This window comes from Sus scrofa, chromosome 2, assembly GCF_054392235.1.
Source record: "Sus scrofa isolate SSC_HxYL_T2T_F1_AM1 chromosome 2, Sscrofa_HxYL_maternal_Yorkshire_Landrace_v2.0, whole genome shotgun sequence".
Taxonomy (NCBI): Eukaryota; Metazoa; Chordata; class Mammalia; order Artiodactyla; family Suidae; genus Sus; species Sus scrofa.
In genome coordinates this window covers 158,918,315-159,495,030 of record NC_139384.1, presented here as the reverse complement: position 1 = coordinate 159,495,030, position 576,716 = coordinate 158,918,315, and the positions used below count along the sequence as shown (strand labels likewise).

The window sequence follows — 576,716 nt, the reverse complement described above, 5'->3', positions numbered from 1 at the left end:
TCTGGGGGCGGGGTTGGGGGTGGGGGCGGGCAGGACCCCGTGCTGACGTTCTGGGAACAGGACAAAGGTGCTGGAGCTCAGCGTTGGGTCCCGAGGAATGATGCCTTTTCTCCACAGTTGTTCACGCCCCTGAATTTCAGGCCACGAGTCAGGCTGATCGAGGTAAAATGTGACCGCTTCCACCAGGGAGGTCGTCATTCCACAGGGCCCAGTGCCGATCTGCAGCCATTTGTCTTTGGCTGCAGCTCCTCCTCGTAGCCTTGAAATCCAGACAGCGCCAGCCAGCCAGGTCTGGCGCACCCTCCCGGCCCCTGCAGCCATAGCTATGGTCCTCGGCCTTGGCTGCTTGCCCTTGCAGGTGTCCCCAGGAGGGGCTTTTCCTCCTTCTGAGAGAACAGAGAGGACCTGTACCAGGTGGCCCTTCTCATAAGCCCCCTCATCTGGTCACCTGGTCTATGGCCTTTATCAACAGCTTGGTTGAAAAATAAAACACTTAAAAGAGATAGCCAGGAGTTCCTGTTGAGGCTCAGTGGTTAACGAAGCCGACTAGGAACCATGAGGTTGTGGGTTCGATCCCTGGCCTTGCTCAGTGGGTTAAGGATCCGGCGTTGCCAGGACCTGTGGTGTAGGCTGCAGACGCGGCTTGGATCCCACGTTGCTGTGGCCCTGGCGTAGGCCGTCAGCTACAGCTCCGATTCAACTCCTAGCCTGGGAATCTCCATATGCCGAGGGAGCGGCCCAAGAAATGGCAAAAAGACAAAAAGAAAGAAAGAAAGAAAGAAAGAAAGAAAGAAAGAAAGAAAGATAGCCAGCATTGAAAGGCCTTGTCTCTTTCCATGAAATTTAGGAGATAGAGTTTTAATGGTAATACATAAATGCCTAATTACACATATCTTTTGCAAAAGAAGCATCGGCTAAAGGCAGCGCTATGAACCCTGACACCGAGCACTGTGGCAGGAGTCCTTCCTCCTTCAGCACCTCCCTGGTATGTACAAGTTCAGCTTCTCCAGTGCAGAATGAGAGTGACAACGGGTGGGCCAAAGGGCTAGGAACCCGGGAAGGGAGGACTGAATTCTACCTGGAGACACAGAAAGGCTTCATACAAGAGGTGTTTCTAAGCAAGATAAGCAAAATTCCATAGGAACTTAATAGGTTAAAAGTGGGGAAAAAGGAGTTCCCATCGTGGCACAGGGGAAATGAATTCAAGTAGGAACCATGAGGTTTCGGGTTCGACCCCTGGCCTTGCTCAGTGGGCTAAGGATCTGGCATTGCTGTGAGCTATGGTGTAGGTGGCAGACACGGCTCGGATCCCGCATTGCTGTGGTTGTGGTGTAGGCCAGCAACTGTAGCTCTGATTCAACCCCTAGCCTGGGAACCTCCACATGCTGTCGGTGTGGACCTAAAAAGCGAAAGAAAAAGCAAAAGAATGAAAGAAAGATGAAAAAGCTAAGCACTGGGATGGAAGCCAACTTCATGAAAGACAAGGTTATGCAAAATGCTGAAAATTCTAAAATTGCAGGAGTTCAAGGCTTTCCCAAAAAAGGATGAGTGAGAAAGAGAGCTAGCCAAGGACCGGATTTTCTTTTCTTTTTGCAAAATTATCATGTATACATGATTTGAATGCTATGAAAATATGTCTTATTTATCCTTGGAACACTTATTCATGTAAATAAGAGCAAGTGCAACTAAGTTATTTTGTCTTTTTCATCTTCCCAAATTAAAACTTGTACCCACAACAATGCCCCCCTTTCCTCCTTCTCCCAGGGCCTGGCCATCACCAGTCTCCCTTCTGTCTCTATGAATTTGACTGCTATAGGTTCAAATAAATGGACCCCTACAAGAGTTGTCCTCTTGTGACTGGTTTATTTCACCTAGTTTCATGTCGTCAAGCTTCATCCATGTTTTAGCATGTGTCAGAATTTCCTTCCGTTTTAAGGCGGAATAATATTCTGTTGCAATTATACACCACTTTTTGCTTATTCACACATTTTCAGTGGGTGTTTAGGTTGTTTCAGTCCTTCTGCGGTTGTGACTAATGCTGCTGTGATTCTTGAGTGTACCAGTATCTGTGAGTGCCCGTGTTTCGTTCTTACGGGTATATGCCCAGAAGCAGGGTTGCTGTACCATATGGTACTTCTGTGTGTTTAACTGTGTGAAGAGCCTTCGTACTGTTTTTCACGGAGTCTGTACCAGGTTACATTCCCACCAGCAATGAGCAAAGGTAGCAGTCTTTCCACATCTTGGCCAATAGTGGTTCTTTTCTTTCTTTTCATTTTCTTTTTCTTTTTTAAATAACGGCCCTGCTGTTGGGTATGAAACCTGGCTTTCCTTTTTTGTCTCTCAGGTGTCTTCAACACTCCTATGTACAGAGCAGAGTGGGAAGGCTCAAAGCCAACACTGCCGTCTCCATCGTCATAATCATTCTTACGGATCAGGTTTTGTCATTCACACAGTTCTTTTGCTCAACTATAATGTGTATATACATATTTGAAATAGGTAAATAGTTTCATGTAATATCCACAAAATACAGGAATGTGGAAAGCATTAAAGTCTCTATTACACAGAAAAAGAAAGAGGTTTGGGTTTATTTGAAATGGTCCCAGGGTCATACCATGAGCTGGTAGTTGGGATTAGAATCCAGATGATCTGCATCTCAGTCCAAGTCTCTTCCTGCTACTCATTAGGCAAAATTCAGGGCTAATCCCGAAGCTGTTTTTCTGGTGGTCTGTGACCGTCCTCAAATCAGAGTGACCTCCACAGACGGAGGTGTTGGATCAGATTTGTCGAATCAAAGTGACATCCAGGGAGGTACCCACGGTCCTGCCCCAGCCTTGTAAATAACCAGGGCTGTCTCCACCCTCTCTTCCAGGGAAAACAAAAGGTCATGAGGTCCCAAATAACTAGGAAGAAGACAGAACTACATTCTCCTGCCTCCTGGCCCCAGCTCACTCAGCAACTAGAAAAATGATCTTATAATTACGTATCAGTGAGAGACTCAGAGGAAGCCCCTCATACACAACAGAGATTCTTAACGTATAATCCCCAGAAAACATGAACGGCCTCTCCTGGAACCTTGTCAACACATTCTCTGGTTGCTCTTAAACCCACTCCATCAGAAACTCCAGGCTGAAGCCCCACAGCATGTGGTTTAATAAGCCCTCCCAGGAATCCTGATGCAGGCTTCAGTCTGAGAACTTCAGAAACAGAAGAAAGAACACTTGCTTTCTAGTCAACACATGTCAACAATGCTGGCTTTAGGCCACGTCACTAAAATTGCTTTTTTTCCTTTAAAATTGGAAAAGTAGAGCCTCACACTGTTGGTGAGTGCTACCTAAGTCATCTATCTTTGAGGACATTCTGTCTTTATTTTTTTCATTTTTATTTTTGTCTTTTTAGGGCTGTACCTGCAGCATATGGAAGTTCCCAGGCTAGGGGTCCAATTGGAGCTGCAGCTGCCGGCCTACACCACACACTCAGCAGCGCTGGATCCAAGCCATGTCTTTGACCTACACCACAGCTCACAGCAATGCCAGATCCTTAACCCACTGAGCGAGGCCAGAGATTGAATCTGAGTCCGCGGGCGCACGCACACACACCCACCCACACACACTGAGCCAGGCCAGAATTTGCATTTGAGAAGCATGAAAGTGTTAATACAAGAAAATGAAGTAGTGGATGGTAGAAGCTGAAACTACTCTGAATCAAGAGGGATCGTGGCAAGGTGAAATTATAAGGAAGTAGACATTTTAAGAAAGATAAAAGATACAGAGACGGTGCTATCAAGAAAGTAGAGCAGATAGAAAGCAGAATTGCCTTAAAGATGGCAAATTTGTGATCCACGGGGTGGGACGGGGGGAGCTGATGGCTGAAACGACCTCAGCTTCTGATGGCTTTCTAGCACCAATTTGAATTCCTTCTAGTAATGACCTTTTCCCTTGAGGAGGTTCCTGTTTCTTTAAAGCCAAAGAGTCCCAGTTCAACACATCTTCATTTAGACTATAGAAAAGACCCAGCCTGGCAAGGGGGTGGGGAGTGGGTCGTTTGCCTTTGGTTACGTGATGGACTATCATTAAGAAGAGCTCTCGGACTCGGATCAAACATCTCCAAGAGCCTGAGTCAGAACAAACAGAAGTTACACAATCCGTGAGGGCTTCAAAAGGAGACTTTCCTAAGAACACAATTTCCTTTTTATACGGTTTCTCTTTAACCACTTTTCCATCAGGAGCAGGTTTTATGGTATAAAATTAAAACTTGTTTTTAAAAATATTTTTAAACACTGGACTCTTCCTGTAAACTTCAGAAAAAAAAGCATTTTCTTTGGTGAACAGTGTATCAGCAGGCAGGGTTTGATAAAATTCAGCGGGGGAGCCGAGGATGCCAAGACTCCGAAGTGGCCGGTCTCTCCCCTGAACTGAGCGGATGTGAGCGCTCCAAGTCCAGTCTAAGAGGCAATCTACTCTTCTTTAGCTGTGTCCTCCTTCGTCCCTTCGAGGACCAAAAACGAACAATTTGCTCACATGTTTAAAGTGCAACCTACCTTCCAGAGGCACACACAGTATTTCATCTGCACCAACTTCTTTAATGGAGCGTGGAGGTTTAAAAGTCAGTTTCTAGTGCTTAAGAAGGTGATTGTGCATCTAGTAGGATTTGCTTTCAAGTGCCGCTTTTAACAGGGTGGCCTCACGTGTGGCAAGCGGGATTCCAAGCCTACGCAACCTTGGTTTTCTAATCTGTTCAATGAGGATAATAACAGCCCCTCATGAGTTTTGTAGCATCAATTAAGTTCTAAAGTATACGGCATAGTGGTTGCTAAACAAGAAGTTCTTTCCATTATTTATTTCTATTATTGCTAATAGATTTTTATTGCTACTGGTGCTTTTATTAATAATTATTTTTGGTTTTGCTCTTATGATTGACCAAAGAAAAGTTACTTTTGCCTTCTAAAGAATTACCAGCAATGCAAGCTCCCTTTTCAACCCACTACCTACTAACCACATACCTACAGAGGCAGATATTTTCATAAACCCACTATGTGCAATGATTTAATTTTTATAACATCTCAATAAGGTACTCTAGCAGCTTCAGAGACAACCAGTGCCTAAAGACAGTTCTTCCCTCAACTCCAATAAAGCTCAACTTTAGGGGAGAAGCCAAATGAGAATGGAGGTTGAGCACATATCTAATCAAAAAGAAGCTCCAACATCTTTCAAAATTTGCATTTCTCGGTACCTCCCTTTCTCTACCAGGGGTAATATCTTATTGGATAGAAGCTTAAGACCTTAATCCAATGTCCCATCCACATCCCTGTAAAATTATTTCTGTTCTTTGGCCACTCTCCCTTCCCAAACACCTCAGGCAGTCTTACAAATACGTACAGTATTGATCACTGACAAGAGCTTTTAAATATTTGCCCAGTAATCTGCCTTCTTTTACTTATTGCTCTTACTTCTACCTTCGAGTGGCACAAAGGCAAATAAACGGCTTCAATAACCTTCAGATATATCTTATATCCCCTCATATCATTCTTGCATGTCTTAAATTGTTACTTATTTATTCGATTCATTCAGAAAAAAAATATACTCGGTACTTTTCAGAAGCTGTATTTGGCACTAGAGGAGTTCAGCAGGAGCAATAATGATGTAGGCAGTCCTTAACCTCTTGACGCTTCGGTTACCAAAGTCCTTTGCTAAGGTCAAAATTTCTCATAATAGTTTTGTTTCCAACTTAATAGCAAAAAACAAACTCCACAATTTAAAAATGGGCAAAGTGAGTTCCTGTTGTGGCTCAACGGGTTAAGAACAGTGTCTGTGAGGATGTGGGTTCAACCCCGTGGCCTCGCTCAGTGGGTTAAGGATCCAGCGTTACCGCGAGCTGCAGCATAGGTTATAGATGTGGCTCCAGTTCTACATGGCTGTGGTGTAGGTTGGCAGCTGCTGCTCTGATTTGACCCCTAGACTGGGAATTTCCATGTACCGCAGGTGAGGCCCTAAAAAAAAAATAAAAAAAACAAAAAATAAAAAAAAATGGGCAAAGGATCTGAACAGACATTTTTCCAAAGAAGACATTCAAATGTCCAACATGTGCATGAAGAAGTCACCAACACGGGGAGTTTCCCTTGTGGCTCAGCGGAAACAAATCAGACTAGTATCCATGAGGATGCAGGTTTGATCCTTGGCCAAGCTTAGTAGGTCAAAGATGTAGCTCAGATACTGAATTGCAGTGGCTGTGACACAGGCCAGCAGCTACAGCTCTGATTCAACCCCTAGCCTGGGAACTTCCATATGACGCAGGTGCAGCCCTAAAAATAAATGCCAAAAAAAGTAAAAGTGCCCAACATTAATAATCATCAAGGCAACACTAACCTTTGTCACTAAAGGAGCAGTATTGTTTCACAGCGACTTTTGATTCTATTGGACCCCAAGTGTTTTAAAACTTTTAGATATTTTTGCTAAAATTCCTTAAATCAAATTCTAACTGAAGTTCTTTTGACTTCTAGCTAACTTTGACATGTTTCAGAGGGCCCCTGAAATATCTCAGAGAGGTTAAACCAATTAGGCTTATTTAGGATATTAAATTACATTGTCAAATAAGTGGTGATAAACATTCTTAGGTTATATGGTATGAATACATGTCATTGATATAAAGGTTCTAGAAGTCATATGGAATTTTTTTTTCTTTTTCTTTCTTTTTTTTTTTTTTTTTTTTTTTCTTTTTCTGCTTCATTTCTGTGGTGGCACAACAGGAACTCCCTAAGACCATTTTTTTTATTACAGCTGATTTACAATGTTCTGTCAACTGGCTTTGCTGGGGAGGTGCCCCTATGGCACAGCCAGCTAAGGATCTGGTGTTATCTGAGTTCAATCCCTGGCCCAGCACGGTGGGTTAAGGATCCAACGTTGCTGCAGCTGAGGCCCAAGTCACAGTTGTGGCTTGGATTGGATCCCTGGCCTGGGAAACTCCCTATGCCACAGGTGTAGTCTAAACAAACAAACAAACAAACAAACAATTTGGCTTTGCTGGAACTTTTCACAAAGAAACTCATGAACTTTTAAAAGATCTCTCAAGGCCTAGAGAGCCATGATAAGGATTTGTCAGGAGAGTTTACCTGCAATATCAACAGGCTTGGGTGGGTTCCTCTCTTCTAGGGATTCCCAAGATATTTTGAGGTTCCTGTACCTGACAGAAAGTGACCTTTCTTACTTACCTGGCAGGGTTTCTGGGACCCCTGTAAACAAGGTATCAGGGGGTTCTCCCAAGGGGCTTTATGGCTCCATCAAGTCTACATTAGTCATTTAAAGTTGTCTGGTCTTATCTGATCCTATGCACGTTCTCAAATGTGACATTCCAGTCAAAGCCACAGTAATATAACCTAAGTTTCCAATTATGTCCTATTACAAAAGAATTCTTATAACAGGATTCTCATTAAACTTATGAAAGTAATTACATTGCCATGAAAATAAGAATACTCACTAAGAGTTTCTAGATTGTGGGAGAATCTGGTAGAAAGAAAATATAAATGCTTCAATTTTGCTTACAGAGGTCTAATCTATAAGCCATAATTAGCTTACAGGGGTCTAATCTATAAGCCATAATTATCTTAAGGGGAAAGGTTTCTTTTTATCTGAAAAATAAAGATTAAAACCAGTCATATTTCAGGAAAAAGTCATAAAAGATTATCATTCAGCCCTATGTAACTAATTCTTGTTAATCTTAATTTTCTGTTTACTGTTTTATGAAGCCATAAGCTTTTTCTATTTGAATTCTTCTATTTATTACCCAGTTCAGTGGTATGATCTGTAAGTTATCTGAAACCTGTACTTGCCAAAAAGTCCTGTCTATGGTTCTTCTGGAAGATGAAGCATTTTTACGAAAGCATCAGAATAAAATAATAACTGTCTATAAATGACAAAAGACTTAAAAAGTCATGGTTAAATGTCTGATTACAATGCATTTGTCAAAGAAACGTGGTTATATTTGTGACATACGGTATTAAACTATTAACTAGAATTATGACTGATAAAATTACACCAGGACACACTCAATTATTAGAAAATCCATATGGCTTCTAGGGATTTCCTGTCGTGGCACGTGGCTCAGAGGAAATGAATCTGACTAGTATCTATGGAGATGTGGGTCTGATCTCTGGCCATGCTCAGAGAGCTGTGAGCTGTGGTGTAGGTCGCAGACACGGCTCAGACCCTGCGTTGCTGTGGCTTTGATGCAGGGCAGCAGCTGTAGCTCTGATTCGACCCCTAGCCTGGTAACTTCCATATGCTGCACCTGTGGCCCTAAAAAGAAAAAAAAAGTTTTTAAAAAGAGCATGTATAATCAATTACACTTATGTAAATAATCATGTGAAGATTATTAAAAGCCAGCCTTTTTTGCAAAAAAAAAAAAAGTCTCATTTGCCTATCTATATTTGGTAGAAATGAAGGTAATTTTAGAGAGAAAATGTTTCAGTGGATATTAAATTCTAGTTTAATTGTTGTTGAGGTTTTGTGTTTAGCCTAAGTCTACTTCCTAGATGGCTCCTTGTTACTATGTAGCATCATTGTACAGTTTAATTGAATTATTAAAATACCATTCACAGCTTGATCCTGAAGTTTATCACAATGATCTGTTTTTGAATTGGAATCAGATGCTCCATGACCAGGAGATGATTTACATCGGAAAAGGCATCTTTAAAGCATCAGCTTCCACCTAGATAAAAGGACTATTTATCAGGTACTCTTACCCAGCTCATGAGCAACCACGCTGAAGGGGATTCACTCTTGGATTCATATTTTTCACTTAAGTTTGATTTAAGAAAATTTAGCAAAGATATCTAAAGGTTTTAAAACACTTGATCAAATTGTCAAAGAAATTTGGTTATGTTTGTGACATGCCATATTATAACATTAACTACAAAGGGCCCTTGATTGGACTGGTCTAAAGAAAAGACGGCTGACCTTGAAGCCACCTTAAAACAACTCTCAAACAGAGGAGAAATGATACCCACACCAGAACAAGACGACAGCCTTCGAAGCATGCAGCTATCCCAAGATCCAATCTGCATGATCATTTAGTGTTTTCTTGATTTCATGGACTTTGGTATATGAACCGAACATTTATCATGAGCACAATCCTATGAAAATTTTAGAAATCATTCCAGTTGTAGTCAGTTACCCACACCCCGTGTTTCTGTCCTACCTTGATGGATTTCTTCTCTCCAAAGCTCTGATTGGATGGCCCTTAGGAAATTTATTTTGGAAGAAAGATATTGCAGTTCTGTTCAGGCTGCTATTGATACTGCTAAATGGGATCCTCTCACTTGGCCAGTCAACCATACTTGCTCTGCCCCTGGCCATAAATATTGTTTTTTTAAAGTTGGTCCAGCTCAAACAGAGGAGGGAGTGAAATTTGAGTCAAAGAAAATTACTGACCAATTAGTAGAAGGGACCCTCTCTCGGTGATGGGATGGATTTATGTGCAAGTTATGGTCATTTAAGTTTAACCCTCCTCTATGTTGAGAACAATGCAATCATAAGAGAACGACATGGAACAGATTGGGTCAGGCAACCAGGAATATAGTGGGTCACACCTAATGGAATTCCATGGCTTTTCAGCATCAGTTGTGGCCCTGGCTTTTCCTCCAGGATGGACCGAAAGATGTACCCTAGGAATCCCCTGTTCTCAAGGCCACATGCATGCCAGTTTAGACATGACTCTAGCAAATTTACATCAGAACTAGCCTGATGGACAAAGAGATCTGTTACGTACTGGCATGACCACTTAACCCCATCTCTGTGCCTTCGGTAAGATTGGAAGGTGTAATTGGCCACGTTGAAGCCTTAACAAAATTCACCCAACAGGCCTTAGACAATAATAATCAGGCTATTAACCTACCGAATTCTGAGGTCTCTTTGATGAGAAAAGTCCTATTACAAAACCACACAGCCCTCAATCTCCTTCCAGGATCCCAAGGAGGCACCTGCACCATAAATCACACTGAATGCTGCATTTTTACACCAGATGCATCCTCTAATATGAAACATTTAATGACCCTCATGAAAAGTTAGATTTCGCCCTTAAGTGATCCACTTCCCAGGATTGGTCATCTTCTAAAAAGCTGGCTTAGTTCTGGAAGCTCATGGCTTACATCTCTACTTAGGACCTCAGTCATGCAATTAGCTCTTTTACTCACCTCCCATCTATAAGATTGGGGGGGTCTGCATGTGTAATCAGGTCTCTGAAAAAAAATTAAAGAGGGCTAAACATCTTAAGGCAATTGATTACATCTGTAGTTCTACCTAAATTAACTGCATAGAGCAACTCTAGATATGAGAAAAGAAAGAAGGGGAAATTTCTCTGGATTGTAGTGGACCAGTGAGACAACCAATTCAGAGAAATGATGGGTTATTAACAGCCTGCTCTACATACAGCCCATGAATGGCCTCTGAAAAAAATCTTTACCTGAATGTCTTAGTACCCTGGGACAAGGTAGTCGCACAATTTCCCAACCCTTGGTTGAATTTATGGCCCAAAGGGAGCGAGCTGTAAACAAAAGGAACAAGGAATGTCCTTATCGTCTCTTTATATGAAAGGTATTTGTGACATACGGTATTAAACTATTAACTAGAATTATGACTGATAAAATTACACCAGGACACACTCAATTATTAGAAAATCCATATGGCTGCCGCAGTCACCCTCCGAAAGCACGCTCCGAGGGGAAGTGGGGATGGAAAAACTCCAGGAAGCCCTCTGTGCTTTGGGTGTAGGGGTTCCTAGAAAGTCAAGACACGTATCTAAGAACGAATTTCCAGGACCTCGGATTCTTGCGTTTTCCCGTATGTCGAAAGGCGCTACAAATCATTAACTCGAGATGTCGGTTTTTAGATTAGTGGTAATCATTCGATGTTCACCATTTTTTTTCCAGCAAGCACTCCTATATACCTTGGCTCCCCCCTCACCTCTTTGGAACTGTTTCTCCTCAGACCTGTCCGAGAAGCTGTCTCTCGGGCTCTATCAAGTGAGGTTTCCTCCTTCCTCTGTTAGTCCAGGTCTTAGGCTTCTTTCAAGGCTCATCTTAAGAATTCTTTTAATGTTTCCAACAACACCAACAACCACCACCCTCTGGCAAGTATTAATTTCCACACTGTTCTGAACACGCGCACAAGTTAGTAACTTTTATGCGACACAAGTCTTCATTTTCTTCTAACTTCTATCACTTTCTGTGTCGTGTGTCTAAGTCATATGTGGCTTTATCCATGAATAAAGGGACCCATGAAGAGGCTTCCACAGCAGGTGGTTTTAGGCTTTTTCCAACACAGCCCCTCAGCCCACCTTTGATTTCAGGATGAACGGCATCAAGCACCAGTTTCGTCTCAGCCTAGAACCCTGTTGAGTCTCTCGGCCCTTCGACCTCAGAGTCTTGCTCCCTCCTCCAAGGAGCTCAAGAGCAAATGCAGGAATTAACATGGTCAACCAATTAATTATATGCCAGTGGTTTAAAAAACTTACAAAAGCAAATGCAGGGACATTCACCCTCTGGAGGATGGCCATTAAGCAGTGGGGGTCGGTTTTCAGAGAGGAGTATTTGGCTTCCAATTTCATACGTGTCCTCAAGGATGCTCCGGGGGGGTTGAGCCCAATTGCTCACAAAGGTAATCAAGCCAATAACACTTCCGTTTTCTACGTGTATGTATATGTGTGTGTGTGTACATTTGGTCTTACACATCCAGTTCCCTTCCTCCTGCTTCCCTCCAAGTAAATGCCTTGTCTTTGAATCTGCACGGGGGTGGGAGTGCCTCATGGAGGTTCGTTTGCTCACTCCTCAACTCTTTTGTAACATAACTTGGGTCTGTACGTCGATTAAAACTCACAAAGAATTTTCGCAAACTTCACTTCATCCACTGAATAACCTGTAAGGAGCCACCACGCCTATTTTTCAAACGAGGGCTCTGGTTAGTTGCCCTTGTAAAGATGACAAGATGACTCGTTCCACACAGTTTATTCGCAGCCTACTACCAGACAGTCACAACACCAGGGACACACAGGGAGCGGCTTTCTAAACCCAGGTGTGGGGAGTGGGGAATCGAAAAGTGGCTTCCCAGAAGAAGTGCAATCTAAACTTGAAACTGACGGCATTAGCGGTCTGAACCTATCCGGAACCCAGACTGGGACTTGAACCCACATTTTAAATTAGCACTCACCCGATGTCTGGACTCACCGAGGCTCAGGTTCTTCATGTCTCCACACAGAAGGAATTCTGCGAGAGACAGAGTGATAGGCAAGAAGCAGATTTATTAGGAGAGGACGCTGGTGAGAGATGCAGGCAGGCAGGCACGGAAGCTCTGCCCCGAGGACCCTGAGGGCTACAGTTTTATCATCAGGGGCAGTGGGGCTGGAAAGGCCCGCCTCTTCCTTTCTGGGAGTAGTAGCTCCTCCTTAGCATCCCCTAAGGTGTGTATTCAAATCAGCTGAAGTGCGGTCCTCAAACCCTTGCCCTTGGTCCAAATCTGAATGCAGGCCTCATCCCACCCTCCACCCAACGACCTGAGGCAGTTCTTGCACCTCCACTAGTCCAGCAAACCTGCCTTTTCTGGAACTTACGGGGGTCTCCCAGCATCCCCCAGGTGTCCCTCTTTGTCTGTGATCCCCTGTTGGGACTTCCACAACCACCTGGGCCTACTCCATCCCTATCAAACTGAGATGCAGGGAAATTGGTTCATGCAAATGGAATGAATCTTAAAGGATCAATCATGCCCTGTGATGGAATTTTCCTTTTATCATAATTGTAAAAGAGGAGTCAATGAAAATTTCGAATTAAGGGAGTACGTTATCACACAGCTTCCCAGTGAAGACCAGATGAGGTGAGGGCATTAAAAAAAACTGGCAAGAGAAAAACATCCGATTCTACGGCTGAGGCAGGGAAAATACAAGATGAGTTGCAAGCATCTCGTCATGACTAAAATTAAGGAAATGCTCAAAACAATAAAAGCAAAAGAGCATGCATATAGCTGCAGGAGCCAGGCTGAAATCATTCCCAATGGCAAAAGCTGGAGAGATTGGACCCCAAAAATAAATAATATTAAATTATAAAAAAATATACAATAAATATTCATAAGAGTTTGTACTTCCTTATGTCAGTACCCAGACTGCTGAGGCTCAGGGCAGGGCATCACACTGATTATATTGAATTAAAGTTACTTAAGAAATGGCAAGTGCCAGAGGAACAGTTTGACCCTTCTTTCTGTCCCGCTGAAAGCAGGAAATAAATCCCTTGTGAAAGGTACAATCCCAACCTCTGGAGAAGGACACCCTTATCACCAGAGATAGGGAATTTGGGCCAAGAAACCTATATAAATAAACCTAATTACTTCTTTGATTTACTACCCAAAGTCCAAACTCTGTTTAGTTTCTTCACAAATCAAGCATCCAAAACTCAAGTTTCTTCGTCTTGCCAATTACTCACAAGTTTAATGCTTCTTTGTCTAAAGAGTATAAAAACTTCTTGCTTTGGCCGTCTTTCAGGTTCCATTTCTATGAGAACTTCATGCACACAATTTAAAATTTGTTTTCTTTTTCTCCTGTTAATGTGCCTTTTGTCCATTTTATTACTGGCCCAGCCACAAGAACCCAAGAGGGTGGAAATCTCTCTGTCTTGCTGTGTTTGTTCCATCTCAGCCTTGTATTTCCTTCTTTGATAAGTGGTTAGTTCTATATTGCTCTTTTGCCCCAAAGCACATGCTTCTTCTACCTTTGGCTATAGTTGTAGGGTTTTTTTTGTTTGTTTGTTTCTTTCTTTCTTTTTTTGGTTTCCAAAAACATAGCCAAAAACATTTTGTCTTCTTCCAATAAGCATTTACATGTCTCAACTGGAATGAGCACTTAGTTAATCAAGGTTGGAAAGGAATCAGTGCCAGGCTGGGAAAAGAGCGAAGCTGCTAGAAAGTGAGATACGGGCTTTATCGATGAGGAAACGCTGGTGGGAGTTGTCACAACCATCGTGGGTCCAGAGGAGCTGGTCTCCAACACTGACGGCTCACCCTTTTTTCAGAACATTCGTGTGAGAGCTGTTTGGAAGTTTCCTATAAGTTGAATGTAAAATAGAGGAAAATCTTACCAAGTAGAAAAAAGAGAAAGGGCAGGAAGTGGACCCCAAGTCTATCACAAGCTGTAGTGCAGCAGCAATAGCAGTAGTAACCACTTATTTAGCTTTCAGTGTCCTGGTCTGAGCCACCAGCCTTGCATGTGTTATCCTCTTTATTTCTCACGACAGCTCCATGAAGTAGGGATGGGTCCACAGTCCCTAATTCCTAGTCTCGAACCATACAGAGTTCTGAGAATCAGAAGTTTTTGTTTTGCTTTATTCTGTGACTCATTTGAGAGCAAAATCCGCCAAGAGATGATTTAAGACTATTTTTCCTTTTTTTTTTTTTTTTTGCTTTTTGCTTTTTCAGGCCTCACCCGAAGCATATGGAAGTTCCCGGGCTAGGGGTAGAATGAGAGCTACAGCTTCTGACCTACACCACAGCCACAGCAACACAGGATCTGAGCCAGGACTGTGACCTATACCACAGCTCAGGGCAATGCTGGATCCCCAACCCATGGAGCAAGGCCAGGGATCAAACCCACATCCTCATGGATACTGGTCAGATGCATTTCCACTGCGCCACAGCGGTAACTCCTGTTTTCTTTATTTGGTGTTTTGCTGCAGAAGTACTAGTGTGCTTTTCTAGAGGGTTCTGCCCTAGACACCACTCATCTTTGCATAGTGAATAACACAGACATCACATGATTTTTCTAAAATTAAATAAAACTTTTGAATGCTAAAACTCATCTGGCAACCAGGGGTTTGGGAAAGAAGACTGTGAAAACTGAGGGTGACAAATGCGAATTTTAGCTCAAAGTCACACAGGCAGAGATTTAAAATGAGGTCCATCATTCTTCAAAGACTATGATTTCAATCATTACAGAATGTTATTATTTTAAGAACCGGCACCAGAATTTATCCCGGGGGAAAGAATTTGTTGGGTATGATATCTTAGAAACCTAGGTGTCCTTTGGTCCTGCTTTACACAAGGAAAGAAGCCGGCTGTTTTGTTCTTGAATACAGTGGGTGGACCAGAGGAAGAGAAGGAACAGCTCAACATTGGTGGGTCTGGCTTCTCTTTGGGGGGAAATGGCCAAGAGACACTCCCAGGTAAGACTAGTTTCAAAGGCCTGGGTGTTTTTTTAATAGTATTTTGCTGTTTGGTGTGTAATAGGATTTCCTGCACAATTCCCTTGCAAACTGGACACCTACCATGCCCACAAAGGCTTAGAGGGAATAACTTTGCCCATCTTATCAGATGCCTCTGGACTGAACAGTGTGCTTGTCTCGGGGATCAAATTTTTTAAAAAGTCATGACCTCCAGGAGTCTAGCCCACTAGGAGAGAGGAGAAAAATGAAAAGTTAGAATTCGCAGTTGAAGGCTCTGTAATGGAAGCATGCGTCAGGGCAGGCTTTACACACATACGTGAGCGGGTCCTGCTGCTTAGCAGAGTGCCATTATTCTAGGTGTGTATCCACAGGGGCAGGCCACGCTCACCTGACCCTGAAAGGTGCTTATTTAATAGCTGTTATTGGAAATCTACTACTAGGGCTGCCCATTCTGGGAGAACGTTCCCTATGGAGACCCCCGGGTACTTTTTGATCTCCCTAGGAAGTCCTTTACTCAAAAATATGATTGTCTGGAACGTTCCTAAGAGAGTAAATCTTAAAAGTTCTTATTACAAAGGGAAAAAATGTGCAACTTTGTGCGGTGGCCTTTGGTAACCAGACTCACCACGGTGATCATTTTGCAGTGTAGGCACATGTGAAATGCTTGTGTTGTACACCTGAAGCTCATATGATGTTGTGTGTCAGTTATACTTCAATGGAAAAACATTGTTTCCATTGCTTTTTTTTTTCCTTTATTACCCCAACAGTTAAGTACTTATCGCTTGTCTTTCATGTGCTGGATACGGGAAGGCTCTATACAGGGTTTATCACATTATTTCTTACTACGCTGGTAAATCATTAAAGCAACCAGGCATTTTGAGTTGGCAAAAGAGAGTGTTTAAGAAACAGACTCACAGATGTAGAAAACAAACCTGTGGTTACCAAAGAGGATATCGGGGTGGGAAGAGGGAGAGAGAAAGCAGAAATGTGTGTGAACAGAGACACACTGTTATATGCAATATAGATAAACAAGGACCTACCGTAGAGCACAGGAAACTATATTCAATATTTTATAATGATCTACAATGAAAAGTCATTGGAAAAAAGAATATACTTTGAATCATTTTTCTGTACGCTTAAAACTAACACAACATTGTAAATTAACAATACTTCAATTTAAAAAAAATGAGTGTTTAGAATGAGCCCAGTAGCTGTCTTCATAAATCTATCTTTGAAGTACATCACTTCCAGTCTTTTTTTTTCTGGATCTTTTTTTTTTTAATAATGATTTCTTTTCCATCATAGCTGGTTTACAGTGTTCTGTCAATTTTCTACTACACAGCACAGAATGGTGACCCAGTTACACATACATGTATGCATTCTTTTTTCTCACATTACCATATTCCATCATAAGTAACCAGACATAGTTCCCTCCTACACAGCAGGATCTCATTGCTAACCCAATCTTAAACCCTTTTTCATCCCATTCCCACTTTCAGGAACAGCCCCTATTTCCTACTGAGTGTCAAAAAAATGACAGATTTTTTTAGAGAAATTTAGCAGCACCTCATGGGGAAAAAATGATGGAGGCAAATTTTGTGTGGTAAAATAAGTAAAAGTATACCTTTGAGTTGGAAGATAATAAGATTTTAGACATCATTATTAGACTTGAGTGCTTGGAGTGAGAGAGGGGTAACAGTCCTATAACCCACTGCACTGGTTAAACCATCCTGGAGTAGCCTTCTGGGAAATTCCTTTTAAAAACCACAAAGACAAAATGGAGCCATTCTGAGCAAGAACAACTTGAAGCAATACACCAAACGAGAAGGCGTCTACGGACTTGGTTATCTCATGGAAAAGGAAGTTTCAAGTGGCCTGACTATAGTCGTTATTAACAAATATTTGAAGGAGATCCTGGGGATAATCAAGCAGCGCTGACCCGAGGTCAAGAGGAGGCTCAAGAGATGGGCATTCCAGAACAGCAGGTTTCAGCTCCGTAGAAGGAACTGCCCATTCCCATCTATCGCCTGAAGCAGTTGAGCGCCAGCTCGATGCCCACTGGCAGACAGATGAGATTTAAACATCAGATTGAGAGTTGGAACGGATGCTTCTTCTCCCCCCTAACCCCACGGAACAGAGTTACTCTCGAGAACTGGAAAGGCGTGCTGAGACGGCCAGCTGACATTTACTTTGCCTTAAAACCGAGGTGTTAAAAACAGTATTCAGGTTCCCTAAGTTTAACCAGGAGACTTTTGGGATGGGGAGGATGATGGTGATAGTCGCAGTTCTCGGGGGGGTGTGAGCTCAGTCTCGCACCGACACCTGCACCCCAAGGGTTTGTCACCAAACTCTTTGACCGTAAAAAAGCAAGCCTAAGAAAGAGAAGAAGAGCATTTCAACTCCAGCTAGATTTTTAGTGGTATCAGTTAAAGACCTAGTTCAATGAGACCAAAGTGGCTTGAGTCAGGGTGGATTTTCCATGGCCACAGGATGGACCTTTACAAAGTCGTGAAACACTCGCCAACAGCAAAGCCATCACCGAGGGGCAGGCTGCCCATCTACGACGCCTAACAGTAAACAACAGCGTGCACCTGTGAGGGGCAAGTAGGTGTTATGGAGAGAGACAGACACATTAGACTTTTAAAAAATCCACTATGGTAGCTAAGCAAGGACAGACAGAAGAGAACAGGACCCACAGTGGTTTCTGGACAACAATTTCTGACAGACATGACCCTGCACTGTGTTGGGGAAAATGGTTGTTTCAATAGTTGAAAATGAGGTGATTATCCAAAATCTCATGTTGAAAAGAGACTCAATCTTGACACCTCTTTACGTCATCCAGCGAAATTAACTGCAACGATGGCAGAGCTTCTAGAATCAAAAGCATATACCCTCATCACCTTGCAGCAGGCACTAATGATAAAGGAAAAGATGCTAAACTGGACTCCAGCAAAATTAAGGAACAGTGTTCATCGAAAGATATTATTGGAAGGATAACAAGGTAAGCTACTCAATAGAAGGAGGTACTTGGAATGCATATGTCTACAGGAAACAGAAGCTCCCAGGGTGGATACCTTGCAAAACATCAGGCAAGTTGTCAGTGGTAAAAAGAAATTAGAAACCCCGGGCTCCTAAAGTTGAAGCAGGTGCTCTCACGATGTCCTGAAGCTCACAAGCTTAGGTCACTGCTCCAAAGTAAAAAGTGGTGGGAACATAAAAACGTGCATTAGGAAGACAAACAAGAGATGCGAAGTCAAGAATCAGATACATATTACATCTACACACATACAGATATAGGCATGTATAGAGAGAGAGACATAGAGATACGTGTGTTCACATGTATACAGACATATATGTACACACACATATATGCATATCAACATAAACACGTGCATGAGTATTTGATGTCTGTGACCAGAAACACGACAACTGAAATCTGCCTCAGTTGCCTTAATTGTAAAATGGGAATAATAAGCTGTAGGGATTTTTAATGGTGGAAATAAAGTGCCACAGGGCTGCCTGACACAAACGCTGTGAAATTCATCAGCCACAGTGGTTACAATCACAGTAACAATGATAGTGTAATTTGTGATATTATTAAGTGACAGGCTTATGAACTGCTTTGAGAGATGAAGAGCAGGGGGATTTACTAACTGAATTAGTAAGACATTTAGCCAAGCTTTGGAGGACGGGTACAATCAAAATCATCTGAACGTGTTTGGAGAATAAGCAGTAGAAACAACAGAAATGATCATTTAAGAAAAGTCATGAAGGCCCATGAATAATGGAAAAAAAACAAGATTTAAGATGAAGCTAAGTCAAATAACTCTTCAAACGTCAGGTTAAATACATTAGGCTCGGTATCTCCAGTTTCTATCACTTTTCACACTAGTCACACTTTGGGCACAGCATGTGAAAATCAACAGGTGCTCAACCAATATCCCCATTCCAGCCGATATTATCAGCACCCATTCGAAGAGCTCTCTTACAGTTTGCCATCATTCTTTATTCAGGTAAATAATTCGTCCTTGAAACAAAGGGGAGTAGCTCATAAAACAGTTGCTTGGGTTCCCGATAATGTACACACATGGATGTGTACACGCAGAGGCAAAATGAAGGAGGGAGACACTTACCCAAGGCTGGGCCATGTAAACCCATTAAACATGACCAGCAGTCTAGCACAGCAGCAGAGTCGTTCCAGCCAACGCCCGTCCCATCCCCTAGGGCTAATGGTCTTTATTCTGTCAAGACATTGATCATAGGAAGCCTAAGTGTATTTTCCATTATTCCAATCCATGGAAGGAAGAGCAATATTATTACCAGTCAGCAATTATTATTCCAGGGGAAATGGAAGATACCATTTTTGCACAATAGTTATTTTCTAGGTGTATTCTCACTCTAAACAAATAGACTATGATGTGCATTTTTATAGCGGAAGAAAATGACTTGCCCAGAATCTCATCACAGTTGAAACGGCAGGCTTGTAAGTAGAGCCAGGTTTGTTTGTTTGTGCCCTCTTCAGCTTGCTGCCTCCAAAGAGCCATTTCCCATCATGATTTTAGGGCTAGTTTCTAAGTGGAATCTTATCCAAATGTCACAGTGATAAAGAAAGCAAGACTGCATGGGGTCCAGGGAGTATCACTGTGGTGAAATCTTTTTCAAACTGCAAGTCAGGCGTGGTGAACTGAGACAGGACAGAATAAAAAGCATCAAGTATCAAGACTCATCACGTGTAATCAAACTATGTTTTATTTCTTAGCAATCTTGTTTGTCTATGCGTATGTATATGTTTGTATAATATGTGTGCATATGTGTGTATGCCTATATACATGAATGCATATGTGTAGACAAATAAGATTGTTAAGAAATAAAACATAACCTTATTATATGTGATGATCTTGGTACTTTTTTTAGGGCCACAAGGTGCCCTAAAAAAAGTACAAGGTGTGCCCCCCCCAAAAAGCAAAAAACACCCCGCAAGTATGAGGAAACATACAGGACTATGGAGGGATGAAATCCAGGGAAAGAGATTAGATTGAGTTTGATCAGGTATGAAGAATTAGAGGCTGCATGCTCTGAAAAACTGCCTGTGGAATTAGACTGTCTGAGCTGGGGACCTACACCAGAACAAGTTCAGCGGCAGTGGGGATGGAGGAAGCTGAATGGCGAAGGCTGAGGCATGAACGGAAGCTGAGAGGATGCATCATGCACACAAGCAGTTTCTGTGCGGTGCAGGGGGTTCCAGTCAAGTGTGTTCCAAGCACCGTGGAGACGCAGAAGGAGCTGAGGAAGTTTTCCAATAAGAAACAGCAATCAAAGTGAACCTTAAAGGCTTAGGAAGAATTCCTTGATGTGTAAGGGTAAAAAAGGAGCCTTCTGGTTAGATGGGACAGCATTTTAAATGCCAAAAAAAATAACAATAAAAATAAGAGTGGTGGAGAGTATTTCTAAACATTTATTTACCACGTGCCAGAGAACGCCTAAAATCTTTACATGTATTCATTCACCTAAACTCCAGGATCAACCTCTTCCTTCCACCTTCATCATCGTCTCTTTCTTGGACTATTGCAATAGCCTAGGACTAGGGTTTTTTTTTTTTTTTTTTTTTTTTTTGGTGGCTGTACTTGCTCTTCAGTTTATTTTCATAGGCCACAGTGACCTTTTAGAAGGTCATAAGTCTTTCCTCTGCCATAACCCTCCAGTGGCTTTCCTTGGGTTAAAACCCAAAGCCCTCCCTATGGCCTAGGGGCTCCTTCATTATCTAAGCTGCCACTGCTTCCTTTATCTCCTGGCCTGTGTGTGTCTCTCTCTGTCACTTTGCTGCTGCCAGGCAGCCATCCTGGATGCTTTTCAAACACATCAAGCAAGCTTCTGCCGCAGAGCCTCAGCGTTTTCTGTTTCCTCTGCCTGGAGTGCGTGTTCTGGGCTATTTGTGTGGTTCCATTCCTGCGTATCTCTGTTCACGTGTCACTTAATCAGCAAGGCATCCTCTGACCAGTCCACAAGAACTACCTCCCAAATCCTCTAGCGGGCTTATCCTCTCTGTTCTTTTTCTCCGTCATATTTACCATAATCCAATATACTTTCTAATTATCTGATTACTTTTCTATCGCCTGTCTCCTCCAACTAAAATGCAATGGAAGCTCCATCAGGTAAAAGGGCTGTTATTTTTCCTCACTGATATATCCCCATGGATGAGTCCAGTTCTTGACATACATCAACACATGCGAGCGTCTAAGAGTCTACACTTCTTGGAAGCCGACGTGTTAGCCTGCCACAGTTAAAGGGATGCTGGCAGAAGACACTGGCTCCTGACTCAGAGAAAAGAGATGTAATCCTTTAATATCGACAGCCAGAATACCAGCACGGCTCTGGTTCTCCAGGCGCACCTCCACAGGGAGACAGGAAGAGGGCCAACAGTACCCGCAAAGAAAGTCCACTGTGTTCCAAAGGAAAGATGGTAAGTTTTCAAAAATCCCTAATCTATTAAAAAGGGCTCTATGCCCGCCTAAACTTTGCCCTGGTGGGAGATATTATCTTATTATACCCAGTGGCAAACCTTTATGCCAGAGAGAAACACTATTTCACTTAGCAAGGCTGTTTGGTATGCAAACCCTCTTGAAAAGTGTTTGAAACACAGGCATTCAGCGTCTCTACCCACAAAACATGCAGAAACATGAGAGAGAATGGAGAATTGTCGCCCAAAACAACACATGGCAGACAGAATGCGTGTTTTTGAGCAAAAGATCCACACTTGGAGGTAGGTACTCTTATTACGTCCATTCTCAGATGAAGAAATTAAGACTCAGCTAAAGTAAACTACCTGTCCAGGGACATAGAGCTGGACCCCACTCTAGCCCAGAGCACACACATCTTAGGGACCAAGTCCTCGCCATCTCCAACCTGTCCCTCTGACGGCTGTGAGTGGGTGACAGAGAAAGAGGGAAAGAATTAAAAGGGGGAAAGAATGGACAGGGCTTTGCAGATACCCACACCTGTTCATACACCCAGAATACAGAGTACATCTCACAGGTAAGACCGTCTTACAAGGCTTGAGGAAGAAAGGGGCTCTCCAAGGTCCCAAAGGAGGTTAGGGAGAGAATCAGCTAACTAACCGCTAGTCATCTCTTCCTGACAGTATTTCCCTTGCACATTTCAGGCACAGGTGTTCCTCTCCCCTTCCTTCCACAGCTGCCCTGCCCCGAACTTGGGTGCCAGGCTAAGCTAGGGAGTTAATCAATAACCAGGGAGTCTGTGACACAGGGCAGCAGGGGGGGACTGGGATCTCACCTGCCTATATGAACCTTCCAGTCCTAGGGTTTTGGAGAGAAGGAGGGAGAGATTCAGTGCCATTTTCAACTGAGCTCTGGACACAGAACTTCGGCCATGAAGGTTGCAAGCATCTTTCTTCTCAGTGCCTTGGCTCTGTTGAGTCTATCAGGTAGGTGTCTTTGCATATTTTTTCTGATTTGAGTAAAACCTCTTTGATCTGTTGCTTTATTGGGCATATTATCTTCTAGGCTGAGTCTCGTCTTAGGTGGATCTTTTGGTCCCAGCACGATGAAATAAGATCAGTGTATGAGAATTACATATAGAAAGAGGGATTTTAGGGAGTTCCCATTGTGGCTCAGCGGGTTATGAACCCGACTAGTATCCATGAGGAAGCAGATTTGATCCCTGGCCTCCATCAGTGGGTTACGAATCGGTGTTGCCATGAGCTGTGGTGTAGGTCACAGACATGGCTCAGATCTGGCGTTGCTGTGGCTGTGGCGTAGGTCAGCAGCTGCAGCTCCATTTCAACCCCCAGCCTGGGAACTTCCATATGCTGCAGATGTGGCCCTAAAAAGCAAAAAAAGATAATAAAAAAAAGACTGAAAAAAGAAAGAGGGATTTTAGCATAACACAAAGAACGTAATTTTACTGTGAAGAAATGCTTTCTCTAGGGGATGAGACAGACCCTTTGCCAGAGATATAGGAGAAAAAGAAGGGATTATTCAACCTCAAGTACGCTTCTAATTCTGTAAATGTCTAAGGTCAACTTACAAATTTTAAGTTTCCATGGAATTGCATAAAAAGATAACAATGGTTTCTAGTTATTCAATGCAAAAGGCAGAATTTGATTTAAATTTTTTTTTGTCTTTTTAGGGCAGCACCTACGGCATATGGAAGTTCTCTTACTAAGGGTCGAATCAGAGCTACAGCTGCCAGCCTATGCCACAGCCACAGCAACACCAGATCCAAGCCACATCTGTGCCCTACACCACAGCTCACGACAACACCAGACCTTAACCCACCGAGCGAGGCCAGGAATTGAACCCATGTCCTCAAAGATGCTAGTCGGGTTTGTTAACCACTGAGCCATGAAGGGAACTCCTAAGAGCTCCACTTTTTAACATCACTTTTAAAAAAAGACTTACATGTAAATGCAAAAGTTAGTTTTGCATCCGAAGACCTGGTTAACGCTAGTACTAACGGTTTCACAGCTAGTTACAGAACTCTCCACGCCTTTCCCTATAAACTGAGATAAAGATAATTATACCTCCTATAGCACCAACTGTGAGCTCAACAGTTTGGTAAATGGTCCCGACCAGAATGTCAGCGAGCATTCAGAAGGCATTTGCTCAAGGCCTGAAGCGTTCCAAGCAGTAAGCACATTATTTCTGTTTTCAAGGAAATGGGTCAAGTTGTCTTAACTATCAAATTGAGAAACTTCGGTCGTAATCAGATTTGCACGTAATTTTTTGAGGTTTCAGCAGGCAGGGAGTGAATGGACACCAATGAGATGTCCTTGAAAAAATGGAAATGAGAAGGGGTGAGTCATGGCAGAGACCAACGGAGAAGTCACAGACGTAAACAGAAGCAGAAAATTCTGAATCCGAACACACCTGGCTTCTCCCATTCATGGCCCAACTTCACGTGTCTGATTTATGTTTTCTAGGTTACACTAGAGCCACCTCCCCGCAAAGAGAGGTAAAGACAGTTTTGTAATTTCTTATCTCTGGGGCTAAGACGGGTTGTCTAATTGTCACCTTGCAGTGTAGCCTGAAGTTAACACAAGGAGTGTGAATGCCATCGAGACTCGACCAATTAAATGTGGACAGTAACTGCGGCTCCCCCAGAGGCATTTGGGGCTTTGTTTGCTTATTTCCTTTTGTTTTTTAGGGCCGCATTCGCAGCATAGGGGGGTTCCCAGGCTAGGGGTCAAATGACAGCTACAACGGCTGGCCTACACCACAGCCACAGCAACGCCAGATCCAAGCCGCATCGGCAGCCTACACCACAGCTCACAGCAACACTGGATCCTTAAGCCACTGAGTGAGGCCAGGGATCGAACCTGCATCCTCACTAGTCGGGTTCATTCCTGCTGAGCCACAATGGGAACCCCATCCCACAGGCACTTGCGTTGAAGGACAAATTCACTGACTTACAGGCAATTTCTGTGTTGTCCTATAATGCTCGCTGTGAAGGGGCTTTTATCCACACTAGGCTTACTGATAGGGCAAGGATTTTAAGCAGAAACCTTAACATCGGTCCGAGGAGCCCTTCCTGCTCACAGCCCCTTGGGCCAAGTTGGCATAAAGTTCTCAGAAGTTACCAGAAAAGGGGAACTCTAATTTCTAATGATTGCAAAACAATAATCACCTAGATTCTTCTTCTAGAAAAATATTTTCTGTCTCATTTTTCCATTTTTTTTTTCTTGGATTCATAATGTAAATTTCAGGACATTGGGAGACCAGAGGAAGATAGCATCCCTCTTCTCATTCCACTTATATATAGTGGGAAGGCAGATGGCCAGCCAAATAAATTATTCCATGTGTGATGTGTTATCAAGAAGTGCTGGCACCCTCAGAAACCCAGCCGAGTCAGATCAGGGAAGGTGCCCCAGGTCAGCGAGATTTATTTTCTGCCCCGAAGGAGAAATGAGTGTTCGCAACATGTAACTAGGCGGGGAGGCAGGAGAGAGAATGGGTCAAGAGCTCAAGCTCAGGACCTAGGCGGACGAGGTTTGAATCCTGGATTCGGTCATTATTAGGGGCGTGGCCTGGGTGACTCAGTCTCTCTGGGCCGCACTGTCTTCCCGAGCAGCCAGTATAATCAAAAGGTCACAGGGTTGTAGTGCATTTAAATACAATAACACAGAGAAAGCGCTCAGGACAGGGTCTGGACTCCAGCAGTGATGGGCTAATTGCTAGTTCTTGCTGTTGGTAGAGGAGAGAGGCGCAACTCCAAGGGGAGAAGGCGCTTGTGTCTTTAGGGACATGCAGAAGGCCAGTGTGCAGGGCTACTGTGTGCAAGGAAAAGCTTGCCCCAAGGCGTGGCGACCTGAGAGGAGCCGGCACCTGCAGTGACCGTGAACTTGAACCTCACCTCACCTTGATCAGTCCTCATGGCACCGTTAGGAGACAGATGAAGTGACTGCGGTTCAGAGACATGGAGAGATTAACCACCGTCACACAACCTGTCACCAGCAGAGAGAGCCTTACTACGTCAATGCAAGCTTTCCCACTCTGTTTGGCATTCTCTCGCTTGGAACACGTGGTATCACTCGCTCAGGCGCCCTCGTGCCTCCACCTTGAAGCTGACCAATCAAGGGAGACTTCAGAGGTTTTGCTGTAAATTCAAAGAATGAAAATGATGGGAAATGATTCTGTTTCACCCCATTTTTAGGCTACATGTACCAGTGAAGTGAGTGGTTGTCCCAAGATCTACAACCCTGTCTGCGGGACGGATGGAATTACTTATTCTAATGAGTGCGTGTTATGTTCTGAAAATAAGTGAGTACAAACTTGAATTTCTTTTAAAACATATATTTTAAGCTAGATGGATTCAAACTTTTACATATATTATCCCTCTAAGCCCCAGTGAATAGACCAATAACTTTAATCTTACCATGAGAAAAACAAAATACCCAGTTTTCCCCCAAACGATTCTCTCCTTTTCCCCTTACTATACATTTGTTATGATTATATGTAGAAGGTGTGTGTGTGTGTGTGTTATGATAGAAAATAGTATTTATTGTGATAGGCATCGTGGAAGGCACTTAATTTCACACTGACTCCGTGAGGTAAGCAATACTAAGCTTACTACGCACATGAAGAAACTGAGATTCTTAGTTTAAATAACTGGCTCTAAGCTCACCCAGCGCCGAGCAGCAGATCTGGAACGGGGTCCTTGCTCTTCCCACCACACTTTAAAGTCAGGTACCCAACTAAATATCTGTGAGATCTGAAGAAAACCCAACCTGGTTTGTCTCCCACTTGCCTTATACTGGACGCCAACAAGGTGTAGTCAATGGTGGCAGAACAAATTGCTCTGGGAGCACAAAATTAAAAAGAACTGGTTACCCCTGCTGGGATTTGGAGACGTTTGGAGGCTTCCTCTAGAACATAAAGAAGGAGAGAGAGGCTTTCCAGTAGGAAATAAAAAAGTAAACACAGTGAGAAGGAAATGAATAATACGGTGCAAAAGAAAAAGTGTTGAAGGAAGGACAAGCAAACAGAGGAGGGACCATGTTTGAACGGTTCCTTCAATTAATTTAAAAAGAAAACCACTTCTCTGATAAACACCCAAACAATAGATAGTCTGGAATGTTTGTAAGCCCGTACACTCAAAATACCTTTACGCTTAAAAATCTTCTTGGTAGCAGCAATGACTGTGTTTGCTAAAGCCCTAAAGTACACATACATGAATTATATAGATTCGGTGACCAAAACTGTATCCTCCTAACACTTTTATTTATGATATGAGAGCCAGTCTCAGTGGAGTCGCTGAACTTGCTGCAGGGGGCTCGATGATGGGAATCAGGCTCAGGTGCTCAGAGAAAGATTGGCCACAAGTGTCCTACCTTCCTCAGCTACTGGACACAGGTGCGCGTCTCCACTGCTCTCCTTGTGGATAAAACCAAGAGACCACAGGACACATAAGAGAGTGTCATGGAACTTGGGACAAATGCCTCCAAAGGAGCTGTGAGCAACGGGCTACAGGAGTGAGGGGGAGACACAGATGGGCCAAAGGGTCAGGCAAATATTCATGAAAAGCATGTCATTTATACGGGGCTCTGGATTTGGATATCATTACAAAAACATTCCGGGTTAAATAAAGGTACAGGATGATCAAAACAAAAACAAACCCATAAGCGGCCCGGAACACTCTGTTACTCTGGAACTGATGGGTATGGAGACTTCTCCTTGGGCTCAAATGACTGCGTCCCCATCGCCATTACTCCACGGCTTAAATGCCCTACATCATGAGCGCTCTTTTCAGTCGGCTTTAAAGCAATGGAGAAAATTCTCAGTATTTCACAAGGATTGTGGAAACAGGCCCCCAAAGAGAAAGATCGAATACCCTGAAGTTTTAGACCCCACACTTTAGATGTTTTGCTTTTTCACATTCCCTTTGTACATTTGTACAAGGAACTTGAAAACCACTTGTTAATTTTCTCATGACCCATGTTTTTTTGACATTAACGTCAAACCTCATATTTCCAGCCAAGGGGAGGAAAAAGCAACAGAACAGCCTTGAGACATGGGCCCTTTCCAAGTGCCAAGATCAAAAGGCCCAATATTTAGAGTAAAACATTGGGAACACATCAGCACAGTGCCAGGACACCCTGTTTCTGTAGGCTTCAGAACCAACCCGTCCTACCTGCTCTGCGTATTCTTTCAAAAATATGTAAACATGGGAAACACATTTTTATGCCAGAAAATGTAAATTCTCTTCCTATAAGTCGCTGATAAAACCAGTCTGGATAGACAATGCAGCTTTTACAAATGCGACATATTTTCCAATGCACCAAAGTGCCTTGCTCTCTCCTGCCCATTAAAAACCCCAAACAGGAGTTCTCTTGCAGCTCATTGGGTGAAGGATCCATTGTGGTCACTGCTGTGGCTCGGGTTGCTGCTCTGGTGTGGGTTCAATCCCTGGCCTGGGAACTTTTGCATGCCACAGGCATGGCCAAAAAGAAAACAAATATCCCCAAACAAACACACTGTATGGTTACCTACAGCCAGACTCCAACCATAGTTGTTGGATTTTGAGGTGGGTGGATGAGCAAGGATTGCATCTCCTCCAGGAGCTGGTCAGCAGAGATCCTCAGGGCAGGCTTTTCTTCTAATTCTTTCACATCTTCTTAGGGAATCTATGCTGGCAAATTATTTTCTCTAGACTAGCAATCTCCCAAAGAACTTTCTGCAATGACGGAATGGCTGTTCAATGTGGAAGCCTTTCAACATGGTGCTAGAACTTAAAACATGGCTACTGTAACTGCCAAGCTGGATTTTTTTTTTTTAATGATTTTTATTTTTTCCATTCTAGTTGGTTTACAGGGTTCTATCCATCTTCCACTGTTCAGCACAGTGACCCAGTCACATATACATAGATACATTCTTGCTCTCACCATCTTCTACCATGCTCCATCAGAGGTAACCAGATAGATACAGTTCCCAGGGCAGAGCTGGATTTTTGATATTACTGAACCTGATTTAAATTTAGATGACTATATACATGGTGTCAGCTATCATGGACAACACAGCTGTGGAAAACAAGCCAGCCCTTGCACTGTGTTTAGGTGCTAACTCAACAGTTTTCATATGGGACAGAGATGGGATTTCCTTGTGCGAGATTTCATAGCTGTGGATCCCTAGAGTTCTGCGACAAGAGAGCCGTCACTGAGAGTGTCCTGAGGCAGCCCGGGCTCCAGCTAAAGTGCAAATCTGGTGACAAGGACAGTGACAGCAGGAGCAAAGGCAGTAAAAATGGATTAAATTCCAGAGGTTCATTATAACGCCTCTTTGGGTCTGTAACCTCTGTAAGGACACACATTTTCCCTTCTGTTGAATCCCCAGCATATATCATGGTTCTCAATCAATATTTGATGAATGAATGAATAAGAAAAAGAGTAAATGAACAAAAAAAATAGAAATGGACATTAATTTCAAACTTCTCTATCTTCAGTAAAGCTAATCTTTTTCTCCTCATTTTTCTCCTAGAGTCACATTTTGTCAGCAGCGTTTAAACTGATTTTTTCCTCCCAATCTCTTCTATAGGAAGCGCCAGACTCCTGTCCTCATTCAAAAATCTGGGCCTTGCTGAGAACCAAGGTTCTGAAATCCTGTAAGAACACTAGGACACATGTCTGGCCTGACTGTTGAATAAAATGCATCTAAATACTTCTGTGGTTCCCACGCGCTTTTTTCCTCAAAGGCACGTTCGATTATCGTGGAGACAGAGGATGGAGGCAAACTCGGAATAAACCAAGTTTTACCAAATAGAGCAAACCTGTCGTTTTGGACAGGGATTCCTTTGTGGGGGCTTCTTCCTTCCCCATCTTCCACGCATTCTGAGGGACTCTGTCTCAGGAAATGGGACTGCAGATATCAGGTGACAGGACACAGCCGATTGTGAAAACGTGTAATTGCATGAGGATTCGACTAGCATTTCAGGAAAACAGTTGAAAAGCTCAGCCCAGAAACACGCCCGTCACCTTTCACCGACTGAAATAATTCCTTTAGGTTTTCTTGGGACTTAGTTGAGCATCTGCCATGCCTGGCACGGGTCTAGGTACCGAGACAGGGGATTTCGAAATGCCGCCCGTCTAGTGGAGTAGAGTTCAGTTTTAAGATTTTTCCATGGCAGCCAATTAAGCCGACCATGCTCTCCTCTCCATGGGAGCCAGGTGTGCAACAGCTGCAAACAGCAGCCTCCTCAGCAGCATGTGCAGCCTGCTGCCTGTATAGGTTGCCCTAGGGACAACCCTTTCCCGTGGACATTCATCAGTGGCATGCTGTCCCCATTCCAGCCTCCAGACAGGTAGGTGCGGTGCCTCTGGAAAGCCCCAGGGCACGGTGGCCAGGGTCCACACTGGCAAAGTCATCGTGTCCATCCACACAAACTGCAGAGCAAGGAGCATGGGACTGAGGCCCTGCGCAGGGCCAAGTTCAAGTTCCCTGGCCACCAGACAATCCACATCTCCAAGAAGTGGGATCTGCTAAATTCAACATGGATGGATTTGAAAACATGGTGGCAGAGAAATGGCTCATCCTGGATGGACGTGGGGTCAAATACATCCCTCATCGCGGCCCCCGGACAAACGGCAGGCCCTGCTCTCATGAGAGCCTTGGCTGGCCCTGTCCCCTCCTTACACCCACCAATAAATCCTACCTGCCTGTCAAAAAATATATATGCATTCCCTGTATCTCAGAATGTAGATTTCAAGTGAGATGCGATTTTCTCAGAGTCTCTGAATCATGGAGGAAACCCCAAAGTGAAACTTTGTCACCATGCTGAGGAGAAGCCTCTGCCTTTAGCCTGAATTCTCCCCCAGGGGGGCCCCTCCCCATTGGTTCCTGGGGTGAGAGCAGTGATGAGAGATTCCCCACTTTCCCTGGTGGCCTGAGCACTCCATCTCGGGCTCGACCTGAAAATCTGCTTCTCCAGGCCTGATGGATTCAGGCTGAGACATCAAGGAGGAGCAGCAACCTGACTCCGAATTAATTTTTACCACCAAGCCATGCCCAAGAGATGATCTGCCACAGAAGGAAGGGACGACAGGCCAGACAAACTGATCCTGAGGCCACTGTGCAGTCCACTTTGCTGTATATACGAGCCACGAGCCATGACGACTTTGCAGAGTTATCTTTCTCTTGCGAGTAAACCGAGGCTTTTGATTTAGGCTTTATTCCAAATCGAATGCTTCTCAGTCCAAACCACAATCACTCTGAGTGGTCCTCCATTTCTTCCACAGGAATTTTAGGGTAACATCCTCATATTAAAAGGCCTAGGGTTTATAGCCAGGGACAGCAAATAAGAGATAAGGAAGGGCGTCAGAGGAAACTAGCATCTAGAACAACCACTAATGAAGAGAAGGAAGAGCAGCTTGAATTCCTAAGTTCATACAAAGCAGAAACCCAGAAGGGAGACGTGGGTAGAGGGGTAAATGACCCTGAGAAGCGTCAGGTACCCTGATAAATAGTGTAGAATACATCAACCATGGCACCAAAAGTTTCCAATGAAATCTGGCTCGCGCGTGCAACAACACAATTGCCTGACACTCTTCAGATTCCTGTTAATTTCTGGGGCTATTCGGAATATACAGGTCTGTGAGGTTTAAATCTGACCACTAGAGGATGCTGTGGTCCACCAAGTGACTGCCAAAGTCACACCTCACAGCTCACCAGGTAAGCTATGGATGCAAGATGGCTTCCAGCTGTGATGCTAGAGGACATTTGAAGGGCATCCCTAAGCTTAAGGAACTTTGCCACAAGAAATGGATTTAAGCATTAGATGCCATGACCTGTCATGTCTAACTGGACCATTTTACAGGTCTGGAGAGAAGAGGTTTGGAAAGTACAGTCAGAGTCAATACATAAACCCAGATTCTTTGCCTTTAATGGTTTTGCTCTGTTTCTGATCTGTTAAAAGATAAACTCCAGCAAACCCACATTTCTACCTGGACATATTTTTTGGGGCCTGCAATGTGACTGTTGCCAAGCCAAATTCTCAGGACACGAAATAATCAAGAAGGCAATTGCTGTCCCCGGGAGAGAGAGGATGGACAAACAATGCTACCTGACAGCAAAGTCACGAGTCACAGTTCCAGGATCTGAAAGCAAGCAGGACCCTTTGGGGCCTCTCCTGTACAAATCCTTTCCCTGCCTTGTTTCTTTCTTTTTTTTTTTTTTTTTTCTTTTTTCTTTTTTGATCCATACCTGCAGCATACGGAAGTTCTTGGGCTAGTGACTGAATTGGAGTTGCAGCTGCTGGCCTACATCACAGCCATAGCCATGCCAGATACAAGCCGCATCTGTGACCTATGCTGCTGCTTGTGACAACACCAGATCTCGAATCCACTGAGTGAAGCCAGGAATGGAACCTGCATCCTCCTGCCTACTAGTCAGGTTCTTAATCCACTGAGCTACAACAGGAACTCCTCCCTGTCCCATTTCTTGTTTGCAGGAAAAAGGCTTCGGCCTCCTTCCATGAGTTCCAAAAAGTAAATGATTTAAAAAAAAAAAAAAAAAAAAAGCAGATTCAAACAGTTGCTAATCAGGGAAGTAAGGGAAAAGCCAAAACAAAGTAGGAGCGACAGGAAACTACATGCAGAGGTTAAAGCTGGGTCCTGCTTCCTCCTCCAGGGACATGTCCATAAGTAACAGCGTCCAAGTCCCTCTGCAGGAACTAAGATGCCCCAGGTGGACGATGGTAACTTCAGGCTGTGCGCTGGATCCCTGCAACACCTCCCTGTTCCCTGGATTCCCTGCAACACCTCCCTGTTCCCTGGATTCCCTGCAACACCTCCCTGTTCCCTGGATTCCCTGCAACACCTCCCTGTTCCCTGGATCCCTGCAACACCTCCCTGTTCCCTGGATCCCTGCAACACCTCCCTGTTCCCTGGATCCCTGCAACACCTCCCTGTTCCCTGGATCCCTGCAACACCTCCCTGTTCCCTGGATCCCTGCAACACCTCCCTGTTCCCTGGATTCCCTGCAACACCTCCCTGTTCCCTGGATCCCTGCAACACCTCCCTGTTCCCTGGATCCCTGCAACACCTCCCTGTTCCCTGGATTCCCTGCAACACCTCCCTGTTCCCTGGATTCCCTGCAACACCTCCCTGTTCCCTGGATTCCTGCAACACCTCCCTGTTCCCTGGATCCCTGCAACACCTCCCTGTTCCCTCACCACCAACTCATCAGAAGAAAGTCACACACTTGGCAGCCCCACCCCAAATTGTGCCCATTAAAACGTCTCCACCCAAAGCACCAAGGAGTTCAGAGCTTTTGAGCATAAGCCACGTGATCCCCTTGCTCGGCCCTGCAATAAACACTTCTCTGCTGCAAAAGCCACCGTTTCTGTTTGGTTTTACCAGTGCCTCGGGCATACAAATGCATGCTGGGTAACATCAGATGCTTACAAGCTTTTCTTTTTCCTGCCAATCTCAATTTGGAAAGTAAGGGGCAACATGAAATTTTACCTTGCTCTTCCCACCAGGCAGCACAGTCAGAGACGGAGATAGGCCAGCTGACTTGGGGAGTATCCTTATCTTCGGCCGGCTCCTGACAGATTTCCAGGATCCTGTCTGCAGGCTCCAGGGAGAGTGGGCTGTCCCCGAGAGTCTTGCCCTGGTCACCAGATGCTCAAGGGAAGGAGAAAGGAGTTTCCCTCTACCTTTTAGGATGAGTGCGTGGCTGAGACCCTGTCTTCTTCAGGGCATCTCATACACGGATGAGCTTTACCGAGGTTAAAATTCTCCACTGCGGCCACTGCAATTCACCATTTTCTTTGGTAAACTGGCCTGCTTTCTTCAGCCTTCAAACAAGACTGTGTCCGCCCGAGGCCTCCCTCTGGACCCACTCCAGCCCAAGTCGACCCAGTCTGATCCTGGACTCCGGAGAAGGCCGGACTCAGGGGCTCTGCAGGTACCGTCACTGCTGCTCCTCGTTACCTGAGGGCTGCCGGGGGCTGCTTGGGGTCCCTCTTCTGTCACCAGACCTGCGAAAAGATAAACCGAGGCATATTAAAAAGTTTAAGAGTTTGAGCAAAAAATGATTTGAATTGGGCAGCATCCAAACTAGCAGACAGGGAGGCGCTCCGAGGAGCCATAAAGGAAAGGGACAAGGAAGTTACGCTGGACAAAAAGCAGACTGGTGACTGCAAGGTCACTTCCCTTTAGCGGGCGGCAGGGGTCTATCAGGCAGATGCCTTTACTAATGCTGATTAAGTGACTTCTGATCACCTAGTTTAAGATTCCATTTCTGGGAGAGCTAAAACTAGAATTCGGTTAAGCCTTGGTTTGGTGGTATATGGCGCTTAGCTTAAGTGACTACATTTCAGGTCTGTTGTCTCTTTTTTATTTTTTATTTTTTTTTTGCTTTCTAGGGCCATGCCCAAGGCATATGGAAGTTTCCAGGCCAGGGGTCACATGCGAGCTACCACAGCCATAGCAACGCCAGATCCTTAACCCACTGAGCAAGGCCAGGAATCAAACCCACATCCTCACGGACCCTCGTTGGATTCATTATCACTGAGCTGCAATGGGAATTCCTGTTGTCTTACTTTTAAGCAGACCATTAGAAAGCAGGTGGATTACTGTGTTCGTGTCTGGTGGGTATATTTTTCAAAAGATATTTGCAAACCGGAACGTGTTTAGAGGACAGGGACTACCATGACAGATAGGCATTTGAAACTTTGTCCTATGATGGAGGTTGAAAGAAGTAGGAAATGTTTGTCTGAAGGAAGGAAAACGCTTAGAAATCTGCTGAGTCTTTCCAAACAACTTAAGGGAGAGAACGTTAGCACCAGGAACTCAGAAACTCTGTTTTTTGTGGGGTTTTTTTTCTGTTTTTATTTTATTTTATTTTTTGTCCTTTTTTTTTTTTTTTTTTTTTTTGTCTTTTTAGGGCCACACGTGCCACATATGGAGGTTTCCAGGCTGGGGTCAAATCAGAGCTACAGCTGCAGGCCCACACACCATCACAGCAACGTGGGATCTGAGCTGCATCTGTGACCTGCACCACAGCTCACGGCAATTCCAGGTCCTTAACCCACTGGGCGAGGCCAGGGATTGAACCTGCATCTTCACAGATGCTAGGCAGATTCGTTTCTGCTGAGCCCCAACAGGAACTCTAGAAATTGTGTTCTTCTATCACTGCTGTTAGAGGCTGGAAGACAGCATCTGACATCTAGGAGGTGCTGACTTAACATACTTCATGTTATGTAGGTGAAGAAGGAAGAGGAATGTGTTTTTGTTGGCCCCGAAAGGTAGAAGTTACCTTGAATTGGGTAGAGATTAAAGGGAGATTGATTTGGGTTCAGTAGGAAAGCACATAGTATGATGGTTACTATGGGGGGCTCTGATTTAGAGGGCCTGGGCGCCAGGCCTGCCCTAGAGCAGTGCTCAAGAAGTATTAACTAGGATTGTGGCTCCCATTGTTAGTACCTCCTAATCCCTTGAGCTCACTCAAAAGGTCTCCTTCTTCACTTATGTAACAAATGTGAATGGTCTTTCCATCTTTTTCAGGGCCTTATTTTCACTTATAATAGGTTTACTCCGATTCTTGCTTCTCCCAGTAGACCCCCACCAAAGAGGGAAATTACAGCAGCCTAATTTCCCAGAAGTTGCCTGGATCTCTAGATAAGTTGTAAATTCTGCACACACTAGGAGGGGAGAAAGGGCCACTGTCCACGGAAAAAGACAGCAAGACCTTCAAAGAGGTAGACCGAGGGGTTGGGGGTTGCTGCCTCCGCCCTCCCTTCCTGCTTTCCGTGTAGACGGAAATGAGAATGAGTCTTCTCAGGGCTGAGAGGAGAGGAACGAGTGGGGCAAGGGGAGCCCTCCCTAAGCCTCAAGGCAGCTGATCGCCAAGGAAGAGACTCTCGCTGCTCTCAAGGATAACACCCCGTTCTGTTCTGTCACTTGCTTCCCAGCCCTGCTACCAACACGCCTCCAAATCCCGCTCCGGTGTAACTTAGACTCTTTCTTCTCGCCTATCTGCCATCTCTGTTCCTTCCCTTACCCGTCTATCTTTATTTACCGCATTTAGCTAAAGTTCTAGTACAAGACAGCGAAGCCTATCGCCCCTACAAATGGTGTCTACGAGAACATCATTGAGTATTTTGCACACCTCACTAGAAGCAGGAGGCTTATTAATGGATGATTTTGGAAACTGAGACAGAGGTTTCCTCTCAGACCTTCAAAAAGTCAAAGCCAGAGGTTACTTAACCTGATACGAAATACTTTTAATCAAATATAATTGAGAGAGACTGATACCAATGATATTAAGTTCTTTTCTAAAAAATTTGTGATCACTCCTCACTTTTTTAATTTTTTTTAAATTGTTATTTCCCCAATACAATTTTTTTTTTCTACTGTACAGCATGGGGACCCAGTGCCACATACATGTACATGTTTTATTTTCACACATTATCAGGCTCCATCATAAGTGACTAGACACAGTTCCCAGGGCTACACAGCTGGATCTCATTGCTAATCCATTCCAAAGGCAATAGTTTGCATCTATTAATCCCAAGCTCCCCAACCACCCTGCTCCCTCCCCTCCCCCTTGGCAACCACAAGTCTATTCTCCAAGTTCAGGATTTTCTTTTCTGTGGAAAGGTTCATTTGTGCCTTATATTAGATTCCAGATACAAGTGATATCATATAGTATTTGTTTTTCTCTTTCTGACTTACTTCACTCAGGATGAGAGTCTCTAGTTCCACCCATGGTGCTGCAAATGGCATTATTTCGTTCTTTTTAATGGCTGAGTAGTATTCCACCGTGTAATTGATGTTAAATTCTGAAAGAGCAAAAGAAGACAACGAGGCTTATTCCAAGACACCTGCATGAAATACTCCATTTGAGTGTCTCTGGAGCAGAAAGACCAAGGATGGGACAGTGAGCAAAGTCCCCAACACCCAGGCAGCATCTGTTTCTTCTAGGTAACTTCGGCTGTAAGTCAGTGTCAGGTGGAAGGCGAGGAACTGCCTAAGAGAGAAAATCCACTACTGTAACAGGATCCTTTTAGCAGTGAGAAGTCTGTGTTTGGTCCCAGGAGAGGAAATTGTGAACTTCCCTAGAAGAGATATGAGGAGAAAGCAGTAGCCTCTCCACTCTGACCTGCGTGTCCTCGACTGTCCCATAGCCCCTGACACCAAGTTCCTCTTAGAGCCCAGAATACCCAGGTGGGAAGACCTGCTGCTGTTTATAACCCCCGCGTGGCCTTGACATCTGCCCGTGATTGACTATCCACCTGTCCTTTGAAATGAAGGGAACGGCAGAGGTCACCTGTTTGTCATTCTCTGAAGAGGAAAACAGCAGGTTGGACATCAGAAACATCTGCACTCCTCAACGTCTGATGTCCACCCTTCAATTGTCCCCAAATTCCCACCTGTGTAATGCCCTTAAAAACCAAAGAGAGAGGGATACATTTCAGTTTCGCCTTCGTGGTGCATCCATTCATGTTACAGAAACCACTGAAGCTCGCTCCAAGGCAATGGTATGCAATTAGCTTTGAGCCGACAAGTTTTGCAAGCGTCCGTTCTTCCCCACAAACTGGGAGAGGAAACATTAAATGTGAGAGTGGGAGAAACCCAGTTGGAAGGGACATTAAGGAAAAGATTGGCCAAAACAGGTCAAGTGAGGACGAGAGCCAAACTAGGTCAAGCGCTAGCACATGAGTCCCCAGGGCTCAGGTCACGCCCAGATCTTGTCCATATCAAGTGGGTTTTTATTTTTTTCTTTTTTATTTGTCTTTTTGCCTTTTCTAGGGCCGCTCCTGTGGCATACGGAGGTTCCCAGGCTAGGGGTCGAATTGGAGCTGTAGCCGCCAGCCTACACCACAGCCACAGCCACACAGGATCTGAGCCGCATCTGCAACCTGCACCACAGCTCATGGCAGCGCCGGATCCTTAACCCACTGAGCAAGGCCAGGGATCAAACCTGCAACCTCATGGTTACTAGTCGGATTCATTAACCACTGAGCCACGAAGGGAACTCCCATATCAAACGGTTTTTAGGGGAGTTCCCTTCATGGCTTAGCGGTTAACAAACTCGACAAGGATCCATGAGGATGCGGGTTCGATCCCTGGCCTCGCTTATCGGGTTACATATTTGGCATTGCTGTGAGCTATGGTGTAGGCTGCAGACGCAGCTCAGATCCCATACGGCTGTGACTGTGGTGTAGGCTGGCGGTTACAGCTCTGATTCAGACCCTAGCCCGGGGACCTCCATGTGCCCTAAAATAAAATGACCAACCCCCTCCAAAAAAAACGGCTTTTAGGGTTCCTTTGCTTTCATCCCAGCTAGTCTCTCCAAGCCTTTCTGCCAAGTCCAAGTAGACCTGGGCCATCACCTGACCCAGCTTCTACATCTTATCTTTACCTGTTTATCCTGCTGTCCTCTGGATGCACCTGCTGCCCCACGCGGGCTGTGTGTAGGATATCCATTCGTCTCCAGGGTTCAACGTAATTTAAATGGGCATATTTTCCTTGCTGCAAACAAGGGGGGTTTTATTGATGTTTCAGGAAAACTGGGATGGAGCCATTCTCCTAGGATAGTGCACTGCATTTATTTACCCAAAGCCACTGGGGAAGAATGACTGATGGGCCAAGGCTTGCATTTGGCATGTCACAGAAGGAGTCTGCATGCAGCGTTGTGGTGTCCCTCACGACGGAGTCCATGGAAAGCATATTTGATTGGAGCAAGAGTGAGCTTTATAAGGGACCTCCTTTATTTTAGGGTTAATGTTAGATCACAAATGAATCAGGTCTACTGCAGAAAAACTGGTATTTTAAAAGCCATTAAGTAAATATAAAATTACTACCTTTCAGCACTTGAACCAAGACCGATCTATGTACTGAAACACATGAGAATTTTTCAAGTCTGATGTACCGACGCACTGGCCGCTGAGACTAGTCTGCACGCGGAAGGGAGATCCCAGCTAAAAGACTTCTTTCTAAGAGTTTGTATGGCATCTTCTGCATGGCTACTGGGATCCTGCAGTGAACTTGCCCTCCTGGGGAGCTGGTATGGGAACCTTGACCTCCTGATTAGTTTTGCCCCCTTTCCCCTGGGGTCTCCTTCCCAAATCTCTGATTCCAGAGAGCCCGCTCCTGTTCCAGAGAACATATTTCTCATGCTCTTTCCTGCACCATATATGAGGCAGGTCCTTTTATCATGGACGGCAGAGTCACATCAATGCTAGTGCAGGAACATTTGTGAGCGAGGAGGATGGAAAAGGCAGCGTCTGGCTGTTTTAAACTCCTTTACATAAGCAGCTTCTACCTCTTCTAGCTTCAGATTTTCTCATTGGCTCTAAACTAGGTGTGATTTCCTTTATTCAGTCATTTCGTGACGGGCCTCGTTGTCTTGGCAGAGTCAATCAACTAGAGGAAAGAAACGGTGAAGGAGAAGGGACATTCCATTGATATTTAGCTCTTTCATCCCGAGCCTTGAGGCAAAGAAAAGAGCTTTCCTAATCATACCAAAAATCTTGGCAGAGTTAAGCAAGATAGTCCTATGTAAAGCCTTCAGCCACCTCCATATTTAAAAGTAATCCACTCTCTAAGAAGAGAAGGGGAGAATAGATGCCTATAAGGTACCTACTGTTTAAAAGCTTGGTGATTTCAGGAGTTCCCAATGTGGTGCAGTGATTGACGAATCCTACTAGGAACCATGAGGTTGCAGGTTCGATCCCTGGCCTTGCTCAGTAGGTTAAGGATCTGTCATTGCCATGAGCTGGGGTGTAGGTCACAGACGCGGCTCGGATCCCGAGTTGCTGTGGCTGTGGTGTAGGCTGGCGGCTGCAGCTCCAATTAGACCCCTAGCCTGGGAACCTTCATATGCCGCAGGAGCAGCCCTAGAAAAGGCAAAAAGAAAAAAAAAAAAAAAGTTTGGTGATTTCAGTGTCAATAGAGTGTATTCCTCAGTACAGCCAGGAACAGTGGTAGAAATTGGGGGGCATGGTGGGGGGAAGCCACTCACCTTAGGGCACAGAGTTAAATCCAAATAGTCCACTGGGATTGAGAAGGAAATAGGATTTACACTGTGTCTCAAACTTTAAGACATGTGTTAGAATACTAGGGGCCAGAGACGACGAGAGAGGGGAAGAAGTACCTTGTCATGTCATGATGGAAATTAAATGAATGATAAATGCCTGGGTTCAGAAATACATTATGAGAAGACAGTTTTCTAAGAGAGGCAGACTGGAAGGAAATGCAACTTAAGTATGTTTTTAATATCAGCACAGGGATTCTCCTTAATGCAGGAAGCCTATTCAGGGCAGCTCTTGGGAAGAGGGGGATTTGATTTACTTAGGAGGACTGCCTGGAGGCAGAGGCCCACCTGCTGGGAGAGTCCTTACCTCCAGGCCTTTTTGTGCAGAGGGTGCTTCAAGTAGCTCAGCTGTGAAGACTGAGGAGGAACAAAGAGAACGAATGACTGCAGCTGATTAGAGGGACTCCGCGTGAATTTTTGGTGTATATTGTTTGTTTTGTCTTACAGCTCCATTTCCTGATGCATAGTAGGCCCTCCCTAAATTAATGAAGCACCAACTATGAGATGTGTTCCTGGAAGGAACACTAAAGAAGTATCCAGACATGGGCATAGAAATGAGGCGGCCCCTCGGACTCAAGTCCCATCATCAGCCTTGATCTCTTAGGTTCTAGGATCCAGAGACAACACCTAGGGAGCACTGGGAGCGCCACAGAGGCTGCATGAAGCATCTCCTCTCCTGGACCGTCTAGGCTGACCCACACCAAGTCCCTACCACAAAAAGGGTCTGAAATGAAACCTAGCCTTCTGCTGTACCTCTCTGCCTCCATCCGTGCCGAGACTGAGAGCTATGGGAGAATGGGAACAGGTGATGGAGATGCCCAGGAAACTGCTGCCTTCTGCCTCTGCTGGAGCTGATCTGTTGCCCATGGGAGGCTATGGCCTGCAGAGCTGTCCAGTAGTCGAGGGTCTTAGGAGAGACGGCAGAGCAAAGGACCTACTCTGGCGCAAGCCAACGAAGACCACTTTTCAGAATTTTTTTTTTTTTTCTGGGTCATGAAGATAATTCTTGGGGAATAAGAAAAGGCTGCTTGAAACTTTCCTTTCAATAGCATCGCCGCAAGCCTACCTGTGGTCCTTTGCCATGAAAACAAAGACTAGGAAACTCTGGGAGAGAGAAGCATCCTTCCCTTGTCGCTTTCTTGTTCACCATGTGCCATCACTGGATCCCGAGGGGAGTAGTCTGGGAGAATGCAGACTAGTTTAGGAGACATAGCATGAATCTTCATTTCTCCTGCTTTCAGTTTATCTCTTCCCATCTCTCGGACTGTTAAAGCATCTGGTTTTCACTGGGAAGACTTTGCTTTCATGCTAAGAAGTTAGAACGAGAAGTTCTCTTGTGGTGCAGCAGGTTAAGGATCTGGCATTGTCACGGCAGCAGCTTGGGTTGCTGCGATGACACGGGTTCTATCCTTGGCCCAGAAACTCCCATGTGCTATAGGTGTGACAAAAAATAAATAAATAAATAAAAGGAAGTTAGAACTAGCCCATCCAGAAAGAAGGGATAGAATTTGATACACCCTAAGTGTCCTTGTGTAACTTAGGAGGCCCTGACTTGCCATGGCCCCTCACACCAGAGTGACGACACTTGAAAGAAAATTTGGCAGATAATGACAACCACGGTGATGGTGCAAGGGGCTCAGAATCTGGCGAGATAATTCGCATTCTTTAACTTAGCAGGGGAAAACCTTGACATACATAGCTTCCTTTTGAAATTTTTTTCTGTATTTGATTTGCAATGTTCTGTCAATTTCCGCCGTACAGCAAAGTAACCCAGTTATACATGTACATATATTCGTTATTTCACATTATCCTCCATCATGTTCCACCACTAGTGACTGGATATAGTTCCCTGTGCTATAGAGCAGGATCCCATTGCCCATCCATTCCAAATACAAGAGTTTTCATCTACCAACCCCAGACTCCTAATCCACCCCACTCCCTCCCTCCCCCGTCCCCCCCCCGCCCCCCCGGCAAACACAAGTCTGTCCTCCACGTCCATGATCTTTTCTGTTTTGTAGAGAGATCATTTGCGCCAGTATGAGAGTCTCTAGTTCCATCCATGTTGCTGCAAATGGCATTATTTTGTCCTTTTTTATGGCTCAGTAGTATTCCGTTGTGTATATGTACCACATCTTCTTAATCCATTCATCTGTCAATGGACATTTAGGTCGTTTCCATGTCTTGGCTATTGCGAATAGTGCTGCAAAGAACATAGAGGTGCATGTATCTTTTTTCAATAAAAGTTTTGCTGGGTCATACGATAGTTCTATATTTTTTTTTCTTGAGGTATTTCTATTCTGTTTTCCATAGTGGTTGCACAAATTTACATTCCCACCAACAGTGCAGGAGGGTTCTCTTTTCTCCACACCCTCTCCAGCATTTGTTGTTTGCTGATTTGTTAAGGTACTAATTGGGGTGAGGTAGTACCCGATTGTCGTTTTTATTTGCATTTCTCTAACAATTAGTGATGTTGAGCATTTTTCCGGTGCCTCTGGCCATTGGTATGTCTTCTTTGGCGAAATGTCTATTTAGGTTTGCTGCCCATTTTTCAGTTGAGATGCTTGTTTCTTGGTTGTTGAGTTATATAAATCATTTGTATACTTTGGAGATTAAACCTTTGCTGGTTGAGTCATTTGCAAAATTTTTCTCCCATTCTGTGGGTTGTGTTTTCATTGTTTTAACGGTTTCCTTTGCTGTGCAGAAGCTTTTGAGGTTCATTAGGTCCCATTGCATAGCTTCTTACAGTATTCTTTACAGACTGGGTGGCTCAATGCTAAGAACCCGATGGTGAAGACCCTCTTATACAGCTCTGACGGACTTAGAGGAGGTTTCAAGAAGCAAGCCCTTATCCAGTGTCTCCTGACTCTGCATTTCTCTGGCATTAACCCTGAGAGTAAGGTACATAAGAATCTCAGGGAATGGGGACATTATCTGAGGCACAGAATCCTGTTTTTTCTTTCCAGAATTCTCTAGATGTTAGGGCGTAAAACGATAGGGGGAAACCTGAGAATGTAGGGAGCACAATAGAAGATGCAGTGTGAGGCTTTATTCTTCCTAATTCTGCATCACTGAATTTGTTACCAAACCCACCCCTGGTTCCTATGGTACTAAACGGAAAGCACAGTTCACTAATCTACAACTTGTTAATATTCTTCCAAAGGTATATTTTTAAAATAAGTAAACATAGCCCTGGAAGTCAAATTTAGAGAGCTCTAGTTTTGCTCTTGGGAGGGAGAGACTCTCAGTGTGCAATGGAGACATCTTACACGGCAGAACAGCTGAGGGAGAGAGGCAGATTATTTCTAAATGTTCCTCCCTGGAGGAGGAGCTCAGGATAACTGATTCTCAACGAAGGTCCTAACACTAGTGAAAAACTTGCCGACCACGAGAATAAAGCGTATAGCTTACCTTCTATGGAAGAAAAGTGTCCCCTTTAAGAAAATGACACCAGGAGATGTGGGCACTTATAGGTCAGAATCTCGCCTTCATAACAAGCAACAAGAAGTTTCCTCTCCAAGGCTGAGTCTCTTATGCTGAAGTATGTCATGAAGGCATCTCCTAGAAGGTGCTGAAGGACTAAAAGACAAGGAATCATTGTTTTTCAGCTTCACTTTGACCCTTCAATACTTTGACTTGTGATGTTAGGGCAGGAACTTTGCAAATCCCGTTGCTGCTTGGCCATTCAGCCAACCAATAGCAGGTGCCAGAGGGAGACCAGAGACAGTAGGAGGCAGAAGACACTGGTTCTTTTCCATCTGCATCCTGTGTGCTTGAGGTGGCTGTGAGCATCACTGCTGCAACACCAGGAGGAGGAGGAGGGCAAGGGAGAAAGAAAGCAGAGAGGGAAAGAGGGGGAGACAAGAGACAACTTACCGAGGAAAACCCAGACAGTACGTTCTTTCCCCTGCACACTTCTGGAAACAAGGAAAATTTCCTTCACAACAAGAACTCGTTGATCAAAATCAGGAAATTAACACTGATGTAACTCTAATCTATATACCTTATTCAAATATTGCTAATTATCCTATTAGGTTCCTTCACCGCAAGTTGTTTTATTTGGATTTGCTTCCCCAGGATCCAGTCCAAGATTCCAAAGCACTTAATAATCATGTCTCCAGGCTTCTTTAATGTAGAAGACTTTCTCAGTCCTCCTGTGTCTCTGATTACCTTGACCTTGTTGAAAAGCAGGTATTTTGTAGGACATCCTTCCATGTGGGTTTATCAGCTCTTTCCTCGCGGATCAGAAGTGCCATATAATGCACTTGGCAGAGATGCCTCCGAAGGATTGTTGCGTTCTTCTCGGTACATCGTGTTAAGGGGGCACATGAGTTCTATTTGTCCTACTGTTTGGCGGTTGACTTTCATCACTTGATTAAAGCGATGTCAACTAACCTTCCTCACTATAAAGTTAGCATCTTTTTCCTTTGTAATTAACAGGGATCTTGTGGGGAGATCTTTGAGGCTCTATGAATGTCCTCTTCCTCCTCAAACTTGTACTCGTTACTTTTATCATCCACTGATGATTCATGCCTAAAAATACCACTGTGATGTTGGTTAAATGACAGTTTGCCAAATGATGGATCCTTCCTTTTACAGTTATTAATTGGCATTCTACTGTAAAGGGAACTTTCCCTTCTCCCCTGCTTAGTCCATTTTATCTATTTGGTTATTTGTGATGGTATGGACCCATGAGATTCTAATTTTATTTTATATATTATATCCCTTGACTACAATTCTTTTTTAAATTTTTTTATTAAAAATTATTGTAGTTGATTTTGTTACTACAAATTATTCATTTTGATACTCAAACTTGCCCAGGCTTTGCTTGTGGGAGTCCTCTGAAGCTGGCTCCTTTGACTTTTGAAGTGTCCCCATCATTCTTGGATTCCTTCTTTACTTTCTGGCATGGCAAGATATTCCAGGCTCATCTTTACGGTGCTTGACTGCCCCAGCCCTGGTTTCAGCCGTTTCTCCAAGGAGCTCTTGTCTCTTTTCTTTTAATCAAGCACGGTATTTGGAATTCAGGATCTGGATGCTGGTGTGTCACAGCTGCTGGGCCCTCTCAGCAGATACAGCCAACAGAGGTAAGCATTCTCTTCTCTCTCCTCCGTCTCATCACCAGTTTGCACTCACATACGTCATCTATGAGCGCATCTGATTCTCCAGGACCTCATCAACAGAAGCGGTTTTCTGTGTAATCTGATTTCCTAAGACAGTTTCCAGTGGTCTTCAAGGCCACATTCGCAGGGATCTGGGCGGGGCAAGGCTCACTGTTCCACTTGAAAGTGTGTGCCCATCGCAGCCTGGAGGCACAGGTGGTTAGATGTCAGCCAAGGGCTCCCCTTGGTGGGGCTGATGATGATTGAAGTCCTGCCTGCAACTCTCAGGAGAAGGCACACTCGGTAGTTCACAGTGATTGCTGTCCACCTTCTTCCTTGTGTTTGGGAGACACACAGAAAGCTCTGACACAAAGGCTGGCTCCTGACATTAAGACTTTGGCTAATTTTGGAGTCCTCAGCAATATCTTACTGAGAAAAAAAAAATCCCCTCTTTCAACTTTAAAGACTACACATAAAAACCTGGCCACAAAGGCAATTAAAAGTAGCAAGGAATGTTAGGGAGATGGGTCTGAGACATTAAGCAAAGCATTCCATTGCTGCTCTTTGGCTTCTGCCTTCAGCGCCAATTCTTGGCCATAGTAGAGAGTGACTGAAAGCAGACATAGGATGAAAGAGTTGGCATCGAGCACTATCCCACTTGATTCTGCCATAGCAAGTTTGTTCGCCAAAGTCTGTCTGTGAAAACCACTCCCAGGATGGTTAACAGCATAAGACATAGGATATACCCATGACGGCCCCACCGTTCAGATGAGGTCCTGCCAGAAAGCACGACTGCAAAGATCCTGGTTAGATGCCACAAGTTCTTGGAATGGTCTTGGGATGGGTGAGATTTGATGTTCCATTGATGAATTTGTAGTCGAGCCGAGACAAAGAGTTAATCGAGATTATACGAGAGAGGATTTTCACCGGAGAAAGAAAGTGCAGTTCTGGTTTCCGTCGTAGGTCCCGTGCATAGTTAGCAACGACTGAGGGTTTTGCAGGGACATTCACGGCATCACTCCTCTACTGAGGGCAGAGGCGGAGGGGAGGTGTCCACACTAAAGGACACTAGGGACGCTGGTGACAGCACGCATGTGTTTTAAAGGACATGGAAGGAGACAACATCAGGATTCCTTTTCAAGTCTGAATCCCTCAGACTAGGCTCTGAACCAAGAAATTGCCAACATGGTCTTGGAATTGCTGGTCTCAGTCAACTTCATTTCCTCCTCCTCTGTTTTATACCTGATCCGTCTCACCTGAAAATAGGGTGCTGAAGGGAGGAAAGACTGAAGCTTGAGAACACGGCTTCATTCCATTTGATGCTCTATTAGCTAAAGCTTAGGTAAAGGAATCTAGAAAGCCCAGGAGATGTCAGACACCAAAGCCAAAAGCTCCTGCTCCTTTGTCTCATTCCACCTGCTTCTAAAATCCTATTTGTAAAGCTTTACCCAGGTTGATTTGTGAAACCAAGGCTCAAAAACTAAATGTAATATCTATTCCGAGCCTTGGTTCAAAAGATAGAAAAGATTGTCCTCATGACCTAGGAAAGACCAGGGCTGTGACTTAGTCTAATTTAGGTCACAGAAGCCATGATGAGGCGTAAAGGTTCTTTCTGGGCTTCGTATTTCATACTGAGGTCTGGGATAGGAAGACTTCTCCTTCACGGAATGCATGTGAAATAAATCTACTACGTTAGGTCAAACCTAGGTCATTCTCCAGCAAATTCTGGGGAGTTAGGACCTTGCATGGTACACAGCAGGTTGTTCTTCCGCTTTGACACCTGGTGCTATTGTGTCTTAGAGCCAAGACAGAAACATTGGGGAATGGAAGCTTCCTCTCCTCTGATTCAGTGGAGGTTGTTTAATCCTAATCATTATACATTAAAGCCAGACAGCCATTTGCCATTTCATGCTATCAAAACAATAAAAAGATCTACTCTCTATCACGAAGGGCAAACAAATCCTAAGAATGACAGAAGAATTGCATGAAGCACAATACCTACATTCCTCTTGCTCTTTTAAAAAAAAAATTGTTGCTGGTTCTATGGACTTGCTAGGAACCTAGGGGACTTAATCATGAAGCAGCGTGACCTACTCCTCCTGTCTGGGTCTCCAGTTATGCAGTGACTAAAGATAAAATACAGAAACCTTGGAAACTGGGTTGTTTGCAGAGGTAGAAAGAACAGGCATTTTTCTCACTTAGTGTTAATTCGCTCCTGATGCCGTGACGTTCAATGCCTCACCTAGGACAATAGGGTAGCCTAAAAGGAGAGGTTCAACTCACCGCTCATGGTATCTCAAACATCAGGGCTTTCAGGTCAGGGATGATCCTGAATTCTCCCACTGCTCCTCTGCTCTCACAGTAAAGGCACAACATCCGCAGCTCTGGAGAAGTCCCTGCCCCACTTTTCCAAGGTATCCCATAAAAGCTAAACCTGCCTGGTGTTGGGATGATGTAAGTGACTCCTCAGGAGAGCCCTGCGGTGCAAAATTCATTGACTCTCCGCATGGCCCAGCAGCACAGCTATAATAACTCTCCAGGGAACTGTGGCTCCACAGCGTTAAGCTTTCTAAGAGGAGCTTTCCCTTGAAGAGGACACTAAAGAAGTAGGGTCCCAAGAGTTTATGGTTCTATTAAACAGGAATGGCATGAAGTCCATTTTCCAGGCTGGATTTCTCCTACTACTCTGGGCTAGGGAGGCCTCTGCCAGACACTCCAGATAAATCAAGGGAAATGCCTGACACAAAATTTCCTCTCTTCCTGTGACTTCAAGAAACTCTCTTTTATGAAGACAAACAGAGAGATTAGCAGGAAATGTGGACATGAGCGAACTACAATCAAAGTGTCCATTTTCTACCGTGGCCCTGCTGTCCTCTCGTGTGGAGGCAGTGAAGCATAAGACGTCCGACCCATGATAGGGATGGAGGTTGGGGCTGCTCTGCATTTCTGTAGCTCCCTCTCAGGTTCCCCGACTGAGAAAGAGATAAGAGAGGCTGGAGAAGGAACAGAAAACTAACTGTTGGGTGTACAACCAAAATATCCTGACCCCTGATCTGCCCGGGTGAATGAAAGTGCCTCCACCTACTCACACGGAAAGGTCACATTCCTGCCAAATACCCCTCGGCCCTCCCCGTCCTCTGCTTCCCTAGCTCTTGAAAAGCCCAAGGCGAGTTATTAGACGAGCTCGAGAAGCAGTGCAGCAGCCTTGGGTCTTTGCTTCTCAGGACCAGGCCTTCATCAGAGCCAGTAGACATGCAGAGCCTGCTGAGTTCAGATGCACACACGCTCTCTTGTGCTCTGGCCACCTGCACGCCTTCTCTTCCTGCGTGCACACAGGTAGACCCGTTCGCCCTGCCCACTGATGCCCTGGATCCTTGTCAGGCAGGAGTGCTCAGGACATTTTCAGGTAAGGAAAATTCACTCTTGCCTCCGGCTTTTAGGAAAGGAGTGAGCTTCCCCTTTAGGCAAAGCTTTTTCAGTGAGGAAAGAACAATTCTCTGCCTTTGATCAAAGGAGTTGTCCACGCAGGACTCCTTGGGCCCCAGGGTGTGAAAGTGTTGAGTAGGACAGATCTTTAAGTTTCCATACAGAGCACAGCACCTCTGATGCCCTCTCCAGCGTGGTGGGTCAGGATTAATTCCAGAGCCCGCGTCACCTTCTGCCTGACTATATAGTTTATATCCATTCTGGGTGTGTGTGTGCGTGTGTGTGCGTGTGTGTGTGTGTGTGTGTGTGTGTGTGTGTGTGTGTGCATCTTCTATTTTTCAGTTATTTATCTCTCTGCCACAAATATAGTTGCAAAATGGGAGGACATCGTGAGAGACAAAGACACGCAGGAAATGAGAAGCCCCCAGTTTAACTCTGGATATGTTGTGACTCAATGGATGAAGTAAAAAAAAAATTATCTGGCAAGACCATGAAAGGTTGGGAGAAAGAATATGAAATTCCACTTCTCTAACTTCAGCTCAGACCATTGTGTCCTCACCATCCTTCTCCCAGGAATAAGAGACGAGGTCAGTATTCATTCCATCTGCGGATTCAGGCGATCGAAGGGCCGGCTACCATGATCTACGAAAGATGAATCAGTAGCCTCGTTTAGCAGGGTCATAAACATCAAGACCGTGCTTGAAGCTCAAGGCTTGAGGCTCCAGCTGGTTGCTTAAGAAAAACCACTCTTACTCTTTCAAGTGTGCATGGCCAATAGGTACCTCGCTTCTCAAATGCTCTTTGGGCCAATTTTAGCATATTCCAGGACCTCTGATGAAATAAATAAATGATGTACAAATAAAATTATTGACATGCACAGTTTGCATTTGCCTAAGCGTTCTGATTTTACCATTTTTAAAATTACACCTCAGCAAGAGTTGAGTTTACTGATTCCTTTGAGAGATGGATGGGGTTTTGTTAAAATTTGAGGAATTTATTGGGAGAAAAATAGATGTGAGAAAAGAGAAGGAATGTGCACTGAGGGTAAAAAGGAAAGAGGCTGAATAGAGTTACAAAGAGGAAAGTTGCTTTCTTGAACTTGAACTCACCTCTCTGGGTTTGGTCCTGCCGTCCTTGCATCGTCCCCAGATTCAGAATCAAACCCACTCTGTCTCCAGCAGTGGTCTCTGACTTCTCAGGAAAGGCCCTTCAGCTTGTAACAGGAGCTAGAGCCAAGGACACGTTAAGCTGGCATGTCCTGCAAGTAGGCAGATGCCAGAGGGGTCAAAGCTTTCCTTGCAAAATCTCCTTGTCTTTGGCGGAGGGAGAAAAACACCACGCCTCTCAAATGTCTTCACTGTGCCTTTCTCTAGTGTGGAAGTGCAAAAAGCAAGCTCCAGGCTTCCAATTTCACACTTCGGATCACCTCTGAGAGACACATCAAACAGTAATAAAATGTCAATGCAGGGTGTAAATATTGAAAGAAACTTGGCTCATATGTATGTGAGGCAGACTGTGAAATCTCTTAAGTTCCACTTTTAGACAATGCTTCTCTCCTTTCAGCCCCTCTGTACCTGGTCAGAGGAACATAAGTACTCTGCCACTGGAAGGATCTAAGTAAGAATTTGGGTGCCTTGAGGTGGGAAGTATTCGAGAAATTGTCCAAAGATTAGGGAGGCTAGAAGGGAAAGACTGGGGCTTTAAAGGCTTTTAGTGTGGAAGGTTCAGGTGCAGGGGGAAGAGATTATATAAGCGAACAGGCAGACCTCCTGGAGGTCCTTCCACAGGCCAGGCGTGGGCTAGAGATTTTACAACCGTAATTCATTTAGACCTAGTCTACTGAGTAAGCAAAGGCATTTTCGCCCTGGCCTCATAGATGAGGCAGTGGGGCCAAAGGAGAAATGGTTTCTAGGTCTCAGGGTTAGAAGGTGGCCGAATCAGGACTGTAACCCAGCAAGGAGTCGAGGACTTGTGGAAGGGGACCCGGCTTAGAATGTTTTGGAGGCTCCGAGAAGACGAAGGCCGTTTCTTGCGGGCAATCCACGTCTCAAGGCTGGGGGAGCTTCTGAGTCAAAATCTCAGGATTCTTCCAGGCCTCCTCTGTCCCTTCCCAGCCAAGTCACTTGCACTGCAGTTGCATAAGCTCAGGGATGCTTGGCCCAATGCACTAACTGGTGGTTAATACTCAATTCTCAACAGCGCAAGGCCTGGGGAGGGAGGGAGGAAGGCCCCCCCCCCCCCCCGCACCAGCTGGGCTCCACACTTTTTCAGAGTCAAAGCTGAGGCCTTGCCCCATCACAGAAGGTAAAAACCGTTTCTTTAAAAGGCAGTGTCGGTTGTCTATTTATAAGGGATTCTTGAGATTTACCTCTTCCTGCTCAGCTTCCGGTCCATCAGCAAGCGCTCACAGCACCACCTCAAAACGTTTTTCCCTTGACATAGTCCAGTTTTCTCTGTGTCACTGCCACCACCTTAAGCGAAGCAGTATCACCTCTAGCCTAGGTGACCACAGCATCCTAACTATGTCTCATTTTGTCCACCAAGATTCCTTTCCCACAGTCCTTCAAACCAAGTGTAAATTCTTCAATGACTTCATTGCTTTTAAGAAAAACTCCAACCGCCTGACGGTGGCTGCTGCAGGTACTGCAGACTTGGGTCCCTGCCTACCTTCCCAGGTTCCCCTCATGCCATTTGCCCCCATGGACACTGGATCCAGCTGTACTAACCTTCAAATATATTCTTCTCCCTGGCCCTTCCTCTTCCCAGAGCTCATTTTTCCACTGGAAACTCTCTTTTCTTAGCTCTTACAGGACTGGCATAACCCGTACTTCTCTTCTCAGTTCAACGTCACCTCTGTTCTGCATCTTTCTCCCAGGCATGCGCTGCTGCTTCGTAGCACTTTGGAAATTTTGCTACTGTTTCAGTGGCTTGTTTCCTCTGGCTGCCCCACCCCCTAGGATCTAAGCTCCTCCAGGACAGGAACTAGGTTTGCTTTTGTCCACTGTGGGATGTGTGTCCTTAGGCACTGCCTGGCTCACATCCTCTACTCCTAGTGCCTAAACATTGTAAAAATTATGACAATTAGGGTGACTCCCTTAGTGAAAACTATAGAAAAATTAAAACTTGCACACATACTGAAATTAAAATAGATTAAAATTATTTGTAGATTTTCTTTTCTTTTTTTCTTTTGTTAGGGTGGCACTTGTGACCTATGCAAGTTCCCAAGCTGGGGGTCGAATCAGAGCAGCAGCTGCCAGCCTACCACATAGCCACAGCAACGCAGGATCCAAGGCAAGTCTACAACCTATGCTGCAGTTCATGGAAGCACTGGATCCTTAACCCAAGCGGGGCCAGGGATCAAACCCAAGTCCTCATGGACCCTAGTTGGGTTCATTACTGCTGAGCCACAGTGGGAACTCCTGGAGACTTCCTGATTACAACATTTTGGAAAAATTCACTGAGGAGAAAATTTTCCCATTTCTTTGCTGTGGTCACATATGCCCCTGTGCCGTGTGCCTCTGGGTAATATACCACCGCCCAGGACCTGAAAGGAAAAAAACTGTTTCTCGTTTCAACATCAGAGCAAAGGTTGTCCTATCATGTAAATCTTACCTAATGAGTCTGTAATGGAGCAGTGGTCACTCTTAGCATTACCCCCCTCTTTCTATCGTAGGAACAACAATGAATCTTTTGGCCTCTCCTCGGGCTTTCTCATCCCACACAGCCTGTCCACTCCTTAGCTAATGATGAACTCGAATCCCTCAAATACATCAACAGGAGGAAAACACAGAGGAATGAACTTGTACATTTACGTGTGTTAGGAGAGAAAGGAGGCAGATTCTTTCAACAAGCACGCCGCACAGGGTGGGCACAGCTACTGCGCTGGGTACGAGCATTAAACAAAAACGGAGTGGCATGCTGGGTTCCACACCGCAGGGCATCTCCTTCCCTTTGTCTGAAGACACCTGCTCCCACCCTACTCCACACTTTCTCCAGGAGTATCTTCCTGGGCTCCCGCTCGGGATATTCTCTCTTTATATGCACTCAGAAATTCCTCCACTTCTCTGCTGTAGCCTTCAACATCATTTATTTTAATTACATGGTCTCTCTTTCCTTTTCGAATAGAAGCTTTATGAGGGGAGCACTCATGTTACCTTCGTCACAGCTGTGTCCCGGGTACCTAGCACAGCCCACAGTAGCAGCTAGCAATAAATATTTGTTACATATTAATGTATCAGTAAATGAACGAATGAACAGTATCCGTGACCTCAACCTGCTTACAGTCAAATGGGAGAGAAAGACAAGGAAGAAAACAGTTAATCACTACGACTGTGCATAGTTATTATTAAACTGTTCAGCATCACGAGGGCAGTGATGAAGATGTGGCCAGAGGCACTGGGGATATCAGTGATAAAGCTAATCTGATGCTAATCTTGCTATCAGTGAAGGGTCCGTGGAGGAGGTGATGGATAAATCTTGAAGACTGAAGCTCTGGGGCAGGGAAGGGACTTCCAGAGGATACGGGGCGAGCAGAGGCAGAAGCCTCCACCTGCTCTTAGGGAGTTATCTATTTGATGATTGGCCACAGGAGCGCAGAGTTCACGGGAGAGTTCTTCTAATGGGTTTGCTTCCTAATAGTGTTGATAAAGGTCATGCAGTTGGGTCAGCAGGGCATCCTTATCCTTACTGACCTCCAGAATGTCCTGACTGCTGACAGTTATTATTCTCTGTAAACAGGCAATATGGTAATAACCTCTTATAGAGTAGATAGGCAGGAAAAAAACAATAGTCATTTCTGACTACGACTCCTAGCTTTTTGCTAGGGAAACACTGGCCTATCTCTGAGACAAGTATCTCCAGAAGTTCTCAGAGTTTGCTGGTAGCTGGACTGCGGTCATAAAACCGAGTTCTTAGAATACCCCAGGGTAATCTGAGTGTTCTGTACACATCCAGAAAAATGCGTTATGCATAATCATAGTTATTAAAAATTATATTAACAGCATTATTAGCTAACGTTACTTGTTTAGAGACTTGTTGGCTCTTTGCACACCGGAACTTTGATCTTCCAAAGAAACTGAGGTACAGAGAAATTAAGCAACTTGCCTAAGGTCACTCAAAAAATAAATAAATAAATAAAAAGGGGAAGCATGGACTCAATCCAGGTAGTCTGTCTCCAGAGCCCACACTTTGCAGCTTCCTCCCATTATGCTGTGGTTTCTCCTGAAAATTTAATGTTGCTTTTGGAGCCAAGACCCACCCACACCCTGTACTTTTTCAGACATCTTGTCGAATTCAGAAGTCAGAGCTGGAGAGGTCGACAGTCTGGTCCTTCTGGAGAAGATGCTCTTAGAACACAAGCAGTGCTTCCTCCAGACTTCCGGTTATATGCTAGATGACTCAATGTGCTTGGGCAAACATTTCCATTTTAATAGCTATATACTTTAAAAATACATATTAGATGCATATTAGGCTAATATGAATATATGATAAAAAAACTATTATAATTACTTTTTCAAAAATCTTTTTAGGGCTACACCTGTGGGCTATGGAGTTTCCCAGGCTAGGAGTTGAATTGGAGCTGTAGGCACTGGCCTACGCCACAGCCACGGTAGCACAGGATCTGAGCCAAGTCTGCAACCTACATCACAGCTCATGGCGACACTGGATACTTAACCCACGGAGTGAGGCCAGGGATTGAACCTGGGCCCTCTGGATGCTAGTCAGATTTGTTTCCGCTAAGCCACAACAGGAACTCCTATAATTACTTTTTAATTTTTAAAATATCAAAAATAAAGAACTGAGCAAATAGTGTTCTAATAAGAATTTATTGAGCCATGATTCAAGGCAGAAATCATTGATATCTTATGTATTTACTGGTTTGTTCATTCAATGAATATTTATGGAGCATCTAATTCTGTTTCTGGGAACATTCTCTTTACCGTGCCCAATTCTACTCATTTCTGCTGAAGCTCGAGACCCATTTCCTTTTAAAGTGAATAAATAACAAATGGTTAAAGTAAATAAAAAGAAATACTACATAATTGAAATCAGTATCTAAAGAGAACTACGATTAAAGAAGGGTAACAGTGCTGCATGGATGTGGAAAAAAAAAAAAGCACGAGTGCCCTCTGAATGGTTTAATCAGGCAATTGTTTAAATAGGGACCACCACTCATCCTCAAGCCTCCTGTCGACTCTGGGTTGACAGGGGGAGAGAAAACTAGAGCCACTCACCGCAGCCAAGACGGCTCTTGGTGCTCAAGCTAAGATGCTTCCTCACAAGGCCAGTGGGGAGGACTCTGCCACCTAAATACGTCTGAGTTCCTACAATCGGCAGCTTTCTTCTCTGCTAACTTACATGATTTTGGAGGAGATGGCAGAAGATGAAACACAGGAGGTTAGACCTGTCACAAGCCACTCCTTTAGGTTACACGATGACACCTGCATACGCAGACCGCGTGACTGGGAAATGTACTTACCTACTTTCAGATTTACAATGCCCTTAATTGGCACATTTTTGAGAACTTTGTTTTTCCCTGTTTACAGCCACACCTGAGGCACATGGAAGTTCCCAGGATAGGGGTCGAATTGGAGGTGCAGCTGGGAATTTTGCCACAGCTCACAGCAACTCTGGATCCTTAAGCCACTGAGCAAGGCATCCTGCATCCTGATCCAACCTGCATCCTCACAGAGATACCACAGGGTCCTTGACGCTCTGAGCCACTGCAGGAACCCCCCTCATTTTAGAGAATTTTAATCCCATGGGGCCTCGCTGTTTTTTTGTCATCGTTGTCTTTGTCGCCATCATCATCATCACAGCTGTCATGAATCGTTTTCTCACTTTAATTTTTTCCCGTGCCTGAAACTGCTATTCCTTCAATCCCTTGGCTTAAGAACTGGCCACAACGTTCTACCACCACTACTAATAATGGTAATAAAAGTAAGTATTTATTGTTCGCTTCCTACATGCCAAGTACTTTTAGTGCATTATCTCATTCGATCTTTACAACTAAGGCCTGAGATAAATACTAGTGTCATCTATAATTTATAGTTAAAAACAGAACTCATCTAGAACCCAACTCCACTGATTTCACAAGCCTTTTTTCCTCCCCACCGCCCAGACTACCAGCTGGGTTGGGACTTCCAAAGGGCAGGGAATTTCCTGCAGGAAATCGAACACCCCAGGAGTTTGACACTAAAAAGCTTCCGAGCTTTCCACCAGTTAGAGCTACTGAGACCTGTGGTTGCTCAAGAAATTTCTTTCCTCTGTTCCGAATTCCTTTTCCACCGGGCAGTGCCAAACAACCCCGGGTCCTCTTCAGAGGGAGAGTTGGAAAAGCTGTGAGACCAAATGACCCACCTGAGAAGAACAAGCCGCGAGTACAGCCAAAGAATCACGCAGACTGTTTTCAATCGCCAAGTCCGGACACTCCTTTTCCTTGTTAACCACCTTGAATGGCTTTCAAGTACAAGATGCTATAAAGGACAAACGTATTTGGAGTGATAGCAATTTCCTATTCCGTGACCTAACTTTCTCATTATTCGCTGTTTTTTTCTGATTGCCAATTTAATATATTTTATTTGGAAACCATAAACAATGAAAAAATAGTTCAGCGATCCTATATGATTCAGTCTAGATTTCAACTGAATTGAAATTATTCTCTTCCCGGGGCTCTACACCCTTGCCCCATTTTAAAAAACCTGGATCCGGGGTAGGAGAGGCCAAGACCATCCCCGGGGCCAGCTGCACAAATGCACTCCCCTCCCGCCCCTGCAGCTCCGTGCTCCCATCTCCCCTCCCCCTTCGTCTGGTGGCTTGCCATTGGTCATTGCCATGGCAACCGGCAGCTGCCGGCCGGCGGCCTCTACCGCAGCAGGGGTGGGGCTTTGGAGGAGGGGGCAGGAGAGGAGGAGCCAGAGGAGGCGTCTGCTGCAAGTTCCTGGCTGCTTCCGAGCTCACCCCATCCTCCGAGAGGGTGGAGGCCAAGTGGTGATGCTGCTGCTTCTGCCGCCTCGACTGCTGATGCTCTAGTGAGGCTGGAAGGGTGGTTCCTATTCGCACCGTCGCCAACCAGAGAGGGAGAGAAAAAAAAATCCCAGCAGCCGCTGCTGATGTTGGGATCGGAGGCTGCAGCCGACTCGGTCACAAGGAATATGGATTCAGTTGGCATCTTCCTCTCCTTTCAGCAGCTTCTCCGGGTCTCAGCATGGTAAGTAGCAGAGAGCGGGGTTACCTTGTTGGTTTAGCTGGCTGTTAAATGACCTGTGTGTACATTTGTGGCCTGCACTGGAACAATGAGTCCCTCGGAGAGGGAGAGGAGGCTGTGGAGACGGTGATGGGGATGAGAGAGGGGAAGGGAGCCAGGAAGAGAGAAGTGAGAAGGCATTTGCTTGTGCTGCAAGATAATGGTGTTCTGATTTGATCTCGAGCTGGCTCGGAAGGCAGCCGGAGCCCCTGGGTTCCTCTCCTTCCAAGCTTCGCAGCAGAATCAGGGGTGGAAAAGAGCTCACCAGAAATGGGTGTTATTGAAAGGAATCGTTTCATTTGCGCCGGGCCTTCCTCAAAAACACATTTGGTGCCTCCTAAGCTTCCCGGCCTAATTGTAAGGTGATTTTACTTATTTCCTTCATTGGTAAAAAAAGGAGGAATTTAGCATTCTATTTCCTATTCGAACGTACCTTTGCTAAGACACCGTTTGCCAGATAGTTTATTTTTCTGTACATAGACTTGATTGTGAACAGACGCTCCCCTATGGATGTGCATATCATATTACCATGTTACATAGCATTTAGGAAACATATTTATATGCAGAGTGTACTCTGCAATCATTGTTATGGGTTATAAATGCCCTTGCATGTGTGGAGGTAATTGAGTGTTTTTGAAACTATGCTTCTGGGGTGTCTTCTTATTCATTGGCTTCATTTGGATTAATGTGAGATGTATTCTTATTATTGTCCCTTAGTTTCATTGTGACCAAGTAGGACAAGCTGTATCATAGCACAGGAGGTGAATTCATAGGCTGCCTCTTTATTTTGAATTGAGTTTGTGGGGGGTGATTTGAGAGCCTTGAATTTACAATGATGGGAAAGGGAGGTGGCTTGTGGTGTGATTTTGTGTCCAGCATCTTGCCAGATGAATGTGGAAGCAAATCAGTGGTGCTTGAAATTCTACCCCAACCCTTTCACGGTTGTGCCTTGTGTCCCAGGGAGCACAGACAGCTGGAAGGTGAAATGCATTCATTTTATTTAATAGTGCTGCTATTTGCTGTTCATTCCTTCAGTATCGAGGCTCCATTTTACAGTTCCCCCAAATGTTGGGTGATGAGTCCACTTCCTTAGATGCTTAAGTCGGAAAGTGGGATTGTTTTGAAAATCTAGGTGTCCCCAAGTACCCAAGCCGTTTCCAAATTAGCCTGCTTATACAATGAAATGAAACAGGCGAGTGAGCAGAGCTCAGTGGGAGAGTGTGGCTTGTCGGCAAAATGGGGGGCTATTGTCGTTTACAGATGCTTAGTGGGATCTGCGTGACCTTATATTATGTCCTGGCTTTAAGGCAGCTCAGGATGCTAAAGACGCCTGAGATGAGTGAGTACAGGTCAGGCCTCCATTACCATCCAGGATAATGGATTTCGTTGAATGACAGCCAGAAAAAGCCTTGCAGGTAAAACTGTGTTAGTAATATCACATTCATCATACGGACTATTTTTATCCATCTTTTTTCTTCTCTAAGAATATTATCGTCAGTGCAAACATTTCCTACAATGTCAAAACATTGATTTTAATCCTGCATTTTATGTTATACACTGCTCCCCTTCGTTTACAATTTTTACATGTATTTGACTCAGGTTTATAGTTTAATTTCTCTGAACAGAAATGTCCTGTTTGCTTGCTATACGGAAAGACTCTTTAGCAACTTAAATGGAAAGAGCGGATTTAATATGCTCATGGTATGTCCTGTATTATATAGAGTCACAACTCTATCAAGTCCTGGTACCCTGTGCCTTATTGTCACAACCCCATAAAGTAGAGCAGGAAAAGAGGTACTGGGCTTGTATGTCACCCCCAAAATTTTATAACATGCTATGTCCTAAATCTTTAATGATACCTTTGGACGTGCAGGAATTAAAATTTCAGCTCTATCTACCGTGAGATTTAAAAAATGAAGACATGTTATGCTTGACCCTGTTTGATGCAGTGAAAACAGGTATCTCAGGCTTTGTTTTATTTCCTTTGTGCTGAGTTTTCATTGGGATGTGGTTTTATAGGTGAAGTTAATACAGTTGGAAGCAGAGGCACATGCTGAAAGTCATGGACATAGAACTTTTTATCTCTCTGGTCAGACCCTGATGGGAATACGGGTCGACTTTTTGATCCCACGACCTAAGGTGATTATGTGACCTTTGCTGAGGGGCCACAGAAAAGCGGACAATGTTTAAAGGACTCCGAGTTGAACTCTCTCAAAAGGATAAGGACACTACGATTATTTCATTTGGGAAATAAGGCAAAAGTAAGAGACGATGGTCATTGGCTTTTAAGAGCTGAGGATTTTTACGGAGGGCATTGATTGTTGCTGTTTTTTTGGAACCTGAAATATCCTCAGTGGGCTTCAACTTTATTAGAAAGAATGATTCGAAATACAAAGTGTAGCAAATGTGAGCTGTCAACTGGATAACCAGTAAGCAATGCGTCCTTCTTCAAAACCTCCAAAAGTATGGCGCAGACATGCATTTATTTGGAATGAACTAGATTCTTTCTTAAGAGTGTGCTTTAGTTATTTAACATCGGGTACTTTTAGACCTGTAACAGTAAGACTCCATTTTGTAACGGGCTTCTAAATTACAGAACCTGAATTTTTTTAAAGAAATCAATTCCCTGTCTCCTTGCAGGAATTTACATGTTATCTTGTCAGGAGGCAGGGAACTGAACATTGTCCTCTTCATAAGGGTCCTTTTTCAGCAACTTTGTGGAATGTGATGCCCAACAGCCCTATTAGAAACATTCCCTTTTGTTTGGCAGACAAACAAAAAAATTATGTGTTAGTTTCTGGTGTATAGCAAAGTCGTGCAGATGTATATTCTTTTTCAGATTCTTTTCCGTTATAGTTCATTACAAGATATGGGCTATAGTTCCCTTTGCTATATGGTAGCACCTTCTTCTTTATCTATTTTATACATAGTAGCTACATCTGTCATCCTAAACTCCTAATTCCTCCCTCCCCCACTACTTTCCGCTTTGGTAACTGTTTGTTTTTTCTGTCTCTGAGTCTGTTTCTGTTTTATAGGTAAGTTCATTTGTACCCTTTTTTTAGATTCCACATATAAATGATATCATGTGATATTTGTCTTCTTTGCTGGACTTAACGTCACTTACTATGATAATCTCTAGGTCCATCCATGGTGCCGCATATGCCATTATTTTATTCTTTTTTATGACCAAGTAGTATTCCATTACATGTATATATCTTGTTAATCCATTCATTCATGGATGGATGGATGTTTAGTTTCTTTCATGTCTTGGCTGTTGTAAATAGTGCTGCTTGTGAGCAGCGGCGTGCATCTATCTTTTCTTGTATTCTCTGGATGTGTGCCCAGGAGTGGGCTTGTTAGATCATATGGTAAATCCACTTAGTTTTTTAAGCATGCATGGCTGACTTTGAAAAATGAAGTGGGGTTTAGATACAAAATAATTCAAGAGCCATCAATTTGATGTCAGAAAAAAGAAAATGTACAGAAGAAACATACATGGTATTATTTAAATGTGCTATTTAACAGTAAACAAATTTAATTACCTTTTTCACACATAATATCTGGTTGGAGTATTAAATACTTTGACTCGTATTTAAACTCGAGTAAAACTTGTTGTAATTGGGGTAAAAAACATTATCGAATTTCTTACTTTGTGGTAGGATGTTCCTTATTTCTTCAAGTGACCTCAAAACATATTTCCGTTTCACCTACAGACTTCAAGTCTCCACCAGGGTGTCTTAGAAAATACCTGGAAAGTCAAAACTATTTTCTGCAATTCTCATTGGTTCCCAAAAAGATTAATGCCTTGTTTTCCATAGTTGGAACCTAAAAGAAAAATGTATCTTGGACGCCTTAGCATAAATTACCCAATTGGTTTTTCCTGAAATACACTTGATTTATCCTTGGCTGTTCCTCTAAGAGATCAGTTAAAATTCCCCATGTTTGCGCATCCCAGCTCTTAACCTACCAAGTGAAAATGTATTTTTAAACGGGACGGATTAATCAATTGAAAATCGGTTTGTAGAATTTCTATGTGACTAGCACAATTTGCATCTCCTAGCAGCATAGAATTTCCTCGGGGGTGGTAAGTGAGAGATACACATGTGAACTAGTTAATGATGGTTACATGTGGTTACAATAGACTCGTAATTAGCACCATCACTAGACCTTAATAAAATCTTTTGTAGTTCTCAAAGGCTTTTTGCATTCTTTGTCACCTCTTATTCCCCAGTAAAGCCAGTGTCAGAATTATTTTAAACAAGTGGAAAGAGGCTCAGAGAGGTTAGATTTCTTCAAGTTTGGGATTGGTGAATAGTCTGAAGTGGGCCTGAATTCCAAATCTTATGAGCCCAAATCTGCTGTATAGAAAATGTAACAAATTATCTTGCCAATTTGAATTTTGAAATATCAAATAGAGTAAAATCTGCATTAAATATTGCTCATTTTAATTTTGATTTTTAATTGAGTATTTCAGGTGCCATGATTTATTCTTTGGTCATATTGGACTGCCAAATAATGCATTCTTTAGGTATCAGCAAAAAAAAAAAAAAAAAAAAAACAGACACAAAAGTTATTTTGGGGGGAGTTCCCATCATGGCGCAGTGGTTAATGAATCTGACTAGGAACCATGAGGTTGTGGGTTTGATTCCTGGCCTCGCTCAGTGGGTTAATGATCCGGTGTTGCTGTGGCTGGGGTGTAGCCTGGCAGCTACAGCTCCGATTCTCCCCCTAGCCTGGAAACCTCCATATGCCGTGGGTGAGGCCCTAGAAAAGGCAAAAAAAAAAAAAAAAAAAAAAGTTAGTTTGGAGAAAATCTGGGATTCATGATATTTCATAAAAGCATAGAAACATTTCTCTGGGAAAAACGAGAACTTGATTATGCGGACGTGCACCTATTTTATGGCTAAGTATTATTTTTATTTTTAATTATATGCAAGTTGGAAGGTCACAGTTTTTTTCTGTGCTTAGGACCAAATTAATTTCTATATATCTTGGACTTTGAAGAAAATTAGCCATACCTTGTATATATCCTAAGCATCTTTCTACCTACATGTTCTTAAAACTTAAAATGGTTTTGGGAGTTCCTGTTGTGGCTTAGTGGTAACGAACCCAACTAGCATCCATGAGGATGTGGCTTTGATCCCTGGCCTCGTTCAGTGGGTTAAAGGACTCAGTGTTGCTGTGTCTGTGGTGTAGGCCAGCAGCTACAGCTCCAATTCGACCCCTAGCCTGGAAACCTCCATATGCTGCGGATGTGGCCCTCAAAGGACAAAAAAAAAAAAAAAAGAGAGATACTGAATCATAAATGATCGTACATCAGTTTAACAATTTTCTGCCTGGACAGATACTTTTATACTTTTCTTACATGTCAGAAATCAAATACTTTTCTCCAAAATATTCTAATTTTTTGGTGTCTCCCTTTCTTTGCTAACGCTGTAGGCACATACTTTGTCTGACTGTGTGGTAATTCGAAGCTGGCCAAAGAGCAAATTATGCCATCTGAACTATTATGCTACACTTGTGAAGTGTCATTTATAATTAATTAGCTTGCAGAACAAGTGAGATTTGTTACGCTAAAGACATTCTGCTTTACACCGATATACACCAATGCAATTACATTTTCTTTTAAAGCCTTTTTTTTTTTTTTTTTTACATGTAAAGAATATATCTTCATTGTTAGGGGGAAAAAAAGGTAATGCAGAAATGTATAAAAAGAAAATCACCCAAACACCTTCAATAAATAATTACTGTTAGCATTTTGGACTCTTTCCTTCTATATTTTTAAAATATAAGCCAGTATAAACATTCTCAGATAGACAGTTTCATAAATGGGACCATGCTGTAAGCATTGTTTTATTAGAGTTCTTTTACTTTTTTATTAGGTGACTGTCTTTTCATGTCAATGGAATCGGACTCTACTAAGTTTTTCGTCTCCACGGGCATCTTTCTTGATGATTCAAGATATTTTCCTCCCTTTGGGGTCTTTACTCTTTGCTTTTAAATACTCCTTACGATATCGGTAGCTCTTACTTGATTTACAGCAGCTATAAGTCAAGTATTATTTTCAGGAAATGTGAGATCTGTTATTCTGACCTGCCCCCCTGCATCTCACAGTGGGTATTAAATTAATCTCAGCCACCTCTTATCTGCTGCTAATGAATGAGTTTTCAGCCCAAGTCAATGAAATCCCTGCTTGAATCACTGGGAATTTCACCAGGTGTATGTATGCCTGAGCGGCAATTAAAACAAAAATAAAAACAAAAACACCTCCCTTCCAGATTCTTGTTAGTTGTCCTCCATGTGGCAGTGGCATCCTGTGGCCTTAACCTCAGTGATCAACTTAAATCTTTGATAAAAACATTTGAACAACATGCATTAGCTGCCACGTGACTTCTCAGACTACCCGAAGATCTTTTTCTGCCGTCTGTGGGTTTCTTAGGCCTGTGTATAGTTTGCAAGTGCATGCCCGGTCATCTGAGTCTTCCTCTTTCAAAATCTGAATGGTTGGATTCTTCTTAGGCTTTACGCTCGAGGTTTAAGTAGAACTCCTTGGAGGAGTTTCCTTGGGTGTGTGTCTCCACTGTACCTCTGCACCCTCGGTGTTTCCTTTATAGCATCTGTCACGGTTGTAATTACAGGGCCATTTACTTGCCTGCTTGATTTTCCCTAAGCCTCACTAGATTGTCAGCTCGGTGAGGGCAGACAATGAAACTGTTCGGTAACAACGAAAGCTTTGGCACAACACGGATGCTCAGTCCGCAGTGCCGACGGGATGAGTTACTGGATGGTTCTCTGAAGGACCTCCGGCCGAAGAGAGCAGACAAGCGTCCACGAGTGCATCTTCGGACTGGGATTCTCCTGCTTTGATTTTGGCTGTGCAAACGATGGTATTCATATATATGATATGCTCAGGATTTGGGGGTGTCGGTTAAAGGAAAACCAAATTCTTAAAGGTAACACATCACAGCATTTAAAAACCTCTCGTTAACAATTGTTCACCGCGTGCTGTGGCAGGAGTCAGGAAAGCTGTGAACATTGCTGTGGCTCCTCTTCCTCCCTTTCAGAACTGAATTGGCAGTCAGGAGTGGCACCATGGTGGGAATACCTTGGGTTCACTGCAATTAATTGAAAGCAATTAGTAATTTAATTGTTATTAGCCTCACCTTCTATGATACATACTCCTGACTATTTTGCTATTCTAGAAGTCCTCTCTACTAAATTCACTAAAGACAAACATTCCTTCACGTCTACATCCAAAATCAAGCTGAAACAGAAACGGTGGCAGCACCCTTACTGAAAGATTTATTAAGACAAAAGCTTGCTTTCATGAAAGTGTTGAAATCGGATGTAAAAAGAATGACCTGGAGGAGAAAGGACAAATACAGAGAAAGGTCTTCAAATCACTGGGAACAAACAGCCATCTCTGGAGATGCCTGATCTGCTGAGACAGTGAAACTCAAGTGTGAGCAAAAAGGCTTAGTTCCCCTTCTCTGGCATCTCAGGTAAGATCATTGACTGCGGTGCGTGGACGTCTGGAGCCCACTGCAGTTAAAATATAGATGGAAAACCACAGCCGACTAAGTTTAGTTGGCACTGGTCAGGAAACAATCCATTGGTATTATTTTCAAGAAGGGAATTTTGCTGATTTCATTATGACTCTAAAAAAGCCTCTTGAGCATGTGCTTAACGAAAAGAGGCTGATACTGTCATTAGGCCTCTGATCCAAACTGGAAATGTTTCCCCTGGAAAATGCTTCCCAGCAAAACCACAGAGCACATGGAAAAACCAAACCAGAGTTTCTCACCCACACTCCTTCTCTGGCTCTTCCTTGTGTAGCATTTTATGGAGAGGTACCTTCCAAAAATAAACACCTTCTGTAGTCCTTACTGATTCATATTTAAGGTCTATAAATGATTCCTAGATTGGATACACCTACTTTGAACATATTTTCCAAAACCGAAAAGAAATTTCTTGAATGCAAGGATACTGATGGAAACAGCTAGATAGAATATTTTAAATGAGTACCATTCTGTACAGTCTAGGCTCTTGTGGTGGTCTCCTGGCAAGCTATTTAAAAGAATAGCAAGACAGTACTTTTTATAGAATAATAACCAGTCTGGAGCGGTTATATCAAAAATCAACCCTCTGAATTCACAAGATGGTAATTCTACTAATTGGCACTAACGAGACAAACGAGGGGACTAGGTGTCGTGAAGATACCGTAGATCCCAAACCTGCCTTCTGAGGAATTTCCTGGAGAGTTCAGATTGTGAAAATGGGACCGAGCTTCCCCATCTTCTGCTCTACTCGGGTTACCTAGACCCTGAGCAAAGAATTCCTGCGACCTGACTGGCTTCATCTTTGTCTCTTAAGGAGGAATTTGGGTGGTCGTTAATTAACCATCAAGTGGGATTTGTATTTCAGAGAACATGTGATTTATGTTGTGTTAAAGCAGGCGTTTGAATCATGACTGGCTTTTACTTTTGAAGCCCTTCTTTTAAGAAGAGCACCTAGAGAATTTAGGGCATTTTTGAGCCAGTTGCCTGAAACATCAGCAATCATTAAAAATAAACCCCAGCTTTGAAAAAGTGAATTAACAAGGGCCCCTGACGCCTAGTTAATTTTACACGGAAGGAGCGGTTTAGCCATCCCGCTCTCTTCTTAGCTGGATTGTTCACATTTGAGGCTCCACAGGGTACAGTGCCGCACTCTGAAGCAAGAGAAAGGAAAGTATCAGCCTGCAGCGAGGGAAATGGATTCTTCCACCGCTGTGCGACCTTCAGGATTTTATCCTCTGTAGATTGAAAAGAGCCCAGGCTCTAAACACCTGCTTAAACATGCCTGATTCACACGCATGCTCTTATCTGGACAGGGGTGAGCTGCCCACATTGTCCCATCTCTTTTAAGGGTGGTGTCTGATTTTATATTTTTCTCTTGGTACTCTCTTGACAGTTTCTGAAATCAAACCTAAATGGCTTAGCCAGGACCCCTGGCAGGTAGTAAAGAGACAAGATGAATATTTCTGGCCAGGTGCATACTCCGCGTTCACTAACGTGTGTATAGGTGGAAAGCATGAACAGGCTAAATTTATTTCATATGGTCCTCTTGCTTCGAAATATCAATCTTTGGCTATAGGGTCGACTGTAATCTAAGCAGAATTGATTCCAGCTCACATGGTGCTATCTCATTCTCGATGTCCTCAAATGTTTGTCTCATGAAAAAATGACAGAGTCGCTGATGAAATCAGGGAAAAGTGTTTTGTTCAGGAGACAGTTATTTTGCAAAAAAAAAGCACTCTCCCTTGGGTCCACTGGAAAAGGTTTTCAGACTTGATGCTGACTCATCTCTATTCTTGAGAAGAATTGAAGGCATCCATAGTTTTGAATTTCCTTTATCATTCAAGTAAACCAATTTATTCCAACAACAGATAGGACAGCCCTGATCCTCTTAAGAGCAAGAATATAACAAGTACAAAAAGAAAACTTTTTTTAAAACTTACTTTTTACAACATGCTTTTCTAAGTTATCCAGAAAAAGAGAGAAAAAAAAAAAAAGCTACGTTCTTGGAGTACCTCTTATGTAGTGATTATACTATTTTCATCCGTGTCCATTTTTACAATCCTCACAAACAGAGGCATTGTTTTCCCGCTTTGCAAGAGGCACATGGAGCTTGGATAGCTTAAAATCTAAGCCAAAGCCATTCAGTTAGTGATTTGAGCTAAAACTGAACTAAGAGCTCTCTGATTTTATAACCCCACGATGGTTAAAAAAACCAGAGTCTTGTAGACTGGACCCGGCTCGGGGAAGCGTTTTAAACACAGGTACAGTGTTTGTAAGCAACCATGTACGCTTCCAGCACAGTATTTTAAAAAGGGTGCTTTTATCCAAAATCTTATAATTTTGACATTTCAAAAAATACCTGAGTATCTCCCTCCTCTTAGAAAATAACAAAACCTGTGCTCAAGGCAGACATCTGGAGCCGAGTGACTGATACTCCCCTGGGGGGGGCATTGTGCTCTGCAGCAAGTGCTCTGTAGGTGCCCCCAAGCCCCCCTGCCCCCCAGCTGATCCAGTTAACTGTTTGGCCCTCGAGACGGTGGGGCTTCGACCCTGCTTGGCCCATTTTCATTCCTCAACACCATGCTACTTCCCCATTAAGCAGGGCTTTTGTTCTTTAGAGAAATATTTAGGCTTCATAAATATGGACACTGAGGTGCATTTAACCCAGCAGATAAGCATTTGATAAAAGTGAATTATCTGTTTGAAACGTAATGCTGCTGATCTGGTTTGGGGGCAGTCACAATGCCATTGCAGCTGGGTAATGTGCAGCTTCAAGTGTTGCCTCGTATACCCCATCAACGATTTGTTTTATCTCTTTTAGAATTAGTAAGCAATGGCATTTTATGCAGTAATTAAGATGTGCTTATTATTTTACCAGTTACAGAGGACTGGTAGAGAAGAATTATATATATTATGTTGTGTTGTATTATGTTATGTTATGTTGTGTCAGCTATAATCATCCTCAGGTTAAAGTTCAGAGCGCCTGTCTACCTGCATTACCTAAGCACTATGTGAAAAGTGTGGGGCTCGGATCCAGATTTCTCTGCTTCAGAATTTTTTCTGTTCCATGAGATGCAGCCCCGCACAACCAAAGGATTCATCAGGGATGAGAGTCAGGGCCAAAGAGCTTATGACATGATCTGACCCGGACTCTTAAGTCCTAACTTGGGCTCTAAGGTAACTTAGGTGGTCGGGTACCCTTACCAAATCCTTTTTTTTTTTTTTTTGTCTTTTTGAGGGCCACACCTGTAGCATAGGGAGGTTCCCAGGCTAGGGGTCTAACCGGAGCTACAGCTGCGGCCACAGCCACGTCAGATCCGAGCCACATCTGTGACCTACACCACAGGTCCTGGCAACGCCGGATCCTTAACCCACTGAGCGAGGCCAGGGATCGAACCCGAGTCCTCATGGTTCCTAGTCGGATTTGTTTCCACTGCGCCAGGATGGGAACTCCCCCAAGTCCTTTTCACACACAATTGGTGGGTGTGTATTGTATGCAGAAACAGCTAAGCAAACCAAGAACTTTCGGCAGGGCTGTAGGAGGAAGGGGATGAATAAGTGGGTCACACTTCTGTATCGTTATCATCACCGGCGCCATAAAAGCTTAACTGAAGGGCCTCAAAACACAGAGCGTTGATAGGCTCCCACTGTTACCCCTGGTCCCTGTACAAAAGGAACTTCTGTTTTTACGAGGAAAGGGTGCCCAAATTTAAATAGGATATTAACAGATGGAGTGCTGAGATGGAGTCCATAAATAGCATCACAGTTTTCAGCAGGAGCCTTTGTTTTTGTGACATGACCGTGATGGCTTGTAGCTAATTGGCCTAAACTCTTCGCACACATGTGGAAGTCGATGGTTTTGAATGAGTGTTCAGTCCTGTCTTTCTTCTCTGAAGATAGATTTTTCATGTGATGAGCCAGTGTAATCATGTTTACATTAATAATAGACATCATGAGGCATATCAGTCTACTTTTTGAACTAAATTCAGGTTAGGCAGTTTCTAAGAAATTTCTTTCAAAGCCTTTTTGACATTCATGTTGGTTGTTGTGGCAGTGTTGGCTTGTGTCTTTTTTTAACTAGCCTTCCTAGATGCCAAGCATTACCCTGAAGTTGTGTACATGCGCCAACACGCGTTGAAGGAGGTAATAGCATCCTTATTTTATGCATAACTCAACTAAGTTTTGTTGAGGTAAAGCAATTTAATACTGAGATTATCTAACTAATAACTGATAGAACCATATTCTTCTTTTTTTTTCTTTTGTCTTTTTAGGGTCACACCAACAGCATATGGAGGTTCCCAGGCTGGGGTCGAATCGGGGCTATAGCTGCCGGCCTACACCACAGCCACAGCAATGCAGGATCCTTAATCGACTGAGTGAGGCCAGGGATTGAACTCACAACCTCATGGTTCCTAGACGGATTCATTTGTGCTGAGCCATGATGGAGAACTCCTGATAGAACCCTATTCTAAACTCAAGTCAGCCTGACTCCAAAGTCATCTTAACTAATGAGCTAAACCACTTCCCTCTTACAGTGAAAACCTGATTGTGCGCCTGAAAATTCAAGCAAATGAAAAAAAGGCAAAGATATTTTTAATGTTAGTATTATTGTTAAAATTAACCAAGACCCATTTCTGGCTAGGTGAAGTTTAGCAGCACTGTTAAAATTGACATTCAGGGGAGTTCCCGTTGTGGCGCAGTGGAAACGAATATGACCAGGAACCATGAGATTGCAGGTTCGATCCCTGGCCTCGCTCAGTGGGTTAAGGATCCAGCGTTGCTGTGAGCTGTGGTGTAGGTCACAGATGCGGCTGCTTGGATCTGATGTTGCTGTGGCTCTGGTGTAGGTCGGCAGCTGCAGCTCCGACTGGACTTGTAGCTTGGGAACTTCCATGTGCTGCAGGTGTGGCCCTAAAAAGACAAAAAAAAAAAAAAAAAAAGAAAGAAAAAAGACATTCAGGAACCAAGTCCACATAATTGTAGTTTCCTCGATGAGGAAAGAAAGTAGGGGGCTGAATGTACCCAGTCGTAAAATCAGCTTTGGAGATTCTGTGTTTAAATAACTATTAGGAGAGCATTTGTGAGTTTTGTGTATTTGTACAATGTAATCTGAGATTCTCTTTTTAAAACACAATTTTGAATAAGTTTTCATGTATTTTATTAAAAGAAAATACCTAGTTTCCTTCCCACTTTTTAGAAGCAATGAAAAAACCCCAGAAAACACATAATGCTGTGTTTTCCACAATTCTGTAAACTGTGAACATTTTCTCTTTTTCTGAAGAGACTCTTTTTCTCTAAAGAGACTCAGCAGTTTTATAGGAATTTCATTTCTGGAAAAAAAGTCCTCAATTGCAAAACAGACTGAGCAGCAGGAATCCCCAAACTTAATGCTCTGAACTGTACAGTTTCTGTACTCTCAAAGTTTCCATGGTTCTAAATTCATGCAACCTCACACTTTTTCTTCCAATTTGTTGCTTATAATGAGTAGCAGGCGTTTTGACAAGAGTAGGTTTGGGTGAGAAAAGGCTGTCTATTCTGTATACAGGGGAGGTGTGTGTGATTAATTGTGAACTCGGCCAACTGTGGAATATATTGAAGCTCTCTGAACGGTAGGTTGTAGAAACGGTTCAGTGACACAGAATACGTAAATGTGTCTTTTTTATAATTTTTAATTTTAAGGATATGCCTTTTAAGTTTGAAAAAAGGTCAAAAGTCAAAAATGGAATTTAATTCAAATTTTGTGAAAAGGGAAAAATTATATATACACACATGTACACAGACACACATGCACACACACACATATATATTTTCTAAAGGACCAAAAAGTATAATTCAAAATATTAACAGGAATTAATTCTGGGTAGTAACTTTATGAGAAATTTCCTTATTGAGGTTTTTATGGTTTCCAGATTTACTAAAATAAACTTTACTTATTAGCAAGATGTGGTGAATGGTTTTAAGTGAAGGACTTGGTTATCAAAATTTCCAAGTCATCCACAAATCCAAATGCCTACCTATCCAAAGGGATGCTGCAGAGCTTCTGGAAGATGGAAGTTTTGCTCTGTTTGAATCAGAGCTTCCAGTCTGGTTTCCATAGACAACCACAGTGTTCCTGGTTGGCCATAGAGAGAAGGGACAGGCTGGGAGGAGAATAGGATGCAGGTTCTTTCTCTCTCTGTACACACACACACACACACACACACACAAAACCCCCATTGGATCGCCTCCTAAAATTCTGAGAAAAAAATCCTTTCACAGCATTGTTTGAAAAACCCCAGGATATAACTGATGTAATTGATACTCTGTGTGCAAAAATACCTAGTTTCTTAAAAAACTGAAATTTTCTCTTGATATTCCTCATCTTATTTTCACCAGCGTTGAGTGGTTTGAGTTCACAGGGTTTATTAGAATCGGTGTCAATAAGACAAAACTCCAAGCTGATCACCGTGTGATTCTGTCATAATACGTCTTCACTGGAGACCTTTACAAGGATTATAGGATTTCAGATTCCTTCTAATCCTGACCCTTTTCCCTTTGGAAGGAGACACGTTATCTTTGTCCTGAAGGACCTGCTCACTATCCCTGTGCCGCGCTCTCTAGTTTAGAGCAGGTGAAATCTTTTTCTCAGGCTTAGTAATAAGGGTGGCGGGGGTAACAGTGGGGGTACTGATGGCAGTTCACACTTGGAGGGTGGGCTCTGGGGTTGCACAGCCTCGGGGGGACTGCGGATGGCACCTCCCAGAGCTGTGCAGTGGAGCCGTCCTGAATGCACCTGCTGTGTGCCCTGGGAAGGTCTGAGCCCTTGGCAAACATAACTCCTCGGAGGCAGGATCGGAGGCAGGACTGTTGTACCCGCTTCTTACTCCTTTAGTTGAGGAAACTAAGACGGAGAAATGTTCCACCAGCTGACAGATAATGATGCCGAAGTACTTGTCTTTAGACTAGGAATACGCGATATAGATCAGGGCTCTAATCTCAAAAGGCTTATAAAGTAGTAAAGGCAGTAGGCATGGCAGGCATTGTAATGGTATGGCTTTTCCATACAGCTACCAAAGGGCAAGACCTCAGAAAAAGCAAAACAAAAGGAATACGTTAACATTTGCCATCAAGATACAGAGTCTTATTTTGGTTGAATTGTATCTGATCTCTACTGAAGAAGTAAAAACAGAGAGTGAATGACTTTTTGGTGACAATTTCTTATTATATTGCACTCTGTAATACTGCACATTCGATCATATATTTAATACTGTAACCAAACCCGTCTAGTTGATGAGATGTAAGCAAACGCAGATATTTTATTCCTTATGTGAAGTACGGACTGAAGATTCGATTTGTCTTTTGTGACAGCGCCTGGCGAACCGCCTCAGTTAGAAGCTAGGGATAGACTTGAACTTTTTGAATTAAAACAGAACTTTAATATATTCTTCAAGCCAATTTCAAGTGAGTAGTCTTTGCATTGGTAGTCTTTAGTTTACTACAGAGGAAAATTATGTTTAAAAATGATTCTGACACCTACGGGGTGTTCTTCCAAGGTGTATGGGTGGAGGAGTAGAGTGGGGGTCATACAAAGATGAGCAAGACGCAAGCCCAAAAGAACAGGAAGCAGTAAGCATTTGGGCACTAAAATTAAGATACGGAAGGCTTTATCAGAAATAAGCACATTTGAGAAGTTGCTGTCATGGCGCAGCAGAAACGAAACTGACGAGCATCCATGGGGATGCAGGTTGGATCCCTGGCCTCGCTTTGTGTGTTAAGGATCTGGTGTTGCTGTGAGCTGTGGTGTGGGTCGCACATGTGACTCAGATCCCTCATGGCTGTGGCTGTGGTGTAGGCCAGCAGCTACAGCTCCAATTCGACCCCTAACCTGGGAACCTCCATACGCCACGGGTATGGCCCTAAAAAGACAAAAAAAAAAAAAAAAAGAACATTTGATAATTGAGTATCAAATATGAAAATCTGCACAAGAAAACTGAAGACCATCAATCAAGGGACGTAAAGAAAAAGAGTAAATTCATGAAGGTTGAAGATTGGGTTTACGCACCTGAAAACAGGGGAGGGGCGTTGCAACCTGCCTCGCCTTGAAGTTATTTTATTTTTTTTGTCTTTCTGCCATTTCTTGGGCCGCTCCGATAGCATATGGAGGTTTCCAGGCTCAGGGTCGAATCGGAGCTGTTGCTGCCACCCTACGCCAGAGCCACAGCAACGCAGGATCTGAGCCGCGTCTGTGACCTACACCACAGCTCACGGCAACGCCGGATCCTTAACCCACTGAGCAAGGTCAGGTATCGAACCCACAACCTCATGGTTCCTAGTCGGATTCGTTAACCACTGAGCCATGACGGGAACTCCGGCCTTGAAGTTAAAAAGGAACGTTGCAGTGACATGGAATCAAGCTACCAATGTCCCCCTTTTTCGTGGAATAATGCTGAATATGGATTTTTAGGATAAAGCAAAACAGAGCCATACAAACAAATCGCTTTGCAGCATCCAGAGTTTGCTGTACTCTGAATTTCAGTTTCCTTGAAGCTTTATCTCTTGGGATGCAGTAGAAAACAGACTGTAAGACCAAAGCAAAGAATGGGTGTTAAATCCTGAAGAGAAAATTATGAATGGCTTCCTACAGTTTTTTTCCCTTCGAACCTTCCCTGGCGTGGGACTGTCATGCGGTCGCCGGCACAGTATTGTAACACGTGTTAGATACATTGATTCCAGTTACAATCAAGGGACTCTTTGATGATTATTTTTTCTGTGTTTAATACAGAAGGAATATCCCCGCATGTGAGGGAAAATGTAAATCCAGAGGGGAAACGATAATTGAGTATTTACGAGAGTATTGATCGGATCCGCCTGCCTTGGCTTTGGTGTGTCTCCTTCTTTGAGCTGGGATTCTCAGCACTCCAAACTCTCCATTCATCTGGGAACTCTCATTCCATGTGTGTCCGAGGCAGCTGAGGCAGAAACCTGTGAAAGCCTAGCAGATCTCTTAAACCCTTTATTTCCTTTTAAGTACAAGGAAAGTCTTGCGTTGGTTCATCTGTCAGAAGGTCCCTCCAGCTGTAAATGTGTTTATGACTCTGACTCTCCATCCGTTTCCATCAGTCCTGTGTCAAGATAAATGCTCCGCTAATCAAGCAGTATTGGCTTTTTGTCACTTTTCTCTTTCACTGTGTCTAAGTGTGTGTGTGTGTGTGTATGTGTGTGTGTGTGTATTTATGTGATGTTGCCATTCAGTTTAGCAAAAAGGTCATTAAATCCAAGCCATACATCTACAAAGGCACCTAATGGGGTTTGCTGCAGGGCTAATTATTCCGTCCAGTGAATCAAAGTACTGACTTTGTTTTTCCTTGGCTTCCCCCCACATCCTGTGTCCTCCGTAAGGGCTTATGTTCAGGCACAAGGTGAATGCTTCGTTGACAGAGGGATTATGAGGAGGTTCCCTGGCTTATTAAAGGGGTTATATTAGATGATATCCAAGGACTCTTTCCACTCAACACCACGAACGCGTGGAAGAAGACCCCCAAGGCAGGAGCAGTCTCTGGTCTACGAAAGATTCGCTCTCGTGCATTCCACAAGTCACTTTCTAGATTTCCCTTTGGGAAAGCCAGCTTGCCACATGGTGGCATGTAGCTCTGCTTGATAGAAAAACGCCAAGTGAAAGGATCCAGGCTTGTGCTTTTCCTTCTTTCCAACTTCTCAGGACAGGTTTGGCTGTTGTCTATCAGGTCAGTAGAATTTCTTTTAATGTCAGAGAATCCCTTGACCCGACAGGTACTTTTCCCCACATCTTTGTCTTGGTACCAAGTCCACTTATTGCAGCTGTAAGTTTTTTTAGGGTGAGCCAGTGTGACATAGTGTGACAGCACAAAACTGGGGTTCAGAAATCCTAGGTTTAATCTTTGGCCACCAACCAGCTGGATGACATGAGTAGACATCCTGTCTTTTTTTAGGCTTTTTAGGGCCGTGCTAGGGGTCCCATTGGAGCTACAGCTGCCAGCCTACACCACAGCCACAGCAACGCTAGATCCTTAATCCACTGAGCGAGGCCAGAGATGGAACCCTCAATCTCGTGGTTCCTAGTGGGATTCATTTCTGCTGTGCCATGGCGGGAACTCCATCCTGTCCATTCTTGATTTTTGGTTTTTTTCCGACACTAAAAAGAGAGGAAAAGAGAGTACCTCCTTTTCCCCTCACTGCTCCCTTTGAAAGAAAAACAAATAAACGTTTCCAGAAAGATCTTTCCAATCTTTTGCCTTCAGGCATATTTGAAACTGATGGAGGAAGTTCGCTCTGAAATCCAGAGTCCTTTGATTTGCCGATGGCAGTGACTATGAGTATTTACGGACCTGGCTGATTTCTGCTCTTAGCCTACAGCCTCCGCAAAGGCAGGGAGAGAGACTGAGAAAAGGACAGGAGAGCCACAATCTGAGGAGTGGACCCAAGTCCAGGAAAGGCCGAGGGAATCGCACGTGGCTCAAAAATTCATATGAAATTAACCTTTAAATTTATAATCTGTAGCTATAAGAAGTAAAACTGCATAAAATAGCCTTGGAAGTTAAAATATAGAAAAGGTATGGTGACAGAACATTGAGGAAGGCTATAAATGCCTTAGATGATATTACAGATTTAAAAAAATTGAGTGATATGAGAAGACAGAATATATTTAGTGCAAATCTAAGTTTAAAAATGCTGTGTCTGTTGAAAATATGTTCATTTATGCATAGGAAAAAAAACTTGAAGGAAATAGATATAAGAAGTGTTTAAGTGGTAGAAATAAGACGAATTTTATTTTTCATTAAGAAATTTTATTGTTGAGGTCTCTTAGGTTTTTTCCAGTGATCATATATTACTTGGTTAATAAGATAAGAAGCAAACCAAAAAGAACTTTTTCGCTTTGTTTTTGTTTTCATTGGTTTGATTTTGCCCCCCCCCCCCAGTTTCCTAATGTGAAAGCCTAAGTTATTGATTCTCTCTTTTTTGTCGAACTAGAGTTGATTACAATATTGTATTCGTTTCAGATGCATAGCAAGGTGATTCGGCTTCATATAAATATATTAGATTATTTTCCATTATGAGGTATTACGAGGGTGGAATAGAGTTTTCGACATACACAGTAAATCCTTGTTGCTTATTTATTTTGTGTATATTAGTTTGTATCTGTCAATCCCTGGTGTGTCCCTTCCCTCTCTTTTCCCTTTTGGTAACCAAGTTTGTTTTCTGTGGGTCTGTTTTTGTTTTGTATGTAAATTCATTTGTATTATTTTTTAGATTTCACATATAAGTGATGTCTGTAATATTTTTCTTTCTCTGTCTGATTTACTTCACTAAGTATAATCTCCAGATCTGTCCATGATGCTGCAAATGGCAGTATTTCATTTTTTTTATGCCTAATATTCCTGTGTGTGTGTATACGCATATATACTATGCCACATCTTCTTAAGCCAGTCATCTGTTGATGGGCACTTGGGTTGTTTCCGTGTTTTGGCTGTTGTAAATCGTGCTGCTGGGAACATTGGGATGCGGGGATCTTTTCAAATTAAAGTTCGTCTTTTCTGGATATATACCTAGGAGGGGGTTGCTGGATCATATGGAAATTCTGTTTTTAGTTTTATGAGGAAACTCCATACTGTTGTCCATAGTGGCTGAACCAGTTTACATTCCCACCAACAGTGTAAGAGGGTTCCCTTTTCCCCACACTTATTTATTATTTGTAGACTTTTTGATGATGGCCATTCTGACCAGTGTGACATGATACCTCATTGTGGTTTTGATTTGCATTTCTCTGATAATTAGCAATGTGGAGCATTTTTTTAATGTGCCTGTTGGCCATCTGTGCGTTCTTTGGGGAAATGTCTATATAAGCTTTCTGCCTATTTTTTGATTGGGTTGTTTGGTTTTTTGTTACTGAGTTGTATGAGCTATATGTGTCTTTTGGATACTAATCCCTTGTAAGTTGCCTTATTTGCCCTTATTTTCTCCCAATCCATAGGTTGTCTTTTTGTTTTGCTGATGGTTTCTTTTGCTATATAAAAGCTTTTAAGTTTGGATTAGGTCTGGTTTGTTTATTTTTGCCTTGGGAAACTGATCTAAGAAAATATTGCTATGATTTACATCACAGAATGTTTTGTCTATATTCTCTTCTAGGCGTTTTATGGTGTCGTCTTATATTTAGGTGTTTATACCGTTTTGAGTTTGTGTATATGGTGTGAGGGAATGTTTTAACTTCATTGATTTACATGTAGCTTTCCAGCTTTCCAAATACCACTTGCTGGAGACACTATCTTTTGTCCACTGTATATTCATCGATTAATTGATCATAGATTAAGTAAAGTATGGATTTACTTCTGGGCTCTCAATTCTGTCCCATTGATCCATATGTCTGTTTTTGTGCCAATCCCATGCTGTTTTGATTACTGTAGCTTTACAGTATAGTCTGAAGTCTAGAAGGGTTATGCCTCCAGCTTTGTTCGTACAGAAAGGACTTTTAAAACTGCCTTTACCTAGACATTTTAGAAAGCTTCTGATGGATATTAGGGCAGGAAAAGAGTGCCTCATATTCTTTCACCATTAAGATAAATTATTTCATTGTTCTCTTGTTTTCAAAAAGATATGAATTAAAATAATGATCAATGATAAGTCCATTTAGGAAATGAAAACCGTAGGATTTAGACAAGAAATGAAGATTTAGACAAATGAAGATCAGCAGTGCTCTCCTGACAGTTTTAAGGTGTTACAATACCGATGGAAAAACCGTGAGATCAAGTCAAGCAAACTAGAGTGATTACATCTTCTCTGTTCATAGAAAAAAGTGAGCCTTCTTGGTATTATATCTACTAATAGTTTTGAAAATTAATATTGGGTTCATTTTTGGGGGGAAAATATGACCAATTTTATTTATTTATTTATTTATTTTGTCTTTTTGCTATTTCTTTGGGCCGCTCCCTCGGCATATGGAGGTTCCCAGGCTAGGGGTCGAATCGGAGCTGTAGCCACCGGCCTACGCCAGAGCCACAGCAACGCGGGATCCGAGCCGCGTCTGTAACCCACACCACAGCTCACGGCAACACCAGATCCTTAACCCACTGAGCAAGGGCAGGGACCGAACCCGCAACCTCATGGTTCCTAGTCGGATTCGTTAACCACTGTGCCACGATGGGAACTCCCCGTTTTTTTTTTTTTTTAAATGTGGTTAAAAACACCCAACAAACAAAAGTCCAGGAGCAGACAAATTCTATCAAACATTTAGAGAAGAGTTAACACCTATCCTTCTAAAACTCTTGCAGAAAATTGCAGAAAGAACACTCCCAAACTCATTCTGAGACCACCATCACTCTGATACCAAAACCAGACAAAAATACCCCCAAAAAAGAAAATTACAGGCCAGTATCACTGATGAACTTAGATGCAAAAATCCTCAACAAAATACTAGCAAACCAAATCCAGCAGTACATTAAAGGGACCATACACTACGATCAAGTGGGATTTATCCCAGGGATCCAAGAATTTTTCCATATCCGCAGATCCATCAGTGTGATGCACCACATTGACCAGTTGGTTTTTATGCATGAATCTTTTTCTTAATTTACAGATGAATTATGATAAACCACTATTGTCGTCTATTAGTATTTATTCAGCACACATTTCTGCTGTAATCCTTCTCGATCATTCTAGTCATTTTAAACATTTTTCTACGATGAGTGTGAATTGCTTTTTCAGTGAACTACAGACTTGTTGATCACTTTTGCTTAATTTTAATCAATGCCCATTTATTTGTGTCTGCTTGAGCCACCCCTTCTTCACCCAGCGCCTATCACCACCCCGTTTCCTCGGTTTGCTTCTCTGTTGCTTATCCCAGACACCCAGTGTGAGACCCAACAATTAGAGGAACCTTTCGTTGGCAGAGTAGTCCTGTGCACTCAGTTCTCCCTTTGTCTGAATTCCTATCGTGCTTGTGATCACTGCCACACTGTTCACTGCATAATTGCTCTCCTTGTTTCGAATGTTCTCGTTGTGTCTCCATGTCTGGATGGAAAGGCTCTTGTAGAAGTTACAGTTCTCCTCCTCTTCCCCGAAGTGGAAGGAAACCTCTGGTTGATGAGTGCATCCTGTTTGCCATGTGCAATGCTGGGTGTTTTGCTTATTATCTCATTTAGGCCTGTTAACGCTTCTGTCAAGCTGTATCGAGAGCCTCTGAAGTCACAGAAGGAGACTAAGCTCAGAGAGGTTGCATGCTTTCCTGACGGCACACAGCTGCTGAGTGTCTTCGCTGTCTGCCTCTGGGTCTCTAAACGTTTTCCATTCCACGGTACTGTCTGCCTGGTTGATGATAGGGTATTTGCACATGGTAGTCATTTATAACTTTATTTAATTCTCTACGTTTTTATACTCCTGCTTTTTGCGTTTCATAGAATTTAGGTAAAATGTCCTGGTAAAAACATTAAACATAATCAATTGGCTATTTGCTTTTAAATGGCCTTCCATGTTCCTGCCAAGTTTTCCTTCCTCTCTTGGTATCTCCCCATGATATTTCATCCACTCGCCAAAACTACAGTAAACCGCAAAGTGCCCAACTCATTAAACTGCTCCTCTGTTCCACAAACAATATGAAGGATCAGCTCTCTCTTTTTCCTGCATGAAAGAACCTACCTGCTCTCTATTTTGAGATTCTGCGTCCCTAAATTAAAGGATTCTCCCAATTGTGGAGACAGCACTTGAGACAAAATGAAGAGGAAGCAGTGGTTCTGGACCTAATTGTCTGCAGTGCCTTCAGGATGTCGAGAAGCCTGTAGTCATCTGACCCCCACAGGAGGCAGCAGGTTGGAATATTTACGGAGAGAATGCCGCAGAGGGGAAGGCTCCCTTTCAACAGTTTTAACCCACAGGAAGCTAGAGAAGACGGCCACATCGCCTCCCCCGATGAACCAGCTCCTGTCCACACGTCTCCTGTCCCACCCTGTTCCTGCTTGTCAGAGAGGGTCTGGGCTCTACCTTCTCAATGCAAAAATATGAAGAACGAAGGGGGAGCAGTTGGAACCACAGGCGGCAAAGATGCTAAAGGAAACTCTGAATGGTCAGCCCAGGCTCTCTGAACTCTTTGCCTTCCTCATGCGTTCTCTCCAGAATTCAGATGGGACTCAAACTGTCAGAATCTGGGGCCACTCACCCTCTGTCCTAGACAGTCAGGCTATGACAATGGCCTGAGCTGAGATTTTGTTGAGAGTTAGAGAATATTACCCGTGTGTGGTGTTCTTTAGAATGGTTGTGTTTTCATTCGCATAGTCAACGGGCCGAAGTTCAAAGGAAAAAACACTTCCAGAAAACAACTTGAAAATTCATACCAAAAGCCTTTGATCTAGCAATTATGCTATTAGGATTATATCCTAGGGAAATGGTTGGATAAAAACCACTCTATCATTGATCATCTATATGACATACATAGTGCTATGCAAAATTGGGTACAACTGTGCTATGGCCTGAATTTGGCCCCCACCCGTCATATGGTGAAGCTCTAACCCCCAGTGTGCCTGTAGTGGGAGACAGGGCCTCTAAAGGGTAACTGAAGGTTAAAGGAAGTCCTAAGAGCGGTACCCTAATCACTGTGATGGGTGTCCTTATAAGACGAAGAATGCCCAGGAAAGTGCCCACACAGAGAAAAGGCCGTGTGAAGACACAGCGAGGAGGCGGTTACCTGCCATGCAAGAAGGAAGGCCTTGCTGGAAGCCAGATTTGCTGGCACCTCGATCTTGGACTTGCAGCCTTCAGAACTGGGAGAAAATAAACTTGTGCTGTTTAAGCCACCCAGGCTCTGGTGTTTTGATGGAACCCTAAGCAAACCAGCACACAACCTAATCACCCAATCATAGAAGAAAATTACGTGCGTTAGAGTACAATCCAACAATGGAATATATTGCAATCATAAAAATAATTATTTATGTCATGCTTATTGATATAGATGGTACTCCCCATATGCTTTTAGTGAGAAAAGGAAACTGAGAAGCACGTGCACCACGATCCCACTTCTATGAACAGGTATTTATCTGTATGTGAGTGTGTGTGTGTGTGTGTGTTTGTGTGTGTACAAGGTCTAGAATTATATGCAACAAGCTCTCACATCCTTTTCAGACACGCTTTTATTCCTCCTTCCCTCTCATCCTCTTTTCTTTTTGCTCATCTGTAAAGCCTGTTTTTTCCAGCAAATGTGAATTATTTTTAGAAATATGTATTTCCCTCTATAATTAAACATATATTGCTTATCACATATTTTAAAAAGGGCTTGAGTCTGGAATAAAATATGTTTGGATTGCAAATTTTTTTTTCTTTGCTTTTTAGGGCCGCAACCACGGCATATGGAAGTTCCCAAGGATCAAATCGGAGCTGTAGCCACTGGCCTACGCCACAGCCACAGCAATGCCAGATCTGAGCCACGTGCTACCTACACCACAGCTTGCAGCAACACTGGATCCTTAACCCACTGAGCAAGGCCAGGGATCAAACCTACATCCTCATGGATGCTAGTCAGATTCGTTTCCACTGAGCCATGATGGGAACTCCAACTGTAAATTTTTGAGCTCAGCAACTCTTTCTCTCTTATAAACCTATGCATATATTATCATTAAATATTTAACCATCTTTTCATCATTTAACTTAATCTGTTTTTATTCCCATAGTCAAAAAAATTGCCTTTCTATATTTATTCAGAATTTTTGAGTGATGGACATGCAAACTTTTTGCATTTCTGTTTCCAAAACGTCATATAGTGTGAAGTGCCGAGAGAAAGATTCAGATATGAATGCTGGTCCAGCCGCTTGAACAATATAATCTTGAGAAAGTTATTTAACCTTTCAAGTCTCACTTTTCTTAGCTGTTACGTATGGAATAACCATGTACTGTTCTTCAAAGGTTGTTGTTGAAGTGGAAAGAAATCACATCTGCAAAAGCATAGCCCAGAGGTTCAGGGCAAGGATTCTGACACCAGAGGGTTGAGGTTTGAATCTCAGGTCCCTGACCTGTTAGCTCTGTGATTCTAGACAAGTTCATTGGCGTCTGTGCCTCAGGCTTCTCATATGGGAATAATGCTACCTACATAATTGCTGTTATGTCAAGTATTAGATGTGTTGATATTTATAAAATTCTTATAACAGTAGGGCACAGAGGGAGACTGGACAGGCCTTTATTAACTCTAGGAAGCATCAGCACAGGGCTAGTATATAGTATTAACCATCAGAAGTACCACAGTGTCAAACTACAATAGCCCAGGTGTTTTTTATACATCAAAACAAGGGTGTATTTGTCAGCTCTCTTCTTGCTGTGTAACTTGTAAGGATCCCTTGATTTAGGAGCTTTTTTGGGAATGTGTTACTTTAAAACACCCCACTGTAAAGCAGATATCACAGGATGCTGGAAGGAGGAAGATTCCCCCTAGCATCCTTCTTCAGCACTTCCGACTCTCATGTTTCCCTCCAGCCTGGCTACCGCGTACACAAGGACGAAGTTCTGGTTCGAACGTACGTGTGTGTGTGTGTGTGTGTGTGTGTGTGTGTGTGTGTGTGTGTGTGTGTGTGTGTACCTCATACCTTCCTCCCTGGAAGAGACTCCAGGCACCATCAAGGCCAGCGAGGAGCCTGTGAGTTTGGATCCCTCTGCTCGCCCCATCTCGGGGTCTTTTTCCTGCAGTTGTGTTCTCGTTCTCCTGACCATGCATTTCTTCCTCTCAACTCACTTCTCACGGCAGCGTGTCACGTGCCCTTGTGTCGCAAATCTTAAAAAAAGGCCTCTAGGACATTGACGTCCTCTTTCATCAGGACCCCATTTGTGTTCTGCCCTTCGCAGCAAGAGCTGTTTAAAAAGCTGTTTTTCAGTGTTGCTGACACCTGTCACCAACACCTTCTCCTTAACCTGTGTTCACCTCTGTGGCCGGGGTTCGATCCCTGGTTTGGCAACAGAGATCCCAAGGGGTTAAAAAAAAAAAAGAATGCTCTAAAAATGGTGCAGATTGATATTAAGTCTCACAAATAAGTGCATTATCACCCTAGGACTTAAAAGAAAATGAAAAAATGCTATCAGCATAAACTAATATGTACTGCCTTCTGACTAGGTGCCTGGCACTGTGCTGAATGTCCACACGTCTTATTTCATGCTGACATTTGCGCTGTGCAGTAGATAGTAGAAATATTATCCGTACCGCTCATTGCAGAGAAAAGGAAGCCAGGGTTCTGAGATGATCGAAACAGGCCCCAGGTAGGTGGCAGAAGCTGGATTCACCCCAGTCCCCTCTGACTCCAGAGCCGCAGGGATGCTGTGCCCGACTTGCTCTGAGTAGCTCTCTTGACTTGTGAGAGCTGTAGCATTTCAGAGGCCTTCTCTAGACTTTCTTTTTCAGTGTAAGGACCAGGGTTAATCATGTGGGTGGAAGGAAAGCGATGTCTCCTAAAGCTGCGTCACCATCTCCTGCTGCCAAAGTCAAAAACTCAGGCAACGACTTCACTTGTGAAGGGTCTCCGCTAGAGGAGAGGCCTGTGGATAACCTGTGCTCTTGGTCTCAGTGGCTTCTTCTGTCCCTTGTCCCTTGGATTCTTCGTTTTATAATTTTTTGGCTACACCCAGGGCTTGTGGGAGTTTCCAGGCCAGGGGTCAGACCTGCGCCATAGCTGTCACCAGAGCCGCAGCCGTGACAGGCCAGGCCTTTAACCCACTGAGCCACCAGGGAGCTCCGGGTTCTTCATTTTTCGGTGGTAATGTTAAATGTTAGGAGACTGATCCCACCTGGTGAGCATGCAGGCTGACCTTGACCCACAGCCCCAGGCCAGCTCTTTCCCCCCTGCCTCCATGCTCTCAGTTTGCTGACGTCACGGTCCGCAGTTTTAATTCACAGGGCTTCTCCTTTTTCCTCTAAAAGTCACAGTTTCCTTTAATCAGATCCACTGTGTGTCTCCATGTGGGCATCGCATACACTACATGGAAGAGGAGAGGCTGAGTATTTATTGAGCGCCTACTGTAAACGTGACAGCGCCTAGAACTTTCCTCAACCCCGACAGCCCTCTGGACGTGTGCCTTTTTCTTGTCTTCCTTCCTTTACCTCCTGCTCTCGGCCCTTCTGCTGTTTTGTTCGCTGTTGCTCACCTGTGTAGCAGGTGACAACAGCCGCTCCCACCAGGGCAGGGTCGAGCCCTGGCTGTTTGTTCCGACCAGGCCCATCAGAGGGCACATGGTGCAGCCCTGACCTCCTGGGTGCCTTGAGATGCTCCTGAGTGCCTGTCTGCCCTCGGCATCTGCTCTCGGCCTCCCTTCTCCGTTGACCTGCCCCCCAGCCTCCTTTGAGTGGGGAAGGATGTTCCTGCCAGCCACTGTCTTAAAGAGATTTATTAGATCTTGTTGGTGACGCTTTCTCAACGCCTCCGACAGAAAGGAAATGTAACACAGCACCTCGCCTTGAACAAGGTTGTTTTTGTTTGATGTTTTATAACCATGAGAACTTCTCAGGGACAAAGGCCTTCCAAGGCTGAATGGTTAGACTGTTCTCATCTCAGGGTGGGGAGGGGGCCAGGAGCCTCGCTGTTGGACTCTGTTGACCTTCGCTGGCCAATTATTTCTCCTGTAAAGACAGCACAAACGCTGATGGTCCTTGATAGAAGGCTTCGCTCTGAAGCTTTCATCACTACGTAAAAATAAAAGGTGCTTGGAAATGTGTTTCTTTTCAAGTGCTGTACTTTCATTTAGTCCCCTCCAGTCGGGGCATCGGTAGTCACGGTGGCTGTTCCTTCTTTAAAAAGATTTAAATATTTATGTTGGGCTTTTCTCTTTGTACTGATAGGCTCATGTGTTTATGATACTTTTATATGAATATTCGTGAGTAAGCTTTGCTCCTTTCTATGAAAGCAACGTCGGGTATACACATCTAGTGGCCATCACGATGGCTCCCCAACTGGAATATGTTTAGCTCACTGATGTCCTAGTGTTAGTGAATGCCCAGGCCTTGCGTCCATGAAATACTTTGAGACGGACTCGTTGGAAAACAAGAAAAATTACCTTGGTTAATTTCGAACAGTGAACGAAAACAAATTACAAAGGCACTGAGAAGAATTGCGCTCAGTATCAGATGAAGCCTTATGGTTAAAATCCTCGTATAACTCTTGTCGGTGTTGCTCCTGTGTCTTTTGATTTTTCATTTCCTCTCATTCCCACACTTTTCCAGCGTGTCCATGATCTTCTCCTGTTTTTTTTGTGGCTCTTAAATCTATATTTTCAAGACGGATTTCGATTATTACCATTATTTCTTGGCCTCATCAACTTGAGCGTCACAGACCTTTCCCAAATGTCACATCAGCACCTACTCAGTTGTCCAAGCCAGAATCCCCAGCATCACTCGTGACATCCCTCCTTCATTGCTCCCGTAAATCCGTTTGGAGTCATGTTGATTTTTCCTCCGCAACATCTTTTTGCATCCTTATCTTTTTTGTCCTCACTGCGAGCACCGGAGTTTAGACATCATCATGTTTTTTATCTGGATTATTTCAATACATATCCCCAGCTTTGTTAGCAAACTGCTGCAAAGCGCCAGGATGTATCTGATGAGCTCATTCTTGATCATGTTACTCTGATTCTTACAAGCATCCAAAGAGTCCTTGCCGCCTGTGGAGTAAGACTTCAACTCTGCAGTCATAATATCTGGGCCAGTTTACAGCTCTTATGTTGAAACAGAGCTTCTCCCTGCCTGTACCCGCCATTGCAACACACATCAGTGGAAGTTACCTCCTGCTCAGAATGGGCTCATCTCTGATCCTCAGACCAAAATATTTTATATCTGTATGTGCCGCTTATCCTACCTAGTGATGGTATAGTGTTTATCATCCAGATTTTTTTTTTTTTTTTTTTTTTGGTCTTTTTTGCTATTTCTTGGGCTGCTCCCGCGGCATATGGAGGTTCCCAGGCTAGGGGTTGAATCGGAGCTGTAGCCACCGGCCTACACCAGAGCCACAGCAACTCGGGATCCGAGCTGCGTCTGCAACCTACACCACAGCTCACGGCAACGCCGGATCGTTAACCCACTGAGCAAGGGCAGGGACCGAACCCGCAACCTCATGGTTCCTAGTCGGATTTGTTAACCACTGCGCCACGACGGGAACTCCCATCATCCAGATTTTTAAGTCACACAGACCTCGAATAAAATACAGCTTTTGTGAATGACCAGCTGGGAGGCCCTGGCTAAATGACTATACTTTTCTGGGCCACTATTTCTTAATCTGAAAATGGGCACTTAAAACAAGTTAACTCATTGGGTTGTCGTGAAGTTTGGGGTATAAGTGCTCAGCACAGCATCTTATTCAGGGTAAACTTTGGATAGAGGACAGCTTGTATTCCCCAGAGTGTACCTCTTCTTACCCCTGTGTTCTGAAAATCCAGCCATCCTTTTTTTCTTTTTTTTTTTTTTTTTCTGTCCTTTTGCCTTTTCTAGGGCTGCTCTTTTTTTTTTTTTTTTTTTTTTGCCTTTTCTAGGGCATATGGAAGTTCCCAGGCTAGGGGTTGAATCGGAGCTGTAGCCACCGGCCTACGCCAGAGCCACAGCAACGCAGGATCTGAACTGCGTCTGCAGCCTACACCACAGCTCACGGCAATGCTGGATCCTTAACCCACTGAGCAAGGGCAGGGACGAACCCTCAACCTCATGGTTCCTAGTCGGATTCGTTAACCACTGCGCCACGACGGGAACTCCAGTCATCCTTAACGTTAGAGCTGAGCTGTAACCTTTCCTGTATAACTTCCTTTGACCTAGACGTCTCCCAGCTCTGCCTACTGAAGTCGTTATTAATCCTTTTATCTGAGTTCCCAGAGCATTTTGTAATCCTTCTGTGATAGGGTGGGTCTCCGTCTCTTATTATTTGTGACCTGTTTCCTCCACTGGAAGGAAGCTAACCTAAGTGAGTGTGGGGCAGTGGCTTGTTCCTTTTGTGTCCTGGGACCTAGGACAGATCCTGGCATATACTAGACACACAGTAATTATGCACCAAATTCAATGTGTTAGGTACTAGAAACATCCTACTTACCTCCTCGTTACACTGTTTAGGGGTGGTCCTGCTTAAAATGGAAAAGATAAGCCAGTTATAGCATTTTATGATCTCCCATTTTTATGAAATTCATTTAAATTAGAACCATTGCTATCTGGTCCCTAAAAGTCAGATTTAGTCAAGGGAAACGAATCTTTTTCTTTTTTTTTTTCCAAAAAGGTAGCCCTTGAAGTCTTTAGTTCTAAAACTGCAGGGCTTGTTGGTGCAGTGACGTCAGCGAAGTTGCATCATTGCATTGCAAGGAAGCTACCCGAATTCATTAGCCACTCCGTGTGATTGGGGGTTTCACTCTAGGCATCAGGCAGATGTTCAAATATCAGAGAATGGCTACAGTGTTCCAGACACAAAAGGCGAGTGCCTAGTGCAACCCCGAGCCGCTATAAGAAACATCTTCAACAAAAAGTACATTTGACTGAGCACACAGGGAGAGCATCTTACACCAGATTCACCAGTAATGCTTGCAAAGAATGGATGCGCTTTTCTCCCCACGAGAAAGGCGGTTAGTTAGTGCACAGGGGAAAGCATGAGAGGTGCCTGTCAGAACTGGATTTTCTACTGCTTGCTCTGGGACAATGCCTTTTTTTTTTAAATTGAAAGTTAGCACATTTTATTTTAAAAAAAACCCTAGATTTTCAGTTTCTCTTGAAAAATCAGACCTGAAAATATTAGGTAGCTGCTTTTCATAAACTGAGCAGGCTTCAGTGGCAGCTGAGAAGCAGCTGCCCACTTGCAGCAGGAAGGCTGTTGTCCCCCAGGACACCCGACTAGGACCTCCTACTAGTCTGTACCTGCTTCCCTGTTACCCACTTCTGTCTCCTGACTCAGCACGTGTGTAAGACAGGCATTCGTGCTTTTAATCCTGTGCTCTAAGCTTCAGTTTCCCATCTGTGTAACCGGTATAGCAGCAACTAGCTTGCGGGACTTTTGTAAGGATTAAATGTAATTTATATACAGTGCCTCCCTGAGTTCCTGACATCAGAATGAGTTCTCCCTGAGTGGTTACTGACTAATTCTCCAGTTCACCTTAAAAAACCTTATCTATGGCGCTTCTGTGTGCCAGGCACTGGGCTGGGCGTGGAGGTACAGTCATGTGCAATGCAGGCCTGGCCCCTGCCTGCAGCGTGTTTATAGTTTAGCATCCGAGGCATGTCAGTTATCATCTCCTGGCCACGTGGATCTTGTTTGTGTTGGGCAACAAGGATGAGATGTCATTGGGTTACTTTGGGAATCACTGCACTGGACTGAGGAAAATTTGAAAAAGCAACAGAGAAGCTTTAGCAAATGCTGTGTCAAGCTGGGACATTCCCCAGCAGCTCTTCATTCTTACTGTCCTTTCTCAGAAACGTCCTTTCTCCATACCTGACCTTGTCATTGACACGGTGGTTCAGGCCAAAACTCGGGAAAGAGCCGGAGTCCCCTCCTCTGCCCTCTACCGTCTTTAATTCTTTAGCACATTCTGCCAGCTCTTCCTGCAAAGCATATGCCCTAGACCTGCTGGCATCTGAACTGCTCCCAGCCACTGGGGTCCAAGCCACCATCCCCTCTCCCCTGGACAACTGCATGGCCCCCAACGATTCCCCCCGTTTCCCTTCCAGCAAACTCTGTCCATAAAGGGCCAGTTAGTGAAGAGTGCAGGTTCTGGACGCCACACAGTCTGTGTCACAGGTGCTCGGTTCTGCCCTTGTTGCCCCAAAGCAGCCAAAGACAGTAATTAAACGACTGGGCTTGACTGTGCTCCAGTCAAACTCTACTTACAAAAATAGGCTGCAGGCTGGATTTGGCCTGCAGGCCATTGTTTGCAATTAGACTCACGTAGCTGAAACCCTTGCAGTGGTGTGTCAAGGCACTAAGAATTCCAAATTCTCCTACTTGTGTTTGGCATGGCCCTCTTGATCTAGTGCCCCTTTACCCCGTAGAATATGTTTATCCTTCGTCCTGATTTTCAGACACACCACGCCGGTGCCCGCCACAGGGCCTTTGCACCAGCTGCCCTGAAATCTTCGCCCCCAAGTTAGCATGGCCCGACCATAGTTCAGACCTCTGTAAGTAGCCATTTAGTCATCCATTACTCTCTTACGATCTTTTCAGCCCTTCCCATCGTCAGAAAATGTCTTTATTGGTGAGTTGCATATGGTGATCTATAATCACATACTAACCTGAAGCCGGTGGCAAAGACAAAGGCTGTTTGTTGTTTTGCTGCTCAGTCCCAGAGCCTTGCTCAGTCCCTGTCACAGAGCAGGCCTCCGAAAATATTTTTTTGGAAGAAAACTAGGTAAATCAATACTCTGAATCAGTGTAAACCACAAAACTGCTTTTAGCCTCCAGAACCTTATCAGTCAGTGCTGGCCATGGTTTATCCTGCCCTCTTGACCAACAATTGCCAAGCATGGCTGGCCGAGAAAGAGGATTCTAACAGCCCCTTCCACTGGAAAGCATGTAAATTTTAGAAGGACAAAGAGTGAAATCCGTGCAACAAAGAGCCTGTATCTCTGCTGAGTTTACCCTGATTGCTGCTGTGTGGCTGGCCTCTGTCTCCCTATGGCCCCTTTGCTGCGCTCGATGTCCGGAGGGAAGTCCTTAAAGTAGAGCCTCCTAATACGGAGCTGCTTTACAGAGCACGTGTTATATGTGAGGGGGTTAATATTTTTTCTTTTTGTCTGAAGCGTGAAAGCCAGAAGATCCAAACTACATTTCCCAAAGGGACTCCTTGACTTGAAAGAGACACAGAAGTCCTTTGTCCAATGAACCATCCTGATTTTTTTTTGGAAAAAAATAGCCATATTGTTATAGGAGAACAGGCCATCACTTAATACAAACAGTAGTGTATTAGCTTGTTCCAGCTGTCACAGTGGAATTCCATAAACGGGGAGGCTCATTCACCTGAGACTCACTTTCTTCTGGTTCTGGAGGCTGGAATTCCAAGTCAGGCTGCCAGCAGAGTTGGTTTCTGATGAAGCCTTTCTTCTGGCTTGTAAAAGGCCACCTGTCGCCCGGTCCCCACGTTGTCTTTGCTCTGTGCGTGTGCAGCTCTGGTGTCTTCTCTCCAGGGAAGGACATGGGTCCTCTCAGATTAAGGCTGCATGCTTAGGACTTCCTTTAACCTTAGCTGCCTCCTCCCAGGCCTTATTTCCAAATATGGGACCGTCACATGGGGGTTAGAGTTTGAACATAGGAATGGGTGGGACACAGTTCAGTGGGTGATAGTCTGGAACCTTCAAATGTAGGTTCATTTAATATAGATTTCTTTATTGATTAATTGGGATGCGTGTATGTGTGTGTGTGTGTGTGTGGGTATGTGTATGTGTGTGGGGGGTGTTTATGTGTTTGCGTGTGGGTGTGTGGGGTGTGTGTGTATATGTTTGTATAAGTGCACGTGTGTATATGTGTGTGTGTAAGTGTATGTGTGTGTTTATTTGTGTATGTGTATGTGTGTGGGGGAGTGTTTATGTGTTTGCGTGTGGGTGTGTGGGGTGTGTGTATGTGTATGTGTGTGTGGGGGGGTGTTTATGTGTTTGCGTGTGGGTGTGTGGGGTGTGTGTAAGTGTATGTGTGTATATGTGTTTGTGTGTAAGTGTATGTGTGTGTTTATTTGTGTATGTGTGTTTATGTGTGTGTACACGTGTGTATGTGTGTGTAACTGTGTGTGTGTGACTGTGTGTGTGTGTGCATGTATGTGTGTTTGTGTGTATATGTGTGCAGGTATGTGTGCATGTTTGTATGTGTGAGGTGTGTGTGTGTGTAAATGTGTGTTTGTGTGGGGGCGTGTGTATGTGCGTGTATGTGTGTATGTTTTTGTGTGTGTGTGGGTGTGCGTGAGTGTGTGTGTGTGTGTGTGTTTATATGTGTGTGTGGGGGTGTATAAATAGTATTTGCTGGAAACGTGAGTGATCTCTGCCTTGGGAAATCTTCGTGCTTACTCTATTGTATCAGCTCTAAAATTTACACCCAGCAATTCCTAATACCCTGGAAATCCGAGTTTCAAAATAAATGAGTTCTCTGTGTGAACCTGACTCGGTGAGACTGCAGAACAAAGGAGAACCCTCACTGTGGCACCTGCGTCGCACATCCCAGGGACACAAAGACATCCAGTGGGGTTTACATCCCTTGGGTTCAGAATGAAGCTGTTTACGACAAAATGGTCCCCCTTCCTGCCGTTTCCCACGTGCTTGGCCCTTTCAGGGCACCTTCCCCAGAGAGTTATTTATTTTCTGTTCAGTCTTCTTCACTCAAAATTTATTGCACAATATGTGGGGTCTTCCCTCAGGAAGATTTTAAATCTGGACAAGAGCAGTTGCTTGAATAATCAAGGGGCTTTTCTTTAATTATTTGACTTTTTACAGTAGGTAAGTTTTCATTTAGGAAGAAAATGTTGCTGAATACGTACCATGTATGAGTCACAACGCTACGTAGCTTTATGAATCTTATCCAGAACTGTAAGAGGGAATATTATTCTTCTCTTTGCTTTATAGATGAGAAGATTGAGGTTTACAATGGTTAAATAAAACAAACACAAAGTGAGGAAAGGTGGGGTTTGATCCCCCATCAGTCCCGTTTCAAGGCTGAGTGTCTTCACTAAAGGGAAGGTTGTTTCTCATTCACTCGCCATTCTTCCAAGAACTACCCTCAAGCCCTTTGTCATTAGAACTAAAGCGTCAGCGTATATGCAAAACATTTTCCGGGCATCATGTGAGCCTTCGTGATCCAACTTCCAACATGAAGTTCCATTCGGTCCGGGATTTACTAGGCGTCTAATACTCAGAAGACACTGTAAGGCAGGCAGTGTGACTAGGACAGGCTTCTCCTTTTCTGGTGATTGACAGGTTGGCAGTAGTGTCTCAGAGAAGCACAGGTAATGAAGTGCCCAGTGACACAGAAATAGATTTCACTAAGAGAATTGAAGGAACAGAGGCATAAGGGTATAATTTCAGCTACAAGTAAGGCAGGCTATCATTTCAGATAAGAATCTGGGTTGGAGCCCTTGCCCTGTCATTTATTAGCTGTGGACTGAATACTTTTCTCTCCAGCAGTTTCCTCCCCTGTAAAATGAGGCTAAAGATGGTCTCCGGCTGTGAAGTCTGTCCTGGGAAATAATGTGATCATGCAAGGTTCATGTTCCGGACCCTGCCTGGCACATAGTAAGCATTCGATAAATATTAGCAAATATTGTCATTGATTTTATTGTTCACCCTCAGGCACATCCCTAGGTGGCAAACAAAGACAACCAGTCTGCCCCTATTGCAGAAATAAGGTTACAGATGTCTAGTTGACAGGTGTGTGTGTGTTCTGGGTCTGTCACATAGTATCTCCGTAATTGGGGACATGTATACATTTTCAACTTTTCTAAGCCTTTGTTCATCTCTTACATGGAAATAATGATGACACTGACCTTGTAGCACATGGTGAAGGTCAATAGCAGCAGCAGCTGCTCTTTAAATTGTAATTCCAAGGTGCCAGGAGTCCGTCTAAGGGCTTTGCATGTACGACGTCACTTAATCCCTGGAATAAGCCATCAGGTCTTAGCTGTGTTGTAACTGTGCCCATTTTACACATGATGGCACCGAACGTAAATAAGGTCTCCAGTTCAGCAGATGGGGGTAGAGCCGTGCTTTGATCCCTGGCATTCCATACTCTTCAACACTCTGTTACACGTTTCCCACACGTTGCACGCGTGAGAAACCTTGAGCAGAGTGCCCAAGACACGTAACTGTTCAACACCTGTTCCCAGTTATTGTTATAAATAATGACACCTGGGAAAGTGGTTCCTTAGACGCAGCAGCGTAAGAGATGCACTTTGGAAGCATCTATGTCAGCAGGTATGTTGTTAGGGAAACCCAGGCGTTGAGAGCATTTTTGCATTTAGACACTCTAGGCAGAGTTAATAACACATGCAGAGGTACAAAGGCAGGAGGACACAGCATGTATGCCGAGGACAGTGAGAGAAAGCTTTGCTTGGCTCATGGGGTGAGGGAGGAGGTCTCGGACAATGAGCCTGGCAAAGGTCGGCTGGGGTCAGACTTGGGAGTGGTTTAAATGCAGTGAAAGAGATCTGATTGTTTTGAGTAGAAAGAGACACCCTCAGGCCAATACCCTGATGGCACCTTGAAGACAGGGTGTGGGAAGGGGAAAAGGGGAGACTCGTTGATGGCTCCTGAATTAGGTCCCCTGTAGTGGGATGTCCTCAGGTGGACCTGGAGGCCATGAAACGTTATCAGAGCAGAAAGCTCCCTTCTGTCTGTTTATTGACAGCTTTGGTTATTACCCATTTTTGTTGCTAGAATTGTCATGTTTGTAAGTCAGTTGTGTCCAGGGTCGTGGATTTTGTTCTTCAGCTTGTTTTATTGACCCACAGAGCAGCAACTCTTGGTGGCTAGGCAGAAGGGTGTTTTAAGCAGTGTTTCGTGCAGGGACATTTATAGGTATCATGATTTCAGCCTGTTTCCCCAACAGAGAAATGGAGAGCCGCTCACTTTCCTGTGTTTAATTGCACAGCCTCCTCTGGTTGTACCACGGCGTCACCAGCATTCACAAGAGCCTTGTTTTTTATTTTTATTTTTTATTTTTCTATTTTTTGTATTTTCTAGGGCCGCACACGGCATATAGAGGTTCCTAGGCTAGGGGTCAAATTGGAACTGTAGCTGCTGGCCTTCGTCAGAGCCACAGCAACTCGGGATCCGAGCCATGTCTGCAACCTACACCACAGCTCATGGCAACGCCAGATCCTTAACCCACTGAGCAAGGCCAGGGATCGAACCTACAACCTCATGGTTCCTAGTCAGATTCGTTAATCACTGAGTCACGACGGGAACTCCAAGAGCTTTGTTTTTTAAAAGAGCGCCTGAGATCTCTACTGGGTGAAAAATGTAGGCACTGTGGCCTGTGAGGAAGTTGGGGGCATGTGCGTTTACATGGAGTCTTTTTCACATCCTCTGAATTGGGGTGCTGCCTAATCATTAACAAGCAGTGGAAATAGAGAGTTTTTGCTGCAGGCGAGGTTGGTGCCGGAGGAGAATACCAGGAGAAAAATTCAGTCTCCTGCCTTAAAGCACAAACTTGTAGGCACTGGCTCATCTGGTGACTTCATTTTATTAGCAGAATAAGTGGCTTATAAATGTTCAAAGACGTAGGAATTATGAAACAGACCATGCTGAAGCAAACCACTGGACTGCCAGGTGACCAGTTATTAATAACGGTACTATTTCAAACATATATAAATGAGAATTTCTGAGTGAAAATCATTTTTAGGAAACCAAATACATATATACACTTATATATGCATATGATTTAAGTTTTTTCTTGCATGTTTGGCAATTTTTTAACATAAATTTTATTGGAGTAGAGTTGACTTACAAAGTTGCGTGTTAGTTTCAGGTGTGCAGCAAAGTAAATCGGTCATACGTATACATGCATCCATTACAGAAAATGTGTATTTTTATGCTAATGGACAAATAACAAAGTGTGTATAAAAATGGAGAAAAATACAAAGTCATATAATTGGCTGATACTTTGCCAGGCATTTAACTCTGCAGTAATGGACTAGCCACTGTTTCTTGAATACTTTACATGTTTCAAGCTCCTTGGTGAATGCTTTGCATGTATATAGTATATAGTATATATATATATATATATATATATATAAAATCACATAAAATAAACTTTATAAATTATATAATTTTATTTCATATATTTATTATTTGTATTTCCTCTATATTTTCTACTTACGCATATTCCAATATTTATGAATAGTACGTAAGGTATAAGCACACCTAAACTCTCAGGAGAGCAGATGGCCCAGAAGATTCTTCTTCTGACAGATTGGAAGTCCATACCCATGGTATATGGAAGTTCCCAGGTTAGGGGTCGAATTGGAGCTGCAGCTGCCAGCCTACACCACAGCCACAGCCACAGCCACACGAGATCTGAGCCAGATCTGTGACCTACACTTCAACTCCCACTGAGTGAGGCCAGGGATCGAACCTGCATCATCATGGATACTAGGTTCCGTTGTTTCTGCTGCACCACAGTGGGAACTCTTATTACTATTTTTTAATGCATCCATACAACGTGGGTCCTCAGGCTTTTTCTGAAGGGAGGGTGAGATGAGGAAAGACCATGAAGCAGCTCTTGGAGTTTGGTGAATCCTTGCTATCTGAGCTTGCTTGGATGCCCCAGAGAATCCTGAGGTGACTCTTCCCTCTGGCTGAGTCTCATGCCGGCAAAAGTCCGCTTCTTTCTAGCCACGTATTTATTTTGATTTTCACTGCTTGGATTCCATACTCTCCGAATTTCAAAATTGCGTTCTGTCTCCCCAGAACTGATCTTTCTGGAATCCTCAACTGTCTTTAACACAATTAATAATCAGAAACAATAACTATAAATGCCTGTCTATGTTATTTAAGTACACGACACATTTTTATTCCACTTTGTAGCTATATTAATCCTGCCCAAAATTCTATGCACAATTTTATGGACGATGAGTCTGAGGCTCAGCACTTTTCGGAATAAGCAAAAGAACAAAAATAAACTCCCAAATGTTCAGGTACTAAAGTTCACAGCTTGTATCTTGAATTCATAATAACATCACCCCAAGGCTATGTTTTTCTTTTTGCTTTTACACACAGCTGATGATGTTAGTTCTTTAATCTTTAAACTCTTAGGAAAAAAAAAAAAGTACACCTTAGAGGAGAGTGTGTTATCTGCAGGCTCAATAACAGATGTGAGAAATACAATCGCTAGCAGTAAAAGGGCCACAAAAATCAAAGATAAGGAGTGATGAGGGCGGGAGTGTATTCTTGTCCTCCTGGGTGGATGCGGAGGGGGTACCTTGGCCACAGGCAGAGAGAATCACTAATCGTTGTCATGATGACGCGGAGACTACAAGCCAAGACTTTGTGAATCCTGGGAGTCTCTTTCATAAAGCAAGCAGACTCTAACAAAATCCAAAACTTTGGAGATCTAAAAGAATAGGGCTTGAATTGTCCAAATCAATCACTGCGAAGCAGTTTTAGTCTTCGTTTTGCTACACTGGTAAGTGTTTTGCTGGATGAGCTATCCTCACGTCACTGGTGTTTGTTAGTAAGGCTGAGTTTCCTCTCCCAGGGTTTGTCTGTCTCTGTTTTGCCATAGCGTTTGGTATTCAGGGAGCACTCAGGGCATCTGTAATGGGGGCTGTGGGCAGACCTCGTTTCCAAAGAGGGCCTCACATGTAAACGTGGATGCTGTGTCCACACGAAGGTCTGTGTGCAGTCACAGAGCCCCTTGGATAGGATAGAAAAACGTCCATCCTAAAATCTGGACTTGTTGTCCACTGCAAGACTTTGCAGCCTTGAGTGAACTATGATTAACTTTATATAATAAATGCTGCAATTATTATTTTTATTATTATTATTATTATTTTTTGCTATTTCTTGGGCCGCTCCCGCGGCATACGGAGATTCCCAGGCTAGGGGTCGATTCGGAGCTGTAGCCACCGGCCTACACCAGAGCCACAGCAACGTGGGATCCGAGCTGCGTCTGTGACCTACACCACAGCTCACGGCAGTGGTGGATCCTTAACCTGCTGAGCGAGGTCAGGGATCAAACCTGCATCCTCATGGTTCCTAGTCAGATTCATTTCAACTGAGCCACCATGGGGAGTCCATGACTTGCATTTAAAAAATTAAAAAGAAAAGAACAAGAAAGGAAGGCAGGCAGGCAAGAGAAAGGAAGGAAGAAAGGAAGAGAGGGAAGGAGGAAGAAAACGAGGGAGAAGAGCTGGGTGGTGCAGGGAAGGGATGTTTACCTCGGTTTTTGATTAACGTTGGCCAAATGCCAGCCTCCGCAGAGGCGCATAATTTTCAGTTCTATGTTGCAAGGCTGAGCCTTTTAGAAAACACCAGTAAGGGCTAAGGGCTTCAGGGGCCTTCTGGTAGCTCTGGAGAATTCACAAGGAAATCAGAGCCAACTCAGAGTCACACCCTAGACCCCAGACAGGAGCAGCACAACGAATCCTCCGGAAAGACTCCCCACATGCAATAGGGTAGTAGGGACGCGAGAACACTGGACGGTGCAGTCAGGTAGCTCAACACCTTGTGTTTTCTTATGTATTCAGCAAGTTACATCTGTTCATTTGAGAAGATTTAGAAAACAAAGTAATGAAATTTAAAGCATGAGACACATAATAAATGCCACCTGCAATTATACATCCCAAGAAATGGCAATTTGGCCATCGCATTCTGAGGCTGGATGAAGTATGTTTTTTTGAAAAGTGTATATCTGATAAGCTTTTTGCAATGCAGTTATCATAAGATTTTTTTTTTTTTTTGTCTCTTTAGAGCCACACTCATGGCATATGGAGGTTCCCAGGCTAGGGGGGTCCCATCAGAGCTGTAGCCACCAGCCTACACCAGAGCCACAGCAAGAGCAGGATCCAATCCATATCTTTGACCTACATCACAGCTCACGGCAATGCTGGATCCTTAACCCACTGAGCGAGACCAGGGATCGAACCCAAGTCCTCATGGATGCTAGTCGGGTTCATTAACCACGGAGCCACGACGGGAACTCCAGAATTATTTTAAACATACTCTGCGTAAATGATTTCAGTTTATATTTGGAGAAATGCTGAAATACTTTCATATTTAGGTAAGGTAAAAAAATTTTTTTCAGTCGCTATCCAGACAATTGAGCTTACCAAGTTTGTGTTTTAGTTGGTTAGGTATTTTTGCAGCAGGACATGTCTGGAATGTGCTTCCAGGCCTGAATGGACAGTGTCCTGAACTCATCAACTCCATCATCCCAGGAAGTCAGGCCCTTAGGGAGAATTAGGTGTACAGGGTACCGTGAAGGGCCACGATGAAGCTCTCACTGGGCCTTCCAGCCAGAGCAGCGTGCGGTTCCACGGCGCCCGCACATAACAGGAGCTCACGGCTGCTTTCGGAGGCAGTGTTCGTCTTTGCACTTCATAGGGAGCTCTGCTCTTTAAGATGGGTTGACGTCACGAGACGCTCTTCCTTTTCCAGCCGTCATTTGCTGAGCACATCCCAAGTGTCAGTGGCTGTGCTAAGCTCTGGCCGTGGAGAAGAAGCCTAGTACCATTTTGCCCCGTGGTTCCTGGAAGATGAGAGAAGAAACTGCAAGACAAGATTTGAGGACCATTGCAACCATCGGTACCGATTCTCAGTTGTGCAAGGTTTTTGGAAATGCAGATAAGCCGAGCTTCGATGGGGAGAGACCAGGCGTACAAGGGAAGGGAGAAACTAGAATCGCCCCCGGGTTCGAGCCTGGGAATGGCTCTCCATCGACTGGCAGGCAGGAAAGAGAAATTTCGTGAAAGTGGCCTGTCCTTTGGAAACAAGACTGTGGCCAGACCTACTTGTCACAGTAAATGTATATATTTACGTGTGCAGTGGCACGCGTCCTTCCTTCTCTGTATCTGCGTGATTAATGTGTGTTTTCCAGTCTGATGCTATAATTAGGCCTGGGATCTCAGTCGTACCCACACTTCCCTTGCTTTTTATGTGCCCTTGTGTGACCTGGTGCCGGAGTCTGTGTAACAAAACGCTTTCTCCATGGTGGCACCTGGGCACAGCCACCACGGCCGGTTGCGCGTGGGACTCTAGTGAAAGTGCCATGTGATGGGGTGGTAAGGGCCTGGTGTCCAGTAAATAAGCTTTTCCTGATGTTCAAAAGAAAGAGAGAGCTGTGCACATCCATGCTCAGCTGTCGTTTCAACAAGCACAACTCATGGAACACGTTCAAAATGCTTTATTTGTATTTTCCATTGCCTCCTTTCAAACATATTCTAGGCACAGTCTTTCCATGACCCTGTGTGGAAAGTGGGCAGGGCTGTGACTTTTCTGGTCAGTCTTAGGTAACAGAAAGTCCTATGATCTCTTTACATCACACATAGTCTTATTTTGGAAATTAGGCTCTCTAGCCCCAGAGGAAGATCACAGCTCTGAACCTGATGTGGTGTTAGGGTTTCTCTGACCAGCACTGGAAGCTGGCCTCCTGCAGTGTGAGCAGGGGGTGGGGTGGGGGTGTGTATTGGGTGTGTATGTATGGGATTTATGGGATTTATGTATATGGGATTTATGTATGTGGGGGTGTATGTATGGGATTTGTGTGTATGGGTGTGTGTATGGGATTTGTGTGTATGCGGGTGTGTGTATGGGGTTGCATACGGGGGTGTGTGTTTGCGGGTGTGTGTATGGGGGGTGTGTATGAGGGGTGTGTGTGTATAGGGTGTATGTGTGTGTGTGAATGAGGTGTGTGTATATGGAGAGTGTGTGTATGGGGTGTGTGTGTATGGGGTGTGTGTATATGGGGATGTGTGTGTGGGGTGTGTATATGGAGTGTGTGTGTATGAGGGGTGTGTGGGGGGGTGTGTATGTATAGGGTGTGTGTATGGGGTGTGTATATGGAAGGTGTGTGTTTGGGGGAGTGTATGGGGTGTGTGTGAATGGGGTGACCTTGTCTTTTTCTCGCCCTCTGTGGCGGTTGGTGCCTTGGAAAAGGGAAGGGCGAAGGAGCAGGCGGGGGTTCTTTTGACTTGAACTCGCACTGTTGCAGGATGGTTCCTGGCTCTCTTCCCGTGGAGACCTTTTTTCTTTTCCTCTCTAAGAGAAACGAGTCCAAGGCTGACGCTTACCTTGTGGGCATTTTCCAGGGCTCTTCAGAGGCTATTCCATGGGCCCTGGAGCTCTTACACTTGTGAACCAGGCAGTGCTGCTGCTCTGGCTGCCACCCACGCCACTGCCAGTTGTCGGGGGGGCAGCACTCCACAGGGACTGTCAGGGTTATAATCCCGTCGCCTCTTCTGGGTGGCCCTCTGGAGCATAAGCGAAAGCACTCCTATGCCAGCTTTTCCTTTCTTGTGGCTTAGATTTGAGAGTAAACGCTCATGTATTTTTTGATCTTCTATTAGAGGGAATACGGTTGCAGCAGGAATTCCCTCCACTGTCCCAGTAAAGCAACTTACCAGCCTCTCTGCCGCCTTCCAGATTTCTTTGGTGGGAGCCAGACTTGGTCCGTTGCCTTTAAGGATCGGAGAGACCACATCAAGCTCTCCCCCCGGAAGCATGAAAGCCCCTCACGAGGCTTCGTTGGTGAAGACAGGCACCCCTCCCACATCCCTTCCTCTTGGGGAGGGTCAGGGGGCAGGTGTGACGCACTGTCCTCTGAAGCCTTTTTTCCAAAGTTAGCTAAACCAAACGCTCCTCTTTTCCCCCTCGCAACCATTTTATACCCTGCACCTTCTGTTCAGATCCTTGCATGAAGACCCAAGGGTCATGCAGCTGGCGTCTCTCTTTGGCTGTGCAATATCTATGGTGTCTTCACCCTGCGTTACTTGTTATCAGTAATATTCTTTCCGCCTGATCATCTCGTGAGCTTATTCAATCCTAGTAACAGTGGTGCGAGGTGGCTGATCGTCTTATCACTCTTTTTCTTCCGATAAAAAGATAAAAGCTAAAAAAAACCCCATTGGGTCAAGGTCACACACCTGGTAAGTGGCAGAGCCAGTAATTGATCCTAAGTTTTTCTCACTACACAGCCGAGCTGTTAACCATCAGCTTCATAATTATTAACACGCATTATCCATCTCACAGTTCTATGAAGGAAGTGCTAAAATAGTGTCCATACTAAGTAATCACTTGACCTATATATACATCGGATTTCCATACAGTGAATATTCTTGTAAAACACACAGCCTAAAATTCTCTTGTCTCCAAGGCACTGCGACTTAGACCCATCATATGAACATTTTGAAGAAGTGTGTGTGTGTGTACACACGTGTCGATGGAAGAGATAGATATTTCATCAACACTTATGTTGACTGAGACATCTAAGTCACTCAAGTTCATCAAGAAGAATTCTGGGGATTCCCATTGTGGTTCTGTGGAAACAAATCTGACTAATATCCATGAGGATGTGGGTTCGACCCCTGGCCTTGCTCAGTGGGTTAAGGATCTGGTGTTGCTGTGAGCGGTGGTGTAGGTGGCGGATGCGGCATGGATCTGATGTGGCTGTGGCTGTGGGGTAGGCTGGCAGCTGCAGCTCTGATTGGACCCCTAGCCTGGGAACCTCCATATACCACGGGTGCAGTCCTAAAAATAAATAAATAAATAAATAGGAAAGAAAGAAAAGACTCCTGACTACCTTTGATGAGAATGTTATTTTCCGGTAGAAGAATGAGCATCGTCCATGAGCTGCATCTTAAAATCGATGAGCAGCTGTTGGAACCAATCCCTGTGTAATTTTTCGATAGCTAAAACTAGAGCTCTCTCACAGCTCAAATGCCTTCTTGGCTGGAATGTGTACCTTCAAGATGACAAAAGTAGGAGAATTGTGGGAGGAGCCTGTCCAAGTGACGTTTCCACCCTTTGAGGGCTTCTTAAGACTCCGTTAAGGGAAATTAAAATCTCAGTGCTGTTTTTTAGTGAGTATGTCTCCCTGTCTCGGGAAAAATGCCTGAATGTCTTGATCTAAAAACAAGACAAAAAGTTACAACCTTCTTTATATATAGTCCTGATTTATAACACCCAAAGAGCAGAATTCCAGCGAGGCCGGAAGAGGGCACACAGAAGGAACTCTGTGATAATCACATGCTCAGCTCTATAATTAATTTTATTAGGAGATGTTTTGACATGGAAGGGGGAAGTGTTTTCATTTTGCAAAATCAGGCACTGCTTCCATCTAAGAAATTAAAACGAAACACAGCATTCCTGATGTCTCTTGTTACAGTAAAGATTTCTGGAAATATCCTGGCCTTTTCTCTAAAGGTGTGTTCTTTAGTGGAGATCACTGGGCCTGACGTCAGGTGTTAAGCAGAGAGCTTATCTAAAAGGACAGATGCCGGAGCTCCTGCCGTGGCTCAGCCGCAACGAACCTGACTGGCGTCCATGAGGACGCGGGTTTGATCCCTGGCCTCGCTCAGTGGGTTAAAGAACCAGCGTTGCCATGAGCTGTGGTGTAGGTCGCAAATGAGACTTGGATCTGATGTGACCCCTAGCCTGGGAACTTCCCTATGCCTCGGGTTCAGCCCTAAAAAGACAAAAAAGAAAAGACAAATGCCCATCCCAGTAGTAAGAGAGGTCAATGAACACGTCTAACGTCTTAGAAATCTTGTCTCTCTCGTGATAATAGTGACCACACACACATCAAGTCTCTACCTGGCTTGGTGTCTCTTCTGTCTCTTGGGGTCAATCTCTCCCTTCCCTTGGGAACTCAGCCGGGAGATACGAACACCCAGCAGGTGTGTGTGAAGAATAGGCCTCAGTTCACTAAACTTCTGCCGGTTTCCTGAATATCTCCAGTATTTGACCGTTGAAACCATGCAGGGCTTCCATAAGATCTGTGTAAAAGATTCATGGATATACTCAGCATCAATAACCTTTACAATCCAGGGTTTTGATGAATTGAACTTTAAGATACCCCTTCGTAGCTAATATTCTTGACATCAAGTGGATTAATCTTCCTGGAAAATTCTTAGTAGTAATTGAAATACAATCTTAATTTTAATTAATGGGGATATGAAATGAACTCGAAAACCCCGTCTCTTGAGAATTGCACATGAGAAGCATCTGTTAAGAAGTAAGGTGGGGAAAGGACATTAGATGGTAGGAATTTCCTTATTTAACCCGCCCTGTGGGTCAGGCAGGAGAATGGCGTGCCCACAGTGGCGATAAGTTGCATGGGAAACTCACACCAGAACCATCAGACTCCTGAGCTCAACCAGGGCTCATTCTAGGCCACTGTGCTGATGTTGCTGTTTCACAGAAGTAGTACCTGACTGATCTACCATCAGCAGGGTTGGCTGGAAATTACAGTGGCTAGAAACATTTAGAACCATGCCTAGCGACTGGAATTTTGAGATGGCCAGTGATGAATTAAGGCTCATCATTGACAAATACGAGAAATCAGTTGGTAGAAGCACTTTAAAGATGATTCCTATTATAATACCAAGCAGCTCTTAAAGTGAGCTTTACTGTTTGAAAATCACTGTTAGGAGTTCCCGCCGTGGTGCAGCTGGTTAAGGACGCTGGGTTGTCTCTGCTACGGTGTGGGCTCGATCCCTGGCCAGGAGCAGTGGGTTGAGGGTCTGACATTCCCACAACTGTGGGTCGGATGCGATTCCCCAGCCCAGGAAATTCCACATGCGGTCAAAAGAGAAAAGAAAAAGAAAAGCACTTTCATATTTTGTAAGTTATTGCTTTGAGTTTTGTACCACCCTTTTTTCTTCGAACAAGGGAACTAAGACAGTTCTGATAGTTTGACCAAGGTAACACTGCTGGCAGAACTGGCACTCAGACTGAGGCGTGGCAGGTGAAAAACAAGATGAAACAGAGACACCTGCCTAGCAAGGATCTCCCGGGCGCAGATCCACCAGAGTTCATTTTCAGGGGACTCCCACTCTGCCCCTCCACGGGGAACCTTGTGACATTTGTAGGAAGTCTGCCTGCGAGAAGGCTGTTTGCTGTTTTGTTGCAATGTGGCATTTCCTTCTCCTGCAGATGTCTGCAGGGGCCCTTGGGGTGCCCCCCCCCCCGGTCCCCCATCTTCTTTTACACAGAGGATAAATCAGATTCTGTGTTCACGCTCATTAGAAACAGAAAGCAGTTTATTAGCCCTTTGTTATGATCTGCATGGCGTTTGTAAATCTCACCCCCAAATCCATTTCTCTCGTTCTTCTGGGAAAGCAATCTGTTTTGTCAATAACCTCACGGACAAAGACGCTGAAACAGCAACAGCAAACGGAAGGATGGAAAGTATATCAAGAGTAAATAGGGAAACAAAAGGGCTTGGGGAGCACGAGGCAAAATGCCAGCCCAAAAGGGTGATCCTTAGGAAAGGCGAGAATAAGGCAGTGGGGTAACTGCATCAGCGGAAGGGTCTTTCTTTGTTCCTTCCTTCCTTTGTCAAACACAGAGCCCGGCAGGGCTGAGAGTGCCCACTTCAGTTTTTTGATACAGAGCTGCTCTCACAAAGTGAGTGATATTATCACGAGTAAAGTTTTTTTTTTTTTTTTTTTTTTAATTCTCATTTATTCAGTAAGCATTACCTGGTGACAACTACCTGTCACCTAAGGTGCTCATGGTGGGGGGGGGAAGGGGGATGAGATGATTGGTAGCATCTCTCCCCAGAAGGACCTTAGCGTTTAATGGATTAAAAAAAATCCTCACCGGAGTTCCCGTCGTGGCGCAGTGGTTAACAAGTCTGACTAGGAACCATGAGGTTGCGGGTTCGGTCCCTGCCCTTGCTCAGTGGGTTAACGATCCGGCGTTGCCGTGAGCTGTGGTGTAGGTCGCAGACGTGGCTCGGATCCCGCGTTGCTGTGGCTCTGGCGTAGGCCGGTGGCTACAGCTCCGATTAGATCCCTAGCCTGGGAACCTCCATATGCCGCGGGAGTGGCCCAAGAAATGGCAACAACAACAACAACAAAGGACAAAAGAAAAAAAAAAATCCTCACCTAAACCATGATTTAATTTTGAGTAACAGTTGTGCACCAGCAGTCTCTTATCGATTTTAAGTTCCATAAGCATCCGAAAGATTTTAATTTCAGATATTTCCTTGAAGGTGCTGGGGAGACAGAAGAATGTAACATTGTAAGATCAAGCGGCAGGACGGTGTTAGGCATGTCAGGTTCATACTGGGAAAGACAAATATCAGGGAGTGGGATGAAGAGCAAATTCTCAAGCCAGACAGATCTGGGGTCAGATCCCCATCTCGTGAAAACACACCAGCGGTGTGACACTGGCCAGTTGCTTCAACTCGCTGAGGCTTAGTTTCCTTACTCAAACAATTGCACTGCTAGTACTTACCTCGCTGGGGTTTTGTGAGGATTTTGTGGCATGATTGCAAGGAAGATCTTCAGCATCTAGGAGTTCCCGTCGTGGCGCAGTGGTTAACGAATCCGACTAGGAACCATGAGGTTGTGGGTTCGATACCTGACCTTGATCAGTGGGTTAAGGAACCGGCGTTGACGTGAGCTGTGGTGTAGGTTGCAGACTCGGCTCAGATACCGCATTGCTGTGGCTCTGGCGTAGGCCGGTGGCTACAGCTCCGATTCGACCCCTAGCCTGGGAACCTCCAGATGCTGCGGGAGCGGCCCAAGAAATGGCAAAAAGACACACACACCAAAAAAAATCTTCAGCATCTAGACAATGTTCAATGTACAGTTGTTTCTTATTATTAGTAGTAGTAGCATCACTCATTGTTATTATCTGAAAGATAACTATAAACCCTGTGTTTTCTCCTATATCCGCCATCCAGGGAGATAGGGCAAAATAGCCATATTTAAATTCTGACACACTCCACCTTCTACAAGAGATGGAGCTGTCTCTTTTTTCTGTGTTGGTAATAGCAGCTGTGAATAGAACTCTGGAAGCCTCACAAACCCATGATAAAGGAGAAGGGCGTTAAGAATTACTCCAGCAAGGTGGGGGAAGGGCATAAAAACAGCAGTGATTCCAAATGAAGCCACTCATCTTTTTTATCGTTATGTTGGGTGTTATGGGAAATGCATGGAGTCACATGACCTGGTTTTCTTAGCTGCCATTTAATCAAAGCGTTATGCATAGTCAATTAAAGTGCAGAAAATAATTTACTAAAGGTGGACCGAAAACCATAAGGTGGTAGGAATTTGGAAATGCAAATCAGAAGTCTGTATCCATCACCTTTCAGAGAAGAACAGCTCAGGGACCGGGAAAGAGAGCACCCAGGCAGAGTGTAATTTAACTTGGAACTGCTCAGCAGTATTTAGTTTTTAAAACCCACATATTCCAACATGTTCCAAGATTTTCTGTAGTGACGCTTGGTATGCACAACACACTGATCCTAATTGAAATGCTGAGGCGTTTGCTTCTCCGAGGTTCAAATTCTTGATACATCTTCTGAATATCAAATACCCAGAACAATGCTGAACCCTGGCAGATGTGCAAATAAAAGTGTTATGTCAGGTTTCCGCCATGATACCAAGAACAGCTCATTTCAAAACCATCCTCAGCCCCAGATGGCTTGAAACAAAATAGTTTTGAAATCTAGGTGACCTATTTTTCGAAACCATTGTTGCAATTATCTTGGAGCAAAAGAAGGTGGATGAAAAGAAGAGGAGCCTTGCTGTGTTCTCTGGGACTCTCAATCTGAGGCTCTTTTTCCTGGGTTAACGGGACCGTGGACCTAAGGGATGCAGCAAAACCTCTAAACGGCAGCACACAGGAATCCCAGAATCTGCTCCTTTCATGACGCCTGTGAAAATCTCGTCCAGAATGCCTCCAGATGAGCCTCCTCTGTTGTCAGGCCTCCAGAGTAGGAGCGGCTGTGTGTAGTTCCTTGCCAGAGCTGGAGTCTTCTGGAGCCCTGGCAGTCACACCAGAGAGCAGGTGTGAAGCAAGGTGGTCCCCAGCGAACTGGAGCGTTACGTGGCTTCACTCAGAGGCTGAAAGTAGCTCACACCCCAGAGGACTTCTTTGAGCCTTAATGACAACTTTCCCTAAAAATTGCAGGCAGTACCTTTATTGCCCAACTAGATCTTGAGGTGCTCGTTACCGCTCTGCCCTGGACCATGCCAGCCAGAACTGCCATGATTTTTGTTTCAGCATCATCTTGTCCTGTGCATCTGGCCTGAAACCCTCACCTTCCATCCCTGCGCATGCGCTTTGTCTAACACACACACACCTCCTCGCACCTCCGTCGGCTTGCATTCTCTGTTACCTTAAAATGGCCTGAAATCACTCGGGCTTGGCCCACAGTAAAAGAACAAACACAGCCCGTTGGTGGGTAAATCCCACAGCATACCACTCTGCAGAGACCATTAACTGAGTGTATTCTACCTGCCAGGCTCAGCACTATGCCATGCATTTCACATCCATTACTTGTGTTTAATTTTTGCAACCGTATTTTCGGATAGCTGTTGTGATAGCTATTTTATGGACAGGAAAGTGGGGCTTAGAGAACTTCAACAACTTTTAAGATCTTGGAGATGAGGCAGTGGCCATGCCCATTTCAGACCAGACACAGCTGACTGCCAGGGCCCCGTCCCCAACCCCTGAATTTGCTGCTGCCCCTTTGGGGACAAACTCCTCATGTTTCTGTCTCTGCTGGGAAAGTTTTTCAGGGAATAAACATTTCAGAGAACAAAGCTTTTTGTTTGACAGCATCCAACCCTACTTTAGTCTTTCGAAATGATAACACTTTAGAGGGGTAAAGCCTGGTGATTTTTCTCTCCTTTATTCCCACCTCCCATCCAGGTGTTATAGGTGATGCTTGAGCATGATCCTTTGGTTTCCAAAGTGCTATCTCAAACATCTTCTTTATCTTCCTGAAAATGAAGAGGCAAGCTAGACAAGGATGGACTTAAGATTTTATAGATGAGAAAGCAAACATGGAACCGTTATATATGTTGGTCAAGGCCATGCCTCTGTGACTCAAACTGATGTTGGCCACCTCTAACTCAGGGATCCCCTGACATCATAGAGCATCTATCTATCCATCCATCCATCCATCCATCCATCCATCCATCTGTCCATCCATCCATCCATCCATTGATGTATCTGTCGGGATAGTGATTAAAAAGGGAAACTACTGCTCTGACTCTTTTAAAAATCATTTTAAGCTGCCCCAACTTGTGAAGACATCATGAAGGTGGAGTGGGTACCGGAAAATCTTCCTTCTGTGTCACCATTCCAGGCGGCAGACCTGAGTTTGAGTTTGAGCTGAGCTTCTGATTAGTCTGGTTAACTCAAAGAATTTAGTTAATCCCTCTGAATCTCATTTCTTCTCATTACATTAAAAGGATGAGAGCTTTTCCTTGATAGAGTTTTTCGGATGGATTTAAAGCCATGACACCTGTAAAGCACATAGCGCGATGCCGGGCCCACAGTAAGGACACAGCATGTTAGAGGACTTTCTTTTTATTGTTGTTATTGTTACTGAAGGGCAAGAAAGACATTAAAAGATACTTTTTTACAACACCGTGTCTCATTATCTCAAGCTGCAGGCGTGATAACAAATAAGAGGAAGATGACAAAAATAACGGTGCTAGAAAATACATGTTTGGCCTGTTTCTATGGATCCTGTATTTATGAGTGTATGGTACATTAGATGGTAAAAGAAAACTTCTTTGCATTGTATGTGCTCTAGAATAAAAAACCGAATTGAGGTCACATGTCTTGTATCCCTAGGACTGAGCTCAGTGCTTGGCAAATGGTGTTTTTTTTTTTTTTAATGCAGAATTATGAATAAAGGAATAATTTGTTTCATTAACTTCTTATTTGACGTCTTACTTGCCTTTAGCCCTATCATCTTGGAGTGTGCCTGCCACAAAATCAGGTTTTAAATAAGCATCTGGTTAAGTGAATTGTTCTTTATAAGCAATAGCGTCTTCTAGATATTGGATTGAATTTGACTAAAGCCTCTTTGGAGAAGGGAAAATGCCTTCACGCAGGTAGTTGTAAATGATAAGATCATTTTAACACAGTGCCTTCCATGTATGTTGTGCATCTCTTCTTTGTGGTTTTAGACCATTCGTTATAATTTTTAAACAGTTAATGGTTTGAGATTGTTATTCCCTGGCTGCCATGAAGAGACCACTGCACAGCCGTAACTGGTGGGTAACATAGAATGGGCACTTTTTAAGCCACGTGCTGTTCTCTCCTGTCATGTCTAACGGTGGTTTATGCAGACTGCATAATGAATGAGACACAGGCAGACCTGTAATTGCTGAAAATAAGGACGGCAAAAAGCACAGAAGAGTAACCGAGACTCACCTTGTGACTATTCTGAGGAGTATCAGCTTCTTACTCTATTTGGATCAGTGACCTGTTTCTAAAATTTTCTATGATTGAACACTCAGCCTTGAGAGAAAACAAGTTTGTTTTTTTCTTCCTGAAAACTGTGACCAAACTTCACCCCATGGCATTGCCCACAATTAACATTAACAGCCCCAAAGGGGCGATTGTAAGAGAACCCACCTCTTAGAATGTACACTTGTTATACTAAACTCTTCCCCTACCCTGTTGGAATAATTTTTCAAAAATCACACAAATGTTTCCTGTTTTTGCAAAGTTATTTTACATGGTCTCCACATGCCCGTTCTCATATGTGGGTGGCTGCTAATGTGTTGAGTTTAGTTGCATTTTAGTCACTAAAGATGAAATCTCTCATAGACTACGTGCAAAAATGGAACTGTGTTTTGTTTCTTGAAGATTAATGCATGCTAGAAAGTGGGTATTAAAATCCCAGTCTTTTATGCTGGTTTATAAAATGTCCAGGTGGGAGACTCATGTAATTTGACCTAGTTACAGAATACACCTGCTTCTGGATTGTGTGTATCTGATTATGTGGGATGCATGACATTTTTTTTCTCTGTCTGATATTAAAATGAGAGTAACATCATAAAGGCTGTGGAGGGTGTGAAGAAGAAAAGAGAACTTTGCTACGCTCTTGGTGGGAGTGCAGACAGGTGCAGCCACTGTGGACAACAGTATGGACGTTCGTTACGGAACTAAAATAGAGTAACTGAGTGATCCAGCAATCCACTCCCGGGCATATAGCCAGAGAAAATGAATTTGAAAGGAGGCATGCATCCCACAGTTCATAGCACTATTTAAAAATGGCCAAGGAGTTCCCTTCATGGCTCAGTGGTTAATGAACCTGACCAGGATACATTAGGATGCAGGTTCGATCCCTGGGCTTGCTCAGTGGGTTGGGGATCCGGTGTTGCCATGAGCTGTGGTGCAGATGCAGCTCAGATCCCTCGTTGCTGTGACTGTGGCTTAGGCCTGCTGCTATAGCTCCAATTCGATTCCAACCCATATGCCGCAGCTGCAGCCCTAAAAATCCATCCATCAATCAGTCAATTGAAATGGCCACGACTGGGAAGCAACCTAAATGTTCATCAACAGATGAATGGATAAAAGAACATGTGATACACACACCCTAAAGTACTACTCAGCCATAAAAAAGAATGAAATCATGCCATTTGCAGTTACATGAGTGGACCTAGATATTATCATACTAAATGAAGTAAGTCAGAGAAAGACAAATACCACATGATATCACTTATATGTGGAGTTTAAAAAATGGTAAAATGAACGTATTTGTAAAACAGAAACAGACTCACAGACTTTGAAAACAGATGTATGGTCACCGAAGGGGAAGGGCCGGGTGGAGAGGGGTGGACTGGGGTTTGGGAATGGCAAATGCCATTGGAATATGAAACGAGTGGGCATTGGGGACCTGCTGTACAGCACGGGGAGATGTATTCAGGGTTCAGTGAGAGCCCGTATGGGAATGGATATGTGTGTATGTTCGGCTGAATCGCTTGGCTGTATGGCAGAAATTCGCACAATGTAAATCACCTCTTCTTCAGTAAGAATAAAATGGGAGTAACAAGGCACAAAGCTCAAGGAGCTTAGAAAGGCCAGCTCTATTGAAATGTAAAATTTATGGATTATATTCTAAAATTCCCGCTATTCCCTTTAGATTCAATACTGTGCTAAAGAGGCATGGTTACATTTCTTAAAATTCTAAATGTAGTCGTTCCCCTTGCAGCGCAGCAGAAACGAATCCAACTAGGATCCATGAGGATGTGGGTTTGATCCCTGGTCTTGCTCAGTGGGTTGCGGATCCAGCGTTGCCATGAGCTGTGGTGTAGGTCGCAGATACGGCTTGGATCCGGCGTTGCTGTGGCTGTGGTGTAGGCTGGTGGCAGCAGCTCCGATTCAACCCCTAGCCTGGGAACCTCCATATGCTGTGACTGTGGCCCTGAAAAGCAAAAAATAAAAATAAAAATAAATTTCAAAATGTAACGAATGACATGCCATTCACGTTTTTCCTCTCCCAGAAATGCTTTGCTGTGTAACTGACCACACCAAGGTTGTGGAAGCAACGCTTTCTCTCCTGCAATAACAACGGGAAATGAGGTTGCAGGAGAAAGGGAAGAGAAGGATCCAAATAGAAGTGAACTGTATTTTCTACTTCTGATTTTTCAAAGGAGCTAATTCTTTGAGAAAATTAGTCCCTGTGGCATTAAAAGAACAGAAAATTACACATAGATTTGGTTTGTTAGACAAAACAAACTTGACGTCTTTAGCATCCGATGATTTCATTTCTTCATTTCACTTCTAATATAACCCCAGTATTGTCACCATTCTCCTATTACCAGCATGGTCCCATGTTATCCTTTCATTAGCTAGACTTTGTTGGGGCTGGTCATGTACTTTTTTAAAAAAAAAATCTCAGGCCAAATTTTCTTCACTCTACAAGATAAAAAAGAAATGGGGAGTTCCCATCGTGGCGAAGTGGTTAGCGAATCCGACTAGGAACCATGAGGTTGCGGGTTCGGTCCCTGCCCTTGCTCAGTGGGTTAACGATCCGGCGTTGCCGTGAGCTGTGGTGTAGGTTGCAGACGCGGCTCGGATCCCGCGTTGCTGTGGCTCTGGCGTAGGCCGGTGGCTACAGCTCTGATTAGACCGCTAGCCTGGGAATCTCCATATGCCGCGGGAGCAGCCCAAGAAATTGCAAAAAGACAAAAAAAAAAAAAAAAAAAAAAAGAAATGGGAAATTTCTGTGGATGTTGTTCTGGACTCATGAGTGCAAATCTGCAAAGATTTAGACCTTTAGGAATCACGGGGAGGCATGTTGAAGAGAAGAGCCACTCCTTCCTCAAGACCATGTGCAAAGTTTATAACCAAAAACCAGTGAAAACATAAAAGGGGCAGAGGAGGGTGGAAAGGAGAGAGAAGGGAGGAAGGGAAGGAATGGAAGAAGAAGAGAGGATGGGTAAAAAGAGCAAGGAGGTGACCCTGAAAGGTGTGACAGCAAGTTAAAACAGCATCCTTAGAAGATCGCGCGGGTATTTATAACAGCATCAGTGTGGTGACTGTGGCAGGCAGCCCCATCCTAAGATTAGTCATTTGCAGCAAAGCTAGGTAGAGAATACAAAGGGCAATTAACAATTAAAATGTTAGCCTACGGAGGACCCTTTAGAAATCATTCCGTTCAGTGGCTTTAAAATGTTGCAGCTTTAGTATCTGGCGTTCCCGCTGTGGATCAGTGGTAACAAACCCGACTAGTATCCATGAGGATGCAGGTTCGATCCCTGGCCTCACTCAGTGGATTAAGGATCTGGCATTGCTGTCAGCTGAGGTGTAGGTCACTGTGGCTGTGGGGTAGGCTGGCACCTGCAGCTCCAATTTACCCCCTAGCCTGGGAACAGCCATATGCTGCATGTGTGGCCCAAAAAGCAAATAAATAAATAAATATAATGTTGTGTGTCACTTATGCCTCAATAAAAAAGGAAGAATTGGGAAAAGAAGAAAGAAGCTTTGAGAGGCTTGCTTTTCCTTTTTAGGGCCGCACCCACGGCATATGGAAGTTCCAAGTCTAGGGGTCAGAGCTACAGCTGCTGGTCTACACCACAGCCACAGCAATGCAGGATCCGAGCTGCATCTGCAAACTACAGCACAGCTCACAGCAATGCTGAATCCCTGATCCACTGAGCAAGACCAGGGATTGAACCGGCATCCTCATGGATTCTAGTCACTACTACTGAGCCACAACAGGAACTCCAGCCTATGCTCATTCTAAATCTGATTTTGTAGATTTGCATATTCAAATAAATCTAAATCCTTTCCAACTTTAAAAACTCACTGTCTCTGTGAGTATGTGAGTTGGCACCCTGGCCTCGCTCAGTGGGTTAAGTATCTGGCATTGCTGCAGCCTGTGGCATAGATCGCAGATGTGGTTTGGATTCAGTGTAGCTGAGGTTGTGGCGTAGACCACAGCTGCAGCTCCATTTTGATCCCTAGCCTGGAAACTTCCATATGCTGCAGGTACAGCCTTAAAAGAAAGACAAAAAAAAAAAAAAAGTTGTGCCTTCAAGTACTTCTGTTTGGTGAACTATTTGTGAATACCTGGGACCAATTGGACTTGTCGAAGCAAAGGGTGGTATCCTGTAATGATATTTGATCACTTACTGTCTCTGGGGTGAATCCTTTGCAAGAGGTTCTAAGCCTTGGGGAAAAAATAAGGAAAGTGACATCCATTTCCTCCCACACTTTAGTATGGAAGAAATATGATTTTAAAATGATAACGTCATGAGATGTCTTGAAGGGCTGTCTTTTACTTAGAGAGGAGTGTTTTTATAAAACAGAAACAGAAACCTCCCACTATGGTTATAGATTTAACCTTTTCGCTTTACACTTTAGTCAGCTTTTGCTTTGTGTTTTTTGAGGCTATGTTGACAGACACATACAAATTTGAAGTTGTTAAATCTTTGTGGGGAATTTGAATTTTATCATGAAAAAGTTACCCTACTTGTCCCCAGTAAAATTTCTTCTGGTGTCAGTGTAACCATCACAACTTTATAATTTGTTTTTGTGTTACATAAAATAAATTCGCTCGGAGATATGTATTTTAAATCATTTTATAACCTTGTATTTTAGATAGGACTCTTTAAATTAGCATATGATAATTGTCTTTTTTGTTTGTCCCATTTTATCTTTTAACTGTTACATTTTATCCACCCAAATTTAATATGATCACCGATACTTGGATTTGCATCTGCTCATTCATTAAATATTTTCTCTTTTTCCTTGTTTTGGATTGATAGGAAATTTTGCATTCATTGAATTTCTTCCTTTTATTAATTTATAAGTTATAGATTGTTTTTTCTATTCTTTCAGTGTTAACCCTAGTAATTATACAGATTCCTGACTTATTAATGTCTAACTCTAATCCATTTATCTTCCTTCTCATCTCTACAACTATTGGCTTTTCTTAAATTATAAAATTATATGCTTTTATTTTTGTGAATTATAGTTATATAGATGTATCACAAGAAATATTAATATTCTAAAATAGCAATGTTCCCTTAGAATTGACTTAAATTTTTATCACTTTTTTTTCCTCCTTATTCCTTCCTGTATCATTTTCCTTCTGCCCATGGAATACTCTGGAGTTTTCTTTAGTATGCATCTAAAATGTCTTTATTTTACCTTTATTCTTAAAGGATATTTTCAGTGGACACAGGGTTCTCATTTGGCAGTTACTTTCTTTCAGCTTCTGAAAATATCATTGTACTGTCTTCTGCTTCTCATCCTACTGTTGAGAAGTTAGCTGTCAGTATAACTGTTCCTTTCTAGGCCAATTATCTCTTTTTTTCTGATTGCGTTTAAATTCCCTCTTGTTCTTTGATTTTTGCTTTGATCGAGTCTGTGGGTGTATGCGTTTCACCAGTTCTGGAGAGAATTTAGCCATTGTCTCTTTAGCACTGCCTCTGCCCCATGCTTTCTTTTGGATCCTTCCTCGGCTCTGTTGAATGAGTGTATGCCAGACTTTTCCTCTGTCTTCTCTTGACTCTTGAGTCATTTTCCATCTTCTGACCTCTCCCGGCTTTTGACCTATCTTTCGTTCACTGATTCTCTTCTCACTTGTACCTAAAATGTCAATGAACCCATCTACTAATTTCACAATTTTGGTTGCCCCCCCCCCTTTTTTTCAATTTAATACTTTCCATTTTGTTCTTTTGCAAATCTCCCCTGTCACTTTTTCTATTTTCAGGTTGCCTTTCAAAAATTTTGAGCTTGGGTTTTATCTCTTTGAATTAGGTAGCATAGTTGTTGGGGGTTTGTTTGTTTTAGTTTTGTTTTGTTTTGTTTTTGGGGGGGTTTTTGTTTTGCTTTTTTTTGGGGGGGGTGCTGCATCTGCAGCATATGGAAGTTCCCAGGTTAGGGGTCGAAACAGAGCTACAGCTGCCAGCCTACACCACAGCCACAGCAACGCCAGATCCAAGCTGCGTCTGCAACCTGCACCACAGCTCAGTGCAATGCTGGATCTTTAGCCCACTGAGCAAGGCCAGGGATTGAACCCAAGACCCCATTCCACAGGGGGAACTCCCAAGTAGCATAGTTGTTTTACCAGCCCTTTCAAGCCTTCCTCTGTTCCTGGTGCCTCTTGGTTCTGCTGGCTCTTAGACATGCTATCTTGTCTCCTTAGATATTTGGTCACCTGTGATTGTATGCTGAGCGAGCCATTTCAGTAATTGTTAGCAAAAATCATTTGAACTAGCCCAGTCAATTTCCTTTTGCCTTTTCCAGGCCCCCACGGGTAGTAGCAACTTGGGTTTACCTTAACCTATATTTGGAGTTTGAAATTTTCTGGGTCATCCAGATGACTCACGGGTACCCTGGAGTCACTATAAATATGCATTTACTTACATTTCATCTTTGCTTTTCGTATGCAGCATCTGAGGTCCCAGCCCCAAACAAGGACAGTTTACGTGGCTTCTAACTTTTTTCCTCCTGACCTCTTAGTCTACCTAAAACTCAGTTCAGCCTCTTGGCCATTCTCTCTTGGATCAGCAAGTACCATTAGATCAGCAGCCCCAGGGTGCTCCGTATTCTTGGCCCTGGGTTCCTGTTTCTTCCAAGATCACAGACTGGTAATTCTCTACAATCTTGTTTGCTCTTTAATGCTTTCTAAAATTTGAGATTTTTTTTTTTTAACCCAGCCTTTTAATTTGTCTTTATTGGTTGAGGGTTGATTAGAATTATCCAGTCTACTGTTAAATGAAGTAGAATCCCCAATGTAATTAAAAATTTACCATTTTTCCTACTATCAATTTCCTCATGAGTAAAAAAAGGATTACCTGCCTCTTTAGACTGTTTTAAATGCACTGAGGCATGTAAAAGCCCCAGGAATAGTAAATGGTACTTAGTGAATGGTCATAAAGTGTAGCTTATATTGTTTTTCCTAACGTTATTGCTGTTTGTTAAAGATATCGCATGTAAAAGATAGAAAATAAATGTTAAAGAAGACTCGCATTTGCAAAGACTTCTTAGTTTGTAAGCTGTCAAAATAACGAAACAAATATTAAACACTTCTTATTAGTATAATAAAGATGTACTAATTCTACCACATACAGTCCATGATGTTTAAACAAATTGAAGTCACCTGCATTATATCATTGCTGGCTAGAAAGATCAGCTGTCAAATGTAACAGATTAAGTTTATACCGTGGATTATTAATATTCAGGATGTGGTTTAATTTTGGAGATTGCCAGTTTTGATCGTCTCCTCTGCTCTCGCTTTGCTCCCCTCCTGGCAAGACTAAATGGTGAGCTGCAGTCCTTAAAGGAACCCTGCCTAACTAGAATCCCTTGGATTCATGAGCTCAGCATAACAAAGAATGTTTGTTTCACTCCTTAGCTTTCTCAAAAGGGCTACTGCTTAAGCTTTGACTTGAGAAGGAGAATGGGAAGTGTCTGTGCTTGAAGCTGGAATGTTTGCCTTCCATTTTTGCTTTTAAACGTGGATGGACATGCCTGTTATTCCCATCAGAGCAGAAGGGGGTGGGTGCTAGGTGTAGTGTGGCCGTGGCGTCTAAATTAAGACCGATGAGGGAGCGACCGAGTGAAACATCCAGTTCCTCATTTTAACATGTCCCCTCCCCTCCTCCAGTAACTGGTATTGGCAAAGCAGCTTTACAGTGTGAGAAAGCCACACAAAGAGATGAGAATCCAGCCAGCTCTGTGTAAGTATGATTCGTGGAAAGATTGCAACATTTACTCCCTGGCTTGGGTGTTCTACTATCTCAACAGATTTCATAGGATTTTACAAAGGGCTCTATAGCAAAATAGGATCATTTTCCCACCAAAATAAAAAAGAGAAACAGGAATTTATAAAACGATAGCTAGCTAATCAAATCTTGTCATTTAACAACATGCAAAATTTGGCCTGTTACAATAAAAATTTGTATTAGGGAGCACGGTCTGGTTTATTACCAAGAAAAGTGGCCAAATAGCTTCCTCAGGATGGGGCAAACCAGGTGAGACTCTTGACCCCCTGCGTCCTTCAGTTACTGTCTGTGTAGGTGGAAACCATGGCTTCTGCAGAGGGGTGTGAGCCAGGAAGGGAGGACCACCCCAGGAGGAGCAGTTGCATCGCAGGGCTCACGGTGGGCGTGCAGTGGGAGACCTGAGCCAAAGCCAAAGGCCAGAACTCAGAAGCTTGGTTCGGAAAACCAAGTTCAGAATGCACCATGGCATACGTCTTAGAGGTCTAAATTGTGAATGAAGCAAGCAGGGTTCCTTGTAGAATGTTCTCACATGACATGAAAACAGCCAGAATGTATACATGTATGTGTGGCTGGGTCACCTTCCTGGGCAGTAGAAAATTGATGGAACACTGTAAACCAGCTGTAATGGAAAAAATAAAAATCCTTATAAAAACATAAAAATACATGCCACTCAAGAACAGTCTATGCAACCATTTAAAAGTTGTAGGGCTGGTTAAGGTATCCTTATCCATGCCTTCAAGCCTACCGTTCAGTAGGAATTTACTGTGTATGGTGCACAGTGATGCACACCCATCACTCCTTCTAGTCTTCGAAATACACTAGACATCAGGGATTCCATTTTTATCCATGGGGAAATGGAGGCTTAATAAAATGAGGTTGCCCCAGTTCCCATAAATATCTGTCTCTTGAAGCTGTCTGCCTTCTCACCAGTACGCTGCCCTGGTCTGTGTTCCCTAACTGATGGACACGTCTGGGAAGGAAAGAAATCTATCCTTTTCTCTTACTGCTCAGTCTCCACTTCCAAGCACAGGACCCAGTGCAAAATAAATGCCTGTTGAATGAATAATGAGCAGATGAGTAGAATAAATGTTGTTTATTCCCTGTGGACTGGAAACTGCCTCCTTATGACGCTAGGATATTGAAGGCCCTGGGTTTGATGGATGCGTCCCCGGATTGGGCAGAGCATCTGTTTCTTGGCAGGAATAGTCAGAGTCTCTTTTGCCATCAAGCCCATGTTTTCAAAGTCCCTCTGAAAAGAAAACGAAGAAATGTTATTTTTAAAGGTAGATCCAGTTATGTCGCTGCTCTCACAGAATGTTGTCATTGCACATGTTATCTTTTCAACATTGGTGAACCATTTTCAGAACGATTTAAGAGCCTCATTAAGACTTTGAAAGGGAGTTCCCATCGTGGCGCAGTGGTTAACGAATCCGACTAGGAACCATGAGGTTGTTGGTTCGGTCCCTGCCCTTGCTCAGTGGGTTAAGGATCCGGCGTTGCCGTGAGCTGTGGTGTAGGCTGCAGATTCGGCTCGGATCCCACGTTGCTGTGGCTCTGGCGTAGGCCGGTGGCTACAGCTCCAATTCGACCCCTAGCCTGGGAACCTCCATATGCCGCAGGAGCGGCCCAAGAAATAGCAAAAAGACAAAAAAAAAAAAAGACTTTGAAAGAAATGGTGTAAAGACTTCTGTTCCGATTAATTTGTTACTTAGACATTGACTCCTTGGAACGTGTCCCCATGACTGGTTCAGAAATCCGCATCAAGATATAGAATGATAGCCTTACCTTATGTTTGCATAATGGAATTAAGTTTTCAGAGCTGCGTCCCATCACATGTATCGTTTTGTTTTACACTTCTCTTTAGCGGAGGCTTGGTGCGTTTTGAATTCATCGTGCCATCATAATACACAGCTGCACATTATGAAAGCATTGGTGGGGAGGGATAAGCCCCAGCCTCTCTTTGTATAGCGCCATGTAAACTGCATTCTCCTACGTTACACGAATGACCCTCACGACAGCCCTAAGAATGAGGCAAACTGATACCATAATCTTTATTTTACGGACCAGGAAATGGGCACTCAGCTAGTAGGTGATAAAATCCAAACTCGATTCCAGGATTTCTGACTTTTAAGTGAAATATGCTATTTGCAGAACAACACATATTGTGTTTTTTACTTCTCGACACGCTACTGTATGTATGATGTATACCTGTTGGTTTTCGATTTTTTTAAAAATCTTTTTAGGGCTGCACCTACAGCTTATGGAGGCCCAGCCAAGGCGTTGAATAACCAGATCCCTAACCCGCTGAGCGAGGCCAGGGATTGAACCTGAGTCCTCATGGATGCTAGTCAGATTTGTTTCCCCTGAGCCATGATGGGACCTCCTAGATATTTTATTTGAATTTTCATTTGGTGATGGCTAATATATTTAATGGAAGATCAAGTTGTGTGTCACAGCAGAATCGGTCTCCATAGTGTATGGAGCACTCGTAATATTTTTTGAAATTTTTTAAAATGCATGAAAGAAAGAGATCTCCAAGATCCCTTGGAGGCAAACTAAACCAATCCTGTAATCGTAAGGATGAGTAAACTGGATTCCAGGGAAATTTAGTGCTTTGCTCAAGTTCAGGAAGGGAATTAATAAAAGAGCTCAGAACGGAGCACATGTTTCCTGCCTCATCTGCTCACTGAGTATGCCTCCCGATTTGAATAAGCCTCTCTTATATGCTCATCACTCTGTTAGGCCCTGAAAGATGCAGTCGTCGAGGTGGTGCTGGGCTTCACTGCTTCAGCAGAGTCCCTTCACTGTGGGGAGGGGCTGCCTTGGGACCTCGGCTCGTGACCCAGGTTCGCTCCCCAGCGTCATCTCAGCTGTCCACTGCTTTCGGGGTATGCACAGTTCAACCCCAGGAATCCACAATATTACAAATGCCTCCTGGTGTGGACCTTTGAGGTCACTGCCAATGGTATATGTCTTTCAGACACAGTTCACTGTATTATGTAACAGCGATTTGCTAACATCTTTCCTTAAGAAAAAAAAAAGTCCATTGTAAGAAGCCTCTCGGTTTCAGGAACATGGTAGTGTGAGGGCAGGGAGTTCACATCAGAAGGAACAAGAATTAAAACTGAATGAGGAGGTCCCGTTGTGGCGCAGCCGAAGTGAATCCAACTAGTGTCCATGAGGAGGCGGGTTCGATCCCTGACCTGACTCAGTGGGTTAAGGATCCAGCATTGCCGTGAGCTGTGGTGTAGGTCACAGACACAGCTCGGATCCTGCGTTGCTGTGGCTGTGGTGTAGGTCGCAGACGTGGCTCGGATCCTGCGTTGCTGTGGCTGTGGTGTAGGCCAGTCGCTGTAGCTCCGATTGAACCCCTAGCCTGGGAACCTCCATATACCGCAGGTGCGGCCTTAAACAAAGGCAGGGGGAAAAAACCTGAATGAAAAATAAGTTTAAAGAGGTATGTGTTCTGCAGATTGATTGCTCAACTAACCCCAAGTACGCTCCGAGTTGGTAAGCGTAACTCCAGCATATGCCCCACTTCCCGCATGATGCTCTGGCAGCTGAGTCAGAGCTCTGGGGTGTGTGGGGTGCACCAGATTCACCTGGGCGCTCGCTGAGGCCACCATCCTCCTCCTCACCCCTAAGCTGCTCACGCGGAATCTGCAGACCTGGAGCCGCGCAGCAGGCTTACAGCCCCACGGTGATACCCATTCTCTTCCAGGGTCGCCAGTTCCATCTGAAACCCCGTGTGGCGGGAAATGCAGGTCTTTCTTTGTTCTCCATTATCTTTTAATTTGATTTTGTTTTGCTTTTGTTTTATTGGTTTTACGCTGACGCTATGCTTCCATTGTCACTTGAACCTTCTTTATTGCTGGGGCCCACGTGCTGGATACACCTGTCATTGGGGGGATTATTTATTTTCTCATCAGCAAATTCTACCACACATTTATTTTTTTCCCCTTTTGTTTCTTTTTTTAATTGAAGTATAGTTGATTTACGATGTTGTGTTAGTTTCAGGTACAGAGCAAAGCAATTCGGTTATGCATATATACGTGTGTGTGTGCATGTGTGTATACATATATTCTGTTTGAAATTCTTTTCCCGTATAGGTTGTTACAAGATATGGCATATAGTTCCCTGTGCTCTACAGTAGGTCCTTGTTGGTTACCTACTTTATATATTGTAGTATATATACGTTAATCCCAGGCTCCTAATTTCTCCATCTCTCTGCCCTCTGCCATGTATTTAAATGTGGAAACTATTTTCCTGCTTTTTTTGTTTGTTTTTTTTGTTTGTTTTATTTTGTTTTTGTCTTTTTGCCTTTTCTAGGGCCACTCTCTTGGCACATGGAGGTTCCCAGGCTAGGGGTCTAATCGGAGCTGTAGCCACCGGCCTACACCAGAGCCACAGCAATGCAGGATCCGAGCCGCATCTGTGACCTACACCAGAGCTCACGGCAACACCGGATCCTTAACCCACTGAGCAAGGCCAGGGATCGAACCCACAACCTCATGGTTCCTAGTCAGATTCGTTAACCACTGAGCCACGGGAACTCCCTATTTTCCTGCTTTTTGACTCAATAATTACACACTTCTCAGAATGTCTCCTAAGAAATATTTGTTGATATGTATATAATATACATTTAAATCTCCCTTCTCGCTGACTTGTGGTCTTGGGAACCCTTACTCAGAAATCTTCCTCAGCCTAAGCTTTTTTTCTGATGCTCCTCGGACCAGGCAGTATAGCCTACCTCAAAACAGTCCAAGTTCTGTTGTGTGGAAGCATTTGGTTCAGATCGTGGCTCCTTGCCAGCAACATCTCGTGACAATTCCATTTTTCTTAAGAAGATTCTTGACTTACTATTTCTGACCTGATTTACATACCAAACACTGACTCATCAGCAACACAGCATCACACACCCACTGGTCCACATTGCATCTGCCGTCTGAGTTGAACCTAGGAGGGAGCATGTGTGATGAAACAGGTCTACGTCTGTCCCTTTGGGAGTGGGATATGTCTCCAGGAGGGTTCACCAATGCCAGCCAATCTCTGGTAGCTATGCACAGCATTTCTGTGAGCAAGAGTGGCATGAAGCGAGTGAGAGACTCTCACCGGGCATGGGAAGGGCACTGTCACTGCCACAGGCGGGCATTAACCTGGTATTTCCGAAAGTGTATTGCTAGATGGGACATGCACTGATTTTTTTCTTCTCATAGCAAAATATTTATTGTAGCATCTACTAGAAAAAGATTACTGGCTTATCACACCTTTGGTTTTATTTTGATTGAGGCTAAAATGGATAGACTTTATGGGAAAAATGAATTGATTTAAAGAAAAAATAATATTCTAGTTGGTGTGTAGGAATAGTGACAGTTGTGAGGGAGGGGAGAAACTGATGTTTGGGGAGCACCGCATCATCAGTACTGATGGCACGGCTAACATGGACCACCCGTGTCCCTGCGGGCACATGTCCATTTCTGGCCTTGCCAAGACTCTACAGCTGGAATGCACCTGCCAAGGACATAGCCCATAGATTAATGGGAGTTCAATCACAGTGCCTTGGATAAAATGTTTAACTTCCTTTGCCCTCAAAGAAGGCCTGGGAGTACAGCACACAGGTAAACACACGTAAGCCTTCATAGCAGAGAGAATGAAGTACCAGTCTCGGCCCCTTACTGACTCTCACTCTCGGAGTAAATTGTCAAGCTTCTCGGAGGCTGAGTTTTCTCCTCTGACCAAAGGAGATAGTATTTAGGTAGATTGCCGTGTTTTGGATAAATGGCAGGATCTACATAAATTTCTAGTCACCCTGCATGGCACTATACTACATACTCAGTATTATAATTGTCCTTGTGTTCTTTTTAAAAAAGAGGTGTTTATTTGACCAGATGGCTCTAACGTGTTAAGAAAAGGAGTTGCTGAGTATTTATGACCAAGCATTATCCCACAGGCATTACTGGCACATAAGCTATAAGAAGGCATCCTGCAGCCATGAGAAGAGGGATAAGACACGGAAGACACTGGAGTGGATGCTTCAGGCACGGTCCCCAGACCCCATCCTTGCCAGTGTGGACTGAAAAGCATTGCTGGTTAGTTCTTCTTTGGAACTAGACCCACTTCTGACACCCACATCTTGAGGAAGATAAAAAAGCTGGCATCACTTTTCCGCTTTTCTTTAACTCAGGGAGCTCAAGCCATTACCTTCTGCAGGTCTTCCCTTATTAACATTTTACGATTTTTCTGTCAGATCTACTTTTTATTTATAATGACTGTATGCTATTCCACTGCAGAGTTTTTCTCATAGACATCGAGATGTAGGTTGTTTCTAGTGTTTCACTTCTACAAACAGTGGGATAATAACAAGACACATGTAATTTCACGTGTGTGCAAGTATACATGCAGCACAAATTCTTACAGAATATCAAAATCAAAGGGTGTTTGCGTTTTCAGTTATTAATGATGGTGTCATCTTGCCCGGCGGAAAGGAGTTGGTTGACACTCTCACCGTAGATGAGTGTTTCCCCGCATCCATGCTCAAAGGCTGCGTTTTAAAAGGTTTTCTTCTGCTAGGAAAAAAAATGGAGTTGTCCTTTCCTGGATGCGAGTCAGATTCATTTCTGCTGAGCTACACCGGGAATTCCTGCAACTGTCCTTTCGAATCGCAAGTGCTTAGGTTGCAGAAAGGTGAGCTGTTGGCTCCTTTTCAATGCTTTGGGACAAACTGGGTGGCTAGCCCCCCACCATGCACTTTATCTGGAGGTTACAGTCAGAGCTTTTCTGCATTAGAATTGGTGGTAGATTTCCCTGAGTCCAGCTCCCCCACTTTGCAGGTCTGAGCGTCGAGGCTCAATGCACAGAGGGTCTTGCCAGCTGCCATGCAGAACCGCAAATATATTTATACTGAACAAGTGACCATTCATTAATAGTCTCTGAACTAAATGCTCTTTGAATTCCCTTCCAGCTCCAAAAATCCACTGCTTAAGTTGCAGTAAAGATAAGTCACATAGAGTGAACTCAAGGGTCAAACCCAGCTCGAGCAAGATACAGTTTTCTGTACATTCACAATGGGTTTCTCTGATGCAAAACTCACTCCCAGGAATCAAGAAATCAGAGGACCATTATCTTTTAGGGCCAAGAATATTCTCTCTCGCAGCACCAATGAGATTTCACTCACGCATCTCGGGTAGAGCAGATGATGAGATAAAATTATCCCAGCCGATGGGTGTGTGTGCAGAGGTTTGCTTGTACCTTGCTCTTGACACTCTGCTGTGTTGTTAGCGCTAGTTTCTCTCCCTGGTTCTATCCAATAAATGCTGCATGTTTGGGGAGAAGGGAACAGAGCTCCAGGGAGCCTCTGACTGTCTCCACACACTGTCACACTGCAAGGGCTGCTCTTTCAGAGACGCTTTCTCATGCTACCACACAGCCTTTCTTCAAAGTGAGCGATATCAGCAAGGTCAAGTACAAATGGTTCTTGACAGCCAAAGATGTTTAGAAGTTAAGGACGCCTAAGCTCTATGAGACTTCTCTACTGAGAAATGGCCATCGTAGGTATCACAGAAAATCCAGTTGATTTTCCATGAAGAAGCCGATCGATTACCGATGGATAGTTTAGTCCCCACGAAGAGTGAATCCTTCCTCCTTGTCTGTCTTTCCTCTTTCTTTGCTCCACCTCCAATGTTGGGGCCTTCTCCTCTTGTCCTCCTTCAGTGCCGGAAGCCCCAGTGCAGGGTGGCGAGGAGAGAGGGGGAAGCTCAACCCCGTCTCTTCTTAACAAAGTATGGGAGACCTGGATTTTAGTTGCGGGGCTACCGTGAACTATGGAACTTAGAACAACTCGAAACATTTCGCTGAGTACCTCTGAGGTTCTATTCTATCTGGAAATTCTAGGATTGGCTTTTTTATGCCTTGTGAAGCTCCCGTTTTTTTGCGAATGCATTCTATCCATGTCAAGTTTTGCCATGCGCCTTTGTTTTGAGTTATTCTTCTGCAAGCAGCAGAATCACAACTCCAGCTGATGTAAGCAGCAAAGATGATTTCTGATGTTGTGTAAAGAGAGAGCCATGCTCAAGCATGTCCTTAGGCTGTTTTCTGTCTCAGTGTTCTGTCTTGCGGACTCTCAGTCTTCCTCCCTCTCAGGTTCTATTGCGCTCTCTCTGTTAGCTCCTCTCTTGTGCTGGCAAGGTACCCACTTCCAGATCCACACCAACATGCCAGCAACGCAAGCAAAATAACTCCATCAAAACCCCTGGAATTGAATTTCGCTATTTAAAAAACTGTGTTCATCCTAGAACCAGTTGCTGTGGGCAGTTCTAGATCATGTACCCACCCTTTGCCAGGCAAGGAAGGTGGTACAGGGAAAAACAGTTGACACTACTGAACTCATACGAACTGAGAATGGAGAAGGGTTGTTTCCCAGAAGGTTCTATTATCAGAAGAAAGTAGAGACGCTGGGTGAGCAAAATGAGTGGGCAGTAGGTTTTAGAATCACTGAAGCTTCACTTTTGCTAACAAGGAGATTCTCTCCTTACTTTTCCAGTAGACTGCTTTTTATCTTACTTGAACGATGAGGATGATGATAAAGAATTAGCATTCTCTTTATCTTTAAAATATTCTGCCTTTGGAGTTCCCTTGTGGCTCAGCAGGTTAAGGATCTGGCATTGTCACTGCTGTGGCTCTGGTGGCTTGGGTTTGATCCCTAGCCTGGGAACTTCCTCATGCCACAGGCACAGCCAAAAAAAAAAAAAAAAAAAAAAAACCCTACTCTGCCTTTACCCCTCAGCCACAAATGAGTGTCTGATGGCAAAGTGAATTAATTTATTTCAGTCTTTGGATTCAAGCTTTCTTCTTCAATCTAACACCCAGATACCACCCCCCACCCCAGAATCATGTTCCTTCTCTGTATCTTGTCTCTCTCCTTAGAGACTTTTTCATTGATCTCTTTGGTCCTTATCATATTTTGTCCACAAAGTCCTTGGAAAACCAAATCCTTAACTATATAAGGTTCTACATGTTCTCGTTCCCAGCTACCAACTTTTCTTCTTTAGCCACAATAGGCCCTTCATAAATGCTCTAACCAGTTGAATTTGCTTAAATATCAAAGAAGCCTCCCTGTATTTCCACTTCCTGCAAGAACAGGTTTATACTTCCGCCAAAAATAACTAGAAAAGCCAGACATGTTACACAAGTCACATTTTAACGGCATTTGAGGGCTGCAGAAGTAAGGAAAACTAAGAGGGACTAAAATTCCACAGAGGTAAGAAACTTTCAGATGAGATCATCAGAAGATCTTCAGGAGTTCCCGTCGTGGCGCAGTGGTTAACGAATCCGACTAGGAACCAGGAGGTTGCGGGTTCGGTCCCTGCCCTTGCTCAGTGGGTTAAGGATCCGGCGTTGCCGTGAGCTGTGGAGTAGGTCGCAGATGCGGCTCGGATCCCGCATTGCTGTGGCTCTGGCATAGGCTGGTGGCTACAGCTCCGATTCAACCCCTAGCCTGGGAACCTCCAGATGCTGCTGGAGCAGCCCAAGTAATGGCAAAAAGACAAACAAACAAACAAATAAACGAACAAACCAAAAAAGAAGATCTTCAGTTGCCTTTTTTCCCTTGGAGAATTGCCAGTTCACGGTTCTGGCCACAGGCTAAGAATCTGGGCTTGGTCCTGATCAGAGCTTTTAGTAGTGACACAATGAGGAAACTCAGACACAGCTGAGTTTCCCTCATAAGACACTTGCTAAATTCTAAAGCTTCCACTATGTCTTCAAATATTACTTCTCCCCAGATTTGCCTATCCCACTCCACCCCAAGATATCATAAGATATACATTAGACTTTCTTGCTTTGGTTTCCCGTTGAAAGCTTCCTTCAGCTCTGTCTTCCAAGTCACTAAATGTTTCTTCATCTTTATCTAACCTAATATTCACCACTCATTTAATTTTCAATTAATTTTCATATTATTATTATTATTATTATTATTACTATTATTATTTTGCCTAAAGGTTGAATTGAGTTGTTTTCATTTATAAAAGTTGTTTGGGTTATTTTTATAAACTATTTTCATTATCTTATTAAATTTTTCTGTTTTTGTAACAGCAGTTACATTTTAATCCCTTAGCATATATAATTTACACCCTATGCTTAATCATTTCAGTATTTGAATCTTTGTCTAATTTTGTTCTCTTCTCCTCTCCCCTCAGTAAACTTTCTACCTTGGAATTTATCTGGGGTAATTTGTCGAGGTCTGTGTTAAAGGTATGTTTCGCCAAAGTGGTTTTGAGTTTGCTTCTCCCTGCTTGCTTAGATCACTGGCTTTTCAACCCGCATATTAATACGAGTACTTACACAGGTAGCATGCACTTGGGCCACCTCCTCACGAAGGATGACTTGTGGTTCCATCTCAGCGAAGTGTTTCCCCACTTCTTCACACATCCGCAAAGTCCAAATAGGCATTTTGCCTTTGTGTCCTTCTGATGGAGCAGGTTGATTTTTTGTTCTCTTCGGAAATTGTACACAGGATCCTTCATAAAAAGTAAGGCCGTATTCATGGTAAACATGGAGTTTATTTCTTGTCCCCAGCTCCTGAGAACCGTCACATTTTGGCAGATGCTGCTAGGGTAAAACCGTCTGCGGTGTTTGTGTTTCTGGCATCCTATTTTCATTCCATTATTGGCTCTGCTCTTATTGTTAACCTATAAATTTTAGGTAATGTGTTTAGGTGGGTAAAATGTTCAAGGAAACGAGTTCACTGCATGGATGTAAAGGAAATCCTCCCTAATTCCTCTTTATCGCCCAGGCCACTCAGCCCCACTCCCACTCATTTAATCATGATTTTATTCTACTACTCTCTTTAATCATGATTTTATTCTACTACTCTCTTTAATCATGATTTTATTCTTCAAAGACTCCTTCTCTAATTTTTTTTTTTTTTACTAATTTAGACAACTCCCCAGAATGTGTCTGTCAATTATCTTTTCTTACCCTGGAAATCTCTCTACGTCTGTGCTTCTCCATATCCACTGAGGCTAGATCCTAATTCTGTCTCGCGATAATTTTCTTCCTGTAACCCATTTGTCTTACTAATACACACCTCTGCTCAGGTCATGCAGCTTTTCGAAACATCCACAAACCCTGGGCCTACCAAATAAGGCCTTTATCTGGCCCAAATTACCTTTCCAGCTGTATTTGATTTCAATGTCCTTTACCAACAGCACAAACTTGGTGTCCCTTAGTGTTTTTCCTACGTATGTAATCATTGCCTATTATCTGCTCTATTAGATCGTGGTCACAGCACAGGCAGTAGGGTAGCAAAGTAGAGGCTAGTTACAACCAAAGGTGGTTAGCAAACAGATCCTTTATCGCCAAATTTTAGATTACACAGATTGTGATAAATGAGGTTTGGGTCAGATTGCAAAGAGCTTTCATTTTTTTATTTTTATTTTTATTTTTGCTGTTTAGGGCTGCACCTGCATGGCATATGGAGATTCCCAGGCCAGCGGTCTAATCGAAGCTGTAGATGCCAGCCTACATCACAGCCATAGCAATGCAGGATCCAAGCGGCCAGGCCCTTGACCCACTGAGCAAGGTCAGGGATTGAACCTGAGTCCTCATGGATGTTAGTCAGATTGGTTAACCACTGAGCCTTGACGGGAACGCCGCAGAGAGCTTTTAATGCTGAAATGTAGTCATCTTTCTGTGGGCCACAGGGCACCAGAAAGACCATATTGTGTGTACTTTTGTATCACGACTGCACACAGCACCACAGAGCACACACGTGGGTGGCCTTCCCCGAAGCCGTGCTGCATGTCAGTCTCAATGCACCTCATGCCATATAGAAAAATCTTAAGCCTGGCTGGAATTCATTACCTACCTACTAAATATTATCCAGCCTCCACAGGGATTTGTCTAAACACTCTTGCTGTAATTACTTAAACTTCATTGGGATCAAAAAAGTTAACATAGGGGTAGCAGCCTATGTATTGTGAAGCTCTCTCCATAGAATATTATTTTTCTCTCTCCTTTAAAACAGAGGCAGATAACATAATGCACTCAGCTTGCAGATACCGGATCCACTGTGGCTTTAAAATGTAAAATGTAATAGAACTGTGTATTATTCACTGTAACTTTGTCAGAAAAATGTTTTGATGTATGTAAATTACGTCTCAGTCTAAGTCAAGTTAGTCCTCAATTCCTATGAATCAGTATGCAATAAATGACTACAAATGAAGAAGAAAGTCCCTGAGCTATCTCTCTCCCCACCCCGGCTCCTCCCCACCCAACACCCCCAGGATACACCCTCCACTTTTGTAATTTTAGGGGAAGAGAGAAGCAAGCCTTGCTTTTGTACATCGGAAGCTAGGGAAGAGAATGAGTCTCTGGGCCCAGGGCACAGGCTAGAACGGCTGCAGTTGGTTAGGCAGTGCCATGAGAAGGACTCTTATTCATCTAGCTCTTCCTAGAGAGCAAACATGGGAACTGGTGTGGCCAAACTGGAGACGAAGAGAAACCATCATGAGTTTTGCCTGCCTTGAATCTTAGGGGAAAAGCCTCCATCCTTGAGAGTCTTCTCCCTTGTGGGGTGAGTCTTACTGGATGGGGGTCCAACTGCTCACCTCTTACAAAATCAGTTACATGCAAATGTCTGTAGAAAGGAAAAGTGCCTTTAAGTAGAATTCTGGGCATCTGGGAAGATGGTGGACTTGTCGTTCAACCACAACCACCTCCAAAGGTTCTGCTTTGCCCTGAAAGCTCTTCAAGGGAGACAGGGAAGGAATCTTGGTTAATCATTAAGACAGGGAGTCAGAATCATCATCACCCCCCTCTGTGTGCGGGCACACCTGATCATCTGTTAATGACTTTTCCTTTATTTCTTTATTTATTTTTTCTCAATATGACTTTTTATTTATTTATTTATTTTAATTACTCAAATGAATTTATCATATCTGTAGTTGTATAATGATCATAACAATCTGATTTCACAGGACTTCCATCCCACAGCCCAAGCACTTTCCCCCACCCCCCAAACTGTCTCCTCCGGAGACCATAAATTTTTCAATGTCTGTGAGTCAGCATCTGGTATGCAAAGAAGTTCCATCTGTCCTTTTTTCAGATTCCACATGTCAGTGAAAGCATTTGATGTTGTTATTTCATTGTATGGTTGACTTCACTTAGCATGATAGTTTCTAGGTCTATCCATGTTGCTAAGAATGCCAGTATTTTGTTCTTTTTAATGGCTGAGTAATATTCCATTGTGTATATGTACCACATCTTCTGGATCCACTCCTCTGTCGATGGACATTTAGGTTGTTTCCATGTTTTGGCTATTGTAAATAGTGCTGCAATGAACACTGGAGTACATGTGTCTTTACGAGTCATGGTTTTCTCTGGGTAGATGCCCAGGAGTGGGATTGCTGGATCAAATGGTAGTTCTATGTTTAGTTTTCTGAGGAATCTCCATACTGTTTTCCACAGTGGTTGCACCAATTTACAATCCCACCAACAGTGTACTAGTGTTCCTTTTTCTCCACACCCTCTCCAGCACTTACTGTTTGTAGACTTTTGGATGATGGCCATTCTGGCTGGTGTAAGGTGGTACCTCAGAGTGGTTTTGATTTGCATCTCTCTAATAATGAGTGGTGTTGAACATCCTTTCATGTGTTTCCCAGCCATCTGTATGTCTTTTTTGGAGAACTGTCTGTTTAGATCTCCTGCCCATTTTTTGATGGGGTTGGTTTTTTTTTTTTTTGGTATGGAGCTGCAGAAGGTGTTTATAAATTTTGGAGATTAATCCCTTGTCAGTCAATTCACTGGCAAAGATCTTCTCCCATTCTGTGGGTTGTCTTTTTGTGTTGTTTAGGGTTTCCTTTGCTGTGCAGAAACTTTGAAGTTTGATTAGGTCCCATTTGTTTATTTCTGTTTTTGTTGTCAATACAGAAGAGTTGGATCTGAGAATATGTTGCAGCTGTTTATGTCCGAGAGTGTTTGGCCTATGTTTTCCTCTAAGAGTTTTATAGTGTCTGGTCTTCTATCTAGGTCTTTAATCCATTTTGAGTTTATTTTTGTGTATGGTGTTAGGGAGTATTCTAATTTCATTCTTTTCCATGTGGCTGTCTAGTTTTCCCAACACCACTTATTGAACAAGCTGTCCTTTCTCCATTGTATATTCTTGCCTCCTTTGTCATAGATTAATTGACTATAGGTGTGTGGATTTAATTCTGGGCTTTCTATCCTGTTCCACTGATCTATACATCTATCTTTGTGCCAGTACCATGTGGTTTTGATGATTGTTGCTTTGTAGTGTAGTCTGAAGTCCGGGAGCCTGATTCCTCCAGCTCCATTTTTCTTTTTCAGGATGTCTTTGGCTATTCTGGGTCTTCTGTGCTTCCAAACAAACTTTAAAGTATTTTGTTTGAGTTCTGCGAAAAATGTCCTTGGTAGTTTGATAGGGATTGCATTGAATCTGTAGATTGCCTTAGGTAGAATAGTCATTTTGATAATATTAACTCTTCCAATCCACGAGCATGGTATATCTTCCCATCTATTTGTGTCATCTTGGATTTCTTTCATCAGTGGTTTATAGTTTTCAGAGTACAGGTCTTTTGTCTCTTTAGGTAGGTTTACTCCTAGGTATTTTATTCTTTTGGATGCGATGGTAAACGGGATTGCTTCCCTAATTTCCTTTTCTGCTCTTTCATTGTTAGTGTATAGAAATGCCATTGATTTCTGTGTATTGATTTTGTATCCTGCGACTTTGCCAAATTCGTGGATGAGCTCTAACAGTTTTCTGGTAGCGTCTTTAGGATTCTCTAGGTATAGTATCATGTCATCTGCAAATAGGGATAGTTTTACTTCTTCCTTTCCAATTTGGATTCCTTTTATTTCTTTTACTTCTCTGATTGCTGTGGCTAGGACTTCCAGAACTATGTTGAAGAGTAGTGGCGAGAGCCAACATCCTTGTCTTGTTCCTGATCTCAGCGGGAGTTCTTTCAGCTTTTCACCATTGGGAATGATGTTCGCTGTGGGTTTGTCATATATGGCCTTTATCATGTTGAGGTAGGTTCCCATTATGCCCACTTTCTGAAGGGTTTTTATCAGGAATGGGTGTTGGATTTTGTCAAAGGCTTTTTCCGCATCTCTTGAGAGGATCATATGGTTTTGATTCTTCATTTTGTTAATGTGGTGTATCACACTGATGGATTTGCAGATATTGAAGAACCCTTGCCTCCCTGGGATAAATCCCACTTGATCATGATGTATAATCCTTTTAATGTATTGTTGGATGCAATTTGCTAAATATTTTGTTGAGGATTTTTGCATCGATGTTCATCAGTGAAATTAGCCTGCAGTTTTCTTTTTTTTTGTGGAATCTTTGTCTGATTTTGGTACCAGGGTGATGGTGGCCTCATAGAATAAGTTTGGGAGTATCCCTTCCTGTGCAATTTTTTGAAATAGTTTCAGAAGGAGAGGTGTTAGCTCTTCTCTAAATGTTTGATAGAATTCACCTGTGAAGCCATCTGGTCCTGGACTTTTGTTTGTTGGAAGTTTTTAAATCACAGTTTCAATTTCAGTTCTTGTGATCGGTCCATTCATCTTTTCTATTTCATCTTGGTTTAGTCTTGGAAGATTGTATTTTTCTAAGAATTTGTCCATTTCTTCTAGGTTTTCCATTTTATTGGCATATAGTTGCATGTAGTAGTCTCTTATGATTCTTTGTATTTCTGTGATGTCTGTTGTTACTTCTCCTTTTTCATTTCTAATTTTATTGATTTAAGTCCTCTTTTTTGCTTGATAAGTCTGGTTAGGGGTTTATCAATTTTGTTGATCTTTTCAAAGAACCAGCTTTTCGTTTCACTCATCTTTTCTATGGTTTTCTTTGTTTCTGTTTCACTGATTTCTCCTCTGATCTGTATGATTTCTTTCCTTCTACTAACTTTAGGTCTTGTCTGTTCTCTCTCGAGCTGCTTTAGATGTAAAGTTAGCTTGTTTATTTGAGCTTTTTCTTGTTTCCTGAGGTGGGCTTGTATTGCTATAAACGTTCCTCTTAGAATGGCTTTTGCTGCATCCCATAGGTTTTGGAGTGTCGTATCTTCATTGTCATTTGCTGCCAGGTATTTTTTAATTTCCCCTTTGATTTCTTCAGTGATCCATTGGTTGTTTAGTAGCATGTTGTTTAGTCTCCACATGTTTGTGTTTTTTGCAGTTTTTTTCTTGTTGTTGATTTCCAGTCATATAGCATTGTGGTCGGAAAAGACACTTGATGTGATTTCAATTCTCATAAAGTTACCGAGGTTGGATTTGTAGCCCAGGATATGATCAATCTTAGAGAATGTTCCATGTGCACTTGAGAAGAATGTGTATTGTGTTGCTTTTGGATGAAATGTCCTATAAATATCTACTAAGTCCATCTGGTTTAATGCGTCATTCAGGGCCTGTGTTTCCTTATTGATTTTCTGTCTGGTTGATCTGTCCATTGCTGTAAGTGGGTTGTTAAAGTCCCCCACTATGATTGTGTTATTGTCGATTTCTCCTTTTAAGGTTGTTAGCGTTTGCGTTATATGTTGTGGTGAACCTGTGTTGGGTGCGTAGATATTTAAAATTGTTATAACATCTTCTTGGATTGATCCTTTGATCATTACATAATGTCCTTCTTTGGGAACTCGTATTTTATAATAACTTTACATGGAATATAATATATAAAAATATCAAATGACTCTGTTGTCCATCTGAAACTGATTAATTTTGTAAATCAACTCTGTTCAGATAAAACGTGTCGCAAGGGTTCATAGCTATCACATCTTCAGCTGGGTGTGAGTCTGACTTGATCGCTAATACTCATCCTCAATCTACATTTGAAATGAGGGGAGGAGATCCTTCTGCTCCCGTATGGAAGAATGGCCATAGAGTAAAATGAATTGGCTTGCTTGCATGTGCTTCTGTTTTACTCTGTGTCTTCAGGTTGCTCAGCATCCATTGTAGAGCCTTAAACAAACACATTTGTCACAATTTGATAAGCTCTGAGCCACATATATATATGTGCATCACTTTGGTCAAAAGGCCGAGAGGATATAAAATAAACTTCAGTGCCTATCAAAACTGTTTTGTTCTCTCTGTTTTATTTTCTTTCATTTAACATTTGTTTCCATCTACTATATTTTTTTCCAAGTTGAACTCTGACTCTCAGCAACAAAGAATGAATCTCAACAATACCAAGAGAGAAGAAAAGCTTTCGAAAGATGCAGTCTCAGAGGGAGAGCTAACACGTTCAGGGAGGCAGGAGAGGCCAAATTAGACACAGACTGCAAAAGCTGAGGATGGCAGTTGTGAGCCACAGAGAGGGAGTGGGGAGAAGGACAGACAGCAGCTTCGACAAGCATAGTCTGTCCATTTCCTAGACAGTGGTGGGATCTGTAGGGGTGTCTCATTTTCCTGCCTGGCCCCTCCATCTCTTAGGAAGTCTGATCTAGGGTAGTGGCTACTTGGGCTGTAGACAGCCCACCAAGGAGTCCTGTTTCTATCTTAGCTGTCCATATTCTGAATCCCAAAATTAACTGCAAAGGCAAGGTAGGAAATGCCCCCAAAGGTAATAAGCTGCTCACCTCCCTTTCAAATGAGCTTTATCTTCTCTAGCCAAAATGGAACTTGAAAGAATTTTTTTTTTTGTCTTTCTTTTTTTTTTTTTTTTTTTTTTTTTTTTTTGCCTTTTTCTAGGGCTGCTTCCAGGCTAGGGGTCTAAACAGAGCTGTAGCCGCCAGCCTACGCCAGAGCCACAGCAACGCAGGATCCAAGCTTCGTCTTCGACCTACACCACAGCTCACGGCAACACCGGATCCTTAACCCACTAAGCAAGGGCAGGGATCGAACCCACAACCTCATGGTCCCTAGTCGGATTCGTTAACCACTGCACCACGACAGGAACTCCCAAAGAATTTTTTTTTAACTTCAGTGTCTTCCCAGTGTAAGTAGTAGCAACTGCCAGCAGACAAGTCAACATTAAATCTGAGGTTGAATGGGAGCAATCCTATTTGACTCCAAGAGAAGAGGTAAGTTCTCTTGTGGCTGTTCTGATCATCAGTTTAAATATATTAATTAATTGGCCACAAAATTCTCGAGCAGATAAAACATGGAAAATGTTGTCAAAAGGATTTCTTTGAGAAGGAACAAATACCACAGATATGTTTAATGGGTTTGATTTTTCTACTGAAATCTGGTTTGTGTGATCAGAAGTTCAGCCCCCAAAGTGTTTGTCATTCTGAGTCTTTAAACCATATACATGATTTGGTTAATCTGCACTTTTAACAATCCTTTGAAATTCTGACTTGACAGGACTAAGACTAGAGTGGAAAAATTTGAACTTAATTACCATAGAATACATTAATGGCTTGAAAAGGATGGAAATAGGGCATAGTAATTTTAATTCCATTTTTTGACATCTTATGCCCCCTATTTGCCAAAATAAAAAGATTAATTAAGCTTTCAGCAATTTCTATTACAAAGAAATGTGTTTGCAAAATCCCTCTGTCCTCCCTCACCCCACACGTCATTCAGTTTATTTTGTTCAGTGCTTTTTCATTCTGAAAGATGAACGAGGAAAATGATTTGTAATTTGTAGCTGTGACATAAATAAATGAGATTATCTCAAGGACAGCTTACCATGGTCTCATCAAATGCCAGATGTCTAATAGTAATAATAATCCTAAAATGTATTGAGTTTTACCAGTTGCCAGTTATTTTGCTATATATTTTCATATCTTAGCTTATTGCATCCGTACAACAATGCTGTGAAATTAAAAGCTGGGCAGAGAGGAGTTCCCTGGTAGCTCTGTGGGTTAAGGATCTGGCATTGTCACTGCTATGGCTCAGGTTGCTGGAACTTCTGCATGCCTCACGTGCCCCCCGCTCCCCCAAAAAAAAGAGCTGGGCAAAAAAGGCTTAAGTAATATATGCCAGCTCACACCCTGAGTGTTGCAGCTCATCTTTAAGGCCGGGGTCTGGCTCCAGGGTTCTTGCCCTTCACCGTTAAGCAGCATCATTTTTCTGTACTTTTTAAGATAAATGAGTATGTGATTATGCTCCTAAATAGCTAACACTAAAGATAGGAAAAAATATATGTGACTTCTGTTCCCACTAAATAAAAATTGTCTATCATTTTGGATTATAGACAAAATTGATGATACAAATAATTATTATTGCGCCGTTTTATGAAGAGTGAGAAAAGCAGCCCCTTTCACTTATGGAGAGAAATCATTTGTTTTCCGTTGTTCCCAGTTTTACAGTATTTATCATCGGCGTCGGGGTTGACAGTTTTCCCCGCTCTCATGAGTGGGTTTATCAGTCTTATCAGTCCCCACAGACACTTCAACAGACAAATGTTCTGAAGCTAACTTGACAGAAGCAAGAAGTCAGAGCGACAGGGATGGAGAGAGTCGAGAGGCACAGTTCGGGAAAGAGACACAGACCTCGTTTTGGTTTCAGGTGGATGCTTTCCGCATCCTCCCCGGCCAGAATCCCAAGTGCCATTCTCCCTTCCTGCCAGTTGTCGGTCTGTTCATTCATTCACTCACTCTTTCGTTCGTTTAGGGACTATTCATTGCATTCTGTACTGTTTTATGCTAGTCCCTGTGGGTTTTTTCACTCTCTAGAGTGAGCAAAACCTAACATTCTCCATTTTCATAGGGCTCCCATTTTTGTGCAGGGATAAATACTGATCAAAAAAATCAAACAAATATAGGCGTTCCCGTCGTGTCTCAGTGGTTAACGAACCCGACCAGGAACCATGAGGTTGCGGGTTCGGTCCCTGGCCTTGCTCAGTGGGTTGGGGATCCAGCGTTACCATGAGCTGTGGTGTAGGTCGCAGACGCAGCTCGGATCCCGCGTTGCTGTGGCTCTGGTGTAGGTCGGCAGCTACAGCTCCGATTCGACCCCCGGCCTGGGAACCTCCATATGCCATGAGAGCAGCCCTAGAAAAGGCAAAAAGACCAAGAAAAAAAAAATCAAATATATAACCGTAAGCCACAGTATAATGCTCTTTAGAAAAAAATAGCTGATGCTACGAAGAGATGCACTAGAATGACCTGGCTTGTTCTGGAAAAGCCAGAAAATCTTCTGTTTGGGCTTCCTAGGGCGGTCGTAGTGACCACAAACCTGGTGGAAAAAGGGACAGAAACATAACATGTTGTCTTTCAGTTCTGGAGGCTGGACATCTGAAATCCAGTTATCAGCAGAGTTGGCTCCTCTGGAGGCTCTGAGGAGACCTCTTGGTGCCTCTCTCTCGCTCCTGTGGCTGCTGCCAGTCCTGGGTCTGCCTTTAGCTTGTCGACCTGTCACTCTCGTCTCTGCTCCCATCATCCGGGCGTCCTTTCCGCTGTGTGTGTTTGTGTATACATTGTCCTTTTTGTCCGAGGACACCCATCCTTGGATAAGGGCTCACCCTGACCCTGTGTGACCTCATCGTCCCTCGATTGCATCTGCAGTGACCTTCCTAAATACGGTCACATTCGTAGGTTCCAGTCTTAGGGACTTGACTGTCTCCTTATTAGGGAGCCCAACCCCCAACCTACAGCAGCTTGCTTGAGTGAGTTCCGTTTGAGCTGAGATCATCAGACCCTAAGAAGAGAGGCCCTTACGGAGAGACTGGGATGCGGCAAGACCCCGAGGCAGGAAAGGACATTCTCTTTGATAACTGGAAAGATGGATGCAGAAACAGCCGCAGGTGCAGAGGGAGACACAGGCATGAAGAAGCTCAAGGACGTGCCGACTCCGGAGGCCCAGGTGCAGCACAGAGGGCTCCCGGGGTGTCCCCGCACACAGGTGTGGACAGTCACGAGCCTCGCCGCCCTCCCCCCAGTTCCTTCCTCTGCACCCCACGGATCAACCCGCACCCTCTGTGCCCTTGGGCAGAAAGAGGGGAAGACACTCCACTCCTCTGCGTGAGGCTGCAGCAGGGCAGGTCTGTGTGGCCACACCTGGGTTGTGATGCGTGGACAGGGAATCTGGCACAAGACAGCTTAGATCACATCCTTGTGGTGTGACACCTTGGCGAAGTGGCTTCCTGCTTCCGAGCCCCAGTTTTCTCGTCTACGAAGGGAAGAGCGTGGCCGATGCCCTGAAGACGGTCCCCAAGGCTCACCGTGAATGTTAAATGACACAAAACACGTCGGAGCCTTTTGTCAGCTTATAAACGTGCTTCGAAAAGAGGAGAAAGAAGGTGAAACAGTACGAGACACAGGGAAGATTAAAATTCCTTGGCCTTCGAAGCCTAGCGCACTTCCTGCAAGCATCTTCCCAGTGGCAGAAGGCGTGGGGCTGGGGGAGAGAGGACTATTCATAGCATTTCCCGATCTGCACTCCGTGGAGGAGGTGAGAAGGTTCAGACTAACAATAACATTTAGTCTGTGTACAGTGGAGAAGGTGGCAGAGTTCGTAGTAATCACTTGAATAACTGAATTTATGGGCAGCGGCTTACGGGTTGCACTCGTTTTCTTGTATAAGAATCTCCTGCAATGCTTGTGTCTCCTAAACCCCTTTTTAAAATGAAACTCACGCATCAGGGGGATGGGAGAGTCTGTAAACACGAATCTTATCTGCTCGCGGGTTGGCAGGAGTGGTTTATCACCTTTACTGATCTTGGAGAGGCTGAATGGGGGGACGAACTGGGCCAGGAGATGGTGACCAAGGATGGGGAGAAAGAGGCCAGAACGCGGCTCCAGTCACCCCAAACCCTCCCCCCCCCAGAATCTTCAGAATCTTCCGGGGAGACAGGAAAGAAACAGAAGGCATCTTATTCTCACCCAGGGCCGACCTGTCCACTCGAAGGGTCTCGCTCTTCCAGACACAGATGCAAGTAGGTCATTGTCAGCACTGTCGTCAGGGTGGGGCTTGTCACACAGAGACTGACCGTGCACCTGCAGAGGCCACACCGCCACACAGCTCTGGACAGTGATCTGCAGACTGACCCACCGCTGGGAAGGGAGGGGATGGAGCCGCCTTCCACTGAGGGTTGGCAGCAGATGATGCGAAGCACGTAGGAAGCTTTTTGACCCTGAAGGCGGGGAGCCCTTCCCCTGTTTCTTTCTAAAATATGTTGTGGCTTCATGTGTGTGTAGGTGCACATGGACGTGTGTGTGTGTGTGGATGGTAAAAATTGCTCTTGGTGTTTCACTCATCATCTTGCTCTTCGGATTCACTAACACGTCCTGAAGTGCAACTAGTTTCCATGGCTCATTACTCCACTTACGTATCTTTTCACTATTGCGAACGAATGTGTGGACTGCACATAGCACTTAATAAAGCCAGTTTCTCTCCCATTGTTCTTAAGTTTTCCCTGTTACAATGTTGCGTGGGTGTGGGTTTGACCTTCATGGAGGCCCTTGTCGTTCCTTTTCACTCTGCTATGTAATTTACACATTTCTCTTGGTCATTTTTTGTCTCACTCTTCGAGAATATAAACTCCATGACAGCACGGATTTTCTTTTCTCTTCTTTCCTTTTTTTGTCTCTTGAGGGCCACACCCACGGCATATGGAGATTGCCAGCCTAGGGGTCAAATCGGAGCTGTGGCTGCCAGCCTACACCCCTGCCCCAGCAATACCAGATCCAAGCCTCATCTGCGACCTACACCTCACGGCATCACTGGATTCTTAACCCACTGAGCGAGGCCAGAGATCATACCTACATCGTCCTGAACGCTAGTGGGGTTCGTTACCCCTGAGCCACGACGGGAACTCCCATGGCAGGGATTCCTCTTTTCTGTTCATGGCTCTATCGCCAGCACCTAGCCCTGCAGCCAGTAAATATTCATGGAAGAAGGCATAGAGCCACCTTCTGCCTCCCTGGTTAGCTGTGGTATTTTGTCCTCTTACTAGATTTAAGCTCTCAGAGGGGTGAAGATAGTTACCCACGTCCTTTTCATCTGCAGTGCCTGGCATCACGCCTTTCTTGGACTGGACTTAATAAGTTTCAGAGACAAACACTCCAGCACGCTGTCTACTGCTTCAGTCGGGCTGATGTGACTTTGCCCCTCAGCTCAGTAATTGACTGGTTGCAGTTTTGGTCCAAGACCCACTTAAAAAGGATTTCACAGCAACTGTTACAAGGTCTCCGTCACCACCTCCACAGCTCCCACCCTGGCCAAGCCACCCCCGTCTCTAAGCTGGATGTTCGCAGTGGCTTCCAAGCCCGCCTCCTGATGTCCACACTTCTGCAAATTCGTCTCTTACCACTGCGGTCAGTGAGATGCTCCAACCTAAGCCAGATCCAAGCGTCCCTCCTGCCAGACCCTCCCGGGGAACCTCACTCTGAGTAGAAGCCCAGGTCAATGGAGAATGGCCTGAAAAAGCGTAGTGTGGTCTGCACGCAATGCCCCCCATTAATGTCCGCCCTCGCCTTGGCCACTGTCCTGCTTGCTCACGCCCCCAGCCTGGCTGGCTTCCTGCAGTTCCTGGAACTTGGATGTCTGTGTCCACTGCGGCCCCTTGTACTTGGCTGCTCTCCTACAATGCTCTCCTCAAGCACAGCTCACTGGCTTCTAGCCCTTAGCCAAATAGCACCTGCTGAGTTAGGCTTTCGTGATCTAAAATCACAGCCCACCTGGACTCTCCCCATCACCTTCTGTACCTCCATCCCCCTGTAGAACCCTGTCATAATTTAGCAGAGCACGTGTTTACTTATCACACCTATTGTGCGATTCTCCCAACTATCATGTTCCTTCCACGAGCGAGAGGTGTTTGTCTGTTTTCACTTATTTACTCAGTGCCAAGAACAGTGCTTGGCAGCTATTAGGTGTTCCCAGGCATTTGGCAAATACATTGATTTTAAAACGAGCTCTTGGGAGTTCCAGTCATGGTGCAGCGGAAACGAATCCAGCTAGGAACCATGCGGTTGCGGGTTTGATCCCTGGCCTCGCTCAGTGGGTTAAGGATCCGGCATTGCCGTGAGCTATGGCGTAGGTCACAGATGCGGCTCGGATCCTGCGTTGCTGTGGCTTCGGTGTAGGCCACCACCTGTAGCTCCGATTCAACCCCTAGCCTGGGGTACAGCCCAAAAAAGGCAAAAAAAAAAAAAAAAAAACCAAACCAGAATTTCGTATGCGATGCATACTTTGCTAATCCCTTCACCTGCATTGTTTGGTGGCGTTTTACCACCACCCCGAGGGAGGCACTGAGAGATGTAAAGAAAACCAAGGGCTTGACTGTCAAAACCAGCGTGGATTAAATCCTCACGCCGGGCAGGATTTACCAGCTCTGGGCTGAAGCTCAGTTATTTATCCTCATTAAATCGCCACTACACCGTCTTAATGAATTCAAGGGGAATATTACTGATGAGTCTTTATTGCATTTTGGTTGTATTTTGTCAGACTCTGTCTGAAGCAACAAAGCCAACCCTCCAAGAAGGTTTGCCACCACAGCCCTGCATTCAGGCTTAGCTCCCATCTTATTTAATTATCTATCTCATGTGATCATTTAAGACTTAATAGCTGTTTTGTGTGCCCTGTTTTACAGGCGTAGAGTACTCCCTTGTCTTACCCTATTTCACATAGGAAAAATGTTAACTGCTAGGTTATAACTGCCCTGAAAAATGGGATTTACCAGTAAAATGCCCTACGTGGTTAATTCATTCTGGGCTCAAAGCATTACTACAATAATGATACGCAGCCTTGTGTTACACCTTTGGATGCTCTGGATGAGAAATGCATTCACAGCCTTACATTTTGATTTCTTCAGAGCAGGGCTTGTGTTTAAGTCATCTGAGAATTTTAAAGCTAATAGTAGATATAAAAAAGGAAAAAAAAATGGGTATTCTAGTTCTGATTCTAAAGGAGAGGCAAGTGCAATGTACTGGTTAGAATGAATGTTTTTGCATCATTTTAAATTTTGACAGACACCTAACAGGCCCTCACACAACAGCTAAGTCAATGAATAGCTCATAGACACACAAGTTGTGTAATGCTGGAAAAATTTAATATTTTTACCACCTTCTCCTGTGGAATAAGAAAATGGTATGCACATCAGGAGTGTGTTTTAGAGAGAGACTACATCTTGCAGTGCTAAGTACTATGCTTGACATTAGAAAGATTTCAACAGACTTACTAAACAATTTTTAATCTACAGTTCAGCACAAGGAACCCTCCTTCCCCAGCCTGAAGGTTTTGCGTGAGGTGTAAGAACAGAGATGAGCTTGGTATCAGGTATAAAAACAAGCCCTTTCCAAATTCTCTCTTCTCCCTTCGCCTTCCTCCCTCCAAATCCTACTAAGTGATGGTCCAGATACATCCATCATTCTTACCAGATCTTCTTGTATAGCATTTATCCACTTCTTCCTTATTTCCTCAACTACACGACAAAAACTCTCGCATCTTTCAAGACTCAGCTCAGCCATCCCTTGCGTTAGAAGCAGTCCTGGTCCAGAGTTCCCATTGTGGCTCCATGGTAATGAATCCAACGAGTATCCATGAGAACACAGGTTCGATCCCTGGCCTCAGTCAGTGGATTAAGGATCCAGTGTTGCTGTGAACTACGGTGTAGGTGGCAGATGAGGTTCGGACCCTGCATTGCTGTGGCTGTGGTGTAGGCCAACAGCTGCAGCTGGCATTCGACCTCTAGCCTGGGAACTTCCATGTGCCGTGAGTGTGGCCTAAAAAGCAAAAAAAAAAAAAAAAAAAAAAAAAAAAAAGAGAGAGAGAGAGAGAGAGAGAGAGAGAAAGAAAGCAAAAAAGAAGCAGTCCTGGTCCTCTCCAGGGAACTGGATCTCCTCTGTACCCCAGTGGTGCCTGGTTTGCCTCTCTGTTGCATTGCTCATTGCATCTTCAAGCCTGGTGTTCATCGGGTTTGCATGGCAGTCTTCCCAGTGGGGGCGTTGTCGATGCGTAAGGCATACATTTGAGGCGGGACTTGATGATGTGCACACCCATCTTAGAGCATTAAAAAGATAATGCATGCAAACAGCTCAGCACAGTGGCCAGCAGGAGTCAGTGGTCAGCACTGATAATGGCGATGGTGATTAGCAGCCGCAGTGGTCGTAGTCGTCCGTCACAGGATGAGCTGAGTAATGATCTGAACAAAAGCTCTGATGATCTAGAATATCATGGACCAGCATGCCCGGGCTTTGGACTATCAAAGGTCATTTACTATACAAAGAGGAAATACTGCATCTCAAATCTTCCTTGTGGGTCTGTGTGGAGGGAAGAAAAAATAAATAAATCGAGGTTTTGAATTTGCGGAACCAAATTGTCTGTAGGAGTGGTTTAAAATCTTAAATGAGAAATTGTACTTCCTAGTTTCTGGGCCACGAGGTAGGTGATAAGTCAAAGAAAATCCTGGGGAAAGAATATGTTTCTCAGATGTAAATGCTTGCATTTGAAATTCTATTCCTTAAATTCTTAGTACTTAGATACTGTTACTATACTTCAGAGTTTAATATGGGATAAAACTAAGATTGTGATTAGCTCAGTGGTAAATTACACCTCCTCTTGTAATCGCCCATATCATGGGAGAACAGCGTTAAGGTCCTGTGGGTTTAAGGAGCGCTTTTGTCTTGCCAGTGAAAAGGTCACCTGGGCTCCAATCACTTACTTCAGCAGCATTTTGCTCTTGAATCTCTGCAGTCAGGCGCTGTGCTAAGCACTGGTAAAGTGGGGAGGCCCAGAGAAATCCCTGACTCTGTGGAGGAAAAAGGGGGAGAAGTTATTTCATAAGTAATGCAGTTTATTTCTCTGAGTGATCAGGACTCTTGAGTCTGTGATAGGCTCTTGGGAGAGACTGGCAGGCAGTAACGGCTTCCCTAAGCAAGGTGGGTTTGACAGGAGACAGTGTCTCACCACCCCCACACCCCACCCGTGATTTCTAAAAAATGACCTATTCAAACTCCAGGCTAATGGACTACACAATTCCTTCATACGAAGAGGCCCGATACTTTAAACATTTGATTGATTTACAATGTTGTAAATACAGTTGAGGTATAGTTGATTTACAATGTTGTATTAATTTGAAGTATATAGCAAAGTGATTCAGTTATATGTATCTATTCTTTTTTTTTTTAATTAAAGTGTAGTTGATTTCCAGTGTTTCTTCAATTTGTGACCCAATCACACACCGTCCCCTGTGCCTTACAGTAAGACCCCATTGCCCATCCACTGCAAAGGTAACAGTTTGCATCCACCAACCCCAAGCTCCCCGTCCACCCCACTCCCTCTCCCCTCCCCCGGCAACCACAAGTCTGCTCTCCATGGCCATGATCTGTTTCTGTTTTGGAGGTAGGATCATTTGTGCCATATTTTAGATTCCAGATATAAGTGATGACATGTGGTATTTGTCTTTCTCTTTCTGACTTACTTCACTGAGTATGAGAGTCTCTAGTTCCATCCATGTTGCTGCAAGTGGCATTATTTCATTCTTTTTTTTTTTTTTTTGTCTTTTTGTTGTTGTTGTTTTGTTGTTGTTGTTGTTGCTATTTCTTGGGCCGCTCCCGCGGCATATGGAGGTTCCCAGGCTAGGGATTGAATCGGAGCTGTAGCCACCGGCCTACGCCAGAGCCACAGCAACGCGGGATCCGAGCCGCGTCTGCAACCTACACCACAGCTCACGGCAACGCCAGATCGTTAACCCACTGAGCAAGGGCAGGGACCGAACCCGCAACCTCATGGTTCCTAGTCGGATTCGTTAACCACTGTGCCACGACGGGAACTCCTCATTCTTTTTTTATGGGTAGTATTCCATTGTGTATATATACCACATCTTCTTAATCCAATCATCTGTCGATGGACATTTGGGTTGTTTCCATGTCTTGGCTATTGTGAATAGTGCTGCAATGAACATGCAGGTGCATGTGTCTTTTTCAAGGAAAATGTTGTCGGATATATGCCCAAGAGTGGGATTGCTGGGTCATATGGTAGTTCTATGTATAGTTTTCTAAGGTACCTCCATACTGTTCTCCATAGTGTCTGTACCAGCTTTCATTCCCACCACCAGTGCAGGAGGGTTCCCTTTTCTCCACACCCCCTCCAGGATTTGTTATTTGTGGACTTATGAATGATGGCCATTCTGACTGGTGTGAGGTGGTACCTCATTGTTGCTTAGATTTGCATTTCTCTAATAATCAGGGATGTTGAGCATTGTTTTATGTGCTTGTTGGCCATCTGTATATCTTCCTTGGAAAAAAGTCTACTCAGGTCTTTTGCCCATTTTTCAGCTGGGTCATTGGCGTTTTTGCTGTTGAGTTGTATAAGTTGTTTGTATATTTTAGAGATTAAGCCCTTGTCCGTTGCATCATTTGAAACTATTTTCTCCCATTCTGTAAGTTGTCTTTGTGTTTTCTTTTTGGTTTCATTTGCTGTGCAAACGCTTGTCAGTTTGATTAGGCCCCATTGGTTTATTTTTGCTTTTATTTCTATTGCTTTGGGAGACTGACCTAAGAAGACATTTGTAAGGCTGATGTCAGAGAGAATGTTTTGCCTATGTTCTCTTCCAGGAGTTTGATGGTGTCCTGTTGTATATTTAAGTCTTTCAGCCATTTTGAGTTTATTTTCGTGCATGTTGTGTGGGTATGTTCTAGTTTCATTGATTTGCATGCAGCTGTCCAGGTTTCCCAGCAATACTTGCTGAAAAGACTCTCTTTTCGCCATTTTATGCTCTTGCCTCCTTATGTCAAAGATTAACTGACCATAGGTGTCTAGGTTGATTTCTGGGTTCTCTATTCTGTTCCATTGGTCTGTCTGTCTGTTTTGGTACCAGTACCACACTGTCTTGATGACTGTCGCTTTGTAATAGTGCCTGAAGTCTGGGAGAGTTATGCCTCCTGCTTGGTTTTTATTCCTCAGTATTGCTTTGGCGATTCGGGGTCTTTTATGGTTCCATATAAATTTTTGGATTTTTTTGTTCTAGTTCTGTGAAAAATGTCCTGGGTAATTTGATAGGGATTGCATTGAATCTGTAGATTGCTTTGGGTAGTATGGCCATTTTTACAATATTAATTTTTCCAACCCAGGAGCATGGAATATCTTTCCATTTCTTTACATCTTCCTGAATTTCCTTGATGAATGTTTTATAGTTCTCAGCATATAAGTCTTTTACCTCCTTGGTCAGGTGTATTCCCATGTATTTGATTTTTTGGGGTGCAATTTTAAAAGGTATCATATTTTTGTATTCCTTTTCTAATATTTCATTGTTAGTATACAGAAATGTGACTGATTTCTGAATGTTAATCTTATATCCTGCCACCTTGCTGAATTTGTTGGTCAGTTCAAGCGGTTTTTAGGTTGAGTCCTTAGGGTTTTCTATATATAGTATCATGCCATCTGCAGACAGTGACCGTTTTACCTTTTCTCTTCCTATTTGGATGCCTTTTATTTCTTGTTTGTCTCATTGCTGTGGCCAGGACTTCCAGCACTATGTTGAATAGCAGTGGTGAGAGTGGGCATCCTTGTCGTGTTCCAGACTTTGGTGGGAAGGCTCTCAGCTTTTCTCCATTGAGTATTATATTGGCTGTGGGTTTGTCATAAATGGCTTTGATTATGTTGAGGTATGTTTCCTCTATACCCACTTTGGTAAGAGCTTTTATCATGAAGTGATGTTGGACTTTGTCAATTGCTTTTTCTGCATCGATTGAGATGATCATGTGGTTTTTGACTTTTCTTTTGTCAATGTGGTGGATGACGTTGATTGATTTGCATACGTTGAACCATCCTTGTGCACCTGGGATGAATCCCACCTGGTTGTGGTGTATGATCTTCTTATATGCTGTTGGATTCGGTTGGCTAAAATTTCGTTGAGAATTTTTGCGTTTTTGTGTCTATACTCATCAAAGATATTGGCCTACAGTTTGCTGTTTTGGTGGCATCTTTGTCTGGTTTTGGAATTTATACCACATCTTCTGAATCCATTCATCTGTCGTTGGACATTTAGGTTGTTTCCATGTCTTGGCTATTGTGAATAGTGCAGCTATGAACACTCTCTAACACCATACACAAAAATAAACTCAAAATGGATTAAAGGCCTAAATATAAGGCCAGATCCTATAAAACTCTTAGAGGAAAACATAGGCAGAATGTTTTTCCACATAAATCACAGCAACATCTTGTTCGATCCACCTCCAAGAATAATATCAATAAAAAAATAAACCAATGGGACCTAATTAAACTCAAAAGCTTTTGGACAGCAAAGGAAACCACTTAAAAAATGAAAAGACAACCAGCATGATAGGAGAAAATCTTTGCAAATGAGGCGACAGACAAGATTAATCTCCAAAATATATAAACAACTCATATAACTCAACAACAACAAAAAGCAAACAACCCATTTGAAAAATGGGCAGAAGACCTAAACTGACATTTCTCCAAAGAAATGGATGGCCAACAGGCACATGAAAAAATGCTCAACAGCATTAATTTTTAGAAAAAAGCCCATCAAAACTACAATGAGTACCACCTCGCATTGGTCAGAATGGCCATCATTAACAAGTCAACAAACAACAAATGCTGGAGAGGATGTCGAGAAAAGGGAACCCTCCTTCGCTGTTGGTGGGAACCTAAATTGCACAACCACGTGGAAAACAGTATGGAGGTTCCTCAGAACACTAAATATAGACCTACCATATGATCCAGCAGTCCCACTCCTGGGCATATTTCTGGGCAAAACATTCATTCAAAAAGATATATGCACCCCCATGTTCATACATTATCTACTCTTTTTCAGATTCCTTTGCCTTGTAGGCTCCTGTAAGATATTAAGTGTAGTTCCCTGCGCTATACAGTACGTCCTGGTTGGTTATCTATTTTATAGATAGTAGTGTGTCTGTGTCTATCCCAGACTCCGAATGTACCCCACCCCACCCCCCTCTACCCACCGAAGCAGTTCCCATCCTGTTCATTTCCATGGTCAGGATTTGCAAGGGGGACCCTTGTGCCGTGACTCAGTGGTCCTGATGGCTGGTTCTCTCTCCGATGGTCAGAAGCGCCGTTCAGAGTCCAAAGCATTTCAGATTTAGGAACAAGTTACCTCCCGTTTTTCATGATGTCCAAAGGACTGTGTATTCCAGCTTCACCTCCAGCTTCAGCTACCCTTAATTTCTCTGTGCTCCACTTTCCTCGCTGAATTCTTCATGTTTCCCCTCAGAGCCAGTATATCCTTCAGATGATAGAGATTCTATGATAATTACTACAGCAATCTTGGGGACAGGGAAGAAAACCCTTAGTAAGTTTAAATGAAGCTCTCTTGCCATGCAACACTCAAGGAAATCTGTTGCTCTTTGAACACCTATCTTTATATGTGTGTGCATAGCTACTATTTACCTAAACTATAGCTGTTTGAACACCTGTCGTTACGTATGTGTACACAGGTACCAGTTACTTCATTGTAAATGCCGTAAGTCGTATTTTGTTGAAGTCTGTTTTTTTTCTATAACGTGTTAGAAATTGTTTTCAAGTAAGTTGTGGAGTAAATTTTTTTAAATAGGTAAATCGATCAACCGATCAATAATAAAAAGATGATACTCTTGCCATTCAAATATGAGTTATCTAAAAACAAATTGGCGTGTTTCTGGTACAGCAGCATCACTGGAGATGGAAACGCTGGAGGAAGCCTGTCCATGTTATAGCCTAACTTTACTATTTACTACCCATATAATAGTGCACAATTCACATTTCGTTTTTGAGCTTTATTTACTATTTTTTTTTTTTTGTCTTTTTTAGGGCCGCACCCACGGCATATGGAAGTTCTCAGCCTAAGCGTCAAATCAGAGCTGCGGCTGCTGGCCTACACCACAGCCACAGCAACTCGGGATCCGAGCCATGTCTGTGACTTGCATCCCAGCTCATGGCAGTGCTGAGTTAGGCCAGGGATGGATCCTGCGTGCTCATGGATCCTAGTCGGGTCCATTGCTGCTCAGCCACAGTGGGAACTGCTTTGTCGAGCTTCCTTTTCCTCACCTGTAATACTTATAATGTTGTGGGTTAAAATGAAAACATGAATATCTATCATTTAGCATAGTGCCTGGCGTATATGGAACACCTGAAAATACTAGCTCTTGCTGTCTCTAAGCACATGGATGACTCCTTCCCTCTAGGGAGTTTGTTGGTGGGAGCCACGAGCTTCCAGTGTCCCATCCACAAGGACTGGGTGTCGTCGGTCTCTCACTGCTTCCCAACCATCAGCACGTGTGGACTCTTCACACATCGCAGGTCGACTGGAGAGAAGGGCAGTGGTTTGAGTCCTCTGAGAAGCCTCAGGCCCACACCCATCTTGGCTCTGTCACCTGCCTGGCTCTGTGACTTGAAAGGACTGGCCTATCCACTCCTTTTTCTCATCCGTAAAGAAGGAATCATAACTGCATCTGTCTCATACCCTTCAGTCTGAAATGGGGGATGCAGTTAAAATGCTGCCTCGGCACACACTCAGTGCCCTGTGCAGAGAAGACGCTGTGTGATGATGATGAAAAAGGATGACGTGAGATGAATAAGAGTCCCCTTTGATTAGGAAAGAAAAAGGTACCTCTGCTCTGTCCCACTCCAGACTTCATGTCTTTATATTTGAACGTTGGTAATGGATTCCTATCTGGACCTCTCACCACTAGTTTCTGTTTCTTTCTACCTTGCATGGAACGTCAAGATTCATCTTCCTTTAAACAATTGCGTCATGCCTCTTCTCTTAAAATTGTTTGTCAGACTCTCAGTCAGATTTAAGCAAAATGTGAAATCAGTATCTAGGCAGTCAAGACATTCTCAACTCACCCTGCCCTATTTTTCTGTCTGTGTGTTTATCGGTTTCCCAGAATGAACCTTCCCCATCAGACAGTGGGATCTGCGGTTTCTTCCTCACACTCCCCATCCACCTGTCCTACCTTTCCGCCTCTCCTTCATCCTCCTGTTCATCCGCCACGTTCCAGCCCTAAGCACAAGGTCGTCTATTTTGGTGAAGTCCTTTATTTATCCAGAAATATTTATTCAGAGCCTATTTTGTTGCTGGGCACTGTGTTAGGTACCAAGATTCAACAAGGAGCCAGAGAGACATCTTCTTACCTTTGTGCTACAATTTCTCTTGTTCTCCGGCGTGTGTGTGTGTGTGTGTGTGTGTGTGTGTGTGTGTGTGTGTGTGCGCACGCGCGCGCACTCACTCCGTTGGCCCGTGGCATAGGCAGCTTTGTTCGGCAGATGCAGGTTGTATCTTCAACTTTAACATAATACCTTGCACGTGATTATGGTTCAAGAAAGAGTTGCTGATTTGTGTTTTTGCAGTGATTTTCCAATAACATGTGGTCCACACTGAAAAGTAGTCAACCTCAGGCTTGCTTCCAAGAGCCCATCAGTTGAAAAAAAAAAAAAAAAGATAGTTAAACACTGGCCTCTGGGACAAAACTCAAAGCAGAAATCTAAAAGTGATAATAATCTTTATCATTCTGTTATTTATTATACTACATGATACCGTGTTAGAACCTAGGGAAGGTATTGAGAGCCAGTTTCTCTGGTAGAGCACTGTAAGTGAAAAGCAAATCTTTATAATAGAATTATGTTGTACATCCGAAAGTTATTTAAGCTTTAGGTACTTTTACTTGAGTAATATCAATCTGTATAAATCCTAACACAGACATTTTCCTGCCATTTTCAAATAGCAGGTACATATTATTCACCTCTTATATATAGAAACTTCTGCTCATGTTTGACACTTTGAAAAGGTGCTTTTAGTTTTTTTTTTAATTCAAAGTCTTTAAAAGCAGTCGCCAAGGAAACGTTAGCATAAGTTATATGTGTTTCACTTATACCTAAAATAGAAAGGCTTGCTATCGCTTATAAATACACTTCTCTGAAGCCCACTCCCTCCAGAGATCTGGGCAGTTTTCTTTAATTTTGCACACGAGTTTGGTTTTTTGCAATAGTGTATATATGAAGCCAGTGCCTCCTTTGGGCCGGGGCTCAGGTGCATGTTTCTTGCTCTGTCTGACCTTGAATATACAGTCTTCCAGCTGGTTTGAGATTTCCTCCCCATGTCTAGTGAAGTTGGCGTTCCTCACTCCACCTTGGCTGTAAAATACTTTCAGTCCAGAAAGGGAGGACACTGCAGATGGAATGCAGGGCACTGGGTGACTGAACTTGGCCAGCCCCGTCCTCGGGAACGCCTCCTGGATCCAGACAGAAGGTGATGTCCTCTGTGCGACGTGAAATTGAACCTGGGAGCACAATGAATAGCAGCAAAGAGCGTAAAATCTAAGAATATGGCTTCAATAAAAATGTGTGTAACTTTATTGTGTGTCTAACTGTTACACCGGGCTTTAACTTGTGCCTGGAATCAAAACAGCCATGCAGGGGCTTCCACAAAGTCAAAGGAAGTTCCCGTAAGAAACCTTATTAGCAGTCAGCTTTGTTGAAAGGGTGAAGTCTCTTCCTCCTTCTCAGGATTTTCCTTGGATCTGGACCAGTGTTAATGAAATTGAACTCTGTGGTGGCTGGGTGACAGGGACGCTGGGTACAGAGATGTGAATGAGATGCAGTTTGACCTTCAAAGGGAGCTCAGTCACCTAAAGAGTAACCACGATCTAAATGAATCGTGGTAGGAGTTCCCGTCGTGGCGCAGTGGTTAACGAATCCGACTAGGAACCATGAGGTTGCGGGTTCGGTCCCTGGCCTTGCTCAGTGGGTTACCGATCCGGCGTTGCCGTGAGCTGTGGTGTAGGTTGCAGACGCAGCTCGGATCCCGCGTTGCTGTGGCTCTGGCGTAGGCCGGTGGCTACGGCTCCGATTTGACCCCTAGCCTGGGAAACCTCCACATGCCGCAGGGGCGGCCCAAGAAATGGCAAAAAAAAAAAAAAAAAAAAAATTGAATCGTGGTCATTGTCTTCGGACTCTTCTTTCTGCATCTCTGCTCAGCCCTTTATTCCACGGGACTGTTACTAAAACCAACATGCGATCATGTCACCTGCTCCCTGAAGCTGGGGTGACTCCACGCTGCCTGGCGGCCGATGTCCATGCCCTTTAATGTCGTTTAATTCTTCTCCACCGGCTCCGTGCCTACCTCTCCCAGCGCATCTCCTAAAGCTTTCCCATCTATTCATCAAGAACTTGCCTGTGTTTTTCTCCACAGCATCATTTTCATTCTTTATTAAAAACTCCCTGGACCTTCCTACACAGTCCTCCCTCTAATCTAGAATGTTCTGTTTTCCTACTCTAGCCCCCCTCTTGCTGACTCTTTCTCATCTTACAGATCTTCGGTCTCTCTCACTTTTCCTAAGAAGTCTTTCAACCCACCGAAATGCCCGTGGCTCCTGTCACATGTGCAGTTACCACACTGTGTGACCTTGCTGAGTCCTCCCGGGTGAAGGACGGGGACCTGCCTCTCTTGCTCACACAGACAGCCCTCCTGCAGATGTTTCACATATGTTCGTGAACTGATGGATCAAATTAAGGAACAAGTGACAAGTCCTATATAACGGGTCTTTAAAGTGAAAACAGAAGCCAGAGAATAATTTATTCCTCGCTGGGAATGGCAAAGAGGTGGAAGGAAAGTGATAGAGATGACCCTAGACCTGGCTTCTAAAATTTGGCCAGGAAGTTTCCTGAAGAGATGAGGAAGGCAACGAAAAGCCAGAAGGAAATGCAGGGGCAAAGCCGGCAGCGTAGATGAGTTCTGGGTGAGCCCTGCCTGCTTTGGGTCTCACTTTAGGCTTCACTTCTGCCACGTCTACCATGCCTTCCTGACACCCCCCTGAAAGAAGTTAGACGTCTCTTGGATGTGTGCTGAGAGCTCTTTTACTGCACCCTTCATGAAGCGTATTTCTTTTTCTTTTTCTTTTTTTCCCTCTTTAGGGCCTCATCCGTGGCCCACGGAGGTTCCCAGGCTAGGGGCTGAATCAGAGCTGTAGCCACCGGCCTATACCCCAGCCACAGCCACGCCAGATCTGAGCCGCATCTGTGACCTACACCACAGCTCACGGCAACGCCGGATCCTCAACCCACTGAGTGAGGCCAGGGATCGAACCTGCATCCTCATGGATACTAGTCAGATTTGCCACCTCTGAGCCATGACGGGAACTCCCATAAAGTGTATTTCTTTTTGTGTGTGTGTGTGTAATTTTTAAAATTTTTATTGGACTATAGTTGCTTTACAATGTTAGTTTCAGGTGTACAGCAAAGGGATTCAGTGATGCATATACATATATTCATTCTTTTTCATGTTCTTTTCCTATATTTCTAATATGAAGCTTTAAACCTGACATTGAGAAAGCACAACTATCAGTAACAACGAATTTTGGTTTTATTTATATAACATCCTTTTATATATAAAAAAACTTAACATGTTGACTAAATAATTTGTAATAAAAAATAGTTGCTGGTATTATTATGTGATAAAGAAGGCACTTCAGTGGAAGAATAGGAGAGGGGAAAACTAACATAAAGAACCACATGAGGAGTTCCCATTGTGGCTCAGTGGCTTGAGAACCCTACATAATCTCCAAGAGGATGTAAGTTCGATCCCTGGCCTTGCTCAGTGGGCTAAGGATCCGGCATTGCTGTGAGCTGTGGCCTAGGTAGCAGATGAGGCTGGGATCCAGTGTTGCCATGGCTGTGATGCAGGCCTCAGCTGCAACTCCAATTCAGCTCCAATCCTGGGAACTTCCATATGCTGCAGATGCAGCCGTAAAACGAAAAAAAAAAAAAAAAAAAAAAAAAGAACCGCACCGCACAAGCCCCAAACTTACAATCCTAAAGGTGTATAGTTGCTGTATGTTGAATGTTAGCATTTCAGATTCATTTTCTTCTCACAGGTGTGTAAAGGGTTAAAAGCCTTTGTCCCCAGAGCCACACCACCACATTGCCTGTATATGGGGACACTAGAACTCCAGGGTCGGACTGGCTTAAATAGCAACATCCCTCCTTTATAGGAAACTGCTGTGTCAGGTTCATGAATGCACAGTGAGACTTTTTTTTTCCCCTGCATAAAGAAGGGTTTATTTATCAGGTCTCTGGAGATCACCAGGAATAAATTAAATAAGTTTAATTCATTCGTTTCAGACACTAACCACATGTGACTCTAGAGCATCATCTTTGGAAGAGAAGTGGTGCAAGGGTTTAGACAAGCCGGCAAGGCTTCAGTGGAGTGCAGGTACCCAAATGTTAATTGTGGAGACGTGTTGCAGAATTTAGCTTCCTACACTTGAACTCCTGCTGTTTTATATTACAGTTGCTTCTCAAATCGTAACTCAGAGGCAACAGCCCCATTGGAAAGTCTTAAGATTAATAACGTCTTTATACTGCTTATAGCTTAGGGCAGAACCAGCTACAAAGCTGAGACTCCTGGGAATACAGACTCTGCCAATGTAGGATCCATTTGGCCAAAAGCATAAGCATGAACTCCTTTAGTCTTTTCAGGGATTTCTGTGCTTTTCCTGGTATGTCTTTTAAACACAAATGAGTAGTAAATTGTTCCTTCTTCCCTTAAAATCTTAGCTGGCTTTTTGTGGATAGTTTGCTCCTGGAAAAATAACACTGATCATGATAGTGCAAATTTCTAATCATGTCACACGTTTCAGTTCATTTGCTCCTTGCAAGCGCTCTGTGAGGTAAATGTATTTCTTTCCCCATTTTATGGTCATAGAACAGAAGTTCAGGGGCTTAACGAATTTCTCAGGTATATACCTCTAGAAAGTTTGATTCAAAACCACTTTTTTTTTTCTAATTTCCAATCCCAAGCTGCTAACCACTGCATCCCATGATTCTATTTTGTAAAAAGCCCCCAGTTGTCATTTTCATGCCTTTACCATCTCTTTAGCCTAACCCACAACCAGAGCTCCATCTTGCCCTTTCTTCAGTAAGTGTTCAAGCAAAAGCTTGGGAGACTGACAGATGTGTCTTTGAGTTGCAGCTCTGCCATGTCATAGCTGTGTCATTCTCTTTCCAACTTAATTAACGTCTCTGAGCCTCAGTTTCCTTATCTACAAAAGTAATGAGTAAATATCTGAAGAGGTTCATTGTGTTCGTTAATCAGGGTCAGTTTGTACCTAAAGTGAGTGCTCCTTGGCACAGTGTCGGGACGAAGTGAGAACTCAGTAAAGCTGGCGCCGTGGTTCAGCATGAGCATCCTTCAGGCCAAGCTCACACGCCAGCTTCTCTGTTGCCTTCCTGCCTCCTCAGTCCCATCTCAGATACGCGCACAGCACTGAGCAGCTCTCTTCCTTCATTGCTTTCTAGAATTTGTTTTCTCTCTGCAGCTATTTGTCTCCTCTTACAGGCTGCAAGTCATGGAGGATAGGAGTCATGCCCACACTTTTTAACATCTATCAAGAGCCAAGAACAGTGCTTGATAAATAGTGGCTATATTTTTGTGGCCAAATAAATGGCCACATTTCTGGTAAAGAATTACGTGGTATTTTAGGATGTAAGAGGCAGTAGAAGATGTGGTTGGACATCATATGAGGATTTCCAGGATATTTTACTTTGCTGGACAGACTGTGCAACAGGGTTATAATCGAAGGTCTATTAATAGCGTAGATTCACCATATTTAAATACTGATAAATTGATTTCATAGATGCTTCTAATGTCTTATTTTAATCTTGATGTGTGTGTCTTAAAAAAAAGGAATGGGGAGTTCCCATCGTGGCACAGCACAAACAAATCTAACGAGGAACCATGAGGTTGCAGGTTTGATCCCTGGTTTTGCTCAGTAGGTTAAGGATCTGGCGTTGCCATGAGCTGTGGTGTAGGTCATCAGATGTGGCTCGAATCTGGCATTGCTGTGGCTGTGGCGTATGCCAGTGGCAACAGCTCCGATTAGACCCCTAGTCTGGGAACCCCCATATGCCGCAGGTGCGGCCCTCAAAAAGACAAAAAAAAAAGAGTGATGATGAATGGAAATGTTTAAACATGATTGTTTTATTATAAAAAAAATAGATGCTGAAGTTCCCTAAATTCTGAAAGACATAAAAGAGCTATAGTTGGGAGTAGATGACCCCAGGATTATTTCAAAAGCAGCACCCTACTTCTAGACTCTGGGATTGGTACCCAAGGAGAGACCATTATGGGGGAGGAAAAAAGCATCATCAGTTCTTGTTAATATCACTGCCCCCTCTCTGTGGTTTCTCTCTCAGGGGTTTTGTGCCAATGCCTAAACAAGTCTGTTGAGAACCAAGGACAAGAACATTTTTTTTGTTGTTTTTTAATATTTGAGCCTTTCTACATGTGTGGCACTAGAATTATCATCATTTTTGTGTATTCCCTTACTTAATTTAAGCATCTCGAGGACAGCACCCATAGGCTACTTTGTTTACACAACCTTAGCCAATAGTTGAAGTTGAAAGCCCTCAATAAATGGCAACTCATATCATGAGCTGCATGATAGCATCACTTACATTCTTTCATGTAATTTTCAAATAGTCCTACACTGTAGTCCTGTATATACCCATTCCTCTCACCCATGTTTTAGAGATGAGGAAAATTGAGACGTAGAGAATTAATGATTTATCCAAGGTCCACATCTCCTAAACAGGTAGGTAGAATTTAAACTCAGGTCTGACTCCATAGCCCATACTTTTAACCAGGAGTTCCCAAAGCTGCATCAGAATCACTAGGCAGCTATTCTATCAAATCTCCAGAATGGAGTGCCAACCACTCAAGCTCTCCAATAGATTTAATACAGGCCATAGAAATGTCAGACCTTTTAAAATTATACACTTTAAATGTGTGCAGCTTATTGTATGTGAGTTATACCTTATTAAAGCTATACCTTCCTAAAGTTATACCTTATTAAAGCTATAATAAAGTTATACCTTATTAAACAAAACAAAAAAAAAAAAGACAAAAGCAAAAACAAAACACAGCCAGACCAAAGATTTTGGAAGCTCTACCCTCAAATGCTATACTGTATTTCTTCCTCAATAAATGTCTATTGAACGAATGAATGAATGATGGCTATAACTCTTCCATTAATATATTCCTGCATTAAGGATTGCTCTCAAACAGTGATCCTTATTTGAAAATGCAAGTACTCCTGAGAAGCCATCTCTCAAGTTCTGATATCTGTATCAGAGACCTGTTACAGCAACACTCAGCTCGGTGGCTATGGGAGGACCTGATTAAGGATAGGGTGGGACCAGAAAGATGAGCTAAAATTCACATCTTTGGTACCTCACAATGTTTCCTGGAGCTAGCACTGCTGTCATTGTAGTTAAGAGCTGGAAACCTAGGGCTCACTTAAAATTCCTTCAAGGATTTTAAAGTTGTGAAGCCTTCTCCTCCAACCCCCTCACCAGGATTGGCCATTAGTTGAATAAGCCTTCTGTCTCTGCTCCAGATCACCTGCTGTGCCAGACATTATCAGTGACCAGGGCTCTGAGGGTGTCCAGAAACATTCCATCTGTGTGCAGTGACCCCTTCCAGTGCTCCTTTATGCTCTGGAGCACACTCCTTTGAGAGGTGGTGTCCCTCTGCATGGCTGACCTCAAACTGCTTAAGCAAAGGCAGCACCACTGTCCAGCAGTTGATGAAGGGATAAAGAAAATTCAGCTTTAGCCATATGATGGAATAGTATTCAGCAATAAAGAGAAATGAAATATTGATGTATGCTACAAAATGGAGGAACCTATTAAAGTAGAAGAAGCCAGTTACCAAAAAAAAAGTCCATATAGTATATGATTCCATTTATACAAAATATTCAAAATAGACAAATCTGTAGAGCAAGCAAGTAGATTAGTAATTACCTGGGAGAGTTTGGTGGCAAATGGGAGATGACTACTAGTAGGTGGGAGTTTTCTCTTTGATGAAAAGTTTTAACATTGATTGGGGTAATGGTTGTGCAACCGTGTGAATATGTTTTAAAAAATCAAAATTGTACACTTTAAATTGTGAATTTTATGATACGTGAATTGCATCTCAGGAAAGCTGTCCAGAGGGGGAAAGGCAGCATAAGGCAACAGAAGCATTTTAGTGAAATGATGTATGAGAATCATGAACTTTCTAGGCACTCCTCACAACTGGAGAAGACTTTGGAAAATTGCCTTCCAACAGAGGGATATATGGGGCCATATTTATGGCCAGCTACTTGCCTTAAGGTATCTGTAAAGTGGTTGCATCCTTAACTCCCTGTGATGGCTTTTTCTTCTGCTGAACGTATGTGTCATTTATCAATCCTGTTCTTTTCTTCCGCCCTTATGGGACTAAGTTCACAGTAATTCCAAGACCCATATTAATTACCATAGTAATTCCAAGCCAGGCCCATATTTTATGTTTTTTGAAAAGGATCATAAATTAAAATGTAAAATATGGCAGTTACTTTGCACCCCTTCTGCTGCAAGCAGTGACAGAGAGCTGGTACTCATTATTTACAATGGGAGAGGAGAATGTAATAAAGTTGAAAAGTAGGACATGACTCCATCAAAGTCTCTATGTGTCACAGGTGCCACCTCCTTTTTTTAACGGCTGCACCTGTGACATATGGAAATGCCTGGGCTAGAAGTTGAATCAGAGCTGCAGCTGCAGCCTATATACCACAACCATAGGAACATAGGATCTGAGCTGCATCTGACCTGTACTGCAGCTTGCAGCAACACCAGACCCTTAACACATTGAGTGGGGCCAGGGCTCAAGCCTGCATGCTCACAGAGACAGTGTAGGGTCTCTAACCTGCTGAGCCACAGGGGGAACTCCCATCACCTCCTCTTTCATCCCCATGGCTGTAGCCCCGTTCAGAGCCATCATTCCTGAGAGGGTTCCATCTCTTGCCTGGACCATTGAAGCTGACTCACTGATTTCCTGCCTCCTGTTTCTCCCTCTTTAATAACTCATCTTCCATCACACTGCCAGAGCTACTTTTCTAAAAGCAAATACGTGGCAGTGCAGCCCATGGTATACAGCTTGGGTCTCGGTTTCCAATTGCCCGGATTTGAATCTGGGCCTTACCACCCCTCCACTCAGTCACTTTAGGCAAGTAACTTCATCTTTCCATGAATCCCTTTATTTCCCTCTACTTTTGGTGTGGGTTAGATGAGAGCCGTGTAAGTGCTGAATCCAGTGGCGGGCTCATAGCCGTGAATTGCTATGAGCTTTATTAATATTACACGTATATTCAAATGCCACCACGTCTCTCCATCTCTCCATGATGGACTCTAATTATTATAAAGGAAATGTGATCGTCCATCGTGCAGGAGCCTGGGAAATTTAACCCCAGCCTGTCTTCCTGGTTCCTAACCTCCTTTACACACCTCAAATGTCTGGTTCAAAGTTTTTCTGAAGCTCCTCCCTCTGCCATTTGAGTATCTGCAATTAGAAAAGGCCATTCTTCATTTGAGATGACAGTATGCCTGCGAGGTCACTGGGAAGCTTTTCCCACACTGTCCCTCCCTCTGTATTGGGACCGCACCGTACGGACTGGAAAGAAGTCAACCAGAGTGGGTTACCTGTCATGGGTAAAACAAACAGGACTTCCTAGCGAACTGGAGAAGGGAAAAGGGGTGAAAATAAAAGGAAGGACGACTTCTCAGCTTTGATCAGGAACAACTGGGCACATGTGCTGGTGCCGTTTATTGATAGGGGAGAACCTAAGGAGAATAAGGGTTTTGAGGGTAAGGTCTTTTGGGTTTAGAATACCAATCGGACATCCAAGCGGATGTCGTAAGGAAGCAGTTAAAGGTGCGTGTCTGGGGTTTGGGGAGTGGTCAGGGCTGTGGCTGTAACACTGGGACTCATCCCCCGGTTGGTGGGGCCACTCGTAGGTGGGGCCAGTGGAGACAACCTGCAAGAACCCCTGGGACCAGCACCCTCTAAGCATCAGCTAGAGAAGAGAAGCCTGTTCACTGCACCCGTGAGAGTTTACTCACCCAGCACCTACTTGGGGTTAATTACTGTCTTACTTCTCTTTGTGCCTAGTGGAGTTCATCATACAAATTTTCAATAAATTCTCCTTGAATTCACTTCACTTCTCGAAGGAAAGAATGGTAACCACTGAGAAGTCTCCCAGCCGTGCACTTTAATGATTTGGCCACATTTGCAAAACAAGCACGAGAGACAACTCCAGTGTCTAGTCTGGGTAGAATATGGTGGAAGGTTCCATGACTGCTGGAGACAGGCTGCCTCCCTCCTTCCCCTTTCCCTAGGACACGCTCCAAAGAGCATGGCCCCACTGCTGATGGGGAAATGGCAGAAGGCCCAGGATCCCCGCCTGGTCCTCGAGGCTGAATACCAGGGGTCTTGATAGAACAGCACCTGCTGGAACATAGGCGTCATCAGCAGGACTTTCCCTTCGTTCTGGACCAAAGCACCTAGGTGCTCCCAACACCCAGTCTCTCTAGTATCTTCTTTACCTAGTTGTGCTTTTTGCATTGACCTTAACAGTTGAGCATTCATAGTTTCTTTTCTTTTTTTTGTTATAAAAACTGTCTCGAAACAATTTTATTAGATGTTCTGCAACCATATGAAAGTAAAACATGTCTCTGAGATGAATAAGTAGTACTTACCTTGCACAAATAATCACGTCAATATGCATTATTTTTAATATGGGCAAAGACAATTAAATATAAAATGTATATAACTTTGAGGTATGATAAACATAATAAATCATGAAAAAAACCCAGAATTTAGGTATTTAGAAGCAATTTCAAAAAAGTATTTGTTTACTCTGAAGTCATTAGCTCAGTCATTTAAAGGTACATTTTTATGGAAAATGTATTTAGTGTTTCTGGTATTTACATAGATATCTGAAACTCTAATTCCCATAGCAACCTGGCAGCAAGAATTAATTACGTGAACTGGAGTGGACTGTATTGGGCTGGAGAGTACACATCAGAAGTTGATGACTTTTGCTTTAAAGAAAGATGAAAATCTTTCCCGTATATACCAGTTTCTTTCCCATTTGCAGTAAGCTTTTATTATTCCTTGCAGTCTGAGACAAACAGTAACTAGCACATAACCAAGCGCTATATAATATGAATCAAAGATTTAAAAGTATTACTGCAAATGGGGAAAAAGTTGGTATATATGGGAAAGATTTTCATCTTTCTTTTTGTTTTGTTTTTGTTTTTGTTTTTTTGTAGGCCGCACTTGTGGCATATGGAGGTTCCCAGGCTAGGGGTCGAATCAGAGCTGTAGCCGCCAGCCTACGCCAGGGCCACAGCAACACGGGATCTGAGCTGTGTCTGCAACCTACAACACAGCTCACGGCAACGCCGGATCCTTAACCCTCTGAGCGAGCCCAGGGCTCGAACCTGCAACCTCACGGTTCCTAGTCGGATTCGTTAACCACTGAGCCATGACGGGAACTCCGATTTTCATCTTTCTTTAAAGGATTCATCTTTTCTTATTACCTCCTTGTTCCTATGACACATTTAAGAATTTGTAAATCAAGACATATCTTTTTTTCTCTCTCTTCTCTTGCTCCTGTTCTGGTTAGGCCTTCATCCTCCTTCACCCAAGCCACTTCAGCAGCCTTCTATCTGGTCTCCCTGCCTCCATTCTCTCCCCACTCTGCCATCAGAGTAACCACGCCAAAGCCCTGCTCTGTTAGAGCATCCACCTGCCAAAGACTTCAACAGCTTCCTTGTTACTTAATGAAAAAGAAAAAAAAAACAAAAGATTCCAAGATCCTAAGATGGCATAGCAGTTCTCCCATAATCGGTCATTTCCAGGCAACCTTTTCAGCATCACTGCCCATCACCCATATCCTGGATTGTAAGTAATCAGGCCCCCATTCCCCCCAGAGTAGTCACTCTGCTTTCTCTTTCTGCACCTCAGCCATTTCTTTCACCCAAGGTGTGGCACCTGTTCTCCACCTGTTACCGTCCTACTTACTCCTCAACTTCCAGGCCATTGCCACTGTCTTCAGGGAGCAGTCCTTACCCCACAGGAAGGAGAAGTTCTTGTCTGTATTTTTGAAACATCGAGTGTTTATATCCTTAAGGGCAGTTATCATATAGACTATGGTGATGATGAGACAGACAGACAGTCAGACAGACAGACAGATAGAAAGGGTTGTTGTTTTTGCCTTGGAGCTGTAACGTATTCCCTTTGAACATACTGTACTTAGCACACATATAGAAGGAATTCTAACAATATTGACTAAATGGATAAGTGAGTGGCCCAGTTGAGCCAGTGTATTAAGCCCCACTTCTCACAGTGCATCCACTGTAGAATTCCAGGTCTTTCCATACCAGGTTTTCTTAGAGTTGGGGCTTTCTGTGGGGTGACCATGGATCTTCCCATGGATGACTTCTTTCCACAAATGCTGATTAAGTCCCTGGCATGTCCTAGGCCTCATGGTGGATTCTTGTGTTTTGTTTAGTTTTTAGGGCCGCCCCTGCAGCATATGGAAGTTCCCGGGCTAGGGATGAAATCAGAGCTGCAGCCGCCAGCCTACACCACAAGCACATCAGCACTGGATCTGAGCTGCCTCTGCAACCAGTGCAGCAGCTTGTGGCAACACCGGATCCTTAACCCACTGAGCGAGGCCAGGGACCGAACCTGCATCCTCACAGATACTCTGTTGGATTTTGAACCCGCTGAGCCACAAGGGGAACTCCTCTGGGGTGGATTCTGAGAAACAAGCTGTAAATATGAACGGCACATTCCTGCCCCCACAGACCTCACAGATTCATGGGATTGTAGTACCTTTGATAACAAGGGCATGTGATGACCTGAGGTGGGGGAGGTTATCAAGGAGGAATGATAGGCCAGCCGAGACCTGGCGGAGTCCTAACGGTCAGTCGGACTAACTGTGTGTGTGGCTGCATGTGAGAGTGAGGATCTGGGGGACCGTGTGAGGCGGCTGAGCAGACGATGGAGAAAAACGAGCCCAGTCGGAAACGCCCTTGTGGGCAGAGAGACAGCGTCCGACGAAGAAAAGGCATTCCTTCCCCCAGGATGTGAGCGGGAAGAGGAAGAGGTAAGGCTGGGAGACTGAGCAGGTGCATAGAGCAGGTGCAGAGATGTGAGCGCTGGCCTCAGGGGCACTCATAGGTCCTGAAGCATGTTGGGGACCAGGCCAGCCTTGGGCAAGGCGGCCCAGGGCCTGGGCCAAGCAGGGGCAGCCCTCAGGAGAAGGCTCTGGAGGCAGCTCAGGCTGGGGGCCTGACGGCGCGTGGCCGGGTCTTGGTCAGAGCAGTAAGTGCCGCCTCTGCCTCTCCTAGGGCTTCCAGGACAGCGGCTGAGGAGACCTTGCCAAGGGCCACCACGCAGTAGACGCTGAGCCGTCGCTCCGGGAGAAGCAGCAGTAACATGGCCGCCCCCGCTTGAAAGGAACCCACACCGCAGACCCCGGCGAGAGAGGAACCATGTCCAAGAAAGGGCGGAATAAGGGCGAGAAGCCCGAGGCGCTCATCGTCGCCCTCCAAGCCGCCAACGAAGACCTCAGGACCAAGCTCACGGACATCCAGATAGAGCTGCACCAGGAGAAGTCCAAGGTGAGTGGGCCCCGAGCTGGGCCTGGGAGCTCAGGCCCGCCTCGGCCCCTGGGTGGACGTGGGGCATGCCTGCGGGTGTGGCAGGAGAGAGCGGCGTCCAGGGGACACAGAAAATGAGAAGGATCTGCTCCTGAGGCCACGCTCGGCCTCCCTGGGAAGCCAGGTGTGACATCTGAGACCCTGCCCCCACGACCACCACCTCGGGACACTTGGCATGTGTATGGCCCTGCCGTCCGCCGTCACCCCCGGTGGCCTTTCTGAAACATGTCGCTTGTGTCACTGCACTGCTCACAGCCCTGCAAAGGCTTCCAGCCTCCCCCAGCTGCAGGACACTCCCTAGGGCTCTGCCTCTGGCTCATCCCCTGCTCTCCCCTGGATCCCTCTGCTCCGGCCTCTTCCCTGCACCAGGAGAGACGCGCCCATCAGCACCCATCAGCGCCCATCCGTTTGGGCCTTTGCCTTTGTTCTTCCACAGGGGGGCGCTGTTACGCTCCTTCCACACCTCCTTCGGGGTCAGCCCCAGGACCTCGCAGCTGACCCCCATCCCCGAAACAGAGCACGTCCCCAGCCCCCCTACTCCCTAGGGCCTGACTCTTGATTCATCTTGGAGCAATTTATGATTATTTATTTACTGCTTAGGGCTCCTCTCTCCCCAGTCAGGTGAAGGCTGAGTCTGACTTCTGCATCCCTAGAGCCTAAATAATTAGGCAGAACTGAAAAACTCAACATCTCTTTGTTAGGTGTGTAGAGGACTAACGGAAAAGTGGGTTTGTCCTTACACCTGTTTCTTCATCGGTGACATAGTGGGATCCTGTAGAGCTGTGATGAGTTTCAATTAGACAAGCGCATAAAGGAATTAGAAGGAGTGAGGAGAAAACTCTTATCAGACACTCAGAGAGCTGCCGGGCACACAGTAAACTCTAAAAAGAATTATTCATAGTAGGAGCCCTTCTAAAATGCTGTACCCTCTGGAGTTCCCTTCGTGGCTCAGAGGTTAATGAACCCAACTAGGATCCTTGAGGCTGCGGGTTCAATCCCTGGCCTCGCTCAGTGGGTTAAGGATCCAGCGATGATGTCAACTGTGGTGTAGGTCGCAGACGCGGCTCAGATCTGGCTTTGCTGTGGCTCCCATGTAGGCCGGCAGCTGCAGCTCCAATTCGACCCCTAGCCTGGAACTTCCATGTGCCACAGGTGCGGCCCTAAAAAGACAAAAAATAAAATAGAATGGAATGGAATGGAATGGAATGGAATGGAATGGAATGGAATAGAATAGAATAGAATAGAATAGAATAGAATAGAATAGAATAGAATAGAATAGAATAGAATAGAATAGAATAGAATAGAATAGAATAGAATAGAATAGAATAGAAAATGCTGTTCCCTCGAGTCAGATGCTAACTCGACTTAGGAAAGTCTCTTTACTTCTCTGAGTCCCAGCACTTGAGTGAATACGTTAAATGACACTTATCTTACTAGAGGGCATGGATATCAAATAGGAGCACAGACAGGAGAGCATTTTGAAATATCAGACAGGCAGGACGCATTTCTACAAACCAGAGACAACCGTGTCACCATAAAGTTGCCTTGAAGAGAGAACTTTTTTTAAATTTTTTTTTGAAGAGGTAACTCTCTGTACAGTAAGGCGGTGTTCTTGCTCAGGCCGCAAACCGACAGATAATCTTTTTAATCGACCTCTTTGTCATTGACGTTACTATTACATATAAGTTATTTTCTCCCAAATCTCTCTCTCCGGGTTTCAGCAATAATAGAGCTTGAACGGGCCAGAGTTCCTGGCCTCCTGTCTCAGCTCACCCTTGACCTTGGATAGCCAGACCCCCATGTCAAGTGTGGGAGGGGAATGTTTTCATTTCCAGGACGTTGAAATGACTGTGATGTCCTAAAAATGAAAAAACCAAAAGCTTGTGTGTGAGCATCGGAAAACCAGACTGTTGCCTTTACCTCTGCTCGGGGACAGATTTCATGGCCTCAGTTTCTCCATCTGTAATGCAGATGACTGATGCTGTTTCTTCACATCTGTGTCTCTCCAGCATCGCTGTGCTTTTGAATAACCTCAGGGAACGTATTGAAAATGGAGATTCCCCGGGGCCCACCGCCAAGGGGTTCTGACAATGGGGCGGGTGGAGGACCAGGACTGCAGTTCGCCAAGGTTCTCATGGGGGGGGGCTCTCTTCCTCCATGGTGACAAGCACTGCTCGGCGCAGTTCCTTCCAGGTCTCACTGGTTTTCGCTTTCCCCAGGGCAACGTAGCATTTGCGGGGAGGCAGACTCCTTGAATTGCAGTAACAACCGAGTGACAAACTGCATTCATGAGGCTGCCAGTCTGGCCACGGAGGACCCTAACCTGCCCCTGACATACAGAGGGCGAACTCAGCAGAGTTTAAAGGGGCCGAGGCCCTGCAGACCCCGCCACTGCCAATTCCCACCCATTCAAGCCTTGGAGAAGGGTCAGTCTCAACTGTGGACAGAGCTGCCTGTCTATCCAGGGCCTGGCACTGCTGTTCAAGCCAGCAGATCAGGAGAAATCCCCTCTTCCTCTCACAAGAGACGAGAAGCCAGACTCTGGAATAAAAGCACTGCCTTATTGTCCCTGCTGATGCCCCCACCCCGGCCTCCCTCTCCCTCTCATTTAATTGCCATCTCCGTACAGGGGCTACAGCCAAGCTTCGCTGCCTGTCAGCAGCCTTCCCCAAAGAGCAAAGGGAATTTAGAAGGCAAACAAGTCATAAAGCAGTTTTATTAAAATAAATACAGTTATGTTTCCAGAGGCCCAGGCTTCAAGAGAGAGAATAGGAACAATGCCAACATATGAATTCACTCTCTCGGTCTGGGTACAAGGCTATGATGCTAAAACGACAGTTTAGCCACCGGGTCGGGGAATGGGCTAGTTAAAGAGTGAGCCCTTCAGAGCGATGGGGCATTTCTCATTTTTCCAGAAAGACAGTTCCTCCCAGTGATGCTTGCTGAACCTGTTGCAGGTATAGGGCAGAGTCACCAATGCTAGCCGTCTCTGTCACCCACTGTCAGCGCCTTTCCTCCTGACCTAAATCACCCAGCTCTTTCCCTTCGCACCCGAGTAACCCTGAGCGGGCGATGAAGTCCCTGGGTCTTCCTTCCCTGTCTGTCAGGCGAGATCAGAGTCGTGGCCGCTTCCTATGTACATGTGTATTGTTTTGAGCAGTTTGTTTGGGTCAGACGTTGTTAAGAGTCACCATTCAGGCATCTCCTTTCGTCCTCACCACCGCCCTCTGCGATGGGCAGGGTTATTTTCCACATCTTACGGAGGAGGAGACGGAGGGTTGGTGAGATAAAGCAGTTTACCCAGAGTCACCAGCTAGTCGGTGGCAGAGCTGGGTCCCCAGCTCCCCTTCTCTCTCCTCTCAGGTCTGTGCTCTTTTAAAAATATGTTTTTCCCCCAGGTGGACAGATAGAATTGTTTTATTGAGATAGATGTGACATATAACATTGTATTTGTTGTAGGTGCCCAACCTACCAATTTGATATGTGTGTCAATATCAAGCAATCACCAGGATAAGCTCCAGCTTGAGTCCAAATCCATCTCTCACAAAGTTTTATTTCCTCGCGATGAGAACGCTTAAGATGCACTCCCTGCGCAAGCTTTGCTGTGAACGGGATTATCACCTGCAGCCACCGGGCTGTGCGTTACAGCCTCGCAACTAATTTATTGTATAACTGGAAGCGTCTTCCTTTTGACCATTCTCACCCTTTCCTTGCATCTCCTGCATCCTGCCTCTGTCACCCAGCAACCCACTCTCTGCATCTACGAGCTCGCTCTCTTTTTTGATTCCGCATATGTGTGATCATACAGGATTTGTCTTTACGTGGCATTTCACTTGGCATCATGTTGCACATGACAGAATTTCCCTGCTTTTATGGCTGAATGATATTTCTCCGTGTGTGTGTGTGTGTGCGCGCGCGCGTGTGTTTGATATCACATTTTCTTTACCCATGTATCTGTCACTGGACCCTCAGGTTGTTTCCATGTCTTGCAAAGCCTGTGCTCTTAAAATATGTGAAGGTCGGGAAAATGCCGAACACCTGAGGCAGAGGAAGAGCGACAGAACTTCTCTTTACACTGTTAGGCACATTTCAAGTGGAGAAGCCAAACGGGAGAGCGGTGGGAACATAGGCACATCCTTGTCCTGTAGAGGCTTGTGCTTCCACTGCAGGGGAATGAAACACAAATATTGGACACAGCCCACTTGGGGGAGTAGAAATTATCCAAAAGATTGGCGAGATTATCTAAGAGACTCTCGATGGGCTGAACCTACAGATAAGTAGGCCATTGTGACTGGACCTCAGGCGTGAGGGCTATGAGGGTGAAGCACCTGCAGTGGGAGGCAAGAACAGAGGAGGGTGTTTCTGCCGGATGACTGACATTGGTGTCTCTGGGGCTGCATTTGTGCACCTGTAAAATGAGCAGACTGGGGGCTAGATAAAAGAGCGAAGGGTCTCAGAAGGGTGAGGACTAGTCAGGAAAGGGAACCCTCTGCTCCGGCTCTTCGGGACTGTTCCCTGACCACCGAGGTCGTAACACTGTTCCCTGGTTCCGTGTTCGCTGCCACGTGACCCTGTAATAATTTACTCACCCAACTCTGAACTGTCTGAAGTCATCTTCTTTGTTGATTTGCTTCTTTTTTGCCCGTTGCCCCGCCGCAGTGAAATGTATGCTTCCACGGGTAAGAGATCATGCCTGCTAAGTAAGGGGTCCCCAGTGCTTGCAGCGCTGCCGGGCATGTGGGAGCCCCATCCTGTTTGTTGAATGGATGTTCATGATTCTTTTTAAAGCATTCCCAACAAGCCCATGGCATAAGTACCTTATAGCATTTATTTAGGCAGAAAAAAAAAATGTATTTATTTAGCAGCTCGGGTGGAGAAAGCATTTCCTCCCAGGTCTGTTTTTTTTTTTTTGGACCAGCACTCCGAGCCATTAAGCCGGGGTACTTTTCTGTTTGTCGCCTCTGTGGACATGGTGAGGCCGAGATCCACTGCTCAGGTTGTGTGCGTCGACCAGGGGTTGCTGTGAGATGTGAAATCCACCCATCCTCTCCCTCAGAAGCCCCCTGCAGCGGCGGTGACTCCCACAAGCACAGAAGGGGTGGAGGCACAGGAGCAGCAGACAGGGCTCCTGGGGTGCAGGCAGCGAGTCAGGGGCCGAGAGGCGTCGGCTCCAGACCCAATTTCCACCCTTGGAACAGCAGCCCTTCAGTCTGCAAGGCACCTTCACAGCCCTCACAGAGATCCTGGGCCAAAGGCCTGCTAAGACTACCCTTCTGATGTCCCTGAGAAAAGAAACGAGTTCCAGCCGTGTAACTCATTTGCTGCCAGTGACGGAGCCAGGATGGGAATTCCCATCTTCTCGAAGGTCAAGGTCACTCCATCCTGCTCCAGGGCGCTCCCTTGTCCCCGGCCAACCTTCTCTCTCCCCCAGGACATGTGCTCCGGAGCGTCCAGGTTCACGGCCACGTCGGGCATCCGGTATTTCCTGCTGTCTGTGGGTTTAGTTTTGTGTTCAGGACGTCTGAGTGGCGAAAAGCAAGAAGTGAAAAGAGAAGCTTTGGTACTTGCCCTGTTGATAGAGTCTCCCTTACACACAACCTTCCTGGGGGGGCTGCCTTCCCGTCCTTCGCATCTCCTGTTTGAAAAAAGAGGCACGTGGTGCCCATGAAGATCCTGGCAGCCCCCTGGCAGTTTATAGCTCTGCAGCAGCCCACGCAGATAATCCAAGCTGAACCTTTTGCCAGCTTATCTTGTCTTGATAACCTCGAAACCCTCCTTACCTGGATCAGGCTGTCCGATGTTTAATGCTAGGTTTCTAGCATCACCTTGAAGTTCAAGCATTGCCCTCTTTATCTTGGCAGAATTTACGGTGGCATTTTTCAAAGGCCAGACCAGAGGGAGGACGGAAGAGGGAAATACAATGTGAGGCCAGTGGGGGCGAGTCGTGAGTTTTCTTCCATCTGTCGTATGGAGGCTTTCCCCAGCAGGATTAACCTTTCCTAATGCTCTTTGTTTCCTGAAAAACCTCTGGGAAAAAAGGCGCCTGGGACGGGTAACCTTCAGATCCCTGCTCAGGGCTCACCCTGTGGCCGTGTCCCACCTCAGCCGCCAGTCCTTCTGTGTTCACGTCATCCAGGTGTCTCCTAAGCTAAGATGTCCCTCAAGGCGTCTGGAGGAAACCCAGTTTTATCTTCGAACCTCCCTTTTTGTCATGCTCTTCCCAGGGTGATCACATCAGCATTCACAAGGACAATAACACGCGTCCTTGTGTTGTTGGTGACGTGGGGACAGCATGACATGGTATCATGTGAACATATGCAGCCCTGTGCGTCAGAACTCAGAGGGTCACACCTACCATGTCTTAGTAAGGCTGATCTCCCATGGGTCCCCGCCTTTCCAAAGGACTTTGCATACCTCGTGGGAGCCAGTCCTCACAACCACCGCATGAGAAGCTTAGATCATCCGTCCTGATTTACGCATGGGGAAACCAAGGCTGAGACGGGCGCCCCAGCTTGTTGCTTTTCCAGAGAGAACAAGGAGATTTGGGGTGTCCCCTGACCTGGCTCCTGGTCCACCCTGGCTCCGATCGGCCCTCTTTATGTTATAGGCTTGTAGGGAGCCTGTTCCCCACTTTTCTCATCTGAAATTCAGGTTCTGCAAATACTGCTTCATCATAGAGCTACCGAGGAGGTCAAATGTCCTGACAGGTAGAAAGCCTTTAAAAAGGGCCTAACTCAGACGTAATGGGTTCAGCCCTCGATGAAAGCCAATTATGATGTGATGGGGTGAGTTTCCTCTCCATAGGACATTTCCAGCCATCAAAATTGATTCTCTCTTCAACAAAATCATTTTCTTCCATTTCAAAGTATTGTCATCTTCACATTTTTTCACTGTTACTCAGGAATAGTTCTTTATTTTTTGTACACTCATCCTCATGATTTGCTTTAAGATTTTCAAATCTGTTTCCTTGGTGGTACAATCTAGGCTGTCAATAATTTTCAAAAGATGACTTTACTACAGAATTTTTATTGGTTCTTCTCTTCTCCCAGAGGTCAGTCTCATCCTTTGCACCTGCTTCGTAGTAGCGCTCTTCTCCCAAGCTTCAAAAAAAGAGAAAAAAATCACACCTAGAAATACTGCCAAAAATGACAGTTCCCATGACAACCCAAATGAGTGGACATAAGTGCCAAAAGTAATTCAGTACCTTTACATGTTCTCTGAATTCTGTGGATTCCTTTAATTGATGGGCAGAGAAAGGGGACGGGAATGATCTGGCCTGTGGGCTGTCGTTTGCCCCCTCATGATCTAAAAGATGCCAGTTCATTGTAGAAAAATGGAAAGTAAGATTTACCTTGTCCTTACTGAAGCTCTGAGAGAAACGTCTTGCAGAGGACAGGCAGATAGTATATATTAAGAGTGTTTTGTTTTATTGTTTTTTTCCCAGGGAAGGGATGCACGAGGGCTGCTCTGCCTACAGTATAAGCCTGTGTTCTTTCACCTGTGCGACAGGATATTTTATTCTGGACTCTGTTTACAGAGCTAGCCAGGGAAACACACGTCTTCCTTTCTTTAATTCCACACACAAGCTTTGTCTCTGTATCATGTGTTGTGCCGGCAGCCATTGGGTGGACAAAGACGAGCAAGGCTCATTGGCAGCTTTCTAGGAGTTTCCTCTCTGAGGCGGCATAAGAGAAGAGGTGGTGAGGGCAGGCAAGTAAACCAGCAAACAGCAAAGCCACAGCAGAAAGAACCATGGGAAGGGACCGGTAAGGAGCCATGAACAGAATACACAGAGAAGACACATGCCAGAGAAACGAGTTTGGTCCTGGGTGGTCCAGGTGTCGTGACCAAAGAGGGTGGCATCTAGCTGGGCCGAGGGGACTGAGAAGACCCCAAAAGAAGCTGGGAGAAGGGCAGGTCAGAAAGAGGAAGCTGTCAGCGGACAGGTACAAAGACGCAGGGCATGTGCTGAAAACAGAATAACCCCTTGTTATTCTGTGCCTGGAGAGGTAGAGTGAGACGTTGAAAAGGAAGCTGGAATTCCAGCCAGAGCTTCTGAGCTGAGAGAGGCAGCCGAAGGGCTGGGGTTGTATGCCCCAGCACAAAGCAGCACTGGGTAGTTTTTGAGCAGGCACATAAATCAGAAAATACAAGACGTTACTAAAAAAATGTAACAGTGGTATGAAGACAGCTCGCTTCATTAAATGAACCTCCAAGAACTCTGAAACGGTGCTGTCCAGAAGAAAAATAACATGAGCCACAAATGCAAGCCACGTATGGGGTTTTAAAATTTCTTATAACAGCAATTTCAAAAAGTAAAAAAGAAATAATTTCAATAATATACTTTATTTAACCTAATTTCCCCCCAATTTTATAGTTTTAACATGTAATCAATTGAAAAATTATTAATGGGGTAGAATTATCAACGTTAACCTCACACTAAGTCTGGAAATTGAGTTTGTATTTTACACGTAGGGCAAGGCTCCATTCAGACATGCAGTATTGCATGCACTCTGTGTGGCTAGTGGCCCTTATCGGACAGCGCAGCTCTAGAGCCTGTGTGCTAACAGGCATCTGAGAAGGGCCTGGGCTGATCTGAGCACAGTCATTTGAGGATCTGGCTGCTTATTGCACCAAGTTTCCTGGTGCGCTGAGTTCTTCTCGAAAAACCAACCCGGGAACAATTGCGGTACCTTTAAGATAAAATATTGATAAAATGCCGTGTGGACTTAGAACATCCTTTGTTCTAGCGAAAGGTAGGTCAACGGTTAAGGTAAGTAAAATCTCAGGCACTTGACATTATCACAGTGCGTTGCAATGAGGAGTTTGGATCTTAGCATTTTTCAGCTGGAAAGGCTCTTAATGGTTATTTTATGAAAACTTCTAGTTGTACAAATGGCAGAGACTCAGTTCAATCAACTAGATATTCCCCTGGGGCTGCCCAGTTCTTGCCTTTTCCCAGGTCCGTGTGCATGCGTGTGCGTGCGTGTGTGTGTGTGTGCACACGCGCGCACACACGCGCATGCATGCATGTGTGTGTGCCTGCATGTGTGTTACTGAAACTCGGCCTCTGTTTACCAGTGCCGAATAGAAATGCAGAAACAGAGTTTTGGATGAGATAGCAAAGAATAACTTTGTTGCTTTGCCAGGCGAAGGGGGGCTATGGCGGGCTAGTGCCTTCAGAACTCTGTCCCCCACCCCCGAGGGGCGTGAGGAGTCCTACAGTGTCAAGAGCAGGGCATGAGTGGCTCCTGGACCTTCTTCTGATTGGTTAGTGGTGAGGTCATTGAGAGTCTGTATCATCAGCCTTCTGTTGCAAACCGCCGGGGGTCTGCGTGCCTGTGGGCAGCGTAGGGTTAACGTCTCCCACCTGGTGGGGATTTCGGTATGTACACAACAGCTCAAGAACCATGGCTCATACCTTTATTATCTGTAGTCCTTGAGGAAAAACTACAGGTCCTTGACTTTGTTGAGTGGCTAAATGATGATTATTCTGTCTTGCGACTGTTTCCTTTTCTTTCTGCATTTTCTCTCTTCTCTAATCAAATTGCACTTTACAGTTTTTCTACAGACAAAAGGCAGGTAAAGAAATGGGTGAGGGACTATTCTGGGAAGGCCCTATAGAATCCGGCTCAGTTGTGTGTGTGTGTGTGTGTGTGTTCGCTTGTCCACACGACAGAGAAAAAAGACAGCAGCAGAGATGAGGACGGGGGAGGAGGACTGTAGAACAAGAGCCCAGTGAGGCATTCTCGAGCTACAGATGCCATCCTGATCCACTATAGCACAGGCAGACTCGCAACCAAATTAAGGTCATGCCTTTGCTAATGTATAAAGAGATCTGTGTTATCCTCGGAAGTATTTTTACCAGGAGAAGGTTTTGGAGGTTTTGGGTTTTTCTTGGTTTTTTTTTTGGTTTGTTTGTTTGGGCCACACCTGTGGCATATGGAGGTTCCCAGGCTAGGGGTCCAATCAGAGCTACAGCTGCCTGCCTCCCCACAGCCACAGCCACAGCCATGCAAGATCCGAGCAACATTTGCAACCTACACCACAGCTCACGGCAACGCCAGATCCTTAACCCACTGCGTGAGGCCAGGGATCGAACCTGCATCCTCATGGAGGCGAGTCAGATTTCTTAACCGCTGAGCCACGAAGGGAGCTCCCAGGAGAAGTTTTTTAGCCAGAATACCTGACAGGTAAAAAGATGAGAAGGAATGCTTGATTGAAGTACTTGGTGTGTTGGCTTAGGTCCAGAGAGAGGGAGATAAGAGTGGGGTTTGTGAAGGGTGCAGACAGACACCCATGGAGCAGAAACAGCAGCAGCCACTGACTTCCCTTAACACAGAGGGCCCTGCACTGCAGGAGGTTTTAAGAAAGGTGAGGTTGAGGACCTATCAACTGTTGTCACTCCTTACCTCCCACTTAGCAGTAGTTATCTTCTCCCCAAAAAAAAGAAAAGGGGGGAAAAAAAGGAAAATAATATGCCATGACTTTAGGCTCTCATTTATTAGTCCGCATATAACATTGAATGGTGAACTATCCTGGCCGTCCTAGGACAGCCACAGTTTATCCTTTGGACCCAGCTAGGGGCATGCAGTCTAGAAAGCTCTCCAGGTGGTCTATTTGAATGCTTCCCTTACCAAGGTGAAAACTATTTATGGCACCACTTCCTAATTTTACTGTGTGGACCAGCCACCTGGGGGTTGTTAAAATGCAGGCTCTGACTCTTAGGCCCTGCATTGCTGAGCGGAGGGAGAGGCACCCGCTGCCTGTCTGCAGCCCACACATGGAATAGTAAGGCCCAGAACATCAAATCTCTGTCAAAACAAAGTAACGTGAGCCTCCTCGGGGATTGCTCTCTTCCAGTTGGAAGGCCTGTGGTTTGCAACACAGGGGCCTGGAATTTGAAAAGCGATGAGGGGTGTGGCTCAGTCCTAACAACCCGACTGGCATCTATGAGGACAGGATGCAGGCTGGATCCCTGGCCTGTTCAGTGGGTTAAGGATTCCGTGTTGCTGTGAGCTGTAGTGTCGGTCAAAGTTGCTGCTCGGCTCTGGCGTTGCTGTGGCTCTGGTGCAGGCTGGCAGCCGCAGCTCTGATTTGACCCCTAGCCTGCGAACTTCCATATGCCAGGGATGCAGCTCTAAAAGGACCCCAGAAAAGAGAAAAGAGATGAGGCCTTCACAGGTCCCAGGGGTCTGAGCTGCCGCTTCCGGCCTGGGAGCATCTCTTTCTGATGAGGCTCACTTCTTTTCATCCTTCCGCCCCTCTGCCTTCAGGTGTCGAAGCTCGAAAGGGAGAAGACTCAAGAAGCCAAGCGGATCCGGGAGCTGGAGCAGCGCAAGCACACGGTCCTGGTGACGGAACTCAAAGCCAAGCTCCACGAGGAGAAGATGAAGGAGCTGCAGGCGGTGCGCGAGAATCTCATCAAGCAGCACGAGCAGGAAATGGCCAGGACAGTGAAAGTGCGGGATGGGGAGATCCAGAGGCTCAAGTCGGCGCTGTGCGCGCTCCGGGATGGCAGCAGCGACAAAGTAAGGACAGCGCTCACCATCGAGGCCCGTGAGGAGGCCCGGAAACTGTTTGACGCAGAGCGCCTTAAGCTCTTACAGGAGATCACGGACCTGAAAACGGCCAAAAAGCAGGTGGATGAAGCGCTAAGCAATATGATCCAAGCGGATAAAATCAAGGCTGGGGACCTCCGGAGTGAGCACCAGTCCCACCAGGAAGCCATCTCCAAGATCAAGTGGGAGTCGGAGCGGGATATTCGGAGGCTGGTTAGTAAATTCGGGGCAGAACCTTCTCTTTCCAGGCTTCTGAGCGTCCTGGGGCTGGCTTCTCCGCTGTTTTTCCTGAGTGGGTGATCCCCAGGGCCCTCCTCCTCCTCTCTCGAGAGCACTCTGTCCAAAAGTGCGGCCCGGCCAAAATTGGCCTTGTAAAAAGTAAAAAATTTTTGGAGTCACCTGTATCATTCTGCCAGCCCCACAGGTATGGAGAGATCTGTCTTCAGTGACCCTTAATTTCTTGGATGTCTATAAAAATATGCTGAATTATGAACCCTTCCAAAATGGGCATGTTTTGTAGGCTTTCCATTTGTAAAATGTCTTGGGGCTTTTGATGAGGGTAGGGAACTGTCTGTGGCTTTCAGGGTGTCTGAAAAGGGCAGCCACTGGGGACATCCCGAGTGACTCACTTGTCTTAGCCCCAGGAACCGTGTCTAAAAGCAAAAACATAGAGCTGTGCAATCCCTAGGCATTTTAAAAATAGACCTTCTTTCCCAGGATAAAGAGGGGCCATTTGAAATAAGGGTCATTATAGTTCTTAAGTTGAATGTCATTCCTCAGTAGTTTCTTTGCTGTCACCAATTTGCACGACTGACTTCAGCACCTGCAGAGTTGAGTCTTTCTTTGTAATATGACCAAAGCCACACGAGTCCCTCACTTTGCCTAAAAGTAAGACAAATACTTAGTTACTATGTGAAAGCTGTCATGTCGCTGTCTTCGAAGAAATGTTAATATGCATCTGTATGCAGAATGTTTCGCTTTAGTTATATCTTTGCTGTATCTTATCAGATTAACTCTCCCTTATTAGAGTGTACTTTATTCTTCTCTAAAAATACTTTCTTAGGAAAAACTATACTTTCCTTCTTGTATCTGTCGATTCTAAGCATTTATACTCTGAGAACCCCAGTTATATTCCTTGGAGGATATCTCTAGGATTTCAAATTTATGTAAAAAGTGGTTATCATAGAACATTTTAGAAAACTAAACATGTAATTTTCTTTGTACTGCAATACAGTATGACTGTAAAATGTTGCGTTTGCCACTCTTTCCAAATTCTTTATCTGAATTTCATACTGCTGCGTTGGTTGACAGTACAGACCAAACACAGTGCAGAAATATTGGTCTCTGCCCTGCCTTTGGTTTTTAAAAACAACAATAGCTGATGAAGAGTCAGGATTGTCAGTGACCTCTGAAGTCGGCAGGTAGGTAAATAAAAAGGAAGCTTTATATGAAGTATTTTTGTTTGTTGATGGTTTTCAGTGTAAAAATCTACAAACATATCCACTTGTTGATCTGTAATTTTTTCCATGACTTCCCTTCACCAGTATGTTGCCAAAGGACATGCAAAATCCCTCATAATAACAATGTAAGAAGAATGGTTCAAAAATTGGGTGCAAACAGAAAAGCAGGGGGAGCTTTTTCAGTAATGCAGATGCACTTGTCTTCATTTTTTCCTTTTTCTTATCCTGTTCTTACCCCAAAATCCAGTTCTGTCTTTGGAACCAGAAGGGAGGGAAATGGGAGCCATTCTGCCCAGAAAATTTTCCTACAGAATTCTTGTATGTACCCCCCTCCCCATCTAAGAACTAGAACTTTGGAAGATTGTCAGTGTTCTGAAAGCAGAGTCCATGCTTATAACCAGGATTCAATAGAGACTCCTCCCCTGGAGTTACTAGAACTTCTACAGAAAACCATTGGGAACTGCTGGATGGATAACCTTGGCATCAGTAGGGCACAGAGCCTAGTGGAATGGACTCTAGAGTCAGAGACTGTATTTTAAATCAGGCTTCATCACTTATTAACCATATGACCACGACCAAGTTTTTAAACCTCTGGGCTTGCAGTCATCGCCTGTAAAATGGCGATGTGAGAACCTACATAATAGGATTCTTATACAATGAATTAAGGTACATAAGACTCCGAGTACCTTGACTAGTAAAAGATCAATACCTTTCAGTTATGAGGATGAGAATGATTCTGTGGGCATAATGGGGCGATTTCCCAGCAAGTGCAGTTATGGAGAGTACATCAGGACCACCTAGGAGCGTGCAGATAATGGAGCCGTGGTGAATGCAGAAAAGACCGTGGATGACAGATCTAGCAAACGAATGTGCCCTTAGATAAGAATCACCCTAAGTGCACGTCTCCTGCAAGGACATAGAAATAAAGACAGTGCTCTTACTCCCAAATTAGTAAGATGGTGTTTGATACTTACCAGGCCATCAGATTGTATCAGAGGATCATGCCTCTCAAAATTGATCTAAAATTTAGTCATGCAACTTGGAGGCAGTAGCTCACAGATAGTTCCACATGGGAAAATGTGACAACACATTTTATAGAACACAATAGCAATTTCTGTGTGTGTGTGTGTGTGTGTGTGTGTGTTGGTTTTAGGAGCAAGCAACACTGATACAAAGTGATTTGTATAAAGTGTCGTTTTTAGCAATAGAATAGTCTAACAGAGTGTATGTATTAAGTGTATCTATTTCTGTTTTGAATATTCTCCTGAAATATAATGAAATGAGAAGAAAGGTTTCGCCCAGTGGCTGTGCTTTCTTCAAAGATTGTTCACTAGCCCTCACCCAGGGATGGCAAAAGGTTTTCAGTCCAAGGGAACTCGGATTGCTTTTGGAATCAAGTGCATTTGGCCATTACTTTGAGAAATATTTCTGCAGCCATGGCCAGACTTAACCAAAAACAAGTCTTGGGATCAATAAAGAGGTCCCACAGATAGGGGTGGGAAAGTAGTGGCTACGATTACCAGGTAGAGTCCATTCCTATTTTTGTCCCAACCATGATTTTCTGACAGTAGTGGCAAATGGTTGCTCAGAACCGGCTGCTCTGAAAGTTGAAAAAGAAGGGAAGAACCTTATGACAGACCCAAGGAAAGACCTCACTCTCAATTCACCACCTGAATGCAAACAGCCTGGTCTTAGGAACCAGGGGGCTGCCGGAAGTCTGCAGCTTCTGCAGTTACCAATGACTTGTTCCTCGGTGCTACCGCTATTTAAACGGAACTCTAAACTCATTCCCCCAAACAGGAGGTCCTATCACAAATGGTCGTGGAAAACATTGCAGTAGAATATTTAGCATCTGTCTTTCTTAACACTGATGACCCATTTTTAAGTTGACTTTTGCTTTCCATAGCCAACAAGCCCAGACTGTGTCAAACAGTGTACTGAGTCACAGAATCTACATAGGATCTGCCAGAGAGAAAAAAGTTACTCTCCCTGGCACCCAATTAGTCTAGGATGGCCCATCATTACACAGTCCTGCCTTGTCTCATTCGTGAAGTCTCTATACACGCCATCGCCATGACTTTCTTTCCTGTCTCAGTAGAAAGCAGTTAAGCTCGTCATTGTAAAAATGCCTTTCTTTGCAGTGTTGCTAAATAAGATGTCCTGGGTGTCATTTCATTCAGATGGATGAAATCAAAGCCAAGGACAGGATCATCTTCTCTCTGGAAAAGGAACTGGAGACACAGACGGGCTATGTACAGAAGCTCCAGCTGCAGAAGGAGGCTTTGGATGAACAGCTCTTTCTGGTCAAGGAGGCTGAGTGTAACATGAGCAGTCCGAAACGAGAGATCCCAGGGCGGGCAGGGGATGGCTCTGAACACTGCAGCAGTCCTGTAAGTCTCTTCAAGTTGAAGAAGTCGGGAGTCCCCTTCTATTTAGCTCCCAAGTCTTACTTTTCACTTAAGCTCTTTTCCTGTTGACTAGAGAGAAGTCAATTCCACCTCCTACTATAAAATCATCTTGGGAGTAGGGTTTTCTAAACTCATAGACAACAAAATCATCTGCACTGCATTAGCTAATCACAAGAGAATTACAGATCTTTTAAAATCCCTCATAGAATTTTTTCTGGCCAGATGATACCTGTCCAAACAGCAGCCTATTATAAGAATCATAAATAAATAAAAATACTTTGCCTCTTGCTGGCAGTGTTCCCTTGTAATGAACAATTAGGTTGGAAATTGGTAAAAAATGGTTATCAGCTGCAGGGATCAAAATGTGTGACTGTGTAAAAGACTAAGCCGTTTCTAATGATCACTTGAAAACTTCAAGTCTGATTGCATTTGACACTTCCTTCCCTGGGTTTCCATCATTTTATGAGAAATTATTTTCAGAAGGTCAGTGATAGAAATAAGCTTATATAGAGTTTTCTTTCATATCTTAGACCTCTCATATTATTTAGCTACCAAAGGAATGAAAATGTATTATGTAGGACCAGAAAGAGGTTCTAAAGTAGTACTTAGAACTGAGGAGCTGAGTAATGAATAATGTATGGATCGCTCTTCAGGGATATACAGATGTGGCAGAAAGAGTACTAAACTAGAATCGAGCAGGTGTGAGTGAGTTTTGGTTCTATCACCGACACTTACCTGCTGTGTAGCAAAATTTTCAAGAGAATGGGTCTAGAGTCAGACCTGTCAGTTTAAATGCTGGATCTGCCGTTTATGGTGTGACCTTAGGCCAAGCATTTGACTGACTCCTCAGTTTCCTCATCTGTAAAAGAGAGGCAGTGCTGATGCTCCATGAGCCGGTCCTCGGTTTAGAAGAGAAGGTATGTAAGAAGCTGAGTACGGTGTGTGGCACACCATTAGCATTCAAACATCTTAGTTACTGATCTGTTGATAGCAGTCACAGGACTTTGAAGGAGTCACAACCGCCCTGAACCTTACGGGCCTGATGAATCCTCTAGGATACTGTGGGTCCAGGGATATGATGCGTATGAAATGGCTTTGTCAACAGTGCATCACTATCAAAACGTAAGATGATGGTGGAATCGTAAATGTATATGGCCCCGTGGACTCTAGAACACAGAATTGATCCATGACTGCTGTGTGTAAAGTGATTCTATGACTATTATATCAAGTGGGGAAGCCAGTTAATCTGGGCAGAATCTACCAGCAAAGTCCATCCTGTAGTCTGCTGCCTTTTATACATGAAGGTAGTGCACCAACTTTCTCATTTTGACCTTTCTCTCCGGGAGTATGCAGGAATTTACAATGCCCAGCCCCACCCCCTTTTCTGTCCTCTCTGTGGCTAAGCGTATTCATGGCAGGACGTCTGTCTAGGCTGTGGGAAGCCATGTGCAGCCATGACACAAGGGGTGCTCCTTGAACCTCATGTAATCACAGGAGAACCTTGGCCTCCCAGCTCACAGATCTCGTAGGCTGATCCGACCATCTACCACCCCCTTTGCCAGGAGCCGGCTCCAGAGAGTATCTGTCGCCAGGAATTCACTTGTAATTTCCACCAGGCATGGTCCTGAAACCAAGCAGTGAATATTGGGGTTGGGATAGGATAAAAATGGACTCTTCTCTGAGTAAGAGAACATTTAACTCTCACCTCATGAGCCGGGTGAGAGGAACTCAGCCTCGTACTTTTATGAGCAGTATTCTTAAACTTTGTGAAAAGTGTTATTGAGGAAACACTCATCTTAATTTTCATGGGTAGGATTTGCGAAGAAATCAAAAGAGAATAGCTGAGTTGAACGCCACTATAAGAAAATTAGAAGACAGGAATACCTTGCTTGGAGATGAACGAAATGAATTGGTGAGTTCTGATCTGATTTTTTTAATCGCATTATTTTATAAGCATTTTGTTCTCAACGTACATATGATGTTATGGAAGTGTTATTTAATAAGCAGAAATGCGCAAATAATAAAGGTACCAGCTTAATAAACATGCCCAACGTGATGTACCCGTATAACCCCTACCCAGGGGAGTAAGTGGGAGATTAGCAGCGTCCTCCTCTTCGGACCTCTCTCCATCACATCTTTCTAAAGTTAACCACTGTACAGCTTCCATCCCTGGACATGCCTTACCACCATTTTAAAAATGTGCCATCAATGGAATCATACAATGATGACTCATTTGTGTCTGGCTTTTTTTGCGGTGGGGAGAGTGTTCCATTGTGTTGCATGTAGAATGCATTCATGTCTGTCCTCTATCATATTCAATTATGTATGATATATACTTACTACATGCATATATACACGCCACAGGACAATATATACGATATGCAACATGATACAGCTATACACACATATGGTAAATGTGTATGTTTATTCTATCGTTAATGGACATTTATGTCATTTTGTAACAGTTTCAAGCTGTTAATGATGCTGCTACATGTCATGGTGAAACAATGTGTTCTTGTCTGGGGGGACCACACCAAGGAGCAGAATTGCTGGCTCCCAGAGTATGCGTGTAGTCGGCTTCAGCAGTTCCTACCCACAGTTTTTCAGTTACTCTTACAAGTACCTTCCCTCCAACAATGTAGGAGAGTTGTAGTTTCTCCACGTCTTCCTCAACATGCCAAGATGATTGATCGTTTTAGCCGTTTTGGTGCATGTGAGGTATATTCTTGTAGGAATTTCATTTTTATTTTTCTTCTCATTAATGAGATGAAGTAACTTTTCAAATAGCTAGTGGCCTTTTGGGTATCCTGTGTGATTTGCCATTTGTCTTATGCCCATTTTCTTTTGTACTGCTTTTATTTTCTTATTAGTATTACGAATTTTTTACACCCTTTTGGGACCCTTGCATTTAAAATACTCTGCTCTGTGCCTCATACTTTGCATGCTTTATGGTGGCTGTTGGTAAAAGGAAGTTATTTTCCGCCTCTAATCCCAAGGGACATGTTGTCTTCTGTCTTCCCAGTTAAAACGCGTGCGGGAAACGGAAAAACAATGCAAACCTCTTCTGGAAAGGAACAAGTGCCTCGCCAAGAGAAATGATGAACTGATGGTATCTTTGCAGCGCATGGAAGAGAAACTAAAAGCTGTTACCAAGGAAAATTCAGAAATGGTGTGTATCCCAGACTCTGTAATACCATAGCTTCCTTTATATCACACCACTAGCCTGACTTAATGGTTTTCCCCAGTTTATTTTTAAAATACAGTGCTATTGATGGCAGTTTAGACTTTCCCTTATGTAAGCAAGAAACCTTGAAGGAGGAAAGCAAGAGGAAGTTGCTGGCTCTGAATTTTCTGGGCTTTGTAATTTTGCAGAATGAGAGGCTTGCCTCTAGGAACCCACACAGTCTCCAAAAGCTCCGAGACAGAGAAGCTGACTCTCGGCCCAGCTCCTCAGCCACAGAAACTTTCTTCCAACAGTTTCACTACCATGCTCTTTGGAGAGCCGTGCAGTGCATACCCCTCACCTCCCAAGGTCTTGGTAATAGCTGGGAATAGGTGCCGTCATTTGCATTATGTATGGTCAGTGATGTGCTAATGCAGTCTTTCATAGACTTCCAACCCAGCCGTAGAGATCTTCAGGCATCCCCAATAGTTTCTACCTATTACAGCAGACAGAGTGTATTAGTTGGTGTGTGTGTGTGTGTATTGAAGCTGGGCACTTTTCAAATTTAGCTGGAATCCCTCAGAGCTTCTACAAATATATTAGGTTAACCACAAAAGTTTAGAATTATTAAAGTCGCCAGCTGCTCTTTTTTTCCCAATCCAGAGAGAAAAAATTACATCCCATCCACCCTTGAAGAAATTAAAATCTCTGAATGACCTCGATCAAGCTAATGAAGAACAAGAGACAGAGTTTCTGAAACTTCAGGTCATTGAGCAGCAGAACATTATTGATGAGCTCACAAGGGTGAGTCTTGCTTAATCTCTAAACTGTTCCCAAGGACAAGTAGCCAAGAAATCAGCATGCACTAGAAGCACTTAATAATTTTGGGTTAGTGCCAGAGGCCCAAGCTCATATGTTTAAAATATAAATAGGTTCAGGAGACTTTATCCTAAAAATATTTTATCTTATTTAACTGTTTTATACTTTCCCAGTTATAATCCTTTGGTTAAAAATTTGGTAACACAAATAGCTGCAAAGCATATTAAAACAACTTTCAAGTGCATTGTACAGTGAATAGGTGGATTGGGTGGGTATATCTTATAATTACCTTCCAGTGTCAAGATCCTGGGGTGCAGAGATTAAATCTTTTGCCTTCAGTCATAGGACCATTGGTCTCTTGTTTCCCAACACCTAATTCAGTGTGAGGCACACAGTGGAAGTTTAATACCTGTTTGTCAAGTGAACAGCAATATCACAACAACCCGACAGCTGAAATTCCAATCCCGATCTGACCGCGACTTCCCTACCTGCCCAAGTCGGAAAGGCTGTTGTTAGCCCAGCTGCCTCTGGCTGAGGTCTGTGTTACTGACAGCCTGAGACTGAGCCCTGCAGCTGCATCTGGTCTTTATTCTGTGAATGACCGCGGGCCCGCTTGCACTTCAGCACCAGACCAAGGCCTCCCTGGTTGAACCAGGGATGTGATGCTGGGGAGTTGCAGGCAATGGTTTGCAGGCTAGGGTGAGCCAGATGAGTTACTGCCACTGACGAAGAAGAGCTTATAAATCCTGTTTATAATTATTTGTGGTTCAGCCTTTTTAAGATTTTCTGTGTTGAGTCTATGTTTTACTACATATGCTACATTAGGAGGGTCGTCTGAGTATACATTGTAAAACTTTTGGATGTATTGAGAGTGCATGATCAAATCACTTTTATTTCTAAAGGTGGACAATCAAAAAGGTTAACACCACTGGCTTAAAGCAAATTTCTTCCTTCCTTCCTTCCTTCCTTCCTTCCTTCCTTCCTTTCTTTCCCTTCCTTCCTCCCTCCCTCCCTCCCTCCCTCTCTCTCTCTCTCTTTCTTTCTTTCTTTCTTTTGCTTTTTAAGACCTCACCAGAGGCATTTGGAGGTTCCCAGATGAGGGGTCAAATCAGAGCTACAGCCCCTGGCCTACACCACAGCAACAGGGGATCCAAGCTGTGTCCGTGACCTATACCACATGGCAATGCTGGATCCTTATCCCCCTGATAGAGGCTGGGGATTAAACCTGCATCCTCGGGGATCCTAGTCGGGTTCGTTACTGCTGAGCCACGAAGAGAACTCCCAGCAGATTATTTCTTAAACGTGGCCTTGGAAGCTCTGTACCCCTCCATTCCCTTCTACTTTCTTAATAACTCAGTACTTAAATTTAAAGTAATCTGGGGCCTGAGAAAATTGAACACTTGTGCTTTGCGAGAACACGAATGACTATTTTGTATTAGATCTTTGAGTATAAAACAAAGGATACCAGGGACACAGTGTATTTCGTGATTGTGAGGCTCTTAGATCGACATCATTTTCAGGGAAAGTTGTAGAGTATTCTTCCTTTGCAAATAATTAAGTATCAAGGCCAAAAGTTGCCAAAATTTGCAAAACGTATCTTAATTTACATAGAAATATGTCATGCCTCAGGAAAGACATGTACCCACTCGGGGTCTGAAATATGTACCCACTCGGGGTCTGAAAAGTCTTTCCTCTGTTTTCCAGGACCGGGAAAAGCTCATTCGTAGGAGAAAGCACAGGAGAAGTTCCAAGCCCATTAAGGTAATGAGAAAAGTAGGTTATCAGGCTCTGGCTGTACCCACACAGCCAGAGAAGTGAGGCTTTGCCAGGGAGTCTGCCTGCAAAGATGGAATAAATCACATGTTCCTGAACTGCAGGGGTTTGCTTGCCAGAAGGAAGTCTCTTCTCTTGACACTTTCAGAAACCCCAAAGTGATGACGTTGTGGATTTTAACCTGAAAAGATTTGCTTTAATATGACTTCGTCGGAGAGAAGCCACTCTCTCCGACGATGGAGGCGTAGAAAGAGTCCCCTGACTTGGGGGCCTCTTGGGATCACACTGCAGGTGTGATCACATCAGGAGACCCAGATGAGTGGCTCTCGCCCCTAAAAATATTAGCATCTATACCCATCCTGTCGTTGATTAATGCATTTTCATTCTTCACTTGGGCAGTGTTCTTGATAATGATTCTCCCAACCCACCAGTATCTGTATAGCCTCTTATAATCCACAGTTGTGTTATTTCATTTGTCTATTTGTTTGATTTTTGTTCTTAACCATTACATCACTTGATTTGGATGTGAAATTCGATGATAGGACTTGATCTCCCCTTCACGGAGATGCCTGGATGTTTTGTTTTGTTTTTTTGTTTGGTTGGGTTTGGGGGGGGGTGGTTTGGTTTTTGTTTTTTGGTTTTTTTGCTGCACTCTTGGCATGTGAACGTTTCCAAGCCAGGGATAGAACCCATACCATGGCAGTGACCCAAGCCACAGCATTGACACTGCTGGATCTTTAACTGCTAGGCCACCAGGAAACTCCCCCTTGATTATATTTTAAACACTGGACAGAACAAATCACATGAACTTATCATAGTATAATATGTGGTATAAAGAAAGATCCCATGTTCCCAGGAAGGGAGCCAAATATTAATGAGTCTTCCTCAGAATATCAGAGGGGAAATAGCAGGGTCAACCACTTATTGGAATTACTGTGTTCACGCCTAATATGTTTATTTCATCAAAGAAGCATTAAAGGATCCATATCATCTCTGTTTGCATGGTGACCGTTGACAGTGTTTCAGTAATATGTTGACTTTCTCCACTTTTAGTTTTTTGGGTAAATGTGTCCTCTCCCTCCATTAGAGGCCTGTTTTGGACCCATTTATTGGCTATGACGAAGACTCCATGGATTCAGAGACGTCATCCATGGCCTCGTTCAGAACAGACCGCACACCAGCTACTCCTGACGATGACTTGGACGAGGTGAGCTGTTTCACTGCTCTCCTCTTGTGTGTTATTGTCGCCGAGTCTGTCCTTTGAAAGGGGAGAAAAAGCATTTCACTCTTTACCTCCTTTATAATCTTATGATAGTGACCAGTTTCGAAACCGTTGCCTGCCTTTGTCACCTCTTGGAAACTAGCTTCACCTAGGTCCTGCAGCTCTTGTAGAGACTTCTCTGAAGCTCCACTCTGCAACGCAAAGACGTCTTTCAAAATTAAAACTTACTCTCCCAGGTTCTTCATCCAGAGAAGGAGTGAAACAAAGAACTAGCTTAGAGGAACAAGCTTTTAAATAGAGTGTAAGACGGTGTTGAGCCAAGTGTGCTGTGTAGACCATTTTCATCAGAGTTGTCTAGGAGGTTCCGTTAGAGTGAAAGTTCCTGGACTCTCCTCCCAGCTCCTGTCTCAGCATCCTCGGGGTAGAACCCCCAAATCCGCACTTTTCACAAAACTCCCTGATAATTGTATTATGCTCTGAAGTGTGAGACCTCAAAAGCTGTAAAACTTTGTGTTTATCATTGATCTGGGGAAGAAGCAGTTGGATATGAATGTATTGGAAAGAACTGAGACTAAAACCCTGATTGTCATCTCCTCAAATTTGGATCCAAAATCATCGGTAATCCAAGCCCAAGTGGGTAATAACCAAAAATGGACACATAAGCAAACACTTCTTTTTAGAGTATCTGCAACATCTGTCTCAAAAGCATTATGGTATTTGTGCCCATATATGTACGTGAAAATTAAGAAGAAAATCACATAGAATCCAAATAAATATTTGTCTTTAGAAAGTGGACAGATGTTACTATTTCACATTGAACACGGGACCCGACCGTCATTATTTTTTGGCTTTCTTTTTTTTTAACCTCAAGAGTTTAGCAGCTGAAGAATCTGAACTACGATTCCGACAATTAACGAAAGAATACCAGGCTCTCCAGAGAGCCTACGCCCTCCTGCAGGAGCAGACCGGAGGCGTCATTGATGCTGAAAGAGAAGCCAAGGTGAGTGTCCATCTGGGAGAGTGCCCCGCACTGGCTTACGACGGTCACAGCAAAAAAGTACTGCGGACATGAAAGTATCAGTAGGATGGCTTTCCTGCACCCTTCTCTCTACTGCAGCTTTTGAACTGTTCTATCTTTTATGTCAACAAACCTTGGATCTCGAGATATTAGGACCTGCTTAGATCCATGGCTTTATTCTTTTAAAGATAGTTGAGTACATAGTTCTTATTTTTGCTATTTGAAAACCTTGCATTTTCAAAGCTGGACAATGCTGCATTTTGATAATCCATTCTTTTAGTTTTGGGCTTAAAAAAAAAAAAACTTTTATCTTTCAAAAGCCATGGTGAGCCAATTCCTTTTCTTCGTTAATAAGTGCCCAGCGTAACATGGCCAGCTTACTGAGAATTGTCAGAGACAAGATCTCATTTAACCCTTGTGGCCAGCCCCCTGCAGTAGTTATTTTATAAAAGAAGATTTTGAGGCTCAGAGAGGTTAATTGAATTGCCCAAGATCACACAGCTCATAATCCCAGTTGCAAAACTGGGATTCCCACTCACAGCTTACTGAGTCAGTTATTCTTTCCGTTATGTCAAAACTGCCTCTAAGTCTATTTCAAGAAAGAAATACATACAGCACTGATAGTTAGCATTTATTGAGTCCTTGCTGCGTTTTAAGCATTGTGCTGAGTACTTTCTGCACATTATGTTTTGCCATCCTAAAACAACCCTATGAGTTAGATGCTATTTTTACCTCCTTTTTACAGGAGAGGACATTAGAGCTTAGTAGGAGTTAAATGCAGCTTAGGTTAAAACCAAGATGTGTAGCTTAGATTGAAGCTAGGATAGGAGCATAGCCCTTCTGAGTTCACTCATAACCCCCATATGCCATAACTGCCTCGTAGATGAGTTGACATGGGATGAGAAAGAATGTGACCACACAGTGATTTTATCCTACTTCCTAATTAGAGGATACTGAGAGGTCTTGTAGGAACTACGGTTAGTTTTTTACTGGGAAAGGCTATTATAATTATATATTTTAAATGGCAGCATACATACATACATACTTGCCCATGAATACACATCTTTTAAAAAGCCACTATGGGGGTTCCCATTGTGGCTCAGTGGTAACGAACCCAAGCAGTATCCATGAGGACACGGGTTCGATCCCTGGCCTCGCTCAGTGGGTTAGGGATTCAGCGTTGCTGTGAGCTGTGGTGTAGGTCGCAGGCATGGCTCAGATCCTGCATTGCTATGGCTCTGGCGTAGGCTGTAGCTGCGGCTCTGATTCAACCCCTAGCCTGGGAACTTCCATAGGCTGCAGGTGTGGCCCTAAAAGAAGACACAAAAAAGAAATAAATAAAAAGCCACCGTGATTTGAAATAGACAGGCAATCCTTAGGAAGGGATGCATTTGTGCTTTCATGTCTGTGCCCCAATACTGTTAAGAGCTGTGGTTTCCATGATCAGTTTCGAGTGTGCGTTCTTACCAACAAAGGATTGGTCCATGAAGCTCATAGCACATCCGCTTTTTTTGGAGAGGCGATGATACAGAAACCAGTCGTCTTTCTCTAGTCTCACCCTCCCATCAAAATACAGGGTTAACGTTATTTATGGCCATCATAGTGAGAAAACTTCCTATTCGGCGCAAAAGAGTCTGAAACAAATCAAGATGATAGAAAAAGGTGTGTTAGAAAATCGATTTTTTCTTACTCACCGAGTCCTAATCCAGGAACATGAGGGCAAGAAAAATGCTGAATTACCGTTTTATTCCCTGAGTTTTGGTATTTCGATTTCCCTAGGCTCAAGAACAGCTCCAGGCAGAGGTGCTAAGGTATAAAGCCAAAATTGAAGATCTGGAAGCAACTCTGGCTCAGAAGGGGCAGGTAGGCATTTGCTTACTCGCACTTCTGCAGAGGCAGGCGATTCTGCCTGACCTCCCGGTAGAACCCCTTTGCACGGACCCATCCAGGACACGGCTCGGCTCTCCACAGTGACCCTTCTCAGACTGTGTCAGGACATTCCACTCTGTTCCCGTCCCTGGTGTTTTGCTGGCCAGAGCGTGAACCCAGCTACCGCAGCGAATGAGGTTGGGCACGAGAGCGAATGCAGAGGAAGAAGAGCCCTGTCCATTTAGCCCAGAGTGGTCGTGACCTGCAAAGGCAAAGGCCTACCCTCCAGCTGCATTCGTTGCCTCTATGCTGCATTGACGGTTCTGCATTTTAATGTTTTCCATCCATACGTATCTAGCCTGTGTGCACTGTGGCCCTTTTCACTTTTTGCCTGTGTGGTCACTTCTGAGTCCCCAGAAGGCTGGTCCTGGATTATTCAGACGGAAAAAGATAGGGAGAGCGAGGGACAGTAATGAAAAGAGGGTTCAATTTTCCCAGCGCCTTTGGCCCCAGTGTCTTGGAATAAGGAGCTGGTCAGGGCAGGTGTCGCTGACCAGCCGTCGGCAGGCAAACCAACCGGGTGGAGAGAACACGGCTCTGGCAAAGCGGTTTGACGACACGTGCTCTTTCGTGCCCCCTGAAATGCTGACTGCGCGATATTCTTTGTCAAACAGGATTCGCACTGGGTAGAAGATAAGCAACTTTTCATTAAGAGAAACCAGGAGCTTTTAGAAAAGGTATGTGGGGTACCACACCCTAGTGGGGCAGAGGAGAAAATGATGAGAGATCCAGGAGCAGCAGGGGGTCCTCTCAGGAGTGGCACAGGGGCTAGGGGACGGGAGGCTTTTCCGGCGCTGTGCTCCCCTCTGCTGCGTGCCCAACTGCATCTCTGTCACCGCCATCACCATCAGTTAAGTGGCACGTGGTGTGCATGGCTCTGCGCTGGGCATTTGCCAACCGGAAGGGATCCCTGAAACCTGTCAATTTGTTACCTCTATATAAATATATATATATGCTGCATATGGACTGTACGTATATATATATATATACACACACACACACCCACACGTGCACACATCCTGTATGGTTGTCCATTTATAAGACCACCTATAAATAGGACTTGTTATTTTGTGCAGGGTGGCGACTCCTAGACCATGCTGCAATCTAGCATAGACTGCGTTCTCACTTAGAATTTTTTGCTCATCTTGGGGACTGACTTATTTACTTTCTTTTGAAAGAATATCTCAAAAGATGCACCCAAAGCACAAAAGAGCACGTCCGGGAGTTTGTTCAACCAACCAAGCTGCCGAAGGCATGGTTTCGGCTCCATACATAGAATTACTTTGGGTTCTCTGAACGTAGGCTTTGGGTCTGGGGCAGTGAAATGCAACAGAGACCGTTTGAAGTTCAGATGCAGTTCCCTTGGGTACGGACCTTTCTTGATGCGAAAAGAGTACAACATTGTCTTCTTCTTGATAAAAGGAGAATTTGGAAGCCCATTTGAATGAGGGAAGTCATCCTGTAGGGTAACCCAGAGTTGTACAGAAATTACTTTAGAATTGTTTCTGTCAAAGTCACTACCCTTGACAAGTAGTAAAAATTAACCGTAACACCCCAGGAAGCATGGAAGGGAAAAGAAGATGCTAGCCCTCCCCGCACTTTGATCTGGCAGCGTGAGACCATCTAGTCTCACATTTTGCGTGATGAGCAACTGCTGGTGTGTAGAAGGTGGCAGGTGTTCCAGGACTGAGGACTGCTGTTCTTAGAAAAGCTAAGGGTCCCTCTAAAGAAACCTCATGGCCATTGGCCCTGGTGTGTAACTGCAACCACCTGTGAACCCCTGATGTACCTGCCAATGCCAACCAGAATCTCCCCAAATATCCATCTCTGATCTCAACTCAAAATTCTAGGAAATAGAATCCCTGTGGTGACCCAAATCAACTTCTGAAAACTTTGGAAAGTTTACTAGACCACAGAACTCCAGGGCAAAACGCTTGAGTTGACTACATTAATTAATATCACGTAGCATCTCACTCTTTCTCCATCTTTATTTTCCTATAATTTTTCTGTATCAGGAGGCTATGCGAAAAAGAGGATTTTTACTAGTCTCCAACTCCTAGTAATGTGTTACTACACTTTTTTTTATCATCTGAAGAAATAGCTCCCATTATGTCTTCTGTCTGATTTTCTTTGATCTTGATTTTTCTGGGCTCAACGGGACATTTTTGAGGTCAGGCTTCTAGGAGTGAAAAAAAAAAAAAAAATGAAGTGACCTTGAAGTTAAACATTCTTACCTCAAGTGTATATACTTGAGAAAGTAAGATTCACCCTTTGTTACAAGGCCCCTGGGTTTTCATTTCTAAATTCTAGATTTTAAACAGTGACTGTGCAGAAGGCCCGCCCACACAGTTCATATCAGAATCTACTGTAGATCCTGAGAATGTTCTCACACCTTGTGGACATGGGCGCCCTCTACAGGGCAAGGAGGGTTTGTGCACAACTAACTTCCAGGCTTCATGGGGTCATACTAGATTTCCCTCCTAGAGGAAAGCCCTACAGACACACAGAAGGGAGCGGTGTCTCACTGGATTGAGGAGTCAGGGGAAGCCTCTGATGATGGGCAATGTCAAGAAAGTGTAGGATTTCCCCGTGTAGAAAAGCAAATGAGGGGAGCCCCTTTGAGACACAAATGAGCACAGACGGAGCTCCTGGAGTAATCAGACCATAGGATGGGTCCAAGTGTAGCTTGTGTGTGTGCTCACGTGTGGATATGTGCGTGTGTAGACATGACAGTGTCCCCTAAAGCTGGTAAGCTGATTATTACGGCTTTGCAATTCCATATTGAGGAGTTTGGCTTTATTCTCTAGGGCATTGGAATTCAACAGTTTTGTGTCGGATCCGACTATTTTTAAAAAATTATTTCTCCCACAACTTGTAACTTTAGAAATGATGTGTCAGTCTCCATTATTTAGGCCATTACATCTAGTTTTTCGACTGTCCCTGACAGCAAGGGCATACATAGTGGGTGCTGTCAGATTCACCATCACGGGCCCCTAAACTTTATCTCAGTGAGTGCGGGTATCCTCCACTCTTTTCCTCTGACCCCAAAAACTCAACAGAGGGTTAACTCGGAGGAAAGCCAAAGGCTTCCTTTATGCACGTCCACTTGGGAGTCTTTTTCTCATGTCTAGATGATTCATTCACCGAGTAAATGAATGCTGCCCATGCTTGCTTTGCAAAGTTGTAGCTGTTCTTCGCAATGCCCACCTAACTTGAGGATTTACTTTACTAGATAGAAAAACAAGAGGCAGAAAATCACCGGCTCCAACAGGAACTGCAGGATGCCAGAGACCAGAATGAGCTGCTGGAGTTTCGAAACCTAGAGCTAGAAGTAAGGACACGGTGATAATAATGATAATAAAACATAATTGTAACAATGAACACGAAGCAACCACACCCTGTGGGTGAGGTGCTGAGTTAAGCCATTCCAGTGCACATGCTCCTGGGACCCCACAACCACAACCAAGCTTTTGTAGAGGAGGCAACTGGGGTTACATGACTTGCCCAAGTCCTGTGACCAGTAAGTGGTGAAGCATGGGTGCAACTCAGAAGTGTCTGCTGAGACAATACTTTGCAACACTCTTGCCTCCGTGAACAAGACTAATGAATACTCCTTAAATAATTTAAACACTAGATTTCAAACTTGATCCATATTTCATTGCTTTTGAATAATAATTTCCATCCTTCATTGAATTCTGACTCAAAAATGGTACTTCAGGGATTATATTTCAAAAGGTACTACATATAAAATATTTTATTGTTCAACCGTTGACTTTGTTAAGTAAACGTTTTAGTCTTATTCTTAATACATTTATGCCAGGACTAATAGGCAAAGTGATTTGTTTTACCAAATATTTTGTTTCCTCTTACTAAGTTTCAGAGTCTTTTTTTCTTTTAAGCAAAACGTGTCACACCAGATGCTGATGCTATCATTCAGAATCTGGCTGAATTGATAGGGTGTGGTTGAACATAGGCTGATATGTGCAGGATAAGAAAGTTGCCCACTTGATTTCTCTGTGATTTTGCCAGCAATTTCTTCTTGAGGTTATTGCACATTCAGTTGGGGGAAAGTTAGCCGTTGGTGTGCTTCAGTGAAGAAGAGTTAAGGCATCTTTGGTGGACCCCATTTCTTACTCGTAAAGCTGGAGCAGACTGAATATGGAAGAGGCTGTGAGCTGCCATAAAACTTCATGGTCAGAAGACCATTCTCTGTGACACCTGAAAGCTGTTAATGTTCATGCAGTTTAAAACCGAACCCCACTCAGAGTTCCCGTCGTGGCTCAGTGGTTAACGAATCCGACTAGAAACCATGAGGTTGCAGGTTCGGTCCCTGGCCTTGCTCAGTGGGTTAAGGATCCGGTGTTGCCATGAGCTGGGGTGTAAGTCACACACACGGCTCGGATCCCGCGTTGCTGTGGCTCTGGTGTAGGCCAGCAGCTACAGCTCCGATTAGACCCCTAGCCTGGGAACCTCCATATGCCGTGGGAGTGGCCCAAGAAATGGCAAAAAGACAAAAATATAACAAAATAAAACAGAACCCCACTTCCTGCATTTCCCTGATGAAAACATTTGCAAGACTGCATGACACCATCGGTAAATTCTTCTCCTACACCTCTTAGTTGACTCATCAGTTCTTTTCCATTAAATTCAAGCATGAACCTCTTGAGTTTGATTTTTATTTTTTGTGGTTTTTTATTATTTTTTATTTTTGTAATTTTTTATTTTTTGCCAAATGACGTAGTGATAAACTGCTGAAATAGCATAGAGAGCACACACAGCTGGTTTAGTGATTAATTAGTTGTTGCTCTTTTTTTTTTTTTTTCAATTCCCATATATTCTTCACTGTATTTCAAGGAAAGAGAGAGACGCTCCCCTCCGTTTAATCTGCAGATTCACCCATTCTCAGATGGTGTGAGTGCCCTACAGATCTACTGTATGAAAGAAGGAGTCAAGGTAGGCAGCGGTTTCCTCATGTATGTTGCAGACAGTCGAAAACCTGGGAATTGGAAAAGGGGAGGTTGCTGGCGACTGTTTGGCGTTTGGTCACTGTATGTCCTTTTGATACCAATGTAAGAACTGCTCACATCTGTGGGAAGATTGACAGAACAGAGACAAAGTCATGTGTGACAGATGTACAAATGGTAACTGCAAAAAGCCCAACAAAACAGCAAGCCATGGATATTCAGAACAGAGCAATGTAAAGAGGGATACAGAGTCAAAGCATTTATTAAGACAATTGGCCTTAAAGATCTAGAGGAAATAGCAAATAAATTCAGTACTTCAAGAAACGTATTTCAAGGATGCCAGATAAAAAAAAAGTATGTGTTGAGTCCCTATGTTGTGCTGTTCTGAGTTCTGCGGAATTCAGAATCTTAGAATTCTAGTATTAGAAGAAACCTTGAAATCATCTCACCTGTTGTCTCTTTTGTTATGGGTGATGTAGAGATGTCCCTTCTGGAAGGCCTTGGGGATTAGAGCATGTTGCTCACCTAGACAACATAGAATTTTATCTTTAGTGATATTGGAATATATTTTAAATATTGAGGTCGAAGGGAGGTGGTTCCATCTCCTGGAAAACACCTTGTCCATCAGTGTAATGAAATCACACAGTGACTGTCCGGGGGTAAGGCTGGAAAGCCTCCCTCTCTTCCCCGTCTCCCCTCGACCTTCTGCATGGTCCTTCCTGCTCCCCCTCCGAGCTGCCTCGTACACCTGCTTTTAGTTGCCTTCTCTCTACCTGTGAGGCTGAGCTAGACTTTTGTGTCCCTGGCAGTAGGGATCTGCTCTATTGCTGTCTGACCATGAGTGAGAAGAGAAGATGGTACCAGCGGGTTGGGGGGTAGGGGGTACCTTGGGAGAAAACTGTGTATCCTTGCCTTCCATCATAACCACTCTCATGCTGTTTAAACGTCTAGCCTTCCAAGGCTGTGTGAAACTTTGGAAACCAAAGATGTTTTTTGATTCAGCTCTACTTAAATGACAAGAGTCTTAATTTGTCTTTTCCTTAGATTTTTTTTTTTTTTAGATAAATCACAAACCTAGTCCAGTGCATGCAATTTATATTCGAGGGGAACTCTTTTTGATAGAGTTCAGCTGCTTCAAACTGACTCAAACAACATCATAAAAATCAGCTATTTTCCATAAGTTGCAGTTAATGCTCAACACCTCAAAAATGGAACTGCTCTGTCATTTTCTGTGGGGCGGTCAAAATCTCAACCAGGTCAGAATTCCATTCATTAAAATGAAGCTGGCTGGTTATTTGTATTTATTACTTGTTACATTTTGTGTACCTGAAATCTGTCATGATAGTTTTTTGACAATTATAAGGAGAGACGTTAACAAGCACATTCCAATTCTTTAACCTCCTAGAGGCTCTCATATTCAGTCTCTTGAGCCTCACCACCAGCCCAGGAAGGAAGTATTATCATCTCCATTTTGCAATGGGCAAAATTGGAAAGGCCCTGTGAAGTAGTTTTCCCAGGTTGCCAGAGCTCCGAAGCCGCAGAGTGGAAACAAAAACCAGCGGTGCCTGATGAAAACGACCTAAGGACACACAGGTCTTCAAGGGCCCTTCTTAGCGTGAGGCTCGGCACCCAGAGAGCGGTCGCCCCCTTCTGCATCTTTGAATGTATCTCCTTGGTTTTGCAGGATGTGAACATCCCTGATCTCATAAAACAACTTGATATCTTGGGCGATAACGGGGTAAGTAATGAATTGAGGAAGTGAAATAAAGATGGGAATTTGCCTAAAGAGAAGCAAGAGGTACCTGCCAGTGCATCATATGTAAAATAATAGCAAGGGAAGGGATGATACTTGATATTTCATAAGCACCTATAAGGGAAAAGAATCTGAAAAAGAATATATGTATATATATGCATATTTGTATATGCATATACATACACACATACATGTGTGTATTATATATGTATGAATGAAACACTTTGCCATATGCCTGAAATGAACTCAACACTGTAAATCAACTATACATCAATAAAAAAGAAAAAGAAAAAACTTAAAAAAATAATAGCAAGTGAGACACCACATTCACTTCAGCATGTGATTTTCTTTTTTCTTTTTTTTTTTTTTTTTTTCTTTTTGCCATTTCTTGGGCCGCTCTCGTAGCATATGAAGGTTCCCAGGCTAGGGGCTGAATCGGAGCTATAGCTGCCGGCCTACACCAACCAGAGCCACAGCAATGCGGGATCCAAGCCGCGTCTGCAACCTACACCACAGCTCACGGCAGTGCTGGATCCTTAACCCACTGAGCAAGGCCAGGAATCGAACCTGCAGGCTCATGGTTCCTAATCAGATTCGCTAACCACTGAGCCACGACAGGAACTCCAGCATGTGACTTTCTGAAGAGAATCAGCCGAGTGGGGATGGTGGCAGTGGCGGCTGCTGTGGGCCGGCTACAGCGGCTCCTCGTGGCCCAGGTCACGGGACACTGGCATCGGCTGCATGGCACAGGGCTGCCGCCAGGCTTCCTGCGCACACCTTGGCCAACGGCGATGCAGCCCAGAAGCAGCAGGTGGCTCACTTCACCTTCCAGCCGGACCCGGAGCCCCGGGACACGGCAGGCGCTGGGCTGAGAAGTTTACAGTCATCGTCACATTGGATGCCCAGGACAGCCTTAAGAGGGCACCAACAAGGGCCTTGGATAACTCAGTGGCCAAAGATCCTACTGCAGTCACATTTGGTGAGAATGTGGCCTTTGGTGGAGTCTGATGTACCATTGGCTTGCGAGCCACATATGGTAAAGATGGAGTTTCTGATGCCCCATCCATCGTGTGAACAAGGAGTTGCTGGATTGGAGTTTCGGTCACCGGGGCTACGGCCACTGCGGAAACTCGGCTTGCAGATTATATTTTCCTGCTCTTGATCAGATTGTTATTGAAGCTGCAAAGCGTCCTGGCCGCTCTGGGGAGTTCTTCAATTGTGGAAGCCTCACCGTCCAGTCCCCTCAGAGCTGAGTCCACCATGGGGCTCTCTGTCATCCCCAGAGTCCTGAAATTTTTTTGCCTACTGCCCAGGAGTCAAGGAGGTTGTACCCAGAAGCCCTTTCCAGGTTGAGGGACTTCTTTTGTCATGCACTGAAGATAAAAATCCTTGGATATTTTTTGAACCTAAGATACTTGACAGAGCAGCAGTGGAACAGGGTTCCCACCAAGCCACCGTACAGCATTCTTCTGCCCCAGGCTGAAGTCACCCAAGAAGGAGGTGATGTCACTCCTGCTGCCTGGGGCACGTGGCCTGGGGTTGCTTCCGTGGCTCAGGAGGGGACTGGAGTGGCCTGTGAGGCCACTGATCTGAGGGCTCTCATACCATGAGAAGCAGACACAGTTTGCAAGTCTGATCAAATCAGGGTGGCTGCCGATGAGTCATGCGGCTCCCTGACGGGTGGCTTCACCTCGGCGATCCGCTCAGCAGTTCAGGAAAAATGTTTTCTGAACCTTGAGGCTCCCGTATCCAGCGCTGTGGGTATGACCACTGGTCCCCCACTGTTGTGAGTCATTCTATATCCCAGACAAATGGAATTGCTATGACACCCTTTGAAAAATGATCAACTCGTGACCGCAGAGAGAAACTGGAAAATGGCGACTAGACACGGAAATATTTTTCTGAATTTTTTTTGTTATCTCCTCTTCTTGAAAATAGAGATTTTGTGAAATGAATCTTGGATATTGGCTGAAAATTATGAATTATTAATACATGTGAATCGATCATTTCCATTAAGAGTATTTCACATGGTAGGCTTACAAATTCCACTTAATTGTATCTGTAAATACTAATCAGATTGTAACAAAAGAAAAAGAAATTATCAGGAGTTCCCATTGCGGTGCAGCAGAAACAAATCTGACTAGGATCCATGAGGATGCAGGTTCGATCCTGGCCTTGCTCAGTGGGTTAAGGAGCCGGCATTCCCGTGAGCTGTGGTGTAGGTCGCAGATGTGGCTTGGATCCCACATTGCTGTGGCTGTGGTGTAGGCCAGCAGGTACAGCTCCAATTCAACCCCTAGCCTGGGAACCTCCCTATGCCGCTGGTGCCACCCTAAAAAAAAAAAAAGAAAAACAAAAAGGAGGGAAGAAAGAAATTATCAGGCCACTGGGCCAAGGGATTTGAAGGGTCTCTGGAAGGTAGTGGCAGAAGCTAGACTGGTAGGTGCTCACTTTGGGCAGGTTTCAGGTTGTCATGCCGACCACATCTGCGTGATTGAAGCTCATTACCTTCTGACTATGGCTGGGAGGCATCCGGTGCGAAATTAATCAGCCGTGCAGCTGCGAATGCTGCTAAGGAGTAGGTTGGTGGCAGCTCCATAAATATGGACGCGGAAACTATAATCCCTATTCTTTCTAAAAACCCCTTCCAGGCAGGGTCAAGGCATATTAATTCAGTGGGAGGACCATTCACTGAGACACTCGATGAGGGGTGCCTGGAGGCTGAAATACTCATGCTATTTTGTTGTCTTGAAAAATGAGCAGTGGGGAGAACAGAGTCAAGTCCCATCCAGCTGCTGTGGAGGGATTACGCTTCATCCTGGTTTTCTCCTTTTCTCATGACTGTTAACGGAGTTCGCTCACAGTGAAACAGAAAATTGAGTCAGTACTAGAGAGAGATGGAAAACCACTGAACTTTTTACGGATTCTGAGTGAACTCTTTGTTAGAATTGCTACTAAATAGAATCGCCTGTTTGTGAAGGTTCCACACATAGGCACGTGCGGAGGGCCAGTTAGGCAGTGCTTTCTCAGAGTCTAAATGTCACATGTGGCTTCAGTTTCTTTTCCTTCTTTTTATTCCCCCACAGAATTTAAGAAACGAAGAGCAAGTGGCTATAATTCAGGCCAGTACTGTGCTGTCCTTGGCAGAAAAGGTAATAAATTGTACTAACATTCATATCCTCTCAGGTGTCTGCCCTAACACCTAAGGCTGAAAGACATTCCCTTTGCAGGTGATTTTGCATTATTGAATGCCTGAGAAACATTTTATTCTCCAGGGCGATAAAACCCAGGAACGCTCAAAAGAAGCGTCTACACTGACTTAGGGTGGGTAGATAATTCTTGCTTTGGAGTCCCTTAAAAATACAATTCTTGAAATATGGAAAACCTGGCTTACATTATTTCATTCACCCTTACCAAGCTGGGAAGCCAGTGAGGAAGGGTTTTGTTGAGCGGTGGGAAATTGGAGCATGGCCCTTTTTGTGGGCTTTTCCTTGAGTGTGCACCTACCGATTGTGCCAAGTGATTCTGTGGCTTGGTGCTGCCTCAGTACAGCCTCATTCTGAAAGCCCAACCTGGGACGGTGAGAAGAGCAACCCTGAGCATTCGCTCGCCCCCTGGTGTCTAAACCTGGTAAATGAGGGGGGGAGGGGGAGAGCGGGAGAGGGGGAGGGGGAGAGGGAGAGGGGGAGAGGTAGAGAGAGAAAAGGAAAGTGCCAAAGGAAGAAGCCTGGTAACTGGCTGTATTCAGGGCACCTTGATAACCAGCACATAGTTGACAGTCATGTGTACGTGGTTGGATAAGATGAGGGCTATACTATAAGTCTCTTGGGATGTTTTCTTAATTCCTAAATGCATTAAAAGCTTGTTATAAATTAAACCATGAGCAAGCATTCACCTTATTCCAATCTGAAATGAAGGCATTCTGCAAGCCAAGTGACCCATTAAAGTTATTCAAACAAAACAAGAACATAAAGAAAAAATGGCAGAGGGAGAGAGGATTGCTGTAAAATAAAAAGATACTTAAGAAATACTGAGGAGTTCCCAGTGTGGTGCAGCAGAAATGAAACCGACTAGGAACCATGAGGTGGCGGGTTTGATCCCTGGCCTCCCTCAGTGGGTTAAGGATCTGGCATTGCCATGAGCTGTGGTGTAGGTCACAGATGTGGCTTGGATCTGGCATTGCTATGGCGCTGGCGTAGGCTGGCAGCAACAGTTCCTATTAGACCCGTAGCCTGGGAACCTCCATAGGCCACAGTTGTGGCCCTAAAAAGACCGAAAAAAAAAAAAAAAAAAAAAAAAGAACTACTGAAATGAGAGTTCCCTTCGTGGCTCAGTGGGTTAAGAACCCGACATAGTGTCCCTGAGGATACGGGTTGGATCCCAGTGTGTTAAGGACCCAACATTGTTGTAAGCTGTGGTGTAGGTTGTGGATGCATCTCGGATCCGGCGTTGCTGTGGCTGTGGCGTAGGCCGACAGCTGTAGCTCTGATTCAACCCCTGGCCTGGGAACCCCCATATGGCAGAGGTGTGGCTTTAAAATATATATATATATATTGAAATGATCCTTTTTTACACCCTGATTCCAGCAAACCGAGTGTGGGAAAAAAAAGACTCTTTTGCTGGCAACTGGGGAAATCGTAATACAGACCAGGTATCAAATGACAGAAGGAATTACTGTTAATTTTGCAAAGTGTCGAAATGGGCTTGCGATTTTAAGACCTTGAGTGTTGGGCACGCATACTGAAGTATTTACGTGTAAAATACCTGGGATTTCCCTTTTGAAACATTTTTTTAGAAATTTCCTTCCTTTATGATTTCATAACAGACCTTAGCATTTTCCCCTCCTCTTCCCAACAAATCAGGAGGCCCACGCTGTCCCTAACATATTTCCAGAGTCCAGAGTTTGGGAAGAGGGGCGCCCTGGGAGCTGGCCCTTGCTTCCTTCTCCAGCACCCCGCTTCCATCCTTGGCCACCAGCCAAGGTCCAACCCTGCACAAATCCTTTAGGGGGCCCCAATCTCTCCCTCTCTCTCTCTGTCTCTCTGTCTCTCCCCGCCTTCACGTTTTCATCCCTTGGTCCTTTACACTGTTTCCTGTGCCTTAAAGTTTTTCCTTGCTTCCCTTTCTACCTTTGTCTGGTTATGTCTTAATCCTCAGCCCCTCGCCTGTGTGGAGAAGCCTTCTTACTCGCCAGTTAGATGTTCCCCCGGACCTGTGCTTCTGCTACCAGTGGCTTTGGACAACTGTAATACAACCGCCTTGGTTTTGTTTTTGTTTTTTTGTTTTTTTGTTTTTTTTTATTTTCCCACTGTACAGCAAGGGGGTCAGGTTATCCTTACATGTATACATTGCAATTACAGTTTTTTCCCCCACCCTTTCTTCTGTTGCAACATGAGTATCTAGACATAGTTTTTGTTTTTGTTTTTGTTTGCGTTTGTTCGCTAGACCCTAAGCCCCACGAGAGCAAGTCTGTAATCTGCTTTCCCCTCTTCGTTTTCCTAGTTCTCCACACCCGTCTAGCGTATTTAGTAGAGGATCAACCAGTGGGTCCTGAGGGAGTGAATTTGTGAATGTCGCTGTTCTAGGGACACAACAGTGAGGAGAACACAGCCTTCCCAGCAGCTGTGCCACATTTCCTTGGCAGTGGCGGCCAGAGCCTCTGATTCAGTTGGAGTCGTGAAGCGCTGTGATTCTTTTAGGGCAAGAAAATTCACCTTGTGAAACGCGTCACTAAGTTGAGGGATGCAGAGAAACTTAGGCCGGTTTCTTGGAAGGGCAAGGACTGGAGAGATGGAGAAAAAGGAAAAATAGGCTCGCGTGCCTCATGTTTACTCAGATTGAGGGATGAAAATCTTTGAGTCCCTCCCTGCCCTGCAGGTGAGGGGAGCAGCTTGAGCTGAGAGTCACAGGTGCTCACACTGGCATAGCGCTTCTTTAAGCGTGGCGCCGCTCTCATTGCCAAAGGCTTGGTCCTCGCCACTCTCATTGCCAAAGGCTTGGTCCTGCTGTTCTCTGCATTCCACACATGCGGACTCTGAAGCCCAGCGAAGGTAGGCGACTGCCCAGGGCACGTGGCTGGGAGTGATGGAGTCAGTGTTCACGCGCAGTCTGGAAATCCCGACTCTTCCCAGCAGCACCAGGCCCCTCCTCAAGCATCCTTCTAAAAACGGGAGGCAGCTGATAGCCCAGAGAAGCCGCTCTCTTAGAGCTTTGGCAGATTAGCTCGTGCCTCCCCATACCTCCTTTGCAAGACAGGTGTGAGGGGTCTGGGTTAAACAATCACGAGGTGATACCTGTGTGCTTAGTTGTGACAAGGCAGCTGACAAAGACACAAGCCTGTCCTTGAAATGCTCTTGGTCTGGGTCGTTCGTTACCTTAGGTGACAATCTTTGCAATTTGTAAACAAAGCCCCCCCTCCATCTTTGGGATGCACAGATAAATGTATCTACTTCTAAGAAGTTGTAAATATCAACTTTAGACCTCCTGAGACTACCCATTTAAATAACACGTCCCATCTGGGAGTGCGACCTTTAGCCAGAGGTTGAGCCTGGACAAATTTACAACAAGCAAATCCTACTGTGACGTTGCATTAAAAGTAACAAGACGGAGTTCCCATTGTGGCTCAGTGGTTAACGAATCCGACTAGGAACAATGAGGTTGCAGGTTCGATCCCTGGCCTCGCTCAGTGGGTTAAGGATCTGGTGTTGCCATGGTGGTGTAGGTTGCAGACGCGGCTCGGATCCCGCGTTGCTGTGGCTCTGGTGTAGGCCGCTGGCTACAGCTCTGATTAGACCCCTAGCCTGGGAACCTCCACATGCTGCCGGAATCTCCACATGCTGCAGGAATGGCCCAAGAAATGGCAAAAAGACAAAAAAAAAAAAGGTGCTAAGAGCGGTGATCTGATGTGAGGACGTGTTATGGGCCAGGTTCTGCTCTCCATGCCACCCGTGCATCATCTCATTGTTCTTTACAACCATCCTATGTGCTTCCATGGTTTCCGTTTTGTCCATGAAGAAGCTGCCGCACGAGCTGTTCATCACCCACCCCACATCACCCATGGAGTGAGGGTCAGGAGCCAACATACACATCTGCATCGAAAGCCCACGACTGAACTGCTTCAATTCACAGCTCACTTAAAAACATGATGTCAGGAGTTCCTGCTGTGACCCAGCGGGTTAAGAACCCAACGAGTATCCATGAAGATTCAGGTTTGATCCCTGGCCTCACTCAGTGGGTTAGGGATCCAGTATTGCCACAAGCTGTGGCATTGGTGGCACATGTGGCCCAGATCTGGCTGGCATTGCTATGGCTGTGACATAGGCTTCAGCTGCATTTCTGATTCGACCTCTGGCCCAGGAACTTCCATGCCACCTGTGTGAATATAAAAAGAAAAAGAAAAAACCCAACGTGAGTTGAAGAGGATTTGTTTCTTGGTAAATAGGCAGCAAGTGAGAGGAGTCAGGTTTTTTTCTTTTTTTAGGGCTGCACCCGTGATATATTGAAGTTCCCAGGCTAGGGGTTAAATCGGAGCTGCAGCTGAGGCCTATACCACAGCCACAGCAATGCCAGATCTGAGCCGCATCTACTGCCTATGTTGCAGCTTGCAGGAATGCCAAATCCTTAACCCACTGAGCGGGGGCAGGGATTGAACCCACTTCCTCATGGATACTGGTTGGATTTGTTACCTCTAAGCCACAGCGGAACTCCGGGAGCAAGTGTTTTAATAAAGCTTGGCAGTATACAGTTGCACTATGAGGCTCTACAAGAATCCCATGACTTTCAACTGAAATTTGTTTCGTGGGGGAAGCCCAGTACAAGGCTGGGAGCTTAATCCCTCTCCCATCTCCTTGTTCTTTATAGCCAAGAAGCTGATAGAAATGGTGGCCCTTTATGAATATCGAGGCTTTGGTATATAGAAGAATGCTCAGTGTACCACATAATTTATCATAGACAAACTAAAAAGAAATAGCTAGTAGTGAGGCAAATATCTAACAGCGTAGAAGTAGAAAAATGAATGTTAACCCCACACTAGAATATAGTAGGCACCTCATACATGGACTACGCTGTCAGTAGTGCCTTAGGTTAATTAAATCCTTCCATCTTCACATTATTACTAATCCCATTTCACAGAGAAGAAAGTTGAGGCTTAAAGGATCCAGATAATGTTTCGAGGCCACCCTTGAAAAGCTAGGACTGGGATCAGACCCAAGGTAGTTGGCCTCTGTACTCACTCGATTGTTTTACCCAGTTGCCTTCCTGAGGGATAAGCTGGTTTTGAACCTGGTAGGGACCCATTATAACAATTTATTCTCTTAATATGTAGTAGGCTCATACCATATTACGTGAAGTCTAAATTCATTCAGGTATTGATGAGACTATCATCAATGCCATCTAACATGTTGGGAAAGGTAAGTTCTATATGATTTGAAGTATCTTCACTCAACAAACATGATTCTTCAACATTTAGCCCTAATCTGGTTCATACTGAAAAACTGTCATTTCTCCAGTCCCACCTGGCCTTCCTTCTTCTATCTTGCTCCCGCTAATCGTGGAGAATCAGACAGACCTTCCTCTTGAAACTTGCCCCTCATTTTTGCCTCATCATCCCTGACTCGTTCTTTACACTTCAGTGCTGGGGTCATTTCCAAGAAAGCCTCCCTCGGTGTCCTCCAATGAGGGCAAAAGATGTGTTGGCCTAATTGGTCATCATAGCCTGGTGCCTAGCACACTGCCTGACACAGGGAAGATAACAGTGAAAGCATGTACTGAATGAATGAATGAGTAGAAAATGACAGTCGTGTTTGTGAACTCAGAGATAAAATGCACCAGGTTTTTCTGTCAGTTCCTGGACTGTTTCCTGAGATGTAAGGGGACAAGACCAGGCATCTCAGAAGACAGCTCCATGCACATCGCTTCGGGCAGTCCCCTCAGACACCTGTGTCTTCTTTACTCCTTAGTGGATCCAGCAGATCGAAGGAGCAGAGGCTGCCCTGCACCAGAAAATGATGGAGTTGGAAAGTGACATGGTGAGTAAAGATGAGATATCATAAAAACCAAGGAGAGTTGACAAGGTAAATGGAAAATGACTGTTTTCCAGCAGTTTGATCTGGCATGGATGAAAGTATATAGACGTCATTGTTTTGTGTCATTATAGACTGTAGAGCAAAATTCCCAGAAGTATTCAACAATTTCAAGTTATAGTCTCCAGAAATATCATGTTGTAGTTTGGTTGTATTTCCAAAACTAGTGCTGAGGAAAATCTAATTAGGTATTTTCTTTCTTAGGCTGGATAACTTTTCCACCATATATAATTATGGTGAAAATTACAGAAATGATAGGTGAAACTTTGATATTAAAAATCTCCAAGCCTCACTCCCATTTAGATGACTACCATAATAATAATAATAATAGTAAAACAGAAAATAACAAGCGATGAGGAAGATATAGAGAAATTGGAACCTTGGGCAGTGCTGGCAGGAATGTAAAATGGTTGAGCTGTTGTGGAAAACAGTATGGTTGATAGTTGCTCAAAAAATTCAAAATTGAATTACCATATGATATATCAATACCACTTCTGGGTATATACCCAACGTAGTTGAAAGTGGGCTCTTGATGAGATATTTGTACGCTCATGTTCAGAGCAGCATCATTCACTCTAGCTTCACGTGGAAGCAACCAAGTGTCTATCAATGGGTGCGTGGAAAAGCAAAATGACTGACACATTCAGTGGGACGTTGTTCAGCCTTTAAAGAGGAAGGAAATTCTGCCACACGCTACAACATGGATGAACCTCGAGGACATCATGCTAAGTGAAATAAGACAGCCACAAAAAGATAAATACTGTGTGATTCTAACTTACGAAAGGTACCTCGTGTCGTCAGGCTCGTAGAAACAGAGAGCAGATGATAGTGGCCAAGAGCGAAGAGGAGGAAATAGGGAGTTGTTTAATAGACTCAGAGTTCAGGGTTGCAAGGTGAAAAAAATTCTAGAGCCTGGTTGCATAACCACGCGAATAGACGTAACACTACTGAACTGTGCACTTAAAATGGTTATGGTCATGAGTCTTAGGCTGTGTGTATTTTGCCACAGGTTTTTCAATCCACAAGCATGGGCATTGGTCATTATTAACGTACAGCAATACAGAGAATTTTCTAACAGTACTTTCGTCAGTGTTACCATTGTTACTAAAAATCCGGCAGGGATTCCCATCAGGTTGGGGATCCTGTAAGAACAGCAAGGTGGATTTATGTAACATGTGGCAGCTTACAAAATCATTTGCTTATATTTTATGCAGGGCTTACATTTTACTAACAGATGAGGCTCTAAAGGCAAAACATGTAACAAGAACTGTTTATATTCACTATACCCTTGACAGCTTTTTAAATGCCCACATGTTAATGAAGCAATCAGCCTGTTCCAGGCACCGTCGTGGGTGCTGGAGCTCAGAGGTGACCAGGAGAGTCACCAGCAAAACTGAATGCAGACACATCCTCTCTCAAAAGTCAATGCCTACCCTATACAAAATAGAGGAACAGCAGGACCTACCGCACAGCACAGGGAACTGTATTCAGTAACCTATAGTGGAAAAGAATCTGAAAAAGACAGTATACACACACACGTAACTGAATCGCTTTGCCATACACCTGAAACATTGTCCATCAACTCCAATAAAAAATAACAATTTTTGAGCTCTTGTGGTTCAGCAGTAGCAAACCTGGCTAGTATCCAAAATGATGCAGGTTTGATCCCTGGCCGCACTCAGTGGCTTAAGGATCTGGTGTTGCTGTGAGCTGTGGTATAGGTTGCAGATGAGGCTTGGATCTGGCATGGCTGTGGTGTAGGCCAGCAGCTGCGGCTCCAATTCAGCATCTAGCCTGGGAACTTCCATATGCTATGGATGCAGCCCTGAGAAGAAAAATAATAATAATAATTTTAAAATTAAAGAAAAATTTTTAATTCTGTGCAATCAAGTTTTCCTTCAGTGTTGGACAAGGTCCACATCCTTCAGTTAAGCAGGCGAAGGAAGAACTGCCTTGTGCCAGGGGCTGTGTTCTACACACAGATACGTTTTTAAATCTGATGGCAAAATGCTGGCAGTGTGGGAAGCACACAGAAGCTGAGGACAAGCAAGGGAAAGTCAGGTTCACATCTCCCAGCTCACCCTGGCTTTGCAGCAAGAGCAGACGCTCACTCATTAAGTGGCCTTGTGGGTGGCATCGCCCCCACTCTAAGCTGTTATCTATCTTTGGCTTTGCTAATGATACGCAGATGAGTTTGAATAAATTGAGTTTTTCATTATACAACCCTGCTCTGTTGCATTTCATAACATCCTCAGAAAGAGGTACTCTCACAGTAAACCTAGATGGATATACTGGCGAGTTAGCATCTAGAGCATTAATCTTGTCAAAATCTATCTTTAATGACAGACTCTTGAATTGGTATAAAAAAATCCTTCAAGAGCTTCCATGTGCAATGTTTATTACATATTTATGCTTCTTCCCATTGATTTTTACATTCCCTGTGTGAAACTGTGAACGTTGAACTACTTTCCTAAGAGACAAAATCTATGACCCTACAAATACTAGCCATTTGTCTTAGGAAAGAACTAGAGAAAACCTCAATCAATACAATTGATATATCACTTTCTGGTTTGCTAGAGGCTGCCTCTGTTTCACATGGTCCTTTTTTGTAGGAACAATTCTGCAAAATCAAAGGCTATCTGGAGGAAGAACTAGACTACAGGAAACAAGCTCTCGACCAAGCGTATATGGTAGGTACAGCAAGCCGTTGAGATACTTTGAGTTCTTACACCTGTTTGCTCTGGGGTGAAGCCTCCTGTCATTTGTCATGCCGTGAACTTGAATAGACCCCAACATGCAGCCCATTTATTCCGTGATTTCCAGTTCTCACTTCAGAACAAATAGATCCCTAGCTCTTTGCTGTTAAAATATTCTTATAATAGTTAATAAAGATTTCATTATACTCATTTTTAAACAAATTGAATTGTGTTGTTAATAACATTTAAACGGAAGACAGATTGGTTGGCAGTGTGGATTAGAGAGACATTTTATTAAAACTGATGGTTGGGTAGAACAATACCGTATTTAATGTTATATATGTTTTTAATTCATTTATTTCTCACAACACCCCTACGAGGTATAGGGAGTATTATTATTCCTGTGTTACGTAGAAGGAAATGAAGTCTTAGGGAGAGAATGAACTTGACCCAGATCAGTAAGTAAATAGTGTTTCAATCTGACTGCAGGCACTGTGGGCTCACGTGCTGTAATCCAGCCCCAGTGGGTCAGAATATATGGGTGAATGGCTGTGCCTTTTTCTCTCGCACAGAAGAGGGTGCTGACTGAGGGGCCCTTTGGATCCGTTCCCCTGTACCAAACTCTCAATGTGTAATTCCCACTGTTGGACCACAGCCTGCATTTTTTCTGTGTGGACAGCACCCTGCTCCCCCGTAATACGCAGCAATGACTCGAGAGAAGAGGCCCTGAAAAGAGGAGCATTGCCAGGAGTTGCTAAGTGAGGTTTTTATAATGTTTTCCTGGCAGCAGCCTGGGTCGTTTTTGGGAAAAGAGTGGAGCCCTTAGCCCCTGCTGGTAGCAAAGATGAATTAGTGCCCTGCTGCCCTGCCCCAGGCAAGATGACCCAGAGAGCCCAGCTGTCTGCTGGGGAAAGGGAGCAGGAGAGAGGCCGCTGGGACGAGAGAAGGAAGAAGAAAGGGAGTTTTCCCTCCTTCCTACGTTTTTAGCATTGCCTTCTCTACCTACACATGATCAGATTGAGTTGCGTGTGTGTGTGTGTGTGTGTGTGTGTGTGTGTGTGTGTCCCAGCACTGAGGACTAAATCAGCCAGCTGTATTTAATTTGTAAAAGATGAAATCTGCTTAGTCCAGGACAGGAGCTTAGAGAACATTCCTCATCAGGGCACGTCCCTTCGCCTCCATCAGAGTCACTGGGGATGAGATTGTAGATTTTGGTACCTATCTCAAGCAGGTGAAAGGAAAAAACTAGGCTATAAGGAGCAGTAGACTCTTCATCTAAAAAAGAAAAGACTTGAGGCAGTGTATGGCTAGAACAACCCTTAATCTCAGTATTAAAAAACAGACCAATTCCAGAGAGTCTAGGCTGTATTTCCCAATTTTTATTTATTTATTTTTAATCTTTTTGCCTTTTCTAGGGCCGTTCCTGTGGCATATGGAGGTTCCCAGGCTAGGGGTCGAGTCGGAGCTGTAGCCGCCGGCCTACACCAGAGCCACAGCGACATGGGATCCAAGCCGCGTGTGCAGCCTACACCACAGCTCATGGCAATGCCGGATCCTTAACCCACTGGGCAAGGCCAGGGATTGAACCCGCAACCTCATGGTTCCTCGTCGGATTTGTTAACCACTGAGCCACGACGGGAACTCCCCAACTTTTATTTTAAGAAAGAAAAATGGAGATTATAAAAGCCATCTTCAAGCTCAGAGGTGTATCATGTGGAAGAGAGTTGGCATTTTGTGCATGAACTCTATCTCCCATTTCAAGCATTTTATTCCAACTTAGATGCTTTTCAATACTTATTTCTAAAAGTAGGGCTACCATGACAGATGTCTTTAAATACATGTCAAGTGGAAGAGAGAACAGACTTACTCTCAGCTACACTGGAGACTAAATGGATACACAGTTATTATAGCAAAGTAAGGACTTTGAAATGAAAAGTAGGTGAAATGGACAGGATCCCAAGAAAAAGAACAAATTCCCCATCGTCATCCTCAGAGAAGTTCATGTGTTGGTTAGACGAGCCTTATGGAATCTTAGAAGGAGGGTCATTGAAAGGAGACTGAAGCTGGATAAGCTTTGGTATTTATCTTGCCGCCGTGATCCCAGGGGACTAAAACGGGACCTCCACACGCACGCGCCTGTTCCCACCTCACACATCAGATGCTAAAGGCCAAAGTCAGACTTGTCTGTCTCTATTTGCCAGAGAATCCAGGAGCTAGAAGCGACTTTGTACAATGCTCTGCAGCAAGAAACGGTTATCAAGTTCGGTGAATTGTTAAGTGAAAAACAGCAAGAGGAGCTGAGGACAGCGGTGGAAAAGTTACGGCGGCAGATGCTGAGGAAGAGCCGGGAGTACGACTGTCAGATTCTTCAGGAGAGGATGGAGCTCTTACAGCAGGCCCACCAGGTGAGGATCCAGTCCCCCCATCTGCGTCCGGTGACGCTGAGCAAACGGGGCGTGGTGCTTTGTCCGTGGTGTTGAGTCTGGGTATGAGGAGGCCTGGGAGCTATAAAGCATTCTCGGAGAGTAAACTAAATAACCATTGTTTTCTGCCTACACTCAGAAACAGGGTGATGCGTTGGCAGTGAATTAACCTGAAGAAAATGAGCACTTCAGAAGCACTGTGTAATGCTACTATTTTTTGCGACTGCGTTGTCATGCCTACCCTTTGAATCTCTTGGAGCCTGGCTATGTCCCTTAGCCTGGGAAGCAGGGCTGTCTCCAGGACAGAAATGATGCTTCTCCTTCCTCATTACCTGGCCTGATCCAATAACCTGAAATAGGACGAAAGAGAACGAGGGCCCAGAATAAACAGTAACACCAGCAGCCTTTGGTAACAAAGATGACGCTGCCTCTTGCTGGCCTTGGCTGTATGTCAGCTACTAAACTAGGCTCTACTTACATCATTTCATTTAATCTTCACAATAGCCCACTACTGTAAGGATTCTTCTTATCTCAACTTAAGATAAAATGATACGATAAGAAGGCTTAGGTGATTTGCTCAAGGTGACAGGTAGTGAGCAGCAGCGTCAGAATTAAACCCACATCGGCCTGACTCCAAGACCAGTGTACATAAACTTTGCACTGTACTGTCTTATGCAGGTTGGGTCATCTATAATTTACATGATTTATCTAGACCAGAAAGGCTCAAAATCAACACCTGACCTTAACTTATAGCCAAAATTCTTCATTCTGACTCTTTGTTCGCGCCCTAGCTTGATAGGCAACGACTAGGGTCCAGGTCAAAAAGTGGATTCTGTAATAATTCCAGAATTGAAAGTTCTAGGCTGTAGTGTTTGATACTTACAAGCTGTAATAAAGCAACTGGTACAAACTCCACGTGGGATATATATAAGAAGTAAGCATCACGTGGTCACTGCAGCTCAAAATGAGTAGAAAAGGAGCAGGGGTTGTTATATGACACCGGTCATAAGAATAATTTATAGGAAATGTGACACGTAGCAAACTTAGATGTAGCCAGGAGCTTTGTAGATCTCTAAGGCCAACAGATCGCCCAGGTAACAGGGAACCCTGAAGATGATAAACACATGCCTGTTTGTTTGAGTGCCTCTTGAGGGTCCATGATAAAGTCTGGAAATGACCCTGGGAGGAGTTTTCAAAGGCTTTAATAATAGACTCTGTAGTGTGATTATGTTACTGCAGGCACCCTTCCCTTCATGAGGGAATGAAAGTGTCCTTTGCATAAATTTCTTAGTCTGCAATAGCATTTAATTAATTTCAGTAAATCGGGGATGTCACGGAATCCCAGAAGGGTTTATTCTTAAGGTGGAAGCATAGTTATCTACATTTATTTATAATTAAACTTTTGTCGTTTTGTAAAAACATTTTTATTGACCTCTAGTTGCCTTACAGTGTTGTGTTGTCATAGTTTTTGAGTCTCTCTTCCATCAGCTAAGGTACTTCACCCCCAAAATGATGGTTTTGTCTGTCTGAGCTGTTAGGTGCATTGTTTATAAGCCTCAGGCGGTTCCATTGACATTTTTCTCTGCCAAACACATGTTCCCTAGACTCTGTCCTTCCAGTGCTTCTTACCATTCTTTTCTTTTAATCAGAAGCTTTGATTGGAGAGAATTATTCCAGGAGGCACTGGCCAGGCTTTGTCATGGACAAATTCTAGAGCTTATCACGAACGTTTACTGACAGTGTGTTTGGATGTTTCAGAGTGAAACATAGGATGTGCACCCAAACACATTCTTACCCTTTCTCGAGCCTTCTCTCTGTATCGCCCATCTCGGTCAATGGAATTAGCGTATCTGAAGGCGCTCGGGCAGGAAGCCCTGAGCTCGCCTTTGTCCTCCTCCCCTTTTCTTGTGGTCCTTCTTCCTCGGAAGCCTCCGTCATCCCTCTTTCCAGCTGGGTCCAGTCATTTCAGTCTCTCTGGGTCCTTCATCAACAGGCTACCTCTCCCCTCAAAACCTGAGGGCAGCCCTTCCTCCCTGTTCTTGCCAAGTCTTCCTGGCGCCCTTTGGGCCATGACGTCCCCCCTCGAAGCCGTTGCTTGTCTGTTTGCTTGCCCTAGAATGCCCTTCGGGGTCTGCTGCCTTCGTCCAGACGTTCTCATTTTCCCAGTCCCGGTCTCAGATCCACCTCCTGCACGATGGTCTTTCCGATGAAGACTGCGGTCCACATACTGCTGAAAAGATGCCCCATCCATCCCTGACTGTGCACTCGTGCAGAGTCCACATGGCCAGCGTGTGCCGGTGATGGGGAGGTCGTGGTGGACAAAGACGTAAAGGTCATAGCTCTCATCTGTCCTTCAGATGCAGGGGGACAAAGCAAGAACACAAGTGAGCAGGGGCCGAGGCAGTTGCAGGAAGTGGCAGGAAGTGCTAGGAAGAAAAGTATACTCTGTGTGTGTGTGTGTGTGTGTGTGTGTGTGTGTGTGTGTGTGTGTCAGAGAGAGAAGGAGGGGGAGACTCTGTTGCAGGGATGTTTGCAGTGTTCAGGGACCAGAGAGAAGGCCAGTACGGCCAGAGCACACAGAGGCATGGAGAGGTTGCTAGGAGAAGAGTCTGGAGACCTGAGACCAGACTAGGTCATGCTGGGCTTTGAAGGAGTTTGGGTTTTATTCTGAGAGCAGCTCGGCGAACACTTCCTTCTGTGCCTCACCTCCCTTGAAACTCAAAAAACTCCTTTTGAACTATAATCTCTACCTTGTTTTATGAGAACTTGTCTGTTTTGTGAGGAAATTCCACCCTGAAATAGAGTTGAAATAAGGTGGGGGGGAAAAGGTAAAAAAAGAAAACAAAAGGATAGTTGTATTTGTGTGAGCCAGGTTTAGCTATTTATTTATTTATTCATTCTTTTTATGGCCTCACCCGCAGCATTTGGAGGTTCCTAGACTAGGGGTCTAAGTGGAGCCACAGCTGCCAGCCTACATCACAGCCACAGCCACACAGGATCCGAGCTGTGTCTGCAACCTACATCATGGCTCATGGCAACACCAGATGCTCAGTCCACTGAGTAAAACCAGGGATCCAACCTGCATCCTCTTGGAGATATCAGGTCCTTAAACCACTGAGCCACAATGGGAACTCCTTTAGCTATTTTTTAAACGAGGGAATATACAACCAACAAGCTCAGTCCAGCTGGTTTCCATCAAATTTCGTTTCTCGCTCCCTGGTCCTGGGACACACAGCTGTCTCTACAAGGATGGGGAGACATCCCATATCTCACTCCAGCTCCCATTCCACGGGCAGAATGAGTCTCAAGACCAGGTATAAGGTCAGTGGGGTGAGACCCATGCCTCCCCAACAGGGAAGGGCACCTGCACGGATCAAGTAAGCGACCCAGAAGAAAGGGATGCCGAATATTTTGAACATACAATCAGTGACAGTGATTTTCACTGCAAATACAGGTAGTTTTGAAAACATGCAGCAACCCTCTAGGTATAGAAAACCCTGTATGCGATGTTTCCAGGTATTAATTTTTTTTTTTTTGTCTCTTTTTGCCTTTTCTAGGGCTGCTCCCTCGGCATATGGAGGTTCCCAGGCTAGGGGTCTAATCGGAGCTGTTGCTGCTGGCCTACACCTCAGACACAGCAACGTGGGATCCGAGCCGCATCTGCAATCTACACCACAGCTCACGGCAATGCTGGATCCTTAACCCACTGAGCAAGGCCAGGGATTGAACCTGCAAACTCCTGGTTCCTCATCGGATTTGTTAACCACTGCGCCACAACGGGAACTCCAGATATTAATGTTTTTATAGAAAGTGAACAATCTTCTTACTTAACCTAATGCCTGTAAAACTTTCTCCTCCTGCCCTTTTTTTCAGAGAATTCGTGACTTAGAAGATAAAACAGACATCCAGAAAAGACAGATAAAGGACTTAGAAGAAAAGGTATGTGTTAAGTTCAATATGTGTCTCAGCCTCTGTGTTTTAGATCCGATAATAAGAGCAGTGTCACTCACTGTGTTTCCTTTCTTCTCAGCTGTGTATCTTGGGTGGGCAGGTGCAGTTAGAGTCAACTCAGCCTCTAGGAAAGGCACCAGGACTCCCGCAAAGCTTCTGCCTTCAGTTACATTTTTGCCTTTTGTGTTGATTCCCTGTTCTTTTCTGTAAGTGTTTCCTTTCCTCACTTTTTCCATCCCTGTCTTCATTGCCTTTCCAGAAGTTTCTTATGAGTTTTGTTACTCTATTTTGTTTAAAAAAAAAAATCTGTTTAGTACCTTTAAAATTTTTTTCCCATTATTCATAAAAAGCCCCTTTGTGCTGCAGTTTTACTTCAATGACACATTCAGAAGTTGCGAGTGACCCATGAAAATTATGCCCTGATGTCACCTCCCCTTGGTCTGAGAGAGGAACTGCTTCTCTCAAGTCAGCCAACACTTTCAGGGGTGGGGAGGTAAAGCGGGCGTCTGGAAACGTGTGTGTTTTGGGAGAAGGGAGAGAGAGAACACACTCCTAGCTGCAGTGAGCTCAGCAGTCTTTTAAGACAAAGAGTGACCCTCCCTGGGACGCAGGAGCACCTCACCCAGGAACCCACAGGGGTGGCAAGAGGTAGTCTCTGGAGTTCCAGTCTCATTGACTGGAAGTTGCTGCCTGAATCCCTGGGTTGTTTTACAGTCGCTTTGCAGTTTCTTCCAGGAGCTCCCAAGAAGCACATAGCAAACCTCCTGCCATTGCTGAGATACTGATGAAAATTTGGTTCACTCCGAATTGCTTTTATAGTTGTCCTTATATGTGAGCTCAGAGGAAGCTGGTTGGGTCCAATAGCCAGAGCATCAGCTGTCTAGATTCCTGTGTAGGCGGGGTCTTCACAGGACCTTAGGTTTGACCTTGGGTGAGCGACTTTACCCCTGTGTCTAAGCCATATCTATAAAACAGGGGTAGTAACCCTCACCCTCGCCCCTCTTATGGATTCCATGAGGGACACATGAGGTCACTTAGATGAAAATCTGGCAATGCTAAGGAAGTATAAGCCAAATTAAAGTATTATTTTAAAACATTTCCAAATGTGAAGTCTATGTCTTATGCAAATGTTTCAATCTGAATTTTCATGTGTCAAAGTGAGCTGTTCTGTAGGATTAAAGGAGATGCAGGTGGAAGTGCAGTAAGCCAAAAACTGAGTCTAATTCCCAGCGTTTGGCAGGAAGACCCACAAAAGGCAAGGACTGTTCCACAGCTTCCCTGGTTCTCAAAGCACATCTCATGTCTCCCATCTTCCACGTTTTTGAATGGCTCCCCCTGGTCCCAGGCTTTCTCTCTGCTAATTCTCAAATCACCCTGGAGCTGGCTCAGGGAGGAAGTTGCAGTAAAGACCATTCTGTCCCAGAAATTTTGTTCAGTTCAGTCCCCATTCAACTGAAGAAAGACAAACGAAGGACTTGTTTTAGTATCTAGCCATGTCCCCACCCTGGCCATTCTCTGAATAAACCCCATGGAAATTTGGAGAAGGCTGGTATTAAGATTCTACTCACTATCAGAATTAAGTGTGAACTTTTCATTTTATGGGTCCGAACTTGCTCCACATCTATGATAGGAGATTAATTACTTAACAGAAAATAAAGATTAGTTAGCTGCAAAAGCAGCATTTTTATAGTACCAAACTGTGCCACTTCCGAAACAACCCAGTTGGTTTCTGATTAGAGAGATATTTTTTTCTGGCCGCTCGCAGAGCATGCGGAAGTTCCCAGGCCAAGGACTGAATCCTTGCCACTGCAGTAACCAGAGGCACTGCAGTGACAACACTGGGTCCTTAACCCGCTGAGCCACAGGGGAACTCCTCTGATGAGAGATTTGATGAGGTTTATACAGCACATTCTGTTCACTTGACCTCAGTCCTCCTCGTCCACAGGGTAGTAAAAAGTGTAAAGATCACTTATGTCAGGATTAGGCTTCACTCTTTCCCCTGGGGTATTTGAACACCCACTCAGGGGACACGCATTATTCCTTCTTTGTTTCTAACTCCCAAGCACACAGTTAGTATAAATCAGGTGATAACAACAGACATAGCAAAACTGCCTCCCACGAACAGCTTTCACTATGTTCCCACCTTCATCATCTCGTGGGATTCTCCTAATGATTCTGAGACAGACACAGGAGGCATCATGTCCCTCTTTTATGTAGATAATACAAACAATGGCTCACAGAGATTCGTCAGCTTTCCCCAGATCATATAACCAATCTGTGGCAAATCAAGACCAGAGGTCAGGTGTCTGACTCCAGGTGCCACAGCTTGCCCGCCACGTGGCATGGAGTTAAGACTCTCACTGCAGAGTAAGTGATGAGCTTCTGCTGATGCCCAGAGCGGCATCCCTGACGCCTGACCTTCTCATGGGAACAGTGGAACCTTCCATTCCTCTCCTCCATCCACTCCCACTGCAGGTGCCCATCTTCAAGGAGTGAAAAAAAAAGGGCAGAGCTTCTGCTTCTCATCCTACTATAAACCAGTCACCAAAAGATGGCTCTTCACACTACCACACTACCATAATTTGTCCCTATTGCTTTGCCACAGTAAAGCAAGAGCCTTTTAAGCAGTGGCATTAAAGGAAATATGCATATAATATGGCCCATAGGAGAATGACATGCTGGACCCTATTCAAAGATGTCATGGCCAACAGAAGGCTCCTCAAGTGTGACAACGAGGCAAAAGACCTCATGAGTCTATAAGAGTAAGTCTCCGAGGAAGTCAGTATTCGGAAAAACTGATCTGACCTGTGACATTTTATTGTTAGTGTACAGTTAGTTGTATCCCAGTGCCACACAAGCATGTATTCCATCCAGGTATCTATCTGCCTCTGTGGCGCAGGTTCTTGGTGAAGAGAGGCTGGAGTGGCAGCATCCTTTAGGAGCAGAAGTGAGCACAGATGCATAAGCATGCTTCATACCAGGACAACCGCAGATCCACGCCACCCAGGACAGACCCACTTTACACCTGTTGCCCTGATGTAATTACTGATACTATTCCATGTCCCTCTCAGGAGCAATCCACTCTGGATAAGTTACCATGTGTTTACCCCACAGATTATTACTCTTCCTGCTGTGCCTTAGTCCTGAAACCCAACACATTCATCAAGCAGTGGTAATATTGAGTGCTTAAAGGTCTACTCTGATCATTTTTTAATTTTTTAATTACCCTCTTACACATTAGAAGTAGAGACAGTGACATGTATAGAGTAGGACTCCGGAGGTCTAAGCTCTGGGCTTCACTCTACCATCAAAGGTATGAAATAAGTCCATTCATTCCCTTCTCTGGCTGAATGATCTCCCTCATAAAAGTAGGAGCTTAGACCAGTTACCTGTAAGATCGCCCCTTGGAGTTCTAAAATGTATGAGTCGATGTTAGTTGAACACCTGTTAGTCGTTGGGTTGCTTTGCCAGTGGAGAAATAACAGGTATGGTTTTTTGAATCAAAAGGTACTTGATGTGTGTGTGACAAGTGGTCAGCTTTGGGCAAAATGTGGAAAAGCTGAGGTTTTGTGCTACCTGCTAGCACTACAGAAATCCAGATTTACATAATCTTCTTCTTTTTCTTCTACAGTTTCTGTTTCTATTCTTGTTCTTCTCTCTTGCCTTTATTCTATGGCCTTGATGTCAAGGTGCCTCTTACAGGTAAGAGTCCATTTAATTCTCAAAATGTGCTTCTAAGAGGTATTTGATAAAAGGGATGCTGCATATAGTTCTATGCCCATGTTTAAGAAACAAAATAACAAAAAACTACTACACTTGGTATTTAAATGCCAAACCTTTTTGGTTTGGTTTGGTTTTTGTTTTTAGGGCCACACCCACAGCATGTGGAATCCCCACTCTAGGGGTTGAATCAGCTATAGCTGCTGGCCTACACCACAGCCACAGCATCGCAGATCCGAGCCATATCTGCAACCTATACCACAGCTCACTGCAATGTCGGATCCCCAACCTACTGAGCAAGACCAGGGATCAAACCCGTGTCCTCATGGATACCAGTCAGATACGTTTCCACTGTGCCACAATGGGAACTCCTTAAATATCAGTCTGAAGTGTTGTAAAATGAGAAATAGATCCATTCCATTTGTGCAATTATTAAAGAAATAAAACCGCCGTGAAGCATGGAAATGAAGAATTTTTTTCTCGTGAACTGTCTTGCTTTGGGAAGTCATGGTGTCTGTGGATCTCTGTATTCTCATTCTGGGCTCTCATTACACAGAAAAAGTCACTTCAGTTCTGCAAAATGAAGACGTATGAGTACGTTTTTAGTATCTCTCCCAGCTTGAAAATTCTGCTTCTGTAAATCTAACAAGTTAAAAATGACTGACTTTTTTTAACCCGTTCTCTCAATTCCTCTTCCTCGGAACTCAGGAAAACAGGCTATTTAGTGAAATTGGATCTTGTTTTAAAATAAGATCGTTTTCAATGCCAATTTAGGGGGGAAAAATGAAGACTCACCTTTATATTATCAAGTACATTTCTTATGAATAAAAGTATAAATAATCTTAGACAATGATTCCCAGTGCTGTTAAAAATGCATACCCCAAAGCCTTACCTCTGATTTAATGAAGCAGATCACTGAACATGGGGTGAGACAGAGGGTGAGACAGGTGGAGAGCAAGGATTGAGCTGTGTTTTTAATAAGCATACCAGGTGATTCTGATGTCTGCCTAGGTACAGAAACCACAAACCTTGACACCATTATTTTCTTTTTTTAAAATTTTTTTTCAAGTACAATTTTCCCTCTATTCCTTTTTTTTTTAATTTCCCCAATACATTATTATTTTTTTTCTACTGTACACCATGGTGACCCAGTTACACATACATGTATACCTTCTTTTTCCTCACATTATCAGGCTCCATCATAAGTGGCTAGACATAGTTCTCAGTGCTACACAGCAGGATCTCATTGCTAATCCATTCCACAGGAAATAGTCTGCATATAAAAACAAAAACAAAATAATGCCATTTGCAGCAACATGGATGGAACTAGAGACTCTCATACTGAGTAAAATAAGTCAGAAAGAGAAAGAGTCCATATGATATCACATATCTGGAATCTAATATATGGCACAAATGAACCTTTCCACAGAAAAGAAAATCATGGACTTGGAGAATAGACTTGTGTGTGCCACAGGGGAGGGGGGAGGAGTGGGATGTACTGGGAGCTTGGGGTTAATAGATGCAGACACCAATATTTTTAAATGAAGAAGGGCTATCTGTGTCAACTCTGATTATCCTATTAAGTTGTGTGGTGCAGGGATCTTTCCTGGACCTCATGGTACTCATTGTCTGTATCGAGTTGAAAAGTGGAAGAGAGACACTTCCTGTGTCGTGGGTCCCGACTCTGTTACCTGGATGCGGAACAGACAAGCAGAAGTGCTTGGGTGTGACCTGAAACAAGGAAGGGAAAAGCAGGGATGCCCAGAAGGTTGTAGGCTCACTCAGCCAACTCTGTGGCTTTACTCCTTCCTCCAGAAGGCTTTCTTTTCAGACTGAAAGTGATGCCTTGTCTGGCGAGAAGGGTGGGAAGCCTTGCAGCACGGAAAGAGGAGGACTTAGTCTTTTAAACCAAATGCGAACATCTGCAGAGAATTAGGGGAGATTCTCTAGGAAAGGATCAAAATGGCCAGAGCATCAGAAAACAAACAGCCTCCCCCTAAATAAATAAATAAATAAATAAAACAAGTTCAATGAGACACAAGCCCCACATGGTGGTGTAGGGAAGAAAAATCAACCCTTTAAATACTGGCTAGAAAACAAGTAGGTTTGAACGGCGACATCAGTAACGATGAACATTTATGTACGGGTGCCAGTCTAAGCAAGAGACTTGGTTTTTGTCTTTGTCTTTTTGAGATGTGTTCATCCTCACAAAACTCCCTAGAAGGTAGATGTTGCTTTTCTTCATTTTCTTACAGTTGGAAAAGCGGCAGCGTGTGACGTTCCCAAGACTATACAGCTACCATGGGCAGGACTAGGACTTGTACCCAAGCATCCTCACGCGCGAGTCCACTTTCCACCACTATTTCCTGTCTCTCACGCTCCGAGCATCACTTATGTTCGTATATATCAGCAGTCAGAGGCGTCATCTGCGATCTGTGTGGTGCTACGTGGCTCGTGAGCTTTGAAATTGCCATGTGCACAACGCCACACCGTTGCCCATTTTTTGTGACTCCTTGGGGGATATACAAAAATGTGCGGAGTAGCACATCATTGACACTTAGGAATGGTCATGTGAAAAAACATAATTATAGTTAATAAAATAGTAAATTAATGTGACTGAATCTGAGTCGTTTAAAATATGTACAGGAAAAAGGCTGAATCCTTTAGAGGTACAGCTTTCAAGTTAAATACACTGTTTACGTTTGGGATTTTGAGCACGAGCTACCCATTCTCCTTACTTGGCGCTGTAATAACCCTTTCTCTTCTCCAAACCCTTCTCTCCCCCTCAAAAAAGTTTGAATCCTGCCATTTCCTAGCTATGTCATCGTAGGTTTGGCCCAAGATTGGGTCTCTTATTCCGTAACAAGGCTCTAAGTATATTAACTACAGTATGGTATTATGTCGACAGAATTAAACAAGATGATGCATGTAAAGGACTTACCACATTGATTGTCATATGGTTCAGTAATCAGCAACTCTCAGAGGCTACTATTTTTTTAAAAAAAGGTGGCTGTCACATTTACTAAATTTGCACATAAACAAACTGAAATTGCACATACCCTGGTACTGCTAAGTAGCTTACCACCTAAGCGAAAATTAGTAGTTACCTTCTCATGTCTTCCTTTCAGAAAATAATCTGCATTCAACTAACACAAGAGACCAAGACATTACAGTAAAGTGATCAATGCTACTTGTATCTCCAAAGGCAAGAGAGAGATAGGAAGAAGGAAGGAAGAAAAATGCTTGGCTTTTTGGCAGGAAGTAAAAGCATACTGCAAACAGCCATAAAAATACTTTTCCTACTAAGTTAATGATTTATATTCTGCTCTAAACCAAAGACTAACAAGTTATATATAAAGATACCCTCCTTAAAATGGAGTGACTCGTGCTTCTTTTTTTTTTTAGCAATTACCTGAGTCATTTTGGTCAGTGGTGATCTAGAAGCTGCTGAAGGCTCCCACGAAGGCACCCTTTCTGCGTCCCTTGGTTGCTGGAGTTAGTTCCATGTGTTGCGGTGGGACTTTTACCTGAAGCAGGGGGACCCCACGTAGTTTCATGAGATCCCATCTGCCCATGCATTCATTTTTTCCCTCCAGTTTTGTTGAGATTTAATTGACATACAGCTCTGTATAAGCCTAATGTGTACTGCATAGTAATTTGACTTAAATGAAATGATTATCACAGTAAATTTAGGGAACATCTTTCTATAGGTACAGAGTTAAAGAAATAGAGAGTTCCCTGGTAGCTCAGTGAGCTAAGGATCCAACACTGTCATTGCTGTGGCTCTGGTCACTGCTCTGGCACAGGTTTGATCCTTGGCCTGGGAACTTGCATCTACTTTGGCAGCCAAAAAAAATGCAATAGAATTAAAGAAATGAAAAAGAAATTTTTCTTATGATAAGAACCCTTAGGATTTACTCTCTTTGCACCTTTAATATATAACATACAATCACGTTATTTATATTCATCATATTTACATAACATTTTAATATTTACACCTGGAAGTTTGTACCTTCTGACTGTCTTCATCCAGTACCCCTTCCTCCGACCCCCGCCCCTGGTAACCACAAATCTGATCACTTTCTGTGAGTTTGGTTGATTGATCGGTTGGTTTTGAGGTATCAAGGACCAACAACGTTCTATTTGTTCCTGTAACGTGACCTGGTGATTCCATATTTCTATCCATTCAAAATGATCACCACGGCAAGTCTCGTTAGTGTCTGTCCCTGTACAAAGATACTCATGGCTGTTGACCGTATTCCCCACACGGTACATTTCATACCCATGACTAGTTTGTTTTGTGGCTGGAAGTCTGGGCTCATAGTCGCCTTCACATGTTTCTTTCCTCCAGGCGTATATGTTTATTCTACTCGGTCGTGTACCATTAATTCTCCCACAGTAGACGTTTACATAGGAAGGCAGAGGAAAGAAAATGAGAGGAGTACACAACCAGCTATCACCAGGTTGATATATCCAGGTGACAATGACCCGTGGAAACCCCTCCTCTTCTGAGGAGAGACGGATTAGAGAAGGATGTGACAGAACCAGCCCTGCCCATTTTGAAGTTAGGAGGCCAGACAGAAAAGAGGTGAACCTGATTCTTCATCCATGATTCTACACTATCTACTGTAGTGTGTTGCTTTGTTTGGTTTTGGTCTCCCCTTCAGCATACGAAGTTCCCTGGCCAGGGACTGAATCTGAACCACAGCTGCGACCGACACCACAGCCTTGAACCCATTGGGCTGGGCTGGAAATCAAACCCATGCCACTGCAGTGACCCGAGCCACGGCAGCTGGATTCCTAACCCATTGTGACACAGCAAGAACTCCTGTAGTTCTTTTTTCACAAATTTTTAAAAATTTAATTTCTTTTTTCTCAATCCTTTTTTTACAATTTTTAATGTAGTTGATTTACAATGTTCTGTCCATTTCTGCAGCACAGCATAGTGACCCAGCCAGACATCCATATACATTCTTTTTTTCACATTATCCTCCATCATGTTCCATCACAGCTGATCATATATAGTCCCTTGTGCTACACAGCAGAATCTCATTGCTTATCCACTCCAAATGCAATAGTTTACCTCTACTAACCTCAAACTCCCGGTCCCTCCCCCTTCCTCTTGGCAACCATAAGTCTCTTCTCCAAGTCCATGAGTTTGTTTCTTTTCTCTAGATAGATTCTTTTGTGGTGTATATTAGATTTCAGATATAAATGATATCATATGGTATTTGTCTTTCTCCTTCTGACTTACTTCACTTAGTATGAGAGTCTCTAGTTCCAACCATGTTGCTGCAAATGGCATTAGTTTGTTCTTTTTTGTGGCTGAGTAGTATTCCATTGTGTATATGTACCACATCTTCTTAATCCATTCATCTGTTGATGGATGTTGAGGTTGTTTCCATGTCTTGGCTATTGTGAATAGTGCTGCAGTGAACATACAGGTGCATGTATCTTTTTCAAGGGAAGTTTTGTCTGGATATATGCCCAGGAGTGGGACTGCTGGACCATATGGTAGCTCTATATTTAGTTTTCTGAGGAACCTCCATACTGTTTTCCATAGTGGTTGTGCCTGTTTACATTCCCACCAACACTGCAGGAGGGTTCCCTCTTCTCCACACCCTCTCCAGCATTTGGTATTCATAGACTTACTAATGATGGCCATTCTGACTGGTGTGAGGTGGTACCTCGATGTAGTTTTGATTTGCATTTCTCTAATAATCAGTGATTTTGAGCATTTTTTCATGTTCCTGTTGGCCATCTGTATGTCTGTTTAGGTCTTCTGTCCATTTTTCAATTGGGCTGTTTGTTTTTTTTGCTGTTGAGTGGTATGAGTTGTTTATATATTTTGGAGATTAAGCCCTTTTCAGTTGCATCATTTGAAATTACTTTCTCCCATTCCATAGATTCTTTTTTTTTTTTTTTCCTTTGCTGTGCAAAAGCTTTTAAATTTGATTAGGTTCCATTAGTTTAATTTTGTTTTCATTTCTATTGCTTTGGGAGACTGACATAAGAAAACATTGGTGTGGTTTATGTCAGAGAATGTTTTGCCTATGTTCTCTTCTAGGAGTTTTATAGTATCTTGTCTTATGTTTAAATCTTTAAGCAATTTTGAGTTTATTCTTGTGCATGGTGGGAGGGTGTGTTCTAGTTTCACTGATTTACATGCAGCTGCCCAGTTTTCCCAGCACCACTTGCTGAAGAGATTGTCTTTTTCCTATTTTATATTCTTGCCTCCTTTGTCAAAGATTAATTGACCGCAGGTGTCTGGGTTTATTCTGGGATCTCCCTTCTGTTCCACTGGTCTGTATGTCTGTTTTTGAACCAGTACCACACTTGCTTTGTTGCTGAAGCTTTGTAGTGTTGTCTGAAGTCTGGGGGAGTTATGATTTACAACGTTTTGTCTACTTCTACTGTACAGCAGAGTGACCCAGTTACGCATATTCATTTAATATTCACTCTTTTTCTCATAATATCTTCCGTCATGTTCTATCTCAAGAGATTGGATGTAGTTCCCTGTGCGATATGGCAGGATCTCATTGCTCCTATGGTTAATTTTTAATGAAACCTCTCTAGCGTCAACCCTGAATTCTAGAACTTGATGGCTCGATATTGGCACTTCTTGTCCAGTAATATAAATCATGATAACAGAGCGTAATAATGTATTGTTCTGATCCTAAAAAAAAATTAACAAGACATGCTGTATTAGAAAAACTACCACAGTTGGTTAGTTTCACATTCTCCATTGAAATATGCAAATATTTATTTCTTACTACATTTACATTTTTAAAAACCATGCTTGGATTTTGGTAGTGGGTCCTGGAACCTATCCCCTGAAGACACGGAGAAACAACTATACTTTCTCTCCTCCTTTATCTAGTCAACACCTGCTCACTCATCCTTCAGATCCCATCTTGCTTGTGATTCCTTTAGGGAAATCTTCTTAGATGTCCCTCTTAGTCAAATTTTATATGCATGGGGGGAGCTTTTTTGTTTTTAAATGACTGTTTCTCTCCTTTATTGTATATAAAGTTCGTGAGGGCAGAGACCATAATATTTTCTTTATTCTTGTATCCTAAATACCTTGACAGTCTCTAGCACATAGTTGAAGATCAATAAATACTTTTTTAATAGTAGTGATGATATTATAATAAGGAAGAGGATATCTTGTTTTACAGTTCAAGAATTACATTTGACATCCATCATTTTATGTAATATTTAGGACAGCCTTGCAAAATAGATACTCTTACACCTCTCCAAACATTAATATCCTAATACAAAAAATTAGCAAGCAATAGCATCTACTATTAGAAAATATTTTCTAAGTAAAGAGTGCAGTACCTGGTGCCCTACAGTGTAGTCCCATAGAAAGGATCATTAAAAGCCAAGTTCTCAGATGTGCTGCCCTCTTCCTGGACCACATTTCCCACAGTACCATCGACTCGGTCACGTCCGTTTGTCCTTCCCATCTCAGTTTAAAATGAGAGACTCAGGAAAGCCTCTCCTGATCCTCTGGCTCTGGTTAAGTTTTATTCAGTATTACTTGTCTTCTTCACTAGGATTCTTAGAGACCCATTATCTCATCTATACCATGGGAGTGGTAATAATAACTATCATTTATCAGAGACTTTACGATAAGTTGTATGTAAGGGTTGGCAGATTGAAAGCTGTTGGGAATGGCCCTTAGGATCCCAGATGCTGTAGCTGGTTGGATGCAGTGCCCTTGACCAAGAAAGGCGTATATGGAAATCAGGACTAACCAGAGTGGCTCCCTGGTGATTTTAATAACTAGGGAATAGAATTTAGCTACAGTTTTGCTAATCAGTATGCCTCTAGTTATGTGGTGCGTTAAGGATCTAAACCACCGTCTAGGAGACAGGAAACCCTAAAGAACAGCGAACGTAAGTAGCCTGTCCGTGATCTCGACGCATGTGTGCTAAGTGTCTTCCGTGAGCCAGACACGCTGGGGCAGGTGTGTGGATACTAGAGTCGGAAGCGGCATCACTGTGTTCATGGACTTGGTGTCTGGTGGCCTGTAGCGGAGTCTCAGAAGTGATGGCTCTGATCCCTGTGTTACAGAGGAGGGAACCGAACCTCAGTGCTGATCAGCAGCCAGTTCAAATGAACGCCTGAGCTTCTGTAATATCCAAAAGGCCCTTCCGAATCAAAGATGAATTATATTATATACAGCTTTTTTTTTTTTTTTTTAATCTTCAGTCTTTTTATGGCTGCACCCACAGCACATGGAGGTTCCCAGGCCAGGGGTCGAATTGGAGCTATAGCGGCCGGCTTACCCCACAGCCATAGCAGGATCTGAGCTGCATCTACAACCTACACCACAGCTCATGGCAACACCGGATCCCTAATCCACTGAGCGAGGCCAGGGATCGAACCCGCGTCCTCATGGATCCTAGTCGGGTTTGTTAACCACTGAGCCATGACGGGAAGTCTGTATGTACAGTTTTCAAGTGTACTGACATTGAGGTCATTGAAAATTGGTCATCTGTGGTGGCCCATGGGATAATGCCTCCGTTACTCAGAATGCTAATTTGGATAAATCTAGCTCTGCTGTAGAAACCATAGCTTCTTTTACAACACTCAATCTGCAGTAATTTAACATTCTGGGAGACTGCCCATAAGTCTATTTACTTTTTAAAACCAACATGGTTTTACTCAAATAATGGGCTTTACATCATTCCTGACAGGCAGAAATGATGCGTATGTGCTTTGAAACAGAATCTAGGATTTGTCTCTGACATGCTATAAATTGAAAGTTTGCAAGTAAAACCCTTTTTATGTTTACCTATTTATATATAAACACACACTATATGTATATGTGTTTGTGTGTGTGTCACACACACATGCAATTTAAGGCATCTTTTTTTTATATAATTTTTTTTCATTATAGCTGGTTTGCTGTGTTCTGTCAATTTTCTCCTGTACAGCGTGGTGGCCCAGTTACGCATACATGTACAGATTCTTTTTTCTCACATTATCATGCTCCATCATAAGTGACTAGATATGGTTCCCAGTGCTACACAGCAGGATCTCTTTTTTAGTTTTGTAACATCAGTTTTCTTCAATACCAGGGATTATGGGAGTATTTCAGTTGTAACTAATCATCTCAGTGAGGTACACACCTGAATATGGTCCATTTTTACCAAAACAGGGCTTTCACTTATTTCCCTCTCTTATCCTGTGGTTAAATCTTAGGTTGGTTCCCCACTTTTTTTTTTTAGTCACTTCCAGTTCTTGAAAGTCTTGTCTACTTTAGAGATTCAGTCTCAGATTCTGCTTCATCTCCTTCCTCTCTTACCCCCGGTGGTGAAAGAGGTTTGCAGTCTGGCTCTAAGACGTCTCTCTCCTGCCCTCTCCAAGGTCCAGCTCTTCTGGAGGGCAGGGAAGAGGAAGAGGGAGAGTGACCTGTGCCTTTCACCCCAAGGGCAGTGGTAGCCCTCTCTCTGGTGGCTGGTACTGCTTTCCTGGCTATAACTAACCAGCTCTTGATGGGTTTTCTATGAGAGATGATGAAAACTTGGCCACTTGGGGGGATGTATGTGTGGGTTCTTCAGAAGCGGTGCAGGTCTTGCCCACTGCTGCCTGGCTGGGGCCCAGACTCTTCCGCTGACACACTGGATCGCCTCATTGGTGGTACCAGCCTCCGCTTCTGGCCGGGAAGGAAGTTCCTGCCCCAGATTCTGCCATGACATTCCTCTGCAGTGTTCTGCCCAGATTGACAAAGGAGGACGAGCAGTAGGTGAGCAATGGAATGTGACTCTCTCTGAGCCAGCGCCACCAGTCTCTCTGCTTTTTGGTACCTTCTCTGCCTTCCCAGCAAGAAGCTGAGGGTGGTACTCTCCTCCCAACCACCGCACATCCTTCTTACTGGTTCTCTTCTGTGATGCAGTTACATTTCATCTCAGTCGAATCTAGTCTTTGGGAGCAAAGTGGCTCTGCAAATATGAAGTCCAGCTCTCTCTGACTTGCATCTATGGCAGGAATTTCTTGAAATCTCTTGTTTGTCTCTGTGTCTTGGACTGGAAGCATCCTTAAGGGACCATGTGCCTCCTCTTCCACCACTTTGGATCTTGGTGCCCAGTCCTGGGGTGCCCAGCAAAATCCAGAAGTAGTATCTTTACATTATAGAAGGGGAAATTGACTTGAAGAAGCTAAATGACTTGTCCCCGGGCATACAGTAAGACAGTGGAGAGGCCCTTTACTCCATCCATGTCATTCAGACTCTAAAGGCTGTGTCCCTAGGCAGCACATGATCACATGTCCTCTGTGCCAGTCTCCAGCTTTTATTGGAAAGTGTTTTATGTCCTAAACTTCTACCCAAATGAAAACCCAGACAAGTGGACCTAAAGAGATATAGTTCTAGGAGTCATGACTGGCACAGCCCAGGGAAATGCCTTTTCAGGGTATGTCTGGGGCCAAACAGGGAAGCTGAGTGTCAGAATTCCCAGGGAATATCCTCAGGTTGAGACCTTGGGGGTAGACTGCCATTAACTACAGTTGTTGGAATCATGACATAAAACTAAGTCACTGACAGGCATAGACAGATCTGCTTTTTTTTTTTTTTTTTTTTTTTTTTTTTTTTTTTTTTTTAAGGGCAACACCCATGGCGTATGGAGGTTCCCAGGCTAGGGGTCGAATCAGAGCTGCAGCTGCCAGCCTACACCACAGCCACAGCAATGCTAGATCCGAGCCACATCTGTGACCTACACCACAACTCATGGCAGTGCCTGATCCTTAACCCACTGAGCGAGGCCAGAGTTTGGACCTGCATCGTCATGGATCCTAGTCAGGTTTGTTACCTCTGAGCCATGGTGGGAACTCCTTTTTTTTGGCCACACCTGTGGCATGCAGAAGTTCCCAAGCCCCAGGGATCCTGTGCCACAGCAGCAACACCCGAGACATTACAGTGACAATGCTGGATCCCCTGAGCCATGTGGGAACTCTCAGCCCTGCTTTTAAAAATGTATCTTAAATTGCTATCTGGGGACATGCTGATTCACTTGAGCTTCTGAAGCCATTGCCTTAGGAGGCCCCAGAAAAATGGCAGGAATAAATAATAGCTAATATTTCAGGCGACTTAGCACAAGACAGGAACTGCTACTCTTTTACATGTATTACATTGCAACAACCTTTAAAACCTTGTCTAATTTGGAAATTCAGTCTCAGACTCTGCTTCTAATTTCTCATATTATTATTGTTATTATTATTTTGCCTTTTTGTCTTTTTAGGGCAACACCCATGGCATATGGAGGTTCCCAGGCAAGGGGTCGAATCAGAACTGCAGCCACCAGCCTGCACTAGAGTCACAGCCACAGCAACAGCAATGCAGGATCTGAGCCGCATCTGCGACCTATACCACAGCTCATGGAAGCGCTGGATCCTTAACCCAGTGAGCGGGGCCAGGGATCAAACCCGTGTCCTCATGGATGCTAGTTGGGTTCGTTAACTTCTGAGCCACACCGGGACCGCGTAACTTCTCATTTTAAATGAAAGAAATTAAGCGCAGAGATTTTCTTTATATAACTTACACAAGATGATACAACTCAAAGAGGTGGTAAAGAATAAAAAATACCTTTTCTTTAAAAAGAAGAGTTTGTGTTTTACTCTGTTTCAGCTGTTGACAGAAATGATGATTAAAGAATTTCTCCTTGTGTTTTACAGACTAACCGAAAACACGGATAAGACCCCAGAAAAGCAAATGCTTCTAAACCTTCAAGATGGCAGAAATGTTTACAGCAGAGGAAGGGAGATCAAAAGCTGAGAACTACCCTGTAGCCAGGACTACAACCGTGTATTTTAAAGCCATTTTTCAAGGTTTCTTACTTGACAGTTCCTACATGACCCTGTTGAAAATCTACAATATATGCTGCATTTAATGAAACATGTATATGTCAAACCAGAAGGAGAAGAACTATAAACATGTATTGTGTAAAGAAAACAATTCAGCAATGGAAACACTTTCAGCAGATCAAGCAAAGATGTGTCTAGGGCATGGAACCAAAGTTACAAAGAAACATTCTACCCCTGCTGTGCAGGGGGGGTCATTTTAATGTAACACCACACCCCATGAAAACACTAGACCTGAAATAAACATCATTTTAAAAAAATCAAAACAACAACAACAGCAACAGGAAAAATGAGGGTGGGTGGGCTTGAAGCACGAGGAATACCTATGAGGAGCTATTTACAATAAAATGTTTCCTTTGAAAAGTCTGGTTTCTTACTACAGGGATTTGCTTTTCTGTCTTTATTATTGTTTAAAACTCAGGAACAGAGACATCTGCAATGAGAGGGAGAAGAAAAGCAGCGTCCGCTTTGGTTTTCTGCCAGCGGTGGAGCTTGTGGAAGGCGGTCCACACCGGACAGTTGCGAAGTGGATCACGGGGGACCCTGACTAAACTGGCACCCGAGGAAGGACCCAGGCGCACGGAACGTAAGAAGCAAAAGCAGACGCGGCTGCTTTCTTGGCCTTTTGTCGCATCTGAGGTCCTCCAGGAACAGCGCCCTGCTCATTCATAGCGAAAACTAAGAAGATCCGTGCTCTTGACCTCCGAGTCCCAGACTTAGTTGGAATGCCGACAACTGCAGGGCCAGAGAGCGCCTCTGAATCTTTCCACCTCCCAAATCCTGGTCTTCACATGGCTGTTAAAGATTGCCGGCAAATACCGTTATATAATTTGATACACAGTAGAGGTGATATGTAGACTTCGTACCAACCGTTGAGTTGGCCACAGATGTGAATATTAAAGGAAATTACCATTATTTTTAGAAGTATCTTGATATGCTTAAAGCACTCTGACCTCTTGTCATTTAGAGACTGAGAACTTTTTTTTTTCCCCCAGAGATCTGACAGCAACAAGGTAGCTTTACTTTTTTATATAAAAGTAATATTGTGTTACTGAAAAGGTCATTTTCTACCAGAGACATTAGAAGACTGGTACTTTTCCTAAGTTATGTAATACTGAGTCTCAGATTCAGCTCTGAGAGTGAATAAATGTTCCTGAAAAGCTAATTTTAGCCTCATTTACTGTAGATAACAAAACAGCCTCAATTTTTCAAATTGCCAAGGTTTTATTTATAGGGCTAACATTCCCATGCATTATGAATGTGTGTAGGGAGCCAGAAACCCTTTCTACGAAATGCTACACAAATCCTTCCATATGTGGGTTCAGTGTCGTCTTCAATTTTAGCGCTGGCATTTTCAAAGCCAGAATGGTAACGAGAATATACAAGAAAAGCTACACTGCAGGTGTCTCAGTTTTCGTTCTTCTGTTTACTACTGACCCAGGTATCTTTGGCCCAGTCACTGAACCTCTCTCTGTGCCTCAGTTTCCTCAACTGCAAAATGAGGTTAAAATGCTTTTTCATAGTTTGTGTTTTTTTTTTCTTTCAATTCTGGAACAAGAGGTGCTTAAATAGCACAAAGTGCTTTGTAATTATAATGACTGCTCTCTCTGACTTTCTTGCATTGTTGAAAAAGAGAGTCCCCTGGGTAATACACTTGTGCTTCAGTTTGGTTCAGTCTAAGCGCTGCATCGCTGAAGCTTTCCCTTCAGACTTCCCGGGGCGTTACTAGCAATAAACATTGAGGAATCCAGAACCAGGAACCAGGATCTCTAATCACCTAAGGTAAACAGGTCATCTCATGCTGTTACTCGGGATAGAAGAATGTGTCCTTTCAGTGATGAGTATCTCCTAGCTCTTCTTACTGCATCTGCATGCCATGAGACAAAACTCCACTTTTATCACAGGGGAGCTAGCTGTGAAATGAAGACTTGGAGTGAACTGACAGTGTCATGTAATTGGTCTGATTATCCCTTTCATTGGGGGGGGGAGAGGTCTGGTGAGATGTCCTATGGAGCATATCCAAAATAACCATCCTTCTGCTGGATTCTTTGCTCAACTGGGTAGAGTCCATACTATATATGAATAGTACATTCTTTGCGCAGGCCACGTGACAGAGGGCACCACTGCAGTTTGTGACCCAACCCTTTTAAATCCGAGTCCAAACAAGATGGAAGAGAATGAATTACTCTCCCGTGTCTTAGACTACATTTCTCTTCCACCAGCCATCCCAGGGTGCAGCAGAGCAAAGGAAAACCCTCTCTGCTCCACCAAACCAACTTTCCTCTCCGTCTCCCTTTCTCCACCAGGAACTTGTTGGCTTCCTTCTACATCCAAGCACTGAGTATGGTTTGAATGATCAGACATCTTTATTAAAATAATGTACTTTAATCAGGTACCTTATCTTCTATAAATCTGATTTTATCATGTATGTACAAAACCATACAAAAGCAATGCTCTGAGGATGACCATCTAAGCAGCTTAAGGTGTGTTTAGGGAAAATGTGGGAAAGAGGTGGGGGGAGTCTTTCTTGTTGCTTAAGATCCAGGAGATTAGCAAATCCTCTAAAATTTTAGGCTAAAAGACGGTATTTGTACCATATCACACTCATGGTCCTCAAAACGAACACATCTTTGGACAAAGCTCAGTATGTTGATAGGTACATCTCTGTTACTCATTTCCACAATTACAAAAAATAGCAAAATTGCACATGTATGTTCCAACCATGCATGGGTCTGTGGAAATGGACCTTATCTAAATGAAGGCTCCCTTTGCATATTATGTTCAGCAAGAGGAGAATGCCCCCAAAATGGAGAGATTGACTGTGGCTCCACTTCTTACAGAGATCAGACCCAAGTAACTCTGATCTCTAACTTCTGCTTTAATTTCTTTATCTTGACTATTCTGACATATTCGGCCAGTTAAGCTAGTAGCAATCAGAACAGCATTCATTTTCTTTTGCTTAACAAAGTATTCATCTTTTGGAAAATCAGCGTAACTGACAATATTAAAAAATAGTTTGAAATAAAATTAGCACTGCTATTCAGGACAGGAAAATTTTCATGGAAAAGGAAAAAAAATGAAGACTATAAAACTCGAAAGCATCTATTGCTAAAGTGACTTTTTAAAAAATGCCATCCACGTTTTGTTTTAGGTAACACTAGAATTTGCTAAAAATAACTATCAAATCCCTTTTGTGTCGTATAAAATTTTGCCAATAGTGAGGTTTTAGGGATGAACAAATTAATTTTGCTCTGATTTTTCTTCCATTCATTAAAAAACTACTTAACATAGATGGTATGGTTCTTCAGGATGGAAGAGGTGGGGTAGAGGGGCTCATGGATTATCCGTAGAAAGAGGACAGATGCTCTTCCAGGAGGAATAGAAGAGTTAAAGTTTTGCCAAATCATTTTTTGCTACCGTTATTTCATTTCCACCTACTGTGGTCATTTTCAGTTTAAAATCAGTCTTTGGCACACTTGTTCCTTTTTGCCTCTTTATTGTCAACTTTTACTCTAAACCCGTTAAGTAATTCACACGTTCAATGTCTTCAGTGTCATTCATAAGTTTGTTTTAACATGAAGCATGTCTTTTTCACCTGACCGGGACTTCATGGAAACTGTAAAATAGTATTTACCAGTTTTGTGTTGATGTTTCAGTAACTGGATCGTATGTGTCATATTACATCAAAGTGCATGGGCAGCATCGACATTTTGTCTTTAAAATAATTGCATTTTTTGATCTGTCAAGAGCGGTGCAGTATATACGAAGACACATATGACTCCGTCTATGTATATATTTGCCATATGGAAAAACTCACCTTGAGAGATGAGTAATCAAAGCAAACCTTAGGTGATCGTTTGTGTCGTGGATGGCCTGAGGCTCCCCTTAAGAGAACACCCACCTTCTAAGGGGTAAGCGGTCACAAGGTCTTGAGGGACCAAAGCTTCTCTTCTGTTCACCTCCCTTGTCATTTCTGTATTTTAGGTCGTCCTGAGACGGAATCTCAGGCAGAGTGACGGGAGGATGCAAACATAACAGAAGCGGGTGTTGATCCCCTGTGATCCCAGTTCAGTCCTGGGCAGAGCACGTTCCCATTCCTCTGCTGCCTTTAGATCGACAGTTTAGTTCTTCCTAAATAAATCTGTTGTTGAGAGTCCAAGGCCAATGTTTAATCAAAATTACTGATGATGTACTTCAAGGGGCAATGCGGCCAAAACAGAAGGCTTATAATTTGCTGTATTCAACCCAGAATATCACACTCAGAGGGACAGGTGGTTGATGGAGTGAAGTTCCCAGTTTTTATTTTTGGGCTTCTGCATCGAGGTCTTTGTCCCCATGCTTCTATTTCCATCTTCTGGAGGGCCGGTGTGGTGTAGATAAACAACTCTGAGTCCAAATTTGCCTGCAGTCCAGCCTCCGCAGGCTGACTGTCGTGTGGATGATGCAGTTTCCCAGAAGCAGATCCCAGCCTCCATTGATAACGGCAACCCCTTATACCCAATGGATGACTCACGAAATGTGCCTATTTCCCCCATTAACCACAATAACGTCCCACCATGAGGCAGATCAAAATCCACACGCTTTTATAAATATGTGATGTAGGGATATCCACATATACTCTGTGTATACGATGCTGGTGTGAGCACTCACTGAGTGTGTACTTCTGTCCTAGGACTGAGGACTTAGGGGTTTCTGATGCTGCTGGGTACGTCATGTTTTGTCTCACCTCTGCTATCTGTGCTCTTCCACACCTTGCCCACCTCTTCTCCCTTTTCTCCACCACCTGTCCCTTACTAGTTTTGCTGTTGACCGAGGCAAGATTTACTCATTGGCTTCCCAATTACCCAGACTCTAGGGATGCCAAGGATTTTCTGGCAAGAGCAATAGAATCCAGCACCATCTACAGTATAAATATTCATTTACCCAAAGTCCCATTTTTATCAGCTAAAAATTCCCATTCCAAAGACAGTTTATGCCTGTTCCAACCTTCAAGCTCCAACTCTGTGAGGACTCAAGAATAGACCAGTACACGGGAATATGCACAATTCCCCAGATGTCTTCTGTACTCAAGCAGCCAGGGGGTCAGTTTCTCAGAGCTTTTATTCAATCAACTGCTTCGGTTGGACTCCTTTCTCTTCATCTCACTAGCATGACTCCATATATTGCTTCAGTGTTTGTTTATTAATGGAAGAAAAATATAAATGAACTGCTTTTCACCAGAATGATCCTCCGAAGTACACCAAACATGTACACGTACTGTACGCATCACTGTAGAGACTGGAATCGGTTTATTGTATGTAAAGTTTTATGAATGGTTATTTTATAATTTATGTATTTAATATAGGAATCAATGAGCTCTGGTGTTTTAGTTTATATAAAAATAAAACAAACTGCATTTTGTAAAACTTTATCTTGCCTTGTCCGTAGGTTATTGTTTTGTTTGAACCCTTAATCCACTTTGGAAAAATAGGGCAAGGGGGAGGAAGGTTTTCCATATAATGTCAGGGAACAAACTCTACATCAAGGATGATATGCAGGTTTCTCCTTGTCTCTCCGTTCTGAATTTTTTATTGTACCTGCCAGTAAAGTGGTGAGGAGTCCAAAGCAGAACTTGCGCTCATGGGGACAGAACCATGGTCTGCTCCAAACAGAGTTTGGGGAAGAATCTTGCCAGCTATTTGCTGTTCTTATTCTAGCTGTGACTTCGTTTCTTCTGTCCACCCACCTTTTTCTCTACCTTTCCACCCACTAGATGTAACAAGTTAACAAGCATGTGTTACATGAGCACCCACTATGTACCCATCTCTATACTAACTTTGGTATGTATGAGTTTACCCTTAAAGAGCTTTCAGTCAAGGGCAGGAAACAACCCCCGTACACGTGAAACAAATAAGAACCAATGGGGCACAATGTGAGGTATAATTTTGTCACTATGGAGAACAATAAAAAATAATATTAGCCTTTGGGGGTGGGCTTGAAAAATCCATGCTAAGACGGGTTCTTTCAGTGGCAGCCTCTTTAAGTAGCAAAAGGTATCACTCATCAGTTGAAGACAATGATCTGTTGCCCCCCGTTTCTAGGAGCCGGGTATCCTGTGCCAAGTCAGGTCCCGAAAACAGAGGATAAGTCACATCCCCAGCCCTCAAGACATCACACCTGTGTCACCGGATGAAGATGTAACAGCCGACTGAGTCTTCTTTGAGAGAGGTACCAAGCCCATGGGCATGCTGCGAAGTAGGCAGTTACTGCTATAGATTCTGTTTAATGTTACAGATGGAAATCTCTGATTTGATGAACTCCAGTTCTGGTGTAAAACTCCCATCTGCTAGCATGTCAACAGCTCAGCTACCTCCTTCCAGTCCCAGAAGAAAGCTCCCCAGTGTCTTTTGGAGACACGAATGGAGGTAGGAAACGCTTCCTTCCCACAGGGCCAACGAGACAAGTACACCTCTGCTAGGTTCACACAAAGTCCACATAAAGGGACTCCTCCCATGCGCTGTGATCCATGCGTGAGCAGCTGTCCTAGCGGTGCTTACGCACCCCAAGGGGAAAGATTTGTGTCCAATGGCTGATGAAGAATGCTTATTGTATTGACGCCACTTTGTGGTTACAGATGGGATATGAGAGTGAATAATAAAGGCCTTTTTCTTCTCACTGAAAATGCTCCATATAAAAATGTTTTTAACAAATACATTTTTGCATGAAGTTGCCCTTATAAATATGAAATCATTGATCAATAAGTTCCATTACTAAGAGGCACTGGGAATCTGTGCGGGTAATTACTGTTAAAATATTGAGAGCAAGTGCCACTGCATCTGTATCAACTACGGGAAGCTCTGTATGACGCTCCTCAGAATTTAGAAGGAACAGGAGAGATGACAAAATGACAGCCAATTCAGGAAGTGGATCTGTCTTCCTTTATAATGAGATAAATAATTTATCGTGTGCATTATTGTGCCCCAACTGCCTAGAAATGCTTGAACAAATCTAAAATTTCATAATGAAATCTTTTATCAATTATTTCTATTTTCTTTTAATTCATTGATTTTACTGTTTTGCCTTTAATTTACTTTCGTTTTGTCTTTAATTTACATCACCTCAAATGTATTTTTGTACAGCCGCAGGGTATAAATTCAGTATTTCAAAGTGCACATTAAATACCCTTAGAGCTACTCTAGGAAAGTATGTAGAAAAACAGTCAAGGCTTGGAAATAAGGCAAAACAATGAGTATTTTGTCTTTATAATTTCATTTCAGTGTGCTTTCTAATTTTTTAATTTTTTTCTTTCTTTTTTTTTTTTTTTTTTTTTTTTTTTGGTCTTTTTAGGGCCACACCCGTGGCATATGGAGGTTGCTAGGCTAGGGGTTGAATCGGAGCTACAGCTGCTGGCCTACACCACAGCCACAGCAACACCAGATCAGAGCTGAGTCTGCGACCTACACCACAGCTCATGGTAAGTCCAGATCCTTAACCCACTTAGCAAGGCCAGGGATCAAACCCGCATCCTCAGAGATCTTAGTTGCTTTCGTTCATCACTGAGCCATGATGGCAACTCCTCAGTGTGCTTTCTAATATGGCAATTGAAATGTCTTTTGACTGGGGAATGCCACAGCTGATGAGCGCCCGGATGGTTTTGCAGCCCAAAAGGGGGCCAACTTACAGAAAAGTGATAAGGTGTGACTTTTTTCCCCTTGATCGAAAAAGAAAACTATGAAGATTAGGGTTTAGTCCTAGACACAAATTAACCACTTTGGTTCCTAACAGACTGCCTTCATTTCAGCATGCTTTGCCCCATTCTTTGAGTCCTCCTTGAATCAGTTCACTCTACTGGTTCCTTGAATTAATGAAGTACGTAAAACTTTGACACAGGCTTATGAATTTTTATGAGAATGACTTTTTTTAAACAATTTGAAAAGAATGCTTTTTCCAGAAGGCATTCCATGGGACAAGATACGTTCCTTGCTTTCAATGAACTTCTAGGAAAATAAGATGATTAAGTCTCAGAAATAGTGAAACAGAAGTCGATGCAGGATGCCTAAAAGCCTTAGGAATACCACAAACCACTAAGTATCCTGAGTTAATCTTTCACTCCAGACCTGCTCCCTCTCCTGGTTCTCTCAACTCAGTAAGAGATATTCCGTAGAATTATGATAACTTCCTGGGCTTCATTCTGTCCTGCTTTTCTCCGCCCCTCCAGAGCCAATCCCTCACAAGTTCGATTGATTTGAGGTCTCCAACCTGTCTTCTCTTCTCTGTCACTTCTATTAAGAGTGTCTCACCTGAACCCCTGCAGTACTTCCTAGTTACATTAACTGCTACCAGTTGTGTCCTCTGTAAATAATCCCTGCTTTTGTTTCCAGGTTGATGTAATGTCCAATCACAGCAGCTTGTTCTCTTCGTTCAAATCCCTCCTTGCTTTCCCATGACTCCGTGGGCTTCACTCGCAAACGCTTATGGAAATAAGCACATAACATAAACATGGGATTTGGGACAAAGTAAGACACTGCAGCCGACCCAAGGCTTCAGCTCTGTCTAAGCCACCTGTAGAAAATACAGCTCACACTCTCTTCTTGGTCCAGCCATTAAGTCCTGAATAAATACTGAAGATTCCGCTTATCCCGTGTCTTCCTCAAGAGTTGGACACCATGTCCTTTGTTGCCCCAAAGCTTTCTGCGTGTACCCATCTTGTCACTGACCAGGTAGGTAAAATTACTTGTTCTATTCACCCCAACTTATATCCCCACTGGATCTGAGCTGAGAGCAGAGAATGTGTTTTTCAGTTTTCGATCTTAGGCATCTAATACATTTTCTGATACCTAACAAGTCTCACTAAATCATCCTAGTTCTATTGTTTATATATTGGGCTCTTGGAGGGAGTCCTTTTTGCATTTCTTAACTGAAGTTGAGTCAATTTACAATATTAGTTTCAGATGTACAACATAGAGATTCAGTATTTTTATACCTTACGCTCCATTTAAAGTTATTACAAAATATTGGCTACATTCCCTGTGCTGTGCATGATATTCTCGCATTTATTTATTTTATACCTCGGGGCTTATACCTCTCAATCCCTTCCCCTCTGGTCCCCTCCCCCACTCCCCTCCCCCTGCTGGTAACCACTAGTTTGTATCTGTGAGGCTGCTTCTGCTTTGTTGTAGTCATTACTTTGTTTTACTTTTTAGAGACGCCTCATTTCGCACTTGGTTGACAAAAGAAGGCTCTGTGACCACGGACATAGGTAACTTGGCCATTTTCTGGAAAGTGGTTTTATTGTTGTTTCTGGGGGTTTGTTGGCTGGTTTCGCTCTTACGCAAGAGTTTGGTGATCTCTTCCTTCATTATTTTATTTTTAAAACAATAATTTTGGCCCATAAACAAAAAGCTCTTTAGAAAACAGACAAACAACAACAACAACAACAAACAACGCAAAACACATTCTCTTCCTGCTTTTATTCTCCCGGTTGAAGTGCTCTATTCCCTGTATTCTACTCTCTGACCACAGGAGGGAGCATTTGCCTAGAAGTCCAGGAAGAAGCGCCCGCTCAAAGGAAATCTGAAGCTCATTTTATGGGGCACTTTGTGTCCCTTGGGTTTCCTGCGTCTCTTCCGCACATGCCTAGGAAAGCAGTAATCTCAACAGAAACACTGCTTTGTCTACTTGGCTGGCACGGCATTTCACCATCTTGGGTTTTTCAGCCTCTGTTCACTTCAGGGAAGCTGGGCTGTTGTCTTCCTGCAGGCAGCAAACTCATTTGCAAACACCAAAGGCTTAGGGACCAATTACTCAGTCTCCAAGTATTCCAGACTCCCTAAAACGCCAAACAAAAAGGGTCAAGGCAGCTCATCAGATTCGCTCCCCCATCCTCCACCCCCAAAGCAAGTCCTCCCCGGAGAACAGCCAAGGGAAGGCATGTCATTGTGTCCAGTTTCTCTCTGTGAATGTACTTGATTTTTTTTTTTTTTAAATCACAGTTTAGGTTTTAAAATACCTTTGCCAAAACATACTATGTTTCCTAGCGGAATTTTTAAAGAGAAAAATAGGGATTTGCCCTTAGAAAACATTTACCTCCCAAGAAGTGCAGGAATGAAAAACAGCAACCATTTCTTGTTGTTTGCACAAAACATTGGCTAGATAAGCTTTTATTCCATTAGCCTGCCATCCTCAACCATAAACGGCATTTTATACATGGCTCTGTAATTGACAAAGGATCCCTGCTTCTTAGTGCTGGCGTCTCCCCAGTTCTATGGGGGCTGCTGTGGGAAAGCACAGTTCAAAACAAGCCAGGTGCTTCAGTTTTATTTTAACTGCTGATGGAAGTAAAGCAGAATCCCAATTATGCTGTTGCTCTTTCCATCCTGGTTTTCTTTCTACTCGGAGAGGTCGCGTGTGTGCAGAAGACAGACAGACTGGGCCCTGGTTCTAGGTCTGCCACTAGGTATGTGTCACTGAGTAACTACTTGACACCTTTGCTTCATTTTTGTGAAATGGGATAAATAAGATAATTCCCCTTGGCGGGCTGTTGTGAGAATTAAATGGGATCCATAGCAGAATTCGTACCAAAAGTTTTCATGTGTGGCTCAGTTAAAAGGGCTGGATCGACAGCAGTCTTCAAATATCACATTTAAAAAAAAATGTTGTTGGTTTTTCAGATCATTTATAAGGATAAAGGATATAGCAGCAAAGGTTAATAGAAGATTTTAGCTCTGAAAGAACAGCATTTGCTGTTTCCTCCAGACATCCTTGTTTTCCCAGGCCTCCGGGACTCTGACAAAGCCAAACAGCAGGTATTGTGCCAGAGCACTGCAGTGTTAAGTGAATAAGCGGGCATTTAGGTAAAGGACTAAGCCAAAGTGTTACTGCTCAGCTAGGGTTAATAGGGAGCAGAGGAGGAGCAAACGAGGGGCGGGGCAAGTCCTGGGCAAAGTCCATCAGGCTTTCCTGGAAGCCTTGCAATGCCCCCTTTCCACCACAGGGGGCCGCTATAAGGAACCACTGTGGTCTGGAGTACCTTGGCTTCTGACAATTTCCTTTTCCTTCGAGAACTACCTGTTTAATTTTTCATGTGTGTACACCAAAACAAGAGGCATTTTTTAAGACCCGAAAGAGACCTTGACCATTTACTCATTCATTTGTTTATGTCTTCCTTTTTCAACAAATATTTATTGACCAGTTACCATGTCCTGCTCACGGCTGTGTATGACAAAGAATTACCTGCGTAACTGACTTGTCTATTGGCAGACCTCGTAAACAGCAGAGCCCAAATGAACGTCGGATCATCTGACTCCGAGTTCAGTTAACTTTCCACTTAAAATATATGTGCATATATATTCATATAATTAATGCATTGTATAGTGTATAATCCTATATATATCATGATAGATATTAATATAATTATGAATAGAGCTAACATACAATTAATTATATATTAAATGAATAACAACAGAACAATGACTGAGCCCCTACAAGTGTCAGAATTTTTTAATACATTTTTTCATAGGCTATATGGCCTCCAGAGTAGTCTTTTGAGTCCTAGTCTGTTCCCCATTCATTCTATGACCTAAATCAAGTTAAAGAAAGTTTCTGAGCCTCGATTTTCCCATCCATAAAATGGAGCTAATACAACCTGCCTGGCCGGGTTATGGTAAGGATCAAATTTAAATATAGTAAAATGAAACACTGTAAAAATAGGCATGAAATGCAAGGTGCAGGGTAGGGGCCCAGGTATTTTCATTCATGCTTTAAACAACTTCACGTTTCCTAACGAAGAAACCAACACGTAAAGGTTGCTAACTTGACCAAATTTGTTCGGCTAATAAGTGGCCAAGCTAGAATTTAGAATCAGAACTCGGATCTAACTTGAAAGCATGAGCTCTTTCCACTATATCGTGTTGCCAGTGTGCTTTTTGTCCGGAGTTAGTGGCTCGTTGAGGTGAAAGAACGTTTAATGCTTGCTCACAGTGCCTCGATTAGGCTTCCAGGTCCACACAAATCTGTTAAACAAGCACCGTCCTTAGACAAGGGGAGAAGAGAGAAGAGCAAAGCTGTGTTTTCATTTTTACCCTTTCTGTCGACAGGGAATGTCCTTAGGGTAACAGCACACTTGTTTGTGAACAAGGAAAGGATACGGCCCTTCACCTTATAAAAACCTGTGAATCCACTGCGATCGGCCAAGAGGCCTTTTTTCTTTTGACCTCTTTTCAAGTTGAAAGCAAGATTCTCTTCCCAGTTTCCATCCCCTGCCTCAACAGAAGGGAGCACTGACATCCCGCAGCCCAAACAGGAAGAGGTGGGACTGGGGGAAGACAAGGCAGTGCCCATCCTGATGTGGGGGAGTGGACACTGCCAGCTTGGTGGGAGCAGACAGGCACTCAGCCCCTCCCACTCCCAACATTTCCTCTTCTGCCCCCAAATGTTGTCTTGGAGTTAAAAATAAATACAGGAGTTCCCAGTGGCTCAGTGTGTCGGGAACCTGTTGTTGTCACTGCTATGTCTCAGGTTTGATCCCTGGCTCAGAAATGTCTGCATGCCATGGGCGTGGCTGGAAAAAAAATTTAAATAAAAAAATGAAAATAAATACGTATTCCAGAAAGGCCCTGGGCAAAAATGTAAGTAAATGAAGGTATTAGAAGCCATTAACAGAAAATCAATTTTTATTAGACTGTCTAGCTGCCCTGATCTATTGCCCTGAAGGAAAAACATCGTGAATAACAAGGAAAGGTCCTCCTTGGGGAATAAGGTTTTCCTGAGACCCAGTTGAGGAGGGCTGCATGGGGAACCAGGATCAACAGAGACACGCTGTGTGTGCTGGGCACACAGTGGTGCTGCTGAGCCGGCTCCAGGAAGAGCGAGCGAGCCTTGGTTGATGCTGCAGATTTCTCTGACCGAAGCGCTTCCTCTGTGGCCGATTTCAAGCCACTGATGACAAATTTCCTGAGTATTTAACAGTTGGCCTTCAGGGCTGGTACAAGCCAGCTCAAGTACATCCTTACCAGTAATTTGGGGAGGACGAAGCCACTTCCTGCCCATTTGTTACCGTATGAGTGATAATGTGCCGTTTCTAAGTAGGTATGTGTTTATCCCTATAAAGCCCTGTGTGCTGTGCACCCCACCACACCCCTATAATAGCAGAGCGCACAGAGGAGAAAATAGAGCTAAGATGAACTGTCAGCACAAATCAGCGCATGTAACAACTGGTACAATCTGAATCAATCTGTCTTTTTTAAAAAAGGTTTTGGAGTATAATTGACTTACAATGTTGTGTTGGGTTCGGGTGTACAGCAAGGCAAATCAGTTGTTTCCCACATAGGTTATTACAAACTATCGAGTAGATGTTCCTGTGCTACACAGTAGGGTCCTGTTAATTACCTGTTTTATGCAATAGTGTGTGTGTTACTCCCATCCTCCTAATTCCTCCCTCCCACCCCGACTCTGTTCCCCCCATGGTAACCGTAGGTCAGCTTTGGAATCTGCGAGTTTGTTTCTATCTTGTAAAGAAGTTCTTTTGTATCACTTTTTATTAGAGTCGACATGTAAGTGATATCATGTGACATTTGTCTTTGTCTGACTTCACTCAGTATGATGATCTCTAGGTCCACCCATGTGGCTGCAAATGGCATTAGTTCATTCTTTTTCGTGGCTGAGTAGTATTCCGTCATATCAATATACCACATCTTCTTTATCTACTCCTCTGTTGATGGACATTGAGGTTGCTTCCATGTTTTGGCTATTATAAATAGTGGTGCAAGTATCTTTTTGAGTTATGGATTGATGGGTCCTATGGTAGTTCTATATTTAGTTTTTGAGGAGGCTCTACACTGTTTTCCATAGTGGTTTATAGTCCCACCACCAGTGTAGGAGGGTTCCCTTTTCTCGACAGCCTCTCCAGCATTTGTTGTTTGTGAATTTGTTAATGATGGCCATTCTGACTGGTGTGAGGTGAAACCCGTTGTAGTTTTGATGTGCAGTTCTCTAATACTTAGCAATGTTGAGCATCTTTTCATGTGTTTTTTGGCCCTCTATCTGTCCTCTTTGGATAAATGTGTATTTAGATCTTCTGCCCATTTTTTGATTGGGTTGTATTTTTTTAATACAAAGCTACATGAGATGTTTGTGTATTTTGGAGATTAATCCCTTGTGGGTTGCTTTGTAAGTCTGTCATTTGTGTTGCACCAGTGTCAGTTTCTTGGCTTGGCCTGTGCTAGATTCATACATGTTGCCATAGGGAGAAGATAAAAGGGACGACAGTTTTCTCAATTTTGTGTTTATAATTATTTTTAAATAAAAAGGGGGGAAACCTAAAAAATACAGGAAAGTACAACAATGACAGTAAAATATCCCCTAAAATTATACTGCACAGAATTAATTATCAGTGTTGTTAGGTGGCCGTCATCTTAGACATCTTTCTTTGTAAATATTGAAGTGGAAGAATAGGGGTTGAGGCTACTTTTAGGGAGAGAGAGTCTTAGTAGATCCTATTTTTAAATGCATTTACATAATTTAATTGTACTTGAATTTATCGAAAGAACCTGGTGTTAAACTGTAAGAATCAGTGAATTTCACACAAATCGCGCGCGCACACACACACACACACACACACACTGGAGTATCAGATTTCCTAAATGACCAGACCAAAGCCTGTGGGACCATTACTTTGGCTCTAAAATTAAGGCCCTTAAATTATAAGTTGAGTTCATCTACTTCCTGTTCCCAAAGATCATATCACTAAGAAAGGAAGCATTGAGAGAGCCAGCCCACTAAGATTTCAGAAAAGAATGCAAAAACACTGAGCATTAACCCTTCAAAACATCTTAGAGCCTTGATAGACAGCAGTGTTCTCTGCATTTGACTCCCTGCTTTGTTTCATAGCTTAAGCTTTTGACCTTACTATTCTCTTTGTATCTCTTAAGGCCACTGACACAGGAGTACAATACTAATGAAAAAAATAACAAAACATTTTGCATTGATATTTTGCCAAAGAGTGCACTTGGTTGTGGATTTCAATGAAATAAAAAAATCATCTCACAGATGGAGCACACTTAAATTTTAAAGCTCTGTACACTTTTTACCTCCTTGGAATGTCAGAGCAGCTCTGTACAAGAGTCCATGCGGATAGTTTACCCCATTTTTCAAGTGATGAGAGTGAAGCTCACCTAAGGTGAACCATCTGCCTGGAGTCACAGGGAGTAAGTGGAAGGGCCACGAGGTGTTACAGATTCCTGGAACTGTCCCCTTTTGATCACATGTGAAGAGAAGCTTAGTATCACTTTGGAACTTTTAAACCTCCCCACCCACCCTGCCCGCCCCCAATAGTAAAGGTAATTTAAGACAGCTCATAATACACTCAGGAAATTTTAAGGATACGAGAAATTGAAATCTTCTCTATTCCCTCTGAAGAAAACTGCGTCAAATCTACTACGAGGTTAGTAGGATTTTTGGAAGTCACATTGGTAGATTAGCCCATCTTATAGAACAGGAGCCAAGGGACTAGAACCGAGAACAGATAAGGTTTTATCTATAATCATAGATACTATTTTAATATGCCATGGCAGTGCTGTGTATTTATTTGCATTATTATCTAATACTCAAACAATCCATGGAGGCAGACATAATGGTTATCCGAATTTTGCAAAAGAAGAAAGTGACGTATGCAGAGAGCCAACGGGTAGGCAGGAACAGAGGATCTGGGATTTGATTCTGCGTTTATCTGATGCAACATCTTGCATTTTTAACCAGTGTGAGGCTCCACTGTACTCTGGAGAAGAGAGGGAGGCTATGCAAACAAACCAAACCCAAGACTAGTTAAAGGTACAACTGAAAAAAAAACCAAGAAGTCAAGTTGATTGTTGGGTTTGTCATGTATTCTTGGGTCCTCTCTCCAACCCTCTTCTTCCTGCAGTTTCCCAAAGCCACTGGGTGTTTCTTCTCATCCAAACCTGGACTCTGTAAAAAGTGTCAGGGTCTCACTGAATGAAAGGGACAAGGGGTTCTTCACAGCTTTAAAAACCCTTGTTTCTGAAGCTTTAGATCAAGTGTTCGCTAATCCTTGGGAAGCTTAAATGGCTTGTTCTTGGGAACTGGAGTTTGGGGATAGAAAAAAACAAGTCTAAAAGATATGGCTTGCAGTCAGTTGATTTTAATAAGAGTGCCAAGGCAATTAAATGGAGGGGAAATAGTCCCTGTAACAAATGACGCTGGGACAGCTGGATCTCTACCTGTAAAATAATGAATTTGGTCTCCTACCTCACATCATATACAAAAATTAACTCAAAATGTGTTATAGACTTAAATGTAAGAGCCAAAAGTATGAAAAATCTTAGAAGAAAGGCGTAAATCTTCATGCACTTAGATGCAGCAGTGTTTTCTTAGATGCAAAACTCCAAAAGTACAAGCAACCAAAGAAAAAATAGTGAAACTGGACATGATCAAAATTAACAACTCAGGTGCTTCGAAAGACAGTCTCAAGAAAGCAAAAAGACAACCCATAGAATAAGAGAAAAATCAGAAAATTATAAATCTAAGGGACATGAATTTAAAATATACCAAGATATCTTCGTGTTCAGTAGTAAAAAGCAAATAACCAATTAAAAAGTGGGCAAAGTATCAAAATCCTTCACTAAAGAAGATACACAAAGGGCCAATAAAAACAGATGATCACCGTCACTAGACGCCAGGGGAATGCAAATCTCAGTGAGAGCCGCTTCACATCCAGATGACACTAATCAACCAGAAAGATAATCCTGGATGAGGATGTGGAGAAACTGGAACCCTTAGCCTGGTGGGGATGTAAGTGGCGCAGCCATTGTAGTAAACGGCTGGCACTTGGTTGAATGGTTAAATATAGACTTGGTTTCCGTGGGACCTAGTGATTCCACTCCTTGCTGTATATGCCAAGGAGAAGGGATGACATGGTTACAGTAAGCTCTACATGTAACAAAGTGACAGAACTATACATACTTTGTATCAATGTCAATTTCCAGCTTTTGATATTGGACTATACTTTGGTAAGATGTAATCATTGGAGAAAACTGGGTGAAGTGTAGACAGGAATCTCTCTAGACTATCTTTGCAACTTCCTATAGATCTATTTTTATTTTCAAATTAGTTAAATGTATGTATGTATTGTTTCAATCTACCTATCTCGATAGACATAAGTGCTTTGCCGTAAATATAAAATTTACCTATGACAATGCAGCTGCCAGACACTCAGTAACTATTAGCTAAGCCATTTCTTTAGGAGATATGTATAAATGTACAGGAAATGAAAGAAAATTTATTAAAATTCTGCACACTACTCCTTACGCCTCTCAGACAATGCCCAAGATAAAAGCCAAGAGAAATGAGTCATCCTTGGGAGACGTTATAACACTTTACATATCTTATCTATATTGAAAATGTGTGCAAATAAATGATAAGTAAACACAACACTCCCTAAATTTTTCCAGCTTCCAAACATACGTCACAATAGTGGATTTTCGTTTCTCAGAGTAAGTCAGGGCTCTGATCCCCCAGTCTGGAGAAAATGCTGTATTTCAAGAGCTGTGACTTCATTTCCCTCCAGAGCAAGTTTCCCCTTTCAGGTTCTTGCACATATGAGATTTCCTCATCTCTCACTCCGTGGAACAGCTGGTTCCTAGCCTGGGAGTTGATTCAAACGTTGTGGTTCAGAATATGCCAGCAGCTGCCAGAAAGATCCTGATCTCTCAGCTCTTGGACCATTGTGAGAAAGGGGTTTTGGCCAAGGTAATCAGAGGCTGACTCCACTTCTCAACACAAGCCGGGCTGATGGGGTGGAGGGTGTCCCCTGGGGAGCCTGGCTCAGCTTCTTATCTACGCAAACTCCTTTCACAGGGCCTCAGTGGCATGAACCTCATCCCCACCAGTCCTCTCCCTTTCCAGCAGGAAGGGAACAAAGCTCTGGGAACTTGGTGGCCACACACAGCAAACTAGTGTTCCATTTCTAAGGCCTCCAGGGCCCTCCACAGAGCTGCCCTCACCACGCTGGAACCCGCCTCTGCTTATCTTTCATCTCGAATTATAATCCCTCAAGCTTTCCACCCAACTCTTATCCCACCACCCAAACTTCCAGCTATACCTCCCATCACTATAGATATTTTCTCATGTCCTACAAAGTCTCATGCAACTCACATCACAAAGCAATTCTTACTGTTCGCGTTATTACTGACAGTCACCGTTTCACAAACGCTTATTAGGTATAGTATTTATACTTTATATATAGTATTTATACTTGTACAGGGCTTTATATATAGTATTTCATTTAGTCATGACAATGAGCATCAATGTTAGACAATCATGTTCTCAATCTTCAAAAAAACAAAAACTAAAAACAACATTAGCAAGAGCTGAGGTCCATGTGTTTTCGAAGTTCTTGCTTTTCATGTGGCTACCATAGGTCTCTCTGCAGTACCGAAGGACTTGTCCTTCCTTTGTCCCTGCTGTGCCTTTCAGACTGCACGTGGGCTTGAACCCTATTAACTGATTCTTGATCAGTAGCCATCTGAGCCCACTGCCTCATCTGTGAGAACTGAAGATGGAAATTATGCCTGCCTCCCTGTGCTGTTGCCTGAATTAAATGAGATCATAACAAATGTAAAGATTCAGCACAATACCTGACAGACAGTGGACCCCCCCCTCCCCGTGCCCCGTGAATATCTCTCAAGGGAATTCAAGAATGCGCCTGTAGCAATTAACATGAATAGGGGAGAAAGGAGACAGACAATGGCAAGACTCACAGGAGATCAGGAAGATTTGGCTTTGTGACAGTGGCCAGAGACACTTGGATAAGGAAGCCCCATGGCTCTCTTCCCATTCTATTGGCTATTGCTTTCCGTAGAAGTTCATTGCTAAACAGGCTGCACCATGCCTTTGGGAGTGATACACTTTGGTTCTAGAGGCACCGGTAACATCTCTAAGGCAGCCATTCAAAAACACCATTTTCTTTTTTTTTAATTGAAGCATAGTTGATTTACAATGTTGTGTTTCTGGTATACAGCAAGGAAGGAATATACACACATACACATATATATAGTATTATTTTCTCTTACAGTTTATCACAAGGTATTAAATATAGTTCCTTGTGCTATACAGTAGGATCTTGTTTATCTGTTTTATATATGGTAGTTTGTATCTGATAGTCCCAAACTCCTAATTTACCCCTCCCCTACCCCTTTTCCCCTTTGGTAACTATAAGTTTGTTTTCTATGTCTGTGAGTCTGTTTCTATGTCATAAATAAGTTCATTTGTGTCATATTTAAGATTCCACATATAAGTGATAACATATGGCACTTGTCTTTCACTATCTAACTTATAATCTCTAGTTTTATCCATGTTACTGCAAATGCCAAATTTTCATTCTTTCTTATGGCTGAGTAGTATTCTGTTATATATGTGTGTGTGTGTGTATGACAACTTCTTTATACAATCATATGATACACACTTAGGTTGCATCTATGTTTTGGCTATTGTAAATAGTGGTGCTATGAGCATTGGGGTACATGTGTCTTTTATAATTAAGGTTTTCTCCAAATATATGCCCAGAAGTGGGATTGCTGGATCCTATGGCAACTCTATTTTTAAGTTTTGGAGGAACCTCTAAACTGTTTTCCATAGTGACTGCACCAATTTATATTCCTACCACAGTGCAGGAATTTGCTATTTGTACACTTTGTAATGGTGTCCATTCTGACCTGTATGAGGCAATACCTCATTGCAGTTTTGATTCCTCTAATAATTAGCAATGTTGAGCATCTCTTCATGTGCCTGTTGGCCATCTGTATGTTTTCTTTGGAAAAATGGCTATTCATGTCTTCTGCCAATTTTTTTATTGGATTTTTTTTTTTTTTTGTTACTGAGTTGTACGAGCTGTTTGGCTGTTTGCATATTTTGAAAATTAATCCCTTGTCAATGGCAATATTTGCAAATGATTTCTTCTAGTCTGTAGATTGTCTTTTTGTTTTGTTTATGGGTTCTTTTGCTGTGTAAATGCTTATAAGTTTGATTAGGTCCCATTTCTTTATTTTTGCTTTTATTTCTTTTGCCTTGGGAGACTGATCTAAGAAGACATTGGTATGATTTATGTCAGAATACTTTGCCTACATTCTCTTCTAGGAATTTTATGATGTCATGTCTTATATTTAAGTCTTTAAGCCATTTTGAGTTTATTTTGTGTATGGTGTGAGGGTGTGTTCTAACTTCTCTAATTTACATGCAACTGCCCAGCTTTCCCAACACCATTTGCTGAAGAGACTGTCTTTTCCTCACCATATATTCTTGCCTTCTTTGTTGAAGATTAATTGACCATAGGTGCATGGGTTTATTTCTGGTCTCTCTATTCTGTTCCATTGATCCATATGTCTGCTTTTGGGCCAGTATCACCCTGTTTTAATTGCTGTAGCTTTGTAGTGTTCCCTGATATCTGGGAGGGTTATGCTTCCAGTTTTGTTCTTCTTCCTCAGGATTGCTTTGGCAATTCTAGCTCTTTTATCATTTTGTATACATTTTAGGATTATTTGTTCTAGCTGTGTGAAAAATGTCATAAGTAATTTGACAGTGATCACATTAAGTCTGTAGATTGCTCTGGGTAGTATGGCTATTTTTTTAAAGATATTTTTTCAGGAGCCAAATGGGGAACACTTTTATTTATTTATTTAGTCTTTTTAGGGCTGCACATGTGGCATATGGAGGTTCCCAGGCTAGGGGTTTAATCAGAGCTGCTGCTGCCACAGCAATGCCAGATCCAAACCACATCTGCCACGTACATCACAGCTCACGGCAATGCCAGATCCTTAACCCACTGAGCAAGGCCAGGGATCGAACCCACAATCTCATGGTTCCTAGTCAGATTCATTTCTGTTGCACCATGATGGGAACTCCAGGGATTATGTTTTTACTTTCCCTTTCTGGTATTTCATTGTTAGTTAAAGAAATGCTAAAGATTTCTGTATGTTAATCTTGTATCCTGCCACATTGATGAAATTTGTTTATCAGTTCTAGTAGTTCTTTCGTGGAGTCTTTAGAATTCTGTCTATATAGTATCATGTCATCTGCATATAATGACAATTTTCCTCCCACTTTCCAATTTGGATACATTTTCTTTCTTTTTCTTGTCTGATTGCTGTGGCTAGGACTTCCAATACTACATTGAATAGAAGTAGTGAGAGTGGGTATCCTTGTCTTATTCCAGATTTTGTCAGCTTTTCACCATTGACAGAAACACTGTTTTTGAGAAGGATTCATCCAAAAAATGTTATATCTGAAGTTATCTTTCTCTCCCTACTTCTAGGAAGAGGAATAACTTTATACAAAAGCAAAATTCATGGGAATACTGATTCATATCTGTGTTGGATCCAAGGATTTATCAACTCATTTGTTCTGAGACCTTGAGACTTTTCCTACTAGTAAAAATAAATAAATAAATAAAAAGAGGGAGATAGAAACCTCAAAAATGTATTTTGTAAAATAAAGAAGATATCAAATCATGAGTAGAAAGGACTTATCTTCATTTTAAAATTTAATTAACATTCATCACAGTGATTTTATTTTTCTTATTATACTATATATCCATGAAAACGTTGTCTGTAACTAACCTCAATATATGGACAGATATTTAGGAATGACTGCAGTATATTATTTGCGTCATTAAAAAAATCCAGAAACACGGTTATTATTCTCAGTTTACAGAGGAAAAAACTAAGGAATACTTAAAGAGATTTCTGAAAGACACAGTGCATTAGACTGAATGGCTGGGCTCAGACCCAGCTCAGAGCTGGGAAGTATTCAAGACACAGTGCCAGCAACCTATGCAATGCTAAGTAATTCTCAGAAGTGTAGTCACAGCAAAATTTAGGCTCTGTTACATAGCTGTAAATATATAAAAGAAAGTTGGAATTGTCATCACTTATCTTTAGGGTTTTTCCACTCCCCAAAACCAAAGCCTATACCTAGGTAATCTAAAATTATGGTTACTGATTATGATAATAAAATTCTTACATATTAATCTATATGTTATTAACATAATATTAATCTATCTATATATATACTTTATATATCAAGAGGTCGGAGCTTCATTATTCTCTCTTTCTCTGTCTTCCTCTCTGCCTTTCTTCTTTTCCAAAACCTCACATTTACTCCGCTACATTCTCAGGGCTACCAATGCCTTGACCTTTTATACACTGTGTACACTAGAGTAGGGAAGTGTTGAGGTGAGTGAAGTGTTTATTTATTTTTAGAAACAACTTGATAAGGAAAACATCTTTGGAACCTGCCTAATTAAGAGCCACCCAAACTTTGCTGCAAGATCCCAATATCACCATAAAATAGGCACCCAAGATAAGGTTGCCTGCTTCAACCTGTTAAGACTTCTCAGCTCCTGAGTCTTCAAAACCACTGCCTTGAGCCCCACTAATTTAGAGCAATGCCTGATGTCACCCTTGTTGTGGCAAAGAACATTTTTCTGATGGACTAGACACCTTGCATGCAAACACTTGAGCTGACAGCACTCATCTCAGTGAGCCAGCTTACAGCTGGCTCCATTCTTAGGACTAATCCACAAAGCTCCCGACCAGGTGTCATGACCTCCATCTTTTAGGGTGTCAGTATGGGGACCTTTCTGCTTCCTCATTCCAACAACAGCAGCAGCAGTAGAGACAACAAATGCTTCATATTCAGACTTATTTGGTTAGTGCTGAATTAGGTTACTTCCATATAGAACTGCTCAGAGCCTTTATCCTAATATTTACTCTGAATTTCCAAATAGGCTGAGTTTTTCAAATATCTTTGACCAAAATCCCCATCTTTATAGGATTCAAGGAGGTAACTTAAAAAAAAAAATCCCTGGGCAATCATGTTGAGGCATCAATGTGTTAAACCAGTGGAGCTTTCTTAAAGTTTTTTTCAGATTTGTGCAACGTTTCACTAACTTTGTACCCTAGAGTGAAAAGATAGATTGCAGATGCCTTTATTCTCCAAAATCCATGAATCCCTGGACTTGGGCCTGAAAGATTCTATGGTTTTTCTCCTTTCCAAATCCCAAGGCCACCTCCCATCATAAATCTATCCTCAGCTATAATTATAAAAGTGAGAGTTTAATAAAAGAACAAAATGCTGCAATAACCATGCTACATGCAATACTTCATTTAATACTTTGGTTAACATTGTGAAGTAACTATAATTACTGTTCCCATTTATAGATGAGGGATATACGTCTTCCTAGATGAAAGCATTTTTGAGATCACTTGGGTAATTATTGAAGCCGAAGCCTAGTGTCTGTAGAGGCAGCATCTTTCAATACCTAGTCAGCCTCCACTCTCTAAGTCCTAGCACTTTTATGAATTCTTTATTTTACTTGACCTCGTAAAAAACGTGCACATGACTCTGTCCACTTCTGTGGCCCTCAGTGCCTTTACAGTGTGCTGGGTGTTTCATCAGCACTTTAGTATTTGAATAGAAACGGAAAATAGCCCAAAGGATCAAGACATCTGCAGAGGGGCAAAGGGGACTGCCTGGCTGTCCCTTTCCAGACAAAGGCTGTGTCCATCTTATTCCTTTGTGAGCTTTTCCACACTTGAGGGATCCTTAGGGAGCACAAAAGACTTGAGAAAAGGGAAGAGCAGTCCAGCTGACTGATAAAAAGCCTTCTCTGTGTCCTGTCCCTCTCACTTGGACCCCAGTGAATACCATTTGTTTAGTAATGATGAGAACATAATAGATACAATGAGGTTGCCAAGAGCCCATCCATTCAGCCTCTGTTTGGCTAAGGGGAAAACACACAAACACACACACACACACACACACACACACACACACAAAGGAGAAAGAAAGAAAAAAAAAAAAAACACCCTAGTGTGGCTATGATGGTTCATTGGGCTCAGATTTCTTCCGAACTGAAGTTTGAACTGGAATCCCAAGATCTATGACTTCTAAGGAATAAAGGAGTTGGCAGGCTAACAGGACCTCCCTCCCCCTATGACAAAAGTGGGGGGAGAGGACTGGTGACTGCTTAGGAGTAACTGTCAGAGCATCAGACCCCAGTGTCATTCCCTTCCTGTCACGGATGGGGTTGGGGGTGGGGTGGGTAATGAGGGATGGGTCTGTGATGGCAGAAGGGGGAAGGTACCTGTGCAGTGTACCTTTGGGGTTATTAATCGAGCTTGGAGGACTAGCCCTTTCCAGTTCAGATGAGGTGCTCTCAATTGAGTTAATAATACTTCCCTGAGATTTGGTTTCCTTCACTGGAAGAAATGGAGAAAATACAGCCACCCAGTTTTGTGAAAATTCCATGATCTGCCGTGCCTAACATGGAAATGGAAAGATTTTGCCCCTCATTAGAAGCAGAATACCCACCATGGAGACCGTAGGTGGTTCATTACTCTCTTCCTATTTCCACTGTACCCAAGAGCCCTGAACTCCCCCCGTTTTAGCCGCATGTCATAAAATTTTTAAAAGGAGCATCTAGTGCCTAAAATCCACTACAGGAGATGATAAAAAAAGAGAGACCCTGATGAAGCCAGTATGTTTTGAGCTCTCTGTGGGGATTAATCACCTTCCGGGAAGAAAAAGGGTGATTATTACAGCTTATCAAGCACCAGTGTTCACCACTTTCCTTGTTGTACCCTGAAGCCCGACATCCCAACTTACAGAGGCATCAGCATACTCTCCTGGCCTCCGGCAGAGGGAACTCAGACCTGCCCACGGAAGAATGGCCACTAAATAATGTTCTTGCCGGCAGAGACTGTTGTGACCCAGACTTCTCTGGGCGTTGGTGCTGTACCAAACCAGCAAAATCTGCGTCTCCTGGGTTACCAGTTGTCCTTTCCTTAATCCACCTCTCTGTGTAACCAAGGGGAGGTACCAGGTGGTGGCAACAAACGTGCCCATTAATTGGGCCCCAATCACTATCTTAGCTGAAGAGTGACTTAAGATATGTTACTATCTCCACGGTCAGTGTTACTGTGCTCACGCTCAGCTGCCCGAGAGGCACTTTTTGGTTGAAAGGAAAGTCACTTGCAGTCAGAACGCTGGTAATCTGGGGAGATGGTGGACTCAGTGCCCCCTAGAAACCATCTCCCGAGATTCTGCTGAGCCATCAAAGTGCTGAAAGGGAAAAAGAGATGTAATCTGAGTTCACCATTGAGCGAGGGGTCAGAGTCATTGCCACATCCCACTGTGTGCAGGCTCGTCACCTTCTTGTGATCGTTTTCTTAGATGCTGTCCTGTTGACACAGTTTATTATGAGCTTACTGGGGGGGGGGGCTGGGGGAAGAGATCTGGTCATCTGTCAATTCCTTAGTCTTCGTTTCTTTCTCTTTGATCTATGGAACGAACCAATATGTTAGGCAAGGCATTATGTGATCAAAAGATTTGAAAGGTGTCCGTGCGTTGGAGATGAGTAGAGCATGGGTGTGCCTGATGTAAACGTTAGTTGCTGGATTTCCCGTTGTGGCTCAGAGGTAAGTAATGAACCCAACTAGTATCCATGAGGATGTGGGTTTTGATCCCTGGCACAGTTTGTGAAGGATCTGACATTACCGTGGCTGTGGCATAGGCCAGCAGCGACAGCTCTGATTCCACCCCTATCCTGGGAATTTCTATATACAGGCAGGTGCAGCCCTAAAAATAAAAGAAAGAAAAGTTAGTTACTATGTAGTTTTGCTTAAATTGGCCAATAAAGGTGTTTCCTGCTCAGGGTGATTTTGTGCAAAGAGCTGCTTGCAAATGTACTCAGTAAATGCAACCCACTTTATAAGGTAAGATACAACCAGCAGGGTGAGAAGCTTCTTTCCAAAAGAGCAAGAATTTATAACCGTGTACAGATTATCCTCAAGGTGAGTTTGGAATATTGTCTTCACAATGCCCAGAAATATCATCTAATCTCTGTCAGTTTTGGCCAGACTTTTATTTTCTTTAAAATCAATCTCCTTAAACTGGGTTCCTAATTGACTTGTTATTCTCCAAATTATCTTCTTTGTCAGCTTCTCCCCCATTGTTCCTGTAGGGGAGGAAAAATATTTTTCCCTCTACTCTTCTAGGTTCTTGGCTGAAACTCCCCCACAATAAGAGACAAATTAACTAGAGAAAACCAAACAGAAGTTTAATAATACGTACACCCGCTATATATATGGCAGATACCCAGGAAAACTCAGTCCCTCCCCCAGTGGCCCAAGCTACCACCTTAAATACCTTCAGTGAAAGACAGAAGAACGTTGTTTGGGGGCGGGAGGGGCACACATATGGAAAGTTCTAAGGCAAAGCACAGGAAACAAGGGTATGCTCTTATGCCAAGGCTTCCCCACTGATAAGCGTCTCTAGAGATTTAGCCATTCTCCTCTTCCTGGCACACAGAGGGAGACACCCTTACACATAGAGGTTTCTCTTATAACTATAAATTTCTATATTTTATAATTTTTATAAAAGGGTAATTTCTACTTGGTTTTCAAAATCATCAACCCCAAATAATCAATATGCCACACAGGCATATTTTGAGATGGTATGTTTTTCTCCTTTTCACAAACTTCTCTTTTTACTCTTGGATTACCTCCCTCCGTGTAAGTGAGCTCTACCTACTTACAAAAAAAGAAAAAAGAAAACAGGATGCCCAAATTATTCTAAAAAGGATTTGCGTAATCTCATACGTATTTAAGCGAATCCTACTCTCCCCTCTCAACATGCACACATACACCTACAAAAAATGCTTACATAAAATCGGGGGTCTGGGGGGGAAAGTGACCAGGTCACACAAGGAAACCAGCCTCCTCTGCCCTCCCCCCGCTGCTGGGGGTTTGCCCAGAAGGATTTGCAATCCTCATACTGAGAAGCTGAAGACAGCGTTAGGCTCCAGGGGAATAAACAAGCAAACAGCAGTGAACTGAGTTAGACATGACCACTTGAAAGAGCCAAGAGCAGCATTTGCTCATTTAGTATCCAGACATGTAAGCCTCAGAAATTTTATCTTGGCCTGATTTGGTCAATTAGTTAAACTATTTTAATTCACTCTTTCTCTTGGCCGAGATATAACTCTCTCTCTTCAAGCCAAGCCCACCCAGGAAGGTATTTCAAGACCACATAATTCCCCAGTTTTGATCTCAGGGTGAGGTGTTCAGAACTTAATCACTGGAGTCCAGCATCAAACAGCACTTAAGGGTTCGTTCTTGCAGGTTTACATACAGAGAACGTCCTGGGACCCAGGCGGGCGTCCTTCTGACTCAGCCTGGCATCTACACCCCACACCGCCCTGATCCTCAGGAAACTGGGCCAACCCCCCTTCAAGGGTCTCCAGTGAAGGTGGAACAAAGCATTTTTCCCAGGCCAGTCGTGGCTCCCTCTGTTCCAAACTTTGTAAGGGAAGCGGCCATGAGCGATGAAGGATCTGCCTTGTTTGAAAAGTGGTTATCAAGTTTTACAAGACGATGTAATGGGCAAGTTCCTCAGCTGAAAAGAGAAACACTAAAGTCTAATTCTCTACTCTGTTTTTGAATGACAGAAAAAAAAAATCAGATGATAATGATTATGCAAGAAAACCCCGAGGTCCCACCAGGCTCCTAGAAAGGCATACGAAAATGCCAACGAGAGATGCCAAGACCTTCCCAAGGTGAAGGGTCCAGAGGAGAAGATCTTGGAGGGAAAAGAAGTTGAGGTCAGCAGGATGGGGAGGCCATGGAAACAGAGGTTTGGAAAAGAGAAATAACATGTCTGGCACCTGGACAGAAAACATAGAAAAAGAACAGAAATAGCAAAAGTGGATTTTACAAAGTTTGGGCATATATTTGAGATGTTAGTATCTTTAGAAAAGAAATGAATCAACCTTACAGCTATGGGTGAGCAGAGGCTGCCAGGGGATCTGATCTCCTTTGACTTGTAGATGCCTTTTTTTTTTGTTGAATTCATCGAAAGGGCAAAAATGGATCTACATATATACATGGAGGACTGGGTCGCTTTGCTGTACAGTAAACATTGACAGAACACTGTAAATCAACTCTGATGGAAAAAATAAAAGCCATTTAAAAACTGAGCAGGGAAAATAGTACAGAAACCTAAATAAATAAATGAATAATAAATGAATTCATTGCCTAGCACTTCTGGGAGTGTGGAAGCCATTTAATGATCATTCTTTTCTATTCTGATAGCGGATTTTATTCTTTTGACGAAGTGGGAGGGGGGTCTAGGGCACATGAGATAAGATTTCTACTTCTCCCCTCAGCTAGCTCTTCTATGACCATCTGATTCCAATCAGGTAAACTTCCGTGTCGTCATATGCATATAACGCTTCCACACGGCTGGAAAGCCATAGCTGGTGCTAAGCACCTACAGATTTGTATGCCCTCTTCTTTATGTAAAAGAAATAAAGAAGTTTAGAAACTGAGCCAGCATCCCTGGCCAAGATTTGAAGACGTGTTTTAGACTCCTGGATTGGAATTCTTTCCACCCCGCGTGCGTGGTTCTCAGTGTCCACAGACCGGCAACGTCCGCATCCCTGGGAGGGAGCAGGTTAGAAATGCAGAATCTCAAGTGCTGCCCCAGGCCTCCTGTATCAGAATCTGCATTTTTAAGTGATTTTTATTGTTTCCATTAAAGTTGCTTTGCAGTGCTCTGTCAATGTGCTGCTGTGTAGAAAAGTGACCCTGTCACACACACACACGTCTACACTGTTGTTCTCACATTATTCTCCAACATGCTCCACCACAAGTGACTAGATAGAGTTCCCTGTGCTGTACAGCAGGAGCTCATTGCTCATCCACTCCAAAGGCAATAGTTTGCATCTATTAACCCAAGCTCCCAGTCCATCCCACCCCTCCTCCTCCCCTTGGCAACCACACGCCTGTTCTCCACGTCCACGAGTTTCTTTTCAGAATTTGCATTTGAACAAGGTCACCAGGTGATCTCCACATGCTTCTGTGTGAGCAGCTGGCATCCACCTACCACCTCTTCCACCTGGAGGGTGTTCCTTTGAAGCCATGGCTTTACTCTGGATATAAGAGAGCTGAGAAAAGTTCAGTGTGAACTTAGAAAAATCTGTGCCACTAAGACACCACATGGAATTAAAATGAAAGCTACCCAGCAGTGTGTATAGAATAATGTCGTTTTAAAATACATTTTATGTAAGTAGGCATGCATGTCTACACAGAGAATAGACTGGAAAGATTTAGTTGAAAATGTTCTCTCTGTTGATGGAATTATGGGCAATTGTTTTCTTCTTTTTTAAGCTTTCTATAAGAAACACCGATTAAATTTAAAAAGTTAGTTTTTGGTAATCTTCTCTGACTCTAGCCAGCTAAGGGAGGAGAACAATGAGGCACAGAAAAACCATGAGTTGGCATCAAAGAGCCAAGTACACTGTCACTGCTGAAGTTTTCTGGGGGTAAACCCACCAAACACAGAGGCACCAAGTATTTGAACACATCAGCCTTCTGCAGCCCCTCGGCTCCCCTCCAAGAAGGGGCTCATTCTTCTGGCCCCCAGAGGGCATCCCTGCGCAGGCTTACAAGAGCCTGCTCTCCCCCCCCACAGTGTGAAGAATCAGGCATCCTGTTAGGCGTAGCTCTTCTAAAACCCGGGGTATGAAAGATTCTGGGCACATGAACAACATCAACAAACACTCTAGGCACAGAGAGATCATATTTTATAAACAGAGGCAGAACCCCAAATAAACAGAACAAAAACAACACACACCATGCACATTGCTCAGCCCTGCACCAAGGAGTCTCCAGCTACCAAGGTTGGTAGAGGATGGGGAAGGAGCGCGGGAAGCATGCGTACGAGGACGTAGACTCAGATTGCCTGAGGAGAAGTCAAGTTCTGTTCCTACTAGCTGCTTAACCTCGGGCAAGTGCCTTGACTTCTGTTCCTCGATTTCCTGCCATTGTCAGTTTCTCAGTCCTCAGCTTTGAGGATTGAAGCAGTGCTTCAGTAACTGCCCCTGTGTGAGTTTCCCTGTCGTGCTGGTCTAAGGAAAACCACACTCCTGTGTGTCTCCTCTCCTCTCCCTCCCCTTCTAGAATGCTCTTCCATTTCCGACACCAGACCTGGGAGTGTTTCCAAAAACCAAGCAATTCGGCAACACCTCCTGGGTGTCCGACAAATTCGATTCTGACACTCTCTACCTGGAGAGAGGGTCAGAGCCCACAGGTTAAGGGCTCAGTGCCACAAGCAGCGCTCCCCTGCCCTCACTGCCAATTTGAATTTAATGTCCCAGATTCCCCCCTGTATTTCTGACCTAGAGGTCATGAGTCTGAGGTTCCCACAACCCCCTCTTGGGGTTCAAGTGTTTTGCCAAGCAGCTCACAGAACTCAGGAAAGCATCCGCTTACCAGCTTCTGATGAAGGATTAACTCAGGATCAGAGAGGTGGAAGAGGTGCATGAAGCAAGTTGCACGGGCAGGGCTGTGGAGCTGCCGTGCATCTTCTAGGCGCACCACCGCCCCATCACCTCCAAGTGTTTGCCAACCCAGAAACTCATCAGATTTTGCTGTTCTAGAATTTGTATAGAACTTCAGTCTCCAGCCCTCCTCTGCTTCCCAGAGCTCGATGGGTGGGATTCAAAGTTCCAACTAATTGCTTTCTGGTGACCAGCCCCATCCTGAGGTTTTGGTGGGACCTTGCTCTAAATTACCTCCTTAGCACAAAGTGATGTGTGATTGAGAGGACTTGTCATGAATGACAAAAAATAATCTTATCCCAAAGGAAATTGCAAGGGTTTTAGGAGTGTAGCGCCAAGAACTCAGAACAAAGACCAAGTGTATTTCTTATTATACCCTAGCTGGTTATTCAACATTTGCCCCACTAGGTCCTGCCTCCACCCTTCTCTGAACTAGTCTGTGCCTTGAGACACTGATGTCTTTGGACTGTAATGTCCAGATTCCCTTGCGCACTGGCCTCTGTTGGGTTTGGCCAAGGGGAGGAACAGTGAGAGAGCAGAGAGAGGAGGCCGTACAGGTGGAGGTGATGGTGTTTCCTCCCTGCTACAGGACACCTGGGTCAGCTTACAGACTCCTCAGGTGCATGAGGGCCATCTTCTCTCCTCTGCGGTCCTGAGGCTGGAAGCCCTTCTCAAGGTTCTGGAGGGGTTTTGCGCTCATCATTGAGTAGTAAGTCGTCTTCTTCCCCTCGCTGCCTAAGGCTGCATATATAAACCTCAGGACTTTGGAAGAGGGAGAAGTTGGGGATATGAATGAGCCCCAGAGCTCCCAGACTGTGAGTGACAGTCTGCTGGTCTCCAGGGAGCTGTGGAGAAGGTCACCAGATGTGCATGCTTGTCTACAGCCTTGTCTGCAGGTGGGAAAAATCACGTGTCACATGCAGAAACCCAGTGATTTTTCCAAATGTGTGTAGATAGAGTCCCGATGAAAGACACAACCTTGTGAAGGCTGAATTCTGAGGGTCTTGAAGACTATCGCTTTCTCAATGCAATTAAAAGTATAGTCACTATCCTGGAGACCCGTTTGTTAATATCAGTATTTTGGAAATAATTCATCTATGCTCACTTGCAATGAATTCATTCTTCTCATTGTTTATCGTTATAGGTAAATTATTTTCTCTTCCAATGATTCATTCAACAAAAGCTCGCTGAACCCTAGGTGAATGTTCAATGTTGAAATTAACATTTGGATTCTCTGGAAAAGTGAGCAAACCTCATCCCCCGAACCTTATGTTCTAGGGCAGAAGATGCTCATTAACAAATTGTTACCCAAGTAATTAAACCACGTCTGTGACAATGCTGTGAATGAAAGTTACAGGGTGAGAGTAGCTGTCCCAGGGGACACTGCACAGTCTAAAGTGGCAGAGGAACTCCCCCTGAAGAAGAGGCGTTGAAGCTGAGGGTTGTTAAAACCCTTGAAGGAGGTCACTTTGCCCACCTTGCCCTTCACTAAGGCAGTGGCCACCACGGGGGACTTCTCTGTCAAGCACATCTGACAGCTGGCACTGTGCAAACTCTGAAGGCATTCCCCCAACCCAGTGTCGTGTTCTGGCACCCGGGCTGGAAGGAACTTTAAAATGAGGACTCTTTGTTTTTCAATTATTGTGGTACAGTCTCATGTAAGTTTGAGGTGCACAGCATAGTGATTCACAAGCTTTAAAGGTTACATTCCATTTGTAGTTTTTATAAAATATTGGCTATATTCCCCGTGTTGTCTATAAGCATTGTTGCGGGTTACGTATTTTATATATAGACGTTTGTGCCCATTAATCTACCGCCCCGGTTTCGCTCTTCCCCCCTCCCCTCGCCTCACTGGTAACCACTAGTTGACCTGTGAGTCTATTTCTTTACATCTATTATTCTTTACATTTATTAGTTTGTTGTCACTTTTAGATTCCGTATATAAGTGATAGCACACAGTATTTGTCTGTCTGACTTATTTCATGTAGCATGATACCCTCCAAGTCCATCCATGTTGCTGCAAGTGGCAAAATTCCATTCTTTTTTAGGGCTGAGTAGTATTCCTGTGTGTGTGTGTGTGTGTGTGTGTGTGTGTGTGTGTACCACATCTTCTTCATCCATTCTTCTGTTGATAAAATAAGTGCAAGAAATTGTCAATATATTCCTTTGCACTCTTGTTACCGGTGGGCAGATTCTCCTTCTGGCCCTGCATGTATTTTGAAGACACTCGCTTAAGGGCCTTCATGCTAGACAGTGAAAGAGGAAGTAGAATCTTATTGTTGTGATTTGCAGCATTTTTCTGCACTGTTGGGAAACCAACCCAGAGCAGATGGCATGTGTGAGAATATTTCTTTAATGTATCTTAAAAATGCTTCTGGGCTACACTGAATCGGTGTATTAGCCTTCACTTCTCAAACCAGTTGCTTCAGATTTTAAGTGACTGTACGCCGTGTTGGTCCAAAGTCTTGTACTCTCATGTGGGTATTGTGGGTTTTAAAGTCATCACACACTGGAAGAAAAAGAGTGCTCGCATTCTGTGAAACACGGGATTGGCAAAGCTGTGTGGTTTGAGCTTAACTTTGCGCTGGGCTTTGAACTCCTCTTGAGGTCCTCTCATGCTTGAGCAAGAGAACACTGTCTGTGTATCAAGCCGTCTAGTCCCAGCTATGTCAGAATGCCAGTGGCCTTTCTGGCTATTGCTCAAATCACCGCACTCGTAACGCCAGGGCAATGAATGGGCCTAACACCAGTGAAGCCCCAGCTTCCTCATCTGCGACACTAGGGAATGCTAGTATTTCCTATGATTGTGGGGAGGTTTAAGTGAGGCCATGCGTGGAACAGACTCACACAACGGCTGCACACGGCAGAGATGCAGCAGTGCTGCTGTCACTATCAGCGCAGTTATGGCGGTGGATGGGGAAGGCCGTAACCTCATCACTCTACTCTTAAACCCCGACAGTGTCTGGCAGAATTGGTGGAATGAATAGACATTATTAAAAATCCAGGATGCCCAGAGTCTAGAATTCAGACAGATGACAGGTCCCTTTTTGTTTTTTTACCACTCACATCAAAAAGTCCAGTTAGCAAACACAATCTCACTGTGATGCCGAGACAAATGAAAAATTCAGTGGTTTTGTCCTAAGCCACAACAGAAACAATGTGTTTCTGATTAAGGGGAAAAATACCTTGACCGCCAGCTTCCAAACACTGACTTCCTGAAAGAAAGCGGAAAAATCCAAATCTAAATAAAAATCTGCAGCTTCTCCGAGACCCATGCTCAGGACCGTCTCCACCAGAACCCGGGAGGGAGTCGTTTTCTATCCGCCAGTGAAACCAGCGTCGCTCTTCCTGTTGCAAATCCCCTTTTATAGGCAGAATTCCTTTTCGATTTCCTTGCGGTTTTATGTCCCTCTGTGGGCTGCTTGCAATATTCTGGTTTGAGGGAGCAAAACCAGAATATGGAGAAGAGCAGGCAAAATGCAGGGCGAGTTCCTCCAAATGTCAGGCTGGGTGGTGCCAAGACAGCTGGGCCTGAAACCCTGCCGCCGAGGAGGGGCACTGCTGTGGCGGAGAAGGATGTGAGCTCAGCCTCATCTGGTTTCTTTTAATGCTCGCAGCAAAGGGCCTGAGTTATTGCATTCCTTCTCGATGTCTTACATAAAATCAGATTATTAAGTACAGAGACAGTCAACTGTTCTCTGTCCTCCTGGCTCGCCTTTGAACATCGCCATAGCAACATCAATAAACAGAGAAGTAAATTAACCTCTGATGAAGAAGTCCACTGGCTTTACTGCCCCAGTTGCTCCCATTCTCCCTGCTTCAACACACACACACATGCACGCACACACGCATGCACGCTCTGGCCGTGATTGTTGTTTTTCTGGCTAAATGTCTGCACTTTGGCGACCCAGTGGTGACAAGCCCAAGGGTGCAGCTTGGTTCCTGTGACCCTTTTGTCTAAAAAGAACCTCAGTGACTCCCCACTGCCCTAATTTTGTAGGTCTGATTTTTTTTGCACAGCGGTCCTGCTTCTTGATCTCTCTCAAAGCCACAGCTCCATCATTATTTGCCAATGGCCGCCCTTAAGCTGTTCAAGGAGAAAAGGGCCTGACTTCCTTATAAGACTTTCTTGCCTGATTTGACCCTTCTGCATGTCTCCAGCACACATCTCGGTGCCACCAAAGAGATTGTCATGTCCACTTCCAGCCCTGAAACCTCAACTCCCTTCCTCTCTGTTTCCACTGCCGCCAGCCTGGACCAAGCCCGCCTCAAGCCCAACCTGGCCGACACCTGCAGCAGCCCCTGGGCTCAGCCCTTCTGCCCTGGTCCTGTGTGGCCTCTTTTTGACACAGGAGTCAGGATGCTCTGCTCACCTACACATCGTGTGCATTCACTGCCCTGATGAATACCCTCCAGTGCCCTTCCTGGCCTCACTGGGTGGATTGCCCAAGGAGTTCTGGGTGACCTGGCTGGTGCCTATCCATTTGCCCTCATGTCAGAGCTTTCTTCCACCCCTGGGCTCTTACCGATCTCTTAAGGACCACTGGCCTTATTTCCATTATTTAAACATTCAAGCCCTTCCCCTGCTGCCGGTTCTTGCATTCTCTCTTAGTCTAGAACAGTTTCCTCTGGTCTTTACAGAGTTGCTGCTTTCTTATCACCATTGAGATCTTGGCTGGCATGCTTGCTCGTTGCACAAGTTCTTGAGCAGCCCATCCCCCGGCACCGCCACCCCCATCCCACTCTCTCTATCAAAGTGTCATGTTTTCTCTCACTGATAGCACTTATCACCATCTTATGTTATCTTGCTTAATAACATGATAAATGAATTGATAAATCATTGTCTGCATCTTTCTTCTAGAGTCAAAGTAGAGCAGGGACCATTTTGGTTTGCTCACCACAAAATCCCTAGCTCCTGGTTCAGTGCCTGGTGCATAAAAGACCATCAGTAAATATTTTGGAGTTCCCTTTGTGGCGCAGTGGTTAACGAATCTGACCAGGAACCATGAGGTTGCGGGTTCGATCCCTGCCCTTGCTCAGTGGGTTAAGGACCTGGCGTTGCCTTGAGCTATGGTTAGGTTGCAGACGCGGCTGGGATCCTGTGTTGCTGTGGCCCTGGTGTAGGCCAGTGGCTACGGCTCCGATTAGACCCCTAGCCTGAGAACCTCCATATGCCACGGAAGCGGCCCAAGAAATAGCAAAAAGACAAAAAAAAAAAAAAAAGACCATCAGTAAATATTTTTTGAATAAAAATTATTTTTCGAGACCCGATTTATACGTGACTCTCGGGAAAGCGTTACTACCCATTACTAGAAACCTCCTCTGCCCCCCATAGGTATCTCCTATGTGACATCAATCACTTGTTTTATTACATTAATATAAATATATAAAAGTACAGATATCACTATGTATAAATAGACATTTTTATTCTTTCCCATTATGGGTTATTATAAGACATTGAGCATAGTTCGCCATGCTATGCAGTGAATCCTTTTTGTTGCTCTATTTTATAGGTGGTAGTGTGCATCTGTTAATCCTCTACTCCTAATTTATCCCTCCCCCACCCCAACCCTTTGGTAACCATAAGTTTATTTGCTGTGTCTGTGTATGTTTTGTAAATAAGTTCGGTTGTACTCTTTTTTAGATTTCACACGTAAGTGATGTCATACAACATTTGTCTTTGATTTACTTCACTTAGTGTGATAATGTCTAGGTCATCCATGTTGCCACAAATGGCTGAGTAATATCCCATTGTTTATGGCTGAGTAATATTCCATTGTATATACATACGTCTCTTTATCCATTCATCTGCTCACGGACATTTAGGTGGTTTCCTTGTCTTGGCTATTGTGAATAGTGCTGCTATGAACATCGGGGTGCATGTATGGTTTCAAATTACAGCTTTTGTCTTTTCTGGATGGATGCCCAGGAGTGAGATTGCTGGATCATCTCTTCCTTTCTTTTCAAGGAATGATTTGTCTGGCTGCTGTGTCTTTGCTATGAAACTACAGCTTCTTAAGGATCATCTGATTTGTTTTTACAACCTACCATGCACATCCTTATACACTGGAGGTGCTCAATAAATGCATATAAGGGTTTTTCTTCTTACCCCTGCAATAACCCAGAGGCAGAGGCGTGGTCCTCGGCTCAATCTTGAAGCAGGTGATGTTTTTTTCTTGGATGCTAATTAATACTGACACTTTCAATGACCCACAGCACATTCCTCAGCTCACGGGAGATGTGTGAGCTGTTGAAGACAGGTCTTTACAAGCTGAAGCATTAGGGCCAAGTCTCCAGCTGGGTACCACACATAGGAGCCTTCTTCAAAGTCCAGCAGGCTATGCCACCTGCACAGGCACCCTTTGGAGTTGCTGGAGAGCTACCGCCCCACTAACCAGTGGAGACAGAAACCAGGAATACGGGCCTCATTCTCCTGTTCTTCATGTGGGCCATTTTGGAAGACAGTCTGCATAGCTGCCAGATGTCCTGGCAGGACCAAGCCTCTGTCATTTACGGCAGCAGCCTCCATAATATACTTTTGTACTGAATTTTTATCCTTCCTCATGTCAATCTTCCTTTTCCCTCATGCCTGCTTCTTGAGATCACTTTCCAAATAAACTCTCTGTAAATAAGTTCTTGCCATAGGCTCTGCTGCAATGGAACTCAAAATAAAACATTAACTTTCCCTTTAAAAATTTTTTTTTGCTTTCAATAATGGTTTTGAAAAAACTGGGTACCCACCTGCAAAACAGTGAAGTTGCACCCTTACCTTACAGCGTGCAAAAATTAACTCAAAATGGATCAAAATCCTAAACCTAAGAATTAAAACTGTAACACTCCAAGAAGAAGTGATATTGGTTGTAGAAGTGATTTCTTGGATATGCCACCAAAAATACAAGCAATAAAAGAAAAGTAGATAAGATGCAAATATTTTAAAATTTCTTGCATCAAAGGACTATATTAACAGAGGAAATAGTTCACCCATGGAGGTGGAGAAAATACTTGTAAGTGGTATATCTGATAAGTGTTAGTATCTAGAATATATATAAAGATTCGACCAACTCAGCAACAGCAAAAACCAAATAATTCAATTCAAAAATGGGCAGAGGATTTGATAGTCATTTCTCCAAAGTGGACAAATGGCCCATGAGCACATGAAACCATGGTCCTCATCACGTAAACGAGGGACGTGCAAGTCAAAACCCTCCCACCCAGTAGGGTGGCTGTTATCAAACAAACAGACAGACAGACAACAGAATGTAACAGGTGTTAGCAAGGATACGGGGAAACTGGAACCCCTGCGCATTGCTGGTGGGAATGTGAGCTGGTGCAGGCTTTACGGAAACCAGCACAGCCGTTCCTCAGAAAACTAAACAGAGAGGCATCATCCAGCCACTCCACTGATGGGCCTCTACCAAAAAGAAGAAAAGAAAGAAAGCAGGATCTCAGATATCTGTCCACCCAAGGCCAGAGCAGCATTATTAACAACAGCCAAAAGGTGAAAGAAAACCAAGTGTCTGTGAACACATCACTGAACAAACAAAACGTGAGGCAAACATCCAATGAAATATTATTCCACCTTAAAAAGAGAAATTCTGGTAAGTGATACAACACGGATAAATTTTGAAGCCATTATGCTCAGTGAAATCAGCCAGTCCTGGAAGAAAACCATCCTGTTCAATCCCACCCGTATGATGCATCTAGAGTCATCAAGGTTGTGGAGGCGAAAAATGGAACAGTGGTAGCCAGGGGCTGGAGTAGGGAGGAGAGTTAGTATTTCATGCGTACAGGGTGTCAGTGTGGGAAGAGGGAAAATTCTGGAGCTGGATGGTCAGGATGGGCCAACGGTGTGACTGTGCTTAATGTTACTGAGCTGTACACTTAAAAATGGTTAAAATGGTAAAAAACACAAAGAAAAAAAAATGACCAAGAAAAACAAAACGAAAACAAAAAGACCTCCAAACTCCTTTGCTGCAAATTATAGGGACAGAATGTAGATGATTGGTTGCCTAAGGCAGCATGGGGTTGGGGAAAGAGGAGTGCCTACTAATGCATCATTGTTTTCTTTGGGGGATATTGAAAATGTTATAAAACTTATTGTGGCAATGGTTGCACAACTCTGCAAAATACTAAAAGCTGTTGGGTTGTACACTGGAAATGGATGAACTCTGTGATACATGAATTATATCTCAATAAACTTGTTATATTTAAAAAGAGAGAGAGAGAGAGAAACCACCTTTGCCTTTTGAAAACCCCTCTATTTAGACCCCCAATAATGATTTTGGCTGTTCATTGCATTCTTCCTCAAGAACATCCAAAAATTAGAAATTTTATTCTTCTCCATCAGAAGTAACTATGCCCTGTTTCTGTTTCATTCTGCTGTCTAAAAACAAATATATGTGTCCATGTTTTTAAAGAGGCCTGATGAGTTCCTATGAATAAACACGTTTGATAAAGTACCTCTGAGACTTACAGGATTGAGCTAATGTGGAAAGTCCGGGAAACCTGGCAGACCAAGGTTTATATTTAGAAAGGTGTCACAGCAAACACACTCAAAACTGCCTATGATCTCTTCTCTTTTCGCTGCCAAGGGGGATAGAATCTATCAGTCACAGGGCTAAGCTTTCACTTTCCAGAAAGGAAAAAGAGAGAAATGGAGCAGAGCTTCCCAGGAGCCTGAGTCACTGGCCTCGGCATTGCAGTCATGTTCCAGATTACTGTTGGTCCCCAGGAGATAAAATCCTCAGGTTCAAGAAGAGCTTGTGATTAGAAAGGGCAGCCTGAGTTCTAGGGCAGCCCTGGTCTGCATCAAAGATAAGCCAGACACTAGCTAAAGTGGTCAGGACTGATCTTAGTAATATCCTACTGCAGTTTGAAAACAGTCCAGTGTGAACTGAACTCAACTTTGCTTTGTACAGACCTGCCTGGGTGTTTTACAGGGAGGATGAGGGAACAAGCAGGGGTGAGGAGTGTGGTGGAGGCTGAGTAGACAGAGCCAGTGAAGTGAAACATTACAAAGACAAGGGCTGGTTCATGTGAAGCCTGCTAGTATTTTGGGGGGTTTTGGTTTTTTTTTTTTTTTTTTTTTTTGGCCACACTCATGGTATATGGAAATTCTTGAGCCAGGGATCGAATCTGAGTCATGTCTGCAGCCTACGCCACAGCTGGGGCAGTGCTGGATCCTTAATGTACTGCACCACAGCGGGAACTCTAAACCTACCATTTTTTAAAAAAATTAATTCAACTTTTATTTTATATTAGAATACAGTTGATTTATAATGGTGTGGTCATTTCAGGTGTACAGCAAACTGACTCAGTTATACATATACATATATCCATTCTTTTTCAGACGTTTTCCCCATATGGGTTATTACAGAATATTGAGTAGAGTTCCTTGTGCTATACAGTAGATCCTTGTTGCTTATCTGTTTTATATATAGTAGTGTGTATATTTTAATCCCAAACTCCTAATTTATCCCCCTCATCATTACTCTTTGGTAGCTATAAATTTATTTCCTATGCCTGTAAGTTTGTTTCTGTCTTGCAAATAAGTTCATTTGTGTCATATTTTAAATTCCACATACAAGTGATATCATAAGGTATTTGTCTTCCTCTCTCTGATGTACTTCACTTAGTATGATCATCTCTAGATCCATCCATGTTGCTGCAAATGGCATTATTTCATCTTTTTTATGGCTGAGTAGTTTTCCGTTGTATATATGCACCATATCTTTATCCATTCCTCTGTTGATGGACATTGAGGTTGTTTCCATGTCTTGGATATTGTGAATAGTGTTGCTATAAACTTAGAGTTGCATGCATCTTTTCAAGTTATGATTTTTTGCCAGGGATATGCCCACAGTGGGATTGCTGGATTATATGGTAGTTCTATCTTTAGTACATTATGGAAGTTAGGCTCCTCCCTTCCTTCTGAGGCTGGGAGACTTGGGTCCTATCTTCAGGTGCTGGTGGAGCAAACAATACATTTTTTGACATTCTTGAGTTTTCCCAGGTGGCCACTTTAAGGGGGTAGGGTCATCCTAGGATGTGGCCTTGTGCTGAAAGAAAGGCTGTTAGCATTTTGTTCACGTCTTTATAGGCCAAGGTTGAGACTTAGATGAGAAGAGAGCTTGGAGGGCCTGGTTGGAGCTTGGTCACGGAAAGAACCTCTGTCATCCATCCCATACGACCTGTGTGATTTGGGGTGTTTCACGCATCATCTCTGACCTCTGGTTGTCAAGATCACAGTCAAATTCTTCCAAGTCCAGTACCTTCACCAACACCCCACCCCGACCATAAATCTTTCTGCACTGAGAGGGAGGGGCTCTTTTCATACTTGTTAGCTTACAACTTGGACAGGCCGTGTCGTCAGTGTTCATACTCTTGGAAGGACGACAGGGGACCTTTGCAAAGACGGGGATCTACGGCTGCTGCTTCATTCCATGTCCTTAAACATGTGCACGTAATGCTACTTGAGGCGTCCACTATTTTGTGTGGTAAAGTGGAAAAGTTTAAGTACTAAAATGTCCTTAGGTAGAGGAACAAGGAAGCTCAGGTTCTTCTCCAGAATCCCTGAGTTCATGGCATCAACCTGTTTGAAATCCCCATTTCCCTTATCTGTGAAATCACATCTTTTGTACAATTACAAAGTATTGATTCTTTGTTGAGTGCTTTGAATAGGAAGGATTTATAAATAGAAGGCATGACAAAATAAAGGAATACCCTGGGGCCAGCGATGCCGGAAGATTGCTCTTCTTTTCCCTTGTTTCTCTCTCTGGTCCCTGTGAACGTTGACCTCCTGCTTCTCCTCCTCCTCCAGTCCCATTGCATTTGAAGCCACCCCAAACCTATTTTGTAGGCACGTTACCTAGTCCACGTTTAAGCAGAGCTCGGAAATGCACAGGATGGGGTTGGAATGTGTAGATGGGAGAAATGAAAGGAAAATGCTAGAGAGAGGATGAAATGGAGCAACGAGATGGCAGCAGAAAGAGGAGCTGCAGAGGAAATGGCCAGTGATGGTTGCTAGTGGTCGGGCTGGCAATAGGACATGAGGAACGTGAAAGTCTTGCATTAAATTTTATTTTATTTTATTTTATTTTATTTTATTTTATTTTATTTTATTTTTTGTCTTTTTGTCTTTTTAGGGCCACACCTGTGGCATATGGAGGTTCCCAGGCTTCAGGTCAAATCAGAGCTGTAGCTGCCAGCCTACCCCACAGCCACAACAATGCAGGATCCAAGACTTGTCTGAGACCTACACCACAGCTCACAGCAACACCAGATCCTTAACCCACTGAGCAATGCCAGGGATTGAACCTGCGTCCTCATGGATGCTAGTCAGGTTCATTAACTGCTGAACCATGACAGCAACTCCTAAAATTTACATCCTTAGCTTTGTTATAGGAAATAACTCTCTTTAATTGATACAGTGCATTTCCCTGTACTGGAACATTTTAAGAATATCAAGCAAAATATGCTATAGGTATGTCTGGGTCACACCCAGTGTGCAGGAGAGTAGGCTAGGTGGATGGATGGATAGATAAATATATCAATCGATCAATCGATCGATAGATAGGATTGATAGTAAAAACTCATCAAAATCCAGCTATATGAGAAAGAAGTGAATAGGAAAGAAATGTAAACCTCCAAGAACTTTTGAGGTTAATGGGAGGAGGCTGAATTTTCTCCCCTGTGGACATGTAGTCATTCTTTAGCACCTGCTCTGAAGTTGGATTGCCTCTGATTTAACCCAGCTATCGTCAGTTACAACTGTGCGTCTTTGGATAGGTTCATTTCCTTCTCTGGGCCTTAGTTCTGGGCCCTATAAAAAGTGCACAGTACTAGAACCTATCTCCCAGTGGTGTTATGGGGAATAAATTAATTACATGATTTTAAGAGGAATAAATAAACAGTATCTGGCATACAGTAAGCCTTGAAGATGTTTTATCTATCATTATTATTACTATTTTTACTCTTATATCTGGAAGATAATGTAGTGGGGCCAGGAACTGGTGAATACCAAAGCTTTTAGATTATGTAGTTTTAAGAAGTGATTTATGACAAAGTAACATTTATGATCAATTATTATACGTGATTGTAAAATTAGTTGACAAAGAAAAAAATGACTTCCCAAAGACATATTATTATCAAAATGAGGTTATTTCCTGCCAAAATGGCTAACATTAGAAAGATTGACCATTCTTGGAATTCTTTTGTGGCTCAATAGGTTAAAGATCTGGTGCTGTCACTGCAGTGGCTTGGGTCACTGTTGTGGCACAGGTGTGATCCCTGGCCTGGGGAGCTTCCACATACCACAGGTGTGGACAGAAAAAAAAAAAAAGATGGACCATTCTAGATTTCAAACTGGAATTTTTATATAGCGCCAGTAGGAATAAAAATGGGTACAACCATGTTGCAGGATAGTTTAGTGTTTCCTGTTAAATGTACACAAAACTATGGCCCAACAATTCACTCTTAGATATATTCCCAGTAGAAATTCATGTCTCTGTTTACTAAAAACTCTATAAAATGATGTTGATCCAAGCATTGTTCTTGATATTCCCAAACTGGAAACAAACCCAATGTCCATCAAGAGTAGAATGGGTAAATACAGAGTTCCTGTCTTGGTGCAGTGGAAACGAATCTGATTAGGAACCATGAGGTTGCGGGTTCGATCCCTGGCCTCGTTCAGTGGGTGAAGGATCCAGCGTTGCCGTGAGCTGTGGTGTAGGTTGCAGACACAGCTCGGGTCTGGCATTGCTGTGGCTCTAGTGTAGGCTGATGGCTACAGCTCCGATTGGAACTCTAGCCTGGGAACCTCCATATGCTGCAGGTGCAGCCCTAAAAAGACAAAAAAAGACCACAAAAAAAAAAGAAAAAGAATGGGCAAATATATAAAGTCATACCATAGAGTACTACATAGCAATAATAATAATAAGTGAACTCTTGCTGCTTATAAAACCATGGGCAAGTCGCATGAATATAATGTTGAGAGGAAAAAAGTCAGATACAAGGATTAGGTATCTTGAATGAAGGAATGGCTTGAAATGAATTGTTAATTTCCATGCTGTGAATATATAGTATTATGAGTGTATTGTGAACATACAGTCTGAATGCTGAGTAGTGAGATGAATGTATGTGTTAGATGTCAGGGTGGAACGACCTTGAAAAGGCAGGTGTAACGACTGGGAAGGGTGACAGGCAGGATGGAACGTTCTAGTTTTGTTCTGTGGGAAACGGCTGCACAGTTATGTTTACTTTGCCATAACTGTGCAAATGACACACTTATAATTTGTGCCCTGTTGTACTTCAGTGAGAAGTTTTATATAAAGAGGTCCCTTGATGAGTTTGGATTCAGGGTTAGCCTGCACCGGAACCAAGGGGATGCTTGCTTTCTACCCCAGCCTCATGCATTTTCAGTCTCCATCACTGCTCAGAAATGAAACCGTAGAAGACTCTGCCTTATCATAGAATAACCTAAAAACAGTGACATTTCTTAGAGGAGCTAAGCAGCAAACCACGTATTAAGGTCAGTTCCCCACAAGCTAATAATTGCATTCAAATTGTTCCCCGGCTTAGAGAAATGAGGAACATTCTTCCCTTTCCACAAACTTCTTTGTCTTAACCATTTCCATTGCTCTGCACAGCAGGAATTTTCTTCCTTTCTTTCTTTAAATTAGCTTTTGTTTTTCCTTTATTTTTAGGGCTGCAGGTGTGGCTCATGGAAGTTCCCAGGCTAGGGGTTGAATCAGAGCCACAGCTGCCAGCCTACACCACAGTCATAGCAACATGGGATCGGAACCACCTCTGTGACCTACACCACAGCTCACGGCAACACCGGAACCTTAACCCACTGAGTGAGGCCAGGGATCAATCCCTCATCCTCATGGATCCTAGCTGAGTTCGTTTCTGCTGAGCCACACTGGGAACTCCCTAAATTAGCTATTTTAGATTCAGTATGAAATGCATTTGAATAGATTCTTAAAAAAACAAATAGTGATTTGTGGGTTTTTCTGTCAAAAAAATTCAAGTTCAGACACCCAATTTTTATATTTGGTGATGCCATTTTGCCCCCAAAATATTACATCATAAATTTAATAATCAGAACTTACTACCCCAAATGCTCATTTTCATCATTACTTACACTTGTGGTTAGATATTTACTGTATGTTTGCTGCTTTAATTTCTGTCTCACACCTAAGACCATGATATCTATTAGGGCAGGAATTAAATCTTTGTCAGTTCTCTTGTTATATATCCAGTTCCTAGAAGATATATGAATAAAATAAATGACTAAATATTTTTATAAATTACCATGCCAATATTTTCAAACACCTTTAAGGGAGCAGTAACAAATACAATCTTATGGAGATCCCTGATATGTCAATTATACAAAAGTGGGGGTTATGGTGTGAGATTTTCTCCATATAAACCTTAAGAGATTCATAGCAGACTATGAAGACTATATGACCACCTAGGTAATTACATAGTTCTCTGAACTGGGTACCCCTCTTCATATATTCAGCCAGCAGGAAATTTTCTGGATGCATCTAGCAGACCTGGGCTACACACGAGCAAAGCAGAGCAGAGACTGGACCGCTGTGAAACCATCATCCCCATCCTCATTAGTCCGCCCAACTCTCTTATTTTCTGTGGCCGCTTCCTTTACACCTGTCAGCCATTTGTTCAAACCTGTGAAGCTGTCAGGTGGAAGAGTAAAAAGAAAACTGTATCTTTGTTTAATTACTCTGTGCTTGTGCCGTGCTAAGTACTGCTAACATTGTTGTATGCAAGCCTACTTATTACCACTTTGTAGCTGAAAGAAGTTGAAGCTAGGATCTCCCGTTATGGCGCATCGGAAGTGAGTCTGACTTTCATGAGAATGTGGGTTTGATCCCTGGCCTCCTTCAGTGGGTTAAGGATCCTGCATTTCTATGAGCTGTGGTGTAGGTCACAGATGCAGCTCAGATCCCGTGTTGCTGTGGCTGTGGCATAGGCTGGCAGCCGTAGCTCTGATTAGACCCCTAGCCTGGGAACTTCCATTTGCCATGGGTGCGGCCCTAAAAAGAAAAAAAAAAAAAAAAAAAAGAAGTTGAAGCCAGAAGAAATTTAAAAACTGGACACAGGATTTCCTGCTGTAGTGAAGTGGGCTAATGATCCAGCTTTATCTCTGCAATGTCTTGAATTTCTGCTGAGGTGCAGGTTTAGTCCTTAGCCTGGGTGCACTGCTGAGGTGCAGGTTTAGTCCCCAGCCTGGGTGCAGTGAGTTAAGGATCATCCAGAGTTGCTGCAGCTGTGGCATAGGTCTTGCAGCTGCAGCTCAGACTTGACCCGTCCCCCGGGAACTTCCATGTACCATAGGTGTGGCCAAAAAAATTGAACAGGGCACTGTATCTAGCCACTTGTGATGGAACATGATGGAGGATATTGTGAGAAAATGAGTATATATGTATGTATGACTGGTTTACTTTGCTGTACAGTAGAAATTGACAAAATACTGTAAATCAACTATAATGGAAAATATTGAAAAGTTAACAAGAAAAAATAAATTTAAAAATTAAATAATTTTTAAAAATATTTTTTCTTTTTTTATCATTTTTTTATATATATTTTTTCTACTGTACAGCACGGTGACCCAGTTACACATACATGCATACATAATTTTTTCTCACATTATGTGTTCCATCATGAGTGACTAAACAGGGTTCCCAGAGCTACACAGCAGGATCCCATTGCTAATCCATCCTGAAGCCTACATTCTGCATCTATTTACCCCAAGCTCCCAGTCCCTCCCTCTCATCCCCCTCCCCCACCCCAGGCAACCACAAGTCTATTCTCCAAGTCCATGATTTTCTTTTCTTTGGAAAGATTCCTTTGTGCTGTATATTAGATTCCAGATATAAGCGATATCATATGGTATTTGCCTTTCTCTTTCTGACTTACTTCACTCGGGATGAGAGTCTAGTTCCATCCATGTTGCTGCAAATGGCATTAAATTAAACTAGGCACACATTGAACATCTGCTAAACTTGGATTTGAATCAGAATCATTGGTTCACTTATTGAGTCAACGAATACATATTTTGAGTGTCTGCTCCTATTTACGTCTAAACAACTTTACCACATCACCCCAACTAAGTACATTGTGTCGACCCATCAAGGCCCTGCTGCACTCCCAAATGCATTTTTCCGTCATCCTTTTTACCAGTAGTGAGAAGACTTTTAGCTAACTATTTAAAAAATTATTGTTGATATTTTCCTCCGAGAGAGAATCAGTACCAGTCAGAGGAAGACGCGTTTGTCTCGTATGTGGCGCATCCTAATTCACTCTTGAGAGGGTCCAGAGTGGAGCCAGCACCATTTGTCCAGGACAGAGCAGGAACGACAGTCCCTCTGATCATGGCCGTGACCACAAACCAAAAGGTGATTCAGGGAGAAATTTCAAGACTGTTTTCCATTGTATCATCTACATCCCTCGTGTTCTCATCTTCAGCTTAGTGTCCCACTGTTCCCATTCTCATCTTAGATTGTACTCACACTGCTATTCAGAGCACGTTGTCCTCAGAAAATCTCCACGTCCTTTTCTCCAGAACCAGATGGAAAAAGCAAGACAATGTAAAAGGAAGAGATTAGATCATCCAATTCTTGCAGAAACTATTGAGAACCCTGCTCCAAACAAACAAGGGTTTCTTTCCTTTTGGGACATATGATACGTTAATTAGGAAATAGGACATTTCTGTTATTTTGTTCTTTGACTCAAAGAATTCACAGATATACAGAGTGGAGGCAGAGTGGCGTTTGGGACCTGCACTACGTTACAGGGTAAAATTAGTCCAGAGAGATAATTTCAAGGCTTCCGAAGACCACACTGGAATAGTGACCTCAATAGGGAAATTTGGCTTATTCCGCAAATGTAGCTTTAACCTCAGAAGAAGTGGATGAGTGAATGAGCAAGCAAAGTCTAAAAGCTAAGAACAGTAGGACACTCACATTGGTTCCCAATACACTTCTGAGTCTACACAGGGACATCAGTGGTTGTGTGGGCTGTTCCTTCTTGCAGTTTGTATAAAGCATGTGATGAAAAGTGCATGCAGTTTCTGCTTTTTTTGTATGTGATACTGATCTGAACATTGTGAGATATTTACTCGGGATCACTAGAGGTGATAGTGTACTGTGCAGAACTTCAGTATAAAAAACATGAAAGAGAGCTTCACTGTAAAATTAGTTATTTCCATCTGCACGCTCCTCTGAATTCATTCATTCATTCACTCAGTAAAGTCAACAGATATTTACTGGGTCCCTATGCCTGTGCCCAGCCCTGTTTAAGGCACTGGGGTTATGACACTAATATTTAAACAGGACAAAAAAAGTATACCTTTCTGGAGAAAAGAGAAATAAAATAAATGAGGAGTTCCCGTCGTGGCACAGTGGTTAACGAATCCGACTAGGAACCATGAGGTTTCGGGTTCTATCCCTGGCCTTGCTCAGTGGGTTAATGATCCGGTGTTGCCGTGAGCTGTGGTGTAGGTTGCAGATGTGGCTCGGATCCCGCATTGCTGTGGCTCTGGCGTAGGCCGGTGGCTACGTCTCCGATTCGACCCCTAGCCTGGGAACCTCCATATGCCATGGGAGCGGCCCAAGAAATAGCAAAAAAGACCAAAAAAAAAAAAAAAAAGAAAGAAAGAAAGAAAATAAATGAGTGTATTAAATTATATGAGAGAAGAAACTAAGTACTCCAAAGCAAGATAAAGAGGAATGGGAACAGCAGGTAAAGTGGGAATGGTATTACCTTAACTAGGGAGGTCAGAGAAAAGCACATCAAGAATAACTGTGTTAGTCAGGATTCTTCAGGGAAACACAACCAATGGGATGTACACAGATAGATATGTAGAAAGGGATGTATTAGGAAAGGTTGCCCCATATACTTGTGGAGGCTGAAAAGTCCCCATATCTGCCATCTCTCAGCTGCAGGTCCAGGAGAGTTGGTGGCCTGAGAGCCTGAGAGCCAGGAGTAGCAAAGTCCTAAGACAGGAGAAGATGGATGTCCCAGGCAAAGCAGAGAGGAAATGCATCCTTCTTCTGCCTTTGTCTCCCTCAGGCTCTCAACAGATTGGCCAAGGTCATCTTTTCACTCAGTCCGCTGATTAAAATGCTAGTCTTTTCCAGAAACATCCTGACAGACACACCCAGAAATCTGAGACTCCCTTAGCCAATCAAGTTGACACATAAAGTAACCATCACAATGACTTTCGAAAAGGCGCAAAGAAGTTGAGCGATGAAACCACAAATGCAACTGGAAAAGAGAACTCCAGGCTGAGCCAATGTCACGTTCAAAGCCTTGATATAGAAGAGTTCTTGGTGCCCTGGAAAGGACAGAAGGCCAGCATGGCTACAACAGAGTGAGCAATGCAGAGCATCAGAGGAAGTAAAGTCAGAAAAATAATAAGAAGTCATGGAGTTTCCATTCCATTGTTGGCTTCCATTAAGAACCCAGCATAGTGCCCATGAGGAAGCAGGTTTGATTCTTGGCCTCGCTCAGTGTGTTAAGGATACGGCAGGTCACAGATGCAGCTCAGATCCAGCGTTGGTGTGGCTGTGGTGTAGGCTGGCAGTTGCAGCTCTGATTTGACCCCTAGCCTGGGAACTTCCATATGTGCAGGTGCAGCCATAAAAAAGGAAAAAAGTAAAAGAAACCACATAATTTGCAGACAGTTGGGCCAGATGAAGCAGAAATAAATTTAAATAATCAGAACTGGAATTCCTGTCATGACTCAGTGGAAATGAAACCAACTAGTATCCATGAGGATACAGGTTCCGTTCCTGGCCTTGCTTAGTGGGTCAGGGGTCTGGTGTAGCTGTGGTGTATGTTGCAGACGTGGCTTGGATCCCATGTCTGCAACCCACTTTGGATCCCACATTGCTGTGGCTGTGGTGTATGTAGGCTGGCAGCTGTAGCTCTGATTTGATCCCTAGCCTGGGAACTTCCATGTGCTGTGGGTGTGGCTCTAAAAAGACCAAATAAACTAAAATAATCAGAATTGAGCCATATACATATCCAAGGCTATTTGCTTAGATCAGATACCCGAACATAGGAATTGATATTATGTGATTAATAAGAAAACAGTAATTTTTAAAAATTAAAGATCCACTCCTTGCAAAAATATTCATGAGCTGAGATTTGATGGAGGGAATATGTTTATGAATTAGTTTATGACAATATAGAACATCAGGCAAAACACAGAAAATTAAATGTAGACTGATTACACCAAAGCCATAGATGTATCTCTGTATCGTAGAACCAAAATCTTGATGAAAGCATGTCTCAGAGAGGAATCTGTATTGTAGTCAAAAGGCAATTCAAACTGGATTAACTAACAAAGGAGGTGTCTTGCCTTGCATGACTAGAAGGTTCAGAGTAAACTGGATTAACTAACAAAGGAGGTGTCTTGCCTTGCATAACTAGAAGGTTCAGAGTTAGCAAAGGCTTCAGGATGGATTTGACTCAGCAACTCAGCAATGACCCAGGTTTTCATCACTGAGCTCTGCCTTCCATGCAGACAGCTTCATCCTGAGGAAAGCTACCTACCCTCATGAAGAAATGGCTGCAGGGGCACCAGATTTCACGTCCTCATGCCATACTATCCAGAAGGTGAGAAAAGATGTTTTTTAGAAACTCTCGCAGAAGAATGAGGGAGTTCCAAAATTACCCATTGATTTCATTGACCAAAAATAGGTCCCAAGTACATTCCTGACGTATACCCTTAGCTGGTGAATTCCATGCACTGACGTCAAAGGGCTGGCTTGTAATGATTTATCCATTCATTCACTCATTCAGTAAATAGTTATTTAGTGCCTGTTATGTGCCAGGCATTGCTCTAAGCATTTAGCATATTGTGGTAAACAAAATAATGGCCCATGTAATCATGCAGGGGAGACAGACATTAATATAATAAAAAAGTATGTAGTAGTTTAGAAGGTGATAAATGCTCTGGAACAGACGGAAGGAAGCAGAATTTTAATATAAGTTGAAAGAGCGTTTGAGTTGAAATGAGGTCTTTGACATAGGATTCATTAGGAAGATTACATTTTAACAAAGCTTTCAGGAAGAAGAGGGAGTTAGCCATCAGATTATCTTTAGGAAAAGCATTCCAGGCAAAGACTCTAAGGAATGAGCTTGTATGGCACCTTGAAAGAACTGCAGTGAGACCAGGGTGGTGTGAGGGAGAGATCAAAAGCAAGATGAGGTCAGAGACAGTGGAACCAGATCGCTTGTGAGCATCTGTAAAGGCTTGACTGGCTTGACTCTTATTTGGAGTCAGAAAGAGAGCACTGCAGTCTTTTCAGATGAAAGTTACACAGTCTGACTTGTTTTAAAAGGAACAATCCAGGAGCTCCCGTTGTGGCACAGTGGAAATGAATCTGACTAGGATCCACAGGGGACGCAGGATTAAGGATCCAGCGTTGCTGTGGCTGTGGTGTAGGCTGGTGGCTGTAGTTCAGATTTGACCCCTAGCCTTGGAACCTCCATTTTTAGGGTGAGGTCCTAAGAAGCAAATAACTAGACAAACAAATAAATAAATGGAACAATCTAGCTGATGAATTCTGAATGGACTATGGGGTCGGGGGACAAGACTTGAAATAGAAGGTCCAGTTTAGAGTTTGTTAAAGTACAGGTAAGAAAAGACAGCTGCTCATGCTAGGGTGGGAGCGGGAAGTTGTGAAAAGTAGTCAGATTCAGGTTATGTTTGAAGGCTGAAAGAAAGGCATGGGTTAGGGATGATGCTAAGATTTTTGGTCTCAGCAACTGGAGAAGCAGTGTTACAAGTGAATGAAGGAGAGGCAGCTATGGGAGGAGCAAGATTTCAGGGAAAGATCAAGAATTCAGTTTTGACAGCACTTGGTGAAGAGGAGAGGGTGGTCGAATATAGGCGTCTATAGTTTGTAAGAGTGGACAGAACTATATTAAATATTTGGGAGTCGTCAGCCTGTAGATATTGTTTAAGATCATCTAAGATGTTAGACATCCTGCTGGGGAGTCAGGTAAGATTACAACTGAGAATAGAGCGTTGGATTTAAAATTATGGATAGTCTTGGGGATCGTGACAAGAGGAATTTCAACGCAGTGACTGAGAGGAAAAGATGTGGTAGAAATTTCACAAAGTCTCCACCCTTTCTTTCCTCCTTGTATGTGAATTTTATGCCTCACATCAAAAGTGAAGTCTAATAATCCTCCCTTTGAATTTTCATAATTCTTTAACCAATAAAAGTAATGTTCTGGGAAGTAACAATATACCCCAGGCCTCGTCAATACTTATGTTCGGAATGTTCCCACTTGGAACCCAGTGACCACGGTGATAAAAACCCAAGCCACATGGAGAAGCCATGTCTAGACATTCCAGTATTTCCAATAAACAGTCAGGAGCAACTGCTAACTATGCGAGTGAGGCATAGATGTCCAGCCCAGCCACACCGTTAGATGACTCCAGCCACAGCCACCATCTGAGGACCACCGTGTTGTGGTCTGGGTTCCCCAGGAAGTAGATTCTGAGACAGAGGAGTTCCACGTGGGAGTGCCTTGGGGACAAATGCCTGTGAATTGTATGTAAGGAAGGGTGGACAGTAGGACTGACAGAGAGAGAAGCCAAGATGCTAAGCAATGCCATCAGAACCTCAGCCGATGCTTTTAGGGAGTTCTGAGGATGGTGTGGTCCCTGATGTCTGTCTCAAGTTGGGAAGAATTGTGCTTTATATCTCCTATATTAACCAGCCCTTGGAGACAGGCTCCCCTTGGAAGGGTGTGAGGCCTCAGACCATGAACTGAGGCTTTCCCTGAAAAAGATTGACAGGTGAGGGCTGCCAGCCACACTCCCAGCAACTTCTGTAATAAGTTCCTCATTTATGAAGCAGGATCTGATTGACACCTCACAGTTGTCACCACAAACTTCATGACAGATCCCAAGACAGAACTACCCAGTTGAGCCCAGTCAAACCACAGAATCATGAGAGGTGACAACAAATGGTTGTTCCAAACAGTTGAGGGTTTGGGGACAAGAGTTTGTTAAGCATTTATGGACAACTAGAAGAGAAGGCAGAAGAAGCAGTGTGCTTTGAAGCATCTTGACATTAGGGCAGAGAGGAGGAGCCTGCGGAAAGGAATTAGCAGTAAAGCAGGAGATAAAGCAGTGTGTTGTGGCAGGTTTGGCCCCACGGACCCTCATTCATCCCTCCACGACCTCCTCCTCCTCCTCCTGGGTCTGTATGGCGGTGGAATTGACCCCTGTGAGCTGTTTTTCCAAGTTGGTTTCCTTAGTTAGTTCCTGACCTTAGTTGGTTTCCAGCTGGGATTAGTTTCTGAAGGGCACTGCTGGGAAGTTGGGGGAAAGGAGAAAATCAGAAACCAGAGACTTCTCCTCTGAGCTGGTGTCTCTGGCTGAGGCCATGTCTTTTCTCTGGCTTCTGCAAGACAAACCCTCCATGACACTGGCTTCAGGTGGGTCCTTCAAGCCCACGGGCATCCCCTCTCCTCTTTGTTCCTGGCTACTGTGGCTACAGTGTTTCTGCTCTTGCCAATTTCTGGTTTCCTCACTTTCTCCTGTTTTGACTTTTTGACTCTTTTGTGACCTGTGTCATCAAGCTCCTGAATTAAACTTCCTCTTGTCAAATACTAAGAAGAGTTTCTTGGTGAGATCCTGACTTGATTTGGTGCTGAAAACCACGTGAGGAAAATACGTCAAAAAGGAAAGAGTAATTAATGATGCTACATGCTTCTGAGAGGTCAAGCAAGATGAGGGCTGAAAACTGGTTATAGATTTAACAGGATAGAGGTCGGTGATAACATGACCAGGATAATTTCAGTCATGTGGTGAGTAAAGCAAAGAACAATTAGGTTAAATCAGGGACCACCTCTGCAGCTGGTAGAGCCAGTCCCCCAAATGATTGACAAGGGGAAGATACAGAACGGATGTGGGGAAATAACCATGGTATCCACTCGCACCGAGAGAGAGGCAGAGATTGAGGCCACAGGAGGGAGTTTATCTAGGTGCAAGGAGCCAGCAATCCACGTCAGAACCTTCCAGTGAATAAACTCTAGGACTTAAGTTCATGGTGGAAACACAGGCCAAAGCAGGAAAGTCAAGTCATAGAAGGAAAATTCAGAAACTCTGGCTAAGGCACCAGAAAAATTTAGACTCCCTTTGGAGAACAGTGAGTTTCTGCTTTCCAAACTTCTTCCTCTTCTTCTTCTTCTTCTTTTTTTTTTTTTTTTTTTGAATTGGACAAACCAATGAACAGTGTATTGTGGGTGAATTTATTATAGGAAGTTGGTGTATACGCTGATAAAATATGTTTATGTGCAATAAACTTCAGATGACAACATTTCTCAGTAGTGATTCCTCTTGAAGGGGGCTAATCCAAAGAAATAATCCTAAAAATGGAAAACGTTGAGGCATAAAGATGAATACTGAACTAACATTTACTAGACTAGAAAAATTGGAGACATACTAGTTGTTTAGGAGTCTGGGCATACGTAGTTAAACTCTAGAGCATCCACTCAGAAGACTAGTATGAAAACTAATAAAAGTTATGGTTCTATACATAAAAATACAGTATTCAGTTTTTAAAATGAAGGATGCAGCATTTGTATGCAGACTGTAACTATAACTAAGAGGAAGTATGCCAACGTTTAAGTAGAAGGATAAGGGTGATAAGACCCCAGGAAATCTTTCCTTTTTGCTAGCTTTTATTCATTGATCTTATACAATTTTTTCATAGTAGAAAGAATAAACTCTTTAAGAGGAAAAAAAAAATTCAGGTGATAGAAGACAGATTATTTCCAATTGGAAAAGTCTGTATTTAGAAAGAGACGCAATAGAGGTGGTCTCTTTTAGGATAGAATAGCTTAGCTAATCAAAGTCTTAATCTGAATTCTGATTTCTTTGGGTGCTTGCGATTAGCACAATATTTAACTTGTGTCAAAGCTGCCTCCCTTGCAGTCTTTCTTATCCCATTACCAACATATTGAATTCACGTGTCCTATCATAATGCTTGAACTGACAAAATTGCTTAGATGCAAATGTCACAGCCAACTGCTGCAAGTTTCTGGGATCCTAATTATATAGATGGAAGCTTGTGGTGCATGCAAATGGATTGAAAACCTTCACAGAGAGAGGAATAAGAAAAAAATGTGCTATAATAAAAATATCTTTAACACAGTCTCTAGGAGCAAAAAACATGGGGATTGAGTCTGAGAAGAAGTGATACTGTTCAAATACACCACCCGTTCTCAGTCTCAGGTTGGAAAGGTTCTGTCCACAGATCTCCCCATCCAGAACCAACACCCTTTTCAAAGCACTCTGTTATTTCAGAACCAAAATGGATAGCTTACCATGTTATGCTTTCTTTGTATCGTTGGCGAGTGTATGCTAGCAGAAGATGAGGGAGCTCTCAGACATTAAGCTCAGAAGAATGTCAGTGTCAACCAGTACAGTTCTTCCAACAAAACGCAAGAACAAAGAAATATTTGGGATTCCATTGGAAATGAGGAGAATCCGATGGTTCTTTTGGCTTCTTCTTAAGGTTAACCAAGAAGCATCAGCTAATATTATCTGCTTGGCTTTGATCATCACAACGAGACATTCCAGATCTGTTATGCAGACAAGAAGTTGAGGACTAAACTTCCATTTCCCTTACATTCCTCCCGTTATTCTAAAAGACGAGTAAACAGTGGATATGTTGCTTTGGTAACCCGAGAGATTCTAATCAGGTATATAAATGTTTTCTCCAAAATTTAGCATTCCTCCATCCCTCAGTTCAGACACTACATTTTTTCCTACTTGTTGGAGTTCGGATTCCTCTTCCTGCACTTATAGGTTAAGGGCAAGCCTAATCCATTCACGTTTGAATGTACCTTTGGTCAATGTCAGGGAATGGTAGGGGACAATGGATACAGCACAGTTTTAAAAGCCTTGGGTCAAGGTCCCTGGATTCAGATCTTGCCTTCACCACTTCCCAGCTAAGAGACCTTAGGCAAGGGCTCAAGCTCTTTGAGAAGCATGACTTCATTCCTGAAATAAGGAGAACAGCATCTTCCTCCAAGGAGAATGGTGCGACTAAATGAATGAACACATAGGAAGTACTCAGAGTGGAGCGTGGTACATTGTGTGTACTTCATAAAGCTTCGCTGTAATTATAATCAGCAACCTTTGTGTCCGGCTGCAGGAAATTCTTTGGAGATGATCGTACCCACCCTTCAAGATAATGTGGTAGGACTGATAATTAATCTCTCCAGCTCATTTAAGTGAACATCTGGTAAAGTTTTCATTCCAAACAGCTCGGCCAGACCATGACTAAATAAGGCAAACATTCTCTCATTCTACTGTATTGCTGACCGAAAATGTTTCCCCCCCTGCTTAGAGCCAGAGACAAGGTTAGGGCATGGTGGTAATTTGTTTTATTTTACAGACAAGGGAGTGGTTCTGCTAAGTACTTGGGTTTTAACTGCAAATATCTGGGTAAAATATTTTTTTTACGAACTGACTCTTACAATTCATTCTTATTCTCTGGGAATGTAACCATGGAATCTTGGTTATTTTGTATGATAATTTCTCTTTTCTAGAGAGAAAAACTGGAGGCAACAGACTGATTTACAAATAGCAATCTTCAACAAAGTTGCATGCTGCTTTGTAAAATGTAATATCTTCTTGTCTCTAAAACCTTGATACCCCAAGGGTTCTAAAAATAGCCAAGACCTCCTTACTCCAGGAGAATAATAGAGATGCAGAGATCTTTGAGGTTGTCTTTTTTTTTTTTCACTTTTAAAAATTGAAGTATTAGTGATTTATAAAGTGTTAGTTTCAGATATTTAGACAGGGAGTAATTTAAGAGTGAAGCAGAGAACTAACTTATTTAAGGCCATGTGGCAAGTTTAGGACACATCTGGGACCAGGATCAGATCACCTAAGTCCTAAGGTGGTGCTTTTCACACCTTTTTACCACGATTCCCCAAACTCCACAGCCTGCAATTACAGATAACAGGGTCCTGGCACCTTAAATTCCAGAGAGATATCAGGCTAGATTTCCTCCGTCTATCTTCTTTTTTGTCAATTGAAACCTAAGTTCTTTTCCATCCTGACCACCTGGACTCCATATGCATGTCACCTTTTGGTTCTTTAGGTTGTGGGTGTGCCAAAAAATTCTAGTAAGTGATCCATACCCATTATACCTGGGATGAGTCTAACTGTCTATTACGGAAGATGCAAAGTGGACCAGGTCCTGGGCTAAATGCTTCCTACAGGTGGCTTGATTTACTGCTAATGAGAACCTATGACACAGTTAACATTATTCCCACTCTGACAGATGAGAAGATGGAGCCTTAGTGAAGGTAAGGCAGTTAAAGTCGCATAGGTGTTGAAGCATCAGAATCTAGTCCTGCACTTGGATGATGTTACCCTCAAGCTTGTAAGTTTGTTTTTTTCCTCTTTGAGGATGGTCACTCCCTTCCACAGATCTATCCCTGTCTGATTGCTCAATTTCTTGCTTTAGAGTTCACACACTTTGTTGCCCTGATGCTGTTTTTTTCCAGTATTTTATTGATCTAATAAAATCTTATCCAATAGTTAAGGGCCGTTGTCCTAAATATATGACATATATATTTCCTTCCTCTTTGCCACAACTCAAATGAGGTCGGTAAATTTAGGGCACTAATCTTGTTCTGATTTTACCGAACTCTTTGGGTTCAGTATGTGACTTCCCTGAGGTCACGTGGCTGGTAAATGACAGGCTCCGCCTTGAAAGTTGCATCATTTAATGTTACACTTTTTTCTCTTCCCCTTTTTTTTTTTTTTTTTGAGAGCATATTTTAAAAAGAAAATTTAAAGGAGAAATGTTTTAGTAGAAGGAAGAGGGGGTTGTCCCAGATTTTTCCTCATCTGTCATTCCATGGTCATCTTTGACGTGTACCGAGGACCAGCATTTGAAACCACTGCTTTAGAATATGCTTAAATAATCTTTTTCTTCCTCAGTGATTTCACGTAATTGTTATCTATTTTCAATCCTAAAGAACTGTGTTGCCATGAGCTATAACTTGCGGAGGGTTACACAACCCCTTAAAAGCTGATCATTGTAACGGCTGTGTGATAACACGGCAAAGTGACTAAACTGTAATGCGACACGGAGAAAAAGGAACACAGAGCTGCGTGCATTGTATGATCACGGCTGTGTGAAAATCTCCATGTCTGTACACCTTTGAGTGGCTGTGTTAGAGCAGTGGAATTACGGGTGATTTCTCTCTTTCTAAAATTTCATCTGAAGCTCTTCTAGTATCTAAGTGAAAAAGAACCCCAACAGAATGGCAAAATTAAGGAATATTCCTGAGCAGGGACCTGGTCTTTCACCTGAATGTAGGTAAACTCCCAGGATAGTGACTCTTCTTCAGATTATGTTTGGGGATATCTGTCTTGTAACGGTCTACTAGCATGTGGGATCATGTTTAGGACTTCGCTCTGGGAGTTCCCACGGTGGTGCATTGTTGCTGTGAAGGTACTAGTCTGATACCCGGCCAGGCAGCAGTGGGTTAAGTATCCAGCGGTGCTGCAGCTGTGGTGTAGATCACAGCTGGCTTCACTCCCTTGCCAGGGAACTTCCATGCGCTGTGGGTGTGCCTGGAAAAAAAACAAAAAGAAACGGGTATTGCTCTGGAGAGTTAACCAAATCCTGATAAATTGAATTATATGCATCTTCTCATGTAGAATATATCCATTAAAGAAGTAAACATACTCTTTATGGCAAGTACGTTGTGCTCTAGGAACATGTCTGGATTACATAAAAAGCAACATACTGTTTAAAAGGAAAGAAAAAACATGGCATTTATAGTACGTGACAGTTATAATACAACTCACAGGAAGACTCAGAAAAGAAATACACCAGGATATTGAGTTGGAGAGAAGGCAGGGGGAACACTTCTCACCCCTTCTTTTATGTTTTCTATGTTTTGTCAAATGTTTTACAATAAACACAAATTCTATTACGATGCAAAGCTCTAAACCACAGGTTTTAAGATGAATTAGAACCCGAAGTAAAAAGCAGAGAAGTCAGCATCTTATTGGAGGATGCAGAGAGGAGCAGAGAGTGTTCCAGCTTCTGTCTCCCATCCCTCCGTCCAAGACGGATGGCAGACCGAAGGGAACAGAAGATCATTCAGACTAAATGGAGCCCACAGGCTTCTCAAAACCACGTGGGGAGCTGGTGTTCCAGACCCTGGGGCCTGGCACAAGAGTCAAGTTTCTAAAGGGTATACACCTTGTGAAATTTCAAGACTATAGCAGGCCGTCTTCTCCAAGTAGCTATTTGTTTTTGTTTTTAAATACAGCTCAACATCAAAGATATTACAAAAATCAGGGTGAGAAAATATTGTATTGATTGCATTTTCTTTTTTTTTCATTTATAATGATTTTTATTTTTCCCATTATAGCTGGTTTATAGTGTTCTGTCAATTTTCTACTGTACAGCATGGTGACCCAGTTACACATACATGTATACATTCTTTTTCTCACATTATCGTGCTCCATCATAAGTGACTAGACATAGTTCCCAGTGCTATACAGCAGGATCTCATTGCTTATTCATCCCAAAGGCAATAGTTTGCATCTATTAACCCCCAATTCCCCATCCATCCCACTCCCTCCCCCTGCCCCTCAGCAACCTGATTGCATTTACCATTTGAGACCAATAGAAACAATTCTTTTTAGAATCTCAGAAACTCCCAAACCTGGCTGGTTCTCAGAACATGGGAAACATTGAAAAATAATAGGTGATTGGGCTCATGGGAGTCCAGCTGGGCTCAGTACACAGGGGATGGGGGTTCTCCCTGGTTTGTTGAAGCAAAGACTTGTAACTAAGCCAAAAAAAAAAAATTACCATCTTTGGGCGACCAACCACGTTCTGATTTTCTCAGGTGTGCTCTGATTGTAGTGCTGAACATCCTGCATCCCAGGAAAGTCCTTGATGCTGGACACAGGACCAGTGGATCATCCTGAACCATCTTTGCAGGCTCCTAACCAGGACACACGTGTGACTCACTTTTTTTTTTTCTTTTTTTTGTCCTCTCTAGGGCTGCACCTGCGGCATATGAAGGTTCCCAGGCTAGGGGTCTAATTGGAGCTGTAGCTGCCGGCCTACACCACAGCCACAGCCATGCAGGATCCAAGCAGCATCTCTGACCTACACCAGAGCTCACCGCAACGCCAGATCCTTAATCCACTGAGCAAGGTCAGGCATCAAACCCGCAACCTCATGGTTCCTAGTCCGATGCAGGAACCACTGAGCCAGGACGGGAACTCCCATGTGACTTACTCTTAGTCATTGTGCAAACCCAGTGAGAAACAGAAGAATGGAAAGAATGGAGAGAAATCTGTGAAAAAGCCTAAGTCATCTTTCTCAGACCACTGAAGCCAGCAAAATGGTCACATTAAAAAAAATGAGAGTTCCATTCGTGGCTCAGCAGGTTAAGAACCTGACATAGTCTCCGTGAGGATGCAGGTTTGATCCCTGGCCTCACCCAGTGGGTTAAGGATCTAACGTAGGTCACATGCTGTGGCTGTGGCGTAGGCCTGCGAACTTCCACACGCTGCAGGTGTGACCCTAAAAATGAAAAAAAGGGTTTTTAATCTTCTAACTTCCTGAATGTTTCTCCTTTCCAATGACTGTTTTAGTTAAGAGAATCTAATAGGGATTTTTAGCTATTATGTCTCCATTTAAAAATGCCTCTTAGGAATAGGCCAAAAAAAATGACAATTTAATCCAAAATATAGGTCCACGCCTCATCCTGGGTAAACATTGTCTTTATTTTTGTTTCTTTTCTTTCTTTCTTTCTTTTTTTTTTTTTTTTTAATGTTCCAATGGTGAGATAATGAACTCTAACTAAAAGGCTTTCTTTTCAAAGTCTGGACTGGAATTAAAGTGTTTGGGTCACTTGTTCCATGTGTTGAAGTTGGAATGGGAAGCGTATGAATTCTTGCACTGTGTCACCCTCGTCAGTCTTTGTTCAATAACAATAGAGTTGGAGGTGTGATTAAGAACTTTTGAACTTCTCCAAGGGGAGGGCTGCTGTGTGTTATTATTAGAGATTTATTCTATCAGGAGGAGCACACACTGAACCCTGAGAAATGACCCAACTTTAAGCAAGCCTCTAATGCATGTAGGGGAGAATGACTTTTGCTTTTTCTGCATCAAATCATGGTGTGGAGGCCAAAACTGACCAGTCCTTTTTCAGCCATTGTCCCAATAAAGATACATTGTTTTCCCAGGACAAACAAATCACTGTTGTTTTCACCTTTCCCAACTCTGCATTAAGGAGAAAGAAATTATACAGAAGTTCTAAAAGATTTGATTTCCTAACAAGTCCTTATGACACTGCTCCCCAGTGTAGAGTCTTGGGGAACGTTGGCTTATAAAATTGTAATAGTTTTGGCTCTGCTTCCCAAGTGTCTTATTTACTTTAACAACAGGCTTCCTAACCAGGATCACAGAGCAAGAAATCTATTGCTGAATCAGCCTGTCGTCTAGCTGTGGCCAAGGAAAAGCTGAGGAATGGCAATGCTTGGGAGAAGCCGAGGTACCAGTGTGCCATCCGCAGGCAGGGCTGTGTGTGCTTAGCATTTGGGCTCTGGACGCAAAGTGGTTGGGTTCAATCCAGGCTTTCCCTCTTTCTAGCTCTGCAACCCCAAGCAGGGCATGTCAACTTTAATCCTCAGTTCCCATGTGTAAAGGGGAGTAAAAATACTGACCCCAGAGAGTTTTTTTGCGGCTTGAATGATGGAAGCAAAGCATCTCGCCCAGTGTGGGAAGTGAGGTGTGTGCTCTGATGTAATTTTTCTCCTTCATTTTATGTTCCAGCTGCACAGGGAAGATTAACTCCCACAATGAACAGTAATGTTCAGTTTCACACGTAGACCTTCACAGATGCCCTGGCACCTGCAGGAAGTTCCCTAGCCCTTCAACTTATTAATCTCATCCTTCCAGCCTCAGTTATTGGGGAAGCCTTCTCCACTCCCCTAAACCATAGGCTGGTCCTAGCATCTTGAGTTTTCCCTTTATTTCTCAGATCTGGCACATAATAAACTCTTCACAAATGATAATTACACTAACATCATTCTTATTTAGGAACTTAAATTCTAATATTCTTATTGTCAGAAGTCAAATATGTGGGGGTAAAGATAGCTTCGCAAAATAATGGATCCTCCCACCTCTTGTTACTGTAACCAGGTCAGAAGCAGGAGGCATCCTGGAAGAGGTGCCAACCTTCAATAATTCCTAGACTAACGTCACAGTTTTGCCATCTCTCTGCGCTTCCCATACTCTGCCCAGAATTTTCTTTGTATTGGTTCACTTGTTTGTTATTAATTTGTGTTGAGGAAATGATCCGTAACCACCCTTAATAAGAAAGCAGTCTTTGGGAGTCACTAATCCACTCCCTCGGTCTCCTTTTCTGTATCAGGAGACTGAAGTGTGGAGAAGGGGAGGAACTTGCCTGCAGTCACTTACGGAGTCTGTATCAAGGACATCTCCATGGTGACGAGTCAGATTTCCCACCTCGAAGCCTTCATCCTCAACAGCGGTCCTCACTGCTTCCTGTGAGCTTTATTCCAGAAAGTTCCCGTTTAATTTGGTTGACATCTTTGGAAGGGATTGACAGAATAATCCATACTTCTTTTTGATAATTTATCAAGTTAACTGCTACCACCCATGTGGTTCCTTAGTTTCTAAGATGAAAGAATGCCCTGGTCCAAAGGAATAATGTATGTCTCAGAAACCCTGTCTCTTAAGATGCATTCCAGTAGCTTCCACCCTACTTTACCCACATGTAAAGACAATAAAGTTAATTAGAACAAATTTCATCACTATGGTAGTAGTATTATAATGGAAAAGCACTGCTTCTTTATTAAAAACTATATAGATTAATTCACATTTTCTACAATTATAGTGTTCACTATTTTTAGTACCGTCACAGGGTTATGCAACCATCACCACGATGTAATTTTAGACATGTTTCTCCTGTAAAAGAACCCAGTATCCATCACCAGACAATCCCCTTCACCCTCCTTTTCACTCCCCAGTCTCCTCGTCACCAAGTAATCACTAATCTACCTAAGGTACATCCCATCTCCATGGATTTGCCTATTTCAGTGTTATCACAGAATATGCACTGCCAGATCCTCAACCCACTGAGTGAGACCAGGGATCAAACCTGCATCCTCATTGATACTAGTTGGATTCATTACCACTGAGCCACCACGGGCACTCCCATATTTGTAGGTTTTTTAATGATGGCCATTCTGATTGGCGTGATGTAGTTTTGATTTTCATTTCTCTAATAATTAGTGATGATGAGTATCTTTTCATATGGTTATCAGCCAACTGTATGTTTTCTTTGGAGAAATGGCTATTTAGGTCTTCTGCCCATTCGATTGCCTTCTTTTTTTGTTGTTGAGTTGTATGAGCAGTTTGTGTATTTTGGAAATTAAGCCCTTGTCAGTCTCATTATTTGCAAATATTTTTCCCAGTTCATTGGTCTTTTTACTTTGTTTATTGTTTCCTTTGCTGTGCAAAAGCTTATAAATTTGATGAGGTCCCATTTGTTTATTTTTGATTTTATTTCTACTGCCTTGGGAGACTGGCCTAAGAATACACTGGTATGATTTATGTTAGAGATTTCTTTTGAGGAGTTTTCTAGAAGAGTAAAAACTCTTCCAGGAGTTTTCCACTGCCATGTCTTATATTTATCTTTAAGTCATTTTGAGTTTATTTTCTGTGAGTGATTTGAGGGTGTGTTCTATCTTCATTGATTTACTCATGGCTGTCCAACTTTTTCAACACCACTTGTTGAAGAGATGTCTTTCCCCACTATATATTCTTGCCTCCTTTGATGAAGATAGATTGACTCTAGGTGAAAGGGTTGGTTTTGGGATCTCTATTCTGTTCCATTGATCCATGTGTTTGTTTTTGTGCCAATACTATGCTGTGGTGGGTGTTTTTTTGTTTTTTTTTTTTTAATGATTTTTATTTTTGCCATCATAGCTGGTTCACAGAATACCATGCTGTTTCGATTATTGTAACTTTGTAGTATTGTCTAAAGTCTGGGAGGGTTATGCCTCTAGCTTTATTCTTTTTCCTCAGGCTGCTTTGGCAATTCTCAGTATTTCATGGTTCCATATAAATTTTAGGATTATTTGTTTTAGTTCTGTGAAAAATGTCATGGGCGATTTGATAGGGATTACATTGAATCTGTAGATTTTCTTTGGGCAGTATGATCATTTTATTACTCTTAACTCTTCCAATCCAAGAGCATTAGATACCTTTCTATTTCTTTGAATCATCTTCAGTTTCCTTTATCAATGCTTCATAGTTCTCAGAATATAAGTTTGTCACCTCCTTGGTGAGGTTTATTCTTAAGGATTTTATTTTATTTTATTGGATGCAATTTTAAAAGGGATTCCCTTTCTGATATTTCATTTCTAATGTAAAGAAATACAACTAATTTCAGAGTTCTCATCGTGGCTCAGTGGTTAACAAATCCAACTAGGAATGATGAGGTTGTGGGTTTGATCCCTGGCCTTGCTCAGTGGGTTAAGGATCTGGTGTTGCTGTGAGCTGTGGTGTAGTTTGCAGACATGGCTTGGATCTGGCATCGCTATGTATGGTATCATGTCATCTGCATTTGTGACAATTTTACCTCTTCCCTACAAATTTGAATACATTTTATTTATTTTTCTTCTGTGGTTGCTATGGCTAGGACTTCCAATACTATATTGAAGAGAAATGGTAAGAGGGGGCATTCTTGTCTTGCCCCAGATGTTAGCAGGAAAGCTTTCAGTTTTTCACTGTTGAGTATTATATTGTCCATAGGTTTGTCATGAATAGGTTTTATGTTGAGATATGTTCCCTCTATACCCATTTTGTTAAAGTTTATATCATGAATGGGTGTTGAATTTTATCAAAAGGTTTTTTTCTGCATCTGTTGAGATGATTGTGTGGTTTTTATCTTTTGTTGATGTGACATATCCCATTGACTGATTTGAGTATGTTGAACCTTCCTTGTGATCCTGGGATGCATCCAGCTTGGTCATGGTGTATAATTTATTTTATGTAATGTTGGATTTGGTTTGCTAATACTTTGTTGAGATTTTCTCATCTATATTCATCAGAGATATTGACCTGTGGTTTTGTTTTTTGGTAGTATCTTTGTCTAATTTGGGCATCAGGGTGATGGTGGCTTCATAGAAGCCTTTGAGAGTCTTCCCTATATTTGGGGGATTGTTCCCTCCTCTTCAGTCTTTTGGAAGAGTTTGAGGAGGATTTGTATGTGTTCTCTGTTGGATAGAATTTGTGAAGCCATCTTGCCCTGGACTTTTGTTTGCAGGAAGTTTTTTTTAAAAAAAATTATTACAGATTCTGGAGTTCTCATCGTGGTGAAGCAGAAACAAATCCAACTAGGAACCATAAGGTTGCAGGTTTGATCCCTGGCCTTGCTCAGTGAGTTAAGGATCTAGCATTGCTGTGAGCTGTGGTGTAGGTTGCAGATGCAGCTCAGATCTGGCATTGCTGTGGCTGTGGTGTAGACTGGCGGCTATAGCTCTGATTCAACCCCTAGCCTGCGAATCTCCATGTGCTGCAGGTGTGGCCCTAAAAAGACAAAAGACAAAACAAAAATTATTACAGAGTCTATTTCACTTCTAGTGATCAGTCTATTCAAGTTATCTGTTTCTTCTTGATTCAGTTTTGGTGGGCTCTATGTTTCTGGACAGTCGACCATTTTTTTCTAGGTTGTTGAATTTGTTGGCATATAATTGTTCACAGTATTCCTAGGGTTTTTTGTTTTTGTTTTTGTTTTGTTTTGTTTTGTTTTTGTATTTCTGCAGTATCTGTGCTTTTTCCTCTTTCACTTCTTATTTTGTTTATTTGGGTGTTCTCTCTTTTCTTTTTGGTGAGCCTGGCCAGAGGTTTATTAATTTTGATTACTCTTTCAAAGAACCAGCTCTTGGTTTTATTGCCTTTTTTTTTTCTTTTTAAGGCTGAACCTGTGGCATATGGAAGTCCTTAGGCTAGGATTTGAATCGGAGCTGCAGCTGTCAGCCTACACCACAGCCACAGCAATGCCAGATATGAGCCATATCTCTGATCTATGTCGCAGCTTGCAGCAATGCCAGACCCTTAATCCACTGGGTGAGGTCAGGGATGAACCTCATAGAAATTATGTCAGGTTCTTAACCTGCTGATTCACAACAGGAACTCTTGATTTTCTATTTTTTAGTCTTTGTTTTATTTATTTCCTCTCTGATCTTTATTGTCTCCTTCCTACCACTGACTTTAGGTTTTGCTTGTGCTTCTTTTTCTAATTCTTTTAGGTGATGGATTAAGCTGTTTATTTGAGATCTTTCTTGATTCTTAAAGAAAGCATGTAGCTCCATGATCTTCCCTCTAAGAACTGCTTTTGCTGTATCCCTTAGATTTTGTCTGGTTGTATACATGCCTATTTCTTATCCCAAGCTAGTCTTTCTGTTGATGCTATAATTTAATCAACTCAAATCACACCTCCCACCCCAGTCCATTATCTAAGAGGGAGAGGAAAAACACTCATTATATGCCCTGATCTCCCAAATAAGAAATTCAAGCAAGTCCCTCAGTTCACTCTGCAACCCAAAGACAAAGCTGCTTATAACAGATCTACCAGCAATAGTTTCTTCTTTCTTGGTCAAGTTATAATCAGAGGGTTGCACAGCACTCTGGTCCCTACTCTTTCATGTACAGAAGGAGGAGTCAGTTAAAACGATTAAAGATTCCCTTGCTTTCATCCTGTATTAAACCACAAACCCATAGGAGGGTTCTTCACATCCAGAGATTAGGTCCTGAACTCTTCTTTCCAGCTGCGAAAGGTAAAATGCACAGGACAATTAAAGAGATGATTTTATCCAGGCTCTTGCAATAAGGAAAATGTTCATTAATGTAGAACATTTCAAAGGAAAGAGCAGGGACCTGGGGTTTATAGAGGAATGCCGACAAGGAATCCCGAGGCAGAGTGGAGGCAGGCTTTAACTGAGTCATAGGGGAAGGGTCCTTTGTGGTTAGCTCTCTCCTAAAACAGTCAAGCTAGAGGAGCAAGTTTAGTCATTTAGTCAAAGAAAGTGTAGTCATTTCTTTCCTTCCCTCCCCCTCTTCCTTTCTGACTTCATTTTTCTTCTTTCCTTCCTTTCCCCTTTCTTCACTCTTCCTTCCTTGCCTTCCTTCATTTTTTTCTTCCTTCCTTCTCTTCCTTTTTGCTCTCTTCCTTCACTCCTTCTTCCTTCCATATTTTCATTTGCTCAGAAATATATACCTATCAAGCATCTACTTTTTATGCTGGGACCAGAGCTCTGGGCTGAAGATGGAGGATCCTGCAGTCAGGTCCCTGGAAGAGGAACCAGAGCTTCATAGGTATCTTGACCTGCAGAGGCTGTGGGAGCACTGGGTTTGAGGCACACTGTTTTCCTCTTTCTGCCTCTTTCTTACCATTCCCCTTCCCATGGCCCCTCCTCTCATAATTCCTGCGCCTTGGATCAAGATGCCCCTATTTCTGGATAGCACATCTACCTTTTCTTACTACCCCTCAGGTCTATCTAAATGCCTTTTACACGAAGGAATTTTTCTGGATTTCACGTGAAGCACGTGAGATGGTTTTAATGGTTCCTACCAAACCCCAAGGAATTCTTTAGCTGAGATGATCTACGTTTGCTCAGTTCGGTGTAAAGTGGTGTCTAAAAGCAGCTTCAGGATGGACTCTAGTCCCATCATTCCCCTAGATGCCCCTCCTAAATGCCTCACATAGCAGTTCTGATAGGTTCCCAGGGCTGAATGAATCTCTCCTTCCCTTGTTTATATTTTTTAACAATCTGCCCCCTTGAAATTTTTTGTATCTGCTCCAGGGACCTGTAAGTCATCTTTTATTCAAATGTCTATCTCCAAAAATGCCTTTTACACCTGTCAGCTGTCAATCTTCCTGGGTTTGAGAAATAAGCATAAAACATATATATCATAAAACTGACTCTAATGCAAAACATAAAAACCATTTTTTAAAAAAGTATATACTATAAGGAAAACTGTACTTCAGTGGAAAACTCTTCATTGTCTACAGCACATCTTTCCAGTGTTACGTTGCTCTCACTCCCTCCATGGGCATTCCAATTCTGTAAGCTGTAAATAACTGATAGCAAGGTAGTACAAGTCTTGTCTATAGACATGCAAACTCTCTCTAGTGAGGGAGGGCTGGGTCCCTTGGTGGAAGAGGCCTGTTGTGCCTCCATTTCACTCTTCTAATCTACAAATGTCTCTTTTTAAAGTGGTGCTTTTAACATATCTCTAGCTTCTTCATTAATGAGTTAACAAAGTCTTTGACACGTGTTCCTGTTTATAACTATGACAGTCTTAATTTTACCTTTTTTTTTTTTTGAAAGTTGTGCTTGACCAAGATTGAATTACATTTAATTTCTCAGCTCATCAAGGCGCACTGAGGAAATGAGCTGAGGGGATTCTCATAAGTTCAGGGGAAACAGAGGGTAGTAGTTAAGAGTATAGGATTTGCAGTTAGACTTCCCTGGGTTCAAGATTCCCAGATCTTCCACTTTTTCCCCTTAACTCTAGGACCTTAGGCATCGTCTTGGTGCCTCAGCAGAGATAACAGTACTTATTTCATATGGTTGTAAGAATGACATGAGCTCCTCAAAGTGCAACACATAGTAAGGGCTCGTAAATACCAGCCATTGATTTTATTACTTAATAAGGAGACAAGCTGGAGTTTCCATTGTGGCTCAGTGGTTAACGAATCCGACTAGGAACCATGAGGTTGCGGGTTCAATCCCTGGCCTTGCTCAGTGGGTTAAGGATCCGACATTGCCATGAGCTATGGTGTAGATTGCAGATGTGGCTCGGATCCGGAGTTGCTGTGGCTCTGACGTAGGCCAGTGGCTACAGCTCCGATTGGACCCCTAGCCTGGGAATCTCCATATGCCGTGGGAGCGGCCCCAAAAAATCACAAAAAAAGGACAAAAAATAAAAATAAAAATAAGGAGACATGTAAGTAGATTCTGGGCCCCAGTACTTCTTAATAAGTTAGAGACAGAAGGCAAAACTTTTCTCATCACGTGTTTCAGGTACCCATAGTCACCGTTCCATGTAGAGCAGGACAAATTGAAATGACAAAAAGAGGTAGACCCAAACTCATTGAAGATATTATTCTGCAGTCTTGTCCCGCTTTGCAAATAAAGCATTAAAATGTTAGCCCTGAAATTTTCAGAACGAATCCTCTTAGCTGACAGAGAAGAGACGCTTCTCGTTTCCCCCTCCCACTTTTAGACCTTCTCCCGTGCCCAACTCTCGTAGGACTTCCTACAAATCTCTCCTCTGACTCAACATAGAAGAGGGGCCGAGGCACAACTAGCAGGGACCCATTTTCCAGGTACCAGTTTGGAAACCCATTCTAGCCAAGTCTTGCTAATGCGTTTCTGAGACAGTTTTGGGTCCTTCGTGACCTGAGGTTTGTTTCACCATCTCTCTTTCTGGGCCGGCCGGTAACAAAGCTCCTTCATGCGTCTCTCTGATTGGATGTCAGGAAAACAAAGATTAAAAAGAAGAGAAAGAACCCAGGAATGGTATGGTAGAGAAAGGAAGTGTTAGACTGAACTGGAAAGCCAGACGGGGAGAAGCGGCTTTTATCTGCACACACACGGCAGTTTGTGAACTACACGCAGGAGGAAGAAGTTATGCTTGGGCTGGTCTTTTTTTTTGGGGGGGGGGAGGGAATGTTTTGTTTGTTTGTGTTTGGTTTGTTTTGTTGTCTTAGCTGATTTTATTTTATCTGTATCAGAATTTTTGTGTGTGTCTTTTTAGCGTACCCTCAGCATATGAAGTTCCCAGGCTAGGTGTCGAATCAGAGCTGTAGAGCCTACACCACAGCCACAGCAACACCAGATTGGACCCATGTCTGTGACCTCCACCACAGCTTGTGGCAACTCCAGATCCTTAACTCACTCAGCCAGGCCAGGGGTTGAACCCAAATCCTCATGGATACTAGACGACAGACTCTTAACCCAATGAGCCACAACGGGAACTCAAACAAACAACAACAAACAACAAACTAAACTTGTTTCGGCTTGAATTGTCTGGTTTTCTGCTATGTGCTCATCTCTGTAGGTAAAACATGAAAGCCACATCTATTTTTTTTTTCTTAAAGTGTCAAGATTCTTAATTACGAATTCATGGACCCTTAAGAGGTCAAGATAGGTTAACAGTCGAAGCATATATACTGTAATAAATTCTTTTGAGGGCCTTGCTTTTATTAGCTACTTTAAAGAGCCGAGGATTAACAGAAGTGTAAGACTCGCTGCATTAGAGAATTTTAGAAGAGTGGAATAATTTTCTCATTCCTTCCAGTGAGTAGGCTATAGGGACTTGTAAGTGAAGAAGAGATTCTGACTCAGCCTTTGTTCCATCTCTCCTCCAAGGCCAGTCCTTGGCTGAGTGCGTGTAATTCTGGGAGGGAGAGACGAATTGCAAGAAGCCACAGGGTGTGTGATCATTGCAATTTCACAGACTAGCCAGAGACCGCTTTTCAAAATTCTTGTCTATGCTGTGCCATAAAAAAGAGTCAAGGGAAATGGGTTCATTTTTCATTTGAAGAAGTGAGCCTTCAGGTCAACTGGTTCAGTGATGTGGACCAAGTTTATCTGAGTGTTAGACGAGGCTCTGATCATTTAGAATGTTTGGAGGGACTTGTTCTCCGATGAGACTGAAAAGTCACCACATTAAGCCTATTGACGACTCATCACAAAGGTCGGGGGAGGGAGGAAAACTCTTCCCTGCCCCCAGTACCGCATGAATGGTTGAATTCATTCTCCCAGCTTTTAAACCTGCGTCTGAAATGCCCTGAACGGGAGAAAGTAGAGGGGCAAGGGGGGAGGCGGGAGTCCATTGATGGTTCACTATGGTTTCTCAGACGACAGCATGGCCATATTTAAATTTTTCTTTTTTTTTAAATCGTGTATTTAGACTTTAAAAAGGAGGTTGCTTTTGACCAGGGAATTTCCTATTTCGGAACTGCTTACCTCTGAAAAATCATAGCGTCTCTAGAAGTAAACCCTGACCAGCATGAGCTTTAAAAAGTTCTCCACGTGATTCTCACGTGATGTCAGAACTGAGGATCATTGGTTAGAGTCAGAAAAATCTGGATTTTTGACACCATTGTGCAATCAATCACTTCAAAGACTCTTATCTATAAAGTGGGGACAGGCAATAAATATTACATTAGACGCCATGAATATGGAAAAAGGAGGAAAAAAAGGGCGCACTCTTAAAATTATATGTTAATCCTTTTCCATCCTACAATAGACACTCTCCCCCCCCAAAGAGTTGTAAAAGTGACAAATGTCTCATTACCATATTCAAATGTAATGAATTTAAAATAACTGGGTTTTTTTTTTTAAGGTGATTAATTCTGACCCAGCACTTTTTCCTCTTTGCTGAGTGAATGATAATAATTAATTTACAGAAAGCAGGCGATTCACATTCTGCTCACACTCAGGAGATTTCCTGGCTAGAACCAGGGTGGAAATCAAGCCTTCTTGGCTGGCTGCCTATTCATCCAGGGGCAACAGACCCAGCCACCGCAAGATGAATTTATGCCCAGCTGAGACAGTTGTTCTCGTCATCATGCATCTTCTGGCCTGCCACATGTCCTTTGCCTTCCTTTGTCATGATTCGAGCAACCCGTTTGGAGGGCTCTCTCGGTGCCCGTGAATTTGGGGGGATTATTTTAGGTAAATGGTGCTGCCCTTGACCTCACACCCGCTTTGTGAATGAAGGATATTATCTCCATTTTGCAGATGAGGAAATAGGCTTAGAGAGGTTCAAAACTCACCCACGGGCACACAGCTAAGATTTAATACCTGGATTTGAATTCAAGTCTGTCTGGCTCTTAAGCATTATGCTAAAGCCCTTCTCGGCCCTGCCAGACCCTGCCCTTTGTTCCAGGGCAGAGCAGAGAACAAATAAAGCATCCATCTCAGAAAACCTCTACTTACAGTTTTTACTGCTCTGATAACTAACATTTTTGAGGGCTCACCAGGCATCAGACACTGTGTATGCCTTCCTCTTGGCTTTCGGCGGTCTCTGCTAGACTATCTACGTGTATTTTTTAATTTTTAAACTACTCATTTTAACACATTGACAGCTACGTCTATGTCCTTAAACGCATGTGTCTCCTCACTCGATTTCCCACTCGTGTCCCACCCCCTCTGCTCATAGGATGCTACGTGCAGTTCCAAGTACCAGCCACACTGTCTCTTGCTTCTAGGCTTTTGCACACAGTCTTGGACAGTGTGTTCTTTTAAGTGCATTTTCCTTCTCCCTGCTCATGCTTTAGAACACAGTTTCTCAGACCCCTCAAAGATGGCTTTTTGTGTCCCATGCCTGAGTGTCTGAGCTGATCTCTTTGGTAGCATTTATGCCTTATTTTTATCTTGTTTATTTGAAATTTGTCTCCTCCATGATTTGGGAGCTCCTATATCACAGTGATTCATGCATCAGCCGTTTATGGCAAAGTGCCTACTTATGGAAGACCCTTGGAATTTCTTTTTAAATACAGAATCATTTCAATTTCTGTAATCCACTCTAAACCACCTGGGCAGCACGGCATGCACCGTATTTCACATCCCTGCATTGCCAGTCTTGGTGAGACGGAACCAAATGCTACTGGTTCCATAATAGCAGGAACACATCAAAGTATTTTACTTTTTTTTGTTGTTTGTCTTTTTGCCATTTCTTGGGCCACTCCCCCGGCATATGGAGGTTTCCAAGCTAGGGGTCGAATCAGAGCTGTAGCCACCGGCCTACACCAGAGCCACAGCAATTCGGGATCCGAGCCACGTCTGCAACCTACACCACAGCTCACGGCAACGCCGGATCCTTAACCCACTGAGCAAGGGCAGGGACCGAACCCACAACCTCATGGTTCCTAGTCGGATTTGCTAACCACTGCGCCACGACGGGAGCTCCAGAACTATTTTACTTGATCAATGACTTTCTCTGTTCTTTTTCAGTTATTAGCTTTTCCTGGGTCATTCTCAAACTTTGCATTTTGACAGACATGGAAACATTAGCTAAAATCAGTTTGTTGCAGATTTGGAAACAGGAACGAGGAAGCCATAGATTCATTACATCGCCAACCTCAGTCCAGGTTTCTTAGCCTTCTTGGCACATGGAACACAAGTTCAAGTCTTTGGAGTTAATGTTACAGTTGAAAGCAGTGTTTTGGCTTTAAGAAAACAACGAAGACAAAAGAGGACAGTGGGCTATAAGGTGAAAGATCTTTTTCCTATGAAACTATTAGTCCTTGCCTAACCAAGAGAAGGTCAAAAAGCCCTTTTCGAACAAACAAACAAACAAACAAACGAAATCTAGAACCAGTCAGAGCGTTTTAGTGTAATTAGGAAAAATCCCAACATGTGTGATTTGCAATGAATGTAAGCTATTGCCATTTAATATAGAAAATCCTGGGAGTTCTGAGGATTTGCCCTTTGAAGGATCCATCAGTCCCCAAACTTCACTCAGGTGGGTGAACTGCCTTTCAAAGGACCTGTGGGTGCTGGTGCTGAAAGAACAGTTCCTGGGGAAAATTTTTCCACCTCCACCAGGAAGCTGACCTGGAAGTGTGACCTGGACATCATCTCCAAGTTAGGGAGCTTCGGCAACACGAAACAGAGAAAGAGTTTCAATAGAGATGATCTCTCATTAGACATAAGAGAAGACACCGTCTCTCAGAACGTGCCCTGACTGAGGACCACCTGCCGCAGAAACCCCTGTGAGATGCGTGCAGGTTTCTTGAATAGATTCAGGCACTGGTTTATCTGGTGCCAAACTGTCTTTGAAAGATGCTGCCCCTACAAACACTCCCCATAATGATAACACATTTTGCCATACATTTACCAGCCCGAACCCGCTGTAGAAAAAGGGTTGGCAAACTCTTGCTGTAAAGGGCTGGAAAACAACTCTTTTCAGTTTTGTGAACTGTGAAGCCTCTGTTGCAGTTTTTCACCTCTGCAGTTGCAGTGCCAAAGCCACCCTAGGCTGTAGGTTAACGAAGGAGTACGACTGTTTTTCAGTAAAACCATGACATTGAAAACGGAGTCGTATAGTTTGCACATGTTATAAAGTATTTTCTGACTGTTGCAGCTTATTTTTTTTATTGAGATAAAAAAACACGTAACATAAAATTCACAATTTTAACCATTTTAAAGTGTATAATATCCTGAGTTTTAGTATGTTCACAATGGTGTGTCACCATGACTGTTCTGTAATTCTTTTTTTAAAAAAAAATTGAGGTATAGGGAGTTCCCTGGTAGCCTAGCAGTTAAGGATTCAGTGTTGTTCCTGCTGTGGCTCTGGTTTGATCCCTGGCCCAGGAACTTCCACATGCCATGGGCATGGCCAAAAAGAATAAAAATTGAGGTATTATTAACAAACAACATATTTTATTAACATATATGTTAACAAACATGTTTGTTTGATTAACAAACATTATATTGGAGTTCTCTTCGTGGCTCCGCAGATACGAGCCTGACTAGTATCCATGAGGATGAAGTTCGATCCCTGGCCTCGCTCAGTGGGTTAAGAATCTGGCGTTGCTGTGAGCTGTGGTGTAGGTCACAGACATGGCTTGGATCTGGCGTTGCTGTGGCTCTGGTGTAGGCCAGTGGCTACAGTTCCAATTCAACCCCTAACCCTGGGACCCTCCATATGCTGTGGGTGTGGCCCTAAAAAAGACACACACACACACAAAAGCCCAGAAAAAAAATTATGTTAATTTCAGATACATATCGTAATGATCTGATATCTGTATGCCTTGCAAAGTGATCACCACAATTCTCATGATTAGTATCTGTCAGCATACAGAGTGAACAATTTTTTCTTTTCTTACTTGTGTTGGGGACGATTAAGATCCACTCTCTTAGTTTTTTTCAACTATTTAAAAACTAGAAAACATTTCTTAGTTTGTGTGCCACAGAAAAGGAGGCATTGAGCTTGGATTTGGCCCCTAGACTATAGTTTGCTCACCACCGGGATAGAGGCCACCAAGCCAGCTGTCGTTGTCATTACAGAAATGACTTCTGGATCTGCATGTAACTTTCACGACATGTACAAAAGGTAAAACTCCAGAATCTTTCTTCCCCTAGGCACCTCCACTATTCCCTTTTAAAAGATACAGGAAGAGCGGAAACTTTTTTTTTCTGCTCACTAGAAATGGCCCTGCAGGCCATCCCCTGCAGAGATGTACATAAATTAAGTTCTCAAGTCTCCAGTTTTGGACCAGTTCTCAGCCTCATCTTCAGAACATCAGAGGCCACCTAGAGTTGAAGGGGGCTGCTGAGGCCTCAGTGGGAGCAGTTGAAGAAGGCTGCATAGGCAAGAGTCTGCTACTGACCTGACTCACAGGATTTGGTTTCTCTGGCTTAAGTATTTGGGGTTGAGGGGTCTTACTCAACTAATAATTCATCAAGATTTTGCCTAAAAATGTCTCCCTAAATTTCATATAAATTTCCACATTATATATCCATCTTGCTGGACCCTTATAGCAACTTTGCAAGATAGGTAAGTCTGTTAGGTTTATTGTCCCATCGTGTGAATTGTAAAGATCAGAGGACTGGCCTGGTCTGCCCAAGAGCCCTCTGCTAGTAACTGATTCTGCCTGAAATAGAATCCAGACCCTACTGTACTCCCCCCACAAGGACTCTCAAAAAATCCCATTCAACAAAAGGACAAAGCATCTGACTTAATTCAGAATCTATTTTATTGCATATTACCAGGCAGTGTAATATCATTTTGTTCCTTTGTGCTAATATCCTGAATATTATATAGTAATATTCTCTTATTAAAATATAATTTTGAATCATCTGATCATACCCATATCCATGTAACCATCCCCAACTATTATTATAAATGTAGATATTTTGACAATAGTGTAGTCTCAAGCACTAAGTGATAAGCGGTGGAAGGAATTGTCTAAATGTTTAAGACATGGCTGGGCTGGCCCACTTTGCCACAAATGTCCCAATGGAATAAGACATTATCACCTATTAAAATTCTGGCATATGGCTCTTTGTGACAAGCCCAAGTTTAATGTGGCCCCCAACCCTGGTTGTATACACTTCTCCTCGTAATTCAAACATTAATCTAACCTAATTGCTGCTCTGAAAAGATTTTGTAGATGTTCTTAAGGATATTAAGTAATTGCTTTTAAGTTAAAGAGCTTATCCTTGGTGAGTCTTGCCTAAACAGGTGATTCTGAAAGGAAGTCAAAGAAAGCAGCAGAGATTCTCATGCTGGCCTTGAAGTAGCAAACAGTCATGTTGCGAACTGCCTAGGAAGGGGAATCACATGGCAAGGACATGCAGGTGGCCTCTAGGAACTGGGTGTGGTCTCTGGATGACAATCCGCCAGAACGCGGCTGATGGCTTTGCAGCTGCAAAGAGCTAAATTCTGCCACCAACCGATGCGCTTGGAAGAGGACCCTAAGACTGAGAGGAGAGTGCAGCCTTGTCTCACGCCTTGAGTTCTGCTTGGTGAGACCCGAGCAGAGGACGCAGCCAGCCCGTCCCTAAATTCCTGACCCTTGAAAACTGTAGGATAACAAATGCATGTTGCTTAAGCTGCTAAATTTGTGGTAATTTGTGACAGAGCAATAGAAAAGTAAGACACTCTCCTACATGGACAATTAAAACCCTTCTTCAAGGGCCATAGGTCTTATTTACCCTCCTATTTTACCTCCTACCTTGCCCCCCAGGAAGTCAGAGGTGTGCTCATCTGAAACACAGTGCTAAGCTTTCAGCTCTGCTCTAGAATCACTGGCTTTCCCACAAATGTTTTCTTTTCTGGACCAAAAAAAAAAAAAAAAAAAAGTTCAAGTCTCTTTTAAAACACTACAGACTCATTTAAGGACTCCCCCCTTTCCGTGGTGAAGACTTGCCTCCCAGTTCTAAACCTTTCTCCAAACACGCCTTGCCTACACACATAGGAGACGTGGTTGCTGCCTTCTCTTCTTCCTCCCAAAGCCTCTCAGCAATGGACTGGGAAAAGCTCTATACCCGACGGTGGGAGTTAATCCCAGCAGGAGAGCTTCATGCTTTTCTACAAAAGCGCTGAAGTCTCCAGTATAGAACGGAGCCCCTAGAAATGACTTTCAGAAGACAATATGAAAACAGGAGAAATCTGGGCAGATGACAGATGCAGACATGACCGTGACATCAGACATCAACCCCAGGAACTCACGACTATAGTAACGTTAATATTGCAAAGCGGGTTGGACCCATTAGATACTTACTTTTCTAGTCAAAAGGTTTCTTGCCTCCGAGTTCCCCTTGTGGCTCAGCAGGTTAAGGGCCTGATATTGTCTCTGTGCAGATGCAGGTTCAATCCCTGGCCTTGCCCTGTGTGTTAAGGATCCAGCATTGCTGCAAGCTGTGGCCTAGGTGGTGGACGCGGCTGGGATCTGGCGTTGCGGTAGCTGTGGGGTAGGCTCCAGCTGCAGCTCCAATGCAACCCCTCGCCCAGGAACTTCCATTTGCTTCGGGTTCGGCCCTTAAAAAAAAATTCTTGCCTCTCATTCCGGGTCATCACATTCAAGCCCTACCCAGTCTTCCTGGCCTTACCCATTACTAAGCTGCAAGCCCTGTGCTCTCCAGCCAAGCAGGACTGCCCATTGTTCTTCCCTCTTTATCGCTCTGCTAGGAATGACCTCACCCATCTTCCTCTGTCACAATCCCACTCCCGCTTTGTAACTGGTGGTTTGCTTTTCAGAAGGTTTTTGCTGATCCGTAGTCCTCCTTTCCTCTTGTGAAACTTACTACACTCTGTGCAGCGTTACATTTGAAACACCGGTCTTCTCCCTTGTGGTATAAACTCCCCACACACCTTGAATATTCCCTGGCAGAAAATAAGTACTCAGTAAATACATAAGGAATCGAATTGATGAAACAGACGGCTTCCCTTTTGTCCAGAGAGTTCTCTCCCCTGAGCTGAGGGCGAGTGCCCTTGGCTCGGATAGTGTCTCCTCTGCATTTGAATTATTTTAGGACAACAAACAGAACTAGTCTTTGATTTTTAAAAAAGAAGATGACTGAATAGCCTAATTCAAAAATTCACATTTTTTTTTAACAAGGACAAATTTCAAAGAGGTTGCTTAGACATTATTCAATGTCTTCAAAGGTTAAAAAAAAAAGCAAGCTCAATTTCTGTATCATTTGGTACACTAGAATTTGAGAAAGAGGACTTAAAGAGCTGCAGAAAGTTTCTAATACAATGAAACCTACTTTCTCCATGGGGAGTTTTCATTTATGTTTTGTTCTCAGTGGAAGAGTTCGGGAGTTCCCGTGGTGGCTCAGTGGTTAACGAACCCGGCTAGTATCCAAGAGGATGCAGGTTGGCTCCCTGGCCTTGCTAGGGGGTTAAGGATTGAGCATTGCCGTGAGCTTCGGTGTAGGTTGCAGATGCAGCTCAGATCCCACATGGCTGTGGCTGTGGTGTAGGCCAGCAGCTACAGTTCCAATTTGACCCCTCGTCTGGGAACCTCCATATGCTGCAGGTACAGCCCTAAAAAGACAAGAGACGAAAAAAATAGAAGACTTCTCAGGATCCAGATGGAAAAAACGCTGGCAAAAATCCAAACTGTGAAATTAATCATCATCCAATGACTTAAGATTATTTTGAAATGACTAATCAGTGAATTTTTAAGTAATTATGGATTTGCCAGCAAATGTCAAAAATTATATCCATAACAAAAACGAATAATCCAGATAATAATATTGCACCCTTACTGTATTTTGTTACAAGGGTAACTGCCAAAATCTACATCCACTGGGCGTATCACAATACTACAGACATTTTATAATTCCCATCCAAATTTTGAGTCACTCCTTTTTTTTTTAGTTCTATAATTAATTTTTAGTTAAAATTAAGCCATAAAATAAATCATTGTAGTAAAGATGAAACACTTCACTAGGTAATCTACCATCATAATTTTTGCGTGGCATTTAACTATCCTCAGAGTTTCTTTTGAAAACCTTCCTAATTTATGTACTCAATAAATGTATGGTTTTGAGAATTTTAGATTAGTTGATCTTGATATACTCTAGTTATTCCTAGGACAAATCAGTCAATCTTATTCCAAAAGATGGCAATATGTATTTTTGCAGGTATAAATTTTAAAGCCAAAAAATTTTTTCAGATACAGCTGATAATTTTGTTGTGTATTCTTTGAGTGTATGGTCATACTGAATTTTTTTGAAAAGAAATACATACTTTAGCAAGTTGACATTGTATTTTAGTTGTCACAGTGCCTAGAACCAGCCTACACTAAGATTTGGTAAATAAATTGTTAGACAAGACACAGTCAAAACCGAATATATTTTAATATGAGCTCTGCTTTAAAATAACCGTCTTGGGAGTTCCTGTTGTGGCGCCGTGGAAACAAATTTGACTAGAATCCATGAGGATGCGGATTTGATCCCTGGCCTTGCTTAGTGGGTCCGGGATCCAGGGTTGCCCTGAGCTGTGGTGTAGGTCACAGATACGGCTTGGATTCCACATTGCTGTGGCTGTGGTATAGACCAGCAGCTACAGCTCCTATTCAGCCCCTAGCCTGGGAACTCCATATGCCATGGGTGTGGCCCTTAAAAGCAAATAAAAAATGAATAAAATAAAATAACAATCTTAAAAAAACTTCTATCTGTATCTTTTTGTTTTTAGTGTATTTTTATATGCATTTCACCTATACATCTGACTATATTTTTGGTCTAGGATACCTTTGGGGACAAATGCATAAGAACTTTAGGGAGTTCCTGTCGTGGTGCAGCAGAAACGAATCCAACTAGGAACCATGAGGTTGCAGGTTCGATCCCTGGCCTCACTCAGTGGGTTAAGGATCCGGTGTTACTGTAATCTGACTTGGTTTTGCAAATATTTTTACTTTGGTCATGACTCAGACTGATTAGTGATTAATTATTAGTTATATACTCTATACAGTCCTATCTATGACTTAAAAATAATTCCAGATACTCTTAATTCACCATGTGTTTATTATTTATCTATGGAATTACAGAAGCTGACACCAGGCACTGAAGAAAATCAAATGATATTTATAGAGAATCGTTACAGCTTGGTGTATGCCACATCTCACTTTTTTTTTTTTCAACATCATATCTTTGTGTTCCCATTTTATTAAAGAGAGCACATAAATAGAGAGCTTATGCAAGTCCCCCAAATTCACAAACCCAGTGATGGACCCACAGTTAAATGGGGGTTCTACGATTAAGCGCATTATCTCTTTCCATTTTTTCCTTCATGTTTTCCATAGAAATCCCTACAAAAACTTGCAACATTGAAGGGATCCTGTTTTCTATCCATTCATCTTAATTTTGAAAGATCTGGAGGCATAAGGTCTTCCAGGGCGGCGCCTAAACAGGGAGTTATTTATGAACAGAACAATGAAGTCTGACAAAGCCCAGGGATAAGAAGCCATTGCCAATGCCTTCATGTTTTCTGAATCTGTACATAGCTATAAAATTCTCAATGAAAGACTTACTCACCATGCTTCCGTCTTTTTTCTCCCATATCTCTTAGTACCTGTCGTTCATAGCCTTGCCTGTCAGCGATTTGTGTTGGAGCCAGGATGCTCTCTAGTCTCGTGGAGCCAGCAAGTTTCTGTCTGGAATGAAAGGAGCTTCTCTTTTTAGGTTGTTACTTTTTTTTCTTCCCTTTGGTCTACCTTTCTTTGTGCATTATTTAGTATAGGCTCAAGGGAAAACGGAAATAAAGTCATCTTTTAAAATGTTAGGTGTACATTTCATGTCTGGGTCTTTGAGCCTCTCAAGTTGCGATAACAGCAATATTTTCTTTTCTTTCCTTGTTTCTCTTTTTCTGCTGCACCCACAGCATATGGATGTTCCCAGGCCAGGGATCCAATCTGAGCCACAGCCGCGACCTATGCCACAGCTGCGACAATGCCAGATCCTCAACCCACTGCTCCACAGCAGGAACTCCCAACAGCAGTATTTTCCGTAAGACAAAAATCGTTGCTTTTTGAGCATGTCTCTAGTGGCACTATTATCGATCGATTCATAAACACAGCCTTCTAAAGACACACACCTTCTGTTAGAGTTTGAGTTGAACTCATTCTACCCTTATTTATGAGTCCAAATCATCTTTATTCTGCAGGCCTTGGCTTTCTAGGAGCGAGAGGCTTTGGTCTATCATCCCAGACCAATGGTTATTTTTAAAAGCAAGTAATTAAACTAGGACAGTAGTTTATTTGGTAAGAAAAGGAGTTTTAAAAAATCTTAATTAAAGGATCAAGTTTCAAAAGATAGCAGCCCCTGTGGGAATATGAGAGATTAACATAAAGTAGTGGTTCTTTTCCTTTGAAGGACTAGAGAAGGGCCAAGTAAGGGATGCACAGGGCACATTAACTGTCATGTTTTATTGCTTGAAATATATGTAGTTAAAATAGAATGGAGGAGTTCCCGTCGTGGCTCAGTGGTTAACGAATCTGACAAGGAACCACGAGGTTGTGGGTTCAATCCCTGGCCTTGCTCAGTGGGTTAAGGATCCAGCATTGCCATGAGCTGTGGTGTAGATGGCAGACACGGCTTGGATCCCGTGTTGCTGTGGCTGTGGCGTTAGGCCGGTGGCAACAGCTTCAATTAGACCCCTAGCCTGGGAACCTCCATATACCGTGGGAGTGGCCCAAGAAAATGGCAAAAAGACAAAAAAAAAAAAAAAAAAGGATGGAAAGTTAACATTGATAAATTCTACACAGGCATTTGTTAAAACACCCTCTGCTTCTCTGTAATTCTCTGTAGTTTTGCAAATTTCATTGAGAAGGAAGGAAGGAAGGGAGGGAGAGATAAAGGAAGGATTCATTACTGTTAGATTTTTCTCTAAATGGCAAAAAGTAAGAGAACAATTTTTATTCTAAATAAGCAGAGGAAGCTTGCCACAGCAGTAAAGTAAAAACCAAGAGAGGTATTTGTCAATGAGCAAGAAAAAAAATCCAGGAAGAGTAACGGAAAGACAACAAAATAAGTACATTTTTGTAAAACCTTGGAAACCTATTATGAACCATTGAGACTTGTAACGAGGTTGGACAGGTTACAAGTTCTGTTTGTTTTTTCCGTTTCATCCTTTAACTCGATTTGTGTCTGGGCCTTACTTAGAGATTTTCCTTGAGGAGATTAAGTTGCACCTGTGGGCCAGCATCAAGGAAACTAGAGCAGGAGAGCTTTCCAAGCATCTGTTTTATCATTTTCGTCAGCAACAATTTCAACATTTGTCTCCTTCCCACTTAAGGCAAAAGAAGGTTCTGTGAATGGAAATGGCTTTCAAACATTTGAGAAGCGTCACATCAAAGCGAGATGCTTTGTGTATAAAACGGGGAAGGGAACCCCAACATCTCCCCACTTCAGAAGGTGATTATGTCTTATCTTATTAACTAATCCTTTGGTGGAAAGGGTTTGCCTCAAGGACGGTATATAAGCCCTCATTTCACACCCTTACCATAAGGTTCATTTTCTCACTCAGCTGTCCAACTGCTGAGAAGCTGCTCCTGAGATGACAACTGGACTCTGATGAGCCTAATTTTCCTTGATTTTTCATTTTAGATAATAAGTCTTCAGAACAGAGACCTGCCGTCTTCACTCACTAATTCTCCATCAGCAATTTTCAGCAGGCTCAATAAATGTATTTGTATCTAAAATAACATCCTGGACACACCTTTAAAAATCACAAAATTCCAAAGGCAATAGTCTGCATCTATTAACCCCAAGCGCTGTGTAGCACTGGGAACTATGTCTCGTCACTTATGCTGGAGCCTGATAATGTGAGAAAAAAGAATGTATCCATGTATGTGTAAGTGGGTCACCTTGCTGTACAGCAGAAAAAAAAAATGTATTGGGGAAATAACAATTGATTACAATTAAGACTACTTGAAAAAAAGAAAGTAACTATATTAAAATCCTGCTCTGCTCTATATAGCAAAAAAAAAATCACAGTTTATAATGAATTATCAAAAGTTAACTCCTTTATTATAGAGATTTTTGAGATTTCAGAAAATATAGAAATGCTTGAACGAAGAAACTAAAAGTTACTTGTAATCCTACAACTCACCTTCTGTTAATATTTTAATATATGTTATAGTTTTCCCCCTACAGGTGTATATTCATGAAATATCAGAAATCTTTTTCTGTGTATTGGGATTATTAAAAATATTTTATAAGCTGGCTTTAACATGGTGCATGTGTTTGAAAAACAACCTGTTTTTAGGTTTCTAATAAACACTTCGGTCACCAAATTATTGAGCTGAAACAGAGTGATGGCCTGGCAGGAAAACTCTTAGTGTGTGATGGAGGGTTATTGAAAAGAGCAGACATTTTTAAACACATGTACCAAATACTATTATGGTGTCAACTGGCTCCATGAAACTCTGCAAAGCTAAAGTTTCAGAACATGGTCAAATTCATGTTTATAAACTGCATCATCTTAATGACATATATGTGAATATGCTCTGAGATGTTTACTGAGCACCTACTGTGTGTCAGGCACAGTGCTGAATATTCTGCAAAGACTGTCTTAGTCATTTATGGCATTTATAGGGTAAAAAGGGAGGAGGGTTTAACATCTGTACTCAAAGTGGGAAAGAGGTGATGTCAGTTCAAATTCCTGCAATTCAAGGAAGGAAAGAAAGGATGGATTTTATTTTGGTTTTGGTTGGTTTGTTTTTGGCCGACAGCATGAAGAAATTTCCCGGCCAGGGATTGAGCCGTAATAGTGACAATGTGAGATCCTTACCCACTAGGCAACCAGGGAACTCCCAGAGGGTGGCTTTTGATCAGAGATATTTAAATTCACTGGTGAATCAAGGTAAAAATTTAATTCCTCTCTTTTCTCCGTGTTTTGAGTGTGGAGGCGTAAGCTTCCTGAGTAGTAAAATTTTATCTTCTGTTGGGTAGATTTTTGCCTTGTAAGAATGCAGTGCGATTCATTTTGCATAATATATACTCCGGGCACTGCCTTAGGGGGATTGCTCTGCGCAGGCCACTGCTTACTGTCCCCGATCTGATCTGTAGGTAATCGAATACGCCTCCGGAATACGTTTCCCTGAAGTTGCAACCAGATATACAATGGGCTGCATCACAAGCCATCTCCGTGCACAAGGGCAAATCATTTACTGCAGAATTACAGGAAATGCAAATTTGACCTCGTGTGTGACAGGGCAAAAGCTCTATTTTGTGGTCCATGTTATAGAATTAGCTTGCTGTGTGCACATTTGGGGACAACTGTTTCATTGGAAAGTGATACAAGGTGGCCAGCGACACGTGGTGCTCTAATATGTGTGACTGCCCTAGGAAATGGCTCTTCCCCCGGATAGGGAAGGACGGGGCAAAATCACTGTGTGCTCATGGGGCCTTTCTTAGGGGGGCATCAGTAGGATATTTCTTTCTTTCTTTTTTTTTTTTTTTAGGGCTGCACCAGTGGCATAGGGAGGTTCCCAGGCTAGGAGTCGAATCGGAGCTACAGCTGCCAGCCTACCCCACAGCAACACAAGATCCGAGCTGCGTCTGTGACCTACACCACAGCTCACGGCACCACGAGATACCCAGATTCTTAACCCACTGAGGGAGGTCAGGGATTGAACCTATGTCCTCCTGGATACTAGTCGGGTTCGTTAACCACTGAGCCACGACAGGAGCTCCTGAGGATATGTGCTTGTCTTAATTAAGGTTAACCTCTGCCCTAGAACAGCTGAGGACACTCAGAATTATTACCTTTCCTTTTCTTTTTTTTTTGGTCTTTAGGGCCGCACCTGCGGCATATGGAGCTTCCCAGGCTAGGGGTCGAATTGGAGTTGAAGCCGCTGGCCTACACCACAGCCATAGCCACGCGGGATCTGAGCCGAGTCTGCAACCGACACCATAGCTGATGGCACTGCCAGATCCTCCACCCGCTGAGCGAGGCCAGGGATTGAACCCGTGTCCTCATGGATGCTGGTTGGGTTCGCTAACTGCTGAGCCAGGACGGGAACGCCTCAGAATTATGTTCTTTGCTAACGTCTTACTTTTGGTCTTCCCTTTCATTATCTCTTTGCCTCCTCACGACCAGACTCTGTCATGGGGCAGTTTTTAAGAGGCCAGGCTCCGAATTAGCTGGCAGAGAAGTTGAATTCTAGCTTGAGGTGCTTGCTTTGTGATACTTTGGGCGGGGAACTTAACGTGTCGAGGCCTTCTTCTCTCCACTGGTGAAATGAGGAGAGACTTCACACCACATTTATAGGGTTGTTACAAAAGTTAAGGCAGTGCACAAGCAATTCTCTTACTCAAGGACTGAAGTCCTTAATAATCCTAAGTGGGAGAGGCAAACTCAGAGGAGAAAGACATCTAGAAGTTAAGCAAGACGCTTGGCCTAAGGCCCTGTAGCTACAGAACCGGAGTCAGAATAGCTTTTCCCATTTCAGTCTTCGTTTCAAGACTGCTTGGGCTTTCTTAATTCAACACATGTGTGTGTATGCAGCTGTCGACTCTTACAGGGGATGTTTCGGCAACAAATGTAATTATGCAGCAGATACGTTGCAATAGGCACAGCCGTGAGGCAATGGCGCTCCTGCGATGGGGCCCAGCTATGCCCACATGCGGGAATACACACAAGCATGCATCTTCGTTCCGAACATGCTCCTCTCAGAGGAAATCTTGGACTCTTTGCATGTATCCTGCTTTCGGTTGCAACTCTGGCGTGACTTGGGCCTTTACTCAGAGCCTCAGCTTCTTCACTAGTAAAATAAGGGCACTTGACTCGCCGTGTTATTAAGATGAATTAAGACGCTCTATGGAAATTCTTAGCCCTGAGCCTGGCACAGAATAAATTCCTAATAAATGTTAGTTATTATGTTTATTGTTGCCTGTGCGGATGGTGGAGGTGCCAGAGGTGTCTGCAGAGAGTCAGAGAGGGAAGACGTCAAGTTTTTTCTGACCAGCCGATGAAAAAGCTGCCCAGCTTATTTTCTTCTCGGCTCTTGAGATTATCTGACCCGATCTTACTTACCATGAGTTTCCCCCCATTCGAATTCTGTTCCACAGAGCAGGGAACCCAGGACAGCGCTGGACCCATAACAAGGGCCCCCCCTAACAGTCCCTAAATGAATAAATGAGGGGAGGAGAGGTTGAGATCAGTGGGAAAGGGAGGGAAATAAACTATGAGAGCAAAGCGGGAGGGAATGGCTGGTTTGACTGATTTCTCAAACGAATTTCTGGGTCCATTCCCAACCAGCATTTCTCAAAAAGGAGCAGCTATCCAGAGGAAGCCGGCTTAAGAAATGAGGCATAATTTTGATAGTACACAGACAGTTTTGCAAATGCCTTTCTACTCCCTGGGGTAAGCATAACTGCTGTCAACTTACTTGTCTTTGATCTGAGTTCACAGCACCTTCCACCCCTCAAATCTTCAAGGATGTCGCAGGCCTGTCACTGGGGCCGCATTTTCCAATATTCTAATTTCCCCCTAAATTGGAGTTCAGAGTTTCATTTCATCCGCTTCATGGCAGGTGCTTTCAACGCTTGTGTCTGTGCACAAAGCCTCTGAGAGGAGCTGCCACTGTGGCACAGGGGGTTAAGGACCTGGCATTGTTGCAGCTGTGGCTGGGATTCTGTCCCTGGCCCAGGAACTTCCATATGCTGTAGGTGCAGCCATTAAAAAAAAAAAAAAAAATCTATGAGATACTTATGGGCATTAAATGAATCAATACACATATGCAAAACAATTACACTAATGAGTGGCACACAGCAACCGTGCCATAAATGCTCCTTATTGTTGTTGTTATTATTATCCACTCATTCCAAAGGGATTCATGGAGTACCTTAGGTGCCTATAGATATTCTAGACTCAAGATATTCAAAGGTAAACTAAACAGACCAGTTTTCTGCCTTCATGGCGCTTATAATACAGTGGAGAATTCAGGAAATGAAGTTGAACATGTTGGGCAGACTGTCAAGGACTGAGCTACCCAGATGGAGGGTGTAGACCACACTCTGGGTGGGGACAGGCCCCCATCTGCCTGTTTAACACCCTCAGGCTGCTGTCTTCTAAAGAGCATAGGAGGCCCTCAGTTCTGATGGATGACTAAATAAAGTCACAGGGGTGACTTTCCAAGAGGGGGCCCAGTTTCGGGTGGGCATTACAGGTTCTGGGTTTGGGCTGGGTGTGCAGATGCCACGCAAGCTCTGCAGTTCCTGGACTCTGTGTTAATGTGGCAAAGTTTGGCTTAGAGGGTCCCTGGGTGGACGCGGGGGAGGGGATGACGTGGGGAAAGCATGTACCAGAGTAACACTGTGTGCGCGCCAGGGAACAAGAACCTCCAAGTCTCTGGTTGTACATTCTGGAGCTAAGTCTGGACTTGGGGGAGGGCCGGGTGGAGGGCTCTGACCTCAGTGTGTGAGGTATTATCCGCCAGGGGGTTGTGGTCCCAGAATAGGGAGGGTATTAAGAGTATTTTGCAAGGCATGTCCGTGATCTGTCATGTGACGGTGTGTAAGACAAATTAAGAGGGGATAAAAAGCAAAATCTAAAGGGGTGCCCATCAAGGAAGAAGGGGTTTAAGAGTGGGATGCAATGACAGGCTTTTGTGATTATCCATGACGCCCCTCCCCAACCCCCCACGAGGAAAACCTGTAAATTCGGGAGCTCCTTGCGTGAGGGTGCAGGTTGGTGAGGCAGATTCTAGACCTGGGAGCAATTGGGAGGCCATTCTAAGAGCAGGATGCGGCCAATCTGGGACTATAGGTAAACAAAGTCCAAGCTTGGGAGTCTGGTAAACCTGAGTTTCTATGTGTGTCGACTTCGCTTTGAAATCCAACCGCCTGAGCGGGACAGAGAGGTTTGTGCTTGTAAGGCCAACTGGGGAGTTAGTGGGGCTAAAGCACGGCTTGTGCGCACGTGTTGAGTGCAGTAAGTTCTTGAGTGTGAATCTGGGGGTTGTTGGGCAGCGGGGAGTGTGCGTGTGCGTGTGAGCGCGCGCGCGCGCCAAGTTGCATTTCTCCTGGGATGGGCGGCTGGGACGCGTGATCGCCAGAGGCCACGTTAGGGTCCCCAGCGCGGAGGAGGTGCGGCCGGCGGGGCGGGCGGGCGGGCGAGCGCAACGCGCAGCAGCTCCGGCCCCCGCGCCGCGCTCGCTGGCTCGGGGCTCGCTGGGGACTGGCAGGAACCGGAGCAGCACTGCCGCCTCTGGCGCGAAGGCTCAGGCGCCTCCTCCCGCCCCAGTCACTGTGGCTCCGCGCACGCTGCCGGCAGCTGCCCTTTCCGCCTCTCGGGAAGAGGACCCGCGGGCCGCCGTCGCGATCCAACCATGGCCTCGGGCCGCAGAGGCTGGGACAGCTCCCACGAGGACGATCTGCCCGTGTACCTGGCCAGGCCGGGCACCACCGACCAGGTCCCGCGGCAGAAGTACGGCGGTATGTTCTGCAACGTGGAGGGCGCCTTCGAGAGCAAGACGCTGGATTTCGATGCCCTGAGCGTGGGGCAGCGGGGCGCCAAGACTCCCCGGAGCAGCCAGGGCAGCGGCCGCGGCTCGGCGAGCCGCCCCGGCGCCGAGGGGGACACCCCGCGCCGGGGCCAAGGCCGGGAGGAGAGCCGGGAGCCCGCGCCCGCGTCGCCCGCGCCCGCCGGGGTGGAGATCCGGAGCGCCACCGGCAAGGAGGTTTTGCAGAACCTCGGCCCCAAGGACAAGGTAAGGGGGGCCCGGGTCTCCTCTCCGCCTGCCCGCGTTCCCTTCCCAGCCCCGGGGCGCCAGGGCCCGGACACAACTTTCTCCCGCTCACTTTGCACGGGAATGGAGGACGAGGGGGAGGAAGCGGGCATCCTCCGCTGGGGGCAGCGAGACCTCCCAGCCGGGATCTGAATGATCGGCGCGTCCTCAACCGCAACGTCTTCGTGCGCGCGGGACGGAGGCGCGTGGGTCCCCCCCGCCTGGCTGCCGCGTCCCCGGGCCATCGGTTCTGAGTGGGTGTGTCAGTCCGGCCAGCCCGGAAGGCTGAGTGGTTTCCAGCCCTTCTCTCGGTCTGAGTACCCAGCAGCACGATTGTCTTGGTGTCCCCGCTGACGCTAGATTAGATCTCAAGGGTCACCAGGGCGGCGGGCAACGCGGTCTTGGGAAAACAGGGGGTCGTCGCCATAGTACCCGGATGAAAGTAGGGGATGGGCGGTACCCCCCCGCCCCCTTCAAACATCAGCCCTGTCCCTGAAACTTTTGGGTGTGGAGCGACCAGACTAAACACCCGAATCCCCATGCCTCTTTTCAGTCCTGGATTGGCATTTCCCATCTGTGCTTGTAAAGTGTATATTTGTGTGGGTAGTTTGGCACAAGCCTGGGGACCCAGCTTTCTGGCGAAGAGTATTATTGTGTTTTTGAAAATCAGCCAGAGTATGAAGGGTGCACGTTAAAGTAGCACCAGCTGCAGGTTCGTTGCTGCTCTTCCATGTGCCAAAGCCAGTTTCTTCTGTGTGTGTGTGTGTGTGTGTGTGTGTGTGTGTGTGTGTTTGAGACACTCAGGTCACCCTGAGCTGACTTAAGATATGGCCCTGAAATCCAGCTTGCCCTCATTTATTTGTTTATTTCATAGGCAATCAGGACCACAGTTCAGAAAATTCAGGGCCTGGACAGGGTTGGAGGACTGGGAGTTCAAGCTGCTTTTGAGGTGGGGAACAATAGTAACCAGATACCTCACCCTGGTTTTGAGAATGGCTGCAGAATCCCGCTGCATATATTATATCACTAATACGCTCTTATGAAAAATAACCTGAAATGGAAATGTGTGCCTCTGAGCAGTGACAGTTAACGCTACCCCAAGTTTTAGATGTTTTTCCATTAAAATCCAGCGAGCCAGGGAAGGAGAGGCCAATCTGTGCACTCTTGGATTTTTGCAAGTTTAAAAAACAACAAAGCTTTAACTATTGATTACAGGGAAAGAAAGTACTGAAATGAGTACTGTTTAAAGGCGCCTTTGGGGAGCAGAGCGGTGCGTTTGTAATCACTCATTTAGTTTGTGCTTTTCATCTGTGGTTTAGAATAGGGAATTCCTCTAGGCCCTGCTCAAATCCCCTTTTAGGGTAAACTTCTGGTCTTGTGGCGAGGGTTTGGCTGATTTCTAAACTGAAGAATGGCCCTAGGGAAAGGTTCCTGCCTCCCTTCAGGTCTGACTTTGATCACTATTGAAAGAGTCCCTTCCTGACTCCAAGGGGCGGGAGAAGTGATGGGAAAATCGGTCACAATTGCTGTGAGTCAGGGCTGTTCCCTCTGCTGCAACACCCCTGATGTAAGCCAGATAATATGCCTGGTTTGCAAGATTGAAGAATGGTGACTAGAGGAAGGAAAAATGTTAAACCCACCAATTCTTTCGTTTCCCTTCCTTTCGCCAACCCTATACTTTTGGCTCCTAATTAAAAAATAATCGTACAACCTAAGTATCAGCCGGGTTTCTAGTGCTACTTGGTTATTTCTAAGCTCAGGCTTGCTGTCAGCTTCATCCAGGCCATGCTATTATCTCTAATTGGGTTGAATCACACTGTTCAAAGAGGCAGCAGAGGTTATCTGCTTCTGAGCTGGGCGACTATTTCCTTGAGGATAGGGATTGTGTCTTTGGATTTATCTTTGTGGCGGCGATGCCTGGAACATTGGAGGTGCTGGGTGAACGATTGATACATTGAACCTCCTTAATGAAGCGGCCTCTTTTGCTATACAGAGGCACAGCCATCATCTGGCCTCTGTTTGAATGCTCCTATTTTCAGGGAGCTCACTACCTCATGAAGCAATTTTGGATGACTTTACATGAAAAAAATTAAATTAAGCCCAAGTCTGCCTGCGTGTAGCTTCTGCACAGTAACTATTCTGAGTTGTGATCCCTAGAAATATAAGAATAGCTATGCTTCTTTATTCTGAGTTATTCTAATGATTTTAAGCATGTAGGGCTCATGTGTCTGTCAGAAAAAAAATGGGGTAATGTCATGTAACAAATAGTCCCCAAATCTCAGTGGCTTAATCAAACCATAATGGTTTGTTTTCTCCCTCCTTCTACTCGTCTGTCATGGTTCTGCAGGGCAGCTCTGTTATCCTTGCCCCTCGGAGACCTAGACTGATGGAGGTCCCAGGGCCTCACGTCCATGGTGGGAAAAGCATGTGGCATATTGCTCACAGATTCTCCAGTTCCCACACTGCAGTCATAAACATGACTTACACTCATACTTCATGGGCCAGAGCAGATCATTCATCCAGGTCTCACTTCCAAAGAACCAGGAAGGTGCACTCTTACCAGGATCCTATAAGAGAGAGGTTAGATGTATTTGGGAAATGGCTTTGATACTCTCCCAGATTGGGGGGTGGGTTACTGGGATGAAAGGTGGCTCACCCCTTACAGATGATGTGAGCATAAATGCTTAACTTACCCTCTGTTGCTCAGTTTTCTTTCTTTCTTTCTTTTTCTTTCTTTCTTTCTTTCTTTCTTTCTTTCTTTCTTTCTTTCTTTCTTTCTTTCTTTCTTTCTTTCTTTCTTTCTTTCTTCCTTCCTTCCTTCCTTCCTTCCTTCCTTCCTTCCTTCCTTCCTTCCTTCCTTTCTGGTAGCAGTGATACTTTGCACCTGGTACTCAATACCAGGTACTCTTCGTTACTCTTAATTACACTTTGATTTTTTTTTTTTTTTTTACTGCCTTTTCTATCTTTGAGGGCAACTATCACATTCTCCTTAATGTTCTCTTTTTTTAGCCTTATTATTTTCACTTTCTTCAGCTCTTCCTTGTAGGAGCCTTTCACCATTTGAATTTCCTTTGCAGATTACACTATATTTTATAAATACTCTTTGAAAATATAGTGCCCAGAGCTGAACACATTGTTCTAGATGGGACGTGGCTGTAGCCAAATGCATGAGGCGAGTTACTTCCCCTGATTTACCCATGACATATGCTTCTGTAGTAGAGATTACATGCAACAATTCAATAAACAACGTCCTACTGTTTACAATGTCTCTGTAATAAACTCCATGACATTCAGGCCTTCAGAAACCGTTCCACTTAAGCCAGGTGGGAGACTGCAGACTGTGCAGGTACAGTTGAACCTAAAACAAAAACAAAAGGAAAAAAGATATATTTTTACTAGGATTTTTCTCCCCCTATGTAATATAGTCATCACTATCCTAGCTCATCTTTCCATTATCAGGATAATTTTGAAGTTTAATTCTATGGTATAGCGTCTCTTACTGCAGCTTTGACTAGCTGCAGATTTGATAAGTATCTCTTTTTGAGCTCCTTCTGTGTTCCTGACATAAATATATAAAAGTATCTCTTTTTGAGCTCCTTCTGTGTACCCAACATAAATGTATATATGTATATATATATATATTTTTTTTTTCTTTTGCAGGCAGTTGAAACCCAGAGGAACTAAGTGTTTAGCCCCAAGTTAACACAGATAATAAGTGAAGAGGCAGAATTCAAGCTGATATTTGGGATTCCAGAGTCCCCCCTCTTTCCAGACTAGGGTTCCTCTTCTTTATTTTAATTCAGTGAGCCTCACTTTTGCATCTGTTCCTGACATGTTACTGTCACGCAGGGCAAGGACAGAGCTTCCCACCTCATGGCAGAAGCTGTCCCCTCTGCCCCTGCCGGCCAGCAGGATGCTTGGAGCTCAGATGCGCAGTCTTTGAGAATACCTGCTGCGAAATCCTTATTCTTCCAAACTGATGCTGAAGCTATTGAAAGACAGGTTTTTTTTTTAATACCATGATAAAATTAAAATGTGCTTTGGCTCTAGCACAGCTCATTATTAATTCCCACCTTAAGGAAGTGAGTGTACAGGAGTTCCCGTACTCATTAATAAATGAGTACGAGTTCCCATCGTCGTTCAGTGGTAATGAACCTGACTAGTATCCATGAGGGTGCGGGTTTGATCCCTGGCCTTGCTCATTGGGTTAAAGATCTGGTGTTGCTGTGAGCTGTGGTGTAGGTTACAGACTCGACTTGGATCTGGCGTTGCTGTGGCTGTGGTATAGACCAGCAGCTACAGCTCCTATTCAGCCCCTAGCCTGGGAACTTCCATATGCCACAGGTGTGGCCCTGGGGGGTGAGGGGAGGGAAGGATAGGAGCAAACAAACAAAACAAAAAATAAATGAGTATGTTGAGAAGGGGTTAAATAACAGACGTGTTTGGTAGGATGAAAATGTAATGAATGTCACTGGGTTATACTCCAAATGCCAAGTTCCAGGTTCAAATTTTCCCTGGGTGTTTATGTTTGTGGTTCTGGACCTATTGGTAAACACCTTATTAAATTATGTATTCATATTTTTCTCATGATGGGCATTCACATTGCTCAAATCCTCTGCACAAACTTCTTGCTTACACTTTTTGATGGTGCAGAACAAAAGCAGTTTCTAAGTGAGAAGTAAATATTTTTTTCACGATTTTCGTCAAGATGCTTTCCATGCATGCAGATTTTTTTCAGCAGTGAAGAAATTACCGAAGGGAAGAGAATTATGATATATGCTCTGCCAAGAGCAAATGATTTTGCAAATACTCATCCAGTGAAAACAAAGTAATAAAATTGTGATTACATGAGTCTACTGATAGCCCCCTTTAGGGAGCTGGGGGGTCACTTCTGGTTCCTTGCACATGGGCCATTTTTGTGCAAGATATTTCCTTGGGACGTCAGCAGGATTTCTGGGCGTAGGAGGGGAGAATTGAAACAAAAGAGATGTGGTTCTTATTTACCATTTGCCTTTTTTGTCCTGGGTGATGGTTTTCAAAATGATTCCGAAAAATTAAAGTTTTCCTCCTTACCCTACACAAGCAAAGACAGCTAGCAATTGAATGCTGGGTTTATAAAGGCCTCTCGAGTCATCCAAATCCCAACCCTGTAGAGTAACTAACTGAATTTTACAAGGCTGCTCTGACCAACTGAAATTTGCACTCAGGCTGGGGGAGAAGCTCTTATTTACCTGGCCCTCAGGCCACAGTTGAATCTGGGCATATATTTACTTAGCCAAACTTGGATTTGTTTGAAACCCTTCAGAACTTTCGTTGACTTTGACAGTAGGCATTTGAGGAACATAAAAATGGTGCCTTCTAAGTAATGCTGCGATTGGCAGAGTTCCCTCAAAGTAATGGCCCCTGGAGACAGGGTTTTGCTGATGGCTCTTGTAAGTAATGTTTTAGAAGGCCAGTGTGCTGTCTGGGATGCTTTCTGTGAGTGATTTCTGTAGCTGATTTTCTTTATGATTAGTTTCCACTGGGTATTATCCTTACAAATAATGTTCCTGTGAGACAGTGGATAAAGCTCCCTACGAAGAGGAAATCTGGCCAAGGAGAATGCAACCCGTGACTGCAAGTTAAGCCCTCTGTTTGCAAGAAGAGGCAGCAGGTCCATTTGGGTGTGGAAGCACTTTGAAAGATTAAACTTCTAGGAAAATATAATGTTAAAATTTATCTGCACTCTCTCTTTTTTTTTTTTTAATGGCTGCACCCATGGCCTATGGAAGTTCTCTTTAACCCACTACACCAGGCTGGGGATCGAACCCAGCCCTCTGAAGCATCCCAAGCTGCTGCAGTCGGATTCTTAACCCACAGAGAAAACTCCTATACTCTTAACATGGACTCATGTGGCATTCAAAAAACAGTTCTACTCCATCAAAAAGCAATGAGATGAGACAAAAAGAAAGACAACTGGATAATGCATTAGCTTTTCACCACCTAGCTATCCAGTTTAGGCACGTTACTTCCCTTCTCTCTGAGTTTTAATTTCCTTCTTTCTGAAATGAAGGGGTTGGAGCAGAGGGTCCCTACCTACCACAAGGGTCTATAAACTTTTCTGATGATGCTCCTTGATGCAAACATTTTTGAACATACTCTTTCTCTATGTATATATATGTAAACATACATATGTATGCACACACATGTGTATATATGTAAATTACCTATACAGTAATGTACTGCTATCTCATGATATTATACAATGCAAAGAAAAGGAATAGATGGAATCATAAATACAAATATAAATCCCGATATTTTTTCCTTGCCCACCCAGTCGGATAAGTGCTTCTAAGTCCATGGTCTTTGGAACAAAGCCATGCCTGTCAGTGGTTCTAATATTATTAGTGAGTTCATTGCCAGTCTGAGCCCTTCAGGGTCATATCTTCTTTCATGGACCTGTATCTAAGAGTAAAGTTTAAAGCCATTGAAGGCTTGTGATGAGGCTCAAAACTGGGTGGCAGGAAGGGTTCAGTGTACTTTTTATAGATAGATGTGTGGGGTGGGGCCAGTGGGGTGTGGATAACGAGGGGTCCCCAAATCTCCCTTCACCCACTGATTTTCTCTTTTCTCCTTTATTTGAAAAAGTTGCTGAGCACCAGCTTTGTAGGTGTACAGTCAAAACCTAATGTTGGAGAAGAAACCAAGGTGAATCAAATAGCTCAACACCGGGAAAACATAAACTGCCTCCCTTCCTCATAATATCCCAGAGAAAATTGCCACTAACCCAAGAGCCATTTTCTTTACTCCAAAATAAAAGTACGAATATGTGGCATTATCTGTTTTTCACTGATTTTTCACCACTTTTTATGTTTTATTTCTTGATTTTAACCACTTTGTAAGACATGTAATCAGCTTGATGGCTGAGAGCCGTCTTAGGTTCACAGCAAAACCGAGTGGAAAGTACAGAGATTTCCCATATTTCTCCTGCCCCCTGCCCCCACTCTTGCCTAGCCCCTCCATTACCTCCGTCCCCAAGAGGGGTACCTTTGTTACAGTGGTCGAACCTCTTGACACAGCATCACCATCCCAAGTGCGTAGTTTACATCTGGGTTCACTCTGGGTGTTGTGCATTCTGTGGATTTTGACAAATGCATAATGCATGCATAATTATAGTATCAAGTGGAGTTGTTTTCACTGCCCTAAAAATCCTGTAAAATCATAGGATATCTAATCTTTTCAGGTTGCTTTCTTTACTTAGTAAAACGCATTTAAGCATCTGTTCATGGCTTGATAGCTCATTTCTTTTTAGCACTGAATATTCCTTGGTCTAGATTTACTCCGGTTTATTTATTCATTCACGTACTGAAGGACGTTTCGGTTGTGTCCAAGTTTTGGCAGTTAGGGCTAAAGCTGTTGTAAACATTCATTGGCAGCTTTTTGTGTGGACGAAGCTTTTCAATTCATTTGCGCAAGTTGAGTGTGATTGCTGCGTCGCCTGGTAAGAGTATATTTGGTTTTGCAAGAAATCGCCAAACTGTCTTCCAAAGTAGTTGCACCCTTTTGCTTTCCCTCCAGCAGTGAATGAGAGTTCTGGTTGCTCCACATCCCTGAGCAGCATTTGGTGTAACCCCTGTTTTGGATTTTAGCCGTTCTAGCAGAGGCGTAGTTGTATCTCACTTGTCGCTTTAATTTGCAATTCCCTGATGACGATACGCTATTGAGCATGTTTTTATATGCTTACTTGTCATCTCTATGTCTTCTTGTGAAGCATTTGTTCAGTTCTTTTGCTCATTTTTAATTTGGGTTGCTCATTTTATTAGCGTTTATTGTTTTAAGAGTTCTTTGTATATTGTGGATAACAATCCTTTATCACCTGTGTCTCTTGAGTACTTTTTCCTGGTCTGTGTCTTGTCTTCCGATTCTCTTCACATTTTCTTTTGTGAGGCACAAGATCGTTGTTGTTGTTATTGTTGTTTTCTTTTGGCCATGCCTGTGGCAGGTGCAAGTTCTGGGGCCAGGGATTGAACCTGTGGCACAGCAGCAGCCAAAGTTACAGCAGCAACAACTCTGGATCCTTACCCTTCTGTGCCAACAGGGGAACTCCAAGTTTTAAATTCTAATCAAGTTAAGCTTACCCATTACTTCTTTTGATGTTGTATCTAAAACGTTGCCATACCCAAGGTCATCTAGATTTTCTTCTATCTTATCTCCTAAGGGTTTAGAGTTTGCCATTTTCCGTTTAGGTTTGTGATCCCTTTTGAATTAAATTTTGTGAGGAATGTAAGATTTGTGTCTAGATTCATTTGATTGCCGGTGGATGTCCCAATGGTCCAGCACCATTTGTTGAAAAAGACTGTCTTTGCCTCATTGTGTTGCCTCTGCACCTTTGTCAAAGATCAGTTGCCTATATTTATATGGGTCTATTTCTAGGCATTCTGTTCCGTTCTTTTTAAGTTTGATTAAAGTATAGTTGATTTACAGTGTTCTTTCAATTTTTGCTATATAGGCTCTCTATTTTTATTCATTAATCTATTTATGCACTTGCCAAAACCACCCTGTCTTAGATGTTACCAGTTCCTTGGAGTTTCTTACCATTAAGTATTCAGATTGTGCATTTCTTCTTGTTTGAGTTTTAGTGGATTGTGTTTTTCAAGGAATTAGTCTATTTCATTTGGGTTATCAAATTTATGGGCAGAGAGATTTTCATAGTATTTCTTTTTTTTTTCATGGCTGCACCTGCGGCATATGGAAGTTCCTAGGCTAGGGGTCGAGTTGGAGCTGTACCTGAGGCCTATGCAACAGATGCAGCAATACTGGTTTGAAGCCACATCTGCAAGCTGTACGTGGCAATGCCAGATCCTTAAACCCACTGAGTGAGGCCAGAGATCAAACCCGCATTCTCACAGAGACTATGCTGGGTTCTTAACTGGCTGAGCCCAATGAAAGTCCCTTTATAGTATTTTTTTATTATTCTTATTTTTAAACATATAATGATTTTAATTTTTTTCCCATTATAGCTGGTTTATAGTGTTCTGTCAGTTTTCCACTGTACAGCATGGTGACCCAGTTACACATACATGTGTACATTCTTTTTTCTCACATTATCAAGCTCCATCATAAGTGACTAGACATAGTTTCCAGGGCTACAAAGCAGGATCTCATTGCTAATCCATTCCAAAGGCAATAGTCTGTGTCTGTTAACCCCAAGTTCCCTTTATTATTCTTTGAATGTACATAGGATCTATAGTGATGTCCACTCTTTTTTTTCTAGTATTTATGTATATATATATATGTATTTATTTCTTTTACCTTCTAATATATGTCTTCTCTTATGTCTTCTCTTTTTTTTCTTAGTTATCCTGCCTAGATGCTTATCGATTTTATTGAACTTTTTGAAAAGCGAGCTTTTGGCTTAATTTTATTTGTTGCCTTTTTGTTTTCAATTTAATTGATTTATGTTCTATTTTTTAATTCCTTCTTTTCTTCTGCTTACTTTGGATCTGATTTGTCTTCCTGTTCTAGTTTCTTAAGACGGAGGCTTAGACTATTGATTTTTCTAAGATATGCATTCAGTGTTTCCCTCTAAGCACTTCTTTAATTGTATCCCACGGATTTTATATATTATATTTTCACTTTAGCTCAAAATATTTTACAATTTCTTTTGAGATTTTTTTCTTTGACCCAAGTGTTATTTAGCAGAGTGTTGTCTAATCTCCAAGTATGTAGGGGATTTTCCATCTCTCTCTCTTTTTATTTCTAATTTAATTCTGTTGTGGTCTGAGAATAGATATTATGTGCTCTCTGTTCTTTTAAATTTGTTAAAGTATGTTTCATAGCCCAGAATGTGGCCTGTCTTGGTGAAAGTTCTAGCGAACTTGAGAAGAATGTGTAGTCTGCTGTTGGACAGAAACGTTTGTAAATTTCAGTTATATCCGGGTCATTGATAGTCCTGTGGTGTTCAACTCTGTCTTTACTGATTTTCTGCCTGCTGGATTTGTTCATTTTCGGTAGAAGGGTCTTAAAATCTCCAAGTATAACAGTGGATTTATTTATTTCTCCTGCAATTCTACCGCTTTTTCCCTCACTAGTTTTGATGCTCTGTGTTTAGGCGTATGTACTTAAAAATTGTTTGGCTTTCCTGAAGAATTGACCTTTTATCATTATGTAGGGCCCTTCTTTAAACCTGATAACTTTTTTACTTTGAAGTCTGCCTTACCTGAAATTAGTATAGCTACTTCTGCTTTGTTTTAATTAATGTTTGCACGGTATGTTTTTCCCCCATCCATCTACTTTTAGTTTATATGTGTCCTTATGTCTAAAGCTGGTTTCTTGTAGACAAAGTGTAGCTGGGTTGTGTTTTTTATTTTTTATTTTTTTATTTTTAGGGGCGCACCTGCAGCATATGGAAATTCCCAGGCTAGGGGTCAAATTAGAACCACAGCTGCCGGTCTATGCCTCAGCCATAGCAATGCCAGATCTGAGCCATCTCTGTGACCTACACCACAGCTCACAGCAACACTGGATACTTAACCCACTGAGCTAGGCCACGTATTGAACTCATGCCACAGTGGGAACTCCTGGGTTGTATTTTTGATCAGCTCTGACAATCTCTGTTTTTTAACTGGTGTATTTAAACCATTGATATTCCAAGTGATTATTGATATAGTTGGATTAATATTTACTGTTTTGTGAGTGTTTTCTTCTTGTTTTCTGTTCTTACTTTTGTTTTCCATTCTTTTTCTGCCTTTTGCGATTTTTAAATGAGCATTTTATTTTTATTTTTATTTATTTTTTGTCTCTGTCTTCTCAGGGCCGCACTCACAGCACATGGAGGTTCCCAGTCTAGGGGTCTAATTGGAGCTGTTGCCACCGGCCTATGCCACAGCCACAGCAACGTGGGATCCGAGTCATGTCTACAACCTACACCACAGCTCACGGCAATGCTGGATCCTTAACCCACTGAGCGAGGCCAGGGATCGAACCCACAACCTCATGGTTCCTGGTCGGATTTGTTTTGGTTGTGCCAGGATGGGAACTCCATAATGAGCATTTTATATCTTTCCATTTTTTTTCCTTTCTTAGTGTATCAGTTATACATTTTTTAAAAAACTTTTTAAACTGGTTTCCCTAGAGTTTGCAATATACCTTTACAACTAATTCGATTCAATTTCAAATAACACTCACTAACAAAATAATCCCAGTTGCACCCTCCTGTCTCTTGTATCTTTGCTGTTACTCATTTCACTTATATGTAAGCATAAGTAAACAAAGAACTGAATATAGTTTTGCTGTTATTATTTTAAATAAACTTACATATTAGCTCAGTTAGAAATCAGAAAAAGGAAGGTTTTTATTTTCTCTCTGCGCGTCCTGTCTCCAGCCCACGTCCCTTCTTGATGCAGGTCCACATGTCCGACCTCTGTCATTTTCCTTCTCTCTGAAGAGCTTCTTTCACCAGGTCTTGCGAGGCAGCCCTGCTGCCAACGAATGTCCCCAGTTTCCATTTGTCTGAGAACATCTTTATTTCTCCTTCGGTTTTGAAAGGTATTTCGCAAGATCAGAATTTTAGTCTGTTTTTTGTCTCTCAACCCTGGAAGTATCTCACTCCCTCCTCTTCTGGCTGGCATCACTTCTGAGACGTCAAATGTAGCTCTTACCTTTGCTCCTCTATAGGTAAGGTATCCATACCGCCACCCATCCCTGGCTTTTTTCAAGATTTTTTTTTTTAGCTCTGACTTTCTGGCATTTGAATATGATATGCTTAGGTGTAGTTTTTTTGTCTTTTGTGGTTTTTTTTGACTTAGCATCCTGTGAGCTTCCTGGATCTGTGGTTTGGTGTCTGACATTAATTGGGGGGAAATTATCAGGCATTATTGCTGTAAGTATTGCTTCTGATTTCTTCTAGTATCCCTATTATTTACCTGTTACACCTTCTGTAAGTTCTCCAAAGTGCTTGGGTATTCTGGGGTTTTTTTTCCCCCCAATCTTTTTCCTTTGTCCTCAGTTTTGTAAGTTTCTATTTTATTTATTTATTTATTTATTTGGTCTTTTGAGGGCCACACCCATGGCATATGCAAGTTCCCAGGCTAGGGGTCTAATTGGAGCTTTAGCTGCTGGCCTACACCACAGCCACAGCAACGCCAGATCTGAGCCACCTCTTCGACCTACGCCATAGCTCATGGCAACGCCGGATCGTTAACCCACTGAGCGAGGCCAGGGATCAAACCTGTGTCCTCGTGGATGCTAGTCAGATGGTTCCCAGTGAGCCATGATGGGAACTCTGTAAGTTTCTATCATAATAACCTCAAGTTAAGAGATTCTTTCTTCCATTGTATCGGGTCTACTAATGAGCCCATCAAAGGCTTTCTTCATTTCTTACAGTGTTTTGATCTCGAGCATTTTTTCTGATCCTTTGTTGGAATTCCTCTCTCTCTGCTTACATTGTCGTCTTCTTCCATTGAAACCTTTAGCACACGAGTCACAGTTTTTCTAAATTCCTAGGCAGATAATTCCAACTTTTCTGCCGTGTAGGACTCCGTTTCTGATGCTTGTTCCGTCTCTTCAAACTGTGATCTTTGCCTTTTAGAACGCCCCGTTATTTTTGTTGACAGCCGCACACACCGTATTGGGTAAAAGGAGTGACAGTGAGTAGACCTTTGCTGACGCGGTGGTGACAGGCGGGTGGAGGAAAGTGCTCGGTGAGGTCTCCGTCTTTTGGGGACCCCGTGCCTCTGAACCGAGGACTTCACCCCCTTCTCATTCCTTCCCTGGCTGGCCGGAGGGGGCTGGAGGTGTGTGTTTTTCCTCTCCACGTGGAAGGCTGGAGGTGGTGACGTCCCCCCCACCCCAGGTAGGTTAGGCTTAGGTGGAATGGTTTCTTCTGAAGGCCACTTGTAAAGCCCCGAGTGCTGGGTGTATTTCACAGTGTCCCCCCACCCCCACCCCGCAGAAGCATCAGGGATTTTTCTCCGTTCTTCGCTGTGGGGAGCAGGTGGAGCTCTCAGAGACGGCCGTCACGGAACTCTGAGGACACCCTGACACTGGGTAACTGGGTCCCCCTCCAGCTTTTCCCTGTTGGAGCCACCCCCACTGAGCCCCCCGCAATTCATCATTCCCCGTTTAGCTTTTCCTACTTCAGCCCTGGTTCCCTTGGGAGTGTGTGCTTCTGACTTTCTGTTCAGGCAAGTTGTGAATTTCTGTGTTTGCCTGTCTGTGTCTCCACTTTGGAGGGCAGTGGTTTTCCCTGTGTCCTCACCTTTCTGCTGGATTGAAGAGTTGTTGGTTAGTTAGTTTGCTTAGCTTTTTTTTACTTGTCGTTAGGATGGAGTGGTGACTTTTCAGCTTCTTATGTGCTGGATCTGAAACCCTAAACTATTTTTTAAAAACTTAAGGGAGTTCTCGTCGTGGCGCAGTGGTTAATAAATCCGACGAGGAACCATGAGGTTGCGGGCTCGATCCCTGGCCTTGTTCAGTGGGTTAAGGATCTGGCGTTGCCTTAACCTATGGTGCAGGTTGCAGACACAGCTCGGATCCCGAGTTGCTGTGGCTCTGGCATAGGCTGGCAACTACAGCTCTGATTAGACCCCTAGCGTGGGAACCTCCCTATGCCGCGGGAGCGGCCCAAGAAATGGCAAAAAGACAAAAACAAACAAACAAAAAAAACTTAAGTTATTATGGCATCTTTATAGAGCATCAAAGATTTTCCAAAATATAATTTACAATAGTACTCTGTCGTGAGGTATCACATATTTAATAACTTATTCCTTTTAATTGGACATTTATGGTTTTATTTTCAGTTTTGACTTCACTTTTACTTTCTCTTCTTTTGCCACTATAAATAAGGAAGGATGGACCTCCTTCTAGCTAAATCCTTTTTTTTTGGCTGCACCTATGGCATATGAAAGTTCCCAGGCCAGAGACTGAATCCAAGTTGCAGATGCAACCTACCCCCCAGCTATGGTAATGCTGCATCCCACTGTGCCATACTGGGAACCAAACCCACACTTGCCACAGAGACAACCCTGGATCTTTCACCTGCTACACCACAGTGGGAACTCTGGAGCTAAAGCTTAATGCGTATTCATTTCCTTTCCATTTGTCAGTGGAAAATTCCTAGCAATGCCCGACTGTGGTGTGGTCATTTTCATGCTGCAGGAACATTGATCATGGCTTGGGTCTTTCCTATGTGAAAGTTTATGGCAGGAAATGTAAATGGGGAAAAGATGAAAGAAGATTTTAAATCTTAGCTGGAGATAAAAACATAGACAGTTAAATTTGTAAAAGAAGATGCTTTAAAAAAAAAAAACAGAATTCTTCTCTATCAAAGTAGTTCATGTTGTAATCCCTTGTAATTTTGCTTTTCTTTGGATTTAGGGCACAAATGTGAGATTTAAGGTGTGTTCTAATGAAAAGATCCATTTAAGGAATACCAATTTATGCAAAGTATTGCTATCTCTAAACCTCACAGTAATTCCACAAAATGGGTATTAATAGCTACACAGTTTAGGAGAGAAACTCAATCTCAGAGAGGTTACTTGATTTCCTGTAGCCGTACAACTAGAAATGGACAAATTCAGGATTCAAGCTCTTGGACTGTCTTCTCTCTGGTTGCTTTTTTATTTTTCTTTCTTGGGCTGCACCTGCATCATATGGAAATTCTCAGGCTAGGGTTGAATTGGAGCTGTAGCTGCAGTCATACACTGCAGCCAAAGCAACACCAGATCTGAATCCCATCTTCGACCTATGCTGCAGCTATGGCCATGGTGGATCCTTAACCCACGGAGCAAGGCCAGGGATAGAACCCACATCCGCATGGATACCATGTTGAGTTCGTAACCCATCAAGCCACAATGGGAACTCCCTGATTGCTTTTTATATGTCACTTTGCTATTCTCCTAATATTTGGTAGCACTTAAGAATTAGTATTGAATGGGGTCCACCACCTAGAACTGGCTTGACTAAGAGAATCATTCAAAATAAAATATCTACTGGTGGGTCTTTTCGGAAAGTGAGAGGGTGGACTCCCAGAGCTGAATAGGAAAGCTAAGTTTGGTCAAGTCCAAAGGATGAACTCAGTAGCCAAAACAGAGAAATACTGGCAGCTAAGAGGCCGTAGGAGGAGACCGGGAGATGGAGCAAGGAGAGGAAGAAGTGGAGAGGGACTCAGATAGCTGTCATGAAAGGCGCAAAATGCCTCCTAATGATTCTTATTGGGTTCTGTGACTTGCTGGTTGCTTGACCTGATTTAAAGGCACCTGCTAAGTATTCAAAGGATGGTGGCAGAGAGGGAGCTCAGATCCCGGTCTGCAGAACCGGGGAGCCCCCACACCACTGTCATAGATAGGCTCTATTGAGGGCAGACTCACTTGGTTTATTTCCAAGGAGTTAGACTGGGTCCATGGAGAAATGATGCTGCATGTACATGGAATTGGAAGTTGGCTGGGGAGGAGTTGTTTCCCTCGGACTTCATCCTGTCACTTAGAAGTCAGTAGAGCCAGTGAAGTGGACAGTTGTGTGACGAATGGGTCGTGAGGGAGAAGGAAGAGAAGACAGGTGTTGAATGAGAGTATCCCACTCAATTGGTAGGGAGAGAAAACCTTTCCAGAGGTGTGGTTTTCTCCTACACACCCCTGAGGGAGTCAGGAAGCCAGTGAGATGACAGGAGTTTGCAATGAGCATGGGGGATTTGAAGTCATAGCCGTGTTTGGCAGTGCTTGCTTTCAGCTAACAGTTTGCAAACAAAAGATGCAGGGGTCACTCACTTATCTCAACAGGAGCCTTTCCAGGCTGTGAAGTATCTTTCCCAGCTACTAGCCTCCCTAGCACCGGCCTAGGTAGCCAATATGTAAGGGAGTGGGTGTGGCTGTGTGCCAACAGAACCTCATTTGTGATAACAGGTGGTGCCCTGGATTTGACCCAAGAGCAATAGTTTGCCAGCCTTGTTTTGAATACAGGAAGAAGGGCACAGGTGTGGGTGTGTGCCTTTGCATGTGTGTGGCAGAGATGGCGGCTTCAAAACTGAGTGCTCAGAAGCGGGGAACCGGGCTTGGGTCAGGTCACAGGAAGAAGAGAGCAGAAAATGGATATTCACCCCAAGATTTCTTCATCGCAAGACAGATTCCTCAGAGGAGCCTGGAGAATCTCAGAGCTAGAAGCCGTTTCAAGGATCATTTTTCTCCCTTTCACCTTATAAAGAAGAGAATTGAGACCTCAAGAGGGGAATAAGGATGAAAAACAAAACTTGTGTGCTTACTGCATGTCAGACATTGTTTTTTTTTTTTTTTTAAACAGTAGTAAAACACATCACATAAAATTGACCAATTTTGACCATTTTGAAGTACCCTTAGGGTGTTGTACAGTCATCGCCGTCTCGTTCCAGAATTTTTCATCGCCCTAAAAGGAAACGCTACCCCCATGAAGGAAGGCGTCCATCCCCACTGCCCCCTTCCCTCCAGCCCCTGGCAGCCACTGGCCTGCTTTCTGTCTTTGTGGGTTTGCTTATTCTGGACATTTCCTGTAAATGGAGCCCCGCAATAGGAGGCCCTTCCGTGTCTGGCTTCTTCCACTTAAGCTGAATGTTCTCAGGGCTCGTGCATGTTGTGGCGTCTGTTTATATCCTTCTGTAGCGGATCATGTTCCATCGTGCGGATAGGCTGTGTCTTGTTTTTCTCTCCACCAGCTGATGGACATCTGGGTGGTTTCTCCTTTCTGGCTCCTGTGCATGGTGCCATGCTGGACACTTTTTAAAGCGTCTTATGTTTATGAACTGAATTCTGTTCACAGACAGCTCGCCTGGAGGTTCTCTAATGAGAAGGGGGAGGTTAGGTCACCTCTTAGCAGAAGGGAGTTGGGAGGGTGGTGCTAAGACCCAGATGTCCTGTTTTCCCGCCAGCTTCTCTTTGCCCTCTGCCCACCTGCTCCGCTCTGGAAAGTCAGCACACACAGGGCCCTCCTTGCCTCTTCTTCCCCAAGGTCCACCCTGGCACGTGTGCTCGGTGCAAACCAGGTGAATCAGCCCCTCCCCTGAATAACACGGAGGAAGCCAGGGAAGGGCTGGAGATCATTTGTAAGAAGTCACTAATTTTATTTTATTTTATTTTATTTTATTTTATTTTATTTTATTTTATTTTATTTTATTTTATTTTATTTTTTTGGCTTTTTGCCTTTTCTTGAGCCACTCCTGCAGCATATGGAGTTCCCAGGCTAGGGTCTAATTGGAGCTGTAGCCACCGGTCTATGCCAGAGCCACAGCAACGCGGGATCCAAGCCGCGTCTGCAACCTACACCACCGCTCACAGCAACACCAGATCCTTAACCCACTGAGCAAGGTCAGGGATCGAACCCGCAACCTCATGGTTCCCAGTGGGATTCGTTAACCACTGCGCCACTACGGGAACTTATATATATATATATATATTTTTTTTTTTTTTCACTCTTTAACAGCAAATGCATAGAACCTCCAATTCAGAGGCCAGGACATTGTCCATAGCATGTGGCCTAGTCAAAGGACAGAATACCTTCGACCCATTGCAAACAATGCCACCACGGAAGCATCACGGCCTGAGAAGGTGTTCCCGCTTGCCTTGGTCCCTCAGGCCCCTGGAGGAAGCCCCCTCCACTCCTTGAACAGGAGACTGAGGGCCGGAGCCTGGGCGGCGTCAGAGCCAGAGTTCCGTGAGTCCCCTAACCCACGTGCTCGGCCACAGGAAAGAGTCCAACAGAAATTTAACACCGTCCTAGCAGTGGGGTGATGGATTAAGTTGGGTTTTCTTCGCTTTCTTCAGAACCTCCCTCACCTCTTTTGCAGTGGTCTTGCATTGCTTTTGGAATTGAATGAGCGCATCGCATTTCCATTTGCAAAGAAAACAGCCCTTCGCAGATGACTATCCACAGGCAGTTGACTGAAAAACAAATATCAAACATGAGCCCTCTGACAGAGGAAAATATGGGCCACAAGAAAAGTAAGGCGCGCAACCCTGAACGGAGGTCCAGGTTTACAGTGGCTTTCATCGTTTTGACATTTGGGAACTATTCATGGGCGCTGACCACCGCTTTCCCCTAAATAAGCCTTTCTGTTTCCCAGTTCCTCGCAGAGTTCGTCTGATGATTTGAGAGAGCAGTTAACAAACCTGAATCCTGTGCCCCTGTAGCCTGGTCCTGTGCGCCACGGTGGAAACTGGAAGCACTCAGTGACTTCAGGGACACGTCTCAATTCTCTGACCTCTGTCTAAAATTTTACCTTGGCCTCATTTCTTTTTTTGTCCTTTTAGGGCCGCACCTGCGGCATATGGAGGGTCACAGGCTGGAGTGGAATTGGAGCTACAGCCACCAGCCTACACCAGAGCCACAGCAACGCAGGATCCGAGCCTTGTCTGCGACCTACACCACAGCTCACGGCAACGCCGGATCCTTAACCCGCTAAGCGAGGCCAGGGATCGAACCCGCATGGTTACTCGTCGGGCTTGTTACTGCGGAGCTACCATGAACTCCTGCCTTGCTCTCATTTCGTTTTCTGTTTCAGAATTTTTTTGTTTCTTGCCATGAGGACTTTCACGATCTGCGGCCTCAGCCCCCTTCAGACAGGAGTCCCGTCCTGTGAGCTGTGGGACCTGACATCCATGGCTTATTCCGTTCATAACTGGACGTTTGTGTCTTCTGACCCCCTTCATCCATTTTGCTCCCCCCACCACCACCCTGCCTCTGGCAATAACCACCCAAATTCTGTCTCTACGAGCATTTTCTTTTGTATTATTCTTTTTAGGTTTGTTGTTTTCAGAGTCCGCGTGTCAGTGAGACTCTCGCTTCTGGCTGCCGCAGCAAGCACTTGCTTGTGGCCTGATGTTTCTCTTCCCTGTGTAATCTGCACAAAGGACTGGAGAAAGCATCCCTCTTCACGTCGTTATTAGGAGAACAATACGAGTTCGTTATTGTCTGGTCCCGTGGCTCGGCGCCCCGTTAGCAAGAACTCGTCATTGTCTCTAAGGACTTAGGTGCTTGCTGCTCAGTTCCAGATTCCCCCTTTCAGCCCCGTCTCTGCATCCAGTCAGCGGTGAGGTGGCTCCACAACAGCCCTAATATTGTCATAATTTCCATAGAAACCGTCTGTGAACCTGCAAACACAGGATTCCGCCCTGCCTGCAGGCCGAGGCAGGAAGGCCAGATGGGCTCTGAAGGGGAAAAGGCCTCCATGGGACATAAATCACTTGATGGGGTGGCGGGGGTGGGGAGGACAATGGGCAGGAGGTGGGGAGGAAGCCGCTTTGAGAGGAAAACTGGGGCGGTCTTTGCCACGGGGTGGAATTCCCAGAGGGAGTGGCCGGTTGTGCAGGCTCGTCGGTGCAGGCTCGTTGCCAAGGCCGGAGTCTGAGCCTGGCGACCTGCTTGGACCCTGATGCTGAGGAAGCTGGAGACAGAGGGTTCTTCCCGGGTGGGCTACCGACTGCCTTGGTCACCAGCCAGAGACAGACGGGCAGACGCCAGTAGCAGGTCCTTGGCGGTGCCTGTGTCTGAAGACAGGGACACAAGTACCATGTCATGCAGTGCCAGCCCTGTGGGCCAGGCTGGCCCCTTCATGGGTGTCTCCTTGGACGGCGTAGCCTGCCTGAGGCACATCATTATTCGCATTTTACAGACGAGGCGACCTCCCCTTCTGATCTTGGCTTTATCTTGAGTGTTTCCAGCGACCTCCCCCCGGGCCCTCAAGGTAGATGAGATGCCCCTGGGTACTCACTAATGCACTTTGCTTTTTTTTTTTTTTTTTTTTTTTTTGGTCTTTTTAGGGCCCTACTCACGGCATGTGGAATTTCCCAGGCCAGGGATTGAATCAGAGCTGTAGCTCACAGCCTACACCACAGCCACAGCAACTCGGGGTCCATGCTGCGCCTGCGACCTCCACCACAGCTCACGGCAACACACTAATCGAGGCCAGAGATCGAACTTGCATCCTCATGGATACTCGTCGGGTTCACTCCCACTGCGCCATGGTGGGGACTCCCCCTCATGCACTTTGATTTGAGACTTATCATTCTGTCTTATAAATTCTCCTTTCTCTCTTTCCTGCTAGCCTAGAACTCTTAGAGGGCAAGGTCCTTACGCAGTGGTTGACTCATAGTTGCTGCTCAGTATATGTTTTTGAATGAATGAATAAGAAAGCCTCAGTAGCTTAATCAAAATGTATCTTCTTCATGGTCGTATACTTGGTAGTTAGCGGAGTCCCCGGTATATGGTGACACCTCATGATGCACTTGGGTGGACTGGTGAACAAAGGAACATCAGCTGGCCCATTGCACCGTGTCTCAGGGAGTCACGCAGGATCTTCTGACCTCAGGCACCGTGTGGCGTGAGCTGGGAGAAAGGTCATTGTCATGTTTGGCCAGGCAATTCGAAGTGCATGGCTTCCTAGCAGTGGCTTCTGGAAGCATGTGTCATTCTAGAACAGTGCTTGCACGTATCCAAGGCCGGCCCCAGCCTGGAAGGAACATTTGTCTGACAGCCAGGAGAGGAAGGGTTAGACATGGTTCTACTACTTACTGTGTAAATTGGGCCAAATCCCTTGGCCTTTGGGGGTCTTAGTTTCTCTGCTTTTAGAATAGAATTTCAGTTGAGTTAAATTTGAAATTTGCCAGGAGCAGACCTCGGCTTGAAAACAAATCAAAGGAGTCTTATCCATAAGCCCCATAAGGGCAGCTGTTCAGACAAGGGCCTTCCTCCACATCTCTTTGCGTGGCCCACCGCCGCTCTTGGGAGCCTCTGAGGAAGCTCAGCAGACACCTGGGTCTCTGGTGAACACAGTTGGGGACCCACAGGAATAGATTTCATTTATGGCTCCTCTGATGCTAAAGTTCAGGAATCCTAGAAACATGGACACTGAGCCCCACAGTCTGAATATCCAGGCCAGGGTGGGTGGTGTGCCCCTCTGCTATGACTGATGGTGCTGGAGGGGCATGGACGTGCGGTTCAGGGGTCTTGAATTCCGAATATCGGACCCATAACCACCACTTCCCCAAAGGCTATTACCATTGTGCGTGTCATTTCACGTCTCCAAGCCGGCTCCCTCAACCATAAATTGGGGGTAACAGTGTGTCTGGTCACCTGTGATGGAGCCTGATAATGTGAGAAAAAAGAATGTATACATGTATGTGTGACTGGGTCACCATGCTGCACAGTAGAAAATTGACAGAACACTGTAAACCAGCTATAATGGAAAAAAATAACTATCATTATATTAAAAACAAAACAAACAAACCCCCCCCCAAAAAAACAAAAACGAATAAATAAATTGGGGCAAGTATTCCTTCACGATTGGGTTTTATGAGGCTTATCGTGACAGCTACCATTTACTTTGTGATTAGGGGTCCACTCTGGGCCCTGAGTATCCCCCCTTGTTCTTGCTGGTGGTCCCCCAGATGCGAGGCCCTGAAGGCTGTCTACCTCGAGCATCCCCCGTGGTTACATTTTTAGTGAGCGAGCTTGAGCGATGAGGTGACATTGCCCCAGAAAGAGTGCTCTTGCTTCAGCTTCTGGAAAAGTGGTGAGCCCCCAAGCACAGTTTTCTCCCACGGCACAACCCACTGTGTGGGCAGGCCTCCATCATGGGCCATTTGCAGCATCTCTGTGAGATTCGGGAGGCGTGAGCATCGGTGAAAATGCCGTGAAGGTGCTCGTGCTTTTGCTATGAGTGGTCACAGTGTTTGTCTCTGACCCAGGGGTCTCCTGTCTTCTGCTGGCATGCAGGAGGTCATTAACAGGCTGTAAGCAAGATACCATCTCAGCCCCTATACAGTTCTTGACATGTTTTATATATATAATATATTATATACTCGAGTAACCATATTTCATAGATAACAAACCTAAGTTTCATGACAAGTTTCAGTGACTTTCTGGTGATCGCACAGCTACTATAATGCAGAACCAAGATTAAGCTAATAAGCTATCTTATTCCAAACGTTATACCTTTAACTATAGGAGATTTCCTTTCTGAATCACATGACGCAGTGGCTTCGATATCCCTGCCAAACTCCAAAGCATTACGCACATGTTACTATTATTAATGAGATATAATGTGAGCACTAAGGAACTGATTTATTTCAGCACATGTGTACAGATTGCCTGCTATGGCCCCAGCTCCCCACGGCAGATGAAGCTGCCGGTTTGAACTTCTTTGGAGAGCCTGGGCTTAGGCATCACCGTGGTGCTTACTCACTAGCTGTGTGACATTGGATAGATAGGCAACATCTTTGTGTCATTCCAAGTTCAGCCATAAAAATAGAACCATAATAGCTACTTCAGAAAGAAGAAATTTCATATAGAGTTGGGTACACATGAGCCGGAAGCCGCCAAAGCAAAAAAGGGCCATAGTGGTTAATTCAGAGATAACTAGAGGAAATACCAACCACCCAAGGCTGAGGGAACAGACAGGGCTGTCAGAATGGAGGTGCTCGGAGGTGTTGCCCTGTAGGTTGGTACCCAGATTTCTGAGGGGAGACCTCCCCCTGGCTGTTCCTGCTGCCCTTGAGAGGGTGCGGCAAACATACTACTGTATATAAAATAGCCAGACAACAAAGACCTGCTTTATAGCACAGGAAACTCTATTCAGTATCTTTTTTTTTTTTATGGCCCTACTTGCAACATATGGAAATCCCCAGGCTGGGGGGTCCAATCAGAGCTGCAGACTTAGGCCACAGCTTGTGGCAACGTGGGATCCTTAACCCACTGAGTGAGCCAGGGGTCGAATCCATGTTGTCAGGTTTTTAACCCACTGAGCCACAATGGGAATTCCTATATTCAGTTTCTTGTAATAACTTACCATGAGAAGCATCTGGAAAGTATACACATCTATGTACAACTGAATCACTTTGCTGTATACCCGAAACACTGGAAATCAACTATACTTCAATACAAAACTTCGGAACAACCAAACGAAACCTGGCAGTGGCCGTATGGAGGGACGCTGGAGGCTGGAGGTGGCTGCAGTGAAGGAGCCTTGCTGTAGGCCCAGGGGAGTTCTTTGGCTTTCTTTTCTCCACCGTCTACCTTCTGTTCGCTGAGCTTAATAAGAAACTAGCTGGTTCAGAGTCCCAAGTGATGTAGCTCAGAGTTCTGGCCACGTCGAGATTAGACAGTCTGGAATGGGGAAGGATGGTCTCGAAGATGAGAAACAGGAGGCAAGTAACAGACACACGTGCTGTTCCTTTGTCCCCTGTCTGTAAAGTGGGGATACTATCTGTCTCATTATATTCTTTTGGAGGATAAAATGAAAGAACCCCTCCATTGCTTGAGACTAACTGCAATTGCGTAATAAACCTAAGCTTTTATTACTCTTACCATGCCAAGCTTGCTTTCAGAATAATCTTCTGCCCTTGCCTGTGTTCCAGGGGGACTTGGGTGTTATGTTTGCATCTGAGATTAGCAGGCCAGCTGGGAAGCTGGTTTTGCTAAGCCCCATGTGGAGAACAGGCTTCAGAACTCAGCACTTGCCCTTGCAGGTCAAGATGGGAGCCCTCTCCCCAGAGATAATTAATTAGCTGGTTGTCAGGATGGTGTTGATATATGAAATGCCTGTCTGAGATTGGATCTGTGGTTGCTCTGATCTGGATATTCTCAGTTTCCTTCATTTGTCATTCCTCTTCCTCTCCTTTGCCAACATAAAGGCCCCTTAGCCTTTCACTTCTCTCTCTTTTCCTTCTCTCTTCAGAGAAGATAAAATGTCCTTTACTGAGACAGCAAGATTTGCATTGCTACCCAGCTCCTCAGTGCTCCAGAGCTTCCTGACGGAGCATCCTCTCAGAATATACAGCCAGCTTAAGTTTCAGCAACATAGCCTGGTATTAAGGATTTAGGTTTTGGAGTAGAAACAACTGGAGTTCACATCTGTGCACCATGTTTTGTTAACTCTGTGACCTTAGGCACATCACCTCTGAGCCTCAGTTTTCTCATCTGTGAAATGAGCACGGGAATTGGGAGGCATATAGGATTGTTGGAAATGTCAAAGAAGTTAATGCAGGTAGAGCCTTAAACCCAGAATGCCTCATATGTCATAAACCCTCAATATATGATAACTATTATGACTGCCTCTCTGCACTACTTTTTCCTTTTATGAACTCCTCAAACACTCAGAATTGAATTTATTAATTCATTTAATCCAGAAATGTTTATTGGTCACCTGCTAGGGGCCAGATATTGTTCAAATAATTGGTGAGCCAAAAAGGAGCAAAATGCAAACCTGGCTTGTAGAAATAGAACAGAGGTCCTGCCTTTAAGGTGCTAACAGTTTGGGAAGTGGTGAGAAGGAGGTTGGTGGCAGTCATGACCCGCGGTGTGGTGTGGTCCTTGTTACAATAAAGGTATGGACAAGGGGCTGAGAGACAGATGGGAGACTGAATTGGGGTTTGGGGCATGGGGTAGGCTTCCCAGGGCAAAACATGCATATGTGATAATGGTGATAGAAATTTATGCTGGGGAGTGTGTGTGTGTGTTGGAGGGGTGTTGGGGGTGTGGAAAGCAGTGTTTCCAGGCTGGTGATCTGTGAAAAAGAAAGCATGGCATGCTTAAGAACTTGAAATCCTGTAGATAGTGAGGGTATAAATTGGGCAAAAGTCAGTGTCAGAGAGGTCAACCAGGGCCACACTCTGCAGAGTCTTACAGAACATGTGCAGGACCACAAACCCTGGGAGACTTCTTGCATCCTTTTGTCTGCCTTCTTCTTTCTGAAGATTCCATCTGTGTCCCAGACCACTCTTACACCTTATGGCCTTTGTCTAACCAATACTCAGTTGTCTCCTTTCTCACTAAGGCAGCCCTGATTTTGTTGAGGGAGGTGGTGTGTCCAGCTTGAAAAACTCCATTTTCCAGCCTTCCTCTCAGATGGAGATATTCAGAGCTGAATGCTAGCCCTCACTGACACTGATGTGGAAAAAAAAAATCAGAGTGTGTATTAATAAGATCTATGACCCTCTTCTAATGGACCTGTAATTACAAAAGAAACATTTGAAGCCTTGAGAGATGTGTTCTCTTATGTAGCAGCTAACCCAGGATAAATCTTTTATTGTAAAACATTTTTTATAAGAGCAATAATTAAAGAGAGAGCTAAAAAGGGTAAGACACAAGAGACATGAATTCTGGTCCTAGCTCTGAAAAATCTAATTGTGATTCTGAATCAGCCATTAGCTATCAAATCATACAATTCCCTGGAAAGATGGAAATGAATGAGGTCTCCACTGCAACACTATTGTGAAGATCAAAAGAAGTATGGCAATGATAACATACTAGCTAATATTCATTGAGTGTTTCCTGTGTCCCAGTCAGTATTTTAAGCATTTCATGTGTATCATTCATTTAAAACACAAAACATTATAATAATCTATGAATGCTCTTATTTTATAGCTACCTGAAATGAGACAGGGAGACTGAATCATTTGCCCAAAGTCAGAGAGCTTCTAGTGGGAGGAGTCAGGGTTAGAATCTCTGCTATCTGACTCCAGAGCCTTAGATCACATTCTTAAGATGAATCTCATATAGTAGAGAGTTTGAAAAACCGTATACAACATGCAAAGGGAAGATGGTTATCATTTTCACACACATGCATCACTGAGAATCAGAATAGATAAAATATGCTAAAACACTCATCTTGTACCTGGGTGCTATTCAATATTTAAAGGTGCCAGGAGTCTTTCAAAATCTGATATGGTTTCAGAATCAAAGCTCCTTTGTAGACCATCTTTCCTTTTTGCAGACCTACTTGTCTTAAGTATCTTTGAGTTCTGCCATTTTAGTAAAGTTTTTTCTTCTCTGGACACCACATTCTTTTTGAATCTGAGGATTCATGTCTTTCAATAATGCTGGCAAAGTCTTAGCCATTACCTGTAGAGAATATGCTCACTCCATTTCTTCTTCTTTCCTTTCTGGAATGCCTATTAATTATGGTGAACCATCTCACTAATGTCTAAGTCTCTTAACCTCTCTGTTGTATTTTCTGTTTTGGTCACATTTATGGTGCATCTCACAAACTTTCTCTTTAGATGTATATAATCTGCTGTCTAACTGTCTGTTAAGTGTTTAAGTTCACTGGCTTTTTTTTCCTTCATTTCCAGAATATATATTCCATTTCCCCCATTTTAAATCTGCATTTTGTATTTTGATACTATCTGATTCTGTTCCTGTACCTAAATATTATTTTTACTGGAAATATCATTAACTTAAACAGATTGAATTTATTGTATGTGATTTTCTATTATGTGAAGTTTTCAGGGGACTTAATACACTTACTGTGTCTGCTAAATCTTGTTCATGGTAGATTATTTTCTTATGTGTTTTATAATTTTGCATTGTGAGTTCATGTTACGTAATGCTTTTTCTGAGAGAGTCTAATGAACCTGGTTCCAGGATGTCTCTTTTGAGTAGTTTTGCTTTTGTCGGATCATTACTGGTTTTGCTTTCTTTGCCACGATCTTTATTTTCTTTGCTTTTTAGGGCTGCACACAGGGCATATGGAAGTTCCCAGGCTAGGGGTCTAATTGGAGCTACAGCTGCCTGCATCCGACACAGCGACAGCACCACTGGATCCAAGCCACATCTGCAACCTACACCACAACTCAACGGCAACACTAGATCCCAAATCCATTGATCAAGGCCTGCAACCTCATGAATCCTAGTCGGGTTCGTTATCACTGAGCCTCGATGGAAACTTCTTTGCCATGACAATTTAATTAATTAATTAATTTATTTATTTATTGTCTTTTTGTCTTTCTCTAGGGCCACGCCCACGACATATGGAGGTTCCCAGGCTAGGGGTCCAGTCGGAGCTGTAGCCACCAGCCTACGCCAGAGCCACAACAACACAGGATCCAAGCCACATCTGCGACCTACACCACAGCTCACGGCAATGCCGGATCCTCAACCCACTGAGCGAGGCCAGGGATCGAACCCACAATCCCATGGTTCCTAGTCGGATTTGTTAACCACTGAGCCACGACGGGAACTCCTGCCATGATCGTTTTAAATGTTAATACCCCGCTTAAAAATTCCCTGGTTTAGAATAAAATCTAACACTGTGTGAGGTCCTCCCATTGTTACAAATTCCGAGGAGAGTCGCCTATAGTACCCCGTCAAGAGCATGTCCCAAGGCCCCAAACCGCCACATCACCATCCTGTTAAATAAGATTTGTCTCATTTACTTTTTTCAGGAAGGACTGAACTTTATGTGAGGGACTCAGTTCTGCTCTCTCACTCTTTGGTGAGGACCAAACAGCTTTGTTCTTATCCTCCCAGAGCCTTAAACCCAGATCCTTGGTGACCAGGATGGGTGAATGCCTATAAGGCAGCTGAAGGGTCAGCTCTTTTGTTTGCTTCTGTTTTCAGTGCTAGTGTTTCTGACCCTAACTATGCATTTATACATTTTGTGTTTGAAGAGTTAGGTTATCTTATTTACTATGTTGCTGTCCTCATCATCCTAATTTCATTTGCATAGTCATAAAAAACTGTCCTCTGATTGGGCCCTGGATAACTGAAAGTTTATGTTAGTTCTAATAAAATCAATTTGTTTCTTCCTTTGTTAAGTGATGGAGGGACTAATTGGTATTAGGAGTTAATTTTCCCTGCTAAAATTATAGATTCATTCGTATGCTTTATTTAATTTTGAATTTCACAATGGAATGTATGCTGTTTGTAGCTCGATCAAGTCCAGCCTCTGCACCACCACTTACTGTTGCTATATGAACTTGGTCAAGTAACATACACCCATTAATGTCTGTCCATTACGTGTTTAATTTCATGGATTTTTTTTTTTTATAATGACAGTTCTCTCATTGCAAACAGGCCATTACAGTGTCAGTCTCAGCAAGTTGTTATGAGAATTATATAACAGAGGTAAAATATTTAGAAAAGTTCCTGGGCATAAAGCATATCCCAATTGTATTTCTTGCATTATTATTACTGTTATTATCTGTACGAGTGCTATAATAATCAAATACTCATTTCTGAGGGTGAGTTCATTGGTGCTACTTTGTGTCCAGATTACTTTGTGTTCATAGTTTTGATCCAACTAAATTCACTTCATATTTTTTTCACTATAATTTTCCTGTTTAAAATCTTTCAGAGTGTTTTTACGAGTTTGAGTTGTTTCCTTGTTCTGTTAACATTTGATGTGGGATTTCTTCTGTAGTTTCTGATTATTTAGATCTTTCCATCTTCCTAAGGAATCTTTTTACTTAGTCTTTAATTTATCTTGTATTTAGGAACTAGCTTTGAGGCTCTGCTTTCACTCGTTTGTTCCAGGTGTTCTTTCCATTCTGTTGAGTAATACTCTATTTTGAGCAATTTGTTCTGTGATGTAGATCTTTCTGTCAGGTCTTTAACAATGATGACCAAGCTATATCCATCCTAATAGCTGTCAGCTTTCAGGTCTGGGTATCTTCTTTAAAACTCATTTTGCCCTTCTTTTTGAAATGGCATTATTTTCAGTTTTTATCTTGAAATGATTATAGGTTCATAGGAAGTTGCAAAAATGGTACAAAGAATTCTTTGAACACTTCTCAGCTTTCATTAGTGGTCATATCTTATATAACAGAAGTACAGGGCCAAAACCAGAAAACTAACATTGGTACAATAATGTTCCCTAGATGGTAGGGCGTTATTCAGATTTCAGTGTGTGTTTTTGTGTGTGTATAATTCTATACAGTTTTGTTCCATGCATATTCATTTAACCATTATGATGCAAAATGCAGAATTGTCCCGTCTCTACAAAGGAACTGCCTCATGCTACCACTTCATTATGTACCTACCTCATCCCTGTTCCCTGGCAACCACTAAGCTGTTTTCCATCTCTATAGTCTGGGTCATTTTGAGGGTGTTATGTAAGTGGAATCACATAGTGTGTCACTTTGTGAAATGATTTTTGTCCGTTAATCACTTAGTGTGCTTAAGTTCCATCCCAGGTTTCATCCATCATAAATTTGACACTTTCTGCTCATGTGTCGTATTGCATCCTGTGGCTGTACCAGATGTTATTTATCCATTCACCTGCTGAAGGACGTTTGGATTGCTTCCACTTTTTAGCTACTAGGAATGGGACTGCTATGAACAGTCCCATGCAAATTTCTGTGGGAATGTAAGTTTTTGTTTCTTTGGCATAAATGCCCAAAAGTACAGTTGCTAGGTTGAATAGTTCATGCATGTTTAGTCTTTTTTGAAAGTTGAAATGTAGCTGACATACAATATTATGTTAATACATACTTAGTCTTATAGAAAGCAGCCAAGTTATCTGCACTTTCCAGCCAACAATGTATGAGAAAACTGCCATTTTTAATACGACCGTATTTTCTCCTTTGAGAAATCGCTGAAAGTCCAGATTTTTTAAAAATAAAGGACTTTCCTGGTGATGTAAACAGTTTCCACTTAGATTATGGTGATGGTTGTGCAACTCTGAACATATGAAAAAAGCATCGAATTGGATGCCTTAAATGGTGATCTTTATGGTCTCTCAAGTATATCTCAATAAAGATAATAAAAAAAAATAAAATGGTGTTACAAGGAGGGATTACCAAAAAATGTATTTCTTCCCTAAATTTCTAGTATTTAATAGCAATTGACCATGTGGTAGGCATTACATGTAATGTTTTACCGTAATTGCATCAACTCCTGACCCACCATACAGTGAGCATGGCATTTAACCATTCTCAACATCTGCATCCTTTTCGTTAGTCGAATTACTTCCCTTTCTGGGGGTGAAATGAAATAAAGCATATAAAAGCATTTACAAGGCTGCCTGCATTGTATCATCATCCTTATTATTAAGTTCATGAAGAGACATTTTCCTCTTGGCTGTTCATGACTGCCTGATAATAGTGTTATGAGACCGTCATGAGCCACGTGTATTTATCAAAAATGATGTATTTTCCCATTGTGTATAAAGGAGGAGGAGGGAAGCAGCTGATATTCACTGGTCACCTGCTATGCACCAGGCACTATATTTACCAGCCACTAGTCTGTTCATTGAATCCAAATATTGTTCCACGACCGGAGTGTTATCCCCACATAGTAGAAGAGGAAACAAACGCAAAAAGCTGAAGAAAATCTCCCAGTTTCATAAAGCAAGACTTTGATGTAAGTAGGGTAGAAATCCAGGGCTGTTGTTCTCTTGTGGCGCAGCGGGTTAAGGATCCTGCATTGTCACTGCCGTGGCTCTGGTCGCTGCTGTGGCAGGTGTTCGATCCCTGGCCCAGGAACTTCCACATTCCATGGGTGTGGCCAAAAAAAGAAAAAAAAATAGGGCTGTGTCCCAAGTTCATGTTGTTCTGCTTTCACAGACGAAAGGAATGAATATAAATTAGACTTTTCTTCTCTTAGGGTCTTTAGGTCCTTGTAGCTTTTCTCTCCTCTTTACTCAGAGACTAAAATTTAGCATGTCTAGGGTTGTTGGTGTTTAAAATATTTTTAATATATTTTTGAAGACGTTTGGAGATCCTTATGGGCCTTCAGAATGAGCGCCATGGTTTTGCTCCTTCTGGATTTTTAACTGTTTGGAGCTTGAATCAAAGTTAAGTGCAAAAAACAAAACCACTGGTGGGAAAGCCTGTGGCCAGAAGCTCCCAGGAAGAAGTGTGGATTGTGGAGATTTGAAGAAGGCAAAGCACCTTGTGCCAAATGCAATTAAAAACTAAGACAAAACCGAAAAATGAATTCCAGGCTAAAAAGGAAGAAAATTCTTTGCAATAACACGGCATTAAGACCATTGCTCGTGTTTATTCCCCATGGCTTAGCCTTTGGGTCTTTTCCTTTCTTCTCCAAAGCCCGTTCTCTTTAGAAACTGCCGAGTGTAATGCTGCAAGGATGGGTCTAAGGTCAGCCAGTTTATTGGGGAACAACAACAAACAGAAGCTGCTTCTTTGTAGGGAGCCTCAAAGATCATGCCTCCCATGATTTATGGAGGAACGTGGCTGCAGGTTTCCACTGGAAAGAAACAACAAGAATTTGGAATTCCACTCGGAAAACTTGGGTCTTCCTGACTTCTGGATGAACACAGGGACAGAATCCGAATCCCAGGGAGCACCGTGCTGGTGTCAGACGGAAGATCTTTGGATTGGAGCCCGTGAACTGATTCTCGGGGCTTTAGGTGCCCGGCTCATGTGTTGGCATGTTAGACCTTATTTTCTTTTCTTTTACTTTATTTTATTGTCAGCAGGCAAAACAAGGTCTGGTTCCTGAGTGATGAAAAAACCAAAACCAAAATCGGTCTTGGGTTGGGTGAGGAAGTTCTCTGAACCATGAGAAATGACCTCAACACTGGCTAAAAAACCCAACATGAATGAAAAATGGCAGGCAGCCCTTTCCAGAAGGTTGCTGGTGACATTGCCTTCAGACGCATTTCCTTTTGCATTGTTGTTAATGGCTTGGAAAGAGGCTGGGAACTTATTACAGCAATTATATCTGCAGATGAGGGTAAAAGGATGGTGCTGGAGACACTAGTGAGGAAGAGACATAGGACAGAGCCACCGAGAGCGATTAGAAATATGGGCAGGAAATGAACAAATGAGATCGGCCTGGAAGAGGAGAAACGTGCATCTGGAGAATTACATAATTTGAAAAGCAGAGAAGTACTTAAGGGAAGGGTCATACTTCAAAAGCAACGATGGTACATAGGCTTTTGAGCGGATATCCGTCTGGGATGCATTTGTGACATGGTGGAAAAATAACGCTGAGACCTGGTGTTCAGAGAGCCTTTTGGAGGGCGTTTATTGTTTCTCCAACAAGGGCATTTCTATTATCTCATTTGATCATCGGCCCAAAGAGGCTGGAAACCAAACATTTATTCTCCACTCATGAGATAAGGAGAGGTTAAGTGTGTTGCTTAAGATCAGTTTGTTCATCAAATAGACTTGGCTAAAACTTGGGTCTCCTGACTCTTTTTTTTTTTTTTTTTTTCTCTTTTCACAACACCACCTTGTCATTATGTCTTGGATCTCAGAGGAGTAATTGTTTCTGGTTCAGCATTTACCCATCTCTTTCTGATACTGTGAACAGGTTTATTTCATCGGAGATGGAGCTTAGGGTTGCTGAAGCTTTGAAGGGGGCATGAAGCCTGCCCTCCCCCACACCCCCCTATTTCCAGGATGGAGGGAGGCAGGATGAAATGGATGGTGGGTCTCTGGATCAGGAGGCACAAGCCTATGCTCTGGTGTCACTAACTTCGGGGTGAAGGGTGGGCAAGCCACATGCCTCCTCTAGTCTCCTGCATCTCAGCTGCAGGGCTGAGTGTTTCTGGCCTCATGGAATTGATCTCTTTGAAGATCTAAAGCAAGAATGAAGCTGGTGCAACCAGACCAGCAAAGACGGAGATCAAGAAGCCTGAGTGGCGGCGGGGGGTTGGGGAGCGATCTCAGCTCAGACAACGTGTGACACCCGGACCGTGAACGCTTGTTAGCATCTGGCGAGCAGGCAGACTTGGGTTTTCAAGGACCACCACTGCAAAGCTTATCTTGAGTGCTTCTCTCGGGCTCTCGTTAGAGAATGCCCAGCTTAAAGTTGACTCATCCTTTTTTCTTTTCCCTAGAAATGATGTATCAATTTCGGTGCACCTTTTGTGTGGACTGTAGGTAGGAATCACTAGATGGCTTCGGGGGTTCTGCCAAGGTCGTCGTGGCCTTTTGCTCTGAGCAAGGGCTCCGTGTCCACATGGACAGGCTCCTCGAGGCCATGTTTCTCCTGCGATTCCTCCCTCCCATCTGCAGAGGTGATTAGATTTAGGGACACACTGGGCTCAAGCAGGGCCAGTTCCTTCCAGTTGGGAGTTGGAACCAAGAGATACTCCTTTTATTCTCTGTGATTAGAACAAAGAAATGTGGAGTGACCGAATGTTTAGTGAAAAAATGTAGCTAATGTAAATAGTCTAGTGAATGACTGTGAGGCCTCAGAAGGCAACAGAGGTGGCTGACAGGTCCTGATTCCAGCCTGGGTGGATACTTGACTTGAATCTTTTTAATGCAGTCCTCCTGCGCCTTTTTAAATTGTTTTACTGAGATTAACTTTTTATTTATTCATTTTTTTTTAATGGCTGCACCTATGACATATGGCAGTTACTGGGCCAGGGGATGAACCGAAGCCATGGCAATGTAGGATCCAAGCCACACCTGTGACCTACTCCACAGCTGTGGCAACCCCGGATCCTTGACCCACTGAGGCCAGGCATCAAACCCACATCCTCACAGAGACAACATCAAGTCCTTAACTTGCTGAGCCACCATAGAAACTCCAAAATTAACTTTTTAATAAGATATTTTCACTAAGAGTCAACCGAGTTGATATCCTGTTAACACACAAGTAAGTCCATCCAAAACTTTCTCCACCTTTAGGATTCTGCTCCAAGTAGGGTTTCCATTTGGTTTGTGTTTGTATGTGTGTGTGCATGTTTGTATGTGTGTACATGTTTGTATCTGTGCACATTTATGTATGTGTGTTCATGTATGTATGTTGATATCTGTTCATCCAAGTGAGTCATTTAACACCCATCTCGTAAGTGTCTTTATCTACTTGCCAGGCGCTAAGCTGCACTGGGGTTACAGTCATGGATAAACAGAGCCCTGTCCTCAAGGAGCCCGGGGAAGATGGCCAGCAAAACTGACAATCATCACACCCTCCAAGCACAGTGCTGGGAGTTGGCAGAGGCTCAGGGAGACACCAGAGCTCACTGGAGAGGCATCAGCGTGAGCTTTGTGGAAGGGATATTGCCCGAGCTGAGCTTTAGAGTTGTTTGAAGAGTCCCAAGTTAGGACAAGGCATGATGGGTGCAGGCAGAAGGCATGGCCTGGGCAAGCACTTGGAGGCAGGAAACAGCATGATGTGAGAGGAACTCCTAGTTCCTGAGGTTACTGGAACATAAAATACTGTGAAGAGTGAAAAGAGCTGAAGCCACAGAGATGAGCAGAGGCCCAGTCTGGGGAGTTTCGTTCATCAGGTTGAGAAGCTTAGACTTTAACCTGAGCCCACTAGGGAGCGATCAGGTACTCCCATACAGGCAAATGAGGCGATGAGCTTTAGGATGAGACTAGCTTGAGAAGAAGGACCCAAACTGGTTGAGGTTGATCCAGACAGAGGGAGCAGACAGTATGACAGCATCAGGGACCAAGGCTCAGGTTTCCGGTTAAAGACCAGGTGAAGCAAGGTACCACCAGCAGAGCTTCAAAGCATTGGAGAAAGTGCAGAAGATTTGGGAACCCACTTGAGATATGCCGTGGGTTCTGGTTTTCCCAGGAATCAGATCCTAAAATAGAGCAACATGCAGGGGGTTTTCTATGGCATGTTCTTGAGGTCAACACCAGTGGATGGGAAGGCAGGGGATGGAAAGGCAGCTGAACCGAGGAGGAGGAGAAGGCAGCTGTAGAAACCGGAGTGGACCCTCCCTGGAGATGCACCTTCAGCTCTGACCGGAGCTGGGCTAAGAGGGCCAGGTCTCAGGTCCTCATTGGTATCATTGGATTTGCCCCTTTCTCCCCCAAGCAGCATCATCTTGGGCAAGGTGGACCTCCTTAGGCAAAGCAACATGCAAAGGTGGCGGACAAATGAGAGCATCTGCCGGTGGCACTGCAGTAGCTGGGATCGTGAGCCCTTTATTCCCGAAGGGGGCTCTGGGTGGTGCACCACAGGATCCACAGCTGTGGAGAGGAGGTGCCGGTGGTCAGCCACTTGATATTGCCCCCCAGCCCCGTGCTTTGAAGCCGAGAGAAGAAGGCTGGCTGGCTGGTGACAAGGACTGGGCTGCTGTATCACATCAGGGATGAGAATGCTTGACCTTCAGGAGGTCGTGTACCCTTTTGAGAATCCACTCAAAGAGGCTCACTCTCCCCAGTGCCAAAATATATACCCACAGAATTTTTTAGCTTTCTTTGCACTAGTTTCACTTAGTAACAGTCTGCACCCTGGGCAACATCATGCAGCCTTTTAATGAATCAATCCAATTTCTAGGCGCATTCTCAGAACATCAGGTACTGTCTGTTATTTCACCTAATCCTCATACCCTGTCAGTTAACCATATCACCCCATTTTATGGAGAAGGAAACTGAATTTAAATGGACTTGTCCAGGGGCCCCATCGTTAGAGGGCACCACATGGCTTGGAATTGCAGTTCATGTGACTGGCGGAGTTGGCGTCCAATTGAGCTCCATGCCGGACTCTTTGGGCACCCACTTGGGCATCCCTGGGGTAACAGTGAATTCTTGCCACATGGGGAGGAAGCCAGCAGCCCTGGGGACCAGTCACACAGGTTTATGTGCACTGCCCTCCAGCAGCCATCAGGGTGCAGAGACCTGCGTTGCCGGGGAGGGAGAAGGTATCCCTGGCACCAGGCAGATGGCGCGAGTGCAGGGGAGGGGCTGCGGGCCAAGGCGCCCAGGGTGTTGTTAGCTTGAGGGTGGCCCATGGTCACCAGAGTTCTGGTGGGGAAAGAGGACCAGCTGGTCTCTTGCCCTGTCCCTGGCAATATTTTTCTCTTGCAGGGATGTTGTCATGGAAAGTAGAGAGCCCGCCTTGTGTTCTCAAGCCCGCTCGTAGTTACTTTCCCTTTTACTTGAGAAGAAGAAGAAGAAAACAAAAAAGTCATGTGAATGTCATTAGCTCTGTCCTTACTTCCAAGAGCCTTGACTATCTTTTTATACAAGTTAATGAGAAACCAGTTAGCAAGACCACAGTAAATTTGCCATCACAGAGTGACGGAGTCAAGTCAGGCTTCTGGGGCAAATATTAGGATCTTTTACAACAAACTTTATGATAGTTTTCTGTGAGGACCCCTCACAGTCCTAAGGTTTTAAGTGAGGAGAACGTGCAGTAAAACATTACAGACGCTTAAGAGATGTACAGAGAAACTCAACTCCAGGGTGACAAAATAGACTGGCAGTTCCCATCGTGGCTCAGTGGTAATGAACCCAACTAGTATCCATGAGGATGCGGGTTCAATCCCTGGCCTCGCTCGGTGGGTTAAGGATCTGGCACAGCCATGAGCTGTGGTGTGGGTGACAGACGCAGCTCGGATCCTGCGTTGCTGTGGCTGTGATGTAGGCCAGCAGCTGTAGCTCCAGTTCGACCCCTAGCCTGGGAGCCCCCATAGGCTGCAGCTGTGGCCCCCCAACAAACAAAAATAAAACAAAACCAAAATAGACTAAATATAGATTTACCTTAATTTTAAAAGTAAATATAAATATTTAGTAACCTTTTCCCTTAAAGCTACTTCTGTAAAGTGGTACCCAGGGCTCCTGCTTGGAAAAAGAAGGTGGCCCCAATCTTAACTTTAATTTTAATTAAAGCCGAGTCGAAGATATGTGGGTGTTTACAGTAACTGTTTTCCACAGTGGCGTTGGCTTCAAACCCTCATTACAACAGAACCATTGTTCTTCTGAGCAGCATCTTGGTTGTGTGTTACGTTCCCTCATGCAACAGCAAATCCCTGAAATATATAAACTAGATGAGATCAATAACAAGATGTGTTTGTCTCTGTTGTCAGCAATACTTTGGGGTTTTGGAGGCCATTGGGAATGAATTGTGGCTATGAAGTTATGAAAACAGCACTTGGTTGCTTTTAAAAATGTGTTAATTAATTATGCAGACTTTTTTTTTGAAGATGCTTAGTATGTTGCACTCTAAGTCCAGATGGTCCTTATCCACTTTGGTTATGATTAAACAGCGAGGCAAGATCAGAATTTGACTAGGTTGAGGTTGGTCAGGGGTTCTCTATTTTTTTTATCCACTCACTGTCATGGGGACTCCAGAACCTGTTCTTTTGATCACTTGTGCCATCATGATACACAGTAGCAACTCCTTTAAATGAATCAACTCATCTTTTTGTTTCTTAGGACCTGTCCTTTCATGTCTGTGTCAGTATATCCACTCAGTTATTCTACTGACCCATTTTACAGATGTGGCAAGCGGAGAAGGTTTTCACGCTAATTCCAAAGTCAGCTATTGTTTGACACCATTTTGGAAAATCTAAGGGTTTTTTTCTATTTCAGTCTCTCGTTCCTGCTTCTTTGTTTACCATCTACAATTTAAAAATGAGTACTGGACCTTCAAAAGTGACCAAGTACTGTGCCTGGGGCCAGGTCGGCCTCAGACACTGGGCGTCTTGAGGTGGGAAGTCCAGGGTTTCACTTGGGATCGATGCCCACAGGTGACACGCTCATCCAATGACATACCAGTGATGTGTGAGAGATGCCTGCTTTTCATTCCACTGCTCCTTTGGGAATTTGCTCAGAGAAGCCAATGACCGGACCTCCAGGCACCTGTGTCTGCCATTCCTATTTCTCTGAGAAGATAGGGAGCCAAAGGCTGATCAGGCTCTTCGGCCCTGGAGCATTTGCTACAACCGAGTACAGAAAACGGAGGGGGGAAAAAAAATAAGACATGAAGCCAAAGTCCCTTCCTGGAGACGGATGGGAAACCTGGAAAATATAAACTGGGTTGCAGCCTTGCACTTGGGGGTTGGCTTGCTTTTTCGAGCCTCTGTCCAAGAATGAATGTCACATCCCTCATCTGTGGGGGAGCTGTTGTGCTGAACCAGAGTTTCCAATAGCATGTGTTTCCATTCAGCCCCAAGGTGAAACTGATTGCACTGAACCATCGATCCAGCGGCTCCAGCCCAGGCTGCCAAACTGGCTTTTAGCAGAGGTTTTGGCAGGTCCAGGATTCGGTCTTGTGGCTGAGGGCCCAGTGGGGGGGTGGGGGCTCTGGGGAGAACATGGTTCCGGCAGAGAACTCACTGGTCCCCCCGTTCTAGGCAGGCACGAAGTCAGCTTCAGGAAAGAGCAGCTCTCACCTCTGAGACACAGACTTCCTCTTCCTTAGTGCCTCGTAACACGCAGTCTCCAAGTGGTCTGATCCTGGAAATTGGAGTGACTTTAAGCCAGGCAGGTGGCTTAAAAACATGGAAGCCAGCTCCACAAAGAGCCCGAGGTGCCCTGTACCAGCTGTAACTTACTGTTCGGCAGGGCTCTTGCTGTGCCCCCGGTAGAAGCCTTTGCTCTTTGGGGAAAAGCCACTAAATAACCCAGAGCTGCAGGAATGGGAAATACATTTCCCAGCTGGGTCCCTGGGGGTGAAGGTAAACAGCTCACTCCAGCTTCTTCCCCTGGGTTCTAGGGTCCACGCTCTTCCTCTGGGCACACGGCACTGTATAAAGGGTGTTGGTTGGAGGAAGTGTCACTCTCTGTTGCTGGCAGGGGGGGTGTTCGACAGCACCAGGCACTGGATCAGTGCTGCAGAGGGGCTGTTGGTCACGTGTTGTGTCTACTCCCTCCCCGTGCCCATATGCCAGCAACGGGGTGGTTGGTGACGGACGGTGCCTGATGTCGACTGACTGAGTCATTTGGTTCTTCTCTTTGTTTAGGGCCTCTTTTGTGATGGATCCATCTTTTGTGGTGGATCCTCTCTGGAGGGCATTAAGATAGAGTATATCTGTCTGTTTTCCCCAGGCCCACTCCCGTGGGTCTACCGTGTGTTCCTAGCTAAGGCCTCTTTTTCTTTGATCTTTCATTTTTCCCTTTATTGCCTAGAAACGTTTCAATGCCATGTATAATCTTGAGCCACTTTTCTTTCCGAAGTGGATGGCTGGGTGCACTGTCTCAAGCTCTGGTCATTTGGGAGAGATGTGTCTTCACTGTTGTCTTTCAGGGTCACCCCTGAGTGAGACTTTCTAGTGGCGGTGGTCTGTTTTCACCTTGAACCCACTGGGAAGCCAGCCAGGTTCAGGGGTGCTCCTCCTTCATCAGCTGACCATAAGCGCCATAGGTGTGTGCTAACAGAAAGGTACTGGATGGCCTGGGAGACTGGGCCACCTGCTCAGGTCATTTACTCGTGTGCCCTTCAGCCCTTCTCGTGGTCAGTTGATGCTTGGCCAACCTGATCTTCTGACTGGTGGTTCTGATGGACTCCAGCTTATGGATGGACATTTCTGGCTGCGTGGCCACCTCATGACCCTGGTCAGGCCTTCCATCACTACCAGGGTCCAGTAGCCCTCAAGGACCTATTGTTTAAACAGTACATAATTCTCTTGCTCCAGAGTCCTAGGAGTGTAAATTGTGACACTCCTATGGGGAATTCAGTACCTTCACATGGTGACATTTCCCACCACAAACACCTACAAGGCTGCAAAATTTATTGGGTCCTGTGGCAAAAGTGGCAGAGCTGTTTGTGCTGCATCCTGGATCTGCCACACAGCCCTTTCCTGCTGCAGGTGCTGCTCAAAACCGACAGCCTTTGATGCATATGTGCTGTCAAAGTATTTCCAGACAGGCACGTTGTTTCCAAACCCTGAAGAGTCCTCCCAGCCTTTATGCTTCCTTCTTTGCAAGAAATTTTCCCAGAGCAATAATCTCTTCTTTACTCTGGAGCAGGAGTTGACGCCTGCCCTCCTCCACTGGGCTCCTAAAATTTTACTGAGGCTTCAGGCCCCTGGATCTTTGTAGACTTTCTTTCCCACTTTTATTAGGTTCATGTGTCCTTCGTGAATGCTCTAGGGTTCATGGTCTTGCCAAAGCCTTCAGTATTCTTATCACTTCATGCTCATTTAGTCAGATTTGCATGATTTCACCCAAAGAATGTGTTAGTGTGATGTTCTCAGGACGTCCAGACAGCCTAGATCTTTTGAGATTATATTGTGGTGGAAGGAAGGATAATGACCATAGCCTTGGGGTCAAGGCTATTCATGTGTTCTGTCCTCTGTTCCCAGGTTATGCAAACTGCTTTTGATCTCCTTTTCTGATAGCGATGGAACAGCTCATTTCACTAAATCAGTAGCTATATAACATGGACTTGATAGTCTGCTCCAGAAAACTTCCACGGCAGCTGCAATTTGGGCCAATACTTGATGGAGATATGCTCTAGGATTTGTCTGACTTTTGTCGTATCCCGGCCATGTGATGGGGGCTACCAGCCCGGCATCCTTCAGGTTTTTCAGAGTGTCACTAACCTGTGTGAGTCCCTTAGGATGCAAAACGTTTTTTTTTTTTTTGAGTTATTGTCTGGAGGTAATATCTGGGAGTAGGGCTGGGGGTCAGTCTTAGAACCTTCTGCTTGGTCTTCCCTGTGTGAAAGCTCTCACCCCACGGGCTAAGAAACCAGTGCTAATTGCCACATTCGTCTATTCAGTTACTCAATAGAGGTCCATGAAAATGACCACTGAACCCAATGGACCAAATGTAAGCCAGATCTAGACCAGGCGTCCATTAATACATGGGCTGGTCTTCACACGTCTCCATGCAAACTGAGGAGCTATGTGATGCCCCGTCTCTGGGTATCAGTCAGAACTGGGAACTTGTATTCACTGGTCCTCGGGATGTTTAGGTAACTCCTTTCCTGGTCCACAGTGGCATTAGTGTATGTCCCTAGGACTCCGTGGGGAAGAGCATACACACGAGGTGTGGCATGTGGGCTCCTGCCTTCTGATGATCTAGCTTTTCCTTCAGTTAAAGCTTTGCAAAAGCCTGAAGACTAGGTCAGACCCAGAACTTGGGTGAGGGATCAGGGCTTTTCAGTGGAGTAACCACGCTCAGCCTCCTGATCATCAATTCTTTATTTTTTATTTTTATTTTTTGTCTTTTTGCCGTTTCTTGGGCCGCTCCCATGGCATATGGAGGTTCCCAGGCTAGGGGTCTAATCAGAGCTGTAGCTGCCAACCTACGCCAGAGCCACAGCAACGCAGAATCCGAGCCATGTCTGCGACCTACACCACAGCTCACGGCAACAACGGATCGTGAACCCACTGAGCAAGGGCAGGGATCGAACCTGCAACCCTATGGTTCCTAGTCGGATTCGTTAACCACTGCGCCACGATGGGAACTCCCTGATCATCAATTCTTGATTCACTTTGCTTACTGCCTATTTTTAGCTTTTTAAAAAAAATTACCATATACTTAGAAGCTTAAAATAGTACAGAGTTAATCTCTTGGAGTTCTAGAAATCCAAAGTCTCAAATGAGTCTTGGGGGTTAAAATCAAGGTGTCAGCAGAGCTGCAGTCCCTCTGGGAGAATCACCTTTTCCAGCTTCTTGGCATTCCTTGGCTCCCGGGCACATCACTCTGACCTTTGCTTCCATCAGCGCATCTCCCTTTGTCTCTCTGACCCTTCTGCCTCCCTCTTATAAGGACCTCTATGATTACACTGGGCCCACCTGGAAAATTCAGAATAATTTCTGATAACACTTTAATCACAAAGTCCCTGGGAGTTTCCATTGCGGCTCAGCGGGTTACAAACCTGACAAGTATCCACGAGGATGTGGGTTCGATGTGATCCCTGGCCTCACTCCGTGGGTTAAGGATCAGGGGATGTCTCAAGCTGTGGTGTAGGTTGCAGATGTGGCTTGGATCTGGGGTCACTGTGGCTGTAGTGTGGGCTAGCAGCTGCAACTCTGATTAGACCTCTAGCTTGGGAACCTCCATATGCCACAGGCGCCGCCCTAAAAAAGGCAAAAAACAAAAACCCCCAAATCCCCTTGTCCTGTATACCGTTTTCACAGATCCTGGAGATTGGGATGGGCATTTGGGGAGGACATTATTGTGCCTACCACAGTGTCTTTCTGGGCAACGTCATCTCTCTCGCCTGCAGGGACACCAACCCTCTGTCAACCATCCTCATAACTTTCAGGCCAGGCCTTCCTGGCTACCTCTCTGACCTTGATGCTCGTGATAATTGCACCCACCTGGTTTCTGACAGTTAAGTGCTGCCACCTGCCTCTCAGTGGGCCTTGTTCTATGACTCATTTTCTACCATCCGTCCTCACCTAAAAGGAAATTAAATATTTGCTAAATGTACACATACATCGGTGAATAATACAGGAATGAAATAAAATTCCATCATCTGTGAGTTTATATTAAGTCCCCAATTCAGTCCTTACCACGCCTCAGAATCATCCTGCACCAGCTCCCTGGTTTCCTTTAATGAGAATTTCGACTGAAAGGCATGTACAAAGGTCATTTTAGCAGGAAAGGAAGCTAGTCCTCCAGCGACTAGAGTGTTCATGAGCCTATATTTGCGACTGACCCTAGATACTGCACATCAGAATGCTATGCCCCGGACTTGCCTTCCTTCCCAATTTCAGGCACATACATAGCGGCAGGAACCGGGGATTGATTGCGGAAAAGCAGCACAGAGCAAGGACTTGGGGAAGGCAAAGTCCTCTAAAAATTTCTGAAGTTTAAAGAAATTAGTCAGGGGGTTCCCACTGTGGCACGGTGGGTTAAGGATCCTGCCTTGTCTCTGTGATAGTGTGGGTTTGATCCCTGGTCCAGGAACTTCACTACGCTGTGGGTGCGGCCATAGAAACAATTAACTGATTAATCAGTGAGATCGTAGTGTCTCCCCTCTGCTCTGCAAGGCAAAATGGTCAAGATGTCTTTTAATGCTTGTGAATGTAACCCCACATGTGTGTCTCACATCCAGTGGGGAGAGGGAGGCGAGCCTTGTGGTTCCCCCTTCCTCCGTCCTTCCCCTGGACGCCTCGCCAGCCTGGCGTTTCTGGTACTTGGAGATGAGCTGCCATCAAAGCTTCTGAACAAGCCAGAGACCTGCAGAATCAGCCTCTACAGAGGAAATGGATGTGAAACTCCATCCAGGGAGATGCAGCTTTGCACACTCCGTTGCTCAAGCTGATAGCAGCTTGGTTTTTAGAATAAGCCCATGGGAATACCTTTCTGTGGCTATCCTGCTTTTGTTTTGTTTTTGCTTTTTTTCTTTTTTTGCCTACTGTGTTTCAAGGGTAGGGTTGTTTGTCAGGTTGTTTCTGTGTATTTAATATGGAAACATCTAATAATAGCAGGTGAGTCACCGCTTTGATTTCCATTCTGTGACACTGGAAGTACATGGCTGAGATTTCCTTTGTTTGAAATGTAGGTAAAATTAATGCACCCGGATGACTTAATGGACGGTTCTGAGATTAAACGTTTGTTTGTTCACATTAGAATAGCCCAAGCATTTCACAAAGACCTGGTGTGTGCCTTTTGACCCTTCAAAAGTCTTCTGTATTTGTTTTGGGACAATGTTTTTCTTCATATCAGGACAGGGGAAATGTCTGCTGATATTAATATAGTAAAATATAAGTTTGTTTTTAACATGTAGAAAGTTCAATGGTCAGAACCGTGCATGTCACTAAGCACTGATTTTAGGTGCCTTGGAGATTGAAAGGAGGACAGAATATTCTTGACTTGCTTCTCTCTTCAGAAGATTCTCTTGCTTCTCTCTTCATTGATTCTACTCTGTTCCAAACGTTATAAAAGCACTAGAGACCCACCAAGATACATAAGACATTGTCCCTGACACAAAGGAGTTCAGCAAATAAAAATCAGAACACTAAAAATAATGGTAGGAGGGGGGTTCCCGTCGTCGTCCATCAGTGGAAATGAATCTGACTAGCGTCCATGAGGACACAGGTTCGATCCCTGGTCTTGCTCAGTGGGTTAAGGATCTGGCATTGCTGTGAGCTGTGGTGTAGGTCACAGACCCGCATTGCAGTGGCTGTGGCATAGGCCAGCAGCTATAGCTGCAATGCGACCCCTAGCCTGGGAACCTCCATAACTTGTGGCCCTAAAAAGACAAAAAATAATAATAATAATGGTGGGAAGAGTGGCCATTTAATTAACGTACTTTGCGCTAGGACTCGCCTTGTGTGAACAATGTTATTTAATCCACTGTCCTTTATTCTCGTGTACACTTGTGCCCTCCCTCCCTCTTAACCAGCTTGGGGCCCTGACTTTGTCCTCAATTCCTTTGTGTTTCTTTCTCCCTACTCAGCACTCATGTAGCAAAACCCTTGTGAAATTCCACACCCTGCCTCCTCTGTGCCTGCATATCTACGGCTGTGGGTGACTGGAGGAGTAGCCTCAACCGTGCTGGGTGTCTCTTTAAATTTATGGCCACTCCCTGAAGGTCATGTAGCTGGGTGTTGGCACCTTACTTCCCTAAGCACTTTATTCTCCTAAATAATGATTTCATCCCAGCTCCTCTTTCCTCTAACTTCCCATACCTTCTCTCTTCTTCATCTTCTCTTAGCTGATGGCAGAGAAAATAGACACGGTCAGAAGAGAACGGCCGTAAACTCCCTCCATGAACTTGACCCATTGGCCTGTCTCTGTGCCGCCCTACTCGCCCCCATAGTTACTTGTGGAGAGATGGGCCTTGCTCCTCCCTAAGGGCAAGCCCTCCGTTTGAACACTAGATGTCACCTGTGTTATCCCATTTCTCTTCTGCATCCTGAAATTTCTTCTTCATACCCCATCAGCCCCATTGCTATTTCTCTTTTATTAGATTCTACTGTCTATGCTCCTTACTGCTCATAGCCTTGTCTCTGTTTACTCTTCAGTCCCTTGAAAGAGTTGCTTATATTACGTGTTTCCATTTTCCACTTTTTTTTTTTTCTTTTTCTGCTGCACCTGCAGCAGGTGGGAGTTCCCGGGTCAGAGATTGAATCCAAGCCAGAGCCGTGACCTACACCACAGCTGCAGCAACACCGGGTCCTTAACTCACTATGTCAGGCTGAGGGTGGAACTCGTGCTACCGCAGAAACAGTGCCAGATCCTTAACCTTCTGCGCCATGGTGGTGGGAACTCCCTAATTTGCACTTTGATTTTTCAGCTTCATTGAGACTGCTCTGGCACACATACGCACATAGGATGTTCTCAGGGACTATTATTTGAATAATTCAATACTTGCTCACAAAAATCCACCACTAGGAGGTGGGCTTGAAGGTGCTCATTTTATAGGTGCTCTGGTCAAGGTTTTCGGGGACTTCACGCACCAATGAGCCACTCAGTTGCTATTGTCTTGGACCTCTCAATGGCCTGTAGCAAAGTGATGCACTTTCTCTTTGAAATTGCTTTGTTTCTTGACCTGCACAGCACTGGGCTCTCAGGGTATCCCCGCCTTCTCATTGCCCTCAGACTCTGCTGCTTTTCCGACTTGTCATTTGCCCTTAGGATGCTTCCTTAGCTCAGAGCTGTCTCCACTCACTTCCTTGGTCGGCACACCCAGCACTGTTACTTTACCTCATACCTGGAGGCTGGCTGCTCCCAAAGTAGTGTGTCTGGCCCAGCTCTTCCCTAGACTCCTAATGCAAGTAGCTACATGCCTGCTCAGCGTTTCCCCTGGAGGTTTAATACGAATGTCCACAGATGCCCTCTTGACTTTCCCACCAACCCCATTTCCCCTACAGTTTTCCTGATCTTATCTTCTTTTGAGTTGCTGAGGCCAACAAATTGAGTGTAATCTTTGATTCCTCTTTTTCTCATATCCCAGTCAAATCCATCAGCAAGAACTGTTGGCTTTACCTTGAATTATATCCAATATCTGACCACTTCTTGTTGCCATTTGGTACAAGCAACCACCATCTCACCTGACCTTCTGTGACCCCCGATATGGCAAATTCCAGCCCATCCTTGAGACACTGGAACGACCTTCACTTCCCGATCCCTGCTTTATCCCCAGTGCACTTGCCACCATTTTAAACACTATATGATTTTTTTAAACACTAATTTTTTACTCTTGATTTATGCCCCCCCCCAGAGTAGAAGCTTCAAGAGGCCAGGGATTTTGTCTCTTTTATTCAAATATTTGTATACCTGATGCCTAAATACCCATAGTAGGTACTCAGTAAATATTAGTTGAATTAATTAATAAATGAGCACAAAAACACGACCAAGGTAGTAAAAAGATGCTCATTTTAGAGATGAGGTAATCAAGGCTTAGGAAGTTGAAATAATCTACAGAAGGTCACAGAAGTAGAAACTGGAGGAGTTGGAATATGGACTCTGTTCTTAAGTCCAGATCCTAGATTCACCATTCTGGGTTCTAGTGCATGGTTTCCCTTCTGAACTCAATATCATTTTTCAAAAAGAATTTTCTAAGTTAATACAAGGCTTTGGATCTTCTCTGAGGCTTTGATGGAGGCTCCTTTCAAAGTCACGGCTCTCTACTCCCTGCTCGGCTACCACATCTATTCTACAGAGCCCTTCTTTGGCCAATGTGTGGCCTTGAGCATCTCTAACTATCGTATAGGGGAGCCCTTCCTCACCATCTTGAATCCACTTGCTCTGAACCTCCATTCAGGAAGCTCTAAGGAACCGCAGAGAAGCAAAAATAGATGCTCTTAAATCCGGATTCTGAGCGCATGCCCTTTAACTACAGGCGCGCCCTTACTCCAAATTTTTACCCTTTCTTCAGACAGCATATAAAACATTCTTACATTTGCTTGCCTAATAAGCAATGAGCAATTTCTCTGGGCAGGACCCTCTTTCACACCCTCAGGACGGAGCAGTCAATAACACAGATGTATTTCCATCCTCGTGATGAGAAGGCGGATGACACTTCACCATGTCACATGGTGAAAAGTACCCTGAAAATAAATAAAGCATAGAAGGGGGCTACTAACTGACAGATAGTACTCTCCTGAATAAGGGCATAAAGTCAACTTCCTGAGATCTGGGATGATATTATTATTCTTCACATCTGTAGAACCACGACCTTGGGAGAATAACTATTACGCACAGAGTAGATAATGTATGAATATTGTGAGAATGACTGAATGAATGAATGAATAAAGGAGAAGCAAGAGCCCAGTTAGGAGGGTACTGCTTTGCAGTTGGAGAGAAGAGGACCCGGTGTGGATATATTTAAAAGACAGAACCGAGAGTACTTCCGGACAGCTTGGACGTAGAGTGCAAACTGGATTAGACTGGAGGGGAGAAGTCAAGTTTCCAATAATGACAAACGTTTGGGCTGAGCAAGTAGAAGACAGCAGCCTTGATTGAAGTGTGGAAGTCGATGGATGTGGTAGATTTGGTGGCCAAAATTAAGTTTCTTTGGGACCATAAATTAAGTCACTCTGTGTCTCCCTCTCCTTCTCTCATAGTTTCCTGAGATATTTCAAGCCAAGTACTGCCGGGTATCCAAGGAAAACCATTCAGAGTCATTCTCCTGTGGAAAACATCCACACTGGGTCCACTCCTCGGTCTCTTGGCCAGACACAGAGGCATCCTGTGTTGATTGCTGCCTTTCTTCTTGTTCCTTGAATAAGCAAGGCTCAGCCAAGGAAGGCTTTTCCCTTCAGACTCATCTTAGACACTTGATTTTGATTTAAGAAAGAGAAAGATGATTGAAGGGGATGAAAGAGGGGAAAAAACAGTGTTTGTTGTATATTTCTGCTGATGGCAACAGCTTGAACCGATTAGCTGGTTATTAGGCATTCCTGTGCCTGGCTTTTCACAGCAGTCTGATGCAGAGAAGCACATCACAAGTCTTACTTTGCTTGGTTTCTTGTGTGCAAACCTGACCTCAAAGAGATTAACCCAGTCTTGTAATTTGAAACAACAGACATCGCACAAAATCATCAAGTGATCAAAAATATGGTATAAATCTATTTAGTAGAGAGTGTTCTGGATTATAATGACAGCAATAGAGGAGATAATTAGGATGTAAGAAAGGAAAAAAAAAAACCCTGACAAACCCACAGAATTGAAAAAAAAAAAAAAGGCAGCGGTATTTCTTTAGGATTGTAAATGTCCCCTACATATTTTTGCTTTTCCTGAGGAGAACTTGCAAATTCCCTTCACTTGAGTTTGGGGTGGTAACATCTATGAGAAAGACTCTGAGAGACCTCTGCAGGGTTGCCTAGTATGTAGTTAATTCTCTTTTTACTCTGTTCTAAATATAATCCTGCTCATTTGCATGCCAATCCCCAAAATGCTTTGTAATTTCACAACTCTTGGCTACTGGTCTCAGCCCTTAAGCTTTATGAACAAAGCAAAATGTTTAGGGCGTGCCTTTGGCTTTAGCCTCCCCCCACCCCCACTCCCACCCGCTGCTTTTGCAGAAGAGTAGGGGAGGTGACCTTTGCTTTGCACTCATCCTCCAAGCCAGAGTATCACAGAAAGCTGTGGACTTTCCCTGTGAAGACTGCATTCAGTCTAGTTACCCATGAGTAACTGGCTGCTGCCTGGATTAACTCACTTGAGAAGGAGTGTTTCGGGGGAGGGGGCAGCTGCTTGCTCTGCCCTTTGATTATGTGTTCAGGCTGGTTCATTTCGGGTTTACGGGAAGCTCAGGCTGGAGTATTCTGGAGCCTTTTTCTGTGGATGCTTTATATGGTGTCTCTGTTGCAGCAGAAGCCTTCGAGTTAATGAAGAGGTGTCCCAGAGTGTGGTCAGTGGCTCTGTGCCATCTACAGGCTTTCTGTTTAGGGGGCCCTTAGGTTCCGCAAGAGGGTGGGGTGGTGACAGGAGACTCGTCTTGAGAAGGTTTTGAGATTTTTGGAGAGCAAGCCGTTTTTGTTGTTATCAAACGGTGTATTTGGCATTATTTTTTTCAGGAGAGCTGAGAAAGCTCCCCCATCCGACTGCCCCTCACCCCCCAGGGTGGGGATGTGGCGCCAACCACAGCGGCTCCTGCAAGCATGCCTCCCTTGGCGGTTGAATCCTCAAGCCATGCCTCCCTTGGCGGTTGAATCGAAGCGGGTAGCAAAAAGATATTACGTTGCAGCCTTGAAAGGTCACGGTTTTGGTCCTAAGAGCACAGCGACCTTTGTCTATCAGCCCTGCCTGTAATAGAGGAAACTCCGGATCGTGAGCAGCGCCCATCGGACCGCGCACACATCCACGGCTGCGCAGTAACGTGGCAGGGCTGCTGCCTTCTCACTACAGGTGTTTTCTACTCTTCACTCTCCGTGCAGCATTAATGCTCTTTCTTGGATTCTGAGCCAGGCAGTGGAGTTTAAAGCACATTATTTTGAGAATGATTTTTACGTTACAGAGCTAGCTGACACGGTGCACCCTTGCAGCGCCCTGAGAGTGAGTGGTTGCTTCATCGTTTTGGGGTCTGTATTTTCAAGGTCTTGGGATAGCAGCGGCCGGCCAGGCTGCACCAAGTCTGACCGGGCTCGGCTTTCTAAGGGATCGCGCGGCGGGTGTACACACCCAGCGGCCAGGGAGGCGGCGCCCGGCCTCCGCGGTAACAAAGGCAGCCGCCGCCGCTTCCAGCGGGGGTGGTGGCGGAGAAGGGGTTCCGGGAGGCACATCCGGAGCAGTCTCCTTTCTGAAAAGAGGGTAGGGAAGGCGGGAAATCGGACCACCGGCTGATCGGAGGAATGGGTGTTTTCCCGGGCTTGGCCGGTGGGGCTAGGAGGGCGATGCTGGTGCCTTTCTCCCGACACTCAGGGCTGCAGCATCCCCGCCCCGAACAGTCCCTCGCGCCCCCTGGTGGTGGCGGAGCTGGCTGAACCGCCGCTCCTGCAAGTCACCAAAAAAAAAAAAAAAAAAAAAAAGGAAGAAAAAGAAAAAGTGGGTGAGGCAGATGCAAAGAGGAAAATCAATAGGGATAAGAGAGAAAAGGGAGGAGTCGCAGATCAGCCATTCTTGTCTTACGGGGTCCCAGCTGGCACCGCCAAAGGAAAGAAGAAAAAAAAAAAAAAAAAAAAAAAGCCCGGGCGTGAACGCGAGTGGAGGAGGGTGTGTGTGGCGGGGGGGTCGGGGGTGAAAGGGGGACCAGGGAGATTTACTATTGTCTCTGGCAGCCGCCGCGGGAGCCGGGGAGAGGGGCGGAGGCGAGAGGAGGCGGCGGCCGCGGCCAGCGCACCATTCGCTCCACCTGATCTCGGAGCGCTGTGCGCTGAGGAAGGCGCAGGCGAGCAGGAGCAGAAGGAGGGAGGGAGGCAGCTGCTGCAGCCACCGCCGCCGCCACCATGTCCTACCAAGGCAAGAAGAACATCCCGCGGATCACGGTGAGTCGGGCGCCGCCGCCTCCGTGGCTCGCTCGCTGGCCGCTGGCTGCACCGCGGGCGCGGGCGGCTTGGATCTCGGCGGCTTCCCTGCACGGGTCCCCGGGGAGGGACGGGGGACCCAGGGTCCGGGGAGTGGAGAGCAGCGGTCAGTCCAGCCGGCGCGGCGGGGCGCCACCCAGACGGATCGACCCTGGGGTTTGGGGAAAAACTAAACAAAGAGGAAACCCAAACAGTGGCGCGGGGGAATTTTGGATTATTTAGCATTTTTTCTCACTACGCGGCATTTATAACGTCTGCACGGCCCTTCCTGGACCCCCGCGCCACCTCGGGTGTCCGTCTGTGCTGCCCCAGGCGAGGTTTGTTTTTTGTAGAAGGTTCCTTTTGGCGAGGCGGGGTATAGAGAGGTGACACCTTTCTCTAGGGATACTTGGTAGCCCGCTGACACCCTCTTCCAGCTCCAGCCCTTGGCTTTGCCTCCCGTGCCGCGAGGGTGATGGGGTGGCCGGACTGTCAGCTCTCACCTTGGTCCCTTCTTGCGTCCATTCACCCCAATTCGTATTTCAGTGCTCGGGACTGGACAGCTAACGTGGCTGTAGCGGTAATGACCAACTTTTTTTTTTTTTTGCCCTCGGTGCGTGTTATATTTTCCCGTCATTCTCCCCCCCGCTCCCCCAAGAAAAAGGCTGAGTTTTTAGAGCAGATTTTAGTTTGAGGTGGCAGGCACGCGCTGTGTGCAAGCCTTGTCCGACTGTCATTGTGTGCACAACCGAGCCCCCTGGGGCCGGTGGGTGTCGGAAGCACTGGGCGAGCGCCTGGGGCGGGCGAGGTGGAGAAGGGACGTGCCTTTATCAGGTACGGAAGCCACCTCTTGTTCAGCGGCCAGCATGCCGCTCTGGCGCAAAATACCGCGCCCCAGTCTGGGATTCCTCCAGGGTGCATTGAAATGATGCTCTCAATGGAAGGGGCCTGCAGCTTTTTTTTTTTTTTTCTTTTCTTTCTTTCTTTAAGGACAAGACACAAACAACAGAAAACCACTAGCATTTGTTAGTTCAGCACGAAGCAGTGAGGTTGTGCTTTGTCTAGTGAATAGGGTGTGTGTGCCCACGTGTGTGTGCATGTGTGTACTGGGGGAATGGGTGGCTACTCCATCTTTGCAAGAGGAACAAAGGAAGTGATCAGCTGGCCCCTGGAGGCTCTGCAGCTGCCCTAGGGCAGTGCTGTCTATACCTGCTATGGGGAATTCATTTGCTTTGGATCCACTAGGTTCTCCCGTGCCCAAGAGTCTCTTCGCACTTGTTCCATTAGGCTTGGAACAACCCGATTGCCCTGGAGGACCTTCCCCCGGTAGACAGGAGGAGGCTGTTCCTGCCTCTAGTGCACTTGATTGTCAAGTGGTTTATTTCTGTCCCAGCATCCCTTCTTTTTCATGTATGGGAGCTTCACCCTACAGAAGTGTGGCTCCACCCCTACCTGCTGTCCACCTGGTCCCAGGGAACAAGCAGTCCCCAGGGGGATGAAGTTGGGATGGGTGGGGGTCCTTCTGCCAGGTGGAGGCATTGGGTTTAAACTCCCCTCCTTTTCTCCTACCTGATACCATTGATCTCACATGATTGTGAATACATAGCGAGCTTTCTATACTTCACAGTGTTTTCTCAATGCCAATTCATTGTCTGTGCAAAGAGCTGTAGATGGTATTTAAAAAAAAAAAAAACTGATTGGGACCAAAACTCATTTTTTTATACTTATTTCTCTAACGCAGGAGAGATGAATGTCAGCTCTCATCCTATGACACATGAAAGTTTTGTTGCATCGATGCCACTTGCTCTATATCTGCTGTGCATTTGCTAATTCTCCTGGTTGAAATAAGCAGGGAACAGGTTATATTTTTCTTCCCAGTTTGCAGATTGCAAGGGTTCATCTTAGGGATTCAGCTCATGCTCTCTTGCTAAGGGCCACGCCCATTCTTCTAGCCATTGCTTAAGCCACCTTTAAGGGAAGATACAGAAATATAGCCCTTGTGATAACAGCCTTAGAAGCCCGCATCCGTGTGGCTGTGCCCTAATCGCAGGGCCAGGTTCCCTTTTGTTCCCGCTTGAATGCTCTTTGCTGGGGTGCATCCTTCATTTTCACTGGGGCTTCTTCCATCCTTTCTCTGCATGTGGGGCGTGGTGCTGCAGAGCAGCTTCTGCCTTGAAGCTGGGTCTGTGCCTCGGGCAGCTGTGACAAGCATGGACAGTGAATTTCTTGGAGCCAGCCCGCCTTGTATTCATTGTTGAGAGGGGCATGGGGGTGGGGGGAGGCAGAGAGGCTTGGCAGGAAGGGGGCGTTGGCCTTGGGCGGCAAGGAATCCGTTTGGTGATTTTTCTCATGTGTTGTGTTCATCTTACCTTGAACAAGGATTCTATTTTAGATCCAAACATTGTGATTTTTTCAGGTTTGCTTGTCTGTAGATGATTATGGCTCTCTAAATACTAGATAACCATACCATCTTCAAAGACACCTTCCTAGATGTAGCGAGAAACATACAAATATGGACAAAGACCCGCATATACAGAAAGATTAAAGATCCAAATATGACATATATCCCCTACTGTCATTCCTAGTACCATTTTTAAAATGGTAAGATGGTAGAATTTGAGTTAAGTGTCCTATCCTCTGTATTCCTTTCTGTGACGGCTGCCCCACCCAGTAGCTAAAATGTCACTGTAGTCTGAGGACCGATGGGGGGCAGTCTTTCTTGCTGAGTACCTCTGCCTCCACAGGCACCACCCTCAGCCACAATTTGGGGGACACGGTAAGGCTGTGTTTGCTTCATTTTTGCTTTTCCTTCCACCTCTTTTTTGCTGCCTTCCTCCCGCCCTGGGTTTTTTGGTTTTCCCGGAAAGGGGTTGTTTCTCTGCCACTGATCGAATTGGCTGGTGCTTCCCCTTTGAGCAGCTCAGGCCTTAGATCTCATTGTTCTTCTCCGGTACCCACTTGGCATGATCTGCATGTCCTGCGCCAACACTAGCCCTTGTTGCTGAAGGTCAGAGATGGCAGTTTGGGTGGTCCAGCCAGTCGGAGCCGTGCCCGGGTATTGCCATCCAGCTCTGTCTCTCATGGTGCCTGGCACATAGATAGATGCCTAATGATGAACAGTTACAACAATAAATGAATTAAAAATTATTCCTAATAAGAACAGCTCACACCTACTGAGTGTTTATTTGGGGTCAAGTACTGTGCCTTCCATGCCTTGTCTCACTTCGCCCTCCAATCGACACCATCCAGAGGTACTAGAGTTCTTAGAGATTTTTCACTGTTCAGGGTCAGAGATGCAATAAGTGACAGAGGCAGAACTCGAACCTCCAACCTGCCTGAAACCCAAATGCCTGTCCGTCGAGGCCTCGCCACTCTCGGTGGCTCTGCTTCTACATCTCCATCACGGGGTGTTTGGGCAAGTGGTTGAGATTCTGTCCATGGCCTCTCTTAGTCTTTACCTTGAAGAGATGTAGCTAACAGTGTTGGGGGGTGGTAGCTGGCCGTCTCAGTCCTGCAGAGAGAAAGTTTGGCTGTTTATACTCATTGCTTTCCTCCGAGAAAAGTTAAGCTCTAACCCAAAGCCGACCACAGAATGGGAAAGATCCAACGCTTGGGCTCCAGCACTTTATGTGTGCTCTCTTATCCGGGTCTCTGCAAAAACCCACTTTAGAGTTAAGGGAACCGAGGCCTAGGTGGGTGAAGTCAGTTCTGCAATGACACACCGAGGAAGTGAGGCAAAGCTGGAAATCCCACCGTGTCCTGTGTACCTTCACTCGCTCAGCTGTGTCCCAGAGGCACCTGCACTGGAGATTTGGAAAGCTGTGGGTGAAAAGCTCCAGAATTTTCTCTAGGAGACAAATCACAGAGACCTGGCTTTTGCCAATACTAATGGGATTTCTGTAAATACTGTCTGGCAGCTAATGCATTTCCAGTGCAGTGGAGGTTGAGTGTGTGTGTGATGTTTGGGAATTGCCGCAAGACACATCCTCCGACCAGAACATGACCTGAGAGTTCTGTCTAGGCACGTAGTCAGGGTGCTGTGATCCCACCTGAGGGGTGTGATTGTGAGCATGGTGGGTGCTATGGAAGATTTTTTATTTGGGAGGGGAAGGAAAGGAACTGTACGAACTGGGGAAAGTCCACATGTCTGCAGGAATTCAGCTGGGGGCCTTGAGCTAGAACCTGGGGAGGGGACAGGTGCAGCTCCATCCCGGGATCTGTGCCTGCCTCTTGCTTCAATAGGTGTAGCTTTGGATTGGGAACAAATATGAGGAGCTGGAGGGCCAGACTTTGGGAAAAGATGTCATCTAAAGCCTCCTCTGGCCATGTAAGGCATCGTGGAAGGCATCTTCCAAAAAAAAAAGACAGAGGACAAATATCAAAGGTTTAGGAATGGGAGGCATCTAAGGTATCAGATCATGGAAATCTCAGCTCAAGCCTATGTGGGGTGTTCTTTTGTTCCTTTGTATTTTGAACAGGCATATGGTGACCCGCAGCTGAACTACTCCCTTTTCTCAAACACTAGCAACACTAGCAATGCCTCAGGTGGATAAAGAGAGCTCTGACTCTCGGTAGCTGTGATGCCTGGAGCCAGCTGGGCCCTTGGGGGAATTCTGGAGAAGTAGGTTTCCTGGGAGAATTCAAGTCTATGGAGTAGAACTGGCAGTTTATAAATAAAAAATCCTCCCGCCTCTGTCACTGGGCTGTTGAAAGGCTCAAATGAAGTAGGGACTGTGGACGGTGTCACTGAAACCCTGATGTATTCATGCTGGGAAACACTGATTTATTTATAAAATCTTAACGACTTTGGGATGTGGAAATTACTACAGGAAGACTTGAAAAAGGTCTGGAGTAGGAAGAGGCTGCTTGGGAATCAGCGTTTCAATACCAGATTTCAAAAACAAAAAATAACACAAACTTTATCGAAAACTCTTTTTCCCCCTGCTTTCGTTACGCTGCAGTGGTCCTCGGAATTAACATCCCCATTTGTTCTGCCAAGCTCCCAGAGGCCATTAGACTGCCTGTGGTCTTTGATTCAAAGGCTCTTCCTTAACCTAAATAAAGGACATTTTCCTTATTTAGTTGAACTGTATTGCTTTCCCTCCTAATCAGCTTCTAGTCTAGACTGAGGCAGGTTATAAATACCCTTTCTAGCAATTTCTTCATAACTCCCTGTTGAAAGGCTTTTTCCTCTGTCCTTTCTCCTCAGTTGGAGATAAAAATTGAATTTGAAAAAGTACCAAGAAACACATCATCTCCTAAATGGCCCTCTGTTCTTTCCCCATTGACATATTTGCTAGGACTATTTATGTCTGCTTATTATCTTGGAAATATCACACACAGTTTACAACAGAAGGAATGTCTCTCTAGGAGGTGATTGTGCCTCTCGTGTGGTTAAGTCAATGCTTCTGCCCCCAAGGGGCCTGGAGATGCGAATGTGCCATCTGCGTGGGGATAGATGCTGCCAGGAGCACTGGGCTGCTCCCTGGCCACTCCCTCCTCCAAGCAAGGCTCTTCTTTACTTTTTCTCCCGTTTTCTGATGGCCGGGGAGGAACAACTGAGAAGGACCTTGAACAACTCAGAGACAAAGGCTCCCTGGTCTCAGCCCTTTCTGCTATGAAATCCTTTTTTTCTCCAATTTAATATGTACCTATTTCACTATATGAAATAGACCAAAAAAAAAAAATAGCTGGGAATTGGATGAGCCCCTCAACTTGGCCTCTTCTGTGGCCCCAGTTTGGACGTGGAGTCCAGTATCAAGACTAAAATCTAGGAGGAGCGTTCCTCCTGTTAACTGGATTACAGAGGACTCAGCGCTTAGAGAGATGGGACCAAACCTGGTAGAGCTATTATTTATCAGCACCGTTTATGGAGAGCCTGAGCACAAACCACCTGGATTATCTCATGTGACCCACAGCAGCTCCTGTAGCTGCAGTGCTTACCCATTCTTTTCTGCCCCGGATGGAGACTCAGATCAAGGAACTTGACTAAAGTCACAGCTGCAAAGGCAAGGTCCTGGGGTTGATCCGTCCAGAGATGAGTTCATCTCGTAGGCGGGAAGGCAGTCATTCCGTATCCACAGGTGACTGTCCCCACCCCCGAGGCGCCAGCGAGGCACACCTGTTCGCTCACAAAGGGGGCCAGTGTTCACAGGGTGCGAGAGGGTGGGGATGGTTAGGCCAGACCTCTCACGTCACCCCTAGAACAGCTGAGTGCATGGTCTCCTAGGAGTGGTTTGTGCATCGCTCTGCCAGCTGTCTGAGGTCGCTTCTGGCTTTTCCCCAAGAGCCTGTGCGAGGGCAGGGTGGACACCAGATGCTCTTGTTCTGCCTTTTGCATAAGTGCAGATCTGAGCCTGAGGCCACTTCTCACTCTCTGTCCCTGTCCTTTTCCCAGGCGTGGAAGCAGCCAAGCTGTCTGTTCTCTGTCAGCCAGACACAGGAACACAGGACACGCCCAGCGCTGTAAGCCAGATGTGGGAGCTTTGCTGGACGATGGTCTAGAACCTGCGGGCACAGCTGGAAGTCCAGGGCACTTTTCTCGTGACTAAATTAGCCTTTTCTCTAAGCACTGGATAGTGAGTTCTGAAGGATAAAATGAGATTTTATTTTTTGAGAGAGGGGTTCCTCTGATGGGTAGAGCAAAGGAGGGAGCCCTCTTGTCTTAGGACTCCGGGAAAGGAAGAGAGGCTTGGATGGAGTGCAGGCACAGCGTGGTCCAGGCCTGCCCTTGCCTCTCCTTTCTGTGGGACTCTGGGCAAACCCTTGTGATCCCTCTCAGATTCTGCATCAGCCCGATGAGGGCATTGAACTAGATGACCCCCGCGTCCCTGCCAGTGACCCTGCGAGCCTTTATTTTGTCTTGCGTTTTCTCCTGAGCATGGTCAGCCCTTTGCACTGTGCCTCAAATTCTCCGAGACAAGTTCTGATCCCTGTCTGTGAAGGAAGCGAGCGCAGGGAGAACGTGGTGGTGGTGGTGACGGTGGGGGTCGTTGTTGGCTTAAATTCCGAGGGACCAGCCAGCAGCTGTGTTGGAGATAAGGGTATTTGGTTCTTTTTGACCCTTAAAATCCCAGCCTTTTTCTCATTCAGAGAGGGGGCTTGGTTCATAGTCTCCCTGCCAGAGAGCAGTGGAATAATGATCTCCACGGGTCCTTTCCATAGCAGACCTTTAGTATTAATTCAAATGCGTATTATTAAAAGGATAGCCTGATTCATTTGCCGGCACAGACAGTGTTTCTTCGGGATAAGGCTGCCATTGATGAGGGCACAAAGGGCACAGTTGCCCCCCATCTAGACTGGTCAAACAAGCATACCAACCGGGAACAGCTCCGAGTCTGTAATATGCTCCCCAAACTCTCCTCTTGCCAGGATTTTAAATGCGATGGCTCCCATCCAGTGGAAATAACCTCCCTCAAAGGCCAAATAATACCACGGTCATTCCATGAGCTAGGGATGGTTTTTGGTTTTGTTGCCACCGAATCTCCAGCACTTAGCCTTTGGCTGGCACATAGTAAACCTTCCGTAAACTTTTGTGAAATGAACGGATACATTTATTTCATGCTGACTTTGCAGGAATAACTTGAGGCAAGAAGATGATCAGAACCTGTATACGTTTGTGCTTCTGCCTTATCCTCCCTTTCACCGAAAACTTTCTAGAGCATTTACTTTTAGGAGATAAGTCCTGGCTAATGAACCTATCTACAGAAGAAAAACAAACTCATGGACTTGGAGAACAGACTTGTGGTGGCCAAGAGGGAGGGGGAGGGAGTGGGATGGGCTGGGAGTTTGAGGTTAGTAGATGCAGAACATTGCATTTGGAGTGGATTAGCAATGAGGGCCTGCTGGGTAGCACAGGAAACTACATCTAATCACTTGCGATGGAACGTGATGGAGGATAATGTGAGAGACGTGTGTGTGTGTGTGTGTGTGTGTGTGTGTGTGTATAACTGGGTCACTTTGCTGTGTAGCAGGAATTGATGGAACTTTGCAAATCAACTATAATATAAAAAAATAAAAAACAGAACAAAACAAAAAGAAGCCAGCCCAGGATCACTGGGCAGAGAGAAACCGGACAGTACTTTCACAGGGAGCCCATCCATCGTTTGTATTTCTTTCTTCTCTGGCCTCCTACCTCTCCTTCTTCCAAATTCTGCATCTGGACTCATTTTCAGCCTGCCTTCAGGGGCCCACCTGGGTCTTCTTGCTTGCAAACAGGTCCTCGTTTCTCTTACTGCAAATGATTTCAGAGAATTAACACAGACCTTTATGTCTTCTTCTAAATAGAGAAAATTTACATGACTCTTTGAACCGGGATCTAACAGAGATTTTAACTGAGGCCTCTTTCTGCCTTTGCATGGAAACCACAAGTCATTCCAGTTGTTAGCAGCCGTGCATAGGTCGGGCTGCATTTGCTGTGCAGCAAACTCCGCCTTTCACAGCGCTTGGCTGGGGAGCAGCCTGTAGTGCTTTCTCATTTCTCAGGTGGGCTTGGCTGTTTTTCGATGGAATGTTTTCATACTTGTCTGTGAGTTTGCCCAAAGATTTCCAGTCCCTCACCCTACTGCATCTGTCAACTTTCTCCGGGCTTAGGTTTGGAGCTATTCCTATTATTAGTTCTTAGTTTAAAATTCATTCTATGGTTTGAGGGATGGGGACAGTTAAAGCACATTTTGCCAGGCTTGTCTCTGGCTGTAAACCACACAGTTGATGGTCTCAGGAATCCAAGTGTGAAAATAATCGGTAAATCCTTTTGGAGCAGCATTTGTAAGGGAAGGCAGGAGGGGAGAATTAAGGCATAGTCATGGTATGAGATCGCTTACATGTGGAATCTAATAAAAATGATACCAAAGAATCTATTTATGAAACAGAAACAAACTGACAGATTTCGAAGTCACACTCACTGTGACCAAAGGGGAAATCCTGCGGGAGGTGGTGGGAGGAGTGGCAGGGATGAATTGGAGGGGGTGGGGCTGGCATATACCCACTGCTGTGTACAGAGTGGATAACTGGCAAGGACCTGCTGCACAGCACCGGGAAATCTGCTCAATATTCCCTAATAACCCATGTGGGAAAAAGAATGGAGATTACACATGTATATATCTGATTCTTATATCTATACACCTGCAACTGAGACAGCATTGTGAACCCAATATACTCCAATAAAATAAAAAAAATAAAAATGAAGTGTATTCATGGAACGTAAAGTATTGCATTTGAAGTACTACCTGTATTAGCATATGTCATATGTAATATAATCAGGTACAATAGCGTTTTGAATTTTTTGATCGAATAAATATTTTATTGACCGTCATCCCTTTGCCTCACAATATGATGCTTACCACAGAAGCATGTAAAATAAGAAGAATTAACATTTATTTATCCTGTGCTGAGTGCTTTTTATTACTTATCTCCTGCGGTCCTTGAAACCACTCAGGTAGGTGGATGGCTTTCCAACTAGGTCTTCCATTTTACTGATGAGGAAACTTAGCGAGAGCAGGAAATTGGCCTAAGATCCCGCCAGCCTTTCCATGGTGGAACCAAACTTGAGACCGGCTCAGAGCCACAGTCCTAACCCCACTCTGCGGTGCTGCCTTCAATTCGACCTTCTTTTTTCCTCTTGCAGCTCTGGGGTCATGAAACATTGGTCCACATGGGAGGTGACTTCAGTCCAGGGTGGGTCCTTCTCAACTCCCATTTCGTGGGAGGTGTGAGGAGGGGAGGTTGTGGGAGACACAAGAGCCGGCTCTGCATGGGGTGGCCTTGGAGGCAGCCGGTCCTGAAAGCTCTCCAGCCTCTCCCCTCCCTCAGCAGCATTGCGTCCAGGCAGGTCAGGGGCAGCACTACACTGTGGTACCTGCACAGCCAACGTGCCTGGGCAGTGGCCACCATGCTCAGCACCTTGAATTAGCAGAAAACCTGATGAGGCGTTTGAATGCCACCTTCTCATTCTATACCCCGTGGTGCCCTCCCCAGCTTCTTGAATACATCCTAAGCAAGTTTTGAGGTAATTCAGCTCTGTGAAGCTCATAGACTCAGAACATCCTTAGAGAATTTTTAGTCTAGTCTCCCCCTACAGATGAGGAGACTGAACCTCAAGTGTCGATTTGAGACTGACTGAATAAGAACTTTTTCTACGGTCAGGTGCACTGGAATTAAAAAAGTGAGTAGGAATTTTTTTTCAATTACCAAAAAAAAAAAAAAAAAAGCTTCTTGTAGAAAAATTTACCAAAACAAAAAAGCGGGGCGGAGGGGAACGATAAAAATAATCTACAATGAAATTCTTCAGTGATAGGCATTGCAGAGTTTGCGTATACTCATCTAGAGTGGTTTTTTCCTTTTTTTGTTTTACTCACGTATAGTTGACATTCAGTGTTGTATTAATTTCTGCTGGGCAGCAGAGAGATTCAGTCGTACATATACATACATTCTTTTCATTCTCTTTTCCGTTATGGTTTAACCCAGGATGTCAAATGTAGTTCTGTGTGCTATATGGTAGGCCTTTGTTATTTATCCATTCTCTACATAACAGTTTGCATCTGTTAACCTCAAACTCCCAGTCCGTCCCACTCCCTCCTCACTCCTCCTTGTCAACCAAAAGTCTGTCCCATCGACAGTTTTTCTTGCTACTAAACCTACTGTGTGTTAGAATTCTGTACCACATACGGTTCGTGCTGTTTTATGTCCTTTTCCATGTCCTGTCGCAATGCATGATGACATCTTTCCCTGTTTTAAGTATCCTTTGATAACGTATTTTTAAATACCTACATCTTATCCCTGTGCGCCAGTTAACTTCCATTTTGCTTGAATTTGGGGGTTGTTCCCAGGATCTTGGTATTAACCGCAAAAATGAAATGGTGGATTTGTTCTCAGTTGCTGCTTTTTTTAGCGGAAGTTAAATTGAAAAAGCCACCCCACGGTCAGAAGTTGAGTAACTGGTCCCAAACTGCTCAACTTAGGAGAGTCAGACTCTGCTTTGGGTCCCGTCTCTTTAACTGTAGCCGTATATTCTTGTCATCACGCACCTTGCTCCAGTAGTTTTGCCATTTTGGGGGGACAGCCCTGCGTTCCCCTTCTGCTCCATCGTGAGCACATTTATCCCCCCTTGAGCCACCCTTGCTTGGGTCCCTGTCCTTCGGAGGCTGCTGACACCTCTAAAGGTGCTTCGTGTCCTAGGACCAGAAGCTACCCAGCTGGAGGGGACATAGGGTGCCTACTCCTTACCCCTTCCCTCTCCTTAATGGCTCATAAGACCTATAAGCTTGGAAGCTGGTTTTAATTTTACATTTGCTGTGTGTATGTGTGTGGGTTTTTTTTTAAAATTCCCCCTTAATTCTTTCAAGGAGACTTTTTATTTGAAATCATCCACTCTTTGCCTCCAAGCCCATCTGTGCCCAGTATCTTGATGAGATTACACGGTTTGGGGATGTTGATAAATTCAGGTTGTCCAACTAAATTGGTTTAAATGATGGTCTTGCAGAGAGAAAGGTCTGTACGCAGCTTGAAAACTTTTAAAGGAGTTGAATACAGTTCTCTGCTTCTAGAAGATTCACCCTGGGTTTCTTCCACAGCGAAGGTCTGTTTTTGTTTTGTTGGGTGTTGTTTTGATTCTCGTCCCCTCGCTGCCTGCTCCACCTCAGATTCTTTGCTGTGAGGAACTGTGGGGAAACCTTAGCTCTGCCCAGTTCAGAGCAGGAGGAGAAACAGGGCATCCATGATCCCAGGCCTCTCATTTTAATGATTAAGAAAATATGGACCGAAGAAGGAAGATCATTTGCCAAAGTTCACACGCAGCAAAAGAGTTCTTAAAAAAATGAGGCCAAGGACCTGTTTCCCTTGCGGTGGTTCAGTGCTCTTCTCACACCTTTTTTTTTGAGGGGGAACCTGTGTGGGGGGGAGTGTCACCTGCAGATTGAAATCCACTCGCAATTTACCGTTTGAAGTCTTAACCCCCACCCAGTACCTCAGCCTGAGACTGTTTTGGAGCTGGGGACCTTGAAGGGGGAATGGAGTTAAGCGAGGCCATTAGTGTGGGCGCTGATCCCGTGTGACGAGTGTCTCATGAGGAGACTGGGACACAGCACACCCACAGAGGAGGGGCCGCGTGGGGACACAGGGAGCTGGAGACGGCCGTCTGTGAGTCAGGGAGAGGCCTTGGAGGGAACCAGCCCTGCCAACACCTCCGTCTTGGACTGCTGGCCTCCATAACTGGGAGAAAACTCATTTATTTTTAAAAATTTTTTAAATTTATTTTTTTTTTCCACTGTACAGCACGGGGACCAAGTTACACATACATGTATACATACTTTTTCCTCCCATTGTCGGGTTGCGGTATAAGTATCTAGACCAAGCTCCCAGTGCTACACTGCAGGATCTCATTGCTAATCCATTCCCAGAGCAATAGTTTGCATCTATGAACCCCAAGCTCCCGATCCCTCCCACTCCCCCTCTTCCCCCCCCCACCCCGGCAGCCACAAGTCTTTCCCCCAAGTCCGTGATTTTCTTTTCTGTGGAAACGGAGAAAACACGTTTCTATTGGTTAAGACCACAGCCTGTGACACTTTGTTCGGGCGGCCTTAGAAAACCCAAAGGGGGAGTTAAGAACAAAGACATTTAACGTGCAGGACTTCAAACTTGGGACGTTCTCAGCGGACAGAGAAGGGAAACCCAGGTAATCAGACTTTCTCAGAAGTAACGCCATGCCGAAGCCCCTCCCAACCTGATTGTCCATCGCACCTGTACGTATGGCGTCTCGTCATGATCATCACATGCCCCAAGTATAGTTCTTATCAGCTCCATTTTACAGATAAGGAAACTGAGGCTCAGAGAGTTAGCCTTTCTAGGGAGTTCCCGTCAGGGCTCAGTGAGACAGTGGGGAATGAGACAGGCCATATTGCCATGGGGCAGAGAGATCAGCAGGCTTCTGATAAGCCTGTTTCCTTGACTCCCACTCTCTCCAGATGGCTTACACAGAGGGAAAGCACAGGAAAGTAAAGAAGAGGCCTGCCTTTCCCTTCATTTACTTATCTCTCTACTCATTGCTTCATAGAACATCTGTAAATGCTTCCTATTCACAGCACCAGGGACCCGAGAGTCAACAAAACAAACTCCCTGCCACTAGACCTGTTGGAGTTGAAACAGCAAAGAAATAAGTAGTGTAATTTCAACAGTGACGAGTGACATTCAGGCAGAGGGTGAAGGGGCGGTGGAGGCTTACAAGGTCTGCGATGGCTCGGTTTTCAAAGAAGCCACGACCAGAAAGCTGCCAGCTGAACTGAGCTCCGCAAGTGAAAGACGAGAAAAGACTGCTCCCCACTCTACGGGTGCAGCATGTCCGGGAGCTCTGAGCTGGAGGTCAACACGCCAGGTTCAAGGGAGAGCGAGAAGGGAGGATGGCTGATGCCACGTCACTGGGGGCAGAGGCGGGACCGGAGTCCAGAGAGAGGGTCTGGGCCAGGCCACATGGGTCCGTAGACACCGTGACCAGGGTTTCATTCCAAGGGCAAGAGATTTTTGAGCTAGGGACTGACTTGATCTGACTTGATCTTTTCTAGTTTCGAAAGATCACTCCACTTACACATGGAGAAGTGACCTAACAGTTGGCAAAGTGGAAGCACTGAGACATGGCAGGGTTCCCACAGTCAAGTGATGGAGGCTCAAGCTAGGCTGGTGGTGGCAGGGATGAAAAATGGTGACAAGTGGCTGGATGAGGAGTCTACGCTAAAGGTAGAGCCCACAGAGTGACACAGCTCATCTGTAGCTGAGCTGGGTCTTAACCCCAGTATCTGCTGAAAACAAACCCAGCCACCTCTTACCTTGACTGTGTCTCCTCACCAACAAAGTCCAAGTAAGTTTAACCCTCACATTTAAGCAATGACAGACCCCACAACCTTCAAACAGGGAGGCTGCGGCTACATGAGGCATCTGTAGTTGATGCTTAAATCACCTCCTATTTCCTGTATCAACAAGTGGTTTTACCAGCAGCTCAAGTTCATTTGATTTTTTTTTTTTTGACTGACTGCATAATTATCAGGTCTTGTTATTGCAATCACTTCTAAAATACATGATTGTAAAACTTTGGTGCCGACGAAGGTCCCCACGTGGGTTACAGACGCATGGGTCTGGTTTCCTGCTTTAGCAAACGTGAGCCAGCATGAGTAACTGACTCTCCTGATGGGTCAGCTTTCCTTAGGGCCCCGGGTGCATGATGCACATGAATTCTTCATCACCTGTACTGTCTCTTTAACGTGGGGAGGGATGAGCCACTGAGGAGACCTGCCGTGAAACCCAAATGCCTTGATCATCTTTCCAAATTTCCCCGACGTCCATTTTTATCCTAAAATTGAGGACCAGATATTTCCTGTTTAGTCAATTAAGTGGATTCCAGGTGACAGAGACTTTGTACTTTTGTTTTTTGTTTTTCTTTTTTTTTATTGCAGTTGATTTATAATATTGGGTCGAGTGTCTGGTGTACAGCAAAGTGACTCAGTTACATATATTCATGTATGTATTCTTTTCACTCATGATGTGTCCCAGGATATTGAATATCCTTCCCGGGCGGTAGAGCAGGATCTTATTGCTCAGCCATTCTCTATAGACAATAGTTTGCGTCTGCTCATCCCAAACTCCAAATCCATCTCTGCCTCACACCCGCCCCCCACGCCCTTGCCAAGCACCTCACTGAGACTCTGAAGGACACTGTTTCTTCTCCTAACTTTACACAGCTTGATACCAATGGCTACTCAACAGCTGGAGTTGGCCTGAGCTCGTGAGTGAGGTTGATAATCAGAGGAGGAGGTGATATTGAATCTAACTCCACTACTTAGTTAATAAATAGGTTCTTTAGAAAGGCTAACTTTATTTTTAACTTTTGTTTTAGGGCCATGCCCACTGCATATGGAGGTCCCCAGGCTAGGGGTCAAATCCAAGCTGCAGCTGCTGGCCTACCCCACAGCCACAGCAACGCAGGATCCAAGCTGCAGGTTGACCTACACCCCAGCTCATGGCCACGCTGGATCCTTAACCCACCCGTGTCCTCATGGATACTGGTCAGATGCATTACCACTGAACCACGATGGGAGCTCCCTAGAAGGGAGCTGGCTCAGTCTCATCTCAAGTAAATGAAATGATTGGTGAAAGATGAAAGGACTGGGGATAACGGATAAAAGTGATAACACATAGATGAAAAACGGCTTCATCTGAGATGACTTGAAGAGATTTGCACAGGTTCTAACTTGTCTGCTATTTTTCTTACATGTTTAAAAATTATAGGTAATTTGCAGTGCTGTGTCCATTTCTGTTGTGCAGTGAAGTGACCCAGTCGTGTATATGTATATGTATGAGTGTGTGTGCATACATCATGCTCTATCCCAAGAGACTGGATATAGGTCCCTGTGCTATTATAAAGTAGGACCTCATCGCTTATCCACTCCGAATGTAGTAGTTTGCATCAACCAACCCCAAACTCCCTGTCCAGCCCCCTCCCTCCCCCCAGCCAGATGATCCTTGGCTGTTTCTAAGACATCGTTGAATACAAATCCCAGTGCACTTCTTACTCTGTTATGCAGAAAACACCTGCAACCTTCAATTTCAGGAGCCCCAGAACTTTTTGAAACACTCTGAGCAGAGACATGTCATAAAAAAAAAAAAAAAAAAAAAAAACAGGCTGTTTTAGAAGTGTTCCAAAAGATCGTTCTCCTGGTGTTAGAATCACTGAATGTGAAGTTGTGATCGCTGGAAAGACAAAGTGTCAGCTCATGGCTTTGCAGGTAGGGTAAGTCTGTGGGTCTTTAGGCACAAGGAATCGATTCCTGTAAAGTCAGCATGGCATTTGCAAACAGAAAGCTGTCTTGAATATTCCAGGAGGTGTCCGTCGGGCGAAGCCTTGGATCCCTGTTGAGGGGTGAAGAACCCTACCCTGAGAGGATTAAATACCCAGTAGTCTCATTTTGGAGTTCTGGTCATTTTCAAGTGGCGCCTCAATTATGTTTGTTTCAAGGGTTCATTTCATGCATGTCTGCCTGGTCTCTTGGAGTCCTTATTCTCAGAGCATCTGCAGTTTTCTCTGTTAGAGCAACTTGGAGAAGTTGGGGGGCCCAGCGTCACAGCCAGTGCTTTAATCACCACCTGTCAATCAAATGGAAGCCGAGCCGTGTAGGAATGCAGGCTCCCAGGCTTCTGGAAGGCTGTGACCCAGAGAACCAGTCATCACCATTGCCTGCTTCTTGTGTCAAGAAAGAGCCAGAAAAAGGAGTGAATTTCCCCTATCACCTGTTTCCCATACTCCTTCTGAGGCAGGATGTTGGGTTCTTATAGGAAGGTGGTTGAGGCAGGTGTGTAAACTAAGATGAAGTAAAAAATCAAGTTACTTTTCAAAGGCAGAGGTGAGAGTAGGCAGGCATCCAGGTGCAAGGCATTGGCGTGAGAGTTGAGTCAACTTTTGAAGAAACAAGCACATTTCTTGAGCACCTGTCATGCACCAGGATTTGGACTTGCTCCTGACCGTAGTTCTTTGGGAGAAGATTCCTCATTTTCCAGCCAGGACTGGGGCTCCAAAGCCCTTCTCTTTTTATCATTCCATTGAGCTGTCCTGGCACTGGCTCCCCACTTGGGTCGTGGAGCTGGGAAGTGACTGATGCAGCCCCTTTGCTCTCCTGGACAGACCCAGTCTCTGAAGTCTGGACTCCATGCAGAGCAAGTTGGCAGCATCTCTGATCTTCGAAACTGTCCCTCCTTCCCACGCTTTCTTCCCAAGGGGCTTCCTCGGTGACGTGATATGAGCTGCAGCATGGTCCCTGTCCCTTCTCCACGCATCCGCCACATGCTAGTTTTAGGCAGCTGCAGAAGCCAGTGGCTGTGTGTCTGCAACCCAGCCCCTTGGGGCCCTGTCCGTTTTAACAGTATAACTTCAGACTCGGGGAAGAATCCCTGGGGTCTTCAGCAGTAGGTGGGGAGCAATTGCCTGTTATTTGAAGGTGCTGCTCTCCCATCTCAAGGCCCAAGTCCCAACTCCGCCTCTGGGAATTGCATCTTGGCTGGCTTTCAGATTTAGTGAAAGAGTTTCTTGTTTCTGAGAATCAAGAGGGTGGGGATTCGTGAGGCTTCCCTAGCACTCAAGAGGCCCCGTCACACATGATCCCAGAGGAGAGCTGCTTCTAAAAGAGGGAGGTGGGTCCCCTTCAGTGGACAGCAGCCCCCTGAGGCAAAGCGACTCACTTGGGGTCACCGTCGTGACCAGGATCCGGGTCCTGCCTCCAAGGAGTGTCCTCTCTCCTTCCTTGGCCCTCAGTTGGTACATCCGTCTCGGTGTGGCGGGAACTCGCTCCATCCATCAGCATCTGACAATCCTCCTGAATCACAGGGCCCCGTCTCTACCTGTGTGGTGCATGGCTGAGCATCACCTCAGAGTTGTTTTTCATGCTTTCCACCCTACTTTGTCTGTCCTTTCTGTTCTCCATCTCTGTGAATGGGTCCTTCCTGGCTAACCTTTGGCACCTCGCTTTCTTTTTATTGATTGGTTGATTGAAATATAGTTGATATACAATGTGGTATGAGTTTCACATGTACAGCAAAGGGATTCAGTGTGTGTGCGTATTCTTTTTCAGATGCTTTTTGCATTATAGGTTATTACAAGGTATTGAACGTAGTTCCCTAGGCTGTACCGTAAACACTTGTTGATTGTCTGTTTGACACACAGCAGTGTGTATCTGTTAATCCCAAACTCCTAATTTACTCCTCCCCCCTTTCCCCTTTGGTAACCTTAAGATTGTTTTCTGTGTTTGTGAGTCTGTTTCTGTTGCGTGGATATGTTCACTTGTTTTGTGTTTTAGATTTCACATATTCGTGATCTCATAGGATGTTTGTCTTTCTCTGTCTGACTTCACTTAGTATGATAATCTCTAGGTCCATCCATGTTGCTGCAAATGACATGATTTCATTCTTCTTTATGGCTGAGTAGTATTCCATTGTATAAATGTACAGCATCTTTCTTATCCATCCTCTGTGGATGGACACTTAGGTTGCTTCCATGTCTTGGCTATTGTGAATAATATCACTTTCTCTTTGCCTTCATGCTAGGCAGATCCCAGCTTTCCTCTGCAGTGTGCCATGCATGTTCTAATCTACCGTCTTGCTGTCACCTGGACCATAGCCATCTCCTTGTTCTTTTTCTCTTTTATAATTCTTTATTAAACCTCTTTTAAAAGTTATAAAATATGCAGCTAGCAAAATATTGTACATAAATAAACAGAGGAGAAAGAGGAAAAGAAAAAGTCAAGCTTCTCATACCACCTCGCTCTGTGTCCCTTCCTCCTGCTGCACCTAATGTTGATAATCTCAGGTAGCTTCTTCCAGACCTTTCTCCTGTTCACACAAAAACATAATAAACGTATTTACGTATGTATTTTTTGTTGGCTTTTGCAAGAGCAGTTCCATGTTTTGCACATTGATCTGCAGCTTACTTATTTTAGATACTTCAAGATATGTAGATTTAACCTGCTTAAAAGGTAGCTGCTTCCTAATCCAGTGTGGCTGTTTGGCAGTTTATTAAATTATATCCCATGGGACCTGGGCTGGGCTGGATGCTTCCAGTTTGCTGCTCCAGCCGACCTGTGGGTGTCCTTCTGCCCTGCTCCATGCCCTGGACCTGTCTGCTCCACCTCAGCGGGTCCTTTGCCCTTGGATGCCTGGCTGGATTAAGTTCATGTGGCACCATGAGGGGTGGCAGGAAGGGTGGACAGTGAGGTCAGGGCATTTCCCCCAGGTTCCTTCCTACTGGGTTAGCTACAAGTAGCTCCCAGCCTCTGCTGGAGGCCACGGCTCCCGCAGGCGCCCTGTCTGCACAGCTGCCCTCTTCAGCTCCTGTAGCCACTCCTCCAGCCTCCCTGGGTCTGTGATGGTAACGCTCTCTGCTGTTGGTGGGTCCTGGATGCTGCCCATCCATTTAATCTCCCTTAACGCTGCTCACGCTTTGTTCAATAGTCCTTTTGTTAAACGCCCTTTAATATCCCAGTCTGAGTATTCCATCTGTTTTCCGGCACCCTGAACGATAAAGTTTGTTTCTTTTTCTTCCATTTTTTCCTCCTGCCGCTTGCTACTACTTTCTCTTTCCTTCCTTTACTGTGGGCATTCAACTTGTAGTTTTTAATAAATTCTGCTATTGTATTTCATTCAATTTCTCAAAGTCCTTCCAGAGCTCCCCAGGGCCCATGGGATAAAAGTCAAACCCCACAGCCAGCCGTAGTTTGCATCCGCCGTTCCAGGATCCTAGGCACCAGGGACCCCGGCATTTACGGATTCCCCCTGCCCTGCAGTTCTTGCATTGGGACGTTTGGTTCTCCTGGTGATTGGCCATGTGACACCAGACCCTGCCCCAAACCCCCTAAGCGTCCATGTTTTCATCAGTTCAGTGGGGAGAACAGCCACAGAGGATTCATTTTCTTGGAATGTACCTAGAGCTTCTAAGAGTTTGGCTTTACCTGTCTGTCCACATCAGCCATTTTCCCAAGAACCCCCCTCACCCCCCAGCATGCCTCTGTGGACCCATCCGTGATTTCCACAGGAGGATTTTTCTTCCATCTCTCTCTCTTTCTCTTATTTAAGAGACTCTGCTCTTGAGATCACTTTGAGGTTTACAGAAAAGTGGAGCAGGAAGTCCAGAGTCTCATGTAGTCCGTCTCGCTCCGCCCACCCGCAGGTTTCCCCTTTTGTTGGCACGTTGCTTGGGAGGGCAAGCCTCATTACAACAAGCCTTGACATGTTACTGACAGAGGTCCATAGTTGTACATTAAGAGTCTCTGTTTTTGTTCAGTATGGATTTGGACAAGTGCTTAATGCCTTGTATCCACCATTAAAGTGGATTAGGAAATAGTTTAACTGCCCTGAAAACCCTCAGTGCTCCGTCCATTCACCTGTTCACTCCTCCCCCTCACTCCCAGCCTCCCCAGATCACTGGCAGCCACTGATCATTTTACTCTCTCTATAGTTTTGTGCTCTCCATTCCATTCCATTCCATTCCATTCCATTCCATTCCATTCCATTCCATTCCATTCCATTCTATTCTATTCTATTCTATTCTATTCTATTCTATTCTATTGTCTTTTTGTTTTTTTAGTGTCGCACCCACGGTACATGGAGGTTTCCAGGCCAGGGGTCAAATGGGAGCTGTAGCTGCCTGCCTACACCACAGCCACAGCAACACGGGATCCAAGCCTCCTCTGCAACCTATACCACAGCTCCCGGAAACACCAGATCCTTAACCCACTGAGCGAGTACAGGGACTGAACCTGCAACCTCCTGGTTTCTAGCGGGTGTGTTACCACTGAGCCATGACGGAAACTCCTGCTCTCTCCTTTTACTTCCCATTATCATACGTGGTCTTGACGTATTTTTCCTGCTGTTTCCCCTTTGCTTCCCAAACACCACACAGAACATCTTCACAGCCGGTGGTCACACAAGTGTACGTTTCGGGAATGAATTATTAAAGGCGTTTATCCCTAGAATCAATGCCTGGTTGAAATTTCAGGCACTCCTTCCAGATGAAGTAGGCGTTTGGCTTTTGCACAGGCTGTTGGGCTAACGACACAGGGTCCCATTTGGACATAGCTGGCCCCCGGCTTCCTGGTCTGTATCTGGATAGAAAGTGTTCACCCACAGCACAGGGAGGGGAGGCCTAAAAGGAACAAGGCACAGCAAAGCAAAAACAACAACAAAAAAATAAACAAAATACAGCACTCTCACATGAGTCCAGAGCAAACGTGGCCATGAATGACAGACATCTCTGAAGCGCTGACTTCTCTTCAATCTGTGTTCTACTTTCCATGTGAGTCCCGAACAGCACATTTCTCAGGCATTTATGTTCAGTAAGAATAGCCGCCTCACGTGGGTACTGTCATTTGGATTGGCCTTTCATCGTACGTCTCCAGGATCAGAGCACTAATGCAGAAGGGGTAGCACCGTCGTGGAATTAGTAGTAGTCGTGGAATTTGCAAGGCGGACCACTTACGGAGCTTCTTCTAAGAGCCCGACCCTGCATCCTGATGTTGAATTCTCACAGAGCCCTGGAAGGTGGACATTGTTGTCTGTACTCTGCAGCTCACTAAGCGGGCCTTTTGAGAGAACGGCACCTGCACTCGGCTGAGGTTGCTGAGGATCAAGTCACGGGCTTAAAGTTGCACCGAAGTCCCTAGCGGAGATGCCAGTGCAGCTCAGACTTCCAGACTCCCTTGGCTGCTACCTAAATGCTGAGTGGCTTTGCAAACCGCCGTCAGGGCTGGTTTCCATCCAGACAGCCACTGTCCTATTCTTCCCTCCCCAAAGCCCAGCTGAAGAGGGACCACGTTTTTGTCTTTGACCCGGATGTGGCACCTCCTACCTTCTGATGAGGTGTGTTTGTTCTCACGGTACATCTCCCTGCCCCTGCCCTCTCCCTCGTCCTCATGAACCTCCCGACCCAGTGATCCTTCGTAATCGCCAGGAACCCCGTCCCTCCGCTGCGCTGCCCAGCACCTGCTGGCCCCTGTGACGCAGCCTCGAGCCCTGCTCTTCCTTCTCACAAGCCTGCATCAGCAGTGTTGGTCCGTGTTGGCCCATGTTTCAAGAGCAGGGATGGTAATCCTGCACTTACATGAGATGGTTTCGGTGATTCTGGAAGCGGGCATTCAATAACATCAAACCCCATGGAGAGAAAGTGCATCCCTTTCCTAATTCTTTTTCTAACCTTCTGAACAGATCAAGGGAAGTTTTAGGGTGGGGCTGGTTTGTCTTGAACACCCCCCTCCACCCCCTGACATGGAGTAGTCTTCCTTTTGACAAAGATAGCAGATCTGAGCTCATCCTTCAGAACCCTTTTGAGGGCAACAGAATGTAGCTAGAATTTCATGATGTTTTTATTGTAGTCATTCCTAGATTTACTATTTTTGGTAAATGATACTGGCTTAGAATTTATGGGAGTCAGGCAGTGTTGACTTTTAAAATACACTTATTTAAGGATAATATTAAGTCAATAACAGAACAGTTTGTACCAGGGTAGGTCCAATATCATGAAAATAGCACAGCAGTGACTGGGGTCTGGGCTTCACAGGCCCAACCAACCTTCCTGCTTGGGGGGTGGGCGGGGGTTATGGTCCTTCTGTCCATCCCCAGGTCATCCCTCCCCCCACCCCATCCCCTGGGTATCTACTTGGGCTTATCCGTGTCTGGAAACCTGTTCAAGACTGGGAGACTGTTATCAAGGGCTGGGATTAAGATGCCATCCACACTTCACTCCCCCACTCCAGGGCGGCCCACATAACCCGTCTGGCCCTTGAAGTTCTAGTTCAGAAGACTGAGCGGCCACCCCGCCCTGATTAATTCTGCCCTTGGCACCTGTTTCCTCTGCGTCACTGCTTCTCCTGCCTTGTGTTCTGTCCCTCCACGGCCAACCAGATCCCCTAAGGAAGGTGAAGACAGCGCCCACTGTTAGGCATTCTGCTTCGTGGGCTGTGTTTTCAGAGAGTGACCCGGTGAACCTCCGTGGGGCTCGCTTGGCCCTGAGTATGTCCGGGTGGTTAGAGGGGAGGCCGATGTTTCTGAGGCCCGTGTGTAGCAGCTCTGAGGGTTGGAATAGCCACCCCTATAAAACTGTGCCCAGTTTCAGTAAAGACTCAGAGCCAAGAAACAGTCTTCCCTTCAAGGTGTCTTATTTTCTCCCTGACCTCACTCTGTCTCTCCCTCTCAACGGCATCTCAAGGTCAATGGCATCTCATGTCAGTGAGGGGTCTAGAAAGAGACCCATGCGTTGAGCAGGGAGAGTGGGTTTGGGGCAGGTTGAAGCCTTCACCACCTGCTCCTCCTTCCTGCGGGAAGAGGGCGTGTGGATTGTCACCGCCTCACCGAGGCTTGTTTCCAGGGGAAGTTTGACCTGGAGGGGCTGTGGGAACTGGCCTTGTGGGGTGGGCTTAAAAGGAGAAGTCTTGGCTGACCTTGGCTGCCAGGGGCAGGAGCTGTGAGCAGTTGCCGGGGCTTGCCTGGTGTCTCTGGGATCCCATTCATGACGAGATCTGTTAGATTTTGATACCGAAGTGTTAGTGCAGTTCTTGAGGAGTGGTGAGAGGGTCGTTGTACAGTGGCCAGTGATGACTGTGAGGACGGATACTCGTGATGGTAGCTCACATGACCTGGGCATCTACAGCAAAGGCCAAGCGGAGACCAGCCCCTTACACATAGGAACCCCCGTAATCCTAACCAGCATCCCAAGAGAAAGATGTCATTGGCCCCCATGTCACAGAGGAAGTGGCTGAAGCCCAGAGAAGTCACTTATCTAAACACAGCTAGTGTTCGTTCAAGAATTCAGACTCGTGTCTGTGTGTCCTACTCAAGGTTGCACATTTATTGATTGATTTTGAACACTGTAAATCAGCTTGAATGGAAAAAAATAAAAGCCATTAAAAAAAAAAAGCAAATGAAAAATCTTTCGAAAACTAAAAGCAGAAAAAAGAATTATTTTTGTTTTAATTAAAGAATTTTTTTCCCTCTTATTTTATCTTTGGCTGCCCATAGCACATGGAGTTCCCCTGGCCAGGAATCAGATCTGAGCCACAGTTGTGACCTGTGCTGCAGCTTCAGCCTGATCTTTAACCCACTGTGCTGGGGCCGTGATAAGACCTGTGTCCCAGTGCTCCAGAGATGCTGCCAATCCCATTGAGCCACAGCGGGAACTCCCAAGGTTGCATGTTTAATAAAGCAGAGGTGGGTGGGAATTCTGGTTTCCTAAGAGCCTACCGAGCCTTTTCCTCAATACCATGTTGAATCAACTGGGACTGTCTTCGAAAGCCTCGTCTTTCCCCCAAATGATGCTTTGGGGAAGAAAAACAAGATTTCATCCATGGAGTCTACCCATCCTAATGTATTCTTTAAGAGTGGGAGTGTTTTTGGGGAGTCAGCTCTAATTACCCAGATGGGAATTTATTTTAAATAACCACCTGCGCCTTCAGCTGGACGGACTTTAAAAGGATCTCGAGTCCCCACTGAGACTCCGAGTCTGTGCTTTGTGATTTGAACACAGGCAATGAAAGATTTGATTGTGGAAGACTCTTCCCTCCAGGCTAGGTCCTCCTTTTTTCTCTTCCTAGGATTATAGTTTTTATTCGGGGCCACTGGAATGTCTGCAGAGTAGAGGACAGGTGTGTTCTAAGTACCGTTCTGGGGCTCACTTTATTGACTGGGGAGAAATTCGCAGAGGGCTGTGGTTTCTCTGGGAGCCGCATCCTCATTAGCTCACATAGATGGAGGTGGTAATTCAAGTTCTCTGGGTTGACGACTAGGTGAGGAAAGCTCGAATGGGAACCAGCATCTTCAGCTGGCTCGAGTTCAAGATCCTGTCCTTTCTTTCTTTCTCTGTTCGAGTTTGAATCTCCGCCGTTCTTCACAGCATCCTTTCTGCTAAGATTTCCTCCTCCTTTCTCTCTCCTGCTCCCTCGCGCCTTCCTCCCTCCCACCTCCATCCTTTCTCATTGCCCTCCTTCTTTCCTTTGTTTCACGGTCTTTCTTCTCTCCCTTTTTCTTACAAAAATCCTATTTTTTTTTTTTTTTTTTACAGCCGTGCCCACAACATGTAGACGTTCCCTAGCCAGGGATCGAATCTGAGCTGCACCTATGACCTGAGCCACAGCTGTAGCGACGCTGGATTGTAACCTACTGTGCTGGGCCAGGGATTGAACCCGTGCCTCAGTGGCGACCTGAGTTGCTGCAGAGACAGCACTAGATCCTTAACCCAATGGGCCCTCCACAAAATCCCGATTGTTAAGAGGTGATTTTTCTAATCATTGTCCCCTAGTGAAGGAAGAAAAGTTGGACTTTATCAAACTTCAAGGGCCTCGGCCACCCTGGATGGTAAATCAGCTCCCTTTCTAAGATGCATTAACACATTCGGGCCGTAAGGGGCAGATCTAATGCACCGATTTCATAAGCAGTAGCTTACGAGTGGTTAGATTCCTGCAGTTTCCCCCTGCCGAGAGCTGGTCCGTGATTTTCAGCTCTGGGACTGTCAGAATCAATGTCCAACAGAGAGGAGTACCTGGCAGAAAGAGCCACCTGGCATAAGGTTTAGGGACCACGGGTGCAGTGGCCTCAGGCAGAAAGCAGTCTGATGTCAAGAGGTAGAAGACGTGGATTTACTTCCAGCTGGAACTAATCAACTCTGTCCCTTAGGGAAAGTCACCTGCCTCCCCGTGCATTTGGAAAAATGGGGACAATAGTCCCTCCCTAATTAATTTAAGGCTTTTTACAAAAATTTAAAGTACTGTAAATAATGAGTGAAATAAATGTAACTAATATTTGGGTATTTACTGCATGTTAGTGTGTTAGATATTTTTATATATGTGTACACACACACACACACACACACACACACACACTTTTCTCCCTTCATCACATATATCTGTTCCCGGCAGCTACCATGTGAGGTGAGCTATGTGTTCCAATCCACTCTGAGCGCATGAAAAACCTGAGGTTCTGAGAGGTGAGGTTCTCACTGAAGCTCACATACCTGTTACGTGGTCGGCCTGATGCTCCCAACAGTGGGAGAACCCAGCTGAGCTGAAACTCGCCAGCTGGCACGCCTGGCACCCCGCTGGGCTGCAGAACTGGGCTGCCCCCAGCCCTGGTGGCTGTGCAGGGCTTCAGACAGCCAGAGTCCGTGGCCTGGTGCTTCATCTCAGGTTCCCCATGCCCTCAGATTGCCCCCGTGTGCCCCAGAAATACCGTCACTCTTCATAGGTATCAATGTGTGAGAAACTTTGGGTGGTGCCTTTCTGACCACTTTACCTGCTCCGGCCTCAAAGCAAAGACCCACAGAGCCACACGCACCGACCTTGCTGACACCGTCGAGGCTGACTTTTAGCTGGAGCTGTCAGAGGGTGCATCATGAGTGGTTCATGCCTGTTCTTGGCCCCAGCATGCACTGGCTGGTTCATGACTTGGCACACAAGCACTTCCCTAGACAAGGAGGTGGACCAGGATTTGCTTGAGCTCCATGGGTTGTGGCTCGGGTGTTTCTGTGCCGCGTGATGATGACGAATAGTCATCCTCGTTACACTATGGTCCGTGGACTAAGAGTCTTGTTACTCTCATCTCTGAGACCTGCACCAGGCCTGTAATTCGTCTTTGTGCTCTGTTTAGAGTCCTGATGATTGAGCCCATGACGCTTATTTAATTAGCTCTTGGACAGGTTTTAATGACGTCATCTCAGTGATGCTAATTCCACTTGGGTCACCTCTTACTGTCCTCCTGATGCACAAGGGGCCCGAGATAGCCCTTGTCCCTTTGTTGACATCTGAGGCTTAGTGAAGGAACAGTGATCCACAGGGACTCAGGGCTGAATGTCCCCAGGCGGGAGGACAGTCGTACTTCATGGCTGGGCTCAACTCAGGCCGTAAGTGACTGGCCCCTTTCCCCAAACCAGCTTATTTCTTAGCTCTTTGCTAGAAAGACAGAGAACATCCGAGAAGCCCTGAGCTATGAGAGGGACCTCTTGTAGTTACCAAGATTATCCTTATCATCAAGCTCCTGCCAGAGAAGTTTTTGTCACTTTCACAGACACACGAACAGTGTCTGGGGCAGTGGTTCCTGGTGCTGGTCTGTGACCTGGTGCTGGGCGGTCTGATGGCCGCCTAAGAGCCATTTATAGAGCTTGTAATAAAACACAGACTTGTTGCCCTAGAGCAGGGCCTGGGAGTGAGTCTGTTTTTCTGATGCACACCCTAGTTTGGGAAGCATAGTCCCAGGACTGCCTTGTATAATTTTGCAATTACTATTTAAATGCTAGATCATAATCACCTTCAATTAAGTTTTTTTTTTTTCTGAAAAGCCCAATTTCCTGATCACCTCATGTAGTTTTCTCACTCAGATGGACTTTCCATCATACCAGTATAATACAGCCGCCCATGAACCACCCTTCACCCATTCATCTGACCTCTGTTTAACGGCTGTCTAGGATGGAACCTAGGATATGAGGTTAAAAAGGCTGAAGGACACATGGTTCTAAGACTCAAGGGGTCTTCGGTCTAGCAAGAGACAGGTGACCAGTAAACCAGCTATGGTAGAACAGTATCCTTGTTTCAACTACACTGCAGTGGGGATAGGTAGAATTTTCTGGAAAGTCAAGTAAGGCTTATGAGGGGAGAAACCCTTTGATTGAAGCTTGACAAAGGGGAGGATGGTTGTTGAGGCCAAGAAGCCAGAGGAGAAGGCAGAGAGAGCATCTTTGCAAAAGCTTAGTGGCTGGAGAGCCTAATACGAGGCGAGAACTACGTGATTCTTAGTTTTGCCCCCAAATGCAATGCAGGGCAACATGTGATAGAAACGGAGGTGGCCAGGCTGGCAGAGGCCAGCCTGAGAGGGGCTAGGAGATCTCGTGTGGTGGAGTTGGCTTTTGACCTCATTAGTGCATCTTCTCTGCCATGGACGCAGGTTTTTTCTCAACACCTAGGTGATCTGTTTCTTTGAAAATCCACCCCCCTCCCCCCGATGATGCAGCATGATGAAATTTTCTACTCTCACTCAATACCTTGGAAGCAGGAGAGATTAAGTGGTAATTGGCTGTATCCCTGGTAGAGACCCAGCTGGAATTCTCATTTTCTGGCCCTGTTCACACTCTCTGATCCCTTCCTTCCTTCCCTTTTTTTTTCCTTTCTTTTTTTGGCTTCACCTGTAGCATATGGAGGTTCCCAGGCTAGGAGGTCAAATCAGAGCTGTAGCTGAGGGTCTACGCCACAGCCCCAACAACTTGGGATCCCATCTGCATCTGCAACCTTCATACAGCTCACGGCAACCCCAGATCCTTAACCCACTGAGCGAGGCCAGGGATCGAACCCCTGTCCTCATGGATCCTGGTTGGGTTCATTACCACTGAGCCACAATGCAAACGTCACACCCTTTGATTTCTAAAGCCTACTTGTGAGGCTTCCTCCCATACAAGCTGTGTCCCTTGGAAGCCAGTGCCTGCCCTGCAGCCTCACCTCATGCCACTTCCCCCAGGACCCCTGAGCTCCTCCACACTGATCTTTCTGAGGTTTACAAAGAAAACAGCTTCTTCCTACCTCTGGGCCTCTTTTTACTGTTCCCTCTGCTTGCTCTTCCCCAGCTAAACTGATCTTCCTGGCAAAGGCCTTTTCCAGCTACTCTTTGAACAAGCCCTACTCCCCCATATTTTGTGGTACCTAATACACTTTTATGTTGTTTTAACTATTTTGATGACTTTATATTTCTTTATAGTTAGATTTCCCCTCTAAGCTCCAGCAAGGCAGTGACCTGGTGTGGCTCGTTCAAAATGGCATCCTTCCCACCTTTTTATTAATGAATATTAAATAATTACTTGCTGAGGGAGTGGATTAATGAATAATGAATGGATGGATGGATGGATGGATGAAGGAATGGATGGATGGATTGGTGGGTGGGTGGATGGGTGGATGGATGGAGTTGAAGTCTACATGTTGAATTCTTAACAAACTGTAGCCTGCCATGCTTTTTCAGGCTATAATCCCAGTCAACCGGGCTCCTAAGAATTCTCTTCTGCTCCATGAACCCAACAAAGCTGCATCCGTTCTTCATACTCTGGCCTATGCTCTGTTCACTTAACGAAATCTGTGATCTCTAAAGCTAGCACCGATTTCTCTCTCTCCTGATTTATACATAAAATATATATTTATGTTTCATCAGCAGCTTCAGAGTATGTGTGCCTTGTTTCCAGCTGGATCCCTTATCCAAACTTTGTCTGAGTTATAATGTTTAAAAAGACTCTTCTCATAAGAAAAGCAATTTTTTTTTACTGTCTCTAAGTTATGTAAATTATAGCTGGGGCTGGGGAAGGCACAGGGGCACTGGGACCTGGATTTGGTTTTCTAAATAAAGTTGGAAAAGCAAGAAAAGGTAGTTTTTCATAGTAAAGGCAATAAAGACATGTATTTCACAGAATGTGAGAAATACTGAGTATAATGAGGCAGACATAAATCCTGCGTACTTTTCTCCATCTTGAGTTAAATACTATAGTATAGTTCCTTCTTTTTCCTGTCAGGTGGTTTTCTTACACATTCCACGACTTTGTGTGCACGTGTCCATACGTGTAAGTCTCCTGAATTGTATATAACATGATCCCTCTGACATATAAAGGCTGATGAGGGCTGTTTCACTGTATGCCCGATCCTAAGTTCTGTTTTGAGGATCACTCTTGAGTGCCAGCAGAATACCAGACCAGGCAGGGCTCTAGGCACTGAGGTGGAGGTTATCTCACTTCGTGTATTTAGTGCTTTCTGAAACTCCAGAATAATTTGAATTCAGGGCGAACAAGAAAGACAGGACCCCAACAGCTACACCTAGCTCAAAAACAGAGTGCCTTGAACCCAGAGACGTCTTAAGAGAATGGTTCCTGCTAAACCTGTGAAGTGATGACCAGGAGACATCGCGGTGGACCATGCTTTGCAATCCTGGCTGTGACAATGACTCCTGTTTGCTTTCTTTTCTAGAGTGACCGTCTTCTGATCAAAGGAGGCAGAATTGTCAACGATGATCAGTCCTTTTATGCTGATATTTACATGGAAGATGGCTTAATTAAGTACGTATATAGAACCTTTCTCTGTATTTATCTTGTTGAGCTCTCTTCCTTAGAAGCTCAGAAAGAGACCTGCTTCGCTTTTGCTTTCTAGACCACTGCCGTATGTTTCCTTTCTCCTTCTTTTTAAAGATGAGACTTTATTTTAGCTCTCCAGTCTGGCTGCACATAGCACCTTAACATGGGAGCTAGCCTTCATCCACTTGGGTTGCATGAATGAAGTGAAAAACCTGAATTCAGGCACCGGAATGACACTGAGGGCCCTGCTGGGCAGGCTCCTGTGGTCGGCCCTCTCTGTGTCCTGGAGAAGTGGGAGCTGTGACTGCTGTCCTTAAGGTTACTGAAAAAGTCCACCAGTTACAGCACTCTCAAAATAGAAGGCCTAGCGTGATACATCCCAAAGGAGTTCTGATGAGAATACGTAACTTAGATGTGCCAAGAGAGGAGAAATCCCTGCCTGGAAGGTTTTGGGGTGGAAAGGGCGTTTAAACTGAACTTGGCTGAGGGCAGATTCAGATGGGCAGAGCACCGACAGTACATACATTTCCGATTTCCAATTAGATTTAGGGGTCTACAATTACTTTACAAAATGATTTGCTCTTGGTCGCCTGTAAGGGGCATAGCCAGGTCCCCTTTATGTGCAGTTCCCGTGCATAGACACTTTTAAAAAAGGGTTTGATTTACACATAGTCTTTCATCACGCAAAGCAGGGTACTTCCTCACACTGATAAGATATTATATTCAACTGGTATAGCCAACCCACCCTATGAATTATCCCTGGCCTCGTTCAGTTTTATTTTTATTTATTTTATTTTTTAATTTGTTATTATTATTATTTTTTGGTCTTTTTAGGGCCACACCTGTGGCATATGGAAGTTCTCAGGCTAGGGGTGGAATCAGAGCTGCAGCTGCTGGCCTACACCACAGCCATAGCAACGTGGGATCTGAGCCATGTCTGCAGCCTAGACCACAGCTCACAGCAACGCCAGATCCTTAACCCAGTGCGCGAGGCCAGGGATCAATTTTGTTTTTATATTATTTAACTTCATTGGCTAGCTTAAGATTCTGGTAATAGAGTGCTTACTTATGTTGGAGACCTTGGCTTAGAGAGAACTTTCTGTGGACACACCTTCCTGAGCAGCCCCCCACATCTAGGCCATCTGTGATTTTATCAGGCATAGCAGTTCTGACCCTGTTAGGCCCCCTTGAGAGCAGGGACCACGCCCTGTTCTTCTCTGCATCTGCACCACCTAACCCAGCACTTAGCACATAAAGGCTTGGTATGTGCCAGGCACTGTGTTAAATGGTTTACAAGCCTTATCTCTTTTAATCCACCAGCAGTCCTATGAAGTACTTTTACTGCCCTCTTTTCAGAGAAGGATACAGGAAAAGAGGGGCAGAGAGAAGAAATAACTTGCTGAAGATCAACATATTAACCAGTGCATTGAATGAATGGGTGAATGGGTGAATAGATGAGTGAATAAATAAACAAATGCAAGAATGAAGATAATCATGTTTCGTTGCCTTGCCAGTTGGCGTAAATACTTTTTCATATTTGAAAAAGGAAAAATGGAATTATTAGACCAGCCAACCAATGTAAAACAATACTTGCTTCCAAATATAAGCTACAATTAATTTTGTGTGTTTTTTCTTATTAAAAAATTATTGTCTCTAGTCCACTCTCCCTGGAGGAAGTGTGTTCCCTTATTTAGCGATTTTCAGGGTTGGAAAAACATTTAGTACCTCATGCTCCTTCCTCCTCTGGAGCTGATGGCAAACATCACTAATCGATTGCCGAACTTTTTGCAGTTGAGCCTTAAGTTCAGCCTCAGATCCATCTTCACACAGCGGTTCAGGCATCTCTTACTGTAGCTGAATATGTAAACTGAATCCTCTTCACCGTCTCTATGGACATAGACTGGAAGGTCGCTTGCCAAGGATGTGATAGAAGGAATTTAAGCATCAGATGTGTGTTGGGGGTGGAGAGCGGGTGTACCAACGTGATCTTCATCCCGTAATTCGATGTAGCTCCAACCACATTCTTAACTCATGGAGCGTAAAACAGAAATAATTTCCTCCAAGCCAAAAAAAAAAAAAAAATTTTTTTTTTCTCCTGTTTTTACAGAGTTGTTTGCCTGTGAAGATGTATGGAGTGCCTGCTGTGTGCAAAGCTATTGTCTCAGACACTGGACAAATACTGTGTCATATGCTGTCACTGGGCCCCAAATCACTGTGCTGTCTTTCCCCGGGGACCTGCAGTCTTTTAGGGGAACTGACATATCTGTGCATGCAGAGCACATGGCATTACCGGATAATGTCAATATCAAGTATTAAAGTAGTAGAATAGATGAGGTCCAGAGGAAGGAGAGGACTGTGTGAGACTAGGATGGTTATTAATTATCACAGCGGATACTTATGGAATTTTTATGTGTCTGACAGTTGTATGGGCTTAACACATATTAACATTTAATCTACACAACAAACCTATGGAGGAGGTATTTTTTAAGCTTTTTAGTTTTCCTATTATAGTTGATTTACAATGTTCTGTCAATTTCTGCTGCACAGCAAAGTGACCAACCATATATATATATATATATATATATATATATATATCCTTTTTTTCCACATATCCTCCATGTTCCATCACAATTGATTAGATATAGTTCCCTGTTCTATACGGCAGGATGTCATTGTTTATCCAGTCCAAATGCAATAGTTTGCATCTTTTAACCCCAAATTCCCAGGTCCTCCCACTCCCTCCCCCTTCCTCATGGCAACCGCAAGTCTGTTCTCCAAGTCCATGAGTTTCTTTTCTGTGGAAAGGTTCATCTGTACCATATATTAGATTCTAGATATAAGTGATATCATGTGGTATTTGTCCTTCTCTTTCTGGCTTCACTCAGTATGAGAGTCTCTAGTTCCATCCATGTTGCTGCAAATGGCATTATTGTGTTCTTTTTATGGCTGACTAGTATTCCATTGTGTATATATACCACATCTTCCTAATCCAATCATCTGCTGATGGACATTTGGGTTGTTTCCATGTCTTGGCTATTATGAATAGTGCTGCAGTGAACATGCCGGTACATGTATCTTTTTGAATGAAAGTTTTGTCCGGATGTTCACAGGAGTGGGGTTGCTGGGTCATGTGGTAGTTCAATATTTAGTTTTCTGAGGTGTCTGCATACTGTTTTCCATAGTGGTTGTGTGAATTTACATTTGGAGGAGGCACCTTTAATATGTTATTACAGATGAAGGAACTGAGCCATGGTGAGGTGAAGTAAGTTGGCCAATGTCATAAAGTAAGTGTTAACAGAGTCAAGACTGTGAATCCAGATAGCCCGCATCCAGGGCAGAGCCGTACTCTTAATGATTAGATCTGGCTGTCACTAGGAACCTGACCAAAGAGGTGGGATGGAAGCTACACCTTCAAGGATTAATGCGACCTCCGTTGATTCAGCGGAGAGACAGGGGAGGCATTTCTGTTTCAGCGTGGATGTTATGTCACTCATCAAAAGTGGGTGGAAACATACCTGCATAGACTCACACAAGCCGGGCAACCCTTCCAGCCCTTGGTCCTCATTTTCCCTCAGAGATAGATCGGCGAGAGAGGAAAATGGGAGCACACTGGCCAGAATCTGGACTAGAAGGGAGTTACAGTCACGGCTGCGTTTTTCCACAGTGTGTTTTGAATTGTGGTGGCTCTGGAACGGCCCCGTGGTGAGGTGGTAAGGGCGAGCCCTTAGAGATGTCAGAAAGACTTCATTTTAGTTGTAGAACTTAGATTTCTGTCAGGCCAGGGCTGGACTTCTTCCCCCAAGAGGGTGTCTTTCTTGGTTGGCTTTGAACGAAAGGTGAAGGTATTCATGCTCCTGGCAGTGGGGCACACCCAGCCCCAAGGGGGAAGATGCTTCCTGATACTGCAGAGCCTTGTGAGTCATCAGTCTACCTGGAATGCACTGGATGTTTAAATAAGGAATGGGGACTGAGAAGCACCGGATGGCCCTGAGGTTATGCTGGGCAAGGAGTAGCTGTCTTTGTCATTTGTCTTGTGTGGGGTGCCGTTGGCTTCCTCCCCACCCAGGTCTCCCCCTCGCTTCCCTGCTGGGATGCTCTGGACCTTCTTGGGTGAAGCTGAGTCTGGTGAAAGTTATCCTAATCACCTTCCTTGGCTTGAAGCTTCGACTGAGATGCTGATGACACCAAAGCAGCTGGTGTAGGCATCTGTATCTTTAACGTCCTCTTTGAGAATCTGCCCTTGGCTGTGATTGACAGATACATTGGCAGGGAAAGGTGGAACGGGGAGGGAAGACTGGGGTGCCAAAAAAAGATTCCTTTTGTTGTTAAGAGCACAGGTGAACCTACTTGGTAGATAGCAAAGTCCACACACCCATTCATGACCTCTCGCAATCTCTCCTTAGAGTCCATTATTTCACTCTTCCAGTCCTATGGCAAGTCTTCTTTCTTACCCTTAAAGGACAAAATGAGGAAGATAATAAAAGCACTTACTAAAAAGTATTTATTATACGTCCTATATCCTAGACACAGGCTAACCACAGGGGTCAAGTACTAAGCTCGGAGTGTTTTGTCTGTATGAAAATTGCATTCTGCATACGGACTGAGAGATAATTATACTAAGTGAAGTAAGTCAGAGAAAGAGAAACATCACAGGATATGCTTACATGTGGAATCTAAAAAAATGATACAAATGAACCTATTTGCAAAACAGAAACAGATTCACAGACAGAAAACAAACTTAGAGTTACCAAAAGGGAAAGAGGGGAGGGATAAATGAGGAATTTGGGGTTAACAGACACTCTCTAAAATACATAAAATAGGTACACGACAAGATCCTGCTGTGCAGCACAGGGAACTATATTCAATATGTTATCATAACAAGTTGGTTTCTGTGATGTGTACCCGCCTTTGTTTCCAGATGGCTAAGCTTGGGACTCACTTGAAAGACGACTTTGATGAACATAAATTATAACGTCTAAAACCTCATCATGCTCTTCGCGTCTTTCAATTGCCGGCTGTCCCCTGTCTCACCAGGCAAATTGGAGACAATCTGATTGTCCCTGGAGGAGTGAAGACCATCGAAGCCAATGGGAAGATGGTGCTCCCCGGGGGCATAGACGTCCACACCCACTTCCAGATGCCCTACAAGGGGATGACCACGGTGGACGACTTCTTCCAAGGGACCAAGGCGGCCTTGGCGGGGGGCACCACCATGATCAGTAAGTCCCCCAACTTGACACACCCGTGGAACGTGTGCGAGGGGCTCCGGGGAGTGGAAGAGTGGCGATCCATGCGGCTCATGACCTTGCAAGCAGCTGTTCGGTCTTGTCTGCCGTAGGCAGGGTGTGGGTGGGGCATGGGCCCTTCTCTCTGGGCCAGTCCCTGGGGAAAGTGGCCTGAAAAAGTTTTGGATGGCAGGCAAAAAGGACTTTGACAACTTCTACCTAGGGTTGGAAGCACGAGCGGTGGAGGGTCCAGGCAGAGCCGTGCCAGTGGGTCTGAGAAGCACCCGCTGAGGATGTTAAGGAGGCAGGCAGTGCTTGAGAGCTTGGGAGGCTTCAGTGGTGGTGGTCACTGGTGTCTGGTCTGTTCTTTCCTGCTTTGTTTTGTTTTTCTGGGCACTTTGGCAATTCCAAAGAAACCTAGGGAGTTGCCTGCCATTGGATTACTGAGCCGATGGCATGCTGGAGGAGTCCTTCTGGCCCCAGAGGAATCCCAGTGAATTGGCTCCCGCCCCCAGCTTGGTCAGCAAGAGCACTGTTTACCCCCATAAACAGCCACGCAGGAGCTCAAAACAGCCTGGGCCGTCTTTGGCTTCCTTTTGCCAGGAGCAGTGGCAGGGTTCAGCTTCAGCTATGTGGGTGTGGAAACCCAGGAAAATGGCATCAGTGCCATAAAAGGTGCAATTCTGGGAGACCAGAGCCTTTCTCTGGCCAAGCGGAGGGAGCCAGCTGACTTCTCGGCAGCTGCCTGCCAACAAGAGCCCTGGGGCAGCTCCAGGCATCAGGAACGTAACTCAAGCCTTTGCTTTCCGGCAGTGCACGGGGCTGCATGTGCTAGAAGGCTGAGGACGTGAGGTCTCTTGCCCTGGCTTTCTGCCCTGTGGCTGAGGAGCTGGACCTGTGCAGAACCCTGGGCACGTGCATCAGCTTGGGCTTGGGCATCAGGGCAGGTGCTGGAGGAAAGTCAGAGTTCCACTGACAAGAGAGGAGAGCATGCAAAGAACCACACAAGTGTACCTATCCTTCATGGGTAATTTTTTTTGGCTGCACCCACAGCATGTGGAAGTTCCTGGGCCAGGGGTTGAACCCTCGACACAGTGGCGACCCAAGCCCCTGCAGTGACAGCTCTGGGTCCTTTACCCGCTGAGAACTCCATTCTTAGGTAATTTAGCAAACTCCGTTCTTAGATAATTTAAAAGCCCTAGGGGGAGTTCCTGTTGTGGCGCAGAGGAGATGAATCCGACTAGTATCCATGAGGATGTGGGTTCCATCCTTGGTCTCACTTAGCAGGTTAAGGATCTGGCATTGCCATGAGCTGTGGTGTAGGTCGCAGACATGGCTTGGATCCTGTGTTGCTGTGGCTGTGGCTGTGGCCAGCAGCTGCAGCTCCAATTCGACCCTTAGCCTGGGAACTTACATATACCATGGGTGTGGCCCTAAAAAGCAAAAAAAAAAAAAAAAAAAGAAAGAAAGAAAGAAAGAAAAAAAAGCCCTAGATATGCCAGAAGCAAAGAAAGCCCATAAATCACACTTCACAGATACACTTTGGCTATGTGTTCTTTTTTATGTATTCTTTTTTATTTACCAAAAATAGGTTTATAATAAACATACTGAGCTTTAGCTTTCCATTTTCACTGCTTAATATGTCACAGATGTCTTTCCATTCATTTATTTTTATTCTACTAGATTTTAAATGGACTTGTAACATTGTTTTATGAAGGTGCCACAATTTATGTCTTTAACCAGACTTCCATATTGCAAGAAACCTTGTTTCCAGTTTTTCACTTACTTAAATATATAAATAGTGGCAAACATCTTGAGAACTGAGATTTTACATACAGCTGTGTTTATTTCCTTAGGGCTAATTCTTAGGCACAGGAAAAATTGTCAAGGCAAGGCATGATAAATGTCAAGGTTTTTGATAGACATCTCAAAATTGTTCTTAGGAAAATTGTACCAATTCATACTTTTTCTCTCAACTGCATGGGGAGCGGTGAAAGTCACTTTTGCCTTTGTTGTTGCTGTAGATGTTATTCTTTTAAGAAAATATTGTCCACCATTGCAGGTACTGCAACAGTGGGTTTGGGCTGCAAAAAAAAAAAAAAACAAAAAACAAAAAACCTTGGCACAGAGTTTAGGTGGAAATAAGATCTACAAGTGCAGTGTCCGATTCACTTAATTGACACCAGCTCTTCGCTGGGGCAGTAAACACAGCAATGTCTCTCTCTCATGGTCTAACGTTAAAGCCCTTCTTCTGCCCATGGAACGGATTCTGGCTCTGACCACCAGCAGTGGCTTCTGTAGTACCGGTAATAAGGGCACACAGTAGGCCCTCATTAATTGAGAGCTACCATTTATTGAGCACTTACTGTGTGCCAGGCATCAAGTGAAGCTTTCCATGCCTTTTCCAATTTGATCCCTTAAACCAGGAGGGGAGGCACTATGACCCCCCATCCTCCCACTCCATCTGGTACCTGTTTTAAGGATGAGACAATGGAGCTTTAGAGAAGCTAGTCATTTGCCCAGGATCTCATAGCTGAGTGACAGGTGACTCACCAGCAACCTTGAAACCACCCAGGAACACTCTCTCGGGTTAATCTATGTTCAGGCATTAGGGGTTTTGCTGCCATAGCTAAGCAAGCAGGAACAGACCTGTGCAGAGGGGACCCCAGGTTGTGTCAGTGAGTCACTGGTGTGGGGCCTCTGTCCTTCAGTTGACCACGTGGTGCCTGAGCCTGAGTCCAGCCTGACGGAGGCCTATGAGAAGTGGCGGGAGTGGGCGGATGGCAAGAGCTGCTGTGACTACTCCCTGCACGTGGACATCACCCACTGGAGTGACAGCGTCAAGCAGGAGGTGCAGGGCCTCATCAAGGACAAAGGTGAGCCTGGACATGCCCTACTGCCTTCCCCCTCGCCTTTCTCCCCTCCCAGGGGTCACTTCTTCATGCCGGGACCCTGGAACCTTGAGCCTGGATGCTGGGTGTAGGTACCCCTGGGATCTAGGCCCTTTACCTCTGTTTATACCATCCTTCTTGGTCCTTCCAGGAGCCCCATGGGGCAGGGATTACTAGCCTTACTTTGCAGTTGGAGACCCTGAGGCTCAGAATAAGTAGCCCATAGACGAGTAAGCAGTAGATCACCCAAAGTCTCTGCTCTGCATCTCCGAGCACAGCTGCCCATTGTACAGAGAAAGAAACTGAGGTCAGGAGAGGTCGACGTGTGCCATCAGGTCACACAGCTGGTACCTGTGAGGTTAGGGGTTTTTAACCTCTCTCATTTTCACTTCGAAGACCAGCCATTCCTGTTATCTAAGAGTGGCGTCCTCGAGAAAGGCTAAGACAGTGCTGGGAGCAGAGATGTGTTCAGACTGCAACTAGGCGCTTAGGACCTGAAAACGTGTGTGTGTGGGTGGGGAGTGAGTGTGTGTGTGGGTGGGGGCCCAGATGCCCTCGGGGCTCTGGGGGCAAAAGAATGGGCACCCTGGCTGTATCGGGTCCTGATAAGTCCTCTTCCGTCTCCTGCAGGGGTGAATTCCTTCATGGTTTACATGGCCTATAAGGATTTGTATCAAGTGTCCAACACCGAGGTAATGACCCATCCCGTGTGGCTGGGGTTTCCGGGGGACTGTCCTACCTTGCCAGTGACCTTGGCTCTTTGCGCATGAGTCACTGTGGTTGGTGTGGGAGACTCGGGGCGGGAATGCTTCTGGAGGTCCTTGCCATCCACGCTGCTTTAAATAAGCGAACGGGCAGGGTGCCCGGGGCAGGGCGGACGGGGAGCTAGAATTTCCACTGGCAGCAGCCTTCTGCAAAGGACAAGAGGAAGATGATCTGAGACAAAGAATGTGTATGTATGTGTGACAGGGTCACCTTGCTGTACAGCAGAAATTGACACAACGTTGCAGATCAACTATGCTTTAATAAAAAAGCAAATAAATAATAGAAAAGGACAGGAAGAAGGGCATGTCTAAATCTCCATCTGCCAAACAAACGCCACGCGCCCGAGGAGCTCAGGGAAGGTGTGGCTGCCCAGCCTTGTAGGGTTAAGGCAGGTCCTCTGCCGGGGCTCTCTTCCTACAAAAGGCCTGGGGTGTGTTGGTTGCAAAGCTCAGCTGTCCAGAAGAAATACCCAGCATGAATCCCCAGACCTCCTGGCCGGGAGATGGAGGGCCCCCTGCCCCTGACAGGCTAAGCGATGGAGGTTTCTGCTTTTTTAGCACTGGGCCAGGCTGCAGTGCCTTTCGGGAGTGTTAAGAAGGATTCTGAAGCTCTCTTTGAGCTCAGTGGGAAAGGATTCCACTTAAGGTGTGTGAAGGGAAGCAGAGTAGAGCCACCGGGAGCCCTTTGTCAGAGGTGTGCCCTGTCTGCCTAGGAGACAGATAGCTGCCTTCCACGGACAGTTTCCACAAGTTCCTTCGGATTAGCACTCCTCTTTGGTGGTGCTTGCTTTAGTCTGTATTTCTGCCCTTGTCACTTATTTCCTCCGGTCGGTCCCATTTATTTTGGCCGTGGCTCTCGTGGTTGGTCCTTGCATGAGGTTGCTCAAAGCCTCTTGCCTTGCGAAGGTGACAAAGACGCATTTCTGTTGCAGCTGTACGAGATTTTCACCTGTTTGGGAGAGCTGGGGGCCATCGCTCAGGTGCACGCTGAGAATGGGGACATCATTGCCCAGGTAAGACGGCGCAGCTCCCAGGAGGTCACTTTTTGCTGCAGCGAGGCTCTGCATCCCATTTATTTTCTCATTTCCTCAGTGTCGTCTGAGCTCTCAGCACGTGCAAGGCACCCCTCACCCCAAGTACCTTGCTTAGGACAGAAGCTGCCCTGGAGTTCCCGTCATGGTGCAGTGGTTAACGAACCTGACTAGGAACCATGAGGTTGCAGGTTCGCTCCCTGGCCTTGCTCAGTGGGTTAACGATCCAGCGTGGCTCTAAACTGTGGTGTAGGTCGCAGATGCGGCTCGGATCCCGTGTTGCTGTAGCTCTGGCATAGGCTGGTGGCTACAGCTCCGATTGGACCCCTAGCCTGGGAACTCCATGTGCCACAAGAGCGGCCCTAGAAAAAGCAAAAAGACCAAAAAAAAAAAAAAAAAAAAGAAGCTGACCTCAAGCGTCCCCCAGTCTAAGAAGAGGAAACAGGAGGGCAATATACAGGCGAAGAGAAAAGAGAAGATCCCCAGGGCCCTGCCGGGGTACAGAAAAGCCATCCTGGAAGAGGAGGTTTTTCAGGTCGGGCCATTTAGTGGGAAAGCATCGTGATTCTGTTTTGAAAATGAGTGCAAGCTACGTGCCCTTCTCCAGCCTAAAGAACAGACAGCTCAAAGACAGCTTTTCCCAGAAGCTGGAAATCTGATCTAGGACTGTGAACTCACATCCTTAGATAATAAAGAATTCAGGTCTTGTGGGGATCCGACGTCCCACTGGTTTCCTAGAAATCATATTGAGAAATGTGAGGAAAGAGTGATGAAAGCGAGGGGCCCGAGGCCCCGACGGACCATCTGTAGGGAAGCAGAAAGCACTTCTCCCTCGTCTCCCGGGTGGCTTAATGGGCTCGATGCACAGATGTGTCTTCGTCAGGGTTTTGTTTATCTCAGAAGTGCTGGGCTTGGCTCCCACTGGGAGGAAGCAGCCAGCAAAGAGCGTCAGCTCTCTCAGGCCAGTTGATAACAGTAACAGCAAGAAACCATCCTTCCTTCTTGCGAAGACTATTTCCTGAGTGCTTTGTGCCAGGCGCCAGGCTGTAGAGGGGAGCCGAAGTGGATGCTTTCCAGAGTTCTCGAGTCCCCAGGCTGTGCTCGGAGTTGTCCGGGACGTGGGGAATGCAGTCGGCAGGGCTGTGGGGAAGCGTGCTGCTGTGTGCCGGCCGCTGGGCAGGACTCTCGTGGGCTCCCATCTAATCGTCACCAGCCTTTTCTAGATGGCGCCCGTGCTCCTCCCATTTCTGCAGAATGAGACCATTGAGGCTCTGAAGGACCAGGTCTCCAGCCCAGGGATGGCAGCCGGCGACTGGGAGAACACAGTCTTATGTTGTCGGATGATGCGCCTGTGGGAGCATCTTTCCGCAGAGACGGAGCCTCAGGGACTCTGTCCACCAGCCCAGCTGCAGGCCGCCTGAGAGCTCCAGCTGGGGGGATGTCAGCCCCTGACTGCTGTCTCACTAGTGGAGGACATAAGCTCAGGGTCCTCTTGCCCCTCGCTTAGGACCCAGGAGGGTAATGACTCAGGCCCCCGCCCACCCAGGTGATAAAATCACTTTTCAGAGAAGGCCCCCATGCCTTGCTCCCACGGGAGGCATCCTGGTGGGGTTGGAGCTGCCCTTCCTCCCCTTTCGCCAAGGTTTCAGAGCAGCAGCAGATGCCCCAACCCTCCCTCCAGGTGCCCCAGCAACCAGACTCCCTGCTTCTCCATCCTACACTCTACGGGGGAGGGAGGGGCGAATGGGCTCCAGGGACAGAGCTCCCTCTCCAGCTTCCTCTTGTGGCTCCTGAGCACAGAAGTGTCTCTGGTTTTCTCACCGCCCCCCTTCCCTAGCTTGGGATAATCTCTTCTCAGTCAGGAAAAGAATAAGGGCATGTTTCCATTTGGATGAATTCCTTGTGTGTGTGTTTATTAAATTTAGCTCCAGCTGAAAGATTTTATCACATTGTTTAAATGAAGGCAGCTGCTGTACTGGGAGGGTCTTGCCACGCTTTATGCAAAGTGACTAAAGAGGGAGAAAAAAATATTTCCTCTGGGTATCAACAAGGGGCTTTTCAAAGGTCTGAAGCTGGCAGGGCAATCTGAGAGTACCGCATCTTCAGCTCTTCATCGAACAGATATATTCCGAGCGTCTTCTATGTACCAGACCTTGGAGGGGGAAGGTGAAAAGGACAGGGTCCCTTTTCTCATGGAGCCTCGGAAGCTGTGGTGTCATTTCAGCAGCCGTCATTGCCTCAGAGGGCTTGCACCTCCCCAGCTCATGTCAGGTGGCACCCACAGGTCTTCATGGGCCATTCTTAACCTTCCAGTGGTCAGGACACCATGGCCTTGAGAACAGACCTTCCCAATGTGCTCAGATCACCAGATTCACTCTTGGAGCTTAAAGAAGGATCCTTTGGATTATCCACGTTCCAGAAATACTGACTCAGGAGGTCAAGGGAAACAGTACGGAGGTTCCTCAACAAACTGAAAACAGAACTACCAGATGATCCAGTGATACCACTCCTGGGCATCTATCCACAGAAAACCATAATTCGAAAAGATACATGCACCCCAATGTTCACTGCAGCACTATTTACAATAGCCAAGACATAGGAGCAACTTAACTATGTCCATCAACAGAGGAATGGATAAAGATATTGTACATATATGCAATGGAATACTACTCAGCCATAAAAAGGATGTACTCATGCCATTTGCAGCAACATGGATGGACTTAGAGATTATTATAATAAGTGAGGTTAGACACACAGTGGAAGACACACATCATATGCTCTCACTTACATGTGGAATCTAAAAAAGGATACAAATGAAATGTTCTCCTTTGCAGAACAGAAACAGACTCATGGACTGTGAAAAACTTATGGTTACCAACGGGGACCGGTTTGCCGGGGGGTGGGGGGTGTGCTGGGGGTTTGGGTTGGCATGTGCACACTGAGTATATGGAGTGATTGGCCAGTGGGAACCTGCGTCTAGCGCAGGGAACTCTATCCAATATTCTGTGATCATCTCTGTGGGAAAAGAACCTGAGAGAGGATGGTTGTGTGTCCATGCATACCTGAATCACTTTGCGGTATGTCAGCAATGATCGCAACATTGTCAATCACCTATACATCAATAAGCTTTATAACAAGGAGAAAATAAGGATGATTTTGGAAACGGTGCCCTGGTGATTGGCGTGTGCTCGGAGACCACTGCTCGAGCGAGACGCATCCTGTGTGTCATCCCAGCGCTTTTGGATGAGAGGAGCGCGAGCACCGAGTGGGACAGAAGACGCTTTAGCTGGATGCCTCCACCCTTGCGTGGCTTTGCTCACCCGTGTTTGGAAAAAACTGTGTCCAACCCAGGCTTTGCTCCATGGAACAGGAAGCATGAGACACTCACATACTTTGCTGGAAATAGCTCTGGAGAGCAAGAGGCAGTGGTTGTTTCCCTTCTCGTGGTTGCTTATGTGTCGCCCTTCTTTTTTAAAAAATTTGTAATGATCAGAAACAGAAAACCACAAAGAAGAGAGTGCTTTTCCAGGGTGGAAGAATGCCTTCCTTTTGGAACATCTCCTCGATTCCCTCGTGAGACAAAAGCCTTATTCAGCTCACTTGCTCCTTTATCGCCAGCTTGAGGTTCCTGGGAACTGGCCTCGGAGCTTGAGCGTGAGCCTGCAAGACTGCGGATCTGGTGCCGAGGATTTGTGCCAGCTCCAATTAGCCTATGTGTGTGTTCACAGCCAGCCCAGCCACCTGCTTCTTCCGGAAAGCTGGCCAGATCTGAGGAATTGAGCTGTCAGCCTGCCACTCTGCCACGTCCACAACCTAGTTAAATAGAATTTGGCCAAAAGGCGAAGGCAGGTAATGCTGCTGAGAGGCGTCACTTAGTCCGGTCACATTCTGAACTGCTTACTAAAGCCATATACTTAGAGCATGAAAAAGTCGGAGGGGCTTATTAAAATGCGGAATCCTGGAATTTGACTTCACATATTCTGATTTAATAGGCTTGGGTAGGGCCCGACCTCTGCACGTTTGCAAAAGTAACCCAGGCAAGTCTGATGCAGGTCGTGGGGGGTCAGACTTGGAGAAACAGCAGTAAACTGTAAGCTGCATGAGGTCAGCGGTCTCCTTGCTCTAATTCAAGTACTTCACCCAGAGTCTGCCATGACGAGGTGCCCCATAGCTTTGGCTCCATGAATGGGTTTTGAAATGCGTGAATGGATAAATGAATTAAGCACGCACTACGTTAGAAGTGTCTGTATCTGAAAGAGATGAAGAATGAGGGGGCTGGTACAACTTTTGATGCATAATGTAGGAAAAAATGGGTACTCTGGCAGCCTGTCATCCTTTTAATAAAATAATCCACCCGTAAGTGCTTTTTTCTCCTTGCAGTTAAGACTCGACCCTGTTCTGCAACTCCAGATAGAGTTCGCAAATTGGTTCACCATCTGCATTTTATTCCTTTTCACCCTTGAACGCATCTTTAGAATGACTGGCCTCACTTCTCCAAACCTCGGCTGAGCTCCTCTAAAAACTTCTCTCTCTTCTCATTCTAGGAGCAAACCCGGATGTTGGAAATGGGAATCACTGGCCCAGAAGGCCATGTGCTGAGCCGACCAGAGGAGGTAAATTTCAGGAGAATGGGGTGCGGGGCGGGGGGAGGGGAGGGGCTCTCTTTTCTAGCAGCATCTCGTGGGAGACTCCTGTTCTCAGCCCGGGAGTGACCTGCTGCCCATGTTGCATTGTGGTGTTTGTCTTCATTTCCCCCCCACACACACCCACACTCACGGTGTATGAACACACATCTCTGAAGGCAGTGGGACTCTGAATGGCAGACGGAAACGGGAACGTTTCTTCCAAAGACCACACCTGCTTGATGCACCTCAAGGCCCCTGAGATAGTTGGAAAGGAATGGAAGGGAAATGCTTCCTGCTGACCCCTGATAGCTCTAAAGATAACGCAGGTCGAGGACACTCCACGTTACTCAGTAGGAGTGGTAAATATCAAAATCCTTTTTTGGAATTCCCGTTGTGGCTCAATCGAACCTAACTAGTATCCATGAGGATGCAGGTTCATTCCCTGGCCTCATGGATGCAGGTTCGATCCCTGGCCTTGCTCAGTGGCTTAAGGATCGGGCGTTGCTGTGAGCTGTGGTGTAGGTTGCAGACATGGCTCAGATCCCACGTTGCTGTGGCTGTGGTGTAGGCTGGCAGCTACTGCTCCGATTAGACCCCTAGCCTGGGAACCTCCATGTGCTGCAGGTGCGGCTCTAAAAAGACAAAAAGAAAAAAGGAGTCATTTGTTCATGAGTGTGAACCCCAGAGATGCTCTCTTACCCACATGGTATTTTGAGCCCTGCACAGTATCAGCCATGCGGATGGGAGCTGACGGGGTTTGTCATAGGCGCTGTGTCTGGTGACTTGTGCCCCGTGATGAGGACATCGTGTCAGATGGATCCTGATTAGCGTCTGTGCTCAGCCGCCGAAGAGTGAATGGTTGGTCACGCGTGGCTGGCCCCTTGTGTCTGGGATGTCAGCGACTTCAGCTGCTGGCATGGCCCAGAGTTGGGAAGTGGCCACCGTGCACCTGAGCATTCACTGGCTTTGGGAGACCAGCTTGGGCCTGGCACCTGGAACAAATTCCATGTTTTCCGAGTCCTGGAAGCAAACGCTCTTATTCTCTCCTCCCAAACCCCATACCCTACAACAGGTGGAAGGCGCCAGAACCATAAATGATGGTGTTCCTGTGGTCTGTCTCTCTTAGGCTCTTTTCATAAGGAAAATGGAACACACACGGCGTAGTGTGCCCATCATAAAGGCACAATGGATGGACCCAAAATGAACTCGCTTGTGTAACTAGCACACAGTTGTGGAGAAACAGACTGTTTACCAGCACCCTAAAATTTCTCTTGTGCCTAATGATATTTTTGTGGCTGGTTGAAATAATTTATAATTTTGCGATGGAGGATACAGTCACAGCAAAGCCACACAAAAGTCTGGCTCCTTAACACGCGGACCCTTCTCTGGAATCCTTGCTCATACCCAGTCCTGTGCTCATTGCATTTAGAGGAGATAAGCATTATCCTTGCCCTGCTCTGGGTGGTGGGTATTTTTCCCTGAAGGAGCTGAAGCTCAGAGAGGTTAAGGCACCAGCTGATCACCTTTGAAGGGCTGGAGGATTGTTTACCAGCATGCGTGGACCAGGGCGGTCAGCCCTGTTTGTGAGACTCCTTCCACGCTGGTCAGTGTGCAGATGTGCTGGCGAGACAGCGATCCCCCGCTGCAGCCAGGGGATTTCTGAGCAAAGGCTATTTTTGTTCCTTGGTTTGTTTTTCCAACCCCCTCACCCCTGGTTCCCGTCTCCTTTTTAGTAAAAAAGCCTCTCAGATGCAGATCTCGACAACCCTGGAAGCCCTTTTGGGTGAGGTTGGAGGGTGATGTAACCTTCCAAAGATAGCCATGCTGTCAAGGTGCTTGAGTCCCTACGATGCTGGTGGAGGGGTGGTGGTGGTGAGATCACAGCAGCCAGGACTGCGGTCTTTGGGGAGCTGGAGTGGTCAGTATAGGTGTGAAGAGGGAGGCGTGGGCATTGCAGAAGCAGCCCCTCCTCAGTTCAGAGCCCACCCAGGTAGCATCTTGAGTGATGCTATTCAGAGAGCTGAAGTCAGGGTATGGGGACAGCTGCCTCTGAGTGCTTCAGGATGGTGGTGAATTCACCTGTGCCCAGGGGTCCAGGGTCTTACCACGTGTGACCCTGGACCGAGTGTGGCTCGGGAGATGCCCGCCGGACCCGCCAAGGGCTTAGAGTCTGTCTGCTAAGCCATGCCACCAAGGGCAGTGACCAGTTTGCATTACGCAAACATCAGGCTTCTGTCTGCAAGCTATTTTTGGTATTTTTGAAAAGCATGGGGCTGCATGGCTAACCAGAGTGTCACATCCATCCAAAAAGGAACTGTGGCTGATTGAAAGGAAAAGTGCCAGCCTGTCTGCACTGGGCTGAACTGGGCTTATTTGGGCTTTGGGGAGTCACGAAGGCCCTCTGCCACTGGTCGGAAGCTGTCATCAGCAGGAGGACCAATAGCAGCCTTCCAGGAGTACTTGCCTTGGTCCAGGAGTGGGCTGATTGCCTTACAAGAATAAACTCTCTCGGTCCTCTCACCAGCCCTGTGTATCAGGCCCTGTTATCATCCCCACTTGACAGACAGGGCAGCTGAGCCTTTGGGGGCTTGTGTGACATCCCCAATGCCACCCAGTGTCTCAGTGACAGAACCAGAATGCAGACCCAGCTCATGAGAGCGGCTGAGCTCTAAGGTCCTGCTTTGATGAGGGAAGACTCATCATTCCTTATCTATTCAATTCAGCCCGGTTGGTTGGCCTGTTTGACAAGGTGAATTCTATGTTAGGGTGGGCTGGAGGGGATCAATAATTAAAGAAATCTTTGTGCTAAGAACCCTGGGGATTATTGATATAAGAAATGCCTGCGGGAACTAACCCATCACCAACTGTCCATTGCTGCAGGAAAGGATTTAATGCCTAATTGCCTTTACTGGTTATTTTTATACCCATTGGTGCTGGGATTGTGTTTTGCTAGAGATTCAGCCGTGAGCAGATTGGGGAGCCAAGGCTTCCATGGCAGGTAGCCTTTGTGATAACCCCAGGGAGAGGGGAGGAGAGGCCCAGAGAAGACCAGCTAGACTGACCCAGTGCCCACTCTGGCCAGGCAGTGCCTTCACTCACACCACCACCCCGCCACGCTCCCCTGACCTCCGCTTCCCAGGTGCGGGTGGAGGCACTGAGAATCCCAGTGGAATCATAGGGCTGGAGAGCCGTAGACCTGACTTCTGGATCCAGGGCGTCTGGCTGCAGATCCCCTGGGCTTCGAACCTCTGTGCGGTGCTGCATCCTCTGTGAAGGCAAAGGGGTGGTTGAGCAGTCCATGCTTCCTTTGACTTATGGGGACTTTTTTTTTTTTTTTTGCAGCTGGAAGCGGAGGCTGTGTTCCGTGCCATCACCATTGCCAGCCAGACCAACTGTCCACTCTACGTCACGAAGGTCATGAGCAAGAGTGCCGCCGACCTTATCTCGCAAGCCAGGAAAAAAGGTGATTTGTGCTCTGAAGATCTCTGAGCTCCTAACATGCCGCGTGGTCCTTCCGTCCACTCTCCTGTATAAATGGTGCCTGTTCTGCTCGCTGTCTTGCTCTCTGGCAAGCCCCTTATCCTTGTTAGCCCATTGGATTCTTTTTGCATCCCATGTGGATGCTGGGATCCCGGGATTTCTTCTACTTGGCTGACAAGTAAACCGAGGCTTAGGGAGGGTAAGCAGTCTGCTTGAGATGAAGCAGCTTGCATCCACTCTTAAGACTCTTATGCGTCTTTTTTTCCCTTTTTTTCTGTGATCTTTCACCATTAGTTCACGTTATCCAAGCTTTATAAATGGACATGTTAGCCAAGATCATATTGGGTGCAGCTGTCAAAGACCCAACTCAAATGGACTTAAGTAAATTATCGACTGAAGGTGTTTCAGGCATGGCTGGATCAAGGGGTTTAAACAATGCTATTAGGGCTCTACCACTCTTATTCCTTTCTGGACTCTGCTTTCCTTTCTGTTGGCTTTATTTTCAGTCTGGACAGGTGACAAGAATAAATGCTAAGAGCTCCCGTTGTCTTCCAAGCTGGGTGGGGGTGTCATGGGGGTCAAGAACGTTGTTGCCAGCAGCTCAAGCAAAAGTCCCCAGGAGGCTGCAGTGGCTTTGGCTTGGCTCACCGGCTCATCTCTCAACCAGTTGCTTCTCCAAGGATGTGAGATCTATGGGCCACACTGAGGGCAAAGTGTAGGGACAAGGTCCCACCCCCTGAGCCGCTCAGGTTGTTTCAGAAAAGGCCCTGACTGGGGCTCCAGAGGACATCTAGCAGCTCGGCCTTTGTGACCCGGGTCTCTGTCCCCATGGCCTTCTGACGTCTGCTTCTTTTCTCCATGGCTGGTCACTCTGGCTTCCTTTGCTCACCTGTGCTAAGCTAAAGTTGACCCTCCTTTCAAAGCTTGCTTTCCTGCCTTCTGTTCTTGTCCTCCGTGGCATAGTTGCGGGTTCCCTTGTGAACAGAGTGTGACACAGGAGGCGGTGGGGTCTGTGTTTGGTTAGGAAGGAGGATTTCCTAGGTCCAGCTGTACAACCGTGACCTCTGTGTGCCGGCGGAGAGACCCATGGTGAGTTTCTCAGCTTCCACGCTCAGCACTGGGCTGTGAAACCCCACGTATGCTTGACTGGGTGGCTAAAAATAGCCCCAGCTGATGATGGCTGATGATGGCCACTGTCCAACTGCCCAGCCTTCTGGCAAAGGGGACCCTTTTCTGCGGGAGGGGAAGCTTCCTAATGGCCAGGGCAGTCTGTCCAGCTGGCGGGATCGGGGGCCCCACCTGGCTTCCCTATGGCAGTGAGCTCGCTTCTAGGTGTCTCCACATGACCTGACGCGATGGCTCCACTGGGTGGGAGTCGTCGGGACCAAAGCAGGCCAGCAGCCCAGTGCTCCTCACCCGTTCATGGAGAAGGGGACAAAGAAAGAAAAAAGGAAAAGGACACCCCCACCCTCTCCCCATGGCCGCCATCCACGCCTCCTCGTGCCTTCTGCTGATGGCTGCATCCCAGCTGGGACCCATTCTCAGCTGGGTCTTATTTTAAACGTATTTTAGATTTCATGCAGAAAAATTCTTCACCTGTAGGCTTCTGGCTCATGACAAGAGCTGGCAAGAGTACAGCTGTGTCTCCAGAGTGGAAGGGGAGGCATTATGCCAGAGATTTAAAAAAAAGCGGCCGCTGAGGTTAAAGCCCATAAACATGGCGTGATGTGTCATTCTTAGGAAAGAGGCAAGATCGTTCAGAGCGAGCTGAGCAGGAGGACAGAGTATTGCAGGGCTCACACCTACCCCAGACCAGCAGACGACTTAAGCCCCGGGGTGTTTAATGCCCCAGTGTCCTCAGCACCTCTGCCTGGCTGCCTGGGATCAACATCTGGAACGACAATTGAATGAGGAACAGCTGCACACCTGGCACTGCGGGAAAGGCTTTGCCTGTGTTTTCCTGTGGAGTTTACAAAGACCCCTGAGAATCTGGCAGTTGTTATGACTGTGTCTCAGATGAGGACGCTGAAGCACATCTTGTCCAGGAATCTCTCAGCGGGAAGAGCTTGTCTTCAGCTCCAAGGGCAGTAAAATTACAGTCTTTGCTCTTCCTAGTCTTCCATCCAAAGAGAGTCCCACGGGAGGGACCTCCACTTGTAAGGTTGCCCTTTCCCTTACTAGCACTTGAGTGTTTGCCTTGCTTCATTTCTCTGTGGTCCTGTGTGCCTTAGTGTGGCAAATAGTTTTGGAGAGCCCTTGAAATCCGCATCAGTCGGTCACATGGGGACCCTTTTGGCGGCCGCCCCAAAGAGCAGGGCTGTCGTATTCATATCATCATCATTGCTTCCTTCTTTTGCCCATGGCAGACCTCACTCCTCAATCATGGTCTCTAATGAGACCAGGAGGCATATTTAGAATTCTTTCTGATACAGAAATCCAGGCGACCCAAACCCACTAATTGGAGTCGAAGCAAGGCAAAACCTGTAATCCTGCGTGTGGAACCTTCTTAAATTTCCACCTCGCGGGGAACTTGACTATGGATGGGGGGGGACCATACATGCAGAAGCCCAAGATTCTGGCACAGGGAGACTTGGTACCAACCCACCTTCTATGAGACAGCGTTTGCATCTGTATCACTGTCCCTTCTTCTTTGAGAAGCTCAGCTTAGGTCGGTGTATTTCCCAGTTTCCTTCCTCCCCTCTCCTTGGTTTGGACATTTAAGCTCCTCTTTCTGGACACGAGGTCTGCGAAGCGAGTCTCATCTTTGCCGTATCCTGGGTTGTTGGGTGTCCTTGAGCAAATCCCTCACTGGCTCAGGTGAAAGAGTAACACACGTGCTGGAAAAGCTCATGAGGCCTGTCGTCCGTGGAAGTGGGTTTTCCTTTGTGGAACCAGGGCATGTCCTTGCATCAGCAGCTGGATGGTGGGCACATATGGGGCTTTGGGCTTCCATGGGGGAAGGAGTAGGAGGTATAAAGAAATCACTTGCTTAGCATCTCAATGTGGCAGACACTGTGTGTGTGAAATTATTTCATTTTCACAGGGTTGCAAAGTAAACATCATCTTATTTCACCAATTCCAGGACTAATTTCTTCCACATTGTAATGTTTTTGAAATGAGGATGAATCTTATAATCATTGTGTATATATATATATTTTTTTTTTCTTTCGCCTCAATTTTTCTTCTGCCTCAAAATTTGATAGTTGATGCTACGCCTTGCCTCCAGTGGCTTCTATGGAATACAAAATTGTTCCCATTTAGCAGATAGAAAATCGGAGGCTTAGAAAAGGTGGGACCATGGACTTGAACGCAGGCCTTCCTGACTCCAGAGCCACAGCTTTGCATAAGCTTTGGGGTCATGACCATCTCAGCCGGGTAGACCCATTGCCTCTCTCCCACCTCTTCCAGGAAACGTGGTCTTTGGCGAGCCCATCACCGCCAGCCTCGGCACGGATGGGACCCATTACTGGAGCAAGAACTGGGCCAAGGCGGCTGCATTTGTGACCTCCCCACCTCTGAGTCCGGACCCGACCACTCCTGACTACATCAACTCCCTGCTGGCCAGGTTGGTGCCGAATGCCGAGGAGTGGTCATTACGTGGAGGCCTGTTGGGTCCTGTGGGATGGAGACTGGCGCGAGACTAGAGTCTGCAAAGGAAAACACATCCAGGACTCCCCTGCCGTGTGGCGCACAGGCAAAAGACTCTTCTCCATCACAGAAAGATGCTACAGCAGTTGTGTTAGTAGTAACGGGAATAGCGGTTAAGGCCTACTGTGTGCCAAGCACCAGGCTGAGTCTTTACCCCGGACCTCGCTGTTTCTCGGAATCGTGCTGAGAGCCTCTGAGTGAGGAACTGTCAGCACCAGTTTACAGGCTGAGCAACTGCGGGTCAGAGACAAAATCACTTGCCTGCTTGCCTCATGCTTTTTTAAAAAAATTAATTTGTCTAGTCACTTATGATGGAGCGTGATAATGTGTGAAAATAGAATGTGTACATGTGTGTGTAACTGGGTCACCATGCTGTACAGTAGGAAAAAAATTGTATTGGGGAAAGAACTATTAAAAAAATATTGGCAAAAAAAAAATATAGTTGATTTACAGTATTGAGTCAGTTTTTGCTGAATAGCATGGTGACCCAGTCATATATATGTGTGTGTGTATATACACCTTCTTTTTCTCATGGTATTTTGCATCATGTTCTATCCCAAGTGATTGGATACAGTTCCCTGTGCTGTGCAGCGGGACCTCATTGCTTATCTGTTCCAAATGTGTAGTTTGCAACTACTAACCACAAACTCCCCATCCATCCCACTCCCCCGTCTGGCAACCCCATGTCTGTGAGTCTGTGTCTGTGACGGCTGGTGGTGGTGACCCCATCACCAAAATGACAGGAGGTCTCATTTGCTGCTGCCCTCGGTGGACAAGTCCCATCATGCATTTGGGTCCCTTTTGTGGCACAAAGGTGACCTCATTCCATCCCCTGATTTTCCAGATGGGGTGACGCCACCCCAGAGAGGCAGGAAATTCACCCAAGTTCACATAGTTGGCCAGAGGGCGGGGAAGGGATCCCAACTCAAGCCAGGGCTCTCCACACGCTGACACTAGACCCTGGGTTCTGGGCCCCGCGGTGCCTGCAGCCTCCCGGTTCACACGGAGCTTTTCTCCCTTGCCAGTGGGGACCTGCAGCTCTCTGGGAGTGCCCACTGCACCTTCAGCACCGCCCAGAAAGCCATCGGGAAGGACAACTTCACAGCCATTCCCGAGGGCACCAACGGCGTGGAGGAGCGGATGTGTGTTATCTGGGACAAGGCTGTGGTAAGAAAGGGCCTCGGTCATGGGGGGCCAGCCCAGGGCCATCAGAGCCTCCTGCCCCTGCTCCTCAGGGCCGGGGCTGCTGCAGGTGCCAGTGAGGCCTCATACCTGCCAAGGTGGCTCAGGAGCCAGGGGGCTCCAGTGTTTGGGAATCTTGCTTCTAGAGTGATGATCCCGAGGTCTGGGGTTCCGAGGAAGCCTCCACTAGACTGTTAAGGTCTAGGAACCAGCCACACGGATCCTTCACTGGATGATGTCAGTGATGTGTGCTCAACAGAATATGAATTAAAATTCTTTTTGTTTCGAGGCTTTTACCACCTCTTTTAAAAGGGGTGGCTAGAGCCCTATGAAATGATAAGCAAGGGGTCTGTGGTTAAGGCTCGAGTCATCTTGCCCACTAAGGATGCCCTGCTCTGGGGTGTGTGGTCAACCAGGCTGAACAAGGGATGGTCGAGCAATGTCTTCTGGCAAAGCGACCTGGTGTTATCTTCTTCGTTCACATCACTGAAGCTGACCAAGGGGGAAGAACAAAAAAGAGCCGGGCAAATGAATTCTTTCCCAAAGATTAGAGTAAAATGAACAACAAACTCATTACTAAGCTGATCATTTCCCTCCATTTTATTTTCAAAACCCTAAAGACAGCCAGTTCAGAGCCAAACGGAATACACATCTACACAGTGTAATCAGCCAAGTTCCCCTTTTCTTCTTGGCTCCCAGGAAGCTCAAAACTAGATTTTAAACTAAAGTCTTCTTTCTTTACCCAAGATTTCTATTTGGAGAAGGGGAAAAGCATAAATATTTTTGTCTCTTCTCTTACAGATTTTTTTTTGTCTTTTTTTACACTGATATGTGTTTATAAATATGTGCATGTATTTATCTTGGCACTGTCTGGAACTGTTAAAATTATACATATTTTAAAATTTCCAACATGATTCATGGTCAGTAAAGAACACTTGGAACCACAGAGAAGCACACACATGAAAGAAGACAAGAATCACTCATAATCCCACAACTCAGGGCTAAGCACTGCTACCATTTGGGCGAGGTTCTTCCATATTTATCCTGTGCCTCTGCAAACGCAAACATAGTAGCTAAAAGATAGGCTCATAATCACCCTGGTTTTTCCTGTGAACTCGTTATAGTCCTTTTTGGAGTTAGGAGGGATGAATAAGTAAATGTATGTACATGTCATGAAAAAAATGCATCCTTGTCCAGTGCAGTGAATTTCATCTGCAGCCACGTGTTTAACCATCTGCCCGGGGCCGTCACCGCATCCCTGCTGATTCTGTAGCTGGCTGGGTGGAGTTTGGTGCTCAACCACCTCAGAGGTCACTGTATTTGGGGCCTCTGTGCTCATCCGAAGCCGTAGGATGACAGGTGTGTGTGTGTGTGTGTGTGTGTGTGTGTGTGTGTGTGTGTGTGTGTGTGTGTGTATTTCAACAGGCCACGGGGAAAATGGATGAAAACCAGTTTGTGGCCGTGACAAGCACAAACGCTGCCAAGATCTTTAACCTGTACCCCCGCAAGGGAAGAATATCTGTGGGTTCCGACAGCGACCTGGTCATCTGGGATCCGGATGCTGTCAAGATTGTCTCTGCCAAGAACCACCAGTCGGTAAGGCCTGAGCAGGAGTGGAGCAGAGGGGGCTGTGGGTAAGGCCGTCGTCGTCAGGAGAGATGTGCGTGTGTGGTGAACTGGGGCTTCAGGCGGGGACATGCAGCAGGCACAAACCATCCCCAATTCCCAGGGACTTAAGAAGGCAGCAGTGCCTGTGCCGCTCCCGCGTTCCATAGTGGGTCTGCAGAGGAGAGGGGCCCTGCCCACCACAGTCCCTCGGGGATGGGAGCTGCCGGGTGAGAAGGCGCACCGTGTCTCCACGTGCTCTGAGAGCTGAGGCTGGGACCAGGATGTGGTGAGGGTGCACCAGCTCCGAGAGCTTCCCAGTGATGTCACCTCCTCTTGGCCTGCGTTGGCCAGAGCCAGCCCTGTGGCCATGTCTCCCTCCGGTCAGCAGGAAGAACCTGGTTACCTGGTGCTGAGGTGGAGAGAGGATGGGAAAAAAAATGTGAACAGCTCAGACGACTTCCTCAGGCGTATAGGGGCTTAATACTTGCTCATAAAAATAGTGTTTCTCAAGCACCTCGGCCGTGGGCACTGTGCTTCTCATTCACTGAGTCTTCGCAATAGCTGTCTCCAGGTATAGGAACTATTATTGTCCCTGCTTTATAGATTGGGAAATGGAGTTGCAGAGAGATTAGATCATTGATGCCGCAAATAAAGGGTGACGTTGGGATTCTAACCCAGACAACTGGATTCCAATCTGACGCCCTTAAGCACTCTGCAGCCATGCCTTTTGCACCTAGTGCGTAAACGAAGGCGGTAGGAGGAAGCCCATTGTGGGGATAATGGCCTTTGCTTAAACAGGGTGTCATATCATGTTATTTATTTATTTTTTGAATTTTTACTTTTGCGTATTCTTTATTAAAGTGTGGTGGATTCACAGTGTCGTGCCAGTTTCTGCTGTGCTCAGTGACCCAGGCGCACCGTATACACACATTCTTTTTCTCCCATTATCTACATCATGGTCTATCCCAGGAGGTTGGATATAGTTCCCTATGGTGTGCAGCAGGACCTCGTGGCTTATCCACTCTGATGTCATAGTTTGCATCTCCCAGCCCCACACTCCCCTTCCATCCCGCTCCCCCCTTTCCCCCTTGGGAACCACAAGTCTGTTCTCCGGGTCTGTGAGTCTGTTTTGTAGGGAGGATCATTTGTGCCGTATTTTAGGTTCCACATAGAAGTGATATCATCTCATAGTATTTCATTTCAAGCTAGGGGGACTCGAGGGTCATATAACCCACCTACCCAGTTCAAGACCACAAACTCACCATCCCTGGTAGTTATCCACCTCTTTGAACACCACCAGTGGCAAAAACTCACGTCCACGGGAGGACCCTGCTAAGGAGTGAAGGCTTCTCTCCACTGGGAAGCCCACTCGTAGGAAGTGTCTGTCTCCCGAGGCTGCCAAAAGCCTGCAGGTGCTCTAAGCCTTCCCTGGGTTACCCGGTCAGACAGATGCTAGTGATGCTGAAGGCAGGATCCCGAGCAGGGGAGGACCGCGGTCCTCCTTCGCTCCTTGCTACGCATGCGCGTAACCAAGGCTTTGTCTCCAGGCCGCCGAGTACAACATCTTTGAAGGGATGGAGCTGCGCGGGGCTCCTCTGGTGGTCATCTGCCAGGGCAAGATCATGCTGGAAGACGGCAACCTGCACGTGACCCAGGGCGCCGGCCGCTTCATCCCCTGCAGCCCCTTCTCGGACTATGTCTACAAGCGCATTAAAGCCCGGAGGAAGGTGAGCAGCTCCCTGAGCCCAGGGTGGGGGCGGGGCCTGTGTCCCTTCTGCACAGCACGGGTCACCTTGACCTAGGGAGGGTCTCGGGCGCTCTAGATCTTCCCAGAGACATTCACAGCAACCATCTCTTCCCAAAGGATAGGGCACAGATTTAATGGACTGCGCAAGGGAGTTTCAAAAACTTTTTTGGCTAAAGAAATCTTTTTGAAAAATGATTTCCCGGAGTTCCCGTCGTGGCGCAGTGGTTAACGAATCCGACTAGGAACCATGAGGTTGCGGGTTCGGTCCCTGCCCTTGCTCAGTGGGTTAACGATCTGGCGTTGCCGTGAGCTGTGGTGTAGGTTGCAGACTCGGCTCGGATCCTGCGTTGCTGTGGCTCTGGCGTAGGCTGGTGGCTACAGCTCCGATTCAACCCCTAGCCTGGGAACCTCCATATGCCGAGGGAGCGGCCCAAGAAATAGCAACAACAACAACAAAAAGACAAAGGCCAAAAAAAAAAAAAAAAAAAAGAAAAATGATTTCCCCATTTCTAGCGTGCTTTCCAAAAATCAATTCAATATTTTAACATTTCAAAGTAATGACTCTGTATTTCTTAAAAATAAATGACTCTTTAAGGCTCACAAGGAGAACCAGTGGTCCACACCCACCCCTCTCTGTCCCATCCCTTTTCTGTTGGTGTGACTGCCTCTGGGCAAACATTTCTAACTCTTGTAGCTAGTTTGGTGATTCAGACAAAAATCTAATTTATGTCCCTGATTTGGCAGATTGGTAGAAGTGCACCTGTGTGGGCACACACGTCCAAGACAGAGTAGCTCTAGCTGATTGGGGGGGAAGGCCCAGATCTCTGTCTTTTCAGCTTCCCTTCCTACCCCCGCACCAACCTCAAGGTCACCTTCCTGTACGGAAGCCTTAGGGCTCCTCACAGCCCGATGTAACCAGCTCAGGAGTGTGGGGTTTGAGCCCTGGTCCTGACCAGTCTATTAGAAGGATAAAGTCATCCGTGCATGTGGGATGGGGGAGCTGGGGTGGGGGTCCCTTTATAAGGCCCCAGGGCCAGGCTGGAGGAAACAGCCCTGCCCACCTCGGTGCCTGGACCCATCGCAGGAGTCTCCACCTCTCTGCAGAGCACTGTTCCTGTGAAACAGGCTCCGAGGGAGCTCGCCAAGCAGCAGGTTTCGTGGGTATTGCTTTCAGGATCTCCCCTTGTGACCACATGAAGGAAGCAGGACAGGGCCGAGGGAGAGGTTGGCAGGGATGCGGTTGTAAGCAAGGCCTCCTCAGCTGGGCTGGTCCTTGAAAGGGCGCTGGGCTCCCTCTGCCTGGACTTCCACCCTATAAAGCAGCTTTTGGGTGTGGGCTGCCCCCAGGCAGAGGGTGGGGTCTTCTTCATCTGAGGGCAGTTCTTGAGTGGGCTCCCATGAGACCTTCCTGCTGCCAACAGGCCCAGCCTCTGGGAGAGGGAGTCTTCAGTGGTGGGTGGGGTTCAGGCTTGGGGACAGGAAGTGGGTGCCCGCTGCAGTGTCCCTTTGAGCTCAGCATCCCTCTGAGAAGCCCAATCGGTAGGTGTCCTACCCAATTCCCAGACAGACACCAGGGAGCCCATCAGTAGGTGGGTGGGTGTTTGCAACAGAGTGGCCTTCCCCGTCTCATGAGGCAGCTGCCCAGCCCTGCCTGAGAGAACAAACTTTTTTTTGGCCCGTTTTTGTTTTCTAATGTATTGTTTTATTGGGAAGTGAACAGGTAATCCAATCAGCTTTCCAAGCAAAAATAGAGGGATTCTAGAATTATGATGGAGATGGAAGCGTAAATTGAAATAAGCTTTTCAAAATTCTGGGACGCTAGATCCTTTTGTGCACATGGCCCCTGCGTGATCTTGGTTGTCCAGTTGTGGACCTTGGATTGGGAAAGTCCCTTATAATTTTACATGTAGGGTTTCCGAGGCAGTTGATGATGAGAAGCCAGAGAGAATCCATTTCCTCTAAAGCCCAGGGGGAGGCAGCCGCCATGTCCGTGGCCTCTAGGGGAGAACATACTTGCTTCTGCTGGGCTCACGTCTACCTCCCTGAAGCCAACCGGGCAGCTCATTTCTGCTCCAGGCACCTGCGCAGAACGAGCTCAGCCCATCTCTGAGCATCAGTGCGTTCTCACAGGCATCTCTTCTTTGGCCTCACAGTCGCTGCAGCCTCCCGCGCTCCCTTCGTGACAATACTGTAAACCCCTTCCCCATTCTTCTCTCTTTATGAGCGATCACGTTAAATGTAGGCGGTGTGGAGTAAAATCCACCCTCCAGCTGTGGTCTGATAGAGGAGAGCGTGAAACTCAAGGGTCCTACGTATCTGTTTGTCTTTCCGTCACGTGACACCGACAAGTGCTGATGGGATAGTTCTTGGTCAAGGTCTGGGGAGAGCGCCCATATAGGCATCATCTCACCTGAGTCCTCAGCATCTGCAGATTTGATGAGCTCCGCCCCTGAGTCTGCACCTGAGTCCCTGACAGAGAAGGAAGGCTCTGCGGCCACCCATCCTTTGGGTCTTAGCAGGCAGCCATCCTGTGCTGTCCTCTGGCCGTCGTACCCTGTGCCGCCCATACTGCTGCCCTGTGTGGTCCTGCAGGGTTTGTGTCATGGGCTGTGAGCCCCTTAGCAGAGGCAGTCTGTTTCCTGTGGACGTAAGCTCCCGTCACGCCAAGCCTGGCACAGAGCCTGTGCTTGGGTGATGTTGCTGGCAGGCTCCACGGTCCCAGGGCTAGTGTGTGGCCATAGCCAGAGGCGGGTGGGCCAGAGCCACTGAATGAGGACACTCGTTTCTGATCTGTGCTGAGGAGTTTGAGGATGGAGCTCCCGCGAGATCGCATCCTTGCCAGCACGTGACCTCCCCTCAAACTGCGCCCCTTCCCACCGGCCCCGCCCTGGCCACACAGGGGGTTCTTCCCGTTGGCTCATGTTCCCACTCCCTTTCCTCTGCCGGGAACTCTGCCATCCAGGCCACTCCTCTGCCTCCCCCAGCCTCCTCCCTGCTTAGCTCCACCCCGGCTCCACCAGCAGGCTCCTTTGATCCTTCAGATGGAAGCTCATCTGTTTAGAGAGCCCTTCACTCGCCATTCCAGGGTCACTCTGTCACAACACCCCCACTTTATGTTATACTGCGTCTCTTTGCCTTAAAATCATCTTATTTTTCCAGTGTTACTCAGACAGAATGGACACACAGCATCATCTGACTTACATCACGGACGGGTACCACAATAAGCTTAGGGAACAGCCATCATCTCACAGAGATACACCATTCAATAGAAAAAAATTCCATTTTCCTTGTGATGAGAGCTCCCAGGATTTATACTCTTAACTTTTTTTTTTGGTCCTTTTTTTTTTTTTTTAAGGACCGCACCTGCGGCATATGGAGGTTCCCAGGCTAGGGGTTGAGTTGGAGCTACAGCTGCCAGCCGACGCCACAGCCACAGCAATGTCAGATCCACTGAGTGCGGCCAGGGATGGAACCCCTGTCTTCATGGATACCAGTCTGATTCATTAACCACTGAGCCATGATGGGAACGCCCCCTCCTAACAGCTTTGATATATAACATACAGGAGTGTTAATTACCTTCATCGTGTTGGGAAGCACATCCTTAGTAAAAAATAACGTGATTGTTATTTTCTGGCTCCCACTACACGCTTTGCTCACGGCCACCCCTGTACTGCCTAGAACAGACCCTTAGCTGTTGAAGAAATAAATGGTGACCACTTTCTCTGCCGCAGATGGCGGACCTGCACGCGGTGCCCAGGGGCATGTATGATGGGCCAGTGTTTGACCTGACCACCACGCCCAAGGGGGGCACCCCCGCCGGCTCCACCCGGGGCTCTCCCACGCGGCCCAACCCTCCCGTGAGGAACCTCCATCAGTCGGGATTTAGCCTGTCAGGTGAGTGGGACAAGGTGATGCGAAAAGGGGCCAGAGGAGGGAGGGGAAGAGGTGAGCAGTGATCCCTAGAGCTACTAACCCATCACTTTTCAGGGAGCAGGCCACTGGGGCAGCCAGCAGGAAGATTTGCCCCACCAAAGAGGGGCCCTGCTGGGAAGTAAGCCAAGGCTCAGTCAGGTTAAAGATGAGGTTTAAATAATGGCCAGTGCTGCTTGGAGGTCACACCTGGCGGGCCGGGGTGGGGGTGGTCTCTGGCACCGGGCGGGAACCCGGGCGGGAACCCGGATGGGATCTTGGCCTGTGAAAGCCCTGCAGTACGTTTCCTTTCCTCCGTTTGCTCAGGTGGATGGAGAGCTCAAGTTATTTTTCTGCTCCAATTGCAGTAGCTTCTTCTCACTCAGAATTTTAAATATAATCTCCCTTCCTTTTAGTAAGGATGCTGGCAATAGCTGCCATTGACTGAACCCTGACCGCGGTTTAGTGCCACCAGTAGTCTCAAAGGTCTCGTATTCATAGAAAATATTCAATGGCTCCCTAACCAGTCGTCTTAAAATGGGGGAAAATAAGCATAGATTTGTACCTCTATGATGAGCATTTTTGTTTTATTTATTTATTTTTTTGCCTTTTGTCTTTTTAGGGCTGCACCCGCAGCATATGGAGGTTCCCAGGCTAGGGGGTCTCATCAGAGCTGCATCTGCAATTACAACACAGCTCACGGCAATCCTGGATCCTTAACCCACTGAGCGAGGCCAGGAATCGAACCCACAACCTCATGGTTCCTTGTTGCATGTGTTTCCACTGTGCCACATTGGGAAGTCCTATGATGAGCATTTTAAAGCGAGAGAAGCAAGATAAGAAGGGGATGAAATGCATAGAGAGACAGCAGCTGTGTGTGGGGGGGAGAGGGAATGGGAGAAACAGGAAAATAGGAAAAACAAGGGGGCGCAGAGGAGGAAGACGACTGGAAGAGGGTGTCGTCAGAGACCCTGTGTTGCAGTTGCCAGAAACTGTTCAGTGATGTGTCATTTTTCACGGCTCCCCGGCGACCATCACCCCTAAACTTTTGGAGGCCCCTTTCTAAAAGGTCATGAATGCCTATTAGTGTTTCCTTTTTGCCATGGCCGGGGAGGGGTGGAACGTCACTACTGCAAGTTGTGAGACCCTGGGCAAGTTGCCTCACCTCCCGCAACCTCAGTCACCTCCTCCGTAAGGTGGGCTAAGAACGACCTCCTCAAGGGGTAGTGGTGAGAGCGGAGTCAGGCGACCTGAGAAGCCCTGCACACGCTGCTTGCCCCAAGGAATGTGGGCAGCTGCTTTTCATGTCCTTCCCATTGCTCTTTTTATTATCACCGCTGTGATGCTGAGGGGCTGGTGACCCCCGCTAAGAGCCTAGCTTCTCCTGGCAAAGGGCTCTTTTCAGGAGGGTGGGTCCGAAAAGTCTGGAACACGTGACAGACGGGCAGCTTCTTGGGAGATGAGGAAGGCGTTTATTACAGCACCTTCTTCAACGTAACGCAATTTCTCTCTTGTCCACACCCCCGCTCCCTTTCTATTCGCTGGGAACTTACTGCCACCCGTAGGCACCCAAGTGGATGAGGGGGTCCGCTCCGCCAGCAAGCGCATCGTGGCGCCCCCTGGAGGCCGTTCGAACATCACATCCCTGAGTTAAGCCACCCTTCCCGGAAGAGAGGGGCAGAAGCAAGAAGAGATTCTTTTGAAGCCAAAATGGTACACCACTATTTAAGAAGGAAAGCGAATCCAAACAGTTTCGAGCTAAAGAATCAATAAGCCTCAAGCCTTATGTTTCTCCAATGTTACGCTCGCTTGCCTAGCTTTACGAATATCGCTTTGTTTTCGGTTTATGCTTAGCCTAATGGGGGTTGGAACCCCCTCCCCCCACTTTCATGCATGCAATCAGGCCACTAAGGTAAAAGTCTGCTATATAGTGTTGAGAGCGTGTGTAGTGCTGCATCTTAAGACAAGGGGACAGACAAAGCTGGGACGTCAGGAAAATGAACACAAGGGATGCTGGTTATTTGGGGTCCGTGGGTGGTGGGAGCCCAGAGCAAGGCCGAGGGCTCAGAGGGCTGGGATAGGGTGTGTACGGGGGGAGGGGCGGCGGGGGGTGAGCTTAAGGGGTCCTATGTATTGTGTTGAGGAAGTACCTTTATTTCCACGGAAGATGGCCACCTCGGGGCAGCCGGGTCATTCCCGCACCGTCTGCGGGGTCTGCTGAGAAGGCAGGCGGTCTGGGGTTCCAGACTTTGTTACGTTCCCTCCTAGTAGATTTTATTCCTTGAACCATTTTGTTACAACACCCCCCTCCCCAACCCGCCCCAATCCAACTAGCGCGTCCCCCTGCTGGGTCGTGCCAGGGTTTGGACGGACCTCTTTCTTGGTGGGGTTTTCCACGTCTTCTCTTCTTTCCTGGGGTTGGGCAGGAAAGGGGAGAGAGGAAAAGCCCTCTCTCTTTCTCTTGCCCTCCCTGGCTCTTTGGTGCTCTTAAAAGGCGGCAGCTGAGAGCACGGCACAGGCGCTGGGGGGGCGGGGGGCGCAGCCGCTTAAATGAGCCTCCCGCTAAACACCTGCTGGTGGTCGCCTCCCTTCTCCTTGCAAACGGAGGCGAGCGGGCAGCTCCTGGCAGGACCGAGTTAGGACTGGAGCCTCGTGTGCCAGCGGTGAGTGACGCTCTTGATCTCCCGAGACCCAGGCACATCCTTGATTGAATAGGATTTTGTGGGGAGAGTGTTTTCGCCGGTGTCCCTAACTCCTCTTGGGGAATCTCAGCGGCTATGGGAGTCCAGCAGGGATGTGGAAAAGCCCACGGGGAGCAGAGGGAGCCCTGCCTGTGGTCGTGGTTCTGTTCGTTGGCTCTGTCGCCTTCTGTTAGCTTCTCCTTGGGGAAGACTTGTTTCAGTCTTGGAATCCCTGGACGAGTGGAAGTGACATTCGGCCTTCCTGACATGACGCTTAAAGGAAATTAGCATCCAGTGTTAGCTCCCACCTTGTCTGTCAGCCCTGCATGTCCAGTTTTTTGAAGCAAGTTCTTTGAGGGCGATGAGGATTTGTAGAACCAAGCCGCCATGTGCAGGAAAAACATATTCAACCTGGGACCAGCCTTCTGTGCGTGGGGGTGGGGGGTGGGGGAGAGATCCAGCTGGTAGATCCCAGACCTTTCAAGAAAAGAGCAGGCCTCAGACACCTTTCAAGCGCTTAGGAGAAGCTATTATCTCTGCAGGTGTTAGTAAGCTGAAGACCAGAGAAAAGGGTTGAAAAGGAATTGGGAAACAGCCAAGGAAGAGGATTTCTCTAGCAAGCTAATTTCTGTTCTAGTCATTACAAAAAAAAAAAAAAAAAAAAAATTATGTCCCCTCACACACGGAGTCTTGCTATTTCTAAGGCTTTTTCATGGTGCCTTTATTTTAAGGGAAACTTAACTGAAGGAGAGGATGTAGCTCTTGATTTATAACTCAGAGACTGGGGAGCCTTTGGCAGAAATCACTACTATGACAGTTTTGCAGGCAGAGGGAGCGGATCAGCTGCAGCCTCTTTATATACCTCATTGGCTGGGCTGTGCGGCAGGATGCGTTGCAGTGCCAGCCACAACCACCAGATGGAGGAAGAGACGCTTAAATAACGCTAGTCCGAGCATCCACTTGTACGCGTGCCGTCCGCTGCTGCTCTTACCCAGACCCTGCGTCCAGCTCCTCCTCCCATGACCTCTCTGTGCCATGAAAATAGATGGTCCGTGGCCAGATGGGTTGCACTTGGGGCTTCTGAATGAAACCTTCAACCCGAACTTTATATTCCACACAAGGTTTCCATGCTGTGGGAACCCCCTCTTCATGCCTTCGCGGCAGGCAACGTCCCTCATCTGAGAAAGTCTCCCTTTCTTCACTTAGTAACTTTCCGAGCATAGACATTCCTGAGAGTTCCAAGAAAACTCCCACGATTTTCGGGACTTTGATTTCTAGTTCCTTATTACTTAAGTTGAAATTTATATTCAAATGGACCCTCTTGCAAGAGACCCAATCAAAGAGCCGGGTCCACAGGGTTTAGGCAGAGAACCTGCGGAGGGGGTGGGGGCGGGGGTGGGGCACAGCCCTCTGGGTTCCCTGGCGTCTCCTCCGAGTGCGAAGGGCGTGCTGGATCTTCCACCTCCCCCCACCCCAGCTTGCTTTTGCTGTCTCATCTCTTGGCCCCGCCCCTCTCTTTCCCCTCCACCCCCGCCCTCGGCCTTCTCGCATTACTCCAAACCCAGATGGAGCCACCTTCGGGGTTTCTTTCTGGCACGGCCACTGTCTTGGGGAGTGGAGAAGGTATTCGTAGAACTGTTAAATCAGCCACCCCACTGGGAAGATTCCTTCTCTGAGTTTTCTAAAGCTGGCGGGTTGTAGTTAGGCAGAAAATCGGTTCATGCAAGTCTAGTCACCCTGTGGCCCTTTTCTGCATGACTACACACAGAAAGTCATGCTCTGCTCCCAAGGCCTGCCTCCCAAGCCTGGACGTGCACCCCCTCTCCCCTCGCAGAAGCCGTCCCCAGCAGCTTCATGTCACAAGCTTCCCAGGCTGTGCCCCCTGGAAAACTCCAGCTCAAGTCCCTGCGTCCCCGTGGGCGGTGCTGGGCAGCCAGCATTCCTGGAAGTTCCCCCTTTGGCAACGGTGTGTGGGTGTTCGGTTCTGTGTCTGGTGACTATGGACAGACAGTAAATCTCCCTGTGACCCGTGGTAGCTGTGAGGCGGCTCTGGAACGCCAAGAGCTGTTTGCTTTGAACCGTGAAGAAAACTGTGTTTTGAGTTTAGCTGAGATTAAGAAAAAAGTTCCTCCAGTGACTGTTAATGTAAACCTGGTTATTAAAATAACTGTAAAACCACCGTGTCGTTGTCTAGCCTTCTTCTGCCTTGCGCCCTTCCACCTGCAGCGTGAGCACCGCCCAGCGGAGCAGACAGGGTTAGCAAGACGGGCGCATCTGATGCACACCGTCACCGTGAGAAAATGTGGGGAGTTTGTCTTTGCAGTTGAGCTTGATTTTTTGTTTTGGCCACAGAGTTAGAGGACCATTATTGGAACTTGGGGGTAGTAGCTAAAGATTTTTTTAAGGAGTCATCAGATTTAGTATGCTTGTAAAAGCCATTGCCATTTGAGATTAAGCTAATTGAGTTCAGAAGAGATCCTGAAAGGGTCTTTGGGGTTTGTTTTTGTCTTCTCCTTAAAGCGTTTTCTGCTTCTTCCTAAAAGTCTAAACTTTGAGAAAATGCAAACAAAGCATGTTCCAAAGCATATTTTTTAGGAAACTGTTCCCAAGGAGTCCAGGGAGTATGGGAATGGATCATTTACCATGTCTACTCTTGGGAGACTCGAAGTATGTATCACCACGCGGAAGGATCTGAGAAGTTTTATGAGTCTTTCAAAATCTGTCCAACTCATGCTTCTCCAACATGTTTTTGACTCTGGAACGTTTGCGCACCCTTCAACATTCCACCGAACCTGTTACACTAAAACCTTTCAGGGAAATACTCCTGGATCCAGTGAGATTTTATGTAGGACATCTTTCGTTGCAAATGTTAGGCTTCTATGGGCAAAGAAAACCTTTCTGAAAAGGTTTTTTTTTTTTTTTTTTTGAAGTCTGATGTAACTGAAAACTTCAGGGATAGATGTGGATAGTTTGAAGCAGATGGGATCTAGGATGTCTCATTCCACCTGTTCACCCCACCTGCTGAAGTAGTGCTTCTTTCCATGTAGGAGCAAAACGGGCCCTTGACACCTTCAGGTTTGCATTTTGCTGCTTCCTAACTTCAGGGGGAGGGAGCATCTCTGCATTGGGCCGACTAAGGAGGTGGATTCTGATTGGTCCTGCTGGGTCACGTGCTCACCATTGACCCAGTCACTGTGTCCCAGATACTGAGAACGATTGGCCACACCTGGTCACATGCCTGGCCCCTGAACCACATGGACCCTAAATAACTCAAAGAAAATCGATCTGTGATCCTAGAAGAGGGTGGTGTGCACCTCAGGCAGGTAAGCAGCAGGTGGCCACTGGCACTGTTGTCAAGCCTGCAGAGCAGGAATGTGTTGCTCAGCACAGTACCTGTGGTCAAGGCTGGGGCAGGTGGGAAGGGGATGAGGGGATGGAATTGCTTTGATGTGTGATGAGCCTCTCTTGGTTTGGCAGAAAAATGCCATCAGTCCAGAAACCTGGGGTGATGATACCTATGCTACAGCTCACAGCACTGCCGGATCCTTAACCCACTGAGCGAGGCCAGGGATTGAATCTGTATCCACATGGATACCAGTTGCGGTGCCACAAGGGGAAATCCTGATGTTACATTTTAACACAGACACTCAGAAACCACGTCAGAAGCTGCTCTGAACGTATAAAGAATTCTTTCAGTTTGACGTTCGGAGTTTGATGGTGAATAAGCTTTGGCCTGTAGTCCCATCTTGTGGCTTGAACTCAGGATGAGTGAAGCACCTCTTCTTGCTTTTGTCTGTGGCAGCAACTGAGCTCTGCTTAGGATTTGTGTGGGTATAAAGGCCATGCTCAGAGCTTAAAATGAGGCCAGCCTGCAGGGCTTTTGTGTTTTGCTAAGTTCGTGGAATTCTCACACTTAGCCACACCTCTGGGGGCTGGAGGTATTCAGGGCTGAGTCACATCAGCGGGGGAGGGGGGGAATGAGAACCCTGAGTAGGAATAACAAGGTCCCTCTGGTTTCAGTGAACTTTCTGGACTCACCTGTGCTCCCACCACCCAGCCATCACAAGGGGAACACCAGCTATGAGCAGGCAATGGCATGCATAGGCCAAAGCAACCAGCAGAAGTGAGATCTCATCCTTAAGGCTGGCGTTCCTCAGAATGGCAGGGGGTCTAGCTCCTCCTCTGTGCTCAGAGGGTGCTGAGAACAGGACCTGGACAACAGCCCCTAGTTTGCAGGATTGGAGCCCACCAGACTGACGAGAACTGATCCTGAAAACCAGCTAAGCTGCTGACTGTCAAGCTGTTGTGGGTCCAAGAGGTAGCTGCATGTTCCCTCAGTTGTCCCCAAGGGCAGAGGTTGCTTCTGGCTGCAAGAGGTCAGAGTTGTCTGTTCCCTTCCTGTCCTGAGTCAAGGGCCTTGGACCGTGCACCTGCTGCTTGGGTGTGTGGAACAGGATGAAGATGTTGAGGGGTGGGAGGGTAGCGTGGAAAAAGATGTGTGGGCTGTCCTTCAGGTCATAGTGAAAGACAGAGTCCAGAATTCTGGGCTGTGCTTCCTTTCTGTTTTGTGGATCAGCGAGACTGTGTTGCTTCCCATGGTTCTAGAACAGGGTGTCTGACACCAGCTGTCCCTGGCGAAGGATGTCCCTCACAGCAGGAAGTGGAAATAAGAACAAGTGACTCCAGGAACCCACACCCCTCCCTCTTGGGGGAACAATTATTCACCCCCCAACACACACGGCTGACAAAGAAGGGTCAGTTGCTTAGGGTGTAGAGAAGACACTTTAATTCACACAGGCACAATGACGGTACAAACGCTAAGCTCAGCAGAAGCATGGATTTCCCACCCAAGGGCCGTCCGTTCCCAACAGCGCAGATAACTGGGGTTTGGGTTTTTTACTATTGATGTGTCTGATATGACACTGAATGGAGGAGACAGTGATCACAGACAGACAGAGTTTCTAGGAAACAGGAATCTGTGTTGACAGGACGTGGGGACGACTGGATACGGAAAAGCCTGTTTTTCATGCCTTTTCGTTTGGTTTTGGAAGAATGCAAGCCTGGGCATTGCTGTGTCAGCCAAAAGCAGGAACACTGGTCCCTGCTACTGGGCTAACCCACTCGTTCTCCCTAGATGTTTCGCAATCCCTCCAGTCTAGAAGAGCTACGATGACTTAACGTCTAGTCGTTTCCGGTTAAAATTTTCCTATCACAAGCAGCATAACCACAAACTATTAAATTACCCAGATTAACTGAGCGGTGCTCCATGTAGCTGGACATTGACTCCTGCCCTAGCAATGCCCTCAGCCGAAAGCAGTGTTGCCCTTTGGGATGTGAGCCATTAGCAAGCATTTCCTCCCTTGGAGTTGGGACCATGGCCAAGGTCACAGGGCCACCCCTCCCCACCACGAACTGTCCCTGTGGACACAGTGGGCTGGGCGGCCCAGAGTCTTAGAACCAGGATCCTCCCAGTCTTGGGCACCTGCTCAGACTTTGCAGATGTTCCAGGTAAGGAAGGAAGCTGCGAGGAGAAAAAGCTTCCAGAAACACCAGACAAAAGGGTCAAAGAGTCACCCTGTTTTCTAAAATTCTTAGCCCTGAGCCTTGGTGGTCACAAACGTAAATGAGACATGTTCCACCGGAAGGGAGACGGTTTTAGCCCAAGTTAGAGAGTCAAACCAAAGGGGCCTGATTTCAACAACTAGCAATCACAGGAATTTAGCCATCCTTTTATTTTTTGAAAAAAGATTTTGTCCTAAGGCTCCAAATGTCCAGTGGTGCGAGGTCCTTAGAATCAGCTGTTCTGTGCAGTGATGGAGGCAATGCTTTTTCTTTTCCAACTTACACTGTGGATCTGTCACCTGGTTAGGACTAGAAATCCATCTCACCTCCCGGAGGCTGTGGTCTCCAGTCAGTGGGTCCCTGGTTCCTGACAGCCCATGAAGGTGCTGTAGGCACAGATGCAGGTCACTGGGAGTAAAAACTAGGGGTTCAACCTACAGAGGTTGGGCGGGGTTCCTGTTTCCATTTAAACTGTATAGACAAGAAATGGCACAAACAATTCCCATCCCAGTGGAGATCCGACCAAACCCATTGCACTTGGGTACGTGTTTGCCCAAATCTCTCCCTTGGGCTGATCTATACAAGGTCACAGAAAAAGGAGGGACCAGGCGACTGCAGAGATGAGGTGACAGCACATCAGGGCTTGAATCCAAACAGATGACAACAGTTGGTAAAGAAGCAAGTGGCCCTGGACCCTGCTCGTTTCCAACCTGGAACAGAATCTGGCCACCTTCTTTTAGTGCTTGTTAACCCATCCACTTTCTTGGTGAAAGTGAGTCAGAATTGATAGTGTTTGGAGGAAATCAAAATAGCACAGGCAGATAATTTCGGGGACATGTAAAGGAAAGGAATCAAACAGAACACAAGAGCTGGCTCTTAATTCTTCACAAAAATACGGCTACTCTTAAAGTAGAGAGGCACTGTTTCAGGCTTTCAAGGCCAGAAGCTCTGGGCCTCTTAGCTTTGTGAGGAGAAAACCATAAATTGAGAGTTGAAGTTTACCACTGGTTTCCTCCCTATGTTTAGTCAGCCCAGTGTGAGCTTCTGGAAAAGTCCTATGTAGCTGGCAGCAGTATCCATGACTTCTGCACCTTTCCACCTGTCTGGTTTCCTAACTGGTCTCTCTTGTTGCCCCCTTGTCCATAAGTAAGGACAAGGTTTAGGTGATCTGACTGGCCAAGAGTTGAAACAATTTCCCCAACCCTGGTCATTCCTGACTCTACCCACTGGCATCTGTGAGTTGCCAAAAACAGTTCCTCTGCAAAGATCTTTTGTGTATCAGGAGAGTGGAGTTCTATCAGAACTTAGGTGAATTAAATTTGGTGCTTGGCAGATAAATACAATACAAAGAAAGGAAAACATCAATGCTATTTTAAATAGGCAGTTCTGCTCACCATTCTTGCAGTAAGCACAAGTAGGCATTGCTGTTCCCTTAGTCAGCCTCTGTGACCTTGGACCTCTCAGTTCTAAGCGTGAGCATCCCACAGTTCTAAGTGTCATTCAGACTATAAAGGCACATCTAATCTGTTGAACATTTTAGTGCATCTGGTATTAGTCAAAAATAAGGCTCTCTCTCTCACACACACATACAGAACCAAAAAAGATGACTCGTTTCATTAGTGAAGGATCCTGTGATAATGGGATTCTTTAAGAAAAGATAAACACCATGTGTCATAAAATTACAGGGATTTTTCAAGGGTAAATTTTGCTATCTTCCAGAGTCACCTTATGTTCTAACTTAGACTATAACTCCTGTATAAGATACAACTTCAATGTACTATCGGTGAATGTGCTTTCAACGGGACAATATTCTTTTCTGATCCTCTCCAGACACAGGTCTTGGGTAGTCTTAAGGGGACAATTTTCCCACAAGCAACAAGCTTGAAGAAGAAGGCCAGTTGTATGCTAATAAATATTCCACAACTGGCTTGCTGGGAGGGGGGACAAAAACCTGATTTATAGCATCTGCCAATTTCTATGGTGTAAATACTTCCATCCTCACCAACTACAACCTCCCAACTTCATGTCACTGTACAGGGCGTTGGGACAGATGTGCACAGGAGCTGTTCTGACTTCAGCGCACCATGCAAAGCCCCTCATAAATCTGTGTCCCTTCTAATATGGTCCCGCCCATTTCTTCCAGAATGAGTTCCTTACTGTTAGTCACTCAGGCATGGAGATTCCCATCACTTTTGGGGATCTAACCACTTTTTTCCTAGCCAAAGAGCCTCACTCTGTCTCCCACTTATGTTCGTTTGTCCATTCATCACAGTGTAATTAGAAGGAGTGGAAAAATAAATCTACATCCACATATGCCTTTTTAAATAAAAATAGGCTGTTGAGGATACAGGATGGTGGTGGGAAAGGCAGTGAAGAGCTCATCTAGTATTACCTTCTCATTTTAGATGAATAAACGGAAGCTGAGAAAGTGGTGAAGTGACTTGCTTAAGGTCACACCCGTTGGTAGTGAAAAGAGTTCCCAGGAGCCCAGGGACCATCACTGATTCATGCTGCCTCCTTCCAAAGGTGTCCTTCACATTCTCTAAGGTGTGTGAGGTGACAAGAGGTGCGAATTCCCGTCAGTCTTCCTGACGTGCTAATGTGCCAAGGAGATGCTGAAGCCTTCAGAGGTGGTTATTCTGGCCATCCTCTTCTTGTGAGTCTTTGGTTTGTTCCGAGGCTAGATTTGCTTTTCTTTTATTAAAGTCCCTTTTGACTCTTAAAAGAAGAAAAGAAAGAGAATTTATTCACTGAAATAAAAAAGAAAAGATAGAGCTTAAAAGCTTTTGAAATGACAGCATCAAGCCCAACCATTTGTAAAGCAGCATGAGCCAGGGTAAATGGCTTAAAACCATCATTGATTTTAAGTGTTTAGATTCCAATTTTTCTCCCCTTCCCATCAACAGAAATCTGATACTAAGCTAAGATACCTATTACAATTTTTGAAATCTCCTGTAGGAGGAAAAAAAAAAGGTTTCTGAATGTTCACTATTTTCTGTTAGGGATATGCATCATTTTGTAAGTAGAAAGAAAAAAGGTTAAAAAAATATATTAAAGCGTTGCAAATCAGGTCTGGCTGAAACACTCCCATCATTCCCTGAACTGCTGTTCTTCCAGGAGTTACTCACTTTTCTCTGTTGAAAATTATGAACTCCTTTTGGACAGATTCAAGGTGCTCTTGAAGAAGGCACTTCTTCAGGGAAACAAGTGGGGAAAAAATAGAGGTATAGTTAGCAAACCAATGAAGATCCTCAAAGAACTGAAAATCCATTGAATGTCTGTTCAGTGAGTGGCCCAAAGCATGGAAGACCACCGTCTCTTCTAGATGCACATGATCGCAAGTGCGTAGCAGGAGCCACACCCCAGCCAGATTAAGAGAGGAGCAAATAAAAAAGAAACAGGAAAAGCATGTCAGCTCTCTGCTCCCCACAATGAGGGAGCAAGGAAGACCTGTTATGGGTTATGAGCTTGATATCTTTCAGCCATTTAGCCGAGAGGAAACGTGGCTTCAAGGCAGGTGGGGACAAGGGTTTATTGAGCTGGTCACCTACTTCCTTTTCATGTCCTGGCCCTTATGTAAAAGGGTTGGAGGTTCTGAAAGTGAGTCCCTCTAAAACAGAATTTCCTGGTCAAGTTTAGGATTAACCTCTCTGTCCAAAGTTGTATTCCCTTTCTTGTCCTGCCCTTGTTCCCCTCGGGATTGAGGAATATCAGAGAAAAGTGGGGGAGTGGAACCAGGCAGAACCCTGTCGGGCCTTCCTGGGTATGAAGTCCCTCTGTGTCCCCTGCTCCTTGTTTTCAGGAAAGAAGGGATTCTGTCTCCTAGGCCTTCCCCAGCTCCTAAGAGGAGGCTCCGGCAGTTAACGATCAGAACAGAGAGTCATAGGACTCAGTTCCTCCTGAAGGATATAGACCACAACTTGCTGCACACCTTTGAGTTGTCTGGTAGAGACTCAAACCTTTTCCCCGGTGGAGGATGGTGGCCACAGGCACGTAGACCCCAGACTGGTTGGAACTGGAAGGCTGAGATTCCAGAAACATCACCCTGCTACCTCTCCACCAACCAGTCCATGAGCTGATCAGGCACCCTATGATCCACTCCCCTAACACTGTCTTTAAAAACCCCTGTCCAGAGTTCCCATCGTATCTCAGCAGGTCAAGAACCCAAAATAGTGTCTGTGAGGATGTGGCCTCAATCCCTGGCCTCGCTCAGTGGGTTAAGGATCTGGCAGCATAGTTTGCAGATGTGGCTCGGATCTGGCATTGCGGTGGCTGTGGTGTAGGCCTGCAGCTGCAGCTCTGATTCAACCGGTAGCCTGGAAATTTCCATATGCCCAGGTGTGGCCATAAAAAGAAAAACAAAAACCAAAACCCTTGCCTGAAAGCCACTGGGGAGTTTGGGTCTTTTGAGCCCAAGCTACCTGTTTTTCTTGCTTGGCCCTGCAATAAATCTGACTCTGCTCTAAACTCAACAGTTTGGTTGACTGACATCAGCATGCATCTGGCACACAAAACTGGGTTCTACTTGGACTCAATGAGCAGCTCAGAAACATCTCTTTGCACTGAATTCTAATGAAACGTTCCTCTTAACTGCACTGGGGTTGATGGGCTATACTTCAGTTGTGGTGAGCAGCCTTCATGACTTTCTCACAGATTTGCCAAGCATTTGCTTTGCCACTCCACTGTCTGGCTGTCTATATCTCATGATGACTTTTCTGCATGTAATAAGAAAATTTAACCTCAAAGAAAGGATAATCATCAGGCTCAGGACAGTGTCAGCCTCAGGTCAAGTGCTTTAAAAGTCTGTAACAGAATACTTCCAAATTACTTCCGATGAAAAATATTCTTCTCCAAGGAAAAAAATCACTGATTCATTTTGTTTTTAAATCTAGTAATTAGAAAATACTAAGTCTTCAAGTAATGAAGGGTGCTTTTTTTCTTTCCTGAACAAATATTTAAGTGATAGAAAAGTAAACTATAAAAGGGAAATAAATTTTCAGAAAAGAGGGGAGGGAAGCAAAACAAAGGCAAGAAGAAGTCTCCATTGCAGGTCACTCTTATCCTCAAACTAGGGTGTGTGTAACATGAAGGCTTCCAGTATCAGTCTTGGGGGACATGAAGCTACAGAATGAATAAGGTCTGATAGAGCTCCTTGGAGCTACAGCTTTACCCCAGGATTTTAGAAAACATTTTTTTTTTTTTTGCTTATTTTTTTTAGGGCCACAGGTAGGGCATATGGAAATTCCTAACCTAGTGGTTGAATTGGAGCTACTGCTGCCAGCCTATGCCACAGCCGTGGCAACACCAGATCTGAGCCATGTCTGAGACCTACACCACAGCTCACAGCAGCACGGATCCTTAACCCACTCAGTGAGAACCCAGGGATCGAACACGGGTCTTCCAAGATACTAGTGGGGTTTGTTTCCACTGAGTCACAATGAAAACTCCTAAAAAATATTTTTAACATTAAAATATTACATAAAGATATAAATAAACAATATTACATAATGTTTGAACATGTTTATATAATTTATGTTTGTATATATTTTATACATATGCATAATTTATGTACATATGTGTATGTATTTTTATACATTTAACAGGCAAAATATATAATATAAACAAATACATAAACAAAATTTTATATAAAAGCTCTGAAAATATTTACAAGATTAACATTTTAAAATATTTTAACATTAAAAATCAGGATTGTAATCAAATGCAGCAATGCACTTGAGTTTTTTTCTCTGTCACGTAACTCTTATTTAAATGAAGACATAAAATGCACACTCCAAGGGGAGTGTGTGCTGTGTCACTGAAGACCCTATGAGACCCCCCCCTCAACTAAGGGCTCCCATGCAACCTGTCCTCTGTCCTCCGCTTTGGTTGGAAAGGTTTAAGAAGGGCAGCAACATGGTCAGGTCAGTAGGGGTAGCCAGAAAGAGAGATGGAGGGAAAGCAGTTGGGGCTTTTGTGCTTGAGAAGAGAATTATTGGTTAAAAACCTTAGCGTGTGCTTCTCAGGGATTTGACTGGTGTGGGGGTGGCAGCAGAGGTAGCTGAAGGGTTTGGGCAGGTGGAAATCTCAGCGGGTAGGAAAGGGGATTTAGGTCATTTGCTTCCATAGCAGGCAGCCTGGAAGGTTCTTAAAAGGGATTGATAAGCAGAGAGGGATTGAGTGCAGAGTATTCTGGAAACACAGAAGCAGCAGGGGCTTCTGCCGAGAGCATGAACCAGAGCCAGGAAAAGAAGGATGTTAGAACTCAGGAATGGGGAAGTAAAACATAGCAGTGGCTAACATTTCGGCAGACATGTGCTCACTGACTCAGAGCAGTCTATGAAGTAGCTACCAAGACTAACTCCATTTCATTTTTTATTTTTTGCCTTTTTTGGGCTGCACCCGAGGCATATGGAGGTTCCCAGGCTGGGGGTCGAATCGGAGCTATAGCTGCCAACCTACACCACAGCCACAGCAATGCGGGATCCGAGCTGTGTCTGCGACCTACACCACAGCTCACGGCAATGAGCAAGGCCAGGGATCGAACCTGAATCCTCATGGATGCTAGTCAGATTCATTTCCACAGAGCCACGATGGGAACTCCCTAACTCCATTTTATAAATGAGGAAACTGAGACATGGGGGAAAAGGAAAACTTTAGTGTTTTCACTCAACCTGATCACATCCCGGATTCTGCAGCTGTAGACAGTAATCGCAGCTGCATACCTGAATCACCCGAGGAACTTAAAAAGGCCCGGATGCCCAGGTCACGCCCCCCGATTCAGATGAATGAACACGCAAAAACGATGATAACACAATGAGCTGCTAAGACTGAGCCTCACGTTTTAAAATCCTCGGGTAGAGACACAGTGCTATTTTGAGATTCACCATCTTCCCGATTCTTCTTTGGGGGAAGACTACTCTTTGTTTTGAAGCAAAATCCTTCTTATTTTTCAACCGGGGCTATAAGATCAGGAGAAACCAGAGCGAATTGGTGACACAAGTTCCTACCCTCAACAGAAACCTAAGCAGCAGCAGGAACCGTCAGGGTTAACATCAGAAAGAAGCCATAGAAAAAGAAATACAAACGTGTAAGTACAATATTTATAAGCCATGTTAGTGTCATAAAGGAGGCAAAGACAGGGGCTGAGAAAGAAAATGATGGTGAGCATATCTCATCTTGGATGAAGTGGCATTTAGGGCAGGAAGGAAGGAAAGACGTCCACTAAGGGAGAGACCAGGAGGAGGCATCCCAGGGAAGGGAAGAGCCAGGGCCAAACAAGAGCAAAACTTGCAGCTCTGAGGGTTAGACGCTTGCAGGGCCTATCGTGGTTGGAGTATTTTTTTTTCCCCCTGGGAATGTGGAATGGAGCTGTAGAGGGTTTGGAGGGAGGTGAAGAATAGCAGAGGACAAGGTTTGGGGAGGTATGGCAAAAAGTCACACATTGCTGTTCTCTTGGAAACGTGAGGAATCTTAGGGATGAGGTCTTGTGCTTGGCTCTCTTGGGGGCCTGTTACCAGAGGAGCCCGTTACCAGAGGAGCCCATTACCAGAGGAGCCCGTTACCAGAGGAGCCCGTTACCAGAGGAGCCCGTTAACAGAGGAGCCCGTTAACAGAGGAGCCCGTTAACAGAGGAGCCGGCTTGGAGAAGCCAGCTGGTCATCACAGGAAGAAGAACAGATCCTTACAAGGAAGGCGGTGGAGTGAAACGCAACAAGCAAGATGGGCTGGTGGCAAGCCAAGCATTCCTTGGAGGGCCCTAGGAAACACTTAAGGATGAGAATCTGGTAAGAGGCCAGTTCTGTGGACAAACAGATGCTAATTGACCATGAAAGGGTACCATGGCCCCTGAGGCCTAGAGAATTGAGTGACATTGAGGATATTTATTTGTTTGCAGAGCTATTTTTACTTCGAGACTACGTAATCTTCAAGCACAGGGATGTCAGTGAATGCAGGAATTATATCTTATCATCCATATTTCCCTCCAGTATGCAGCACAGAATGTGGCAGGTAATAGGGATTCAATAAAAGTAACCTAAATAAATGGATGGCAGGAGGGATGGAGGGCTGGGGAGATGAAGGGATGGAAGGATAGAGGAATAAGGGATGAAGGGCTAGGGGGATGGAGGGATGGAGGGATGGACGGATGGACGGATGAAAGAACGGATGACCAGTGGTTGAGTGGACAGGGAGGTGGGTGAATGACTGGATGAATGAATGGCCCTCAGAGGCAAAGTGAATGTCTGTTATGTCCCCATCATTATAATACATAGAACCCACAGGTACAAACTGAGCTCCTGCAAGTTACTGTATTGAAATCTGACCTCTGACGGAGAATAATGTCGTTACAAAATTAACTTGACCCAGCCTGGAATTCAGCAATAGTGCTCAACCATGTAAGAACTCCATCTTTTCTGTGAATAAACACTCCCTACTTCCTCTAGCCCTGATATCACAAGATTCTGCTTGTGGCAAAGATAAGACCCCCTCTAGGGTTGGCTGCTCCCAGAGATTCCTAGAAGGCGGTGTGTGTGGGGGGCGGTGTGGCAAATGTGACCTTTAATGTCCAAACCTATGGCATATGGATGTTCCTGGGTGAGGGATTGAATCCGAATCACAGCTTCTTTAGCCCACTGCTCTGGACAGGCATAGAACCTGCGCTTCTGCAGTGACCTGAGCTGCTGCAGTTGGATCCTCAACCCACCATGTCACAGTGGGAACTCTACCATGTTTAGAACCAGCCCATTCCCCATCATTTTAAGGGTGTGGCCACCTGACCTAGGCTTAGCAAGCCAGAGTCTCTTCCCAGGTGATGGCAAATTTTGAATTGAGAGCTGGGAGAGGGCGAGAAGTGAATCAAGTTAACCCTCCAAGAGATGGAGGAGAAAGCGCACAGGTGAAATGTTGCTGCCGGGGCCCCTAGGGCCACCCCTCTCTGCCCTCTCAGAAGCTGGGGTGCTCAGCGCCTCCCCAGAGCCCCAGAGCGGCCAGTTCCGGTGGAATGACCTCCCTGCAGAAGCCCCCACCACATTGTGGCCACCCGGAAGATCCCGGGGCGCTGAGGTACCTGAGCTGAGTCACGTTTCCTCAGCTCCTTCTCCTTCTTGGCCAGACGCTTCTTCTTCTTGTGAAGAGGCTTGGACTCCAAAATCATCTCTTCCAATTCGAAGGTGGGGTCGCAATTCAGCCGGCCTTTCTGCAAGGAAGACAGATGGCTGGCTCCTTAGATTCCTGTACCTTTCTAAAAATACACCGATGTCTAAATAAGGAGAATAACACTGGGTCCTGCAGGGGCCGCTCCAAGAATAACAAGCTGGGATTCCCACTTGACTTTTAGATGATTTATCGCCAGCCTTGTTTTTTCGCGTTCTTTGATTTTGGGTTTTCTTTAGTTTTCTAAACTCCCCAGGGGCCCTCTGTGAGTTGGAAAGGAAATCCTACCATCAGTCTTCTTCTCAACTTTGCCCTTTGGGGCTGTGCTTCTCGAAGTGGGTTCAAGGGCAGATCAGAATCACCCAAGTAGTTTGCCTGGATTCCCAGTTCCCCAGTCAGACCTCCAGAATCAGTGTTTCGGAAACTGCATGTCTACCAAGTTGCCCAGATGATTCTGATTCATAATTAAGTCAGACAACAGCACATAGTCGGTCCCCCAGGCGGCAGTGATGAGGGCGTGGAGGAGCAGAAACAACAGGAGGTGCCCAGATCTCCAGGGCATCACACATTGCCCACGGTGCCAGCTGCCCCTGCCGGACCCTGTGGAGTGGCCAGGTAGGACCCCCCCTCCTGTTGCCCCAGGAGGCAGCAATCCCCCCTCCAGAAGGCCCCACTGCTTTCTCACATCTCCTGCTTTGCCCCGACCTCCCCATCTGCTGTTTGCACAGGAAGGCTCACACCCCCACACACCCACTGCAGGCGCCTGGCTTGGGCTTAAGGACAGAAAACTCTGAACTGTCTCTTCCATCCCCTTTCAGAGCCCGTCATCCCTTCCGTCTACCCGTGATGGAATGTTAGAATCAGGCTGTGGGACGAAAGGAGCTAGAGGCCTCGCGTGGGCTTGGTCCCTTGGCCAGAGCTTCCGGATCTGGCTTTTTTTCCAGCAGATCGCAGGAGGCCACAGGTGTTTCTTGGCAGGTGCGTCTGCTGGGGTCCGTTTCTCTCTGGCTTTTAGCCGTTGTGAATATGGTCCCCACCAGAACTACCAGAGAGAGAGGGGTGAGTGGTAAAACACACACCCACCCCAAATCCAACAGCCTCTCATCTTTGACTCACAGAAAACTCCGTGGATACACAATTCCACATCTTTGGAATCAGAGAAAACCTTTTTTTAAAAAATTAGCAGATTCTTGGAAATGACTCTTGGTAGCATCGGGGCTTCTTGCCAATAAAAGTGACCCACAGGAAGGGGTTAAGAGCTAGAACTGCCGACACAGACCTAGATTCGAATCCCAGCACGGCCACCTGCGAGCTGTGGCTCTTTGGGGGCCAACTTACCCTGTGCGTGACTGCCTCTGTTTTCTCATTTATAAAGTAGGAATCTGGCCGTCTCACAACACGGCATGGTTACCTAGCAAGAGCACGTGTGTATCTGGCACAGAGAACAATGTGCATTGAATGCTGGGTACCTTGGGTTGGTTAGGATTGACTCACGTTGGGAATAAATCCTGGGGTGAGCCTCTTCTGCAAAACTGCATCCCAGTTCACATCACTCATATACGGGAAGTTCTGGACGTCAGACAAGTGAGAAAACCGTTGGTCTGGGTTGGGTTCCAGTAGCTGCCAATGGAACACCAGTATAAGGATCACAAGGAAGCTCAGAACTTGGAGGGCAACAGGGATCATACCGAGCCCATGACATATTTTCAAGGATAGGATGGAGGGAAGCAAGGCACCACTCTTCTGCTGCCCTGGCCCCCTGGACAAATAACCCAGACAAGGAGGGGTCGGAATGCACGCTGAGCTGGGCTTCGCGATGTTGCGAGTGAAAGCAGCTTGTCCTACTGTGTCGAATATATCTTTGAGCCCTGCTTCCCCAACCTAATAATGACGGGTAGACTAAGCCTCACTTGAGCCATCTACAGAAGAGGGACCTCGCCTGTTTCCTAAGACTTAGCTAGGAGTAAATGAGGTCGTGTACCCAAAGCCACGACGACAAGGTCTGCTCTTCCCGGGTGGGAAAGGCACATCGGTCCTTACAGATGAAATTCATGGCACCCTAAAAACGTTCGCCATTTGTACAACTAATGAAAATATCCTTGGGGTGATCCCGATAAGGTGTCACTTAAGGGAACCGTGATTGTTCTGGGTTTTATGAACTGAGATGGAAGGGTTTTTCCTCCCTTTACCATTCTTGAGCTGACGTGATGTCTGTCAACCCTGTGGGTCCACCTGAAAACGGGCCTGCAGGTGACAAGCCTGGGTCACCAGGGTGCACTTTGGGGGTGAAGGGACTAAGAAAAATGCGCTTATGGAAAGTGACCCCTGATCTTTGTCTCCGACATCACCGATGGCAACATCCCTCTTCTAAAGCAGGACTCTTGACCCACAGACCAGAGACGTAGGTTTCGGGTCCTCCACCCCGAGCTCTGGTCCTTGACCAACTACCACCTGGGCGTTTTTCTCTTCAGAGAAAAGCCAAGCCAGTCCTCCTGGGCTCCTCAGTCTTTCTTTCATATCGTTATTCACTCCACATGATGGAGCTCCTGCCCCAATTGTCCTTCCTCCTCGTGGACACGGGCATCTTGAAAACCCCATGAAAACCGTGGGCCTCAAAATCCCAAACTCTACCACCTGTCAGGCTCTGCGTTAGGTGCTGAGGGCACCATGGCGAACAAGCCGGACGTGGTCCCTCTCTCAGGCAGCTTGCAGAACAGTGGACATTGGCCCAAGAGCTACACACATGCGATGCACTATTTCACATTGTGAAAAACATGATGAAGGGAAGTTCGTGCTCTGTGAGCTGACAGCAGAGCGAGGCTCTCCGAGGAAGGGTACCTGTGCTGAGAGCTAATGTTGTGTTTCTCAAACTGTGCAGAAGGGCCAGTTATTTCTGCTTGTTGGTTTTAATTTCCACCCCACGGAAACTGACATGTGATGTTCTTTTGCGTGGCTAGTAACTCCGTGCTGTGTGGGTCTTGTGAGTTGTGTCTGACGTCACCCCCTAGGCTTGTACCCTGATCCACGAGGTGAGTTCACTGACCACGTGCTTCAAGGCACCAGCAGTATCAAATGGCTATAAAGGGTTTGAAATGCTCCTCTCAAGTTCTATACTTCTCATGGACCCGTGGCAAGTAGTTCTTGGACCTGAACCAGCCAGAGAATCACACTGGGCAGTGTTGATCTAAAGGAGGGAGCCGGAAGAGCTGGGGATGGGGGCAATGTTCAAGGCAGCCAGCCTAGCACGTGCAAAGGCCCAGTGGTGAGAGATGGATAGATGGGGTGGGGGTGGGGGGGGGAGAAGAAGAAGGCCAAAGCAGTCTGCATGTAGTCAAAAGGGGGACCAAAGTCCAAAATAAGACTTGAGAGGAGTCAGGACCTGTAAACCATACCCGTGATTTTGACCTTCATTCTAAGAACAGTGAGAAGACAGTGACCTTTGCCTTGAACAGACCCCCGTGGGGCAGCGTGGAGGAGGGAATGGATGTGCAAAAGTGCACAGAGGCAAACCGGTTCAAAGGCAAGCCTCGCTGGCAGTAGGCCTGGGAAGCTGGCAGTGGACGTGGAGGGAAGTGACAGAGCCAAGTGATAGTTCAAAGGTCAAATTGGAATGTGGTGATGGGCCAGCATGGGAGTGATGCAGGATTTCCAGTTCTGGCTTTTCTAAGTGGGTCGACGTCTCAGTTACCCAGAGGCGGGACCCTGGAGGAAGCCGGGGATACAGAGAGCTCAGGAACTCCATGTAGGGCACACTGGGTTTGGGATGCCTTTGGGACATTCAAGAGGACACATGCGATACCTTATCAATGCCGCCTTGTAGTTGAAAGCCATCAGCTGCAAAACCTATTCCCGAAATGGATACTGCCATGACTACAAACTTAACTCCTAACTTCACACCAGAGCACATGCTTTATTTTATTCTCCGCTCCCCCCACCTCCTTTGGTCATGCATTTGTCCTTTTTACCTTTTTAAGAAGTGACACCATTTCCTGTGACCAGGCAGAAGGGTAAGTCACAAGCGCCGTCTCAAACATGTGTGCAATTTCCTTGCTGGAAGTGCTGGAGCGAATGTGATACGGTCTCTTAAAGGAGACAAGAAATAAGGGTCTTCATCTTTATAGGGTTAAAGGAGAAATGATGTTTCTTGCAAATGTTTCCAAGCTAAATTTTCAACCAGGAAAATCTCAGTATCATTTTCAAATCCCCTTCAGCTGAGTGTTGTGTTGCTATATACAAAAGTATATATTTTGTACTGTTGCCAGATATCCTACTTTTTAAAAAAGATACCAGAAATCTATAGCTTCTTGTGAAATCTCAGGATTTTTAAAAGCTGGTGGCTCCTCTGAGTCTAAGGAAACATTTCCGTGGGCTAAATCCATCTTTGGGATGTCAATTTGGAATTGTTTTATAAGGTAATGGATGGAAGTATTTACATAAAATATTGGATAAGTGCTCAGTAAATGGAAGTTTACAAAACTCTTATTTAACGCTCAGTAAGTGAAAGTTTAAAAAATTGTTATTAAAGTGTCGATTGTAAAGAGATCCAGAGTTTTACCATAAACATACCTCTTTTACTTATTTGAGTCATAACAACTAAGTTCAGGGTAGAAGGTTGCAGAAAACTTCAAGACCAGTCCTAAATGCTATGTGCTGCTTGTTCTAGGGAGTGGAGTGGAGAATTTTATGATGAAGCAAAAGGACTTTTTTCTTTCAAGAACCAGGTTCTTCTATAGTTTTAAGTTGGGGGAAAAAGAAATTGAAACAGTGGCTTAATTAGTAGTTTTCAGAAATATCCACTAGAGGGCAGCCTTTACCTACATTGAGTTCTCTATTTCATAAGGTACTCGCCCGGGGGTGGTCGCTATGTGAACTGTGAGCCAGAGGTAACATCATATTCACAGTTTTGCCCAGGGGACCTAGCACCTGCTAAGTGCTCATTACCTTTTTGTCCAAGGAACAAAATTTTTATATTAGATTAACCACCATAGGACAGTTAATACAAATACGAGCATTTATTAAATGCCTGGTTTTTTCAACACACTTGATAAATGACTGTGGACTGATGAACCACCTTGGGAGAAACGGGGGAGTTTAATTTTTTCCTCGTTATAATCAATATTAAAGGGTAACATGATGTAATTAAGTGTTTGAGCTCTGAAGGCAAAAGAATTTGAGCACTAAACTGGATCGCTCAATTTGAGTTTCAGTTCTTTCATTTGTAAAATGAAGCTCCTTCTTTAAAATGAATTGCCTTTCTCTTTCTGACTTACTTCACTGAGGATGAGAGTCTCTGGTTCCATCCATGTTGCTGCAAATGGCATTATTTTGTTCTTTTTTATGGCTGAGTAGTATTCCATTGTGTATATATACCCACATCTTTCTAATCCAATCACCTGTCATTGGACATTTGGGTTGTTTCCATGTCTTGGCTATTGCGAATAGTGCTGCAATGAACATGTGGATGCATGTGTCTTTTTTTAAGGAAAGTTTTGATAATGTGAGAAAAAAGAATGTATACATGTATGTGTAACTGGGTCACCACGCTGTACAGTAGAAAAAAAATAATGTATTGGGGAAATAACAACTGATTATCATTAAGACTACTTGATAAGAAAAATAAATAAATAAAATAATCAAGTTAATCACCTTAGGAGATTGTTGGGAAAATTAAATGACATAACACATGCAAAGGCCACAACAGGGTGGCTAATACATATCAGACGCGATGCAGGAGAGAGGCCTTTATTATCATTGACATAAGGGTAAAAAGAATGGCGGATATAAAGGTAAATGGGGACCAGCAAGATGAGCCATCAGTAGAGGGATGGGAAGGAAGGCTCCACATTGGAGGCCAGCAGCGTTACCCAGGCAACCAGGAAGGGTTCGGGTCTGACTCCCTAAAAAGGACATTGGCCAAACTATTTTTTTTCAATGCAAGGTCTCAAGTCACCTGCCACATATTTTCTTCCCTCCAGATGGAACAAAGGATCATAGTTAATTCATTTGTCTCAGTGATGATGTAGTGGAAATCATCCTTGTAACCCAATATCAGAAAAGCAGGGCTGGGTGCTTTATCAGCATCCTCAGTGTTCATGACTGCAAGCCGGGGGGCACTGCCGGTCACTGCAGGTGATTCTCTGCATGTTTGCCATTAAGAGCTGGGGCTGTTTTGACACATTCAAGCTTCCAGGGTTATCTGCGTGGGCACACATATTTTTTCTTCCTTCTATTTTTTCTTTAATTCATTGATGTTTCTAAACCCGATTCTGAGGTATCTAAAAATGTTCTGACAAACTAATAAATTGAGTGCCACAAGCAAATGATTTAAATATGTTGTGCTTTTTTTCCCCACTTACTTTAGAAGGCCTTATGACTGAATTTAATATATATGTATATAAAATTTTTTAAACCTCATGGGCTGCTGACTTGTTAAAAATAGTCAGATTGCCTTTGTCTTATATTATAATTTACATTTTTAGTGCTGAATTTTAAAATCCATGTTGAGCCATCAACAACTGTATACTTGCTTTTTTTTTTTTTTTTTTTACCAAGTATTGGTTGAATGCCTGCAATGTTCCATACCTCTGTGGGGTGCTGGGCCTAGAGTGAAAATGGGGCAGATGGGATTCCTACACTGGTACAGCCTACAGTCTACTCAGTGGAACCATAAATAGTTAACAAGACTGTATGCACACATGCTCACACACACACACACACACACACTCATCAGTGGGATACATGCTATTAGAAAGATGACAGTGTGCAATGACAGGATATAGCAAGCAATTCTAGGGTGGCATATAAATTAAGAATGAGATGTAAAGAATAAACACGGAGGGAAAAAGAAAATGTTAGATGGGCAAAATGAGGTGTTGTGATTAGAGTCTTATTTCAGGAGCACAAAAGCAAAAGAGTGGCAGCTAAGTGTGTACAGTTAGTGCAAAAGGACACGTGTCTCTATGGTAAGCTAATACTAGGGATAGCCCACAACCAGAGAAGACGCAGACCCTGCCTCGGAGAGAGGACAAAGCAGCCTAAGGGCTAAGGGACCCACTTGTGCATCCAGAGCACGGTCAAGCTCAGAAACTACAGGGGTGTCTCAGGCTCATTTCCATTGGAAGCACATCTTTTTCTGTAAATCACAATTCGTGCAGGTGAAGGAAATTACTGTTGAGCACCCTTCTGTGGTTTAGTTGTGTTGCTCGTCGTAATTAAAGGTTAGCATTTCATTTCTTCTGATGAGCTATATTTTGAAAGATAACTACATGCAACCTCCTTGGTGAGTCTGCGAATGTGTCAGAATTGATTTGTAGTGACTTGTTTCTCTCTGCAGTTACATGCATTTGCTACATACCTATTTGAAGTTAAAATACTGTGGATAATATGAAACTGTATAAAACACTGCCTTTGCCTTTAATAAATTTACAATCTGACTACACAGAGGAGATAAAGGGTTGATATAGCTGGAAAAATGTACACGGGGGTCCTACACTTACAAAACGCATTTAATCTCAAAAATAGATCTCGATGTTCTAATGTTCTAAATTTTATCTTCAGTGAAAAAACTTGTCTAACAACGACAATACTGTGCATGTGTGTAGGTGAAAACAGATTACCCTTATACAAACAGAAGAGGGTTGGAAGTGAATACAGCAAGCTGTCAATTCTGGAAGAGGAGGCCGAACGGTCAAAGGAAGATTTAACTTCTTCAGTAGGAATTCTCTTTGCTCGAGAGGATAGGGTTGACTTTTGCCTTCATTTCCATGCGTTTCTGTATTTTCCAATAACTTTAAATAAATAAAGAAGGGTTCTAAGAGTGAAAGTACATAAATAGTTGGGAGAGAGAGGCTCCCTTTAGGTAGAGAGACCAAAGAAAGCAACTTCAGAGAAGGGGCTCTGCCATCATGGGCCTCAAAGAATGGGTAGGATTTGAATATGAAAAGACCCCAAGAAAGCCCTTCTCTGAAAAAGAAATTTGGGATCCTCTCATAGTCTGTCCTTTCTTAGAAAAGGTCCATACACATGAGATGAAGAATTCCAAAGAATGCTACCATTAAGACGTATCCTTAACTTTATTCAAACTCAACTTAGCAATTTCCACATTTTTTCAGAGTGATGTTTTAAAGACCAGGGTTGCCTGTAGGATATCTCTTTATAGGCAAAGGAACAAGAGGGAAAAAAGCCCCCAGGGATAACTCAAGAGAGGAGGAAGTCCAGATGCTGACGTGAGTTCAGGGCCCTTCCTGAGGAAGCAAAATCTGAAAAGCAAGTCTGGTTCTAAAGGGCAAAGAAGGCCAAGCTAAAGGGTGTGAAGTGGGAGTGGGTGCAGTGGGGGCGGGGGAGGGGAACAGGTGTGTGTGTATGAGTGGGCATATGTGACACACTGGGGAGCCACAGCATTTTTCTAACAGAAGTTCGACCTGTGCTTCCGAAAAAAGAGTCTGCACTCCCATCTTCATTGCAGCGCTCGTCACAGTAGCCAAGACACAGAAACAACCTAGGTGCCCAACACTTGAATGAAGATGTGTGGTACGTGATATAGTAATAGACACACACGCACACACACGTGTATATATCCATACACAGACACATATAATATATGCTTATACATTATATGGTGTCATAGGTATTTCTGCATATTATCCATCTATACAGGGATATATTATAAATGAACAATGGAACAGTATAAATAACATGTAATATATATTCATACATAATACATCTGAATAACGGAATATTATTGAGCCATAAGAACAAGGGAAATCCTGCCATTTGCAACAAAGATGGATAGACCTGGAGTCCAATTGGGAAAGTGAAATAAGGCAGAGAAGGCAAATACTGCATGATATCACTTATACACAGAATATTTAAAAAAAATGAAACTCATAGAAGGAGAGATGGAAAGGTAGCTGCCACAGGTTGAGGGTGGGGCAAAGAGAGGCTGGTCAAAGGGAAAAGCTTCAGCTCTGAGCTGAATAAGGTCTGGGGTTCATGGCCACTGCAGCCGAGTGACTGGTAACACCCAACTTAAATCGTGTGTATAAGTTCAGGTATCTGATGGAAGCGTTTCTTCACCTTTCCGAAGCAGAAGAAAACAAAAACCTGGCCTTGTTAATACATTGTCAGTTACACCCAATCATAGGGAACTACCACGAGGTGCACGACATGGGAGGGAGAAAGAACTGTTTCTTAGCAAAATTTTTCCCAGGCATTGGCTGAGTTTAAGGGAGATTTCCTTAAAAATGAAATGACCCTAATTTGACACTGAACCTGAGAGCTAACTGAAAGACAGGAATCAACAAGACAGGGCATGAATTGTGTTGTATTAATAATTCACACTCGCCTGGGGGTGTGTGTCTGCATCTGAGTCCTGTACTGCGGCTGCAAAATGATTTTCTTTAAACAAACAGGTATATTTAAACAAGAAAGGGAGTGAGGGGTATTGATTTCCCTTCTCTGGGAGTTAATAATATCCCTCATGTTCATTTAATTTTATCTGCATAATTTAAGGTCAGCTCACACGCCTGGTCCCCCAAGGAGGAGGCTGAATTAAGATGTGCAAAAATCCCAAGCAGCACATGGCACAGCTGCCTTCACCTCTCAAACTACCTGATTTTAGCAGAAATGAAAAGTCCATTCTTTCCTTCTAAAAACGGAACTTGCCGGAAGAGAAACCCAAGAGGAATGGAATCCTACTGTACCCGGCCTCTCAGTAGCTCATATGCCGTCACTCCCAGGGACCACCAGTCAACAGCAAAGGAGTAGCCTGCTTCTCTTCTGGAGCTGAACATCTCGGGTGCTGAAAAACACAGCAAAGTTAGGTCAGCTTTGCTCCCTGAGATATGAACAAATCTATCTTCTCAACATGTTCCTCTAGAGGCAAATTACCAGGGAAAAGGGTATCAACACTTTTATGGGCATTTAGCATCCAGGGCTAGATTGCTCACTGCAGGCAAAAATGGCTAATTTTCGAATCTCTCTCATTCATCAACCAACGTGCAGCGGCAGGCACAGGCCTTAATGGCCAAATTCTTCTCTTACTGAGAACATGCACTTGGGAAAAATGGGATCCCATCAGGCCCCAACCATGTGACTGATTCTGAAGGCAAGAGGTCTGAGAAGATGTTATTCCTTGTCTTGATTTGCAAGCGGGTGGTCAGGACGTAAATGCCTGTTACCGCTGCCAACGATGTTGAGAATGCGCTCCCACTACTGGGACTGGCTCTCCATCTCACAGTCTTCTTGAAGCATCAGGGGCAGCATTTGTAGCCTGCTGCTCCGGGTGAGGGAGGGGTGATGGGAAGCATTCTGAGAGATACAGTTTCACACCAGATGTGGGGCATGCGTGTTGGACCACAGTTCTTTGAATTGACTCCAGTGGGAGGCAGAACCTCAGTCAATGTTGCTCTGGTGGAGATATCCAGTGATGGGTTTTCTAAGCGCCGTGACACATTAAGAGCCTTCTAGATCCTAGATATTCTACCCAGAACATACCTAACTCTAGAATGAAGTACAAAGCAAGGCAGGTCTCTTATCCGCCTGCTTGTCCAGTATTGAACCTGGCATTTAGAGTCCCTCAACAGAAATGGAATGAATGAAACAACACTGAGTTAATCAATCAAGCACGGGATGCCAATATGAGCTCTGAAACCAGGCTGTCTGGGTCCAAACCCGCCTTCACTATGTGCTGTGACCTCTAAAGGCGTCGGTGGGATGAGTTTGAGGATCTTCATCAGCAAAGTCGGACTAAGAAGGTCATTTTTACAGAGGTGATAAATTAAATGAGATCATGCATGCTTAGATCTCAGCATAGTGCCTGGAAAGTATTCAAACACTTGGGCACTCTCCCAGAGAGACAAATACACTCAACAACAGGAATTTTACCTAGCCAAAAGCTGCACACTTGACCCAAGACCCTGGTAGTAAAACGCTGGCTCAGGACAAATGAGCATGGTCTGATGTGGGACCTGCCTACAGGTTTGTCCTTCCCAGTGCACTCAAGTTCCAAGTAAAGCCCTGTGGGCAGCATCCAATTAGAGAGAATGTCACCATCCCAACGCCCAGGATGGACCCTGCCTGTAAAAAGCCACTGTAGCGGAACTAAGGAAGCTGCTTTCCCTGGTGAATTCACCTTTCATGCATCACCACGTTCTTTCTGCAAGTCATAGCTCCCCACCCAGTTTGGGAGGTAATGGCCGTGGCCCCACAGTCCCCCCGCAGACTGGACGGAGGAGACTGTAACTCTGCTTTTCTTTATCAGCCTCTCACAGCAAGTCAGCGGACACATCCCTCCGGGTGACAGGTGACAGACATCTCAGAGAAGCTGCAGAGAACTCGGAAGGATAAACAGACCATTGCGCTAAGAAAATAGCTAACAGGATCAACATGCCTCTATAAAAAGCTGTATGTTCCGTCGTCTTGGGCCACCCTTGGAGTTGATACGAGCATGATCCTTTTCTGCTTTTTCTGTGCCCCAGCACGAAGACACTGAATATGCCTGCATTCATTCAGCACGTGCTCATGGTATGCTCCGTGCATTTCGGAAGAACACTAAGAAAAAACATGTTGACAACGTACAACAGCATAACGGATGGGTCATCCTCTGAGCCCTCAAAGAGCTGAGGAGCCAGAGCAGGAGACGCTGAGGGCTTCCATCAACCTGCAGGAGGACCCTTTACTCCCAAGACAGGACAAATAGAGGTGGAAAGGGACTAGATTTCCTTCAAAAAAGCCATCGAGTGTTTTGTTTGGTTTTTAAGGTATTTCTATACCTACTTCAAAAAAGTAAATAAAACCTAAAAGAAGAATTTAACGAGCAGTGATAAATGGCCACATAACTCTACACAGATTACGACCTAGAATGCTGACCCACAACTGGGTGTTGTTCTGTTTCCAACCAGAGAAGTAACCTGGCTTTATGTTGAGAATTTTCTTCTTGCCTTTCTACATAGATTTACTCTCTGTATATGCATTGTTAAGCAATGGCTTAGTGTTGCCTATCTTAGTGTTATATATGTTAATGTATGTTGTGTATATACATGATATAACATATATGTATGTTTGTATATAACAGATGTATATATAAAAATATGTTTTTATGTGTATCTGTAACATGGGTATGTGTGTTGGTGCATGTCTTTATCTGTGTATGTTAAATTTTACTCTGTATTTTCTTTTGTATCTTGCTTTTGTTGTTCAACACTGTGTGTATAAAATTCATCCAACTTGCTGCATGTAGCGTATTCACACTCAGAGCTGCAGGAATACACTGTAATCTACCTACCTTTCCTATGGTTAACAGCCATTTGAGTTATTTTTGGTTTGGAGGATTTTGAACAATGATGCACATGTAAGACTCCCCTAAGTATACACATTCTTAGGGTTCATTTCTGGGAAGGGAGGTGCTGGGGAGGCTGTGCATCTTCGCACGTACTGGATAATGCCAAGCTATTTGCCAAAGTAGTTGTACCAATTAACAGTCTGAACCATGATGCAGCAGAGTCCACTTTGCTCAGCCTCCTTACTCACAGTTGGCCTTAACTAACCTTGTGGCGTCTGCCAATCTGGTGAGTGTGTAATGGTCTTCCGCTGGGGTTTAAATCGGGATTCTCCTGATTCCTAACAGGTTTCCCACATGTTAATATGTTTATTAGCTATTTGGATTTCTGTCATTTAGTTTTATGATGTTAAAATAACTGAACTGCAGTTTCTGGTCAGGACATAAAGAAAGGGTCTAAAACCAATGTACAAATTTAAAACAACAGAAATAATTCACGGAATTGACAGAAAATGCTTCCAAATAGCACCTATAAAAATGTGTGAATAATAACGATTTTCCAAAAAAGGATAAAGGGACTTATATTTCATGTTTTAAACTGCATTATAAAGCTCCAGTAATTAAAATTTGAAAGCCTACTAATACAGGTGCTAGTACATAAAAATACTTTATTTATGATGGACAGATTTCAAACTTCTAAAGACTCTTTGATACATGGTCTCAAAAGAATTAATAATATAACAAAAATTAATTTGGGCCCTTCGGTTAAGATAATATACAGCTGGATAAAGAAAAATTGTAATAATAAGAATATAGGTAACCATATCTAAAATCTGGATGTAGGAAGGTCTTGCTGAATACTATCAAAGATTCAAACTGTAAAGTAAAAGATCAGTGGTTTAAAACATGGAAACAACCTAAGTGTCCATGAACAGATGAATAGATATGTGGGGTGTGTGTATGTGTGTGTACACACACATTGGAATACTATTCAGCCATAAAAAGACTGAAATTCTTTTTTTCAGCATGGATGGACTTAGAGGGTATTATGCTAGGTGAAATAGGCAAATAAAATACTGTATGGAATCTAAAAAATACAACAAACTAGTGACTATAACAAAAAAGAAGCCAACACATAGAGAGAAAACTAGTGGTTACCAGTGGTGAGAGGGAAGGGGGGGGGGTTAAGGGGTACAAATCTTAGGTATAAAATAAGCTATAAGGATCTATTGTACAATACAAGGAACCTAACCAATATTTTATAATAGCTATAAGTGGCATACAACCTTTGAAGAAACAAAATAGACAACAAAAATATGACTAATAGTTTGATGTAGGGAACGTAGTTCTTCATGTCAAAAATACCATAAAAATAACAGCAGCTAAAAAGTAGGAAATCATATTTATAACCTAGATTTTACCCTCCTTTATATAAAGAGGTCCAGAATTCTTTATAGAGTCCATAAGAAGTTGAAAAATGTATTAACACCCCAATAGAAAACAGGCAAACAACATGAACAGGCAATTTACAAAAGAAGCAAAAAATGTAATTTTCATGTCATAATAACATATCACTTTCATTTATCTTCTTGGGAAGATTAAAATATTGACAGTGCAGCCCTGGTGAGAGGCAAGGATGTGACTATGCTTAGATGCTTCCAGAGCAAAGGAGTAGAAACCCATACACACTTTCGGAAGGGAAATGCATTAACGTATATATCCTTTGACCAGAAATTCCTCAAATGGAATGTATCACAGGAAATGAGCTGAGGCACGTATTTCCTGCCCACAGGGTTTCATTACACATTTATGTTTCAAAATGAGAAACAACCTGACATTCAATGATAAAAAAAGCCGGTTCGAGGGAGTTCCCGTCGTGGCGCAGTGGTTAACGAATCAGACTAGGAACCATGAGGTTGCAGGTTCGATCCCTGGCCTTGCTCAGTGGGTTAACGATCCGGCATTGCTGTGAGCTGTGGTGTAGGTTGCAGATGCGGCTCGGATCCCGCGTTGCTGTGGCTCTGGCGTAGGCTGGTGGCTACAGCTCTGATTCGACCCCTCACCTGGGAACCTCCATATGCTGCAGGAGCGGCCCAAGAAATAGCTAAAAAAAAGACAAAAAAAAAAAAAAAAAAAAAAAGCTGATTCGATAGATTTGGATGCAGCCCTGTAATTCTAGAGCATGTGACCGTTAAAAAAAAAGAGACATATAGATGGGCCTGGGAAAATAAGCAGTGTTAGTTGTCAAGAGCCAGACTCTGAAGTCAGAAGTGATTTCAGTTCTGGCTGAGACACACTTGCTGCCAGGAGGCAGAGAGTCAGCACAGCACTGTATGGAGAGTTCGAGGCTGACATGCCTCACAGAGTTGTTTCTATTGTAAACAACCTGACACACGCACTTAGGACTGTGCTTGGCCAATAGGACAAGCGCAGTACCTGTCAGCCGTTATTTCTCCTATGCTGCCATCACCATCAAAATTCCAGACGTGGGAGACAGTTTAGATGTGGGTTTAACTTTGCACTCGCCAGTCACTTGCTGTGTGATTATGGTCGTGTCACTTCCTCCAGAGGCCTGACTTTTTAATCTTTAAAAGCAGAATTATAGTAAAACTTGGAGCTCCCATTGTGGCTTGGCAGGTTAAGAACCTGACTAGTATCCATGAGGATGTGTGTTCGATTCCTGGCCTTGCTCAGCGGGTTAAGGATCCAGCGTTGCCGCAAGCTGAAGAGTAGGTCACAGTTGTGCCTCCGATCTGGTGTTGCTGTGGCTGTGGCGTAGGCTGGCAGCTGCAACTCTGGTTTGACCCCTACCCTGGGAACTTCCATATGCCACAGGTGCAGCCATAAAAAGAAAAAAGAATTACAGTAAAACCCATTTCATGGGGATGCTTTGAAAATTTAATGATGTAATGCTAAGAACTTAGCAAAGAAACTTAGCTTGGGATGTAAGGGGTGCTTGCTGCATGAGGCCTGTTGTCATTCCATTATAAAGTGAAAATATAGGTTACAGACACCCAGTGTGATCCATCTTTTGAAAAAATATGCGTGTGTTTGTGCATAGAATAAAGGTCTGGAAGGAAGCCACAAATATCTACAGGCAGAGGAGTTAATTTCCCAATTGCTTCATCAGCATTTAACACATTTTCCATAGTATATCTGTTTGTGTGGTTTGGTTTTTAATTTGGAGAAGAACGTTTCTGCTGGTTAAGCTCAAAGCTTCCGCTGGAAGGATTGCGGTGACTGCAAAGAGACAGAGGGTAGAAGAGGATGAATTTTAAAAAGTAAAACTTCTTTGATGGCTGGAAGGTACTCAGGCTGTGGCAGATGGCTCATTGTCTCATGGCCAGAGCAGAGGAACTGCAGTATAATATATAATATGCTTGGCACCTTATAGTAGAAGATAATACAATCTATTATTAAGTACAGATGCTGTATCTTCTGTACTCTGCATTCAGTATTTCATCCTAGTTTTCTTTCTTTTTTAGCATATTTTTTCTTTCTGGTTAATTACTAATTAATTATATTCTACAGGAATGCTATAAAATGGGTGCTAGAGAATGTTAGGTAAATTTTACCAAATCATTTCGAACATCACTTTTTTTTGGGGGGGGGTTCTTTTTAGGGCCACATCTGTGGCATGTGGAAGTTCCCAAGCTAGGGGTTGAATAGGACCTGCATCTGTGACCTACGCCACAGCTCACAGCAACGCTGGATCCTCAACCCACTGAGCGAGGCCAGGGATTGAACCTGCGTCCTCATGGATACTACCTGGGCTCATTAGCACTGAGCCATGATGGGAACTCCTGGGAATGTCATTTTTAGAAACAGAAAGTGGGCTTCTACTCAGGATACTTTTTAGAAAGCCTCCAGTCCAAAAGTCACAGGCAAGGACAACTTTTGAATAAAGAAGTAACTTTTTGACAGTCAGTGACTTTTTAATAAAATTAGAAACATTTCTAATAGCTTGGCCCACTTAAATTGGCTTACAAGTATTTAGAAACCACAAATATATTTTAGAAAATTTCTCTCTCTCTCCCTTTCAGGGAGAAGCTTGCTTTTGTGAAGGCAGAAAGGGCTTGCTTAAAATCTAGACTTTTTCAGTAATCAGCTGTGTGATAATGGGCAAATTACCCAGCTTATTTTCCTCATTGTAAAATGGTGATCATTACTGTCTGCCTCCTAGGGTTGTTGAGGGGAAAAAAGAGTAAATGAATGTAAAACATTTAACACATTGTCTGGTCCCTAGAAGGCTTCCAATAAATATTAGCAATTGTTAATTAGAAGGGTGAGGGTGGAGAGGAAGGAGAAACTGGACTGGATTCCAGCTTCCCAGCTCTGTGGCGTGAAAAGACTGGAAATGCCAATTTTGAGGAGAATTAAATTATACGGCGATTGTATTTAAAATCACTGGGGAGAGAAAAGAACGATGATCTTCCTTGACGCCTCTCACCATGGAAACCGGGCCTGGAAAACCCAGATGCGCATTTTCTGATTTGTCTCCAAGAAAAGACGCCTTAATAGGAAAACCCAGGAGACCTGGGGAATAAACTCATCAGAGCAGCAGGCTAGGAGATTCCTTTTTGTTGAACTGTGGGGTTTAGGCAGAAAATAGGCTGAATTCTGTGTCCCTTATTTCAGAAGCGACAAAAGAGATGTATTCCCCCACCCATCATGGGAAGCCAGGAAATGTGCAGTTGTTCAAACACCATGTAAAATCAGGCTCATTTTTTTTCCCCATAGAAGATTTCTTTCTCTTGGAAAGTGAAAGGGGTTCTCTTCTCCCCTCTCTCTTTAGTTCCAGGAAGAAGAGAATGAAATATCAAAACAAAGTGCATTGCTCTTGCTCTTAATTTCAGGTTCCAATATTTTGCCTGCAAATGATTGACCATAGGTGACAATTCATCCTATGCCTGACTTAATCCCACCAGTTGAACCAGCTACGTCACCTGCTTTAAGCATCTTGACTAATTAGGGTAGGAGCTGAATAGTTTGTATTCTCTCATCTGCTGACAACATGTGGTGTCTCGCCTCCATTTTTGCTGGGTAAGGAGGGGTGTCCTTTTATGACAGCTCAGTCTGTTGCCTAATAGACGTGAATCCCTCTTGCTCATTGAAATATTTACATACTTTAAAATTCAGTCCTGAGAGCTTTCAAACTAGTCTCACATCTAATTCAAAGCTTACCCACCCTGCCAGGCTGGATTCAGCCACCTTGTTGAGATGGAGTCTGTCTGGCTCTCACAAACCTTGCTCTCCAGTTCCAGGAAAGCACCATTTGTTTTAGAGCAAGGAGGAGGAATAGCAGCAGCAGAGGGAGCCTAATGCAAGTGCCCTGCTCTGTCCCCATGGTGATTCTGCTCTAGCGGCTCCTAGGAGCTCATAGTCAATGGCAGAGGTTCCAACCCCTGATGCACATGTAAAGAGCTTTTAAACCAGCCTATGTTGGGCTGTCACCTCCAGAGATTCTGATACAGTTGGGTTCCTTTGGGAGCCAGTAAGCCATGCTGCCAGGAGTGGAGCTGAGCCTCCCTCCCTCCCTTCCAGGCTGCACCCCCTGGTCAGCGGAGGGGCCCCTGTGAAGCTGGACGACACCCCCCCAGCTCTTCCACCTCCCCCATCTCCACTCCCACTCCCATGGCAGCATCACTCCGTCTCCTAATGCATGGTCCCCAGTAAGATTTGACTCCACGCTATCAACTTGCTATGGCCACACTGTCAGGTTCTGTGAGCTTGGGGGCCAGTCAGCAAGTACAGGGACTGAAGGGTGGAACCCCATGTGCTTCTCCTCACAGCCACGCCCAGAGTGAGCCGATGATTCCCTTGAGATGGGACTTGCCTGCCTTAGGAACAGCTGGCCAGGCTGGCGGAGGGGATGGAGTCCCTGCAGAATGCCCGTAAGCCCCCAAGGGGCAACACTTCCCCTTTCTATTCCTGGACTGGGTGGAAGGTGGAGCTTGTAGTTGAGCTGCAATGATTGCTCCATGGAGACACCTGCCTTCAACCACAGGACTCAGCATTTGCGTTACTGCGTGACTGTTGACAATTAAATGTGAGACCTGATCAACAATTTTGGTACCACACCCTACTTTTTAGCTACTCTTTGGGTAAATCTGGAATGGTCAGGAAAAACCTACTTCCTCATCTTTGAAAAGAACTCATGGGATTATTGTGGTGAGAAACCTAAAGCCAAAATTAGAGCTGGACGGCACCTGCTCACCCTACAGCTCTGTGCCTGTTATGTAGAAGCATGGAAATTATGGTTTTAATGACCGCGGAAGACAGGGTTATGTTACGTATTAGCATCCTCCTTACTGCTGCCTCTTACCTCTCTGTTTGATTCAAACTCATTTAACTCCTCTCACCAGAAGGTAAGCTCCACGGGCTGGTTACCTGCGCGTTTTGCTCCCAATGGGATCACAGCACCCGAAACAGTGCTGAGAGCACAGAAACAATTTGTAGCTATTTATTGAATTAATTATTAATATTCTTCACCAGGAGGGAGGTAGAAACGGTCCAAAATAAACCATCCAACTGTGTTTTTCCATGGAACCCATGGCCCTCCTGACTCAAGATCCGATTGGGCATTTGGTAAAAGGAGACCCCGCAGCTGACCTCAGACCTCCAAAATCAAAAGCTCTCTAAGCAAAGTCAGAGGGGGACAGGTCATTTCCAGCTGCAAGTCCCTACAGGTGACAGGCCCCTAATACGCAGGCATCTCAGGCATGCAAAACAAAGCCTAGCTCCTAGCTGCTGCAGCCGCTCAGGGGACCATACCCATGTAAGGCTTGGTGCCGGCCATGGTGGTGACCTGCATCTCCGTGGGCAGCATGGCAGCGATGTTGAAGTCTGTGATGTGCACGTGCCCTGCGAGAGAAAAGGACCACAGGGAACGGTAAGTCCACTCAACCCGGTGGTACGACACACCTCCCGTCCAAAGTGCCGGGAAGCTTGCACATGCCTGCGTGTGTCTGCACCTGGGCATAGCAGTAAAAGCTCAAGAATTCTAGTTTCGAGACCAATATAGGCTTAAACCAGCAGCCCTCCAGCAGCCAGAACATGATACGAAATGTCTAGTTAATGCTTCATTGTAAATTTGTAGTTCAGCATCAGAAAGTTTAACCTTAGTTATACTCTGGCAAATTCTACTGAGGCCACTTGTGTCTGCTGGCAGCATTTGAAGTGGGTACAGCCTGTGAGAATTAAGAGGGAAGCAGCCAAGAGCTGTTCAAAGTATTGAACTCCTAAGCATCTCTTATGGGTTTTTTTTTTTTTTTTTAAATAAAGAGACCAACGTGGTATAAAGTGGACATATATTTATTTCTTTGCCATGGAAGTGTTCTTGTCTCTCCTTTTTCTGAAATATCATTAGAAGTTTTTTTTTGTTTGAAAGTTCAGACTGTCTCCCACTGATCACCAATAAAATAACTTATCAAGGGAAGGCAGAGGGAAAAAGTCAAGTTTTATGTTAAAGAGGCTGTATAAAGAGTCCTCGACTGGGAGCCAGGAGACCTGAGTCTGGCTTTGAATTTTGTCTGTAATACACCATAGACCTGAAGTCTCTTTCCTGTGCTGAAACTAAGTTTCCCTTTTAAAACAGGAATGTGTGGACCAGACTATCTTTAGGGTTTCCCCTCAGCTTTAACCCTCACAGCAACGTGGTGTGGGTCTAATACTTAGGTTCAGCAGGGAGCACACCCTACAAAACACACTAGGGTCTTTGCATCACTGCCAGATAGAGGAAGAGGGCAGTGCCAGGGCTCAGAGAGACAAGCCCATTGTGTGAGGGGCTGGCAGAGAAGTCACAGGCTTTGAGATGCTCTCAAAGTGCTGGTGTCGTATCTCCATTTGAGAGCTTCTGGGGTTGTGATGGGATGTGGTGGAAATTGGAGGGGAGAAGTTCCTGTCGTGGTGCAGCAGAAACAAATCCGACTAGGAACCATGAGGTTGCGGGTACGATCCCTGGCCTCACTCAGTGGGTTAAGGATCCGGCGTTGCTGTGAGCTGTGGTGTAGGTCACAGACACAGCTCACATCTGGCATTGCTGTGGCTCTGGCGTAGGGCGGCAGCAATAGCTCTGATTCGACGCCTAGCCTGGGAACTTCCATATGCGTGCAGGTGCGGTCCTAAAAAGACAAAAAAAAAAACAAAAAAAAAAAGAAGGAAATTGTAGGGGATGAGATCTGACTGTTTTCTATGATATTTCCACTGTATAGCAAATTCAGGTATACATGTACACACATCCATTCATTTACAGATTCTTTCTCATACAGACCATCACAGAATACTGGTCAGAGTTCCCTATGCTATAGAGCAGGTCCCCATTGGCCAATCATTCCATAGACCTCGGTGTGCATAGGCCAGTCCCACACCCCTAGTCCATCCCTCCCCACCCCCACCTGTCCCCTTTGGTAACCGTAAGTTTGTTTTCAACGTCTCTGAGTCTGTTTCTGTTCTGCAAATAAGTTCGTGATGACACTTAAATAACGTGAAAGTGGTACTCATCCAGCTGAGAGCGAATGTAATCTTGCATAAATGGCACCAACAGATGATTTCAGGCACTGATCCAATCATAGTACAGGCTGTTTTGGTTTCTTCTTTCTCTGTTTCTCTCCGTGGGTCATGCTCAAAGCACTGGGTCCCTGGTTCCCAAGGTTTGATACAAAATAGGTGAGCCTGGAGATTGAGTGATTAAGAGCCTGTTCTTGGGAGGGAGACTGCCTAGCCTCAAGTCCTGGCTCTACCACTAACCAGCTGCTCTACCTTAGAAAGGTGAACCATCCTCTCTGTAAAGTTGGGATGATAGCAATAGTCCTATCAGGATATGGTTGGGAAGATCCAGTGAAATAAGGCGGTGGAGGACTTCTCTCAGCACTTGGCAGGAAGGACGTATTATCCTCTGTTGCTACTTGTCATGCTTAAGCATCATTTTGCAAAACACACATGCCTGGATTTCACTCTCCTGAGACTCCAGTGCAGTGCGACCGGTAGGTGAGCCAGGCAGCCACGTTAAAAACAGTAACAAGAAACTCTGCAGGTAATTCAGATGGACAGCTAGGCATGGGATCATCTTCTTTAGGTTGAGCAGGTGTTCTAAGCTGACCCTATTCTGAGGTTGCCTATGTTCATGGAGCAGTAAAAGGTAGAGAGTGTTTTTGAGCCAGTTGGTTCTCCAAGTGTGGTCCCCACAATAGCAGCATCAGTGTCACCTGGTGACGTGTTAGAAATGCAAATTCCTGGGCCCTACCCTGCCCCTCCACCCCCAACCGAATCAGAAACTCTGAGAGTGGGGCCCCAGTGTTTAAGCATGCTCCCCATGGGATTATTATACCCAGTAAAGCTTGAGAGACCAGGTTTTAGAAGACCTGGTTTGGGAGATCTTGACCGCAGTAAATACTCATTTAATTCTTTTGAATATGGTTGGAAGAATGTTAATTTTGTCTTAGAAACTGTATTTACACTCATATGATTATCACAGTTTTTAAGAGGTTTTCATACACTGTAACCTACTGACATAAAACCTGCTTTATAGAAGAGCTGTTTGTGGCTAAGCTCTCAGGGCTCAGCAATTGCGGAGCTAGGAGTAGGATCTGGAATTTGGTCCAGAACCCCTCTGGTGGCTTATGAATTGCCTCAAAATTTTGTGCTCTATCCCAAGACCAAAGAGCTACCTTCTGGTTGGCTCAGGGTTTCGTTCTTCCACCAGGATGCACAGTAAATGGTGGGAGGAATTTTTTGTGAGGCTGGATGTTTGGGAACCTATAGCCTGGTGCCTCAAGCTGAACAAGAAAACAACTTCACAGAGCCCATGGTCACCAGCTGATGTCTCAGTTCTAAGCCCAGGATGCTGGTGTGCTTCCCTCTGCTCACCTTGGGATCTCTCTGCCAAGTGCCCTTTTGTGCCTGGCAGCGACCTTGAGTCTGGCTCACAGAGGGAGGCTGGGTCATCTGCTGAGCAAGGAACACAGGAATTGCCTAGGAATGAGGGACCACTTTGGCTTCTTCCGTAAGCCAGGCCCTGGGGGAACTTTAGGACAGAGCTTTTCAACTGGAATTCCTGAGATCTTGGGCCTGATCATTCTTGGTTGTGAGGGCTGCCTGTGCCTTGTTGAAAGCTTCCTTGCATCCCTGGATATCCAAAGCCAGGGATGGCTTTACCCTCTAGATATCCAAAGCCCATCCCACTCCCGGCTGGAATCCTGACAGTCACACATCTCTGAAACATTTCCAAGCATCCCCTGTGAGGAGAGACAGTAGAGCAAAAACAGCCCCAGTTAGAACCACTGCCTTACGGTGAAGTGTTCAGGTACAAGGCTCGGAACTTCCCAACTGAGCACCTCAGGGAGTGATCTGCCTGTGTTGTTCACCTCTGTACCTTGAGGCGCAGAGCCACATTAAAAATCAGAATTCGTAGTATTGAGTCACTGAACTTAGTCATTGCTATAGTTATTATTCATACTCTTTCTCACCCTGCTGTGTTCAGCCTGAGGATATTTCTCATCACAGCTCTCCAGCACACCATAACCAATCGGTTGGCATGGCTGCCAACTTCGAAAAATTCCCCCAACTCGAAAATATCTAGATCCTGTTTGCCACATTTTTCTAGGATTCTTATGAAACATTCATGCACTAGCTGAGACTTATAAATCTGATTGTCTAGAGATAGGCTGCAGTGTGCTACTGTGTGTGTTTTAAGATGCAACCCACTTGATTTTTTAGGTACATTTTGGGATGCTGCAAGCTGTTCAGAGAGCAGGTTTAGTTTTTCCTCAAACCCCCAAACTGAATGTTTTTGCCCTTCTCTGGTCCTGGCCGCTGGGGATGGTATTAAGAAATCCAAACTGTAGATGATGCAGTATTTGTCCTCCTCTCAGATAGACCAGGAAGACATTATTGTTCCTTTGTATGCAGCATTAATTTCCTGAATGGTTTAGGAAATCCACAAGAATTTTAGACACGATGGAATGGATGGGGTAGGCACTTAAGTCTGGAGGAGATGAAAACTACATGGCAGGACAGCGGGTTATGAGCTCTCTAAGATCTAATGCCATCTTGGGCTCTGAACTAGGGAGGCACTGAAGAAAAAGGGGAACAGGTATGCTCTAAATTAAAAACATTTTTAAAGTCAAATTCTGATGTGTAAGGAATCTTCATTCACACCAGTGGAAGGATTCTCCACTTACAAAAGGATTTAATTCCTTGCAATATCAATCTTTTTTTTTTTTTTCCTTTTAGGGCTGCACCTGTGGCATATGGACATTCCCAGCCTAGAGGTCGAATCAGAGCTTCAGCTGCTGGCCTACACAACAGCAAGAAGGATTTGAGTGGTATCTTCAACCCACACTGAAGCTTGTGGCAATGCCAGATCTTTCACCCCCTGAGTGAGGCCAGGGATTGAACCTATATCCTCACAGACACCATGTCAGACTCTTAACCCACTAAGCCACTATAGAACCTCCTATCAGTCTTTTCTGATGGACAGGAACCGATATGAATCAGTAAGAGTAGAACAAAGTTTGTGCCTGTTACTGACAGTGCTGAATTACAATATAAGCCATGTGGTGTAATACACAGCTCACTTGGAGGAATGGACATAGGAGATGTTTCAGAAATAAGAGATTATCATTCATAGCCATGAAATCCCCATGCAAGGGTCACATGTGATGGTTCCTCGGGGGTGAAATATTATCACTGTGGACAAAGACGGCAAAGAAGGGTTTCAAGTATGAGCCATGGAAAATCCCAGCAGAAAGCACTCCGAAAGGCAGTAGGTTCTCACAACAGCAGCTCTACAAAGTGAGCTGGGGAGTGGGGGTCGTTGGGAATTTCATTTCAAAGCAATTAATTATGGTCCCTGAGCAATGCCCAAGAGGCTTAGTTTTTCAGAATCTGAATAAAGAGAAAGTAAATAACCTCAGAAATTTATTTTCCCCAGAAGAGGATCCCCTGGCCAATGCTTAGAGAATGGCTCTCAATCTGGTCTGTTTGCTTCCACCCCACATATGTATCCAGTTCTTCCCAAAGCAATGTTTCTCTCTTGGCTGCAGTGATTCTCTAGTTGAGCTTAGGATGGGAATAAAACACAGAAAAGCTCAAACCCCGCCCCCACCAAGTCACTGTCCAAGACTCAAAATTTGAGAGTGAAAAAGGCCTTTGTAACTAGTACACCAGATAACCGGTGTAGACTTGAAATTGTTCTGCAGGCAGACTGGGATCCCTATGCAATAGAGCCCCAGTCCGACCAAGAGTAAAATGCCCTGAAAAGTGGGCTTAGTCCTCTGAGAATAGGAAGGAAAGGCAGAATGGGCCATCAAAAATGTAGTCACCTGAGATTTAAGGGTCAAGTAAATTGTTTAAACACAAGACCTAACAAGTAGACACATACTATCTGTGGCATGCCCCTTCTGGAATCAAAATAATTCTTAAGTGAAGACAGGTAAGGACCTAGCTTTTACTAACTCTGCATGATATAGACAAAGTCACACAAAACAAGATGAAGTCATCTAAGCTTCCTTCCCTAGGACAGAAATCCCCTCCCACCTCATAGTCACTCTAGTATTTGTTACTAAGTCCCTTCCTTGTACACACTGCAGTCAAGCACGTTATAAACAGTGTGTCAGTTAGGGTTTACCATGACGCTGAGAAGTCAGAACTCTCTTGCTCCCTGAAGAAACTAAGAGGCAGAGAAATTTTAGGTGACCCTTGGAGACTCTGAGAGCTGGTGAGTGAGTGAGTGACCTGGGTTTAAGCTCAGGCAATCTGGCTCCAAAATCCACACTTTTACCTAAAATATCACACAATGACTCTTTCCCACGACTAGTCTCTAAGGGTGGTTAGACTTGAAGACTGATTTGTTTCTGGAACTTTCTCCGCATCTGCAGTCACCAAGCTGCCAAAAAAATGAGGGGAAAGAAGTTGCATGAAAGAGAAAAGGACGTCTTCGTGGTGGGAGTAAGATGAAGCCATGTTCCAGACCCAAGATTGCAGCACTGTTTCCATGTTTGAGACCCAAGATTGCAACACTGTTCAATCTGAATGGAAGATAAATCTTGAAAAGGTTTTGGCTGACAGGACCTCCATTCAAGGGCCCCAACAGATGGTGGAGCAATATATTGGGCACAAAAGGAAGCAGCTGAAGAACAGGTAGGGTCAGACCCCCAAACCAGGGTCTGCTCCACCAGAGGTCACCTTTGCAAGGCTGTGGTGGAGACACAGACCACCTTTTGGCATGTTGTGCAAAAGTGGGCCCTTTAGGCCGAGGGAGGCCTTGGGCCCAGGTGTGAAGTTAGGCAGAGTTTATTTGCACCAGTGGGAGAGACGATCCTGCTTCCTGTTTAAGGCAGAGATAGCTGGTGTTTTAATGGGAGTCACCTTCAGGTTAAGTCTCGCCATTGCCCACGTTTCTGAGATTAGAAATGCTCCCAAATGTTAGAGGCAGTAAAGGGAAGGAAGAAATAAGACCCTGGAAGAAAGTGGAAACAATCTTTTTAGACAGCCCATAAATAAATGATGACCCTGAGGTTTGAAATTAGAGGTCATGCACAAAAGTGTTCCTAAGTCCTGCGAGCACAGGTGGGGTCTGGCAAGTCAGGCTTAAAATGCAACTGGGTAAATAAATAATGAGCAATGGATGGCTCTTGGAGTTTCTGTCTTACTTGCTAATCCCTTTTGTAAAAGTCAGATGAACACGGAGCTTTGCAGATTTAGGACTTTCTCAACTAGCAGGTTTCTAAAAATGTAACAAGGATCTTATTGTGTCTGTAACATTTATGACGTGTGGGCTGTGTCTTTCAGGTAGACTCTGATGTACCAGTACATCTAAAAGAAAGAGGTTATAAACACTTAATCACTGCTGGTCATAGCCTGTTCTACAGGACATCTTCAAACAGTGTTTCTTGAACTTCAGGTGTTCATTTATCACTGTCATGGTCATTGCTGCATCCCTCTGTCACTTTCAGAGTTGGGTACTACAGATACTCTTATCTGCTTTATAGGTTTCTTTGAAGGGACTGATTTCTTTTTGAAGTGGAAAGTCTTTGAACAGAAAACTTGATAGCTCTTCTGCCAATGTAAAACCAATTTTCCCTCAGCACAAGGAAAACATAAAAGTAGACAAAAAGAGAACAAAATAGTGCCTTAAATCTCTAGGTAGATACTGCCAACTGCTCTAAGTCTGAGGCCTGTTCTGTGTTTATGAAAAAAGGGAAATGATTGCTATAGAGATAGGAAGGCAAACTAGACACAAAACTGAGATGGTTTTCTTGAAGAAAAGAGTAGGAATAAAAAAGAAATTGAAAAGAGAATGACTTTCTCATTACATAACTTCCAGGTTATTAGGGTGTGCTGGTGTTCTATGTCACTGCCATAAATAATAAAGTTCTCCCATACAGTTCTTCCCACCGTGAGATGGAGTTTGTACACGTGTACAAACATAGGACATCTTTTCCATGTATAAGACACTCAGACGTAAGACACTTTTTCCATGTATAAGACACTCAGACGTAGGACACTTTTTCCATGTATAAGACTCCTCTGCTGGGGAGAATCAACTCGTTTTACCTGCACGTTATGCAGTGAATTGCAAAGAAATAATTTACTTACCATGTTCATCAAGCAAAATGTTGTCAGGCTTCATATCCCTGGGGGAATGAAAAGAGGAGAAAGTTGCTTATAATAAAAGGAACAAACAGAACCGAAGGATAAAGGCGAAATGCTGGAGAATGGTAGGGGCGAAATGAGGTCCTGGCCCCTCATCGCTCGTAATCTCACTTGGTTCTCACAGTGAATCGAGACATTGCCCTTAACACACCCAATTTCTAGGTCAGAAAACTGAGGCTTAAAGGGGCTAAGTAACTCAACCCAAGCTCACCATACATGGAAGAAATGGACTCTGAACCTGGATCTCTCTCATTCAAAACCTCAGACTCTTACTTTCTGTAGCATCTTATGTCTACACATGTATGCATTGCAACATAGATTATACAGCACTTAAGTTGTCGTAAGGTTGTAGCACTAATTATCATTTTCATCTGGGTCATGCTGGAGCTCCACAGATAAGGGGAACCTAAAGGCTATAAAATGAGAAACAAGATGGTCTATAATGTGATGATACTATAAACCTGGAGAGATTAGAATCTTTTTTAGAAGGATTCTGTAATGCCTCTAGTTGCTCTGTAGTAGCCCTGGTAGTTAAGCAAAGGATTTGGACCAGTCTTCCATGCACTGATGAGATCCTGAAATCCACAGGAGGGATCACAGTCCACTCCCTTCCAGTGAAGGGAGTAGTTTGATGAATACTTAGACGAATGGCCCAGAGAGTTTAAATGTTCCCATGAAATAAATATTCTTGTAAGCAGCCTTCCTGAATTGGAGCACAGCACAGTAGTCCCTAACAGCCCTCATTCTGGATTCCCCCAGTTTTTACTGCCCCACCCTAATGTACCATGAAAGCCCTTCAACCCAAATTCACAGAAGCCATTAGGGAAAAAATTCTGCAGTAGGTTTGGGAACACAGTTTCAGCCTGGCTAAGTGGCTTTTATGTCACTAGAATAAGGTGACCTTAGTAGTTAACAGACCAATTTTGTCTGAGTCCTCTTTCCTTAAAAAATATTAATGAATAACCAGCCTCTTACCTACCGATGGAACCAAGTACATGCCCCACCCAACAAGCAGGTGCATGGTGGTTTCATGAGCTTTGAATATCTTTTTATGTAGTTTATTAGGTTCTTAAAATTAGTTCTGGATTCATAAGAGGTCATTTGTGGCTAAAGCAAATTTACCTCTGGTCCAGGGTACAAGTGGCTAAAAATATAGAGTGCAAGGGGGTCTCAAGTTGCATGTTTCTCTGGCCAAACTCTCCATACTGTAGCCTCCACACCAACCCCATAGATGGATTTCATTACTTCAAAGACTATCAAATCCAAATTCCCTCACTTGGAATACAGGTCCTTTCATCATCTGGCTCCTGTGAAGTCCCCTAAAAGCTCCCTGCATCTCCTCACCTTCGGCTGTTGCTTTGCCTGAATCAGATCCTTTCCACCACTGTACCTGGACATGCAGATTCATCCCTCCCCTCATCACTCAGATGTCACTTCCTACAGGGAGCCCTCCATGAGTTTCCTATTCTGTGTCACTAGTCCCTTACATGGGCTCTGCAGGATAAACTTCTTCCATCATAACATTATCATGCTTATATTCTTTTTTTGTTCTCCAACTGGGTCATGAACTCCTCAATGGCAAGGACGGTTTCTTGAATAATACATAAACCAGTACATACCAGAGCACTATAGCCCAGCAGCAAACACTTTCTGCAGGTTAAAGCTCAAGGTTAACTAGGCATTAGCCTCTTGCACCTCTTTCAGTCCTGCATCCACGAGCATCAGGTAGTGGTCCTAGGCTCAGAGCAGGCTCGGAGGAGCCCTGCCAGGAAGGAAGAGACCTGGGTGTGGCCACGTGAGCATAATGATTTCCTGGCTTGAATTTAGGAGGGCTTGCTAGGAGGAATATGCTGCTGTGGACTTAGCACTTGATGAACTTTCTATTAATCCCCAGGCATCTTTTAAAAAAAATCTGTCATAGCTACACTTCCTTATATCCACTACTTTCCCCAGAAACTTCCTTGAGACTTAAAGAACTATGTCTAGAGACTCATGTTGCAACAGAAGAAAGGGTGGGGGGAAAATGTAATTGTAATGTATACATGTAAGGATAACTTGATCCCCTTGCTGTACAGTGGGAAAATAAAAAAAAAATATTAAAAAAAAAGAACAATCCAGGAATCAGAGAGGTCATAGTTTAAGGTGATAGGTCCTACTTCAATCTTATATCCATTTATTCATCAAATATTTATCTTTTGATAAGTTACTGCGTTAGGATATAGGAAGTATCAAGATAGATGCAATACAGTTCCCTCAGGGATGGAGAGGATAGGAAGGGGTCACAGGGAACTAACTGGGCCACAAGGGCTCAAAGTGGTAAAAGGGCGTGTTTGCTACTAAATTCAGAGAAAGGGTGTGAAGAAAATCTCTAAGAAAAATATGAAAATAAGAGTGGACTTTTAACAGAAAAATAAAGTATATAAACATAGATTCTAAACACATAGTTCCTTCAAAAAGTGGTAGGTAACCTCTAAGTCATTACAAGGTGAATTGCAGTATAAGATTGTTTATTCACATAGCAGGAAAAAGGAAATGAAAATAAACCCAGGTGCTGTATTAAAATTCCTGCTGGGGAGTTCCCATTGTGGCGCAGTGGTTAACGAATCCGACTAGGAACCGTGAGGTTGCGGGTTCGGTCCCTGCCCCTGCTCAGTGGGTTAACGATCCGGCGTTGCCGTGAGCTGTGGTGTAGGTTGCAGACGCGGCTCGGATCCCGCGTTGCTGTGGCTCTGGCGTAGGCCGGTGGCTACAGCTCCGATTGGACCCCTAGCCTGGGAACCTCCATATGCCGCGGGAGCGGCGCAAAGCAATAGCAAAAAGACCAAAAAAAAAAAAAAAAAAAAAAAAAAAATTCCTGCTGGAACAAGTTCAGCTTTCCTAGTTCAGAAATTTAACACTACTTTCTTATCTTTTTGATCTTTTCCGATAATCCTAAATTGTTTCCTTCATTTCACGCAGTCTATAAGACGGCTGAGCTGGGCAGTTACCAAGCCTGGGTATCTTCAGAATCATATGTGCACTTAAAGCAACATGCACTCCAGCTGCTTCCTCACTCTCATTTCCTTCATCTTCCTTTGTCATCACTGCAGCCTACCCCCTGCCCCCAACACACATGACCTTCTATCATATACCTTTTATTGCCAACCCCGAGTCTGGAATTCTAGACTAATGATACATAAAACTTCATACCTGCTGTTTCCATCTGTATGGCTAGCATCCATGGTACATATAATATGTTCCAGAGAGAACCTTTGCTATCCATCATGCCCCACACCAACACTACAACCCTCTCATCCCCCAATTCCTTAGCTCAGTATATGGTCCCCAAATTCTCCCACTGTAAAAATGAAAATCTTGAGAGCATTCTTATTTCTTTTCTTCTCTTAACTCATAGCACCAGGACCTCAGCAACTCTTGATAGCTCTACCTTTAAAACATAATTATTGAAAATAGTATGGTTGGTTGTTCCTTAAAAAAAAAAAAGTGAAATCACACTTGCTATAGAAGTTTGACTTCTGGGTGTATACCCAAAAGATGTGAAAGCAGGTATTTGAACAGATATTTGCACACCCTGGCAGCACTAGTCACAGTAGCCAAGAGGTAGAAACCCCCCAAGTAGCCATCGATGTGTGAATAGATAAATATGCCAGATACATATTATTCTGCTTTCAAGAAGAATAAAATTCTGATACATTCTACAACATGGAAGAACCTTGAAGACATTAGGCTAAGTAAAATATGCCAGGCAGAAAAGAGCAAATATTGGAGTTCCCAGTGTGGCTCAGCAGGTTAGGAACCTGACAAGTATCCATGAGGGTGCGGATTTGATCCCTGGCCCCGCTCAGGGCATTAAAGATCCGGCATTGCCACAAGCTGTGATGTGGGTCACAGATGCGGCTCAGATCTGGTGTTGCTGTGACTCTGGTGCAGGTGGGCAGGTGCAGCTCTGATTTGACCCCTTGCCTTGGAACTTCCATATGCCATGGGTGCAGCCCTAAAAAGAAAGGGGAAAAAAAAGGCAAATATTGTATGATTCTACTTTTATGAGGTCCTTAGAATAGTCAAATTCACAGAGACAGAAAAGAAAATAGTGGTTACCAAGTGTTGTGGGGTGGGGGGGGATTGCAGGGAGTGGGGAAGAGGAAGATGGTTGATGATTTCCTTTAATTTTATTTGGTTTAATGGATACAGAGTTGCAGTTTGGGATGACAAAAAAGTTCTGGAGATGGACAGTGGTCAGGGCTGTACAACAGTGTAAGTGCAGTTGATGTACTTTGTTACTTAAAATGGTTAAAATGATAAATTGTGTGTGATATACATTTTGCTACAGTGAAAAAAAATGTATCCTCTGCACACACTGGAATTACCATCTCCAGTGCTCCCACCATCATCTTTCAGCTGCAGTGTGCCATACATAGTACCTTGTTCTTGGTTCCCAGAACAATCGCTATCCACATAGCACCCAGGGCGGTTTTTCATTACACTCATCTTCCCTGCCAGTGTCCTCCTCTGGTTCCCAACCCCCGAGGAATAAAATCCGAACCATCTGCCCTTGGCCGTGTATGACCTCTAGGTGTCCTAGCCCCTCGGGGCCGAGCTGCCTCTTGTGCATCCTCTCCCTGCCACATGCCATGCTCCAGCCGCACTGGTCGTCTTTGTCTCCTCTACATGTCGGCCCCTCTGCCTGCAGCCCTGTCTCTCTAGACCTTCCCAGGACTTTCGTCTTCCTGTCATTCCGATATCAGCTGAAATATCATTTGCTCCAAGTTCTTCCCTGGCCACTCAATCTGAGCGCTTCCCTCTTCTTCTTTCTCTCTTCACCTCCATCTTAGTTTCAGCCCAGCACTCTCATTACCTCTTTTTTCTTCATTGGTTCAGTATTTGTCTCCCCACTGTCCCCCTGCCCCCAAATAGAAGTTCTCAGAGAAAGAATATCTCTTCTGTACTGCTCAAAGCTACAGCTCCCAAGCTCACCCAAGTGCCCACAACAAAGTACTTGCTTAAAGTACTTGTCTGAGAAATGAGTGGCTCTGATCCCTTAGCTTCTCAAACTTCTGGATAAGAAGCCATGTATTGCTTTTTCTCCTAAGAAGAGGAAAACCAAAATCAAAACCAAAATAGCAACAACAACAAACACCCTCCTCCTATGCCAGATGCACTGTATTTACTGTTGGCAACTAAAAAACCCATCACTTGGGGAGTGCTAAGGTGCGGTTCTAGGAACACACATCTTCTGTGGAAACCCTTTGTTGCCTGCAGAATCAGCTGATTCCTACTATGGGAGCCATAAATAGCCTGTGGCCACACAATGCTCCCAGCACAGGATCTGATCTACCTGCTGTTCTCACTTGAATGGCTTTAACAAGACATTAGCAGAATTTAATAGGCTAATTACATCCCTTCACTGCACCTACCCTGGGGTCAGGTTGCTCAGCCTGCAGTCCCATATGGGGGGTGGGTGTGAGAAGAGGGAGCAGGAAAAGGAACATGTCCAAAGCAAACTAAGCTCCCTCGGTGTCCCATGGCTTTCTGACAGGTCCACAGGTTGGGTTTAATTCTTTGTTACATGATGTTCTTTTAGAATGGGTCTTCTCCAGCTTCTTGAGAGGGGAAAATATTATATGTTGTATATTTTATTTATATGCAAATTTATATATCATTTTATAATATTGATTCATGCACTTATGCATTCTGCACCCACAGAGGCAAAGACACAGAGTGAACTAAACCACTCAGCCTCAGACACCAGCCTGAACTCAGGTCTCTTGGGTCTTTCACCTAATCCCAAGAGGTTAAGCTTAAAAAAAAAATGTTCTAGTTAGAGGAAGGGAAAAAAAATCTATAAAGTAAGAGGAACCAGAAAGGAACAAGATCAATTATGGTCTGTTGATGGTAACAGATAAAGGCAGGAGAGGGTTTTGTTCTGTTTTATTTTCAGTAGGGAGAGGGGTGGTCGATTAGAAGTGAAAAGCAAGTGGCTGGATTTCATCCCAAAACTCCTCTGACCTGAAAGTATCCTCTCTAGCAGGAGGAGAAACAAACTTGCCACTTGAAAGTGAAACAAATGAACTCTCCTAGGCACCAAGAGAAAAAAAGAAGCTGAAAGAACATCTGAATCTTTCCAGAGCCAACTGTGAACCCATGAGCTTTTGGAAGGTGAGAGGATGTATATCAGACACTGTGCATGGACAGCAACAAATCACAGAATAAAACCAATGAGTGCATCCCCTAAGATATTTTGCTTTACCATCATATAAGGTGTACAAACTTGAAACAAAGTACCATCATTGATTATGTGTCATGTGCCGGAAAACATGCTAAATGTTTTACAAGTATTATTTCATATAATCGCCTCCTCCCCACTCACTCCCCACCCCAAACTCTGGAGCTAAGTACTAGTGTGATGTAATTTTATGGGAAATGAAACCAAGCTCTAGAGAGACTGGACAGCTTTCTAAGTCATGCAGCTCTTGAATGGTGGCCCTGGATTTGAGTGTCGGCTGTGCGAATCCAGACCCTAGCTCTAAAGCTGGTGATGGAGACCTAGGGATGGGACTGCATGTAAATGAGTGTGCGGCCATGAAGTCCAAGGTCAGCAGAGGAAGGAGACCAGACAGGGGCACCTGAGGTCAGGACAACAAGCCTGTAGGAAAATAGAAGCTGGGTGAGGGACAGTACAGGAAATTGAAACTGGCAAATAAGCCGTCTTGGCAGATGCTGCAGGCAAGAAAGGCTTGAGAAGGAATGGACTAGAGAGTAAAGGGCTCAGATGGGGAAAACTGCAGCGTGGGGATGGTTAGTTAGGGCTGGTTTTAATAAGCATACTGGTTAGGAATGAGTCTTGCTACAGGATGGCAAACCTAACTTCCAATGGCTTAAGCAAAGAAGATGAGAGTGGACAGAGCAGCCTCAAACAGCCATTGGCTGGGAGCTGCTCTGTCTCAAAGAGCTGGGCTTTCTTCAACACCAACATGGGACAAGGCCGCTCTGTGACCATGACTGAGGGGAGAAAAGCATGTGATAAGGGAACCATGTTTGAGCACGAAAGCAAGAGCACTGCGCAAACCATAAAGCGGACCGTGCACCCCCTGCCCGGGCTCCCGGGGCAACTTCTGTGTTCCTCCCAGTGATAGCTTGGCTATTCCATTCCTCCTGCTTCCAAGAAAAAAAATATTAAGATGCCCAGTCATATTATCTACCCCTCCTTGTGGTAACACTCAAACATGAGGAAAATGATTCTTCCTCAAACCTTCCTCAAATCAGCTATGACTGTTCCATCCTATTCAAGCTGTTCCCAACACCCTCCTCTGAGATGCCCCACAGTTCCCCATGTATATGGTCCTCCTTCTGCAACAAGGGCCAACAAACCAAACTTTGTTGGACTACAGGTTTGTTCTTGGGGCTGAGCAAATGGTATGTTATTCTCACAAACAGCCAGGGAGAACCAGGAAGTCCAGATCCATGAACTGAAGCCACACCGTCATCAGAGACCCAGCCTCATTCTGTTTCTTCACTCTGCCAACACAAGCAGTTTGACTTATTTTCTCATGGTCTCAGAATAGTTGCTTGGGCTCCAGACATCACATGTACCTTTAGGGCAAGAAGAAGCTGAGGAAGGCAGCACCAACTGGGTTTATAATCTTTTATAAGGAAGCAAAACCTTTTTTGAAGGCTTTTACAGTTGAATCCGCCTTAGTTCTCATTGGTCATACTGGCTCATGACCCACATTAAAGGAGGTTATGACGAGGGAATATCCTGACTGATTTGGGCCAAGCACCTGCCAACCTGGACTGGGCACATTGCAGTCAAATTGAGGTTCTGCTACCAAGGAAGAAGGCAAGGTAAATTTCAAGATCCTATAGCTAGGAGATCCTGCTGAAGAGCATTGAGAACTATGTCTGGATACTCATGTTGCAACAGAAGAAAAGGTGGGGGAAAAATGTAACTGTAATGTATACATGTAAGGATAACCTGACCCCCTTGCTGTACAGTGGGAAAATAAAAAAAAATATTAAAAAAAAATCCTATAGCTAGACAGTATGGAAGCTCAGTAAAAAGCAGAGATGCTGGCACCAGATAACCAGGGGTTGAATTCCAGTGTGGTCTTGTTCGACTCTGGCAAGGTATTATATCTCCCTGTGCCTCATCTTCCTCATGTGTAAGATGGGAGTGATTACATTAGTAATTACCTCGCAGAGTTGCTGTGAGAACTAAATATGGTAATACTTGTACTTTGTGCCTGGTGTACCCTAACTGCATAAGATCAGTAGGTAACAGCTTTACAAGTAAGAGTTAACTATATGGTATAGAGTATGATAGTTTGTTTAAGTATTGTGGGCATATATGGTATCCTATATAAATAAATGTATATACTTACAGTCAGGAGTGATGTTCAAAATATTTAATAACCAGAATAGCACAATCATTGGCTAATTAGAATGAAGACTACTGGAGGCACAGGAGCAGAACCTTGAGGGACTCCTGCTGGGCAAGGAGTTAGCACTTTAGCTGCTGGACCAAGGGAGTTAGTGGGTGGGTGGGAGAGTAGAAGGCAGGAGGAAGGGGGCTGGTGGGAAAGGGATTGGGTAGCAGGAAGGTTCAGGCAAGAACTCTTTATCAACCAATATAGTGGAATGCAAAATTTCAGTATGTTTATAATGGGTATGGCTATACCTGTGTATGGAGTTAACATGAGCCTTGTATATGCTATACTGCATTGTAGTATATAGTGTGTGAATCTGTATACTCATGTATGTGTGTATGTAGAATAAAGTTGGTAACAGTCTCAGCTGCAGATGGTTCTACCCAAACCCAGGCATTACTAGGTTTACTTGGGAAGCAGTAGATCCTAGATATTAAGAGTGTGGACATTGAAGTCAGTGACCTGGCTTCAAATCTCAGCTGAGAACTTGCTAGTTCTATAACAATGGACAAGGTATAACCTCATGTAATGTACATTATGCTTTCCTTCCTAACATGCATTCTTTATTCTCTTAACCATTTCAATTTTCATTTGGGGTATTTAACCTTTCTGCCACACACCCACACACAGAGCAGTCCCTATGTTTTGGGGGAACCTATCCCAGCCTTGGCTTCAGGGGCGGTTCAGTGACTTAGACCTAAGCTAGGAAAAGTTATGCCACTCCACAGTCCCAATTTCTGGTTTGGGGACGAGCTGTAACCCTTTTTAAGCCATTGAGTAGGAAGAAGAGTTACACCATGGGCTTCTGAGGAAGAAACTTCTTTGCTGTCCCGGGGAAAGCTTTCAGGAGTGTGATTCATCAGCTTTAAAGGCGTTAGCATGGAGTCCTGGGCTGAGGTGCTGAATCAAGATAGCCTGCAAGTCTGGCATACATAAGGACTTCTAAATCACAAAGTAATAAACCTCTTTATTGCTTAGTCCCATGTGAGTTAGGTTTTCTGTTGAGACCAGAAGCATGTTGGGTGATATGCTGCTGAGACTTGGCTCCCTGAAGGCGTAAATGAAGGACAGTGAGAGTATCTACTTTACAGAGCTGTCATGAAGATTTAGGGAGATGATGCATGTAAAACTCTTAGTATAGTGCTTGGCACATAGTAATTGTTCAACTAACCTTCAGAAAACATTGAACAGACAATTAAGACATATATAGGAAGAGCCAGCTGGTAAGAGACTGGTGTTAACTGAGAAGGTTAAGTGATGAGTAGCTCTTTTCAGTGATCACTGAACCACTTCCAGGTACCAGCAATGGCCAGTGTCCCCTAGCACAGCAAATGGGAGGAGTCAGGATAAGCCCTTTAAATACTTTATTCCATACTGTCCTCAAACGACTTTGTGAAGTAGGTACAACTTCACACATGAAACCACTGAGGCACACAGAGAGCTCATGCAACCACTCCATTGTCCCCACTATTGGGAGAAGAGTCAGGGTTCCAGTCCACATTTGCCTGACACCAGGAGTGCTACTGAACAAACACTGACCAACCAGAACAGGGCACTGGTCATCAGGAACCACAGAGGCCAGAGATACACTGCAGTAAGCCCACCCGAGTGTGACGACGCATAGAAGCCCTATCTGACTTGATGTCTTATTTGCTACAGCTCCATGGGCAGCAGGGAACCTTGAGGCTGATCGTGAATCAACAGAAGGAAGAACTTGCTAATAATTCAGCAATGATATGAACCTCTGTTATATGGTAGTGAGGATCCCCCCACCCCCCAAAGTATTTAAAAGCTGGGAAGATAATTCCTTTGTGGACAGGTTGTAGAAGAAATTCTGCCTTTGGATGAAGGTAGGACTTGTCCTGAGTTAACCTTCACTCTCACATCCCATAGATGTTTTACACCTGCCAGGAAGACAGAAGTGTGGCTGCCCTTTATTAGCCATCCCTGATTTTCCGAGCCCCAGAGTAGAAGCTTTTCACATTTTTCCTGCTTTATCATATATAACATTATTAAATCTATTTTATAATTAGAGAAATAGATCTCAGGACTTATTAATTTGTCTAAAGTCATACAGTGAATAAGTGGACAAAGCCCCAAACTGAGCCCTGATCTGACTAGTCCAAAGCTCATGACCCTTGCTACTGTGTCATACTCTGCTTTCCAATGAGAGTATTGTTTTTTCTTAATGGTTGTATTATATGACCAATGTGTAATTTTGGTGATGATGTATTCTAGAGTTGGAGAAGGCACAGTATGTTTTCCCCCCAGTTTAGTGCAAGGAGATAACAGGAGACTAATGGATATAATGTATCCATAATCAATAATGAATCAGTCATGGATAGCTCTAAGTCTATTGACCACTTTCTACATCTGTGTTGTGAATGCACTGGACTTTATCCTTTCCCAAAGTCCTGTAAAGTCCTGTAAAGTATGTACAGTTATCCTCATTTTACAGATACGACCAGTGAGGGTCAGAAAAGGTAGGTGACGTCCCCAGGGTGGCCCTTCTTGTAAGTAGCAGAGCCCCCACATAAATCTAATGCCACCAGCCACTGCTTGTGATGGTCAGCTTGCAGCCAGTCTTGCTATGGGCCTAGGAGCATCATGGTAGAACACGACATGACAAGGTTTGAGCACAGAAGATACCTTCATCTTATTACACGTTTACAAAGATAGGACCACATACACACATACGTGTATGTGCATACATATATGTCTGCACATTACTATACACAGAGTGATAATCCTATACAAGATCATGAGTTATATTTAAATCCAAACCAAGTAAGACTAGAAATAAATAAGACATAATGGACGACCACTGGGTTTTTATTTTCTGCAATTATTTTCTATATCCCCCCAAGTTTCTAAAATAAACATGCCATCTTTATTGATTCGAACCTAAGTATTGTATAAGTAACTTCTTACATAATATCTTATTACTTTTATCATCACTGAAAACCATTTTTTTAAAAGTTCCAGCCAAAAGCTAGAATACATGATTTCTTATCTTAGCCTTGTCTATGATTTTATGTGTGACTTTGGGCATGTCACTTGCCTCTCTGGGCCTCAGTTGTAGCATCTATACCAGGAGTTGACAAAACTATGACCCAGGGGCCAAATCCAGCTCATCTATTTTTGCATGGCCACGAGCTGTGAATGAATGCTACATTTCTAAATGGTTGAAAATAAAAGAATGCTATTTTGTGACACACAAAAAGTGGTGTGAAATACGAATTTCAGCACATGTAACAAGGTTTTGTTGCAATACAGTCATGTGCATTTGCTTCCACATTAGCTGGAGCTGCCTTCATTCTACAAAGGCAGAGCCCATGAGTTGTGACTGACCTACAAAGTCTAAAAGAGTTGCTCTCTGGCCTTTTACAGGAAAAGTATACAGACACCTTATCTGCAGAGGGCGTGAGCTGAATTAACAACCTCCAGGCTCTGTCCTGCCCTGACATCTAGAATATTGAATGACCCCACTCTTCATCATTTCCACCTTCATTTTCACTTCCCACTGTGAATGTCCCATCCTTATCTCCAAACCGATAATGAATTCAAATATGCCCTTCTTCCTGGCTGGCTCTGTATTTTCGCTAAAGTACAAGTAAGAAATTGGGTCGAGAAGTTCCTGTTGTGGATCAGCGGTTAACGAACCCAACTAGCATCCATGAGGATGTGGGTTTGATCCCTGGCCTCGCTCAGTGGGTTAAGGATCTGGCGTTGCCATGAGCTGTGGTGTAGGTCGCAGACATGGCTCAGATCCCCTGTTGCTGTGGCTGTGATGTGGGTTGGCAGCTATAGCTCCGATTTGGGTCCCTAGCCTGGGAACCTCCATATGCCATGGGTACAGCCTTAAAAAGACAAAAAAAAAAAAAAAAAAAATTGGGTTGAACTAGGGCATTTTCTGGAGCTTGGTAAGACAATCTGGCCGTGGCTCACCTCTTCTGTGGCTTCTTGAACTACTCTCCCCCCTTTCTCACATGCTCCGACCACAAAGGCCTCTGTTCTGCTACAGGACATAACAAACTTCCACCCTAGAGCTGGTTATCCTGCAAGGCTTGGCTCACATGCCACCTGCTGGCAAGGCTTTCTTTGAGTGTGGTGCTGAAGCAGCCCTCACCAGAAACCTGGACTCTTTCTTAGATCCTTGGTTACTTTCCGCAAAGTGCTAAGTAGAATCTGCAACTAACTTGGTTATTTATGTATGTGTTTATTGTGTACACTTGTGTATTATATTCATTGTCCATCTCTTCAACCAATCGATAAGTTTCAGAGGGCAAAAACCGTGGTTTTACTCTTCAAAACTCTATTTTAGAGCTATGTGGGAGTTCCTGTCGTGTCTCAGTGGTTAATGAATCTGACTAGGAACCATGAGGTTGAGGGTTCAATCCCTGACCTTGCTCAGTGGGTTAAGGATCCGGCATTGCCGTGAGCTGTGGTGTAGGTCGCAGATGTGGCTCGGATTCCATGTTGCTGTGGCTCTGGCGTAGGCTGGTGACTACAGCTCTGATTAGACCCCTAGCCTGGGAATATCCATATGCCTCAGGTGCTGCCCTAGAAAAGAAAAAAAAAAAAAAAAAGAGCTATGTGCCTGGTGCATCAATAAGTCATCCTTTCTATGTGTTAAATGACTAAACCTGAAAGAATGAAGTCTAGGCTTTGCTCTAAAATGTCGTCGAGGCAAAAATCGTCGAGGCAAAATAAAATTTAATTTGGACCAAGTCACAGGTTGCATATTCATGACATTCTTAACCATACAGCAATTATTAAAAGCACCACATGGGCGAGTTAAATGTTTACCTGAAAATGAACAGCTCTTTGCCTTTTGCACAGGGGTTTTCACAAATGGGCGCCCTCGCGTGAGAAGCACACTTTCAAAGCTCCTTTTGAAACTGCCTGACACACAGCACAAAGAAGGCAGAGGCTCCTGTCTTCACAATGTGTAAACTCAAGCTCATTCATTATTCGGCAGCTCGGGAGCAGGTGCTGAATAGACTGCGTCAACCTAATACCCTCATTACCACACTGCCGTTTTGTTTTTGAGGCTCCCATGGCCCTTCTGCTGTGGGAATGAGGAAAAGAGCACACTCGCAAGGTCCATGACCTACTGAAGAGAAGATTTACCAAAACAAAAGGAAAGGGTATTTTCTCAACCACCCCATGGAAAATGGCAGCCTGAAGCCAGAATCTATTACCCCACTGCAGTAAACAGAAAATATTATCCATATGTGGAAAGGAAGCAAGGCAGTTCAGTGTGGAGCATGTACAGTGGGAGCCATCAGATAAGCTGGAATTATTTTTAGCCTTTTCATTTTCTCATATCGGACATGCTACTTGGGTAAACTTCCCTTACAGATATCTAAGTGCAAGACAAAACGCCCTGGACTAGAGAAATGCTATTAAAAAGCCACAGATATCTGAAGTAGCTCACCAAATCTGAAATTATAAAGTAAGCAGAGATAGCCTCTGGGCAACATAAACTAGGTTACCATATGCTGAAGCTAAGGGATTTGACTTACTGAATTCTGTCTTGAGTTAGCGAAATTTTACCAGCACTTCTAGCAAGTCTGGGTGTCTGGTCCCCCATCCCACAGTGTATTTGCCACAGCATATCAAGAGCTCAGACAGAAGCAGCTCTAGGCAGCAGGTGTCAGCAAAGCAAAGATTGAAATTTTAGCTCCTAAGAAAACTGTTTAAAAAATACTGTTTTTTAGTTTGCTAGGGCTGCTGCAACCAAGTACCACACACTAGGTGGCTTCAAGACAACAAACTTGTATTGTCTCATGGTTCTGGAGGCTAGAATCTGAATCACGATGTCAGCAGAGTCCTGGTTCTTCTAACACCTGTCGCCGGGGGTCCTTCCTTGCTTCCTTCTAGCTTAGGTGGGTTTGCTGGCAGTCCTTAGCCCTCCTTGGCTTCTGGACTCATCCCTCCAATCCTTCATTTCCACACGGAGTCTTCCCCACGTCATCTCCCTGCCATGTGTGTCTGTCGCTACGTCCACATTTCCTCTCTGATAAGAACACCAGTTACACTGGATTAGGCTTCACTCTCATGAACTCATTTTCACCTGACTTGCTCTATAAAGACCTATTTCCTAATGAGGTCACATGCTGAGATCCTGGGGCTTAGGATGTCAACATACCTTTTTTTGGGGGGAGGGGTGCGGACACCAAATTTAACCCATAACACATACCAAGTAAAACGTTTGTTGCTCAAACCAATGTTTGAACATTAAAGAGCACATCTGACTGTAAAGAAGTCTATTATGTTCATAAGAATGAAACTGAGAGAGCCTATGTCAAGAGCAGGGTCTGGGAATCAGATAATCCTACTTTTGAATCTGGCCTTAGTGTATCCACTGTCTGGTCCTGGGCAATTACTTAACCCTGTCCTGGTGTTGCTGACTATCAGATAAGGCAGCATGTGCAAAACCCTTGTCAGCACAGGGCCTAGTTCTCGGTATATGCACAATGAATGATAGCTCTTCTTAAGCCATTAAGAAAAGGAGATATGTACTTGCAGTATAAATCGAATGGCGAGCAGAGAAGAGCAAACACCTCCTCCAGGAATTAAGAAAACCTCTCTCCAGGTGACTCATTCCCACAGGCTTCTGAAAGCTGGGGTGTCACTGCGTTGGGAAGTTTTCTAGCAGAAGCTCATCTGCCGCTCAGTGATCACTGACTAAGATGATTAGCTGCAGAAAGAGCTCACTTTTCCTTTGCATAATCATCCCAGGAGAATAAAATGTGACTTCGAGATGCCGCAGTGTGTATGAATCAGACATTAAGGGGAAATCTCAGCCTCGAAGATCTCTGCCTGTAAGAAACTAAAAACCTTGCTTGAAACAAAGGAAATTTGGTTCACAACTGAATTGCCAGGAGGCTTGGATTAGCAAAGGTGCTAAATGCTGTTTATCTCATCGCTCTCTCAGACAGTCTTGGGATAGCTCATTTTGGTCACGCTGCATTTTTTGGGAGAAGCGGGTGCGAGGTAGACAGCAGAGAGTCAAAGCAGTTATACCCTGAAGAGCATCGTTCCACCAGGGCTGAGAGCAAGTCCCCCAGACCCCCAGGTACGAAAGAGTCATTCTTTCGTCATTTCAAGACCTTCCGGGCGTGGATAATGAAATGTTTACTTGACTCCCCTTCAGGCTCTTTCATCAACTCTGGGTGACAGGGAGGTCGTTTGTCCTTTCAACCCAGAAGGTCAGCAGAGAACGTTGTCCGGCAAACAGGTGCACAAGGAACAGCTTTCGGATAAATATTTATGACAGAAGTATTATCTCTAAGTTTTTTTCTTTACCATCAAAATGATGATTTCTAGAATGAATAAAACAAACAAACAGAGAAAAAAACTTCTGGCAAGTAGCTACTTCAGTCCAAGAGAGGATGTGTGAAAATTAATTCCTTTGTGTATCTGATGGAAGCTCCAGGATGGACCTGGGTGTCAATGAATGGTTTCTACGATTATAGCAAAGAAGACAAGGGTGAAAAATAAAAGTGACATCCTGCTTTTTTCTGATAATCATAAATTGTCTTTTATTCCTAACTCAGCATATCTGTAATCAGTTGGAGATGATTACTTTTTGCAACTCGTTCTGCTGTACTGCAATTATGTACATGAATGTCCTAATTAGGTCTTTATCTTATTCCTATAGGATTTTTTTTTTTTTGGCTTTTTAGGGCCGCACCCGAGGCATATGGAGGTTCCCAGGCTAGGGGTCCAATCAGAGCTACAGCTGCCGGCCGACGCCGCAGCCACAGCAACACAGGATCGAAGCCGAGTCTGCGACCTACATCACAGCTCACAGCAACGCCAGATCCTTAACCCACCAAGCAAGGCCAGGGATTAAACCTGCGTCCTCATGGATGCTAGTCAGATTCATTTCCACTGAGCCACGACGAGGACTCCTGTAACTGTGTCTTTAACATCTGATAAGGGAGGGAATAGAAATTTGCCTTTGGACGATAATCGCTTTCTATCTCTTTATTCACTGGAGAGACTGGCAGCCAACAAGTCCAAGAGTACTATCCCACAGAAAGGAGGACAGTACATTTCATTTCCTTATTTTAAAAATGAGAGCAAATCAGCACTGTCTCCGAAGTTTAGAAACTTCATTCACTGATCCAATATCAGTGAAGGGGAGTACTGAGTTAGAAACAGCCATAACTGGGAAACTAGAGCTGATTTCCAAGCTGTACTTAGTCATAGAAAAACGTTTGACTTTTTGACTGGTAAGAAACATTTCTAACTGCACAATTCAAAATGAGTGGCTACTATGCAATCTTGTGTCTTTCGCAAGTAGACAGAAAAAACGATTCTAAAAATGACAAAAAAAAGAGTAGCTAAATGTTCTCCATATTTAGGAAACTACAAAAAAAGTTGTCTGTGGCTTCAAAAGAAGTCCATAAAGTAAAACAAAACACCATTTATATCTCACTTGGCATTTATGGCAGAAATAGGCTTCGTGCTGCTTAAAAAAATAACTAAGCTAGACATTGCTGGCAGGAACGTCAATGAGAACAAAAAATTAAAGACAGAGACCATTCTGTGTTACCACAGGGGGGCAAATGAATACTTTCATTCAAGGTACAGTTCTCCTTATATGAATGAAACTCTCCTTCCTGCTTTGGTTATTCAAATCCTTCTTAGGCCCTCTGAGTTCTCCAGAAACTTTGATTTCTTACTACAAACCAGCTCTTCTTTTGAAATATTTTAGTGTTTATCTCATAATTTAGTTTCTAGTTTTAGGCTTTTCTATTGGTTCCAAATTCATCTTTACCTGTATAGCTGAACGGCAGGTACCTGAAGGCAGGTGGTCATGCCTCACTCTGTACCACGCCCACTCAGGGCAACATCCCTGCTGAACATCAATCACGTGGAAGGTGGCTGAGAGCTCTGCGTCTCCTGTAGGTACTATCTCCCCCATGTGCTAGCCATGCTGCTCTCTGAACCAGAGGTTCATCCGTGGTAAAATGGGGCCATCAAGCATTTGCCTCCTGGAGTTGTGGGCGGACCGAGTGAAGTAACTCACAACCAGTGCTTAGCAGAGCACCTGGTGCCCAGGAAGCCCTCGGTCACGGCAGGCTGTCACCGCGCCTGCTCCACACATATTTGTTGATGGCCACGGATGGTTTGGCACCTTCTACCATGCCCAAAGACAAAATGTTACTTTCAGTCTGAAATTAGGAAGTCACAGATTTTATGTGTGCAATTTTATGCACATGATCTTTCTTTGCCTGGGGAATCTACCGTATGTTGTCAATTTTTAAAAAAAATTTATTCACATTTTAATACCTCAGGACTCAGGCTATGTCCTATGATCCAACATGCTAAGTAGCTGAAAGATGTTTTTTTTCTGTAATCTTGGACTCCATCAAATACAGCATGAGTTTTGTGGATTCTTTTGAAACGGAGATTGAGAAAGAGAGTTATAGTCCTGAGAAGTCTCCATCTCGTCTCTGTGTCACGCTTTTAACTCTGCCCTGGGAGCCCCAGCCTCAGCTCTGGCACTATCATCCTTTAAATGCCATGGACAAAGGGACACTGCTTATTTCACCATGTATATGTCTTTGAAGCCATTTGATACCATTTCAAACTGAGTCATTTCAAATTGATAACTAGGACTCTGAAGGCAGAAAGTTCTGGTTATTAGAATTCTCTCAAAATCAGAACACCTATATGGTCATTAGTGTCTTGAAAAGCCCTAATGAGGTTGATATATGTCCTGATTTTTCCAAAACATATATGAATTTTGTGCCTTTTCCCAGCATCATTATGAACAACAACTCCTTTCATCCCCAGGCTTGGATGATAGATTATATTGCCACCCAAGGTGAAGACCCAGATAGGTCTGAGACTTATGGCTTTAATGCCCTCTCTTTTAATTTCATCTTTTATCTGTAAACCTGGACTTTTAGTTGGTCATCTGTGTGGTTCAGGAGGTGTGTTACAATGAGAAGTGCAACACGAATGACCCTAACTCACGGAGTTTACAATTTAGTAGCGCAGACAACCATTAGGTAATTACACACCAGAAACATCACAACTCCTCAGGAAAGGTACAAGGTGCCAGAACTGGTATAAAATATAACACATAGGGAGGTAAGGTGGGACATGAGGCAGCAGAAATACAATGGATTGTTTTACTTTTGGTTTTCGTGGGTTTTTTTCTTTTTTTCTTTTAATTTACAGCTGTACCCAAGGCATATGGAAGTTCCCCAGCCAGGGATGGAATTCAAGCCATAGCTGCTACCTATGCCACTACTTTAACCCACTGCGCAGGGCTGGGGACCACTCCAGTCAGATTCTTAACCCACTGTGCCATGGGGGGAATTTCTGGGTTTATTTTTTTTAAGATTTTAATTTTTGCCATTATAGTTGATTCACAAATGCTCTGTCAATATCTGCTGTACAGCAAAGTGACCCAGTCATACATACATATGTATATATTCTTTTTCTCACATTATTCTCCATCACATTCCATCACAAATGACTAGATAGAGTTCCCTGTACTATACAGCAGATCTCATTGCTTATCACTCCAAATGCAAAGTTTGCATCTACTAACCCCAAATTCCCAGTCCATCCCACTCCCTCCCCCTCCCCCTTGGCAACCACAAGCCTGTTCTCCAAGTCCATGAGTTTGTTTCTTTTCTGTAGATAGGTTCATATTAGAATTCCAGATATAAATGAATCATATGGTATTTATTAGATATTAGATTCCAGATAAAAGTAATATCATATGGTATTTGTCTTTTTCTGACTAACTTCATTTAGTATGAGGGTCTCTAGTTCCAGCCATGTTGCTGCAAATGACATTATCTTGTTCCTTTTAATGGCTGAATAGTATTCCACTGTGTATATGTACCACGTCTTCTTAATCCATTCAGTTGTCAATAGATATTTAGGTTGTTTTCATGTCTTGACTATTGTGAATAGTGTTGCAGTGAACATATGGGTGCATGTGTCTTTTTCAATAAAGTTTTGTCTGGATATGTACCTAAGAGTGGGATTGCTGGGTCATGTGGTAGTTCTGTATTTAGATTTCTGAGGTACCTCCATACAGTTCTCCATAGTAGGTGTACCAATTTACATTCCCACCAACAGTGTAGGAGGGTTCCCTTTACTCCACACCCTCTCCAGCACTTGTTATTTGTTGACTTGTTAATGACCATTCTGACCAATGTAAGGTGGTACCTCATTGTAGTTTTGGTTTGCATTTCTCTAATAATTAATGATGTTGTGCATTTTTTCATGTAACTGTTGGCCACCTGTATATCTTCTTTGGAGAAATGTCTATTCAGGTCTTCTGCCCATTTTTCAACTGGGTTGTTGGTTTTTTTTGGTGTTGAGTTGTATGAGTTGTTAGTTGCATCATTTAAAACTATTTTCTCCCATTCCATAGGTTGTCTTTTTTTTTTTTTTTAGTGGTTTCCTTTGCTGTGGAAAAGCTTGTCAGTTTGATTAGGTCCCATAGGTTTATTTTTGCTTTTATTTCTGTTGCCTTGGGAGAGTGACCTAAAAGAAAACATTTGTAAGGTTGATGTCAGTGAATGTTTTGCCTATGTTCTCTTCTGGAATTTGATGGTGTCTTGTCTTATGTTTAAATCTTTAAGCCATTTTGAGTTTATTTTTGTGCAGGGTGTGAGGGTTTGTTCTAGTTTCAGTGATTTACATGTGGCTGTCCAGTTTTCCCAGCACCCTTTGCTGAAAAGACTGTCTTTTTCCCATTTTATATTCTTGCCTCCTTTGTTGAAGGTTAATTGACCATAGGTGTCTGAGGACATTTCTGGATTCTCTATTCTGTTCTAATGGTCTGTACATCTCTTTTGGAACCAGTACCACACTGTATTGATTACTGTGGCTTTGTAATATTGCCTGAAGTCTGGGAGAGTTATGCCTCCTACCTGGTTTTTGTTCCTCAGAATTGCTTTGGCAATTCTGGGTCTTTTGTGGTTCCATATAAATTTTTGGATTGTTTGTTCTAGTTCTGTGAAAAATGTCATGGGTAACTTGATAGGGATTGCACTGAATATGTAGCTTGCTTTGGGTAGTATGGCCATTTTTAACAATGTTAATTTTTCAAATTCAGGGGCATGGAATATCTTTCCATTTCTTTGAATCCTCTTTAATTTCCTTGGTTAATGTTTTATGGTTCTTGGCATATAAGCCTTTCACCTCCTTGGTCAGGTTTATTCCTAGGTATTTAATTTTTGGGGGTATGATTTTAAAAGGTATTGTATTTCTATATTCCTTTTCTAATATTTCATTGGTAGCATACAGAAATGCAACCAATTTCTGAAAGTTAATCTTATATCCCACTACTTGGCTAAATTTGTTGAACAGTTCAAGTAGTTTATGTATAAATAGTATCATGTCAGCTGCATAGAGTGACAATTTTACCTCTTCTTTTCCAATTTGGATACTTTTCGTTTGTTTGTCAGACTGCTGTGGTTAGGACTTCCAATACTATGCTGAATAAAAGTGCTGAGAGTGGGCATCCCGGTCTTGTTAACAGATTTTAGCGGTAAGGTTTTCAGCTTCTCTCCATTGAGTATATTTGCTGTGAGTCTGTATAGATGGCTTTTATTATGTTATGTATGTTCCCGCTATACCCATTTTGGTGAGAGTTTTTATCATGAATGGATGTTGGATTTTGTCAAGTGCTTTTTCTGAGCATTTATTGAACATCTACTGAGGTGATCATGCAGCTTTTGCCTTTTCTTTTGTTAATGTGGTGTATGATATTGATTGATTTGCATCTGTTGAACCATCTATGTGAACCTGGGATGAATCCCACTTGGTCATGGGGTATGTTCTTCTTTATATGTTGTTGGATTTGGTTGGCTAAAATTTTGTAGAGAATTTTTTCATCCATATTCAGCTAAGATATTGGCCTGTAATTTTCTTTTTGGGAAGTATCTTTGTCTGGTTTTGGTATTGGGGTGATGGTGGCATCATAGAATGTCTTTGGGAATGTTCCTCTTCAACCTTTTGGAAAAGTTTAAGAAGGATGGGTGTAAGTTCTTCTTTGTATGTTTGCTAGAATTCTCCTGTGAAGCCATCTGGTCCTGGACTTTTTTTTTAGGGAGTGTTTTTATTATATATTCAATTTAATTTCTAGTGATTGGTATGTTCAACTGATCTATATTTTCTTGATTCAGTTTTGGTGGGCTGTGTGTCTCTAGAAAATTGTCCATTTTTTTCTAGGTTGTCAAATTTGTTGGCATATAATTTTTCATAGTATTTTCTTTTCTTCTTTTTTTGTATTTCTGCAGTATCTCCTTTTTCACTTCTTATTTTGAGTTCTTTCTCTCTTCTTCTGGGTAAGTCTGGCCATAGGTTTGTCAATTTTGTTCACCCTTTCAAAAACCAGCTCTTGGTTTTATTGATTTTTTTTCTATTGTTTTTTGAATCTCTATTTTATTGATGTATTCTCTGATCTTTATGATTTCCTTCCTTCTGCTGACTTTAGGTTTTGTTTGTTTTTCTTTTTCTAATTCCTTTTTTTTTAGGACCATATCCATGGCATATGGAAGTTCCAAGGCTAGGGGTTGAATCAGAGCTACAGCTTCTGGCCTATACCACAGCCACAGCAATGCAGGATCCAAGCTGTATCTGTGACCTACATCACAGCTCACAGCAAAGCCAGATCCCTGACCCACTGAGCAAGGCCAGGGATCGAACCCACATCCTCATGGATACTAGACAGATTCATTTCTGCTTCACAATGGGAGCACTCTTCTAATTCTTTTAGGAGGTTGCTGATTTGAGATTTTTTTCTTCTTTTCTTAGGAAGGCATGTATTGCTATGAACCTCCCTCTAAGGTCTGCTTTTGCAGGATCCCATAGATTTTCATTATAATTTGTCTTGAGGTATTTTTTAAATTTCCCTTTTGATCTCCTCATTGACACATTGGATTTTTAGTTTTTCATAGCATGTTGTTTAGTCTCCATGAGGTCAGTTTTTTCTCACTTATTTCCTGTGGTTGATTTCAAAGTTTCATGCTATTGTGGTCAGAGAAGATACTTGAAATAATTTCTATACTCTTATATTTGTTGAGATTAGTTTTTGCCCCAGTATGTGGTCAATCCTTGAGAATTTTTGATCCCAGTAGGATGCCTTCTCATTTTAACCCAGCCTTCACAAAGTCATTGTGTTTGCTTTCCATTCACCTGCCACAGTGAGGAGACATTTCAGTGCAAAGAGACCCCCTGAAGATGGGCACTAGGTAATGATTGTGAGTGTGTCAAGGGCAAGGAGCAGAAACTTAATCCTTGGTCTTGTTTAAGTGGCAAATCCATGATGGGATCCAAAGAAATGAGGAAGAGGAAGGGAGCTATAATATTTGGTATAATATGTTGTTCCTTGAGGGTGAAAATTGTAGTTTTGCTTTTCTCCTGAACTCTTCTTAGAACATGGTCTAAGCACATGGCCAAAATGCTCAGAGCATCTTGCCCTGTGATGACTGGGTAAATGAAGCTCAGAGAACGAGGTACAGAGCTCAGATCCAGAGAACGGAGAAAGTTCCCTGTGCCCTCAAGTGATGCTGGCTTCCCATCTTCCCTGGCTCTTTCCTGAGGTCTGCAGTGTTAGCAGCCCAAAGAGACCGCGGATGGTGACTTAAGGGAGAAAGGGATGGGTGAGCACGAAGCCTCTGAGAGGGACTCCATAGCCTACAAATACAGAGTTTCCCCTCAGAAAGAACTGGGGGCAGGAGTCAGAAAGCCAATATGGGAGAAAAAAATTTACTTGTCAACGGGGTTCTCAGTTATTGACAAAAGCACCAGGTGTGTAAATGCACTTCCGAGATCATACGTGATTAACTGGTCTACTTTCCATTTATCCATTCTCTGAAGAGAACATTTCCAATACAAATGGGCCCTTCCAAAGACAGGAAATTAGATAATAATTACCTAAATGCACAGGGCCAAGGCCAAAAAGAAAAAGCAAAACAAGGATTGGTCCTTCATGCTTGCAAAGAGACTCTATAAATTATGATGCTACATCTTCAACCACAGACTCTGTATTATCCTGACAAATTCCAGACAAATGTCAGTTAGTGGTGGGTAAATATTTTATCAAGCCAAACTTTTAGTAAATGAGCCATAATTAAACTTAAAAATTCAGTAAATTTTTCATGCATTAGAGATGACTGTGGCAGAGTCCCATGTGCTGAGTCTTCCTTTAGTGATGTATAATTAATTGCATTAATGTATAAATTTCATATGCACTAGACAAAGTTCTGACTCTAGGGTCAGAGAGAATGAGGTTTAAAATCCCAGCAATACCCTTTGTCAGGGTTTCTCCTTGGCAAACCTTTGAGCCACAACTTCCTCAACCGTGTAAGGGGGATACTATAATGGAATGTGGGGTCCTCTTTGAGTTTTGGGAATTTAATAAGATAATATATGAAATTACCCAGCAGTGCCTGCATATAGAAAGCTGGGCAAATCATAGCTGCTTTAATAGTGACCAGGTTTAAAATTCTTGCAAATAAATAGATGATAATTTAATGTCTCTAAATCACAATTATCTTCCATTTAATACTGGTCTAACCACACCTGCTCTGCTCACTTACTACTTCTACGGATCAAGTGATATCCTACAGGAAATCGCCATCAAAACTACCAACTCCTTTACACATATAGTCTTATCCTTTTATCTCCATTGTATGTTTGAGTTTATAGCTACTTGTGTTATTTGTTTGTCTTTAACACAAATGCCCCCAAGAGAAGAAGCTACACTGCTTTTGCTGGCGTCTACCTTCAGCACACCCACTCCATGGACTCACTATGTGGTAGATGACAGGCAGATGTTAGGACTCAGATTTTCTCTCCAAAGAGTTTTCTTCCTACCCACTCCATTTCTTTCCCTCCATATACTTCATCCATTTCTACCTCACTTAATCCATTTAATATTTATTAAGTCTCTATATGTCACCTCTTCTTCTCTCTGGCTGGGCTTAGCACCCAAACTCATTGATTCTGGTCTTGTTTACTCAATATGAACTTGGAAAAATTAAGCTCAATGTGCTCCTCTTTTTTTTTTTTTTTTTTTTTTTTTTTTTAAATCTGACCAATGGGGACAATAAACCTACTTCAACGGACACTGTAAGAATTGAGATCAGAGGTCATGGTCACCAAGGACTTGTTGAAGACCGCAGCTTATGCCTTCTTTCCTATTCATGCAGTCCAGGCCGTCCCCTTGGACTTGACTGACCTGTGAATGATGCGTTGGCTCTGCAGGTAGTCCAGGGCCATGGCCAGCTCACAGATGAAGAGCTTCACAGTGTCTTCCTGGAAGCGGACATTCTGCTGCAGGTGATAACGCAGGTCCCCGCCCAGCAGGAGGTCCACCACCATGAACATATCTTCCTCATCCTGGAAGGAGTACCTGGGATAGAATTAGACATGCAAGTTCATTGGATACATGCATGCACCGGAGAACCAGAGGCAAATGTTACCTTACCAATCAGGGCAGAGCTTTCCGGAGCTAAGAGTTCCGGCTTTGGGAGTACTGGTCGACCACACGCTCTAGGCCCTCGCTTTCCACACGTGCGAAATGTGAAGGACACAAAGTTCTCCCACATTCGATCACAGTGAAGACTAAGTATGACGGGTCTAGTAAGTTAACGTCACTCCTGGCGCATAGCAAGCACCCACTAACTGTTAGTTTACCAAGCTATAAACCCAGGAAATCAGAGTGTCCTATTTATTTACCTATCATTAGTGATCCTATCATAACCACACTGTTGGAGAAAGCCCATAAAATATGAATTACGAGGCCTCCTTGAACCATCTTATGCTTACTTTTCCACACTCACAATTTCATTGCCCAGCAGCACTGTAACAAATCATGACCCATGGTTAATGATAAGAAAAAGGTACAAAAGGGACAATAAAGAAGTAAGTGCACAGTAAAAGGAAGTAATTCACTCACTCTTTGGGATGAGGAGGGAGGAGAAACCTCAGTTAAATGTTGAAGGATGACGACACTGGTCATAACTATAAAATAAATCTCACATCGCTGCTGTTTCCACTGAGTGGCTTCTCTAGGGCAGGCTCTGAAGCACTCTACGAGGTTGCTGTGGTCAACCCTGCAATGCTGCTCTTATGCTCCAGTTTTACAAATGACGAAATCAAGGCCCAGGGAAGTGTAAGTAATTTGCACGAGGTCAAACCCTAATAAACGGGAGAGATGAAGAGGTCCCCAGGTCCAAAAGTAAGATTTGGGAGAGGAAAGCATCACGGATTAAGCACAGACATGGGAAGGAACACAGTTCGAGGGGGAGAAGGAAAATAGCTTGGGTTTCCTGGAACGACAGTGTGACGGGAAGCTTGAGCCGGAGGGGAAGGCAGAGGGCAGATCCCATGACAGAAGCTTGTTAATGAGTCTGCAGGTATTGGAGAGTCACTGAAAAGTTTTAAGTAGGACCATAATCATACACAGGCTTCACACTTGAAGGAGCACAGGGTGGAGGGATGAGAAGAAGAAATGGGACACAGGCGAGCAGAACTGGCCTGCGCTATTTGCAAAGACCCTCCTGTAAAAATGCACCTACTGCTTTGATTTGTTTTGTTTTCCTCAAAGCACAGACATGATTTCTTGTCGCAACAAAGCTCTCTGCATCGACACGGTCTTGACATTTTTCTTTTGACATCATGTCACTGAGATCACATTTTAAAGTTTTATTAACTCAGAGAATTAAGAGCCTGCAGAGCAGTGCCCAGGGAGGCAAACCAATTCCTAGTGACAAATTCTTTGTTTAGGGAACAAATGCAGAATATCAATGATGAGAGAACTGTACTGAGTACAGTTTTTTTCCTTTAGAACGATCACTGTGCTAGAGGAGGGGGGACTTGCAATCAAAAGAAAAAAAGAGAAATTCAATGAAGCATTAATCTGTGGCAATAACATTTTAATGAAGATGAGGTCCTTGGTGTTTACTTGTTCAATAAGTAAAACTTTGTTTACCACTCAAGACCGATTCACACAGAAGATGTCAGAAATGAAGTCCTTGGGGGAATTTAGACAGAAACACAGGAAGTGATTTGTAAAAAATGTGAGACGTGCATCCTTGGTATTGTCTTATACAGCACTAGGAAGTGTTATTCTTCATCTTAATGCAAGGAGCGACTGGTCATCTCTGCCGTAGGTTTAGTGGGTACCAGGATGGGTGTCTGGATCTGGGCTATTTTGGTTCACGATCCTCCCAGGGGCACCACTACACGTTACAGCCGCTGTGGTTTGCAGGTCCTTCAGGAAGCAACAATGTGCTATTCACTGTATAATCCTGCTTGAGACCTTAGGCTGCCCTCAGCCGACGTAAGAGATATGATGATGACTTGTGGGAGGTGACAAGGTCTTCCTGGGATAGCCGGCAAATGAGGTTGGTGAGAACGGGGTCCCAAAAGAAGGGGAAGGAAATACGAACCTAAACATAACTCAGTGTCAAAGGAATCAGACTGGGTTAGCGTACAGGGCCGTGACTGGCTGCACTCAGGTCCCCACTGGAGGCAGGGTAGAGGTCAGGACTGGAGCTTGGTGACACACCTGAGGACTCCACCCCCGTGACTCCCCATAGCTTTAAGCGGGGGACAGGGTCATATTCACCATGAGTGGACAAACATTTTTATTGCAACTTAGGCCAAGCTGTTTTTCTCCAAAGAACAGACTGATAGGAATCCCTTTGTGGCGCAGTGGGTTAAGGATCCGACATTGTCACTGCTGTGGTGTGGATTCGATCCCTGGCCCAGGAACTTCCACATGCCACAGGTGTGGCCCCCCCCTTGAAATGGCAAAAAACAGATTGATAAAGATGCCAGTCATCAATAACAACAACAACCAAAAACCACCAAACAATCCAATTGAAAAATGGGCAGAAGACCTAAACGGACATTTCTCCAAAGAAGACACACGGATGGCCTAAAAAGACATGAAAAGATGCTCAACACTGCCAATTATTAGAAAAATGCACATCAAAACTACAATGAAGTATCACCTCCCACCAGTCAGAATGGCCATTATTAAAAAGCCTACAAATAAATACTGGAGAGGGTGTGGAGAAAGGGAACCCTCCTACACTACCGCTGGGAGCATAAATTGGTGCAGTCACTAGGGAAAACAGTATGGAGGTTCCTTGAAAAACTAAAAATAGAGTTGTCATGTAATTCAGCAATTCTAGTCCTGGGCATGTATCCAGACAGAGAGAAACAAATGATATCGCTTACATGTGGAATCTAAAATATGACACAAACGAACCTACCTGCAGAACAGAAATAGACTCACAGACAGATAGAGCAGACTTGTTATTGCTAAGGGGTGGGTGTTGGGAAGGGATGGACTGGGAATTTGGAATTAGCAGATGCAACTGTTACATATGAATGGATAAACAATAAGGTGCTACTGTATAGCACAGGGAACTATATTCAACACCCTGGGATAAACCATAATGGAAAAGAATATGAAAAATAATGTGTGTATGTATATAACTGAATCACTTTGCTGTACAGCAGATTAACACAACATTGTAAATCAACTAGAGTGAAATAGGCTTTTTAAAAAAATGCCTGCCTTGGCAGGTTAATGACAGTGTTCAACCACGTGGGGGATTATTAATCAAAGAAGCAGCCCAGGCAAGAGGCAACATGTTTCCCCTGCCCAGTATGATCTGAAATTTATTTAATCATGGAGCCAGGTTTAGTTGTTAAAAATCATCTTTCCCCTTCAGCACATCCGATCTGAAGTTCCCTATCACAGATCCTAAACTCACAGAGGGAGGAAAGATAAGCATTTTTATTTCCAGAACCATATCCCATAAAATGTGTGCATAACACAGTTTGGTAACAACTAGGATATGAAGGTTCATATAATCTGATTTTTTTAAAAAGCAAAAGGGTCAGAGTTTCCCTCCACCCTGGCCATTTATCGTGTAGGCTCACTTCTGCATTTCCATTACTTTTTTTTTTAATGCTATATTACAGCTTAGTCATTTCTTAGATCACAGCCCCAGAGTCAATAAGTCTGGTCCCAGTGCTTGTGAAAAGCACTGTAAATTCTGCTCAGTAGGATAGGTGAAAAGTAACAAAGGACCACCACCCTACCCCCCCTTACTCACCCCCACTATTGCAACAGATCACTCATAGCTCTCTCTGTATAATGCTGAACCTCTCCCACCCATTCCACAAACCATGGCTATCTTTGTACAATAGGTTGTTTATGGCACCCAGCCTCGTAAACCCCTTCGCCTCTTTCCATGGTCTGCAGGACCCTATTGACTTTTCCTTCCATTCTTCAACTCACAGGTCATGTCCCTCCAGCCTCAGCAGATGTGGGGTGACCTGTGCCTGCCCTCGCCGTGCTGTCCACTGCCTGGTTGTTGTCTATGCATCTCTCCGTCTCAGCCCAAGGGACACTTCTTGCAGCATTTCTAACACTCCACATCAAATCATGTCTCCCTGTTATACATAAGGCCATACTCATCCCCACAAATCACTGTACTTTGAAAATATTTTCCTGTGTGCTTTTGGATTCACCATTTTCATTCCCACTATGCCATCAGGATGCATGCCAGTTTTTATTTATCCTTTACTCCTCAGTACCTATATGCTGCCTGAAATGTGGACTCTATAGATAGTTGTAGAAAAAGTAACAAATTCACGAATAAACTAAAGAAAGGAAGGAGAAAAGCCAGATTAAAATTCAAGTTTGAGTGGGTCCAACATCCATTCCTTAGGTTCTTTTTTTTTTTTTTAAGATATTATCATGGTTAACCAATCAGTTCAAAGAAGTCACTCACCTGCTTGAAGCTGTGTCTCATGGAGGCCATGTTGAAACAAATCTGAACTGGAGTTTTGGAAGAGATCTAAAATATTTCCTATTGCAGCTCATAACAACAGCTGTGGAATCAGTTTTGTTGGTTGTGACAAGCACTTTTTTGGCAGAAATAAAATAGATTGCATGATGTAGCATAAATACTATTAACATACAAGGCTAAGCATTGTACTTGTGACTAGAATGCATCTCCCTGTGAGTATACCTCCTGGGTGGTGATGGAATATATATTTCTTCCTGTGGGTTGCAGACGAAAAAGCCTGCAAACCATGACACTAGGGGAACCTACTCCTTACTCCGGAACTATTATGTCAAATTCTCATTCAGACTTTACTGCAACAAGGGTCCGTTCTGAGGTTACCGTCTAGCAAAGCCTGGGAGATGCATGAGTCATACTGATTATTGCTTCCAAAAGCTCTTGGGTTTTGGAGAAAAAAGACATTAATTCATCAAAGATGGAATCAATGTAAAAGCACACTCAAGGAAAACACAAATGGAAAACACATAGGATGCAGACAGGCCTGGGTCTAAATACCACATGTGAATTTGATGCAAGTCCCTTAAAGTGAAATGAAACTCATGGAGGATATGCGTACACAAGAAATACTTTTATGAGCTGTGTGGGAAAGAACAAGTTACATATAACATTTGTAAAGCAATTAGCACAAAGCACAGTGGTAAGGAATTTGGCACTGGGGTCAGACTGCTTGTGTTCCAATCCCAGCTCTGCCCCTTAATGGCTTCATACCTGGAGTAAATTCTATAAGCCCTCAGCACGTCCATCTACAATGGTACACGCTTCACAGAGCTGTTGGGAAGACCCAGGGAAGTAAGGTACATACACTGCTTAAAGCAGTACCTGGAAGGGAGGAAGTAAGGGTTAAGTGTTAGTTACTAGTTACCTTTCTTCTTCCGCCCTGAATGTAATATGGCTGATTAACTCATTTGATGCAGTTTTCTATCATATCATATGAGGTAATTATATGAAGATTGAACTTTTTAAAAATTGAGATATAGTTGATTTACAAGATTGTGTTTGTTAGTTTTAGGTATGAAGCAAAGTGATTGGCCCATATATATACTTTTTCCCTGTTTGGATTCTCTTCCATTATAGTTCATTACAAGACATTTAATATAGTTAATATACTAATTTATTACTTAAGTAGTGATTTATTTAATACAGTTAACATAGTAAATCCTTCCTGTTTATCTGTTTTAAATATGGTAATGTGCATCTGTTAATCCCACACCCCCAATTTATACCCACCCCGCCCTTTCTTTTGGTAACCCTAAGTTTGTTTTCTGTGTCTGTGTCTGTTTGTGTTTTGTAAATAAATTCATTCATACTATTTTTTCAGAGTTCACACATAAGTTCTATCATATAATATTTGGTTTTCGCTGCCTGACTTTCTTCACTTAGTATGATAATCTCTAGATGTACTCATATTGCTGCAGATGGAATTATTTCATTCTTTTTTATGGCTGGATATGTGTGTGTGTGCGTGTGTATACACGCACACACACACGCACACACACACATAATCTCACAATTCACTATCCAGTCATCTGTTGATGGACACTTAGGTTGCTTCCATGTCTTGGATACCATAAGTATTGCCACTGTGAACACTTGGACACATGCATCTTTTCAAATTGGAGCTTTTATCATTTCCATATATATGTGCAGGAGTGAGGTTACTGAATCATATGGTAAATCTATTTTTTTTTAAGGAAATTCTCTTCTCCATAGTGGCTGCAGCACCATGTAGGAAGGTTCCCTTTTATGAAGATATTTACTGTTGATGGAATAATCAACATGGTTCCATTAACTGAGTTCTTACTGGGTATCAGATACCACGCTAGGTACTTCATGTATATTATTACATTTAATTGTTATTACAAGCCTATGAGGTAAGTAATTTTTTTTTGGAAGTTTAAATCTGAATTGCAGCAATTGCAGCAAGGTTTAATCTTCAAAAAAAATAGCAAAACAAATCCATAAACACACTAAAAAATGTATACACCATGACCAAATGGGATTAAGATCTGAAAACCAATTAATATAATACATCAGATTAATAGAACAAAGAATAAAATATATGATCATCTCAACAGACACAGGAAAAGCATTTACCGAAATTCAACACTCATTCGTGATAAAAAAAACCCTCAACAAACTTGAAATAGAAGGTAGCTTCCTCAATTTGATAAAGAGTATCTGCAATAAAAACTACAGTGAATGTTACTTAATGAGGAAAGACCAAACGCTTTCTCTCTAAGATCAGAAACAAGGTTGGAGTTCCGTCGTGGCGCAGTGGTTAACGAATCCGACTCGGAACCATGAGGTTGCGGGTTCGGTCCCTGGCCTTGCTCAGTGGATTGATGATCTGGCGTTGCCATGAGCTGTGGTGTAGGTTGCAGATGTGGCTCAGATCCTGCGTTGCTGTGGCTCTGGTGTAGGCTGGCAGCTACAGTTCTGATTCGACCCCTAGCCTGGGAACCTCCATATGCCGTGGGAGCGGCCCAAGAAATGGCAAAAAGACAAAAATAAATAAATAAATAAATAAAAATTATGTTAAAAAAAAAAGAAACAAGGTAAGCACATCTACTCTCATTTCTATGTAATACAGCGCTTGAGAGTCTAACCAGTAAAAGAAAGAGAGGAAGAAAGGAAAGAAGAAAAAGAGGAAGAGAGAGAGGGAGGAAGAAAGTGAGGAAGGCAGGCAGGGGGGCATGTCGGAAAGGAAGAAGCAAAACAGCCTTTACTCACAGACAACAGGATTCTACATATAGAAAATCATAAGGGAACTTCAAAAAGCAATTGGAACTAATAAACAAGATGGCTAGACTTTAGGATACAAGATCAATGCAAAAAACCAACTATATTTTCCTATATACGCAATGGACAATATAGAAACCAAATCAAGAAAATTACATTCACAAAAGTTTCAAAAATAATAAAGTACTTAGGGAGTTCCCATCATGGCTCAGTGGAAACAAATCTGATTAGCATTCATGAGGACGCAGGTTCGATCCCTGGCCTTGTTCAGTGGGTTAAAGATCTGGCGTTGCCGTGAGCTGTGGTGTAGGTGGCAGACAGGGCTCAGATCCAGGCTTGCTGTGGCTGTGATGTAGGCCAGCAGCTGCAGCTCCAATGTGATTCCCCCTAGCATGGGAACCTCCCTGTGCTGCAGGTGTGCCCCTAAAAAGACCACCCTCCCCAAAACCCCCCCAAAAACTTAGGAATAGACTTAGCAAAGAAGAGCAAGGCATACGCAGAAGATCACAAAAGTTTGCTTAGGGAAATTAAAGACCGAAGTCACTGAAGAAACGTTCCATATTCATAGATGAAAAGACTTAAACACGTTAAGATGTCAATTATGCCCAAATTTGTCTATAGAGTCGGTGCAATTCCTATCAAATTCCCAGCAGGCTTTTTGTTTTTGCACGAATTGACGTGCATCTCTTCATAAGGAAAATTTATAAAGGAAATGGAAAGCACCTGGGAGAGCCAAGGTAGTTTTGAGGAAGAAGGAGATCAGGGCACTTTCACCTACCATTTCCTAAATGCACTGAAAACTTACCAAACACAGGGTGGTACCGGCAGTAGACAGACATATAGGTCAATGGAACATTAAGAATTCAGAAACACATCTTTGTAGTCAATTGATTTTTTTTTTTATTAAGGTGCCAGGAAAAGATAATCAGTTTAACATATGGTGCTGGCACAATTAGACATTCGCATTCAAAAACGATGAACTTAGACGGCCATACTATGCATAAGAATAACTTAAATGGGTCACAGGTGTAAATGCAAGCGCAAGACAACAGAACTTCTGGAGTAAAACACAGCATAACATCTCTGAGATGTCAGACTAGGTGAGCTTCCCAGAAACAATGCCAAAAGCAGGGTCTATTTAAAAACTGATGAATCAGACTTTAAATTCAAGAGTTGTGCACTTCAAAAGATGCCATGAAGACAGTGAGAAGGCAAGCAACAGACGAGGAGAAAATATTTGAAAAATATGTAACAGATAGAGGATTATACCCAGAATTTACAAAGGACAACTATGACTCAATAATAACACAACCCAAGCAAAAAGGGACCAAAGAAATAAATGACATTTCAGTAAAAATATATGTACAGGAAAAGAGGCCCAACATTACTAGGTATTAGAGAAATGGAAGCTAAAACCACAGATGTCACACTCACCTTCATGGCTGTAATAAATGAAAGAGACAACAACCAATGCTGGCTCTAGAATGCAGAGAAAAGGGAACCCTCATACATTGCTGATGGAAATGCAGAGAGTGCAGTCACTTTGGACATTAGTTTGTGAGTCACTCAAAAATATAAACATAAAATTGCCATGTCACCCAGCAATTCCATCTTAGGTACATTCCCAAGAGAAGTAAAATTATATTTCCATGCAAGGACTTGCACGCACATGTCCATTGCAGCATTATTCATAACTGCCAAAAACTGGAGACAAACTCAATGTCCATCAAATGTGAATGGACAAAGTGTGGTATGTTTATACAGTGATAAACTATCCAACACTAAAAAAGAAAGAAAGAATAGCATATACTACAACATGGATGAGCCCCATAAACACTATATCGAGTGAAAGAAGCCAGACTACAGATTACACAGTTGTTATCCATTTACATGAAATTGTCAGAAAAGGCAAATTTACAGACATAGAAAGTAGATTACCAGTTGCCTGGGGCTCAGGGTGGGAATGGAAATTAACTAACTGGGCACAAGAGATCTTACTGGGAGTATAAAAGTTCTGAAATTGATTTACGGTAATGGTTGCACCACTTGGTCAAATTACGATCATTGGATTGAACTGTTGAAATGGGTGAATTTTATGATGTGTAAAATATACCTTAATAAATCTGCTGCCAAAAAAAGAGAGAGGGCATTGATAAGGAGAAAAAAAAAAGATGATGGTGTAGAGAGGTTGACTATTTGCCCCAGAATACATGCCAGGAAACTGTGGAGGCAGGAGGACTACACCTAAATGTAAGTATTTAATACCTGCTGTGTGCACCATCAGCTGATAGCCTTAAGGGAGTTCCAGTGTACGTTTTTTGCTGCTTTTCCCTTGCTGCTTCTAATATTCTCTCTCTCTAAAAAAGTCTAAAGTTTATAATAAAATCCTGTCCGGGAATAGGATAATTATTTAAATGCCCTTCAATTCAATTCTCAAATTTCAACTTGTGTGCCTCTTGGGTAGTTTCATTCCAATGGTGGGACCTTTCTGCTTTTGAGCCAGAGATCTCCACGAAAGTGTTTTTAAGAACCAGTGTTGTCCTAAGCACTAAGATGATGGGACAATGGATCTGTGTTTTTCAGACTTTGACCAGAGAGTTGCAGTAACAGGCTTTTCTCAGCTCAGGAAACAGGAGTTGGCCCTTATTAGAGGAAATCCCTGAAGAACTTTAGGGCAAAGACGAGGCTAGGGTGAACTGCCCCATTCCTGACATACAAATTTCTTTGGAGCAATGGCTCATCCTATTTCTCCTCTTGTGGCTCTGTAATAATTTTCCAAAGTGTCTCTAGTGTGAAACTTATAAAAAAATAAAACCAAACTAGTATTATTTCACCTAATGCATTTATCATGAGAACACAGGAAACCCAAGGTTTGCAAGTCAGATTTCAGCAGTTTATAAAAAACCAGGCCCAACTGCCAGTGTGCGTGAGAGTGTGTGTGTGTGTGTGTGTGTGTGTGTGTGGGTGAACGGAAAAGCCACAACATACATGACAAGCTGAGGTAAAAGAAAGAGTAATGGCTGGCATACCAATAGAGCCAAATTGAGAGAAGAATCTAAATTCTCTCCACTATAAATTTAGAGGGAGAGAGTGTATAATCAAAACCAGCTTGTAGGACTCCTACTCATCAGCGCATCAGCATGAAAACAGTTCCATCAAGGCTCAGTCAGAACCAGGGAAAACAGGGCACTCTCATAGGCTCTGGGGGCCAGATAATTTGGTCAAAGTGCCTTTGAGGACACTTTGGAAATACCTCTTTAAAAAACACATGGCATGTGACCCTCTGATTTCATGGCTAGAAACTTTCTCTATGGATATATTGAAAAATAATTGAAAAATTATACTGATGTGTATTTAGCAGGATATGAATTACATTGTATAAAATCAAAAAACAATTTTCATGGCCATCAATAGGGGAGTGTGTGGACAAGTTATGGTAAATTCATGTTTCTGATTATACAGATTTTTTTTTTTAAAATGAAGCAGTCTATAGTCTGATATAAGAAGATTTCCAAGATAATGTGAGAAAAAAGAACACACACACACACACACACACACACACACACACACACACATGTATGATGGCGTCACTTTGATGTACAGCAGAAATTGACAGAACATTGTAAATCAACCATAATGGAAAACATAAAGATGTTAAAAAAAAAAATAAAAAAGATTTCCAAACTGTTATATGATGAGACAAAGTGAGGGAAAGAACAACGTTTATACTCTAATATGCACTGCAGTATGTGGATGCTCAGCGTACGTACAAAATATATATTAAAAGAAGGCTACGCACACACACACCACAAAAGGAAAAGAAACATATTATACACATATGTTGGTAGATATATAATTTTTTCATGCAAATAAAATAACCAGTTATATAGATGGTGAGATTGTCATTTTATTTTTATATTTAAAAGGTCTAATAAATACAACAAAAATCTTTCTTTCTACTCTGATAAACCTGACATATTTTGTTTACTTTCAACAAGTAGTAAGCCCTAGAGTTCTGGTACACAATACAGTGAATACAGAAAACAATATTGTACTATAATCAATAAACATGCTAGGAGATTAGAATTTAATGATTCGAAAAAATAAAAGGATCTCTATGAACGTGACAGAGGTGCTAATACAATACATAAATGTGTCAAATTAATATGCTGTACAATTTAAATTTGCACTATATGTCAAATATATTTCAATAAAAAAGAGCAAATAATCTCAGTTTCTCATCAGGAAAGGTACTAACACAAACGAGTCAGCTTCTAATTCACATAAATTATCTAGACTGGTGGTTTTCATTAAATATCCAATGTTTACAATTTCCTGATCATTCTATAAATATATGCTTTTTAAAAAGGACCTTGGAGTTACCATGTAGCTCAGCAGGTTAAGAATCTGACTAGTATCCATGAGGATGTGGGTTTGATCCCTGGCCTCGCTCAGTGGGTTAAGAATCTCGTGTTGCCATGAACTATGGTGTAGGTCATAGATGTGGGTTTTTTTTATGATTTTTATTTTTTCCATCATAGTTGGTTTACAGTGTTACGTCAATTTCTACTTTACAGCAAAGTGACCCAGTCATACATACATATGTACACACACACACCCCCCTTCTTTTTTTCTCACATTATCCTCCATCATCTTCCATCACAAGTGACTAGATGTAGTTCCCTGTGCTATGCAGCAGGATCTCACTGCTTATCCACTCCAAATAAAACAGTCTGCGTACTAACCCCAGACTCCCAGTCCATGCCACTCTCTTCCCCTCCCACTCCCTCCCCCTCCCCCTTGGTAACCACAACCAAAGTATAAAACAACTTATACAACTCCACAGCAAAAAACCAACAAACCAAATGAAAACTGGGCATTTTGGAGAATAGACATTTTCCCAAAGATATACAGATGGCCAACAAGCACATGAAGAAATGCTCAACATCACTAATCATTAGAGAAATGCAAATCAAAACTACTTTGAGGTACCATCTCACACCTCTCAGAAGTCCACAAATAACAAATGCTGGTGAGGGTGTAGAGAAAAAGGAACCCTCCTACCCTGTGATGGGAATGTAAATTGGTACAACCACTATGGAGAACAGTGTGGAGGTACCTCAGAAAACTAAACACAGATGTGGTTCTAACCCCACGTTGCTGTGGCTGTCGTGCAGGCTGGCAGCTGCAGCTCCAATTCAATCCCTAGCCTGGAAACTCCCATATGCTGCAGGTGCAGCCCTAAATAATAAACAAATAGGACATTTTATAGAAAATTTAGCTCCTTTAAATGGATCAAAGTCCATACTTTGATGTTGGTTTATATGCCTTTGAAAGCTTTTCTTTTTCTTTTTTTTTTTTTTTTTTGTTTTAATTCTACAACTTCCCTGGCCAACTCTTCTTTTATTCCTAGTAACTTTTTGTTGAAGAAACCAAATTGTTTTTGCTGCGGCATTTTCACAGTCTGAATCTTGCTGTTTGCATTCCTGGCATATCTTTCTACATGTTCTACAACTTTCAGTATTTTGCAAAAATTGGTGATTAGATCTTAAGATTTGCTCAGATACAGGTTTGATTTGGGGGTGGGTAGGGAGGGCAAGACCACTTCACAGCTGGTGATGTGTCCTTTGGTCAGTAGCTATGTAGTTAATAAATCTATCTTTTCATGATATTATCAGCCACTAACCATCTGAATGCCTAGATCCAAAAATTCCTCAGGGGTTGTAATATTTGAATTCTATCATTTTTCCTTTATATTTTAGCTAGAGTACTTAAAAATTTATTGGAGTATAGTTGAGCTACAAAGTTGTGTTAATTTCAGGCATACGGCAAAGTCAATCAGTTACATATATACTTATACCTGTTCCTTTTCAGATTCTTTTACAAAGAGAAATAGGCTTTCCTCCGTTATTTGGTTACTTGGAGGTACAGTTCATACAGTTCAAAACAAATGAAGTATTTATCACTTTTCAGAATTATTGGACAAGGACCTACTATATATCACAGGAAACTACATTCAATGTCTCATAGTGAACCTGAAATGGAAAAGAATATGAAAAAGTATGTGTGTGTGTGTATAAAACTGAATCGCTTTTCTATACGCCTGAAATGAACACAACATTGTAAATCACCTATACATCCACTTTTTTTACAAAGTAAAAATAAACAAAATAAAGTAAATTTTAAAAATAATTTATTAATTTCCCAGAATCCTCCCCAAACAATCAGCAAGTTTTTTAAAAGACATAATGAACTTGTGAGTTTGATGTTATCACCCAGCAGGAACACAGTCGAGTTGGAGCATGTGCTACTTTGGCAAGACCCAAGTAGGTTTCGACAGCTTTAAGACTTTCTGATGTGAAAATATGGTCTGAGTTATACAATTTCCTCCTCCAGACTCTCTGAGTGATGGAAGTGTCTGCTGCATTGGCTTACCATTGTTTTTGTTTTTTGTTTTTTCGTCTTTTGTCTTTTTAGGGCTGCACCCCCGGCATATGGAGGTTCCCAGGCTAGGGGTCTAATTGGATCTATAGCCGCTGGTCTATGCTACAGCTACAGCTTCGCAGGATCCAAGTCACGTCTGCGACCTACACCACAGCTCACGGTAATGCCGGATCCTTAACCCACTGAGAGAGGTCGGGGATCGTACCAACAACCCCATGGTTCCTAGTTGGATTCGTGCCATGACGGAAACACCCCGCTTACCATTGTTAACAGGTTTTTTCAATGGACAGAGCTGCGAATAGATTTAGATATTAGATATAAGTATAGGCGTAATGCATAGATGCACAAACATAATCAAAGGTAAATGCTCCATAAATTCATAATGATACTTTGTTTCCCTTCCAGACTACACCAACTCTTATCTCATCAGTATTATACCACTAACTTCTTTACCGAAAATCCTGATTCTCAAGGATGTTGAGATCTCTGAAGGTTTCACCAAAGCACCCTCCATCCCGTTTGCCTTATCCCACCACAAACACAAAGCACTCTCATAATATACACATCAGTACTGCCTTCGATAACATCATTACTGAAAACACTTCAAGATGCTGTGTTCTTTTTGTCATTAAGGTGTAATTCCACTAATGGTATAAAGTTTTGAAAGTCACATGAAATAGTACATTTCTGTGTGGTTATGCTGCAAACTGGATAGCTATTTAGGTTCAGCTGTGTCATTATATATTCCCTTTGGGGGGGATTGTTGCTCAAATTCTAGTTTCTTTTATAGTTATATAAAATATTTACGCTTTCAAAGTCGAATCTGCAAAACAAGGCACATTGAGAGCCTTCTATCCCTCTCTGTGTTCTTTAAGATTTCCATTCATCTACTAATAACTTTAAAAATATTTTTGATTATAGTAGAATGCAGACAGCCTAAAACTTACTGTATTAATCGCTTCAAGTGTACTCTTCAATGGCATTAAGTACATTCCACCATTACCTCTTTCAGAACTTTTTCTTCATCCCAAACAGGAACTCTACCCATTAAATAACACCTCCCCATTCTCTCTCGCTCCTCAAATCCTGGTAAACTCTGCTTCTCTATGTATTTGTCTATTTTAGGCCCCTCGTGTAAATGAAATCACGCAACGTTTTCCCTTTTGTATCAGGATTATTTCATTTAGGGTCATGTTTTCACACTTCACTCACGTGGCACGTATCAGAACCTCTCTCATTTTTCAGGCTGAATAAGATCCCCTCTCTGCACGTACCACATTTTGTTCATCCATTTGTCTGCCGACAGACATTTGGGTTGGTCCCACCTGTTGATTCTTGTGAATAGTGCTGCTATGAATACTGGTGTACAAGCATCTGAGTCCCTTTCAATTATTTTAGCATATACTTAGGCTTAGAATGGCCGGATTGTATAGTAGTTCTATGTTTAACTTTTTGAGGAACCGCTAAACCATTTTCCACAGTCGCTGCAACGTTTTGCATTCCTATAGGAATGCACACTGGTTGCAATTTCTCCATGTCCTTGCCAACACTTGTTATATTCCCATTTTTAAAAAAATAGTAGCCATTCTAATGGGTGTGAAGTGGGAGAGCATTGTGGTTTTAATTTTTACCTCCCTCATGTCTAGTGATGGTTAAACATTTTTTCATGTGCTTATTGGCCATTTGTTTACGCTCTTTGGAAAAATATCTATTCAAATCCTTTGTCCATGTTCCTATTGGTTTTTTCTATTTTTATTATTGAATTATAGGAATCCTTCACATATTCTAGATGAAAGTCCCTTGTCAGATATATGCTTTGTAAATATTTTCTCCCATCCCATGGGCTGTCATTAAACCTCTTGATGATGTCTTTAAGGACAAAGGTTTTATATTTTGATGGTGTCCAATTTATCTATTTTTTATTTAGCTGTGCTTTCAGTGTCATACCTAAGAAGCCATTGCCTAAACCAAGGTCACAAAGATCTACTATTTTTCAAGAAGTTTTTATGGTTTTAGCTCTTATATTTAGGTCTGTTATGCATTTGAGTTCATTTTTACATGGTGTGACATAGGGATCCAACTTCATTCTTTCGCATTTCAATACTGCATTGTCCCAGCACCATTTGTTGAAAAGACTTTCTACCCACTGAATTGTCTTGGCACCTCGTTTCTAAAGTCAATTGACTATAAATGGAGGGTTTGTTTTCAGACTCAGTTCAGTTTCATATCTATTGCTACACCAGCACTACACAGTTTTGACTACCACAGATTTGAATAAAGTTTTGAAATTGTATGTGAGCCCTCCTACTTTGTTCTTCAGAGACTGCTTTAGTTATCCCCTTAAATTTCACATCCCTTGAACATCTCTATGAATTTTAACATCAGCTTGCCATTTTTTTTTTCAAAGAATCTAACTGAGGTTTTGATGGGGATTTTGCAGACTCTGTAGATAAATTTGAGGCCACATTTTGCTTTTTCTACTTAACAGTACATTCTGGACACCAAAGTGTAATAATATATACAGATATTTCTCGTTCCCTCTCTCCGCTATGTAGTACTGTACTTTATGGATGTCACTTGCCTACTCAAACTTTCTGTACTGAAGGATATTCCTTTTGCTATTACTGATGATGCAATAGTGAAAACCTTTTTGTATCTGTCTTTTTGTATTTTGGCTAGAACTCCTTTGTGGTAGAGTCCTAGAAGTGGGTTTGTTAAGATAAAGTTTTGTTAAAACAAAGGGTACAGGCTTTATAATTTTAGACTTTATATTACCAAATTTATCTCCATAAAGGGTGTATCATTTTGAATTCCCACCAGGAATATATGAGGGTACCTACTTCCCCACATTCTCTCTCTGGAATATGTTGTCAACCTTCCAGAAGTTTCCATCTTCAGAAAAACCCAGGAATAAAGTAAGATTTGAAACTTATAAAGTGCTTTTTCTTATAAGTATCCTTATAATGGTCTCCCAGGGAAAAAAATACACCTTACATGCCCTCATCAAAACACACATAAATGACCTCATCCATTCTTGCGGATGTGTATACAGTATTTAAAAGCCTTATGTCTAAAATTCATAAACATGGATACTTTAGGGTTCACATAGATCATTTTGGGAGTGGATAGGCTGGATGTGAGGGACCTACCATATAATACCTATGATAAATGTTCACCAAGACTTCCTTTTTCAGCCCAAAGAAGCTTTCATGTTCCTCTCAGGAGACTTAAAGACTCTGCGTTTGTTTCTCTTCTACTTCAGCCTTTCTCACCTCTTCTTGCCAAACATAAATTAGATGTTATTCCTCTGTGCACATCCAGCCATTTCCGTATTATAGAACAATCCAGAAACCTAGCTATGGGTGGTTGCATTGTATTACATTGTATCATAGCCATTATTTTTTTTTTTTTTTGCCTGAATACTTCATGTGACTGAACACTTCAAGGAATTTATGCTTTGCTCATCTCCATCCATCAGCAACCCTAGCTTATCGCTTGGTACATAATGGACACTTGTTTATAAAGTAGACATTTTACACCTATTTATTGTGCATTTACTTACTTGTTCAAGGTGCTGGGGCTAAAAGAGTAAACCAAGGAACACGATTTCCTTCATCTTTAATCATCTCTAAAAGATAAGTATTTGCACAAATACGTAGGTATAAAATGTGAAAAGGAGAAGGCAGGAGAATGTGCTAGAAACCAACAGAAGCACCTCATTTGATTGCAGGAGTCATAACGGCACCAGAGACAGTAATACACATGCCTGCCTGATTCAAACCATAAACTATAGCCTCAAATAAAATGAACAAACATCCATCATTTACTCAGAGAAAAAGATCGTGGGTGCTTTTTAAACATCACACATAACAGGTTGCAGATTGCTCTCCTAATGTTCTGATGTAGCTGCTGATTTTCCTCCAGCTCTGACCTTTCTCTGGGCAGAGCTCTGAGTGCTGTTTTGTGATCTGTCTGCTCATCTGTACTTGCTCTGGAGATGTTGTTTATGAGGCTTCTCTGGGGAAAATATGACTATTATTATTTTCTGCAGAATCTCTTGAGATAGTTACCTCAGAGACAACTCTAGCCAGTAAACAGGCAAACGGGAATAACAACATCTTGCCATCCAGGTAAAAGGAAAAACCGAGACCCAAGCTCACACGATAATGAGGAACAGTTAAATCCGACTCACCCAGAGAGTTTATCAGGGGTCCAGAGGAAAAAAATCTTAGAGCTTAACACCTTTTGGGCTTCGTGAGAATCACAGACCTCCCACAGAGAGATGATCTAAGTGGGATGTGTTTGGGTCATTGATGCGATGCCAAACTGCCACTCGCGACCCACGGCATCGCTGGGCAGGCCCTGACTGCGCCAAGTGGGCTCCAGGATGTGCTGAGTCATACGTTTTGATTCATCCGGAGCAGATGAAGTGGAGAGAGGAAAAGCTCACCTGGAGCGTGGTATCGCCTACCCCTCTGCCTCTTGAGCCAGAAAGGCAATTGACTTCCTTACTGACCTCGCTGCCCTTGAATCGGAATTCCAGGGCAGGGAGAGGACTTCCCGGCACAGCCACCGAATACGGAGACTCTCACTTCCCCCTCCACGTCCTTCTCCTTGTTTTGCCTTTTTAATGCATCCCACGTCCCTTCCCTGGACTAGGCTTCATAGTCAAAGGAGACCCACTGCATCTTCAGAAATGTTTAGATCTCTCCTCCACCCCCCTGCTCCCCTCCCACCAGCCTTTCCATCCACCTCTGCTTCTGATGGCCAATACTTGGAACGCTACCAGGGAAGCAAGAACAGGCAATGTTTTTCTCGCATGGGAACATATTAAGTTACAAGTGCTGATTTTGTTTCACTAAAACATGATAACTCCTCATGTTACATGGCTCTTGAAAATTTTTAAAATTGATTTTGCAGTTGAGTGTAATTATTTAAAACTCAGCTTCAGGGTTTTGGAAGTAATGACACATATATGAGTAACATTAAAATGAAATATAAGTTAACACCGAATGTCTTAAAGAATTTGGGGGGTGGGATTTAGAATACAGATTTTCTATGACTTTCTGGTTTTGTAGTTTGGCAAGGAATCAAAGCTCTCGTCCTCAGCTCACTCATGCTTATAAAGGGACAAATGCTCTTCCTATTTTATAGGAGACAGGATTTGAAGATATATGCGATTAGATATGTACTATTTTAGCACAAAGCCTCAAAAACAAATTCTCAAAAACACTAGCCATCTTAGAGTGACTTCACATGTATGTGATTTCCTTAAGTTTTCTCTAGGAATCTACTTCTTACATCTACTTCCTCAAAACATACTTTTCAGTTCACCAAATTTTATCATAATGAAGTTAGCTCTCCCAATTAAACTCCAGTCCTGATTGAATACACCTAAATGTTTTAAAATGGAAACAAAAACAGACTGATATCTATTAAGTGCACTCTAAGGAGAAAAACACAGTGTTGATTGGATTCATTTTAAATTTATAACCACAAGTCTCAATTAGATATTTAGACAGTCCTCATTCTCTATTAATTTCACACTTTGTCACTTCACAGCTTCTTTCCTTAAAATTTCCTATCCTGGCTTCACTCCTCATTCTCGACTGATGATTCATAGGTCAGAGGCAGTGGTGTGAGAACCACTTCATCTGCACCAACAAATCCACCACTTTAATACTATAAACAGTGATGTGTCTGCTTCTCTCCTAGTATAGTAAAACAGGTGTCCTGCTTCTACCTAAGGCCCGCCCATGTACCTGTGCCCCAAATCACCTCCATCTCACCACCTTCGCCAGCTTGCTCTGGCTACTTCCCCTTTCTATCTATATTACTAGGTCCTTCTTCTTTATTGGCTCAAACTCTGTGTTAAAGCTTGCTGATGCACATGAAAAAATATATATACATAATAAAATAAATGTTTATATTAAAAATACATAAAATAAGTATTTTAGAATATGTATTATGATGCCTAGTGATATATACAAAAGGGTAACAGAACATGACCAACTAGAATTTAATTTAGTATCAAGGTTTTTGTTGTTGTTGTTATTATTTTGGCTGCACCAGTGGCCTGAGGAAGTTCCCTGGGCCAGGGGTCAAATCTGCACCATAGTAGTGATATGCTGGATCCTTAACTGCCAGGCCACCAGGGAACCCCTCAAGGTTGTTTTAAGATTTGCAAATCAAACCATTACATTTCAAATGGATAAGCAATGAGGTCCTGCTGTATAACACAGGGAACTATATATTCAGTCTCTTCAGATAGACCATGCTGGAAGATAATATAAGAAAAGACTATATATATATGTAAGACTGGGTCACTTTGCTGTACAGCGGAAATTGGCACAACATTGTAAATCAACTTTAATAAAAAAATGAAAACCTTAAAAAAAGATTTGCAAATCAATTGATTTACTTCACAATATATTAGAAATAGTCTTTTTTTTTTTTTTTTTTTTTTTTTTTTGCTTTTTAGGGCCACATCTGTGGAGGTTCCCAGGCTCGGGGTCCAATTGGACCCTACGCCAGAGGCACAGCAATGCAAGATCCGAGCCGCGTCTGTGACCTCCACCACAGCTCACGGCAATGCCAGATCCTTAACCTGCTGAGCGAGGCCTGGGATGGAACTGGCAACCTCATGGTTCCTAGTCAGATTCGTTTCCACTGCGCCACAGTGGGAACGCCCAGAAATAATCTTGATAAAAAAATACATTTGACAAAACTCAATGCTCATCCATAATACAGAAAAACTTCTATTGAACTACAACTGAAAAAACTTTCTTGTTGTGATGATGGATATCTACGAAGAGCTTACAGTGAATCTTGAAATCCTGGAAACCTTCCCAATGAAATCGGGACAAATACATAAGGTGACTACTATATCCCACTTGTTCTCAATGCACATACAATAGGCATGAAAACAACAAGTAATTGTTGGAAAGGAAGAACAAAACTGTCATTAGTTAATGACAGTTGTAAATATTGAAGGTGCAAAAGAATCTACAGGCCATCTGGTAGAATGAATAAGAGAATTTATCAAGGCCACTGGACACAAAGTCAATATGAAAAATCAACTGTTAGGATAAACAAGCAACAAACTACTAGAAAATCAAATTTTGATAAACAATTACTGTTTGTAATCATATCAAAACATTAAATACCTAGAAATAAACCTAAAGACAGATATGCTGAATCTCTAGGCTAAAAACTGAAACCAAAGATAGGAATTAAGGGATACCATAATTACATGTGTATAAATGTGTATGTGTGTGTGTGTGTGTATATATATAATTGGATAAATTGCAGGGTTTAATATTTTTAAAATATGTTAATTCTCCCTGAATTAATCTATAAATTCAATGTTACCCAATATAAATACCTGCAACTTTAAAATATAAATTGAGGAGTCAGAGGAAATGAATATGACTAGCATCCATGAGGACACAGGTTCTATTCCTGGCCTCGCTCAGTGGGTTAAGGATCCAGCATTGCGTGAGCTGTGGTGTAGGTCGCAGATGAGGCTCGGATCCGGCATTGCTGTGGCTGTGGTGTAGGCCAGCAGCTACAGCTCTGATCAGACCCCTAGCCTGGGAATCTCCATGTGCCATGGGTGCGTTCCAAAAAAAAAAAAAAAAAAAAAAGCAAATTGACAAGCTGATTAAACGATTTATATGGATTTGAAAAGGGCCACCTATAATCAAGCTAACCAAGAAGAAAAATTATGTTGCTGAATTCTTTTACCAGTCTAATGCTATAGTACTTAAGGTAGTGTGACAAACATGTAAGGTACACCAGGAGATCAACAGAGCAGAACCTAGAAACCCACATGCATGTGATGACTTATAGCAAATGTGTCCCTGTGATGCTGTAAGGAAGGCATAAAAGCTTCAGTGGTTGGTGTTGGGTTAATAGATATCCCTATGGGGGGAGATAAATCTTGATCCTGGGTTGTAGATCTAAATGCAAAAGCTAAAAAACAAAGCTTCTAGGAAACGGAATAGATATCTTTACCTTTGAATAGACAAAGCTTTCTTAAACAGGACACAGAAGGCACTATCCATAAAGGAAAAGGCTGATGAATTACACCACATTTAAATTCAAGATTTTTACAGATGAACCTGTCTACAAAACAGAAGCAGACTCACAGACATAGCGAACAGACCTGGGGTTGCCAAGGGGGTTGAGGGAGGGAAAGGGATGGACTGGGAGTTTGGGGTGAGTAGATGCAAACTCTTACATGTAGAATGGATATGCAATGATGTCCTGCTGTATAGGACAGGGAACTACATCCAGTCTCTTGGGGTAGACTGTGATGGAAGATAATATGAGAAAGGGAATTTATACACATGTACGACTGGGTCACTGGTATTTATATTGGTTTAAATAGCATTCATAAGCCAATGATTCCCATTTTCATGTTTCTTTTTACTTCTCATTGGACCCTGAATTTCTCTTCTGAGCTCCAGGCTCACCACCTACTCAGCAGCCCTATTTGGATGAGTAAGATGCAGCTCAAACTCAATACAGCTAAGAGAGTTCTTGATTTTGACAATAAGTATGCTCAGATCGCCCCTCTCGGAGAAGGACACAATTATTCACCAAGTTGCTTGGGCCAGCAACATAGGAGACATTATTTATTTCACTCTTCTAGCCAAGGGCCAGGCATGTTTTCTGAGCAAGGCCAACTGAATTTTCTCCCAGGACTTTGAACCTTGAGTGGGTGATGCAAGGTTAGAAAATTGGCTGGATCTGATTCATCCCAGCTGAGGCAGCCTTGAGAGTCTGTCCATTAGTTCCTGCTGCCCACAGTCCCCCAGAACAGCCTTTGTTCCTCACCGGAATTCCTGAGACCTGCTTCTTCAGCTTTATTTTATTTTACTTTTTTTTAATTTTCCCACTGTACAGCAAGGGGATCAAGTTATCCTTACATGCTTACATTACAATTACATTCCCCCCCCCACCCTTTCTTCTGTTGCAACTTGAGTATCTAGACAGAGTTCTCAATGCTACTCAGCAGGATCTCCTTGTAAATCTATTCTAAGTTGTGTCTGATAAGCCCAAGCTCCCGATCCCTTCCCACTCCCTCCCTCTCCCATCAGGCAGCCACAAGTCTGTTTTCCAAGTCCATGATTTTCTTTTCTGTGGAGATGTTCATTTGTGCTGGATATTAGATTCCAGTTATAAGTGATATCATATGGTATTTGTCTTTGTCTTTCTGGCTCATTTCACTCAGTATGAGAATCTCTAGTTCCATCCATGTTGCTGCAAAGGGCATTATTTTGTTCTTTTTTATGGCTGAGTAGTATTCCATTGTGTATATATACTACATCTTCCGAGTCCAATCATCTGTTGATGGACATTTGGGTTGTTTCCATGTCTTGGCTATTGTGAATAGTGCTGCAATGAACATGCGGGTGCATGTGTCTCTTTTAAGTAGAGTTTTGTCCAGATATATGCCCAAGAGTGGGATTGCGGGGTCATATGGAAGTTCTATGTATAGATTTCTAAGGCATCTCCAAACTGTTTTCCATAGTGGCTGAACCAGTTTACATTCCCACCAACAGTGCAGGAGGGTTCCCTTTTCTCCACAACCCCTCCAACATTTGTTATTTGTGGACTTATTAATGATGGCCTTCAGCTTTACTTCTAATAATTGTAAGCTACTCTATACCCTTCCAAAGAATTTCTTTTTAGCTTAAAATTTCTTATCGTTCCTCGTGTTGTTTGCAATAAAGGAATCCTTCATAATACTGATGAGTAAATGAATAAGTGAATGTCTGAATTATAAAGACTCAGTTTCCTCGCCGTTAGTCCATCAGTCAGTCTGTCATCGACTATATGGAACATTACATGTATTGACCACACAATAACACTCTTTCTGCTATATTCTTTTTCAGGGACTGTCCCTTCTTCCCCACCCCTCTGAGTTTATCAAGGCCACACACAAGGTCGACCTCTTCCTGCGAAGACACTGGGTGATTCAGGATAACCTCCCTTTCTCAGGATCCTCAATTTAATCACATCTCTCGGAAGATAATGATGCTGGATACTAGTTAAAGTAAGAAGGATGGATTTTAATCAGTAATATCCCATTATAGTAGGAAAACTGTCCCGTGTGAACTGAACTCAACTTTGATTTGTACACACGTGACTGGGTGTTTTAAAGGGAGGATGAGGGAACAAGGGGGGTGACGAGCAGGGTGGAGGCTGAGGAGAGCTGGGCAAGTGAAAACTTACAAAGACGACGACGTAGGGTTGGTCCAAATGAAACCCACCTGGGTTAACTAACACGCTATAAGTTAGGTTCCTCCCCTCCCATCGAAGCTGGGAGAGCTGGCTCTATTTCAGGTGTTCCCGGAACAAACAATACATTTTTCTGACAGCCTTGAGTTTTGGGGCAAACACTAAGGGGGCTAGAGTGATCCTAAGGATAGAACCTTGAGCTGCCGGTAGCAATATTAGTTTTGGTTCACAGCTTTACAGGTCAGGGCAGAGACCTAGGTCTCCTCCTGGAGAGCTCAGAGAAGCCTGGCTAGAGTTTGAGCAGGAGAGAATCAGCATCAACAGGTGGGACCAATGTAATCACAAGAGTCTTTAAAAGATGGAAGAGGACAGCAGAGAGTCCGCATCAGAGAGGAATTTGATGATGGGGGCAGCCCCAAGAAGCTGGAGAAGATAAGGAGACAGATGCTCCCCTGGAGCCTTCAGAAGGAGCAGCTCTGCCTACAGTTTGGTGTTAGCCCAATAAGACCGACTGCACTTCTGACCCTCAGAATGGTAAGATAATAATATTTGTGTTTTTAAAATGTTTTCACATTCTTTTAATGGGGTAAAATTCATTTATATGAAATGCACAGATGTTAAGTGTGTAACAATGAATTTTTACAAATACATACTCTCATATAAGCAACATCACAATAAAGTCAGAATCTTTCAACCACTCCAATAGTTTTCCACTAGTTAACTTCACCTTCCCTAGATAATCACTGTTCTGATTAGCTTTGTCTGTTTGTGAATTTGAGGTGCAAATCGCCCCGCAGAGCAAAAGGAAAATAATGTCTTCAGGAGTTCCCGTTGCTGCTCAGTGGTTAACGAATCCAACTAGGAACCATGAGGTTGTGGGTTCGATCCCTGGCCTTGCTCAGTGGGTTAAGGATCCAGCATTGCTGTGGTGTAGGTTGCAGACTTGACTCTGATCCCACATTGCTGTGGCTCTGGGGTAGGCTGGTGGCTACAGCTCTGATTAGACCGCTAGCCTGGGAATCTCCATATGCTGCGGGAAGTGGCCGTAGAAAAGGCAAAAAGACGAAAAAAAAAAAAAAAGAAGAAGAAGATAATGTCTTCATTATATTATGAAAATAGTTTTAACCTTAGGTAGTTCATGTTTTCAGCCACTAAAGTAGTGGGAATGTGTTACAGTAGCAATAGGAAACTAACACAGCAGTTTTTCTGAATGATGGAATATGGGTATTTGTTAACTTCATAGAACTTTCTGGACTTCCATATTTTATACAAAAGAAACTGTTTAAGTTAAAAAATGTTTGGAACACAAGACTTTCTAACGCTTAAGCCAGTTCAAGTTCAGGTGCTCTTGTCACGTTAAGTATCTTAGAAGTGTCTCTGGTTCAGAGGAAACATTCTGTTTCAGGCAGGGGGCGGGCTCAGAGTTGTTTGTTTGAAACCGATGTTTTTTCAACATCTACTATGTGTGAGATGCTTTTATACATATTCTTATTTGTAGCAGTACTGTCTGCTAATGGATGTCGCTGTTATTCTCAATTATGGGTGAGGAAACCAAGCAAAATACACAACGTCACTTATTTCATTTATGCAGTTGCCAAGCTGTGAAATAGGGATTCAAACTTGGGTCTCTCTGACCTCAGGTCCTGCAGTGGGGATGATTATATGAGGCTGTGAGTGCATGTAGGAGGTGGCAAAGGTAAGATAGGAAAAGAGGATAAACCAGAAGCGAGATGCCTGGTCCCACTGCTAATTCACTTCATTCATTGGTTTGTTTTTTCATTTGCTGAGCACTGGCTGTGAGCTGGGCACTGCAGTAGCAGCTGGGGAACCAGGCAGTGAACACAAGATGCATACCTGCCGTATGGGGTCTGCATCCCCTGTGGGTGTGGAGGATGATAAACGCAACAAATCCCATGTTCTCCCATATCTGTAAGGGAGCCCCACAGGATGTCTGTGGGGGAGGGTAGAGTATAGCAGGAAAAGCAGGGGTTTGGGAGTCAGGATTCCTGGGTTTGAGCCCTGGCTGTGAGACTGTGGGGACATGGCTTCACCTCTCTGAGCCTCAGTTTCTGCAGGTGTAAAGTGGGAAGCATAACCTCTATGCACCCAGGGTGCTGGGCTGAATACCTGCGGTCATGAAGGTCGAACCCAAAGTAAGAGAGCTCCGTTAACTGGGGAGCTCTCGCCGCTGCTGCCAGGACCCTGAAGGCTAACCTGAGTTCCCGTCAGCCGCTGCTGCCAGGACCCTGAAGGCTAACCTGAGTTCCCGTCAGCTCCGACTCCATGAAAACGCACTGTGCTCTGAGTCACAGAGGTCGGAGGCGGCTTCCAGGGAGGCCACGTAGGCAGCTGTGTTGAGCCATCCGACAAGACTTTTTTTTCACACTCCCTTTGAGTGGTCCTTTCCAGTGAAATCAATCTTGTCTCCTCATTTCCTGAAACCACACAGGGACCCTCGGGGTTCACAGGAACAGGAGAGGTGGGTGAGGAGCACAGAGACCCTGGCGGCCGTGAGCAGCTGCCGGCAGCATTGCAATTAACAAAACCAGCCGGGGAAGCCAGCAGCCGTGCTGGGCAGGGCTGGGGAGATGGATGGCTTTATGGGCTGTGGTTGCCAGGGCTTTGTTAGAGGCCCTCAGGAGGGGCTCGCAGCAAGATTTTATTTGCTTTTCCTGGATGCCAGCTCCTTCAGGCAGGCTTCACTTTATAGCGTGGCCTTTATCTGATGACTGTGTTCTGAGTGGGGCCAGGTCCCTGGAGACCGAGGAGGATGACTCTTAATTCACAATGTTCTTCCACCCTTAACACACCTGCTCCCGGGCCAGCGAGATCTTCCTTCCCAGAAACCCTTCAATGCACCCCTCCGCCACACCGCTCTTAGTTCTTAATCCCTTCAGGCGCTTCTCACAGTTGACGTATTCCTGCAGCAAGTGACTAATGACAGCCTTTCACAGTTACTGGTCATGTGAGTGAGACAGGTCAGGGGCTCTGTCTGCTCTGCTCACCACCATGGGCCCACTGTTGAGCTGTTACGTGAGCATCCCATGATGTAGCAAATAAAAATACAAGATGCCCACTTAAGCCAGAAATTCAGATAATGCGTAGTTTTCGATTCAAGTATGTCATCGAGACCTAGAAATTATTGCTTATTTATCTGAAATTCAAATCTAATTGTGCATCTGGTATTTAATCTGGCACCTCTAATTATAGTTTGTGATGTCCAGGAAATACTATGCTTGAACAAAGCAATTAATGGGGCACACGCACAGTCAAAATCAGAAAACCAAATGCAAACATTTTCCTGGAAAGTACACACTGTTAGGAGTGGTTGTTTCAAGGTGATAGGATTACTGGAGAATTTTCATGTTGCCATGTGATTTTCTGTTTCTCAAGTTGCAATGAGCAGAAAAGTTTTCTAAGATCATATGTGGGTGTGTTTATACCAACCTACTCATAAACCAGTTGGTGTAAAAGCCACTTGAAAGAAAAACAATGTTTTCCTTCCTCCTGAAAACCAGCATTTTCTGAACACATCCCCAGAGGATGGGGCATGTTGAGCATCCATGAGAAGCTGAGTGAAAGCAGTATGGACACGCCCACATGGCATAGCAGCAAAATAGAATAGGGGAATGGGTAAGAGGAGGTTTTTAGATTTTGTTTTGTTTTTTAATTTTGCTGTTATTTTATTAATCACACAAGGCTTCTTAAGAAAGTTGGCTCCTGAGGATGTAACGTTCAGGCTAGTTAAACTCAGGACTGAAAAAAGTCCTGATTAAATTGCGCATAATACAATCTTTTCTTTGATTTGCAGAATAAGGGTGGAAAACAGGACAAACATACTGCTCTTACAGGGAATGAATCAAAGACACCCCCTTCCTTCGCCACACACACAACTTGCCGTGATGCCTTGGGGTCAAACTTGAAGAGTTTGTCTTTGAGGTGTCTACACTGGCCATCAGTGATAGGCTCATTCAGAATGTTAGATCTTAGGGGGGCACAGAGAGTCAGAACTACCATTTATAAGATGGGGGTTATGTGCTGAGTATCGATCAGAGCGCTTTGTCACACTTCTTTAACAGAAACCACCCAAGCTCACACATTAGCCCTATCTTATAACATTGTGACTTTAAAATGACAAAGTAAATCCCTTATAGCCACACCTCCTGAAGCACAAGATGCTCAACAGATACGCAAAGAGTGACATTTACTATGCTCTATACTTATTGAGGCAGAAAGCATTATTAGGAGGAATAAAGATGCTTTTTGAAGACAAGGTTTGAAGGACAAAGGCGGTTTCTGCTGTACCTCTGGGAATGCCTCTTCCCAGATTCCAGTTCTGAGTGTGGTGCTAGGATCATGGGGGTAGGGGTGTTTCTTCTCTCTCCTCTATCAGTTTAACAATGTCCAGGGTTCTACTGTAAGACCTGGTGTCAGAAGTAAGAAGAAGGGCAGCATAGAAGATATGTCCTGTTATCACCCGGTCGGCATCATGGAGCAGACCATGTTGTTAACATGACACCAAGTGCGCACATAGCAAGATCTGTAAGCTTTGGTCAGCTTCAAGTCTCACAACTTCATGTTGTTTGAAAAAAGAGGCGGGGGGGAAATAGAATGAAATCGCCTTTGCCTACTCAGTGATGAGAGACCGGCATGGAAGGGCAAAAGGCTGCTACGTGTGTCCTTAGGAAAGGTTTCTGTTCTTAAAAGAAGAAAATTAGCTGAACTTGGGAAGAAAGAACATGTGACTTTGAACAAAGGGAGGCTCATCATTGTGAAGAGAGGGGGGAAAAAGGCAATTTGATGGTTGCTAAGGACGGGAAAGAAAGAGCTGCATCCATTTAACTCTTTACATGGCAGCATTCTGAATAGGCCACTCTGAAATACTGATTACATCCATCGGGGCTGAGCCAGAATTAGCCTCTCCATGTCTGAGTCGTGCATAAACTCTAACGCACCTATTTCTAAGTCACACGGAACCATCTTCTCTTCAACTGCCACACAGAGTCTTGGAGCAAATTGTGTATTAAGTGAACTGAATTCATTAAAGATGGAGGGAGACAGGTTTTATGCACTGATCCCTTCAGAGGAATCTCTCTAAACACACGGTGACATTTCAATGATCTTTCCGTTAATATTCTCTGTTGAGATTTCTTTTTCCCCCTTTCTAGCAGGAACGGGTTGGTATGCATATTTAAAAAAACGTCTTACTAAATTAGCTTTAAGAACTGGCTTTTAACATAACAGACGCATTAAAATGTAGAGCAAAATGAGGGAGCCACATAAAGACGTCCATGTGTAAGAAATGAGCAGGAAGTAATAGATAATGCAAGCTTCTCCACCATTTTCTAAGCCTTGGATTATAATAATGGCTTTGGGAGCAGATCACAGCCTTTTAATGTCCAGGTACTGACATAAATTAGCTCCAGTTGTGTTAAGGTCTATTTGATAAGAAAAGGAGCACTCAGTCTTATTCCAACTCCCAGGTAGATGGGTGGCTGCTTAAGAAGTATGCTGCAAGGAAATCAGGTTTATTGCCCATCATTTCATGAAGAAAGCATTTTGTACAAGTTTTAACAGTCCCCTCATGTCTGCCAGCAATTCCATACTTTGCACTCCAAGTCCCTGCCCCACAATTGATGGGGAGAAGGAGCTAATGATTAAGAAGAAATCTGAACTCTTTCCTTGTCAGCCTATTTAATGACAATGCTTTATTTTTTATTTTTATTTTTATTTTTATTTTTTGTCTTTTCAGGGCCACACCTGTGGCATATGGAGGTTCCTAGGTTAGGGGTCTAATCAGAGCTACAGCTGCCGGCCTACGCTACAGCCACAGCAACACCAGGTCCAAGCTGTGTCTGCAACCTACACCACAGCCCACGGCAACGTGGGATCTTTAACCCACCGAACAAGGCCAGGGATCGAACCTGCAACCTCACGGTTCCTAGTTGGATTCGTTTCCCCTGTGCCACGAGGGGAACTCCATGACAATGCTTTTAAAAAAAAAGCTGACCTCAAGGACAAGAGGGAGTATGGCAGCTAAACTGAGAAGTATTTACTGGGGATACCAGAATTTATAATTTTGTTTCATTATAAATTCAAAGAAACTAAGGCAAAGGAAAGTCCCAGGGGCGAGCCTAATGAGGGCTTTGCAGGTACACACGTAGAAATCAGGGTGTGTTTATGGAAAAGGAGTTGGGGGTGAAGGCAGGGGTATCCGTCCAGGAAAACCACTCACCACAAGTTAACCAGGAAAGGATGCTCCAGCCCCTGCATGATCTGGAGCTCCTTGAAGACGTTTCGGACCTCGTTGCGCTCCACACACTTTTGTTTGTTCATGTACTTCATCGCGTACATCTTCTTGGTATCACTCTTCTGCACGATGCAGACCTAAGGGCGCCGATCAGAGTGGGAGTGAGTACCAAGCGACAGGTCAGGGACCTGAGACAGAAGGAACTTGTGCTTCAACGAGGCTTGGAGGCCTTATCCCTTGCAAATTCTCTGCTATTAAAATTGCCACTTAGCTCTGATTTCAGAGTAAAAAAAAAAATTCACTTTCTTCTCCTACACCAAATCAGTGTCTAAAGCTCTGCTTTTTCAAACATGCTGGGCTGTTCTTGGTTTTTGGGATTTTTTTTTTTTAAGGCAGTATTTTGAGGAAACCAGCTGCCTCCATATCAGGACTCTCCCAATAACAAATGACATCCTTATTCTGCTCTTAGTGACTGAAATGGGCATGACTCCACTGTCAAACTGAACAATATTGTGCAAAGAATTTCTTCTGACAACCATAGGTACTGCCACCAAACAGGACTTGGAGCACTGGGAAGAAAACACTACGCATGATGTCCATACTTTTGAAATTTTTTTAGGAGTTCATGTAATGCCTGATAAAGTTGACATAAGATGATTCTAAAATGCAAGTTCAATGTAAAATCTGAAGTCACTCTGCGAAAGTCTGTCTCCACCAAGAAACTAACCATCAGAATTTGAACCTAGAAGATTCTTAGAAAAATTAGACTGAATGTGTATAGATTTTATAGTAGGTTTTTATGACAGCTTTTTAAAAGCAAAAATAATGGTTCAACTCCCAGAAATCAGTTGGCTTCTTTCCCACATGAAAAGATTTGATTCTTCCACTGAGAAGGTACTGCTACACGTTGAAAAGAAGATGAAATCTTACTCTCCTCGTTAGAGAAAGTCTGAAACTCTGTACTTTGAGATAAGACTGAGAACACAAGCGTTCATTACCTAACCGCCTGTCACATACTTTCCTTAAACTGTGGCCATAATTTTATAAAAATCCATGATAAAAACATCTCTGAACTACTCTTTACTGTGGTCCCAGTAACTGAATAATTGGAACATTCTCAGATTCTCTGTTCCCCGAGCTACATAGCCTCTAGGGGTTAATCATTTTGGGTCTCACCTTCCCGAAACTGCCTTTTCCAATGGCTCGCAAAATTTCAAAGTGGTCAAAGTTGACTGTAAAACAAAAAGAACACCATGAGTCATTTGGTTTTGCTCTTTAGTCACTCATGAATAATAACATAAAGACTGAACGCAACTTACGTCTTTAAAACAATATTCCAGATGACCTTAACTTGGCCATTGATTGAGCTAATAGATATTTCCTGAATTAGTCACAGCTCTTAGTGCTGGGGGTACAACAGTAATACAGTAGAAATTGAGTCTCCACTTTTATGGAGCCTGTAGACTAGCCAGGGCTCTAGAGAGAGACCCTTGTGGATGAAATAGTTTAAAAAACTGAGTGGACACTGGAAACTTGTGCTGAATGTTAAGGAGAGAAGTCACGGGGCTCTAAGGGGCTGTAAGAGGAGTCACTTAGGTGGCACTGTCAGAAGGAGCATCCCCTACACAGAGCTTCACAGAGAGACCCGGTCCCTTGCGCATACTGTTCTACTAAGCGTCGGCCTCTGCAAATGTCTCCTTATCTCTTTTCCTACTACAGCTACTCTTCTGATTTAAATGATTTCAAATTTCTCCAGTAAGAAACTACGAACCGCATAAGTTTATAGAATGAGCTGATTCCCGAGGCACATACATCTAACAGATTACGGATGAACACGAGTATGAAAGCTCCCGCAGTGGCTCAGTGCGTTAAGGACCTGGTGTCTCTGTGAGGATGCAGGTTCCATCTCTGGCCTCCCTCAGTGGGCTAAGGATCTGGGTTAAGGTGTGGTATAGGTCACAGATGTGGCTCAGACCCATGGCATCTGTGGGTGTGGTATAGGACCTGGCTGTGGAATCCAATTTGACCCCTGGCTCCAGGAACTTCTGTTTGCTGCAAACGCAGCAGTAAAAAGAAAAAAGTCCTCTGTAGACGTGGACTTGATTTGAAGTAGAGATAATCTTTCACATCTGCCGCGCTGAAATATCCCACCCCTAAACTTCAAGTGGAGTGTCATCTATAAAAATATTGAACTCCAATGTTACACACCTGAAACGAATGCAATATTGTAGATAAGCTATAGTGGAATAAAAAAATAGTAAAATAAAACTCCACTCCTGGGAGTCGGGAGCAATGAGATTTCAGTGTGGAGAGATGGCCTCCTGGGTAGGGGCTCGTGAAGTGCTTGGTGAAGTGAGGACAAAGCACAGATTTTCCTGGACCGGCGACAGTCTTTGATTCCTTGCCTTGATGTGATCTTCAGAAAAATCCCACTTTCTTTCCCGGTTTTTGCAGTAAGGATTTAGTTGAGTAAAATTGCAAGTGAAGGATTTTAAGGATTTAATCAGAAAAGATTGCAAAATACAAGAGGGTGCTGTTCTTCTCTTGAAATAACATTGTCACTTTCAAGAATAATTAGATTAGCCCCTCCTGAAGGAGAGAGAGAGAGAGACGAGTAAGGGGACCGCTTATCATCCAAACTTTCCCAAGGTTGAAACATTTTTGAACTCTTTATTTCAGAAAAAAATTTAATTATGTGAGGCAGCATGTCGATTACAAATAATCTGGGATTTAGCCTGAAAACAGTGACGTGACTGTGATAAATGATAGGTTCTGAGTCTCCATTGTTTTCCTTATGGACGTTCCCAGGCTAGGGGTTGATCAAAGCTACCTACCACAGCCAGCCTACACCACAGCCACAGCAACTCGGGATTCGAGCTGTGTCTGCAGCCCACACCACAGTTTACGGAAACGCCAGATCCTAACTTAACCCACTGAGCGAGGCCAGGGATCAAACTCGTGTCCACATGGATACGAGTCAGGTTCCTTACCACTGAGCCATGATGGGAGCTCCGAGTCTCCATTGTCTCATCTGTAAAAAAGGAGACTGACCCTGTGAGATAAGAAAATACTGTTTTACCCAGAAAAATGCTCATCAAAGTCTGTATTTACTCAAGCCCTTCACTTGACTATGTTATCTTCCCAAACTCCTTGAGTTCTGAGTTTCTTTTCTCCACTCCACCACACGCCCTGTGAGGGCAGAGATGACAGGTTGCTCTGTTCACCTGGTTTTCCTGGCAACCCAGAGAATTTCTGGTTTGAGGGAGTTGAAGGCATCCCTTTGAACTTTCCATAGAGCCTGGTACAGTGATTGATGCATGACTGGGTCTCAGCAAAGAAATCAAAGTACGCTTTAAAAGATACAGGAAAACCCCCAACAACTGCTGCTTCTAAACATGAGCAGTGGGAGAAATTTTCTGAGGAAGTGTTTTCCAAACTGAGTCGACACACATTAATAAGTTATGAAAAATATTTAGTGGTAATCAAAAGTGTTAAAAAATTAAACGAAATAAAAGCGATGAGAAAATACAAGAAAGGCCTCAAATGTGGTAAGGGTAGTGTTGCTTCAGAAATTTTAGTTTCAGAGTTCCCGTCGTGGCGCAGTGGTTAACGAATCCGACTAGGAACCATGAGGTTGCGGGTTCGGTCCCTGGCCTTGCTCAGTGGGTTAATGATCCAGCGTTGCCGTGAGCTGTGGTGTAGGTTGCAGATGCGGCTCGGATCCCCTGTTGCTGTGGCTCTGGCGTAGGCTGGCGGCTACAGCTCTGATTTGACCCCTAGCCTGGGAACCTCCATATGCCGCGGGAGCGGCCCAAGAAATGTGTACTGTATCATGAGACAGCTTTTTTTTTTTTTTTTCTTTTTTTTAGTATATTTTTTACTGTGAGTTGAGGTCACAATAACTTGAAAAATATTTTTATAAGTTTTCTCTTAAGTTTCAGATATGACCAAAGCAGTGACTTCCTCACACTCATTACATGAGGCTGGGGTAAGCATTATAGACTAAGGAAATATTTTTTTAAAAGTGACCAAGATTTATTTGCAAGACCAAGATTTTTCCCAAGCAAATCCAATAACTCACAGTGGTTTCTTCACTAGGAGCCTAATCTACCCGGCTGCGATGACATTTTGAATCTGCACGCATATAGCAGGTATCTGGAAAGCGTGAAGTTCCATCGTGATATTAATCCATTTCATGAACCACATCTCTTTATAAACTATTTTAAGCTTTAATGAAAATGATAAAGGATTCGATGCCAGGTTGCTGATAAATTTACACTAGCAGAACTGCTTTAATTAATGTCAGGTGAGGTCCCAGGAAAGTGACAGGCTTAAAGCTTTGGCAATACCCCATCTTATTATTTCCAGTGATTTAAAGAAAGGACAGACTGCAGTCCAAGGCCGCTGAGCCCCAAGTCGCATCCTGGGGAGAAAGCAAGTCGCAGATTGAAAGTGACTGGAAAATAAGCTGTTGGGCCTTCCAGCAAGAGCATCGCCAGTTTGGAGGAAGGCTGATTGAAAAGGCAACTAAACCTCGTCAGTTCAGATCAAATGAGAGAGAGATGAAGTCAGAATTGTGGATTATTGAGTCTGAAGGAATCCAATGATAGGCACATAGGATTTACCTCAGGGGAATATGGAATAGCACACCCGCTGTGTGCCGAACACTTTGATCTGCGTGTGTGATACTAACCAGCAGACTAGTACGACCCACAAGCCACAGTGGGCCTGCAGCCTGTTACTGTACCGCCTATGAACTAAAATTGGCTTTACTTTTTTTAAAGGGTCAAAAAAACCAATATAGAATATGCACTGGAGACCGTGTAAAAACCGGTAACATTTGCTAGCTGGCACTTTAAACAAAAGTGTGCCAACACCTGAGACGGAAAGCACAGTCTTTGGAGACAGACGACCCATGTTCAAATCCCAGCTCCTACAATGAAGAGTTGTATAATCCTAGCAATTGGCTACTTCTGCTTCTTCCTCTTCCTCTTCTTTTTCCTCTTCCTCTTCCTTCTCCTTCTGCAATTTACTTCTAGGCTCTCCGTTTTCCTTGATAAAATAGGGATGAAAATAACATATACCTCATAGTGTTTGTAGCAAGATGAAATGAGTTAACCAGGTAGAGTACTTAGAATATGAACTGAAGCTAACTACTGTGGCTAGTACTACTGTTACTACTATTCCCAGGGGACTAGGCCCGTGCGGAGCTCCGGGCACGTGCCACAGTAAGTTACCGTCATCACACGTGACAGTGTCAGGCAAGGGGGAGGTACTTGGCTGCCTTCAGGGTCAGATCTGCACATCTAGGGCCTTCGTGGGCTGTGGTGTGGGGTCCCTGCCGCTGTGTTTTCTCCTGTCTCCAAAGCAAAGGCCACCATTGCTGTGTCTTGTCCTGGCATTGTGTTCTAAAACTTCCCTTCTGGGTCCTGGAGAAACTCTGGTGACCAGGAAACGGAAAGGCCATCTGAGGACCCTGTTGGACCTTGGTGTTTGTGGGGTCTGAAGGCAATGGTTGAGTGTAGGGAGAGATGGGACCTGGTTCTTGCTGGCAAGGAGGGGGCCGGTGCAGGGAAGGTGTTCTGCCAGGAAGGCACAGGCCCCAACCCAGACCTTCCTTGTCTGCCTCAGACTCGTGCTTTCACAGCTACCCTCACCCAGCCTTAGCTTGATGTCAGGGCAGTATCCTTAAGGGTGCCCGGAGGTCCATAGGGTTAACAGACAAAGTCGAATGGATCCTAATGGTGTGATGTCACATGGAGCATTTTTAAAACTATATGTGTACATGTGGGTGTGTATTAGATTCTAGGTATAAGTGATATCATGTGGTATTTGTCTTTCTCTTTCTGACTTCACTAAGTATGAGAGTCTCTAGTTCCATCCATGTTGCTGCAAATGGCATTATTGTGTTCTTTTTATGGCTGACTAGTATTCCATTGTGTATATACACCACATCTTCCTAATCCAATCATCTGTCGATGGACATTTAGGTTGTTTCCATGTCTTGGCTATTGTGAATAGAGCTGCAATGAACATGCGGGTGCATGTGTCTTTTTTAAGGAAACTTCTGCCTGGATACATGCCCAAGAGTGGGATTGCTGGGTCATATGGTAGTTATTTATTTAGTTTTATGATGAACCTCTGTACTGTTTTCCATAGTGGCTGTACCAATTTACATTCTCACCAACAGTGCAGGAGGGTTCCCTTTTCTCCACACTCTCTTCAGCATTTGCTATTTGTGGACTTATGAATGATGGCCATTCTGACTGTTGTGAGGTGGTATCTCATAGTAGTTTTGACTTGAATTTCTCTAATAATCAGTGATATTGAGCATTTTTTCATGTGCTTGTCGGGCATCTGTGTATCTTTTTGGAGAAATGTCTATTCGGGTCTTTTGTCCATTTTTCAATTGGGTTGTTGGCTTTTTTGCTATTGAGTTGTGTAAGTTGTTTGTATATTTTAGAGATTAAGCCTTTGTCCGTTGCATTGTTTGAACTATTTTCTCCCATTCCATAGGTTGTCTTTTGTTGTTGTTGTTATCGTTTCCTTTGTTGTGCAAAAGCTTATCAGTTTGATTAGGTCCCATTGGTTTATTTTTGCTTTTATTTCTGTTGCCTTGGGAGATTGACCTAAGAAAGCATTTGTAAGGTTGATGTCAGTGAATGTTTTACCTATGTTCTCTTCCAGGAGTTTGATGGTGTCTTGTCTTACATTTAAGTCTTGAAGCCATTTTAAATTTATTTTCTGTGCATGGTGTGAGGGCGTGTTCTAGTTTGATTGATTTACATGTGGCTGAGACCAGAATTGCCAAGGCAATCTTGAACAAAAACCAAGCAGGAGCCAAAAACTCTCTCAGACTTCAGGCAATATTACAAAGCCACAGTATCAAGATATTGTGGTACTGGGACTAAAACAGCCATACAGACCAATAGAACAGAATAGAGAAACCAAAGATAAACCAGACAACTATGGTCAATTAATCTTCAACAAAGGAGGCAAGAATATAAAATAGGAAAAAGACAGTCTTTTCAGCAAGCAGTGCTGGGAAAACTGGACCCACACTCTAATCTCTACTTTTGTAGTTGTCTTAAGGTTATTCTCCCTGTGAACCCACCCATCCCTGAGGTAGAATCAGGGAAGCAAGGTGGGACTTCCTTGCCCCTCCTCACAGAAGGTCTTGAGTCATGTCAGGCTTTCCCAAGTCTTTTGCCCTAAACATCAGCTGGTGGTGGATGCAGGGCTGGTGCTGTTTATTACATCTGTTTTGCTTCCCTTACCATCTCCCCAGTCTCAATATGCTAGTCAGCAAATAGTGTGGAAGGAAAGAAAAGGGGAAACACGTTTTAGACTTTGGTGTACCACCCTGACACTTGGAGTTATGGAGAAGATCATTCTAGAAGGTGAAGCAGAAAGTCCATTCTTATTCCTGTTTTGATGTAGGGATATTTGGAAAATCTTTTTTTTTTTTTTATCTTAAGATTCCAGGGAGTTCCCATCATGGCTCAGCGGTAATGAACCCAGCTAGTATCTATGAGGATGAGGGTTTGATCACGGGCCTCACTCAGTGGGTTAAGAATCTGGCGTTGCTGTGAGCTGTGGTGGTGGTCACAGACATGGCTCAGATACCTAGTTGCTGTGGCTGTGATGTAGGCCAGCAGATGCAGCTCCAGTTGGACCCCTAGCCCAGGAACTTCCATATGCAGCAGGTGCAGCCCTAAAAAAAAGCAAAAAGCCCGCTGAAAACTAAAAATGACAGGTAATAAAAAAATAAAATTATATTCAAAGAAAAGGAAGTGTTCTTTCCCATTCCAAAATTTTAGTTCTATTCCTAGAATGCAATCCACTATTAACCAATTCTTCTGTATCCTTTAAGAGATTTTTTCCTGCATATATGCATTCCGTTTTGACAGTGATAGCAATGTACTAGCATTCCTATAGGAATATAGATTATAAGCCCTTTCTCCATAATTATATTTGGCTCAATCATACTGTTACATATAGATCTATATCTAATTATTTTAAATAGCTCCTTTGTATTTCATTGTATAAATAGTACCGTAAAATATTGAGCCTATTGATGGGCTTTCAAAGATGATTTGTTATTACCTGCAATATCACCACAAACATCCTTAGACAGCTCATGTGCATGTGTTGAAGGCTAACTTTATAAAAGTAGAACTGTTGGGTCAAAGATGATGCCAATTTTGCAATTTAATAGATGCTGTGAACAGCTCTCCAAAGATGTTGCACCAAATCTCCATCATCCAGTAACGCGTAAGGATGACATTCTGTCCACTGCCACGCCGACACTATGACATCAACTGTCCTTGAGCTGATGAGCGAAAAAAAATTGAATTGCTGATTGACTTGATGCCGTTGGCCTTGAACAGTGTGGGAGGTTAGGGGTGCCCATCAACTTCTCAGGCAAAAATGCACGTGTAATTTATAGTCAGTCCTCCATGTCTGACATTCCTCTGTATCCGTGGTTCTGCAATTCAATAGCAGATGGTGTACTACTGTAGTATGTATTTATTGAAAAAAAAATTGGAGCATTAGTGGACCACACAGCTGTTGTTCAAAGGTCAGCTGTATTTCTTTAATGATAATAAGTAAAGTCTCATATCTTTATTTATTTATTTATTTATTTATTTATTTATTTATTTGCTTTTTAGGGCCGCACACACAGCATAGGGAAGTTCCCAGGCGAGGGGTCAAATTGGAGCTATAGCTACTGGCCTATACCACAGCCATAGCCATGCCAGATCCGAGCCATGATAGCAACCTATACAACAGCTCACAGCAACACTGGATCCTTAACCCACTGAGCAAGGCTAGGGATTGAACCCACATCCTTATGGATGCTGGCCAGGTTCCTAAACCCACTCAGCCACAACGGGAACTCCCACATTTATTTTTTCAAAGAACTGCCTGTTCATATATTTTGCCTGTTTTTAATGAGCTATTAGTCTTTTGGACTTGCAAGGGCATTGAAAATGTTAAATAAATCAAATTCCTCCATCATACATCTCAGGAATATTTTTCCCGGCTGCCCATTTGGCTTTTGACTATAAAACATTTTTAAGAATGGAAATAACTTAAATGTCAAATTTATATTTTATAGAGTCATTTTTTATATAGCTAAATGTTTTCAGTCTTTCTTTTTGTTCCTCTGGACTTAGATGTTTTTTAAAAAAGCATTTTGGGGGGGCGAAAGCATGTACTTGTTTTTTTTTTTTTTTTTTCGTCTTTTGTCTTTTTGTTGTTGTTGTTGTTGTTGCTATTTCTTGGGCCGCTCCCGCGGCATATGGAGGTTCCCAGGCTAGGGGTTGAATCGGAGCTGTAGCCACCAGCCTACGCCAGAGCCACAGCAACGCGGGATCCGAGCCGCGTCTGCAACCTACACCACAGCTCACGGCAACGCCGGATCGTTAACCCACTGAGCAAGGGCAGGAACCGAACCCGCGACCTCATGGTTCCTAGTCGGATTCGTTAACCACTGCGCCACGACGGGAACTCCTGTACTTGTATTTTTTTTTTTTTTTTTGTCTTTTTGCCTTTTCAAGGGCCACTTCCCGCGACACATGGAGGTTCCCAGGCTAGGGGTCTAATCGGAGCTGTAGTCACCGGCCTATGCCAGAGCCACAGCCATGTGGGATCCGAGCCGCCTCTGCAAACTACACCACAAACTACACGTCAGATCCCTTAACCCACTGAGAAAGGCCAGGGATTGAACCCGCAACCTTATGGTTCCTAGTTGGATTCGTTAACCACTGCGCCATGACAGGAACTCCTGTACTTGTATTTTAAATCATTAGCTTTTGACATCTAAAATATAACCTTAGAATGAATTAGGTATGTATTCAAGATACACGAGTAAGCAAGTTTCTGAATTCTAAAAATTCTAAAACCTCCTGCCACAGCTTAAAGTAAAAGCTAAAACAATGGTCCTTTGCTGGTACCCAGTGATGCCAACACGACAGTTAACAAGCGGACACTTGTAAGTGCTTTGGGAGAACGTTCTCTTGAAGCAGGCTGCCCTCCACATCTTCTTATGCGGACACTGCGTTTAGTAGACACTTAACTTAGACGGCACTGCATTAAATTCCGATGGTGCTCTTCAATGCAGTACACACACGGCTGCTTAAACATGACACCACTGGCGGGGGGATTCTCAAAAGGCAAAGTCGATTCAACATGGCAACAGTCATTGCTTAGCTGGCACCTGTCCCCTTTCCCTCCAGTCCGGGAAATGTGTGTGTGTGTGTGTGTGTGTGTGTAATTGCCCTCCCACCCAGAACAGCAAAATAGACACTTAGATGAAGTAAAAGTGCAAACAGACAGTGCTCCCTGAACTCAGCTGTGTCCACTGACAACCACAAACCTGCACTGATTGCTTAGCAGGAACAGCCACGCGTTGTGCCCTGTGCCGGGGAGAAAGAAAGGCAAGGCTGCCTGCCTTCCAGGGACTTACAGAATAATTAATAGTAGCTAATATGTAACATTTTTGCAAGAAATGCCAGACATTATTCTAAGCATGTCATACATTATCTCATGTTTTCATCAGTCCTATGAAATAGTACTACCGTTATTGAAATTTTCTTTTAAGCTGAGCAAATTGCAGCCCAGAGTAATTATGTAATTTTTTCAAGGCCACAGCATAAGCAGAGGGCAGCACGGTGCAAGTCCGAACTGCCCTTAAATGCTATTCTCAGCTATAGCCCATTAAATGCAGATAACTGTCCCCGAGGGAGTAGAATATGCAACAGGTCAGGCAAAGACCTGTCTCATAATACTGCCCATATTTCTTCTGCTTCTCTTAAGCAGGATCTCTTTTTTTCTTTCTTTTTTCATAAAACCGTTTAGCATCTATCTCTGACCTGGGCAAGGGTCTCTCTTATTCCTAGATCTTGTCTTACAGCACTGGTCCACCCAACCACGTGCTGGCATCACTGGAATGTGTCACTCGTCACAGCTCCCATCCCTCACTGGAAGCCCTGGTCTGGGAGTGCTACTTTGACGTGAGCCATTCAAATCTGCATACTCCATGTGCAGGATTTTCTGGTTTAGAAATGCATGCCTCCCCCTCTATCACAAAGTTTCCTAAACAGGAAAACAGAACCAGCTAGAGGGAGAAAAAGCAGGCCTGTAGGTCCCAGGAAATAAAACCAACACATGGAATAAAGTACACTCACGAGATTAAAAAAGAGCCCTGAGAGTTCCTGCCATGGCGCAGTGGGTTAGGAATCCAGCTGCAGGGGCCTGAGTCACTGCAGAGGTGTAGGTTCAATCCCTGGCCTGGTGCAGTGGGTTAAAGAATCTGGTGTTGACACAGCTGTGGCTCGGATTTAATCCCTGACCCAGGGACTTTCATATACCACGAGTATGGCCATTAAAAAAAAAAAAAAGAAAAGAAGAGCCCTGATAGCGTATTAAAGTGTGTCACTCTATAGCCATAGAGGCCCTATTTTGCTAACTCTAACCCTGATATTCCTGCTATCATTTTTTAAAAACTTACACTTTTTAAGCAGAATTGATTTAAGTTCCAACTGTGAGAAGCAGCACTGCTGCCGGGAGGTGAGAGCGTCATGGGAACAGCATCGGGAACAGCTGTCCAGGATGCAGCTGGACACCTTAGAGGAGACGATGAAAAACTGAGACAAGTGTTGCAAGGGACTTGCTCTTTCTGACGTTTTCTTGTTTTTATCCCGATATTGAAGTACCAGAAAGATAATCTCCCAGGAAAAATGAAAGGTACACATGAGTAACTGCAATATAAAGGAATATATATGTACTAAGCGGCTCATGGGGTTCTACGAGGATTCCCAAATGGGTCTGCCCCTCAGAATCACACAAAACACTGTTTTTAAACTTCAGATTCACTAAAAATCATTTTAAAAAGTAAAAATCATCTAAAAGATAAAATAAAATGTAGATTCGCGGGCCTGTTCTGAATCAGTCTCTGGAGGCTGGACCTAAAAATGTGAATTTTAATCAGCTCCCAGGGCTACTTGGATGGGAACTGCCTGGAACCAATCTGCAGGTCTTTATTTACAAACCATTGTTCTGTCCACCAAAAGCCACAGGAGTTTTGAGAAGGGAATAGGTCTTCTTCCTACGGAAGATAAAAGAGCTTCATGGAAGGGCAGTGTTTCATCTGGGCCTTTGCAGAAAGGGTAGAAGTTCAGCAGGTCACCAGGCAGAGGAGGTCGGGGAGGATGTATTTAGTGACCTCGCCTCTAGTGCGAAGAGGCTCTCAATGTTCTTTTATTTGATTTCAGTGGCCTTGAACCTCCCTTTCCACCTCTGCCCCCTCGGCCGTGAGTCTGAAGCAGATTCGTCCTGGTGCCTGTACTGAGCCACATCTTAGGTCAACGTTGACAGTTATCATCAATTATGTACCAAAAATGTCCAGGCACTGAACCCGCGGTTTATACACATTCCCCTAATTAATCCTTACCCAAAATACCATATTACTGCTGCTTTGTGGATGAGTTAAATCTCCCAGGGCTGGGGCTTGGACTTGAAACTGACCGTGTGGGGCTCCAGTGATTTTGATATTACAGGTGAGTTCTGGAAGTTTTGCAGTAGACAACATTGTGGTTATAAGCATGAAACTTAAGGTTTGGGTTTTGGCTGAGCTACTTACTAGCTGTGGACCTGAAGTAAATTAGTTAATTTCTGGGCTTGAATTTCCTTCTCTGTAAAACTGATGGCACTGAGCATCCCTTCTAAGGTTTTCAGGAGGGCTGGGTGATGTAAGGAGTGTCCAAGGTGCTTCTCAAGTGTTCGCAGCAGAGGAAGAACTCAGAGAAAGTATGGTTACGACTGTTTTTGCTGTTAGTAGATGAGTCACTTTGGTATCAGCCCCGAACCAAGCATTTCCTGCCAAAACGTGAGGCAGAGTGATGCTGGGATGCTGGTACAGCAGTACAAGCTCTGTGCTCGATGAAGGCAGGCACTGGGCCCATCCTGTTGATTACTCAATCGTCTGGAGCCATGCTGGGCCTGGAGCACAGGCCTGATGAGTACACACTTGAGAGTACACACTTTTAGAGAACATGTGTGACTTTGTATGAAAATTTTTAAAGGTTTTTTTTTTTTTTCATGTTGACTTCCTAGCCTATCATCATTTAAAATAGATACAGCCTAAAAACTGTCTTATTGGAGTTCCCGTTGTGGCTCAGTGGTAATGAACCCAACACAGTGTCCATGAGGATGTGGGTTTGAACCCCTGCCTTGCTCAGTGGGTTAAGGATCTATCCTTGCTATGAGCTGTGGCATAGGTCACAGATGCAGCTCCGATTTGACCCCTAGCCTGGAAACATCCATATGCAGCCCTAAAAAGCAAAAAAAAAACAAACGAAAGAACTTACCAACTACCTATTCTCAAATGGCTTCTTTTTATTATCAGTGAAGTATCGCGTTGTGTCAATATCGCTGTATAGAAAAGTACCCACGTTAAGTTACCATCTTCCATACACCTCATCTTCCCTTCCATATACCCCCTGCTGCCCCTTGGCCATTTGTTTTTAAGAATGGACACAGCATGATTTTGCCAAGAAGGGAATAAGAAGACAGAAAGAATTGAAGCTCTGGTTAAAAATAGAGTTCTTCTGGTGGATTTTAAGTTTTCCACTAATTAGGTGAAGGCTTAGTCATCACACTGTATTATTCCTAGAGGGAGGTCATTACCAAGAAAACTCACGCCCTTTTGAGATGGTCACAGCAAGGGGGAAAGAAGCTAAAGTCACTTCTCCAGGAGCTTTGACTTTGCTATCAAGTCAAATCAACCAATAGCCACCAAGCACCTGTGTGCCTGGGACTCTCCTTGGCACTGATGGAAAAAAAAAAAGGAGCTTGGGACCAAGACACCTCCTCAGGAAACTGAGTATGACTCATGCAGGTGTATTTGTGAGAACACCAAAGCTAGATAAGTGAATGCCCTGCCTCAATTTTATTTTATTTTGCTATAGTGTATGAATCTTTGGAACCCATTCTTTCATCTCTGTGGAATTAGATGAGCATAAATAAATACACAGGCAACTAAGTGGACGAGGGAAAGCAATCGGCGTTAGTGTTTGGTAGAGAAAGAGGCTCTATGGAGCCTTTGAGAAGGGAGAGATACTGTGGCATGGCAATTTTCCTTCTTGGTTTTTAGTGAAGATTGAATGCTTTGATGGAAGATAAAAAATGATTTGAGGCATTCCCGTCATGGCTCAGTGGTCAACGAATCCGAGTAGGAACCATGAGGTTGCGGGTTCGATACCTGGCCTTGCTCAGTGGGTTAAGGATCTGGCGTCGCCATGAGCTGTGGTGTGGGTTGCAGACGCGGCTCGGATCCCGAGATGCTGTGGCTCTGGCGTAGTCTGCTGGCTATAGCTCCGAATTGACCCCTAGCCTGGGAACCTCCATATGCCACGGGAGTGGCCCTAGAAAAGGCAAAAAGACCAAAAAAAAGAAAAAAAGATTTTAGACTGAATTACACTGGAACACTAGTTCCACCATTTATAAGATAAATGGAATCAGAACGTTTGCTGGACTTCTCTGAGTCAATTTCTTGCTCATAATGAAGAATATTTTTTTATAAAATGAATATGCTTTTATCATAAAAATACAGAAAAGTAGAAGAAAAAAATCATCTAGAGATAGCTGTGATTAATATTTTGATCAGTCTTTCTGTCTTTGAGACATTTTTATTTTTGTCAAAGCTATGTTATCATATCTATCTACCTTGGTGGACAGTTTCAAGGGTCAGAGTTCTAACAGATTTATTTTAAAACACTGATGTGAGTCCTATGATCCACTTGTCTCACCCTCCAATATTTCCTGGCCAAGAAGCCAACACTTTTGCCTCTTTGAGTCAATAGATTTGGTAGTTTTCACCATAGCATCTAGATAGTATAATTTTGTTGTCTTTCCTTGTCAGTTTTAGGCATTACTTTTTGAAATTTCAAGACAGCAGGTGAGCATTTAGCTCACTTTCTTGGTCTTTGGTCTTATCCCACGTGCTTCCGTCTTTCTAATATAGCTGAATCTGATAAAATAATTTCAGTTTGATCAATGTTCAATGTTTCCATTGTTATGAGTATGGAAACGGTATGCACACCTGAGTCATGTAGTAAACCACAATTAGTTTTCCTTTCTTGCACATATTTTTCTCTTTTTTTTGGTTTTCCTGGAGTTAATAATTATCTTGTTTACTCATACTTGTTTTTCTGTATCCTTTTTCCCAATTCAATCTCAAACTCTTCTCTGGTTGTCTTAGTTCCCTTTCAACATGTTCAAGTGCATCAGTCACACTGGCTTCTTCCTAAAAATGTTTCTACAGGAGTCATCCAATCTGGACTGTTTATCTTTTTTGCTTCACAGCCATCATCCTGGGGCTCACTGTTACCACTGTCCTGGGAATTTCTTCCACTTCTCTTTCATGATGGGGTCCCTCCTTGGTGCCTGCATTATCTCCCTATTTCTTGTTTTACTCCCCCTCCACTTTTTTTGGCCACCTACTGCATTGGGAAGTTCCCCAGTCAGGTATCGAACCTGCGCCATAGCAGCAACCCCAGATGCTGCAGTGACAACACCAGATAGTTAGTCCACTGCACCACAGGAGAACTCCACTCCCTTATTTTTGTGAAGCATACCTTAAAACAGTTTTGTGAGAAAGATTGTTTGGGAGTTAAACTTTCGAAGCCTTGTATGTAAACAAAATATTTTACTCTACTCACACTCAATTGAGAGTTTGGCTGAATATGGAATTCTAGATTGGAAAGTATTCTCCTTCAAAATTTTGAGGCATGGATTTGCTTAATTTCCACCTTTTTGTGCATGTGTTGCTTTAAAAAGTCTAAAGCTGGAGTTCCCATCATGGCTCTGCGGGTTAAGGACCTGATGTTGTCTTTGTAATGACGCAGGTTCCATCCCTGGCCTCACTCAGCTGGTTAAGGATCCAGCATTGCTGCAAGCCGTGGCATAAGACACAGATGTAGCTCGGATCCAGTGTTGCTGTGGCTGTGGTATAGACTATAGCTGCAGCTCCATTTCAACCCCTAGCCTGGGACCTTCGATATGCTGCAAGTTCAGCCATAGAAAGAAAAAGGAAAAAAGGAAGTCTAACACTATTTTGATACAAGACCCTATGATGAAACAGGTTTCTTCTCTTCAACCTTGCAAGATGGTGGATTTGTATTGAATGATTTAAAATTTCATGATTATATGGGCTTATTTTGTTTGTTATGCTGGACATTTGATAGGCTCTTTCAATCTGGAAAAGTTCTGGACTTTTCTTTTTCACTTATATTATGTAATAATGGTTTCTTCCCTTTTATTTTCTCTTTAAGGGAACTTAGAACTCTCAGACTGGCCCTTAAATTTTCTTAAGTTTACACTTCTGTTTCCTATCTCTGTTTACTCATTATTCTAGGAAATTTCCTGAAATTTATCTTCTAAAACTTCTTTGAGATTGTTCCAGTCTTGCTAGAAATGTCTGAGTCACTAATTTTTAGTCTATGAATGTTGCTTTCTTGGTATCCTCTTTTTCTCTCATTAAAAAAAGTTTTGATTGCTATACCACATATCTCTCTGGTAGTTTTCCTTAAGTTGTTTTTTCTTTCTGTTCATGGTAGTATCTGTCAGTCCTATTAGAAGCCTTTCCCACATGTCAGAAAAATCCTTGACTATCTGTTCATCTTTAAGCGTGGAGGCCTAAATTCCCTGCCTGAATGTTTTGAGCCTGAGGGTGAAACTAGTAACAGTGAGCCTCACTCGAGAAATCAATGGCTAGAATGTTGAGTTGGAAAAGCTCCAAAGCTGATGAACTTTAGACCTTCCTTCCTGGGGTGGTCAGAAGCTCTAGGAAAGAGTCTGGAGTCTTGTCTGGAGAGGGAGGTACCGGTGTCGGCGTTACCAAAGCCTAATGGGAGAGCGGGGTGAGAGCTTACACACCCTGTACACATCCATTTGCTCGGTCCCTCCATAGTACACTTGGCACTGCCGGCCCTCAGGGTACCAGGACTTCCCTGCTCAGGGACCCTCCTCCCAGAGGGTAAACCGCAGTGTGGGGTGCAGATGACTCATTTCTTTTGAAGAGTGGTAGAAGGACAGGACGCGCTTTTAAACCGACATCCAAATGATCCTCCTTAACACCCCCCCTTCACCTCTCCTTCTAGAGACACATGACGTTGCCGACTCCCGGGGGCTGGGAGGAGGGCCATGTGTTACACCCACCATCCCTCCCTGGAAGTCTTGCTTCCATTTTTTTTTCCTCTTCCTTAAAACACCTATCTTGCAGGGCTGTGGTGGGAACTAATGTGGTAAGTCCATCAGGAATACACTGAGTGTCGAGTAGGTGCTCAATAAATAAGAGCTATTTTTGGTTTTGGAAAGTTAAACAGTAGGAGTCGGACATGGCCACTGATTTATCGTTGCTTTGTGACTCTGGCTAGTGTTTTCTAAAACACATTTTTAGACTCCCATTTTCATCCAAATGAGGATGACAGTAGCTTTCTTATTTATGTCTTTGAATTACTTTTAGAGTCAGATTAGAAGAGGATGAGCAAATCCTGTGCAATACAAAGCTCTCTTGTGGGCTGGAGGCAGAGAGAAGTGGGGGTGGGGGGACTCTCTCTCTGCCTCTTCCTGGGGTGTGAACCAGGGCCGGCTCTCCAGCCTGGCAGAGGCTCCACTGTCTGCTTGGGAAATCAGTGCAGCTGATCCATTCCTCCCCATTGGCGATGAGGGTAAAGAGATGACTAAGAAGAGTACCGTGTTTTGAGAAACATTCCTGAGAGCAGTGGCCACGTATTCCACCTGGTATCCACCGGTCTCTGTAGGATGCAGCTCCAAGTTTCCTGTATTGAAGCTTCCCTGTAAAACTCTCACCTCAAGAGCACCATGAATTGCTAAATATGAGTATAAGCACATTCTTTTTTATTTTTGTTTGTTTGTTTTCATTTTTGTCTTTTTAGGGCCACAGCGGTGGCATATGGAGGTTCCCAGTCTAGGGATCTAATTGGAGCTGTAGCTGCCAGCATAGACTACAGCCACAGCAACTTCAGATCCAAGCCGTGTCTGCAACCTACACCACAGCTCACAGCAATGCTGAATCCTTAACCCACTGAGTGAGGCCAGGGATCAAACCTGCAACCTCAAGTTTCCTAGTTGGATTCATTTCCGTGACACCACAATGGGAACTCTTATAAACACATTCTTAAACTTGAGGGGATGGGATGGACTTCCTGGGTGAATACGTGGACTTTTTTCCCAGGGAGAATAAAGAATGCTAACATACAAACTAATCTTGGTATAAATCACAGGATTCCTCAGAATCCCATGTTGACCATGAGACATCTAAGTGAGAGATGCTACCTCTAAACCTAACATAAGACCTAACATAACAGTCTGAGTATAAGCCCCTTCACACATCAAATGACAATCTGGTAGCACTTTCAAACACTTCATACATGAAACACCTTTCTGGGGGTTTCCCTTGCATTATTTCAAATATTTCACATTGGCAACAATATGCAAATACAACATTGAGACTTGCTCAAGGTCATAGAGCTAGCACTGGTATCAGCCATGAGTTCATTATCCCCCCAAAAAGATACAGATGTCATAAACCCCATATATAGAAACCACAACTCCTAGTGCTGTAGAAAGCGACCTTATTTGGGAATGACATTGTTGCAAATGTAAGTAGTTAAGATGAAGTTGTACTGGGGTAGCGGTAGGCTAGGTCCCTAAACCAGTATGACTGGTGCTTTTCTAAGAAGAGAGAAGTTTGCACACAGACACAGTGAAGACGGAGACAGAGGTTGTAGTTATGCTGCCACAAGTCAGAGAGCTCCTGGGCGTACCGAAGATGGAAGAGGCAAGAGAGGAACTTCCGCTGGAGGAGCCAGAGGGGCAGTGACTCTTCCAACACCTTGACTTCAGACTCCGAGCTTCCAGAGCTGGGAAGGCTTCTACTGCTTTAAGCTAGCCAGTCTGTGGTGCTTGTAAGCATAGCCCTTGGAAACTAACAGTAGGAAATTCATTCAAAATGTCTAATTCCAATAACTAAGCTTGTTTCTATTACATGATAGCACATGCTTTCCATATATCAAAACACAGGAAGAATGCCTGGAGTGAATGGCATTTCTTTAATATATATATATAATGATTTTTTTTCCATGATAGCTGGTTTACAGTATTGTGTCAGTTTTCCACTGTACAGCAAGGTGACCCAGTTACACATACATGCATACATTCTTTTTTCTCACATTATCAGGCTCCATCATAAGTGACTAGACAGTTCCCATGATGAAATGTTGAAAGAAGAAGGATGGGCTAGTTCTAACTCTAATTACATTTTCCAAGAACTTGGTGAGTAGATGGCAGTGTATTCCTACGGTTCAAAAAGTGTGTGTGAGGAGTTTCCTTCATGGCTCAGTGGTTACAAACCCAACTAGTATCCATGAGGACACCGGTTTGATTCCTGGCCTCGCGCAGTGGGTTAAGGATCCGGCATTGGCATGAGCTGTGGTGTGGATTGCAGACACGGCTTGGATCCAGCGTTGCTGTGGCTGTGGTGTAGGCTGAAAGCTGTAGCTCGGATTTGACCCCTCGCCTAGGAACATCCATATGCCATAAGTGCGGCCCTAAAAGACAAGAAAAGAAAAGAAGTATGTTGGAGCATGTAGTCAAGCAGGGCAAAAGCGCTGGTTTTAAAGTCCTGGAAGAGAGGGTTCTCCAATTCCCTGGAATCTCCACTGTGCCAAACTCGGCACTGAGAGGAGGGAGAGGAAGAGGAAGTGTTTCTGCTGTGCGTTTCTTCTGTCCTTCACTGAATCTGCTGATGGCTGAAAATGCTTGCTGTCAGCACATTTTCAACAAAAGCAAAATGGCAGATCCTAGTCTTCTAAGCATCTGCTCCAGTAAGGATAAGCAAAAGCCCTGGCGTGTCCAGCAGTGATACATGGGCTAAGGACCCAGGTCCAGTCCTAACTCTACCATTAGCTGACTACAGAGATCCTTCTTCTTTTTTAAAAGATTATATTGGAAAACGGTTGACTTACAGGGTTGCGTTAACTTCAGGCGTGCAGCAAAGTAAATCAGTTATGCATATATTCATTCCTTTTCAGATTCTTTTCCCATATAGGTTCTTACACAGTATTGAGTAGATGTCCCCAAGCTGTACAGTAGGTCCTTGTTACCCGTCTATTTTATATGTAATATTGTCTGTATGTTAATCTCAGCCTCCTAATTTATCCCGCCCACCTCATTTCCCCTTTGGTAACTGTAAATTTAGTTTCAAAATCTTTTAAGTCTATTTCTGTTTTGTAAGTACATTGTATAATTTTTATTAGATTCCATATATTAGTGAACTCATGATATTTGTCTTTGTCTGACTTCACTTTGTATATAATTTCTAGGTCCATCCATGTTGCTAGAAATGGTGTTATTTCATTCTTTTTTATGATTGAGTAGTATTCCATTGTATATGTACCACATCTTCTTTATCCAGTCCTCTAATGATGGACATTTAGGTTGCTTCTTTGTCTTGGCTATTGTAAATAGTGCTGCAATGAACATTGGGGTATAGGTATCCTTTCGAATTATAGTTTGCCTCCAGATAGATGCCTAGAAATAGAGCAGGGATTCTTGAATCATACGGTCATTCTATATTTAGTTTTTTTTCTTTTTAGTATCACACCCTCGGCATATGGAAATTCCTAGGCTAGGGGTTGAATTGGAGCTGCACCTGCTGGCCTATGCCACAGCCCTAGTAACAAAGGATCTGAGCTGCATCTGTGACCTATACCAGAGCTCACGGCAACACAGGACCCTTAACCCACTGACTGAGGCCAGGGATCGAACACACATCCTCAAGAATACTAGTTGGGGTGGGGTGGAGCAAGATGGCGGAGGACTAAGAGGTCACGCTCACCTTCTCCCACAAACACATCGAAAAACACATCTACATGTAAAACGACTTGCACAGAACATCAACTGAATGCTGGCAGAAGAACTTAAACCTCCAAAAAGGGCAAGAAACTCTTGACATAACTGGGTAGAAAAAAAGAAAAGAAAGAGAGAGAAAAGGAATTGGGGCATGACTAGCATTCCCGAGAGGAAGCTGTGAAGGAGAAAAGGAACCCACCTCCTGGGAAGCCACCTAACTGATGAAAGATCAGCTGAGACAGCAGGACCTCAAAGTCATCAATAAAAGTGCAGCATCTGGACTGAGAACAGCAAAGCAGAGTGAGAGCCGCACAGATCATCTGTACCACTGCCTGGACACCACAGCCTGAGATGCTGGGGTCAGGGCTGGGTGCTTAGACTCTGGCTGTGGAGGTCAGTCCCAGGGAGAGAACTGGGGATGGCATGAGGGGCTAAGGAGCAGTGCACCACTGGCTGAGGAGTGGAATGCCACAGCAAAGGGAACCCGGGAGAAGGTCTGGACCCATTGGAGAGGCAAGGTGCCATTGTCAGGGAGGGGAGAGGAGGAGTGGGCTGCCATAGGAAACTCCCTGCACTGGAGCTGCACATGCCCTCAGGCTTAGAGGGTGGGGGCGGCTCTACAGAGGCTATGGAACAGCAAGAAGCCTCTTACTCCTTTAAGGGAGATTAGGCTGTTCTTGTGCAGGCTACCAGTGGCCAGGCATCTATTGTGTGGGCTAAGGGCATAAGGGGACTAAGTGTGATGTGGTGCCTCTTGCATGATCTACAGGTGGCAGGGGCAGACCCTGGTGGTTGTCTCAGAGGCCAGAAGGAGGCATGGCTTGCCATCACTGAGGGCCTGTGAGTGGGCTCCACCAGTGACCCCAGTCACTTCAGGGGTTGCTAAAAAAGAAAAGAGGATATTACAACCACACACCATACACTGTCATTCTCACTCCCCTGGGAACACACCCATCCTGCAGCTGCCACTGCCAAACGCTTTGGGTGACCCCCAGACACTTGTTCACTGCCCATTCCCAAGACCCTACAACTAGGAGCTAACTGGTGCAGCACCTCCTGCATGGGCTAAGTGGGACAAGGTGCTTCCTGCAGGATTTGCAAGCAGCAGGGGCAAACCGCCACAGTTATCCCTGATTCCAGAGGTGGGCGTGGCCCACTGCCATTGGAGATAACTGAGCAGAAATCACTTGCAGCCCCATTCACCTAAAGGGCACCACAGAGGAGGGCATTGTGACCAAACACCACGTGTTGGTGTCCTCGCACCCCTGGGAACACACCTGTCCTGCTGTTGCCACTGCCAAATGTTCCAGGCAATAACTACACACCTGATCTCTGTCACTTTCCAGGATCCTGCAACTAAAAGCACCCTTTATAGCACTTCCTATGTGGGCTAAGTGAGACATGTTTCTTCATGCATGGTCTACAGGCGGTGGGGCAAACCACCGCAGTTATCACTGACTCTAGAGATGGTCATGGCCTGTTCCCAATAGGGGTAACTGAACAGGCACCACCTGTGGCTCCCATCACCTCAGAGGAGGGCATTGTAATAAAACACAAGCTGTTGTTGCTCTCACTCCCCTGGGAATTCATGCACCCTGCTATTGCTATGGAAAAATGCTCTGGTTGCCTTGAAGATCTGCCTAGAGTTTATTACCACTTCCCAGGGCCCTGCAACTAGGAGTAGCCTATACCACCTTCCTGAAGGTTCTTGCTGCTATTGAGAACCTAACAACCAGGCACTGAGTGCTGGCCCTACCCGTTGCCTCCTTCTCCCTGAAAACACACTGAACATCCTGGGGACAACAGCCTGCTCACACCAAAGACACAGCAAATATTCAAACTCTCACACCAAAAATAAAGAGTAACCCCCCAAAAAATACTAAGGGGCACTCTTGCATAGAAGTAGCCTTACAAGACTATAGTTTGGCTTCCCAAACTCACAGGAAAAGAAAAACACAAGCAAGATGAAGAAACACAGAGATTATTCCCAGTTAAAGGAATAGGAGAATTCACCTAAAGCAATCAACAATGAAACAGACCTCTGCAGTCTGACAGACATTGAGTTCAAAAGGGAGGTATTAAAAATAATGAAGGAATTAAGGGGGGATATTAACAGTAGTGCAGATTCCTTTAGAAAGGAACTTAGAAAATATGAGGAGCAAAGAAAAACTATAAAATTCATTTGCAGAGCTACAAACTGAGCTTAAGGCAATAAAGAGCAGAATGAATAATGCAGAAGAATGAATTAGTGATGTGGAAGATAAAATAATGGAAATCACCCAATCAGCACAGCAGACAGAAAACCAAATGAAAAACATGAAAGCAATATGAGAGACCTATGGGATAATATAAAGTGGGCCAATCTATGCATAATAGGAATTCCAGAAGGAAAAGAAGAAGAAAAGGGGACTGAAAATGTATTTGAAGAAATTATAGCTGAAAACGTTCCAAATCTAAAGCATACTGATATCAAGATACAGGAAGCACAGAGGGCCCAAACAAGCTTAACACAAACAGGCCCACACCAAGACATATTATAATAAAAATGGCAAAAGTTAAAGAGAGGATTCTAAAGGCAGCAAGAGAAAAGCAAAGCATTAATTATAAGGCTGATTTCTATCGGCCTTACTATCAGCTGATTTCTCTACAGGAACACTAGAGACCACAAGGGAGTGGCAAGATATATTTAAAGTGCTGAAAGGAAACAATTTACAATCTAGAATACTCTATCCAGCAAGAATATCATTTAAATTAGAAGGGGAAATGAAGAATTTCTCCAACAAACAAAAGCTGAAAGAATACAGCAATACTAAACCCATTCTAAAAGAAATACTGAAAGGGCTTCTCTAAATTAAAAAGAGAGAAAAAAAAGAGAAAAAGAAGAATTAGGTTGGAGGAAACCACAATTGCAAAGCAATCACTTAAATAAGCCAGCATACAGATCTAAACATGAAAATGTTAAAAAAAAAAAAGACATCAAAATCATACAATGTGGCGAAGGAAAGTAAGAAAATACAGATTCTTTTTTTTATTTTAATGATGTGTCTGAGCCTGTATGACTGTCAGGCAAAAGCAAGAAGATATAGGAAGGGCTTAACATGCTTAAAAAACAGGGCAACCACAAATCAAAACCAAATATTACATTCACAAAAACTGAAAAGAAAAGTACTCAAGCATAAAATAAATGGAAACCATCCAAACCAAAAAAGAAAAGAAGAAAAGAAAAAACATAGAATCAACTGGAAAACAAGATTTAAAATGGCAATAAATACATATCTATCAATAATCACCTTAAATGTCAATGGACTGAATGCTCCAATCAAAAGACACAGAGTGGCAAATTGGATGAAAGAAGCAAAAATCTTCAATCTTCTGCCTACAAGAAACTCACCTTAGAGCAAAGGACACATATAGATTGACAGGATGGGAAAAGATATTTCATGCCAATGGACAAGGCAGGAAAGCAGAAGTTGCAATACTCATATCAGACAAAATAGACTTTAAAATGAAGGCCATAAAGAAAGACAAAGAAGGACACTATTTAATAGTTAAAGGATCCATTCAAGAAGAGGATATTACAAGTATAGGTTTTTGTATGCTGAGTGTTGCCTTTTAAAATGAGAAATACAGAGTTCCCGTCATGGCACAGTGGTTAACGAATCTGACTAGGAACATGAGGTTGCGGGTTCGGTCCCTGGCCTCGTTCAGTGGGTTAACGATCGGGTGTTGCCATGAGCTGCGGTGTAGGTTGCAGACATGGCTCAGATCCTGCATTGCTGTGGCTCTGGTGTAGGCTGGCAGCTACAGCTCTGATTAGAACCCTAGCCTGGGAACCTCTATATGCCGCAGGAGCAGCCCAAGAAATGGCAAAAAGACAAGAACAAAACAAACAAACAAAAACAAAAAACAAATAGAAAAAAAATGAGAAATACTTTTTAAGTTATTCATGAGCTATATATTCACTGGTGTGGCACTCATGATTTTTAAATAAGATTAGTATTATCTGTTTATAATGCCTGTTAATAAAAGAATTTACAGTTTGGTTAAAAAAAAAGAGGATATTACAATCATCAATATATATGCCCCTAATATAGGAGCACCCAGATACCTACAAAAAATACTAACAGACATAAAAGGAGAACTTGATGGGAATACAATCATAGTAGGAGACTTTAACGCCCCACTCACAACAATGGACAGATCTTCTACACAGAAAATCAACAAGGCAACAGAGATCCTAAAGGACACAATAGAATAGTTAGACTTAATCAACATTTTCAGGACATTACATCCAAAAAAATCAGAATGTACATTCTTCTCAAGTGCACAGGGAACATTCTCAAGAATTGACCACATACTAGCACAAAGCTAACCTCAACAAATTTAAGAACATAGAAGTTATTTCAAGTATCTTCTCTGACCACAATGGCATGAAACTAGAAATCAACCACAGGAAAAGAAATGAGAAAAAACTTGCTACTTGGAGACTAAACAACATGCTACTAAAAAACCAATAGGTCAATGAGGAAATCAAGAAAGAAATCAAGAAGGAAATCAAGAAATGATAATGAAGACACATCCACTCAAAATCTATGTGATGCTGCAAAAGCTGTGCTCAAAGGGAAATTCATAGCAATATATGCCTTCCTCAAAAAAGAAGAAAAATCTCAATTTGACAACTTAACCCTCCAGCTTAATGAGTTAGAAAAAGAAGAACAAACAAAACCTATAGTCAGCAGAAGGAAGGAAATCATAAAGATCAAAGAGAAAGTCAATAAAATAGAGATTAAAAAAACAATAGAAAAAATCAATAAAACCAAGAGCTGGTTCTTTGAACATATAAACAAAATTGACAAACCTCTGGCTAGACTCACCAAGAAGATGAGAGAAAAAACCCAAATAAACACAATCAGAAATGAAAAAGGAGAAGTCACGACAGATACTACAGAAATACAAAAAACCATGAGAGAATACTATGAACAATTGTATGCCAACAAATTTGACAACCTAGAAGAAATGGACAACTTTCTAGTGGCTTACAGCCTGCCAAAACTGAATCAAGAAGAAACAGATCAACTGAACAGACTGATCACTAGAAATGAAATTGAATATGTCATAAAAACACTTCCTACAAATAAAAGTCCAGGAACAGATGGCTTCACAGGTGAATTCTACTAAACATACAAAGAGGAACTTATACCTATCCTCCTTAAACTTTGTCAAAAGGTTGAAGAAGAAGGAACACTCCCAAAGGCATTCTATGACGCCCATTACCCTAATTCCAAAACCAGACAAAGATACCACCAAAAAAGAAAACTATCAGCCAATATCTTTGATGAATATAGATGCAAAAATTCTCAACAAAATTTTAGCCATCCGAATCCAACAACATATAAAAAAGATCTTACACCACAGTCAGGAGGGATTTATCCCAGGTTCACACGGATGGTTCAACATATGCAAATCGATCAACGTCATACACCACAGTAACAAAAGAAAAGTAAAAAACCACATGATCATCTCAAGAGATGCAGAGAAAGCATTTGACAAAGTCCAACATCCATTCATGATCAAAATTCTTACCAAAGTGGGTATAAAAGGAAATACCTTGACATAATCAAACCATTTGTGAAAAACCCACAGCAAATATAATACTCTACGGAGAAAAGCTGAAAGCCTTCCCACTAAAATCTGGAACAAAACAGGGATGCCCACTCTCACCATTGTCATTCAACATAGTATTGAACGTCCTAGCCACAGCAATCAGACAAACAAAAGAAATAAAAGTCATCCAAATAGGAAGAGAAGAGATAAAACTGTCACTCTATGCAGATAACATGATACTATACATAGAGAACCCTAGGACTCAACCCAAAAACTACTTGAAGTGATCAACAAATTCAGCAAAGGAGAAGGATGTAAGATTAACACTCAGAAATTGGTTGCATTTCTGTATGCTACCAGTGAAATATTAGAAAAGGAATATAAAATACATTTTAAAATTGTACCCCCAAAAAATCAAATACCTGGGAATACACCTGACCAAGGAGGTAAAGGACTTACATGCTGAGAACTATAAAACATTAATCAAGGAAATTCAAGAAGATGTAAAGAAATGGAAAGATATTCCATGTTTCTGGATTGGAAAAATTAATATTGTAAATATGGCCATACTACCCAAAGCAATCTACAGATTTTCCCAGAACTAGAACAAACAATCCAAAAATGTATATGGAACCACAAAAGACCCAGAATTGCCCAAGCAAGTCTGAGGAACAAAACCCAAGCAGGGGGCATAACTCTCTCAGACTTCAAGCAATATTACAAAGCCACAGTCATGAAGACAGTGTGATACTGGTACCAAAACAGACATATGGACCAATGGACAGAATAGAGAACCCAGAAAGAAACCCAGACACCTCAATTAATCTTTGACAAAGGAGGCAAGAACATAAAATGGGAAAAAGACAGTCTTTTCAGCAAGCATTGCTGGGAAGCCAGACAGCTGCATGCAAATCAATGAAACTAGAACACACCCTCTCATACCATGCACCAAAATAAACTCAAAATGACTGAAAGACTTAAATATAAGACAAGACACCATCAAACTCCTGGAAGAGAACATAGGCAACACATTCTCTGACATCAACCTTATGAATATTTTCTCAGGTCAGTCTCCCAAAGCAATAGAAATAAGAGCAAAAATAAACCAATGGGGCCTCATCAAACTGACAAGCTTTTGCACAGCAAAGGAAACCAAAAAGAAAACAAAATACAGCCTACAGAATGGGAGAAAATAGTTTCAAATGATGCAACTGACAAGGGCTTAATCTCTAGAATGTACAAGCAACTTATACAACTCAACAGCAAAAAAGCCAAAAACCCAATTGAAAAATGGGCAAAAGACCTGAATATACATTTTTTCCAAAGAAGTTGTACAGATGGCCCACAAGCATATGAAAAGATGTTCAACATCCCTGATTATTAGAGAAATGCAAAGCAAAACTACCACGAGATACTGCCTCACACCCATCAGAATGGCCATCATTAATAAGTCCACAAATAACAAATGCTGGTGGGGGTGTGGAGAAAAGGGAACCCTTCTGCACTGCTGGTGGGAATGTAAGCTGGTACAACCACTATGGAAAGCAGTATGGAGATACCTTAGAAATTTATACACAGAACTACCGTATGACCCAGCAATTTGATTCTTGGGGATATATCCAGACAAAACTCTCCTTAAAAAAGACACATGCACCCGCATGTTCACTGCAGCTCCTTTCACAATAGCCAAAAAATGGAAACAACCCAAATGTCCATCAACAGATGAATGGGTTAGGAAGAGTGGTGTATATACACAATGGAATGCTACTCAGCTATAAAAAATAATGAAATAATGCCACTTGCAGCAACATGGATGGAACTGGAGACTGTCATCCTGAGTGAAGTAAGTCAGAAAGAGAAAGACAAATACCATATGATGTCACTTATACCTGGAATCTAATATAAGGCACAAATGAATATTTCCACAGAAAAGAGAATTATGGACATGGAGAACAGACTTGTGGTTGCCAAGGGGAGGGAGAGGGAGTGGGGTGGTTGGGGAGCTTGGGGTTAATAGATACAAATGATTGCCTTTGGAATGGATTAGCAATGAGATCTTGCTGTGTAGCACTGGGAACTATGTCTAGTCACTTATGATGGAGCTTGATAATGTGAGAAAATAGAATGTGCACATGTATGTGTAACCGGGTCACCATGCTGTACAGTAGAAAAAATTGTATTGGGGAAATAACTATTAAAAATAATAATAATAATAATAAATACAAAAAAAAGAATCAATGTGTTATCGATCTTATGGTAATTAGAAAGTCCACCTCAAGATTAGAATAGTGATGGAAAAACTAACTGGAGGCCTGGTTTCAAGTTCAAGTTCAAGTTCCTTATGAATCAGATGTCATCCTGTGACGATATTGAACCATGCTGGGCACTATTTCTTCATTTAACAGAGAAGGACATGATTACTTCTGTTCACCTGAAAGGAATGCTAAGAGGGGTCAAATAAAGTAATAAGTACAAATGCTTTTAAAGCATATAAAATGCAAGAAAAAAGAGTATAAGATGCTCTGAAAATGTCAAGCATTATACTACACTTCAGGAATATTTATGAAGTCATTTAATCCCTTTTCCATGGGCTTTCAATTTTTACCCAGAAACAAAAAATAAACTCATAATAAAAAAAACCCAGATAATTATAAAATTCAAATAGAAAAAAAAGAGAAAAAGAATACTAGCTGGGTTCATAACCTGCTGAGTCATTATGGTAACTCCTATATTTAGTTTTTAAAGGAACGCTATACTGTTCACCATAGTGGCTGGACCAGCTTACATTCCTGCCAACAGTGTAGGAGGGTTCTGTAGGGTTCCTTCTTGAAAAAATATTCTAAGGGAAGAGAAACTTTATTTTCCACCACCATGCAAGGGTAAATGCAGCCCCATAAGGTGTGCGTGTGTATATATATATATCACATACAATGCAATATTACACAACTATGAAAAGGAATGGCGTTCTGACCCTACAAGCACATACAACACAGGTGAACCTTGAGGACATTATGCTAAGTGACATAATCCAGACTCCAAACAACAAATCCTGTGTGATTACATTTATATGAGGGACTCTAAAGAATCAAATTCACCAAGAAAGTAGGATACAGATTCCAGGGGCTAAAAGGAGGAGGAATTAAGGTGTTCAGAGTTCCCATTTGGGATGATTAAAAAGTTCAGGAAATGGAGAGCAGTAATAGTTGCACATGTTGTGGATGTACTTATCGCTATTAATTGTACACTTAAAAATGTTTTAAATGACAGCTTTTATGTTAACATAATTTTCCACAAAAAATGCTTTAAAAAATTCAGTTTTGAATAAATGGTACAAAACATCCACAATTCATTCACGTGACTTTATTTTTAACTAATATTCATACTTGGGTTGGTTTATTTAGATGGGATTAAACCTAACTGCTTTGAATATTATTTGAGGATGGTGATGATTTAACACGCCAAAGTAAGGAATATTTTCTTTTGTCTTTGCCACCCAAATCCTTTCCAGGATTAAAAAATTAATAAACGCCACAAAAATGCCATTACAATCTAATAGAACTTCAAGGTATTTTAGCTTTTAGGTATGTTTAAAACTACGTGCATTTAAAGAAATTATAGTATGTTCGGGTTGTGGAACTGCATAGCCCCTAAATTATACTTTTAAGAAATAAAAAAATGTTAAGAAATTGAAACAAACTATATTGATGTAAGTGAAAATGAAGATGCAAAAATATATAGTGCATCATCTCAGATACATCAAATGCCTTTTATGCATGGATTTTTTTAAAAGGCTATTCATGGATTTATTTATTTAACAAGATAGGTAGTAAGGATAGAAAAGTGAACAAAACAGACAAAAATCCCTGCCTTATGGAGTTTGCTTGCTAGTGAGGGAAAAAAAAATACAATTAATAAAGCAAACAAGTCAATGAAAACAAGACATAGGAAGAAAAACATAGTGGTTAAGAGAGAAGAGAGGTATCAGAAGGAAGAGTGAGAGTGGTTATAAAAACTCCCCAAAACAGTGTCAGAAATTAACTTAGCATCTGAAGCACTGAGGGCAATTTTTTTCCTCCTGGTTTTATTTTCCAAGGTTTCTACAACTCAAATGCGATATTATACATTTTAATCATTGTAAGACTTGCTTTTAAATATATATTTCCCAAGAATAGCTGAAATATAGTTCATCTACCTTTATATTAACCATGAATGTTAACCACAGGGAGTGTTGGGAGGATGGTTTTCGGTGGAAACCCACTGAGGAGAGCAAGCAAGCCCATTCTGGTCACCAATTAGGAGCCCAAGACTTCAATAGAAACTCTTTTTAATGATTCAGTCAAGCCTTCGTTTAGAACATGCTTCCTGGTATGCTATACCCTGGACAGAAGATGAACGTATCAAAGTGGCAGTGACTTTAATACTTTATTAAATCAAATCAGAATTACCTACAATGTATCACACAATTGATCTAAAAGTGGCTGAAGAGTGGTTAAGTGGTGATGACCGTGATGGTGAAATGAATTGCGAAAGACATGGATACAGGTCATGGAAGCGGTTGTTCTTAGAAGCAACAGAGGAAGACAAGCAAAGCTCACAAGTAGTGATGAACGGTGTAATTAACTCCAGGGAAGAAGAGGTACCACTCAACACTTCCACAGCAACGTGGTCCAAGGGCTAGGCGGTTGAGTTGCGGCAGAAGTGAAGATAAATGTCACTTGAAATGAAGTGACTCAGCTCTCTGGGAGCAGGATGCAGGGTCTGATGTATCCTTACTGAAAATGACTCCCCTAGGTTTAATTTTATAAATTCATTCTGGTTGGCCATTGTGGGCGGATATCTATAAACTGAAATAAAGGAGATTCATTTTATATCAAGATTCCAGATCCAGCTGTGTGGCTATCTGATTTCAGGTCAGAGGTTTAAGCTTCCTATGCCTCAGTCCCACCGTGTTTAAACTGCAGGCTGGGCTGACAGTAAAGTGCATTGTAGGCTGCAGGTGGTTGTCTGCAACCCCTCCTAACAAGGTGACTGGGTGGTGAGGACATCTTCACATCATTTGCTCCCAAATGGAGCTTGGTGATGGGTTCGCTATCTGGATGGGGAGGTGGGGGTGTGAGATCCCAAGAGGTGGTGCCCAGCTGGCCACCCACCAAACTGCCAGCCTGTGGCACTAACAGCCACCACCATGGGTGTCAGGGGGGTCCTCACCCCCAACCATCCCCCACATCAGATCTTTGTTGTGGACGGAGGGTGGGAGGGGCTGGGCAGCTCACCTAGAAGCCTCCCGAGGGAGGGGGCAGCCTGTGAGGCAAGATGCCAAGCCCCTGGGGGTTTGATCCACTGTCCCATCAGACCTCACAAACATCAATTCTAAGATAAAATTAGTGAGAATTTAAAGACGGCAACTGCAGGCAGTGAAGCCAAGTGTGGGTGTGCCCTTTGGAACGCAGCCCAGAGTGCTTGCGCAGGTGCCACTTGGATGAAGCCAGCCCAGTCGTGACTCCTGGTCATGTTGTTTGATAGGAAGTAACCAGTATAAAGGGGAGAGACGACCAGCTGAGAGCTGCTCTACTGTCTCCTCTTTAAAATTCCTTCCTTAACATATGCTGCTTCAACTGTTGGCTCATCTTTAGGTCAAACTTCTGGGAAGGGTTTACTCTACTTGCCGTGTCTACCTCCTCTCTGCCCACATACTCCTGGCTCCCTTGAGTCTGGCTCATGTCTCCACATCTCCACTCGAGCTGGTTTTGTCAGCCTCACCTACATCCTCTGAATCCCTAATCCCATAGATATGTCTCACGTCACTCAACCATGCAGGAACATTCAACACAAGCTACTACTTCCTCCTCCTCGAAATAGCCTTCTCTTTTAAATTTCAGGGAGAATATTTTTCATTTCACACTGGCTGCTCCTTCTCAATTTCCTCAGCTGATTGCTTTCCTCTGCCCAGCCTTTAAATACTCATCAGTCCCCCTAAAATTAAAATGACATCTTCTATCTTGAACCCAGACTTGTCCACTCCTCTCTGGCCTTGCAATCTCAGCCTCCTACTTGACATCAGCATTTTCTGCCCGGTCATTTTATGCATCCAACCAAGAACTCTGGACTATGCTCAAACATGTCCCCAGCCCCTCAGCGCCTCCCGCCCCTTCTTCTGCATCTCAGCAAAATGTCACAGCTGTCTACTGGTCTATGCAGGCAAAAACCAAGAATCCATTCTAGATTTTGTTCCTTCCCTCTTAGCCCACATTCAGACCAGCAGTAACTGTCAATCATTTTATACTGAAATTACACGTCGAATAAACTCTCAGCTTTCCAGCTCCATTGGCTCTCGTTACTGTGAGCTCAGGCACCACCGTCTTTGACCTCAAATGAATGACTTTCCCAATTAGAATAGGTATCTCTTTCTTCATCTCAGCTACCTGAATGTTAATGACACAGAGCTTGTTAAAAAGTTACAATTACAGTTTTTTTTATTTTTCAGATCAGAAAATCCCATCCACCTGAAAAACAAAAAGCAAACAAAAACTAGGGGCCAAAAAGAAAGCCAACATTGGGTAGTTATTTTTTATGAAGAGCATTACAAATAATGATGATCTGGGGTTAATAGATGCAAGCAATTACAGAACACTATAAACCAAGTATAATGGAAAAAATCAAAATCATAAAAATAATGGTGATTAAGATAATAGTAACAACACTGATTGAGCAATTACTCTGTGCCAACCACTCTGCTGAATACCTTTTAAGGATAATCTCTTATCCTCATGGAAAATATTTGGGGCAGATACTATCAGCCCCCATTTACATATGGGAAAGCTGGGGATCAGAGGGACAAGTTACTTCTCCAAGTTCCCACAGTGAAAACAATTCTCTTTACACAGCCCTTAAGTACTAGACACAAAACGAGAAAGAAGGTCATCTTAAAATAAAAATTTTAATAGTATATTTGCTTTATGAGAAACTTGTAACATTGCCCTCACTTTTCTCCTTTCACCATGGATGGAAAAACAAAATTGCATTTGTCCACAGAGGTGTCTGGAAGACACTAAGTTAACCCATAACTCTGACACCCTGATGCTATTAAGGCTGAAGGTCCACTCTAGAACATTTCCACTGATAAAAACTTAGCTGGCCCACTGGTCCTTTGTCCTTCCAGAGGGTTGGCATTTGGGGGCCACGAATACATGGGGAGCTTGGCAGGTCCTTTCAGGGTATATTTGAAACTTCTCCAAAGAAGCAGCCTCCGAGGCAAATTGATGGCATCTGCTTGCACAGTCAGCACTTCCCTTTGAGGAAACAGGGTGCTCCAGGGAGTCTGGGCTTTATTGTCACCCGTTACTGGTGCCAAGACAAGGCAATGGGCACCAGACAGCTTCTTCTGCTGCCTGGACCCCAATTCATGAATTTGCCCAGAAGTCAGAAATACATGGCCCTTTTCTTTAGAATAAATCACAAAGTAGAATAGTGTGTTGGGGGGTGTCAATACCCCCATTGCTGGTAGCTCTTGGGTGGCTAAATTGCCCCAGAAGGAAATAAACTCTACCTAATGGTATTTCAAATGAATGATAGGTTGTGTCCATTTAACTGAACCCAGTCTATGTGGCTACCAAATAATACATATGAGAAAAATAATACATGATTTTCCCTACAACAGATTTATTGGTCCAACTGCTTCCATTGACTCAAACTGATAAACCAAAAGACAGTTGGTAAAGACTGACTTTGTTAGACATCTCTCAGGCTTCTTGCCGTCCCTCAGTCAAGGCTAGAGGGTTATGAACAGGTAGCAGAAGAGCCCCAGCATATGTAGATAGTGTCTGCAGGATGCTTTAGAACAAGGAGGAGTATGATACGGTGCTCAGGCCACATCCAACCCACCCTCTATTTTTATATGGCTTCCAAGCTAGGAAGGGCTTTTATGTTTTTAAATGCGTGGAAAATAAAAATATTTTGTGACAAGTGCCAATGATGCCAAATTAAAGTTTCAGTGTCCACAAATAAAATGTTATTGGAATAGAGCCATGTTCGTTAGTTTCCTCATTATCTGCCTTCACGCTACAAAGGCAGAGTGGATGCATCGTGACAGAGATGTGTCTGAACAGCAGAGCATAAAATATTTACTCTCTGGCCCATCACAGAAAAAGTATGCCAACCCCTACTTTCAGTTGTTCTCAGAAATAGCAAAAAAAAAAAAAACCCAAAAAACAAAAAACCCAAAAACCACAGTTTACTCCAGTATAAAAAAAGGTTAATATTACATATCATAGTGTAAATATGCTTCCAAGAAGAAAGAAGAGAGCCTCTGCCAGTCGAATGAATTCAAAGTCTATAACCATAAGTTTTTCAGTCCTTTGAACCATATAAAGTTGTCTCAAGGTCCCATTTTAGGGGGAAGACGATGCCCTCAGTGGCATTGTGTGCACATTCCCAAATGAAATGGTCACACAGCAATGCATGGTTGGGATCCCAGTATAATTCATAGACCTGAGTTGGTTAAATGGTGGGTAATGCTGGTTGTGGTAATTAAGTCTACACTTGTGAGGCCATTTGGCAGAAGTCAGACTCTCTGAAGGCCTTCTCTGCCACGCTCATTGATATAATTGCCAAACACCAAAACCAGCTCACAGATTGCATTTTTCAACCTAGGTAGGTTCAAGATGAAAATGGAAAAAAACCTATAGCTTTGGATAGCATAAAATATTAGCATAGCATGAGTGTTACTTAATTATCGGCAACTACTTTGCTATAATCTGTTCATGAGACACTCTTTGCACCAAAATATTCTCCACTTAAAAAAAAGAAGAAGAAATGAATTATCTTCAAATCTAATCCTCACTTGGACTAGAAGCATCAAACATCCCACCATTCGGCAGGGCTACCTCATGTTTTACTCACTAAGCTGCGTAAACATAAGCTGTGTGGCCTGAAGAACTCGTGCTTAGGAGGCCTCAGGCAGGAGCATAATCACCCTTCAGCTCTATCGATTCTGCGTGGGTCATAACCTGTAGCTAGGAACAAGGAGGGGGGATAAATGGGAAGAAATGTTTCCAATAGAAAAGAGTGGATGTGAGCATGACCTTTTGTTACGTGAGCTGAAGTTTGGCACTTACCATCAGCCTCTCCTGCAGCTGCTGATGGGCAGCACCCAGAGTGGAGCTCAGGGTGAGATACCACCCACCCCACCCCCAGTGAGGCATCTGTGCCCTGGGAAAACTGGAAGAACAGGTCTGCAGATAGTTAGATATTTTTAGGAGAAGACTTTGGGAGCCCAATTCTTATATCTCCTCATACCTAGAAAAACACTAAAATCTGTCAATGACGACTGAGGTCTGTGACGGGCAGTGACCTTCACGAGACCAGCAGAGCTGTCTGAGATACCGCCTCCTGGGCTGCGGTTAGGGGACAAAACAAAAGATGTCTGGACACGCGTGAGCACAACCACTCCCAAGAGTGGGCCGGGGAGCCCCGAGGGAACTCGGGAAAGCCCAGACCTTTCGTCTTCACACAGAAACTGATTTTCTGTGAATCTTCTTCTGTAAATCTGGTTGTCTGTAAACCTTTTGGTCCTACCACCTCCCCTTGGTTGCAAAAACTCACAACCTAGCTTCTCCCCTTGTGAGCAGTTTCTCAGGGCTCCCTGAGATGCTCTCTCCTGGGCTTAAGTCCTAATTTCACCCCAAATAAAACTTAACCTCAACTCTCAGGTTGTGTTTTCTTCACTGACAGTTCCCCAACTTGAGACCCACAGGGTTTTATTTGCTACAAGGTATTAAAAGATTTTCTTCAAAAATGATTTCATTTTCAAACAAGTTTGAAAAATATCAGAGTACTGAGATTTCAATATTGTAGAACATTTCAGAGCCTTTACTATGCTAATAAGCATTGTGAATCTCGAAAGGCAAATGAAACTTTTCGAAATTTGAATAGGTTCTCCTAAATATGTATTCGTAACTCACTGCTCAGGAAACATGCAAGTCGGAAGTGCTAGCTTTGATGTCTGTTTTCTGGGCTGTCTGTTTTTCCCTCACCTCTCCCATCCCCTTGGGATGAGGGAAATAAGACCCTCACAAGTTAAAAGTGTGTGTGGCTATAAAGTAGTCAATCTGAGCTTACTTATGACAAATATCTTCTTAACTAAATGTTAGACCATCCAAGGTAATGTTTAAGAAGCCAATTGTCACTGGGGAAAATTTCATTTTCTTTTCCCATTTTAGCATAAAACAGTAAATAATATGACAAGATTACTCCAGTTTGAGAGGGCAAAGTCTGAAATTCCTTTGCCTCCTCTATGGGGTACAAATACGCAGTGCACAGACATTAAAATAACAAAGAAGAGTGTCGTCAAAGTCCTTCATTGCTGGAATCAGTTCAGTAACCTCCCATTTCTTTTGGACTGCAAATCCGTGGCCAATTTTTTTGGCCCAACAGTTTGAAGGACCCAGTGCCTCTGTCACCAAAGAAGATGTAGGAAAACTGGAAGCAATCACTTATCCTCGGAGACAAGGGCTGCCAAGTGAAAGTAGAACATTGAGTTTTCAGCAAGTCCAGAGAATAATGCAATAATTGAGCTCTCTCTGCAAACTAAGGACATTGATGGAGTCTTTGTAGAGACTTTTTAACCTAAGGCCAACTTTTCTTAGCTATGGGACTGCAGAAGAAAGATGTCTCTTGATTTTACTAAACTCTGCCACTTCCTACATTCTTTGTATATGCTTGGAAACACATGTCCAGACCCTGAATTATAGCCAAGTCCATTTGCTCCTGTATTAGAGAATTTAATTTTCTAAATTGGCCTGAAAACCTCAAGGATTAGACTTTAAACATGTTGATTTTTTAAATAAAACAAGGCCAAACAAAACAAAACAAAGCAAAACAAAACCCACTGCATTCAGAAATAAAGCAGATATAATGAATAAGTTATGAACATTAAAAACAAATATCACCTACACTGCTTTCTTTCAGAAAACTTGCAATGTCTTTCTGCATCATTATTTCTTAGAGTACCCACATGGTAGTTGGGTTTGAGGGGTGGTGGTAACTGTTACTGTTTCTGTCAATCAAATGAGATTACTTCAATTATCAGCTTTGGGTTTAAATCAGAAAAAAAAAATAAAGTTGATTGATTTTCAACTCAATGAGTTCTTGATTTTGCCTAAAAAAATACAGTCACCCCAGGGGAGAGAAAAAAAAAATAGACGAGATTATGTTTTTGTGAAGTCAATAATTTAGCTTCTTTTCAGAGGATTTATATAGGTTTTTACAAAATCCTTTTGCTCTATGGCTATCCAGCTCTATTGACAGAATTGTGGTGAGTTATATTAACTATGGCATCTACACTGTTGCATTGTAATCAATTTTGTTTCTTTCCAAAGTTGAAGTACTTCAAAGAGTTCGTGTGCACAGACCCTGATGCTAGTAAATAACACTATAACTAGTATTAATTGCATGATAACTTTATATGATACACCTTTCTAAGTGTTTTACTTGTGTTATTACTATTTTTGTTATGGCTGTACCTGTGGCATATAGAAATTCCTGGGCCTGGGATTGAATTCAAACTACAGCTGTGGCAACACTGGATCCTTTGATCCACTGTGCCAGGCCAGAATCAGACAGATGCCTCTGCTGCCACCTGAGCCGCTGCAGTCAGACTCTTAACCCACTGTGCCACAGTGGGAACTCTCCCATTATTTCATTTTATCCTCACAAGGACCCGATTAACTTGCATTTTACATATGATGAAACTGAGGCTTATGCAGGTTTAACAACTAGTACCGTAGAGGTTTTTTTGTTTTGTTTTGTTTTTAAATCAGTTTACTAGAAATTATTTAGATTTGGGGACTTTTCCCCACGGTATTTCACACCCCTTTCGAAGACTTTATAATGAGTCACATTGACTCCGGTGCTTGATGATGGTTGATCAGGCTACATCCTCTTTGATTTGTCTCATAGAAGTACGGAGATTGCTAGTCTGGGGCGGAGCTGAGATTTGAACCTGTCACTACCAGAGCCCAGGCCCATTATATCAGACGGCCTCCCACCGCGAAAACACAAACCATGAGTAAGTGGAAGACAGTGTGATGGGTGGTTCCTCAAAAGAAATTATTTTCATGTGATCCAGCAATTCTCCCTCTGAGGACATACCCAAAGCATTTGAAAACAGGGACTTGAACAGATATGTGTACCAGTAGCAGTCAAAAGGTAGAAACTACCGAATGTTCGTTAGGCTGGCTAAAAGAACAAACAAAATGTGGTATCTGCATGTAGCAGAATATTATTCGGCCTCAGAAAGGACAGAAATTCTGATACAGGTAAGTGAAATAAGCCAGACGCAAAAGGACAAATATTTCACGGTTCCACTTACATAAGGTACACGGCATAGTCAAACTCATAGAGACATCAAGTAGAATGGTGTTTGCCAGGAGCTGGGGGAAGAGGGAATGGCGAGTCATTGTTTAATGGGTACAAAATTTCAGCTTAGGCAGGTGAAAAAGTTCTAGAAATGGGCGGTGGTGATGGTTGCTTCCGAATGTGAATATACTCAATACCACTGAACTGGATGCTGAAAAATGGTTAAAATGGTGTTTTTTATTATGTATATTATACCACAATTTTAAAAAAAAGTAATTAGGACTTAGGTTTATACTAAAATATAAGGGCTGGAGCCACAAAAGTAATTTGAGATCGACTTTGTAAGAAACGACTTAACAATAATTAAATAAGCCAGATTTATTTCCTTCAGTAGCGCTGTACGTTTTATGCTTTATTTTCACTAAATAAAGATCAACATAAATAACTAATAAAATGATTCTCTCAGGATCAGCATCAGATGGAACAACATGAAATTCAAAGTGTCAGGATGAATTCTAGCAAGAACAGCTTATCTCAAGGGACATCCAGTAACATCTTACTCTTTAATTACCTTCACAGTGAACCCAAACAGTTTTTCTATGAGAAAGAAATCTTGAACTACTACTTGGGGAAATAGATACAAGTTTTCCTCTCACATATATATACTGGGAATAGTAAACGTTTTGAAGGAAACATTAGACACTGTTTCATCACATCTTGGGATTCTTTTCCAGCAATATTTTAAAAATAATTAGGTCATTTAAATGCCCTAGATTCTGGCCTCATCTGATTATTAATATAAAAATATAGAGATCAGAAAGGACATAGGCATTAATGTTCTTTGATTAGCCAGTGTTGTTTTTCCTATTTGTCAAGGGGTTTTCCCCTCTTTTTAATTTTTATTGGAGTATAGTTGACTTAAAATGTTGTGTTAGTTTCAGGCACACAGCAAAATGAATCCGTTATCCATATACATATATCCACTTCTTTTCAGATTCTTTTCCCATATAGGTTATTACACAGTATTGAGTAGATTTCCCTTGTGCTGTACAGTGGGTCCTTGTAACTTCTCTGTTTTAAACATAGTAGTGTGTATATGCTAATCCCAAACTCCTAATTTCTGATTCCCCTCAACATTTCCCCTGTGGCAACCATCAGCTTGGTTTCAAAATCTTTGACTCGATTTCTGTTTTGTGAAGCAGTTCTTTTGTATCATTTTATTAGATTCCACATATTAGTGATCTCATATGATATTTTTCTTGCTCTGACTGACTTAGTATGATAATTTCTAGGGCCATCCATGTTGCTGCAAATGGCATTATTTCATTTTTTATGGCTGAGTAATTTTCCCTTGAATATATTACTATATCTTCTTTATACAGTCCTCTGTCATGGATGTTTAGGTTGTTTCCTGGTCTCGGCTATTGTAAATAGTGCTGCAATGAATACCGGGTTGCATGTATCTTTTCAAATTATGGTTTTCTCTGGATAATATACCTAGGAGTGGGATTGCGGGATCGTAAGGTAGTTCTATATTTAGTTTTTTAAGGAAACTCCATACTGTTTTCCAGCTTACATTCCCACCAGCAGTGTAAGAGGGTTCTCTTTTCTCCACACCCTTCACAGAATTTATTGTTTGTAGACTTTCTGATGATGGCCATTCTGACTGGTATGAGGTGATACCTCACTGTAATTTTTATTTGCGTTTCTCTCATAATTAGTGATGTTGAGCATCTTTTCATGTACTTTTTGGCCATCTGCCTTCTTTGGAGAAATGTCTATTTAGATCTTCTGCCAACTTTTTATTGGGTTGTTTGGTTTCTTTTTTTAATATAAAGCTGTATGAGATGTGCATATATTTTGGAGATTAACCCCTTGTCAGTTGTTTCGTTTGCAAAAATTTTCTCCCATTCTGTGGGTTGTCTTTTTGTTCTTTTTATGGTTTCCTTTGCTGTGCAAAAGTTTGTGAGTTTAATTAGGTCCCATTTGTTGATTTTTGTTTTTATTTTCATTACTCTAGGAAGGGGATCAAAAAACGTACTGCTGCAATTTATGTCAAAAATGTTCTTCCTATGTTTTCCTCTAAGAGTTTTAGCGTATTTAGTCTTATATTTAGATCTTTAATTCATTTTGAGTTTATTTTGTGCATAGTGTAAGAGAGTGTTGTAATTAATTTTATTCCTTTATATGTAGCTGTCCAGTTTTCCCAGCACCACTTACTGAAGAGATTATCTTTTCTCCATTGTATTTTTTTTTGCTTCCTTTGTCATGGATTAATTGATGATAGGTGCGTGTGTATTTATTTCTGGGCTTTCTATCTTATTAGTGCTTTTGGCTGCAGTGAAGTATCTGCTCTTGGTCAAAAGTCTCACAGCAGTTAAATAAAATTTTACCTCATGCTCAAACCAGAGCTGTGAAAGGACCCAAATCAACTTTAGAAGATTTGCTGATTTAAAAGAAACTAAATAACCAGAATGTCATAACTTTCCTCCTCAAAACTCAACAATATTGAAAACAAATAAGTCAATGCGACAATTAAATATGATCCTTTTTTTCCGTAATACACAAACTCACACTCATCAGAACATGAAGCCATGGGCAACTGTGTGTTCCCAACATTGTCAGTATTTGGATATTTTCCTGTGCTTAGACTATTCCTCTCATGTTATGATGTGAGTGGCTTGCTCACATCTCTCAGTTTCCCCTCAGATGCCACCTCCTCAGAAAGGTGACCCGCAAGCACAGCCTCTCTGAAGTGTTCTTGCCACATCACCTGTCACTCTCCATGTGGTCACTCAGAGTCACTTCCTTGGTGGCACTTGGACACTCTTTGAAGTTACCTGGTTTATGTATTATTAACTAGCTTATTGTTTGCCTTCCATGGTTAGAACGTGTGGCCCCCAAGGGCAGAGGAAGGTCATCTTATTCCTTCTCCATGCCTCAGGGTCTGGCAGAGGGACAGCCTCATAGAAGGTGGCCTTTCTACTTGCATCCTGCAACTGGGTGAGACTCAGAGCCTTGCCCCAGGATGCTGGGACACACCGCTCTGATCAGCTCTTCTCATCATGGGTCTTGTAGTAGGCTTGCCTCGTTGGACTGGTGGCTGGACAACAAAAAGGGGCAACCTAGAAAGTGTTGAGGTGGACCTACTCTTTCCTTAAACCTAACCTACCCCAGCCTAGTTTTTCTAGAGTCCCTTGAAGGCACTTATAAGTGGTGCCTTATTTCCCATTTGCCGCAGTCCCTTGGAGCTCTTGCTTTCTTGAGCACCCCATGGGAACTGTGGAGCTGAAGAGCATTTAGATATCTCTGTGTTTTCTCATTATCATGCTATTCCTAATACCTCAAAATGACACACATCCCTGCCAAGGGACTGTGGCCTCGCTTTCCTACTCTCTTCTCTGAGGATCAGCCTCACGAACAACCTTAGTTCTGAATCTGCCGGGAGCAAAATGAACCAGACAAAGGAAATGCAAGCCTTACTGACTCCCCATTTTAGAGATGAAAAAGTCCATTAACCTCACTGGCCTATAGACCCTTGACTTTGCAACTTAAGAAAGTAAGATAAGGCACCAGATATGAGTAGGAAAACATTTTCTTAAGACCATTTTCAAGCTATGTAATGTCAGCATTCCTGTGCAATATTTTGTATAGGTAGTGATGATAAACTCTAAATTGATAGAGAATTGCTGACAAGAAGACTTCTTAGACATTTGTTTTTTTCAAAGGATCCAACCAAAGACTCAAAAACCAAGATCATAGCAGACTTATGTTTGTCCTCTACTCATGGCAAAATAGCTAATTCTCCCCCCCCCTTTTTTTTTATAACGAAACAGAACTCTTTATTTTTCAAAGGTTCATGGCCACTCAAGATTACTGATTTCATTTCCCAGTCTCCCTTATAACTTGGTATGTGCATGGAGGGAAAGTGACAAGCAACAGGCAGATCAGATCCTTAAAAGGAGGGGCTCATAAAAAGAATGAAATCATGCCATTTGCAGCAACATGGATGCAACTAGAGATTACCATACTTATTGGAGCAAGTCAGGTATGGAAGCACACATTCCATATGATATCACCTAATGTGGAATCTAAAATTGGCACAAATGAACCTCTCTACAAAACAGAAATGGACTCACAGACATAAACAGACTTGTGGTTTCCAAGGCAGAGGGGAGAAGGAGTGGGTTAGACAGGGAGTTGGGGTTAGTAGATGCAAACTCTTCCGTTTAGAATGGATGGGCAATGAGGTCCTACTGTGTAGCACAGGGAACAATATCTGGTCTCCTGGGATAGACCATGATGAAAAACGACATACTGAAAAAGAGACTGTGTCTATGACTGAGTTACTTTCCTATACAGCAGAAATTGGCACAACACTGTAAATCAACTATAATAAATTTTTTTTTTTAAAGAAAGGAGGGGCTCCTCAGTCTCCTCTCTTCCCTTCCCACTGGCTGGAATGTGGGTGTGATGTTGACCCACTCTGAGGCATGAGGGAGCCCTCCAAGGAAGGGAAGGGAAGGGAAGGGAAGAAGTCAGCTTGTCAGAGTCAGAGTCAGAGTCCCCAGGCCTTTGGAGCCACATCTCACCTGGATTACTTATGCCTAGATGGTTACATGAGGAACGAAACCACGGCTGTCTTCTTTAAGCCACTTTCTGTTGCAGCAAACGCTCCTTGATGATTCAGATGCTGCTTTATAATTTACGCAAAGCGCCTTGAGGATCTCAAAATGATATACTTTTGGAGTTGAAAAGGCCATTCGAGGTTCCCACCCCCTCTCTCACTTGGTTGATGAGGAAATTGATTTAAGGGAGGGTAAATAAACTTCTTGAGCCTCACTGGTGGCGGGTGGCGGGACCGATGCTCAGATCTCCTGAATTCCGGTTCACTGCTCTTTTCCTTTATGGTCCAGTTAGCAGACCTCCCTGGAAATGGCTCTGAGGACTGCCTCTGGGGCCTGGACAACTTACTAGCTGGGCTGCAGGGCCACCTGTTCCTCAGGCCACCTATAAGCAGCACCCGCCTACAAGGCTGCTCATCCTTCCACTCTAGGAAGAGCGACACACGGAGGCCCGTGCCCATTTCCGGCAGCCTCGCTCTGGGATGACAGGAGGAACAGGGGAACCAGCGCCTGTACTTCTTTTCTTGCTGAGCCTGGTCTTGAAAATTTCCCTTTCTCCAATAAAACTGACCCTTCTTCCTACGACCTAGCCTTGAGGAATTTGTCCAGGACTCTGAAGCATGCCAGTTAGAAGCTCAGAAGGCACCAGCTGGCATGACTTCACTTTATAATATTATGAGAATCAATTACTGTTTGGTAATACAAGATGTTTGGTAAGACAAGACATTTTGATACTATAATGTAATAATATAAGAAATTTTCTGTAACAACCAGCAGTAGGGGCAACTTCACCTGTCCAGAGAACAGCACAGAGAACAAACAGACCGTTTAATTTCAAGGTCTTCTGTCCACCAGCTGCCCAACCACAGCTCCCTTTGGACAAAGGGCATAGGTAGAGCAGTGATGAACATGAAATGGAAAGTAAAATCCAGCTTTTTGTAAAGTACAGGGTCCTCAGGCTTTCCCTTGCAGTTCTCCTTTTTAAAACATTTGTTTCATGGCGATTTCCTTATGAAACTAGAAGCTTGCGTTCGAATTCTGAAAATTCTATATTTATATGCGATTATCACGCGTTTCTTACCGTCATCATTCTCATCAAACACGGGTGGTTTGCTTGAAGTGTTGGCTCCCATGGTCGAGTCTGCCCAGACCTGGGTCCTCTGGTTACATCATCCCAGCAGAAACATTTGTCTTTACTCAAAACAGCTCTGGAAACCTTAGCCAGATACCTAGGAGAGAAAAAGAAATGGAATCCTTATGATATGGTGTACGCTAGGCACCCTGATGACAGGCTATGGCCGAAAATTGACCTCATCTGTATTCCTGCAGTGGGATTTTTCATTCTTGCAAATGATAATTTCAGAAATAACAGAGAACATCATGCATCTGGGACAACCCACTGCATGTCCTCCTCAGAAGTGGACCCGGAACTGCTTGACTTCGCTGTACACCTGAAACTAATGCAACACTGTAAGTCAACTATACTCCAAACAAACAAACAAACAAACAAAAAGTGGACCTGGACTTGTAAGGAGGAAAGGAAACTATTTTACCAAAGATGAAGGCAAGTTTAAGACAGCAATGCTTTAACAGCTGTAAAATAAAAGTAATATTTTACGGTGACTCCATATTTTTGAGAAAATATGTTAACTTTCAACTTTTTTTTTTGATGTGGGATCAACAACTTAATTTTTTAGTCATAAAAAAACCTCTTTTCTCCTACCCTGGAAGGGCCCACAATGTAAGAGGAATACGCTCTGGGTTTGGGCTTTACCACAGCAGCAAGCTGCTGAATTTCATGGAACACACTGCTTTTTTTTTTTCCTTTCTCTGAACTTGAAGGTCATAATAGTCCTTACCTCAGAGGCAAACTAACTGTGATTTCATGAGATAATACATAAAGTGTTTTCATAGCATAAGTGCTCGGTAATTGATGGCCACTAGGAAGCTTGAATTGAATGGCATAGGCGAGAGCTAACAAATCCTAAAAATTTTATGTTTATAGTTTCATTCATTTTTAAACAGAAAGAATGTTACTTCCGTGGAAACTGTAAGGAGGGTCAGCAACCAGAGTTCCAGTTCTAAAGTGGACACTGATAATGGCTTTGGGCCTCTCATCCCTTCAATGGGAGAAACAGCAGTGCCTTCCGCAGGGTTCACAAGCTCGTACAACAGCCAGATGGAAAGACAAATGAGTGAGCTGGACCAGGTGGAAGGCATCACTGCCTGGTGGGGATACTGGGGACCTGGTGAGCCCAGGCTCTGCCTAAAAGACATCATTGTTCTCAGATCTAAGAGATCGTTGATGAATGGAAACCTGGGCCCAGGGACCACATCTGCACGTCTACCTCCAAATGGGTGAAGATCCAGAATTTATACAAAACAGTATTTAAAAATTCATTTCAGCTCTATGGCTTGAGCAAATATCATGCGTGGGACAAATACAGCTCATGGCATACAGTTAATGAGGCAATCTGTTGTGAGACAACTAGCACAACGCCTGGCACATATTTGCAAATAATACTAGCTACTACTGTTTTTCATAGAGGCAGTATCTCCTTATCATGTGTTGTTTAATTTGATACCTGTGGATTTTCTCTCGGGCTTTCTGCATATGAATTACAGACTAGAGTCAGAGTTGAAAGAAGTGTCCCAGGCAAACATGGGCTAAGGGTGAGTTATAGAAAAGGAATCTGAGGAGCCCCTGAGCAAATCTAGAAGAAAAGCTCCTTTTCCTATTAGGGAAAGTGTTAAGTAAAGCCTTCATTTGGAAGGCAGACTCATTAAGGAAATGCTACTTTTCATACTGAAAGCCAACTACTGGCAAAGTGCCTTCTGGACTTTAAAAAGAATCATTAAATGGAGAGCCACAGCGAGTCAGCAATTAGGAAGCAAGCGATTAAACGGTCTTGGGGGATGGGGGGAGGGGGAGTCGCAGGTGGTAACAGGTGGCTGGAGGGAGCTGGGGGAGTGGCTGAGATCAGGATGAGAGAAAGAACTCAACTGCATCTCCAGGCTAAAAACAAAGGGCTTTTAATGCCAGCCGGCGGAGAAGGGGATGAGGAAGAAGCAGATGCCCTTAGCAGTTCACTGTGGTCTGGGGAGAAGCAAACCAGGTGGCTTGTGCGCTTCCTTACTGCATTTAGAGTCCGGAATAAGGGGGAAACAGTGTAAGAGCTGAGCCACAGATGACTTTGGGAAGGCCTGGTCCTAAAGACAACACTGATTTTAAGGAGTTGCGATTGTTCCTACTAAGGACTAAGGCTACGTTCTCTCAAGTTCCCTGTGTAAAAGTGCAGTACCGCAGTATGAGTGGTTTTCATACCATGCCCCAATCCTGTCATTCTTACCTTCTTCTTCACACCTCAGGCTTTTCTCAAGTAGCCCACTTCCTGCAACACAAGATGTACCGAGCATTGACCTCACACACTGTCAGGTCAGGGAAAGAGGGATATTATCGCAGTTTGCCGCATCTCCCAGTTCTTATGTGCAGACAGTTTTGTTCACCAGAGATCCAGTGACTTTGTTTGTTTGTTTAGCAGAAAGAAAAAATAGAAACAGGGAACTGATTTTGGATGCTTGGGGAGGGGCAGGCGGCTTGAAGGATGGGGCAGTGGCTTCTCCACTGCACCTAACGACCCAATCCGTCTAGAATTGGCGCTTTCTTTTCTCTTCCTTTGTGGATAACTGGTAACTATAAATTGGTAACTTAGGTACAGAAAGACCTCAACCTTTCCTGGCAGAAGAATGGAGATGCATCTTTTCCACTCTGCTGAAGAGGGCCCAGAAGAGCCTCAGCACTCTGTTCTAACAGTCCCCACACCCTTTCTTGATGTCAGCTCTGCGGTGTTGATAAGCCTCATTCTGAGACGTAAGAGGGTGGCCACCACCCATGGAAATGAACATTCTACCCAGAAAATAGGAGAGCAACAGCAATGTGTCTTATAGGAACATAAGGAATTTCCAGATTCTACCTTGACCTGGCCTCTTATCAGAGTTTGAACTCTAGATGACACCTGACTTTTGGTCTATACTTTTGGGGGATGTCAATGCGAGAGCTTCTCCAAGCAGTTACAGCGCGCTAGATAAAGACGTATCTTCTTCAGGAAGAACCTGTGCTGTGATGCAAGCAAGTTGTAACTTCTGACAGAACTGTCTGTATTTGCTGCCACAGCATACGCATAGATACAACTTTGCATTAAAAAAAAAAAAACCCACAGAACTTCTTAAGCGGAGACAAATTTAAAAACATGAGGAAGAAGACATTCTGAAAAAGACCCAAGGTAACACCACTTGCAGTTAACTGCTGTTTATGTTTCATCAAATTTTGCTTCATCGGTTTTTATGTTAAAAGCTGTAGGAAGACAGTTTTCCCACCTCAATCCTCATGCCAAACCAATTCCCCTTTCATATTCTCCAGAACAGCCACAATCATGAATGTGGTATATACATTTTACAGTCCACTTTCTTCAACTTCACCTGATCGTTACAATTCTGCCATTAGGCACATTAATCTCTCTAGCTCAGATTTCTGCTTTTTAAGTGGTGCATAGCAGTCCTCTGTGGGAATTCACGGCATTTTATTTGTGTAAAACTGTTCAAATCCTTCAGCTGGGGGAGGGGGGTGGGATTCTGATGGCGATGAAGCCAAGCATCAAAGGCGGCGAGCCTTGGCTTGTTTAGAAGCTGGATGAGGGAAACAAGCCGAAACACCTCCTGCACTCACCCCTGCCCAGCAAATATTTACTGCGGTCTGTCTGCATCTGGACCTGAGTCGGAAGCTGGGGGACGAAGTCGGATGGAAAATAGCTAAGAAGCCAGGAATGGTCCCGAGTCTAATCAGGTTGAGCTGGGTCAGCCTAAGCCCCTGCCTTTATCCTAGCCCTCTTGCCTTCGCACTTCCTAGCTTCCCAACAGTGCCCTTAGTGTGCAGGTTTACTTAAGAGAAAAAAAAAGCTGGACCATCACTCACCTAGGTCTTGGTTCTTTCTTCACGCCTTCCGAGAAGCGCAGACGGGCGCTTCCACCCCGGGAACAGGGCTAATAGAGCAACTCAGAGCAAAGAGCAGCGAGCAGGGAAAGGCACCTGCCAGCCTGGGTGGCCTGATGACCGCAAGCGCTGGGCTGGACTGGGCGGAGGCGGGCGGGCACCTGCCGCTGCCAAGGGCTCCGAGCGCCCCGCGAGCGAGCGCGCAGCTCCTCCGGGAGGGGCGGCGCCGGGGAGGGGAGCAGCCGGCCGGCGGGCGGTCCCAGGCTCCGCAGACTGGGCGGCGGGGCAGTCGCCTGGGCTCCGCGTCGGCAGGGTCCTTGACACCATCCGGGGCTGCGGGGATGCAGAGCGCCGCGGACCGAGGCCAGTTCCCCTGAAGTGACCCCCTCCCCACCGCCTCCAAGATACCCGGCTGCACCGCTAAGGATGGTGGATATGGGGCTGGCCATAGGTGCCTGCAGATGTTAGATGGGGAAGGCGCGACTTCCTTTCAGACTTCTCAGGGAAGCTGCGAAGATGCAGGAGAGGGTGTTAGGTGGAGGTCCGGACCTGAAGGATCCCATAAAGGTGATGGTTTCGCAGATTTCCTCATTTTACGGCAGCGGAAATTGAGGCGCAGAGAAGGAAGACACTTGCCCAGTGTAAACAGAAGCAATGGAGAGGACCTTTCCAAGACCCAAGTCTCCCGGCTCCCACCTCCCATCTTTAACATCAGTTCTGCTGAGAGTTTTCTCCCATGGCAGCTCCCTGTACCCCTTCCCCATAACAATCAACGCGATTGAAATAACTGTTTTATCGCAAACGCCAAGAGTCATACGCACTTAAGGCATCCCAGAACTGGCCCAAAAGTTTCTTACCGAAATGGCAAGGGTGTGTGAGCGCCTGCACTTGTGAGACAGGAGGACTGGAGGATGCAGGAGTGGGGTGGGGACCGCGTCTCTCCAGCTCCAGCCTTTCCTTTGCAGCCTTTCTCTTCAGCTCAGTGTTGGCACTGCCAAACCTCCGCGTGAAATCTCCCTTTGTTTATAAACTTTGGCAGGTTTTAAAAATGTTAAAAAACTGTTGGTCCAACAAAATGTTCCTGTAGCTGCAATGTCTTTTGCAGACTCCCACTTTTTGATTTCTCTAGATGTAAAGCTGCACAGAGCACAGGAATCACCCCGGCTCTGCTCGCCAGGTTTAGTCCCAGCTTGTGGAATGGTGTCTGATACATCTTAAATACCTGCTGAAATTGCTGAAGCCGTCAATAGTCACCTTAGAGTCAAGAGCCCCCTAATTTACTAATTAAACAAATATTGCAGAGTAATTATCTGGTTTTTTAATGACCTGGCCGCTTTCCTCTTCTTTCTATTACTGGGTACATTCTACCCTAGTAATGTCAAAATTAGAATAACCTTGAACTTCAACTAACCCACTCTCTCCTTTAGCATTTGGAGTCCTGAGGAAGGGACTGGCCGAAAGCCCCACCAGAGTTGGTCGCAGTACCCTGTTGAAACTTGGTGGCCAGCTCCTTATGAAGACTTGTTTGAGAGAAGATTGGATTCAACATTTAAAGTAAAATTTGGGTCAAATTCCAAAGGGCAACCAAGTTCAGAGAAAAAAAGAGCATCGTTAAGGAATTCATTTTAGGGGGAGGATATTAATTTTTAGGCAAATAGGGACCTGGCTGAGAACACACTGTATTTATAGACCATCTCGTAGTTTACAAGACACTTTGCCATCATTCATGGCACGGGAGATGCATTACAAATGTACTGGACCTGTATTATTATCTCCCCTTCCCCCCTAGGAAATAATGATGCCATTTTATCACGAGAAAACTGAAATTGCAAGAACGTGGGCTGAGTCTAGAACTGGAGTCTGGAACTGGAAACCTCTTTTTTGTCCTGGTTAGTGTCCTGGACTTTGAACAAGGCAGCCTTTCACCCCAAGGCCAGCGCCACCACTTATGATCTCCGAGATGTTGCCCAACTCGCTTAAAGGTCCTGAGCCTCAATTTTCTGATTTTAGTAAAAGCATAATGCCCATACCTGTCATCTATGATTGATGGAGGATTAAATGAGATAATATGCATAATAATGCACTTGGCACGATGCCAGGCAGCACGGAGTAGGCACTCAGAAACCGTACCCCGTAACCAGTAGGGCTGTTATTTAAGTTATCAAGCGACCAGAGTCTTCCCCAGGACTTCTATTTACAGGTATCTTCTATAAATCTTTCTCCTCTTAGTACAGGCACTTTACTTAAAATAAAACTACTCAGCAGTCTTCCTGTATTTAGTCATGTGAAGGCTCGGCATACCGTGGGTTTTATAGAAAAAAATAGTGATTCTCATTCCTGTATCATATGTAGTCTATCAAATACAGACCTGTTTCAAAGATCTGATTGTGGGCCTTTTTTTTTTTTTTTTTTTTTTTTTTAGGGCCGCACCTGCGGCATATGGAGATTCCCAGGCTAGGGGTCCAATCGGAGCTGTAGCTGCCAGCCTACACCACAGCCAAGCAACGCCAAATCTGAGCTGCATCTGCGACCTACACCATAGCTCACAGCAGTGCCAGAGCCCTAACCCAGTGAGCGAGGCCAGGGATTGAACCCATAACCTCATGGTTCCTAGTCGGATTTGATTCCGCTGCGCCACAACGGGAACTCCCTGATTGTGTTTTTAAGCTTGGATTTATTCAGTCGTCCATGCTCCCTTGTCGGTATTCCCACCTTAAACAGCTGTTTTAGAGACTGCCATCAAGCAGTTACTTGGGAGAAGACCCAGGCTAGATACTTAGGACAATCTCTGGAGCCCCCTAGTGGAGGGAGAGTGAAGTGACCAGTAAACCAGTGAGGAAGTTGATAGATATCCAGAATTTTAAAGCCTTTTTGCTGTTGCTGTTTTTGCTTTTAAAGTCATGGCTTACAGTACAAACATTAATACCACACTAATCCAACCATGCCATTCTTGGTTTGAGCTGTCCACTGGGTTCCACTGCATTTAGAATAAAGTGGTACTCTTTCTCCAGGAGACAAAATCTTATACCGGACGTCCATTCCCTGTCAATTGGTTCAACTTCATGTAGCACCGGTGTTCCTTTGCTCATTCCACTCCAGCCACCATGGCTTTCTGCATATCATGCTGAGCTTGTATCCACCTCAGGACATTTGAACAGCTTTTGTTTATGCATGGACATGGTTTTGGACACCTCATTATTCAGCTATTGGTTCACATTTTTCTAGTTCAGAAAGACCTTCTTCCCTTAATTCCTTACCTGAGGTTGTTTTTCTGCCATTTTCTCCATTCTCCATGACACACTCTCATTTCTTCCATGGTATCACATGTTATGAACTAT

At 44.1% G+C, this 576,716-nt stretch overlaps 4 protein-coding genes, 2 long non-coding RNA genes and 2 pseudogenes across 22 annotated transcripts; 6 read left to right on the top strand and 2 right to left on the bottom strand.

Annotated features, from left to right (window-relative positions):
- Nucleotides 1-22,504: 22,504 nt before the first annotated feature.
- Nucleotides 22,505-29,355, top strand: SPINK1 (serine peptidase inhibitor Kazal type 1). The gene is made up of 4 exons (XM_003354346.5): nucleotides 22,505-22,628; nucleotides 24,126-24,157; nucleotides 25,856-25,962; nucleotides 29,233-29,355. Exons 1-4 carry the CDS (start codon nucleotides 22,574-22,576, stop codon nucleotides 29,276-29,278), a joined length of 240 nt encoding a protein of 79 aa, XP_003354394.1. The 5' UTR covers nucleotides 22,505-22,573; the 3' UTR covers nucleotides 29,279-29,355.
- Nucleotides 29,356-29,815: 460 nt separating this feature from the next.
- On the top strand, nucleotides 29,816-29,940 carry LOC146405817 (small nucleolar RNA SNORA70; annotated as a pseudogene).
- A 9,955-nt stretch (nucleotides 29,941-39,895) lies between these two features.
- On the bottom strand, nucleotides 39,896-56,032 carry LOC106509599 (uncharacterized). The gene is made up of 4 exons (XR_014839030.1): nucleotides 55,620-56,032; nucleotides 49,370-49,518; nucleotides 48,820-48,902; nucleotides 39,896-41,167 (listed from the first exon to the last, which is right to left on the bottom strand). It is a non-coding gene; the product is annotated as an uncharacterized LOC106509599 (long non-coding RNA).
- A 161-nt stretch (nucleotides 56,033-56,193) lies between these two features.
- On the top strand, nucleotides 56,194-229,035 carry JAKMIP2 (janus kinase and microtubule interacting protein 2). 5 transcript variants are annotated; one of them, XM_085014954.1, is made up of 23 exons: nucleotides 56,194-56,469; nucleotides 133,380-133,711; nucleotides 161,754-162,026; nucleotides 173,342-173,839; nucleotides 177,267-177,476; nucleotides 179,308-179,406; nucleotides 180,517-180,663; nucleotides 181,321-181,461; nucleotides 183,181-183,237; nucleotides 184,337-184,456; nucleotides 185,343-185,471; nucleotides 187,269-187,352; nucleotides 188,033-188,095; nucleotides 190,651-190,749; nucleotides 192,273-192,371; nucleotides 194,067-194,120; nucleotides 197,222-197,287; nucleotides 203,093-203,161; nucleotides 205,828-205,905; nucleotides 208,113-208,316; nucleotides 212,208-212,273; nucleotides 215,917-215,987; nucleotides 227,685-229,035. In XM_085014954.1, the coding sequence occupies exons 3-22, from the start codon at nucleotides 161,898-161,900 to the stop codon at nucleotides 215,965-215,967; spliced, it is 2,463 nt and encodes an 820-aa protein (XP_084871080.1). In that variant the 5' UTR covers nucleotides 56,194-56,469; nucleotides 133,380-133,711; nucleotides 161,754-161,897; the 3' UTR covers nucleotides 215,968-215,987; nucleotides 227,685-229,035. The 5 variants fall into 5 exon arrangements, 4 of the variants coding, with proteins under 4 accessions (XP_084871080.1, XP_020940623.2, XP_084871082.1 ...); XM_021084964.2 differs by lacking the exon at nucleotides 133,380-133,711; XM_085014956.1 differs by lacking the exon at nucleotides 215,917-215,987.
- Nucleotides 194,672-195,989, top strand: LOC110259533 (2-oxoisovalerate dehydrogenase subunit beta, mitochondrial pseudogene; annotated as a pseudogene).
- Nucleotides 229,036-233,950: 4,915 nt separating the features above from the next.
- On the top strand, nucleotides 233,951-275,447 carry LOC110259532 (uncharacterized). Of its 3 annotated transcripts, XR_014839028.1 has the most exons (6): nucleotides 233,951-234,274; nucleotides 235,197-235,323; nucleotides 236,231-236,569; nucleotides 237,053-237,108; nucleotides 238,520-238,654; nucleotides 239,945-240,444. It is a non-coding gene; the product is annotated as an uncharacterized LOC110259532 (long non-coding RNA). The 3 variants fall into 3 exon arrangements; XR_014839029.1 differs by lacking the exons at nucleotides 238,520-238,654; nucleotides 239,945-240,444 and adding an exon at nucleotides 274,522-275,447 and having other exon boundaries at nucleotides 233,951-234,077; XR_014839027.1 differs by lacking the exons at nucleotides 233,951-234,274; nucleotides 235,197-235,323; nucleotides 238,520-238,654 and having other exon boundaries at nucleotides 235,813-236,569; nucleotides 239,945-240,083.
- A 40,178-nt stretch (nucleotides 275,448-315,625) lies between these two features.
- On the top strand, nucleotides 315,626-430,404 carry DPYSL3 (dihydropyrimidinase like 3). Of its 3 annotated transcripts, none has more exons than XM_003124066.7 (14): nucleotides 315,626-316,089; nucleotides 395,332-395,420; nucleotides 400,470-400,654; nucleotides 403,372-403,536; nucleotides 404,182-404,243; nucleotides 405,248-405,328; nucleotides 409,891-409,959; nucleotides 413,314-413,434; nucleotides 416,860-417,016; nucleotides 418,125-418,266; nucleotides 419,707-419,877; nucleotides 421,437-421,616; nucleotides 425,368-425,530; nucleotides 427,111-430,404. In XM_003124066.7, exons 1-14 carry the CDS (start codon nucleotides 315,709-315,711, stop codon nucleotides 427,197-427,199), a joined length of 2,055 nt encoding a protein of 684 aa, XP_003124114.5. In that variant the 5' UTR covers nucleotides 315,626-315,708; the 3' UTR covers nucleotides 427,200-430,404. The 3 variants fall into 3 exon arrangements, 2 of the variants coding, with proteins under 2 accessions (XP_003124114.5, XP_084871083.1); XM_085014957.1 differs by lacking the exon at nucleotides 315,626-316,089 and adding an exon at nucleotides 365,628-365,818; XR_014839020.1 differs by lacking the exons at nucleotides 315,626-316,089; nucleotides 421,437-421,616; nucleotides 425,368-425,530 and adding an exon at nucleotides 365,628-365,818 and having other exon boundaries at nucleotides 419,707-421,050; nucleotides 426,191-428,796.
- Nucleotides 430,405-432,989: 2,585 nt separating this feature from the next.
- Nucleotides 432,990-574,293, bottom strand: STK32A (serine/threonine kinase 32A). 9 transcript variants are annotated; one of them, XM_085014963.1, is made up of 14 exons: nucleotides 574,236-574,293; nucleotides 569,470-569,617; nucleotides 563,777-563,837; nucleotides 526,042-526,097; nucleotides 524,851-525,002; nucleotides 494,531-494,704; nucleotides 469,814-469,851; nucleotides 461,990-462,079; nucleotides 452,640-452,737; nucleotides 446,904-447,020; nucleotides 444,433-444,558; nucleotides 442,853-442,981; nucleotides 436,917-436,981; nucleotides 432,990-436,506 (listed from the first exon to the last, which is right to left on the bottom strand). In XM_085014963.1, exons 2-14 carry the CDS (start codon nucleotides 569,482-569,484, stop codon nucleotides 436,413-436,415), a joined length of 1,215 nt encoding a protein of 404 aa, XP_084871089.1. In that variant the 5' UTR covers nucleotides 569,485-569,617; nucleotides 574,236-574,293; the 3' UTR covers nucleotides 432,990-436,412. The 9 variants fall into 9 exon arrangements, with proteins under 9 accessions (XP_084871089.1, XP_084871090.1, XP_020940621.2 ...); XM_085014964.1 differs by lacking the exon at nucleotides 563,777-563,837; XM_021084962.2 differs by lacking the exons at nucleotides 563,777-563,837; nucleotides 574,236-574,293 and adding an exon at nucleotides 573,361-573,590.
- Between the last annotated feature and the right edge of the window lie 2,423 nt (nucleotides 574,294-576,716).

Coding starts and splice junctions, on each gene's coding strand:
- STK32A (XM_085014963.1), bottom strand. Junction 525,003..526,041: donor GAAAAGGCAGTTTCGGGAAG/GTGAGACCCAAA, acceptor CGGCGCCCTTAG/GTCTGCATCGTGCAGAAGAG. Junction 494,705..524,850: donor CCTTTCCTGGTTAACTTGTG/GTGAGTGGTTTT, acceptor ATTCTATCCCAG/GTACTCCTTCCAGGATGAGG.
- JAKMIP2 (XM_021084964.2), top strand. CDS start 161,898: ATGTCCAAGAAAGGGCGGAATAAGGGCGAGAAGCCCGAGGCGCTCATC. Junction 180,664..181,320: donor CCAAGGAAAATTCAGAAATG/GTGTGTATCCCA, acceptor TTCCCAATCCAG/AGAGAAAAAATTACATCCCA. Junction 197,288..203,092: donor TGCTGTCCTTGGCAGAAAAG/GTAATAAATTGT, acceptor TTTACTCCTTAG/TGGATCCAGCAGATCGAAGG.
- SPINK1 (XM_003354346.5), top strand. CDS start 22,574: ATGAAGGTTGCAAGCATCTTTCTTCTCAGTGCCTTGGCTCTGTTGAGT. Junction 24,158..25,855: donor CCACCTCCCCGCAAAGAGAG/GTAAAGACAGTT, acceptor CCCCATTTTTAG/GCTACATGTACCAGTGAAGT. Junction 25,963..29,232: donor GTGTTATGTTCTGAAAATAA/GTGAGTACAAAC, acceptor TCTCTTCTATAG/GAAGCGCCAGACTCCTGTCC.
- DPYSL3 (XM_003124066.7), top strand. CDS start 315,709: ATGGCCTCGGGCCGCAGAGGCTGGGACAGCTCCCACGAGGACGATCTG. Junction 403,537..404,181: donor GGGCCTCATCAAGGACAAAG/GTGAGCCTGGAC, acceptor CGTCTCCTGCAG/GGGTGAATTCCTTCATGGTT. Junction 413,435..416,859: donor CTCGCAAGCCAGGAAAAAAG/GTGATTTGTGCT, acceptor CACCTCTTCCAG/GAAACGTGGTCTTTGGCGAG.